A 576,716-nucleotide genomic window follows, 5' to 3' on the forward strand; every position below is an offset into this window, starting at 1 on the left:
TTTAAGTGCCCAATAAGTGGACTCTCCAAGCTCAACTACATATTTAAAAAAATTAATGTTATATTTTAATGTTGAGTTCAACTTTTTGAAGAATATAACTTAAATTCACTTTATGTTATGTTTTTAAGTTAACTTATGACTCAAATTTATCTCTTGATTCATTATAGTGCACTTTATGTTATATTTTGATGTTGAGTTGCCTTTTAATATTTCACTTAAATCACTTTATTACTTTGTAGTCTATTTCGATGTTAAAATTTACTTTAATGTTTTATTTTTAAACATTTAAGTGAAATGATACTTTTTGAACATATTTGTACTTTATAAGTAAAATATATACTATAAATATGATATTTGACCCCTTTACATGATATTTTCTCAATAATCAATTTGTCATGTGCTAAATAGATCACTTAAGTGATGCAACATGTCTTTTCTTTTAACATTTAACGTATAAATGCATCTAGAGAGTGAGATTTACCTTTTGCATGCATATGCAAACAACATGTTGCATGCAAATGCAAATAACATGTTGCATGCAAAAGCATCTAGAGAGTGAGATTTACCCTAGATGCCCAAGTGCATGTTATTTCAAAAAGCATATTTAAAATATGCAATCACCCTCCAAGAGTGTGATTCACGTGATAAGGAAAAAATAAAGCATGCAGTCGCCCTTAGAGAGTGTGATTTAATCTCGGGGTGGAAATGCATGACTTTTGTAAACCAAAAACACATTTTAAAAATATGTAATGGCCATTGGAGAGTGTGATTTTTACTAAGAGACTATTCTCATGCATTTTTAAAACATGTAATAAGGCTCCAAAGGGCATGGTTTGCCTCTTGCTTCCCAATACTTGCATGTAGAAAATAATTTGAAGGGTATATTTTCCCAAATATATGTTAGGTGTTACATGCAATATAAGTTCAAGAGTGTGTTTTGCACTAAAAATACATGCATATTTAAACTTGTGTTTGTGTCTAGAGAGTACAATTTTGAATTGTTGCATGTGCAAATTCCTTTTAAGATCACAATTTTCCACTTGAAGGCCAAAAACGCTAATACACGTGTCATTTCAATGCATTTTTAAAACATGTAAAGAGGCCTGAAGATTGTGATTTGTCTCTTGCACTCAAAATTGCTACATTTAAATGTATTTGAAGAATATATTTATACTTTACACACAACATATTACATGCATTTTCCCTCCAAGAAACTAATTTTGCATAAAGTAGAAGGAAAAAAGCATTTCAAAACATTTGCATGCATTTTCCCTTTGACACCATAATTTTCCTTATTGATGTATTTTAAAATAAGAAGATCATTCTCATAAGTGTGATCTTCACTTAGGAAAACAATTGCAATCATATTGGCAATCCCTTGCACATGCATTTGCTTCTTGCAACCATGATTTGAAGCTAAAATTTGAATTCTTCAAAGACATTTGGTTACGACATGCAAATGCACTTGGAGAACCTGATCCTAGAGAGAGAAAGTTTATCCAAACCTCTTCTTCCAATTTTTACTTATTTATCTCCAAGTAAGTGTGAGGTTTCTATTTTTCTTGCATTTCTTTCTTTTTTTTACTAATTTGCTGCATTATTTGGCCCTTTATTATCCATTTGTTCAAATGAAGCACTAATTTTTTGAATCAAGTTATTAAATAAGTTTGAAACCTTCATTTTCTTGTAAATGCAAAAGCTCTTCCATTTCAAAAATAAAATTGCACGCGAAGTGAAGTTTTGGAGTTTGTCAAAATTTGAGTCAAAGCAAGAGGCATGCTTTTCTTTTGTTTTTAGGTTTTTTTAATATATTTTGTTGCTTGTTTTGGTTTTTTTTGGGAGAAAAGTGTATATATAGATTTTCACCCAAGAATGCAAGTGCATATCCATGCTTTCTTCTTCCACGTCAATCCATTTTTCAAATACATTCCAAGTCCATATTCCTTCACATGCAATTGTATTTTACAAACCCCATTACATATTTACATCAAGTAAAAATGATGAATTTTTACCACATGCAATCGCCTCTCATAAACCCAATTTTGGTAAAAAATCGCATTTTAAATACCAACATTCTCATTTTGCACACATTCATATGCTTCCAACTTGCATTCTTGGTCATTCAAAACAAAATCCCCACTTTTCCTCCATGTAATCCATCATCTTAAACCCAATTTTGGCTATTTTTGTCCAAAATATAAGTTATCCTAAATACTTCTAGCCTTCCAAATTGTTCAATAAGTATCTAATCCATATTTCAAATACCTATACTCATTGGAATCTTCATGTTATGAAAAAAATTTCAAGTCAAGAAGGTGTGCTTCGAATCAAAAGAAGCAGTAATTCATTTGGTCTCCACCATTCCCAATGGCTTCCCAAGATCTAGAGTTTGTGTGGGAATACACCAAATACTTTATTTGAAAATAAAAAGAAGAATCTATTAAAAATGTTGTTTTTTTTTGAGAAGGTTGTCAAAGTGCCAAAAACTTCAGGTTGAGGAAAACTGACAAAGGGGAATGCACAATAACTTGATTACACCAATTTCCTCAAATAACAATTGGAAATTCATCAAGGATAATTAGAGGCTATAAAAATTTGCAACACTATAGTTATTAAAGTTAATGCAATGTCATGAAATCTAGGAACTCTTGATGTTGTGATTGTTCATGATTACATCACCAATCACAAGGCCTTTGATGACAATCTACAAGATTGATTCATTTAGAATCAATAATTTCAACATTTTCTCAAACCATTTTTTCATCTTTGTAGTTAAAAAAGATAGATTACATGTAATTTGATTGCATAAAATTTGATTACATATCCTTCAAACATGTGATCCAATAATTTTTCTCACCTAGTTTGACTAGGTCAATATGGTTTAGTTCTTCCCACCCTTTTCTTCTTCTTTCTCTTCCTTATTTTCCCTATATAAGGAGTTCCCCTCTCATTGTAAAACTCATCTTTTATTTTTTAAGAAAGAAAGCTCTGCCAAACTCGTGCAAGCATAACTTTGATTTTGTAGAACCATTTTGGAAGAAAAGTGAATAAAAAAGTAGCAATTGGATTTGAAGCTTTAAGTAGAAGTGATTGTGATAGTAAAAATTAGGAGATTTGAATGTAATTTTTGTCTAATGTCTTTGATTGATGTTGTATTATATGATTAAATAATAGAGCAAAGTGAGTTAAGAAACAACTAGAACTAAAGCTTTGACTAGGAGTGATTGTGGTGATACATAGACTAGAAGCTTTGATTGTAGCTTGTATTTCCATCTAAAATTCACAAAAAATACTTAGAATCCATACTTCTAGAAATTTTTGTGCCCCAATGGTAGTGGTTATTCTTATAGAATAGATTAAAAATAAACTTAAAATCGAACCAGTATGCTTTCAATTAACCTTTGAGTTGGTGTTGGTTTAAACATATCATAATTTCCAACTATTAGATAGTTGGTAGTTTAGTGATTCGATCTTCCCCATCACTCACTCTATAGGAAAGTGGATTATTTCCTAAAAGATAAGAGGAAAGAATATGGGTAACACCCCTTACAAAATCTTTGAACTTCTTTCTTACCTTGAGTTGGTCCAATGAATGGTTAGGAGGGGAAGCCTTCTCTTAAAGATAGGAGACTCTTTGTCTCATACATTGTGGCTAGCCTACCTATTTTGCGACTAAATTTGCCCAAAATTTTGGATGAAAAATATCTACCCAACAATTTCTGGTGACTTTGCTAGGGAAAAGACACATATTTGAGAGCCTCGTGCTTTCATCTAAAGCACACATGTGTCCTTTTTTCATTATAAATATTCATTGTAATTTTATATGTTGAAGTTATTTCAAGCATTTATTGAGATCATGTAAATGACTCAAGGTCCTTGGGGAAATGATTTTGGACCATTGAATCTAGCTCCACCTCTACATGCTCTTCCTAATGGCTCATCAAAGAAATTTCCCATATTTTTTGGTGATGAAAAATAACATCCTTATGAACATATTACTTCTTTCTGCATTGCATGCGGTGTTCAGGCTATTGGATAAGAGGACATTCCTATAAGGCTTTTCATGAAAATCCTCCAAGGTGTGGCTGTTAATTGGTTTTACCATTTACTACCACATACTATCACAAATTGGGCTACTCTCATAGCCAAGTTTGAAGAAAGGTTCAAGCCTCTTGAACACGCTCATGCATTGTTGGCCCAACTTTGATAGCTGAAAAAGTTTTCTCACATATATATGTGTGAATTTGTATGTCATTTCAACAAATTGACACAAATAATTCTAGTTTCTTCCCAACCTAGAACTACAAATTTGAAGTGTTTCTTTGTCAGTGTTCAAATTCTTGAAGTCAATTTTCTATAAAGGAGAGCAACCGTAGGTACTCTTCTAGTTGCTTAGACATTGATGATTGAAATTGAAGATGATCTTATTCTTATTGGAAAGATATGAATCAAAGAAAGTGGGTTTGAAGAAAGTCAACATTCTTCCAATTCATCTTCTTCCAATGCAAGGAAAGATCCTATAGTGCAAAGGTTAGCCAATGAGTTACTTCCCCTCAAAAAGAAAATAGCTCAAAGCATGATCATTGATCCTCACAAATATGTATAAAGGTGGCCTCTTCCAACTATTACTCATAGTTCTATTGTTGGGAATCAACAAAAAATTGTTTCTCCATCAAAGAAGCTTGCAATTGAGAAACCATTAGCAAAGACAATAGTGAAGCATCATGTATTCAAAGCTAGTCATCTTGCTATTCTCTTCTAGGAAAATGAAGAAGACATAGCTAGTGATTCTCATCTTTGGTGCACACAGTCTTTGAAGGCCAAAGATGAAAAGATGAGGAAGGAAAAAAATTCTTGTAATATTCAAAATAATCATGTCATAGAAAGGGACATGCATGCAAGTTCTAATGAAGCTAAAAATGACGTGTTTGTGTCTCAAGGTCATGAACTTGGAACACTTCACATGGATATTCTACCCTGGAGCTTGAAAAGAAATTTCTCATAAACAATAAAGACTTTCCAAGTTAGAAGTTTGTGAGTAGTATGTTGAACCATGTAGTGCAAGCATGTCATTACTGATCCAATCACATGAGCAAGGCTTTCTTGATTATCCTAAGGTGTTGGTAATTGAAGGACTAGTAAAGAAACTTGTAGTTGGCAAGAAGAGTACATAATTTATTCAATCAAGTGGATGCCCAATTTGACATATAATTTGGTTGGAGGCTAATGGAAATCTAAACATTCCACATGTACTTGAACATACAACTCAAATTGAAGAGGAAGTCAATGAAGCATGTTTAGTTCTAAAGGAACAATTTCAATTCATGGACCTACCTTAGAGCATAAGTACACATGATTCATCTAAAAAAGGAGAATTCTTCCATCTCTTCCAAGAGATGTTACATCATGCATTCACATCATTGCTCTAGTTTTTTGTGTTCTGTTTATATGAAGTTGCCTATGAACATGTAATGTACTAAAAGCTACCAAAAAAAGGTAGGTATTTTGTTGAACTTGTAAATGGTTTCATCTAAAAGTTGTATAATCAGATAGTTTTAATTAGGTAGATTTTTCTTTGTTTTAATAAGTATTCTTTTACATTTTTTTAAATTTAATTAACTAGATTTGCTTTGCTTTAGTCACATTGGATTCTTTTTTTTTTGGTCGCTTGAATCTATAACCCAATGGAATGAATGAAGACACTTGGAGAACTACATTCTATATCACACATTTTTTCCAACAACAAAAGAGTAACATTCTCCAAATAGATCCAACTGTTATTCTGCATTTTATCACCACAAAATGTAGGTAACTATACAATAAAAATTCAACTAAGTTTGGATCTCTTTGAGATAATTGTTTTTTTTAATTGGCCAACATTGGTCAACAAATTGTTCCCAATTCATACAATGAATCCTTTTACTCAAGGCTTTCGTTAAGTCTATCTCATTTTTATTTTATTTTGTTGGCCTATGCTTGATTTTTGAGGTCTTCAATGTCTCTTTTAAAGTTTTTGAGTGCTTGCTTAGTTGGTTTTGGTCTATAAGTAAATAGGTTATTCACTTTAATTAACTCTTTGAAAGCCCAATACTTCTGAACAATAACTGATTACAACAGTTGGGAAATTGTAGTTAAATGACAGATTTCCCTTTGAATCTTATAGGTACAACTCCCTTATGGTTATGATGTACAATGAATTTTTTTGTTCCTAAATCTAAAAGGGGTTTGTTCTTGACCAGACAACGAAAGAGGTAAACCAAGTTAGGCCTAGACAAGAACTAACTCAGGCAAGGATTCAAGTCTTAATACTAATTTCAGATTTGTGAACTCATACATCTTATAAACCCACATAATTTGATGATATAGTAATGAAATCTATCTATGAAATGAATACTTAACATAATGATTCTAGCTCTAACATGAAAATGATTAACTTAAGGAATGATGAAGGACAAAATCTCTTTTAACTTTCGATAATGTTATTATTATCTTTAGTTTGCTACATTGAATAGGGGAACAAAACTTTGTTTATTCTATAACTCAATTCAATTGAAAGAGATATCTTAAACTATCATAAACAATGAAACAATAAATAATTGATATAAAACACATTCAACTTGTCTCTGCAACATGAACTATTTCACACACAAAATTAGCCAACCTTTTCATTAATTTTCAAAAGAGTACATATAGGATTTCAAGATGACCATTACAAAAAGGAGCTCAATCGCTTCATCTCCTCAAAAATGAAAAATAGAAAGGAGTCAATTATCAGTTACAATTTTTCATCAAAATACAAAAGGGTGGAAGAGATGTCACTTCTGCTTCTTTCCCTTTTTCAACTTCGCCTTATAGGCCTTGGTGGTGACAATGATCAAAATAAGATCTTCATGTCAGTGAAAATGAAAGTTGGTGTATCTCAAGAGCCACTTGGAGTGTTCTTGAGCTAGGTCTTTAATAGCATTCAACCATTCTTGTGTTTCCTCCATCACCACGTGTATACATCTACTGAGTTATTGGAGATCTGACGCTCTATTATGATGATTAGTAGATTTCTCTGTTAGATTATCCAGATAACTAGAGAAATTCTTTTGCATGAAAAAAAATCCCACTACTCCTTTCCCTTGTCCACTAGTTTGGGAGTCAGTGTGTAGGCCTTTTAGCAATTCATAGTTCTTCTTTAACTTTTCTTTCTGTTTCTTTTAATCCTTCTTCTGCCACTGCAATTGTTTCAACTTTGAATTGTAGACTCTATTGCCATTCAAATAAGGGCTCATCTCCTTTGGGTAGAATCTTTGCATCCACTACTTCTTTAGTCTTCATTTTGATGACTATTTTCAAGAGGGAGATGTAGTCCTCACTCTTTTCCTTTTCTATTGATAGGGTAGCCCAATTAGCCAAGATGTTATCTTTCTCCATTTCAAGCCTCAACACTGCATTACCGAGTTGCTCTATGACCGCAAGTCCTTCCAACTTGATTTTTACAATCCAATCTCTACCAATTTTCCTGAAATACTTGTTTTTCTGTAGCTAGGAGATGATAGCTAGAATATCTGTGGTTGTAGGATCACTAGTAGGTGGCACTCCCGAGATATTTGCTAGCGGGGCAATTAGTTTCCTGATGAAGAAGTTAAGTTCATGGATCTCTGCCTTCATTCTAACTTTAGAAAGCTTGAGACCTTCTAGCTGTCCCTCCATCACTTCATTTTCTTATTTCCACAGAACCATGGCTAACTTCTTCAAGTTCTAGAGACTACAGTGTGAAGTCATCTATAGTTAGGTCTTCAATTCTTCCCTCCTTGGTGGGCTTAGCAATTTCCATAGTTAAGTGTCCTATATCAGGGTCTTAGCTGAGAATCGACAAGGTCTTATGCTTCTTAACTTTACTCAATGCCAACCTAGAACATATAGCTAGAGATAAAGTTTCTTTGTTTGGGGCTCCTTCTTCTTTCTTTTTACTCTTTCTGTCTAACGTATCCTCGAGCCATGACTCAGTGTCAATTACCTTAGACGCAGTCCCTAGTGTATCTACACTGAACATTTTCCTCTTAACACAAGTCAATGTCTTTGAAGCTAGGGAAATGAGCTTTGGAGCTCTAGAGACTTTCTCCACCTCAAATGTTTTCTTTGCTGCTTCATCTAACTTCGTAGATTCACTTTAACTACTCCAACCATCTCCAAGATCAACCACTTGTATTTGGGGGCTACTTGGTAGGAGTAATGTAGCACTTATGGATGGGATTGGACTGCAGTGGGGTGACAGAGCCACCATGACTGCACTATCCTTCAATTCTTTTGCCTTCTTCTTCTCGGTCTCTATCTCTATTCCGATCACTAGCACTGAACCATCTTGAAAATTTTTATCAAGTGGGATGTTCTTTTTAGAAGGTTGATCACCTCCTTTGACTATTTGAATGAGTCCTTGAGTGAGAGGTAGGATTGTTCTTGAAGTGCCACTTTGAGAAGATGAAGATGATGCTACATTTGGGGATGACTAGGTGGGTGTACCTTTTCTCCTACTTTGCCGTGTCATGGTCCACTTGACCCACTTTCTTGTTCTCTTATAGATTCTAGCCATGATCATATCTAGATCCTCCACAACATCTTCAAAAGGCTTAGAACTCATGGGCTTATTTCTCAACTTAGTTAAATAAGTATTGCTATACATATTTTCACTGTCATCTTCAATTCCATCTATAGCTATATTCACCTTATACATTTTCACTTGATCAACTATCAATCTAGCAAAGGCTCGATCATGGCTCTTGAATTCATCTTTGCAATCTACCCAATAATCTTCGATCATAGTGATATACTTTATCACATTCCCAATTTGCAAAACATCTCTGACATACTCGTTTGGGTCGAACATAGGCCTCATGACTTCATACATGTCAAGATTACATTTCTTCTTGAAAATGTTCATTATGTTCTTGAAATTGGACTGGGTGTCTCAATTGAAGGCTCCAAATTTCATAGGGAATTCGTATCCCTTTTTTTCAAGCTTCCACTCAGGATGTTCACTTGTAGAGGTTGTCATATAATCTCGATCAACATGATCATTTCACTTGGATACCTTAGTAGCTTCAAGGGGGAAACCATCAACTTCTGCAAAATGTAAATAAGAAAATGATGAGAACTAAATAAAGTAACATCCAAACTGGCTAATGGCGGCCATAGCTTTGGGACTGAATCTTCTCTTTGAGCATCCTTGTAGTTCCCTACAAATCCTCATGGTAAACATGCCATTCACCTTAACATAATTTGCACAACTATTCTCCAATTGGAGACATGGGTAAAACTCATAAGACTTAACATCATCAAGGAAATCTTCTAATCTTGGAAGGCCTGACCATAATTGCAATGAAACCAACATTTTAATCAAGAAGGAAGACATGTAGAATGTGTTGTAAAACTTGGCCACCTAGAGAGCATTGGACCGAATTTCACTTACCTCTTATGCCCAATCAATGCACTAGGTGTCTAAGCATATATCATGAACTAGAAAGAAGTATTGCTCAAAAATTGAAGGCTTCTACCTCACCTCTTAACCTATGCAGAAGGACCAAAATGTCAATTATTTTTGGCTTAAGATTGGTTCCGAACAAAGTTTTAAGAACTTTTCTCTTATCACTCTGTGGCTTCTGGAACCAAGTTCTCATGATCTCCTTCCTACAGATCATCTTCCTTGCTAAGAATTTTGAGGTAGCCCCACCAATAGTCAAGTCAGAGAACTCCTCTCGCTCTGGCACACAAAGATAATTTACTACTGTCTGCCTATCAATTGAAATTAATACTGTATTATCAAGCAAAATAATTTGCCTAGTTTTCGGATTGTAGAGATGAATACATTCACAAATAATATCTGGGACTTGGACTACAACCAAAAAACCAAAAGCCTTGACCAAACCACACCCTCAAAGGTTCTCCGCAATAGGATGAATCCGTTCAAATTTGACCCTCCTTTAGAAATATGTCATGTCATAGAAGTGGAGGGAGGTGTCTGTGAAATTATGTAGTTGGGACTTGATCCCATCCAAATCATCAAAACCTATGAACTTGGTTGCCATAAGCTTATGAATAAGTTTTTGAATAAAAAAGGTGAATAAAAATGCAAATGCAATAGTCACATGCTTTCAAAAATCTATGTGTATCAATAGAATGAGGAATCAGAGAAATAAAGTAACTCTTTCAACTACTTGTGTGCTTTTATATGGAAGTCTAGATTCATCCGTTATTCTTCAAAATTTGCACCAAATAGATGGAATTTAAGGAAATACCCATTGGATAGTAAATGCAAAAACTCAATAAACATATAGGAGTCTTTTCACTATTCTGTTAAGCTCAACGATAACTTTCTATAAGCCAGTTACTGACTTTCCTGTTTTCCTTAAAGTTTCAAAAAGTTGCCATTGGGGTACTCTATTGATGAAAATCTATCATGTGAGATTCTAATTATATCCTCTTTCTATAATGGTTCGATCCATTATAATATCATTCAGACATACTCCAAATCTAGTGCAGGGAACAAATTCACTTGTTAGCTCAATCTTTCTTGTATAAGCAAAAAATTGCCTCCATGGGTTGGGAACTCGCTGAGGAGAAGGTAATTTTAGTTTTTCTGCTAACACTTTTTTATAGGTTGAATCTTCGACAACTGCATTCCTAGCCATTAAGGATGCTTAATTAGGACATGTGAATCTATTTGGGTAGCATTTAACATCTTATTTTTCACCTTTAGTTGCTTTGCGAAAATCCATCTTCATGGGTTAGAAACCTGTTGTAGAGAAGACATTTTTAGGTTTTTTGCCAAGGATTAATTTTTGAGTAATGATGAATCCAAATCATGTTTAGGAGACTCATCTTGGATTCAAACAATAATTTTCTATATAATTTTGCGCCCTTTGCATGCTTTAAAGCTATATAAGACTCCAAGTGATCTTTTGTGGGAAATTGCCCTCATGGGTTGGAAACCTGCCAAGGAGAAGGTAGTTTTCGAATTTCCTCTAATGTTGTTTATCAAGGGATGATCTATCATGAGAAAATAAAGAACATGTTCGATTTGTGATAAGAAAATTTGATCTCTATCATATTAGGTACTAACTTACCTAGCCAATCAGAAGGTAAAACAAACACCCACCCAACTTTAAAGAGAGAGAAGAAAAAATGGAAAAATCAAATAGAGATCACCTAGCCTTCATGGATCTAGACCTAGACTCAAAAATTTTGAGGAAAAGACTGATCTCATATAAAACACAAAACTCACTTTTGCCAATAGATTGGAAAACAAAAGTGGGGCAACATAGTCTTTTTGTTTCCTTCAATCTCTTTCTTTCAATTTTTCTTTCGATTTGGTATATCTTAGGCCTTAATCATATTTGTTAGTCAAAAGATATAACCATTTAAATGCCCAAAAAGTGGACTCACCAAGATCAATTGCATATTTAAAAATATTTATAGTGCGGGAATGTGCAGGATCATAGTGTACGAAACTATGGCTTTAAGTAGTAGTGAAAAATCAATAAATTAGGGTTATGTCAACTTGACACATAATTTTAAAGTGGTTATGGACTTTATATCAAAAACTTGTAAGAAAATAATTTATAGAAAATTGAATGTAGTTTATAAACTACTAGGCCTTATCTAGAGAAAAAAATAATTGATTGGTCAAAAGTTTGGATTTTAATGTAGTACTACAAAAATTTCAAGGCGAAAATAAAAAGCAGGTGTATGTCTGACCACCTTAATCAAAATCAAATGATAATATTTTTTTAATATAATTTTTGATATAAAAAGTAGACTCATGCCTGGATGTGACGTATATTTTTGAGTATTTTTATTCCAAATAAATAATTGAAAATGAAAAACTTTTTTGAAAAAAAAAAATCCCGTGTCTGACCACCTTAACTAATAGAAAATTTTACCAATTTTTTTTTTCTTATACTAGGTTAAGCATAGAATGTGATGCAACTTTTGGATTTAAAAAATGTTATACCATTTGAAAGTTATAGCTATTTTTCAATCAGTATGTCAATTAGCACTTCACAATAATCTTCATTGAAAATTAACTAATAAATACTTCTCGAACTCAGAATTTGATAGCAATTATATCGATGGAATCTTGAGAGTGATATAAAAAAACTCTTTTTGTTTCATTCAATTTCGATCAAAATAACATTGTCAGATGGCTACCCGAAGTTTGAGTGCAACTGAAACCCTTGTCAAACACATTTTTTGGGTTGACTGAATAGGCTTCGTAAATACCAGGCCTAATCGGATATCCGATTTCAAATCAGATATCCGATCAGGCCTGGTAATTTTACACATCAATTTGGAGGGAAATTTGAGGGGGGGATTTTTTTCAATTTTAAATTTGGAGGGAGAGAAATTTAATAGGAAATAAATATAAGACAGAAACTTTAGACTGTTTTAGAGGGAAATTTATTTCAAGAAAGTGTGGACATTAATATTATTATTATTATATATTATTATAATTATTATTACATTATTATTAAATATAATATAGTTATAAATATTATTATTATTATTATAACTAAATATAATATAGTGATATATATGATATATATTTTCATTATTAAATATATATAGTAGTATTATATGACTAAATTATTATATATAATAATATATATGGTTATTACTATTATTATTAAATCTATAATCTAGTAACATATATGATTATTATTGTTATATAATATAATAATATATTATTATTATATTAAAATATACAATATTATATAATTATTAAATATAATATTGTCATAAAATACATCATTTCGACGTATTTCAGGACAACATATGTCCCTAGGGCCCTTAGTGACCCCTTTCAATGCATTCCCAATGGGTACCTAGGGGTCCTAGCGATATACATTGTCATGGAATGTGTCGAAAGGGGTCATAGGTCATCCTATGACTCCCTTCGACCCATATGAACGACTAATATGTCCCTAGGAGTCCTAGGACCCCTAGGGACACATGTCATCATGGAATGTGTCAAAGGAGGTCATAGGTCTTCCTATGACCCCTTTTAACCCATATGAATGATTCTAATATGTCCCTAGGGGTCCTAGGACTCCTAGGGACACATGTTATCATGGAATGTGTCAAAGGGGGTCATAGGTCACCCTATAACCCACTTCGACCTATATGAACGATTCTAATATGCCCCTAGGTGTCCTAGGACCCCTGGAGACACATGTCATCATGGAATGGGTTGAAGGGGGTCAAAGGTCAACCTATGACCCCCTTCGACCCATATGAACGATTCTAATATGTCCCTAAGGTTCTTAGGACCCCTAGGGACACATGTCGTCATGAAATGGGTCGAAGCCTTTGACCCATATGAATGATTCTACTATGTCCCTAGGGACACATGTCATCATGGAATGGGTCAAAGGGGCTCACAGGTCACCATATGACCACCTTCGACCCATATGAATGAATCTAATATGTCCCAAGGGGTCCTAGGACCCCTAGGGACCAATGTCATCATGGAATGTGTTGAAGGGCATCATAGGTCACCCTATGACGCCTTTCGACCCATATGGACGATTCTAATATGTCCCTAGGGGTCCTAGGACCCCTAGGGACATATGTCATTATGGAATGAGTTGAAGGGGGTTATAGGTCACCCTATGACCCCCTTCAACCAATATGAATGATTCTAATATGTCCCTAGGGGTCCAAGGAACTGTAGGGAGATATGTCATCATGCAATGTGTCGAAGGGGGTCATAAGTCACCCTATGACAACCTTTGACCCATATGAACGATTCTAAGATGTCCTTGGAGCTCTTAAGATCTCTGAGGACACATGTCGACATGGAATGTGTTGAAGGGGGTCATAGGTCACCCTATGACCCCCTTCGACCCATATGAACGATTCTAATGTCCCTAGGGGTCCTAGGACCCCTAGGGACACATGTCGTCATGGAATGTGGCGAAAGGGGGCCATAGGTCACCCTATGACCCCCTTCAACCCATATGAACAATTTTAATATGTCCCTAGGGGTCCTAGGAACCTTAGGGACACATGTCATCATGGAATGTGTCAAAAGGAGTCATAGGTCACCCTATGACCCCCTTTGACCCATATGAACAATTATAATATGCCATGTCATAATAGAATCTGTTGATGGGGGTCATAGGTCACCCTATGACCCCCTTTGACCCATATGAATGATTCTAATATGTCCCTAGGGGTCCTAGCATCCCTAAGGACACATGTCATCATAGAATGTGTCAAAGGGGGTCATATGTCACCCTATGACCCCCTTCGACCCATATGAACGATTCTAATATGTCCCTAAGGGTCTAAGGACCACTAGAGACACATGTCATTATGAAATGTGTCAAAAGGGGTCATAGGTCACCCTATGACACCCTTCAACCCATATGAACGATTCTAATATGCCCCTAGGTGTCTTAGGACCTGTAGAGACACATGTCATCATGGAATGTGTCGAAGGAGGTCATAGGTCATCTTATGACCCCCTTCGACCCATATGAATGATTCTAATATATCATTAGGGGTCTTAGGACCCCTAGAGACATATGTCATCATGAAATGTGTCGAAGGAGGTCATAGGTCATACTCTGACCCTCTTCGACCCATATGAATGATTCTAATACGTCCCAAGGGGTCCTAGGATGCCTAGGGACACAAATCATCATGAAATGTGTCGAAGGGGGTCATAGGTGACCCATATGAACGATTCTAATATGTCCCTAGGGGTCCTAAGACCCCTAGTGACACATGTCATCATGGAATGTGTCGAAGCGAGTCATAGGTCACCCTATGACCCCCTTCAACCTATATGAATGATTCTAATATGTCCCTAGGGGTCCTTGGACACCTAGGGAGATATGTCATTATATAATGGGTCAAAGAGGGTGATAGGTAAACCTATGAACCCCGTCAACCCATATTAATGATTGTAATATGTTCCTAGGGGTCTTAGGACTCCTAGGGACATATGTCGTCATGTAATGGGTCGAAGGGGGTCATAGGCCAACCTATGACCCCCTTTGACACATATGAACGACTCTAACATGTCGTCATGGAATCTGTCGAAGGGACCTATGACCCCTTTCGACCCATATGAACGATTCTAATATGTCTCTAGGGATCCTATGACCCCTAAGGACACATGCCATCAAGGAATGTGTCGACCCTTCAACCCATATGAATGATTCTAATATGACACATGTCGTCATGGAATGTGTCGAAGGACCCATTTGAGCAATTCTAATATGTCCCTAAGGGTTCTAGGACCCCTAGGGACACATGTCATCAAGGAATGTGTCGACCCTTCGACCCATATGAATTATTCTAATATGACACATGTTATCATGGAATGTGTCAGTGACCTATGACCCCCTTCGACCCATATGAACAATTCTAATATGTACCTAGGGGTCCTAGGACCCCTAGGGACCCATGTCATCATGAAATGTGTATAAGGGGGTCATAGGTGACACTATGACCCCCTTTGACCCATATGAATGAATCTAATATGTCCATAGGGGTACTAGGACCCTAGGGATACATGTCATCATGGAATGTGTCGAACGGGATAATAGGTCACCCTATGACCCCCTTCGACCCATATGAATGATTCTAATATGTCTCTAGGGATCCTAGAACCCCTAGGGACACATGTCATCATGGAATGTGTTGAAGGGAGTCATAGGTCAGCCTATGACCGCTTTCGACCCATATGAACGATTCTAATATGTCCCTAGGGGTCCTAGGACCTCTAGAGATATATGTCATCATGGAATGAGTCGAATGGGGTCATAGGTCATCCTATGACCTCCTTCGACCTATATAAATGATTCTAATATGTCGGTAGGGGTTCTAGGACCCCTAGGGACATAGGTCATAGTGGAATGAGTTGAAGAGGGTCATAGGTCAACCTATGACCCCCTTCGACCCATATGAACGTTTCTAATATGTCCCTAGGGGTCCTAGGAACCCTAGGGACACATGTCATCATGGAATGTGTCGAAGGGGATCATAGGTCAACATATGATCCCCGTAGACTCATATGAATGATTCTAATATGTCCCTAAGGGTCCTAGGACCCGTAGGGACATATGTTGTCATGTAATGGGTCGAAGGGGTTCATAGGTCAACCTATGAGACCCTTCGACCCATATGAATGATTTTAATATGTCCCTAGGGGTCCAAGGACTACTAGGGACATATGTCATCATGAAATGTGTCAAAGGGGGTCATACGCCACCCAATGAAGCTCCTTCGAACCATATGAATGATTTCAATATGTCGCTAGGGCTTCTAGGATCTCTAGGGACAAATGTCGTCATGGAATGTGTCAAAAGGGGTCCTAGGTCACCCTACGACCCCCTTCGACCCATGTAAATGATTCTAATATGTCCCTAGGGCTCTTAGGACCCCTAGAAACATATGTCATCATGAAATTGGTTCGATCCATATGATTGATTCTAATATGTCCCTAGGGGTCCTAGGACCCCTAGGGACATATGTAGTCATGGAAAGGGGGTCATATGTCACCTTGTGACCCCTTTTGACCCATAAGAATGATTCTAATATTTTGCTAGAGGTCCTAGGACCCCTAAGGACATAGGTCATCATGGAATGTGTCCTATGACCCCCTTCGACCCATATGAATGATTCTAATATGTTCTTAGGTGGCCTAAGACCCGTAGGGACATATGTCATCATGAAATGGGTTTGACCCATATGAATGATTCTAATATGTCCCTAGGAGTCCTAGGACCCCTAGGGACATATGTCATCATGGAATGTGTCGATGGGGGTCATAGGTCACTCTATGACCCCCTTCGACCCATATGACCCCCATTGAGACATTCCATGATGACATATGTCCCTAGGGGTCCTAGGACCCCTAGGAACATATGTCATCATGGAATGTGTCGAAGGGGGTTATAGGATGACCTATGAACCCCCTTCGACCCATATGAATGATTTTAATATGTCTGTAGGACCCCTAAGGACACATGTCATCATGGAATTTGTCGAAAGGGGTCATAGGAAATCCTATGACCCCCTTCAACCCATATGAACGATTCTACTATGTCCTTAGGGTTACTAGGACGCCTAGGGACACATGCCATCATAGAATGTGTTGAAGGAGGTCATAGGTCATACTATGACCCCCTTTGACCCATATGAACGATTCTAATATGTCCCTAAGACTCTTAGTACCCCTAGGGACACATGTTATCATGAAATGTGTCAAATATGAATGATTCTAATATGTCCCTAAGAATACATGTTGTCATGAAATGTGTCAACCTATCACTCCCTTCGACCAATATGAATGATTCTAATATGTCCGTAGGGGTCCTAGGATCCCTAGGGACATATGTCATCATGAAATGGGTTGAAGGGGTTCATAGGTCATGCTATGACCTCTTTCAACCCATATGAATGATTCTAATATGTCCCTTGGGGTCCTGGGACCCTTATGGACACATGTCGTCATAGAATGTGTCAAACGAGGTCATAGGTCAGCTTATGACCCCCTTCGACCCATATGAATGATTTGAATATGTCCCTAAGGGTCCTACGACCGCTAGGGACATATGTCATCATGTAATGGGTCAAAGGAGGTCATAGGGCACCCTATGACACCCTTCAACCCATATGAATGATTCTAATATGTCCCTAGGGGTCCTAGGACACCTAGGGACATATGTCGTCATGGAATGTGTCGAAGGGGGTCATAGGTCACCTTATGACTTCTCTTGACTCATATGAATGATTCTAATATTTTCTTAGGGGTCTTAGGACCCCAAGGGACATATGTCATCATGGAATGTGTCGAAGGGGTTCATAAGTCACCTTATGACCCCCTTCAACCCATATGAATGATTCTAATATGTCTCCAGGGGTCCTAGGACCCCTAGAGACATATGTCATCATGTAATGGTTCGAAAGAGGTCATAGGATGATCTATGACCTCCTTTGATCCATATGAATTATTCTAATACGTCCCTAGAGGTCTTAGGACCCCTAGGGACATATGTCATCATAGAATGGATCGAAGGAGGTCATAGGTCACCTTATGACCCCCTTCAACTTATATGAATGATTCTAATATGTCCCTAGGGGTCCTAGGACCCTTAGGGATATATGTCAACATGGAATGTACCGAAGGGGTTCATAGGTCACCCTATGACCCCCTTCGACCCATATGAATGATTCTAATATATCCTTAATGGTCCTAAGAACCCTAGGGACATATGTCATCATATAATGTGTCGAATGGGGTCATAGGACACCCCCTTCAACCCATATGAATGATTGTAATATGTTCGTAGGGGTCCTTAGAACCCTAGGGATATATGTCATCATGGAATGTGTCAAAAGGGGTCATAGGATGACCTATGACCCCCTTCGACCCATATGAATGATTGTAATATGTCCCTAGTAGTCCTAGGACCCCTAAGGACACATGTCATCATGGAATGTGTCAAAGGGGTTCATAGGTCATCCTATGACCCCTTTTGACCCATATGAATGATTCTAATATGTCCCCAGGGCTCCTAGTACCCCTAGGGACACATGTAGTCATAGAATGTGTCGAAGGGGGTCATAGGTCATCCTATGACCCCCTTCGATTGATATGAATTATTCTAATATGTCCCTTGTGGTCCTAGGACCCCTAGGGACATATGTCGTCATGTAATGGATTGAACGGGTTCATATGTCAACCTATGACCCCCTTCGAAGCATATGAATGATTCTAATATGTCCCTAGGGGTCCTAGGACCCCTAGAGATAGATGTTGTTAGAGAATGTGTCGAAGGGGGTCATAGGTCACCTTGTGAAGCCCCTTCAAACTATATGAACGATTCTAATATGTCTCTAGGGGTCCTAGGATCCCTAGGGACACATGTCATCATGAAATGTGTCGAAGGAGGTCATAGGTCACCCTATGACCCCCTTCGACTCATATGAACTATTCTAATATGTCCCTAGGGGTCCAAGGACCCCTAGGGACATATGTCATCATGGAATGTGTCGAAGGGGGTCATAGGTCACTATATGAAGCCCCTTCGAACTATATGAATGATTCTAATATGTCCCTAGGCATCCTAGGATCCCTAGCGACACATGTCATCATAGAATGTGTCGAAGGGGGTTGTAGGTCACCCTATGACCTCCTTCAACCGATATGAATGATTCTAATATGTCCTTAGGGGTCCTAGGACCCCTAGGGACATATGCCATCATGGAATGGGTCGAAGGGGGTCATAGGGTGACCTATAACTCCCTTTCACCCTTATGAATGATTCTAATATGTCATCATGAAATGTGTCGAAGGGGGTCATAGGTCACCCTATGACTACCTTTGACCCATATGAACGATTTTAATATGTCCCTAGGGGTCTTTGGACCCCTAGGGACATATGTCATCATAGAATGTGTCGAAGGGGGTCATAGGTCACCCTCTGACCCCCTTTGACCAATATGAACAATTCTAATATGTCCCTAGGGGTCTTAGAACCTCTAGGGACATACGTCATCATGTAATGCGTCGAAGGGGGTCATAGGCTGACCTATGACCCCCTTTGACCCATATGAATGATTCTAATATGTCCCTAGGGGTCTTAGAACCCATAGGGACATATGTCATTATGGAATGGATTGAAGTGGGTCATAGGTCACCTTATGATCCCCTTTGAGCCATATGAATGATTCTAATATGTCCCTAGGGGTCCTAGTACCTGTAGGGATATATGTCATCATGGAATGTGTCGAAGGGGGTTATAGGTCACCCTTTTACCCCCTTTGATTCATATGAACAATTCTAATATATCCCTAGGGTTCCTAGGGACATATGTCATCATGGAATGTGTCGAAGGGGGTCATATGATGACCTATAACCCTCTTTGACCCATATGAAAAGTTCTAATATGTCCCTAGGGGTCCTAGGTCCCCTAGCGACACATGTTGACATGAAATGTGTTGAAGGGGCTCATAGGTCACCTTACAACCCCCTTCGACCAATATGAATGATTCTAATATGTCCCTAGGGGTCTTAGGACCTATATGGACATATGTCATGATAAAATGTGTCGAAATCGATCATAGGTCATCCTATGGCCTTGTTTGACCCATATAAATGATTCTAATATGTCCCTAGGGGTCCTAGGACCCCTAGGAACATATGTCGTCATGGAATGTGTTGACACGGGTCATAGTTCATCCTATGACCCCCTTCGACCTATACAAACGATTGTAATATGCCCCTAGGGGTCCTAGGACCCCTAGAGACATATGTCATCATGGAATGTGTTGAAAGGGGTCATAGGTCATCTTATGATCCCCTTTGACCTATATAAATGATTGTAATATGTCCCTAGGGGTCCTATGACTCTTAGAGATATATGTCATCATGGAATGTGTCAAACGGGGTCATAGGATGACCTATGACCCCTTTGGACCCATATAAAAGATTCTAATATGTTCCTAGGGGTCCTAGTAGGAACATATGTTGTAATGGAATGTGTCGAAAGGTGTCATAGGTCAACCTCTGACCCCCTTTGACCCATATAAACTATTCTAACATGTCCCTAGGTGTCCTAGGACCCCTAGAGACATATATCTTCCATAGCTGATCCTATGACCCCTTTCAACCCATATAAACGATTCTAATATGTCCCTAGGGGTCCTGGGACCCCTAGTGACATACGTCGTCATGGAATGTGTCGAAAGTTGTCATAGGTCATCCTGTGACCCTCTTCGACCCATATAAATGATTCTAATATTTTCCTAAGGGTCCTAAGACCCCTAGGGACATGTGTCATCATGGAATGTGTCGAAAGGGGTCATAGGTCATCCTGTGATGACCTTCAACCCATATAAACAATTTTAATATGTCCCTAGGGGTCTTAGGACCACTATGCACATATGTCATCATGAAATGTGTTGAAAAGGGTCATAGGTCATCCTATGATGCCCTTCGACCCATATAAATGATTTCAATATTTCCCTACAGGTCCTAGGACCCCAAGGGACATATGTCATCATGGAATGTGTGGAAGGGACCCATATGAATGATTCTAATATGTGCCTAATGATCCTAGGAACCCTAGGGACACATGTCATCATCGAATGTGTTGAAGGGGCTCATAGGACACCCTATGACCCCCTTCAACCTATATGAATGATTCTAATATGTCTATAGGGGTCCTCAGAACCCTAGGGATATATGTCATCATGAAATGTGTCAAAGAGGGTCATTGGATGACCTATGACCCCTTTCAACCCATATGAATTATTGTAATATGTCCCCAGCGGTCCTAGGACCCCTAGGGACACACGTCATCATGGAATGTGTCACAGGGGTTCATAGGTCATCCTAGGACCCCCTTTGACTCATATGAATGATTCTAATATGTCCCTAGGGGTCCTAGGACCCCTAGGGACACATGTTGTCACAGAATGTGTTGAAGGCCTATGACCCCCTTCGATCGATATGAATGATTGTAATATGTCCCTAGGGGTCCAAGGACCCCTAGGGACATATGTCATCATGTATGGGTTGAAGAGGTTCATAGGTCAACCTATGACTCCCTTCGACCCATATGAATGATTCTAATATGTCCACAGATGTCATAAGGGAATGTGTCGAAAGGTGTCATAGGTCACCCTATGAAGCCCCTTCGAACCATATGAACGATTCTAATATGTCCCTAGGGGTTCTAGGATCCCTAGGGACATATATCATCATGGAATGTGTCAAAGGATGTCATAGGTCACCTTATGACTCCCTTCGACCCATATGAACGATTCTAATATGTCTTTAGGGGTCCAAGGACCCTTAAGGACATATGTCATCATGGAATGTGTCGAAGGGGGTCATAGGTCACCCTATGAAGCCCCTTCGAACCATATGAATGATTCTAATATGTCCCTAGGCATCTTAGGATCCCTAGCGACCCATGTCGTCATGAAATGTGTCGAAGGGGGTCATAGGTGACCCTATGACCCCCTTCTACCCATATGAATGATTCTAATATGTCCCTAAGGGTCCTAGGACCCCTAGGGACATATGTCATTATTGAATGTGTCGAAGGGGGTCATAGGTCACCCTATGACCCCCTGTGACCCATATGAATGATTCTAATATGTCCCTAGGGGTCCTAGGGACATATGCCATCATGAAATGTGTCAAAGGGGGTCATAGGTCACCCTATGATTGCCTTCAACCCATATGAATGATTCTAATATGTTCTTAGGGGTCTTTGAACCCCTAGGGACATATGTCATCATAAAATGTGTCGAAGGGGGTCATAGGTCACCCTCTGACCCCCTTTGACCCATATGAATGATTCTAATATGTCCCTAGGGGTCCTAGGATCCCTAGGGACATATTTCATCATGTAATGCATCGAAGGGGGGTCATATGCTTACCTATGACCCCTTTCAACCCATATGAATGATTCTAATATGTCCCTAGGGGTCCTAGTACCCGTAGGGACATATGTCATCATGGAATGGATTGAAGGGGTTCATAGGTCACCCTATGACCCCCTTCGAGCCATATGAATGATTCTAATATGTCCCTAGGGGTCCTAGTACTCGTAGGGACATATGTCATCATGAAATGTGTCGAAGGGGGTCATATTGTACCCTTTAACCCCCTACGAATCATATGAACAATTCTAATATGTTCTTAGGGTTCCTAAGGACATATGTCATCATGGAATGTGTCGAAGGGGGTCATATGATGACCTATGACCCTCTTTGACCCATATGAATGATTTTAATATGTCTCTAAGGTTCCTAGGTCCCCTAGGGACACATGTCGTCATGAAATGTGTCGAAGGGGGTCATAGGTCACCTTACGACCCCATTCAACCGATATGAATGATTCTAATATGTCCCTAGGGGTCTTAGGACCCATATGGACATATGTCATCATGGAATATGTCGAAATCGGTCATAGGTAATCCTATGACCCCCTATGACCCATATAAACGATTCTAATATGTCCCTAGGGGTCCTAGGACCCCTAAGGACATATGTCATCATAAAATGTGTTGAAAGGGGTCACAATTCATTCTATGACCCCCTTCGACCCATATAAATGATTGTAATATGCCCTTAGGGGTCTTAGGACCCCTAGAGACATATGTCGTCATGGAATGTGTTGAAAGGGGTCATAGGTCATCCTATGATCCCCTTCGACCTATATAAATGATTGTAATATGTCCCTAGGGGTCCTAGGACCCCTAGAAATATATGTCATCATGGAATGTGTCGAAAGGGATCAGAGGTCATCCTCTGACCCCTTTCAACCCATATAATAGATTCTAATATGTTCCTAAGAACATATGTTGTAATGAAATCTGTCGAAAGGTGTCATAGGTCAACCTCTGACCCCCTTTGACCCATATAAATGATTCTAAGATGTCTCTAGGTGTCTTAGGACCCCTCGAGACATATGTCTTCCATAGCTGATCCTAAGACCCCTTTCGACCCATATAAACGATTCTAATATGTCCCTAGGGGTCCTAAGACCCCTAGGGACATATGTCATCATGGAATGTGTTGAAAGGGTTTAAAGGTCATCTTGTGACCCCCTTTGACCCATATAAACGATTCTAATATGTCCCTAGGTGTCCTAGGACCCCTATGTCATCATGGAATGTGTCGAAAGTTGTCATAGGTCATCTTGTGACCCCCTTCGACCCATATAAATGATTCTAGTATTTTCCTAAGAGTCTTAGGACCCCTAGGGACGTGTTGTCATGGAATGTGTCGAAAGGGGTCATAGGTCATCCTGTGACCACCTTTGACCCATATAAACAATTCTAATATGTCCCTAGGGGTCTTAGGACCCCTGTGCACATATGTCATCATGGAATGTGTCAAAAGGGGTCATAGGTCATCCTATGACGTCCTTCGACCCATATAAATGATTTTAATATGTCCTTAAGGGTCGTAGGTCCCCTAGGGACATATGTCATCATGGAATGTGTCGAAAGGGGTCATAGGTCATCTTATGACCCCCTTCGACCCATATAAATGATTTTAATATGTCCTTAGGGGTCATAGGACCCCTAGGGACATATGTCATCATGAAATGTGTCGAAAGGGGTCATAGGTCATCCTATGACCCCCTTCGACCCATATAAATGATTCTAATATGTCCCTAGGGGTCTTAGGACCCCTGTGGACATATGTTGTCGTGGAATGTGTCGAAAGGGGTCATAGGTCATCATCTGACCCCTTTCAATCCATATAAATGATTCTGATATGTCCCTAGGGGTCCTAGGACCCCTAGGGACATATGTCATCATGCTATGTGTCAAAAGGGGTCATAGGTCATTCTATGACCCCCTTCAACCCATATAAATGATTCTAATATGTCCCTAGGGGTTCTAGGACCCCTAGGGACATATGTTATCATGGAATGTGTCGAAAGGGGTCATAGGTCATCCTATGACCCCCTTCGATCCCTATAAATGATTATAGTATGTCCCTATGGGTCCTATGACTCCTAGAGACATATATCGTCATGGAATGTGTCCAAAGTGATCATAGGTCGTCTTGTGACCTCCTTCGACCCATATAAATGATTCTAATATGTCCCTAGGGGTCCTAGGACCCCTAGGGGCATATGTCATCATTGAATGTGTCGAAAGGGGTCATAGGTCATCCTGTGACCCCTTTCGACCCATATAAACAATTCTAATAGAAATAATTTAGTAAGAATATAATAATATAGTAAAAAAAAAAATATAGTATAATAATCATATATATATATATATTATATATTAATAACATAGGTCATAATAATAATAATATGTTATAGAAAATAATTTATAGATGATAATAATAATATATATTAATAACATATATATAATATATTACGTTATTATATTTAATAAAAATATAGTAAAAATAATAATGATATAACATAATAATATATATTATATTTATAGATAATAATAATAATAATAACATAATATATTATTATATATTATATCTTTACGTTACGTTATTTTATATATATATTATATTATATAGATTATATATTATTATATAATATATAGATTATATATTATATTATATATAATAGTTACGTTATTATATTATATATTTATAGATTATATATTATATCTTTACATATTTCATAACTCAAATTAGTCATATAACTCACAAATTCATTTTTCCTTCCAATTTTTTTGTCACCAGTATCGGATATCCAATTTAATATCAAATCAGATATTCGATAAGGCTTGGGCCTTACTTTTCAGGTTTGGTACCTGGATAGGTGATAAAAAGTCAGAGTGGATTTTGTAGCGCTTTTAGATGTCTTCAAACTCTATTTTTTTCACATTGCCACTTTTTGGCACACCATGATCTTGCACATACCCGTGCACTTTATGTTATATTTTGATGGTGATTTACTTTTTAATATTTCATTTAAGTCACTTTATAGTCTATTTTGATGTTGAGATTTACTTTAATGTTTTATTTTTAAACATTTAAGTGAAATGTTACTTTTTGAACATATTTGCAATTTATATGTAAAATATATAGTGTAAATATGATATTTGACCCCTTTAAGTGACATTTGCTCAATAATCAATCTAACATGTGCTAAATAGATCACTTAAGTGATGCAACTCTACAACATGCATTTTCTTCTAACATGTTACATGCAAATGCATCTAGAGTGAGATTTACCTTTTGCATGCAAATGCAAATAACATGTTACATGTAAATGCATCTAGAGAATGATATTTACCTTGGATGCCCAAGTGCATGTTATTTCAAAAAGCATATTTTAAAACATGTAGTCACCCTCCAAGAGAGTGATTCGTATGTAAACGCAAAAATAAAATAAGAAACCGCCCTTGGAGAACGTGAATTACTCCTGGGGTGGAAATGTTTGATTTGTGTAAACCAAAAGCACATTCTTAAAACATGTAATGACCCTTGCAGAGTGCAATTTGCATCAAGAAACTACTTCCATACATTTTCAAAACATGTAACGAGGCCCCAAGAGTGCGATTTGCTTCTTGCTTGCCAATACTTGCATGTAAAAGCATTTGAAGGACATATTTTTGCAAATACATGCTAGGTGTTATAGACAATGGTAGTTCAAGAGTGCAATGTGCATTGAAACCCACAAATATATGCATATTTAACACATGCATTTGCATTTAGAGAGTGTAATTTGGACTTGATGCACATGCAAATGCCTTTCAAGATCATGATTTTCCACTGGAAGGTCAAATATACCCAAACACATCATTTCAATGCATTTTTAAAACATGTAAAGAGGCTTGGAGAGCACGATTTTCCTCTCGCACTCAAAATGGCTGCATGTAAATGCATTTGAAGAATATATTGTTACTTCAAATGCAACGTGTTACATGCATTTTCCCTCCAAAAACTTGATTTTGCATAAAGAAGGAAAAAAACATTTTCAATAAATTTCTATGCAAACACATTGGATTTGTTTGCCCTTGGAGATCACCATTTGACTTATTGATGCATATTCAAACATGAAGATCCTTCTCATAAGTGTGATTTGCACTTAGGAATCTAAATTTGCAATCCCTTGCACATGAATTTGCATCTTGCAACCACAATTTGAAGCTTAACTTTGAAGTTTTCAAAGACATTTGGTTACCGCACTTAAAGAACTTGATTTTGGAGAGAACAAGTTCATCCAAACTTCTCCTTCTTCCAAATTTTGCTCGTTGCTCTGCAAGTAAGTGTGAGGATTCGATTTTGCGTGCATTTCTTGTTCGTTTTGCTAATTTGCTACATTCTTTGGCTCTTTATTATCCATTTGTTCAAATGCAACTTTAGTTTTTTGCATCAAGTTAATAAATAAGTTTGAAACCTTCATTTTCTTGTAAATGTAAAAGCTCTTCCATTGCAAAAATGAAAATTTTATGCATAGTAAAGTTTTGGAGTTTGTCAAAATTTGAGTCAAATCAAGAGGTATGTTTTTCTTTTGTTTTTAAGTTTTTGTATATATTTTGTTGTTTGTTTTGGGTTCTTTTTAAAGAAAAGTTGGAGATTTCCAGTAAAGAATGCAAGTGCATGTCCATGCTTTCATCCTCCATGTCAATCCATTTTCCAAATACATTCCAAGTCCATATTCCTTCACATGCAATTGCATTTTATAAACCCCATTACATATTTACATCAACTAAAAATGATGGATTTTTACCATAAGTAATTGTCTCTCATAAACCTGATTTTGGTAAAAAGCCACATTTTGAAATACCAAAATTCTCTTTTTGCACACATCCATATGCTTCCAACTTGAATTCTAGGTCATCCAAAACAAAAGCCCCACTTTGCCTACATGTAATCCATCATCTTAAACCCAATTGTGACATTTTTTGCCCAAACCACAAGTTGTCCTAAATATTTCCAAAAGGTATGTTATTCTTTTGTTTTTAAGTTTTTGTATATATTTTGTTGTTTGTTTTGTGTTCTTTTTAAAGAAAAGTAGGAGATTTTCACTCAAGAATGTAAGTGCATGTCCATGCTTTCAACCTCCATGTCAATCCATTTTCCAAATACATTCCAAGTCCATATTCCTTCACATGCAATTTCATTTTACAAACCCCATTGCATATTTACATCAACTAAAAATGATGGATTTTTACCACATGTAATTGTCTCTCATAAACCTGATTTTGATTAAAAAACCCCACATTTTTAAATACCAAAATTATTCTCTTTTTGCACGCATCCATATGCTTCCAACTTGAATTCTTGGTCATCCAAAACAAAAGCCCCACATTGCCTACATGTAATCCATCATCTTAAACCCAATTGTGGCATTTTTTGCCCAAAATACAAGTTGTCCTAAATATTTCCAGCCTTCCAAAGTGTTCAATAAGTATTTAATCCATACTTCAAACACCTATACTCATTGGAATTTTTATGTTACGACAAACTCTTCAAGTCAAGAAGGTGTTCTTTGAATCAAAAGTAGTAATTCATTTGGTCTCCACCTTTCCTAATGGCTGCCTAAGAACTCAAGTTTGTGTAGGAATGCGCTTAACACTTTATTTCAAAAATAAATAAAAAGAAGAATCATTTAAAAATGCTAACAGGTAAGTTATTCTAAAAAGGTTGTCAAAGTGTTAGAAACTTCAGGATGTGGAAAATTGATAAAGGAGAATGCACAACTTGGTTACATCAAGTTTTTTAAATAACAATTGGAAATTCATCAAAGAGAATCAAAGGCTATCAAAAGATGCTTTACCATGGTTATCAAAGTGAATGTAGTTGCACAAAATATAGGAACTCTCGATCCTGTGATCATTTGCGATTGCATCACCAAGAACAAGTCCTTGTTGACAATATACATGATTGATTCATCCATAATAAATAGTTTCAATGTTTTCTTCAAATATTTTTTCATCTTTAGTTGCAGAAGATACATTACGTATAATCTGATTGCATGTTATTCAATTACACATTCTTTAGACATGTAATTCAATAATTCTTCTCACCTAGTTTGACTAGGTCAAGGTGGTTGTGTTCCTCCCACCTTTTTCTCCTTCTTTCTCTCACTTCTTTTCCCTAATATAAGGAGTGCCCCTCTCATTGTAAAAGTCATCTTTATTTTGTATGCAAGAAAGATCTGCCAAACTTGTGCAAGCATAACTTTGATTGTGTTGTGCCAATTTGGAAGAAAAGTGAGTAAAAAGAAGCAATTGGATTCGAAGCTTCGACTAGAAGTGATTGTGATAGCACAAATTAGAAGCTTTGACTAGAATCTATGTTTATTATTTTTTATTAATGTTGTATTGCATGTTTAAATAATAGAGAATAGTGAGTTAAGAATTAATTGGAGCCAAAACTTTGATTGAGAGTGATTGTGGTGATACATAGAATACAAGCTTTGACTGTAGCTTGTATTGCCATCTTAAATTCATAAAAAATAGTTAGAATTCCCTACTTCTAGAAGTCTTTGTGCCTCAATGGTAGAGGTTATTCATTTAGAATAGATTAAAACAAGACTTAGAGCCAAAGTGATACACTTTCAATCAACCTTTGAGTTGTTATTGGTTTGCCAGTATCATCGTTTGTAGCTATTAGATAGAAGGTAGTTTAGAGATTTAATCTTGCCCATTACTTACTCTATGGGTAAGTGGATTCTTTCCTAAAAGATAAGAGGAAAGAATATTGGTAACACCCCTTAAAAAATCTCTCAACTTCTTTCCTACCTTGAGTTGATCCAAGGAATGGTGAGAAGGGGAATCCTTCCCTTAATGGTAGAAAAGATTTGATATCATACATTGTGGCTAGTTTACCTTTTTTGCAATTGAATTTGCACAAATGGTTGGTTGCAAAATATCCACCCAACAATTTTTAAGTGAGCATTGTATGTGACCTATAGGGGCATCTTTTAGAGTACAAGAAACATGTGTTTTATGGGGTTCTAAAAGAATGCAAAGATCATAAGTTCATGTGCAGCCTAAAAGAGAGTTCTCATAAGGCTAAAAAGGGGCAATATTTCCTTTTGTTAGTATTTAAGATATTGTTCATGTAACATCTAACCCACATGGATAGTGAGATGAAGGTTGGAGTTTAATCTTAACTAGATCTTGTGAAGTAATGAAGACTGTCTTTCTCTTACTTTTCTTATCCATTATTGAGTGGTAGTATTTCCTTACATATGTTTGTATTTGATTCCTAAATTCTTTGTAATGACCCCTTTCTATCATCCATTTAGTTTTTCCCAATTTCTGATAAAAACCTATTTCTTTTATAAAGAATTGTTTTCCTGATGATCCTTTAAGGGTATGTAATACTCATTTATATACTTTTTTATAAGGAAAGGTGTGATCTTTTTTTAAGTAATTTTAATATTAATTATATGATTAAAAATAGAATTTAATAATTATTTAATTTATTTAACTCATTAATATTATAATATAATATATTACATTATAATTTATGATATATATTGATTTATTATTATATTATCAAATATATCATTGTTATATTTGTAAATTTATATATATTATAATATTTTAAGATCAACTATATTTAATATTTAGTATCTAGTTATGTTGAATTTATATCTCTATAAAGTATTACACATATATCATTATATATAATAGATTATATTTTACTTTAATATTATTATTCTTGATTATTATTATATTATTATAATAACAATATATTATCTTAATATTTATATATCCTATTTATTTGGGCTCATGACAAGTCTGCCCTTCCTTGAATTGCTTGCCCTCAAGCAACACATTATAATCATAAAAGAAGGATTATTAAAATAACAATCATGCTCACAAAATTATGAAGTATAAATATATACAATGTATAAACATTAATGCATGAAGACACAAAGTATACACATTAATGCAAGAAAACACAAAGTAGACACAAAGTATACACATTGATGCAAGAAGACATGGAGTAGACACAGAGTATACACATTGATTCAAGAAGACATGAAGTAGACACAAAGTATACACATTGATGCAAGAAGACATGAAGCAGACACAAAGTATACACATGAATACATAAAATATGAGGTATAAACTTCAAAGTGATATGCTTACAGAAACACGTTCTTATAGTGAGTGGTCAAATTATTGTGCTTGGGCATGGAAACAATCTACTTGAGGCTCCCTCATGAACAAAGCCCATTTTGGGAATCTTACCTTAACATGACTGAATTAATCCCTCTCCCTTCACAAGATCTACATTCACTATAACACTTTTAGGTATATAGATACTTGGAAAGAATAATGTATGTATCGTTCATTTACATTGTCATGTTCCTATAGTGAATGGTAGAATTATTGTGCTCAAGTAAAAATAGTCTCCAAGAGGCTCCCTCATGAACAAACCCGTTTTGGGAATCTTCTCCTCACTGTGACTGGATTACTCTCCTTTTCACAAACTCCATATTCACTAAAGGAATAAATAAATCATCAATCATTTGTTAAGTTGATAATATCGACAAAAATATTTAAATATAAAGTAACTAGATGGATCATTTTTAGGCACTTTCCATGTCCATAATGAAGGGTAGAATTGTTGCGCTCAGGTAGAAACAAGCTCGAAGAGGCTCCCTCATAACAAATCTCATTTTGGGAATCTTCTCCTCACTATGCTCGGATTACTCTACCTTTCACAAACTCCCTCTTCATTAGAAATATGGAAAGACCTAGGTTGAATCTTGACGGATTGTAATACTAAGATATGTGATGTAACCCCCCGCTCGGGAACCCAAGAGAAATAAACCTAACATGTTACAATGTTTACTGAACTATTTTTTTTTTTTTGAAGTTTAAACAACATCAAGATACAGTTTCAATTCCTCAAGGATTCCTTTACGTTGAGTCACATTTAATAATTTTAAATTAATTAGTTTAAGTTTCAAGTACAATGTCTCAAGATCATAAAGGAATAACAGATACATAATCGCATAAGCAAATGCATAAGTATAACAATACAATGAAAGTACATCCACTAAATAACATCCACTGTACATGTCACAGGGTATGTGAGAAAAGATACAATACATCAGAATACGTGATAACATATATACATCATCTGAAAAGAAGTCTCTGAGATAAGAAATAAGAATGATAAAGGTACATCTTCTGCAACGAACATCCAACAGCTGACAATGTGAAGGGGGACCCAAATGGTAAGAAGGCACTACCTCCCGACCGCGTGGTTACCTAGTCAGGCTTCCACTCCCACCGTGCAGGGAAGATAATGAACGATCCACATACGGTAAAACAAACATAAAACATTCCTAGGCAAGGTACCCCTAATAGCGAAAACTACCTCAAAGGTAACACATGCTACTCAAGAAGATAAAATAATCCAAAAGTAAGAACACTCAATCCAATACTGACACCACATAACCAAACATCATACACGAACCAAGTATGAACCAAATACCAAGATCATAAAATAAAGTCAACGAAAGATAATCATCTCAAGTCAAAAGCCACATGTCAAAAGTACAACATCCATGAATCACCAATCATCATTAATGAAAGTAAATAACCATAATGAACATATCCAACAATAAATACACCACATCCAACAATAAGTACACCACCAGAGATACACAAATCTACAGAGGAGACTCAGGCTACATACTAGGGAGTGTCATCACATGGCTGCTTGAGTTACCCTAGACTGATCTCTTAAGAGATCCCGGACCCTCAAGCGTTGAGTTACCCTGGACTGGTTACTATGAACCCCGGACCCTCAACATCACACATATGGAAACTAGAAAGCCCTCTCAAGAAGACGAGGCACTCATCTCATTCCCATCCTTAGTCTATACAAGCACTAAAGGCATGGCTAGATCAAATATCTCTAACTTATCTTTTTAGTGTGTTTACCCCCCATAAATTTTACTTACTAGATTATCACTTATAACATAACTTGCATTAGGTTACCTTGGTACTGACCACTTTGGGTCCCGGACCCCTATGCAAGCCACTCCCAAAGTCACGTACCTAGACAACCTCTCCTAAGCACATAAAAACACAATTGTGTCCCATACCACAACACCCATAAAGATCAAACTCGGTTCCTTAACAGGCAATCTAATAACACGATGGTTTTCCCATCAAAGTACACATAAATGCTTCATAAAGTAAACTTCATAAATATAATTTCCAAACTGAATCACAAGACATATCATGACATCCAGTCACATAAATGGTATAACAGAAATCTCACAAACCTCTGGTGTACATCCTAGACTGGTCAACATCTAATCAACACCAAAATCCACAAGTAAAGACAATACATAGAAAACAATACAATTTCATAGTTGGGTTTGATTTGAAAAGACATAAAAAAAAGTTAAAAGTAATGTTTTCAATTTGCATTACAATGAACGTTCAAGTGTAGGAAATTCTCGGTTTATTCTACCCATTAACCCATTCATTATTCGACTTAAATATGTAGAATTACCATCATAATAAAAGTCATTTCCTAGTAGAATAATCTAGAATAATTGTTTTATTCCATTTAGGTTATTAAAAGAAAATAACAGTTCATTGATTTTAAATAAAATAACCATAATTTTAATAAAATCAATATTATAACCTCAATAACTAATTCTTATCGTTAATAGATCCTAATTAAATCAAGTTTAATTAGATTAATTAATAATTAATAAAGTTATTTAATTTTATTTAATTACAAAACATTTATATATATTAATAGTTAAATAATTAATAAATAATTATAAAATTTAATAATACAAAAATGTTATTAAATTATAAAGTAAATTTATTACAATGTAATTTAAATACATTTTAAAACATATTAAAATTTAATTAATTAAAAAAAAAAACAAAATATAAATATTTACATGTTTCGGCGTGTTTAAAGGCCCGCCGGCCTGGTACCTGCGACAACAGGTACCCTGCTGCACGCAGCAGCAGTTGTACTGTTGCCTGCGGCAGTAGCGGTACCGGCTGCCGCGACAGACTCTGCCAGCAGCAGGTACGGGGGGTATGTCCCCACCCTATATATTATATTTTTAAAATTTTAAAAATATAAAATTTCAAACAAACGTTTTTTTTTTTTTTTTGTAATATATAAATATTTTAAACAATCCAAATACATTATAATAAATTAATATTATTTTTAAATATATTTCTTTTTAAAAATAATAACAATTTATATATATAAAATAAAACCTCTTTCTTTCTTCTCATTATTTAATTTTTATTTTTTTAATTTTTTTAAATACTATCTGCAAATATAGTATGGTAGAGAGGACACAACAAATCATTTGAATTTCTAATTTTAAATCTTCTTTTCCTTCAAACCCTACATGATTTAATTAATTTCCTCAATGATTCTTCTATATGAATAATGAGAGACTAATTTTAACCAATCAGATCTTGAAAATAATCGAGATGATAAACAAAATTTCAATCACCCAACAATCACGAAGCAAACAGATATTTCCAATTAAAATTGCATTCACGAGATTTCAAAACCCTACCTCGTACTGATGCTAAAACTCTAACAGCTGGATGAAAATTTCTACTGCAAGCAATATTCTTCAAGCTACGAAAAATTCCTTCTTCTCCAAACCCTCTGAATTGCTCTCCAAACCTGTGTGTGCCCTTTTTAAACTTGTGTCTGAAAAACTCTCTGAGACCTGTGTGTGAAAACTTGTGTGTGCAATAATGACCCGAAACCTCTAATATAGAATCTAATTACCCTTTAGGGTTTATGTCTCCACAACTCTAAATTAGAATAATTATTTAATTTAATTAATTCTTTCATGCATAATTAATTTTCTTTTTAATTAAGATATTCTTTTATTATTCCTTCATGCACTTGAAGTGAATTGTTAAATTACTTTATTTAACTTTCCACTTTACTTTTAAGTTAATTTAATAACCTTTTAAAATCTCATGCACACTTGCTTAGAATATCTTTATTAAGTTCACATATTTTATCTTTTAATTAATCTCTTTTATTTTCAACTCATGCATAAATCATGCGAACTATAATATTTATGATAATTAAATATCTTTTCACTTTTAATTTCTTTTTTTTTTTACAAACTTAATTGATAAAATATTTATTAACTTAAATAACAATAATATTTAGCATTTATTTAAAAATGCACTCTAAATATATTATTATTAAATTAAATAAATATAATCACGTTCTAAATTTAAACTTTATTTAACTTTTTAATATATTTAGAACGTTTAATTTGATAAATATTTATTAACTTAAATAACAATAATATTTAGCATTTATTTAAAAATGAACTCTAGATATATTATTATTAAATTAAATAAATATTATCATGTTCTAAATTTAATCTTAAAACTTTTATCTTCAATTTAATTCTTTATATTTAATTAATTTCTCAATTAATTAAATATAATTAAATATTCAAAATATCATAATAATTTTCCATTAAATTAAATTATTAATTTAATCTATTAATTAGACTTAATTAATAGAAATTCATCAAAGACTCACAAAACAACATACACACAAAGGACTCACAGATTTTAAAAAGGGTAGACAGTCTGTTACAAGTCCTCCTTGCAGGACAAGTATTATAGGCTTATGGCTAGGATTGGACCTGATCATTATCTTCCCATTCTCACCATTTGAGTATTTGTAATAGGGCACGCTCATCCTGGCAATTCAGGGAAGTCGATGCCCGGTACCTACATCCTGCATAAAAGACGAGCATGTACATGTATATAATATATCTAAACTAAACAGACAATGGCGGGGAGTGGTTCATCGCATAGATCCCGACTAGCAGGTGACTACGACTCCCTCCCTTAACCACATCAAACACTTCAGATAGAAAGATAAAATAAACACGTGCACCATACACATGCAAGTATGGGGTAAGTATCGTAAAAATCACAAGTCTAACATCAAATGCGTACATATAATAATGCATCTCTATCAATACAACATAATCATCATTAAAGACATCATGTTAACATTTTTATGAAAGAAACCACATTTACTAACTAGGATTATCAAAATATCATTAACGACACATGAATAAAATCAACTAAGCAATAATAACTGATACATTTGTAATCAAAATCATGAAATAATATCATAATATTACAAATCTAGTATCTCTAAAACTAATCAATACATATAATCAGTTTAAAAGAATTTGACAATGATAACATAAATGTGAACTAGGGGCAGGCACTACATGTGATGTCCCATTATAATAGTAATATCCAGATTTAGCATTTGGTAATGGTTATATAATAGTTTCAACATATGTTCTAATGAACTTATATAAATAATGGTTATCCATTTAATATAAAATATTTATTATAAATGATCCTTTCTACTAGGTCAGCTTAGAAAATTTGCAAAAGAATATGAGATTCCATAGGAGTCAATTCTTGATATAATTAATCATTTTTATATCAACTTGTGAGTACCATTGCTAGATTGCTACAATGGTTCTTATGGACTTATCTGTGGTACTTATTATTATATTGGACTTCTTGTGAGATATAATCATATGAGAAATTATATTCTCAAAATCATATTTCATAATAATATTAATATTTAAAATTAGGTATTCTCTCTCTTCACATACAATATTAGTTTCCATGAGTTATGAACAACATATCATTTAAATATACTCTCTCTCTCTCTCTCTCTCTCTCTCTCTCTCTCTCTCTCTCTATATATATATATATACTTGAGATTACAAATATCACATATATTTTATCTCATAATATTGATTTCAACATATAAATGAAATAACAAGGGGGAGTAGGTGATATCTTATATGTTGTCTCATAATTTGGAAGTTACCTTATTTGGGCTTCGACCCCGCCTTCGATGTTTGAATAAAGAAATCAACTGGTCCTTTTTTTTAAGAAGTTTTGATTCTTGAGATATTGCCACCTTGATTTTTGGGTGTTGTATATGACAATTTCAATTTTTTTCTTTTGCCAGTCAACATTGTACTTATTGGGGTAATGGATATCATTTTGATTGGGTCTATTTTTCTAATCATTTCTCTTCGTTTGAATTTCCAAACTCTATATTTTTCCTTCCTCCTCCATTGAATTAGATTCTTCCAATCTGAATGCTTTCTAGAATAATTCTATAAGGTTATGCTTCAGATTTGTAATACACGTCGTTCTGGGTCCAAGCCAGTAAGGCTAATGCTTGACATGAGCAATGCACTGCATATGGTATACTTCATTATTCTTTCTCTGATTTCTTCTCTTGTACGGAGACGTTGATTGACCAGCCGTGCTTTGTACGACTTGACTGTTAACTTGTAGGCCACAGTTCTGAAAAAAAATATAAGTATTTTATTCTTTCTTTAATACCGTCATTTATTTGATCTCTTGGGTCGGATGTTGCTTCTTGTTTGTATATTCAATGGTAATACTCTTCCATGGCGGCGACGATGTTGTCATAATAATGTTATTTGCCAAGTAAACAAAATAACATCACCATTTGACATCATTGAGTGTTATGACTATATTAACTGCTCATTTTTATCTTTGGTGAAATATACAAATGAACGACCAGGATGATTTAAGCTTTTCTATAAAGAATATTATTCCTTTTACAAAATATTAGGTTCTTATTTTTTGTTGTCTATGTGTAAAAGTTTTGACTGTATCTCCAATCGTATGTATATATGTCCACATTTCTTAGTTTTCCTTATCACTCTATCATTGCTGAGTCATCATTAACAGTGATGTATTATATTTTCCATTGCCTTGACCAAAATTATTTTTGTCTTTGATTTGATCGAAGGATGATTAACCATTATTTGCATTGAACATGTGATCATTGGTCTTTGACCCTTTCCCTGATCGCTCTTGATTATCCGTTATTCTCTATTAAATTGATGCTTACTAACTAACCCTCAAAGACTTTTGGTATTTTATCCTATGTGTAGCTTGATTCATCAGTACTCAATTGCTATCAGTGATCTCCTTGGCTGACGTCACTATTCAATGTCGATATTGTTTGAAGAGAGATGGCTTGAAGAATCCTCCTAGTTCGCAGTGATAGCATGCAAGATGGTAGGATCGTTGTTCTGATACCAATTGTTATGATCCCTTTCAATCATCCATTTAGTTTTTTCCAATTTATGATAAAAACCTATTTCTTTTATAAAAATCATTTACATGATCCCTTATGGGTATGTAATACTCATTTATATACTTTTTTTATAAGGAAAGGTGCGACCTTTTATTATGTAATTTTAATATTAATTATATGATTAATTTTTTTAATAATAATATTTAATTTATTTAACTCATTAATATTATAATATAATATATTACATTATAATTTATAATACAATCTTATATATTGATTTATTATTATATTATCAAATATATCATTGTTATATTTGTAAATTTATATATATCATATTTTAAGATCAACTATATTTAATATTTAGTATCTAATTATGTTGAATTTATATCTCTATAAAGTGTTACACATATATCATTATATATAATAGATTATATTTTACTTTAATATTATTATTCTTGATTATTATTATATTATAATAATAATAATACATTATTTGAATATTAATATATCCTATTTATTTGGGCTCATAACATTCTTTTGTGAGTAAAGGAAGAGACAAGATTTACCTTGTGTGCAACTTAGGTCCCTTTCCTAGAGTTGGGTGTCATTGACATGTCACACATTTCTTTTGAAGCAACATTGTGAAATCATCATATTTTATTTTTTTGTGAGATATCTTAGTTATTTATAATAATTAAGGTTTCTCAACATTTATATTTGGGTCAGCCTTTGTCATTTCTTCTACTCTATACATATCCTTGTGTCATCTTATATAACATGATACTTTGGAAAAAAAGGAGAGATTGAGTATTCTTGTGTAATTTGAAATTTTTAGATTGCACCACCTTTCAATATATTATTTTTAAATTGGATCACTTAAGAGTTTGATGTTTCTAATATCATAGCTCAATGACCACTATGGAGAGTTTCTATATTATCCAACCTCTTGATATATACTGCATATAAAATGTCATTTAAGAATTTGATGTTTCTAATGTTTCATCTCAATGAGCTATGTGGAGAGTTTATATTTATTGAATGTGAAATGGCCTCCCAAGAAGGTGTACCTAAATACTCAAATAAATTTTCAACTAATAGTATGATGTCACTCAAATATCTTTTCAAAAGTTATAAGATTTGACAAACACAATGTCACATTTTTAACACCAATCTTTAGAAGAGAGACATGCAATAGGAATCAAAATTTAGACATTTCAAAAATAAATAAACAAATGTAATAACATGCAACTACATATAATAGAGACACCACAATTATTAACCTTGAAAAAAACATGTTGAAGACAAAAATCCAACAAAATGAACCTCAATGTATCATTTAATCACCATCAATAAAGTAGTTACAACATGTTATAAATACAAACTCTCTTATTATGCCAACTTTATTTTGAATTTTTTTGATAACATAATCTTTTGCAAATCATAGGTCTATTACATCTTCATCCAATGTCTCAAATACATAGAGCATGCCCACATAACAAGCCATAAAATGGTTTAACATAATTATTGGCTAGATGTAGTACTCAAGTTGCTACTCCAAAATCTGATTGCCAAATTCATCATGTCTCCCTCCCAAGTGCAATACTTGTGTCGTAAAACACATCATAATCTTCCATTGGACACTCCACTTGTTACTATGTTTCTTAGGGAGATTTATGATGTATTATCATTCTTACACATCACAAGTCATATATATATATATATATATATATATATATATATATATATATATATATATATATATATATATATATATATATAACCTTACATCTTACAATTTTTAGTTCTTGCCTCCGGCAGGATACTTATGTAATCATTTAGTGCCAATTTTATTATTTGACAAGTCAAACAACCAATAAAAACAAAATATTAATTCCAACATCATCTAAATATAATAGTTCAATATTAATTTTAATTTTTAACAATTTTAAAACATAATTTTTTTGAATTTTTGTTGGATGGAGCAATGGAAATAATAATTTATCCTTGGTATAAATATAAAATTCGTAGTTTGGGACTTTCAAGAGGCTTCCAATATGAATTAAGGCTTCCAGAAAGCTCCACTTCACTTTCTGACAGTTGAGCCTTCACATGCTAAAACAAAATTACTTTATTTTCTAAACACACACTTCAGACGCTTGCAGCTGTTGTTTCATAAAGCGCTTCCATATTAGCAAAGATCTATAATTTCATCTAGTTCAAATGGAATGGGTTATATGGGCATTATCAACCAAATTTAATTGCATAGGTAAATCTCTTCTCCATTGCTCTTTGTGTTCGTTCTTGCCAAGTTAACCTTTGAATTCAATCATAAAAGAATGAGACTAAACCCCCCTTTTCAATACAGGCCCATTCCCACTCAAAATGTCCACTCCACCATGAATTATGCATGCAAAGTTATAGCTAACCATTAGCTAAGATACCTAGTGGACACTGGAAGAACGAAAACCCCTCACCGTCCTTGAATGGACCTAAAGCCCCATACATAGGGACCATTGAATTCAATCCCATGAAAAGGAAAATGAACAAAGCATATGTACTCGATGAGAATAGGAGAATTTAAAAACAATAATCATTAACAACCACAACAAAACCATCATTAATAAATGCACCCATGTTCACCACAAGTTGGTCAAGTCTTCATTTTCCCTTAGTAGAGAAATTTGTGGTTAGCATTGGTGCTTTTATTAGTTCATCTGAGATAGCTTCGTCACACTTTTCTAGCTTACTTGATGTAGCTTTTGTAATTAATACTAGTGCTGATAATTTTTCCATAGAGTCCTGAAAGGAATGCTTGTGAAATTCCTCTTGTAATTGTAGATATTGAGCCATAGCAAGGCAGTTGGTGTGTCAACATGACCACCCACCTTTCCTAAGAAAAATGTGATTTGAGAACACAATGACTCCTCAAACATGGATACTATACATCTAACATTACTATTACCAAGTTTGTTGATTGTGTTGCGAAATCCCTTTAATTCTGATGTATAGAAAACAAAAATCAAATGACTTATAATTATGTGTTGCAGCTGTGAAACTTGGAATAGGATGGGGGAATTTTTAAAAAAACTTAATTAACAAAATTGAAGATAATAAAATTGACAGAATATGCAGCATACTAGAGACTTAAGGTAACTAGGATGGCACAGGTGCCATGAAAATTGCATTATTCTACTACTTGTTCTCCAAAATCATGACTTGGTCATGAACTCTAGGATTATATTTACCATTAACCTCCACAATGCACTTATCTCGGAGAGCTTGAAGATTAGGTTTGATGAACATAGAAATTTATATTGGGTATCCTAGTTCAATTCCAACTCATTGGAATGGAACTCCATCCACATTCACATGTGTACTGTAATAAACTCTAGAGGAGTACTCGAATGGATCTCCTGTGAATACTGTTCTAGAACAAGAATTACAAGCATAACAAGACACGTAAATTGACTTGTAAAATGACATGTTTCACTTATATGTCCACCTGCCCTTCCCCCCAACACTTACCATCTTGCTAATCTTATACATATTTTTAACAAAGAAATAAATTAATGATTGTATCTGAATAAGGCTACAAAGAATATATTGGATGTTTTGCCAAATGTAATTCACTATACATGCCACTTGTCTAGCACATCCTTGCCACTCCGTTTTGAAGTTCAAACAATATGTTGGAATCTTTTGTTTTAAATCTTGAGTTTATCATCAAACCTCCAAGATAATTTGGATGCCAAAAGAAAACTAAAAAAATTATTTGTAGTTTAGAACAAATGTAGATGGTTGAGGGACTACAACAACAGTAAATGATTGAGGGGTCGATGTAGATGGTTGAGGGACTACAACAACAACTATAAATGGTTGAGGGGTAGTTTGCCTCTTAGCTATCTCTACTGCATCCTGCTCTTTTCTTCTTCTTGGAGACTATAGTTGGAGAGTTCCCTTTTGTTTTTGTAGGTCCTCTTTCTAAAAATAGAACAAAGGGCTGAGCATATTGAGCTAAATGCCTATAGTTTTTTTCAAAGGGTGGGAGCATGTGTTGATTGTAGGTGGTTGCTATACCAATTCTTAAGTTTGATGTTGTTGTTAAAAAAATAGTTTCCGAGGTTGGTGCTCTTACAAGCTAATGCTAATTTTGTACATTTGCAACATCAAATTACTTAAAACTAATATTACTTTTTACTAAATTTATTAAAATTAAAATGCTCATTTCAATATAATGTAATTTGTATTATTTTGTAAATTTATTTTAAAAATGTATTCACATTGCCCTCTATAATAATTATTTCATTCATTTTAGGCATTCATTAAATAGGTGGGCTTCTTTACTTTAAACATTTGACAATATGAATTTTGGAGGCCGATTTTAAATTTCACAACGAATAAAGTTATTTTGATAAAATTATAGTATTGAGTTGAGCTAAGAATCCAAAAATCTTATTCATTATATGAGATTTTTTTTTAAATGTATATGTACATTCCAAGCATTTTTAAATAAAATTATATTTAATTATTTAATTGGAAGGATAATAATGCAAAATCTTTAGGCAAGAACCTACAACACAATGATAAATTGTAAGCCTCTTATGTGGAAGTTCTTGGGTTCAAATTCACTTGAGTTTAATAAATAATAATAATTAATAAACACATCATAATTATTAATCTTAGCTTCTACCATGTTAAATGTTTCTTCAATCTTCAAAGGATCAGTGATGCATATAGTATAAATGGAAATCTAAAACCACTTATGCGTATATGACCACTAGCTTGGAATTCAAAATAACAAGTTAGTAATGCAATAATGTTGAAAATTTTAAAATCTTCTATTTTTTTTTTTTTAAATGACAATATTTCCTATAAGTTCTAGTGTTAATAACCTATTATTCTATGGTAGTCAAAATGCTCTTCAATATCTTTTTAAAAGAATATTGTTAACTACATCACAAAGATTTTACTATCTTACCTCCTACAATTAACATGTCTCAAATCAAAGTAAACATCTAAGCTCATAAGTAAACATGATGTAGTTAGTCCTCACAAATTAAGAGTACAACTTGACTTCTCTCTTACTCTACAATCTACAATACAAAAGGTAAGAACTTTGGCCTGTGCCACTTATTTAGCTAATAGGCTATTTGTGGGAACTTTGTTCCCAAAAATTAATTTTTTGATGAAAAATTTGCAAGAATTTGGCCTAAAAATTGAAAATCCTTCTCGTTAATTATGTATCAACCAGTTTTTATCTCCCTCCACTTTTTAAGTCTTGTTTTGATATTTATTAGTTGTTATCTCCACTTTTAACTATTGTTTTTCTTTTTCTATTTACTAGCAGTCGCATGCTTTTGTACATGCAATGAGTTCACTGATAGGAGATGAGATTTAAGAGAAAAATGTAGAATGAATATTAAATAATGTAAATATAAGTTTTAAAAAAAATGAAAATATAAAAATAAAAAAGTTGAAGATTAAAACATAGATATAAAATTTACAATATTTAGAAAATTTGAATATTGCTTAAGAAATGTGTTCAATAATCTCAAGATTTTACAATTAAATTAAATTTATCAAATATTTAAAAAAAACTCATCAAAAAATTTATTACGAAAAACTAATAAGAGAAATACCAAAAAAGAAAGAAAGAAAAATAATGAAATCTCTAACAAATATTCTATTGACTAAATAAATTATAAAAACTGAAAAAAAAAATACTTAAAGAAAAAACTAAGCTAATATAAAAAATTATTTAAAGTAATTTAAAAACTAAAACCTAAATCAATTTAACAAATCAAAAGTTTAATAAATAGATATTAGAACATAATCTAATGTGCAGATTACATGTAATTATTTTTAAATAAATAAGAAAAGAAAAACAATAGTTAAATGTGGATACTTAAAATATAATCTTATGTGAACAAATTAGATTATTAATAATTTTTAATTTAAATAACATAATATTTACTAAAATATTTTAAATAGATTAATAAATATTATTTATTTAAATTAAATTTATCAAATATGAAAAAAAAATCATTTTAAAAAAACCCATCAAAAAATCTATTATGAAAAATTAATAAGAGAAATACTAAAAAAAAATGTTTAACAAATATTCTATTGACTAAATAAATTATAGAAACTAAAAAATAATATTTAAAGAAAAAATTAAAATAATTTAAAAAATAAATTAAAATAAACAAATAAATTAAAATAATTTAAAAACTAAAATCTAAATCAATTTTCAAAATCAAAAGTTAACTGAATAGATCACAACATGAGTAAAACACAAATCTTAGAATTCATAGCGCATAGATAAAGATTCAATCATAATAGAAAGAACAATCGCAACACATAGAGGGGGATTCAAATTTATTGAGGTAGTACCTAGTCACTTCAATTCCCTTCTTCTATTGGTCTTTAGTGTATGTGATGTACGTACTAAAAATAGTGTGAATAATTAAAAAGGACCAATAAATTATTCAATTAAGTTCTTGAAATGTTAATGAGAATTAATTTTAAAAAATTAAAATTAATGGAAAAAAAGGATAAAACCATTTGTGAAGAGGACAATAAAAAAGAATCAAATTGCATGTTATTAGTGTAAGTATGTATCTAGGATGATCTAGAGTATAAGGATTCAAAAAGGCTACATGTAAGAAGTTGTGAGAACTTTAGAAAGCTTGTTTAATTCTTTTCTTTTCCACTTTTGCATTCTATAATTTTATTGGAAGCTTCTTTGTATATGTAATCTTTGTGTTCAACTAATTACGTTAGGCAATGCTTGACGAGAAATTTAGAAAATTAGGAACTTTCATATAGTTCAAAATATTGATTAAAAAATGTTAAATTTAGTTTTGATATATTATATTTTTTTTAAGTGGAGGATTCTCATTGTAAAGTATATATTGTATTTTATTTGAAGTGGAGAATTCTCATTGTATTGGAAAGAAATTATCTTCATATATAACAAAATGTAATCTAAGTAGAGTGATAAAGAATAGAATTGATAAATTTATAGCACCTATAAATTTTATTATGAAAACAATGAAAAAAATAGTAGTAATAATAATAATCTAACTAGTATGAGAACCTAGATTTAAGCTTGAGCCTTAATTAATTAGTGCATCCTAATTAGGAAAAAAAACAAAGAATTATCATTATATTATAGAAACAATAAAATAATAATAATAATGTAACTAGTGGTGTGGAAACCAAGAGAAAAGATAAATTTAATCTAGAGTCCACCTTAATTAGAAGAAACAAAGAGTTGTCACTATTATTTTTTAAAATTTTAATAGGAACGTGGTGTATTTCTATTTTGAAAATCTAAAAATAACATTTAACAACTAGTGGAAGGAGAAACAGGGGGTGGGAAGGGAAGGTTGGGGACAATAAATACCGAGGGTATGGACCATAAATGCCTACCCCTCTCCACTCTTGTTTTGCAATTTGAACAAGAAAAAACAGGCACATTGAGGACTAAAGGAATGGTGGCTCCGGTGAAGTTGTTAGTTTTGTATATGTATTTGTGTGCATCTGCAAAGACCACATGCAACCAGTACGCTGTTGGAGATGAACAGAGGTGGGACTTTAGCGTAGATTATACCGTCTGGGCTTCCACCAAAACAGTCCATCTGGGTGACACCTTGGGTAAATTTATCTTTTAACTCTTCTCCTCTTCCTTGTCAATAGTAATAGTAATAGTAATAGTAAGAACAAGAGGTTTATTGAATCAATTGAAACAGTGTTCGAGTACCAAGGTGAATGGCATAACGTCTTGGAGTTTGAGAAGCGAGCATATGAATCATGCGACACAAGTAATCCAATAGAGCAGTTTCGAGGGGGTAATAACAGGATTTCACTTACCAGCATGGGGACAAGGTATTTCATTTGTGGAGTTCCCACTCATTGCAATGTAGGAATGAAGTTGGAAGTCACTGTTTCGCCCGACACTCATGTCCCTAAACACAACAACGCACAAACCGCTCCAGCCAGTAATTTTACTTGCACATCCATGCCTCCCTCAAGTGACTCTGCACAGCCATAGCAACAACCTACCTGCATAGGACACGTGTTACCGATTAGGAATGTGCCTACCTCCCTCTATGTCATTCCATTCTTTTATCCTTCCATCCTCTGGCTTTTCTTTCTCCTTCCTCTTCTTCTTCTTTTCTCTTTTTTATTCTCCTCTCTTCTTCTTCTTCTCCTCCTCACCCCAAAACTCTTTAGAACTCTTTCACTCCCTATTGCACCAGATTTTAAATTCTACTGTAGGAACACCCAGTCTGTACTTATCTATTTTTCTTATATTTCTTTGTTTCAATTACCCTCAATAATGATATCAATCGCAGTCTCTTCCATCAAGAATAAAATGAGTAATTAAACTAACATTACCTCTCACTTTGTTCACTACTAGATTTTGTGAATCAAGCCTTCTTAAATGATATGTGTGTTCATATTATTTCTGTTTCGACTTTGACAGAGACATTTATTCTACTATATGTGTAGCAACCTGTACATCCATGGGCCAAATCAATCCAATTTTAGTCATGTCTCGATTTACTTAAATGATTTTAATTTTAAGATACCTCATTATAATGTGTTTTCACTATATTATATAAGTTTGTATTTTAAGGAAAAATAGATTTCAATTTTTATTTTAAGAATATAATTTAATTAAAATATTTTTTTAAGAGAAATATATAATACTTTTATTACAATTTAAAATATTTGTTTAAAATCAATTCTCTATATGTCTTCTATAAAGTTATATAAATTAATTTATCATTTTTTATTCGACTCTAAGGTAAATTTAATATTTTTTAGCATAATTTAAATAAATTTTTTGAATAATATAAGATTATAATTTAAATATTCACTTTTAACTATTGTTTTTCTTTTCTTATTTATTTAAAAAATAATTACTTGTGATCTCCACATTAGATTATGTTGTGATCTCTATTTATTAAATTTTTAATTTTTTTAATTATTTTTTTATATTAGTTTATTTTTTTTTTAAATATTATTTTTTTCATATAATTTATTTAGTCAATAGAATATTTGTTAGAGATGTCACTATTTTTCATATTATTTTTTTTGTATTTCTCTTATTAATTTTTCATAATAAATTTTGTAATAAAATTTTTGATGGATTTTTTTTTAAATGATTTTTTTTTTCATATTTGATAAATTAAATTTAATTGTAAAATATTGAAATTATTGAACACGTTTATTAAGCAATATTCAAATTTCTTAAATATTGTAAATTTTATATCTATGTTTTAATCTTGAACTTTTTTATGTTTGTATTTTCATTTTTTAAAAACTTATATTTACATTGTTTAATGCTCATTCTACATTTTTCTATTAAATCTCATCTTCTAACAGTACACTCGTTCATGTACAAAAGCATGTTCTTATATAAATGTTCTTATATTGCATTGGATATTCTTAAATGCGTCATTCTTACAAAATATACATGACATTAGTATCATCCCAAAGTTGAACACCTTTTTCTATAAATACATAAAAATAAATAATCGAACATTAGAACTGCAAGATGCATGTCATCCAAGAATATTGTAAACGACTTTTAACATTTCACTGCTAAGATGAGCATAAAGAATGTTTAACGCCATTTTGTTTATATATTACAGAATATCTGAATATCCAATATTCTCAAGACTTCTAGAAACCAATATTAATACCGTTGGAAAACTAAATGGTGAGAATATACCATCATGAGCTCCATCGTAGTAAATGGACGATGCTTATTTATTCCCCGAAAGAACGAACGAACCGAACGTAGTATACACAAAGCACGGGAATTCAAGGCATCCCAATACAATATCAAGAATCGGCCTTTCTGTATTTTCACTCAATAATTTTCTCCCCAGCATGAAACTCTGCTTCATTTCCCTCTTGAGATGGTTAGTACCAGTCAAAACGAATTATACTCTATTTTTGGGCTGCACAGTGTAGGACAGCGGTATATCCGCTGTTGAAGTGGAATCTGAGGCTGTGATAAACGGAATCTCAAAAGCAAGATTCTTATACAAACACACCTCGTCCACTTTGCAATAATAAACCTGCAACCCACGACATTGTTCCATAATAGCATTAAAGAAATGTGATTTATTTTTTAGAAAAAGATAATTCATGTTATCTATCTCTGATGGCTGTCAATATGGTTGAATATGTGCAGAGACAAACCTTGCAATTAACTTTAACTGTAGCTGATGTCTCTGCAGATCTGGTGAAATGCAGTATTGCAGATCCTTCAGAGTCGAGGGTACCATCCATGGGCTCAACTAGCACCCCATCACTGGGCTCAACATCAGCCTCAAATTTGCTATTTGCTTCCTGAGATTAAACCATGGTTCAGATAACATCTTAGGAGTTACGGCAATTCGAAGCTGGAAAACATTAAGATTCATCTCCATAGATATCTCGATAAATCTTAAACCCCATAAAGCCATTCTTATTGCAATTAAGTAATTCTGGTTTTTGAAGGGACGCCAAATTAGAACTATTTTGGTTGCTTCCAATGTGCAAGTTGTGATAAAATTGAGAAAAGCACATTTGTAAAGGTTAATTAAGTATTATTAAAATTTAACAGTATCATACTGTCAGAAATAATTAAGATTTTCTGCTTATTGGTTATTATTATAAAGAAATTAAAAAATGTCCTATATTGAGAAAAAAACATGCTTCACTGTTTTTGAAAAAACAAATTAGTAATAAAATTAAAAAAAAACCTTTGTAAAGTGATATTCAGGGAGAAGTGATATCTCCAGGCGTAAATTGCCCTTCATAGCAGAAACTGGTTTTATCCTGATAATCTGAGCATCCAATGAAGGACGCCTTCGAAGTCTCCTTGGTGATTTTGGCATTGTTGAAGGAACTTGGACTCCTTTAAGTTCTAACGTCTGAACCACAGGATTTTTGCTATTCAGGTCAATGGATCTAATGACGTTGTTGTTTGTATCTGCAATAAGTAACTTTCCTGCAACAGATAACATTGAAATTGTAAGCCAAATTTCACAAACTATAGAATTGTCGAAGTAAGCGAATATTCTAAACATCTGTGCACTAAGCTTTATTTCACACGTGTGAAATATTTGATGGGCAATGCCTTGCTTTAAATATAAGAAAATAAACCCAGGAAAATTATATATACGTGTGTGTGTGTGTCTATATGGCCCGAGGGAATACATATGCAGCTTATTTTAGGTAGAAGTTGCTGCTTCTATAAATCCAAAAATGCGAGGATTCTTCACAATTTAATTTGACTGAATTTCCTAAGTATCAAATCTGAAACTTTGGACAGGGTATATGCTATTTAAAATTAAGTAAAAAATCTTCGCAACACATTACAACAGTCCTGGGACAGAATTAAAATGTTTCATTGATCGAATATTAGAAAACTGATCAGAATATTACTCTACTGATATCCCAGTGGTGAAGATTACTAGACTATGTAGATAGGAGAATAACCATTATATTATGTTCACTATTCTGTGTACCTAAAATCTGAAATGCTATATCAAATTTATGATACTAAATTCATATCAACATTGGTAATAAATGAATCATGATAATCAATAAAGCAATAATTTTTATGATAAAACATTGGCAGTAAATGAATCATGATAATCAATAAAGGAATAACATTTACGGTTAAATCTTGCATGTTGATAATGATGACAAAATAATTTATATGCATATAAAAATGTAATATTTTTATTTTGGTCCACGTATAAAGGAAACATTTTAATTAATTAAATTAACATCTTTGCTCTGAAGGCAGAGATAGAGTCTCTGCTCTGAAGGCGGAGATAGAGTCTCAAATTGCCAAGAAAAACGAAAAAATAATTCAAAAGGGGAATAACAAAATCTCAAACCAACTCCAAAAAGTCGCAAATAAAATATGAGATCTTAGCCAGAGAGGATTTATGTTGGAGGCGAAAGTCTCGGGAGCTTTGGTTTTGAGATGGAGATAGGAACACAGTTTTTCCACCCTTCATCTAAGATGAGATCTCAATCTAATACTGCTTTTCAGATCAACAACAATCCAAGATCTCTAGCAATAGAAAGGGATAAGATTCAAATGGAAGCATTTAATTTCTTCTCTAATATTCTTTCAGCTCAAAGTCAAAACCAGGATGGTGGATTTGAAAAAATGCTCACGACTTATTAGAACTCATTCCCCTGTTAAGTGAACCTTTCAAGCCTTTCACTTTATAGGAAATCAAATCAGTTGTGTTTCCAATATCTCTAAATAAAGCTCCCGAGCCAGATGGCCTAACTGCACGCTTCTTAAAAAAATGCTGGGATGACTTAAGTTTTTGATATTTGGATGGCTCTAGAGGAACCCAAGAGGAATATGAGTATGCTTAAGCAATTCAATACCACTTTCTGAGCTCTCATCCCAAATGGAAAAAGTCAATAATCCTCCTCCTTTTGCCAACTTCAGACCTTTCTCCTTGTGCAACACAGAAGAAAACAAGCAAGAAGATCAATTATTGGAAAGCAAAGAGTTACTCGGCAAAGAATGGCCCAACTAACTTGAAATGTCCCTAGTACTAAAAACACAAAAATGTAGCGACAACACAAAGTTGAAAGCAAAAATCAGCAATCAACAATTATTATCAGAGCAATATACATTCAGAGGTGACACTGAAACAGATACATGTTTTCAGCATGGGTAACTTGGCAAGGCTCGGACTCGCCTGTGACTCGGTAGTGACTTGGCAAAGTGATAAAACCCTTGAAATTTAGAGATTTTTTGGATTTAAATTAATTCCATGCACCCATTCTTGAATAAAGATTAAAGACACAATAACATCATAAAATAGAAGGTAATTTGATCACATACGTAACATACATCGATTACGTAACTACAAAGACAAAAAAATTAAAAATCAGCCGAGTCAGATGAGTCAGCCGAGTCACCCAGCCGAGTTAGGCGAGTCAGCCGAGTTGACCCGCTGAGCCAGGGTCACGGGTCATGTTGACCCAGCTGAGGTAACTTGACTCGCTGACTCGGACAACTCGCCCGACTCGCGGCGAGTCTCGTTACTATGTAAGTAACCACATTGGAAGGTGCAGATACAATCGATATGCAATCAAATACAAACAGATGCTTGCAGTGCAATGTAGTATATAATCACTGAGGTATATGATGCTGTAGATACATGCAATCACTATGTATATTATTGTGTCCTCCTGAGAATTGACCATGGAAGGCCCATTTTCTAGATATATAATATAGTGACAGTGAGTGAGAATGTTCAGTTGGTATGGGATGGCAATATGTATAACTGGTGGATGCAATGACGTAGTGTGAACTGGTTGGTGTATGCGATTATGGACAGAATGGAAAGGTCGCTGTGTGGAAATTGATCTGAAGTCCGTAATCAATGGAATGTATTCTTGGTGATGTTGCAGCTATCAATGGTGAAGCTTGACTCAGTACAATATGAATATTGCAGTATCTAATATGAGCAGCCAGTCCCTGAGATGCAAAACAAAATAGCAATGGTCAATGATCGGATAGCATGAATGTAACAAGAGGTGTATCTTGATGATTTTGGTAAAGAATTGGTGTTGCATTTTCTGATTAAAGGTATTATGGAGCCAATAATATAGGCAATTGACTAAAGATGTATGTTGCTGATGCTTGTATGCCATAATGATGGTAATCACTGTGTTAGCAAGCCCTGATAATGGTAGTCATTAAGGTTGGTATGGTTATTTCAGAAACTACTTATGTGATTGCTCTATATTGCAAAGATGTGATAATTCAATCTGTATATGTCAATCCAAATATGATTTGACAATGCTCTGCATGCAACTGCAATGGGAATATCTTTGCTAGGTATATCGCAGTACATGTTCACATGTATGAAGCCGAGGCCATTGTGAATCTCTAGGATCGATTGCTCACTGTCCGATGTTCCTGATCTCTGAAATGATTTGCAAGATTGACAAAACTGATTAATCCAATAACTTATAAGGTCATCAAGTGACTTCACCTTATTGGAGAAATCAGCAGACTAGGAGGATCTATTGTTATGAAAATTACTAGTGCAGAAAATTACAGAGAAGAGCAAATTCACATAATGCAGTATTTTACCTAAGTATTCTCTCTTGATCTCTTGTTATGAAAAAACTATTGAAAGATGTTTTCCTGTGGTTTTAATCCTGGGGTTTATTTATTTGAATGCAATATTCTCCATCTCGATTCCATCATGGAATACTTTCAACTCATTACATTTATCTATAGATGGCACTACAGTATAAGGAGGTATTTGAGAAAGCCTGCACCCTGATTATTTCCTTACCGAGCTAATTTCCATGGACTATTTTAAAGTTCATATTAATATTTCTAAGAGTGTTGCCATGAATATATGTTCAGCAATTAAAGTTGGAATTTGATATTTCATAAAATTTGGAGCTTGTCGGATTTGAAGAATGCATGGGTCTTTTCAGCCATGGAAGTTAATGGAAACAGAGGAAGCGGTTGCATGAGTTTGTGCAGGCCATGAGTTGCATTGAATGTATTTGGAGCTTGTGTAGTGAAGACAGCTTGGTCATCCAGCTACCTATGCTGCATTAGATTGTCCTGAATATTCTTTTGACCTTCTGCAATTGTGTTTGGCTGAATTAACGGAAAGAGGCACCTATACATATGGATTGCTTATGAAAGTTCAACAACATTTGGAATTTTGCATCAATGATTCCTTGAGATGAACTCTACTGAATTCTTCTCTGTGAGGCAGAAGTCTAAGGTGTAATCCTTGTTAATGAATTTTTCTCTATGAGGGAGAAGTTTGGGGTGCAATCCCTTGTTCATGCATTCTTCTCTGTGAGAGAAGTTTGAGGTGCAAACTCTTGTAGCATTTTCCTCTGAGACAGAGAAACTTGAGGTGTCAACTCTTGTAATATATTCCTCTCTATCAGTGTTTGAGGTGAGATCCCTTGTTCTACCCTCTGGGAGTAGCCATGGTGGATGTCATGAGAGAGAATCTATGATTTTGCACTTTGTGTTTTTTTCACCCTCTAGGAATAGCTATGGTGAACGTCATGATGAGAGGACAACATCACATTGAGTGATTTTGTGATGAGCACTTATTCTTTCCACTCTCCAAGAGTAGCTACAATGGATGTAATGGGAGAGACTCCATGACTTAGAGCATGTTCTCATACCACTGCTTAGCTTATTTTGGTAAGAAGTGGCTGCTCAACAATTATAGGAAATAATTGTGGGGCTTGTGGCCCCATGAACATATGTTTTGCTGCTTATTTTTAAGCAGCAAACTTAAATTATGAATTAATTGATTAGATAATACTTTTACAAATATGAATTTAGAAATAAAATATTTTTAAAAAAGAGCGAAAAAAGTTTGTGGAGCCATGTGTTGTTTTTGGCAATAAGCAGTGACTGCTTATTTTCAGCCCCTCCTCTTTTCGCATAGCTTATTTTCAATTGCTAAATAATAGCCGCTCTAATAAAATAGCTAGAGATTCTAAATTATCCTTTATAGACACTTCTAAATTTCCACGAGAACACTAAACTGCTTAAATATAAGCATAAAATGCACTTAAGCAGCCATATGGGAACACAAGGTTAAATCTTGTGTTTATTCACCCTTTGGGAGTAGCCATGGTGAGCATCATGTTGAGTGATTTCGTGATGTGCACTTGTGTTTATTTGTATTTCTATTCATGGGAGTAGCAATGATGGACTCACTTTATAGGAGTAGCCATGGTGGAGGTCATGTAAGAGAGTGCATGACCCTGCATTTGTGTTGATTCACCCTCTGGGACTAGCCTTGGCAAACATCATGATGAGATGATGACATCACGTCGAGTGATTCTATGATGAGCACTTGCATTCATTTGCATTTCTTTTCATGGGAGTAGCCATGATGGACCCACCCTCTAGGAGTAGCCATGGTGGATAGTACTACATAACTCGGATATCGAGAAGGATTCCGCCTTAGCTAAGACTAATCTTAAGACAAAATGAACCAAAGATCATAAGAGAGTCAAACTTGTTTTTTAGATTTGCAATTTTTTTGTTTTCTGACAAAATATGCAAATCATGAAGAACAAATGCTAAAAATTTAGTGAAAATCCTGTTGGGTGGATATTTTGCAATCGACAGTTTTGGGTAAAATTTAGTTGAAAAATAGGATGACCAGCTACAGCGTGCAAAACAAAGTCTCTCCTACCTTAAAGGGAAGGCTCCCCCTTCTCACTATTCCTTGGATCAACTCAAGGTAAGTAAGAAGTTGAGAGATTTTGTAAGGGGTGTTACCAATATTTGTTCCTCTTAACCTTTAGGAAAGAATCCACTTACCCATAGAGTGAGTAATGGGCATGATGAAATTTCTAACTACACTTTTATCTAGTAGCTGAAAGCAATGATACCAATAAACCAACACCAACTCAAAGGCTGATTGAAAGCGTACCAGTTTGGCTCTAAGTCCTATTTGTTTAATTTATAAGAGAAATCACTACTATTGGGGTGCAAAGACTTCCAAAAGTAGGGAAGTTCTAACTATCTTTCATGAATTTGAGACAACAATACAAGCTACAATCAAAGCTTGTAGTCTATGTATTACCACAACCGCTCCTAGTCAAAGCTTCAACTCTGATTGCTTCTTAACTCACTACACTCTATTATTGAATACACAATAATAACATGAATCAAAGACAATAGGCACAAACTACAGTCAAAGCTTCTAATTTTCTCTATCACAATTGCTTCCAGTCAAAGCTTCGAATCCAATTGCTTCTTTTATTCACTTTTGTCCCAAATTTGTACTATACAATCAAAGTTATGCTTGCACAAATGTGGCAGAGCTTTCTGGCATACAACCAAAGATGATTTTTACAATGAGGGGGCACTCCTTTATATAGGCACAGGAGTTGAGAAAAAATGGAGGAAAAAGTGGGAGCAACTCAACCAACTTTGACCTAGTCTAACTAAAAGAGAAATTATTGGGTTACATGCAACTCACATTATTTGTAATTACATCCTTTCATGCAATGCACCTCTCCAACTACAAACATGAATGAAGAAGAAGAAAGTGTTGAGACTATTGATTCTAAATGAATCAATCCTGTGGATTGTCGGCAAAGGTCTTGTACTTGATGATGCAATTCTGAATGATAACAAGATCAGGAGTTCCTATATTTCATGCCAATGCATTTACCTTGATAACCATGGTGTTACATTTTTTGATAGCCTTTGATTCTCTTTGATGAATTGTCCATTGTCATTTGAAAACTTGACGTGATTAAGTTTTTCTCGCTCAAGTTGTCATAAATTCTCCTTTGTAGATTGGCACATTTTGGAGTCTTTGACACTTCTAAGACCTTCTCAACAGTATCCGGATGTAAACTTGAAACAACTTTCTATCAACACCTTTAACTCTCTCTCTTTTTTTTTTAAACAAAGTGCTTGGCACATTCCATCACGAACTCTAGTTCTCAAATAACCATTGGAAAAATGGAGACCAGAAGAACTACCGCTTCTTTGATTTGAAGCATGCCATCTTTATTGGATGTCTTCATTCTTTATAGAAATCCTGACATATCTTGACTTGTTGCAACATGAAAGTTTCAATGGGATTGAATCCATCATTGGTAGATTCTGACTCCATGAAAATATTGGCAAAATGAATCTCTAAGGAACAATATATTTGGAGTATTGATTAGATACTTATGGAACATATGCAATGAATTGGATGTGCTATGGAAAGTACATGTGAAGGCAAAAATGGGACTTAGGAAGATGGATGACATGTAAATGTATATGGGAAAAGGATGAGATTACATGTAATTGCGGATGGAGAGTGAGATTACATGTAATCGCATGTAGAAGTGTAATTGCATATGAAAAGAATGGATGAAATGTGCCTTGTGATGATGAGAAAATGAGGCAAAGTGAGCTCTTATAGATATCTCTGAGGAAAGGTGAAGTCCAAGTACATGGAAATGCGTGCACATGACACTTTCTAACTCTTTAAAAGTAACTTCCACTCAAAAATGGGTTCTCAAGATGCAATTACATGTAAATGAGTTTTCATGTAATCATGACATGCAATTGGGTCTAGAGAGTGGGATGAGTGAAAATGGAAATGGAGAATGAGGTTATATGTACGTGCGGATGATGGATGGAAATACATGTAATCGCATGTGAAGAATGAGACATGGAAAGATGGAAAAGGAATGAAATGATGCTCTTGTATGAAATGGAAGGGGGAGTGAAATGAAATATGCTCAAGTTCTTGGGAAAGAACTTACAACTTCTTCAAAATGAAGACAAACCAAAAAGCAAACAAGCAAACAACGAAAACAAGCACAAAACAAACACAAACCTTTGGTCTTAAACTCAAACATGTCAACAAGCAAGTTGCTTCAAAATGCAAATTTGAATTTGGAGTTTGGGGAAGATCTAAAAGTATAAAAATGAGAATTTCATCATATTTAAAGGAAAAATGCACTTTTCATGGCATATATTTGGACAAATGTGCAATAACAAACCATAATATGCAATAGAATAGCAAGATAAGAACAAATTAATGAACAAGATTGAAAATGTCCACTTACTTGAAGATCAATGAGCCAAAATAGAAAGAATTATAGACTTGAAGACTGATTCTCCTCCAAATTTGGATTTACAAACAAATATTTGACTTCTTCTGTACTTGCGTATAATGGCATTCAATGGTCGAATTTGACATGAGAAGGCAAGAAATGTAGTCGCCAAAGGCAATAGTATGCATTAAAACTCAAGAACGATCCCTCTTGATCCAAATGTATGGGCTGAAATGCCATTTTTTGAGTTTTTTTAACAAAATCATGACATTTAAATGCAAAAATCTGGGCCGTTTTTGCAAAAACGTAGAAAAACAAATGCATGATTTTGAGTCATTTTTGACTTGTCAATGCAAAAATAACTTCCCCAGATGCTAATACATGGATCCAAATGCAAAAGTTTGGCTTCAAAATGCAAAAATGTGGAGAAGAACCCTAATTTTCTGGGCGTTTTTAGCAAAAATGTGATTCATAGAAGACATGAAATGAAGCTTTTTTGACATGTAAAGGAAAAAATGTGTTCTTCAGTAGTATGTATATGGATTAAAATGCCAAAACGACTTCTATTTGAGCCAAAAAGTGATCAAAACTGCCCCAAATTTGGGCGTTTTAAGCAAAAATGTGACTTAAAAATGCATGTATTTGAGTCATTTTTGTCTTGAAAATGCAAAATCATGACCCCCAATGCATACATATGTATTAAAACTCAAAAATGCCCATCTTGTAATGAATTTCAAACCATTATATGGGTAGATCTAAGCATTTTTGATGAAAAACATGTTCTTGGAGGAAAACATCAAGTTTTTTGCCCTTGAATCTTAAAAAACGGGTTTACAAGATGCATAAGTATGTTTCCCAAGCAAAACACACCTTTTTGGTGTCATTTGCCCATTTTAAATTTTAAAAAAAAAATCTCCAAGGCAAAACACACCTTTTGGTGTCATTGACATGTTTTAAAAATATGCATACAAGGTAAAACACATCTTTTTGGGGTCTTTGCATATTTATGCAATATGCCTATCACCTTTTAGGTGTGATTGCATGTTTTAGCAATATGAATTTGCATCTTTTTTATGCACTTACATGCATTTTCATTCAAAATCTCACCTTTTAGATGCAATTGCATATTTTTTATGAAATATGCTTGTAGACATGTTTTACACAACTTAAGTGATGAATTAAGTAGATGTCAAAAAAATGTTTGATGAAATATTACTTAAATGGGTCACAAATTGTAATGTTCCCGTTATAAAATAAATTATTAATCAAACTATTGTTAATGGGTTGATTGATTTAGTATATCTTAGACCCATTTTTGTTTTATTTCCTTACGTTTGTGTAGCCGTCAGCCATCTTTGTACACCCTTGGAAAGTTTTTCCCGATGGGTATTTAAGCATGACTTGTAGGTAGTTGTTAGGTATGCATTTTGGATTATTTCTTTATATTGCGAATTCCTATTGGAAAACTGGTTTGTTTGTCATTTCGGAAGTGAAAGATCTTCCCTATTTGGCTCTTGTAATTTCGTTGGGATTTAACCCTCACCCTATTCCGTCACCTGTAATACTTTGCTCGAATCTGACAAATCGGAGCACCATCTTTTGACAAATATTAATTGAAGGATTATGTGTGTTCAATCTTCAATCTTGTTTGGATTTATGAATTTGGATCTATAAGTGTTTTGGTTACAAGACTTAGCATTCTTTTTTTGTCCACACATCATCCATCATTGTGACTTAGCAACATCACCATACACTTGCCCATCATCATTCTGTATGGCCATCTGGGCCTACCGTACTACCATCCAACCTTGCTGTCTCAACCATACGACAGGTATCCTACACCACCATCATATGAACTGCTATCTACCGTATGGTCTGCTATCTACAATACTACTACCTATCGTAAGACCTTTCTGTGTGCTAACACTGTACGACCCTTATGCGTGCCTATTCTGACACCATACAACCTTCTTGTGTACCTGCTTTGTCACCATATGAACTGTGCTACCCCACAGTATGGCCTAGGTCACCGCACGACTGTAACATTAACAGATCGGAACATTACATGAATAATATTTACATTATCATATTTAAAATATAATATGCAAATATCATTTTAAAAGTAATATTTACTGGAGCGTTTGATTTAAAAATAAAAAATTAAATCAAACTATATAGTTAATATAGTTATTTAAAGTGAAAACTCAAAAAGTAACTCAACTTCAAAAAATATAACATAAAGTGAATGTCAAATTAAGAATATAACATGATATTTTTAATTTGGGCAGTTGCATCAAAAATGTCCACTTTTTGGGCACTAAATTGGTCATCTTTTGATTGCCAACTCCAATTAAGCCCTAAGATAGATCAAATTGAAGGAAAAATTGAAAGCAATGACTTGAGGAAAACCAAAGGACTAAAAACTAACAAACACACTCAAAAATGAAGAAAAAAATGTTTAAGGCTTAAAAAATCAAGCATAGGCTTGAGAAACTAGAAAAATGAAAAGACTTGACGAAAGCCTTCAGTAAAAGAATTTGTTATGTGAATTGGATTTGATTGATTGATCAACATTAACCAATTGAATAACAAATTCAACTCAAAGAAATGCGAAACTAGTTTGAAAAAGTTTCATAGTGTTAACCTGCATTTTGTGGTGACAAAATGAAGGACAACAAATCCATTGTGTTTTCAATTTTTTAAAGTTTGGTGAACAATACAATTTGTCTGGAGGATATCCACGTCTAGTTAAGAGGGAGTGGTGATGTTATTTTAGCTATGGTTGAATTCCTTCAGGTGGACATAGATAACATAAAGGTTATGATAATATATTTTGATATTAATTATCTAATTAATTAATACATAATTAATTATGAGTTATATATTAATATAATCATATTGGGCCACTTTGGAAGAGTAGTGATCCTTGGTGAAGGGGCACCACCAATAAGTATAAAGAGAGAATAAACCTTTCCCTCTATTCACACTTCCACGCATATACACACTCCGTTCATACTTTACATACTGCTGCCACATGACTTAAAAACTCATGATGGTGGCTTCTTGTATGTGCTTGCACATTTACTAATAATGAAAACACAAAAGCTCATTATAAGTAGATGCCTTCCCATCCATTTTCATGCATGCATTTTCCATATAACATCATTGTTGTACACATGCTTTCATACTCCAAAAACCCATTTTGGGGTATTTCACTATAAAAACACATGTTTTTTGAGCTCAAACATTTGCACCTATTAACTATCCCAACAATTTACAGCCATACTTTCCATGCAAAAGTTCCGTATGTTGCGTGGACATCTTGCAAATGACAAATGTACAAAAACCCTTACAAAATAGAGTTACCAGCCACAATGTGTGAGATAAAGTCCCTCTTACCATAAGTAGATGCCTTTCCATCCATTTTCATGCATGAATTTTCCATATAACATCATTGTTGTACACATGCTTTCATACTCCAAAAACCCATTTTGGGGTATTTCACCATAAAAACACATGTTTTTGAGCTCAAACATTTGCACCCATTAACTATCCCAACAATTTCGAGCCATGCCATCCATGCAAAAGTTCTGTATGTTGCTTGGACATCTTGCAAATGACAATCGTACAAACTCCCTTACAAAATAGGGCTACCAGCCAGTGTGTGAGACAAAGGCTCTCCTACCTTAAAAGGAAGACTCCCCTTTCTCTTTGTTCCTGGGATCAACTAAAGGTAAGCAAGAAGTTAAGAGGTACTTTTAAAATGGTGTTACTAATATTGGTTCCTCTTGTTTCAGCAAATAATCCACTTACTCACGAAACAGGTAACGAGCAAGATGAACCTCTTAACTACACTACTATCTCAAAATTGTAAATAGTGATACCGATAAACCCATGCCAACTCACAGGCTGATTGAAAGCATACCGATTTAGATCTATGCCTATTTTTTTATACTATTAGAATAACTATGAAGATTACGGACTCCTATGCAATTCTTCAAATGTAAATCTCTACCATTGGGGCACACAAACTTCAAGAAGTAGATAATTTCTAAACTATAACCTTATAAGCTATTTCAATTCATAGACATGAAAGTAACTTAGTTCTAATTAAATTGCATGAATATAAAACAACAATAAAAACTACAGTTACAACTTGTAGTTTGTATCACAATAATTGCTTCTAGTCACAACTTCGAATTCAATTGCTTCTTGTACTCACTTTACTCTAAATACACACAAGATTTAATATGAACTAAAGATAGTAACACAAATTGCAGTCACAACTTCCAATTTGAACTAGCACAACTGCTTTCAGACAACTTCAAAACAAATTACTCTTTATATTCACTTTTTTGTAAAATATTAATATAAATCATAGTTATGCTTGCATAAACTTGGCAGAGCTTTCTTGCATATAAAAAAGATGATATTTGCAATGGAAGACACTCCTTTATATAGGCAAAGGAGTGAGAGAAAAATGGAGATAAAGGTGGGAGGAACTCAACCATCTTGACTAAGTCAAACTAAGAAAGAAGATTCATTGGATTACATGATTGAAGATATGTGTAAATAGGTTACATGCAACCTATCTTCTGAATCTACAAAACTGAAAATACATTTGAAGAAAATGTTGAAACTGTTGCTTCTGAATGAATCAATCTTGCAGATTATTGGCAAAGGCCTTGTACTTGGTGATGCAATCACGAATGATCACAGGATCGGGAGTTCCTGTATTCTGATCCATTGCATTCACTCTGATATCTATGGTGGTGCATCTTTTGATAGCCTCTTGATTCTCTTTGATGAATTGCTGGCTGTCATTTGAAAACTTGATGTAATCAAGATTTTTTTCATTCTGCAATTGTTGTGAATTCTTCTTTGTTAAGTTTGCACATTTTGGAATTTCTAGCATTTTAAAAACCTTCTCAATGATATTCGAATGTAAACTTAGACAACTTTTCCACCAACATCTTTTAACAGATTATTTTTTTAAAACAAATTGTTTGGCACATTCTCACACAAACTTAGGCTCTAGGGAAGTCATTGGGAAAGTGAAGACCAAATGAATATTGTTTCTTTTGATTCAAAGCATATCTTCTTGATAAGATGTCTCCATTCTTTGAAGAAATCTTGACATATCTTGACTTGAAGAGTTCATTGCAATATGGGAATTCTAAAGAGTCAAAACATGTTTCAATGGATTGAATCCATTAGGGTTTTAGGATTTGGACAATAATGGCAGATCCATGGAGGATAAGTGTTTTTGGTATGATTTAGATACTTATTGAACACTTTTAGAAGGCCAAAAATGGTTGGAGCAACTTGTAATTGGGGCAATAATGGACAAAATTGGGATTTACAAGGTGGACTACGTATAGGCAAAACAACGCTTTTGTTTTGAATGGCTAAGTGTAAGTTGGGAGAATATGGATGAATGTTTTGTGTAAAAAAACACGAGCTTTCCCCCAAAATCGGTTTTTAGATATGCATTTACATGTGGTGAAAACTCATTATTTTTACCTTGTGTAAATATGCAATCGGGTTTTAGAAATCTGATTACATATTCGGGAAATATTAAGTTTGGACAAACTTGGAAATGGATTGGATATGGAATATTAAAGCATGAAGGATACTTGCATTCTTTGGGGGAAATTTCAAACTTTTCTTCTCAAACAAACTAAAAACAAACAATAACAAGCAACCAAAGTATAAAATGAAGAATATACCTCTTGCTTTGACTCAACTTGATAAGTTCCAACACTTCAACCTTGCACGCAAATTACATTTTTGGAATGAAGAACCTTTTGCATTTGCAAGGAATGAAACTTTTAAACTTATTTAGTAACTTGGAACAAAAGTCTAGGGCTGCATTTAAACAAATGGAAGATAAAGAGCAAAAAAATGCAACAAATAAGCAACATGACCAAGAAATGCAATCAAAACCGAAATCTTACACTTGGAGAGCAAAGAGTGAAACTTGGAGCAAAAAGAAGTTGGAATGCAACTCTCTTCTCCACTATTGGGTTTTTGAGATGTGTTTACATGTGTAGATCAAATGCTTTTAAAAATTCCAACTCCAGCCCTAAATCATGGTTTCCAAGTGCAAATGCATGTGTTGACTGATGCAAATGATGTTGCGAATGCTCTAAAAAATGCAGATTGCTCTTCTTAAAGTATTTTTGTAATTTCCCCAATTTTAATACAATACTTTTAATAATCAATGGTCCCAAAATTTAAATAATATTATTTGTACATTCAATTATTTAATAAAAAAGGCCCAATTTTAATTAATTATTAGTAGGTGTTTGCCATGTAGGCATACTTTGTAAACCCTCCGGAGTTTTGTCCAAAGGGGTAGTTATCTACGGCCTGTAGGAAGTTAATATATGATTTGGATTATTTCTTTATATTTGAGAACTCCTGTTATAGTTCTGGATTGTTCGGCATTTTGGAAGTGGAAGATCTTCCCTATTTGGCATTCTGGTTTCGGTGGCATTCAATCCTCACCCTATTCCACTGCTTGTAATACTTTGCTCGAATTTGGCAAATTGGAGCACCATCTTTATCTGTGAGTATTGATTGGAGGTTACCTGTATTCAATATCTATTCATGCTTGGCATTTATTTGGTGAATTTGGTGTTCTAATATTATTTGCATATAAGTTTAAATTCTCTTTCCAATCTCCGTGCAACAACCTCCGTGCGTCTTCAACCTCCCAATATGCCAACCTTTTAGTACACCAACCTTAGTATGCCAACCTTAGTAGGTCATCCTTAGTATGCCATCCTTAGTACGCCAACCTTCCAGTACACCATCTTTAGTAGGCCAACCTTAGTACGCCAATACACTAACATCCCAGTATGCCAACCTCCCACTTGGATGGGAACATTACACTGGTATTAGAGCTAGTAATGTTGCTAGATTGTCGGGTATTGAGTTCAATTTATGGTGTCGAGCGATGGGTTGGTTGATGCATTTAGAGAGCTAAGAAGAAATCAACAAAGGCTCCACAAACGGCTGAAAGAAACACTCAACCTCTTGATGTGCACAAGGCCATCGGTGACAACATTCATTCCTAGGATGGAGCAACAGGAAATGAAAACTCCCATGTTGGTTGAGACGTTGAAGAAAACCAAGCAAGATTGAGTGATTGGTAGATGGGAGAGAGACATATCTTTGAAGGATTATATAGAATTGCGAATGAAGTATCCATCATCTCAGCACAATAAACTCTTCAACAATGTTTTGAAGCGGCAGATTGATAAGTGGCTACAAGATGAAGTCATATAGGCATAAGAGGACAATGAAGAGTCACATGAGGATTTGCAAGAATATGTTTCTATTCCTACAAGTGGAGAGCACCTCAAACTTCAAGAAGACGAAAACAGTGAAGACGATGCCTACACTAATTTCATCAAACCAACACTCGTTGATCAACATGATGGAAATTCTCTATCGGGTGTTTTTGAACTTCATGGACATGCTACAAATGATTCCTTGCAAGAGCAACTACAATTGGTTGAATATGGCATTTATCCTTCACTGGTGCCTAAGTCATACGTGAATGCAATTTCTCCATGTAAAGAGCCTCCTCGTAAAAACAATAGGATCTACACGGGCTACGAGATTCCTAAGGAAGTGGATGATTACATGAAGATTTGTGTATCTAGGCATCAATGTAGTTTATGACTAGCTTCTGTGGGATCCTGGTGACTCCGAATGTGACAATGTAGCACAACAAAAAATTGACAGGGATGTTTATATTAGAATGGAGTAGTAGAAGCTAGAGTTACTCTTCACCAGTATGATGGTAGTGCCAACAAATATGGGTACAATGATGGTGCTAGAGTGTGATGTGCTTGGATCCATACTGATGCAAGACCATCCTCATGGAAATGGCAAGATTCACCTAACTGATGAGACTCCAAAGGAGGTTGGTGTGGGTGATCCCATGAAGGTTTTGGAAAGCCTCGATGTGTTTTATGATTGGCTTTTATGGGATCCTGGTGGTTTTGGACATAGCATTGTTTATATCAGAGTGATGCAGCGGAGGCTCGGTGGTGGTCTACTCATCTCAATTAAATTCAATTATGCTTATAAGATCCTGAAGAAGCATGGAGTTTCCAGCAAATATAGCAATCACCGTCCGCGCATAGTTTGGGATTCTGGAGTTTGTGGATTGCTTGAGGACAAAAAATCTTTGGGCGGTGAGGATTTGTAATTTACCCAATTTTAGTAAAGTACTTTAAATAATTAATGGTCCCAAAATTTAAATAATATTATTTGGACCTTTAATTATTTAATAAAAAAGGCTCAATTTTAATTAATTATCGGTAGGTGTTTGCCATGTCAACACACATTGTAAACCCTCGAGAGTTTTGTCCAAAGGGGTATTTATGTGCGGCTTGTAGGAAGTTGTTAATATATGATTTGGATTATTTCTTTGTATCTAGGAAATCCTGTTGGAGTTCTGGATTATTCGCCATTTCGGAAGTGGAAGATCTTCTCTACTTGGCTTTTTGGTTTCAGTGGGACTCAACCCTCACCCTATAACGTCGCTTGTAATACTTTGCTTGGATCTGGCAAATCGGAGCACCATCTTTCTCTGCGTGTATTAATTGGAGGTTATCTGTATTCAGTATCTATTCAGGCTTGACATTTATTTGATGAAGTTGATGTTCTAATATTATTTGCATATAAGTTTATATTCTCTTTCCAATCTCCGTGCAACACCCTAGTACACCAACCTTAGTAGGCCATCCTTAGTATGCCAGTTAGCCAACCTCCCACTTGGATGGGCACATTACGATTTTTGCATATTTGAAAATGTCTTTTCAAGAGAAAATTGCAGTTTGGAGAGGCAACTACATGTGCTTGAAAATGCAACAAACGTATTTGTAAATGCATCTTCTTGCAAACGCCTAACGAAAATGCAGTTTGGAAAGTTCTTTACATGTCACATTTTTGCCTTAAAACACTCAAATCAAGGTTCATAGAAGCCAACGAATATTTAAAATATGCAAGCAAGAAGCATTAAAACCCATGTCCAAGAAAAATTAGGGTTTAGAAGATCCATTTCATGTTAAAAATGTGATGTATTTGGAAAACACATGCACTCAAATTTGAATACCCAAATGGAGAGGAAAAATTATGTTAAAATGCTAACTTGCGGTGAAAATCGAGGTTTGCAAGTCCATTTACATATTTAAAATAACCTTTCAATGCAAATCGTGGTTTGCATTGCATGTTACATGTGCACGTTTGCCTTCTTATGTAAATCGTGGTTTAGATGTTGCTTTTCATGTTTGAAAAACACATGTATTTGGTGAATCGTGGTTCCCATCCCCATTTACATGTTTTATACTTGCCTTCATAAGAAAATCGCTTTTCTCCAAGACATTTGCATATTTCATTTTGCATGTAAGAGGAAAAATCGTGGTTTGCAAAGCAAAATGCATGTAAAAATACTTGTTTGATGAGAACCAAGTGGTTTTGCATGCCAAAACGTGGTTTATGGAACCATTTACACATTGCATATTCAAAAACATGTAACATGCAACATGTAATTGACCCTATAAACCAAAATTTTCTTCGTTTTGTGAGAAAATACAAGCAAAATGGGGGGTTCATGGGTGCAATGTGCATGAGACTTGCATAACTTAAAGTTCTAATTTAGCATGTGTTCAATTGATTCACTTAAATGAATCTCACTTTATAGGGTGCATTACATATTTACACTTTGTTTGAAAAAGTAAAATATTCTCTTTGGTAATTTAAATTTAAATATTAAGGGCACCTTGTTAAAGTTTATGTAATGTTCTTGACCGCCTGATGCTAGTTGGATGCAACTCAAACAATACTGTACGATGTACGACAATGGATAGGTTGGGTTCTGTACAGCAAAGGAGTGATAGTGACACCGTACGTGACAATAAACAGATGATATCAAGGCTGCATGGTATATTTGGTGGCCGTACGGAGAGAGTGAAAGAAGATGTCGCATATGCTAGCAAAGCTGTATGGTATACTTGTTAGCTGTACGATAGGATGAAGGAAGAGGTCGTACGAACTCCACCTGATGGCTGTACGATATAAGGAAGAAGGGAGTTGATGGTTTAGGTGACGCACGGGAGGGCAATGGAAGGTCGTACGGTGTAATGTGCCATAGAGAGTAGTTGCATAGCATAGTAGGTACTTGAGCTCACAGGTGGATAGTGGTTCGTACAGAATCTGAAATTCAACTATACTTAGTGCTAGAATCAAACCATACATTTGCTAATTAATACCAAAGTAATTGATTCAATTCGTACCAAAGATAAATATATGCATCAACAAATAATATAGTGCTCCGATTTGCCAGATCCGAGCAAAGTGTTACAGAAGACGAAATAGGGAAAGGGTTGAATCCCACCGAAATCGGAATAGCCAAGTAGGGAAGATCTTTCACTTTTGAAATGACAAACAACAGAGAATCCCAACTAGAATTCATAGTACAAAGAAATAATCCAAAATGTACACCTAATGAATACCTACAAGCCATGCTTAAATACTCATCAGGGAAAACTTTCCTAGGGTGCACAAAGATAGCCGACGGCGACACAAACTACAGAAACAAAACAAAAATGGGTTTGAGATATATTAAATCAATCGGCTCATTAACAATAAATTGATTGATGATTTATTTTATAATGGGAACATTACAGTCCTCCCATTCCAACGGCAAGTGTTTTCAACATACCAAATATTCCTTCACCGTGCAGTTCCGTAGGGTCTTCTCACATACTTTGATGATCTCAGCTGGTTCCAATATGAGCTTTCCTTCTTCATTGAGCGGGAGAAGGTCTATGGCTATCGTGATGTTCTACCCCACGACCTTCTTCAGGCATGAAACATGAAAAACGTTATGAATACGGCCTCACTCTGAAAGTTCCATCTTGTAGGTGACTTCACCAATGCGACAAACTACACGATAGGGGCCATAAAATTGTGGCTTCAATTTTTCTTTTCCCTTTTTCTTCAATGAGGATTGCCGATATGGCTGGAGCCTGAGATAGACCAAGTCCACTATTTCGAAACTCCTCTCCATTTAGTGTCTGTTGGCATACATCTTCTATTGATTTTGTGCCCGTTGTAAGTTTTCCTTCAAGCATCTTAGGATGCCCTATCCCTCCTGAAGCTAGTCCTTGCCCTCGGTGCGCGATTGTCACCCAAAATTGTGTCAATGAAGGAAAGGGGTTTGTACCTATATAGAGCTTTGAATGGTGCCATTTTGATGGACATGTGGTATTGTAACGATATTCCCCTAGGTGTATCCATTTGACCCACGCCCGTTGTTGTGTCAAAACGTAGTTCCAAAGATAACCTTTGAGCTACTTGTTCACAATCTCCATTTGCCCGTTTGTCTGAGGGTGGTAACTAGTACTTGGTGACAATTCTGTCCCTACCATCCGAAACAGTTCTATCTAGAAAATATTGATGAATCGCCCATCTTGATCACTGACAATGTTTCGAGGTACCTCGTGTAGATGAAAGACTTCTCTAAAAAATAGATCGACAACTTGTGCAGCTTGAAAATCTAAGGGGATGGCAAAGAAATGTGTGTGCTTTGTCAATCTGTCAACCACCACGAAGATACAATCTTTTCCATTCACCTTGGGAAGTCTAGTTATGAGATCCATCGAGATACTTTCCCACTTATGTTCTGGAATTGGCAGAGGTTGTAGTAACTTGATAGGTAGATTATGTTCGGAATTGTTCTGCTGGCAAATTGCACACTCTCTTACATATTGTGATATGTCTCCTTTAAGTCCTTTCTATGAAAACCTCTCCCTGAGACGTCTATACATTTTGAGGAAGCCTAGGTGTCCTACCAAGGGTGAGTCGTGTACCTCCTTCAAGATTTTCTTCTTCAATTTGGATTCCAACACTAAAAATATCTGATTTTTATAGTAAATGATATCATCTACCACTTTGTACTGATCACTTTGGGTGTTGCCATCCATTAACTCACAGGAAAATGTGTTTTTGGAATATTCTACCAACAAATGTGCTTTCCAGTCAGTTGAAATCTAGGTTAGTAAGCAGATGGCGGGTTTCCTGGAGAAAGCATCTACAACCACATTGTTTTTTCCTTTTACATATTCAATGTCAAAATCAAAGGCCTGAATCTTGCTTACCCATTTTTGTTGCCTCGTTCAAATCCTATTGCTCCAGAAAATATCTCAAACTATTGTGATCCGTATGGACGACAAACTTGGCACCTACCAAATATTGTCGGAACTTGGTTAGTACATGTACGATGGCCAACATCTCTTTTTCATAGATGGAATACAAGCGTTCTGTTTGCGTAAGCTTCCTCCTCTCATAGGCTATGGGGTGTCTATCTTGAATTAGTACTGCGCCAATGCCTTCTCCGCATGCATCGCACTCCATAATGAACGGTTGAGTGAAATCAGGCAAAGCTAGCATGAGACAAATGCTCATTGCTTCCTTCAGCTTATCAAAAGTGAGTTGTGCCTTTTCATTCCACTGGAAGGACCCTTTCTTGTCAGATCTATTAGTGGTGTGTTGAGTTGAGAGAGCCCCTTTACAAACCTTCGGTAATAATTGCACAATCCAAAAAATCCTCGCAATTCCATGGGTGATTTTGGGGGAGGCCATTCAAGGATAGCATGAATCTTCTCCTGATGAACTTCAACACCATATTTACTGACAACATGTCCCAGGTAGAATATTTCTATCATACCAAATTCACATTTGGATTGCTTGGCGAACAAGGACTGATCCTTCATGATCCTTAGGACTTCATCCAGGTGCTTCAAGTGCTCCTCCCATGTCCTACTATAAATAAGAATATCATCAAAAATACTAGTAAGTACTTACGTAATTGTTTGTTGAAGATGCGATTCATGCATGATTAGAATGTAGCAGGTGTATTCGTTAATCTGAACAGCATGACCAGGAACTCATAATGCCCGTAGTGACAATGAAAGACTGTCTTTTCCATGTCTTCCTCTCTCATGTGGATCTGATGGTATCTGGAACGAAGATCTACTTTTGAAAAATAGATCGCGCCATGTAATTCATCTAGCAACTCATCTATCCTTCGAATGGGATATCTATTCTTTATTGTCTTTTTGTTCAACGCATGTTAGTCCACACACATGTGCAACGTCCCATCCTTCTTTTTGGCCAATACTATTGATGACACGAAGGGGCTAGAACTGGGATGGATCCATCCTTTCTCCAATAGTTCCTGAATAGTCTTTTTGATCTCGTCTTTCAATTTCTTGGGGTGGTGATAGGGTATGGTTATGAACTATTTGGCTCTAGCTTCCAACTTGATAGTCTGTTCAAACCCTTGATGAGGCCGTATGCCAAGAGGAATGTCAATAAAGACTTTATCATGTTTACTCAAAATATTTTGGAGATCATCATCCTGGGGAGGTGTCCGTTGCCCTTTTATAGGTTCCATTGAGACAAAACAATGTGCAGCCCAAACAACATCATCATGCCAAAAAATTGCCTCCATCCAATGTGCAAAAACCTCCTTCAGACCTTCATTTTCCATTCCGCGGAGAACAACCTTCTTCCCATCGACAACAAAAGTGAAGTCCATCTGTTTGAAGTTTTGAGTGTATTCATCAAGTGTCTCATCCATTGTATGCCTAGAATAGCCTCCATATCATCAAGGTCCACTATGAAGAAATCCTCGGTCATTGTGTGATTCGCCATTGTGATACTTAGCTAAGGAACAAGGTGTGTGCAGGGTAGAAGGGTCCCTCCGGCAACCTTGACCTAAAATCCTGCGTGCATCTCCATAGGTAGATCTCTTCATTTCACCGGAGAAAAGTTTATGAAGTTTAGAGTGGCTTCGCAATTGAGCACGACCATAACCCTTTGTCCTTGAAGGGTTCCTTGCACATGAAAAACCGTGCACCTCGGGCTACCGGCTAGGGCTATAGTTCCTCCGCGCCATACCAATGCTACAATTTTTTCTGTACAGTTCAAGCTAGTCATAGTGTTGGTTGTCTTCAGAGGGTATTTCTTCCTATTCATCCTCGTCATTTAGTGGATCTTTCCTTTTTCGAGGCATCTGTGCCCAGGTTCCCATGGTCCTTTCCAGTTGAAACATAGTTTCTTCCTTCGGAGCTCTTGTTTGGTAGCTTCGTCCATGTATGACTTCTTCGGTGGAGGTTTGTTATCTTTGTCCCTTAAAAACGCTCGTAGTTTGGAATGTAACTTCGTGAGGATGATGTTATTGATGATGCCATACTCCTTGCCTTCTTAATAGCCTTTGATAGGGTGGCAGGATTGAACCCCTTTACCCAACCTTTCAGAGGTTCTGTCAATTAGTTCATGAAGAGTACTATCTTTCATAAATGTTCGTGACCAAAACAGAGAGTTTCTGAAATTCTGTAATGTACTAGTCAACCGATCCAATTTGCCTCGATTGTGCCAAATCTTTAAAAGTGAGTTTCAAATCTTTACCGTTAAATCGATCTATCAATCTCTCAGTGAATTCTGCATAGGTATTTATTTGATCATGCCCCAGTGTGATGGTACCATGATGCCACCATTCATGCACAACTCCCTTCAAGTGTAAGGCCACAAATTTAATTGCTTCTTCTTTTGGCATGGGATTAAGCTGGAAGTAAGTATCTACCTTCATTACCCACGCTTGCGCAGATATGGATCTAGATCCGTCAAATGGTGACAGGTTTACTTTACTCAACTGCCTCTTGAGATCATCATTAAAATATCCTTTGTTTTTGCCTCCCGAATATGTCATTCTCAGATCTGCATAATCTTTGTAGGATATATCTTCCTCAAAATTGACATTCTTCTAGTCTTCTCTCAGCTGTTCTTGCATTTCTTCAAAGGTCGGTTGCTTCCCTCTGGGTGGTGCCTCTATCCATGGGGGAAAGTACGGCATGGAAGGTCTAGAGCATGTTGGATGAGGGTTTGTTTTACCCAACACTAAGTCTGTGCTGTGACCATTTTGTTCTCTGGATATTTTATTGTCTACCAACTTCTTGAGAGTCTCTTCCATGAGTCACTAAGTATCATTGATTTGTGTCTGATTTCTAGCAAGTTCTCTCAGTAGTGCCACAAGTTCAGTAGTTGTGGGTTCCGGTTCGGCAGCCATTCTATCAACGGAATGGGTTCTTCTTCTCTTCTAGCTATAAACTCTCATTCACTGTCCACAGGCTTGCAGGATCAAAGCTTTGATACCACTGTAATGTTCTTGACCTCCGGATGCTAGTTGGATGCAACTCAAACAATACTGTACGATGTACAACAATGGATGGGTTGGGTTTCGTACGACAGAAGAGTGATATTGGCACCGTACGGTGATAACAAACAAATGATATCAAGGCTGTACGATATACTTTGTGGTTGTATGGAGAGAGTGAAGAAAGATGTCGCATATGCTAGTAGAGTCGTACGGTATACTTGTTAGCTATACGGTAGGATGAAGGAAGAGGTCATACGGACTCCACTTGATGGTCATACGGTATAAGGAAGGAGGGAGTTGATGGTTTAGATGACACACGGGAGGGCAATGGAAGGCTATACGGTGTATTGTGCCACAAAGAGTAGTTGGGTCACACGGTAGGTACTTCTTGAGCTCACAGGTGGATAGTGGTCCATACAGAATGTGAAATTGAACTATACTTAGTGCCAAAATGGAACCATACATTTGCTAATTAATACCAAGTAATTGATTCAATTCGTACAAGAGATAAATATATGCATCAACAAATGATATAGTGCTTCGATTTGCTGGATCCGAGTGAAGTGTTACAGACGACGGAATAGGATGAGAGTTGAATGCCACCGAAACCGGAATAGCCAAGTAGGGAAGATCTTTCACTTCCGAAATGGTGAACAACAGAGAATCCCAACTGAAATTCACAGTACAAAGAAATAATCCAAAATGCATACCTAATGACTACCTACAAACCGTGCTTAAGTACTTGTCAGGGAAAACTTTTCGAGAGTGTACAAAGATAGCCGACAGCGACACAAACTACGGAAACAAAACAAAAATGGGTCCAAGATATATTAAATCAATCGGCCCATTAACAATACATTGATTGATGATTTATTTTATAACAGGAACATTACAGTTTATAGCATCATATGAAATTATGAGGATTTCAGATACAAAGCTTTTTGATATATTTAATCTTGTAATCTTTCTTTAATAGAGATTCAACTATTTATTCTAACAATTCTATTGGTTTAGGACTCTCTATGTATAACAACCTATGTTGCATTAGTCTTCAGACAAGTGTCAACTTGTTTTATTTATCTTGCAAAAAAATTTTTGGTCTCCAGCTAACCATTGCTCACGTGGAAATGTAATCTATTCATATTGCTGTCTTCACCAAGTTAAGACAATGACAAGTTCATTTGCGTTATGAGTCATATAGTCTATGCAAGAAGTCCTTTTGTAGTTTCTCCCACTGCTTAGGCTTCAAAGAGTGTTATTGATGCAAGCTCATGCGTTAAAGATGAATGCAATGATACTTGAAGACACATGTTGCTCAACGCACATATGTGTTGGTGAGTCATGTGCATTGGTATGCATAGACAATTGAATGGTGTCCATGTTATTACTCACAGAAACTCATAGTTATCATGTGTATGCATTCAATAATATTAAAGGCACTTTTGCATTTTCTGTTTAAAAAAAGTATATAATCTTCATCTTCAACATAGCAGTCTATTATTGTGTGGTTTGATCAAATTGTTACAGTCCATTCTCAACTGAATATGATCGATTAGATTTGCTTCACTTAGTTCAATTTATGAGTATTTTGTATCAAGGGGAGCCACATCATTGAATGGTGAAGATCAATTCTATATGAATGTGAATCTCTAGTAAGCATTGAATGTTGAATGACACTATTTCATAAGTTATGTAATTTTTTATTATTCTCAATAAAATTTTCAGCTTTGCTCGGGCTGGGTTGTTTCCCTCTATTCAGGGGGTTTTCCCCAAAATATATCTCTTGCAGTGTTTGATACTTTGTTTTTTGGTTCTAGTTTTAACACAACTCAACATTAAGTTAGATAACAAATCGAACTACATAACTTAAATCACTTAAATTATGATTTAAAATATCAAAAAGTGCAACTATATAACTTAAAACATAGCATAAAGTGATTTTAAGTCATAGATTTTAAAAAGTGCAACATAACATCAAATTATGACTTCTAATATTTAAAATATGCAGTGGAGATTCTAAAACCCCCTTACATATGCACTTAAACCTTAATAAATTTTGACTAACAACTCTGATTAAGCCCCAAGATATCTCAAAACAAGGGGTTGGTCGAAAGCAAGAGATTGAAGGAACCAAAAAGACAAAAGCAATCCAAACAAACACTAAAAAATGCAAGGCAACAACCTACAACGCAACAGTAAGTAATATATAATAATAATTAGTCTTAACAATAATAATAAATAATCTAGGCTTCACGCATGAACAATAACAATGATAAATAATAAACAAAATGAAGGACAACAATGTACTTCATGCTTGAACACTCAAAAACACACAATGGATCCCCCTCTTGAAGATGTACTTATGTTGTGGAATTTTCATGTCACAGTTGCTTGTGCATGCAAACTTGTCATGATAGGGGATCGCTCTAGTCCTTGCCTCATTGTTGGCTCTTTGTTTCTTTTATTTCTTCTATGCTCTTTCCCAAACACTGTTTGGTGCTCTTGTAGCCCGTTGTTTCTTTGTTTATACACTCTCAGTCCCATAGACCCTTGGGTGATCTTTTATTGGACATTAATAAATTCATCTTATCTAGATTAAGATAAAGAGAAACTAAAAATGAAGTACCAATACGACCAACGTTGAATATCATAACTCCATGCCTCCTTCACAAGTCACTTCATTTTGTGAAAACATCAAGGGCATCGATATATCGCACTTGGATATCGACAATTTTTTGAAGAAAGAAGATGTTGCTGCTATAAGTGATATGTAATACATAAAATAAAGCAACAGTCATCTAGTCTCTACTTTTCCTCTAGCTATCCATGAACTTGAGTTCATATATGCCTATGCCAAGAACTTTGATTTCCCATCAAGGACTATCAGACATCAAGATGGGAAGACCATCATCAGTTTAGATCCAGAGACTCTTTATAGAATCTTCCAAGTTCCACCTACTCCACTAGGGATTAACATCACGAAACAAAAAGCCTTCGAGAGATAGAACAATGACACAGAAGATTGCAGTAGGCATGTGAATACTAACTGATAGGTAAACAAGAGGCCTAATCTTGTTAGATGGCCACAGGGAATGCGTTGTTCTAATTTCAAGGAAGAAATCAATGATCTCATTACATTCCTTAGTTGCATTACTGGACTCAAAATCCAACACCTTTGAGCCATGGATGAATATCTCTCTCATTGTTCGCTCCAAACAAAAGATCTTTTGGGGAGAGATGATCAGTGATATGTTATCAAAGTAGCTCTCTCAACTCTCTTCAACTATGACCTTCTATATGACCTCATACCTAGTGTACATTACTACTGCACTGGGTTCTTTATCGGGTCTATCTACAAAGGGTGATCACATGATAGTGCCAGTTTGGGAGTATTTTGATCATCTCACCATGAGGTCCAGCTGAATGCACTACAGGAGGGTGCAAGATGCCTTCTTTGCGCCTTACATGTGCCTATTCAACAAGGATCCTCCACAGAAGTATGTATATGATGAGGCTTGGGTGAAAGTAAATGAGTATGGTTGTTTGTTCCTCCAGTTTCCCAACTTCACATAAATGAGAGTTGGTTATTTTAGACATGACCCCTATACTCTTACAAGGTATCCCACCAACAGGATCATCCTCATGAGTTAGCAAGATAGCTGATGGCAATGCAAACTTACCAATCTTCCTTGCATAGGCCAAGTGTTGGGATTTCATCGAGAAATCCTTTAAAGATTGGTGGTTATTCATTGGATATGGTATCTAATGTAGAGAACATGGGGATTGATCTTTAAAAGATTACTTTGACGAAATTCATGTCACAGGCTCATTTTGATTGGCGAGGCATGAATGATAAAATACGAAAATCCTACATCCATGTTCATCGTCTTGAAGAAATTTGGGTTGATTTGTCGTAGAGATCCTTGCAGGTGTTGAAGATGAGATCAAATTTTGGATCTGGAATATAACGAGCATCATCTTGATAGCTACCTATTCCATCTCCATCTACTCTTCCAAGGAGGTAGTTTCCATATGGGATTGATTTCAGCCTATTCTCACAAACACAAATATATGGTTGAAGGAAAGAGGGTTGAAAACCATAAAAGTTAGCTTGGAAGAGATTTTGATCTTGCTGGTCCGATTGGTCTAAGGGTTGAAATAGGAGGTAGACAAAAGGATGGCACAAAGTCTTCAACAACCATTCCAAAGCTTACTATCAAGGGTGACAAAGTAAAGTGACGTGTGCTTGAGTTGAAACATGCACAACCTTGAACGATTCACAATAATGTTAGTAATGATGAACTTCCTCTACCACCAAGAAAGTGTTCTCTACGAAGACCTCCTCCAAAGTGTTGGTTGCTACTACTCTTCCTAAATCTGTGCCAGCCTTAGATGAATTGTTGGACCACCTTCACAAGCCGCAATGGATACTTTTCCTCTTGAGTCAACACCATTACATATGGATCCAACTCTGATCGCACTAGCTATGCTTAGTTCCTTGGTTGGTCTTGTAGTTTTGGCAGTGGAGCAATATCATAGCTTTGAAAGTGTTTTTGATGCTTACACCATGTCAATCCCTAATGTTGTGGTTCCAACCATGACATTACTGAATACTTCATTAGAACAATTTGTGCAATTCATGGCAAAGGTCATGGATAGTAGCCTAGCTCCAATGACGATCATGTCGAAGGCCCCAACCAGTGTAATGGGACTCGGCGAGTCTGACCAGGACTCTGTGAGTCCGAGCCAAAGTCACCATTTCCGAGGCAATCTACCTTTGGACTCGGACTTGGCCGAGTCCTAGCAGAGTCCACTCGGACTCGCCGAGTCCCTAGCCTTGGACTCTCACCGACGGCCAACAAAGAAAAAGGCAAAAAAATTTAGAAAACATTATTTTATGTTGTCTTTTTTGGTTGTTATAACATGTAATTGACCTAAAAAGGTCATTCCACCATTTGTTTATGCTCACAAGAGGGAGGAAAGAGTCAAAGAAGAATATTGGCGTTTTGAGAGAGAAATCAGCAAACCGGTTGGCTCTCCTGTATTGATTGCTGATGGTTTGTGCATCTTTGTAGCTTGCATTAAAGCATTGAGAGGAGCTTAAGGGAGCATTTGGAGGAGGTTTCTACAAACTTGCATTTCTATTGTTTAACTTTGTGCGAATTTGAAGAGGTAAGCTACAAGTTGCATTTCTTTGTGTTGTTTTGTAATATGTTTTAAACTTTTACATTCGTGTTTTTTACATCTCATTTTGTTTAAATTTGTTTGGTCTCTACTACTAGTCTACTATGTTCTTCTATTTTTTACTTCTCATTTTATTTACATTCATATTGCAGCAGGCTAGGAGCAAACACATTGAAATTTGACATAATGTCTCAAGGTGAGGGAAATGGAACTAGGCCTCCATTTAACCCTAATGCAGACCCAAGTGCAATTGCAAGGGATAGGGCTTGGAAAAATGCCATCCTAGGGCACAAAAAGAGAGTTGTTACATGTTGGCATTGTGGTGTAGTATATAATGGGGGAGGAATAAATAGATTGAAGTATCACCTAGCAAATATACCTAAACATGATGCTAAAAAATGTAAACATGTACCCCAAGATGTTATGCGAGACATGCAAACTCTTCTAGAGGAAAAAATGGAAAAAAAAGAATTGAAAAAGAAGCAACATGAAATGGCACAACTAGCCCAACAGGGGTCTTCTAGTTTTCGCTCTCCATTATCCCCTACTCCACCTATGGATGCCACTGCTTCTATGAGTGTGACCATTGGGCCTCACATTCGTAAGCAAAGATCGACACTTGATTCTATGTTTGCTCCAGACACAGCTCCAGGTGCACAACCATCGTTTGAGAGCATGGGTTGGAACAAGGAGAAACATGATTATGCAAAATTGGCACTTGGAGACTTCTTCATCTACAACAACATTTCATTCAATGCAGCAAGGTACTTATTTATTTAAATTTGAATTTATGTCTTCTCTTGCTTTCAAAGTTTCAACTTTCAACTTTCAACTTTCAAGAGACAATAATATGCTTATTTTGTTTATTTTAATTTGTATTTTGTTTTCAAATTTATTTATAATATACTAATTTGTTTAACCTTAAATTTTATTATATTTTTTTTAGGTCCCCTTATTGGCAAATTGGAATCGATGTTGTTGTTGTTTATGGTCTAGGGTTCAAAGCCCTTAGTGCTGAAGAGCTAGGAGGCCCTATTTTGAACCAAAGGGTGGCTGATGTAGAAGTTGAAATCAAGGAGCAGCGTGAGATGTGCAAGAGGAAGGGTTGCACCATCATGACTGATGGTTGGACTAATAGGAGTAGAACACTCCTCAACTTTCTTGTCTCCTCATCAGGTAAACCGTAATTGTACTTAAAGTCTTAGACATCAAAAATTTAGAAGTAGAACTTGTACTTAAGTGATTAAGTTTATAAATTATAATTCATCATTAATCATTATACTAATTTGTTTCTTTTTTTTCAGGTGCCATGATTTTTTTGAAATCAATTGATGCCTCAAGAAAAAGAAAGAATGTTGAATACCTTTGTGAAATAATGGATGAAGTGATAAAGGACGTGGGTGAGGAGAATGTGGTGTAGATAGTTACAGATAATGTAGCAAATTATGTTGCTACAGGAAAGCTTCTTATGGAGAGACACCCTCACATATTTTGGACCCTTTGTGCTGTTCACTGCATTGACCTCATGTTAGAGGATCTTGGTAAACTCCCTTGGATAAAAACAGTTATAGAGCAAGGAAGGAGTGTATGCAAATTCATATATAATCATATATGGGTCCTCAACCTCATGAGAAAACATAATGAGCAAAATGAGTTGTCTCATCCAGGGATCACTAGATTTGCAACCAATTTTCTCACATTGAAATCTTTGTTTGATTCAAAGGGAGGTTTGAGACGCATATTTGTTAGTGAGGAGTGGATTGCATCATCATATGCAAAGACCACTGCAGGAATTGCTACAGCTGATTCTGTTTTTGATGAGGCTTCTTTTTGGACACCAATTGCTGATATTGTGACGGTAATTTTCTTTTTTGTCCTCATTTCAACTTTATTTTGTTTATGAAATTATGTTATAAATTATTGTTCATTTTAAAAAAAAAAACTTAAAGCTGATTATTTCTCTTCCAACTTTCATAATGATTGCAGTTTGTAAAGCCGCTTGTTCTCCTACGAACTGCTAATGGAGAGAAGCCCTCAATAGGCTATATTTATGAGGGTATGGATAGGGTGAAGGAGGCCATTCACTCTTTTTTTGTAGGGAATCAAGATAGGTATGGGCCTATATGAGATGTCATTGATAGACGTTGGCACAATTTACTTCACAGGCCTATACATGTAGCAGCCTACTTTCTTAATCTAGCATACCAATTCAGTCCACAATTCAAGGCTGATGATGTCTAGAGTGGCCTCTACGATGTTGTAGAGAGAATGTCACTTGATTCAACAATTGGAACAATTATAGTCTGTGAGATTGAGTTGTTTAAGAAAGCTCAAGGGGACTTATTTGCACGGGAGTTGTGCAAGAAAAATAGGACAGAATTGATGCCTGGTAAAAATCTTTGATTCTACATCCTAATTTCTAATAGTAATTCTATTACCATTTTAATTTGATAAATTCAAAGTTATTGATATGATTCAAAATTTTCTTATTTCAAATGCATGGTGGGAGATGTTTGGCACAAAGGTGCCAAATTTATAGAGGATTGCGATTCGCATCTTGAGCCAGCCATCTAGTGCATCAGGATGCGAACGTAATTGGAGTATATTTGAGCACATACATTTGAAGAAGCGCAATAGGTTGGCAGTGAAAAAATTAAATGATCTTGTCTTTGTTCACTACAACCTTCGCCTTCGCCATAGATAGATCCTTGGCACCGATACATCACCAATTGTGTTAGAGAATGTTGATCCTCATGCAGAGTGGAACATAGAGATGGCTGATCCTATCTTCAGTGATGAAGATGTGGAGTGGGTAGATTAGGTGGATCAGGAGGCTAAGGCAGTTGAGGAGGCTAGAGCGCGAAGAGACAAAGTGCAAGACCCTGAGGCTAAGAGTGATGGATCCCAGTCTGATTACGAGGATTATGTGGGTGAGGATGAGGATGTGATGAGGATGAGGAGGAGGATGAGGATGAGCTTCAGGCTTAGCCTCAGACACAGGGAGAGAGGATGGCTCTAGAGTCTTCCATGACTTATCTTAGGTGCACTCGTAGGAGGACATAGACTACTATGAGCCTTAGTCTTTGTTATTTTGATATATGTTTTGAACTTTTGAATTTGATACCATGGATTTCGTAATCCATGAATATTGTAGACATTTGAGTCTTTAACACTGGAGTGACACTATGTTTATTAATTTAAGTTTATACTTTATAGTTTATAACTTTATATTGTGTTATTCAATTTTTTCCTTCAGAAATTCGCTTTTATACTTATGTGATCTATGCAAAATTATGTATGTGTATTAAGTAGCTTCTATTTATCTCAATTATTGTGTATTTGATGTTAATTGACTAAAAGATGCATGAAACAATCTTAGAATCCTTAAAAATCTTTGAATTTCATGGGTTTTTCAATTTCTCGAGTCCTTGCCGAGTTTGGTTGCCGAGTCTAAGTCCGAGTTGGATTTTGACTTTTCGAGTCAGAGGCGAGTCCGAGTCCCGTAACACTTGCCCCAACTATTATGACCACAGTTGCACAAGCCAATTCGGTATCCTCTTTGGTTACCACTACTGTTGTAGGGTCCTCTTCTTCCATGCTTCCTCCTTGATTCACTTCAATTACTCAAAAGATGAAGAAGGAAGAACTTCCAACTGAGGACCATGATTCCAACATGGTTAGAAAGGCTAAAGTTCCCAAGAACAGAAGGCCAAAGTGGTGTCAAGGACCTTAGTAAGTGTTGACAACACCAAGTATGTAGAGGTAGCCAAGACTCTTGTTGAAAAGCTAGTGGAGCAAATGAAAACCAATGATTACAAGTTCACCACAATTGAACTTGGTAAGTAATCTCACTTGGCTTGTTAACTGTACGTGAATGATGCTCTCAAGTATCTCACCCAAAAGAATGACAAGCTGTGGGGAAGGAAACAAATAGGCTTAAAAAGGAGAACGGTAGATTGCAAGACATCATTGAAAAGATGAAGGCCTCTTCTCTAACAAATGAATCTTCAGAGCATGCAATGCGGATCGAGAGGAAAGCTAAGACTAAGGACAATTGGTGTGATTGTCTAGTGTCTCAAAGAGTGGATGTGATTGAGGACAATTTTAGGATACTAAAGAGTGAGAGAGATATCTTAGTCAAGTTGAAGAATCTTATTGCTTCTTTTCATCACCAATTCAGATCAAAGGTAGATCTGAATGTATTGAAGACCATGAATGAAGTCGACTTAGATGCTTTCTGTGACTGTGGTATTTTCTCTTCAGTGGAGATGTATTACTTTGCCTTGCATCTAATGATCAACAGGGAAAAAGTATTGCAAAGCCTACTGAGTGAAGGTGAGTTAGGAAAACAACATTTGAAAGAGCAAGAGAGCATGATTAGTGATAATTTTCAATAGTTGACATGTACAATCATTGCTAAAAGTGGATAACTTGCCAATGAGGGAGTTTTCATTACATAATTTGAGGGAGTGATTTGCCTACAACTTCGGGTGGGAAAGTTTGATTTTGAAGAGATTAATATTGTCACAAGCTATAGATTTTCACTTTGTAATCTATAGAACAAAATAAAAGAATGAGACGGGGTTATTCCAGAGAACACAAACATTATATATAAGTTGCTAGTTGTTCCACGCAGCACTAGAGAACCGAATGCAGCAGTTCTACAAGAGTCATTGCATAAATTTGGAGAATTCATGGGCACATTGCGAAGATCTCTTCTAAGTGCCTTGGTTACATCTTTCTCATGCTTTTTAGGAGTAGAAGTAGTTTATGGGAGATTACATGTAGAAGCAATGTATTTTGTAAATACAGGATACATGCGCTTGCAGCTGCATTAGGCATGCAACTTTGAATAAGTCAAAGTTAATAGGAGTTTGTTAGTGAATAAGTCAAGGTGGTTATGGGTTTCTCCTTTTTTGTCCACCTTCCTCTCTCTTTTTTTCCTATATAAAAGAGAGAGTTCATTGTAAATAATCATCTTTTTTTTTTATGCAAGAAGGCTATACTGAAGTTGCTTGTAACTTGAAAAATTTGTTTTTTAGATACATAATTTCTAGATTGAGTAAAGAAGCAAGTTGTCTCAAACTTTGTGTTGTGAAGCTTGATGTTGATTTTATTGGAAATTATGACCTATGCCAACTTAGATTTTCATAACAGAACTAAGTTATGTTTGGATCTATTGGTGTTTTGAAACGTTACGGTTTCAAATTACCCCGATGAGAACAAAATACATCTAGGGGCAGCTACTTCCCATCTGCAACATACCCTTTCAGACACTGGGCCAACTATAAGGCTAGACCCTTCTTCTACTTCAGACTCTGCTAAACCTAGGTGGGTGGACCTATTAGATTCTTCATATGGTACCAGTATTCAAAGTATAGACTGAATCTAAACAAAGGAGATTAAACCCTTATAACTTCTATACTTATGCAAAGTTCATAGATATGAAATAGCTAATGACATGACCTAAGAAATTGATAAGCTAAATGAGGGCATCCTTTTAGCTTTCAAACGAAAAGGGAAATGGATGATTAAAATGTTGATTTCAGCAAATCCCCAAATATGCAACAAGTAAGAACAAGTTGATCCTGTAGCTAACTAGTGCCTTATCTATTGGGTAGTTCCACAAATCACACACATACATCTATGATACTAGTGACATATTCCATATATCAAGATATCAGATTTATCCTATCACTTTGTGAATTAGACATCAGTGCTCATAAAGACCTCATTCTCATGAAATATCCTTCTCAAATAACCAACAACCCTATCAGAAACATCAAGCATTTACTTTGCTCTTTGTTCCAACAGAAAAACATATTAGACATATAACCTTAAGGGGATGCAAATGGGTCTAACTTCTTTGTCCCTAAACCACACAACATTGCAGATTACAGAGATAGTTGATGAGAATCAGAATGAAACTAAGGAAATTCTTGCTCATTTTATTCATTTCTTTGAAACTATACATTCAAGATGCATGTATGTAACAACCTGCCTTGTTCTGTTATTTTAATGTCTATTTCTTCCTGTAATTTTGTCAAACAATTGTCTTGCAACTAAATTTCTTACAGTTTTCAGCTTGATGTTGATCAATGGTTACTCAAGATTGTTTGTGTTTCATATGAGATGCAAATAGGAGGCAACATAGAACCATATGCAACTAATAACAATGACCATTCATTTATTTCTTGTTTTAGATTATCAGGAAATTACAACTACCATAACAATCATATCTTCTCATTAAACTCAATGCATTAAATCAACTATAAAGTTCAATGATGGTCCATGCCCATTGCTGTTATAGCCATGTTAATAGTTCTGAAATTGCTACAGTAACTTGCAGCTACAGTGATCTGGACTGCGACAGTAACTTGCTGCTACAGTACTGTGCTACAATGATTCAGGTTGCTACAGTAACTTCTTGCTACAGTGATTCCGACTGCTACAGTAACTCGCTGCTACACTGATTCCGACTGCTACAGTAACTCGCTGCTACAGTGATTCCGACTGCTACAGTAACTCGCTGCTACAGTGATTCTGACTGCTACAGTAATTCGCTGCTACAGTGATTCCGACTGCTACAGTAACTCGCTGCTACAGTGATTTCGACTGCTATAGTAACTCGTTGCTACAGTACCGCGCAACAGGAACTTGCTGTTACCATTTTGAATCTCAAGACCATATTTTTCAATGGCATCAACATTTCCAACTTGAAGGGATTTCGTCCTTCAAACTATTGAGATATAATCTCCAGAATATTACCCAATTTCTTTGATATTTCCAACCAAGCATACTTAAAAGAAGCTCTTCCATTTCTGTTATAGTGTTTTCACAAGAGCTCCATCCTTCGTTTTCTCAATGTGGGATAAAACATAACTCCCTTTATGTAACTTATGTCTCCAATGTGTTATAAAATAAAGGGGACTCTTTTAATTTAAATATTTCCCACAAACTATAGTCTATGCATTAATAAAGTTAAATATTTAAATTCAACTTTATAAAATAGCTCTATCAATGCATAACAAATCTTATCAATGATAAACAAGTCTTCTTGTCGATTTTAAACAATTACCATCGACATACCGTTGCCACTGGATGTCCGACCATGTCCAAGATGACTTACTATAAATAGTAAGTATGCCCAAAGTTGCCTCAAAACCCCTCAGAAAGACCTGCAACTGAAACTATCTAGGCCAAATGGCCTCTAAGCCCCTTTAATGTCCTGGTTAGCCTACGGGACCGTGGGGAAATAGGCTAACGACAACATCATGCTATGAATGCTAAAAAGGGGACATTACAATGTAAAAAACTTATAAAACCACTAAATAGATCATAACTATCTACATTAGCTTAACTATTGTTGTTCATACAAGAGAAATATGTTGAAGAGAATGGTATCATAGTCATGAGAAACTTTCTCCAAAAACTAGAACCTTGGTCTCATAATATTGAGAAAACTCAAGATTGGAACCCCACTAATGAAAGAGAGAGAGAGATATAGGAGAAGAATGAAATCTCGGATCTGATCTGGAAGTGACATGTGTCCACTTGAATCTTCATTTCCTACTGTTGCAAAATGTCTCTCATCTTTCTACAACTGAAAACTGATATGATTCTCATCATTGTCTGTAACAAACTTGGAAATATCTCTTCCTTAATGATGAAAACCCTTACTTTGCCAAAATATCTAAAATGCATTTGAAATGCTGATAATACTTTCATCAAACTAATTTGGAAGTGAGAAAAACTGCCCCTAATTGCATTTTTACTACCTCTAGCATTCATCCAGTTCACCATTTCACTGGAAATCAAATCTGAACTGTCCTAACTAAATGAAACTAAAAATTGGATACCTGAGACAAAACCTTGAATAACTTGAACTAGTGGCTTCCTGTGCGAAAACAAACTCCAAAAATGGAAAAATCATCCTCTCCCAGTTCTAGCGATATATAATAGTGCCATATCCACTTACCAGAAATGCCTAGAATCTCAGTTTGAAGTTTAGGTCCTTGGCATGGCTCTAAGACTGCATTTGCCTTCAAACTTTATGCAAAAATTAAAATTTCCTAGGGTCGAAACTTTAGGATATATCATCAAGTTTGTTTAAAAGACCTCGATGCACGTTCAGGAAAAGGAAGATAATAATAAAAGACTATTATTTTATGCATTTTGGTTTTTTCCCTCCAGAATTTCCTTCGGTTCAAACTAAGTTTGACCAAGCTTGACATGTGCCAACACACCATTGGTTAGTTCTACACCGTCATCTGCCACTCAGGCACCATGTGGCACTACTGGATTGGTCCATCTCTACACAGTCATCTACCTCTGCCACCTGGGTGCCACGTGTCACACTGCTATTAGTTATCGTTCTGCTACATCTGCTTGGGTCCTTTGCCACGTGGCAACCTCTGATTGGGTCGCCATGTCACTATCCTAGTCAACATAGTGCCACGTCATTGTGACATGTGGCACCTCTGTCCACATCATTGCTCTGTCATCTACCACATCACCTACCTTGCCACGTGGCGGCTTGTCGCTATGTCGCTATCCTCATCAACGACCGCCACGTCATTAGCAACATAGTGACCTTGCACGTGTCATTCCTGCCATGTCATCACCTCGGGAAGTGTGCCACATCAGGAGTTCTCTACCACATGTCACATTTTGGTTTGTCAGTATCAGCATCTTGTCACAAATGTGATCGGTCAAAATTTAATCAATGGTCGCCTCTGGCTCATCGTGGGCCCCATAGCAAGACCTTGCCTTCAAAAGGCGTTGTCTTTAAGACATCTTATTATGTGTGTGGAGGAGTATTTAAATAACAAAAGGAATCCCCAGGGAAAGAATGTGGGATTAATAACTTTGGACTATTTTTCACTTGCTCTTGTGCCTCCTCATGGCGTCTCCTCTGAAAATGATGGCGGCTCCGAGCAGGATTGACACCTATCCACCAGTGACATAGCTGTCGTCCTCCATACTCAAAACTTCCTATTCCTCTGTCGTACCTGTGCCTTTCATCTCTGCTCCATCTGTGAGTCGGCTTTGATTTATGTATGCAAGAGCCAGGATTTACATTACCGTGGGTACATAGAAAGAAAACCATTTTGCCCCCACATCATAGCTCATTATCGCCCCCAATGCCAAATCCGTTACACAATCAAAAGCAAGAATGAAATGCTCAAAACCTCATTACCAATCAACCTAGTAACTACCGCCCCTGCCATGGATTGTTGTGTAAGATTTAACACCTCCCCCTTCCTAGGGTCTCCACGCTGCCTCATGCTTGGTCTTTCCTTTTGGCATTTGGAACAAACAAGACTCCTTAGACGCAATTCCTCCTCCTACGCAATCTTCAATCTCTCCTATGCTTGTTGCATGGAAATTACATTGGCAAAACTGTTGATCTATTGTTTGGGTCTCTCACGATGTTCTCACAACAATGATTTTGGAATCCTCTTTCAATAGTCGCCATGCCTAATACAATCAAATTTTTCAACTCTACTGACATTTGAATATTATTCAACATTCCATTAATTGGTGAGTCAACATCAAACATATAAAATTAACTTCATACCAAACAATTTTATTCAATCTCGTTGTTCTACAAAACTCCATAACAAAATCAGTAAAATAGTCATATGTTCCTGGCACTCTATACATGATAATACCGTGATCCCTTATCCATTCTCTTGTATTGGGACAAAATATTGTGGGCATATGCTCCTGGAATCCCAAAAGAGATAAGTCATTCTTGTAATTGAATCAGCTAAAGGTATGACACTTTATGTTTGCATTTGAGGTTGATTTTTCCACCTACATTTGTGTTTCATATCACTACTCTCTAATCTTGTGGTTAGTATCCCTTTTCATTATTATTTTGTTCTTCTTCTTCACTTTGAAAGATGTGCACCCATATTAAAATCAGAATGCTTACAATCATTATAAGCCTTCCATTTTAGAAAACTTTTAATCCCCATAGTTAGGCCCCAAAGCAGGTTCGATTAAAAAAAATTCATTTTCAAACAACTGTACTGCCAAATTGTTTCATTAATCATCTGATACTAATTGATCGAAATTCAATCACTGTCGCATCATTTAAAACTGATCTTCAACCTTTCTTGCAAACTGCCAGTTTTGTGCCAATAGGTCCTTTGACTAGCTTTAAAAACTGACCAAAACACCCAACTAGGCTTTGGAAACAAATATATTGAGTCTCTGTTCCACATACTCTTACCCTGCCAAATCTCGTGCCATGACTATTTCAGGGTCAAAAGATATTGACCATCAAAGTCGCCTTTTCAAAACTGCCTACAAGAAAACATGTCAGAAAACCATAAAATGCATTCGGATTTGGCTTTGAAAATAGTTCAAATTGACACTTAGTGGCACGAAAACTGGGGCATTAGTTCACTATCACGCGGAGAATACAAATTTGTAATTTGGGCTCATGACAAATAACTGGGCGCATTTGGTGAGTGGTCAAAGTGGGCTACTTGCATTTGCAAAACTGAAAACATTGGCAGAAAAGTGATTTTCTCAAACAAAATGGACCTAGGAAAGTGTGCAGACGGATTTGTCAAAACTTGAAAATTGGCACACTTTGAGTATTTTCAGAGTAGAACACAATGGTACAATCCATTCGATCTCACCTATCATGGATTCAAAGTTATGACATCCCGAACAGGGGTACCGATCAATCTGCATTTCTCGACACTGGTAAAACTTTACAAATTGCATATGGAATCGTGTTTGAAATATGACCAATCTGCATTTCTCGACGCTGGTAAAACTTTACAAATTGCATATGGAATCGTGTTTGAAATATGACCAAACGGATTCGTCATAAGCTCAAATCAGAAACATAACAAGTCTCTGACCTCTAGAATGCAATGCAAAAGGAAGTTTCTCATTTCGGTCAACTGGGTCAAAGTTATAACAAGTCAAACAGGGCCTCCTAGAATTTTGAACCATTAGCATCAGCATGACAACAGTAAACAACTGACTTTGAGGGATTCAAAACCTAGTCAAAACATGTCGAAATGACTTGAAATCTGAAACATAGGTTCTTTGATATGCATAATGAACACTACCATAATGGCAAGTCAGGAAACACAACCGAGTGCAAGATATTCAATTGCAAACTAAGCCTCCTATCATTGTTTGACAGGCAAAAATGCAGATTTGGACATTGCTCAAAATGGAACTTCACAGAATGACTTGGAATGGAAATTTTGTCTTCATAGGACACATAGATATGCTGAATGCAAAGTGTTAGAAACATCAAACACCTCTTAGGCCTCAAACGGACAGTTGGGGACACATGCATTAAATGCGCTTAAAAAGGGCTCAAAAGCTTCGAATGGTACTCAAATCAGGACTTCAATTTTGAGTCCCAACAAGATCAACATGAGACAACAAAGACTTACATGTGGAAGCAATTAGTGATAAAGATTTATGCCATAATGAGTCTGATTTTTTATATCAGACCTTAGAAAATGAATTAGGAAATTCATTTATTGGTGATGAGTCCTGGGATCATTTTTCAAATGGACATGTAGTTACTATGGAAGAAGTGTGCAAAGAAACTATCACAACTACTACTTCTACAATGTCTTTTGAGACATCTAATGAGGTATACAGCAGCAATACCATTGATGATATTGATGTGCAAAGTCAATAACACACATGATATTTCTTATCATATAGTGAGCAGTGAGATTCAACTTCATATAACAATGTAGACTTTGATTCAATGAGTTTGAATGGAAGTCATGAATTTTAGAGACATCACTTGGTTGGGCAACTTAAGGTTAGTGATAGAATGATTGCCATAGCCAAAGGGCACTTTGATGTTTCTCATTAGATGTTGCTACCTATGGTTGGAGCACTCTTGTGACAAATAAGCATTTTGATGGTAGTCTTTCCCTTGCAGAGTTTCATATACTTTGAGAAGCCATCAAAATAATGGAACAAAATTATTTCTAGTCATTGCCTGATAAAGACTGTCTTGTTGTGATATTGCTATCAGGATTTAACCCCATGGTTAAACCCACTCTGCTCGCAACCCCATTTGCAAAACCTTCACCAAGTGTTGTGTCTTATGAACCATTTATTAGAAAGCCCCTTAAGCTCATCAAGTGATAAGTAGGAGATATTTCCACAACAAGTCAAATTGTGATATTGCTATCAGGATTTAACCCCATGGTTAAACCCACTCTGCTCGCAACCCCATTTGCAAAACCTTCACCAAGTGTTGTGTCTTATGAACCATTTATTAGAAAGCCCCTTAAGCTCATCAAGTGATAAGTAGGAGATATTTCCACAACAAGTCAAATTGTGATATTGCTATCAGGATTTAACTGTGTAATTTTTATGTCAAACTCATTGACCCATGTTCCATGAGTAGTGATTCACATATGAATCCATCTCTCATGAGAATAAATGGAACACTTAGCACTCATTGGGTCTAGGTGATGCTTACAGAAGTGAAGCACTGGGACTTCTTGGGAGGTCACCCATCCTAGTACTACTCTAGCTCGAGTGCACTTAACTATCTTCTTGAGTGAGACTGCACTTGCTATTATGCACTAAGGGGAAAGGAAGGGAAGGTAGATGAACTCACTCACGAGTTGGGAGTGACTATGAATGCTTTGGAGAGAGCATAGTGGCCCTTCCTGAATCTTAGTCATGGATTGAGGTGCTTAACATGAAGTTGAGTTAGGCACACTCTTCACCAGCTATAGACACATCACAATCTTCTAAGTGACAACTAGCAATGACCTTATATCCATGGGTTGTGGTGATGGATGTGTTGATGATGTGGCTACATCAATTGCTGATATAGGTGTAGTAGTTTTAGATGGCATGACTACTTTGGCTGAGAGAAGTAGAGAACCACTTGTTGCATCAAGTTCTTTTGAGGTCCATACTATGTCAGATGATGTGGGATAAATAGCTGATAGCTCTTGCATGGTAGTGGTGGATTTTCCAGAGAGTTGTGTATTAGTACACAACACTACTCCATCGCCTCCATAGAGGACTTGCACAGTTCATCTGGTTGGGAGTATGGTTCTCATATTGACTTGTTTTCATCTCCTCAAAGAAAATCTATTACTTCATCTCATGTAGCTGATGGTGATAGTTAATTGTGTTAGAGTCAGAGTGATTAGATGATGCTTGCAAAAGAATAGGTTGATTTTTCCTCATATTGCTTTTTCTACACAAATTAGTTTATTGAGTACCTACTTGAGAGTTCAGAGTTTTAGGAGGGACCATTTGGAGTCACTAAGGCTACTCTCATTTGTGGTTCAAAGCAATTCTATGTACTCTCACTACAATGCTTCCTCATAGAGATTTTGTGGTTGGATTTGCAGAGAGGGTTATGAGAGTCCATGCCCAAATCAATCTTTCAGGATTAGAGATTGAAGCCATCTTTTTGTTGAAGATGTAGATTCAAAATACATCTTCCACATTGTTTTATTGATGTTGTTCCAGTTTAACATCTATTTACATCCGCTGCTCATCATAGCTCAATAATGATCTCTATTCTCAATGATTCATCTTATATGAGATCATTGTGTTCATATTTTAAACAAGATCATGTTAAGCTAAATAACCCATCTGCATGAGAGCTTCTTCATTCCTATAACAATCAACATCAGTTTTATTAGTGTTCTTGCTATGCTACAAAGACTCTTCCAAGTTCATGTTACTGTTCATTTTCTTAAGATTCATATTTGTTGGAAATGTGTTACGACATCCTCCAATTTTCTTCTTCTTCTCGGCTGAATCATCATGTGGACTCCTATCATGCTCAAGTTCGTTTATGCTTGGCACTGTTGAGAAAGATTGGTTTGGCATTGTGATCATGTTTCGATTTGTTTACCAATAGTTCATATTCACCGTCATTGCTTTGATATATTGGATGTGTATGTAATGTCAGACCTTTTGAGTTCTTTGGTGAAATGTTATTCCATTTTTTGAATCTTTTCAAGGTGAATCAACTCTCTTCTTACCACTACTATGGTCTTTGAGTATTGAGTTAGGTGGAATTTAATGTGCTCATTGTCAATGTGATTGTTAGACAACACAACTATTGATATGTCACTACCGACTGATTAATGATGTTAGATGCAGTGATTGTTTTTGGGCTTCTTGCCATTTTGATCTTGTTGGGCAGTTTCATGTGTTGTTAAAGTTCTGTGTAGTGATCATGAAAGAGGGGAAGTGCAACTTTATCGTGGTAGAGGAAGAGCTATTCTACTGTCTGTTTTTTGTATTACAACTTGTCTTTTGTATGATTCAAGTGAAGAGAAAATAGTCATCATTAACAAGAGATAAGATTTATGGAACTTGTCTGAAGCATTATGATATCTGCTATTTGTTTCATGGTGTATGATTCATTATCGAGAGTATCTGTATAAGAAATAGGTGCATTCAAACTGTAATTAAAGAATATTGCTTGATTGTTCAGAAATAACAATCATTTGTGATTAATTTATGTTTAAGCTTGAAAACTATATATTTGTTTGAGCATACAATAAAGGATCTTTTTCTTGGTGTGGCTTGGTTTTGCCCTCAGGTAGGAGTGTTTCCCCAAGGTACCCCTTGTATTCTATGTTTTATGATTCTCTATTCTTTGTTATTCTCTATCCTGGTTAAATTTATTTATTTATTTATTTTTGTCAGTAATGAGCCATTAACAGAGATTGGAGCCTTTTATTGCAACTACACAATAAATGCTTATCATTTTTATTTTGATCTACATGTGGAGAAATTGATGATGCGTCAGTGTAGACTAGCTCCCAAACTATACCATGCTTTGTGGGATGGGGTATTAACCATCTTCAGCAGCTGCAAGTTAGTGTGGGACAACTTACAAAGCCAACACATCTATGGCAGTTTAGTAGAGGATGGAGGTAGTGAGTGTGTTATAGACACCTACAGATGTTCTTATCTCCATAGTACTGATAGAGGTGTGTCTTGGTCGCATTGATGTAGTATCGCATGTTGGATTGGTCCCATTGGATCCATGGCAATATGATAGTATCACAGCTTAAAGCATTTGCTACTTTTTTTTCCTTGCCCTTAATGTAGCTGATCTCAAAGTCATAAACTGCCAGAAATCCTAGGTATCTTCTTTGTCAAGCGTTAAAGTTAGGCTAAGTAAATATATATTTCAAGTCATGATGATCTGACCCGAGTTCAAAGGGTTTTCCTATCACATAGTGCCTCGACATCTAGAGGGCATGAATAGTGGCTGGTAATTCCAGATCATGTGGAGTGTAATCTTGTTCATAATTTTTCAGCTTCCTGGATTCATAGGCAATAACTTGATCTTCCTGCATCAATACACCTCCTAACCCCTCCCTAGATGCATCCGTTATAACCACAAATTGGCCTCGTGGATCAGATACTCTAAGTATCGGGGCAATAGTTAACTTCTCCTTCAAATATTCAAAAGCTGCTTGACTCTTTTCGGTCCAAATGAACTTCTTTCCTTTTCTTTGAAGTGAGGTGATGGGGTAGGCTATCCTGGAGAAATCTCTAACAAATTTCCTATAAAATCCTGCTAAACCCATGAAACTTTTGATCTTTGTCACATGGTACAAGCCAATCTCTAATTGCCTTGATCTTAGTGGGGTCTATGGCTATCCCTTGAGCTGATATAATGTGCCCCAAGTATTGGATCTCCTTTTGGTAGAATGAACATTTGGATAATTTTCTGTGTAGTTTATACTCCTGTAACCTTTGTAAGACTATCTCAAAGTGTCTTTGATGTTCCTCCTCATTTTGAGAGTATATGAGAATGTTGTCAATAAAAACCAACACAAATTTATCTAAGCAATCTTGAAAAATGCTATTCATAAGATTCATGAAAGTTGTCAGAGTGTTGGTTAGTCCGAATGGTAGTATAGTAAATTTGTAATGGCTATATCGAGTTCTGAAAGCAGTCTTGTGAATGTCTTCATCTTTAATGCGAAGCTAATGATAACCAAATCTTATGTCGATCTTAGAAAATATAGTTGCATCTCTCATTTGATCAAATAAGTCATCAATTCTAAGAAGCAAATACCTATTCTTAATTGTAACCTTGTTAAGCATCCTATAGTCTATAAACAACCTCATGGTCCCATCCTTCTTCCGGACAAACAACATTGGAGCTTTCCAAGGTGAGACACTAGGTCAAATAAGTTTCTTATCTAATAAATCTTGCAGCTACACTTGTAACTCCATTAACTTGGTAGTGGTCATTCGGTAAGGTGCTCTTGATATAGGCTTTGCCCTAGGTACCACCAAATCTATGGTGAAATCAAAATAATCTAGACGAAGGTAATCCAGGGAGTTCTTTTGGAAACACATCTTGAAACTTCTTAAGATATGGATACTTCTTCTCGAAGGACTCCCTCAGTTTTTCTCTAATTGTTCCATCTTCGAAGATGTAGTCATCTGTATACGTAGTATCTACAAGTTCCCTTAAGTCTTATATCTTTATCACGAAAATTTCACACCCCTTCCTTTTGCATCCTTTAAGCTGCATGGCCGAATTCTAGTGAGATTTGATCTCATGCATAATTCCTTTGATGGTCACAAGATTGCCTCGGTCACCTAAGCATTCTTTTGTCTTCGCAAGACCATCGACCTTTGCCCTATGTTCATCAAGCCAATTTATACCCATAATGATGTCATAGGACCCAAGAGGTGCTACATACAAATTCACGTCTGTAGAAAAATTTGGAAAGTCTACATGGACCTCAAATAGGCACTACTCTACCGTAGCCCTTGATTGGTTTGCACACTCAACAGTCCATGGGTTTGCCATAAAACTAGTTCTAGGAAATCTACTTAATAACTTTGGGGATATCAAACATTTTGTTGCCCCTGTATTGATTAATATAGAAATAGCATTTTCGTATATCTTACTCGGAGTTTCTATTGGACCCAGTCGTTGTTCTGCTTGCTGATTATCCAATGTTGCATGAATCATCTACTGGTAGATGGTTTGTTGTGGCAGTAATGGGGGTCAAGGTGGCTGATTGGTATTTGACTTGTTAGGGCACTTGTTGGCATAATGATCCCCACCACAAGTAAGACATCCTGATAGTGGTCCCTTCTTTTTATTTCCTTTGCTGCCCCTGTTTAAGTTGGAGTTACCCTTGAATTCTTTACCACCATTTCCTCTAGGCTCTAGTTTATTGGGCTTGAAATTTTTAAAATTCTTTTTGTGGGATCCTAAATCTGATCCTTCTGTGTTCTAGCTAGTTTTCCTCTTATTGTCTCGGATAGAGTCATCCCTTTTCACTTTGTGTTCCTAACGAACAACTCTCTCGAGGGCTTCCTCCATAGTTCAGGGAGCGAGAACATCCACTGCTCCCCCAATCCTATTGTTTAATTCCATAATGAATTTCCTAACTTTCAAGTTTTTGTCTTACTGATAAGGGGGTAGATACTTCAGCAACCGAGTGAACTTCTCCCCGTACTTGTGTATAGACATATCCCCATGTTTAAGGTTCTGAAAGTCTAACAATTTTTTATTGTAGAAAGTCTGGGGTAACCATCGGTTCTTAAAGAGGGAGATGAACTTGTCCCATGTAACCTCAGTTGTCTTAATGTTAAGTTCTATCTTGTTGTTTCTCCACCAAGTAATTGCTTCACCTAAAAGGTGGTATATTCCCCATATGGCTTTGGAAGTTTTGGAAAAAATCCTGATTTCAAAGTACTATTCCATCTCAATTAACTAGGCTTCTACATCTTCTCTATATTTAGAGCCCGAGAACCTAGGTGGTTTGATCTTTTTAATATCTGAGAATGAGTTGTTAACTATTTTTAGCTTCCTTTGTTTCTCAGTTTGTGTGGGTGAGACTTGAGTACTCTTTTTGCTGTGGCTAGAATTTTCAGGTTTAGTTCTAGATGGAAGAGAGGATTGTGTCTCCTCTTGACCTTGCCCTATCTAGGCTGCCAGATCATTCATTTTCTTTTCCATGTTTTCCAGGTTCGTTTGTGTGTCTTGCAAAACTTGAAGCAACAAATCCAAGGGAATTTGTGGGTTGATCTCATTGGTCACTTCATTATCTAAGGTCTTCCCGTTGCTGTTCATGTTTCCTATTTTAAAGTCCCTGTAATGTAAATAAATTGCTTAAATCAATATCATGTTCATACTTAGATGTATATATGCTTGTTCGAAGAAAAGTACAAGGGCAAATAAGATATTTACTAATTGCTCATTTTATTAAATTCATCAATTTGCTAGTTTTTGATTAGATAAACAGGATTTATAGGGACCCTGAAACCCAAGAGTTAAAACATAAACAAGGCTGATAATAAGCGTTAAAAGCCCAGCCAAAAAAGAACAAGTCTAAAGGCTGATAATAAGCACTAGGCCTAGCTAAACAACAAAGGCCATAGGAAAGGCCACAATATTTTTTAAAAAACAAAAGAGGCAAAAGCCAGGACAAAAAGCCAGACAAAAAAGGAACAACTAGAAACAAAAGGACAGAAAATAGCTAATCCTCGTTCTTTCTTTCCAGCTCCTAGATGACCTGGGTAGCCTCGTATGCCATCTGGTTCTCCTTAGCCTCTTGCAGATGAGTCCTATGTACATCCTGGTCCAGACTAGTGTAAGTGATACCCGTGGCAGTTTCATCATCAGATCTAGCTTTTCCTTTGTCTTTTCCTTCCTCATCCCCCAACATTCCTCTATCTTTAAGCAAACCAATTAAAGACAGGATATTGTCATTTATCGAGTTGAGCAAAAAGATCATCTGGCTTGACAGATTGTGGTTGTAATTTTCTAGGTTGAGAATCCTCCTTTCCACCAGGCTAATTCTATCATCTTGGTCTGTCCCTTTCTCAAGACCCATCAGATTCCTGGCTCCATTTGACCCACCTTCTCCTTAACCTCCTCCAGCTCATGAAAAAGCCACTTGATTGACCTAAAATTGTCAATCATGTTGTTGCGGGCATTGTTCAAAAGGTTCATCCCAATTTTCATGGCATTATTAGAGATAGCTACAATTGCAGGGTTAATTAGCTCTTCAAGCCGCGACTCCTCCTGGTTCTCCACCAGAATCTGGGGATTCATCACTTCTCTAAAAATACCCATTTTCATTGTCCTCGCATTAAAATTCCTCCAAGCTTTCCTCCAGTCTTTAGCCAGCACTTCCCCCCCCCAATCTCCAATACTGCCCTTTTTTTGCTCATCTGAATGGGCTTGAGGATGGACATGGGAGAGTGGCAGCGAAGACATATCCAGTTCCCGCTGCATCCTCTCATCCTCCAATCGCACCTGCTTGCGTTTCTTCCCACCCTAGTCTTCCTTTTTTTCCTCCTGCTTCTCCTTATCCTCACCTTCAGTCTCCATGTTCTCCTCTTCATCACTGTAGTCCTTCTCCTCATTCCCAAGCATCTTCTGACCAAGACCCGTAGGGCTTTTTCTACTAGGGGTTATGGGAGAGGGCGACTTCTTGCTAGTTACATTGGTAACAAATTTTATTTACAAAAATCTCCTCTTCTGAGGATACTACAAAAGGGAATATTAATTTGAATTTTCAAATACCCTATATCCGAGTATTTTGTTCAATTCCAATCTTGTACTTATCCCGCACTATCCAAGTTTTACTTAAGATCATGAGGGGATCAATTTGTCAGGCATTCCATGCCTTGATAAGTTTGTCCCTTAGTATTGCCTTCCTAGCAGGAGCCCATCTGACGCTTTCCTTTTTCATTTGTTGCACGGCTTGTGCTAGGGTTTTATCATCCTGAGGTATGGAGCAATAGGAATAATCATGCTTCGACATGATCTTTATCAAATAAAAGAATATGGGATGTCGGGTTTCCTTGCGGGGAGTCTTTTGGATGTACATCTTGCTACATTTAAATCTGTATTTTCAGTTTCCTAATTTGTTTAAGTGATGAGCCCAAGGTTCAGAATGGAACCCAACACTTTGATACCATATGTAACATACCATTTTACTTGGCTGAAATTAGAGAACATATTCTAAGATTATAACTGACTTTCATTACAACATGAAATAAGGAAGTTGTAATCCGTTACTTTATGTAGAAAGGAAACTATCAACTGAATTTATTATAGAAGAATAAGTAAACAAAAATCAAGCAAATGACTATATCAAATTTGTATGAAAGAAATAATATAACTTCCCTAACCAACTTCCATCATTACACTTGAAAGAAACTTAATAATAAAAAATATATATGATTATGCATTTCAAAGTAACATGTAAAGAATGAACAAGCAAAAGATTAAGAATTCATACATGCATCGAAATAATTGTTGATATGTCGTGCAAGCCTCAATCTCTGGTGAAGAGGAGAAGCATTGACATAGGCTTAACCTACAATTTGTGGACCTTATCATATCCCCACACAATCTCCTACGAGAAAGGCCTTCCCTAACCCGGGGTTAGGCTTGGGGCACCTTAGTCCTGCCACCCGAGCATTCTGGTGTTAGAGTGTCTGCTAAGCAATAGACAAGGCTGTGAAATTCCTCCATCAACCTCCCCTCTATCAGCTAGCACCTAGACTTCTAGTGATCAATTGTGGCAAACCAACCTTTAATCTACCTTGGCCAAGGATTTAGATAGGCAACAAAATAGCCCAGTCACCACCACTTGACTTGACAATGGAATATACTTTGGTGAATCCATGAGCTGACTTGGTCTAACAGTTTTAAGTGTTCTTTTACTCCTGCTACTGACATTTAACTTATTCTTGCAGGGATACCTCTCCTCTTCACCCATTTACATTGACTCCACTGGTCTTGGGTGCATCCCAGGAGATTTTCTGGTATATGCATTCAGTTTTAGCAATCAGAAATTTATCAACACCAATCTGATTCTATCTTAGTCGGTATATGGATATTACCTCTACATAAATCAGACTTATGCCACATGAAAAATAAAGGAACCTTCTCTATATAAATCATACATGATTATGCATTTTACAAGTGGATGTTCAATGACAAAAATGGAGTCAATTCCAAGCCTGATTGTGTGGGTATGTAATAGCACCCGATGTATATGGATAACAAGAAAAAGAAACAAAATAAGATGGAAACAAATCTTGTGTTTTCAGAATTTGATATACTCTTGAGCCTTGGTTAAAGCTAATATGCTCATCCATGATCATGGATATGAATTACCATAGCATTCATTCACTCATTTCCATAATGGAAGATCAAAAAAGGTCATTCTAAAAAGACATAGCATAAATGAATATGGAAGGAAAGATAAGTAATGATTGTCATGACCTGAAATATGGTGGTGAAGATCAGTTGCGGGTTTGAAAATGCAATATCAACATGTGAAAGAGCTTCTGATACTGCTGGTAATGTGTGACTGATACTGCAGTTGTGGTATCGTGATATGTAACAAGAATGCTATTGAGTCTCCGAAAAGAGTTGGTATAAAGGATGATCACTTGCTGCTAAGTTTAGAGAGACATATGCAAGGATAAAAAGGCATCACCAAGAGCATTTTCTTTAGCCACGGAATGTGAATTAAATCCTTCGCATGCTCATTCGGTTACAAAGGAGTCGAGCAAGACCAACTTCGGTTACAAGAGCTCCTAAAAACATTTTAAACAATTATAAAGAATAAATGCCCATATGAAAAGGTGGCATTTTTTCGTTGTCATGGAGCCAAAATAAAGACTTAAAGATTTTATTCTCAAGGTTACATAATAAATACATACATACATACATACATACATACATACATACATACATACATATATTTGTATACTGAAATCATTCTATTGACATTGCTTATAATTGTACCTACACACACATACACAGATATGTGTGTGTGTGTGTGTGTGTGTGTGAGAGAGAGAGAGAGAGCACATATAATTTGTTTTTATCAATATGATGATCGTGCATACAAGCATATATGTATATATACAAGTGCAAATTATATGTGATATCCCCATTTTAGCATATAATTTAAATAATAAATAAATATTATATAAAGTAATATTATATTATAATCATATAATAATATCATATATATCATATTATAATAATAATAATCTAATATAGTTATGATTAAGATATATTTTAATGTAGCAACATGCTATATTAATAAAGTATTATAATCTTGTTTTTTTCCTTTTTTCTAAAAAGAGGGGTAAACGCTGACCTAGAGCTATGAACCAGTGAGGCCACAAACGGGGGACCTCATCCCCAGTAGATTTGAACCATGATGGCAAGGATAACAACTCAACAACTTAACCATCACAACATGCCACTATTGGCTATTATAATCTAATAATATAATTGATATATTATTAAATTAATATATGTTATAATATAAATATTAATATAAACTAAGCTTATTAATATAAATATATAATTAATATAATTATATTATTATTAATATAATATAATTATTATATTGTGAAAAGATGTGACTCTTAGAATTTATATATATATTCAATGCAAATTTTGGTAAGGGGGGATCATTGGGGAAATAAATGGAAAGATTATATGATTCTGTACTCAATCTATCTTATTACATACGGATGGAAAGATGGACATTACCATGGTATCAGAGCATAATCCTGCCATTTTGTGAATAAAGGGTTATGGAAAATCACTGCATCTGCCTTACTAGGCAGCTAACTTCCAAGCAAATGTGATAGTTCAGGTACCCGACTTGTGCAGTTGGCATTTTTGGACAGATCTTTTTGTTTGGCAAGATTCCTCTTCTATCTATGTCCTTCTCAGAGAAGTTACTTCTCGTGTATTCTTGGTGGTTGCAAAGAATTTGTTCTCGACTATATCTTCTAGTTTTGCTGCTCATGTCATTATTCTGAAATCAGTTTGAGCATTTCTATCTTGAGCATCGTCTCTAATTTATGTTGTGTATTGAGTAATGATGGCAGCGCTTTTTTATACTCCTGGAAATAATGTCCCTATAAAGATAATTGCTTAGAGGTAAGAGTTACAAACTGGATACTTGACTTAGTTTGCAAAGGACATATGGGTGTTGGTTCGGCATGTTTTCCTTGCCTGATAAATCATGTCAGGATAGTCATTTCATGTGAAGTGGTGCCAATTTATTGTAACTGGTGGATGTGATATGTATTGTGGCATGTGAAGCATCAGGAAGGAGGGAAGTGAGCATTATGACAGAAGGAACTCTCAGTACTGTGTGCATTCAAATATCATTAACAGGTAGGTGTGAAGAAAAGCAACAGGGAGCTTCCTATTGTTAATAAGAAACAGTGGTTTTCGAGCGATCTTTAGAGAGGCCGAAAGTGCGTAAAACAAAAAAATATTTTCAGATAGCTGTTGGTTGGCATTTGACAAATAGTGTGGGAACTCTTTTCAATTTGACTATGAATATTTTTTTGAATAAATAGAGAAACAACTTCCTAGGCTGGATATAGGGACTATGAGGAAGACACATGTGGCATGAAAGAAAAAGGATATCTGATAACCTCCATGTATAAAATTTTGGAGTGTGGATGGTAGTGTGTGAACAGTACGACTATTCAAGAAGGCATTGGGAAGTAAAGGTGTCTATCTATCTGGTGGAGAGAAAATTGAGTTGAAGGGTGATAAGAGGAGCAACTTCGTACTGTCTAAGTCTTGGTGAGAAGATAGTGGTTTAGTACAAGTGTGCTTGAGCTCTTTTATATGCATAACTGTGGTCCTGAACAGTAGGTACATACTTAAAAGGAGTACATTCACTGCCTTTAATTAACTGACTATAAGTGGAAGCGAGCATAAACAGAGGTTTTCTCTGACTGCTACAAGTATGACTTCGGTTGAAGATATATGTGTGACTTTGTACTTCTAACCTGATTAGTACAAGCTTTGGTTCTTTGCCTTTGTGATGATTTCCGAATGATTGTAGCCACTCTCTATTTGATTTATGAAGCTTATAGCAGGTTGGAGCCTATATTGTTTTGGGTGCATTTGTTTGAAATCAAAGGAAATCATACAAACATAAGAAAAATTAAGATGATTTGTAGTGCGGATGAAAATAAAATTATATTATGGAAGAGCCTTATTTCAACAAGTATTTAGGCAGCCATGAACCGGAAAGCTATGGTTTTATCATAAAACACTAAGCCTGCTATTTTGAGCTGCAAGATTAAGATTCATTGGTGACTATCCAACAACAATAAAACTCTTACATGAGCTGTATACATTGGTGTAATCATAGAACAATGACAGAAGAAAATTGGAATGATCAAATTTTCTATTTCAACTAGGTATATACAACCCTTTTGCGTGGAAACAAGTACTTGTAATACCTAACCCTAATCACATAATCAGAAGGGTGAATGAATTTACTTCTAGATATGGTAGAATCGGAAGATAAAATATATGGCTCTCAGGTAAGTAGAAATGGTAATGTTTGTTTTGATTTGATATTTTCTTATTACAAAATGTTATATTGTCAAGAGGAATTTTTTTGAAATTATGAAAATATTTTATCATTTCTTAAATGAGCTTCCCAAAATGGGAAGGCCTATCTAGGAAGGTTCACAAATCATGAAATAGCATAGGTAAGAAATTGAGCGTGCTCAAATTGCAAAAAGAGGTAAAATTAATTTCTTATCTCATTTTTGGCATGTTTAGATTATGTAAAAGCAGGTTAAACCGTAGTACAACAAGTTAAGCTAGAAAAAGATAGAGGAAGTAGAAGCAAACACGAAATAGACCTCCAGAAATAACACAAAAGAGGTCAAAGAAAGAACTGCTGAAAGAAATAGCAAAAAGACAGCAGAGAGACAGCAAAAAGACAGTAAAGACCCAGCTAGGTAGCCTCGATCAGATCCAGCGCCTAATCAACCAAGATCTGCATGTTGTCTGCCAGCGCCTAATCATTTTTGGCATGTTATCATTTATAAGTACATTGGATTATTAATAATTAATTTTGATATATATCTTTGAGGTAAAATTGTTTACATAATGAGTTAAATAAATGGTAATTATTAATAGTCGTTTACCCTAAATTTAGAAGATCTACAATGACTTCTTTAAAAGGGATAGCAATATGTATTTATGAATGTTAATTATTTTGAAGATATAAATCTTGGAACATATTTGGCTCAATTAAATATTTTATCTTAAAAATCATTTACATTTACTTATGTATCTTCAGTTGTAAATGTTTATACTATTTGGAGTAGGCATTGAAATAGTTCCACCGTATATGATATCCACCATGGAGTATAAGAAGAAAGGCAATTGAAAAAAATGGCAAACCCTTGTAGAGAAAGATCCATCGTGATATGTGGAGAGTACCTATTTGGAAGGTACTTTGTAAAGGGTAACTTAATTTTCTCACCAAATGTATAGTGGATAGGGAGTGTGCACAAAGGGAGGAGTAAATTGGTCACGCCGGGGCAACAAAATCCCAATATGGATTTTAAGATCTGAGGAAGCCCCAAGCTGAGCGTGTCCAAACTCGAGCAACACTAAACCTTCCATCCATATTTAAATTAAAACATGTTCCTAGTGGGTAGGGAGTGTGCACAAGAGGAGTAAATCGGTCACGTTGGGGCAAAATGAATCCCAATATGGACTAAGGTTTGAGAGAGCCCCAAGCTGAGCGTGTCCAAACTCAGAGCCGCAATAAATCTACCATCCACTATGGAATTATACACCCTATTATAGTACTAGCTATAGAAAATATGCATCTTCAATCTTATTTTCTATTTCAAGACAAGGGAAAGAAGCGAGATTCACGAACAAAGTGGTAAAACATTTCCTTACCCTTTCCTTATTTCAATTTGTAAGCTAGATTCTAACATGTATACTATGTGTCTACATCGTGTCTTCATGCATCAATGTGTTTGCTTCGTGTCTTCATGCATTTGTGTCTACCTCATGTTTGCATTGCGTCTTCATGCATTAATGTGTTTTCATTCATATGTTCTTGTACATGCTATTATATACTAACATGTCTATTTTGCAAGTGCCTAACACATATGCAGGAAAGAGAATGAATCCAAACTATGAATTAATAAGGATCAAATCAATTGCTTGAGGACAAACAAATTCGAGGGGGGAAGATTGTGATATCCCCATTTTAGCATATAATTTAAATAATAAATAAATATTATATATAAAGTAATATTAATAATGATATTAAAATAATAATATTTTATAAAGTAATATTATATTATAACTATATAATAATATCGTATATATCATATAATAATAATAATAATCTAATATAGTTATGATTAAAACATATTTTAATGTAGCAACATGATATATTAATAAAGTATTATAATCTAATAATATAATTGATATATTATTAAATTAATATGTGTTATAATGTAAATATTAATATAAACTAAACTTATTAATATAAATATATAATTAATATAATTATATTATTATTAATATAATATAATTATTATATTGTGAAAAGATGCGACTCTTAGAATTTATATATATATTCAATGCAAATTTTGGTAAGGGGGGATCATTGGGGAAATAAATGGAAAGATTATATGATTCTATACTCAAAATCTATCTTATTACATAAGGATGGAAAGAGGGACATTACATCATAGATGTTAGCAATCATGGTGTCAATATATATATGCATATATATATAGTTGTATCTGACGACCGATCCATGGTCTCAAAATAAATGAAGGTAATAGTTTCTCTCATGTTATTAAATGTCTAATGTTTCTCTTATTTTAGGAATTGATCAGGTAGCTCATGATTGTGCAAGATATACCATGTTGCCTAGCTGTTATATCCTTCACCAAGATAGTTAGAACCCACACTTGATGGTTTGACGATGGACTAAATTGGTGTCCTATTCCTTAAATCTCGTTTAGCAATACTTCTCGTCTCTGTCTACTCCTTCAACCAAAAATGCATATTTCCACAATAATAACATGCTCCTCCATTTCAAATCAAAATATCTAGAAAACACAATAACTAATAATTATCACAACGGCTAACCACCACTAACATTTATCTTAATATATAAGCATTCATTTTTAGCTGAAACAACTATAAACAACTAACAAGTCATTTTCACACGAATCAAAACAGTTAACCATAACTTCCATATCACAAGATTATGACATCCGAGATTTTTTAACTAACTATTACAATGGCTATAAGATTATTTTAAAATATCCAAAATTTGGGATGTAACGAAGATCAAGTCTACTTTTGAAGATATTGAAATTTTTTGATATTGGCAATCGGATATAGAATCTTTGAACTCAGTTTTGAAGGCTTTAGAGGCACTGAAAGAGGTTAATCCTTGACTAATTGGAGCTTGCACGAGTTAATGGTTGTAGAGCAGTTTGTGATATTTTAGAAATGTGGTAATAATAATCATTCAAAGAAACTAGCAATGAGTTATGGTCTCCATAAGTTGCGTTGTCTAAAATGGACAAAAATGAAATTCCTTCAAAATTTCTTTTGACTTCTGTTTTTTTTGGGGGCACATTCTAATGTAATTAAATATAAATAATAATATCTTAGGGTTGGCTGGCCTCAAAGACTAGGATTAATATTTCTACAACCTTCTTGGGTGAATTAAAATACCTATATAAAGAAGGCTTGCTAGGTTGTCTAAGATTGTTCTAGGGATGTATATGGTGGCTCTGACTTGTAGAATATTGTTAGAAAATTTCCCATGTGGCTTTGAAATGTTACATTTCTGAATATTGTAATCCCATATTCTTGGAGATAATAAGAAGCCAATTTCATGTTCTTGCAATTTTTTGTTATTTCTCTATTTTGTTATGTGTATTTGTGTTAATAAGGGAAGTACCCTTCATCAAGTGGTATTAGAGAAGACGTTCCTGAGTGTGTGGATAGATTGCCAAATGTGAAATAGTTTGCACTAGGACCGTGGTTGTGGGTTTGAGTAATAAGTTTGAAAATGCCTCTATGAAGGAATTGCGGTGGAAGAGAAAGAGGTGTGACAGAAGAGGGTTTTAGAGCCCTCCAGAGACAAGTACATGCATAGCAAGAAGAGATACATAGAGGAATGAATATTGTGTAAAGAGATGAAATTGAGGTGGAATTTGAAGAGGGGCTTATAGAACAAGAAGTGCCTAAAAAAAATCTCGAGGCTAGGCTTTTGAGGGCCATTACCAAAATTGGAAAGAGGTCCATGATTGAAGTCTCCACATTTTTTGGGAAATCTTAACCCAGAGAAACTGATCAACCGGATCAATGATCTAGAAGATTATTTTGAGTGTGAAGATATCAAAGACCCTACGAGGGTCAAATTTGTAAAGACCAAACTGAAGGGTCATGCAAAAATTTGGTGGTAGAAGATTCCGTTGGAGAGAAATAAAAGAGCAAAAGAGAGAATCACAAGATGGGATCGGATGGTGGAGAAATTGAAGAGAGAATTCATAGCTAATGACAATGAGCTTGATCTATTGAGGAAAATGCAAGGGTTAAAGCAAGAAGGAAAATCTGTTCAAGAGTATGCTGAAGAGTTCTATCGAATTCTCATTAGGACAGGCCATGCAGAAGTGGAAAAGGACAAAATTGTCTCTTACCTTAATGGATTAAGGCCAAGTTGGCTAGAATAACTAGTATTGAAGAGGCATACCAGTTTTTCTTAAGGGTAGAAGAAGAGTTGAACAAGAAGTTTGGAAGCAAGCAAGGTGGAAGATCTAGCAGACAATCTTGTGGAGGCTGAACTGAAGATCAGAATAAGAATGATGAAGCAAGTAGTAGTGAAAACTAGAGGAAACAATTTCAATCCTTCTTGTGATCAAAATAAAAGGGTTCACAGAGGAAGAGGGTAAGAACTAAGCAGAGGAGGTTTCTATGGAAAATGTTTCTATTGCAAGGAAGGACATAGAGCTTATGAGTGTCCTCAACATCAAGGGAGAAATAATAGAAGACCCAAGAGCAATGCATGAGTTGCGCATGTAGATGAATATGCCAAGTCATCACATTCTAAAGAGGTTGAACGAGGAGAAGTCCTCGTTATCAGAAGATTGTTGCTGAGGGATGAGAATGAACCTGAGAAAATGAAGTATTTTTAATGCCAAGGCGTAAGTTTAATGGTAGAGTATGACATAGAATCACACCAACATATAGTGAAGAGTTAAACAGACGAGTGCAGGAGTTGTTGCAAAAGGCAATAATTTGAGAGTCTAATTCCATATGTTTTACCAATAATATTAGCACTAAAGAAAAATAGAGAATGGGGGAAATGTACAATTTTTGAGCTATCACCAAGATCACCATCAGGCATAGATTTCCCTTGCCAAGGATGAACGATATTATGGATTATTTGAGTGGATCTGTGTACATCACAAAGATAGATTTGAAGAGTGGATATCACTAAATTCGAATCAGAGAAGGAGATGAGAGGAAGACAACCTTGAAGACAAAGGAGGGCTTGTATGAGTGGTTAATCAGGCCTTTTGGGCAAAATAATGCACTGAGCACATTCATGTGGCTCGTGAACGAGATATTCAAAGAGTTTTTGAGTAAGTTTGTCATTGTTTATGTGGATGGTATTTTAATATTTAGTGAGACATTGGAGGAGCATATAATGCCTACTCGTAGGGTGTTTGAGAGGTTAAGGGAAACAAAATTGTTGATTTATCTTTATAAGTGCACCTTTGTGAAGGAGTTAGTGTAATTGGGATTTGTAGTTTCAGCAAAAGGTCTAAAAATAGACCTAGAGAAGATGAAGGCTATCCTCGAATGACCTACTCCAAGGAGAACTAGTGAGGTAAGATCTTTTCATAGTTTCACTAGCTTTTACAAAATGTTTATTAGAAGTTTTAGTAGTATTTGTGGACCCTTGACTGAAACAATGAGAGGGGATAAGAAAGAGTTTAAGTGGACTACAGGAGTAGACAAAAGTTTTAAATTGTTAAAACAAGAAGTTACAAAACAACCTGTTTTAGCACTTCCAAATTTTAATGTGTTTCAAGTAGACCATGATGCTAGTGTTAATACCATTATAGCAATTTTGAGTCCAGAAGGTAGACCCATTGCTTATTTCAGTGAGAAGTTGAATGATGCCAAAAGAAGATATTCTATTTATGATTAGGTATCCTATGCTATAGTTCACACATTGAAGAAATGGAGACATTACCTTTTACATAAAGAGGTTTTTTTTATATACTAATCATCAAGCTTTGCAATATGTGAAAAGTCAAGGAAAGCTGAATCAAAGGCATTTGAACAGGGTCAAGTTTTTCCAAAGTCACACATTTGTTTAGAAACATAGGAGTGGGAATTCTAATAGGGTTGTAGATACTCTTAGTAGGAGACAAATTTTGCTGAAAAAGGTGTAGATTGACGTTGTTGGCTTCAAGGAACATAAGAGTTTGTACTTAGAGGGTCTTGAATTTGGTGAAGCTTGGAGATCTTGTACAAAACCTGTTACTCTAGACTAAACCAAATGGTTAGACTTCATAATCCAGGATCGAATGTTATTCAAAGGTAGTTAGTTGTGCATTCCAAGGAGTTCTATGAGGGAGAATCTCATCAACGAGAAGCATGGTAGAGGGTTGGCTAGATATTCTGGTTAAGATAAAATCATTGCTATGATTATTGTGAATTATTATTAGCCATAGCTACAATAAGATGTTCAGAAATTTGTACAGAGTTGTAGAATATGTTAGATGGAAAAGGGAGCCAAGTAGAATGCATGGTTATATCAACCATTACTTGTACTAGAGAAGCCATGAGAGGATATAAGTATGGACATTGTTCTTGGCTTACTAAGAACTTAGAGAGGGCATGATTTGATTTTTGTGGTGGTTAACAGCTTTTTAAAGACGACACATTTCATTCCTTGCAAGAAGACTAATGTTGTTGTTCATGTAGCAAAATTGTTTTTTAAAGAAGTGGTGAGACATGTTCTACCAAAAAGCATAATTTCAGATTGAAACACCAAGTTCATTGGATACTTTTGGAGAACATTATGGAAAAAGTTAAAGACAGATTTGAAGTTCAACCTAGCACATCATCCACAAACTGATGGCCCAAAAGCAGTAGTGAATAGGAGTTTGGGGAACTTGTTGAGATGTCTAGTTGGAGATAAACCAAAGGGATGGAATTTGATTTTAACACAAGCGAAATTTGCATGTAGTAATTCTGTCAATAGGGGCACTGGTAAATCACCATTCCAAATATTATATGGAAGTAGTCACCTAAATGCTCCAAAACTAAGGAAGTTGGAGAAAGAGGAGACAAGTAGTGCTGAAGCTGAAGATTTTGTAGAACACTTTAAGAACTTGCATTAGGAAGTGAGGAAGCACATCACTAAAACAAATACATAGTATAAGGCTAGGGTAGATGAGAAAAGGAGGCTTAAGGAATTTCAAATTGGAGATGAAGTCATGGTTCATTTAAGAAATGAGAGATTTCCAATGGGAACATATATATAGTTTGAAGATGAAGAAGTTTGGAACATGTAAGGTATTGAAGAGGCATGATTCATGAAATTCCTAAGAAGTAGAATTGCTCAATGAACTGAATATTTCACCAATATTTAACATTTCAGATTTGACAAAGTATCAAAAAAGAGGTGTTTAAGATGAGGTCATAGAAGCACAGTAGAGTATTCCAACAACTACGTCAGCTACATAGGTAATTGAAGACACTTTGGATAGTCATGTTGGAAGAAGCACAAGAACCATGGCATATGAAGAATATTTGGTCAAATGGAAAGTAAGACTTGTTGGAGATTCATCATGGCTATCAAGGGAGGAGGTCAACAATCTTGGTTTTCTTCAAAACACCTGCAATGTGATGAGATCACTTCTCAAATTACCCTAGGTGTTTGATGCAGGCACATCCTGGGTGTACAAGAAATCTTGCATTGCCCAAAAATATTATCTAGGTTTTCTTTTTGATAAGGGCTATCTCAATGCAGAGTTGCTATTTCTGGAAGGTTCTATTTTTAGTAAGTCGCTCATTGGAGCTTGAAATGTTCTAATTTCTTCCTTGGAGGTTCACTTTGGATATATTAGTTTGTCAGAAATTTCATTGCTAGAACAAGTCTAGTTTTGAAGATATTAAAGAAATTCAGTATTGGCAACAAGGTACAAAACCTTTGAACTCAGTTTTGAAGTCTTTAGAGGCATCGAAAAGGGGTCAAACCTTGACTGGCTCGAGCTTGCATGATTTAGGTGTTGTAGAGAAGATTATGACATTTTCAAAATGAGGTCATAATAGTTAATCGCAACAACTGGTGATTGGTTGTGGTCTCCGGAAGTTGTGCTAATTGAAATGTCAAAAATGAAATTATTTCAAAATTTCTTAAGTTCCAAAGTTGTTTGAGGTCTACTCTAGTGTAATAAAATATAAATAATAATATCTTAGGGTTGCTAACCTCACAATCTAGGGTTAAAATTTCTGGAACCTTCTTAGGTGGTTAAAAAATTTGCCTATATAAAGAAGGCCTTTAGGGTTGTCTAAGATAGTTTTGGGAATGTATATGGTGGCTCTAGCTTGCAAAATATTGTAAGGAAATTGTCCATGTGGCTTTGACATGTATTTCTGAATATTTTAATACCATTTTATTGGAGATAATAAAAAACCAATTTCATGTTCTTGCAAATTTGTTGTTATTTGTCTATTTTGTTGTCTACAATTTGTGTTAATAAGGGGAGTACCCTTAATCAAGAATGTAAGGGATATCAGAGTAGTGAAGTTAGAACTTGTTGGGTTCTCAAAATAATGGCTTAATCTAGGCAAAGTTTATTTGAGAGAGTTTGTGGTCAAGTTCCTTTTATATGTTGATGAGCTTATTTTGATTGCTGAATCAGCTCATGGGAAACAAGAACATTTAATGCCCTTAACATTTGTTTGTAGCCTTGGGGATGACAATTAAAACCAACAAGACTAAAATCATGATTTTCTCCAAATGTAGAAAATAGGACCAACGTAAATTCTACTTTGAAGGAAACACTCTTGAATAGTGAGCAAGTACAAATATCTTGGAATTGACTTCAACAAATAATGTAGTTGGGAGGGATGTAGAACAAAGAGGACTTTGGGAGTAGAGAAGCAAAGTTATGTGACTGGAAAACCATTAAGATTCTTTTTGTCTTTTAGTGCTCGTAGTGATACTCTATGGGTATGAATTGTGGGCTAGCAATACTTCAAATTCTAAGAAGAAACAAATTGAGAGAGTTCCAAAATGCTTCATAACAAGTAAGTTCAAATTAAAAGGTCTAGTCCCTTATGAGACTCTGATAAGAGAAATGGGTGTTGTGGCCATTGAAATGGTGCATCAAATAAGTCATTTATAACAAATTGAACAAATGAAGCTACTAGGTAGCCCAAGATTATTGTAAATGATATCATGAGCCAACACACAAGGTCATGGATGAAACAAAGCAAGAGGATGGGAAAAAGGGATTTTTTTAATGCTTTTCCTATAAATAACAAAGATATAAAAGAAATTGATCAAGATGGTAAAGTCCTAGGGAGAATAGAAAGAATAATCTTGAAGAGTTCAGCTGCACATCTGGCTACCAACAAAAGGCATACATAGTAGCATATGAAAAAGGGTGCATATTTTTAACTATATGAGGTAGTGGAATCAAAAGAGCACTTTCGTTTAGAAAGTGATACTTTCAAGGACATTATAGACAAGAATGCCAACTTAATGATAGTTGTTTCTTGGCATACTTTATTCTAAAATATCCCTTTCTCTATACTCTTGAAAACTTGTGCAATAGACAAGTTGAATCAGAATTGATTCACAACAAAGATTTATTTATTTTTCGCAAAAACAAATTGGAATATTAATGGACAGATGGGCAGTAGTATTATTTTTCTTTGAAATTCAAGAAAAAAGTTACACAAACTGAAATAACATACTACCAATTCCAATATTGATTATTCCATTAGCACTGACCTGATTATTGGCAAGCATCATTGTTTCAGACCAATTGCTGTTATCAAGTGTACTACTGACAGGTGCATAGCCTTTATTTAAGCTGAAATTTCTATTGCCAAGTGCTGTGATTTATCTCCTCCTTTCTGTTGTATTTCCTAGACGAGAAATATTCAATTTTGTTGCAAAACACCACTACATACCTTTTGACTACTTTAGGTAAGCTTTTATACCTTCAATTGCTTGAGAATTGACTATTAGCCCTTCTGGATTTGATATAACTCAATGCCCTTGTAGGTGGAACTAATTTGTTGTACTTGTAATAACCCTGTCTGGTTATAGCTAAATCAAGCGTCAATTTCTTTCACATTTCAATGGTTTGACATTTTGTCAAACACTTGGCAAGTAGCCCAATTACCATCAAATCAATGATGTCTTAAATTTTCAAACACAATATCAGGATGTACAACAAAGATCACAAATTTACTTAATTTGGGCCTTATAAGTTTTGCATAAATAAATACCAAATGCCAATAAACAATTTTGAAATGATTCACACCAACCTCTGAATTCATTCATCAACAAACCATATAGCAATATAATGAAAAGAGAATTTAATTGTTGGCTGATTATAAATCAGAATTTGAAGCCAGCCTGTTTACTTTCAAACTACGTAATATAAACTGAATTTTACAAATTAAGAGCCTGGGCTTTGCCGTAGAATGTAATTGCAAAGTCAAATTGAAAGCCGCTTGATCCAATTTCAATCTGGCGTTCACCATCTACCCTTACAAATGCTGCCCAAAACAAACTCCAATCTGCAAACTAAACCCTCATCCAACAATAGAGAAATTATAATATTCAATTGTATAAATGCTCCTCAGCCACAATTAATACAGAAAGAGGAGACGATAATAGAACTCAAAAGTCCATAATACCTCAGCTGTGGATTCTCAGAATTAAATCTACAATACTTCGGTTGTAGATCCCAAACTCTTATACTCCAGCAAGGGCACAAACTTTAGACTCAGAAATGTCACAAAGACAATAAGAGCAAAATAAGATAATCAAATAATTGGATGCTTTTCTCATCAAATGTTCTGATATTTATAATCTCCAAATGACACTAGTTTCTCAAAAGAACTCCACTAAGAAGCTTACTCTACACAACATTAGAACATATTAAAGTACCATGAATATAATTTATTAATTGCTTTTGGCTCCAAAAAATGACCTTTTCCTCCATAACTTAAAATTCTGACACACAAGGCCACTGTTTCTTGTTCTCACGATTTAAAACTTTTTGTCTTGGTTCCAACGAGCTATGATACTGAGATGATCAAGAAAAAACACCAACAAAAATAGCAACCTCAACGTATTTAGATGAATAATAATAATAATTCACCCGTCTTGTGAAAACAATTGAAGAAGCATCAGAATCAAAATCTGACAACACCAAAGTGATCCTGATGATGAAAGACAATGAATGAACCTGACAGGGTGACTTACTATAAATAGACGCTCCCTCCAAGATTCTTGGAGCCCAAATCGGAAGCCTGAAATAAAAACCAAGAGCATCACCCAACTCCTCTAACCCAACTGAGCTCATCGGAGCAAACAATTTGACTTACTATAAATAGTAAGTCCCTCAAATGGAGCCAACACACACCATAGGCTGTTGGAAAGCCTATAACCACATAGCTGAGACCCTCAAATCCTACTGCCAGCTCACGAGGGTCGCAATGGTGAACTAACCTAGCCAACTGCAGGAACCCGCTAAAAAAGGGGACATTACAGCACTCTATTTAGGTATCACCTAAAAGATATCCTACACAAGGGTTTCGTGCTAGGTGAGAACTGCTTTCTTTGATAATTGATTGCAAAGAAAGTTTCATAACAAATTGCTAAGGTGCCAATTTGGATGTAGATGTGGGTTGTTTTTGGATTTTGGATGCATTTATATATCTATACATAGAAATGCTAGAAATATAAAAAATTAGATCATTTGATAGCTAAGTTACCGGTACGGGTACAGGCACGGATACAGATACGTGGGTACGGTACGTGGGTACGGCAACTTTTTGGAAAGGCGGTTTGGGTACGTCTGGATACATCTATACAAATAACATATAAAAATCATAAATATATATATATATATATACATATGCATTTGTACAACTTGAAACGTAGAAACAAAAGTTACAAAACTAAAAAGTTAATTTCATTTATTAAAATAAAATAAAAATATCTTAATCCACAATTAGTATAAAAATAAATATTTTCACTTAATAAATTATAATATCAAATCTAAAACTATGTTATTAAATTTGAATACATAATAATAAACATAAATACATTTAAATTTTTAATTTTATTTTTATAAATTAATGTATAAATAATTTGATAAAGTTTATAAAAAAGAGATTTCTAATTTTGAACAGACTTGCAGTTCCATCGTTGGTAATTTGTAAACAGGTTTCTGTGGTGCATCGAAGTAAAACTTTCCTCGCGTTAAAGAAAATGTTTTTGAGCGGGCAATGTAATTTTTTTTATGAGGATTTCATTTCGACCAGGTTTCTCTCTACTGCCTGAAATGTGTTGAAGTATCTTTTGGTGAAAACTCTTCTTTAAACAATACCCTATATTTTTCCATCACTGTTTCTAGCTCCTGAATCTTCCTTCCATCTCCATTTCCTACTGTGGATACTTTATCAAAGCAATGTGCAATGTATTTTTTGTGATTTCTAAAGAGAAAAATAGACAAGCTTTATTCCATATGAATTTGAACAATTTTTTAGAACTTTATTAGAATTCACTGAACTTCGAATTTCATACATAATGTTCGGCGAATCCTGTGACTAAGGTCAGCACCTAGATTCGAAGTCAAATTGCCACATCAAAATTAAAAAAACGATCGGATTCAGGTTGCAAAAGGCACGTATGTTTTAGGATTTTTAAAACGGAACCCAACTCGATTCCACAAGGTTTTTTGAACGATTCCGATTCTGATACGTACCGTACCAGAATCTGAAGGAAAATAGGAGAGTACCAGTAACTTAGTTTGATAGTATGATGTATTTGGATAAGGTTAACAAAATGTTTTGAATTGTGCAAATTATCTGATCTATAATACATAGTCACTTCACCTATTTTCGGTTACATGTTTCTAAAATTATATAGAATTTTGAATATTCAGATTAGGAAACTTATGCTAGCTATCCTACTAGTATTGTATTGCTGAAAAAAATGCAAAAATTTAGAGGATCTCATGAAGATGTAGTATTTTGGAATTAATCACTTTAGAAGTTCTAAATATGTGTTTGTGATGATTTAGCATGGAAATCCTTGAGTTGAGAAAACGTACAAGCATTATTGTTGTGATATGGTGGATGTTCATAGGTTGGTACCTTTTTACAATTGCAAGCTGCATCCACTCCTGGTGGTTACACTTATTTCCATGGAAATAGGTTCAATGCAAGAATACCTATTAGTAAGTTTCATAAATAAATTGTACCCCAGGACTACTTATTTCCTAGTGGTTACAAATTTTTAAGTTGTTCTTTGGTCCATAAAAAGTCAGATTAGGCCTTTTTTTGTGCAGAGGTGTCCAGATGCCTTGTGGATGCACACATGAAGTGCATCCAAGGCATCCATATGTGTTCTAGATGTTGATGCGTACAAGAAGCGTATCCACAGGACATGCCAATGCACTTCTACACCAAAATGCATCTGCTTGTACTTCCAGGGTAGGATGCTATGCATCAACAACTGAGATAAATTGATAGATAGGAAGAATGTTGAAAGTTTGAAATCCCAAGATGATGCCTTTATAAGAGAAAATCCTTCAATTGAAAAAGCCATCAATCACATCCTTGGTTCTCTGATCTTTCTCGACTTATGAAAACATCAATATATGTCTACAATAACTAAATGGCACCATGGTGTCCACCTAGGAATGATGAAATCGTTACTTATTTGGCCTCATTAATAATTGCAACCAAATTAAATAATTAAATTCATATTAACAACCAACTATAGCTTTTTACCCATAAATTTAATTATCACCTTATCTCCTTTATTAACTTAATGCTTTAGCCTATGGGGAGAAAAAAATAATAGGCTAGCATTAGTATTTGTTATTTATTAATGTGCTAGGTGAGAAGGTACATTACACTCCTCCCTTCCCAAAATTGTTGGTCCTCTAAAAATCACAAATTGGAATGTTGCAAAATATGTTTTCCTTCCCAAGTTGCATTATCTTCTAGCAAATCTGTTCATCCAAAGAAATATTCATGGATCACCATGTTTCTCAATCTTCCCCCCTTCATATCTACAATATTGTTAAGGAGCAAAACCAAATTCCCTTCCTCAACTAGGGGTGGCAGCTGAGGCGATGAAGCAATATATTGGTCTAATGCCTTCTTAAGGCATGAAATGAGAAAACATTATGAACTTCGCTACCCTCAAGGAGCTACAATTTACATGCAACCTCTACACTTCTCTTTCATATCCTGTAAGGCCCATAGAGATGTGGTTTATGTTTTTTTACATGACTCTTTTTTTGTGTTAAATGCCTATATGGATATAGGCGCAAGAAACGTAAGTAACCCACCTCAACTAACCTCTCAACTCTATGTCAGTCAGCATACAAATTTTCTTGATTCCAAGCATGCTGAATATTATCTTTAAGCACTTTTAGGATGTCCCAATAATTCCACAACATATATCTTTAGTTCAAGGCACCTTGCTGTCATCAAAGTCCAAATCCACAAAAGGGCATGCATCATACCTGTATGAGGCCTTAAATGGAGACATGTCGATCGACGTTTGGAAGGTGCTATTGTAAAATATTCATCTAGGTGAAGCCATCTATTCCAAGGAGGCTGTTGTCCTGAAATGTAGTTAGAAAGACAAACCTCAAACCATTTATTTACTGTCTCAGTCTGGTCATTAATTAGAGGATGATAGCTAGTGCTTGGTGTCTGTTTTATACCTACAAATTGAAACAATTCTTGCTAAAACATATTGAGAAACCAATTGCCTTGATCACTATGTTCTTAGGGAGTCCATACAACTTGAACACCTCTATAAATAAATAAATATGCAACCTGAGGTGCTAAATAATCTATCGGTTAAAGGAAATCCATGGATATATGGTTTATTTTGTACAAAAACCAAATGAATTTTATAAGTTTGAAAATTTGAAGGTAATCATAAAACAACAATTAGAAGAGTATCACAATCCTCAGATTCGATAACAAATATGAATAGCTCTCTAGAATATTTTTTTTGAATTTCATACATAGTTATATGATCACTTTTGCAAGCAATGGTTTTTCTAGCATGCTGCAATTTTCAACACACAAATTTAAGATACACTAACTTGACTATTAATTTCTATAGCATAACATTAACTACTTTTTTTAATGCTCATTTATTGTAATATCCCCAATTCAGCATGTTCCAGTAGCATGGTGATGTCAGTTCATCATCCAGACCCTTGTGAGATAAAACTATGTTTTGAGAGTCTCAGTTGAGTGACTTATTAATTATAGTAAGCCAGTTCTGGCTCAATTACTAATTTTAGCAATGCAGTTGAAGCACTTGGTGATTTGGCTACTTTAGTGATTGATTGGATTATTTAATGGAGTTTCATATTGTGAGTAGTTTATTGAGTCTATCTTAATGAATAACTTTATTATTATATTGTTATAGTTTGATGGTGTGTACTTGAAGCCTCTTAAGTGAAAAATGTGATCAAGAAGCTATTGGGCATTGGGTGTGAAAGAGAAGCCAAGTTGCATTTTTAATTATAGAAAGGCCTTCATGAGGAGATCAAACCATCTCTTGACATTTTGTTTCTATGAATAACATTGGGATTTTGAGAGGACTGATTCCTCCATCTTCTATTTGCACCTTGAGCTGGTAAGAGAGCCAGAGAATTGTGTTAAATTCTGATTTTGATTAACCATCAAATTGATGTTGTTGTATATCATTTTGATAGCTGCTTAGTCTGAAATTGGAGTCGATAGAGAGGATTTCATATGCAAGAAAAATTACTACTGTTGCTCAAGGACAATTGAAGAAATTCAACACCAATCTAGGCGTTTAATCCTATTGTGAATCGCTGTAATATCTGGGGCAATGTCTGGTATTGATTTCATCAATTGAGGGGTTGAAAGTAATTGTTTTGGAAGCTAGAAAAGGGTGCAATCTCTCTCGGAGTATTAACGCAAGGAAAGAAGGTAGTTTGGGTAGTGTACCAGCAACCATAGTTGGCATAATCGTCAAAAAATCGGCGAGTTTCTACTAATCGCCGAGTTTTAGAGACCAGCGAGTTTTTCCTAGATTTAATCATGACTCAGCTAGAGAAAAAATCACAGAGTTTTTGTGAAAGAATCGTCGATTAATCACCGATTTTTTGCCAAAAATCGGCCAAATTATTATTTAAAAATAAATAAAAATTGTTAAAAACAAAAGGCAAGAAGCCTATATATATTATGTAAAATAGAGAATTACAGTATGATAGTAGAGTTGGGAAGAGGAAGATGTGATTGTAATGATGTATTTACTTCTAGTTTGACACAAACTATTCACTATTATGCTTCCCGCCATCAACATTCCACATGAGAATGCGATTTTGTACCCATTATGCATTTATATATATCTAAACTCTACTTGTTTCTTTTGTGTTCTCTTTAATTAACTCATTAGATGCATCTTCTCATTGAAATTTGCAAAAAAGTGTATTTTGAATTAAATTTTAACGCTTTTTTTAGGTTCCCGAGATTTCCTAAGTTTTTTCTTTAAATGGCCAATTTTTTTCTGAACAAAATTTTAGGGGGCTTGGCGAGTTGTTGCCAAGTCCGAGTTTTCCAACTATGGCACCAACAATATATAGGCTGTGATAAAAAACTCAAGGCAGCGTTTCAATCCTAAGGCCGCATTGGGAAATAATTTACTCATATCTTGCTAGCTGATTGCCTTGGCAATGGCATTTGAACTTACTAAATGTAATACTAGGTTTTTAAGAAATCTAATTTTCTCAATAAAATTGCTCATTGTAATTGTAAGCTTCTATAATTACAATTGTTCATAAAATGTTTGGGTATTCATAGTAGTATAATTTGGTTATCATGATCAGATAGTTTTTTATTAGGAGTTTGCTAACAGGTTGGTAGAGAGATTTGATAGGAAGGACCTTGAGACTTACTTCAGAGAGCTGGCCCAGTTGAAACAGATAGGGGGCTTCAAGGTCTTTATCAATAAGTTCCAGCGGCTATCAGTAATGGTGTATGATATGTTAGAGAGGAGAGGAGTTATTCAGAAAGTGATTAGTTGATCCTCTAAGAGGGTGGGTCAAGTCCTTGGATCCACCAGCCTTACAAGAAGCCATTGAAAAAGCAAGGAATTTTGAGACATCTACTCCACGAAGCAAGTTTTCTTCTAAGCCTACTACTTCATCATATGACAATAAGGCAACCCCAAAGAGATGACAAATATGATTCTAAGAGACCTACAGAAGTCCCTATAGATCAAGAGACTCTTAATGAGCTAAGAAGATTATGATTTTTTTGTAGAGGGCTCTATGATGAAAAACAAGATTGCCCTTTAAAGCCTAAGGGTATAAATAAGATGATGAAGTGATTTTATGATAATGAGAGTTCTGCTTTTTCTGGACAGCTAGCTGATAATGAGCACGAGACACAAGGGGCTTCAAGTGATAGTGATGAGGTGATTGATAATTCTAAGCTCAAGGTGGTATACCTTTGTAGCACGAGAAAAGGAGGTGCTTGCAGGATACGTGGACTCTTGGCAGGGCAGCGTGTTATTGCTCTCTTTCATACATGTGCTGCTCACAATTTCATAGATTCATGTTTGGTCACCAAGAAAGCGATCAAGACAAAAGAATTTGAGCGACTTAGACTACAGATGGAAGATGGTTGCACTCTTAAGTGTAACAAGGTGATTTTTGAGCTTCCCAGGAAGCTGAATAATTATTCTTTTACAGTAGAATTTTATGTGGTAGACATGGGCAACACTAATGTAGTTCTTGGCATGAGCTGGTTGGACACCATTGAGGACATTTATGTCAGCACAAGAATATTGAGACGGGATTCATTAAGGGTGGAAAAGCACACATCCTTAAGGCTATTAAAATAGTAGTTCAAAGGTGATCCCTTTCAGGCATATACAATGACTAGTACAGCATGACATAGTTAATTGGGAAGTAGAGTGTAGAATGTTGCCTACATTAGATGGGAGAGAAAAACCAGCCTATCACCTTGATATTCAGCTGCTTAGAACTAAACACTCTAAGCAGTTTAGTGACATAACACCTAGCAGGCCAACTGATAGAGGGATAGAGCACATTATTGAGCTAGAGGAGGGCACTAAGTCCATTATGATTACTCTTTATTGGTATCCAAAGAGGCCAAAAGATGGGATAGAGATGACCATACAAGAGTTTTTCACTATGAGACATATTAGGCTGAGTAAGTATCATTTTGCTTCATTAGTTGTTCTGGTGAAGAAAAGTGATGGGACGCTTAGGTTGTGCATAGACTACCGGATGCTACACAAAAAAAAAATTAAGAACCAATATCCTATTCCAAGGATTGATGAGATTATTGATGAGGTGCATCGTGCATGTTACTTCCCCAAAATTGATTTGAGATCAAGATATCATCAGATCAAAGTCAGAGAGAAAGATGTGGAGAGGACACCATTTAAGTGTTATTGTGGTCACTTCGAGTTTCTAGTCATGCCCATTGGCTTGACTAATGCCCTAAACACATTCCAGTCTACTATTAATAGTCTTTCATAGTCAATCACGGAGATTTGTTCTAGTGTTTCTTGATGATATACATTTTTTTAGAAAGACTTGGGATGATCATGTAGCACGCCCGGATGCAGTATTGGATATTCTTGACTATTCTTGACATGGCTTCCTTGTATGCCAAGGAGTCCAAACATGCATTAGGCATGACAAAATTGTTTTATCTTGGGCAAATCATTAGTGCAGAGGTAGTTCACATAGGTAGTTCACATGGATCCTGATAAGGTCCATGCTATATTGTATTGGCCAACACCGAAGAACCTGACACATCTTAGAGGCTTCATTAGGTTGTGTGCATTCCACAACAGATTTGTGGTAGGCTTCTCTTGTCATGCAACCCCCCTTACTAATCTGACTTATAAGGGTGCATTTGAGTGGACTACTTACACACAAGAGTGCTTTGAGAAGTTCAAACAAATTATGACATCATGCCAAATGTTAGCATTGCCAAACTTTACGAGGCCATTTGAGTTGCATTGTGATGCCTTAACTGATTGTATTGGTGTCATTCTTGCCCAGGATCACCATCCCATTGCATTTGAAAGTAGGCAGCTCAGGGGTTCTGAGAGATCATTTAAAGTGTATGAAATGGAGATGTTGGTCATTACGCTTGCCTTGGCCAAATTCAGGCAGAATTTGGTTGGTAGAAAATTCTACATCAAAATAGTTCATGAGAAATTGAAGCATTTCCTTGGACAGCAGGATCTTAGTGAGAGGTAGAAAAAGTGGGTTAGAATATTATAGCCTGTAATTTTGATCTACTATATTAAGGGTATGCAAAATGTAGTTGTTGACACCCTATCACGCAGACCCTACTTGTGTATGATTACTCAAGTATCTGAGAATTGGAGACACTTGATCATTGCAACGTATGCCAAGGATTAATGAGCAACTAGTATTTGTTATGATAGCATACATGACAACAAATATACCCTAGAAAATGAGCTGATAATTTACAATGGGAGGATTTATTTGATCCCAGGATTAGGTGTTAGACAAATTATAATGCCGACCTTTCACGATTCCCCATTGGATGGACATCCCAAGTTCTTTAAGACCTGTAGATATATTCATGAGAGAGGTTCACATGGACCGGCCTAAAGTCAGATATGCAGCAGTCTGTTAGAGAATGCTCTGTTTGTCAACAGAACAGACATGAGCATATCGATCCAGCCGGATTGCTACAACCACTTCCCATCCTTTAGAGGAAGTGGGAATGTTTATCTATGGACTTCATTGTGGGCTTGCTACAAGCCCAAGGCATAGATTGTATCTATGTAGTGGTGGATCCCCTCACCAAATACGCACATTTTTTTCCTCATTACCACTACATTTTTAGTTACACAAATTGCAAAGTTGTTTTTATGGGAGGTGTTGAGATTGCATGGCTTACCTTGGAGTATTGTGAGTGACCAAGATAGTCGTTTCATGAGTCACTTTTGGCAGGAGCTGTTTAGACTATGTGGGAAGGAATTAACTCCTAGCTCTAGTTACTACCCTTAGATTGATGGCCAAACTAAGATTGTTAATAAATGGGTAGACGGCTATCTGTGGAATAATGTATTGGCACAATAACAGGCTTGGGTGAAGTGGATATACCTATGAAAGTATTGTTATAACTCCACTCACCACATGTCTATTCAGATGTCCCCATTTAGAGCCTTGTATGGGTATGATCCCCCAAGCTTCATGGATTTTCTATTCAGTGACAATAGGGTACCCAACATAGGTGATTTGGTACAAGACAGTCAGGATATCACGAGGACATTAAGGGACAACATTCAAAGAGCTCAGAATCATAAAAAGTAGTATGCTGATAAGTGGAGGATTGCTCTTTTTTAAAGGTGAGAGATATGGTCTATTTGATGCTACAGCCTTACAAGCACTCTTCCATTACAAAGAGTGGAGCTAAGAAGCTCATGTTGGAGTTGAGAAAAGCCAACTCCGAAGACGCCCAAGATCACCTGCATGCGAGAACTTGTCAAAGAGAAGCCAAATAGAGGAAGAGCATGGAGCAAGGGAAAAACCCTAAATGGACATGAGAGACAAATATGCAAACACAATGAAAATGTATTTACAATGAGAATTGATGATGTGATATGTTGAAAATACAAAGAGCGAGCCCGCTTATAAAGAGCTCATGGAAGCTTGTAGAACAAGCTAGAAGGTGGTAGAAGATAAGGATGACAACTCAGCACATATCCACAAAAAGGTGGAACATGCTAGAAGGGAACAAACTCCTGTGTTGTCAACAACTAACCACTACATGCATTAAATACAAAATATTAAATAAATGCATTAACCTAAGTAAGCTTAAGTAAATAGAATAAATAATTAACAATTAATTATTTACTCTAACACCCCCCCTTAAGTGCAACTTAGGGAAATGCCTTAAGCTCACAAAACTAAGATGAATGCATAATGGGTCCCGGCAACGAGGCCATGTTAGGTACCCAAGTACAATGCAACAAAAGATGCAACCTCTGTGAACGGGGAAAGAGAGAAAATCACGTGGGAAAAACCCTCCCCCAAAAAGAGGTAAGAACCTAGTGAAGAACTGAAGAAGTCTCCAACTAGGGAAATTGTCCCCTAAAACAGGAACAAGAAGTGATCATGTAGAAACAGCATCACTGAAGCATGAAGAGCCGCAAATCTGTCAAACTGCTGATCTGAAGAACCTCCATGGAAGAAGAAGGCACGAACCGAGCATGTCTATATGGTAGATGATCAATCTCACCGAAATGCATAGGTAGCCAGCCATTGCAATCGCCTTGTATATAGGATCAACCACTAAATACATAGTTCACACTATCGAACCATCGAACCATAGATGCATTAGAACAACAGCATAACCCCCCCTAATGCAGACGGGGTGTGATGACAGGCAACTAAGAAGGTGGGCCAAAAGTCTCCTGCAAACGAATCAAGAACGAGGAGAGAGGAAAAGAGGTACAGACACCGATAAAGACACGGTCAAACTGACTCTGCATGGGGCTAATGTCGTGGAAGGGAGACTCACTTGACAAAGGGAGAATGCCTAAAACAGCAAACAAATATCCCCCCCATGGTGCTTTATGAAAATAGTGCATGTACAACTGACTCAAAACAACATTCATGATTCCCGGAATGCAAAAGTGACACTTTATCTCAGTGCGAAACAAAAAAGTGCTTCAAAATGATAGCTACAATGATCAGAATTGAAAAAGAGCTGCAACAAAGGAAAGTACAGCCGAAAACAAAGCAAACCATGCTAGGAAAATGATCCTCGGGCCTAAAACACTCAAAATATCCACCATAGAGCAAAAACGCCAAAACTATGATAGAAAGAGTAGAGGTCAAAAACTAAGGACAAGGACTGCATTTCTGAAAAGGTGACAGAACCAGCTTTCCAAAAATATAAAGTTTTCAAAAAACTGACATGGGACGCAAAAGATATGCATGCCGGAGTCAAAAATAGGACTTCAGACTTCAACAGAAAAAACGGGCAATGAAAAAGCACCAAAACCTAAAAATACCTGCACTAAAATCTCCGTCTCGGAACCAGCTTTCCGGCGCTTCTTTCGGATCAGAAAAATACCTCCGTATGCAAAAGTTATGGCCAAAAAACCACAAGTAGGTCCAAAAGCAAATCAGAAGAGCTGCATGCAAGGTCTGATGCAGCGCTGACGTCATCAAGTCGCGTGATTAAATTTGACGGCTAGACAGCCGTCGCCACAAAAAGGTTGCCACGTGGCATGCACGGATGACATGGCAGGGGCCACGTGGCAAACCTGCCACGTGTCAGGCACAGGACGCGGCAGAAAACGCCACGTGTCGCTGATTGTGCAATAAACACAGATGCAGGCGCTGACAGAGCAGGGTGGCAGACTGGACAAGCGAAGGTGCTGCAACAGGCGACGGAGCGGCACTGGCTCAGCAACCGGCGGAGGAGTCCACGCTGGCGGCAGGAACGGACGGAGCTGCGGAAAGAGGAGGCTCCGCCGGAGGTGCCGTGAAGGCGGGGGACGGACAGCAGGTGGCGCCGACGGAGCGGAGCGTGAAACAGAGCAGAGGTCGGGCACTGCAGGTCGTCACTGAGCGGAGGTTGCGCTGTCTGTCTCCTGGCGGCGCTTTGCCACGGGCTGCGGACGGCGCGGGGGCGGAGCCGCGGCGGCGATGCGGTGGCCGCTCGATGGCCGGCCTTATAACAATTTTTTTATTTTTTATTTTTTAAATGCTGAAATCGTCCGTACAGTCCGTACGGCAGTGGCCTGCAACTAAAAAATTTTTGCCTCTCGGAGCTCTGTCTCCAAAAACGAAAAGTTTTATATGAATCCTGACTGCAAATGGCCTTCCGGATCCAATGGTGATGTCCGTTTGGGCCCAAAGTGCTCCAAAAAAATGCTGATCCCCTGATTTGAAGAAAAAATGCACAAACAAACTAGGGTTTGTGACTTCAAATCACGGCTTCAAAATTTCTTCAACGAAGCAGCAGCAGGAAGGCTCTGATACCATGTTGGAGTTGAGAAAAGCCAACTCCGAAGACGCCCAAGATCACCTGCATGCGAGAACTTGTCAAAGAGAAGCCAAATAGAGGAAGAGCATGGAGCAAGGGAAAAACCCTAAACGGACATGAGAGACAAATATGCAAACACAATGAAAATCTATTTACAATGAGAATTGATGATGTGATATGTTGAAAATACAAAGAGGGAGCCCGCTTATAAAGAGCTCATGGAAGCTTGTAGAACAAGCTAGAAGGTGGTAGAAGATAAGGATAACAACTCAGCACATATCCACAAAAAGGTGGAACATGCTAGAAGGGAACAAACCCCCATGTTGTCAACAACTAACCATTACATGCATTAAATACAAAATATTAAATAAATGCATTAACCTAAGTAAGCTTAAGTAAATAGAATAAATAATTAACAATTAATTATTTACTCTAACAGCTCAAGCCCCGCTATTATGGTTGCTTTCGTGTGGTTAGCTGTGTGGATTAGGTAGCTTGTGAGCTTGATTTGCCAATGGAAAATAGAGTTCATAATGTGTTTCATGTATCACACCTCGTGAAGGTGTTGTGCAGACATGTCCCATCTACTTTACCCCTACTAAATGATAAGCGGAGATTAGAGCTGATCCCTGAGGCTATACTGGATATCAGGGAGAGGCATTTGCGCTAGCGGATCATTAGAGAGTTTCTAGTGAAGTTGCAGGGTCTTCTAGATGAAGATGCTTCTTGGGAGCCTGAGGATATACTTTAGCACCCCAAACTGCGATTGCTTCGGGACTAGCAATCTTGGGGAGGGAGGACTATAATGCCTCAATTTAGTAGGTTTTAGTTATCTTGGTGATGTCAGTTCATCATTGCGACCCTTATGAGCTAACACTATGTTTTGAGGATTTTAGTTGATGACTTGCTATTTATAGTAAATTAGTTCTAGCTCAGTTACTATTTTTAGCAATGTAGTTAAAGCACTTGGTGATTTGGCTTTTTCAATGATTGATTGGATTAATTAATGGAGTTTCCTATTGTGAGTTATTTATTAAGTCTCTTGTGAGTTAACACTGTGTTTTGAGGGTTTTAGTTGAATGACTTGCTATTTATAGTAAGTTAGTTCTGGCTCAGTTACTATTTTTAGCAATGCAGTTAAAGCACTTGGTGATTTGACTATTTCAGTGATTGATTGGATTAATTAATTGAGTTTCCTATTGTGAGTTATTTATTAAGTCTATCTTAATGAATAACTTTATTATTATATTGTTATAATTTGATGAAGGCGTTGGGTAGACATGTTGTCCCATCTACTTTACCCCTGTTGGATGATGAGCAAAGACTGGACTTGATCCTTGAGGCTATACTGGATATCAAGGAGCGGTATTTGCACTGGCGGATCATCAAAGAGTTTCTAGTGAAGTGGTAGGGTCTTCCAGATGAAGATGCCACTTGGGAGCCTGAGGATATACTTTAGCACCCCAAACTGTGATTGCTTAGGGACTAGAAATCTTGAGGAGGGAGGACTGTAATGCCTCAATTTAGTAGGTTTTAGTTAGCTTGGTGATGTCAATTCATCATTGCAACCCTTGTGAGCTGACACTGTGTTTTGAGGGTTTTAGTTGAGTGACTTGCTATTTATAGTAAGTTAGTTCTAGCACAATGCAGTTAAAGCACTTGGTGATTTGGCTTTTTTAGTGATTGATTGGATTAATTAATGGAGTTTCTATTCTTAGTTATTTATTAAGTCTATCTTAATGAATAACTTTATTATTATATTGTTATAATTTGATGGTGTGTACTTGAAGCCTCTTAAGTGAAAAATGTGATCAAGAAGCTATTGGGCGTTGGGTGTGAAGTTGCATTTTAACTATAAAAAGGCCTTCATGAGGAGATCAAACTATCTCTTGACATTTTGTTTCTATGAATTTGTGAATTGCTTGAAAGGTTTTAATGTTGGGATTTTGAGAGGACTGATTCCTCTGTCTTCTGTTTGCACTTGGAGCTGGTAAGAGAGCCAATGAATTGTTTAGAATTCTGATTCTGATTAACCATCAAACTGATGCTGTTGTATGTCAATTTGATAGCTATTTGGTCTGAAATTGGCATCCAAAGAGAGGGTTTCATATGCAAGAAAAGTTACTGCTGTAGCTGAAGAATGATTGAAGGAATTCATCACCAATCTGGGTGTTTAATCCTGTTGTAAATCACTGCAATATCTGGGGCAGCGTATGGTATTTGTTTCATCAATTGAGGGGCCAAAAGTAATTGTTTTGGCAGCTAGCAAAGGCTGCGATCTCTCCCTGAGGATTAATGCAAGGAAACAAGGTACTTTGGGCATTGTAGCAGCAACAATATATAGGCTACAATCAGAAACTCAAGGCAGCGCTTCAAGTTTAAAGGCCACATTGGGAAATATTTCTTCATACCTTGCAAGCTGAAGGCGAAGTTTCATATTTCCTGCTTTGGCAACGACATTCAAACATACTGCGCAGTGCATATAATATCAGGTTCTTTAGAAATCCACCTTTCCCAATAAAATTGCTCATTGTAATTGTAAGCTTCTATAATTGCAATTGTTCATTAATGTCTTGGTATCCATTGTAGTTTAATTTTGTGTCAATTGTTTAAGCATATAACGATTCTGAAAATACAAAAAAGAAACATATATCCCAAAAAAAAACAAATTGCAAAAAAATCATAACTCTTCAGCATAATGCTATAGAAAGCCAGCAGGGCTCTTACATGTATGCTGAAGAGAATTATTTATAAGCTTGTTTGAGGCAGCTTTTAGAGATCAAATAATAATAAAATAACCTCAATAAACCCTCCTATATAGAAAGCTTAAACTCATTCCCGCTTTAAATTTGTCTTCTTAATATACACCATCTACGACAAGGAATGTTTCATGTCCTCTTCCATAAATAAAATAATTGGGAGATTTGTAGTCTCTCTTTTTTATTCCCAAAGGCTAAAGGATAAAGTTAAAAAACATTTTCAATCAGTCTCAGTAATATTATTATATCTTTGTACAACTTACATAATAGTATTAGTTTAGTAAAGTGAGCCATTACTCTATTTTACGACTTTCTTACTTGTAATTACTTCTGGACAACTTTATAATTGTTTCTAGACTATCCCATTTTTTGAAAATTTGGTACATAAGTAAAAGGAGTCAACACAGTTATCTTACCTTTTCTCCCTTCGCACATTCCAGCTGGCTCAGAGAGCTGTATGCAGGTAAATATGTACTTAGAACCAAAATAAATGAGGCAGCCTAATAACAAGAAATCCAAAGCATAATATTCATATAATATTAGATAGTTCACCACATACAAGAATTTGGTAAATATGACTTTTTGTTCCAAAACCACTGGTAATGAACACAGATTACTACTAGAAACACCACTACTCATTATTCAAGGGAAATCATGTTGGAAGTTTGCATTTATTTTTTCTTGTGAGCAAGATAGTAGATTTTCTCATTGAATATTCCACAAGAAAAAGACGTCATTTCTTAGAACTTTGACTTGAACAAATGAGATAGAATAGTTCATTGTTCCTCTTCCATCTAATGATTGTAAAAGTCACCATTCATCGAAGATGTGTGTGAAAAGCTTGAAATTCCCATTTATACATTGATATTCTAGGATACAAGACTACTTGTAGAATACAATTGATATCATCAATAAACATGTCATAATGAGAAAAAAACTGTAGTGTACTTAATAAAGAAATGTATATTGACTAAAACATAAAGATTCCAAGCTGAAGTTTACATAAGGTGTTTTCGTATTGCTATTTTGTGCTTTCAGGTTTATAACTACAGATATTGTTAAACTTGAATTTTATAAATCTTGACTTTATTAGTTATATCTCTTCAAGGTCATATTGAGTTATTGCAACTTGAATGAAAAAGAGATATTTAATTGAGACATGGATAAATGTTTTATAACATGATTTTGTTGATTTTAATTGAATCTGAACTAAGAATGTGATGGAATCATTTATATGGAGACGTAATATTATACTTTTCTAGCAAATTGATTATAATTATCAGCATGATGGTACTACTACTATGCTTTCTTTGTGTGTGGGGTTGTGGAACATGGTACACACATTAAAAAAGAGTTGTACTAGGTCAGATGATGCAATGTGAGATATAATGAGACTGCATACCATGGTTGTGGAACCATTCTGAATTTCAAAATCACTAGTGAATCTGGTGTCTATTGCAGACAATTGTTTTTTAATATGGGATTTGATTGTGATTTTCATAATTGTTATTATAGCTTTGGAGAAACCAGAGACTATAACATCTAATTATTACATATTTCATATCCAAATGTTATAGTGTCAATGGGACAACAATTTGAGATGTGGTATGTGCCTTATTATGCTATTGTTTCAGGAAAGTATTGTTTGTGATCCAGTTCTAAAACTAGACTATTTAGATTATACCTTTTACTATGTCATGTCCCCTTTTTAGCGACACAATTCCTACAGTAGATTTTCCTATCATCGACTCTCGTAGGCAAATATTTTTGGAGAGAGAGTCATCTCGTCGCCAGAAGATTGCATTTTGCTACATCCAGTAAATGGGGCCTACATGTTCTAATGATGAATTAAGATTGCACTTTTAATTTAATAAAGTTATTTAATTTTATTATAAAGTTATTTGATAATAAAAGTGCATTATAATAAGATATTATAAAAGACGATTCTGGAAGCTTCCAGTGACCTCAAAAAGTGAATAAATAGAGGACAAGAGGCACCCATTTGCACAAGCGGTTTGTGGATTCTACTTCTATTTCAGTTGGAGCAATTTGTAGTCATTTGGTCTGCAAATTCTCAATTTATCTTTGGGAACGAAAACTCCCATTGATAAGCAATTTTGAGGGTGTGGAATATCACCCGAATTATTGCAAAAACTAGAGGTGACATTACAGTCATTTCATCAGGGCGGAAATCTGTGGCCTAAGGCCAAATTGGAAACTCTTGCATTTTTTATTGTCCGAGATGAGCTAATTACCATCCATCGAATTATTGAAGGAAACTGGCGAAATTCGGGTCAAGGCTTGGATGGTCTACTACACAAGATTGAGCGCTTTATTTGAATGAACCGGCAACTACTTCAGGATTCCGTTTTCGACCCAGTCTGGGAACCCATTGTCTTCGGCAGAGATCCAAGGGCAGATAGTGTGTAGAGACGCACTAACTACAAAGTGCTTCCAGTCGGGCATTTATTAACATAGGCAACATTCTGCAACTTCATAGCTCGGCTACCTGCTCCAGCATTGGGAAATTCGTCAGCAATTACACACATTGCCTTGGCAGAAGTAACAATAACCTTCCCATCAGTCAGGATGCCCGATAAGAGGGCCACGAAAAATAATAGATATATCGCAGTGGTAATCGGATTAACCCAGATTCGTGGGTTCCAACTGCAACACGGTGGGAATTCAGGGCAGTCGACATTTTAATTAAATTAAAGTTCCGTGTGACAACTTGGAACGAATTTCCAGATTGTGAAGAGCAGAATCACATCCATCAGCAGCATTACTAACAGGCGGAATCCATGGAAGTAAGGAATTTCAGGTTCTTGACGTTGTTTCTTTTATTTGAAAACTAAGTCATTCAGACATTATTATGCATTTGTTACAAATATTGTAAGACCAGTAACGGAATTGAGTAAATACTGTTGGTATTACCATTGCAAGCACATTCAGTGAATTGAATTAAGACACCTTTTTTTTCATTTAATAGTCTGGGCAAATTTATAGAACACTATCTTTATAGTGCAGTTTCAGTTTTACAAAATAAGTGTTTTACGAATTGTCCCAGTTTAAGCATTGGCTCTTTAGTGACTTTAATAGTTAGGGTCATCTCAGTGGTATCAGAGCAGTGTTCTTGCCATCTTGTTGGGTAGAACATCTTATGCAACCTTATTCCAGATATTATATTCACAGAAGAGCAACACTTAAGGGCGAACAAAAATTCAGAGATATGGGTGAGAGACAGTCACAGAGTCCACTTAGATTTCCCAGAGTTGATGATGAAGAGACCAGAGAGTTTTACAGAATCATGACTACCGGACAGCAAGAAATAGCTCAGTCACTACAAGCATTGACTACCATAATGGAGAGAGTTGTTCAGCCCAGGATTCAGGAACATGGTAGAGGTACACATGATCATGATAATAGAAGTGTGGCAGGCTCACAGGGTGCTCCTAGGCGCAAATCATGGACAACAAATAGGCCTACTCATCCCACCTTCCTAAGGGAAGAGGCTCAGGAGATAGGAGAAGACGATTTGCCAGATGATTTTCAGGATGATCTCAGAGCTGCTACTGCAGAATGGCAGGCATTACCACCATGTGCGTGAATTATTAAATTTTGATCGCTATCTGAACCAGAGGAGAGAGCATATGAGGAGTAGCCGTCAGAATAGGAGGCCTAGAGGAGGTCATGATAGCGAGTTGTAGCGAGCTGCTGGCAAACTCACTTTACCATCTTTCGATGGTAGTGGTTAGATGACAGCACAGGCATGGATTCATAAGTTGGACACCTTCCTAGCATTAAGGCCTATGTCTGAGATAGATGCCATCAGGTATGCCACCTTGCATTTGGAAGGCGCAGCTCATGATTGATGGTCACATAGGATGGTTACTTTGCAGCACAATCAGGTGACATCCTACCAAGACTTTGTGGATAGATTGGTTGAGCGTTTTGATAAGAAGGATCCAGAGATTTATTTTCGCGACCTCGCACAGTTCAGACAGTCAAGCAATTTGGAGGTTTATATCAGTGAATTCCAGAGGTTGTTAGTTATGGTACAGGATGTGTCTGAGAGATGGCTGGTTATCTTATTCACAGAAGGATTGTCTGAACCCCTCAAGGGGTGGATTAAGGCATTTGATCCACCGACACTTCAAAAGGCTATGAGGAAAGCACGGAGTATGAAGCTTACAACACCTGCTAGCAGGTTCACTTCCAGAAGTACTACTTCTTTCAGAGACAATAAGAAGTTTGATAAGAATAAAGGAAAGAACATTGATACCAAAGGAAAAATTACTACACCCCTGGATGCAGAAGCTTTAAACGACTTGTGCAGGAAGAAACTATGCTTTTATTGCAAAGGACCATATGACAGAGACCATGATTGTCCTTTGAGACCTAAGGGAAAGGCCAATAGATTTATGTGGGCATATTACGAAGGATCAGATTCCGACAGTACAGCAAATGAGGATGATCACAGTAATTCGGAGCCTGAGGAAGAAACAGGAAGTTCAGAGCAAAAAGAGGAATCTGAGCTACATTTACAGCAGGGGCGTTTGTCTAGTATTCAGTAGGAGGGATCTTTTAGGTTACGTGGTGTTTTAGCAAGACAGAAGGTGATCACATTGGTTGATACAGGTGCTACGCACAACTTCATTGATGCACGTCTGGTTGAGCGCTGTGGTATTAAGACAGAGGAGTTTGAGGGTCTCCGAGTACAGGTTGCTGATGGATACACTCTTAAGTGTAATAGAATGGTTAGAGACATGCCTTTACGCCTGAATAATTATGAGTTTAAAGCAGATTACCATGTGGTCAATATGGGCGACTTGGATATCGTTTTGGGCATGACATGGTTACGTTTATTGGGTGAGGTCACTTTCCGCCTCAAGGACATGGAGATCAAGTTTGAGGTAGATGGGAAGCAGCATGTGTTGAGAGCTATCAGGAATAGTGACATCTGAACCATTTCTCTTAGGCGATTGGAAAGATTGGTGAGGCATAATGATATTGAATGGGCAGCCATGTGTACTCTCATGCCCACAAAGGAGGAACAACGAAGGACAGAATATCATCCAGACATCCAGATATTGAGGAAGAAGTACAATAAGGTATTCAGTGATATTCCACCTGGTACACCACCTGATAGAGGGATTGAGCATATCATCGAATTAGAAGAGGGTGCTAAACCAGTTATGATTACTCCATACAGGCATCCAAAGAGACTCAAAGATGAAATAGAAAAAACCATCAAGGAACTTCTTGCAATGGGACACATTAGACCTAGTAAGTCTCCTTTTGCTTCTTCAGTAGTTTTGGTAAAGAAGAAAGATGGTTCACTTTGGATGTGCATTGATTACAGAATGCTGAATAAGAAAACCATTAAGAATAGATATCCTATTCCACGGATTGATGAGCTGATAGATGAACTACATGGGGCATGCTACTTTAGTAAGATAGACTTGAGATCCGGTTACCACCAGATTAGATTCAGAGAACAGGACATAGAGAAGACTGCCTTCAGATATCATTGCGGGCACTTTGAATTTGTAGTGATGCCATTCGGGTTGACCAATGCACCTGCTACTTTCCAGTCCACCATGAATAAGGTCTTCCATCATCAGCTAAGGAAGTTTGTATTGGTTTTCTTTGATGATATCTTGGTATACAGTCGGACATGGCATGAGCATATGGAGCATTTAGAGACAGTACTGAATACCTTACAAGCAGAGTCCTTGTATGCCAAAGAGTCCAAATGTGATTTGGGTATGACCGAGTTATTATACTTAGGTCATATTATCAGTAGAGGAGTACGGATGGATCCTGATAAGATTCGTGCTATTGTGGAGTGGCCTATTCCTAAGAACCTGACCCAGCTGAGAGGATTCCTTGGTTTATGTGGCTTCTATCGCAGATTTGTTTGCGGATATTCGCGACATGCGGCTCCTATGACAGATTTGCTAAAAAAGGGAGCTTTTGTTTGGACAGCAAAGGCACAGGCTTGTTTTGACAAATTTAAGGAGATCATGAGTTCATGTTCGATACTAGCATTCCCTGATTTCTTGAAGCCATTTGAACTCCAGTGTGATGCCTCAGGAGATGGTATTGGGGCTGTCTTGATGCAGGACAAACACCCTATTGCATATGACAGCAAGAAACTCCATGGGCCAGAAAGATCATTCAGCATTTACGATAAGGAGATGTTAGCTATCATGCACGCATTAGCTAAATTCAGGCAGTATCTAGTAGGTGGTAAGTTTTGTATAAAAACTGACCACAACAGTTTGAGACATTTCCTTGGACAGAGAGATCTCAATGATAGACATCAGAAATGGGTGAGTAAGCTGCAGGTATACGACTTTGATATATCATACGTTAGGGGAACTCAGAATGTGGTAGCAAACGCCTTGTCACGCAGGCCACATCTTAGTGCGATGGTTGAGATCTCTGAGGATTGGAAGCATTTGATTGTTGCAGAATATGCTAGAGAGTCTTGGGCATCTGGGATAGTTGATGGGACAATTGTTGATACCAAGTATACACTTGTGGATGAATTGATTATTTACAAGAGCAGGATATTTTTAGTCCCAGGATCGAAGGTGAAGCGGTCTATTATGCGAGCTCTTCATGATTCACCTATAGCTGGTCATCCCGGGTACTTTAAAACATATAGACAAGTGTGAGAACAGTTCACATGGAAAGGACTCAAGATAGATGTATTGTAGTATGTCCGTGAGTGTCCTGTTTGTCAGCAGAATAAGCAAGAACACACCTTCCCAGTAGGACTCCTACAGCCACTTCCTATTCCAATCAAAAGTGGGAATGCATATCCATGGATTTCATTACAGGGTTGCCCAAGGCTCAAGGACGCGATTGCATTTATGTGGTGGTGGATAGACTAACAAAATATGCTCACTTCTTTCCCATCACCACTACTTATACAACAGTACAGGTAGCTGAGGTATTCTTCAGAGAGGTTTTCAGGTTGCATGGGATACCCCGCAGTGTTGTCAGTGACAGGGACAGTAGATTCTTGAGTCATTTTTGGCGGGAGGTGTTCCGATTATGTGGCACTGAGCTCACACCCAGTACTAGTTATCACCTGCAGACTGATGGACAGACGGAGATAGTGAACAAGTGGGTGGAAGGCTACTTGAGGAATTACGTGGCTGATCAGCAGAAGGCATGGGTAAGATGGATTTATTTGTGTGAATATTGTTATAACACCACTTTTCACATGTCTATTTAGATGACACCTTTCCGAGCGTTATATGGGTATGATGCACCGAGCTTTATTGACTTGCTGATGGGTGATGTTCGGGTTCCACGTGCCGGGAATTTGATTCAAGAGAGTAAAGACATTATTAACGCTCTTCGGGATAACATAGCTCGGGCACAGAATCAGTATAAGCAGTATGCAGATCAAAAGAGGACAGAGAGGAGCTTTGAGGTGGGTGACATGGTTTACCTCATGCTTCAGCCATTTCGACAATCTACTCTCAAAAAGAGTGGGTCAGAGAAGCTTAAGCCTAGGTATTATGGGCCTTTCAAGATCACCAGGTGAATAGGGGAATTGGCTTATGAGCTTGAGCTTCCAGTGGATAGCAAAGTGTACAATGTGTTCCATGTGTCATGTCTCAAAAAGGCGTTGGGACAGAATGTGGTACCTTCCACGGTGTTACCTCCCTTGGATGATGAAGGGAAATTGATCTTAGTGCCGGAATTCATTTTGGAAACTAGGGAAAAGCAGCTCCGCAGAAGGATGATCAGAGAATATTTGGTTAAATGGAGAGATCTACCAGTTAAAGATGCCACTTGGGAAAATGAAACAATTTTGCAGCATCTAGCTTTGAGATTGCTTGAGGGAAAGCAATTTCAAGAAGGGTGGACTGTCATGTCCCCTTTTTAGCGACACAATTCCTACAGTAGATTTGCCTATCATCAACTCTCGTAGGCAAATGTTTTTGGAGAGAGAGTCATCTCGTCGCCAGAAGATTGCATTTTGCTACATCCAGTAAATGGGGCCTACTTGTTCTAATGATGAATTAAGATTGCCCTTTTAATTTAATAAAGTTATTTAATTTTATTATAAAGTTATTTGATAATAAAAGTGCATTATAATAAGATATTATAAAAGATGATTCTGGAAGCTTCCAGTGACTTCTCAAAAAGTGAATAAATAGAGGACAAGAGGCACCCATTTGCACAAGCGGTTTGTGGATTCTACTTCTATTTCAATTGGAGCAATTTGTAGTCATTTGGTCTGCAAATTCTCAATTTATCTTTGGGAACGAAAACTCCCATTGATAAGCAATTTTGAGGGTGTGGAATATCACCCGAATTATTGCAAAAACTGGAGGTGACATTACAGTCATTTCATCAGGGCGGAAATCTGTGGCCTAAGGCCAAATTGGAAACTCTTGCATCTTTGATTGTCCGAGACGAGCTAATTAACATCCACCAAATTATTGAAGGAAACTGGCAAAATTCGGGTCAGGGCTTGGATGGTCTGCTACACAAAATTGAGCGCTTTATTTGAATGAACCGACGGCTACTTCAGGATTCTATTTTCGACCCAGTCTGGGAACCCATTGTCTTCGGCAGAGATCCAAGGGCAGATAGTGTGTAGAGACGCACTAACTACAAAGTGCTTCCAGTCGGGCATTTATTCACACAGGCGGCATTCTGCAACTTCATAGCTTGGCTACCCGCTCCAGCATTGGGAAATTCGTCAGCAATTACACACATTGCCTCGGCAGAAGTAACAATAACCTTCCCATCAGTCAGGACGCCCGATAAGAGGGCCACGAAAAATAATAGATATATCGCAGTGGTAATCGGATTAACCCAGATTCGTGGGTTCCAACTGCAACACGGTGGGAATTCAGGGCAGTCAACATTTCAATTAAATTAAAGTTCCGTGTGACAACTTGGAACGAATTTCCAGATTGTGAAGAGCAGAATCGCATCCATCAGCAGCATTACTAACAGGCGGAATCCATGGAAGCAAGGAATTTCAGGTTCTTGACGTTGTTTCTTTTATTTGAAAACTAAGTTATTCAGACATTATTATGCATTTGTTACAAATATTGTAAGACTAGTAACGGAATTGAGTAAATATTGTTGGTATTACCATTGCAAGCACATTCAGTGAATTGAATTAAGACACCTTTTTTTTCATTTAATAGTCTGGGCAAATTTATAGAACACTATCTTTATAGTGCAGTTTCAGTTTTACAAAATAAGTGTTTTACGAATCGTCCCAGTTTAAGCATTGGCTCTTTAGTGACTTTAATAGTTAGGGTCATCTCATACTAGCACAACTTTCTAATAAATAGATTATATATGAAGACAAATACGTTAAAGCATACAATCAAAATGGGCTAAACCATACAGGTAGCATGAAATAGAACACGTTTTTATTACCATGGATAATGCTGTGTCATCCCCTCATTTGGACGAGAGCCACAAAGAAGACCTCTAGCCTATAAGTTTGAATGATGATTTCATATGTAAGGGGAAACTCACTATAAAATTGTGCTTTATTTAATTAAAAACGTTTAAAACACAATTAAGAAAAAAAATTTAACTACTTTGCATGGAAATTATTAGTACTTGCCTTGCATAAGGTAGGGTACTTATGTTTTCAGTATTGGTACATATTACTTTAAATAATTATTAGATAGATTGTCTTAATCTAAAGTTTAAACATGTAATATTTAAAAAATCTTTTATTTGATTTAAATTCTAATTTTTTCTATTGGTCCAAATGATTTTTGCCTAGGGTAAATTTTATTTTTAATTGCTGAAAAATGGTACAAAAATCCCAGGCACATAAGCTTGTATTAACTGTGACAACCAACAATGTCAGAGATCTTCGAAATGGTTGTGTAGATGCTTCTAGAGACTATAGACCAAGGTCATTTATTACGTTAGATTAATGAAGCAAAATTTTATTATTACGCAAATCAGAGGTATTTACATTCCTTTCTGACTAGGTATTTGGAGTTATTTCTAGTAATGATGACGATTCTGGAAGGCATATGCAAAATCTCAATCATCGCCATTGTTCTAAGGCTTACCCACAGTGGAGTATTAAAGATGGGAGAAATGAAATGATCTCAAACACACCTAGCACACATTTAATTAATCCTCAATTTATAGTTAATGATCCCCACACCAAAACAACAAAGTAAGATCTGGAGAAACAACACACTCTATTCATCGATGGCTATATGAACATATGTTTTAAAGTATAAAAAATAAATAATTTATAGATTTTCCCTAAATGTGTACCCTAAATGTGTATATGAATATATGTATAGACACTTATAGAAAATTCAATGACAGAAGCTTCTTGAAGCACTACAAATATTTTAAAGGTTAAAGGTTTATGACAGATATTTCTATCAATATATTATAATTTGATTTATATTATTATTTAAAATATATATATATATATATATATATATATATATATATATATATATATATATTATAACTTTATTTGACTTATATTCATTAACTAATTTAATAATTAAATTATTATAAATTAATTTAAGTTTTCACAGTTCATAATTTTGTGTTTTTTTTCTATTTTTATCATGTTATAAATTTATCAATATTTCAAATTCAAATCTAAAATTTCAATTATTAAATAAAAATTGATTTCAGATTATTAAAAGATATACTGTAGAAATTTTGAAATTTATGAATTATATTATTTTTTATTTATTTAAAAAATAATATTTGTTATAATCAGATTTTATTGAAGCAATTTATTAATAAAAAATTAACATCCATAGAGAGAGTACTATTATGTTATCGTTTAAATAAATATAATAAAAAATATCAATTAAATATGCCCTTAAAATTCAATTATACACTTATTGACTTCAGATATTTGTAAAAAGAAAACCAAATAAAACTTATATGATTATCTCTTGTTTTTTCAATAATTTAATTTTAAAACATGCATTTGAGTTTACAAATATTATTATCTCTAATGATGTTATAGTGAAATGAAATAATTTTGACAATAAATATTAACAATATTTAAATAATATTTAAAAAATAATAATATAGCTAAATTAAATTTATTTTTAATTAATTATTATAAGTTGATTTAAATATTCATATCAATATGTTGCAAACTTTATATTAATTATATAATAAATTAATTACAACCAAAACTTACATATTATAGATCATTTCAAATTAGAAACTATAGTCAACATGAAGGTATAGAATTTTAATTGGATCAAGAATCAATAAAATTGTATGCTATTGAAAATTTTTAAATTATTAGATAACATTTTTATTAAATAGTCATCTAAGCCATTTATATATTAATATTTATATTCGTACTGACTATAATATGAATAATAGTTTATACTATTATTCATAATTAAATTAATATACTTAAATCAACATCAATGATTGCTGAGGTATAACAAGTTAAGCAGCTCCAAACCTTGACATTGTTCACCATACAGGTCCCAAAAGCCCCACATAGAGCATGAGCATACGGTTGGCATTGATCTCAAGGTTGAGCCCAAACAATATGGATGCATCTAATTCCATCTTTTGTATCCAAGTTTTTCAAACCCTAGACTAATGGAAAAAATTAGGATTTTTTTATCTATCTTTCATTTTGTGCAAAAGGCAGGGAATCAAACTGCATCAGAGCTCTTGTTAATCTTGGGTTTGTTTTAGAGAGGTTTATAAAAGAGCATCTAGCCTCATTTAACATCTAGAACACTTTGGAATTTTCATCAATTTTCTATACTGAAACTTGCATTCATTCTTCTCATCTAAGGATGAAAATCCATGACTTTTTTTAGAATTTTTTTTAAGGACAAAACCCCACTTGGATTTTACATTTTGGAGCTGAAGATGAAGATCCTCATTCTCTAGCATTGACGATTCCATAGAGGAGTTGCATGGTCACTTGATCTAGAGATTGGGTACATAAGCGTCAAGTTGGGTTATATATATTTGCAAACATTTGCTTGGATTGCTATTTTCAAAATCATAAAGGTTTCTATATCTTTTATGTGATTTCGAATTGGAGATACCTGTTGTGACTATTTATCACCGTTGCCCATTTCTATGGGGTCCTTCCCTGTTTGTGCATAGCAAAATGGAGGATGTGAACACAAACAACCCACTGTGAAGCCTCCCCCTCCACCTTCCGTGTTGCGCATTCAATTCAGATTACATTTCAACACACAGAGTGGATAGTAAAAAACAAGTGAATCCCCTACACTCTCCAAAATGCATCACCGTGAAATCAAGAACGCAATTTTAACCTTGCCATAGATTTCATTCAGCTCTTGCACAATCCGTGACTCACCCAAAATTGCGCTCTCCATGATCTATGGGGAGACAAATCCATGGAAAGTCTCCCATCAATAGAAATCCTCAATGCATATTAAATCCTGCTTTCTCATATCTTTGGAGCACATTTTAGTGTGCGTGACGGAAAACATCCAAATAAAAAAATTCTTGACTCCCTTAAATATGCGCTATCCGTACTTTCCAGAGCAAGGTTTCATCCTTATCATGGATTTTTCCCATTGCAGCAAAATTCCTTGACCACCTCCAAACTGCACTCACCACATAATACGAAGTGCACTTTTGTGTATGCTAAGGATAGCATTCACAGGATTGACTTCCTTCCCCAGGCCAAAGTTGCATTCTCCTCGCTTTATGGAGCACATATTCCTCTATATCGTGGATTTCTTTTGCAATGGACAAATCCTTCACTCCCTCTGAAATCCCCTTTGTCTGATTTATTGGAGCACATTTCTGGAATTCTTATGGATTGTATCCGCCACTGTTGTAATCCATTGCGATAGAAAATTCCCTCTCAAGATTTTCTGAAACCCCACTTTTTTGTGGTGTCATCGAATTCCTTCAAAAATTCTTGCCTAGACCCTATGGTTAGGAGGTATTTTACAAGTTGCAAAATTTTCCAAAAAAAAAAAAATCCAAGATAATTCAAAAATTTTATGGAAAATTAGAAAAATCCTAGAAAATTCGAAATTAGAACAAATTGAGAGCTTGGAGAATTCAGGACAAAATGAAAACGTTGAAATTTGAAAAATCACGAAAAGAGAAAAAAATTGGAAATCCAAAATGTCATGAAAATTCCAAACGACGAGAATTTTGGAATCCAAATGAGAAATGTTTCATTAAAATTGAAAATTTCACAAATTTGGAAAAATCAGAAAATTCTCGAGGATGAAAAAAAAACACTGAAAATCCAAAGTCACGTGAAGAATCCAAAGTCGTGCGAAGAATCCAAAAGTGTGAAAATAGTAAATGGTCGAAAATTTCTAGAATTCGAAAAAATTCCAAATTTGAAAATTTTGAAAAAATAAAATCTCATGGAAAATCAAGTCTGGAGATTGTGTAAAAATAAAAAATCAAAAAAGAAAAAAGGTTGGGAATTCTTCAAGGATAGATAAAAGTTTGATGTAAAGCATTCTAATTTGGGAAAATCGAGAAATGGCTTTTTAAGAAGAAAGTGTTTTTTAAATTTTGTTGTCCTCCATTTTGACATCACAAAATTGAGGCAACCCTATGCAATTTTCTCATGGATTTGTAGGCGCCTTGTCTTTGTTTCAACACATTGATGAGGCCTCATGAAAACAATTCGTTATCTCTAAATTTTTCTTTGTGCAGTCTTGTCTGTGTGTTCTTTTGAAGGTTTTTCACCGAGATTATCCCCAATTGTTTGTTGGTAAGAGTTTTTCTTCTTGCACTACAAACACTCGATTTTTGGTAAACTTTCACAACTTTTTTTTGTTTTGATTAAGTAAAAACAGGTTTTAAAGGACCTGAAACCTTTTACATAGGAACATAACTACAAGAGCAGAGAAGCCCAAAAGAACTATTCATCAAAACCTAAGAACAAAACTATCTAAGGCAAGAAGTTAAAACAACAAGCAGGAAAGGACAGCATAAAGAAAGCAAAAAGATTGCACAAAGACAAGTACAGGGTCTTCAGTAAATCAATTGTCTGGTCTGCAAGGATGTTCATGTTATCTGTAGAGGCCTTCAAATCTTCCATTTTTTTGGCTTCCACGACCTTAATCTTTTTTGAGTTAGCCCTGGTACACTTGCTAGGTACACTTGCTAGGTCCGTGGTCACTTTTCATGTCCTTGGAGCCATGACCTTTCCCCTGTTCAAATTTGTTCAGTAAAGTATTAATGTTGTCCACCATAGTTTTTAGAATAGAACAATTCTAGTCAACAAGTTTCTTAACTATCTTCTCCATATTGACCACTCTGTTATCCATACCATCCAACCTTTTCTGGAAATCTTTAATCAACTAATCCAAAGCTTTATTCTTGGCTTCCAAGGGTGGAACTTGTTTCATAAGATTCTTAACCTCTTCCACATTATCAATCACCTCCAAAAGTCTATCAATATGTTGTCCCACAGTTCTCTCCCCTCTAGTAGTTTTGCTGAGCTGATCAAACTCTCTCGAAATGTCCTACATTTGTTACTTCAAACTACTAATGTCCTTCATTAGCCTTGGATTACCAAAGATCCTCATCAAATAACCCCAGTCATCATTGTCCTTGTTATGAATCAGGTAATCCTCATCCTTGCCCAAATTGTCTCTTTAATTATTTGCCTCCTTAGGCCCTTTGTCAACAACCTTCCCTTGAGAAGTACATTCTTCCCTTTCCGTTCCATCCCCTTAATTAGAAGTTCATCAACAGAAGGTATGTTTGAAACCTTGTCCGTATTCTTCCCCTTGTTTCTTGTAACAATACCAGAAATGCCTTTTTTCCCATTACCCTCTGCCAGCTCCTCTTCAGACTCTGTATCCATCTCAGAATCGACCTCCTTAATCTTCCTTTTCTTCCTAGACGAGCTCCCAGGATTGAGCTTTTTCCTCTTCTTATCCTCTATCTTAGCTACCTCATCGTCCGTATCCTCATCAAAGCCCTCATCTTGTTCACTCCCCTCAGTCTCACACTCCAAAGTTTCTTTACTATAATGGGGTTTGTCAACTTTTTTGGAATTGAAAAGGTTCATAACCAGAACCATTAATCCCCCATGGCAGGCATGGTCACCCTCAGGATTATTCTGAATAGCTAAAATTGTGTTACCCAAGATTGCATGAGGTAGAAGGGGAGCTTAAGTGTAACCCTATGCCTAATGTAATGGCCCTTGCCAATAGGCCACTAATAACCACTAATACTAAACTGTGAAATTTCGTCAAACACTTGGCATGCAAACTAAATACACTACTGAAAGTAAAATGTTGAATAAAGGAAATTGTTGTGCAACAAATCTACTCAAATAATTGATGTAAAATAGTGCCAATATATTTATTCAATGATAACGAAATGCTTTTACATATCATATGCGATTTTCAACTCAAAGCATTACAACAATGGCACATTACAAACAAACCCTCACTGGTTGAATGCAAATGAGAATTTCTTGCAACTACAAACTGAAAAGAAAGAACTTGGATTGAGCAAACGCTGGAGACTGAATGCTGAAGACGAAATGATAAAAATGCAACTCCAACTTGCCCTCAAACTTGCTGACCGTACAGCATGCAGGTACAGTCATACATGTACGGATTGGTACGACACTTGGCAAAAATAAATGTTGGGCTGAAAGGTGCCGAAAATGCTATGGAAATAAACTCCAGGCTCCAAGGAAATTTCTCCCAAAAAATAAAAATCAAACTCTCAGCCAACAGTTAGATATGAGCAAAAATGTACATCCAGGCTGAAAATCAAACCCTACTGGAAATGTCCAGATAAGCCCAACTTGAAGTAGCTGAATACCACTTCTAAAGTGCAACCCTTTAAAGGATATTTCACCTCCACAGTTATGCAAATCCTTAAGAGGCTCCGTTCCTAATGATCAAATGACAATCTGCAGACCAAGATGGCACCACAAATGCTCAAAGAGAAAAGTAGTGTAAACTCAAGTCATGGGATGTCCAAATGAGAGGCCAAGCACTCTATTTATTCACTTTCCTAAGAAGCCACTAAGAACTTCTAGAAGTATACATAAAATATTCTTATGAAATTCCTTTATAATGCACTTTTATATAAAAAGTAACTTTATAAAATTAAAAGTGCAACTCAACTCAAAATTATAATATTTTGGCCCCGCATAACACAATAAAAATATGATAAACCCCATCTCTCCAAGAGCAAAATAGACCATCCAATCGCCAAATAATCATCATAATGACTCTCTCACCAAAATCATCTACCTTCAAGAGTCCATGATAGGCAAATTCACTAAAAATGACATGTCACTAAAAAGGGGACATGACACCTAAAGTGGTTTACCAACATAAAATGGTACCCAAATATCTTAGTAAAGTGGCCATCCAGAGTTAGGTATTCAATCACCACGAACATGACAAACCTCCAAGGATGAGAAATGGAACTAAGGCTAAAATAGGAATTACCAATTTTAACCAACCTATTATGCTCTTTAACCGTGTCCACGAATTCTTCCACATCCCGATCAGAGAAATTGATTCCCTCTATATCAAGACTCGTAGCTTCCACAATAATGTCCTCTATAACCTGCATTCTTTGATTACCCACCAAAATACTACCATCCTTCTAAGTCTTAATAAATTAGCGGGTAATGGAAGGGTTGCTACCCTTTAGCTTCTCCATGAAGCCCGTGAAATTCCCTTGTTCCAGAATTTCCCAAATATTCGTCTTTTTCTCCCAGTCCTTGCAGCTAGCTGGCTCAACCCTCTTTCTCCTGCCTCCCATCTTCTTCAAGCTATAGAAAAATCTCACAAACTCAACATAAATAGATAGAAAAAGAAACCCGGTGTTGATATCATAGCAAAGGTTTTTGATAAATAAACAAACCCACAATCCGTGTGGCAATGAATGAATTGTCTCTTCAAAACTAATCATAACCTACCACTCCCCAATCCTACCTAAATCATAATTAATCCTTATTGCCATGTTCATCATTAATAAAACTTTTTTGCAAACTTCCTAGCCTTGTCGTACTCAATCAAGGATAGCCCATTGGTAGGAATATTATCACCGTGATTCCAAATCAACTTATCATGACTTTTGCATGCCACATGTGCAACCCAGTCAGCAACATGGTTTGTTTCTCTATTTTTATGGGTGATAACACAATTCTCAAATGAGTTAATTAAACAAATAGCCTTCCATATAATATTATGAATTGTCCAAGAGGGATTATTAAAATTTATTAAGACAATTCATAATATTAAGGGAATCCCCATCAAGCCAAATCTTTTCCAAAAATTCATACTCTTGGCATAACTAAGACCATAGAGAGCCGCACTAGCTTCCGTCGCATGATTCCTTTGTTCCCCAATAGGGATGGCCATCACACCCAAACTGTCCCCATTCATATTTCTGATGATGACACTGCAACTTGCTATCCTTGGGTTGCCCTTTGAGGCTCCATCAAAATTAATCTTACACTAGCCCTGTGGAGGACAATCCCACCTAGCCAAATTCCTAAGGTTATTACCATTCTGGATAAAACTTTAACCCTTCCAAGTTCCAATTCTAAATCACTTTTCCTTCCCATTCATTCTGAGGTTGGTGAACTTTCCCAATAGTCCTAATATTCTCTATCACCAAATGCTTAATCTTATGGAACAACTAGACATAATTAGTCTCCTTACCCCTAAAAACCCTATCATTTTGTTCCTTCCACACACCCCAACAAAGAAATGGGAGGATGAAATCCCATAACTTCATAATCAAGGTAGTATGAGTAGCAGACTTCCATTCTGTAAATAACTCTTGAATACTAAGGGGGAAAACCCATTCCATATCCAGCATACCACAAATCCTTTCCCATAACCTTCTAGTATAAGAACAGTGAATAGTCAGATGATTAACTGACTCTTCCGCTTCCTTGCAAAGATAACACCTGCTGACAAGACTCAAACCTCTCTTCATCAAATTGTTAGTGGTCAGAATTTTATCTTACAAAAGAATCCAAAAAAATATGTTAACCTTGGGGATCATTCCTTTAAAACAAGCTTTAGCCCAGCAAGATGCCTGATAGTCTTCACAAGCATTGCCATACAAAGAAGAAACAAAGAACAACCCATTAGGGTTATACTTTCATATTAAAGCATCTTCCTCTTGAACTAAATAGACAACATTCAAAATTTTGTTGAGATCATTAAAATTATTATCCACTCTATTGAGGTTTACCCAATTATCCTCTTCCCAATAATCAGCAACATAAATTCCAAAAAGGTTCCTGTATTGATCCATAAAACCATTCCACCTCTGATCAAAACTGAGGGTATTTCAGGACAACTGCATATTTTTATTAAAAATCTCATAAAGTGGCCTTTTTGTTGGGAATTGGACGATATGAAGTTATATTTGATATTTAAAGTGGATTTTGTGGTCCATTTTAAAAAATTCTGAGTTGATTTGACCATGGTTTTTTATGTTTTATGAAAATAGCCTTTTTTAAGACTATTTTTCATGTTACTTTATTAAAAACTATAGTTAAATATTAAATATAATTACACGAGATAACTTAAGTGCATAAGTGGGATTTTTATTTCATATTGCATATATCCACATGCAAAATACTTTATGAAAATCCACTTTCAATAAATTCTAAGTCCCAACATCATTAAAAGAGTGCTTTTATATTGCGATTGCATATGTGATTGTGTTTAAAGTACATTTTAATAATTTAATGCATGTCTTTTAAATCACCATTTAAAGTGGGCTTTTGAAACCCATTTACATGTAACTGTTAAATTAAAATGAGTTCTTTATTCATTTTAATTTAAAATGGGGATTTTGGCCCCAAATGCATATGCTTTTAATTACAAAATGTGTTTTCCTTTAAACCAAAGGCAAAGGTGGCAATTTTTGAGCCAACTACATATGTTTTGGACATATGTAAATATTAATAAGAAATGCGTTTAGACTTTTAAAACCCACCTCAAGGAAAAGTGGCGATTTTTAAGTCAATAGCATATGTTTTAAAGACACATGTATTTGCCTTTAAGAAGTGTGTTTTCCACTTTAAGACTTAAAGTGGCGATTTTTGTGAAGATTGCATATGTTTTCCATATCATGTAAATGCTTCTCCAAAGGGTGTTTTGAGCTGTGCATTTCATCTAAGACTATAAGTGGCAAGTTTTGGTGCTAATGCATGCATTTTGGTGTGTTGAACTTCTCCAAAAACGCATCCAAGACATAGGCGGTGATTTTTAAAGAGAAAGCACAGATCTTTAACATATGTTTTTACCTTCTTAAAAAGTGTTTTGCCCTATCCAAAGTTGGTGGCGACTTTTGGCCAAAACGCATGAGTTTTCTTGATGCATTAATATGTCAAAAGTGCATTTTAAAATAGCAGACGCCTCAATCTCTTCTACGCGGTGATTTTTGGGAGGATTGCATATATTTCATAACATGTTTGTATCTTCCTAAGGGCTGTCTATGAGTTGTGTCTTTCCTCTAAGATATAGGCGGCAATTTTTGGAGAGAAAGCATATGATTCTCCATATGCATTTGGGCAAAAACAGCCCGTTTTGGGTCTATTTTTATCAAAATACCTTCAAGGAGCTATCTAGGGTAAATAAATCGATTCCAAGCTGCTTGTTCATGCTTTTGCAAGTTAATCGTTACCCTAGGAAGCTGTTTTTGTATGTTCTTGCATTTGAAATTGCTAGGTCAAATTTTGTTCCTTATTTTGGGCATTGCATTTCTCTAACCATATCCACATGTCCAAATTTGAACCATGTTATGAGGATTTTGAAGTCTATTTAAGTATTGGTTTGGGCAAATCTAAAATCCGAGCATCTCTTGGATTTTTTCAGATTTACTCAAGATTTGGACAAGATTTTTGTCTTTCTCATATTTTGTACAGTTGAGGTAAGATTTCCTTCGTTATTTTCTTTAAGGCATTTGTATATATTTGTTTGATTGATCTTGCAAGTCATTGACATTTCCATTTTCAGATTTGCATGATTTTCATTCTTAAAGTTGTTCATTCTATCTTTCTATAATAACCCCAACCAGTTATAACTTCAACAAATAGCAATTTTTTTTATAATTTAGTTGTTTGACATTTCGTCTAACACTTTGCATGCAAGCTCTGATACAATTGTAATAACCCCAACCGGTTCTACCTTTGAAATACACCAAATTCTTCTTTGATTCAGTTGTTTGATATTTCATCAAACACTTTGCAAGAAAGCTTTGATACCACTGTAATATCCCTTGTCAATTCAAACCTCAACTTGTTGATTTGTAGGTCAAAGAAAATTGTCAAACACTTCCAATACAATCTCTATGCTTGTTGTTTCTGAGAATCAGACTGATTATGCTTGCTCGAAATGATATCAAAAGGAATCTAAAAGCCTATAATTGATTACTACTATATCTAAGAAAAGAACTAAATGCATATGCAATTCTCTTTTGGCTTTTCAAATACATATAGATGAATTCTAAATGAAAAATGTGCACTTACAGCCAATTGGTATTTTGTCAAACACTTGGCATGCATACTATTATGTCAATCGTCGAAGATATAAATATGCACATAACAACAAATATATAGACCTGCAACTTATCACTCCTTTAGTGAGATATTTTCTAATTCAATGCTTGACATAATATTCCAAGGCTCTTGGCTTTGCAACCCCAAGAAAACTGAGTAGAAATGACATTATAAATCTGATATAAAATTTGCATCTATAGCTACTTATGACAGCCACTTTTACAATGCCAAATGACCAATTTAAATGATGCAATTCAATTGTAGAACCTGATATACAAGTCGCCCAATGAAGGAGATGAAATTGCAATCATAATCAAGCCAAGTACTGTAGCACGGGCACTGTTCACGACACTGTTCACATCACTATAGCAACCAACAATAAATGTATTCTCCAATTTAAACACAAATAGAACTCTAGAATGAAGCTCTCCTGAATGCAAAATTCAGTGGATATTTCACCACCTCAAATGGTTGCAACACTAAAGAATTGACGCTCTCCAATGGCTAACTGAAATCAAAAACCCTTAGTTTCTTCAAAGTGGTTGCAACACTAAAGAATTGATGCTCTCCAATGGCTAACTGAAATCAGAAACCCTTAGTTTCTTCTCCCAAGTTTATATCAAATGCAATTAACAATAATAGGATGCCTAACAATGAAGCTTTCACCTGTATTTATTCTTTTCTTTCACCCTTCTAGAAGGAAATAAAATATTATTTAATTGCACTCTCTAGAAGCTTCCCCTTTCCAATAAAATAATTAGTTGTGCTTCTAAAAAATTAAATTAATTAACTATAAAGTCACCTTTAGATTTATTTATTTATTGACTTTAATTTAATTTATTTCTCCTTATTTCTCCACTTAGCCTTCGGAGAATGAAACGCTAAGAACTCCATTAAGGGTCTAAAAGATGGGGAACATTACAGTCCGCCCTCCTTGAAATTGCTTGTCCTCAAACAATTCAACAACACAATGAACTCCAACCTCCACCTAGATCCCAAATGAAGTAGTATGTGACACTCCTGTCAACATTGAACCAACTGCATACCACTAACATCATCAGGACCAACAGCATAACCTATAGTATAGAACTCAAAACCTATGCTAATGATGTAGGAATCAGAATATCACTAGAAGAAAAGCCTCCAGAAATATCTTCATCCAAGTCCCCACCCATATAATATTTACTGGACTGGAATCCTGATCAACAATCCCTTGAAGAGACGTAGCTATAGGAAAACCATATGCACTCATGCCAACTATATCAACAATAGGTGTAGCCACGTCAAAATCTGTGGAAACATGAACATTACCAACTACCACAACACAAAACTGAATCTTTACAGATGGTTGAAACTTAGCCCAAATCCTCTCAAGTGAGTGATCAACATCAACCTCAAACATCAGATTGTCATAATACAATGTTGCATCCATGTCGAACATAGCACTGTCCATGAAGTGAACATCAACACTTTGTTGATCAATAGTATAAAATGACTCTGTCACTATATCGCTCACCTCATCAATAATAATAAGTGTACTATCATTAGAGAACACATCTGCAACTGCACGCATACTGCTAAACTCCTCTTTGGATGGTTCAATTGACATAGAAGTGGCTGCTGATATGACAGTATCCTCGCATGCTTCTACTCCCACTATTGTTGCACCGCCATCAAATACATGATTGGAGGAACTCATGCCAACAACTGCATCATCTAACTTAACCTAACATGAATTCTCATCACATTCCACCTCAATTGTGCCCAAATCATGCAATGTTTCATAAGAAATGTCCTACAAATCTGAAGTCGCAACTATATCATCACATTTCGCTCTTTGAAAAAGCGATATCATGCTCTGCACAAATCTCAGATTCAAAATCAGTTGGGTCATCCGTTTGTGATTTTGATTCATCTCATTCACTAACACATCCAACTATTTACCAATACCCTATATCTCAGAATTTCCATCCCTCGGTGGAGAAGTACGCCCTCTACGAATATAATAAATTCCAAGCCTTCTATCACCATCCATAACGCTGAAAACCAAGCCCTCTACTTGTAGATTGAAAGTAAAGTGATGAGCACTCCTCATAGTGTAATGCTGATAGAAACTCTCAATCTCTGTCAAGGGCTCATCATCATCAAATTGGAAATCAAAAGATGGCTCCAATCTCTGACTCCAAACTATTGGTCGAGCAGGATCTTGGGCAACCCTCTTAGCAAACCCAACCACAAAATCCCTATAGGGAAGCATTGTAGCCAAAGTCTCTACAATCCTCCTCACCAATCATTGTATGGCACGAGATCCTCAAATGAAACTACCCTCAGATATACTCTATGAAACCTCCAGCAAATCCAAGCTCTCAAGCAAATACTCCATGAATGACTCAGTACGGTAGAAATTATATGTGAAAGCATCAATCTACTCCCCTGCAATCCACAACTGATCCCTCTGAAAATGTGACAATGCCAACTGTCCAATGCTACCAACTGTATGGAAAGAAGAAATAGATTGACTTCCTGTAGAAGGAAGTAAATCACCATGAGAGCCTGTCTCCACTGATGCTCTCACCCCTCTGTAAATACTACTCTCATATCCTAGATGAATGTGTTCACTATATCATCACGTCCCTCATCCTTGACCGTAGAAGAAAACTCACCACCAACCACAATATGTAACTGAATAGGGTCTGGGATTGGTGTCAACTGTACCCGTTCTAACTCCATGGTAACATTATCCAACTGTGACTGTGATTCCTTAAGAGCCAACTAAGTATATTGAAGAGATTCCACAGTCACCTCAAGCTCCTAGGTGAGCTCAGTCACCTCCTCTTTCCCTAACAACATCTCATAGCAGGTGCTACACCATTCCAGAAGGTAATCCCTATCAGAAACTAACTGAGAGTAACTATGCTTCAAGATCCTAATAGCCTCTCAAAGCGCATGAACCTCTACTAGAGAAAGAGTACTATCACCATGCTCATCAAACATAAGAGCACCCCAACCAAATGTAGCTAACATCTGACAAATAGCATCATAATGCTCAAGAGCTAAAGAAATGTTACTATCACTCACCTTCAATTTACAAGTCACATGATGCCTCTGTAATCCTTGACTCCTATGCAAGCTCTCTGTCTCACTAACCACATTGAGATAGGAAACTGAATCAGAATTCTCCACCACAAGGTCGCTCATACGGGTGCTATTTTCCTCACACAATTCTGCATCCAACATACAACTGCCATGTACCTCAACCAACTCCTCATTCGAAGAAATGGAAGCCCTTGCCGTATCAATTTCCTCGCATGTCTCAGTTTCCGCCTCAATAGTAAGATCCTATAAGCATTGATCCTGGGACTCATCCAAAACCTCTTCAGAGTCGTTACCCAATATCTGACAAGGGATGTCATCCCTAGTACATCTCACAACATCATCAAATGGATCATCAGATGTGTCCATACTATCTGCATCGACATCTGACAAAGCCTCAACTGCGGACTCCTAACTCTGCACACGACTCAGTGCCAGGCTGCGAATCAGTAATACAGGAGAATAAACCCACATCTATTGACTCCGCTGAAACACCCACATCACCAACATTACAACTGAGTGACCCTATACGTGCCTTTGTCTCACCTAAGGAAGCAACTGCCTCATGCATTGTAGCAACACCAGGAGATCTCACATACAAATCTCCAATAATAATCCTGTCCTTGAGAGAGCTGAAAGTATTAGTGGTAACAACTGGATCAACTGCCTCTACACTAACTGTAACAACAACTCTAAGAATCTCAACCTGTTGAAGCTTGGTGCCGCTAAGCCCATCATCAACATTGTAGATAGGACTAGCAGGTGTCGTACTAAATATAGGTACATCTACATCAGGGACTCCTATCGGGAAAAACTCAAGCTTCCTTCCCTGCAACCTCAATATTAGCCTTCTAAAGGCGGAAACCATATACCTTATTGCCCTTTCAATTGTCTCTAGATCCAACAAGCTCTTCGTCAATCTCTGTTGATGAAGCTTAAGTCTCTCCATACTCTCCTACAAAGTATTCATCTTTGCACTAACTTCGTCATTACTCTACTGACTTCTAGAACTACTAGTCCTCCTATGTCTGTCCATGGCTAGAAAACGCTAGTGTTGGTCACTCCAAATGCAACAACAAATTTGACAATAATATAAATTTTCTACCCCACAAGATGGCAGGAAACCACTTTGATACCACTATAATAACCTCAACCAGTTATAACTTCAACAAACAGAAAATTCTTTTATAATTCAGTTGTTTGACATTTGTCAAACACTTTGTATGCAAGCTCTAATATCACTGTAATAACTCCAACCAGTTATAGCTTCAAAAAACACCAAATTATTCTTTAATTCAGTTGTTTGACATTTTGTCAAACGCTTTGCAAGAAAGCTCTGATACCACCATAATATCCCTTGTCAATTCAAACCTCAACTTGTTGATTTGGAGGTCAAGGAAAATTGTCAAACACTTCCAATACGATCTCTATGCTTGTTGTTTCTGAGTTTCAGACTGATTATGCTTGCTTGAAATGATATCAAAGGGAATCTAAAAGCCTGTAATTGATTACTACTATATCTAAGAAAAGAACTAAATGCATATGCAATTTTCTTTTGGCTTTTCAAATGTATATAGATGAATTCTAAATGAAAAAAATGTGCACTTACAACCAATTGGTATTTTGTCAAACACTTGGCATGCATACTATTATGTCAATCATGGAAGATATAAATATGCACATTACAACAAATATATAGACCTGCAACTTATCACTCCTTTAGTGAGATATTTTCTAATTCAATGCTTGATAATATTCCAAGGCTCTTGGCTTTGCAACCCCAAGAAAACTGAGTAAAAATGACATTATAAATCTGATATAAAATTTGCATCTATAGCTATTTATGACAGCCACCTTTACAATGTCAAATGACCAATTTAAATGATGCAAATTGATTGTAGAACTTGATATACAAATCGCCCAATGAAGGAGATGAAATTGCAATCATAATCAAGCCAAGTACTGTAGTGTGGGTACCGTTCACGACACTATTCACGTTGCTATAGCAGCTAGCAATAAATGTATTCTCCAATTTAAGCACAAATAGAACTCCAAAATGAAGCTCTCCTAAATGCCAAATTCAGTGGATATTTCACCACCTCAAATGGTTGCAACACTGAAGAACTGACACTCTCCAATGGCTAATTGAAATCAGAAACCCTTAGTTTCTTCTCCCAAGTTTATATCAAATGCAATTGACAATAATCGGATGCCTAACAATGAATTTCTCACTCTATTTATTCTTTTCCTTCACCCTTCTAGAAGAAAATAAAATATTATTTAGTTGCACTCTCTAGAAGCTTCCCCCTTTCCAGTACAATAATTAGTTGTGCTTCTAGAAAATTAAATTAATTAAATATAAAGTCACCTTTAGATTTATTTATTTATTTATTGACTTTAATTTAATTTATTTCTCCTTTTAGCCTTTGGAGAATGAAAAGCTAAGAACTCCATTGAGGGTCTAAAAGATGGGGAACATTACACTTTCGTCTTCTTCTCCAAGTTGCATATCCAAGATGTCATCTTACTTGCATATATAGATGGTTGTAAAATCCCGTTCTAAAAATGTGAGTTAAAACTAGAGCCCAGAAATCAATGAAGATAACCAACAATAAGAAAGATATAAAACTGAAACAAAAATACTAGAAATATCTTGGGAAAACCCTTCAAGAATGAAAGGAAAAAACCAACCACACAAGACAAATATATATTTATTGATAATGAAAGTTCAAGTGTACAATGCCTATTGCTTAATGAGATATAAATAAGTTAAGGAAAGACTCTTCACATTCAAACCGAAGGTCTCTCCATATTCCCAAAACAAGACTCTGTATTACAAATATAATAACAACTCTTTCAGTTTCCATACCTCAATTTACATTAATATTACAATTTAAACATAAGTGTCATTTTCAGCTAAACGTAACAATAACAGTAATAATGTTCATATTTCCAGAGATAAAGATCTCTATCGTAGCTAACATCTTCAACATTGCCTCTTAGCCAAAGAGAGATCTTTAGCTGAACAATCACACAAGACTACAACCAAAATGTTGATAAAATCTCATCCTGTATATCCTATAAGATTCATGAGAACTTGTAACAATAAATCACATTCATGGAATCATTCAACATGAAATCCTATAACATTTACTCATATTCATGGAATCACTCAACATGAAAAGATTTGCAAGACTCACAGCTAAGCCTTTATTCACAAACTCTCTCAACGTGAACTATCATGGAATTTCTCAACATGACATCCAACTCCCATCACGGAATCTCTCAAGGCGATGACATCATGGACTCTCTCAACATGATGTTCACTATTGCATAGTGGAAGAATTATCATAGCTCATCTTACAATCTCATTTATTCACACAAGAATAGAAATAGGCATAATAAAAGAAAGACTTGGTTCCATTTAAGTCTCAAATTTTACAATTACCACAAGCATCACAATCATAAATGAGAATGAAGGGGATTTCTTAAGCACTCCCTCTTAATTATGAAGCCTCCCTCTGAAGCTAAAATCTCCCTCTAAAGCTCAACATCTCCCTCTGGAGCTATAATCCTTATCTTGTTGCATCCTTCAACCAAGAGAAATTATTAAAATCAACTATCAATCCTAAAAATAATATCTTTCGAGAAAGATAATCATAAATACTCATCTCTTTGTGGTTTTATTTCATACCTACACAAAAAGATTCAGAATAATGCCTCTATTGCTAATGTAAATCTCATAGCATCAATATGATTATAAGAATACTTATCTCTTCAATTCCATGCAATACTTATCTCTGCAACCTCATGCAATTCTATCATTCCACCATGGTAATATTGTAGATGTTTTTCCTTTCCTTTAGTTGTTATGATAAGAAAACATATCTACAGTATACAGAGCAATATTGTTTATTCAACTAAACATAATGAATCTCATACAATATGACAGATTATACAAACCTAAATGTATTAATCTAGACACAAAAATAATATCTTACAACACAATAAACTAAATGCTCTATATTCCACACAGAAATTCTGATGAACAGAACAAAGCCAAAGAGGGAATGAATCCTTTCATCTTCCAAAAGCTCACACCAAATTACTTGCTCATCAAATAAAATCAATAAAAGAACAAAGGAATGACAAAGGTAAATACATTGCCAAAATACCAATCAATGGCAGCAATGACCTCTCGGGTTCCTATATAGCCAAAATACTCTTTGGCAATCTTTGCCATACCTCCAGCAAGTTTGATGCCAATTCCACCTCAAACCTTTAAACTCTCCAGATCCTCTATCATGTCTCAAAGGAAACTTCCCTTCAGGCTTTCCTTCGTGTAATTTTTCATCTCTTCAGGATGTAATCTATGCACTTTCTTCATCTTGTTGCCTTGCATTGTCCAAAGTTAGGACCCTAGATGCCAACACTATTAGAAGAGAACACATATATGAAAAATGAGATGCTTCATCATGCGATTAGACCACAATTTAAAATGGTGGAGATCCTACAAGAAGCGTCCTTGTCCATTCCAAATCAAGAGTAGCAAGGTGTTCAAAGTCTTCCAGCTCTATTCAAGAAATGCTACTTTTATATATATCTCGTTTTAGATTTATGATTGAATAACTGATGAAAAAGTTATGGCATAGAAGCTACTCCTTCCTCATGGTCCGAACACTATATAAAACTTTTAAAAATGTAACCACTCCACTTTGCAATGGAATTAGAACCAGGACTCATGCACTGCAATTCACAAGAAGAATATCAATGTCTACATGATTTACAGTGCCTCTGCGGACTTCTATGTAACAACAGCAAAAAAACCCCACAATAAAAACTGAATCTCCTATTCAAACCACTATTGTTGGAGTGACTCCACGAGTAATTTTGAGATAACACTCATGAAACAAGATATCTGAAAATGGTGCTTTAAGATGCCCGATCTGATAGTCTAAAAATTGTTTTCAATATTGGAGCCCCAAATGAAACACGAAATTCATTTTAAAAAATAACTTACTATGAAGATGTTACTGACATACTCTTCAATTAATTACCAGCAAACAACAAATATGAACAATTACTCATATTTGTACAACCTGACAATAATAAAAGAAATGTTCCTTCGGATGCAAAACTGACATATATAATAAATATACAAGCATAAACAATAAAGGAAGCCCGAGAAGAAAAGATACAGTGAATGGTGGATGCCAAGACATAATAAACCCAACCAATCATTGCTACCACATTACCATATGCACAAAACATAGAAAGAATGACAAGCATCAAGTTTCCATGAATTGTTTTAATGGGACAATTGCCACTCAAGAATAAAGAGACCTCTACTTTGAGACACATGACTCCACTGGTTGAAGGAGAGATGCCATGATATTATCAAGATGAGGAATAATAGAGCATGAGAGGTTATCCAAATGAACCAATCTTATGCCACAGATCCATCAAGACTCACTTAGATAGATAACTAATATTGTTTGTTTCCAGAATCATCACGAGAGAAGGCAAAAACATGATCTCCATTAAAATAGACCCACTAACAAGAAAGATCTCACATGTAAACAATCATATAATATCCTTATTGATGTTATCAATCAAGTTTTGATACCATGTTAAAACTAGAGCCCAAAAATCAATGAAGATAACCAGCAATAAGAAAGATATAAAACTGAAACAAAGACACCAGAAATATCTTGGGAAAACCCTTCGAGAATGAAAGGAAAAACCCAACCACACAACACAAATATATCTTTATTGATAATGAAAGTTCAAGTGTACAATACCTATCACTTAATGCTATATAAATAACTAAAGGAGAGACTCTTCACATTCCAATCGAACATCTCTCCATATTCCCAAAACAAGACTCTTTATTACAAATATAATAACAATTCTTTGAGTTTCCATGCCTCAATGCATGTCGAATGACACATGTCATTACATTTAATATTATAATTTAAACATAAGTGTCCTTTTCAGCTGAACATAACAATAATGGTAATAATGTTCATATTTCCAAAGATAAATATCTCTATCGCTAATATCTTCCACAACAATTATTTGCTAATATCTTCCACAACTTGCATATACAGTCGGGTGTAAAATCTCGTTCTAAAGAAAGATAAGATTGTCTTTCCCTTACATGCAAATGCAAGTTAAAACCCCACAATTATGTATTTAATGTACCTTCATATGGCTGCCTTATGGTTGAAGTCTTCCCCACATGCTTGTCGGATAGTATCTCACATTTTGCATTTATTTAAATGTGAGATGCTCAATGTTTTATTCGTTTTTTCTCCTTTCTCACTTAGATCCAAGCTTGTAGGTGGCATATGTAATTCACCCTAAAAAACTTGCTTTAGGCTATTTCACTTGCAATTTAGCCTTTCTAAGCTTGACCCATTTGTTCATTATTTATCCTCATTCATTCCATCCATTTTCCCCACCTACACCTTGTTCAAAATCCATCAAAATCTTGCTATGGATCCTTCAAATGAAAATGTTCTAATTTTATGAGATTTTCATGTAATAATTATATAGGCGTATCATTTAATCTACTCCAAAAAAGGGTAAAGACAATAAGAAGATGAAGTACAAGTATGATCAGTATCATAACTCCATCCTTTCATCACAAGTAACCTCATACTATGATGAAGTAAGTGATACTGATATTTTTAATATGAACATTGAAGACTTTCTTGCAATAGTTGAGGCTGCAACTACTAAAGATATGGTGTGGATCAAGCGGAATCATATTCATCATTTGTCAACCTTCCCCTTGACAGCTCATGAACCAGAATTCATCATTGCATGTGCAAGACATTTTGATGTGGCTTCACAGACCATCAAAGATCAAGATGACAATACTATCATTAGTCTTGATCTCATAGACTATTGATCATTTATTTCATGTGCCTCATACTCCAATTATTATGAATATCACAAGGAAGAAGGCTGTGGAGTGGTGGAATGAGGATACTCCATCTTGTACCAAGTTTGTAAATGATAACTGGTTGATTACTAGGAGACCAAATCTTGTCAGATGACCGGTTAAGAGAGTTCACAGATGTGATTTGAAAGAAGAAATCAATGGCCTCATCACACTTCTTAGTCGCTTGGCAGGGTTCAAGGATTCAAACACCTTCGAACTTTGGATTTATAAGTACATCTCACTCATAATACGGTAAAAAAAGAATGTGTTTTGGGCTGAATTAGTGAGTGACTCAATATGTGAACAATTGGTGAACATTCTGTCAATTGGTGTGTTCAATATGAACTCCTACATGGTGTACTATTACATCCCAATTTTTTAGGTGACCTATAAGTTTGCAAGGATGATCTACTCATTAATGAGTGCCATATAACAGATGGTATGAATAAGTGACTTAAATTATGATCCAGAACTTGTTAGTTGAAGAATTCCAATTTTGAATACTTATGTTACTTTCAGTTATTGAACCCTGAAAATTCTCTTAAATGAAGATATCAATATGGAATTGAACTAATGATATGGTGAGTGTCTACACGAGTATGACAGGAATATGAAATAGAATCAACTCAATTGGTGCTAAGATGACTACAAATACGGTAAAGAGAACTCAGGTGAGTATGTGTTAAATTTTATGATATCATGCAAGTATCTTTCTAGAAAGATTGAAGAAAAAAATGGATCTTGAGTTTTGATTATGATTTTGACTTTGAAAAGAAATGATATCACGATGCTAGATATATCTTGTATTTGGAATATTCTTTTAGTGTCTAATTTGCAGTGATCATTGAGGACAATGAAACACAAAGGGGAATGGTACGTTACATTCCAATTTTAAAATGCTCCTTTATAATGTTCATTTCAATTTCAAGTTCATCGAGGACGATGAACCACAAGGGGAATGGTATGTTACATCCTAACTTTTGACCTAATTTGAAGTATAGCCGTTGAGGTTCGCATGAAGTCAGTTGGCAGTTTAATTTGTTAAAATAGTAAGATGGTTAGTCGTTATAATTTCAAATGAAGATAACAAGTTAGTTGATCATTTATCATGAATTCATGGAAATGAGTAGATGGTTAACCATTATGATTATTTACAATTAAATAATTTATTATGATAATATAATTTAATTATGAAGAATTTCCTTGAAGGAAACACGTTGGAGGGGTGGAAGCATTGTCAAAAAAAAATTAGGCATAGGAGCATCACCATCACTAGGTAGATGGGTTGAGAACTTAGTGACTTAAATAGGATACATCTGTGGGACCCGCATGAGATTGGGAAACATAAAATAATTGAGTCAAAATATAAAATGTACCTCTAAGGATTTAATATGATCTTTCACCTTATTATAATAGATATATTTATATACGTACATATAGATATAAATGAGATGGCACCATTATATTATAATAATTTAATAAAGTGATGTCAACCCATTAATATTTACATCTACACATATAATATAAAATAATAATAATATTCAAATATAATAACATTTGAATTATAATAATATTCAAATTATAATCTTCTAACTCTATTCTTTCCATTTTAATATTCTTGCTTTTAATCGATTAACATTTGGCATGTTAAATCGAATATATGTTTGTATTCGAATGGTCATCTTGAAACCGATGGAAACCGAGTTTCGGCTAACCTTAAAAGAAGCCATGAATCGACTTAGGCAGATCATTCCCTCCTTCCTTCCTTCCTTCCTCTCCTTTCTTTTATCTGCTACGTTTCATATTAAGCCGAGCTCAAACGTTCTCAACCAAACATCTTTCCCAGTTTTTCTCAGCCCCGATTTTCTTATTTTTCCTAGATACTACTGTTGACTAAAGTCTGAGAACAAGTATCAATTTAGTGGGTGAGCTAGTAGCCGTCAAGAGTTCCGGCCAGGAAAGAAGCCACATCTTAATCACAGGTTACATGTCTTATTTTTATCATCTTCTTTTCCAAGTATAAGCCTGATTGTAGTCGGCTACTTATTCCAAGGTTGAATGAAATACCATAGAAGTATTAGAAATTCATAGTTCGATTTTAACTGAGAATAATGCCTGCTTACAGTCGGTATATAATGATAGGACTGAGAATAAAACAAATATGTTTTAAGATCATAACTCCTATTATGATTTGAATATCCATCCATAGCCAGCTATGCATTGTAGACTGAGATCAATTTATAATACTTGCTGTTGATTCCCTGCATTGCATAGAGATCATTGAGGATCTTCATCAAGTATCCTTGTGATTTACATCATTTATGAATTCAACTGGTAGCTATAGAAAACTTGATTTATTGTGTGAATCAACGTCAATGCACATACTATCGTAATTTCCAAACATATTCAAAATACTTATAACACTGAGGAAATCACCGGCAAGATGCCATGGAATTGGTGAAGAGGTGTAAATAATAACAGAATGCTCATAATCTTACAAACACCGAGGAATTCACCGACAAAGAAGCCATGAAATGGTGAAGAGGTGGAATGAATCTGCAAGAACGCAAAAGAGAAATCAAATATGATTAAGTTAATTATTTAAACAATAAATTTTGCGATCCCTAAGAATATCCTTTTCAAATCATAAATTGTAATAAGCTTGAACATATATGTTATTCATGAATTTGTTGGAAATCAATAGATAGAGTCAATTTCTCTAAAGATCTGAACACCTAGGATTCAACAGCTGTATAGCCATGGAAAGGGTGAAGAGGTGAGATGGAGTCTGCAATGACTTAGAAAATAAAAGTCAGATATGATATATTAAATTTAGAATAATATCATTTAATAGCTCATGCATGATCCTGCTAATGTAACTCCTATTGTCGAGTCTAGTGGTGTGGTTAGGTACCAGGATGCTCAATAGATGATAGATGATCCAAGTCCAATTCCGAGTAGGGAGGGCCTTTTTCGTTGGAGATTCTATGGGGAATAAGTTAAGGTCCAAGGTTGGGTGGTAAAGCCCCTGACAATGTTTCACCTCTCCCCAAGTTGTCCGACGTACAACAGACAAAGATAAGCTATACATTCAATTTTTGTCGGAAACAAGTATTGTTACTTTTATGATGTATATGCAAGAAGGTAAGATTAATTGAGTTATTTCATCGTTTGCACCTAGATGCAAGAGATAGATTTATGGATTGTTTTTCATTTATATGAATATCAAATGTGAGCATAGCTTCTAATCTTGAGTTATTGCCACAATTAAGAAAATGGAAGGAAAGAAATGATACAGTGGTATCTGAAGCCCTAATTGATACAGTAGTATTTGATGCCCTAAATGATCCAATGATAATTGATGCCCTAATTGATGCAGTGGTATGTGATGCCCTAATTTTATATAGTGGTATTTAATGAAAATCAACATTTGATTTTGATAGAGTGGTATTGGATGGAAGTCATTATATGATATTGTTATAGTAGTATTGTGGACTAATCTTGGTGATTGCAGAAACATCCCTACAATGATTTATCGATTCAAATTCGAAGGTATGTGGATATTATTTTCTATATTAAATTCATTGATGGTGTCTTAAATTCTTAGTTAAGAAATTTTGTTTAACTGATTTTAATCGTCAATCCCTTTCACATGAACATGACTATTATAACTGTCTTCCTACGAAGTTAAAGTAGTATATGTATTCCTTTGAGCATGTTAGTTGTTAATTAAGACCCAGGAAAACTAGTTGTTACATGTACATTGTTGCTGCTCTAGGCACCTTTTCTAGTTTATCAACAAAGCATGACAGGTCTATAGTTCATGTGTGGGAATATTATGAACAATTGCCTTTGAAACAAAGTTGGATAGACTTCAAAAAACTCAGGATGCCTTCTTTGGGCATTTTCTGTGCTTGTTTGATAAAGAGCTTCCTAATAAGCGAGTATCTGATGAGGCATGGAACAAGGTTAATGAGTATGGTTGCATGTTTTTACGATTTCCCAACTTTACATATTTGTGAGTTGGGTGCTTCAAGGGAGAGCCATACACATTACCAAGGTATCCCACTAATAGAATTATACTAATGGAGTTAGCAAGACAGCTTATGGAAGTCCAGGCTTATTAGTCTAGTTTGCACCGACCCGGAGTGGGGATCTCATCTTGAAACCCATTGAAGATTGGAGGATACTCAATAGACATTGTGCCTAATGCCAAGAATATGGAGTTTGAACTCCAAAGGATCACGTTGAAAGATTTTGTAGCCAGGCTTTGTTTTGATTGGAGGGGATTGCATGACAAAATGAGGAAGCAGTTCTTGCACGTACATCATCTAGAAGATCTCTAGATTGATTTATGTATTGAGATGGATATACAACGTATGAATTATACCCGATTAATTGTGACGCAGATTGTGGACTTCAACTTGGCTTCAATTCCTCCTAGTTTTGAAGATGATCAAATTTTTGATCCTGAATATTTTCAGCATGATGTGAAGTTACCCATTCTTCGTCCTACATGGTCATACAAAGAAAATACATCCATTTGGGATAGATTCTAGTCTATTCTTGCTAATACCAACACATGGATGAAGAGAAGTGGTCTTAAATGCATAAAGATAAAGCTTGGGAAAGATTTTGATCCTGCTAGTCCGACTAGCCTAAGATCAGGAATAAAGGGTAAAGGTAAAGATGGCACATCCTCATCTATGTTTGAACAACCTGTTCAAAGTTTGCCTAATCAGTCTATCAAAGGAGGAAAGGATTCAAAAGTACTTGAGGTGAAAGAGATTGAATCTCAATCAGTTCAAGTTGACTCAAGTGATGATGAAACAAGGAAATCAAATAAGTCATCACCTCTTGCTTCATATCCTCTTGAAGTTCTTGCTACAACCTCTCTTCTAGATTCAGCTCCAGTATCAAATGAATCTCATGATTTGTCTTTAGGTGTTTCTATGGGTGTATTCTTTAGTAAGCATTCGTCTTTTGAACATTCTGTGACTATTACACCAGCATTGCCTGTATCCTCAACCGCTCTTGTATTAGAAGCACAAGGAGATCAGTACGATTTTGAAAATGTTTTTAATGCATATTCCTTGTCTCCTCCTTCTGCCACTATTTGGTCTACAGCGTTGCTTGATGCAACTTTAGCTCAATTTGAACAATTTATGATTGAAGTCACACATAGCACTCCTTCTATGGCCATTCGAAGTGAGATGCCAGCTATAGTTACTACTCTAATACAAGGTAATCTTGAGTTGACTATGGTAACTACTGCTTCAGCCAATGTATCTTCTTTTAGTTTTCCTCCATGGTTGAGTAATGTTACACAGAAAAGAAAGAAGAAATTCCACATGAAGAAGATGACAAACAAGTAAGCAAACCAAGGGTTTCAAAGAACAAGAAAGCTAAAACAATTTCTCGAGTGGTGATTGATGATAATCATATCAAGTATGCTAAAGTGGTAGAATTGCTTGTGGAGAAATCTACCAAAGACATGCAGCCTGCTGATTACAAAATCACAAGGGTTGAACTTGGTAAGCAAACAAGACTAAGTTATCAATAGGATGCACATAAGGCGGTAAACTTTCTTTCCCAAAAGAATGATGAATTGTGGGAACAGAAAGTAAAACTCAGAAGATAATGCTCGTTTGTTGGGAATTATTGAAGAGATGAAGAGATTTTCAGCAAGCTGTGAACCTGTTTCAGTTGTATGCATAGAAAGGGAGAAATCCATACTGTGAAGCTGTGAACCTAGTACATACTGTTGATGCATGGGGTAACAATATTGAAAAACAAGGAATCCAAGTGATTCTGGAGATGTATCAGGAGTTGAGGAAAGAAAGTGAAATCTTTGCTAAACTCAATGACATGTTGAAATCACTGAACCGTCAATTTGAGTTACCGAACGGGGATCTTGGTGCTTGGAACAGCATGATGGAAGTTGATTTAGACTTCTTCTCTGAGTATAATGTCATTACATCCGTTGAAATATACCATGATTTCATGCATGTGATGGAAAACAAGAAACAAGTTCTCTAAATGCTCATTGAAGAGATAAAGGTAGTAGTACCTATAGTATCTATTCAAGAAGATAAGATTAAAGGAGTTTTGAGAGAGTTACCATGTGAAATCATCAATAAGGAAAATGGAGTAAGAAGTCAACAAGAAGTTCTCACAAAGTTTGCAAAAGCTATTAGCCTACAGCTTGAGTTGGATGACTTCAACATCAATGTGCTTAACACATTTGCAAATTGGAAGTTTTCATTAAAGAATTTGCATAATCAAGTGGAGAATTCTAACAAGGAAACATCTAGGGCAGTAAGTGCACTCAGGAAAGTTATCATGATTTTATAACACACTGGAGAACCAGATGTTGCGGTTGTACAAGAGTCCCTACAACAGTTTGGAGAGTTGGTTGATACCATGTGAAAACTCCAAATCACATTTTACATGCTTTGAGTAAATTAGTGATAGGAAAGCTACATGTAAAGAGCATCTTTGTTGTAAATACAAGATAACATGTACCTATACAATCAGCTCATGTAGTTAGGTTGCAATTGCATTAGATATGCAACTTTGAATAAAGTCAAAGTTAGGATAAGTATTGGTGGTTGAAGTTGTTCCACTTTATCCTCCTTCTCTCTTTGTTTTTCCTATATAAAAGAGAGAGTTCATTGTAAATAATCATCTTTTGCTTTATTGGAGAAGGTTGGGCTTGTAACTTGAAGGCTTTGTATTCTTGCTGCAAATCTCTGAACTGAATGAAAAAGCAAGTTTTTCCCAAACTTTGTGTTGAGATACTTGGAATGAATCATTGTTTCTTATGTTACTTTGATTCATTCATCTTTGATACTTCTCTCTTTTAAGGCATTTGAATGTTTGATGTTGTTTTTGGAAGACTTTGAGCTTTCTTGAACAAGATTAATCTAGTTTGTTAGTGGCAGCAAGTACTAAGATTTGAAGACTTGGGCTTGATTTCTTGGTATATTATTTCATATTTGGATAGTTGAACAAAGATTTTGAGCTTTGTTAGCTGTTCGCTCTTTTCTTTGAAGAAGGTAGCTTGTAGGAGACTTTGGGTTCTTGCTATCAACCACATAAGTCAAGTATAACTGTTGTCTTAAGGTTGTTCTTACGTCAATACTTAAGCCACCGGTATTACCATAGCAATAGATCCCTTTTGTTTAAATTGCAAGTAGTAGTTGATAATAGAAAATCATTCTTGGAAAAAGAGGAATTGATTCAGTGAACCATCCCTTTGTCAATTCTAGTGAGGTCTTTGTTGTAGCTACTACAGTAAGAAGGGAGTCTCCCCTATTGCTAAAAGAGAGATTTATCTCGCTACACCATTGCCTAAAATTCCCATTTTGTAAGCTATGGTCAGAGTGGCTTACAAAATATTTAGCCAACACTATGGACTCCTCATATGATGATGTTCTTACACTATGAAACTTTCATATAACAGTTGCACAGGTACATCACTCTGCAATGTCCAAAGAGCTTGCATCAGCCAAAGGTAAAGATAAGAAAAGAAGAAGTACTAGTATGACCAATACAGCAACTCCATCCCACCATCACAAGTAACTTCCTACTATGATGAGGTTCCAGATATGAAAGAGCGCACATGAATATGGAGGATTTTCTCATAAGAATCAACACTTAAGCCACTTAGAATATTACTCGGATCAAACAAAGTCATATTCATTTTCTATCTACCTTTTTCTATGGCAGCTCATGAACCCGATTTCATCCTTACTTGCGTGAGATATTTCGATGCAAACTTTAGAACTATCAGGGACTACAACGGCAGTACCATCGTTAATCTTGATCTAGAGACTATTGATGGATGTTTCATGTTCCTCGAACTCCATTTGTCACATGCATCACTAGACAGAAAGCTTTGGAGTGGTGGAGAGAAGACAGTTCTTACTACATCAAATTCATTATGACAACTGGTTGATTCAAAGGGGGCCCAATCTTTCCCTAAACGCATGCGGAGGTCAAAGTTCAAAGAGGAGATCAATGATCTTATCACATTACTTAGTTGCCTAGCTGGGCTGAAGGATTCAAATTTTTCATATGCTTTAAATAAATAGCAGTAAGAAGATTATATGTAAGGAACAATTATGTTGTAAGTACAAGATAACATGTCCCTACACAATCAGCTCATGTAGTCAAGTTGCAACTGCATTAGGCATGCAACTTTGAATAAGTCAAATTAGTTAGTTAGATGTTTGTTAGAGAGTAAGTCAAGGTCATTGAGGATTTCTCCTTTTCCCTCCACCTTTCTCTCTCCTATTTTCCTATATAAAGGAGAGAGCTCATTGTAAACAATCCTCTTTTGGCAAGGAAAGAAAATTCTGCCAGTTTATATGTGCACTCTAAGAGTTTGTGCTTGGATGTAAATCTAAATTGCTATCAATAAAAGAGGCAACTTGCTTTCAAACTTTGTGTTGATTCAAGGTGTTATGTGATGGCATTTTTTGGATATTGATTGTCAGTTTTGGAAATTTGATCAAGAGGGATTTGAATTTAATCGTGCAAACTTTGAGCTGCCTATTACATTCACAGTCAATTTGAACTTTTGAAGACTTTGTGCTGCAAGAGGACAAATTGTAATAACAGTGGCTTTAATCACTTAGATTTAAAGATTTTGGGCTTCAATTGTAAGTGTTTTTATTGAATTTGAGTGTATCTAGTAAGAGATTTTGTGCCTTACTGTTATTCTACTTGAATCTTCATTCGAGACAAGTGCAAGAGTCTTTGAGTTCGTGTTTTAGTTTCACAATTTAATATATATAAAAAACTTTTGCCCTAGTGTTGTTCTTATGTCAATTCTAGGGTCACTGGTATTATCGTAGCAATAAGGCATTTTTTGTTAAGTTGAAAAGTTATAGTTGTATGAAAATTATTCTTGAAAAAAGAGAAATTGATCAAGAGAACCATCATTTCTGTAATTTTAGTTAAGTTTCTATTGAAGCCACCTACGGTAAGAAGGAAGACTCCCTTATTGCTGAGAGGAGAGAGAAATCTCATAAAATGTTGCCTAAAGTCACAATTTTGTAAGTCATAGTCAATAACGTACAAAAATTTTACCTAACAAATTTGCATAGAAAATTAGATATTAATTTTATTAAAATTTGATTTAAATCCAAACAATTTAAATTGCGAAAAATTGAGAGAAAAAGGATTTTGCATTAAAACAAGAATATTGATTAAAATTTGGATTTTTAATTAATATTTAATTAATTAATTCCCAAAAAATAAAAATTGGATGAATGAGGACTTAGCTTCATTGTGAAGCTAAAAGTGTCAAAATAGAAACTTATGAAAGATAAGGGAAAAAAGCGACAAGTGGCACAGAAATTGGAATCTTAGTGACTAAGTAAAGCAACTGCCTAATATTAGCCTACAACTTTAATGACAACTTTTTTCAGAAGGATGGCTTAAATAAGAAAAAAAAATTCATTCTTTCTCACACATTGAAGTTTGGAAAACACATTGGGAGAGCAAGAGTAAATTTTAGAGAATTTGTGAGAAGGATTTCTGAAGAAAATTTTCGTGATCTTGGAATTCCTAAAGGAGGATTCCGAACTTCATCAGAAAGGGACCTTTTCAATGAGTTGGAGAAATTTGCAAGTTTCTTCTGAAAGAAGAATTTGGAAATCATGACAAAGTTCCAAAATCTTTGTCTTTTGGAGGAATTATCCTTGTTTTTTGTGCTTTTTGCATATTCTTACATATAAACTTTCTATTTTGTAGGAAGGAAGAATGCCAAAATCCTAAGGAACAAGAGAAACGCCAGGACAGTTAATAAAGAATGAAACAAGTGGATTCTATGCCGAATCCAAAATCATGTCATAGTGGGCAACAATTGAAAATGCAAGCCTTGGTGGCCTTGATTTGAAAGAATTCAATCGAAATTTTTTTGGATACAATAACGATCACCGTACGCACTAGCTACCAGAATCATGAGAATTGGAATTGTTGTTGCAGCTAGTTTCCCTCCTACCTTCCAACATCCAAAGTTGATCATGGAGTGTGCCAAACACTATAGTCTCAGGGACAAAACAATCAGGGATTCAGAACCAAATATTCTCGCAGATTTTTCTCTGACATCCATAATTGAAGCATTTGGGATTCTTTCACATCCGAGAATGGTGACAAAAACACAGGAGTAGGCACTCAAAATCTACACTACCGAAATTTAGTTATGTGAAGAGACAATCAACAAGAGATGGTTGAAAAAGAATAGATTGCATCATTCGAAGATTCCTATGGAACTACTTTGGCTTGACTTGTAGTGGGAGTATAGCGACATGATCATGATGCTTAGTCACGTTTTTGGCATACCTCATTCCTATAGATTTGAATCTTGGATGTGGTACTATGTTGAGTTGGTGGTAGAAGAAGGTGACGGGATAGATTGGGCTGGGCTCATTACTGACAACCTGAATGAACAATTGATAAATCTAGAGCACACAAGAAAATTCTACATGAGCTCTTACGTCATCTATATGCTAGCACGCAAGATGAATTATGATGGGTTGAGATGCAAACGATTGATTGGGAGCGAAACCCAACACTTGAAAGTTCATGAACGTTATCCGCAGTTGCATTTATACTCCATAGATGATTATGTAAGGGTTGATGTCTTTCCAATGCGCATAGTGAGGACCCGACAAAAGAAGTTGCATATGGTATTATTAAGTGGCGCAATGAAGTTGGTGGAAGAATATGGTGCTTGGTTCATCCAATTTTCCACCTTTTTCATACATCCAAGTTCAAGGATTTTTCATGGAGGCATACAAACTTCTGAGGTACCCAATAGATAAGATGGTCCTACTGAAACTTACTTGGCAACTACAATCTATGACAAGATTCAAAAGGGGAAGAAGAAGTTGGGATTGCAGTTCCCAATTTCCATTGGAGAAGGAAAAACTGTGACATGCCCATGTCTGAAGGCAACTCAGAGGTCATTAGATGAACTCCACTTCTTTCGTCTTCCCCTTTACTTGAAAAGATCTGATTTTGATCCCTTCAACAAAATCACATTAGTAGCAGGATCAAAGTATCAACATAAAGTTCACCTTGAGGAATTTTTGAGCAAATGTTGCGAATGAGCATAAGATTAGAAAGAAGATGCATTCAAGACTACCATTGAACATTATCAAAGCACGCAACATATTCCGCGTTCTTGATCAGATGGAGGAGGATCCAAATGCGATGCTAAAATGATTCAATCCAGAAATGACAGTTCATCCATATGATTGGCAAAAGAAATAAGTCACAGATTTGGATGCTCTTTCAAAGCTCGTCTATGATTTTACGAAGTGGTAAATTGAGCGTAAAATTGTAAAGCTATTTGCACCAGCAAACGGATTCACATATCGATTGATTGGTCATCAACCACTTACAGATGAACGACCAGGGAAAATATATGAAGGGAGTATCGAAGAAAGAGGAACTCCATCAGAAGATGTAGGAACCAAGAAGGGGAAAGAGGTAGCTCGAGAAATGCATCCCAAGAGTGGGATAGATGTCCAAGAGCCTCAAAAGAAGAAGCATAAATCAATAAATGCTCCCTCTTCTCTGAGTCACACTCTCAATGTTTGAAAGATAGAAACATTTGAAAGGCAAGAAGTCGAGACAAGCATAAGGAGATTTGAGCGAGATGAGAATTTGGACAGGCCAGTGCTTGATAGACTAAGTATAAGTGCCTATGAAGAATTTGTGCAAGGGAGAGGAAGAGATCAAGATATAGCTATAGAGGAAAGTCTTGCTGCAATTTTAGAGCAAGAAAATGATGGAGCCTGAGGCTGGTCCAAAAGAGGAAGAAGCTCCTAAAGTAGTGATACAGTTTCCAAATGTTGAAGTTGGAGCTCCAGAAATGACAGTGGATAGTCCAGGAGGTGAAGAGAAGATCGACATTCAAGTAGTCCAAAGGAAAGAACAATTGGTGATCCTAGGGGACCAGAGTATACCATTCTAGAATGGTTGAAGCAACAAATTTAGAAGAGTCAACAAGAGGAGGTTGATCCGACAGTTGAATTACAGGAAATTTTGGACCAAGAAAACCGATTAAAAGAGCAAGGGAAAGCAAAAAGATTCACTGAGGTTGTCAAAGGAGACTTGGGGTCCAGGATTTAGCAGATTGAAAGTCCTATAGTTGACAAGGGTAAAAATCAGATTTCTCCATATGAGTACCATGTCACAGAAATCAACCTTGGTCATGCCTCCTAAGAGAAAATCATAGAAGAATTTGATGACTCTACACAAGCTTTGAAAGATTGACTAAAGAAGCTGGAAGATGGATACAAAAAACACAAAGGAGAAATCAAAGTCTTGTATTAGTACATCAACAACCTACCTTGTCCAGTAAGAGAGGAAGGTCCATCATTTGTCCCTTCAACAGGTGTTTCAGCTGAAGCAATTGATGATATCGATAAGATCAAGCGGACTGCTCAAGGTGCAAAGGTTTGGGTTAAAGGAATTCAGGAGGAAGCATTCAAACATGCAGAAGAATAGGTGCAAATACATACTAGTGCATTAGCTATACCCTTCAGAATCCAGTGCATGGAGGAATCATGGGAAGATGAGCATATTTACCAAGACGAAATGATTTCTGAAATTTAGAATCTAATGGAGACCCCAAAGAAAGCATTGATCGATGGTCGAGTTATCAGTGAAGGGTATGTCTATGATTTCCTTCGATGGTACAATGCAGTAATAACAACTAAAGAAATGTTTGAGAGCTTCACCAAGGAATCTGTTCAATGGAAAAAGGTGGTTGCCAACATCAAGAAGGGAGTGTCGAACACAATTGCATCCTTGTTATCACAGAGATTGGTAGACGATGAAATGACATTGGACAATTTGAAAGTCAAGTTAGAGGAGTTCTTTCAGTTAAATGGTTTTGAAAGAGATGATTTTGAGAACTTTTCCATCTTCTTGAATACCATGCACACCACTTAGGACTTGCTACCAGATTGGGAGGAAAGTTTGGGAAAAGCATAAAGAGCAGTTGTAATTTTGGAATTCAAGCATGAATTGACACCAAGCATCAGTACAAAAGAATTGGAAACAGTGTTGGATCGATTCATGACTTCAAGCGAGGGAATCAAGGTTAGATACATTTAATGCATTGTGGATGTTCTTAGTGGTCATTTATTGCACCCTACTCCCTTCCTGAATGGGCATGCATAGTGGGCATTTATTACCCACTATAGTAGTGGGATTCCTTATTGCATTAATGTGGATTCCTTTTCTTTGCCCTAACCCTTATTATGGTTGATTTGGCACAATGTTGGTCATTAGTTATCGGCTTCATCTGGACCACCCATTGTAATCGAGGACCTATATAAAGACCTCACTTCTCATTTGTAAAAGGAAGGTTTTCTGAAATTGTTGCTATGAGCTACTGAGATAATAGAGTTCTCATTGAAGCTTGGTGAATACTTGACATGTCTTGGTGCTTGCTTGTTCTCTTAAATTCCCTCATTCAAATTAAATTTAGTTCAGTTAGTGTTGTGATTGCAATGGAGAATGTGGTGTATGCATGAATTCCTTTCGTTCATACTTTTGACATTTTAGTGATTCTAAATCGTTGTTCAAACTTCAAAGTTAGCCTAAACCATGCATATGTTTAACTTTTTTCATTCATATACATTCTTCTCTATGATGGTGTGTGTGGTGGTGTGAAAATCTTTGGCATGACCCTTGAAGATTGCACCAATTCACGTGTAGTTGTAGTATAACTTGGCAAAGCAGAGCTTGGTAAATCAAGGAATTTGTCCACCGAAACACCATCTATTGTCATCATTGCCCTTAGGAGTAGACTACGATCTCTAAACCCTATCCCATTTTATTTTCGCATATTTTGTGAAAACCCAAAAAGAGTATTTCATTGCAAAAACTTTAGTTAGCTCCCACATCGAGTATGGTTTCAAATGAATCTGAGTAAAAAAATGTAAAGCCCCTTGTGATCATCAGAAAATCACATCAACCACCAAGCTTATCTAGAGTCAAGACCTGACGTTAAAGGAAACTTGGAGTCGTTGTATGATCTTCTTGCAATCTTAGCATACACGAGACTTTGTTCAAGAGAGGATAAGATATTTCGGTACTTTTTTCTACTATTTGGCGAGTCATATAACATGCATCAACAACACCTAAATGTTTCTGCACTCATAATTGATCTAACATATTACATAAAAAAGTCTTCTTCACCCAAAGTCTTGCACTTAATTAAATAATCTTATTATTTAATTAATCCCCATTTACATCTCACCTCACAAAAAATAAATTATTATTATTTTCACCAATTTTCCACCTCACATATGGCTAAGATGATTAAATGTTATTATTAGTTATTGCCATATTTCCATCATCCATTACAATAATAAAGGACATCTAATGAAACATGTCCTTATGGTTCCAATATTCTCTCTCTGTCAAACCCAAGAATATAGTGCTCCTAGATGCATATGTCCCTTATTTTCTCATGGTTACAATTACTTACTAAACTTAATAAGTGGATCATACCCCTTTACATTCCAACAATTTCCTTCTCGACCCTCCAATCCCTCCTTGATCCCAAGGAAATCCTCTCAATCATTGTCTCCCATTGATTTCACATTGGATCTCAACAATCCAATGCTTCTCCCCAAATTATATAAATAGAGGGGCATGCTCACTCATTACAAATCCATCAACTTTGTGCTACATATATACTCGCAGAATAACTAACTTCAAGAAAAGAAACATATACATACCAATAATCAATTGGAGAAATCGTTTAAAAATAGAGTTTATGGTAAAATTGAGTTGAGTTTTGATGTTATTGTGTTGTTTGTGTTCTTTTATTTAGCTCCACCTGAGGTTTGGTCTTGATTTTACAGGACCATGTGGCTTGTGTGTAGAATCACGATTTTTTGGTCTTGTTTTGTGTTTGAAGAGCTTAATACAAGTAGATAGAGATTGAGAAGATGTTTTCTTGCAATAATTATACTTGCCGCAATAAAATATATAAGCAATATCTCCCAAAGAATGTAATTAAAGTATGAAGGAATGTCTCCAATTGATGGCAATTTTCAGTTATTTATAAAATGGCATATGCTGTTAAACACCTCCTATCTAGGAAAAAAACAAAGAATGAATTTGAAAATTATTCATAAGAGCTGTAAATTAATAATGCCTTTATGGTATACCTGAAACATTTGAACAATGCCATATTTATATCCAGAATATAAAGTAATATTTACTATTTATACATTGTAAAACACTATTGATACTGGCTGTCATTTAAAAATATCCTTACCTGAGCCAATTGAGCAACCCCATCTTTAAATCCAGCATTCCCGGTTCCTGCAACTGTCCTTACTTTTCTGGTAACTGTATCCAGTACTCTGATCTATCAAAATGAAGATTCTCGTCAATTAATCAACATGTGAGTACACATCCATTTTACATAAATTAACAGCGACAGATATATGTCTGCCAACAATCTAGGAAAGATGCTTGGAAGAGAACAAACAGAGGACAAATATAAATCATTTGTAGTGCCTTTCCATTTTCAATATGCAAAAAAATAGTACTGCAATACTCTAATAGTGGTCTCAATAAGATGTAACGACTCTAATTTAAAATTTGGCCAAGAATTTTCCTTTACTATATGCTATACATACCAAAGTTTATTCTTAAACAAATCTCCCATATATGAAATGTAACTTGACTTAGAAGTCCACTTTCATGTTAATCTAACCACGGTTGCAAAGAGTGGGAAGAAAACAAGTGTACTCCAAAATTTGATAAATAGATGATAATCAAAAGAAGTTAAGAAAGCATGAGATTTGACAATTCGCATTTTTAAAAAGAACTGTGCAATATATTGTATTACAAAACATCATTGATATGATAAGAATATAAGGCAGAAAGATTTAGTAAAAGAAATATTCATTTTAAACAAAGGAATTCATGAGCACTAAAATCATAAGAATTTTAGTCAGATATAGTTTTAGGACAAATAAAACTCAGCGACTAACTCCTGGTCAACACATTGACTCAGATTAACATGCACTATTATATGAGGATATCTTTAGCATCATATAAATTTGAGATATTTAAGTATCTGATTAGACTCCAGGAGTGTTTGTCTTATAATATATTATGCATTGATATGTGTAAACTTATTCAAGTTCTGGTCTCCTATCAGTATTGCATAGTTTTGTCAGGGTCCTGTTTTCAACTAATTATTGTGACTAATTAATCGAGGTAGCTGCTATTCTGGAATGAATTAAACATGGAATCAGAAATTTTAAGACATACTTCAAGATTAACACCAAAATGTTATTGGTAAAAGAAGAAAGCTGAAAGCAGGTTCACAAGAAATTGGAAAGATCCTAGCCATTTATGAAAACTTAAAAATATTCTGTCATAGATCAACTCAACTTGCAGCACAAGCATATATATATATATATATGCTCACACACTCACACATTCTTGATATTTATTTCACTTCATTTTAATTTACTTTTTTTTTTTTTTTTTTCTGGTCTTCCCCTTAAAATCTTTCTATTTCAGTTTGCTTCATTTATGTTTGGGTTCATTTCGTTAATTGGTTTTTTAATTTAATTGATTTAATTTATTTATTAGTCTTATTTAATTTTCTTTTTGAGTTTTTGTTTTGTTTTGTTTATATTTTTAATTCTTTTGTGTGTTTTTATCTTTTATATGTGTGTATATACACACACACACACACACTCTCATGCTCTCGCACATTTTTGTTATATTTTATTTCTTTCAACTTTTGGTTATTCTTTTTCTTCCCTGCCTTTTTCTAGTATTCCTTTTCTTGTTTTCTTGGGAGTTTCTTTGTGTTCTTTTGTTACTTAGTGTTTTATTTTTCTTCATATATTGTAGTGCTTTAGTATTTTTTATCTTTCATTTTTTTGGTTGATTATCTCTTTTTTCTAGTGCCTTTAGTTATGGTTTTATAGTTTAGTTTTTGTCTTACTATTCTCCCTTTAAATTTTCTTTAGGACCCTTTCTATTTTGTTCTTTTTGTTCCTTTTATCCTATTGGGTTGTATTTACATTTTTCACTTGTTTGTTTCATCTTCCTTCTATTGGTTATTGTTCAGTTCCATTTGTGTTCTTGGTTTATTTTTCTTTCTGCTCATTTTTTGGCCTTTTGTGTTGTAGATTTGCATACATACAAATATATGTATATACATACATACATATATATCTGTGTTTGTGTGTGTTTGTGTTAGTTCTTTTCTTTATTATTATTTTTATTGTGTCTTCCTGTTTCAGGATAGGGAGTATTTTTCTTTAGGTGGATGCTTTTTGTTTCTCTTCCTTTCTTTTTGGCATTTTCTCTTGGTTCCTGTGTCCTTCCCTTACCCTTCTCTTCTTTTTATAAGGTCTTGGTCTGCAGCCTTGTATCTTTCCACATTCTTAAACTCTCATCTTAATGATGGATCATGAAGTATGATCCGAAAAGTGGATGTGTTTTTTTCTTACATAGTCAGATCCAACAGCACAATAGAAATAGTTCATGGGCTGTGGAAATTTGCTGTCTCTAAAATATCATATAATTTGTTGTCGCTAATATATCATATAATTTGAAAAAATGTGACATTGGCAATAAAAAGTTGAATGATTTTCTGTTCACGTGCAAGATACAAATTTCACAATCTCTGACCTTATCACAGAAAAATTTGAATGTTTGGATGAATGCTAAGCAAGATAAAATATTCTTTTCTCTGCACTCTTGCAACTTATACGAAATATGTCTATTAATTTAAATCAAATTGATGCTGACAACAATTGTTGGATTTACAGCTTCGAAACACATGAATAAATAACTATAAATCATGATTTTTCCACTGAACTGATGAACTTGATTACATTATCAGATTTTTGGAATAATCTGTTTCAAATTGATGATACTAGTATATGAATCTGATTGTTGTGAATAATGGATGTTCAGAATTGCGGCAGTCCACAAAATTGTTTTTTTTGGTGTATAGAGCTTAATAAAGCTGTCATTAGGCATAACCAGGTATGACTATAGATGTATATGCTTCTAGTGAATAGATTAGACCATGAAACGTCTTGGATTCTTGCAGGCCACCACTAATTGTTGGCAAATTGTTTCCAATTTACATGCATTGTAATCAACGGTTAAGGCAGAAAGCTTCTCTGTCATAGCATTAACGGAGTCCCTGAGTAGCTGGCTCTAAGTCTCAAATAAGCCCAAGCATTCAAAGATCTCAGCCATGTCAGGTAAATGCTTCCGTTGATAAGTCTGGAGTGGGGTCGAGGACAGCACCATATCTCTTAATCCCGAGTCCAAAGACATAAACCATGACACCAGAAACCACCTAGGGCAAAACAAGCCACACACCACACCACTAAGCGCTAGAAATGACAAACATGATCACGCCCTTCTTAATTCGACCAAATTGATTAGGGAAAATGAGCGTGGAGAAGCAGATGATGACAAGGAGAGTAAACCAAAACCACAACAATGACAATGGCGAGCAAAGACAAGGAAAACCAACACGCGCACACCTGCGGGAGCACAACCACGCAAACGGACGAATACAGGTGGACCATGCACGATCACCCGTAGAAGGTGAGATCAAAGCCATGAACCACACATAGGTAGGAAAGCAGACGCGCGCAGGGTCGAATGGTCGTGCAAACGAGGCGGGAAGTAAGACATCTTTATATAAATGCATGAAAAAATGCCTATAAATATTATTACTTATTAAAAATAGATTTTTATAATATATGAAGTCCAAACAATAATTATTACCCAAAAGTCATATTATATAATGTGCATTGAATGATGCTACTACCAAAATATGGATAGTCTAAAATTATTCTTTATCCTTCCCTTTGGTATTTTTTTGTTTCTACCAATGATTGAATTAATGAATGTGGGTATGATAGGGTGCCACTTCAATGATTGATGTCTAAATGATGATTTCATTGATTTGATAGGCATTTGATGATTGATTTTTTATTTCCTAGATGTGCATTGATTGGTGATGATTTGATTGCTCATTGATCACTTTGTTGATTTGATCTTTGCTAATTGATATATTGTTTGATTTAACCTTTTCCGATTCATAGGTTGATTGATTTCGTGATGCATTGATGAGTGGTGATGCATTTATATTTTCTTGACATGATCTCCCCTATATAATATATAAGTACAAGGGTCACCACCTTTCATATGATTGAGTCACCACTTTCCATTGTTGCCTTTAAGAATAATATATTATCTTCCTAGTTGATCTCCCTTTTAAATTTCACGCCCTTCTTAAATCAAGTTCTTCTCTTTTATATCTCCATTAAGTGTACAGAGGCACATCCTTTCATCTATTAATGCACTTATGAAATGCTCACAATCTTTAAATATAAAAAGATACAACTGCTGCCTCTTTCACTTCGTATTCCTCACTTCTCAAATCTTTCTTTACCATTCAAATTTGCACATATAGCATTTAAGATCTGCATATCTTTTTTTGGTAGATCTATATATTGTATTTTCTTCTGTCCTTCTCAATTCTTATATCAGACTCCTTATACTTTCTGCTCTAGATCTCCTCTACTCCTTTTTTTCCTCCATTCTATTTGATCTTTATCCTTTATATCTTCTCATGTGAGGGAGAGGTTTTCCTTTTGGTAAGTCATGACCCTTCATAATTGTCCCTGTTTCAAAGAGTTGCTATAACAAGCTATTTTTCCCATCTCTATTCAAACAATTTAATATAAATAAAAGATACATTACTATTCATATTCACATGAATGAAAGACAGTTATAACAACTAGTTTACATATTCACTAGAAAGAGTTTAACGAATTAACTGAATTTTGGTTAAGCATAAGAAATAACTTAATTCACTACTTGTAAAATTAACATCTATCTAAATATAACTTCAGCTGAAACTGAAAATACGTAAGGTAAAATACCTGAGGAAAGAAGATAAAATGAATGTAAATCCTTTTGTATTATACAAGTCTTGGTTTCTGGTAGAGAGGAGAAGCATTGTTAAGAGCTTAACCTTCCAGTCGTGGACACTTAAGTATCCCCACACAATCTCAACTAAGAAAGGCCCTCCCTACCAAGGATTAGGCATGGGACACCCTTGTTTTGCCACTCGACATCCTAGTGTTATAGTGTTCGCTAGGCAGTTAGCTAGGCTATGGAGTCCTTCCCATTAGCCCATCTCTCCAACTGCTAACAATCCTGACCTCTAGTGATCACAGCAGCAAGCATGCCACTAAACCTACCCTAGCCAAGGCTTTACATGAACACTATGTGCTTGATCACCCACCACTCAAATTGACAACAAGAATACTACCATTTGATCACGATGAGCTGACTCACTCTATATTTATTTGTTTAGGTTCATCAACTGTTTATTTTGTTTCTGATTTCTTTTCTTATCATACAAGTATAACCCATTGATCATTTGATATCAACCCACACTCAACATCTTGACCTTGTTAGTCATCCTTGATGAATCTCAATGTTGTTGTCTATATCCTTGAACAATCTCTATTTATCACAATCAAATACTTTCTGACTAGCTTGGGCTTACAACAGACATTTATATAAAAGATTCATGATATTTCATAACAATTTCCTTAACTCTCTAAGTGTGCCTTCTCTTATCTCATAGGCATATGGAAGATGCCCCTGTATAAGTATTGCACGAAGTTGGAGATACTTCCAAATTGAACTTGAGTTCTGAAAGAATAATCATAACAGTATGCAACAAATAACTTAGACCCTTATGCATGTTTTTATACAAACAAACTTGTGTAAACAAGATAGTCAATTTGGAACTAGCCTGTCTAACTCTATCTATATTATCAACATTTCTTTCAGATTTCCAAACTAGAATTTTAAAGCCTTATAATATGAAAAAAATGGAAAAGGAAACGTAGAAAAATGCATAACCTGGTAGAGGCATTATCACCCTCAAGTGGTAGTGAAAACAAGAATGCTTGGTATGGCTCCTTGCTTGTAGATTCTAGCAATTGTTGGTAAAAATAAATTGTATTTGAGAAAGAAAGGTTGTTATGTAGGCAATCACCGATATGAACCCACAATGTTTTAGGTACAACCATAGACGAGAACAAATGTAATATGGAATGCAATCTCAAATATGAATTACAGCACTGTATGTGCAAATCATAGAAGAGGACAAATGTAATATGGAATGCTATCACAAATACAGAGCACGACACTATGGATGAAATCAGTTTATGGCAAATGAAATCGCAAAATAGCAACAGTGAATGTAATCACTAATACAGAACAAAATCATCGGTATGAATGTAGCCATGTAAAAAGAGATTGTCTTCTTGTTTTAAGAGCATCCTCGGTCATGAGCTAGATAAGGAAAGGTGACAACATCATGAGTTAGGTTCAAGAGTCATTAAAAGGCGGACAAGAGATATGGTTAATTCAACCATAACAAATAGGCCACTGGAAATATAGAGGGCTGATGACATGAATTAATAATATTAATAACATTGCCAAGGTCGGAAATAATGACTTTACTCTCAATGTGTTAATATTAGAAAACCATCTTGTATCTACCTACACTTGTGTATGTATGTACACATACACATATATACATAATATTCCAAGCATACATTCCTTGTGTATACATTATATTTTAAGTAGGCGTCCAACCTCAATGTGAACGATGTGGTCAAATATGTGTCAATCATACCTCCTTCAAATGAAACGCTGCTTCCTAGATTGCATTCCATAGCTCTCAATTTCACAAAAAACAACTCCCTTCAATGCTGTAACAAATCGATAGCAGATTCACCTCTCCTATCACTCTTCAGACTTCATACAATTCTCCCTTCGCGTGAACCTCCTTAGACACAGATCAAACAGTAGGATGAATTTGACAAATTGCTATACAACAACAACAATACTTCAAAATTGATTCTCAGAATTTCACAAAACCCTCAGCCCGTTATTCAATAAAGAAGATATGATAATCAAGATGTCTCCCATTCTCCCAAGAAGCCATATTTATAATACAATTCAAGCCAATTAGCTTCACCCACACACCTTTCACTTATAGGCAACTTTTATAATATAAAGTCTTGCCAGTTTATAATATAAAGCACAATAATAATTAAATGTGCATAAAATATTCATTAAACTTCAACATACTTCAAAATAAATGACTTCGTCAAAATCCCATTTGTGAGATCTAGTTCCAAATACCAGACGTTCACCCAAACTGAACTGTTCAACCAAAAATAATAACTGGCCAAAAGTGACTTACTAAAAACAATAAGTCCAAAAATAGTAATTTCTTGATAAAGACCCCCAAATCCAAACGTCAGCTCACGAGGGTCGCAATGATGAGATGACAAAACCATACTCCAAAACCTTGCTAAATCGGGGACATTACAGTCCTCCCTCCGCAAGATTGCTTGTCTCCAAGAAATCGCAATTGAGGGTGCTATAGAATATCCTCTAGCTCCCCGGTAGCATCCTCATACGGTAAGTCATGCCACTTAACTAGAAACTCATAGATCGTGCTCCATTGCAACTATCTCTCTCTAGTATCAATAATCGCTTCTAGAATTAACTCCAATCTCCCCTCGTCATCTAATTGAGGCAATACAGGAGATGGTAGCACATGTCGACCCAGAGCCCTTTTGATGTGTGAAACATGAAATACATTGTGAACCCTACTATCATCAGGCAAATGCAACTCATAAGTCACCTCACCAATTTGTCCTACAATACGAAAAGGACCATAATATTGTGGCTTAAGTTTCTTTGCACCACTCTTTTTGATAGAAGACTACCAATATAGTTGCAACATCAAGAAACCATGTCACCCACCAGAAAAGTGAGAGCTTTTCTCCACTAATCAACATACTGCTTTTGATGATTTTGTGCTCTCTGTATGTTGTCTCTCAAAGACCTCACTACATCTTGGCTATCCTATAACAACTCTCCTGCACTCGGCACTCTACTGTCGCCACATAGAAAATCCACAAAACTAGGTGGATTATATTTGTATAAAGCCCTAAAGGGTGGCATTTGAGTGGTCATGTGATGAGTAGAGTTGTAACAATACTCACATAAGTGAATCCACTTCACCCAAGCCTTCTACTGAGAAGAAACATAGTTCCGCAGATATCACTCAACCCATTTGTTTACGATTTTAGTTTGACCATCCGTCTACAGGTGATAACTAGTGCGAGGAGTCAACTAAGTCCCATATAATCTAAAAATCTCCTACCAAAAATGACTAATAAATCTTCTATTACAGTCACTCATAATGGTTTTGGGTAGACCATGTAACTTGAAAATCTCCTTGAAAATAACTCAGCTAACTACATAGCTGAATAGGTAGTAGTGATAGCACTGATAGGGAAACAATGAGCATACTTCGTGAGTTTGTCTACTACCACATATATATAATCATGTCCTTGAGCTTTAGGCAAGCCTACAATAAAATCCATAGAAATCCCCTCCCACTTCCTCTCAGGGACAGGAAGCGGCTATAATAAACCTACAGGATACGTGTGTTCCTCTTTGTTCATCTGACAAACAGAAAAATCTCGAACATAGCAATGAACATCAACCTTCAACCCCTTCCATGTGAATCTTTCCTTAACCTGTCTATAAGTCTCGAAAAACCCCCAAGTGACCAGCCATAGGAAAATCATGGAATGCTCGTAGTATAATCCAACACACATCTGACTCCAAAATCAAATATATCCTTCCCTTGTAGATAATCAATTCACCTGAAAGCAAATATTTATCATCTTAAATGCTACCATCCAAAATGCCTGAAGCCCACTAATCCCTAGCATATTCAGCTATAATTAAATGTCTCCAATCCTCTGAAATCTCAATAACTACGCAAAGATGAGGCCTCCTCGAAAGAGCATCTGCAACAACAGTTTGAGTCCCCATGATATAGGAGATAGCAAAATCATAAGACTGTAGCTTCTTAGGCACTTTTGTTGCCTTTCATTTAAATCCCTCTGTCCAAGGAAATGCCTCAAGCTATTATAATCAGTCTTAGTACAAAAAAATTTGCCTACTAGGTACTACCTAAACTTGGCCAAGGCATGCATGATTGCCAACATCTCTTTATCATAAATACTTAAAGATCTCTCTAGTCCTTGCAATTTCTTGCTCTCAAAAACAATGGGATATCGATCCTAGGATAAAATTGCACCAATACCCTCTCCAAAAGCATCACAATGAAAATTAAAGGGCCTAGAAAAATCAGGTAAAGCCAACACTAGACATGAAGTAATAATAGTCTTAAACCTCTCAAAACACTCCTGTGCCTGGGTCGTCCACTGAAAAGCACCCTTACGATCAAATCTGTAAGGGGAGTTGCATGTTGTGAAAACCATGTTGCAAACCTATGGTAGAAAGCACAAACCTATAAACCCTCTCAACTATGTCAGGTTCTCAGGTGTCGGCCACTCCACAATAGCACGAATCTTATTTGGGTCTATGCGAACTCCATCAACATCGATGATATGCCCCAAATAAAGTAGCTTTGTCACACCAAGAGCACACTTGGACTCTTTGGCATACAAACAAGCCTAGTCCAATATACCCAAAACTATATCCAAGTGAACAACATGATCATCCCATGTCTTGCTATAAATCATAATGTTTTCGAAAAATACTTCCACAAATCTGCAAAGTTGGCTGTGAAATACCCTATTCATAGTAGACTGAAAAGTAGCAAGGGCCTTGGTCAAGCCAAAGGACATGACCAAAAACTCAAAATGCCCACTGTGACACCTGAATGCAGTCTTCTCTATATCCTGCTCTCTAACCCGGATTTGATGATATCCAGATCTCAAGTCAATCTTTGAAACATACTTTCCCCTATGTAACTCATCAATGAGCTCATCAATCTGTGGAATAGGATACTGCTTCTTAATTGTCTTTTTATTCAACATCCAGTAATCAATGCACATCCGAAGGGTGTCATCCTTCTTCACCAAAACAACTGACGAAGTGAATGGGGACTTACTTGGCCTAATATGTCCCATGTCAAGAAGCTCATGTATGGTCTTCTCAATCTCATCTTTGAGCCATTTCGGATGCCATTAGGGTGTGATCGTGATGGGCTTAGTGCCCTCCTTCAGCTCTATGATATGCACAATCCCTGTATCTGGAGGCCTACCAGGAGGCAAATCACCAACACTTAAGAGTTATTAACTCTCAAATGCTGGATCTCTGGATGATAATCTAACTCCTCAACACTCTTTTGGGTAGACATAATCCTACACTCAACTACCCAATCTATAACATCCTCACGGCATACCAGATGCTGCATGCGCTGAAGGGAAACCTGCTTAAGCTCATCATTACGGATTTCTTTGAGAATCTATGGCTGCCTGTCCTTGATGTACCTCATCTCCATCCTCTCTGTGCTCAAGTAGATATCCTGAAGTGTGTGTAACCATGCCATACCAAGAACTATATTTGTCCCACCCATATCTACCACACAAAAATCTGCAGTGAAAGCATATGTGTTAAGTCTCATAAGAAGATCTGAAATCATCTTGTTACACCTCAAGGTGTAACCATCAGCCTCCTGTACCCATAGGCCCTCAAAACCCTCCGTCTGTATACCTCTCCTCATAACCAAACGAGCATCTATAAAATTATGAGTGGCTCCAGTATCAAATAATGCGATAATGCCCTATCTAACTACGAGCCCGTGCATCCTGAAGGCTCCATCCTTCATGTTGGATAAGTATGCTACCTTGAGGTTGGAATCATCCACCACATCCTCATCATCATCAATCCCATGCTGATCTTGATCATTAATCCCAGACTGCTTCTAAAAATCAGCACTGTCCTCATCATCATAAAACTACTCCATCATCCTCTTTTTTCCCTTAGGCCTCATAGGATAGTCATGGTCAACATCATAGGGACCCCTGCAGTAGAAACACAACTTCCTCCTCAAATCATTAATCGTCTCCCGATCCAAAGGACCTCCAATAGGACACTTACCCTTAAGTTTCTCCTCTCTCCGAGGAGTTGTCCTATTGTAAGAAGACGTAGCAGGCTTTTAAGAAAATTTGCCTCTAGGTGTAGAAGCCACTAAGTTACGAACCTTCTTCATAGCTTCCTACAATGAGGGGGGATCCAAACACTTAACCCAACCCCTAAGTGGCTCAACAAGACTCTCAATGAAAAGCATAACCCTCCTCCTCTCCGATATTTCATCTACCATCACTGATAATCTCTCTGGAATTCAGTGATAAATGCCTCCAAACCAGCTGTCTATCACAACTGAGCCAACTCCCTAAAGTAAATCTCAGGGTCCTCCTTGTCAAAACATTCTATCAACCTATCAACAGACTCCTGATATGATGTGATCTAATCATGATGGAGAGATACTAAGTTGTGGTACCACCAATCATGTGCAACTTCGTCAAGGTGTAAAATAACAAATCTGATGGCGTCCTCCTCAATCATAGGATGCAAAGTGAGGTAGCTATCAAGCTTGTGGACCCAAGCTCTAGCAGTCACTCTACCGCTCCCAATGAAATGCGCTAGTGTCATCTTACCAACCACCTGCTCAAGCTCAATATGCTTAGGCCACTGCATGTCAGTAGCAAGCCTATCCCTGGAATGCTCACGTTTTTGTGTCAAATATCTATCATAACTCAAATTATCCTTCAATGCCTGAGGAAGATCATCCCATTCACTAAAATGAGTCAAAACATCATCAACAAATGAGGTTGCCTCAAAAGTGGTACTAACTGCATCTAGCTCCAATCTCAAAAAGGTGGGTCTCTATGGCCTGTCCTATACACCAATATAACCTGTCCTATCCACCCTATCATCCATCCTAACATGATCCTCGACCCTATGCTTGTCGTCAACCCTAGGGCCCTCATCCACTTGTGACCTGTGGGAACCAATTGAAATATCTCGAACTCTCTACTCTAGTCCCGTGGCAAACCTAATTGTTGCAGGTGTCAGACAACTGTTGTAGTACACCTATCATCTGTTGTTGTCCAGCCGCAATATTCCTAAATGTCTACATGGCTTCTCTATTAACCTTAGCATCTGTGGCTCGGAGTCCAATGCCACCAGAACCACTCAGACTACCAACTAAACCAAACTAAATCTCTGGCTCTCCTTCTCTGGGAGGAGAATTATGTCCCTTAGGTTATAGTGCATACATGGCGCAAATCTTCGATCACCATCCATGTATCAAAATGCAGACCCAAACAAAATAATCAATTTCTGAACCAACGGAGCCCAATTCTTGCAGGTTGGCAAGAAACCGCTCTAATACCACTATAACCGGAATGTTGATGCACAACTCGATTTTTTTAATTTTTGGAATATATTCTTTTTTTGTATTTTTGAAATATGGATATATAACTTCAAAGGAACCAAAACACACCACCTTTAGAATTGTAAATCGAAATTAATTGCAATGAATGAAAGCAACAACTTAGAAACCAATTTAATGATTGATGATGTTTGGCCTTGCCCAACTGTCCCAACCAGTAATTCGATCAGACTTCTATCCTACTATAACCGGAATGTTGATGCACAACTCGATTTTTTTAATTTTTGGAATATATTCTTTTTTTGTATTTTTGAAATATGGATATATAACTTCAAAGGAACCAAAACACACCACCTTTAGAATTGTAAATCGAAATTAATTGCAATGAATGAAAGCAACAACTTAGAAACCAATTTAATGATTGATGATGTTTGGCCTTGCCCAACTGTCCCAACCAGTAATTCGATCAGACTTCTATCCTACTGCTCCACTGAAAATCAATATTTGATTGCCCTTACTATCCTATGTTTTATGCACAAACTCCAAGAGTGGTGCCTGAAGAAAATCGCAGGTATAAGGGAATGAACTCTGACCAATGTTAGTGAATTGCTCCACCCTGAATGCAGATCGCAAGTCCAAGAAATTATGTATAGACATCCTTCACACTCCCATGGCTATAGTTCAGACTCCCACATGGGTTCAGATAAATTGCAGACCCAAATTCATTAGCCGCCCAACCTCAATGTGAAGGATGTGGTCAAATATGTACCAATTGTACCTCCTTCAAATGAAACTTTGCTTCCCATATAGCATTTGACAACTCTCAATTTCACAAAAATGGCTCCCTTCAATGCTGTAACAAATCGATAGCAAATTCACCTAACCTATCACTCTTTAGACTTCATACAATTCTCCCTTCTCGTAAACCTCCTTAGACACAAATTAGACAATAGGAGAAATTCGACAAATTGCTATACAACAGCAGCAATACTTCAGAATTGGTTCTCAAAACTTCACAAAACCCTCAGCCAATTATTCAATAAAGAAGATATGATAATCAAGATGTCTCCCATTCGCCCAAGAAGCCATATTTATAATACAGTTCGAGCCAATTAGCTTCACCCACACACCTTTCACTTATAAGAAACCTTTATAATATAATCTTGACACTTTATAATATAAAGCACAATAATAATTAAGTATGCATAAAATATTCATTAAACTCTAACATACTTCAAAATAAATATGACTCCATAAAAAATCCATTTGTGAGATCTAGTACCTAAATGCCAGACGATCACCCAAACTGAACTGCTCAAACAAAAATAGTAACTAACCAAAATAGTAATTTCTCAACAAAGACCCCCAAATCCAAACATCAGCTCACGAGGGTTGCAATTATGAGCTGACAAAACCATAGTCTAGAACCCTACTAAACTGGGGACATTGCAGTGCAAGACCTTGAGGCCTAGAGTGATGGATGCAACTCTGATGATGAGGATTATGAGGATGAGGATGATCATGTTAAGCATGTCATTGAGGTTCAACCTCAAACACACGGAGAGAGGATAGCTCTAGAGTCTTCCATGACCTATCTTAGGCATCTTCATGGGAAGGCATAGGCTACTATGAGCCTTTCTTTTGATATATATTTAAAACTTATGATTCCATGGTTGCATATTCCGTGGATATTGTAGATATTTGACAATTACACTATATTTCACATTTCTACTATGTTATTCAGTTTAACTTTAAGTAATTTCTTTAAAAAATTTATACTTGCATGATCTATGAAAAGTTGTATATGTGTGCAAAGTAGCTTCTATTTATCTCAATTATTGTGTATTTGATGTTAATTGGCTAAATGATGCATGAAAAAAATTAAAATCCTTAATCTTTGAATTTCATGGGTTTATTGTCGAGTCCTTGCTGAGTCTAGCTATTGAGACCAAGTCCGAGGCCAATTTGGGCCTGGCCGAGTCTGAGTCGAGTCCAAGGTTGGTAAAACTATGTTCATGTACGTCTTATTTGAATTTACACACATACACACACACACATATGTATATATGTATGTGCATGTACAAGTACATATAGGTACCATGGTATCATTATATTAAGACAGGTTTGACACAATAGGAAGTTCCGAAATCATCCCAATTTAAAAAGGTAACAATTTGTTCTTCATTTGATTTTATGCTTAGTAATTTCTTTTATTATTTAATTATATACATCGACCCAGTTAGCTCATGGTGATCACTTGGTATACCCTTGCTTGCCCAATCCAGTTTTTCCTTGACCAAGGTGGTTTTGGACCCATACCTATTAGCTTAGTGCTAGGGGTGCCCTCATGCCCATTCCTTTTTTGGCAATGCTCTCCCCTTGGTTGTATTCCTACAAAAGATGTTTATCAAGATAATCACATATATCCAAATTGTTTAATCAAAATCAAATAATCATATTAGCTAAACCACCTGTCATTCATATATCATAACGAAAACCATTGTTTCAATTTCTCATGAAACATAATGATTAACCAACTCTTTAATTTTACATGAAACCATAACGAACAACTAACACTTCATTTTCACATGTAATAAAAAATAAATAACAATTTAACCAACCAACTCAATTTCATTTGAAGTCTCAACAGCTGTTATGACATTTTAATTAAGCAAAGATTTGGGATGTAATAGTCACAACCCTTTGTAATTTGAACCCCTTCAAAAAGTGACAAAACTTCATAACCATGTTTGTAGAGTCATCAACCTTCATAACTAAAACAATTTTGAAAGTTCACGACCCTTCATAATTATTCAAAGAGTGCCAACCCTTTATAATCACAAGCTTTCAAAGAGTCAAAACATTTATAATTATAACCCTTTTTAGAAGTCACAACCCTTCAATATTACAATCCTCTCCAAGAGTCCCAATCCTTCACAATCACAACCCTTCCAAAAAGTCATAACCCTTCACAACCACAAGCCTTCCAAAGAGTCACAACCCTGCACCTTTTGAAAGTCACTTTCTTATTTTGTTCTCTTTCTTTTACCTAAATACTTCCTTACCTCTTGTGCTCTACTCTTTCTTCCTCCTCTTTTTCCCCAAATGAAGTTCTTTGCTCTCCCTTTTTACCTTTCATTTGAGGGAGACAAGTTTTCCAATCATGCCTTTTGACCTTTTTTAAACTTAATTAAATTTTAATATTTTTAATTTTATTCTTTTGTGTTTTTTATTGAATTGGTATTTTTAATTATTTAATCCTATTTTAAGGGGACATGACAATCCGGACTGCCTAAGGTTGCTTGTCCTTGAGCAATCATAGACTAGGATAATATCTTAGAGAAACACATCAATTATGAACCAAACATGGAGCATACACAAAAATACGAAGCATACAATGAATATATGCAAATGCGTAGCATACACACAATAGATGCATGAATATCACACACAAGGCATACATATGGAAAAACTTAGTATACACATGAATATGTGTAAACATAGTTCCTTTGCCCCACAAGAGATTGAAATGTCCAATAAGGGGCAGATTCATCTCTTAGGGTAATCAATTCAAAAATTAGGCCATAGGAGGCATGAAAGTCCAACCACTGCCAGATTCATATCTTGGGATAATCAATTCATCATTTAGTGCACAAGAGATAGGAAAGTCCAACTAGGACTAGATACATTTCTTGGGATAGTTTAGCTAATTAGGTTAGAAACATTAGCTCAATCATATGGTATTTCTAATTTATTTATGGTGTTCATGGTGCAAGAGCACCTGATGGACTTTATGTCTCCATGAAGCCATTTTGTAAATATTTGATTTACATAGTATCCTTTGCAATTTTGAATTTAATTTTCTGATTTCTTGACCTAAAAATTCATCAAACACTTTGCACACAAGAAATATATTGTTGATCTGAATTTTGTTTCTTCTAAATGTCAAACCTTAGTTCATAACAATAGATATGCTTGCAAAAACTCCAAAAATATCTAATAATGAGAATGTAAATGTTTTTTGCATTCTTTTTTCAAGTGAATGAGCATGCATCTACAACAATATGACATTAGGACAAGCGCCTGCCAAGCAAGCTATATTGATATTCTAACCCTTTTAAAATGGCAGCTTGCTGATATAAAAAACTTGATATAAATCAGATTATAATGCTTCCACAACAGTATACTAACTCCCTAAAAATGCCCTAAAAGTATTCAGATCTAGCCTTAGAAACAATACGAGAAATAAATGAATGGAAACCTAGGAACTGCCTAAAAATATCTGGATGTTACTGCAGCAGCAGTACTGTAGCAATGATGCTCTAGCAACAACACTGTAGCAGTGACACTATTCACTTTCAGCTATAGGGAATCATTTTCCAAATATCCCAGCCCTAGTGCAATATATCTGAAATTTATATCAGACTTATTTCTTCAATCTTAGTCCGCAAATCTAGCTCTAAGCCACAACCTTGGCACAGTGAAAACACTGATTTGTCTTCTTCAATAGTTCCAACCCTTCAGAGCATCTTCACCCCCTCAATTATTTGAATCAATCGAAGTGTTTGTTACCAATGACCAATGTAGCAAACTGCAAAAATTCTTAGCTCCACAAGTTATTAGGTAAAGTAGTTGGCAACAATGTCCAACAATGAGGCTTTCATCCCTATTTATTCTATTCCTCGAAGAGGTTGGCCTATTTCTAGAAGAAATAAAAATAATATTTGCTTTCGCTTTCTTGAAGATTCACCCTTTTTTAGAAGAGTATTTAGTTGCACTGTCATGTCCCCACTCTAGCTCAATCTAACAGAGACATGTGAGTCAGCTTATTATGGGGTCTTGTAGGCTGATAGGGTTGGATAGAGACCCAGTATGGTTATTCAGTGTTGGGGACTTGGTTTTCTGGTGGGTATTGATCAGTTGGGTGACCATCCTTGTTTTTAGGAGGCAGTTCCTACATTTATGGGGTTCATTCCTACTTTTTAGGAGGTATGATCATGCTCAGGGCTGGGTTTCCATGAGATGACCCTTTGGGTTCAGTTTCAGAGGATAGGGCTTGTTTCCTAAATTTTAGGAGCATCCCTAGATTTTAGGGATGAGACTGCCAGTGGATCCTTGATTTCCGACTTCAGTCACAGACAGGTAACAAGATGATTTTATGGTTTGTGATGTCAGTTGGGCAGTTTATGGCTATTTGGGTTATATTTTTAATATTTCCTAAGTTAGCATTTAATATTTAAATAAGGCTAAGTTAAAACCCATTTTGGAGTAATACGGGAATTTTGGCCTCATCTGGATGCGTATCTCATGTTATGATAGCTCGTTGGAAAGGTCTTGAAATTCTCTAAATCTTCCTCTTTGGTCTCAAGGCAATTCGGTGAGCAGATTTATTACTATGGTGGAAAAGGTCATTTTCTAGTGACATGGTCACTTTAAAATAAGATTTAATTCATTTTTATAGCCAACGCCAATTGGGGGTCACTTTAGGGTTCGAATTGCTTTGCAAGGGGTTATAAGGAGATGGCCGCCATTTCTCATGATTATACATATTTTTCAAACACTTCTTTTCAGATTTGCTCTGCTTGAGCGATTTGCATTCTGGGACGCAAACCCCAGGGTAATTGCTAGCTGGGACGTAACCCTCAGCAGCATTGGGTATTGGTTTGTCAGTAGTTTCAACAGTGTTCAGGAGGGAGGTAGACGCCACTTCAGCTTGGACCTACAATTTGTTTTGTTGGGCATGTTCTTTGGCGTATGGAAGGTGAATTCTAGCATCCGTACACTGCCATTTCTTGCATCCGTACTTGCAGCCGTACTCTGTCATTTGCAGCACTTGGATACATAGAAAAATTGGTTACTCAGTAGCAGAATCTTGCATCTTATCAGCCCGTTTTCATCAGCTAGTTGTGGCGTCATTGTTAGAGGAAATGTACTGGATCTTTTATTTGGCTCTTTAATTCAGAGATCTGCCTGGTACGACTTGTATCAACTCTGACTTTACTGCATATTGTTATTTATTTTCAGACTCTTTTCTTGCCATTTGTTACTTCTCATTTCTATGTGGAATAATCATCAAAAACACAAAAACAAACAACTCTTCTGCATTTTCGTCTAGTTCTACAAGAAAACATTAATAAACAGGAAAAAACAAAAATAAAATAAATCTACAGCAGATTTGCAGCAGAGATCCATCAGGGATCTTTCATGCACTTTAAAGTAATTAAAATATAATTAATATAGAGTGCAAATAATATCATAGGCTACAGGAAGTCTGTGGCTGCAGGAAGCCTATAGCCGCAAGAAGTTTGTGCCTGCAGGAAGCCTATAGCTGCAAGAAGACTATGGCAATAGTCATAAACTGCCCACACAACCCTCTCCTCAACACCTGGTCTACGAGGGTCTGATAATAAGTCAAATTCTATTAATTCTGAGCACTAGTGAGAAGGGGACATTACAGTTTGGGTCATATCATAAGGTCATTTATACCATATTTAACATGTTTGAGTCATTCAATCAGTTATTAGGTGATTATGAGTTCATTTTTGTCAAAAATTGTAAAATCTTGCAAAGTTGTCATATTGCAAAATTGCAAAAGTACAAGAATGGGAAGTCGAAGAGTCAAGGTGATTTAGCAATTAGTTGGTTGTTGATGGTTGGGATAAGCTTGCAAAGGCATAAAAACCCTAATTCCATCATTGTAAAGATGTAATAACCTGAACTGTTTATAACGTCGACAAACACCAAATTCTTTTATAATATAGTTGTTTGACATTAAATGTCAAACACTTTGCAATCAAGCTCAGATACCAATGTAATATCCTTTGCAATTCTGATTTTAATTTTCTAATTTCTTAACCTAAGATTTTCGTCAAACACTTTGCACACAAGGATTATATTGCAAAACTAAATTCTGATTGCTTTCTAAATGCCAAACTTTAATAATTATGCTTGGAAAGAACTCTAAAATATCTAACAATGAAGATGCAAATGTTTTTTGTATATTTATGAAACATATAACACTAGTTACAAATGAGAAAATATGCATCTGTAACAATAAGACATTAGGGCAACACCTTCTATGATGTTCAATGATATTCTAATCCCTTCTAACAACTTTTTGATATAAGATTTTGATATAAATCAGATTACAAACTTCCACAACTAATTTTGAAATCCCTACAAATACCCTAAGATATTCAGATCTAACCTCAATGCGATGCAAAATGTAAATGGATAGGAACTTGGAAACCACTCAAGCAATCTGGATTTTACCGTAGCGAGTCATTGTAGGAGCAGCGACAATGCAACAAATCATTATAGCCATATCCGACATATTCCTTCAATCGTACTCCACATCTAGCCCTAGGCCACAAATTTGGCACACTGAAAACACTGATTTGTCTTCTCCAATAGCTGTGACCACTTGAAGGATCTTTCACCAATATGCTTGAATAGAACACCTGTATGGTGTCCTCCTGATATCAAATTCATTGGGTATTTCACCAACTCAAATGGAGGCACACAAAAGGACTACGTTCTCCAGTGGCAAATGCTGAAACCCTTGGCTACACAAAACTCATCAAATTCAAATGACAATAATCGGATGATAAGAAAAGAACCTCTCGTGCCTTTTATTCTTTCCTTGTTGGAGCTCACTTAATTTTCTCCCCAATGTAGGATAAAAGATATTCTTATATTTGCACTTTATTAAAATATTACTATGCTCCACGGGGACGCGTTTCCTGCCTCTGTACCCTAGTACCCGTACCGGGTACGAAACGGGGACGCGGGTACGGATTTTGGCCGTACCCTGCGACGTCCCTTTTTTGAAGAATTCAGAAACGTCCCCGAAACGGCCAATTTTTTTGGGCAGGAAACTTGGGGACGGCCAGCAGTATCGGGGACAGTTTTGCCGTCCCCTATCCGTCCCCGAAACTGCTGGCCGTCCCCTTTTTTCCAATCAATCTGGTAAAGGCAAACCATCCCCAAAAAAATATTTTTTCCTAATTTTTGTTGTTCGTGTGGCCCCTAGTCATCTTAAAGACATAATAACAATATGCAACCCATATTTGGTCCATTAAAACACTAACTCTTCTACTTATTTTTCGATTTAACATACTTGCTAAGAGGAAGGAAAAAAACATAAGAGCAGTAGCAGCAATGAGCAAAGATTGTGTTTAGTGAGGCAAGACTGCGTTCGGTATTTACTATTTACCAACTATTTTAGTTGGACTTCTCTTTATTTCATTCTGATTTCAGCATGATACTTGAAGCCTTTAGGCATTTTAATTTTTGCTATATATGTATGTGATATTGTTATAATGGAAGCACTTAGTATTTGCCATTTGATAATATTCCATGTATTTATCTTCTAAAATGTCTATGGTGAATGGTTTATCAATGTTATGATATACATATTTGAATTTTGTCTCTATAGTAAAAAAAATCCCCTATGTTTTTAATCGCCGTCCCCTGATGTCCCGTCCCCTAAATTTTGGCTTCGACCCGTACCCGTACCGGAAACACGTCCCCGTCCCCTAAAACGTCCCCGTCCCGGAAACTCCGTGGAACATAGAAATATTATAATATGGAATTATGCCCCATCATAAAGTGCCAATCCCATTAAAACCCTCTAACCATATTAGCTTACGAGGGTCACAATAATAAGCTAATCTTTGAAACTCTGGTGCTTCCAAAAAAAATGGGGACATTACAGAAGATTGAATGATTTGGAGAAAGTCTGGAGGAATGAAGCACTTGATTTTGGTATTTCTTTATGTGCTCCTAACTGTTCCCCTCAATGGTACATTATTGTATAGACCGATAAAGGCTTGAATCCAATTGGAGATGATAGAGGGATGAATCTAATTTCTGGTTTTCTTTGTTTGAGTAATTTTCATCACAATTTGCAAAAGATATGGTCATTTAAGCAACTGCACGTCCAATTTTTCCCAGTTTGTTTTTTTCTGAAAATTCACTATTTTGTTTAGTACAGCCGTGTGTGGAGCTGACACTAATTAGGGGTGGAAGGGGAATGAGTCTACTTTCAGATGCAATTGGGTTCATGCAAATTAGTTGAGTTCAAAGAATGTTATTTTACTTTTTCTAGAAGTTTCAAAAACCTCGATAAGGGTTTGAATGAGAAAAAATGGGTGTTTATGCCATTCCATCCAATATATTCTATTTTAACTTGGTAGAATGATTGATTTTTGTGTATTTTATGCTTTCACAAAGTGGCAGGAGCAGGAGTTATTGTTTAATCCAATTCGCATGAAGCCCTAGGTTTTTTATGAAGAGTTTGAATGAGAAAAACTGACTGTTTAAGCCATTCCATCCATGGATTTTGTTGGTGTATTTTATGCTTTCAAAAAGTGGCAGTAGTGGGAGTTATTGTTTAATCCAATTTTCATGATACCCTAGGCTATTTTTGCATTGTTTTGAGTCATTCAAGACCCATAGAGATGAGGGTTTCATAAATCATGGCAATGAATGGGAGATGGTTCAGTAAGCATGAGCAGGTCAAGTACGATATGCTTAAAGAGTTTTTAAGGTGATTTGGGTCTTGGAACATACAAAACCAATAAACTCTCTTGCTATCTTGCCTAATTAGCCCTTGGGCCCACCATAACAATCAAGTTTTTAAAGGTTTGGTCCAAAGTAATCCATGGCAATCTTGAGATATGTTTTGTAACTCATTGAAAGGTCTCTAGAAAGCTTCTCAGAGTCTTGAGTTGAGATCGGCAGCAAAACATATTAATGAAGGTTCTTAATTTGAATGCTCCAAGGAATAGAAAGCAGTTTGTGTAGAAGGACCTCAAAGAAACAAACCATGAATTCTTGAGTGTTTTAATTGTGTTTGTTATGTCATCCCAACTCTATGAAATGATTTGTGTGTCACGATTAAGCCTATTAAGCCACAAGATTCATTTTGAGTGTTTGAGTACTTTGAGTGTGCAAACGGGTAAACTGAAACAACCCTAAAGAAGGTTTGTATTTTGTGAAATCTGAAGTTGTTGAGGTCCTTGAATTACTTATTTAAATGGCATACTTTAAGGTGTGTCCATATGTTTCACAAAAGATTTGGAAAGTTGCCATGTTGTTAAGCCTTGAAAGGTGAAGAAAAGAGACTAATGTGTTATGGAGGGTTTCGGTTAACCCCATCCTTTGCATCAGTTCAACCTTGAGGGTTTAGGATAAGAAGCATGACAAATTTTTCTAATGTTCTATGAAAAAGTTTCAATTTGACATGTTACAATTTTTACTGGGGAGATTGGTTGGATAATTAGTTTCTAGTTCTAGACGATGTAAGGGTGTTGCGACCCCTCTTCTTTTTCCTTTCTAGAATCCTAATTGTTCACTTACTAATTTGCATTAACTATTTTCACTCAAGCTAGGAGGAGCATGCTTTGATACCACTTAAGATATTTCTTTTCTACTTTCCCTAGAATTTTGTCCCAAATCACAATTGAAAAATAATACAGTTAGGATTTACCATGTATAGGGTCTTTTTTACTTTTTGCTAGAATTTTGTCCCAAATCACAACTGAAAAATAATACAATTAAGATTTACCATGTATAAGGTTTGTAGGCTAGTAATAAAGTAATTAAGTTGTATAGTAGAGTCATTATTAAAACACATGTACCGAAGAGTTGTGACGATTGGTTCTTGTAACCAAAGGATCACTATATGTAGGGATTATAGGAAATTGGAATGGTATGGTAATATTGGGAACATTGGTTATACAATTAACACAATCCCTTGGTACAATCAATAAAGTGATATTTTGCCATCTTTGTGTAATTTGTATATTTTGGTTATTAGTTTAGCATTCTGCTTGCACTGGTCTATAGTTGATGTGTATAACTTCAATACTTGGCATGTGAACCTCTCCACATTTAGCATATGAATACTTCCATACTTGGCATGTAACTACTTCCATACCAAGCACACAATCACTCTATACCTGGCACATGACCACTGCCACATTTGGCAAATGACATTGCTGGCATCATTGCCCAGCATGAACCTAAGGTCTAAGCAAACAGATGGAAAGATGGAAGCATAATGGGCCAAACTTTTGACTAGAAAGTGATGATAACAGACAACGATGTTAACAAGGATGAAGTTGCCAGGGAGGATCAATTGACACAAGATCTCATTCCAGCATGGGACATGGCGCTAGACCAGTACGTATAGCAGGAGACAAAGCGGAGGGCTCTCCCAACTGGTACAGTATAGGTCGAACTCACAGTGGACGAAGCAGTGTACGATCTTTTGAGGAGTCTTCCAAGGTTGCTGGCATGAAGGCTTAGTAGAAGTATAGGAACAAAGATAGGTTATTCAAAAGGAGCGAACAAGGCAACAAGTACTACAATGATTTTACAAAAGAAACCGTAGATAGGAGGAACCAAGGTGCACAAGTAACTACTAATTAAACCTTAGACCCAAAAATCACTGCCCTCTTCCAAACAAGGATATAAGATACCAAAAGAAAACACACTTGGAGGACATCAAGACGAAAGTAAGACACTCATTACTGATACAACAACAAATAGGAAGGTGGTGAAGGTTGTGTGACCTCGATCAACATTATCATAGTATAGACATAAACACCAAAGGGAAGGGCGATCATGTGGCAGGACCATTGAGGAGGAACCAACAATTAGTACAACATGGAATGGGGAGGACACGTAGTTGGGAAAGCGAGTCAAGAAAAACAAATGACTCTAGGCATTCGGAAACTAGTGGCGAAGAAAGAAGTTTGGAGGGAAAGGAAGCTGATTTATTTGAGAATACAATAACTAGAATAAAAGGGTTCACAATCTATGACAAAGTAACAATAGGGAAAACAGAGTTGATTACCCCTAAAAGTTGGGAATGCCGACACCACCAAAGTATACTAGGAGGTGGAGGAAGAGAGGTCTTGTAGCCTAACAACACAAGAAATACTTGTACCAGGAGGGCAAGGAAGAGGAGATTTCCAAGAAGAACCAAACTTCTAGACTACAGAAGGTCATGGAAGAAGAATGCTGGACACACCAGACAAACAAAAACTTCCCAAATTTACGAGAGAAGGGTTAGACGACCCAACGTAGCACTATAAACATGCTTAGCATTTGGGAGGTGAGTGGATAGGAAGATGAGGACTACTGGCTAAAAGCCTTCCTAGCCACTCTATGAGGCATAGCAATCGATTAGTACACCGACCTTCCAACCACACACAAGGCAACATGGATGAACTTGAGGAAGGTTTTTGAAGTGGCATTTAGATTATTAAAGGATGATGATGAAGTAGTAGCAAAGACAAACAAAAATGTGAAGGAAAGAATGAAAATGCTCGAGTATATCATTGAAAATTGAAGGAGCAAATAAGAAAGCTAGAAAATAAACTAGAAGATGAATTGTAGAAAAGGTGGTTCATCGAAGAGAAACTCTTTCCATCTAGAGGAAAATGAAGGTGGTACCCCCACCCATGTACTGGAGGAAAATGAAGGTGTTACCCCCACCCATGTACAAGGAGGCATGTGATCAAGCAATGGATATTGAGAGTAAAAGCAAAACGTCAAGGAACAAAAAGAGAATAAGTGATGACAACGACTACGAGGAAAGCAAAGGGGAATCAAGGACAATTCAAGAACTCCACAAGGATAATGCAGATAATAAAGGAGATGAAGGGGGGGAAAAAACTAAGGAAAGAAAAGAATAGTGGTGTACGGAATGCCAAAAAAAAGGGCATACCAAAGCTAATTGTCAAGAAAAAACCATTATGCAACATTTGTCAAGTTACGAGACACTCCCTTAGAGACTGCCTATGCATCTTAAAGGTAATAAGTATGAAAGTACTTCTAACCCCACAACTTCCAATGTGTTCATATCATGCAGTTAGGATGGTGATCTGGAAAAGGTGGTTTTCTAGAAAATCCTTGTTCACTCCTTTTGGTTCCCTAGTTGACAAATGGTCCCAATAACATGGCTCTTGCCTGCTCATACAATGATGTTAAATGTGAACTCATGCAAAAGGAGGAACTCTCTATTGACCCTTCCTTGTATTATTGGTTTATTGACAAGGTACAATGCTTTGTAGTCCACATAGAACGTGAAGGATGTGGCAAGGAGTTACTACCAGAACTTCTACACTGTATAGTCCATGCCTAGCACTCCTCTCTTAATTGTGTTGTAGTTCCTTTCTGCTTTTCATAGTAGCCAAGTGGAAAAGTATGTCGGGTGCTTTAATCCTTTTGTACCTGTCTATGCCTAAGTGGTTCCAATGGCATAACTAAAAGGCCTTTATAAGGAAATGGTTGGGCATTGACAATTAGGATGCATTGGATTTGATTTCTCTTTGTATTTTTAGAGGTTAAAGGCCAAGGAAGTTGTGCACAGTTTGGGAGGGGGAAGACCCTCCCTACTCTTCTTGTTGCAGTTTCGATGATTCAGCACCACCCTATTCGGTCTTTGGAGGTATTATGTTGATATCTCAGTTTGTGCACCACATTGGTTGAATGACGTCTCCATTTAGTGACAGTTAGTATTGGCTCAACTATTGTTAGATGAGTATGTAATCAAAGTTATCTTTGGATCTGAGACTATTATAATTTGTGCCCTTGAATTGGTGACAACCAACTACTTATGCAATCTAAAATTTTATTGTCTATTCACTTGTCAATATTGATCGATTTTCTACTTATCATAAATGTTAGTGTATTCCATGGTATTAAATCCACTCTCATTGCTTTTTGTAATTGGAAAGATCTGTTAGTAATATGTGCATGCACCCTCACTTGTCTTGGTACCGGTGACTATAATAAATGCACAACATTGATCCTGGAATTCTCAAGGCAAAGACCAAGTCACGACTACTTACAGACTTAGCATCACATCTTCACCGTATGACCTTGACTTGTACAGTCATACCTTGACCCACCCGTATGGCATCACTCCAACTGCACTCTCCTTCACACCCTTCCAGCATATAGTCACCCTACTAACATACAGTTGTCTCCTACACCATACACTAAACCATTGTACAACTCCATCAACACTAACCATACAACTTACTCTTGTTTACAAAGGGCCTTGAGTAACTACTCACATCATATGGGAACATTACAAGTCCACAAACATCTTATGCTCTATCAATTTGTCCATTAATCCTCACAGGAAACTATTTGATCATGATGTAAAGATACGAGCCCATGGTACCACCATTTGACCCTCCACCACTCTGTGTGAGGACCAATGGCTATTAGAAACTAAAAGCACCCTAAAAGGGGAGAAGAGAAGGATTCGAAGTGTATGACATTGATGAAGAGGCTGAGAAGAAACATAAGAAGTAACAACCACCAAAAATAGATGAACCTGAGGAAGATACAGAGGAGGAAATTGACTTGAAGGAGTATGGTGCAAGGCTCAGACTGCCCCTCAAGGTAGTAGTAAAGGCGAATGACCTATTCACCTATGAAGGAGATGGGTATGTGAATGAAGTGATTAAAAAGTGCAAGGGGAAGAAGAACCCTATAAAATCAGATCCAGTGCGTTGTGGCAAGTAATTCCTAAGACAACAAAACCACCAATAGTAAAAGGAGAGGAGGCAATATGGTACCAGAAATACGGAAGAAGGTATGTAGATGGTAGTTATAAGGGTGTGGGGCCTGCTCCCTTGCTAGATAAATTTGTTGGCCTGGAATATTTGGGAACATATTGCAAAAAAAATGTTGCCGACTAATCCAAATACCTACATGTGGTGATACGCATTGGATGTGAACGTGAGGGACAAAGAAGAGAGGAAGGAAAAGAATGCCCACCCACGAGGAAGGACTTGGGAAGAAATTGAGGTAAGAAACACAAGGCAAAAAACCACAAAACAAGAAGAGGTATGACACTTATGCAAATTAAAAATACAAGGAATGGGGTGCAAATTTCCTTAAGAAAAACAATATATGAAAAAGTAGAGAAAAGAAGGGAAGGAAAAAGATGGGAAGGAAAGGAGAATACAAGGAACAAAAAGAAAAACATGAAAAACAACCTAACCCTAAAACGAGTAAGTGATAAATTCATGTAAAGGAGGTCAAGGAACCAGGGTAACGTGACTAGCGGCAAGTCACGTGAGTCACGCGAGTCAGCGAGCCGCGCTGACCTCGCCGAGTCACAATGACTCATGACCCGCGAGCGGCGAGTCACGAGGAGTGACTCACGTGACTCTCGAGTCACCGAGTGACTCACGTGACCCGACCTCCTTGACTCGGCCACAACAGGCTTGAAACCGGGCCTTTAAAATATAATTTTTTACATGTTTTTTTTTTAAATTTCAGAGACAAAGGGTATAAGTAAAGGAAGAGGAATTGCTGTAGTCGATTCACAAAGCAAGTCTACAGGAAAGAGGAAGTGGAAGAACAAAAAAAAAAAAAAACGACGAAAAATTGGAACAGTTCGGAATGAGTAATGCATGATGCCAAAGGGAAGGGTAGACATAAGCAGTTGCCAAAAAGAGTGTGGAATCAAAAGAAAATGACAGAAATAGTGTGTTCCATGCAGTTTCGTGTGAGTTTCGGAGTGCTAATTTGGTCTTGGCGGCGAGAGGCGCTGCCCCTCGACCCCACCCCCCTGCCCCAGGACCCCCAGTCGTTGCGGATATCAGTCGTGGGAGGCTGACCAATTGAGAAGAATTGGAGCTGCTGCAGGCATGGAGTGTCTATGTACTAGAGGCACTGAGAGTAGGTGTTGCTCGTGAGGCTGTCTTGGTGGATGCGTAGAGAGCTCGAGAGGAGCTGATCATCCAGTTGGAGGTAGTGCAACGACACTTGGCTCAAGGTACCGAGGAGTTGGAAACAAAGAAAGCAGCACAGGTGGCTATCAAGGTTAGCTAAGGAGATAGTATTGTGTTAGTAGAGGCTACAGATGCAACGTGATTTGGAGACCAGTTTGGTGTAGGCATGGGATGAATGTGAAAGTGATGCGACAAAAACAGATCTATCTTGTTGTAGTTAGTCAATTAATATATTTTGTTGTTAATTTGTCTCAGATATTGTGTAATTGTCGTCCGAAGACGACCTTTCTTTTGTGGGGGGATGATGTTGTCGGTAAAATGTATAGTGTAGCCGACGAGTAGATTAGTATCCGAACGGGCACATGACGCTTGAGTCACCCCTTCGGAAAGGTATATGTACATGTCCGAGGTGGACTTTGGAATCATCAGTGAGAATCGATAGATCATTGTAGTCATTGGAATCGGATTGTAATCTGCATGTGCATACATGAATAAAGTACCTGTTCTGAATTGAATCGTGTTATACATGTGTTAACTTCTTACCCTATGCGGTAAACAACTCATATAACCCTAAAAGGGCTCCCATAACAGTCTATAGTGATGTGTTAGACTTCATAATGCATAAATGATAATACATATAAATTTTGATGGTTTGCATGGATTTATCTTAGTTTGACTTTAATTACTAGTAATATAGTATTTACTTTTAGCAATTTACCTTTGTAAGTTTGTAACTTTGTAGTATTGTACATATGTAATCGATGTTTGACTTTTAAGTTTTAAGTTTTTAACTTTAAGTATGTGGCATGTGCATTATGATCAAATTATCTTCTATTTAATGATGTTATTGTGTCTTTACGCTTATTCAATAATGGGTGCATGGAATGTTCTTTAAATCCTAAAAAATCTCAAAATTTTGAGATTTTTTTCACTTTGCCGAGTCACCGCCGAGCCAGGTCACGAGTCAAGTTACCCTTGCCGAGTCTGAGCCGAGTCCGAGCCGAGTCCGAGTCTCGTTACACTGCAAGGAACAAAACAACTCGTACAAAGAAGAAAGGCAGACAAAAAAGTTGTACGCACATTACAAGAAAGGAGAAGGGCATCTAGAAGGAAGTACATATTTTCGCACGTACCAAGCAAGGTGGAAGGGGCCCGTCCATATATGCATGACAAAAAGCCCATCATACAAATGCAACCCATAGGTCATATGCAGCCCATAGGCTATACGAAATCTACAAGTTGTATGCAAAGCTAAGGGTGTACGAGCGAACGAGGCCAAGACAAGTCATACAAACATAAAACAAGGATTACCACATCATGGCATACAAAATTAAGAAAGGGCGTACGGACATTCCCTAGTAGGAATATATACCAAATTAATAAATGATCCAAGGAAGTGGTGAAGCTTATATATAAAATAGTGAACGACAGTTTTGGAAACCATAGCAAGGGAATGTTTGAAGTTGCTTATAAAAACTTAAGAGTGGATAAGATGACAACAAGAAAAGAAAAATGGCCACAACAAGCAAGAGATAGAAAAACAAGGGCAAGGTAGAATAGGTATTAGCAACCAATATCAAGTGGCAGGCCCAGAATGCAGAAACTAGTGACAAGGAATAGATGACCAAAATCCATTAAAGGCAGCCCTAAGAAAAGTTGAGGTAGATAAGATTATTTTCATGCCTATTTTTTAATTGAGAGAATTTGAACCGGTACTCTGGACTATGGTCCATGGTTATGATAAATAGAGCCACAAATCCACCGTTCAATATTTGCAGTAGAGGGTTGTGGTCTCTTTTTAACCTAATAATTTCACAAAAGTATTTGGGTTACCCAATAGAAGGCATTAGGCCAGCAAACCCTCTTCCAAAATGACTTCAAGTGAAAAGAAATAGTTGGTAGAATCGATGTATAGGTAGGATTTGTCAGAGAAATAATGGGACAATACTTGGAGCAAGCGTAATAGTAGGGGCATAAAGAAAACCTTCATTGCTAATGTGGAATGGAGATTCATTGTCGACTTTGTTGGGTAGATATTTTGCAATCAACAGTTTTGGGTAAAAATCTAGTTGCAAAATAGGATGACTAGCCACAGTGTGTGAGACAAAGTCTCTCCCACCTTAAAGGGAAGGCTCCCCCTTCTCACTGTTTCTTGGATCAACTCAAGGTAAGCAAGAAGTCGAGAGATGTCATAAACAGGGTGTTACTAATATCCTTTCTTCTTAACTTTCAAGAAAGGATCCACTTACTTGTTGAGCGAATAATGGGCAAGTTAAATCTCTAACTACACTTCTATCAACAACTGAAAACAGTGATACAGATAAACCTTCACTAACTCAAAGGCTAGCTGAAAATGTACCAATTTGGCTCTAACTCCGGTCGTACTTCTATAAGGAAAAACTTTACAATTAGGGCACAAAGACTCCTAAAAGTAAGAATACTACTATTTTGCGAATTAAGAAGAAAATATAAGCTACAGACAAAGTTTCTAGCTATACACTTTCACAATTGCTCATGTTCAAAGCTCTGGATTCAATTGTTTCTTAACTCTTTTCAATTCAATTCACTAGAACAATTACCAATAACACAAGACAATATGAATCAAAGACAACTTAGATGAATCATAGACAAATCTTATAACTCACTCAAATAAAAATCTCACTTAATCAAAGTTAAGACTCAAATGCTCCTTTGTATTCACTTTTTCTCAGAATAGTGCTTACACAAATAAAGTTTTGCTGACACAATTTCTCCAGAGTTCTCTTGCATAAAAGATAATGATGATTTTAGAATGAGGGGGCACTCCTTTATATAGGCAAAGAAGTTGAGAAAAAGGTGGAGGAAAAAGTGGGCAACTCAACCAACTTTGACCAAGTCTAACTACAGAAAATAAAGGGTTACATGCAACTTGCATTACATCTTTTACATACACATGTAAGTCACATTACATGTAATTACACATCTTCATGCAATGCATCCTCTTCTATTAAAAATATGGAAGAAGAAGAGAGATGGAAGAGAATTGAAACAATCCTAGGGACTATTCTGAAGGGCCTTGTACTTGACGATGCAATCCCAAATGATCATAGGATTGGGAGTTCTTGTATTTTGTACCGCTACATTCACCTTTATAACCATGGTGTTGCATCTTTTGGTAACCTCAAACTTTGATAAATTGTCTGTTGTCATGTGGAAACTTGATGTGATCTAGCTCTTCTTGTTCAAGTTGTCGTGAATTATCCTAGAAAGTGCAAGTGAACGGTGGACAAGCTTTTGCATGTAAGTGCAAATGGAAGAGATGCAAAGCATGTAATGATATGGGAAGTGGAAAAACATGTATTCACATTTGTCGATGAGATGTGAAGTGTTGTGACATGGAAAATGGAAGTGAAACATGCTGATGCTTTCGCATGAAGTGAAGCAAAAACAAGTTCTTAGGAAAGAACTTGTAACTTCTCCAAAGTGGAGAAAACCGGCAAGCAAGCACAAAACACAAAAACAAACACATGCCTTTGCAAAAGACTCAAACATGTCAATATGCAATGCACTTCAACATTTAAATTCGAATTTGGAGTTTGGAAAAATTCCAAAAGTATGAAAATGAGAGTTTTCATCATTTTTAAAGGCAAAATGCACTTTGCATGGCATATATATGGACAAATGTGCAATTTCAAGCTAAAATATGCATGAAAATAGAAAGATAAGCATGAATTGATGAGCAAGTTTGAAAATGTCCACTTACTTGAAGGTTAAAGAGTCAAACTAGCAAGTTTTATAGACTTGAAGACCAATTCTTCCTCAAATCTAGTTTTTCAAACAACTTCTTGACTTTTTCCGTACTTGCATTTAACAAAAATTGATGAGCAATGAAGGGCTGAATTTGATATGAAAGTGCCAAATAAATGGTCTCCAAAGACGATATCATGCATTTAAAACTCAAAAGAAATCCCTCTTGATCAAAGGTATGGGTTGAAAATGCATTTTTTTGAGTTTTTTGAACAAAAACATGACTTCTTTATGCAAAAATTTGAGCCATTTTTGCAAAAACGTGGCCAAAAAATGCATTTTTTGAGTCATTTTTGACTTGTGAATGCAAAAACGACTTCCCCAAATGCATATACATGAACCAAAATGCAAAAAAGTGGCTTCAAAACGCATATAAGTGGATTTAAACCCCAATTTTTCAAACATTTTAAGCAAAAACGTGATTCATCATGAAAGTTTCAAAAACGTTTTTGAGGCAAATGAATCCATTTTAGAAGAAAGGAAACTCATTGCTATGCAAAAACATTTCAAATGGAACAAATCCCATACAAATCCATTGAGTAAAACTCAAGTTATGAGCAAAAATGAAGGAATTTGGAGTTTTTATTCAAAAATGTGCCCTAGGATTGATCTCCAAAAACAATTTTCAGCATGCTAAATCCGTTCCTAATGCAAAGAAAATCATTGCCAAGGAAAAACATCTTGAATGGAGAAGATTTCATGCAATTCCACTAAGAAAATCTCAAGTTATAGGAAAAATTGGGTTCTTGGAGGCCAAATGCATGCTTTTCTCTCAAAATCAGATTTTTTGGGATGCATAGCATATTTTAAATCATGCTTTCCTTCAAAATCGGACCTTTTTAGGTGCAATGCATATTTTAAAATATGCATCAAGTGAAAATAGGACCTTTTTGGATGCAATGCATATTTTAAAATGTGCTTCTTAGTAAAAATCGGACCTTTTGAAGGGGAATGCATATTTTAAAATGCATCTCACTTTTTAGATGCATAAACATAAAAACTCCACTTTTCATATCATAGCATCAAAAAGGTCCACTTATGATGAACTTTTGATGTCATGACATGGAAAATGTCCACCAAAGTAGACTTTATATGCAATAGCATGTAAAAAGTCCACTTTTGATAGTTTTTTACATGTAATTGCATAAAAAATGTCCACATATGAAGCCTTTAAGTCACTTAATTCACTTAAAATTATAAAAATGTTACAAAATGGGTCAAAAACAATATTTATTTATCATATTATGAAATAAAATATATAAACATCATTTTAAAGTAACATTTAAATAAGCATTTGAGTTTTAAAACCTAAAATTTAAAATGAAACTATATAGTTATATAGTTACTTTAAGTGAAAAATTAAAAAGTAACTCAACTTAAAATTATAACATAAAGTGCACTATAGTCACTTTAAGTTATAAATTTAAAGTAAAAGTAACTTAAAAACAAAACAAAGTGAGTATAATGTTATATTTTTCAAAAAGTGAATGTCAATTTGAAAATATAATATCATATTTTTAATTCGTGCTATTGCACCTAAAATGTCCACTTTTGAGGCACTAAAATGGGCATAACTCTTGATTGACAACTCCGATTGACCTCTAGGTTAGACCAAATCGAAGGGAAAACGAAAGGCATGACATGAACAAAACTAAAGGACTAAAAATAAACAAACGCAAACTCAAAAGCAAAGAACGGATGATGAAGGCCTCAAAAATCAAGCAAAGGCTCGACAAAAAGCAAAATGAAAAAAACTTGGCAAAGGCCTTCACTAAAAGGATTCATTATATCAATTGGTATTGATTGGCTGATCAATACTAACCAATTGAATAACGAACTAAACTCAGAGAAATGTGAAACTAGCTTGAAAAAGTTTCGTCTTGTTACCTACATTTTGTGGTGACAAAATGCAGAACAACAAACTTAATAAAACGTAATCTCACAAAAGGAAGTCGCACTTCAGATATTGCTATATCCATGCTCTCACGAGTAAATGGCCTAAATTATGGTAGGGTTTACAATTGGGAAGAATTTTTGTCAGATAGGATAAAAGAATTTTTGCAACAAAAGCATAAAATCTTATATATTCCATAGCATGCTATGGTCCACTTACTTGAAGCACTGCACATGCAAGTAGCGTCTGAACATTGGAGCACATTCATTCTGGCCAATCGGGTGGAACCCTACAATTCAACTATCTTCTAGTAGCTACTTTTGGACACCATGGCAAAGGAAGTAAAGAGTCGCACAAGAAAAGGCTAAGGCAAGATATGTTTACTAGCACCAAGAACATGATGGAGGAAGAAGATAGTGCAGAAGATGAAGAGGATACAATGGAAGAGGAAGCATCATCTTCTGAGACTGAAGAGTCCAATTCAGACGACAAGGAAGAGTTCTCTACCAGCAGAAAAATAAGGGAGGAAACATGAGAGGACATTGAAAGTATGCAAGTTGTGGAAGGTACACTCCTAGGAACTGAAGAGGAAAACCTTACCATAGACATAGGAGCCAATCGTATAGACAGCAGCCATATGGAAGTCACACGTACAGCACCAGAGGGTACATGTACAAAACTCACCCGTACGACAATTGACATTCCTTGTATGACAGATGACACCTCTATGGAAGTCACCCATACACCAACTAATACTCCTCATACGGAAGACACCCATACCACAATGGACAACTCCCATATAGATCTCATATGTATGGATACGAGCATCAATAGTGGAGATCGTACAGATGACAAGAGTGACAAAGAGGTGAGCACAATTGTACGGGCATGGGAGAAACTAGCACAGCCTGTGTAATTGATTGAATAGGCAAGGCATCCATAGAAGGCAGGGAAGGGGCCTTTGCACCTTTGCAAATCTCAATAGTACCCACTTAGTTCTTCCAGAATGGATCCCGCATGCCAAGGTAGTGGATATCGGGACTACTAAGAATGTTGCCCATACCATACACATCACTAACTCGCAGGGAATAGAGACTGCACAACCTATTGCACTAGTGGTCACACCTGCATGAGTATCTCCCATTCAGACGATTCTCACTCCTACACCATGACAAATCATAACTCCAATGGCTATGGCTACTCAAGATAGAGAGAAAGGAGAGGACACTGGCTAGGATGCTAGGATGAATGCAGAGGAAGAGGCAGACAACCTACTTGCCAAATTTTAGATGGGAGTTGAGGATATATCACCACCATTCCCAACCTTATGAGAGAACCCTCCCTAACTTTGATAGGAGAACAAAAGGACATGGATCTACAAATGGAACCTGTTGAGATGGAATGTGAGTCAGCACGTGGGAGGTGGAGCTATCAGAAATACAAAAGGCCATACACCCTTTGAGGAGTGAACACAACTTTTGGCGGAATCAGAGGCCATGACCCTTGCCACACACAAAATAAGGTGAGAAGCCAAGGAAGCTTGTATAAAAGTAGTGGTCTCCATAGCAGAGTCCCTAATTCACTTCATAAAGGAAGGTTGTCGCGAGGAGTTTAAGAGGATTTTCACAGAGAAGGAATGGCCCAGTAAGGACATGGAAGAACAGGTACAAAATTGGAGAGCCCCATAGACCATGCAGGCATCCATTGCACAATCAACCATGATGACTATTCTCTCGCAAATGGAGGAAACTTTTAGGACCACCTTTCTAGAAAAAAGTAATCTAGGAAGTGATTAAGATAGAAGGTGAACAGGTTATCTTGGGGGAAAGGGTGGAAAAGCTAGAAGCTGAGCTAGAACAAGAGAAAGCTATGCATGTAGAGAAGTTGGCCTCAATAGAGAAGGGTAGGATGGATGAGCAGAGACTTCTACAGATAACACGAACCAAACAATTGATAGCCAAAAGGGATGTGAAGTACCTGAGCCAATAGCTTGCACGAAAGATATCATCTACCACTCTAGGGACATCTTCTCACCTGTCTCAATAGTCCACTTGTCTACCCATTTTGTTTTGGTGATCTTGTAGACGACTACTTTTTTTGGGGGGTTGGGATAATGTAGGCTAGTAACAAAGTAATTAAGGCATATAGTAGAGTCATTATGAAAACACATGTATCGTAGAGCCACAATGGTTGGTTCACGTAACCAATAGAAGTGCTATATGCAGGGATTATTGGGAATTGAGATGGTTTGGTATTGGGAAAACTGGTAATACTGGTAATGTATTCCCTTGGTACAATCAATAAACTGATATTTTTCCATCTTTGTGTAATTTGTATGTTCTAGTTATTAGTTAAGTACTCTGCTTGCATTGGTATATCGTTGTTGTGTACAACTTCCATACTTGGCATGTGAACCTCTCCACGTTTGGCATATGAATACTTCCATACTTAGCATGTAACTATTTCCATACCTAGCGCACAATCAATGCATACCAGGTACATGACTGCTGCCGCATTTGGCAAATAATAGGGTCTTTTCGGTTATATAGTTCCAATTTGAAACATTGCAACAAGGTTAGGATTCATAGATAATCATAATGTTATAGTTAGATTTCTTAGAATCACAAACAACATATAAATAAAGAATGTAAAACAATTCAAGAAATTTTTGGAGTTGACAATGACCCTACCAAAGAAATGACAAGGTAGGGTGAATTGATGAGGTGCCCCAAAAACCTCCTACCCTAGACTTAGATTAGATACATCATTCCCCCTTGGCCTCATGTGGCTCTTTCCATACATATGAGGTGGGGTACCGAGTTTGGGGTCTTATTGTCATTTTCCATCTTGCCATTCCTACCAAACGAGAAAGAAAAATGACATCCTTTTCTATTTCACTAACCCATTTGTTTAGGTTGTCTTCCAATGTAACTTTACTAGTTTTTATATCATAAAGTTTTAAATTAACTTATAATTATTTATGTGACATTTATGTGTCTATATTGATTTTAATGTAATGAAAATATCCTTTAATAACTCAAAAATTGTGTTAAATATGTGTATTTTATTTATTTATGTCATATCCAACAATATCTATATCAATGTCCATGCAACATTGTACATAAATATATATAAAAATGCCTACATATATATAATTACTTGCTATCAATTACATCTTTATAATAGACAAAGTCCAAACAATAATTATCACCCACAATACATATTATCTAATTTGTGTATTGTGGAACAAGCCAATTTTTCCCACTTTTTAAAAAACAATTAATTATAAACAAAATAAACAAATCTTTCATATTTAGATGAAAATGGTTATAAGAACTTACATAAATAGTCAAGTGAAAGGGATCAACAGCCATAACATATTAATTGAATCCTAGTCCATGGAACGAGATGAACCGAGTTAACAATATTAACCAACAAACATATCTTCAATTGAAAATGCAAAACATAAAAGTATGTAGCCTATAGAAAGAAGATATATGAATGCATATCGTATCTTTGTCTTGTGCAAGTCCTGGCATTTGGAGGAGAGGAGAAGCATTCTCAAGGGCTTAACCTCCCAACTACAGCCCGTTAAGTATCCCCGCACAATCTCAACTGCGAAAGGCCCTCCCTACTTGGGATTAGGCATGGAACACTCATGTCCTACCACTGAGCATCCTGGTGTTGAGTGTCGGCTAGGCAGCCAACTAGGCTATGGAGTCATTCCCATCTACCCATCTATCCAACTACTAGCAACCCTGACCTCTAGTGAACACAGCAGCAAGCATGCCACTAAACCTACCCTGGCCAGGGGTTTAAATGGACACTATGTGCCCGATCACCCACCGCTTGACTTAATAACAAGGTTAGTACCATTTGATCACCATGTGCTAACTCAGTATATCGTATTTGTTTAAGTTCATTAACTATTTATTTTGTTTCCAATTACTTCCTCTCATCTTGTAGGTATAACTCATTGTTAATTTACTAGCAGCCCATACTCTTCATCTCGACCTTGTTGGTCATCCATGATGAGTCTCAGTATGGCTGTCTAAATCCTGGAGCAATCTCTACTTATTATAGTCAACTTTCTGCCCAACCTAGGCTATAACAGACATTACTAGGAGTTCATGGTGTATTCATAATAGAATTACTTGACTCTCTCTAAGAGTGTTTTTTCTCATCTCAGTGGCATATGGGTGATGCCACTATATACATATTGCACTAAAGTAGGAATTCCTTCAATTTAATTTAAAAATCAGAAAAGAGGAATCGCAATAGTTACAACAAATAATTTCGGGCTCCCTTTTGCTATACATAAACAATCTGACCAAAGCATTCAATTTGGACCTAGACCGACTAGCTTTGTTAAAATTATCAATATGTTGTTTCCAATAGCTAGATTTTCAGACATTATTATAAATAAAGAAAAAAAGAGATGAAATGTAGAAAGAATGCATGACCTGACTCTGTAAGATTTTACGCACAATTACTGATGGTTGCTTAGAATGCCTAGTCGGCTCCTTGGCTATAAGATAACAGCCTCTTGCGTACATAGACATAAATACAATCTCCAACTTGAGTTAATCACAATTAGAAATGATTATGCTAAGGATAGAATGTTTCCAGATTTACCTCCACGACACTTATGAATGAAAACTTCTAATATGAACTGTGGAAGGAGAAAATACAAGTAACAACGAAACATGAATGGTAATGAACATAGATGAGAAGGTGACACTAATAACAATGAATCGGATATAGTAAAGTAGTGCATACAACAATGTATCATAGATGGTATTGAAGCACGGATAGCAAAATGATTGAGATAAAAAAAAATGTCCAATGCTACGAAGGTAATCGCTGTTGTATGGAAAGCTTCCCCATCTGTTTGCAAACTCGATATGCTTTAGAATGGAGTTACAACCAAGATAGAAGGTGGCATGGATGAGAATTATCTTCAAGAGCCTCTAAAGGTCAATAGCACATGTGGCTATATCAAAAAAAGAAAGAAAATATCAAATAGGCTGCTGGAAAAATAAAGAGGTCCGATGGCATGTAGTCATACAATTAAATCATAGCCAAAGATTGGAAACCATATCTTTACTCTTAAAGTGTTAATATACGGATACCATCCTATATCTACCTATACTTGTATATGCATGTATAGAGGTGTCTATACACACACACACACACGTAATATTCTAAGCATATGTATCTTGGGGTTTACGTCTTATTTTAAGTAGGCGTATACGCTCATGTATGTCTCATTTAAACATACGCATATATACAAATATATGTATATACATGTACAAGCATATGTAGGTACCACGGTATTGTTATATTAAGACATTTTAGTTGTCACAGAAAGCTCTGAGTTCATTCCATATATATAAAGGAAATAATTTTGCCCATTTAATTATTTTATCATCTTATTAAATGCGTAGACTAATTTACCTCATGGCGATCACTTGGTATCCCCTTGCTTTCTTAGTCTAGCTTTTCCCTTAAACAAGGTGGTTTAGGACCCATAACTATTAGCTCAATAGTAGGTGGTGCCCTCATACCCTTTCCTCCCCACTTCGCCGCATTCCATCATTTAATAAAATCAAAATTGCTATAACAAGTATCATATTAGGTGTTATTTCCCAAAACCACAGATTGGAAATCTAAGAGCCTTGCATTTCTCCAACAGGATTCCACAATCAATTCTAGCCAACGAACGAGAATCGCCTTGATTCCCTTGTACGTTAGGCTCCGCTACACCTAGGTGGGTAGACCTTCACCTCAAACATCATTACCTTGTTCAAAGCTTTTATATAGAAAATTTAAGCTTGGTGAGATCTCCAGTTGGCAAAATCCTTCAAACTCGATCAAAATGAAGTTGAATGTTTGAACTGAAAGAATGTTTTGTAAATTATTATCAATAATTGATTTGATATTTGCAAGGAAGCTACAAATTTTCTGACTTAAAAAATCCAATAATAATATTTCAATGATTCAAAAGACTAGTGCTTTTTCTTATTTGGGTAACAGAGTCAACTACAATGAAGATTATCACGTACAACTTTATATAAGTTCTTTGCACATAAACTAAAAACAAATTAATAATCAAGATGCAAAAAATCAAATATTTACACAATTATAAACTAGTCCAACTTGTATTTTTAACTCCTATGGTTCGAAGACAAACTGAAAACAGATATGGAAACAATTCAATATTTCACCATATCTATGATGACCAATTTTAAAATTCTAGAAATGACTGTGTCCACTTCTCTAAGGTTTAAAATGTTTACACAATTTTTAAAATGATTATAAAGGACAAATTAACTGCAATTTAAATTTCCATGCCTTTTTATTAAACAAAAAGCAAAAAAGGCTTTTATTAATCAATTAAAATATAATTTTTGAATCTCATGTTACAAAGCCATATTAAAACTCCTTATCCCTCAATACAAATGAAAATGAATGCTTTTCTTCTTCTTGAATGTCGAATATGTCTTGTTATGTTTATTTTTCATTCTCAAATGATTCATCTCCCTTTTATATCTAACTTGTATAGGATGGTGACTTTTCAAATTTATGATTTTGTCTTTTCATAACTAATATTGTAAAAAAGTATATCGATTGTAGTCATTTAATGAACCATATTAATATTTTTAATTAAAATTAGAACTTTGCACTTGTGACTTTGGGATCACGTAGTATATCGATGAATCATCTTAACCATTTGATAGATTTTCTTCCACGGTAGTAATATGGCAAGACCTACTCGACATCATCCACCATTTTTTGCAAGCCTTCTTTGATGTGGAGTGCTCTCCGCTATGTTTCTTGACTCCCTTCTTGTTTTGGCACCTCCAACACAACATCATGGCATGCATAATTTGCTATCTGGGCAAGTTCTGTGTGCATTCTGTAATGTCCCTTGGGTTGGCTATGTTATAATATCAGAATGATGCTCTCAAAACTTTAATTGCTCTAGACTTCTTCCCAATGAATCTTTGAAGATATGAATTTTAGTTCTCTTAATACTATAAGAGATTTTACTTAAAATAATATCATCTATTTAACTTAATATATCTAAGTTGAATATTGATATGTTTAAGGAATGTTTTTACCTTGACCTTAATTACAATATCAGAACCTACATATTCCAATAATGTTACTCTTACTCAATATGTGGACAAGGGGGGAATGTTCGATCTAGACCAGATTCCACATCCCTTTTCTTTATTCTATTCTTCTTCATTTGGAATAAGATGCTTTGTGGGAATCGATGATTGCTTACACAGATAATTGATTGGGCAGCACATTCAATGTATTACCTTAATATTATTGTACTAGCTTCTTCGTATTTTGTCACCCCTTATATACTCCGGATTGGGTTGTAATAGCTCGATAATATTCTCCCAGCTGAATAAAGAATGATGAATCCAGATCTGAATGTTCAATCCGCTAGCGATCCAATATGCAAGTGTTGATTCTGAATGGATTCAAGAATGGTTAATGGTGAAGCTTCTAATTGATAGCCTATGATCTTGCTATAGATTTGCCAAGTGGGTGCAAAATAGATAAATAAAGAATTCCACACAATATGGTTTTAATGGAGTTGGAATCTTGCGACAAAGGAGATATTGTTCTCGAATATTGATTCCTGCAATCAGGTGCCTTCCCTTGCTGACTGTGAGATGTTCTATTGACTGCTATATTCTTCATATATGTTAGCTTGCAGTTGAGTTTAATTAGTTCGTCAATGGCTTCAAGAAGATATGATTCTAGAAAATTTCAAAGAAGTTTCTGAGTTCACGATGCCCTTTTGAATGATTGTAGTTGCCTTCTTATATGATGTGGTAAGTCACTTGGTAAGTTCATGTTTCTTCAGAACCATTGTGGCAATATGATTGGTATTGTGTCTCTACATAATAATATTGATTAGTTTATGTTTTCCTATTGTCACTTTCTATATCCATTTATCGATGGAATAAGCTTGCTTGTATTGCAGATGAAAAAGTAGCAAATAGTAATTAGATGTTGGTCAACATAATTTCCTATAGCTGTCAAAGATCTCATGATGTTTCAATGATTCTTGCATGCATGGATGGTGGAAGAATTCTTACCACGATAGAACTAGGTAGACGAACTAAGAACTATTCATGGCAACCGTCATAGTTGTTCTCATAGAAGTGTTGATGGGGATGTTTATAGATTATATTAATTGTATTGTAATTTATTATATTGTTATTAAATGATTATTATCATTATTATATTATTTATTTATTATTATATTTTAGTTTTATTAATTTCTTCATTCGTATATAATTTTATAATGTCAACTATATTATAATGGTATATTTAATGTAGTAATTTTACTATACCTTTAGATATTCATAAGTTAAATTGTTTGTTTATTTATTTTAAATATTCTATTCAATTATAATTTTAATATTTAGATCTTAGTGTAGAGGAAAGGGGACATTACACATTCTCTCGATTGCGACTGTTGAACAATATTGCCCTATTCGTCAACCAATGCTTCTATATTGATGTCTGACGATACTCTGTTGTTGATAATGTTTATGTCGCTAATACACATACTCCTTTTCATTTTGTCATTCTTTTCTATAGTCGGTCTTCTTTGACATCAACTACTACAAATCGATTACTCTGCCTCTCCCTAGACACAGCACCATACCTAAGAAATATGGCAGTCTTGAAACTTTGATTATATTTGTGAATTTCATATTGCATGATATGATATTATATTATCGTTGGCTATGTATTAGTTTTAGCATACTATTTGTGTCACCAAGTGAATCGAACAAATGAGGTTGAGGCTTTCGTCTTGTTTGAAAAACTTTCAAATTTGGCGGGCTATACCCTGTGGTCATTTCTGAATACCTGTTATGTAATTTTCAGCATTCCCTGCTAAGAAGTCGAATGTTGTAGATTGGGGCTTCTTGTATACAAAGTTTCTACAGAGTTTATCTACACAAGGAGATTCCAATTTTGGTGCCATCTACTATTCAATAATCATTTCCATGTGCTGACTGGTAAGGAATTCAGCTTCTTCTAGTGATGATCCTAATTGTTTATCAGATTGTCTCTTCTTATATACGCAGCCATAAATCTCTGCAAACAGGTTTATAGGATGTTATCTCATGTATGTTTTATTGTCTCCATTTCCATAGTTGCTGGCATGATAATCTCTAGTGCCTTCCTGCGGTATTGTTTGTTTAGTATATGTTTCTCTTATGCAGTAACAAAGTAAGGAAGAAAATCGTGTTCTTATGGGCTTTGACGTTGATGTGACCATTATTTGAAACAACTTTTAGCCCTGAAACTTGTTGATTTCATCTATTTGCTCTGTAAGATGCATATCTGATAATTTGCTTGAATCAAGTTTGAAAGTCCTCTTGGCACTCCATCGTAGCATTTTCAGACTTACGATTATGAACTATCACCAGTAGGAGCAATCTATCAAAAAAATTGCACACCATTTCATGCAGTGTTGCGAGCCTCAAACTTAGCTCAGACTCCGTCAGGTCCAAATTGGGCTCGAACTAGATCTTGGTAGCTCGACTCAACAAATTAAAAAACCCATGAAATTCAAAGAATATTAAGGATTTTTAAGTGTTTTTCATGCATGATTTAGCCAATTAAGATCAAATACACAATAATTGTAAAAAATAGAAAGTACTTTGCACACATACACAACTTTTCATAGATCATGTAAGTATAAATGTAAATTTTTGAAAGAAATTACTTAAAGTCAAACTGAATAACATAATAGGTATCTAAAATATAGTGTAACTCTCAATTGTCTACAATATCCATGGAATATGCGATTCCATGGAATCAAAAGTTCAAAACATATATCAAAAGAAAGGCTCATAGTAGCCTATGTCTTCCTACGAGTACGCCTAAGATAGATCATGGAAGAATCTAGAGCCATCCTCTCTCCCTGTGTTTGAGGTTGAACCTCAGTGACATGCTCATCATGATCATCCTCATAATCTTCATCATCAAAGTGAGATCGATCACTCTTAGCCTCAGTGTCCTATACTGGGTCTCCTCCTGCTCTAGCCTCCTCCATTGCCATTGCCACTATCAAATCCCAAAACCCCAATACTCTTCCCTCAACTCTTCTTTCTCTATTATCTGTGTTTGCAAGTGATAGAATGACCTTTTTAGGTCTTACTCATGCTTAACATACCAAAAAAAATAAAAATAAAAAACATTACAAAATCATTTTTTTGTCTTTTCTAAATGCTTCCCACCAGCCGAGTCAGGTTGACGAGACTCGGTAAGTCAGCCACGACTCAGTTTTGCTCGGCTCACCAAGTCCTTGCTAGACTAGTTGAGTCCTATAACACTAATTTCATGTATCACTCTAGTCTAAGCTCCAATCCATCCTCCTTGTGACTCAAGATTTGGTGTATGATAATTTAACGTTGTAACTTTTCTTGATACTATTTTCTATCGTTTCGAAATCTCTACAAAATTTAGTTTCAGCAATAAGAGCATCCATATCTACGAAGAACAATTTTTGGTTCATAAATAGTTCAGGAACATCTAGTATAATACGTTAAGCAAGTCCTTCAGCAATTAAAGTTTTTCCAACACCTGGCTCACCAGTAAAAATGAAATTATTTATGTTCTCTTTAAAAGAATCTTTCCAAAGCTCCGTATTTTTTCTAAAGATTCTGGTCAGAATTTGTTCATGAGATCACGTGACATCAATGATTGCCACTTTTCAACTTTCCAACATCATAAATGTAAGCCGTGACTTTTGCCAAAAAATAGGGCTCCATTAGTGGCTCTTGTTGGGGCATATGTTCCTTGCGAGCATTATGAGATCTCAGCTATCTTTGGAGGAGAAGATCGAGCATCCATGCTTAACATGACGCATGGTGAAATTGGGTGGCCCCAAGCCCCCAAAAATGCACATTGATTCTTCCCTCTATCAAACACCCAATTCTGATCATGTAACACTTTGAACCTTGCTAAATTAGATGCATCATTTTTATGGACAACACTTACTTCATCAATGAGGTCTTTGCTGAATGGATGATCCCCATGCATTTGATTTGTCATACCTGCTTCAGAATGAGTGTCCTTTGTTTGAATTTTCCTTTACACACAATCTGCCCCTTCTCTGTACTGTAGATATTGTTTCTCCTCACAAAAAGTATTATCTTCATGAAATATTACTTCAATTTCATCAACAATCTGTTCAGATAGTACATTGGGAAAATTTTCAAAACCAATCTATAATGTTCCCTCTTCCGGGTTACGATCGAATGCTATACCCTGCAACAAATTCTTAGTCCAATATCGAAAATTGCATGTAAAACATATTAGAAACATTGAATTAGTAACTATTAATCTAAAATTCTACCCAGACAACCCCACCTAATCCCTCAAAAGAGATCTTTCTCAAACCACCTAACCCTCTAATAAGAACTATATCTCGATTAGATGATTATCATTAAAAGAGCATCTTCCTTAAGCCTCTTTGGGATCTCTGGAAACATTACTTGGTAGAGATCCCACCACTAAACAAGTCTCTCATCTCTAACATGTGCATATGTTTGACCATTGCAATATATATATATATATATATATATATATATATATATAGTCTCTAGATTCATACTAAATCTCTCCCTGGATTCCAATTCAGAAACTTGACGTCCATATCGAATGTCCTCTAATCTTTGTGTTCTCACTATGAGAAACTCGATACATAAAAATGGATATCCTCTCATAACTAACATTTCATGTTTATTATAGACATCTCCACTTTTATCTAATCTAATTGCCTTTATATAAAGAAACTCTTATGCTTGTTATGTTGGCTGTATATAAATCACTATGAATTATGGATCCCTATTGTATAATCGACACTTGTCTTTTAAACTTACCATTAGCACTACCTTGCAATCTTAATCTTGGAACTCATTCTTTGCATAGATGCTATATGAGTATTGCACATAATAACCCTTTTTCTAGTATTCCCAATTATCTGATTCTATCTCCTTCCATAGACCCCAACAAATCAACCCTTCTATTGTCCTTATCATTAATCAACACTTATTAATGAATGAACTTGCTCTATCTCTAATTATAATTACACTCGCCATGTCATTAATTATGTGGTTGTTTGTCATTCATTTATCCATGCCTTCCCCTAAGTTTCATTGTTGGTTGGGAACTCTTCTATCGCTGACTGTCCTTAATGATTTTATCAGGATAATGGTATGTAACTTCTATCACTTTTCCTTGCTGGCTCTCAAACATTGAATACTATTTAAAGTTGTTTCTTGTGTGCACTGAGAATGTCTGATATTGTTTATCCTCTATCTCATTTCCTCCCTAACATTTGTCCATCAATTCTTTATCATGGTTATTGATATGTACTTTAGTCACGATACTAACTTCTATTGACTGCTGTTTTGGACTTCATTCCTTAACTATTGCTGGTTGGGAACTCTTCTATCGCTGACTGTCCTTAATGATTTTATCAAGATGATGGTATGTAACTTCTGTCACTTTTCCTTGCTGGCTCTCGAACACTGAATACTATTTAAAGTTGTTTCTTGTGTGCACTGAGAATGTCTGATATTGTTTATCCTCTATCTCATTTTTGTCGTCGGTAAAGATTGTGTAGCCGACAGGTTGTTGTCATCAATAAAGATTTTGTAGCCGACAGGTTCATGTCGTCGGTAAAGATTTTGTAGCCAACGGGTAGATTAGTATTGTTATGTAGCCAATGGACCCCTTCAAGAAGGTTCGGCGGGAAGTATTTATACCCCGTTTGGAATCATTGTAAATCATCTTAGGAAGCATAATGTAATCTCTTGGCATATGCGAAATAAGGAGTATTGTTGTTGCTGTTTATTGTCTATATGCATTAATCAATTAATCTATGCGGTAAACATTTGGCACTATTGCCCTATGAACCTAGAAAGAGGGAGGAATGAAGTTTAATGCCAAATCAGCTTAACAAGGATCGAAATAAGGTAAAGGGAAAAGATGGCATACGTACTGTGCAAGAAAATTTAATTTTGGCACAACAAGCCGAACGCAAAAGGAGGTTCCAGAAGATTACCGACAGAGACAGAAGTGTGAAAGAATTGTTGGAGGAGACTCGACAGCAGGTGGAATTGGTGGAGAAAGCAAGGGAGGAGTTTCCGAATTTGTATTCGCCGAGGGAAGAGAGTCCAGATGGAAGAGAATCGACTCGCATGGCTCGAAGTGCCAAGGGAGCAAGAGCGTGGAATGAAATCTTCGTCCAGAATACACTTCCGGAAGGCACAACTTCAGAAGATCCTTCTTCACCAACGTTCGCAGCTGTTGAGACCACCGATGTGGGAGAACAGTCCGCCGGCGTGGGAGTGCCAATCATGGATGTGGGAGAACAGTTCGCCAGTGTTGGAGAACAATCCGCCGGTGTGGGAGCGCAGACCACCAGTGTGGGAGTACAGACCGCCGGTGTGGGAGTGATCAACGCCAATGTTGCAGGATTGAACAACGCCCGTGCGCAAAATCCAGTAGTGATGGCAAGACCAAAAGAAAAGTTGCCAAAATTTGATGGTGATGGTACGACCGATCCAATCCGACACTGTAAAACATGCGAAACAATTTGGAGGGCAAATGGCATAACAGATACAAATGAATGACTCCGACAGTTCCCGACAACCCTACAGGATGTTACAATCGACTGGTTCACCAATGCAGATCCCCAAAATTTAACCACTTGGGACAACCTTAAGAAAGAGTTTACTGCAGAATTTCAACTACTCCGCGACGACAACAAAATTGTAGTAGAGATATACAATACAAGACAAGGGGAAAATGAAATAGTCCAATTCTATGCTTGGAAGTTGAAGGACTTGATCAACAAAATAGAGAATAAGCTAGCTGATGGATTACAGAAAAGGCGGTTCATTGAAGGCCTACGCCCGAAAGTGCAAAAGGAAATGAAGATCGTGCCACCGTCGTCATACACTGAAGCGTACAACTGGGCACTGAACCTAGACAGTGAGCAAAAGATGAAAAAGAAGAAGAAGAGTAGCTCCTCTGAGTCAAACAACGATGCATCCTCGGAAGAAGAAAGTAGCGATGAGGAAAACAGCAGCAAAAAGGTCCGAGCCCTCCAGAAGGACATGATTCGGATGATGAAGGAATTCAAGAACATGCAGAAAGAAACAAAGGGAAGTGAACTATGGTGCACGGAATGTAAGCCAGAAGGTCACACAAAGGGCTCCTATCCAAAGAACCAGTTCTGCGACATTTCTCAGGTCATGGGATATTCCACAAAAGAATGCCCCTTCAACATGAAAACCAGAGGACCTCAACAGGTGTTTCTGGCATAGGAGGCTTCCACATTCGAAGGGAACAGGAACACAAGCATGGAGGGTGCCACTTCGGGTGGGTACAGAAATAATAGCAGAGGGCAAAATAACAACAATGCAAACAATAACACTAACAATGGCAACCAAAGTCGAATTCAGTACGATGCGAATAGACGACCGATCATGCAATGCCAAGCATGTAATTTGTGGGGCCACTTTGCCTAGGATTGTATAATAGCAAACACACCAAAATTACTATGCAGATGGTGCGAACCCAGCGATCATGAAGATGCCAAGTGCTCGAAGTCTGAAGTGAATCTGATCACTGTCGGAATGGACGAAGAGGATATGCTGGCGATCATGTGGAAACAAGCAAAACCATACCCCGACCCAGCAGAAGAAAAGAAGAGGCTGGAGGAAGTACGGAAGGAAATTGAGAAAGCAACACAGGCGGAGACAACTCAGTTGAAGGACATCGTAGGCACCTCACCAAGGAACTGCGCGAAACATAACATTGTATGCCAGATATTACAAATTGAGGTACCTATCAAAATAGGCAATCTATTGCTCACAATGCCTCAGCTTCGACCGGCACTCACAAATATCGCGCCAACTGCCAAGTTACCAGGAGAACTAGGAAGAGGGAAGGAAATTGTTGCCGGTGGAGAGGACCCAATGTTGCTCGCCCTTGCATCCGAATGACATCCAACAGTCGTCGAGATGGGGATTCTAGGAAGTGTGCTGACGGACACAATTGTTGACGGAGGGTTAGGCATGAACGTCTTACCCGAGGATACCTGGAAGAGGTTGGGACAACCGACGCTATGGCCACCTACATTCTAATTGTTGACAGCGGACCAATAGGGCATTAAACCTCTCGGTGTTCTGATGGCACAACCGGTGACGATTGGCACACAACCATTCCTGCTTGACTTTGTCGTGATCCTGCCGAAGAGAAAAGGATATGACACCATTTTGGGCCATGGATGGCTTATTCAAGCAAAGGTTAAACATAACTAGAAGAAGAATACTCTATCAATGGAGCGCGAAGGCAGAAGATTCGTAATTGACTTGCACACACAAATGGTAGGTGAGGAGGCAGCGTCGTCAAATTCTAAAGAAGAAGATGAAGGGAGGCAGTGTATGGAACCAGATCAGGAGGGAGTCTTGCGGTTGGAAGGAGGAGCAACAAACGATGATTTGGATTATCTCAACGGTCTTTACCACTGGCAGATAGAGGACTACGAACTCTTTCCGCGCTATAATATGTTAAGGATCGACGAAGGTGAGAAAGGAGAAGAAATTGAAGGGTCGAAGGAATACAAAGAAGCAGAAGAAGGAAAGGCGGTTACGATTGAAGCTGTGGAGAAGAACATACGGTACAAACCCAGTAAAAAGAAAGATCACACTATCCAGTACACAATGAACGGACCGCACAAAAAGAAAAGAATACACCACACCACGAAATTAGTAGAAAGGTGCCGACAACAAAGAAATAAACTAGATGGGCGATGACTGCAAGCACAATGGGTCACAGAAGTTACACAAAATAGGCGGAAGACTTCTTTTCTAGGAAGTGAAAACCAAGTTGGAGGCAAGAGTTCTTCTCAAGAAAGTTGTACCACAGGTACTGGATCTGGATCAAAAGATAAATATGTTGGGATGTCCTCCACAGCGGGCGGGAGTAGGCATAATTTTAGTAAATTTGGGTACACATCAGCATCCGGTGCCATCCCTTCAAATGGTTCATCCAGTTCTCGATTCTCTGAGCATCCGGCCAACAAGAGGAAGGATTCAGGTAGGAGAGTCCCTGATGGTCGTGATTTAGTAAGGGCTCAACATAAGGGGAAGGTGTCGGTGGCAAGCAATACAGTCCAGCTTTGCAAAGAAGTTCCATGGACAGGTTGTTTTGCGGATGCGTGGCTGCGGACACTATGTGTCCTGCGCACTATTCCGCACACTATGTGTCCCACGGACGCATGGCTGCAGACGCTTCTGCGAACACAAGGTGTCCTATGGACGGGTGGCCGGGGACACAAGGTGTCTCGCGAACGCCTTGCCGCGGACACAGAATGTCCCACAGATGCATGGCCATGGACACCTGTGCCCCGACTCCTGTGCCCACGGTAGGATTTCCGCAAATGGTGTTAGATCTTCACAAAAGGTGTTGAAGATTTCCACGGTCGATGGTTTAAATTCTGTGGGATATATCTCTTCTCTAGCTAGTGTTTGGAGGTCCCGTGGGTTGTGTTCCAACCTTTCGCGCGCGTATGTTTTAAGGCTTCACGGGTGGTCCCCTATTTCCTGTGGATTGTCTTCAGCTTCGAAGGCAAAAGCATCAGAGCAGTTGGGAGTGATAGAGAGGCAAAATAGATGAAATAGGCACATCAGCGAACGAGCAGAGGAAGGAACAAAAAAAAAAAGCGATAGATTGAAACAGTTCGGAATGAGTATCGCATGATGCCAAACGGAAGGGAAAACATAAGCAGTTGCCAAAAAGAGTGTGGAATCAGAAGAAAGAGATAGAAATAGTGTGTTCCATGCAGTTTTGTGTGGGTTTCGGAGTGCTAGTGTGTTCCCACTGGGGGCGATGCCCCCTAGACCCCCAATTGTTGCGGTTATCAGTCGTGGAAAATGTGACCTGTTGGTGAGACCTGGAGCTGCTACAAGCATGGAGTGTCTGTGTACCAGAGGCACTTGGAGTAGATGTTGGACGTGAGGCTGTCTTGGTGGATGCACAGAGAGCTTGGGAGGAGTTGATCATCCAGTTGAAGGCAGTTCAACGACACTTGGCTCAGTGTACCCAGAGTTGGCAACACAGGTGGCTATCAAGATCAGCTTGACTAAGGAGACAGTATTGTGTTAGTAGAGGCTACAAATGTGCGTGGGTTAGAGACCAGTTTGGTGCAGGCACGGGATGAATGTGAAAGTGATCTATCTTGTTGTAGTTAGTCAGTTAATGTATTTTGTTTGTTAATTTGTCTTAGATATTTTGTAATTGTCGTCCGGAGACGACTTTTTCTTTTGGGCGGGATGATGTCGTCGGTAAAGATTTTGTAGCTGACAGGTAGATTAGTATTGTTATGTAGCCGACGGACCCCTTCGGGAAGGTTCGGCAGGAAGTATTTATACCCCATTTGGGATCATTGTAAATCATCTTAGGAAGCATAATGTAATCTCTTGGCATATGCGAATTAAGGAGTACTACTGTTGCTGTTCATTGTCTGTATGCATTAATCAATTAATCTATGCGGTAAATATTTTCCTCCCTAACATGTGTCCATCAATTCTTTATCATGGTTATTGATAATGTACTTTAGTCACGATACTAACTTCTCTTGACTTTGTTTCGGACTTCATTCCTTAACTATTTTGGTCTCTAATGGCTAAGAAGAAGTTGCTGAAGATGCATTCCTATTTATTGAATTTCAATGCTAACTGAACACGACACTTCTAACTTGGTCTTCTTATATGTATTCACTGACTTCATTCACCCTATACTCAAAGAGCTTGTATTTATTCATTGCAAGCTACCGAATGGTTATGTAATGCTTTCATTCACTTCTTGTTTGTGTATTGTAGAAAATGCTGATTGGATGTTGCTGTCTCCTCCATTTCTTATCCAATATTTATTGCAGGTTGTCTTCTCTATGTACTGAGTTTTTCAGTGCCTTTGTTGTAAGGAATGGCAGAACTAACTAAACATGCCGGCTCTCTATATTGCTCCCTGAATGTCTGCCACATGAATGTTGTGGGAAATTCAATAGCATCTATCCTCCTTAGTGTATTAATCTTCTTGTATTTCCAAACTTCGTGAATGCGAACTATGCAATAGTTTACTAATTGAATCGTGTCTACCGACCAGGTGTTTTCTCCTGTTCAATATATTGAGAATGTTTTATATTATAATCTTCAACTTCATGCATATCGATGTAGAGGCGATGAGTGATGATGAAGCCTATATATTCCTCCTTAATATACTCTTATCTTTTATATCTTCCCGATCCTTTCATGGTTTCCATAGTGGTGATTCCTATCCTCGCAATATATTTCACAATATCCAATGGCTAAAAGTGAACTGAGTTTAATATTATATGTGATGCTATACCTCTTATGCCTCCCTTTGCTCCTTAATTATCCTCATTATATAACCCATTTGGTGTGAGCTCGTGGCCCTTCAATTTAGGTCTCATTATGATTAATAATTTATTTGATTAAGATTATAATAATAATTATTTATTTATCATATTATTATATTCATTATAATCTTATCATTATATTGATCAATGTGCTCCTAATTTTATATAATATTTATTATATATAATAATAAATTATATTATATTTTATTATTATCTTATATTTGAATATGGGGACATGACACAATCTCCAATGCACTCTCCTCATTACACCTATCTAATTTTATATCTTCTTCATATGTTTGAGACAACGCCTACTCATGGGATGAACTAATACATGTCTCTCTCCAAATATACCTCCCTACACATATTTTGAGTTTCAACACCTTCATGCTCCTCATTAAGCGTACCATCTTCATCCTGATGCTGATGGATTTGATTGCATAGAAAGTTCTCTTCACAAAGTGCGTTCAAGAACATAGAGTACTCAGCCATATCTTCTTTTACTTCTTCTTTGAACAATGGATTCAAGATCAAAAAGAATTTAGGCATACCTTGTAATATCCCTTGCCCAAACTGACTGATTTTAGCTCAAGGAATATTGTCAAGCACTTGTATGCTGTCATTCTCTTTTCTGATTTTTTTGTGTTTCAGATTGTTTGATATAGTTTGAATGATGCTAAGAAATTTAGAATATTCACAAATGATTTTACAATACCTCTTACAATGAACTAATATGCAAGTGCAGTTCTTTTTGGTATTTTCAATGCATATACATGGAAACTAGATATGGAATGCATACCTATAGCCAACTGAAATTTTGACAAACAATTGGCATACAACTATTATGCTTATCATATATACTATTAGATGGAAATTTCATCAAACAAATGGTATGCAACATATATCTCCTTATTTGAATTCATTCCCATGTACAATTTTGCTATGAATTTGCAAAGACAAATGGGCTCACAATAATGTTTAGAGCAATGTCAAATCTGATTCTAAATCAACAAAATTATATGCCTAAGATTACAATGCTAACTACTAATAGTTGCAAGAGGAACCTGATAATAGTGATGCCCACAGATGGAGATAAAAGTTGCAATCAGAATCAAGCATAAATACTATAGTGCAAGTACTGTAGCGTAGCACTATTCATGTGTATTTTAGCAGTAAGGGAAAAAAATGATTACTAATGGCTCCCAAAGATGAATCTTCAGGTGTGCACTCATTAGTCCTTCACTATTCTTTAAACCCTTCGGTTATTCCTTAACTTTAAGCACAAATAGAACTCCAGAATGAAGCTCTCCTGAATGCCAAATTCAATGGATATTTCACCACCTCAAATGGTTGCAACACTGAAGAATTGATGCTCTCCAGTGGCTAACTGAAATAAAAAACCCTTAGTTTCTTATCCCAAGTTTATATCAAATGCAATTGACAATAATCAGATGCTTAACAATGAAGCTCTCACCTCTATCTATTCTTTTCCTCCACTCTTCTAGAAGGAAATAAAATATTATTTAATTGCACTCTCTAGAATCTTCCCCCTTTCTAATACAATAATTAGTTGTATTTCTAGAAAATGCACTCTCTAGAAGCTTCCTCCTTTCTAATACAATAATTAATTGTGCTTCTAGAAAATTAAATAATTGAATATAAAGTCACCTTTAGATTTATTTATTTGTTGACCTTAATTTAATTTATTTCTCCTTATCTCTCCACTTAGCCTTCGGAGAATGAAAAGCTAAAAACTCCATTGAGGGTCTAAAAGATAGGGAACTTTACAATCTGCCCTTCCTGAAATTGTTTGTCATCAAGCAATCCAGCAACACAATGAATTCCAACTTCCACCTAGATCCCAAATGAAGTAGTATGTGACATCCTTGTGGACACTAAACCAACTACAAACCAGTATCATCAGGACCAACCACATGTCTTGCATCCTAGCACCCAAAACTTGTGTTGATGATGTAGAAGACAAAATGTCACCAGAAGCCAACTTCGTAGAAGATCTATGAAACCTCTTCTTCCCTGTATCCACCCACATAATATATATTGGACTAAAATCCTGATCATCACCAACATGCGTTGAAAAAGATGTAGCTACAAGCGAACCATATACACTCATACCAACTGTATCAACAATTGGTGTAGCCACATCAAAATATATGGACACAAGAACAAGACTAACTGCCACAACAGAAAACTGAACCAAATCTGCGGTTGATGAAAACTCATAATCATCAACATGTGCACCATAATCAGAACACAGATCAACAACTACATGCATACTGCTAAACTCATCGTAGGATGGTTCAACTGACATAGAAGTGGCTGCTGATATGATAGTATCCTCGCATGCTCCTACTCCCACTATTGTTGCATCGCCATCAAATACATGATCCGAGGAACTCGTGCCAACAAATGCATCATTTGACTTAACCGAACATGAATTCTCATCACATTCCACCTCAATTGTGTTGAACTCATATAGTGTCTCATAAGAAATGTCCCACAAATATGAAGCTGCAACTATCATAACATTTTGCTCTTCGAAAAAACAATATCATGCTCTGCTCAAATCTTGGATTCCAAATTAGTCGGGTCATCCGTTTGTGATTTTGATTCATCTCATTCACTAGCACATCCAATTGTTTCCCAATACACTGTATCTCGATATCACCATCCTTTGGCCGAAAAGTACGCCCTCTGTGGGTATAATGAATTCCATGCCTTCTATCACCATTCATAATGCTGAAAACCAAGCCCTTTACCTATGGGTTGAAAGAAAAGTGATGAGCACTCCTCACAGTGTAATGCCGATAAAAACTCTCAATCTCTGTCAAGGGCTCATCATCATCAAACTAGGAATCGGAAGATGGCTCCAATCTCTAACTCCAAACTATTGGTCAGGCAGGATCCTGGGCAACCCTCTCAGCAAACCCAACCAAAAAATCCCTATTGGGAAGCATTGTAGCCAAGGTCTCTACAATCTTACTCACCAATCGTCATATAGCACAAGAGCCTTGAAAGAGAGTACCCTCAGATATACTGTATGAAACCTCCCGCAAATCCAAGCTCTCAAGAAAATACTCCTTGAATGACTCAGTATAGTAGAAATTATATGTGGAAGCATCAATCTGCTCCCCCACAATCCACAGCTGATCCCTTTGAAAATGTGACAATGCGAACTATCTAATGCTACTAGCTATATGAAAAGAAAAAATAGATTCACTTCCAGTAGAAGGTAGCAAATCACCATGAGAGCTCGTCTCCATTGATGCTATCACCTCCTCTGTACATACTACACTCATATCGTAGACGAATGTGTTTGCTACATCATCATGTCCCTCATCCTCAACCGTAGAAGCAAACTCACCACCCACAATATGTAACTAAACAAGGTCTGGGGTTGGTGTCGACTGTACCCATTCTAACTCCATGATAACATTATCCAACTATGACTATGACTCCTAAAGAGCCAACTGAGTATACTGAAGAGAGTCCACAGTCACCTCCAGCCCCCGGGTGAGCTCAGCCACCTCTTCCTCTTTTCCTAACAACATCTCATAGCAGGTGCTACCCCACTCCAAAAGGTAATCCCTATCAGTTGTTTACCGTGCAGGTAAAAATAAATCAACACATACAAACAATAGGAACACAAATAGCAGAACTCCTTAGATTATTCACATATACCAGAACATTACATTATGCTTGATTAAATGATTTACAATGATCCCAGATGGGGTATAAATACTTTTCGCCAAATCTTCCCGAAGGAGTCCGTTGGCCACATACAATGTGTCCGCTACAAACTATTTACCGACAATGTCGGCTACAAAGTACAAAATCACCAACGACAATCAAGTCGACTGACATCATCCCCCCCAGAAAGAAAAGTCATCTCTGGATGACAATTACAAAATATCTGAGACAAATTAACAAAATAGAATACATTGACTGACTAACAAGATAGATCTGTTTCTGCGACACCAATATCACATTCGTCCCAAGCCTGCACCAAACTAGTGTCCAACCCATGCTGCATTAGTAGCCTCTGCTATGACAATACTGTATCCTTAATCAAGCTGACTTTGATAGCCACCCGTGCCGATTTCTTTGTTTCCAACTCCTGGGTACCCTGAGCCAAGTGTCGCTGCACTGCCTCCAACTGGATGATCAACTCCTTCCGAGCTCTCTATGCATCCACCAGGACAGCCTCACGTCCAACACCTACTCCAAGTGCCTCTGGTACACAGACACTCCATGCCTGCAGCAACTCCAAGTCTTCATAAACTAGTCATACTTCCCACGAATAATATTCGCAATGACTGGGGGTCCAGGGGGCAACGCCCCCGACAGGGTCGAGGGGCAGCACCCCCGCAGGGTCCTAGAACACACTTATTTTGTGATTTCTTCTGATCTCACACTCTTTCTAGCAACCGTCGATGCTTCCCCTTCCCTTTGGCATCATCCGTTACTCATTTTGAACTATTTGAATCCATCGTCGTTTTTTTTTTTTTGGTTTTTTTTCTTGTTTATTATTATTATTATTATTATTATTATTATTATTATTATTTTAAAATTTATTTTTTCCAACAAAAAATACAACTGCTCAATTTTCCCTCCCAACCTCGCCAACCTGCGACGACGAGGGAGATGGTCGATCCTGGTCATTTTGCAACGACGACGAGCTCTTCCTTGCATGGTATATCTTCAGCTTCAACCCATTGACTGCCTGATGCACTTCTTGGTCATCCAAGGTCCACAATTTTATTGCTCCATTGTCGCCTACCTCCCGAATCTGGTATGCTCCGACCCATCTAACCTTAAACTTTCCTGGCTTGATTTCGTTCTGTCTATCATACTTGAGTACCAACTGCCTCGGTTGAAACCTGTTGAGTTTGAGATACTTGTCATGCCATGCCTTACGTCTGTTCTGTGTCACCTCCATCGCCCACTGTGCCTGTGGTCATCGCACATCTAGATTATTTCCTTGCTGTCGGCACCCTTCAACTAATTTTATGGTGCGATGCATTATTTTCCTTATTGTGCGGTTCATTCACCATGTACCGAATGGTGGGATCTTTCTTTTTTCTGGGTTTGGACTGTATGTTCTTCCCCTTAGCTTCAGCTGTAACCGCCCTTCCTTCTTCCACTTCTCTGTATTCCTTCAAACATTCATTTTCCGCTTTTTTCTCACCTTCGTCAACCCTTAACATATTACAACTCGAAAAGAGTTCGTAGTCTTCTATCTACCAGTGGAAAAGGCCATTCACCGACTCTAAGTCGTCGTCATTCGATCCTTCTAGTCTCAATACTCCTCTGTCGTTCGGTTCCATTCTCCTCTTTCCTTCGTCGTCACTTTCACCTTCACCTTCTAAATCTGACGATGCTGCCTCCTCACCTACCATTTGTGTGTGCAGGTCAATTATGAATCTTTTGCCTCCGCACTCCATTGATAGGGTATTTCGTTTCCAATCATGCTTTACTTTTGCTTGCACCAACCAATTCCGTCCCAGAATAGCATCATATCCTTTTCTTTTCAATGGAATGACCACGAAGTCCAATAAAAATGGTTGCGTTCCAATAGTTACCAATTGCGCCCTCAAAGTTCCCAACGGTTTGATCTCGTGCTGGTCTGCCGTGACCAACTGGAATCTAGGTTGCCACAACGTCGGCTTTCCCAACTTCTTCCAGGTATCTTCCGATAACACATTCATGCCGAACCCTCCGTCGACAATTGTGTCTGTTAGAACATTTCCCAAAATTCCCATCTCGATGACCACTAGATGCCTTCCTGTTGTGAGTGCTAGAAGCATTGGGTCTATTGTCGTCATTGCACTACTATCCCTTCTTGTGTCCTCCATTGCTTTTGGAAACGGTGTATAATTCAGAATGGTCGTCCATAACTGGGGCATTGTGAGGTCACTTATCTTGACCAGTACCTCCGTTTGTAAGATTTGTCGTACAATGTTTTGTTCCGCAAAGTTCCCTGCCAAGGTGCCGGTGGTGTCCTTCAACTGAGATGTTTCCACCTACAATGCCTTTTCAATCTCCATCCGCGCTTCCCCAAATTTCCTCTTTTCTTCGGCCGGGTCCGGGTATTCTTTTGCTTGCTTCCGCATAATTGCCAGAACCACTTCCTCATCCGCCCCGACAGTGATCAAGTTTACTCCGGATTTAGGACACTTGGCATCTTCATGATCGCGGGGTCCGCACCATCTGCATAATAGTTTTGGTGTGTTTCTCGTTGTACAATCCCATGCAAAATGACCCCACAAATTACATGCTCGACATTGAACGATTGGCTGTCCATTCGCATCATACTGGATTTGACTTCGGCTGCCATTGTTATTGTTATTGTTTGCATTGTTATTGTTGTTTTTCCCTCTGCTATTATTTATGTACCCACCCGAAGTGGCACCATCAATGTTTGCGTTTATGTTCCCTTCGGACGTGGAAGCTGCCTGTGTCAAGAGCACTTGTTGATGTCCTCTGGTTTTCATGTTGAAGGGGCATTCTTTTGTGGAATATCCCATGATCTGACATATGTCGTAAAATTGGTTCTTTGGACAGGACCCTTTAGTCTTACATTCTGTGCACCACAGCTCGCTTCCTTTTGCTTCCTTATGCATGTTTTTAAACTCTTTCATCATGCGGATCATGTCCTTCTGTAGGGCACGGACCTTCTTGCTACTGTTTTCATCATCACTGTTATTCTCGCCCGAGGACTCGTCGTCATCTGAGTCGAAAGAACTATTCTTCTTCTTCTTTTTCATCCTCTACTCGCTCTCGAGGTTCAATGCTCTGTTGTATGCTTTTGTGTATGACGACGGCGGCACAATTTTCATTTTCTTCTGCAACTTCGGGCGTAGACCTTCCATGAACCATCTTTTCTGAAGTCCATCCGTTAGCTTATTTTCTATTTTATTTATCAAATCTTTTAATTTCCTAGCATAGACGTAGATAGTTTCATTCTTCCCCTACTTAGTATTGAAGATCTCTCCAACAATTTCATTATCATCACGCAACAATTGAAATTTTGCGAAAAACTCCTTTTTAATGTTATTCCAATTGTTTAGCTTTTGTGGATCTATACTAGTAAACCAATCAATTGCAACACCCCATAGGGTTGCCGGAAATTGCCTCATCCATTCGTCTTCATCAGTTATGCCATTTTCCCTCTAGATCATTTCACATGTTTTACAGTGTTGGATGGGATCGATCGTACCATTGCCATCAAACTTTGGCAGCTTTTCTTTTGGTCCTGCCATCACAACTGGGTTTTGGAAACAGGCGTTGCTCAGTCCTGCAATAGTGGCACTATTCACTACCACACCATGGCTTTGCACTCCCGCACCGGCAATCTGCACTCCCACACTGGCAACCTTCTCTCCCACACTGGCGGTCTCAACAGCTGCAAACCTTGGTGAAGAAGGCTCTTCTGAAGTTGTCCCCTGCGGAAGTGTATCCCGAACGAAGAGTTCACTCCACGCTTGTGCTCCCCCAACACTCCGAGCCGTGCGAGTCGATTTTTTCCGTCTAGATTCTCTTCCCTCGGCGAATACAAATTCAAAAACTCCTCCCTTGCTTCTTCCACCAACTCCACCCACTGTCAAGTCTCCTCCAATAATTCTTCCGCGCTTCTGTGTCTGTCAACAATCTTTTGGAACCTCCTTTTGCGTTCAGCTTGCTATGCCAAAATTAAATTTTCTTGCGCAGTACGTATTCCATCTTTTCCCTTTATCTTATTTCGATCCTTGTTAAGCTGATTTGGCATTAAGCTTCATTCCTCCCTCCTTCCAGGTTCATAGGGCAACAGCGCCAAGTGTTTACCGTGCGGGTAAAAATAAATCAACGCATACAGACAATAGGAACACAAACGGCAAAACTCCTTAGATTATTCGCATATGCCAAAATATTACATTATGCTTGATAAGATGATTTACAATGATCTCGGACGAGGTATAAGTACTTTCCGCCAAATCTTCCCGAAGGAGTTCGTCGGCCACATACAATATGTCCACTACAAACTATTTACCGATGACATCGGCTACAAAGTACAAAATCACCGACGACAATCAAGTCGGCAAACATCAACAACTAACTGAGAGTAACTATGCTTCAAGATCCTAACAGCCTCTCGAAGTGCAGTAACCTCTGCTAGAGAAAGAGTACTATCACCATGCTCATCAAACATAGGAGTACCCCAACCCAATGTAGCTAACATCTGATGGATAGCATCATAATGCTCAAGAGCTAAAGAAATGTTACTATCACTCACCTTCAGCTGACAAGTCACATGATGCCTCTATAATCCTTGACTCTTGTGCAAGCTCTCTGTCTCACTAACTACACTGAGATAGAAAACTAAATTAGAACTCTCCACCACAAGATCGCGCTCATACAAGTGCTATCTTCCTTGCACAATTCTACATCCAACATGCAACTGCCATGTACCTCAACCAACTCATCCGAAGAAATGGAAACCTTTTTCGTATCAATCTCTTAGCATGTCTCAACTTCCACCTCAATAATAAGATCCTGCAAGCATTGATCATGGGACTCATCCAAAACCTCCTCCGATCCATCACCCAATATCTGACAAGGGGTGTCATACCCAGTACATCTCATAGCATCATCAAATGGATCATCAAATGTGCCCATACTATCTGAATCAACATCTCCTGACAAAGCCTCAACTACAGACTCCTAACTCTGCACACATGACTCAACACTAGGCTGCAAATCAGTAATACTAGAGCATAAACCCAAATCTATTGACTCTGTTGAAACACCCACGTCACCAACATCATAGCTGAGTGACTCTCTACGTGCCTCTGTCCCACCTAAGTAAGCAATTGCCTCCTGCACTGTAGCAACACCATGAGATCTCACATACAAATCTCCAATAATAATCCTATCCTCAAGAGAGCCGAAAGTATTAGTGGTAACAATTGGATCAACTACCTCTACATTAACTGTAGCAACAGCTTTGAGAGCCTCAACCTGCAGAAGCTCAGTGTCGCTATCCTCTGTTGCCACTGACACAACCACATGTCCCTGTGAAATAAGTCCATTGTCAACACTATAAATAGAACTAGCAGGTGTCGTAGTAAATATAGGTACATCTGCATCACGGAATCCTATCAGGAAAAACTCAAGCTTCCTTTCTTGCAACCTCGATGTCAACCTTCTAAAGGTAGAAACCATATACCTCGTTGCCCTTTCAATTGTCTTTGGATCTGACAAGCTCTTTGTTAATCTGTGTTGATGAAGCTTAAGTTTCTCCATACTCTCTTGCAAAGCATTCATCTTCACGCTAGCTTCCTCATTACTCCATCGATTTCTAGAACTATCAGCCCTCGTCTGGCTGTCCGTGACTAGAAAATGCTAGAGTGCTGGTCACTCCAAATGCAATAGAAAATCTGACAATAATATAAATTTCCTACCCCGCAGGATGGCAGGAAACCGCTCTGATACCACTATAATAATCCCAACCAGTTATAACTTTGTGAAACACCAAATCCTTCTCAAATTCAGTTGTTTGACATTTTTGTCAAACACATTGCAAGAAAGCTTTGATACCAATGTAATAACCTCAACTAGTTATAACTTTGTCAAACACCAATTTCTTCTTTAATTCAGTCATTTGACATTTCTTCAAACATTTTGCAAGAAAGCTCTGATACCACTATAATATCCCTTGACCAAACTAACTGATTTTAGCTCAAGGAATATTGTCAAACACTTGTATGTTGCCTTACTCTTTTCTAATTTTTTTGTGTTTCAGATTGTTTGATATAGTTTGAATGATGCTAAGAAATTTAGAATGTTCGCAAATGATATTACAATACCTCTTACAATGAACTAATATGCAAGTGCAGTTTTTTTTGGTATTTTCAATGCATATACATGGAAACTAGATATGGAATGCATACCTATAGCCAACTAACATTTTGACAAACAATTAGCATACAACTATTATGCTTATCATATATGCTATTAGATGGACATTTTGTCAAACAAATGGTATGCAACATATATCTCCTTATTTGAATTCATTCCCATGTACAATGTTGCTATGAATTTGCCAAGACAAATGGGCTCACAATAAGTGACTACAGCAATGCCAAATCTGATTCTGAATCAGCAAAATTATATGCCTAAGATTACAATGCTAACTACTAATAGTTGCAAGAGGAACCTGATAATAGTGATGCCCACGGATAGAGATGAAAGTTGCAATCGAAATCAAGCATAAATACTGTAGCGCGGGTACTATAGTGCAGCACTATTCACGTGTACTGTAGCAGCAAGGAAAAAACAATTACTAATGGCTGCGAAAGATGAGTATTCAGGTCTGCACTCATTAGTCCTTCACTATTCTTCAAACTCTTCAGTTATTCCTTAACTTTAAGTACAAATAGAACTCCAGAATGAAGTTATCTTAAATGCCAAATTTAGTGGATATTTTACCACCTCAAATGGTTGCAACACTGAAGAATTGATGCTCTTCAATGGCCAACTAGAACCAAAAACCCTTAATTTTTTCCCCCAAGTTTATATCAAATGCAATTGATAATAATCGGATGCTTAACAATGAAGCTCTTGCCTCTATTTATTCTTTTCCTTCACCCTTCTAGAAGGAAATAAAATATTATTTAATTGCACTCTCTGGAAATTTCCCCCTTTCCAATACAATAATTAGTTGTATTTCTAGAAAATGCACTCTCTAGAAGCTTCCCCCTTTCCAATACAATAATCAATTGTGCTTCTAGAAAATTAAATAATTAAATATAAAGTCACCTTTAGATTTATTTATTTGTAGACTTTAATTTAATTTATTTCTCCTTATCTCTCCACTTAGCCTTCGAAGAATGAAAAGCTATGAACTCCATTGAGGGTCTAAAAGATGGGGAACATTACATACCTTCATGAGAGTTTTTATCCGGTTCATCAAGTGTTTCATCAACCAAACTAATATCTTCATCGACGTTATCTCCTCAAACTTCCTCCTGTTCATATGTCGTATGCAATTTTGTTTCATCATCACTATACAATTCTTGTAAATTACCATCTCCTTCATCCAATACCCTTTGAGAATGCACTTATCCATCAACTTGCTCACCATGGTGGATTGAGAAAAAATTTGGACCATTTGTTTCAACATGTTTCTAATACTCTCTATCTAACAAGGCTGAAATTTCTTCCACACTGAGAATATCATCTTCCTCATTTTTACATTCACTGTCATCTATTGGCATATGAGTATCATCATAGGCAGACTCTTCTTCAGACTGGCCAAAAACTTCCTGTCCATTCAAACCTAAAAGATCATTATGTTCGTAGCAGTTTAGTATATCTTTCTTCTTCTCCATCAGCTTCTTCCAATATTTGAAAAAGAAGCTTCATATTAGGGTTACTTGGTGAGACTCCCAACTCAGAAAAATTATTTATAAATCCCACGTATGATGGCATGATGTTTGATGGAATCTCATGATAAATGTTTGTCATCCTCATATACAAATGCATTGAAGACTCCCCTTCAAATCTCTCCAAACAAAAAAAGGCATCAAGTGGAGACATGTCAAGATCTTCTTCCATACTACACTTTTGATCTTCATAATGTTCATAACACATCTCATCTTCCTCGCTTGCATCATGAATTTCATATTAGAACCATTGTTCAAAATCTTTCCAAGGTGATAAACTTTGTGTAGGTAGTGATTCATATGCCTGTCTCACATTATCTTTCAATGTCTTGGCAAATAGCTTCATCACCTGATCTTTTGCATCGATCTCATCTTCTTTGAATGTATAAAATGCATCCAAATGTTGAAGTGTTGATTCATTCCATTCTCCACGGTACTTTGGTACAAGTTGTGAAAGTTTTGGGGATATCTTGCTAGGTTCATAATCAAAATTACTAATATACAATGGCCTGATGCCATCTAGAATAAAAGCTCTTCTTTGAAATGATCGGATACATTTTAAAAATAATCCAACATCTCCTTCAGAGTCTTCTCACTCAGCAAAGCTACCAACTAAAATTTAATTGAGTAGAGTCGCCACCTCTTTAGAGGGATGTATTGATTCTGGATCTTCTAGGTTCTCACTTCCAGCTACGCACGCTTCCAATCAAATATATAAAATTGCTTTCTGATTCTGGTCTACAAAATCAGAAATTCTGGGTCACTTTACAATATATATTGTGAGAAAATCTCCCCCGTAGAGTCATGTCATGTCCCCATAATTATAAGATTTAATAATAAAATTAAAAATAAATTATAATATAGTTGTTTATTATTATTATTATAATTATTAAATATATATATATATATATATATATATATATATATTTCAAATATGATAAGGAAAATAATATTTATTTATTTTTATCAAGAAACGGCCAAAGCCATGTGTTATATTGAATTTACAGAATTCTCGGTTCAAACAGGCACTGGTAGGAAAGAATGGAGCAAGAAAACCTCCAGTCTTGCCTAGGACCGAAGTCCTATATTATACAATTTAAAAGAGGCATACCCTAGTTTATATGAAACTTCATACATGTTTATAGAAAATTTGATGAAGCAATTAATAATAAATTTTGAAAGGGACATAATCTAAAGAGAGGCAAGGTTTCGACCAAAATTCAGCAAGGATCTTGCCATGAAGAATTGATCCACCAACCATCTACATGACATAATACAGCTACCTTCTAATATGGGATTAGTACCAAATCAATGTGATCATAAAAAATGGGAGGAGTAAACAGACCAATCAACATACTGAGAGACTCTTCATACAATAAGAATCATAGATTGTACCAATGGAGTTAATCAAAAGAGTTTTATAATATGCTTTATGTGAATCTTTATCTAGAATCTCATCCCATTACCTATTCAGTTTACAATTTATACTTAAGAGTGGATTAGATTTTTAGGGTCCTTATCTTGTTCGAATAAATAGATCAATCTAGATTATATTAACTAAATTCAATAATTTTAGATGTTCATTGATTCTACTTATTCTTATCATATACTTATGAGTTTAAGAGGAGAAGTTTGAATCAATACCCAACTTGAATTCATTCATATTGCCTAATTAAGATTGTAAAATAATCAGTAACAGGGAAATTGATAAACACTTTGCTCTATTTAAAGCTCTAATCTTAGTATTCTACTTAACTTAATTATGTTCTGCTAAATATATAAAGTCTTCTCCCTCCACTCCTTTATTTGCCAATTTATCAGCTTCTAAATTCCCTTCACGATAAATATGTTGTATTCTAATCTCCTCAAATTGGTCTATAAAATTAAGTATACTTACTAGTTTAGCATTTAATATCCAATTCGGTGTTTTGTCACTTTCTGATTGCATTTAGGATAATTTGTGAATCACCTTCAATAATTAACTTTTTAATATTCTTTTTTATGCTTAATTTTAATCCTTCTTTTAATGCTTCCAATTCAACTATATTATTAGTTACATTACCTAATGGTTTAGCTCATTTTAATATCCAATCTCCATTTTCTGATCTAACTATACAGCCCAGTCCTACTTTGCTAGGATTCCCTCTAGAGGCTCGATCAAAGTTTAATTTCTTCCATCCTATCAGAGGTGCAACCCATTTACATTCTTTCCTGGCTATAGTATCCTTTCTAGAATAAACTAATGGAGAATTAATCAAATGTAGCCATTTTTTCCTCATATTCCCATCCCATGCTGAGAATGTACCTTCCGCTTGGGGTGTGTTTCCGAGATGGCAATTCATAACTTCTGTGATGGCTGCCTCGATTTTATTGAAAAAAGTTATCTTACTAAGTTCTAAATTTTGAATACTCATTTATTTCTTTCCTTCCATATTTCCCACAATGATTGCAGGTGTAATATTCCATAATTTTTCATAGACACTAATCCTATTATTAACTAGCCAACCACTAAGAAATCCCTGGATATCCTAAGGTATAGGGGATGTCCAATTCAATTTATTCTTAACCCAATACCAACAATCTTGTGCGAAGGGGCAGTTAAACAAAATATGCTCCATATTTTCAGATTTATTTTTGCATAGACTACATCTGGATGGTCTTTCAAATCCCATTTTAGAGAATCTATCAGCTGTAAGAATCCAATTCTGAATTGCCACCCAAAGAAAGATACCAGCCTTAGGTAGGCATGCTAAATCCCAGCATAAATCCAAGGGTATATCAATATTATCTCATCTTTGTGAGTTAATTATAAGATCATATCCTAGCTTAACTTTGTATATTCCATCATTAGATGCTCCCCAGATGAGTTTATCTGCTCCATTATTGTGATTCACAAATTCACAGATTATGGTGTTGGAATGATCAGTCAATAAGTGGCCATTGTGGAAGGTAGCGATCCTAATAAAAGAAATCATAAACAAGTGACGCAATATGTATATAAGTAAGGAAAATATTACGATATGATGGAGATAAGAAATAGAGGTGATACTTAAGAAGATGAAATTTAAACATATGAAGATTATATATAAATGGATAGAATAACTATGAGTTATGGAAAGTCATCAAAAGATACATCTACTCATATATGAAGACTCATAACCTTCTATATACAAAAAAGAAAAAAATAAATTATATAAAATATCTATTGCAAGCAACTATGAGATGGATAGAAGAATACTACAATTGCACTAAATTCTAATAAGCATGAAGGCATGATATAGAGCATGAGTGAGAGTAAGATTGAATGATATAGAGATAGCCAAAATTGGGTTGAGGACTTTGTTGTCTACATATCATTCTAAATATAAGAAATAGAGGTGATACTTAAGAAGATGAAATTTAAACATATGAAGATTATATATAAATGGATAGAATAAGTATGAGTTATGGAAAGTCATCAAAAGACACATCTACTCATATATGAAGACTCATAACCTTCTATATACAAAAAAGAAAAAAATAAATTATATAAAATATATATTGCAAGCAACTATGAGATGGATAGAAGAATACTACAATTGCACTAAATTCTAATAAGCATGAAGGCATGATATAGAGCATGAGTCAGAGTAAGATTGAATGATATAGAGATAGCCAAAATTGGGTTGAGGACTTTGTTGTCTACATATCATTCTAAATACATAAAGGAGTAGAGAGAAAGATATCTCTTACAAATTATAGTAGTTAGGTCGAATCTTGAGGCATCCTAATAAGGGACATTACAGCGGTATCAAAGCATGTTCCTGCCATCCTACAAGGTAGAAATTATACAAACATCAAATAAGCGAAAGAAATTTTTTTATTTTATTTTTTAAAATGTCCATCATGCAATCACGAGAAATATGACATCATGATTCAGTTCAGGTCCAATAAATCTCAAAGGAAGACACATTTAATTGTGGCAATATCTATTCAAAGCAATACTAAAAGCATAAGGAACAAATTGAGATCATCTTAGAAGGATATGTGACAAAAAGAGTTATTTATAAGAAATTTTTTTTAAAAGGGCATTCAAAATGGATGTTGTGATTCCTAAAGGGAATCTAGAAAACCAAAAGATCTTTGTAGAGGGCATTTTTGAAAGCTGATCACACAGGACATTCTTAATGAATGTTGACCATAGAGGGCATTCTTAAATGTTAGCCATAGAGGGCATTCTTGAGTGTCGGCCATAGAGAGCATCCTCAAATGTCAGCCACAAAGGACATCGCATGAATGTCGGCCATAGAGGACATTCTTGGATGTTGGCCATAGAGGGTGTTCTTGGTGAACACCACCATGCCTGGTAGAGGGCGCTTGTAGTGAATGTCACCATTGTTGGTAGAGAGTGTTCTTAGTGAGCACTGCCATTGTGGGCAAAGGGCATTCTTATATAATGTCGCCATTATGGGCAAAGAGTTTTATTTTTACATTCTAAATCAAAAAAACTTATTCATGAGAGACAAGAAGCAAGTATCAAAGGAAAATGACTACAATACATCCAGATAAGTTTTACTTTTTGAATTATTGGTATTTTCAATTAAGTATTATCATCTTTTGATTTGATATTTATATATATGATGATTCTAATCTTATTTTAATATTTATGTTTCAGGGTCATTGGAAAAGGTATCAGAATTGCTTGAGGGCAAACAATTTGAGAAAGGGCGGACTATCATGTCCCCATAACTATAAGATTTAATAATAAAATTAAAAAATAAATTATAATATAGTTTATTATTATATATATATACATATATTTCAAATATGATAAGGAAAATAATATTATATAATATATATTGGTCAATATAAAGTTAAACATATCATCTATTATATAATTATCATATAATTTATATGATGAATACAATAATACGATAAAAGATTAAATTAATAAAAATATAATATAATATAGTGTGACTAAATAATAATATTTTAATAAAAGTATAATAAATTTAAGATATTGATATACAACATAAATCTTAAATATATAATAAAATATTATTCTAAACATAAATTTAGGAAATTGTATTTTGAAAATTATTCAACAATATATAAATCATGAGTTATCAAATGAACTAACACAACCATTCGAAAAGGTGTCTCTACTATCATTGAACATATAAAAAGAAAATCAAGCTGAGCATTATGGGGACCTCATAGAAGATAATGAAAGGATCTATCGAGACACTTAGTATCTAAGTCCGGAAGGAATAGAAGACAGTGAACAATTTCCTATTTTCTACTTTAATTGGTATATGATCATATTAGGGACAATAATAATCATAAGTACAAGAAGAGAAAATGATAGATATACAATCATCTCACACATATACTTTTAACTCCTTGCTAAGAAAATTACAGTCAACGAATGCATAATAATGGGGGAGACTAAGAGACGATAAGACAAGAAGAAAACAAATAATACAGTACACCAACCATGATAGCAATGGGCGTACAATAGTGCACAAGAAAGAGCATCAGATAAGTAATATAGTTACCATACTCATCGGACACAATCACAATGTAATTGTAGTGGCTGTTAAGAAGAAGGTGGAGACGTTTAGACTTATTCAGAAGTGATGATATACAAACTAGATGACCATAGAATATTGGAAGAGAAGATTATTGGTCAATAACAGGAAGATTACAGAGATTTTTGAACGGTCAAATAAGCAATAATAAATACCTAGAAATCAACGGATGAAGTTCTATAAATTTATATTATCTAAATAGGGAACATTGGCATATGTTTATATTGGGATCTCAAAACGTTGGCATGATATATCTGATATATGCTTATATGACAAGATGACATATAGAGTATCACAGATAATTACACATTTTAGAAAAATGAATATTAATAGCGACCAAAATTGAAAAGGAATATCCGATTGGAAAAATATACTGTTGACGGAAATGAATACATTTAACACCTAAAAATATGATCTTCAAGAATCAGAGACGATGTATACAGGCAAACATCCCATTCGGCAAAATCAAAATATTCACATAGCAGCTACAGGGAAAAAGAAAAGAATATGAAACAATGACAAGGAACAGTGCTAGTATAGATGTTGCCATCAGGAGTCCAAATGATCCTATCAATACAAAGCGAAGCCCCGTCACAATCATATACAGTGATTAAATTAATTATTAAGCATTGAGGGATAATATGGTGTTGGAACGATCAATCAATAAGTGGCCATTATGGAAGGTAGCGATCCTAATAGAAGAAATCATAAACAAGCGACGCAATATGTATTTAAGTAAGGAAAATATTAAAATATGATGGAGATTAGAAATAGAGGTGATACTTAAGAAGATGAAATTCAAACATATGAAGATAATATATAAATGGATAGAATAACTATGAGTTATGGAAAGTCATCAGAAGACACATCTACTCATACATGAAGACTCGTAACCTTCTATATACAAAAAAGAAAAAAAAAATTATATAAAATATATATTGCAAGCAACTATGAGATGGATAGAAGAATACTACAATTGCACTAAATTCTAATAAACATGAAGGCGTGATATAGAGCATGAGTGAGAGATTGCACTAAATTCTAATAAACATGAAGGCATGATATAGAGCATGAGTGAGAGTAAGATTGAATGATATAGAGATAGCCAAAATTGGGTTGAGGACTTCGTTGTTTGCATATCATTCTAAATACATAAAGGAGTAGAGAGAAAGATATCTCTTACAAATTATAGTAGTTAGGTCGAATCTTGAGGCATCCTAATAAGGGACATTACAAGTCGCCAATTTGTTGGTTACCAAAATTGCAAATTAAAAATCCTAGAGCCTACCACTTCTCCAATAAGATTTCACAATCAATTATGGCCAACGAACGAGAATCACCTTGATTCCCTTGCACTCTATGCTTTGCTACACATAGGCGGGTAGACCTTCACCTCAAACCTGATTACCTGGATCAAAGCTTTTATATAGCAAATTTAAGCTTAGTGAGTTCTCTTATTGGCTAAATCCTTGAACTCGATCAAAATGAAGTTAAATGTTGAATGTTTGAATTGAATGAATATTTTGTATAATATTATCAATAATTCATTTGATGTTTGCAAGAAGAAAGATATAAATTTTCTGACTTCAAAAATCCAATAATAATACTTCAATGGTTCAAACAACCAGTGCCTTTGCTTGTTTAGGCAACAAAGTCAACTACAATGAAGATTATCACGTGCAACTTTATAAAGTTCTATGCACGTAAACAATAAACAAATTAATAATCAAGATGCAATAGATCAAATATATACACAATTTTAAAGTAGTCCAGATTGCACTTTTAACTCCTAGGGTTAGGAGACAAACTGGACACAAATACAAAAACAATTCAATATTTCACTATATCTATGATGATCAAGTTTAAAATGCTAGAAATGACCATGCACGCAAATCAAATGCAATTTAAATCTCCGTGCCTTCTAAATTAGCAAAAAGATAGAAAAGGCTTTTATTAATCATTAAAAAATAATTTTTAAGTCTTATGTTACAAAGCCATATTAAAACTCCTTATCTCCCCATACAAATGAATATGAATGCTTATCCTCTTCTTGAATGTTGTATATGTCTTGTAATGTTTTCTTTTGTTCTCAAATGATTCATCTTCCTTTTATATCTAACTTGTATAGGATGATGACTTTTCCAATTTATGTTTATGTCTTTTCATAACTAATACTGTGAAAGAGTATACCGATTGTAGTCATCTAATGAACCATATTAATACTTTTAATAAAAACTATAACATTGCATTTGTGACTTTGGGGTTGTGTAGTACATTTGTGAATCATCTTAAGAATTTGATAGATTTTCTTCCACAATGGTGATATGGCAAGACCTACTCGACATCATCCACCATTTTTTGCAAGTCTTCTTTGACATGGAGTCCTCTCCACTTTGTTTCTCAACTCCATTATAGTTTTGGTGCCTCCAAAACAACATCGTGGCATGCATAATTTGCTATCTAGGCAAGTTCTTTGTGCATTCTCTCAATCACGACTATTGAACAATATTGCCCTATTCATCCACCATCCACCAATGCTTCTATTTTGATGTCTGATGATACTGTGCTATTGATGATGTTGATGCCACTAATACACACTCCTTTTCATTTTGTCGGTCTTTTCTACAGTCATTCTTCTTTGACATCAACAACTGCAAATGGGATACTTTGTCTCTCCCTAGACATGCACCATACCTTAGAAATATGGTGGTCCTGAAACGTTGATTATATGTGTGTATTTCATAGCACATGATACAGTATTATGTTATCATTGGCTATGTATTAGTTTCAGCATCCTATTTGTGTCAACAAATGAATCGAACAAATAAGGCTGAGGCTTTTGTCTTGTTTGGAAAACTTTCAACTTTGTCGAGTGATATCCTGTGGTCATTTCTGTAGACCTCTTATGTAATTTCCGGCATTCCCTACTGAGAAGTTGAATGTCGTAGATTGAGGCTTCTTGTATAGAAAGTTTCTACAGACTTCATCTGGACAAGGAGATCCCAACTGCAGTGCCATAAAATGTTCTTCAATAATCATTTCCATGTGCTGACTGGTAAGAAATTCAGCTTCTTCTAGTGATGATCCCAACTGTTTATCAGATTGTCTCTGCTAATATATGCAGCAAGAAATCTCTGCAAGCGGGCTTATAGGATGTTATCTCCTGTATGTTTTATCATCTCCATTTCCCATAGTTTCTGGCATGATAATCTCGGGGCTTTGGCATTGATGTGCCCATTATTTGAAACAACTTTTAGCCCTGAAACTCGTTAATTTCATCTATTTCCTCTGTAAGATGCATATCTGATCATTTCCTTGAATCAAGTTATAAAGTCCTCTTGGCACTCCAATGTAGCATCTTCAGATTTATAGTTATGAGCTATCACCACTGGGAGCAATCTATTATTAATTGCTACTAATTTTGACCCCAAATTTTGCAGTTTTTTATCAGAACAATTGCACACCATTTCATATATCACTTTGGTTAAGCCCCAATCCATCCTCCTCATGACTCAAGATTTGGTGTACTATCATTCAACGCTGTAACTTTTCTTGATACTATTTTCAATCATTTCAAAATCTCTACAGAATTTATTACAATGATAAGAGCATCCATATCTACTGAGACTACTTCAGTTTATAGGTAGTTCAAGAACATCTCATTGTATAATACGTTAAGCAAGTCCTTTAACAATTGAAGTTTTTCCACATCTCCAATAATAATGAAAATATTTATGTTCTCTTTGAAAGAATCTTTCCAAAGCTCTGTATTTTTTCTCAAGATTCTGGTCAGTATTTGTTTATGAGATCATGTGACATCAATGATTGCCTCTTTTCAACTTTCCAACATCATAACCCAAAGCCCCGACTTTTGCCAAAAAATAGGGCTCTGTCATTAGTTATCCATTTCTAATTCATATAACATCATAATGATTAACCATTATTTCAATTTCTCATGAAATCTAACGATTAACCAACACTTCCATTTCACATGAACCATAACAATTAGCTAATTTAGCCAAATCAACTCACATCACATGAAGTCTCAATGGCTATGAAGAATAGTTTAGATTTAAGCAAAAATACCTCTATCTCTCTCTCTCTCTCTGTTCGTCCGTCCTAGCATCCATCCATCTACCTATCTACTTATCTTTCTACCTATCTATCTATCTATTTGTCTATCTACCTATCTGCCTATATCTATCTACCTATCTACCTACCTACCTATCTACCTTTCTACCTACCTATCTACCTATCGATCTATCTATCTACCTATCTATCTACCTACCTATCTAACCTAGCTAGCTAGTGATCTATCTGTCTATCTATCTATCTATCTACCTACCTATCGTCCTTCTACCTACCTATCTAGACCTACCTATCTATCTATCTATTTATCTAACTGTCTATCTACCTAGCTACCTATCCATCTACCTACCTACCTACCTACCTATCTATCTATCTATATATCTATCTATCTATTTATCTACCTATCTACCTAACTATCTATCTATCTATCTGTCTGTCTACCTATCTATCTACCAACATACCTACCTATCTATCTATCTCTCTCTATCTCTCTATCTACCTACCTACCTACCTACCTACCTACCTATCTGTCTGCCTACCTACCTACCTCCCTATCTATCTACCTACCTACCTACTGACCTACCTTTCTATTTGTCTCTCTACCTATCTATCTATCTACCTATCTATGTATCTATGTATCTATCTATCTACCTACCTACCTACCTACCTATCTATCTATCTATCTACCTATCTATCTATCTATCTATCTACCTACCTACCTATCTATCTATCTTTCTTTCTACCTATCTATCTATCTTTCAACCTATCTATATATCTATCTACCTACCTACCTACCTATCTATCTACCTATCTGCTTATCTATCTATCTCTCTATCCATCTACATGAGTTCATGTACTACATTTAATCTAATATCATTTATGTTAGATATATAATATCAGCTATGAGAAACCAAGCTCTTAAGCTAAGGAAATGAATATAAATATCATTAGCCTTAATAAAGACCAAGTTGCCACTTAAGACCAAACCATTTTTTAGGAGAAGTAATATATAATTTTATAAAATACGACCCCTTTAAGGAAGGTTTTTTAGCCAAAATCTTAATTGTGGGGGCATTCATATAAATTTCATCGGCTTAAATAATCTAAAGCAATCAAAATGATTTAAATTATTTTAAAGGAAGATATTTATGACTCCTTGAAGGGCAAACATTGAAAGGAAATGTAAGTTGACTTTGTATGAAATGAAATGGGACCAAAATTGTTTCGAAATTCCATGTCATTCAGAGGTAGCTTTTAGAAATGCATCAAAATCTAAGTTAATAGTTCAAGTTTAGGTTCAAGGATGGGTTCGAAGACGAGAACTCGGTTCATGGGTTCCAGGAAAAAAAGAATTCATTATGGTTCATAGGAGTTTGTGATATATATATAGAGATTTTCGTAGTGGGTCAGTGTCCCTCACGAGATTCGCGACTTAGCTTAATCGCCACTTGTGTCTTCTAATATCTAGTGGTTGTCTTGAGAATTGATAGGTTGGTCTTTTCGTGCAACAACCCTAGTAGGTTGACAAGTGGTATCAAAGCTTGGTCACAATTTCAAATCCACGCAAGTTGTGGTGAGTGACATTGGGAGGGGGATTGTTGGCAGTGGGTTGCATTCCTTGTGGGGTTTGTGACACGGCTTAAAGGCCTCGTGTATCTTCTATAAGTCTAGTGGTTGTATCGGGGATTGACATGTCAATTTTTTGGTGCAACAACCACCCTATCAAGTTAACAATATATGCATTATATAAAAAAAATAAGAAAATATACAAAACTTTAAAACTAAATCATTTCATACTATGATGCTTAAACATTGATAAATGCCAAATACCAAAGATAAACAAAAAAAAATGAATCTACCATTCTAATGAAAATCATTGCATTGGATTACTGAATTAAAATATAGTTCATGAAAGTTTGAAAGTTGAAACTGTTGTCGGTAAAGTTTTAAAATAGCCGACGGGTAGATTAGCATATTGTCGGTAAAGTTATAAAATAGCTGATGGGTAGATTAGCATGTTGTCGGTAAAGTTATAAAATAGCCGACGGGTAGATTAGTATCTGAATGGGCGTGACGGTTGAGTCACCCCTTCGGAATGGTATATGTACACAGTCCGGAATGGACTTTGGATCATGGTTGTAATCATTATTGGAAGCACTATGTAATCTCTTCGGCATATATGTGAATAATAAAAGGAGTACTGATGTGTTACATGTTCTTGTCTATTGTCGATATGCATTAAACTATTTACCCCATACGGTAAACAGAAACATGATTCAAAGTTTAAAGTTCATCAATAATCAAAGTTTAGAACCTAGATCGATCATTAAAAAAATTATCAAAAAAGTCATCGGGATTTCATTTTCCACAGCTGCTAGCAAATCCTTATTATCACCCAAAATGATTCTACTAGCACTAGATCCATTAAGTGTCATTTCCTCATCATCATTCACGTCAAGCAAGGTTGCTCTAGAAGAATCTTGAAAGGTCATATCCAAGTCAGCAACCTCGGGTACTATGTCACAGAACTTCTTTGTCCCCTTTTTGTATTTTGGATCCTTATGTGCCACGAGATTCAAATTGTTGAAAGGTCATATCTAGGTCAGCAAACTTGGGTGCTATGTCACACAACTACTTTGCCCCCTTTGTATTTTAGATCCTTATGTGCCACGAGATGCAAATTGGTGTGAATAAACACCAAGTTCTCAACTCTTTTGGAAGCCAACCAATTACGCTTAACTATGTGGGTAAAGGAGCATGTACTCCAATTCTGCAAAATTAAAAATTAAAAATACAAGATATATTCAAGAATGTTGTGTTAAATTCGACAATTCATGTGACAAAAAAAGAAAAAAATTAAATTAAATTTTGAACTTAATTGGGGAAGGATCTTAATGGAAAGAGGTTGGAGGTACACACTCCACATAATCATGAGCACAAGGTACCACCAGTACATTTTTCTTTGGTCATATATAGCAAGAGGTAGATGATCTCTTCCTAATATTAATAATCCAAATTCTCTCCTAACAACTGCCCCCATCTCTAGATCACTAAAGATCCTACTAATCACCCTCTTGTATCTGCTAGCAACTACACATCTCTATATGTTAGAACTCTACCAAGAATAGCGTGTACCTCTGCACTATAGTATCAGGGAGATGGAGCACAGGCGAGGAGAAGTGGTATGGTCATTTTGTTCTAGTCACAGGGAACAATTGCTTCCACCTTTTAATAAAAGGTGTCCTCAAGATCATTCTCTCTTCTTTGATCACTTGGGATATTAAATGATGTTCATGTAAGTTATCTTGATGTAAGTTATGTCTGTTTACTACATAGATTAATTAAGAGACGCACACAAACAATGAATACGAACATGAACAGCAACCAGCAAAATTCTTATTATTATTCGCATATGCCAAACAGTATATTATGCTTGCATGATAAGATATGATCTGATGAATACAATGCTTCCCGAGGGGGTTATAAATACTTTCTGAAGAACCTTCCCGAAGGAGTCCGTCGGCCACATACAACATGTCGCTACATAACTATTTACCCGTTAGCTACATAACAAGAACTTTTCCGAAGGGACCCGTCGGCTGATACACAATTTCCTTTCCGAAGGGACCCGTCGGCTGATACAAAATTTCCTTTCCGAAGGGACCCATCGGCCGATACACAGTTTCCTTTCCAAAGGGACCCATCGGCCGATACACAATTTCTACTGATGACATCATCCCCCCCAAAAAGAAAAGTCGTCTCCTGACGACTACAAAACAAAACTCAAACAACTAATACAACAATATCACTTTCACATTCATCCCGTTGCATCTATAGCCTTTGCTAACACAATACTGACTCCTCAAGCTAACCTTGATAGCCACCTGTGCTGCTTTCTCTGCTTCCAACTCCTAGGTACCCTGAGCCAAATGTCGCTACACTGTCTCCAACTGGATGATCAGCTCCTCCCGAGCTCTCTACGCATCCACCAAGACAGCCTCATGGCCAACACCTACTCTCAGTGCCTCTGGTACACAGACACTCCATGCCTACAGCAGCTCCAAGTCTTCTCAACTGGTCAGACTCCCACGACTGATATCCACAACGACTGGGGGTCAAGGGGCAACGCCCCCGCGGGGTCCTGGGGCAAAACTGCACGGAACACACCATTTTTGTCATTTTCTGCCGATTCTACACTCTTTCTGGCAATCGCTGATGCTTCCCCTTCCCTATGGCATCATCTGATACTCATTTTGAGCACTCTCGATTTGTCGACGTTTTTTTTTTTTGTTTTTTTTTTTTTTTTAAAGAAACCCTCCTGTCACCCTTCTGTGCTACAAATGTATAGCTACACCATACATCCTACCACTATATCGACTCCTTCCTTATGCAATATCCTGTAACGTCTTCCAAAGTCTGAATGCAATAGCAAGTAGAAGCCGTACGCCAAAACCCCACTCTTCAAAATCTGTAATCTCGCAATCCAAATCCGTACACATGATATGCTTGAAAAATTCGTACAATCACCTCGCATTCCAAATTGCAATTTCCGTACGATGTCTTTACTTCCAAATTCTGTGCACCGTACGGCCAAAATTCGCAGTGTCAATGGCTTTCCTCAAAAATCCGCACAGGGATACCGTACGGTGATTTTACATAGTTAAAATAGCTAAAAAAATCCGTACGTTCCAAGTCTTCATAAAATCCGTACGGTGAGTAGTGAAATCCACACAGTGAAAAAGTCCGTACTTTCTCAGGCTATTAAAATCCGTACGGTGGTCTCAGTGCAACTCTTTAAAAAACTGTACACTGTAAGAAAAAGCCGTACTACAGCCAAACCCTACACCAACCTTCAAAATGGAAGCCGTACGGTATTCTTCCCTTCGACTATGAAATCCGTACGGCACTATTTTCTTCAATATGGAAACCGTACGGTACTTTCCTTGAATTATGAAAACCGTACGCCACTTAAATTATGAACATTTTCCTTCAACCATGAAAACCGTACGACACTTAAATTATGAAATTTTTTCTCCAATCCTGAAAACCGCACGGCACTTTTTCTCTCTTTTTAATTTTTTTTTCTATTTTTAATTTTTTTTTTTCTGTTTTTAATTTTTTTTTTGAATAATAATGAATAGCAAAGTCAGTTTTCCCTTCGACCGTCATCACCGTCATTCTGCAATGACGAAGGGGTCTCCCGAAGGCCATTCTGTGACATAGAAGTCTTCCGGCCGTGGTATACCTTCAGATTCGAGCCATTCACCGCCTGAGGGATTTCTTGCCCATCCAAAGTCCATAATTTTATTGCTCCATTGTCCCCTACTTCTCGGATCTGATACGGCCCGACCCACTTAACTTTGAACTTGCCTGGTTTGATCTCATTCCGGTCGTCGTACTTCAACACCCACTGTCTGAGTTGAAACCTGCTACGCCTGTTCTGTGTCATCTCCATATCGCCCAGTTTGTTCCCGAAGCTCGCTACCATGGACTCCGTCAGCTGCCTCTTCTGTCCATCAATAACACTTTCACTCTGTACTACTACAACTTTTATTGAACCCTTCCTCTTTGTTGCCTGTGCAGACCGTATCATGTGTCTTCCTTGCTGCCGATACCTTTCTGCTATATCTGTGGTTCGACATAATACTTTCTTCCTGCGCAGTCGTACAGTAGAATCTTTCCTTCTTTTGGGTTCGTACTGTATGTTCTGTCCTTCAGCTTCAGTCATATCCGCGTTTCCTTCTTCGGCTTCTCTGTGTTGCTTCGAACATTCATTTCCTCCTTTGACTTCTCCATGTTCCTTTAGACATTCATTTCCTCCGTCAGCTTCTTTGTGTTCCTTCGGACATTCATTTCCTCCTTCGGTTTCTTTGTGTTCCTTGGGACATTCATTTCCTCCTTCGGCTTCTCTGTGTTCCTTAGGACATTCATTTCCTTCTTTCTTACTTTCGTCGATCCTTAGCATATTACAACTTGGAAAGAGCTCTAAATCCTCTATCTGCCAGTGGTAAAGACCATTTACTGAATCCAGATCGTCATCTCGTTCCAATCATAGGACTCCCTCCTGATCGGGTTCCATACTCTGCCTCCTCTCATCCTCTTCTCCTTCGGAATTCGACGATAGAGCTTCTTCTCCAACCATCTGAGTGTGTAGATTGATGACATACTTCCGGTCTTTTCTTTCAAGTGATAAAGTATTTTTCTTCCAATCGTGCTTTGTTTTTGCTTGTATCAGCCACCCCCAACCTAGAATAGCATCATATCCTCTCCGCTTCAGTGGGATCACGACAAAGTCCAACAGGAACGGTTGTGTTCCAATCGTCACTAGTTGTGCTGTGAGTACTCCCAATGGCTTGATTCCATGTTGATCGGCTGTTAGCAGCTGGAATGTAGGCGGCCATAATGTTGGTTGTCCCAACTTTTTCCAAGTGTCTTCAGGCAACACATTGACACTAGACCCTCCGTCCACAATTGTTTCCGTCAATACAGTCCCGAGAATTCCCATTTCGACAATTACTGGATGGCATCTAGATGAGAGGGCTAACAACATCGGATCTTCTGCACTTGCGCCACTCTCCTCCTTTTTGTCCGCTGTACTTGCTCCACTTTCTTGCTCCCTTCCATGTTCTCTTGGTAGTTTAGCAGCGGGAACGATGTTTGTGAGTGCCGATTGGAGCTGAGGCATAGTGAGCAACAGATCACTTATCCTGACAGGTATCTCGGCTTGCAAAATTTGCCGTACAATGTTCTGTTCTGCGCAGTTCCGTATGGAAGTACTTGGCGTGTCCTTCAAGCGTGTCGTTTCTGCCTGTGTTGCTTTCTGGATCTCTACCCGTGCTTCCTCCAGTCTCTTCTTTTCTTCCGCCGGGTCGGGGTACACTTTCGCTTGCTGCTGTGTGATGGCCAAACCTCTTCTTCGTCCGTCCCGATGGTGATCAAGTTTACTCCCGACTTCGGACACCTAGCATCTTCATGATCACCAGGTCCACACCATCTGCATAACAACTTCGGTGTGTTCGCCGTTGTACACTCTCGGGCGAAGTGACCCCACAAATTGCATGTGCAACATTGAACAATCGGTCGACCATTCGCATCATACTGAATTCGACTCCTTTCGCCTGTATTGTTGTTGCTGCTATTATTTTGACCGTGCCGGTTGTTTCTGTATCCGCCTGATGTGGCTCCTTCCGTACTGGTGTTCCCATTCACTCCTAATGGGGATGCCTCCTGTGTTAGGAACACTTGCTGCGGTGTTCTTATTTTCAAATTGAAAGGGCACTCCTTTACCGAGTGTCCCAGAATCTGGCAAATCTCACAAAATTGATCTTTCGGGCAGGATCCCTTTGTATGGCCTTCCTTCTTGCACTCCGTGCACCACAGTTCATTGCCCTTAGTCTCCTTGTTCATGTTCTTGAATTCCTTCATCATCCGAATCATGTCCTTCTGGAGAGCACGGACCTTCTTGTTGCTTCCCTCATCATCGTCGCTGCTATCTTCTCCTGAAGGGTCATCGTCATCTGAATCTGATGAGCTGGTCTTCTTCTTCCTCTTTGTCTTCTGGTCACTTTTGAGGTTCATTGTCCGATTGTATGCTTCAATGTATGTCGATGGTGGCACGATCTTCATCTTTTTCTGCAGCTTCGGGTGAAGGCCTTCAATGAACTATCTTTTCTGGAGTCCATCTGTCAGTTTATTCTCCATTTTACTGATTAAGTCCTTCAACCTCTTGGCGAAGACCCATACTGTTTCATTCTTCTTTTTCTAGGTATTGAATATCTCCGCTACAATTTCATTATCGTCGCGTAGAAGTTGAAATTTTGCAATGAACTCCTTAATGTTATCCCAACTGTTTAACTTCTGTGGATCAGTATCAGTAAACCAATCAATCGCAACACCCCGTAGGGTAGCGAAACATTGTTGGATCCATTCATTTGCATCTGTTATGCCATTTGCCCTCCAAATTGCTTCACATGTTTTACAATGTTGAATGGGATCAGCTGCTTCATCACCATCAAATTTAGGCAACTTTTCCTTTGGACCTGCCATTATCACTGTATGTTGGAGGTTTTGTTGTGTACCTGCGTTGTTTTGTACTCTCGCGCTGTTTTGAGCACCCACGCTGTTTTGAACACCCACACTGTTCTGCACACCTGCATTGTTCTGCACACCCGCGCTGTTCTGCACACCCGCAATATTTTCTACTTCCGCGCTGTTTTCAACACCCTCACTGTTTGCAACACCCGCACTGTTTTCAACACCCGCGCTGTTTGCAACACCCGTGCTTTTTTTGCTTCTGCGCTATTTGGTGAAGAAGAGGGTTCGTCAACCGAAGTTGTTCATTCTGGAAGTATATCTCGGACGAAGAGGTCACTCCACGCTCGTGCTCCCTTGGCACTCCGAGCCGTGTGAGTCAATCTCCTTCCATCAGGATTCTCTTCCCGTGGCGTATGCAGGTTCAGAAACTCCTCCCTCACTTCTTCCACCAACTCAAGCCGTTGTCGAGTCTCCTTCAACAATCCTTCGGCACTCCTGTTTCCGTCGGCAATCTTCTGGAATCTCCTTCGGCGCTCTGTCTGCTAAACCAAAATTAAATTTTCCTGCGCAACGCGTATGTCATCTTTTTCCTTTAGCTTATTCTTATCTTTGTTCAACTGATTCGGCATTTAATTCATATCTGCCTGCCTGCGTACCAAGTCCATCGGGCAACGGCGCCAAATGTTCACCGCATAGATTAATTAAGAGACGCACACAAACAATGAATACGAACATGAACAGCAACCAGCAGAATTCTTATTATTATTCACATATGCCAAACAATATATTATGCTTGCATGATAAGATATGATCTGATGAATACAATGCTTCCCGATGGGATTATAAATACTTTTCGAAGAACCTTCCCGAAGGAGTCCGTCGGCCACATACAACATGTCGCTACATAACTATTTACCCGTCAGCTACATAACAAGAACTTTTCCGAAGGGACCCGTCGGCTGATACACAATTTCCTTTTCGAAGGGACCCATCGGCCGATACACAGTTTCCTTTCCGAAGGGACCCGTCGGCCGATACACAATTTCTACCGATGACAATGTCAATTAAAATTTTAGATATCTCTTAATAAACAATGAAACATGAATGTATTATAAATTAAAATTTATAACTTACCACTTTTATCCTCTCCAACATGGTGTCTATGGTATCATAAACATCGCCGAGGCTTGGTACATCAATGTCAACAAAGTGAAGCATGGAAATGATTAGCTCAATGAATTCCAATACATACTCAAGACGACCCCACCATCATCCAATATCATTTATTTCACGTTTTGGGCACTTATTGTACTAGACTACTTCCAACTACCTAATTGGTTGCTAATAACCATTTGTGGCAATGCTCATTTACCTTCACAAGTTGTCTCAAGACAATTATGTTAAAGGCGAAACGAGCTTCAGCCACTTTAGAACATGTTTACACATTTGAAATATGTAAACTACACAATTCATTTTATTCAACTATGCAAAAAACATGACATTAAATAAAAATGAACTTAAATAATTTAAATTTAAAAATCTAGCTTCAATAGTTCCAATTTGGAGAAAGTTCTGAAAATTGTTTTTGACATATGGTGATTTATCATAAACATCTCAACCTCCTCACCCTCATATATTTGTTGCACACAATCTACTTGGGTGCTGATTGCTTGCATTACCAAATTAAGTAAATGTCTGGTGCATAGTGTCCAAAAGATGTGATCGTATCCAGACTCTATCAAAGCACCTACAGCCATGCAAACTTTTGCATTATCTCTAATTTCTTGGGCAATATTATCATTACCCAACCCCTCTATGGAATCAATGAGAATCTGGGAAATAAACTCTACATATTTTATTTCCACCTCACAGTCAACCACCTTCAATAACATTGCCCCCTTGGGGGACAAAACAATAACATTGATCAAGGGACATTTTTTGCAATCTTTTCATTCATCAAAGTCAATAGATACACCTGTTTGAACCCAAGAATCTCTAATTGGTTTTAGTTGGGTCTCTGCATTTATCCTTTCTTTATGCAATAAGGTGGTGCATACCTTTTCAAATATAGGAACTTGGTAACCAAAAGGTGCACTATTCATTGTTGTCACCATCTCCCTCCAATAGGGGGACTTCACTAAGTTGAATGGAAGACCACTCGTATAGAGGCAACATGCAATTTTTTCATCAGCAATCTCTCTTGCCTCATTTTTAAATGCTTGATCTAGTGGGCCTCTCTTGTGCATAGTGACTTATGGTTCATCTGCATCTTCATCCTCCTCCCTAGAAAGAATAGGCAAGAAGGGATGTCTAGAGGCTAGTTGAGTGGGTGGTGATGTGTTGAATGTTATTTGCCTAAAACTATAGCCACTTTGTTTTCCTTTTGCAACCACTTTATCTACATCATCTTGTTCTTTAATGAATGCTACTATTTGTTCACTCGGCAGCCCCTTGTTATCTTCCCCTACTAGACCCTCACACATATTAATTACTTTACCCCCAAGGCCCATAAAATGAATTTTGACATGGCAGTAGGAGCTTCTATATTCTGCGTTGCAAAAATTACATTTCCATAAAAAGCCCCCACCTCCAAGGCATGGACAAATTCTTGTAGTGTATTTACATGGAGGAGACCCTTTATCAATTTTAAATTTTTTAGACCCACTCACTAAACTTTGACTACTCATTGCAATCTATAACAAAAATGAAAAAAATAACTTCAACACTTCTACAAAAAACTTGCTTTTTCAAAAACTTGAAAAAATCTATCAAAAGAAGTAAAAAATATGGTTGAAATGCATAACCTTAAACACTTAATTCTTTTCTTTGTAAGGTATTTTCAACTCCACAATTGATCTCCTTCAAATACAATCACCTCACTTCAAACTTGCAAGATGGAGAGAGAAAATGAGATAAGATAAGATAAGATAATAATATTAATGTCCAACAAAAAGCCACAAAAGGTCTATGGGACTGAGAGCTTACAACAAGATAGCTAACAGAAGCAAGAGCACCAAAAGAGAGAGCATATGTAAAATGAAATGTGTTTTTTCCCTCCTTATTAGGTTTGTTTTAACTTTTATGTCATTTTAATTGGGTTTGAGCCCATATTTTTACTTCATTGCCACAATGTCCTTGCAGTCTGCACGGTGTCAACCTATGCTTGAACTGGGTACCCACAAGTCCATGCAAGGTCCAAGTTTGGACCTGTGCGTCCATGCAGGTTCGTGATGGTTTGCACCGAGACACACCCATAGGTCCAAACACAAATTCTGTGAGGACCAGACATGGACCATTCATCAAACCTGGACCAGGTTTGAACCTAAACCCAATTCGAGGGTCCAAGGTGCAAACTCAATAACATAGATCAAAATGCTTTGAAATGTATCAATATTGAAATAAAATTAGTTAACCATATAGAGAATTTTGTTGTTTTATTATTATCATTAAAAGAGGAGAAATATGCAAGAAGAAGAAAGTGATCAAAGCTGAAGGAACATGGCACTAGTAACCAGCTTCAAGAGTCAAAGCTACAACTATTACAGCCATGAATGAATCCTTTAAATAGTGTTTCAGAGACCACTTCCAGTATACCTCGTCTAAACTCTCTCTCTTAGACGCTCTTGTGCGGCCGACTATTCTTTATGGTTCCATGGTTTGGGGCCCTTCTCTTCTTAGCTCTGATTGGGCCTCGATTGAGCGGGTTTAGACTTTGTTCTTGAGGCGCATCATCAGATGTCACAGGTTCACTCCTCACAGTGTCACTTTTGCTGAGTTTGGTGCTCATCCTTTCACACTTGCAGCCATCTTTGATTTGGTTTGGTTCCTTCATCGTATTCATGGGTCTGTGGTTACTACTAGGGACTGGAACCGTTACTCCTATTTAGCTTATTGCTCTTCTGTTTCCACTGCGGCTACTGAGTCTGGTTCTTGCACGCGATGTTGGTATGCACAGGTTTCTTCTTTGCTAAGTTCGATTGGGATTGACATTGATCGTCTCCCCCCTTTCAGTTCTCTTTGGATGCCCCTGCTCATCTTCTCCCTTCTTGGGAGGAGTTAAATGAGCATGTTTGTATTGATATTTATAGACGTTACATTACTACTACCTGGGTTAACCCTCCTAGCGGGTTATGCCCACAGATATCTTTTTATGCGGCACACTTTTTGGAGATTTCTAATGGAATTATTGCCCGTCCTAGCTATCTAACACGACGCTGGTCTTATGCCTTGCGGATCTCTTTAGGTTCTTTCAGAGTTGATTCTCACCATCTTCGGGCTCAGAATAATCATCATATTGATAGTGGGGAGCGGATCTGTATGCTCTGTACTTTAGGGGAGGTGGAGAATGAGGCTCATTTCCTTTTTCAATGCCCTATTTACTATGAGATCAGAGGGAGATTCTTTTGTCTGTTCCAGGAGTGCTTCTCTCTCTATGACTTTTTCAGCTATTATGATTGGAGATGCCTTGCACTTTATCTTCGTGAGGCCACCACGCTCCGTGATAGCACGATCCAGACTCTGCTTCCACACCGGCACTTGTCTACTCAACTCATACTGCTTTTTTTACACCATTATCCCCTTTGCATGGTGTGAAAAGGCCTTCTAGCTCTATTTGACCTAACAGGCTTTCCAGATGTGTCAGATCACATTCTGCCTATTTGCACTAGCGACACTCCTCTATGAGTGGCCGGAGACAGTGCAGTACCTCTACACACCGGCATGTGTATCATTCAGTGACTGATTTCTTTTCGCCCAAGAAAGACTCCTAGTGCTTTCTCTGTCTTTGTTCTTTGTTGCTATTGCTTTGGTTGTATTCATTTATTTTCGGGCACCTTTGTGTTCTCCTACTTGTGTTAGCCTCACTACTGTAATCTTTTAGTCCCATAGACCTCTTTTTGGTCTTTTGTTGGACATTAATATGATTATCTCATCTTATCTTTACTATTGTTGTTGGCATAGTTGTACGTGTCTTTTTAAAAGATTATTTCCACAAAAGCTAAGCAATGGCTATTCTCACTTTAGAAGTTTATAATTGTAAATTATCAAATGAAATTGTCAAATTGTAGACCACAACTTAGATCATTAGCAGAGCTCAAATTGCTGGTAATGTATATCATGAATGAAATTCTTTCCTCAGCTCGATAGCCATAATTCTACAGGAAAGACTCACATAGCTGAAACAAAATTAAATGCAGCTAACTATGAAAACTTTCACAGCTGAAAGTATGAATGGCATTAGGCCATAGATTTAAACAATGCTAATTATTGTAAACAAAATTAATAGTGGGAATCATTTAAACAAGACTATCCATGGAAAACACCATGCTATACACCCAAAGCTTACTTCTAATTAAAAGTGATGTATTCATCTCTAAACAAATAAAGCAATACGTCACTTGTAGTCACTATGGTTATCCTTGATTCCTATTAACTGATGAATTACCAATACTAACTAGGAACTTAATTAAAACCAAGACAAAACCAAAACACATATTCACTTGGCTCGGATAAACCTAAATTGGTATTAGATAGTCGAGGATTAGAAAACAAAATATTATGATGTAAACATGACTCCATGAAAGCAGTTATAGCTTGGAAATAATGAACGTAAAATTGTGCAAAGGTAGCACTTAAACATTGAAAGGAAGATTTCAAATTGAAAAAGCTACATGACCATCTAGATAAACAACTTCTATAGTATGCTAAATTCTCATTGAGATGTGTTATTCCTACTCTGACAATAGCTCAAACAGTATTAAAATCCTTTGTCCATAACATTGATGCTATGGATGTGCAACTTAATGATAATTATTATAACTGAGTAATGCCTTTGTCTACACCAGCAGGGTCAAAAAAAGTTACAATTTTAAATAGGGCAATGAAGTAGAACTGCACGTAAAACATGCTTGTTTACAAGAATCCTTGGCCAAGGCGGCATGTTTCTTAGCAAACATCTGTCTGTTACACTACTACGCCTCTTAGTTAGTGAGGTCATACTAGATAGGAGTTAACCTAGCGTGTGATCAACTACAGTAGCATAGGACCTAAAAACCATAGCTCATATGGTTGTAGATCCATCGGATATTACACACTCAAGTAGGGTAGGGCCATTCTCTAGTTGGATGATGTGTGGGAAGCATTAAGTTCATGGTTGGGGGTAAAGCACCTAGATGATGCTTCCCATCTGGCAGGCAAACAAATATTCTAGGAAACACCCCAACAATTATCAAAATATTATCGGTTTTCTAATCTTTTCTTCAGGTAGTTGTTTCACTACTAGTTTTGCTTATTGATATCAGTAGTGATACAAATATTGTTATAGTTTTAAAATTCTATGCAGTTATTTTCTGCAATTACAAAGTGTTGCATATTTAAAATTGATCAGTTCTTGCACTATATACCCCTATCAAGAAAATTTTATTGCTATCTACAAAGATTTTGTTTTACAGAAAGTAATGTTGAGCTATTTTCTTACACATAAGTAGCATGATACAAATGCTTCACAAATTCTTCTTGACTTGGAATAGCTACGCAATGGAGAATTTGTAGTGGATACCCCCAAAATCTTCTTACAAGTATTCACAGCTATATGGTAATTTTATCAAACACTTATCTTGCAGACTCTAATTTCCCGTTATGCGCTACAACCCTTATGGCTCTAAAAGGTTTGTCTGTATTGTGTTGTGTTTGGCATGTCACATAAATATAGAAATTGGAAAAGCACAAAAAACATATATCACAAAAATAACCAGCACACTATATTTATGTTGATTTCCAAGAATTAATAACAAGTGCAAAGCTGACTCACAAAATACTCCAGCAATAAATTAGAACAAACATTGTTTACATCAAATAGTTGAGGGTGTGGCCCTTGCATTGACCTGCTGCAAACAATATGCAACTGCTACAGTAACTTGCTCCAGTAACTTGGCTACTTCAGTGAAACTGCTACAATAACTCGGCTGCTTCAGTGAAACTGCTACAGTAACTCGGCTGCTACAGTGATGCGCTGCTACAGTGACGCGGCTGCTACAGTGATGCACTGCTATAGGAACTTGGTTGTAGCTGGAAATGCACCCAATCTGCCGGATATAAAGCTGATAGCAATGAATTCCAAAGACCAAACCGCAACAGAATGACATCTAGAATGTCACACGAGAGGATAGACATCTTCTAATGCCAAAAACAAATCTGCAACTCACACAACCATTTTCTTCTCATGCCGAATAAAGCTACTAGCACTCCCTTTTATTCTTTCTCCAAGGATCCATTCCACACACATGAGCAATGTGGGATAAAAGATGTGTGATATAAAACATATTAAAATAATCACTTATGTCTCCCTTAGGCACCCCTTTTGATTTGCACACATTCCCATAAAATTTAATATTAAAGTAACACTTTAATATTTTACAACTAAATTAATTGTTACTTTAATAATACTTCAGGCATAAAAATATATTAGTTATCGGACTCTAAATAGCACGAGTGATAGCTAGTCAGAAAGCTCTCACCGCGGAGTATCAAATTCAATCACCAAAACTAGCCTCCCCTGTGTTCTGCTGACTTACTGAAAATAGTAAGTATGCCTGAGACTAAGTAAATCAACTCCGTTTTGGCCCAAACTGGAGATGACTAGGCCAAAACACTCTAAGATCCCTTTAAACCCTTCATTAGCCCTCAAGACCATGTAGAACTATGCTAACGCACATACACTTGGTCGACTGCTAAAGTGGGGCCGTTACAAAATTCTTACATAAATGTAAGACAAGAGCAATGAAGGTATTAAATTTGACATATAATAAAATACCATTACAGCATTGTACAACATATAGGTCAAGAACTCGAAATTTAAAATGCTTTCTAATGAAACTAATCAGAATTCATGGTAAACCACAAAGCATAACGCGTCACTGTAAACCACAAAGCATAACGCATCACTCTAAGCTTTGTTACCACTATAGATGAAGCTTCTGATCTAGCCATATGGGATTGCATTTTAAAACTCACTCACAAATTCACAAATATCTTGATGTGTGGAATAAATAAATATATATATTAGCAATTGATCTTTGCAATTATAAAACTGTTCCCTTCAATTTCCATTTCACAATACTTCATAGCCAAAATGTGCCTACTTTTCTTCCATGTTCGGTAACTAAATGTAATGTTCTTACAGTTATGGTTTTGTAGATGACAAAGAATACTAATTTTCATTCCCGTAATTTATATTAAAATGTTACATGAATGGAGCGGAAACAAAGCAGGGCAGCACATAAGAGACAGAGAATACAAAGGCAGTATAGAAGAGTTAACAAGGACCAGTGATAAAATAAGAAACAAAATGGAATTCATAAAGTTTGAACATACAATGGAGCATATATACAAAATTTATGCCCTTTAACATTGGTAACAGAACTATAGTAGATGTAGCCAAGGTAAACTGTAAGATGGTAGCACTACAAAAAGGGATGCATTGAGGAAGGAATAATAGATGATGGAAAGGTAAAAGGGTACTTTTGATAATCAGATTAATAATATCAGAGGTGCAAATCACAAAAATAGATAACAGAGGAGCAGTGTGTAGCAGAATCTGTGAAAGAAGCAACAAGTTCCCAGGAAGAATATAGTACATTTATTTGTTTAAACCAATTAATAACATACTCAGTTTTATCAGTGGAAAAATACTATATATTTCTGTGCCTCTTCAAAGAGAGAACAGCTGATGAGATCAGTTAGTATTGGTCAGGAGTATTCATCCAGCTCCTAGTTAATTTCTAACTATAGGGTTTGTACCCAAAAGAACCTTTACGCTCACTTGACCATAGCAAATACTATTCTATACAAAATAGATTTCATCGCAGTGCACTAATTCCATTACCTTGTGATTATATGAGTCTGCAATATAGACTAGTCCATCAGATCCACAAAGGACACCCAAAGGATGCTGGAACTGTGCTTCTGTTCCAGTACCATCATGGTCCCCAAACTGTGTGACAAAACAAAAAGAATTAGAAATCATTGTGTTATTGATTTTTCAATAATTTAGAACATCCACAATAAAAGATTATGGCATTTCAGTTTCAGCATATAATTATGAGATCAACAACTAGAATTCACGAGCTTATATACTTTAATTTGGATGAAAACAATTTTATTCATTCTAGAATTACCCGAAAGAGATTATCTGCAAATAATGGATCACCCCCAGCCAATAATCTCGACCCTCCTGTCTTAAGATTTACTGCTCTGATTGAACTGCTTTCACTGTCAGCTACGTACAGCTCTTGCAAATCTACCAAGAACAACTTTATGATTTCATAATCAGTACCCATAAAAATTTATAATAATAATAGTTAATAAGGTTTACAATGTATACTAGTGGTTTACCAGGAGATAGAGAAATGCCGGATGGCTGAGCAAATGATGTATTTGCAGAACTACAAGGAAAAACATTATAAGATTAAACTTCATTTTTTTCAAAGTGGTTGATTAGAGGAAAAAGAAAAATTCATACAAAATTCAGTTTAATGATGAAACTCCAATAAAATTGACTATATATGAAAATTGCAGATTGTATCCAAACCGATGCAATTCTGATAAGACCTATACTTGTTAGAATTGACAGTGTCATGCAAACAGGGAAGTATATAACAATTGGAAGTCATCATCATCTGATGGTACTTTATGGAATGTATAATGATAAAACTATATATAAAGATAATGATGCAATAGTCCTTCCAATGGGTGTCAGGCTATTCAGTAAACGTCTTGGAATGGTCCAGTGAGATTATGTTACACCCATACAAAAAGACTAATTTAATCTTTCTTTTATTTGCCATCTAATTGATCATCAGTTTTGTGTAAATCCAATTTAATTTCTGTTCAATTTGCAGGATCATCTTGTCATGATCTATGTGCCTCTTATCAGTAAAAAATCCCCGCAATTATTCACAAAATTCATGAGCAATCAAGAGAACTGGCTCACAAATAACTCTACTAGAAACTTGCAGCCAAGTAATTGGAGAGTTTTTCTCAAACCCCACCACCAGTTTACAATGCAATTTTGTATTGTTCTGAAACCTAATTTTTTGAGTGGCAAGGGATTTCGGGTTTTAAGTCGCATTATCATAAGAAAGCAAGGTAAAAGTTCCAACATTACTTTTGTGTAAGCATATATAGGCATGTCTACAACAATGTCATGTCCCCTCCCATCAACTATGCTTCAAGTTGACACTTGGCCTACTCTACGCCCCGATAGGCCTAAGTGATTAAGCTAGGGGTGTCTTGGGTGTGGAAAGATGAGTAAAAGTTTATTCTTTTTACTTTCCACCTCATTTATAATTATTTCTCCCAATTCAAACCTTGGTATTGATCTCTTGTTACATGGCATATTACTTCTCACCACCTCCTTCCTAGCAGCTGTGTCATTGCATCTCCACCTACGGTTAGGTTTGTAACATTTGGGTAGTTGGCCGCATGTTGGCATGTTGTAATGTCTCCTCCCTGAGTGTTGGAGGTGTTAAGTGCCTTTTTGGGTGATTTCAGGTGTTGAGAGCAGCATTCAGGAGTATCTGATGAAACTCTCCGCTAAGGTCATTGTTTTCATGAAGGACGGAACCCCTTCCCTCACCTTTGAATAGGACATAGACCCTATTCATTTCAATTTCATATTCCAGGCTGATAGCCATCATGTAATTCATGGGAGTGTTCTCTGCAGGTTGGCAATCAAGTGGGAGTAGTATGCAGTAAACATTGTATTCATTGTTATCAGCACAAGACAGTCGTCCTAGGAGATAAGCCGACATCATTGATCATTACTAGTGATGAAATAAGGAAGTTGTGAGTGTATTTGAGTTTAATTTGAATAGTATCAGTACTTCATCATATGGCCTGCTGTAACATTTGAGTTCTTGGGAAAACGTCTTTCAATTTAAGAAACGCACAGGATTACAGAATTATTTAGGCAAAGATCATTACAATGGTATCAGAACAACGAACCTGCTGCCTAGTGGGCTTTCACCTTACATGCATCAATACAACAGTAAACTCCGTAGAATTTGGAGACCTCCACAAATCTCTGAGGGAAAAACAGCCTTAGAAATTATTGGAGTACATTCGATGGCTAAAAGGGTTCCCAGTGTGACAAAGGAAGCTAATAGGGAAGGAAGGGAAACCTTTAGAGCTCTTAGGGAAGGGATAAATCATGTTGCTGATGTATTGTAGCAACTTACACAGGTTATAGAACAGATGAATATTGGGCCTAGGAGACCCCAAAGCCATTACAGTGAGGGTGGTAGTGCAGCAGGAACATCATGAGGCATAGGAGCACCCACTCAAATCACGAACAAGCCTTTAATGCCAGTATTTGCTGAATGAGGTTATTAATGTTGGATCTGTAGGAGAATTCCAGATGATCTCATGGCTACATATGTTGAATGGGATTTATTTCCAGACAATGTTAAGGCAGTCTTGAGTTTTGTTCAGTATATGGGACAGCTAAGAAAATTAATGAGAGCAAGACAAGATAGAAGGCTGAGGGCCCCAAATAGGGATCTCAAGCATGCTATGAACAAAATCACCTTACCTATATTTGATGGAAGCGGAAAAACTACAGCCAAGGCTTGGCTGCATAAGTTGGACACATTTCTTACTCTTAAACCAATGTCAGAAATTGAAGCAATCAAGTTTGCTACTATGCATTTAGATGGACCACCGTATGATTGATGGCATCATAGCTTAGTCACTCAAGATCATGGCATGGTTAACTCTTAAGAGTTCAGTAACAAGCTGATAAGCATATTTGATAGGAAGAATATAGAAGTTTATTATAGGGAGTTAGCTTAACTCAAGCATAGTGGTGCTTTGGACACCTATATTGATGAATTCCAATGTATATCTTCCATGGTTTCCTACATGGCTGAAAATAGGAAGGTGATGTTGTTTGCGGAAGGTTTGAGCAAGACATTCAAGGGATTTATCAAAGTGTTGAAACCAAGTACTCTCCATGATGCAATCAAGATGGCACTTGATTTAGATAGCTCATCTTTAACAGTTTAACCTCCCAAAAAAGCCTTTAAAGGACCTAACACCAATCTGCAATCTTCAAATCAGAATAACAGTAACCCACCAAAGACTGATTTTGGGTTAAAGAATGAGCTAAGGAGGCAATTATGCTTCAAATGCAAGGAACCTTGGTCACTTGATCATAGATGCCTTGAGAAAGGCAAAGTTCATTACATTGAAGCAGTTTTGGATGATGAAAATGAAAGTAATGTATCTAATAACAGCAAGGAGGAAGGCACATACAAGCAGCTCCAAATGGAAATAGTTGAGAGATTGTTTACCATATAGGGTAAAAGAATACTTAACACATGTAGTATAGTAAGATATAACGCAGAACAGATACTTTATTCATATATGCAATATGTATTCAATGCTTATAATCTGAATACAATGATTACAACAATGATCCAAAGTCCATTTCGGACGGTGTACATATACCTTCCCAAAGGGGTGACTCAAGCGTCACGCGCCCGTTCGGATACTATTCTACCCATCGGCTACACTATAGATTTTGCCGACAACATCATCCCCCCCAAAAGAAAAGTCATCTCTGGACGACAATACAACAAAACTCAAAATAAACTAAGTACATCAATGCACAAAATGCTAAATAGAGGGATGTGTCCCTGGCGTAGTGGCCATCCGCGCTCTCAACTCATTCAGCTCTGCCCATAGCTTGTAGACTTGCTCTTTCTTAACTTTCAATTCCACTTCCACCTCCATTTGAAGCTCTAAAGCTAACTGCATCTTCCCTACAATTTCTCCCAACTCTTTCTCCTTCTCCTCTCCTACTCTCTCCTTCTCTACCGCTAATTGTTCCTTCTCTACTGCCAACTTCTGTTGCTAACTCTGTCAATTTAATAGGGCTGCCCTCTCCGTGGCTAACCTAGCAACTGACTCCTCCTGAGCCTTCTCAACTGCTACCTGATCCGCCTAGCTCCTCTACGAGGTGTAGTATGTCTTCCTACCTATCTCCTCTATCTCGTGAGTCAAAGCCTCTACTCGGCTCTCCATACTAGGATATCTCGTCATGGCCCAGTCCTGTCGCATCTCTATAGTCTCCACATCGAGCCATCCTCACTCCTCGAAACAGACTATAAAGGCAATCGAGCATCCTAATCTCATGAAGGATATTACTCCCTCCAACTCCTTCACTACTGCATCCAAAGCCTGGGTCTCTATAGAGGCTATCACCTGACGAGCCCAAGTCGCTAGAGCTGCTACATCAGCAGGGAATGCCTCTCTCATCCCTACTTCCCGTGCTACTGGATGTTCTTGCTGCACACCCATAGCCCTCTCTACTGCTTCCGCCATATGCTCAACAGTGCTATGCGGTGTCCCTCCTCTTGAGTTTGCTCCACCTCCTATTTCTGCAATGGGTTCTCCTCCGAAACTGCTTCCCATGTGGGTGTTTGAAGGTACGCCACTCGAGGTGTTGGGGTACGATGGAACCGCATACTCAAGTACGCACTCAACTGCTAGGTTCGGCTCTCTCTGTCTCACTCCGGTGATGCTAACAGTGTCATATCTACTGTAACCACTGCATCCGAACCTACTACATCCAATCGGACACCCAATGCCCCCAACTCCTCACCTATCGATACCTCCATTACCCGTCTTTATGTCCATCTCAATATCAAGTACCAATGTCTCATCTCCCATCTCTAGTAAAGTCTCACGAGCCAGCTCCATCGTTACCTCCAGAGCGGCTATCTCCGTTGGTGACGAATGTGCCTCCGCTACTACCTCTGGAATAGCTCATGTCTCTGGGGCAAGCTGCATCGTAGCTAAAACTGGTGTCATCACCACTGGCTACCTGAACTGACCAAACCCTAGAGTGCCATGTATGCCAACACGAGCCAAATGTGTCATAGTTAGAGTACAAGCCGTGGGAATCTCAATGGCGTAGCCATAATCACCTCTACCTCCTCGTCCTTTTCCTCTTCCCCATCGGTCCCACTCTCCTCTGAAGAAGTCTCCTCTCGACCACTATCTATGTTTCCACCGTCTGGCCTCGGTCGTTTCTGTCCGATGGTTTTGGTGCCAAGTGTATCCAAATGCCTCCACTACATAATCGGTGGTTCGCCAAGCACGAGTGGTCCCAGTTTGGCCTCCAGTGCATCATTGGGGATCATCCGCGTCATTGCCTCCAGGAACAAGCCAATGGAAAAATGTGGCATGTATAATGTCTTGTGCTACAATGTCATGAATTCTGACATCCGTTCGGCCAATAGTGTTGCCTAGTCATATATCATGCCATGCAAAATCACATTCATCATCGCTACATGTGTAAATGAAATATCCAAGGCACGACTCGAACCTATGAGGCGACTCTTCATGATGTCTATCAAACAGTGCCAGTGACCTTCCTGTATATTAGATTTCTTGAACCCTCTACCCCTTGATGTGTCTGAAAGGGCCTCCTCCTCTGCCTGTGATAGGTCTCCACACACAAGTTGTCTGTATCAACTGCATCTTCACTTCCCGGCTCATTTTTTTAGGCTTACTTTCTATTTTCCTTCCGCCTTGAGCATGGCCAAGTATCCCAAATACCCGTGTGAAGTCAGCCGGTTTGAATGACACTACTAAGTTGCAACCAAGATACTCAAATGTACTGGTTCGAGAGAACCTATCATACATTTCTATCATAATGTGTAGAAACCCTTCGTAGTCTCTGATACAAAATACCGGCATTTGTATTACCCATTCTACCTGTGCTTTCTGAATGCTAGCCTTCACCTAGTGATTATCTAGAGTCTCCTGCCACCACTTCCAACATTCTACACCATTCAATCCTTCGAATGTAATACTCTGCACTGTAGGAATATCTGTCACAATCGCCTGTTTTGGTTGCTTTACTTTCTTCTTACTTGGACCTATACTGGTCCCTCCTGCTACACAGACTCCAGATGGCAATGTCTTCGCATTCCTGTTCATGGCTAACTCTTCGTCCAATTTCTTTTTCCAAGCCCTTTTGTCAACTGATTGTTCTTTGTCGTTTTGTTGGATAGATTACAAACCATTAGGTCAATTGCCTCTCCGTACAAACTTGTTACAAAATTCCCTCTCCTGCCTTGGCATCCGTACGGATCCGTACAGCCCTCCTTCAAAGCTCTGTGAATGCCTTTTGTTGTACTAGTCGTATGGAAGCTATACAGCTGCTTGCTCAAACTGTTCCTTATAGTTTTATCCTTTTCCCAATTCCTTTATACAGTACGGTTTACAAGTCTTCAATTTATAATGCCCCTTAGTTGTACGGTGATGTCTACTCTTGTGTGTTGTCTCACCTTTCTTCTAGCCATACAACTTCTATTTCTTCTCCACAACCCAGACTATACGGGCCTTTTCTCTCTCTTTGTAACTCTAGATCGTACGCTCTTTTCCCCTTCTCACACAACTGCGCACTGTTTGGCTTCAACTGTACAGATTTGTTTTTGACTTCAGGTCGTATTCTAAGTCATACGGTCTTTGCTGTTATGATTCCCTCTCCTTGGCCGTACACCATACGGCAATAATTTCTTTCTGTCCGAGTCCCCGTATGGCCTACGATGTTTATGCTTTCGTGTTCTCCTCTGCCGTACAAAGATGCCTATTTTTAGCTCGCCATACGGTACTCTATTTTCACCAAACCACCATGTGCGTATGGTCCTTGCCACCTGTACACCGTACAGTCTTTAGTTGCATTTTTTGTTAATAAACCATACACCGTGCTATCCTTGCTTTGTTTTCTACTTTGACTCTCTTCCACCATACGTCGTACGGCCTTTGCTTTGCCCTTTTAAATCCCTTTTACCATACACCGTACAGTCTTTATGTTCTTGCCTTGTTTCCTACCTCTATACACCGTACAATTCACATACTTAGTGTTGTGCCTTTTTAACGAGCTGTACGGTGACTATAATGCATGTGCAGGGCTTCCGTAGGGCAGTGCTATTTGTCCAGTTGTACGTCATACAGAGTTCTTAGCCTATTCCTTAATTCTGTACGACAATTTGTACGGTGCAATCTTTCCACTTTGTATTAATGACCACTGTTTAATTTAACAATCATGTTCCAAATTTGTTGCTTCCGTACTCCTTTAACATTCCAATCTTTTATTACTTTATTACTTCGCACTTAAAAATTATGTTCAACTCTATATTTTATTTACTTATTTTACATATATACATTATTTACAGTCACTTTTCTCTATCAATTATTTGTTGGCAGGAAAACATTTCTCTCATGATATATTCTTAACTTCGACCCGTTCACTGCCTCTGGTATTTCTTTCCCGTCTAGCATCCATAACTTGATTGCCCCGTTATCGCCAACTTCTTGTATCTTGTACAGTCCGACCCATTTGACTTTGAACTTTCCAAGTCTAATTTCGTTCCGTCCGTTATACTTCAACAATAACTGGCCCGGTTGAAACTCGTTTAATTTTAAGTGTTTATCATGCCATGCCTTCCGCCTGTTTTGTGTAACTTTAGTGGCCCACTGTGCCTGCAGTCGTCGCTCATCGAGTTTGTTCAAGTTATACAATATTTCCCTTAAGCTTTCCATGTCGCCCAGCTTGTTCTCAATCGCTATCCTTAAACTCGGTACCATGAATTCTGTCGGTACCACTGCCTCCTATATGTACATCAGTTGGAACGGAGTATGTCTGGTGGTTACTTTATATGAAGTATGGTACACCCATAAGGCTAATGGTAACTTCTCTTCCCAATCTTCCCCTTCAACTGCACAGGATTTATAAATCACTCTAACTAGGATATTGTTTGTGGCTTCAACTTGTCTGTTGGCTCTCGAATAGTACAGGCTCGACAATGAATGATAGATTTTAAATTTAGTAGTGAGCAGTCAGATAACATGGTTAACAAAGTGTCCTCCCGGATCACTTGTCAACTGTAGTGGAATCCTGTACCTGGTGATGATTTGCTCATAAATAAATCTCGTTGTGCTTACTGTTGAGTTATCTGGTAGTGCGCATGCCTCCACCCACTTAGTCAAGTACTTCGTCACTACCACAATGTATCGACACCTTTTGGTTTTGCTTACCTTCAACGGTTCGATGAAGTCCAATCCCCATCTTTCGAAGAGTTCCTGTGCATGCGAGGGATTCAAAGGCATGAAGTCCCTCTTTAATGGTTTCCCAGCTCGCTAACATGTGTCGCATGCAACGACCCACTCTCTGGCATCGTTGTGTACAGTTGGCCACCATAATCCTGCCAGAAGTATCTTCCGTGCAGTTGCGTCTAGTCCCATGTGCCCTGCTGTTGGTCCTTCATGTGCTTCCTTTAGTACCTTAGGAATTTTCTCCTCTAGGACGCACCACCTTAGAATCTGATCAAGTCCCATTTTCTATAATAGCTCGTTCATTAACTCGAACGTCTAGCTTCTCAGCACCAATTTCCTTCTCTCATTTGGTGGTATCTTGCTGGAAAACTGTCCTGTCAATAGATATTCTCTGGTACGTGCGTACCAGGATGGTAATATTGTAACATGAAATAGTTGCGCATGTGGAAAATCATCATTAACTCCCTCTGGTGGCTCCCCTGATTTTATTCTCAACAGATGATCTGCACTTACATGACTTTTCCCTAGCCACACTACGATCTTAAATGTGAACTCCTATAGTAATAGCAACCATCGACTTATTCTTCCTTGAATAATCGGCTTATTCACCAGGTATAGCAGTGCCTAATGATCTACGTAGAATACGAATGGCGTTGCCAACAAATAATGTCTAAACTTTTGCACTACATACACCATCCCTAATGCCTCTCGCTCTATCGTACTATAGTTTTTCTCTGCTTTAGATCATAATCTACTTGCAAAATACACTGGATGGTCCAATCCGTAGTCACCTATTTGCGCCAATGTTGCTCCAATGGCATAATTCGATACATCTACATGAACATGGAATTCTTTGTCCTGATTCGGATAAGCTAAAATTGGTACTATGGCCAGTCTTGTTTTCAATCCCTCAAAAGCTTCATTCTATTCATCTTCCCATTTGTAAGGTTCACCCTTGCAGGTGAGTTTGTCCAATGGGTAGGAAACTTTCGCAAAGTTTTTAATAAATCTCCGGTAATAACAAATGTGCCCTAAAAATGACTTTACTTCCAATACATTTGTCGATGGTGGCATCTCCAATATTACACGAACCTTATCCGAATTCGTCTTCAACCCTACTTTACAAACTGTGTCCGAGCAATTTTCCCTATGGCACCATGAACCTGAACTTCTTTGGGTTCAATGCCAATCTTGCCCATTTGCACCTCTCCATGCATTCTCCGAGTACCGTTATGTGCTTATCTTCTGCGCTAAAGATGGACCAGTCATCTAGGAACGCCTTAAAACTTCCAACAGACATTTTATCAAATATGTGTAGGATAATCCTTTGGAATGTCCCCAGGGCATTGCACAATCCAAATGGCATCGTATTGTATGCATATACTCCATCTTCCACAATGAATGTTGTTTTTAATTTATCTTCCTTAGCAATGGATATTTGATTGTACCTCGAGAATCCATCCATGAATGAATAAATCTAATGCCCCGCTACTTCCTCCAAGATGCTATCCATAAATGGTATCGAAAATGGGTCATTAATTGTTACCGCATTGAGGCATTAGAAGTCTATGCATATTCTTATCTGTTTTGTGTCCCTTTTCAGAGATATCATGATCGGTGATACCCACTCACTTGTCTGCACTCTAAAAATGATCCTCGCCTCCAGCATCCTATCGATTTCTTCCATGACCCGCGCCACATAGTTTTTATTCATTTAGTACGGCCACTTCCATATGGGTACTGCACCTTCAATCAATGGTATCCAGTGGACACATAGCTCTGGTGGCACTCCTTTTAAGTCTTTACACATCCAAGCGAAGACATCTTTGTACTCCATAATATTTTGAACGCTGTCGCCTTCAAAACTAGGTTCCAATCATCTCCTATAAGAATGTTTTCCGGATTTTCCTCATCACCCAAGTTCATTGTTTTCACCGTAGGCTGTTCATACTTCATCGGTTTATCTTCACTAAACGTATGAACTGGTGTTTCATCCACCTACGCTTCTCCCTCTTTTAGTTCACTATACTCCTTTGGAAACTCATTGCCTTCTTTTTCTTCCTCGACACCCAACATGTTACAGCTCGGGAAGAGCTCATAATCTTCCATCTGCCAATGTAGCAATGCGCTCATCAAATCTAGGTCGTCATTAGTCGACCCTCCTAATCTCAACACCCCTTCTTCATCTAGTTTCATTCTCTTTTTTCCTTCGTCATCATTCTCGCCTTCACCTTCCAAGTCTGACGACGCTACCTCTTCCCCTACCATTTGTGTATGCAAGTCAACTATGAATCTTCTACCTCCACGCTCCATGGATAGGGTGTTCCATTTCAAATCATGTTTTACCTTTGCTTGCACCAACCACCCCCATCCAAGGATGGCATCGTACCCTCTTCTCTTCAGTGGGATGACCACAAAATCTAGTAAAAATGGTTGCATCCCGATCGTTATCGACTGTGCCATCAAAGTTCCCAATGGTTTTATCCCATGTTGATTTGTCGTAACTGGAAAGTAGGTGGCCACAACGTGAGTTGTCCTAGCTTTTTCCAAATATCTTCTGGTAGCACGTTCATGCTCGATCCTCCGTCTACAATTGTATCTATTAGTACAGTGCCCAGAATGCCCATCTCAACTACTGTCGAATGCCTTCCTATTGTAAGTGCCAATAGCATCGGGTCTACTGCCGTTGTTTCATTACTATCCCTTCCTATTTCCTCTGTCACTCTCGGGGGCGATGTCATATTCATAATAGTCGTTCGCAACTGTGGCATCGTGAGAAGGTCATTTAATTTAATAGGAACTTCTGTTTGCATTATCTGCCTCATCATGTTTTGTTCTACCAAGTTCCTTTTCGAAGTTTCGATAGTGTCTTTTACTTGTGATTTCCCTATTATCATCTACCTTTCTAACTCTGTTTGTGCTTTTTATAGCCTCTCCTCTTCTTCTGCATTAGGGTATTTTCCTTTCTTCACCTGCTCATGTGTAACTGCCAGTACCTTTTCATCTTAATAGATTTACGCCTTGCTTTGGGCATTTTGAATCTTCATGGTCCCCCGGACCACAACATTTGCATAGTAGCTACGGCGTCTCCTTTATAGTACAGTCTCTAGCGAAGTGGCCCCAAAGATTGCACACATGGCACCGTATCATCGGCCGTCCACTTGCGTCATAATATATTCGACTTCAGCCTCCATTTTTATTGTTGTTATTATTGCCAACCCTTCTGTGTCTATTATTGTTGCAATATTCACCTGACGTTGCATCATTGCTTGTTTTGTTTTTGGTGGACACTTCCTGCGTAACACATGTTGGTGTCCTTTTGATTTCATGTTAAACGAGCACTCCTTTAGGGAATGTCTCGCAACTTGGCAAATGTCACAAAAGTGTTTCTTCGGGCATGAGCCCTTTGCATGGCCATCCTCTTTACAATTAGTGCACCACAATTCTCCCTTCATTGTGTTTGGATTCTTTTTCAAATTCTTAAAAATTTTCATCATTTTGAGCATATCTTTCTGTAATGCTCAAACTTTCTTGTTCGATTCTTTGTCATTACTGCTACTTTCGGATGATGAACCGTCTGAATTTGATGATTTATGCTTTTTCTTCTTACTTGTCTTTTGTTCACTTTCTAGATCCATCGCACGATTATACACATCGACGTACGACGTGGGTGGTAAAATCTTCATCTTCTTTTTCAGAGCCAGTCGTAGCCCCTCCACAAACCATCGTTTCTTCAATCCATCCGCCGGTTGACTTTCCATCTTCCCAACCAACTCTTTCAACCATCTAGCATAGGCCCGGATTGTTGTCAGCCGACTGGATGGTTCCGGCGGTGTTTCTGTAGCCGACGGATTGGCTATCGTCAGTGTTTTGTATTTTGTAGCCAACGGGTAAATAGTTTGTAGCGAATGTAATGTTGTGGCCAACGGACTCCTTCGGGAAGGTTCGGCAGTAGTATTTATATCCCGTCTGGGATCATTGTAAAGCATCAATCATCTACTATTACTCATCCTATGAAGCATAATGTATGTCTGGCATATGCGAATATAATTCTGCTATTCTGTTCCATTGTCTATATGTATTTCTTTACCAGTACGGTAAACATTTGGCCCCGCGGGCAATCTGTCCGCGGGTAAAGAAAGCAAAAGGCCCGCGGACAAGTGAAAAGCCCCACGGATGGAAAAAAAACAATTTCGACTAGACTTCTCCCTCCTCCAACCGGTCGTGCCAGACTTCTCCGCGAGGAAACAGAGACATAAAGAAGAGTGCTTGTTCTGCCATTCGCTGCCAGAAGGAAATTATATCGTGCAAGGGAAAGAAACAAAGAAGTCCGCATGGAGGGAAATCGCACAAGACTTTTAGACAGATCTATCAAGATGAGGAGGCACCTAAACCCAAGCATCTGAGGCATAATCTTTATAATCTGAACGCAAGTGTCGGAGGCATAATCTTTATAATCTTCTTGAATGCACCAAGTCCCACCAGCACTGCAGCAAGCCATTTATGGAATGGAATGAAGGAGAGGCGCATCTGTGACCTTGCCCAAACTAGTAGCAACACTTGCATTGACGATATCTAGTTTTCCAAAGAATGAATTAGTGTTGTAGCGTCTGAAGCAATTCTCCATCATAGATTAATCACTGCTTTGGGTCGGACTCCTCCAATGGTTATCTCTGCTACCGTAACGGTCCGTGGGAAAGGTGACTTCGACACATCCAGAGTGAGATTTTTTGTAACGGACGGAGGAAACAAATATAAGGAAAAATAAGCCATTTTTGCATGGAGTCAGCGGGCAAGCGGAAGCCGTGGAAGAGTCAGTTGGCAGCTAATATGGAAAAGAATTCAAGGGTTTTGGCATCGGGGATTCGAGTTGCAGGCCCCTCCGATTCCAGTAGCAAGAAACAGAAGACCAAGGAGGAACTCACTTATCTCACCATCTAGTTTGAGAGTCTTAGTGGGAGCGAATGCCGGAAGTGGTGGCAAGAAACCCCGGAGGCAGACCAGATTAAACAGATTTTGATGCAGGCACAGGTGCATTGGGCCATTCAGCTTCCCATCTTTTCCATCCGGTTGTTTGAATCAGTATTGCGCACCATGATAAAGACATATAGCGCCCGAAGCAGAACAAGTACATTTCTACAAGCAGCAACAGATGACGGTGTCCTTTAAACCTAGGGATTTCACTAGGGTTTTCGGCATCCCTACCCCCGACGGGAGGAAACTGGAAATCAAAAACCATATACTCTCACGGGAACGGAAGGAGCATTGGATAGATCTAGTGTGTCGGGATCTTACACCTGTTGAGAGGGAGGCAGCGGTTCAAAGGACAAAGTGCAGAGGGCTTCGCAGGGACTTTATTCAGGAGGGTTATTGGCAGTGTATCATGGACGTCATCAAGAGCAGGTTGACAGGCGCCACTCGAGCTTCAGATATAGCATTGCCGCAGATTGTGTTTATGAATGGTATCATGCACAGAGTGGTATATGATTGGGCCTTAGTGCTTGCCAACAGGATGGAGGAATTCATGACGCTTCAGCACCGAACATTTTTTATGCCGCACCATGCCATCGGGTGTTTCTGGAGGCTGCAGCTAGTCAGATTCCACTAGATGGTTTTGAGGCTCCTCCAAGGGGCAAGTTGGCAGATGGGGAGCCTCCCATATTCTACTGGCGACACTTGGATACAGAAGGATCACCAGCAGGTCACAAGAAAGTACTTCGCTGACTAGTTGCTTCCGGGGAGACAAATAGCGAACGGGAGGGCACTTCGATGAGTAACGAGGCTGAGTCCGTGGAAGAAGAGCTGAGCACATCGGCGGAAGTTGACAGTGAGGCAGCGGGTAGTGGGCCCACATTCTTTACCCCTCCTCAGCTGTCAACTTCGGCGCACTTGACTACCTTTCCGACAGTCATTCCGGCGTTTGGTCAGCGCCATGCCCCGGTCCTTATGACTCCTCCAGCGGAGGCAGGTGTCCCACGGACAATGACGAACATGGTCCCACAGACAGCGACAGATGTTGTCCCGCAGACAGTCGCTGAGATATTGCCAATGGCTGTAGCGGAGGTGATTCCAATTATACCAGCAGATGTCACCGTTGCAGTCTCACAAAGAGCACAGTTGCCACCGCCGGAGCCTCAGCCACAGGTTCGGTTGGTCATTGATTGTGATGCAGTCGTCACTGTTTCGTCATCTTTTTTAGCAAAGGCCAAGTCAGTCTAGCCAGTATCGGAGGAGAACATGGAGCTCGCGCAGTCAGACCAACCAGAGATGATGGATAGAGCCAGTATATTTTTGAGGCAGCAGTTTCGACTCACTCCGGCCAAGCAAGGTCCGTCCATTTAGTCTCCTAGGCATTCAGGAACATCACCGGCAGTACCAGAGCCTCAACTTCAGGAGGAGGGAATGCCACATGCCGTGGTTGCACCAACAGCAGAGAAGGCGGCACCAGATGTGGGCATGGCTCCCGCTGATGAGGAGAACAGTGATGCGGAATGGTCATTGGAGGACTTCATCAAGGAGGATTATGGGTTGGATGAGGACAGGTGCCGGGATTACCTCAAGACTATGAAGTCTGCATTGAAGAAGGGACACGATGTGGCAATTTAGGCCCTGACTCGGCGGAGGGAGTGGCATTTGATCAGAGCATATATCCGTGGGATTTGTCCTCGACGATTTCAGACTTGTTTTGTAGACAGGGGTTGGCCGGCGGTGGAGATAGCTGAGATGTTGGCAGATTGGGCTACTGAGCTGGAGTTGGGACCCAGTGACACTCCTATGATGAAGCTGGCACATGAGATTGTGGGATTATACAAGGATGTTTACTATGGTCATCGGCGTGCGGAGGCGGACAGGGTTACAGCAGAGAGATCATTGGCAATTGAGAGTGAGGCTAGACAGAAGCTAGCCGCCGACTTGGCCGACCAGCAGGCAGCATGGGCCGCAGAGCGGGCAGCACTACTGGCAAATATGGCAGCAACAGTGCAAGAGAGGGACATGGCTAGGCAAGGTACAGAGGCGGCGGTCCAAGATAAGGATACGGCTGAGGACAAGATGCAGTTAGCTAAGAGGCAGGCTATGGATGCGGCGCTTCTTCTAAAGGAGGCCGTCCGGGTTAATACTCTGATTCAGACAGATCTCCGCATCAGGACAGAGCAGGTGTATGAGTTACGTCGCCAGCAGCACACTTCTGGGACGCCCCCTTCTCTCTAGTATTTCTTCTATTGTCTATAAGTTGTCTCCTAATTTTGTTAGTCGTCAGGAGATGACTGTTTTTTTGGGAGGGATGGTGTCAGCTAACTGGATGGTTCCGGCGGTGTTTCTATAGCCGACGGATTGGCTGTCGTCAGTGTTTTGTATTTTGTAGCCGACGGGTAAATAGTTTGTAGCGGATGTAATGTTGTGGCTGACGGACTCCTTCGGGAAGGTTCAACGGTAGTATTTATATCCCGTCTAGGATCATTGTAAAGCATCAATCATCTACTATTACTCATCTTATGAAGCATAATGTATGTCTGGCATATGCGAATATAATTCTGCTATTCTGTTCCATTGTTTGTATGTATTTCTTTACCAGTACGGTAAACAATTGTTTCATTCTTTCCTTGCTTGGTGTTGTATATTTCTGCTACAATTTCATTATCATCTCGGAGCAATCGGAACTCTGCTATGAACTCCTTTTTGACCTCCGCCCATGTAGTCAATTTCTGAGGGTCGGCATCTAAAAACCAATCAATTACCACATCCCGTAGGGTTGCTGGGAACTATCTGACCCAATGTCCTCATCCATCATGCTATTTGCTGTCCATATGGTTTCGCATGTCTTGCAATGTCTGATTGGATCTGTTGTACCATCACCATTAAATTTCGATAATTTTTCTTTGGGACTTGCCATCGCTACTTTCTTTTGATTCTTAGGTACTTGTGTGCCTGCATTGTTCTAAGCACCCGCGCTATTCTAAGCACCTGCGTTGTTTTGCACAGTCGCATTGCTTCGAACAACCGTCCTGCTTCCAACAACCACATTGCCTAGTGAAAGGTCTTCTTTAAGTGAAGTTGTTTGATTCTCTGCCTGTATCCATTCATCCGGTGTATGGGAACGAAGAGTTCGCTCCAGCTCATGCTCCTTCGACACTTCGAGCTGTGTGAGTTGCTTCCCTTCCATTTGGATCTCTCCCCTCGGCGTATGCAGGTTAAGGAACTCCTCCCTTGTTTCTTCCACCAAATTTAATCGTTGTCAAGTCTCCTCCAGCAATTCCTCGGTACTCCTCGACCTACTAGGTGAGTGTACTCCCTCCGTCTGTGCCTCTTCACCCCCTTGGTGCCCATTGACAATCTGTTGAAGCTTTTGTCTGCACTCTGCCTACTATGCTAAAATTAAAATTTCTTGTGCTGTACGCATTTCATCCTTGTCTTTTACCTTGTTCCTATCCTTGTTAAGAAAATTCGGCATTAATCTTCATAGCATTCCTTCATTCTAGATTCATCTGGCAACAGCACCAAATGTTTACCATACAGGGTAAAAGAATACTTAACACATGTAGTATAGTAAGATATAACACAGAACAGATACTTTATTCATATATGCAATATGTACTCAATGCTTACAATCCGAATACAATGATTACAAGGATGATCCAAAGTCCATTTCGGACGGTGTACATATACCTTTCCGAAGGGATGACTCAAGCGTCACGCGCCCATTTGGATACTATTCTACCCGTCAGCCACACTATAGATTTTACCGACAACAGAGACCAGCTTCAAATCACCCTCCTACAGTTGCCACTCTCTCGGGAGTTCCTACAGGTAGTCTTATCTGACTTAAAGGAGTAGTTAAAGGGTAGAAAATGATTTGTATAGTGGATACAGGGGCAACACACAACTTCATTAGCACTACTTTAGCTGCAAAATGGAAGTTGCAGGTGATTGCCATCCCACATTTTGATGTTAAGGTTGCTAGATGAGATCTTAATTTCTTTGGGAAGGTTTCTTAGCTTGAAGTTCGGCTATGTAGTTACACTCTTACTCAGATTTTTATGTGATTTAGGTGGGATGGATGCCATTTTGGATCTGTAGTGGCTCCAGACTCTTGGTATATACACCATTGATCATGATCAGAAACAACTTGAGTTTGTGCAAGGAGGTTGGCAGGTCACTCTCAAAGCTATGATTGATTGGGGTCCTAGGATCATTTCAGCTCATAGGATGGAATCCATTTTGAGACATGAGGATACAAAGTGGGTAGCACATTGTTTTATCTCCACTAAGTTTGTTTCAGATTTAGGACAGCAGTATCACATCAATATTCAACAATTTTAGACAAGCACAAAGGATTCTTTGGTGACATCCCTCCTAGTATACCTCCTAACCATGGATTTGAGCATGTGATAGAACTAGAAGAGGGTGCAAAGCCAGTAGTTACAACAACGTGTCATCACCCGAGGCACTATATTGAAGAGATAGCGAGGACCATTTGAGAGTTTCTCGACATGGGGCACATTAGACTGAGCTCAAGCCCGTTTGCTTCATCCATGGTTTCAGTCAAGAAGGAGGATGGAACTCTATGATTGTGCATTAACTACAGAGCCTCGAATAAGAGGACTATTAAAAACAAGTATCCTATACCCCATATTGATGAGTGGTTGGATGAATTACATGGGGCTGTTTACTTTTCGAAGATTGATCTCTGATCAACAGTACCATCAGATTAAGGTCCATGAGGATGATGTTGGAGATATTGGCTAAAGGTGGGTTGAAGTGATGGTAAAATTATGATATTGTGCGATATTAATATTGATATCGAATCACAATTTGTTTTGAATCAGTTAAATAAAACAAAATCATGTCATATTTGACCCCATTTGAGGGCATTACGTGTGCTTCAAATTATATTTATGTATGCACAAGTACCACTGACATGTGTTGAGCAGTTGTCGGTACAACTTATTGACTTCACCTGGCTGCACTGGTCTTAGCATACCCTAACAAGGGTTATGAAAATATCATGTTGGCCAATTCCCACTATGCGTTACCAGTTGTACTCAATTGAGTACGATTTCTCATGTGATTATCAATGTTATACCTTGGATACCCTGATTGATAATGTTTTTGGAAACCCTGATCCCTTGTGATTGACAGTGAATTACATTTCAATGTTTATATAACTTGTGTTTTTGCATAAAATTTAATGAAGTTTATTTGGCGGCATTAATTGATAATTTAATATTTAAAAAGAAAATTGTGGCTAATTCATTTCTAATACATTATATAATCAGGTTAAAATGCATGGATTTGGAAATTAAAAGTATAATTTACTTTCTAAAGGGATAAAATGTGTGGGTTAAGAAAAATTAGTTCATTTTTGACATTTCATCATTGTTAGAGTTTTGAGGGCACGAAATCCCCTTTGTACATAAGATTTGAATTTTGGATTGAGCAACCAATTTTGAATGGATCTAGATGAAATTCGTTGCAGTAGGATAGGAAAGGGAAGGTGTTTGTGCTGCTCCATTGATTTGGAATCTTGTTTGGCATGCTGGGAGAATTCATAGTTTTAAATTCACATGTTTTATCACTTAGAGAACACTAGTTGAAAGAAGCTTGTATGGTTAAAATTTACATGTTTGACTGCCAATTAATTACCTTCCTAAGTATTGCAGCTGAATTACCCAACCTAAAGCACACACTTGTGAGTGAAAGTTAGTTGCCAAGTCTTGACTACAAGAAGTCCAAAGCAGATTGCCATGAAGACCATGTTTTATGATAAATTCCAATGGCATGAAGGAGATCACCAGGGTAATTTTTAAATAAAAATCCTTTTGAAAAAAAAAGTCATGTTGAAGTTTGCCTAGTTTGTGAAATAATTGCTAATCTGTTTTTTCAATTTCTAATTTAGTTTGATTTCTAATTTCATTTGCATGCACTCTTATTTTAGGCTTCATGACTGTTTGTTAGAGTTCTATGGTTGGTGAGGGGAATACAAACCCCATGAGTTAGCTATTAAGGCCATGGCTTCGGCCATATTTCAAAATATTGTTATTGGAAACTTATCGCTGGCAAAAACAAGATATCGGGAAATATCAAAGATAAGTTGAAACTTCTTGGGAAAATATCACGATCTTAAAATCTGTTTTTCCAATCCCGATGGAACCTTCTTTCTCCTCCTTTCCCTTTCTCTCCTCTCCAAATCTGTTTTTCCAATCAAAAAAATGTTTTTCTGGGTCATCCCTGCCTACAACAAGCATGTCGCCAATAAGCTTGTTATTTATCACAATAAAACAGAGAAATATCACCGATACTTTACCAAATTCGCTGAGATATGTTGAAACTTCTCTGCAATAACTTATCCAAGATAAGTTGACATTACATCTTGGGAGCCTTAAAATTTCACGACTTATCGCAGATATATCTGAGATATTTTGAATTATGGATTCAACCAATGAGGCAGTTCAAGATTTGTATGAATTGCATAACAATAATGTGAACACAAATGATGCATAATTGATTGGCAATGAACAAAAAAAACAGCAATATATTCATGATATTGCCTACTATTTGAACCCTAAGGTGTTTTCTATCTTCATTTAAAGTAGACGAGGAGGCTATGGAAGTACTCAACACATGTATGAAGAGAATGGTCATTGCTTTTTTGCCCCTATTTTATTGCAATTTGTTTTTCCTTAATATTTACCATACCATTTAACATGGTCTTCCTTCAACTTAAACACTTAAATTTTATCAAACAGTTTTCTAGCAATCTGGATACTTAGTTTTTTGATTGGTTCTCAATATGTTAATGTAATTGGTTTGATGCGGCGTTTGTTGTTGCGAAGGAACTCAATAAAGAAGCAATACACAGAAAATGCTAACACAATATATAAAAATGATTATCTTGCAAATGATAGAAGCATAGTAGGATAACAATACACACTTTCAGATTATTCGAATTCTAGTCTGATTTATGTTAACAGAAAACCCTTATTAATTTCATTCAGCAATGTTCATATTAGAAAATTTGCATACCACAAATGCTGTCCAGGTATGATAATGTTTGCTAAGTAACAAAGTCATCCTAAATGATGCAGGAGCATCTTGCATGGAAAAATTATTGAAAAAAAATAAAAATCCTGGAGGAGAGAGAAAGTGACGAAAATTAGAGGAGAAATAATAAAAAAATAAAAAAGGGGAAAAAGGAGAAAAGAAAGGAAAAAGAGGATTTCTATTTTCAAGGTGCATATGTGGCATAATAGAAAAAAATAAAAAAATAAATGGTTGTCATTCCATTTATCGAGGTGTGTGGGTAGAATTCTAGAAAGTTATGAATATTGTAGAAAGTTGTGGATATTGTAGAAGGTTATAGAAGTTGTAGAAGGTTGTGGAGGAATTCTAGAAGGTTGTGGATAAGTCATGCATTGGGTGGTAAGTTCCTATTTAAGCAAGGCATATGAGCATTTCTAATCAAGCTCAAGGGGAAGCTTGAGAAGTAGAAGCTCAAGGAGTAGCTTGAGAAGTGGAAGCTTGGAGAAGCTTGAGAAGTGGAAGCTCAAGGAGTAGCTTGGGAAGTGGAAGCTTGGAAAGCTTGGAAGGCTTCAAGGTGTGAAAGAGAAGGAGGAAGTGAAGAGTGAGTTTTCCTGAGTCTGTGGACAGAGCACCGAATGTGAGGCAGTTTACAGCAGGATTGTAGTAGAGTTGTGAGTGTGTAGACAGAGCGCCGAATGTGAGGCAGTTTACACTTGGATCTTGGTTAGGTTTGTGAGAAGAGCTAGTGGCTGCGGTTTAGAAACAAGGAGGTTGCTTGGTGGCTTGTGAGCATGAGTTGAGATCTTGGAGGTTTCTACCAGAGTGTGGATCTGGGCTAGCTTGGGTTTGGATTGGATCTTGAGAGATCTTGTTGCATTCTTTGTCATGAGTTGGTAAGGGTGGTGTGGCCCTTTGTCAGTGGTATCAGAGCGTACCTTCATCAGTGGTATCAGAGCGTACCTTCATCAGTGGTATCAAAGTCGTACTTCATCAGTGGTATCAGAGAGTACCTTCATCAGTGGTATCAGAGCCGTACTTCATCACTAAACTATCTCTATATGCCACTTCCCCTCTGTATTTGACCCTGTACAGCTCAATGTTCAGCATGTATAGCATCTTGAAGTGGTTGGAAGGGTATAAAGGAACCTGCTGGTGAATATGAGACTAAAATGTCTCCCTTTATAGCTGTCTCAGATCAGTATAGACTCTTCCAAGTGATTGCAAACTGACATCACCCTCCTGTAAGTGATTTTCAGAGAGTATGACCTATCAAATTGGTACGGCCAACATTTTCCAATATTAACTAAAATATATTTAGCCAGCTTATTGAAAGGGTTATCAAGCTAAACCAGTTCAAACAACTTCAATGCCAGCCCAAATCGATCACCTCCCAACCATTAAGTTTTCATAAAATGGAGCAACAGATGTTTTGCATAATCAGATTATTAGCTTTGAGCCCAAGCAATTCACAAATCCTCCTGACTGTATCTTTCAACAGCAAAAAGAATGCCAGTATAGAGGGTCTTCATCCTCCAAGCCCAAAAAATACCAATCATCCAGACAATTTCATATAATTTCCAAGCATGCTAAAAGAGAGCACTTCGATCTATTTTCTAACACTTTCTAAGAGTTCATCCACTAACCTTGTCAATGTGGGATAAATAAAATCACTATTTTGTCCTTTCCTATTTTTTTTTTATTTTTTTTGCCCCTATTTTCTTGTGTCTATTTTTTCACCCCTATTTTATTGCAATTGTTTTTTCCTTAATATTTTACGTACCATTTAACATGGTTTTCCTTCAACTTAAGTCCCCAAACACCTTTTTATGCCTCCAATGTATTATAAAATAAAGGGGACCCATTAATTTAAATATTCCACAAATTATAGACAATGCATTAATACTGTTATTAAATTTAACTTTATAAAATAACTTTATTACTGCACAATAAATTATATCAATGATAAAAAAACTTCTTGTCCATTTTATTCAAGTCTGCTCAAACTTAACACATAATAAATAAATAAATTTGATCAGTAAGAGGCCGAAGCCAAGGCTAATTATTATTGTTTGATGTGATTAATTATTACGATTATTAGTTAAGCTCGAGTAGATTCGAACCCAAGACCTCCCAAATAAGAGGCTCACAATTTACCGTTGTGTTGTAGGCTCTTGCCTAACACATAATAATAATTAATCTCAATAAAGAATAATAATTAATCAAGGCTTTGGCACATTACCTATCAAAAAATAACTTCTTGTCCATTTTAAACAATTACGATTGACACATTACTGCCACTGCATACCTAGTCACACCCAAAATGACATACAATAAATAGTAAGGATGCCCAAAACAGCCTCAAATGGCCTCAAATTGAATTGCAACCAAAACTAGGCCAATGGCTTCTAAGTCACTTTTATATCATAGTTAGCCTATGGGACTATGGGGAAATAGGCTAACGAAAACATCTTGATTTAAACACTAGAAAGGGGACATTACATTTTGAGTGATGTCATTTTTTAAAATTGCATATAATTTTAAGAGGGATTCTAATTTGCAAAGATCTTAAAGTTTTGATTCCCTTCAACCATTGTTCTCAGCCCCACAAGATAACTACACGCATATGGCATGACCCCATTGGTCCATATGTCATAACAAGACCCAATCATATTGTAAAACCGCTAAAAAGGTTTGTTCAAACTTGAACCAGTTAACAAATATTTAAAATGTTGTTTTGAGATGATTGCATGTTTAACCTACATTATTGGATGTGTCCTAGGGCACTTTGCATCAGATGCAGATGCATGTACCAGTGTGCTTGGATGCAGGCTGAGGGGAATGAATCCCATGGCTGTGCACATTATCATTTGCTAATGGTATTTTCACATATCCAGAACATAATAATTATATTTGCCCGTTGTACTTAGCATATTGTCATGTCCCCTTCTCAGCACTAGTGCTTTGGGCGCCAGGTTAATCTATCTCCACATCCAGATAGATTAACAGCATTATCTAATAGGATGCCTACCAGTCACAATGGAGGTTTAATTTTATATACTTCAAAACTTTATTAAAATGTGCAGAATAAAGTCACTTTATGTTATTAAGTTAATTACTTTATAAAGAGGCTTTAAGTGTCTACAGGACGAAAATGGTGTTTTTATCCCACATTCCTTGCTCCTTGTGTTTTCCCTCACTTCGAGGTTATAAAAGGAGAGCTTGTATTGGGATTGGAACACACACGAAGTTGATGAAACCAATGCACTCCACATTCTGGTTGCTTAAATGTGACTGGTTAGAACTTTGAGGACGAAACCCCTCGAAGTCTTGAATTCTGGAATAGATTGGACGTCACCCCAATCTTTCTTCTCTTCAAAGTTAGAAACTCAACACAGGCAGAATCGGCAAGGTGATTTTAGGGATTGCAGCTGGGTCATTTCATGGACCAGACAGTTGGATTATCAGAACTGGGTATGTGATAAGTCTTCTTTATGATCTACATTTGGGAATATCAGTAACATAGCCGTAGTCTCAGTTCTGGAGGGAAGTCGTGGTTTTTTTTAGCAGCAATTAGCAGTGGTCGAGGTGAACTGTGGTGCAGTTCCGACTAAGAGGCCGAGATTGCTATAGAGGACACACAGCAGAAGTTACGGCAGCATCAAGAAATCTTCAGAACGCGGGTTGTTAGAGCATGTGGATTGGTCGACATTGGTTTAGGACAAGCAGCATTCTTCCAGCCATCCAGATGTAACTGGTGCAGAGACTTATTCGGTGTTAGGAAAGAGCAATACCTCTTTTCCTCAGCCCACGGCAACAAGGTGGAGTCGTCACTGTGCGAGTTGGAGAACGGCACATAATCATTGCAAGGACAGTAGAAACCAACGTTGAAGTGGCTGACTAAACATTTAACGTGATACAACTCCACTGAAGGTTCGAAAATTCCATTTCCAACTCGGCATCAAGGAATACAGGTCTGTACTCATTTTATTTCATTGTAAATTTTCTTGCTGTTGTTAATCTCATATATTCTCTGCATTAAATCTGAGACATTCAATCTCTACCATAGTAGAAGTTGGGGCATTATACACTGTCGGGATTATTACTTGGTAGAAATCTGGGCGGGGATTAATATTGTTTCTTCATGCATTTGGAGAATACAAAATGTTTACACAGTTGCTGATGGAAAAAGAAAATATTAAGTTGCATGGTAAGTTTTGGTGCAAGATCTTAACTCGTTCATAGTGATAGTAGATACTTTTGAGAAGTTTGCTTCCAATAATATCAGAATACATTAAGGTTGCTTAGAACTGTTTGACGAAATTCCCCCATAGCCATACTGTCAGCACCTTGCTTTAATTTTAGCATCAGTTTATTAAACATATACTACCCTGCAAATCGTCTACAATTTGCGCTTGTAAATTGACCAAATTGTTTTGAAGATAGCCTAGTGATTATGCTGAAGCATGGTAATATGTAGGGAAAAATCAGCACTGGGCGTCAAGGGCTCTATTTTCAGATGAAAAGGGTGTGAGAGAAGGAAGCCTCTGAATGAATTTAGCAAGCAGATCCAGAATGCTAATTTATTTGCCACAAAGGGCAATATATTTATCTTGGCAGTTGTACAATTCTGGGCAATTTTGTAAAAATCATATGTTTTAATTTATTATACATGATTTTAATTCAGTAATTTATTTTGTCTTTTTAAAGTTCACAAGAAATTATAATATTTTGTATTTTATGTTTTACATAAGTCTAGTATTTGTTTTTTTTTTTTAAATTTAATAATTATATTTCGAACTATCAATTGATATTTAATAATTATCTTTGACATTTGACATTGATCAATAAATAAAGTATCATACCATTAAATGATTTAGTTTTACAATTCTATGTATCTCTTTTAAAAAATATTGTGTACATGTACCCAAATGCATCCAAGACCCCTAAACAAATTTCCACACATCTGTGTACCAGGTTCTGGTACCCACATAAGAACTGGAAGCTTTAGCCTTTAAATGTTGTCATATATTTCTATGGGTTATCTCTAAAATGCGATAGTTTTAAAAGGGAAAAAAGACAAAACCATACTTTGAACCATTTAAATTCCGTTCATAGCCATCCCCACTGAAAGCTCTTGTTACTCCATCCACAGTATTATGCTTCCAAATTTGATGCTGCCCAGCCATCGCTATGTAGACAATTCCAGAAGAAGAATCAACACAAACATCCCAAGGAGAGTTGAGAACCTGTTGAATCTCAAAATTATAATTAGAACTTCAGCACAGAAATACAGCATAGATTACACTATCTTAATATATAAAATTACAGATTGCTCAAGATATCCTAAATTACTGATTAAAATGTCTCTAAAATTTCTAGTGCATGCCTGAGCCATTCCTTTTCTTCCTCCTTTATAGTCAAAACCTTTCACTCCATTTCCAGCAAGAGTACTAACAGTCTCACTAAAAAAATTAATCTCCCTGCAGCCAAGGCAATTTGAAGCACATATGTTAGGATGTACCTAATTTACCAAAGTTTATATTGAATGGAACATATAAAATTAGAAAAGACAAGGGCATGTATGTTAGTTGAGAATTAGGGATCAAGATGCTGAAAAAACACATACCCATTAAATGTTGATCTTTAGATAAACTAAAGGAAGCTTTCAACCTATTGAATTTCTTAAGGATTGAGGAATTTTTCTATGACATCTTGAACCCATTTATCATAATAAAGATGGAAGCTGACATGTTTGGATGGATGCCTTGAATTTAACTAGAACTAAACTAAAGAAACATACTTTATTAGAAGCATGTGGCCTTAAACGCTACTTGTATCAGTACTTAACAACCATGGTTCAATAGCCAAAGTTAAGTGTTATTAAAAACAATCACTTGTCTTTTTGAGTATGCAAAAGAGATAATTATATAGAAACTTGAGATTTTTATGAAATTATACATTATTATAGACATAAATTAAGCGTAATAAACCTAACTAAGCGAAACAGATGTCGCACATAAAGTAGAAAATCCATTGTCCCCCATGACTGGATATCCAGTAGAAAATGAAAGCCTAGAAAGGGAAACTAAAGGCATGCATCAATTTAACTTGATGTAGAGAAAATTATGAAAAAATTACAATAGAACATTTTAAGAAAATCAAAATAACTAGTTCAGAAGCAATATGAAATCTGCAGATAAAAAAACTGAAAGATGTTCATATCTGTACCAGTACAACTGTTTATGTAGATTTAAGGGCATATTTGTTCAAGAAATTGGAGATTACCATTTTGTGAATTCATACATGCTTCAACTGCTGGGAAATGTCAAAAAGAGCTAACAGAGGCAAGCTACTGCCTCTATAGAAACATTTTAAGAGGCTAGCTAAAATAGGGACTGTAATAAATCAGGTGAACTGGAGATATGCAGCAGAACCTGCAAAGGCACATATGAATGTTAACTTGAGAGCTGATAAAATTACTACAATACGGTGGTTTCCATGATCTTTAATCAGTCATGGATGATGCAAAATATTGAGCTATTTGAAAGAGCTTCTGCTTCACACCTACAGCATGTACAGCTGCAAGAATCACTAAATGTTGTCCATCCAGTCTTGTTCATGCTTTGAACTGTATAATTTGTTAACCTTTATAACTACTCAAACAAAATTATGAGTAAAACAATGCCATTATATATCGATTGTATGATTTTTTATACCTATATGTTTTCTTTTGGTTTTGAGACATATTTTAAGCGACTAGTTCAGTCATTTCTCTTTTGCAAGTCAAATCTGAGCCCTTGCTCATAGTAGTTGTCAATGTTGTCTTCATCTATTTTAGCCAACACCTATGTAGGGCTTAAGAAGATGATTCTCAAGCACACTGGATAAGGTAAACAGGTCAGCTGAGATACATAAGGCAGTGCAATGGAAGGCCAAAAAACTGATCAATAGATCTTGTAAGGCATGTTTTATTAAAACAAAGGATACTAAGGGAAAATTAAGGCCAGAGAGGCAATCAGGCCATCCAAAGAGCCCCAGAAAAAGGGAGTAATATCAGAGGTCATAGCATGCAAAAAGGGCTCCAAGAAGCTTGGGTGCACCCAATAGAGGCCTAGTGACATGATGCAAGACAAAATCACTCTCAAAGCATAAAAAATCCATGCACTTGTCAATGTTAATGAATAAAAATATCACTTAAGAGACTGAAAACACACATTTTTACAATAGTGGCAAAACCAATATCATATTAGGACAAAAAAAATCTTTACAAGGAAAAGGCCAATGCAGAATTAGAATGAAAAAATGCAGGTTTGACACTTTGAATTGGAGTACCAAGAAGAAAGGGGTAATCTCCCCCCTTCTGGTTGGGAATTCGGGACAATTACCTGTTTCAACTCCTTCATCAAAGAATTGGGATGAAAAACCCAAGTAGAATTCATTCACCAATTATCTGTTGCTCTCTCTACTAGAAGACTATGCAGTAAAGACAAGTATGTGTAAAACAACAGTAAGCAAGATCACTAGCTACCTCTGGTATATGCAATTACATATGCTTAAGTGAATTAATGTGATTTCACTAAGTACAATGACCATTCAATTAATTGTAAATATGGGACAGGATGCTATGGTTTATAATAATGATATGTCTGATGTCCCTGATTGTCTTTATGAATATGTAAATATATGCAATTCCATTTACGGTGATATAATTTCTATTTATAATTTAAATGTCTTTATGGTTATGTAAGTATATTTAATATTGCTTACATCAAGGTTGCTGTAGTCTAAGGTATGAGACTCACATTTATGCAATTTTCCCGACTACAGCTTATAGAGATGGCATTGCTGGTCTGCTTTGAATTGAAGAATATATGCAATAAGGAGGTTCCTTTCCTTAATTTGTTCCTTAGTTGTAAGTAACCTGATTTCTCAAGGCTTGAGTGCTCCCCTAAAACATCCAAATAGGCAAAAGGTATAATAGGAAATGATCAACAACTTGCCTAATGCTGCTCCTTCCTATGTTCTTTTCTGGTTAGACCAAAAGTGCCCTAAGGACCATGGACATTCACCCTATGACTTGAATGTTACTTTTCCATTTTCTAAGCATGTCAAAAAGTGCAAATGCGTTTCCAAGAGCAGCCATGGAGAGGTGGCTGTCAGGTTTTTTAATTATTTAGAATAAAAAGGGTAAGTTCTTGAGGACACTCGTGATTTTTATTGCATGTGTCAACTCAAGAATAGACTTAAAGATGACCCCCATGTCTTGAGAACATCCATGAAATTTCCATTGTCTACTTGTCAAATGAAAAATAGATTTAAAAGTACAAGTGTTTCTGGGCATGCCAATGGTGTTGGTGGGGGAGTTTGCACACCACCAACACAAAATAAAATATACCAAGTATATTCTATCCTCTTGTTAAATCTCAAATGCACTAAAGGCATAACAAGACACTTGGCTGCCCACTCCACCTGATTATGCCTAATCAACCTCTCCACTTGGCTTCTCCTAGCCTACATCCAAACGAAATGCTTGGAAAGATTCCAACCGTGTTTCGAGGCACAAGAGTGGCCAGTAATTGAGACGCCAGAAATACTGGCAGACTGGGCTACCAAACTAGAGTTGGGACCAAGAAGCTGCAAGATGGAGAGGCTTGCCTGTGAGATAGTAGAGGCGTATATAGGCGCCTACTATGCTCAACAACGTGCAAAAGCCAATAGAGCAGCAGCTGAGAGGTCCATAGAGGTCAAGGCAAAGTCTCGAGAGGAGTTAGCCAATCAGTTGGCTAAGCAGCAGGCGGATTGGGTAACAGAGTGAGCAGTGCTCTTACAGGATAATGAAAGGGCCAAAAAGGAGTTAGCGGAGGCCAAAGCTGAAGTGATGGCGAGTAGGGCAGCCTATGCACAGAAGGAAGAACAGGCTATGGAGACGACACTTTTGCTGAAGGAATTTGTGGAGGTCAATTTGAGGACACAAAAAGATTTATGCATCCGCACTGACCAAGTCTATGAGCTACAGAGGATAGTGGACACTTCAAGGATGCACCCTCCTCCCTCTTAGTCTATGTTTTTGGTGTACTTAGTAGTTGTCTCCAATTTTGTAAGTCGTCGGTAGACAACCTTTTCTTTTGGGAGGTGATGATGTTGTCGGGAAAATGGGTAGTTAGACAGTTGGTCTACCCAAGGGAGTTACACGAGTGCAATGGTTCGTCTCAGACACTATATGTATGCATTATTCCTTTTAAACGGGACATGGTTGTACGGAATACGTTTGTGTATGGTAACCAAGCAATGAATATAATACTCTTGTGTTCTCTTTACATTCTGTGTTAAATATTTTATTTCCAGTATGCAATTAATCTCTGTTACCCCATGAGAGTAAACATATGGCATCCAGTTTGAGAGTGTTTTTTGAATACCTCAAGTTATTTCAATGCTGCATTTTCTGGGTGTGTTTGAAATAAATATGTAATGTTATTTGATGATTTGGATCACTCTTGCATTTGAGGAAATTTTATTATCAGATCTGAAATTTAAAAATGGGATTCTTAGTTACATGTGTTTATAAATATTGTCATATATCTGGGTTGTTTATTTGGTGCAAGTTAGCTTATCATCTGTGCCTTATTTGTCATCTCAAAACCATTGCAAAACACATTAAAAAAAGGCAAAATAGGGCAGCATATGACAGTGTATCAGAGCAACATATCCTGCCATCCTGGGGCACAGAGAATGACAGAACAGTGATAAGTATACAAGCATCCAAAACTTGTATGACAGAATAATGGTTCAACCTTAACTTTGTGCTATAAGTGTACGGTTGATTAAATTAAACCCTAAATATAGAAAACATAATCTTTGTGAAATATATTCAAAATATTTCACTCTTATCTTCGAGCCTTAATGAAAGAAAAGCTCACAAATGGTATACTTATCACACAAAGTTAATGATAAATAGATCCAAAAATTTGACTGCTTAGTGATGCACTAGTTATTGATTGTAAACCACCATTTTAAGAAGAAATGGATTGCTTCTCCTGTTAAAATAAATAAGCAGAATTTGAGATACATATATACCTAAAAGCATGGTTTTCTGTATCTGCAACATACAATGTATTTTTCTTGGGATCATATGCTAAGCCCTGCAAACATAAAAATCCAATTCACAATTAAATACATTTAAAATTGTTTAAGAGAATTGTAAAAACATATCCTAGTAACAATAATATAATGACCACTTGCAACTTATTCATTTATAGAAAATAAATGAATTGTTTATATCTATCTATCTATCTATATATAGAGAGAGAGAGAGATGCATAAATATGTGAGTGTAAATTGGAGGCTTATTTTCAATTGTTTTGGCATTGGTAATTGACTCGGCATGGCATCTTATATCCTAGCAAGCATTCCTTTGGGCATGAGATTGCTGCCTGAATGCAGGTGAGATATTAGCATTGCAGATCATGGAGGTTTCATATTTTACACTAATGTTATAATATATATTTGTTTGGCTTAAACAAAAGGTTTAATGGTGTGTACGGTGTGGCTTGCTAGCTGCTAACATCTATAGTGATAGCTTTATCTTCATTGGCGCAGAAATCTATAGTCTGGCATGATCTCCTAACTCTGTTAGCACGTATGCCATGAATCTTACCTTCTAGATGGGGTTTTATTCAGCCCTATACTCAATATATAGATGCTGGTTGCTATGCCTTGAAATGTTATAATTTCATGATCAAAATATTACATTCTTATAAGCAGAGTTTGACCCCAAAAAAGTCCGATTTAATGATTATTCTCTGTTTCTGTCCAAACTCAGACTTCATATCTCACTCGTTCAATGGAAATATCTTTTCACATTTTTGTGTTGTCATGAAATACATATTGAATGACCAAACAATCCGAAACATTAAACTCTAGAAATAAGTGCTCTACCTTTCATATAGTATGCAAACTACTTGTTAATTGGCATGGTAAAGAATTCCATCAGTTAGTGTGCCAACTGTTAGACAAAATACCTTCAAAGCTGAGTGGATGAAATAAATGCCAAAAATTGGGTTGCAATTCGTTTAGCATATTACATATTTTTCCACTTTCATTACAATAAAATTAAGTGATCCCAATATTGTTGCATTTGTATTTTGACATTGGCTGTATAGGATTTATTAATTAGTTAAATCATCTTCAGTGGTGTCATATGGTTTATATGTTGGAATGTTCTTTAATCAAGACGCTGCAGATGAAAATGTTTAGCTGTCTTTCACATTCACTAAGAGTTGTAGACCGAATTTGCAATCCTATTATTTTCACAAACTTTACAAATTTATGCTTTCCCCCTATAGCGTCTTTCCTAATTGGAAACTCTGTTATGTGTATGTTTTAAAATATTTCCCTATCTCACAATTGTTTTCAATGGAAGATTGTCACAATCCAACTATTTTGTTAATTGTAAATAATGAACCTTTCTAGAGTGTAGTAATACAATTTTTTATGTTTTGGTTTACTCCACTGTAGTTTTCAAAGCTCAATTCATCACCACCCAAAATAATCCCTTATTTTAACACGGCAATTAGTTTGTGATGGGTGCATAGTAATTTTCTTTGCGTGTGTCTGTGCTTCTCCTACGGAAGATGTACAGCACACGTAGAAAGGCAGCAAGATGATATATATGTACAAACATTTAAGCTACTGAAAAATCTAACAAATATGATAAATGCATTTCTCTGTACTATCATATTAAAATCATTTTTAGTTTTATCCAGAGACTGTGCATAGAAAAGTTTTATAGTATTTTAGAAAGGTAAAGAGGCTACATTTCTCTGATAACTTACTTGAGGACGGTTGAAAGTCGCATATTCAAATGAACCATCCCTTAGAACCTCTTCTTCATTACCTCCAACTTGCATAATAAAATTCCCCTCCAAATCAGTCACGACCTTGAGTGTCCATCAAAGAAAGATGTCATCTTTCCATTATAATAGGCTTTCCAACAAACCATTAACTTCTTACAAATTTCTTTTTCATTTGAAGTTTAATCTTGAACTAAATTTTGAATTACTCAAACCCTAGTATGATAAAACCCAATGTATTTAAGTGAAGAACCCTAAACTAGAAATCATATGTGAACATGAAGATTGAATCCTTTTCTTAAGATTCTTCCATAGACATTTCTTAAAAATCCTTTAAGCAAAGAAAAAAACTCTTTTCAATATTATGTGTGTAAAGTTAGACGAATGCAAGGAACGAACAATGCGATGGTTATTGCTGTCTGATATAAACAATCGATTATTAGTGATATCTGCTGCCAATTTTCCAGGAAATTTTAAAGGTGACATCAGAAGTCGAGTATCCTTGTTCTTCTCTAAGACTTCCGGGATTGGCCGGTCATCTAGAAGTTTCTTTTCACCATAAAATTGAAGAGCAGCCTCCATCAGGTCATCTAGATCCTAAAACAAAGGTTAAAAAAATGTTTAAACTGTAAGAATAACATATATAAGAACCAAAATCACAACTTTTCATTTCATTATAGTATTACAATTAAATAATAACAATAACTGAAAAGAAAATATATAAAAACTTGAACTCAACTAAGAGTTAACCAGCAAATGTGTCATTTACCATTTCATGTTACCCTACATATCTTTGAATATAACCATTTATTAAGATCCTTCAAAACATGAAATCTCTTGATGTAACATGATGGATTACAATATACAAGATACAATAAAGCCACATTTTTTAAGTCAAAGTAAAATGCGGTGTATATAAGGTACCGACTTTTGGAAACAACAAAAAAGGTGTAGTTCCTAGTTTAGTAGATGCTTGATCCCAAAATGTTGCAGTTACTACTGTCATGAAAACAGAACCTTCTTTCTAATTAACTATAAGTATTCTATTAAATTATTATAACCTGCTGTATTTTTATAAGAATGTTGTTTTACATTTTCTTGTAGCATGCAATATTTTGTCTCTTTTAGGGTTTTGAGTTCCTCTTTTGTTACAACATGCTAGTGTTATTGCAATGTTCTTTCTTTGCACTTGATCAAATGGTTAATCCATTAGACTATTTCCAAGTCCCAATAGGCTATGTTGTCTGGAATAAGGGATTTTGTGTTCCGGTTCAGTTTGTATAGGAGTTTCCAAAGCTTTCCAGCGAGGTTTCTAGTTTAAGCTGGGAGCTATTTTGAGTACTTACTATTTATAGTAATTCAATGGGCCACCAGCTTTTTAGTAGTGCAAAGCTTCTATTTATATCTTTGGTGATTAAAAGGTTTCAAAAAAATATTTGATTAATTAGCCTTACTAATCTTTAAAAATGTTTCTTTTAAGCTTCTTGAAAAAGGACACCTTGTCCTAGTCAGACAACATTGTTTTAAAAAGGGGGCCAACATATTTCATGGACACGAGGCTAATATTATACCTCGGAAAGTGGGCAACCAATGTTAATGGCAAAAATGTTTAAAAGATGCAGCTTAAAAATGCTAAGAGGGTGAACACCTAGGAAGAGAGACGTAAGTAGATGAAAATAAATTAGAAAGAGACCAAAAGGAGGGCGTGGAGGTTTGGTAGGAAAATGACTTTCAAACTTGTGTTGCTCTATTCTTCTCCTTTCTTCTTTAAAAAGAACATATTTTGCTCTCAATTGATTACCTTGGCTTCGACAACATAATAAAATGTTACAGGAGTATTTCCAAGGACAATCTATTGGTTTGGGATGTCCCCTATTTCTGAGATCAAATTCAATAAATAATTACATGAAAATATGGTTCCTAGTAGTGAATAAATTATAAATATAATATTACAATAATTAAAGGTGTGTTCAAGGCTTGGTGAGGGTAAATCCTCAAGATAATAGGGCAAAATACGTGACTTGGATTCCTCTGGATCCTGGGTGGATCAAAATTAACTCTAATGGGACCTCAAAGGGCAACCTGGATCCACCAAGAGCTGATTATGTGGTGAGAGATTGCAATGGAAACATTCTTATGATAGGAACAAAATGTATAGTGGAAGGGACTGACAATGAGACAAGAGGCTCAAGAAACCTTGTTAGCAATTCATATAACTATCGATATGAATATTTCAAAGCTCCATTTGGAAGGAGACTCATTGGTTATCATAAATGGCATCATCAAGGGAGAATCAAGTGTCTAGTATATTAACAAACACATTCAAAGGATAGAATCTTTACTTGGACACATTGATGAGTTTAAAATAACTCATATAAAGAGAGAGGGTAGTCAGGTAGAAGATTATCTATCAAAGGTAGGAGCAACACTGAAAGAAAAGGATAGAGAAATACTAGTGGAAGAATTTTGAAACATAAAAGGAGAAGAATTTGATGAATCGAGTGCAGAGTCTAGGAATGACATTGGAAGACATTGAATATGGAGGATATGGTATGGGGCGTTTGAACTTCTTCAACCCAAGAATTTATTCACGTGGGCTTTTCTAATTCCTAATTCAAGTAGCCTTGGGCTATTGGAATGAGCCTTTGAACTAATGATGACAAGGAGTAACTGCAAAACGAAAGAATTAATGTAATATCTATGTCAAGCCATTATGATGAACTCAAACTTGAATGGTGTGGAGGTCATCATTATTTGTATCGGAACTAGGTTAAGAAGCATCCAAAGGAAGCTTGGCTAGGTTTTTGGTGGAAGATAAAGAGCTACAAGTGGACGTCGAACAGAATTGGCTACAAGTGGACGCCAAACAAAATTGGCTATAAGTGTGATTTGTAGGCTTTAATGTTGTGTGGGTTTTCAAAAAATATGGAGGGTAACTTCACTCTCCATACCTATAATCAAGTGCAAACTTTTCCAGGTTCGTTGAAGATAAAGAGATTGAAGGGTGTTTTTCTTGTTGATTGTCTAAGATTTCGACAATGCATTGCTTTGATTCTTGAGTAGGAATTCATCAAGACAAGGCACGGGTTTCAAACTAATGTAGACATGTCCTTGGCCTTTCTAATTTGGGGTTTTCAAGTTGGTAGAGGGAGGAGGCCCTACAGGCAATGCAAAATTGTGTCAAGCCCCAGTGATAAGATGGATGCTCTTCATCGTAGGGTTGGCAGAGCCAACAGTTGTGCTAAGAATGAAAAATGGGTTGTGGAGAATGATAGAGAGTACTACAAATAGTTTTAAGCCATTTGTGATGAGTAGGACCACGTTGAGGAATGAAATCCACATCAACGAGGTTCGTTGTGGTTAAGAAATGCTTATGGAAGTGTTGCTAGAGTTAGAAAAGGCAAAATGCAAAAAGGTTGTAGAGCCAAGGAACACTAAGAAGGCTTGCATTGACACTAAAGGACAAATGCTTATTCCCGAGGGCTCCATCTTTCCAGGGCTCAAGGTCAAGCCTTGCATGGAGTGAAAATTTTTAGAGTTTGATAGCCATGGGTCAGTTTTTGTTTCTATTTTCTATTATGTAGCCCACTTTGTCATGAATGAGGTTAGATTTTTGTGTTTACGCTCTACAAGAAGATGTTAATGTAGTAGGTTAGTGAGAAGCTCTACTTGGGGAGTATTGTTATTGTTAATCATGTACTTTGGGATAACAAGGTTGTTAGTCATAGTCCAAGGTATTGGGTCGGTAAGCACTTAGTCATGGGCAGGTTGATAGACTCAGGTAGTTTCTATGTAATTTCTTTTAAAATTAATAAAAATTATCTATTACCAACCAAAAAAGATATTAAATGATTAAATAATTAAATAAGTAATAATTAAAATGTATGGTTTGATAATAATAATATGATATATGTTTAAAATTGATTAATGCTATGCTCTATTGTGAATAAAAATTGTGAAAAACAAATAGTTATGGGCCATTTAGGAAGATGAGAAATCCCACAAAACTTTCATGGCTAAAGGATGGCACATTGTGTTGCATCAAAGAGTGTTGCATCAAAGAGTGTTGCATCAGAGAGTTAAGCAACAATAAAATTCCCAAAATAATCCTCTACACTATGTTACAAGGCAAACAAGATTCCAATAAGGTCAAAGTTAAGGTTTGACAATCACAATAAGCAAATGGATAGACCATTTCATACAAATTATATAAGACCTTACAAATCAAACTCTAAATGGCAAGCTCTGAGAAACTCATCAGGGGAAAAAAATCCCATGGGCCATAATAAAATAGAACAACGAAAAGGCCTTTGCCTACTAAAAAGGAGGAAGATCTATCAAACAAGCTAAGGATAAGGAGTACAGCTTTCATCATCTGATCATAAATAATGCAGCCTATCTCGAAAGAACATACAAGACTAGGTCTTCTGGCATTTTGGAGCAGCAATATGCATCAAATATTGGTGGGAATCTTAATTTCGCATTCAAGTAACCATCTCTTTCTTGAAGATAATTTTCTTTTAATCAGATGCAAAAGTGAAAAATTGACAATTCTGTTGTAAACCATTGTTTTTCAAGGGTTAGAACTTACTGCATCTAGATCACACTTGTGCAGCTATCCTCACTCAAAGATCAGAAAAAAGAAAGATGAGCATCCTATTGCATGTATGAGTTCACCATTGAAGGATGCAGAATTGAGATACATAATGTTCAAAACCAAGCCTATGGGGTAGTGAATGCCATAAAGAAATTCTGACATAGATATTGAGAAGCAAGGTGTATGCAATTGTTTCTTACACCACAGAAAAGACATCATTAATGCAGAACAAGTTAGGAGAAAGAATATAATGTCCCCCAAATAAAGTTTCTATTAAATCACTAAATAATAAACAATTTATTTAATATTAGTTCAAATGGCATAAATTAAATTTAAATAATTAATTATAATATAGTAATGTTAATTACTTAAATATTAGTTAATACCTTATTAACTAATATCTAAATAATTGAATTTCATATTATGGTTAAGAACGTTCACTTAAGGGAAAAGAAGTTATTCACAAAAATCAATTACCTTTAACAAGGAATTCCTGAGAATGAAGAGATGGTTGAATTTGGTAAATGTTATTTTCTCTCAGATTGAGGGCCAGATGGTCATTTCACTAGTTAAAGACTTCGTCTAACGATGGAGATTCAAATGCAACAAACCAATGAAAGATTGCCTTGCATATTTGGAGCAGAACATTAAAGGAAAATAACGGAGAGCTTCAGAATGTGCATAGAGATTCAGGTTTGGCATTGGAAAGGAAAAAGCAATTACAGTTTGGAGTGTAGAAGCATTTTGGTCATACCCAATAAACTGTAGTCGCGATTTGGCAATCATCCCTACAGTATCCATCTTTGTTTGTCTGGCATGACAACATTCACGATGCAAATGGAGTGAAGTTTGATACCACAGCGTGGAATAAGACAGAGTATTTTGTCATGTATTCAAAAGTTCAAACCATTAACAGAGATGGCAGTCCAAGGCACAACAGGGATTGACATGTGGCCTAACAAAGGGTGTTAATACAAAATAGCCAAGTCAGCAGGTAGTCTTGAACCTGGCGATACATGCACGAATAGTACTCAGAAATTCTAGCAGGCCGTTCATTGCCAGCATAGGATGATTTATGGCTGTCAGAAAGTAATGCCATGTTGATGTCATACACAGAGGTAGCTGCCTTGCTCAAACACAGAGGCATCCAAGCACTTTAGTCATGGCAAGTGCTCAGAGCATTGAAAACCAAAAGGAAGAAAATTGATGTACAGTAAGCAACGAGTCATCATATTCACAACATTAAAAAGATGCATTGCATTCTATCCTAAATTTATGGGAGTTCATATGCATATCTGTTCAAAATTACTTGATTGTGGAATCTTTTGAATATTGTCGAATTAAAGCAATTGTTTCATTGTCTCAGATAGTAATCTAGATTTGAGGTTCAATTGTAATCTGTAGTATTTGTATCATTATCTTGGAACAAAAACAACTTGGGATTTTACATTGTATCAAAGGCAGCCCACCAGCCAAAAAAAGTTTACATTGTGGAACATTAGCCTTTACATTGTGCATCCTGCCAACCTGGGGTCAAAATAGTACGAGTAAACCAATCCTTACATACCATCTCAGAAAAAATAAATAAATTCCAGAACTAGAAGTAGAAGACCAAAACATTATGGGGGAATAACCAAATTCCAACACCAGAATTTTTACAGAATTAGCTAGAGGGCAACAAGAGTTACAGGAAAATCTTAATAAGTTAAGTGATGTAATGAATCAAACATATAACTGCTACAATAAACCAGAACCAAAATAATGGGGAAATAATGGGGGTAAAAATGGTAGAGAAGATCATTCAGTAAACAATTATCAGCCAGACATGGCAGACACAGTTCACACCAAGCCATCCATGCCTAACTTTACACATAGAAACAGATACCCAGAATGGGAACCGTCGTTTCTAAGTTACAAGACAAGATTTTGAATGACCGGAGAATGTCACAGGAAAAATTTTGGCCTAAAATGATTTTTAAAGGAATGCTATGATGTCAGAATGAAACATAGATCACAAAGGGCCAAAAATCGTAACAGTGAACTGCAAAGAAAGATGGGAAAGGTTTCTGTGCCATACTTTGACAGGACTGGAAAAACTTTTGCTAGGGCTTGGGTTCAGAAGTTAGACATACTTTCAATTGAATCTTGTGTTGGAGGATTAAGCTATTAAATATGTTGCATTATATTTAGATAGCATAGTTCATGAATGGTGGCATCAAGGACAAATAACTTTGGGACTTGACCATGTAGACAATGATGCAAAAATTCACTGAATCCCTCATTGACTAGTTTGACACAAAAGATCCTGAACTACATCTTAAATCATAGTTTGCAAACTCTTCAAGTACTCCCTGAGTTCTCAAGTACTCTCCATTTTTTTTGTTGGGCGAGTACTCTCAAGTCTAACTCTCTTGTTTTTATAGACACAAAAATCTAGGGGCAAAAATGTCAATGCAGGTAAAATGCTGGTTAGAATGTGTTTTTCACATGCTGTTTTTGCTACTAAACCATGCATTTTCTCTTTCAAGATGAAAATTTTTAATTTAATACATTTTGTAATTGATTTTTACAAATAAAATATGCTTATTTAAAAGAATTTAATATTTAGTTATTTCTAAGTTGTCAAGTTTTTGTTGAATTTTCTCCGAGTTTTTGCCAAGATAAAAATTTTGGGCTTGCCGAGTACTCTCTAAGTCCGAGTTTGCAAACTATGTCTTAAATAACACAACTCATGCAATGGGGTACAGTTGATCAGTATATAGCTAAATTTGAGAAACTAGATGTGTTAGTAATTGAAATTTCAGAGAGGCATAAAACAGTTATATTGATTGATGGTCTAGCGAATTCCCTAAAGGGACAGGTCATATCATTAAACCCACAGATTTTTAAAAATGCTATAAAAAGGTCTCAAGAATTAGAACCAACATCAAAAGAAAAAGGTCAATACAAGGGTCCCCCACCTAAATGGGACAAAGAAAAGCAACCATTTGTCAAGAACATACCTCCAATGAAAAAGCTAGATATTAAAGAATGCAATGAACTTAGAATAAGGAAACTATGCTTCAACTGTAGGGAGTCATGGGAACCACTCGCAGGTGCATGGGTAAAGGAAAACAAATACATAATATTGAGGTGATTGTTGATAGTGAGGAAGAAGAATGCACAGATTTGGGTCAGAGTAACAAAACAAACAAGGAACAATAGAAACTATGTCTGCTACTCCACATTGTAATGTTTTTCAGGTATGAGGTATTGTTGGGTGGATTTTTTGCAACCAACGGTTTGTTCAAATTCAGTTACAATATAAGATGACCAGCCACGGCATGTGAGAAAAACTCTCTCCTACCTTGGAGGGAAGGCTCCCCCTTCTCACTATTCCTTGGATCAACTCAAGGTAAGCAAGAAGTTAAGAGGTTTTTGAAGGGTGTTACCAATATTATTTCCTCTTGTTTCAGGAAAGAATCCACTTACTCGTAGAACAGGTAATGGGCAAGAAGAACCTCTAAACTACACTTCTATCTAGGAATTGGAAATAGTGATAAAAACCAACACCAACTCAAAGACTGATTGAAAGTGTATCCACTTGGATCTAAGTATTGCTCTCTCACATTAACTAGTGAAAGGAGGGCCGAGTGTTTCTGCAGAAATGCATTTTTAGAAGCAGGTACATCTCAACATTCTAAGGCAGAATTTTCAACAATTCCACTGTAGTCTAGAGACAATTGGTTGATTAAAACTTGAGGGAATTGCCAGAAATAGCATAGCAAAAGTCCATGGAAACACCAAAGAATAACAGCTGTCATTAAATAATTTTACCATTTCAACTTTCACAAGGAAACCATGCCCCATAGGATGTGCATGCTTAGTCAGCTTCCCTAGATTCACAAGAAATACAAGTACCAGGATAAACCTTCTTCTACTTTTCCTTTATTTTGAAGTGAGAATTCAGTCCTAAAATGATTTTTCGGGAATATATTTTTCTCGCTTTGCTGCTGCATTCTGCAGACTTTAACTCATTAACATTGATTTTCTACTGTTCTCTTTCTTTTTTCTGATATATGTTTCTATTCTTTCCTATACTGGGAATCAAACATTTAAAAGTTGTTTTGTAACCAGCTATTGCTTTCTGCCAACTCAGCTGAGACAAAGTGCTCAATTTTGTGTGTGTGAGTGTTTAGGTATTTCATTATCAAAAAGAAGAATGAGCAGGTTCACAAAATATGCCATCTATCTAAATTAGGGGTTACTAAAGAAGTGCATGGGTTATGGTTAACCTGAGAAGAAAATTAAAATCTGCCAATGTGAAACCATGTGAAATAAAACAGGTAATAGGATAAGTCAGTAAATAAGTAAATATCATTTATGCTACAGAAATTTATCTCTTACTTGACGATGACCCTCGCCTGCAAGCTGTGCTAAAAGTTTTCCATTCGGACTCACTATGACAAAAGTAGGCCATGAATTCACTCCTAGTTGATGCCACAAAACCATATCTCCATCATTAACAACCTGTTTCAAAATAGTCAGTAAAGTCTTTATATGCGAAAGTACATGAAAAAAAGAAAAGATATCATATCTAAACAAATTTTACACATGTTTCTCTTTTACCATATGTGTCAGGCATAGTATTCCTATGTTCAAAATCAAGCCGATTCAACAATCTGTTCAAAACTGGATCAACCATTAGCATAGTTCAAAGGAAAACCTTTTGGCTTTAGATTATGATAATTATTTTGTTAAGGTAAAATAAACCTATAATTGGTTTTTTATTACTTGTCAGCTTTGATAATTGTCATGATTAATTGTAGCAGTTTCTAATAGCTTGGTCTTAACTGACAACTATTGGAAGCCCTTTAAATTCAATTCTTGTAGACAAGGTAAAATGTTTGATACATAACTGTTCATCCTTAGTCTGCATCTTTGGAAGAATTTCATATGAATAAATGTAATGTCCCCTTTACAGCCTTGAGGACTTTTACTGCAAATTTCAATTGCAAAGGGTGTATGTTTTTAGTATTCACAGATGACAAGTTAATACCATGCAGAGATTAGATTGATGATCAGTTGTAGATTTCTTATGTTCTCCAAACGTATAAGTTTGAGGGCAGTGATGTGAATAATTGAAGTGAAATTTGGATCTATAGAATAGCTCTGGATAGGTTGATATGCAATAGAATTCACTGTATCTATATGAATCTTGTACTATGTATGATTTAAGGATTATATCAACTTCTGTATAGTGATACAACATCTGTATAGTGATACAATATATATAAATATATATTTTCTCTAAATATTTTATATGCTGCCTATATTGAATTGATTCCTCTATTATTTGCTTCCTGGTGTTTATTGTAACTGGTCCTTGTTGCTGGATGTTCCGCTGTTATGCTCATTGGCTTTCTAATGTTAGATGGATTTTCTGATTGTGTTTTGAATAATCTCCTTATTGAAGACTGTGCTGTAATTTATCAGATGGCTATAGTACAACTTCTTTTTTGTGCTCCCCAATGCTGCTGAGATTAGAAAACACTACGCCCTAATATAAAAGCACTGACCTGTTATAGAACCTGCAAATTGACTGTGAAGACGGAAATAATAGTTCCTGTTTATGATGCGTAAAGCATGGGATCTATGTTCGACCCAAACTCTAGCTTTCCCTCCATCTACTCACATTCAATAGAACTTGTTCTACCATGTCTCCTCCCTATCCTCCTTACCTTTTTCTGTATCACTGTTCCATTTGTTTGGAAGATTGTGACTCCTTGCAAGTCATGTTTCTTGTCTTTATAGCAATTTAGACAATGTTTAATCATTGGTAGAATCTGTTTGTTGCAATGATTCACTAAACATAGATTAATCGGTTCTTACCTTAATACCGATTGTTGACCAATATCGATATCTTAAAGGTTAGTAAGAAATTTTATTTCTGAAAATGATCCTTCGTTATGACTAGATTATGAGAGCTGGTCAAAGACAGGGAATCACGGCATTTGCAGTAGTAAGGGTAGTCTAAAAAGAGATATCAATTATCCTTTGTAGTCATTAATAGTCAATGCTCATAATGTTAATATTGATATTTTCTGTTACCATCATCTGCATATTGAGTCAACATCCAGTAATTCAAAGACTCACATTTCCCTTAACAGCAACTATAAGAGGGATATACTGCTAGAGACATAATTGATAGTGTTTGATAATATCCTTTGTCCACATAACATTCACTTCATACATTATGATATATTTTATTTATTGTTATTATTGTTTTTTTTTTTTTTTTTTTTTTTCATTATTTCATATATATTTATAATAATGTAATTCTCATTTATTATTATACAAGTAATAATTATATTATCAAATATTATATTGACACATATACTATTATATCATATTATAATAATACTAATATTTGATATATCAACTTGTATATTGATTATTACAAGTTCAATATTATTATATTATTATTTATTCATTAATTTATTTCTAGTATTTATTATTAAATTTTATCCTAGGAATGGGGGATATTACAATAAATCTATACATCTGTTTAATTCAGTATTTCGTGGGTTTTATGTTTATTTCTTTTAGTATTTGTCTTATAAAATAGAGGAGTAAACATTACCATCATTGCAAGGGACTTACTTAAGTCATGCACATGATAGGTGAGACTAGGCATTGATATTGTTCCCCTTAAGAAGACCAGGTCAGATTTAGAAAATTAATGCCTTACAAACTAACAAAAATGGGAAGAGACCACAATATGGTCAAGACTAAGAGATTATGATCTCTAAAAATAGTGGAACACATACAAACAAGAAGAAAAATACATGAAAAAATCTATCGCCACAATTGTATTCATTGAATTCAAAATGGAAGTCGCAGAAAATACTAAAATGTGAACCAGAGTCATAGTCAAGAATGAACACGTGAAAGTTTAAAACTATTCAACTAATTATGCCTAAAATATTATTAAAGAAGAGTCGCCTAAGGTTGCCAAGCAAGTCCCCCTTCCCAAAGAAGCGTTACAATCTTGTTGATCAAGTATAATTTAATGAAGAAACAAATGAATCTATAGTTTCAACTAAGTGTCCTTTGTTCTACAAGATTCTTAGAGAGGCCAATCATTTTTAGTAAGAAACCCAAATTGATTCTAATGTCCTTTGTTCCAAAATTTCCACTAATTTGGTTCATTAATGATTTATTTTAATTATCTAACTTTTCAGGATCTCTTGTTGAGTGCCTAAATGCAGAAGTGGAGGCATTCGGAGGTAGAGGCTTAGGGAAGCTCACAGGAGTGCTACAGCTCCTTATGGATGCTTGTGCATCATAAGGAGCTGTAATGCTCCCTGTGAGCTTCCGGACACTCGAGAAATAAAAAAGCACAAGACTATTGAACAACTTTAGCATTTCACTAAAGCCATGTGCTATATTGACTATTTTATTTAATTTCTTCACCAAACCCTAAAACAAGCCATTCATTGTGTTAGCATATCATTTTGTTTCTTATTTTGCTCTCTTCTCATTTGGTCTCCATTTAGTCATTTCTAAGGGCAAGTGATTATTTACAAAGAGGATCATTCATGGAGTGCCAAATAGCTTCCACAAAGAAGATCTAAATGTCTAAGATAAGCATTTGACCTTATTCTCGAGCCTTCTAATGATTTTTTTACGATTTTGATGAATCTTTTCAAATCTGGGATGAATATTTTTCAATTTTATTTTATTATTTTTTAAGAAATAAAGAAACAAGTTTAGCTCTCTTTTTAATATTTTTGTTTCTTTTTTTTTGTACTTCTATGCTTGAATTTCTTAGTTTTTTGTAATTTAAATTTATTTTTCTTATATGGAAGCAATCAAGAATGGCTGGTAGTAAAAGTCCAGCGGGATGACAAGGAGCCAATAATTGAAAATTGATATAGGATCTCCTTTATGGAGACATACTAGTATAATTTCAAAGATTGCAGGTGATGGGTCATATATTTGTAAGTGTAATAGATATAATAATAAACCATTTAAAAGCTCATATTTTCGAGCTAAACTTCACTATATGGGCATGTTGGTAAAGGAAAGGAAATGGAAAACGGAAAAGAGAGAAGGGGTATCTCTTGCACAAATAGTAAGATAAATAAAAGAGCAAGAAGAGGCTAATATGGTTAAAAGATCAAAAGGAACTTATGTCAGTCCATCCGAAAAGAAGAAAATGCAGTTACTAAATCAGTTGAAGCCTCCAAACATTTATTCTTGCCTATAGTAGAAGTGGAAGATGATGAAGAATAGGTTAGCACATGCAAAAGAGGTCTTGAGCATGACATTTAAAATAGAAGCAAGAGACATTGCTGATGAAGCCACTGGATATTGCCTCTTTACCAATGGTCTTCCTTTTAACTTGGTGAGATCACCATATTAGAAGGAGATGGTGGTGGTCATCAATAGTGCACTATCAGGTTACACAAGTCTTTGGTATGGAAAGGTACATTCCACCATATTGCAAAATGAGGACTTCTATAGAGAAATCTCATTGACCAATTAGTGACTCTTGGATTACTTCAGGTGTTTCTATTGTTTCCCATGGATAGAAAGATTTAATAGCTAATTCCCTGCCATGAAGGGCATCAATTAGAGCTATAAGATTTCCACATTCCATTATAATGGATAGAAAGATACTAGAAACCATCCATTGATCAATATTATTACATGTCCCCCGAGGGAGCAATGTTTTTTAGGGCAATTGATTATGAAGGGGGAGCGAAAGATGCACAGTTCATTTTAAGAATTCTCATTGAGTCGATAGAGATAGTGGGTAATGAGAATGTCATTCAAGTAATCATAGACAGTGCAAAGAGTTCTAGGGGTGTACATGCTTTGGTTGAGGGCTGATATGACCACATTTTTTGGACACCATGCACCGTACACTCCCTTAACTTGGTGATGCAACAAATTGACACTCAAATAGAGTGGATAAAAAAAATATACCAAGAGGGGGAGGATATCCAGATGCTTGTGATAAACTACCAAATGTCACAATAAATATTCAGATCTTTCTCAAAATTGCAGTTATCAATGGTTAAATTTAATTAATAAATTTAATTTGTTTATTTAATTTTAATAAAAAAATTGTGTTATGTTCAATTATCAATTTTGATTGATATTTATTGACATATAGTTATTAACTTAGGTTGTTGAGACCCGATTTGCATCTCATACTATTGTTATCAGACTACTTCTCAAGGCACAAGCGACATTGAGCCAAATGGTTATTTTCAATCAATAGGGTGTATGGAAGGCTGATTTAGTACCCAAGTACTTAATTACAATAATGCATTTTACAGAAGGAAAACATACAGAAAAATACAGAAGCAACAAACATATTTTGAAACTCAAAATATCTTTCATTAACCAACCTCCTTCTACATCGCTTTGTTGCTTCTTAAATAACTATAAACTCTCTAACTTTGAAAAAACAAAAAATTACCCTTTTTTGGCAGATTTTAACAAATCTTCAATTTTTCCATTTTAGGTAACCTTCAAAATTAACTCCTAAAAAACTGAAAATAAAATTGGACTTTCCTTAAGCTATGACAACTTGACCTACTAACCAGTCTTCGAATTTGGAAATGTCCATTCGAAGTTATTACAAAAAAAAACTCTAAGAAATAGACAAAAATTACAAAAACTGAGTTTTGGGAGTCTAAACGGATTTTCTACGACCTGAAAAATAAATTATTTTGGACACAATAGAATAGAGTTGAATTGTCGGGCCATCAAACTCCCCTTCCGAAACCGCTGTAAAAATTTGAGAGAAAACCCAAGTCCACATCAAAAGTTATGACTCCCGAAAGTTGATGCATCATTCTCCCCTTCTTGAAAGAAATGCAGCTCCTCCCAATGGCTGTCTGTGAATTGCTACAATTTTTTCGGATCTAACTGCATTACTACCCACTCAAATAACCATGTACTCTCTCTATTTCAAGTAACTTGTCCCACTGTATCTAGTATCTGTTATGTTGGCCATGCCTTGTGGTGGTAGTTTGCTTGTCAAGAATTTTGGCGATCTTTTTCTTTCTATTGGGAAGGTGATGTTGCCAATCCACTCCTTGTACATCATCTGTATTTGGAACATCTCCATGGAATGTGTACAAATTAGAAATATTAAAAACAGGGGAGATGTCAAGATTTGTTGGTAAGCTAACCTCATAAGCATTATCATTGATTTATTTGATGATTTTGCAAGGCCCAATCTTTTTATACTTCAATTTATGATATGTGCCTATAGGAAACTGTTCACACCTCAAGTAAACCATCACCAAGTCACTTGCAGTAAATATTTGTTGTCTCTGAGTAGCATCTACAACAATCTTGTAACTCGCATTAGTATCCTGTAACTTTTGTCTGACATCTTGTTGGAGTTGGTGAAGGTGTTCAGCAAAGGCAACTCCATCATCACTAATTCTGTCTCCCAAGGGAAGTGACACAAGATCTAGAACACCTTGAGGGTTTCGACCATAGACAATTTGAAACGGAGATTTGTCGTTGGATCTGTTAACAGAACTATTATAGGCAAATTCTACCTGGGGCAATGCCAAGTCCCACTATTTAGGCTTCTCACCCACAATGCAGCGTAACAGATTTCCCAAACTCCGATTGACTACCTCTTTTTGTCCATCAATTTGAGGGTGATAGGCACTACTAAACTGTAACTTTGTTCCTAATTTCCTCCAGAGAGTCCTCCAAAAATGACTCAAGAACTAAGTATCTCTATTAGAGGTAATTGTCTTTGGAAGACCATGTAAATGAACAACTTTTGAGAAGAATAGTTCTATTATTCTAGTTGCATCATTGGTCTTTTTACAAGCAATAAAGTGGACCCACTTGACAAGTCGACTATTCAACTTCTTTTGTGTGTTGAGATATTTCAGAGCAATATGATCAGTAAATAGCACAAACTCATGTGGGACTAGATAGTGCCTCCAATGTCTTAATGCTTGAACAATTGCATATAATTCTTACTTCATTCAATTTCTCGCTAAAGAAGGCTACAGGCTTGCCTACTTGGCTAAGAACAACACCTATCCCAACATGTGAAGCATCACACTCTACTTCAAAAACTTCGTCAAAATTTGGAAGTGTCAATAAAGGAGCTTTAGTTACCTTTCTCTTCAAGAATTTAAAACTCTATTCAGCATCTGCTATCCATGTGAACTCCCTTCCTTTGGTACAGTTTGTTATGGATGCTACAATACTGCTAAAATTTCGGATAAACTTTCAGTAGAAAGTTGCCAACCCACGAAAAATTTGTACTCCTATTATACTAGAAGAACTAGGTCATTCTAGGATTGCTTTTACCTTTTTCGGATCCACCTAAACACCAACTTGAGAAATGAGAAATGACAAAGCCTAGAAAGGTCAAACTAGTTTGCATAAATCTACACTTCTCCAAGTTTGCAAAGAGCTTTTCCTTCCTTAATACACTCAAGATGATCCTCAGGTGTTGTAAGTGTTCATCCTTGCTTCTACTCTAGATCAAAATATCATCAAAATAAAGTACAACAAACTTACCAAAGTAAGGTCGAAGCACTATATTCATCAATCGCATCAATGTGCTAGGTGCATTCAAAAGCCCAAAAGGCATAACCATCCATTCATACAAACCATCTCTTGTCTTAAATGTTGTCTTCCATTTGTGTCCCTCTCGAATGCGGATCTGGTGGTAGCCACTTTGGAGATCAATCTTGCTAAAGTCCTTAAGCCCCACTATTGCATTCATCATGTCCTCTATCCGAGGAATAGGAAACTGATGCAGGAGCATCTTGCATGGAAAAATTATTGAAAAAACAAAAAAAAAAAAAAAAAATCTGGAGGAGAGAGAAAGTGACGAAAATTAGAGAAGAAATAATAAAACATAAAAAGGAGAAGGAGATTTCTATTTTCGAGGTGCATAGGTGGCATAAAATAAAAAAAGAAAAAGAAAAATAGTTGGCATTCCATTAATCGAGGTGTGTAGGTGGAAATTCTAGAAGGTTTTGGATAAATCATGTATTTAATATTTGTTGGGTGCTTAGTTGTATTTGGGTGGGAATTTAATATTTATTTAAAGGTAGTTGTATTTACCTTTTATCCCACATTGGTGGTGTTTGTAATGTCTTGGGTTAGTAGTGCCTATTTAAGCAAGGCTTATTATCATTTGTAATCAAGTTCAAGAAATAGAAGCTCGAGAAGTAGAAGCTAGAAGGTGTGAAAACTTCAAGGTGTGAAAGCTCTAAAGGTGTAGCTCTTAAAGTAGAAATTCTTGGTGAAGCTCTTGGTGTGAAGACTCTTATTTGGGATTTCTCTTATGTTGAAGAATTTGTAAACTTCTTTTTGAAAAAGTCATATCTATGATATCATCTTGTGGGTGTTGTAAGGATTTTTTAAGTATAATAAAATTATTTGTGAAGCATTTTTTTCTTGGTCTCTATATTGTTGCATTCTTGGTTGTGAGTTGCTTTGGTGGTGTGGCCCTCTATCAAGTGGTATCAGAGCGTACTACATTAGAAACCTGTACTTAATGGTAATCTTATTAATTGCTCTGCTATCAGTGTGCATCCTCCATGTGCCATCCTTCTTTGGAGTCAACAATGCATGTACTGCACATGGACTCATGCTTTCTCTGACCAGACACTTTTGCATCAGTTTTGTCACTTGTTTATTCAATTCTGCATGTTGTGTTAAATTCAACTGATAGGCTGATTGATTAGGTAGAGTTTCTCCAGGAATAAGATCAATATGATATTGAATATCTCTTATAGGTGAGAGACCATCAAGTAGTTCACTAGGAGCAACATCAACAACTCCTCGCACACCTTCATTGCCTTATGTGGCATCAAGTTTTCTTGTTCTTCTTCTCTTTTTAGTACTAGTGGATAACACCATCCTGTTACTTCCATTTCTTTGACAACTTCTTTTGCAGACAACATGGTTTCATTCTTCTTTTCATCCTGAAGCAGCAATAGAACCAATTTAGAGCCATCCTTCCAAAATGTGTAAGTATTTTTCTCCCCCTCATGTATGACCTTCCTATCATACTACCATGGTCTTCCCAACAACATATGACAAGCATCCATAGGGATAACATCACGCCATATTTCATCCTTATTAAATTTCTGATGTAGTACCTAGGTACCTAATTACAATAATGCATTCCACAAAAGGAAAACATACAAAAAAATACAAAAGCAAGAAACATATTTTGAAACTCGAAATATCTTTCATTAACCAACCTCCTTCTACATCGCTTTGTTGCTTCTTACATAACTAAAAACTCTCTAAATTCGAAAAAACGGAAAATTACGCTTTTTGGTAGATCTTAACAAATCTTCATTTTCGTCATTTTAGTAACCTTCAAAATTAACTCCTAAAAAGCTGAAAATAAAACTGAACTTTCCTTAAGCTATGACAACTTGACCTGCCAATTAACCTTCGAATTTGGAAATGTCCATTCGAAGTTATTACAAAAAACACTCTAAGAAATAGACAAAAATTACAAAAACTGAGTTTTGGGAGTCTAAATGAATTTTCTAGGACCTGGAAAATAAATTCTTCTGGACACAATGGAGCAGAGCTGAATTGTCGAGCCATCGAACTCCCCCTTCCAAAACCACTATAAAAATTTGAGAGAAAACCCAGGATCGAGTCAAAAGTTATGACTCCTGGAAGTTGATGCATCAAAGGCTTCACATTCAGAGAGGTCTCAAAAGGTCAAGACATTGGTCTTGGATGACGGTTGGTGAGCTTGTGCGCAATGTGTATTGGATTCGCATTTTTTTATCAATAAATTGTAAAAACAACTTGTAATGGGTTGTTAGTATTTGCTAGCTTTGATAAGTTGTCATGATTAGAAATAGCAGTGGCTAATCGCTCAATCTTAATAGACAACCATTGGCACGCCTTTAAATTCAATTCTCATAGACACAATAAAATATTTTATCCTTGGTTAATCATGCCTAGTCTAGTTATATGTAATAACTTCGTTTCAATTAATTTATACATCTATTACTCAAACTGTTATCATTGTGTTTTATATCCATTTATGCCAGTGTTAATCTGACTAGATATAGAAGTGAACATTGGCCAAAATCTTTTGCCCATTCAATGCCTTCCAAGACATTTGTATGATTGTCAAGAATAATCTTGTTTTATGATACACAAATGCTACCTCCAACTCATCTAAATCTACTTATCCAAAAAATATGTACTCATTCACATTCTCCACCTTTTGAATGACTCCCTATTTGATGAGATTTATAGAAATCAGAGCCAGACAAGGACTATAAAATAATCCAAGTGACGATGAAACATTGAATTGACTTTTGAAGAATTAATTATATATTATTTTTAAACATGTCGGTTACAATGTCCTCTTTGCCAAAATATATTTGGGAATGATTATGTAACAAATGTTTTTACACATTCATTCCAAGAAATATTTTGATGGTGTAATGGATTGTGGAAAGTTGCCATCTTAATTGTCTTCTTTGTTTGTTTTCCAATAGATAAATATTTATTCAAAAGCCAAACTATGAGAGCCATCAGAGCTTTATCAAAAGGTCCACCTAGACATTCTTCCAAAGTTCAATAAACAACACAGTACAGTAGATAGCATTCAATGGTTTTGATTATTAAGGGAAAGTATATTTAGTCATAATTTTAAATGCTTTAAACTAGTCAAAATGTACTCACTGATTCTTCACTACAGGATGTTTAAGAGTATATATTGATAAATAAGAAAACTGAGAACTTCAACCAAAATTTATAATAGTAGATTATTTCAAGAATATATATTTTTCAGAAAAACAATCATATTTAAATGAATGAAAATGGTAAGATGATTTTTCTTTGCTCCCTCTTGCAACTTCAAATAGTGATGAGGAAAAGAAAATTAGTACATGAAAAAGAATCTGATGTATTTTCTCAGATCTTAAAGTCATTTTCTAAAAAAGGTCAGAGCAATATGAATTTCTGAAATCCAATAGAATTGTTAGGAAAACATACCGGGTGAGTAATATCGTACCGCAGCACAGCATTCCGAATTGCATCTAGATCCTTCTCATTATCAAATTTAGCAGAATGTACCCCCACAACAGCAATCTGTCAAGTTGCAAATGTTAGTTTGCAGTCACATACTGAAGTTTTTCATTTCTACAAGAAGTTTAACACATGAAATTATACAAAGTCGTCGAACTAATCAATCAACTTGAAGAAAACAATACAATAACTACAAAAGAAATCAAGAACATAATTTCTAAGGAAAGGTTTTCGCCTTTCCAATTATAAGGTTTGAAGTTTTGAACCCATGTTCCACCAAGTTTCCTAATGTGAGGACTGGGGTACGGGTTTAGGGGATAGGGTTATAGGGGGGCTAAGTCTGCAGATGGTGAGCGGACAGCAGTAGGGGAATAATGCTAAATTACATTTAGTGCTTCAAAGGTCAGTTATAAATATCTATACCTATATAAGGAATAAGGAAAAAAATTGCAATTATTGCATTGAGCTTCAAACATTAAGTTATAAGTTGAAAGATTGGGTTGGAGTATCTTAAAAGGATCTAAACCTATATACTTTAAAAGCTCTAATAACCCCTATAATTTCAGGTCATAGTATAGAAATAATAGCACAAAGATATGTCAATTTTGTCATCTATAATATCCCCATTTTTCAGGTTCCCTAGCAGTGCAGTTGTTTGTTGACTTTCAAGGTTTGTGTCATCTTATTCATAGAGGTAAGTTGATGTTATCACTGATGTAATAACCCTCAACAGGTGATAGCTGAATTAAACATCAATTTTCCTTCACAAGATTAATGGTTTGACATTTCGTCAAACACTCTACATGAAATCTCTATCTCGCTGTCTTTTTATCTTTAGATTACTTCCGCTTGCTTGTAATGGTTCAAATTTAGTTTAGACACATGCAAAGAGTTATTAGATGTCCAAACAAAGAAGTTGAAGTACAAATGCAATCTTTTTTGACCAATCAAATACATACATATGATTTCAGCCTGTGAAATGAGCATCTACAGCCAATAGACATTTTAACAACACTTGGCATGCAATCTAATTACTGAAACACATAACTACAACTCTCGTAAAATTTGCAATTAAATGAAGAACCTGTAGGTGACTGTTGTAGATATCAAATTGCAGCAAATTTGTATGAGGAACAATGTACAACAATATGCTCCTTCCAACTTAAGGCAGATCGCAGTTAGCATGTAATAGACACTACCCCAATAAAGAAAACAACAAACTCCAAAGGAAAATGCAAGTCTGCAACTTATAATTTCTATCTCCAAACCTTGTCAAAGCAGACCAATTCACTCACAAACATTAGCTTCTTTTGCATAGTTAATACAGTTGAGAAGACAAATCAAATTGCTATACTTCAATAACAATTTGCACTACCAATTTCTGACAATCTTCCACTATACTTCAGCAGTGGATAACAAATCCTCAGAACAAACCCTTATACTTCAGCAAGGGCACAAACTTCAGAACCTCAAAGAAAACCACAAAGGCATCACAAATATCCAAGCATGCTTTTCCCAATGAAATGAGCTCATATTTATAATGTCTTTGTTAACAAAAGTTTCCAAAAGAACTCAACTTCTGAAATTGTGAAAGTTTCCCAAAAGAACTCAACTCTTGAAACTTTCAAACTTAACTCTTTTGTCAACATTTAATACTTGGCTTAGGCATAATATTAATGAAATAAATGGCCCCTTCCAATGATGACTAACAACCCTCAACTTAAGTGATATTATAAAATTAAATTATAACTTTATAATAAGTCATTTAATGATTTAATAATAATCTGGCCACTGAAAAAAAAAAAATTGGCCACTAAAAATTTTATAACTCCCAAAATACTCATCAGTTAATTATGTTGTCTGAAATAGGAGTCACACCTATTATTTCTCCATGTGACCAAATGCACTTTCTGAAAATAGAAAGGATCCATCTCAATCAACACCCAACTTACCAAAAATAGTAAGTACATAAAACTAAGCCCAAATAAAGTTCGATCTGAGTCAAATGAAGCCCAACCTGTAACTTAAGACCCTCCCAACCCAAGCCACTGCCTCAAAAGACCCTCTATCCACAATAATTAGCCTACAAGGATCACAATAATAGGCTAATCTCTCAAACTCTAATAATGGTAAAAATGGGGACATTACAACTGAGCTCAAATGGTTTACAAGTCATATGATGCTTTCAAATATTACTACCCACTTCTAGATTGGGCTCCCAGGTTTCTTGGAGGGAGTGTCCATTTTTAGTAAGTTACTCAACCAAGTCCTTATGTCATGTTTCACCACTGGGATCATTCCTACTCAATCTGATTTTAAGTTCGATGCATTTCAACCAATGTTGCTAATTGGGTGTATTATTGAGTTATATTAAATTAATTTCACAAAGGTTGTCGTTTTAATTAAAATAAGTTATTGGTCACCTAAGTGTTACAGCTTGTTGGAAGGAGAACAAAATTTTAAATGTTGAGATGCTTAAAAATTTTAAGGGCTATAAGATTTTAAAAAGTAAATTTAAATCACTTTTTGGAGTTACAAAACTTAATAAATTAATTAAATGATATTGGGAGGGAGTTTTTGAAAAGTTCCTCCAAAGGATTATAAAAACTCAACTGAGAGCACATTTTGTACATGGAATTTGATATTTTGGACATTGGTTCTTGATCTTGGAGGAAATTGTTCTTTCTAGGGTTTGTCAGGATGAAATCCCTTGCAGGCGACATTCTCTGCATTGTTGACGGAGACAATCTACAGGATTCTTGGTGATTTCACTCAGGAAAAACAATTGAGCTGATTGGTGATTCAGATATTTAGTTATTGCTCGATTTTTCATTGCATATTTGCTTAGGAGAGAAGATTGAAGGAGTTGATGAGAGTTTAATTGTTGTTCATGTTCTTTTTGGCTGGCCATACCTCTTGTAAAGAGTTGTACACTTCATTGGTTGGGCAGTTAAGGTTGGAGGAGTCTCAAGTTGCTGTTTACAGGTGTTTTCAAACTGCAATAACTTGCCTAACATCTGTGTGCATTTTGGTGGAGACTTTGGAGAGTGGCGTCTACATTTGGCACATCCAATTTGCATATTTGTGAACAACTCAAGCTATTTGAATGCTGCAATTATTTTAGTATATTTGAATTAGATATGTAATGTTATTTAAAAATCTAGGTTGCTCTTACTTTAAAAAAATATATGTATTTCCAGATCAGAAATACAATATAGAATTTTCAGTTTCATATGTTTCTGAGTTTGTCAATTTTCTGAGTTGTTGAATTGCTGCAAGTTACTTTATTATATTCACTTTGTTTATCATCTCAAAGCCATTACTAAAACATCAAACAAACAAGAAAACAACGAAAAAACGGGACTGCTTATTACAAATGTATCGCAGCACTGTATCCTAGGTCCAGTAAGAAAGATGAACTTTTCAAGAGCAACAATTAGAAGAGTTGATTCAATAGAAAATATTAGAGTGAGAGTCGATAAGCAAGTGTGTGGGCATCCTAAGTGTTTAAGGTCTCTCTTCCCAAATAAAGAAAAAGAAAAGGAAGGAAAAGAATTTTCTAGTGAAAGAAATAATGAGAAATAGGAAAATGAGAAGAGCTTCATAGCAGATCATTTGGATGGAGATAGCTTCAATTAGTTTCTATGAACATGCACACAATTATTGTTGATCAGGTGGTGCATGAAAAGAAAGACAAAATAGTAGCTTTGTGTTTGAGTTCAGATATTTCAAGTGATGTTGGTCTGGTAGTTATAGGTTGGATGTTCATAATGAGCCTGTGAAGAATAGTAGTGGCTCATTCACTGAGTCTACCACTCATGAGGATCTTAGCGAGTACACTTTTTCTGAACAAATTAATCAGCTCTTTGATAGTTGCCATTCAGGTGTGTTAGCACCTAAGTATGATGAGGTCCTACACAGGATGGATTTTCTCCTGATGATGATCTTGAAACAAAAATTGTTTTATCTTTGCATGGAGATAGACTTTGAGCAGAGGTTTAGTGACTTTGATGATTTAATTCCATAGTTTACCACTGAAATTGATAATGGAGAAGCACAGAGGATTTCAGACAACTCTGGAATCACTGCTAATGGGTATGACATATGATCTAATTTTGGTAATTATTATAGCAACAGATCATTTTCTTTGCATAATAAATTTGTATTCATTGACAACCTATTGTTCGAAATGGGAGTTTAGACGATGTGTGAAAATCAACTTTTTAAACTTGGATGATGGAACATTGCTTGGTTCTAGCATTGCACCTTTTAAAAATAGTGTTTAGAAGATATATGAAAATCAACCTTTTAAACTTGGATGATGGAACATCGCTTGGTTCTAGCATTGCACCTTTTAAAAAAAGCAAGCTGTGGGATCAAGAAGACAAATTAGGACTTCATTGGAGTATGGCTTTCAGCCAGTTATTGATCAATGTTCACTTTATGGGGTGATTGGTTACCCTCCTAGGAGACCACCACATATGAAATATGCAAAAGAGGAGATCGATGCAAACTACATTTGGAATGATATGACACTAGGAGGCTTCATCTTTTGTTACTATATGAAGAACTACAAGGTAACTTGGGTATGCAAATTAATGATATCAGTTGATAGTTGTTTCCTTGTTGGTATTTTCTGAGTTGCTTCATGCTTGCATGAAAATTCATCTTGAATCGAGAATATATTAAAAGGGAATATGAAAAGTAGTCTGGGATCAAAACACACCCTAAACCCCACCATCAAGGGGTCCAAAAACTCAGTCAAGGGTTGCAGCTTGTACCAGCCATTGTACCTACTGATACCAAACAATCCGGGGCACAAGGTAACCTATCAGTACCCTTTGACATTATACCTTCCTTATATATTCTTTTCAACTTTTATTTTTAAAACAATGCAGATATTTTACAAACTTTTTCATATACAAAAAATAGTAATCGAAAAAATAAAATAAAAATTATCGACAATTGTACAGTGCACAGAAATGTCATATAAATTTGTGCCTGCTAAAAAATGTTGCCTCAAATTTGACTTTCTCATAAATTAACAATTTAACAGTCAATTTTATGGTTCTTGGGCCTTCCGAACACAATATCGAGGTCCATTTGGTCTCAAAATGTCCTGAAAGAATAGCTAGCCTCCAAATCTGGCAATTAAAACCTCTGCTTAACACCTTTGTAGATTTTATCTCCACTGTCTGATTCTGATGAGATTAAAGGTGATTATAATTTTCCTAGTTGTGAACTCATATTTTATCCAGAAAGCTCTCAGAGTATTTGCACTTTAAAAGAAGAAAAAGGAAGGTCATTTTGTAGAACTCAATAGTGCGCTTATATTTCCAGAGCTTTGTAGAAAATATTGATAGAAAGGATACTATTTTCTATCATATATTTTTGCTTCTCCTGTGATTCTCAATTTTGTTACCCAAACTAACCAATCTCTCTATTATTTGATGATTGATTTATTGAAGCTCATTTGATTTCTCAGCTTCAAACCTCTTGTAATTATTCAAAATTAAAATTAAAATTTATCTATAAAAAAAGCTTGTGTTCATAAACAAACTATTGATGTTTTGTGGACTTGCAAAACATGCCTCCATCTTCTCATGTAGGAGAGAAGCAAATGCCCAGTTTTCACTTCACCTTATATATTATTTCTCTTAAGTGCAGTAATAAAAAGTGACCATATACAGAGCCGATACAGGTTAGTACCCATACAAATTCACGAGCAGAAATGAGATACTTCAGACAGAAACACAGCAACAATGAAATAACAGATCCTGAGAGAGAAGTTCTAAAATGTTAAGAGTTCAATATCCTTACCGGTTTTCCTTTGTACTTTTTCTCAATGTATTTTAAATCTGGCAGAACATGCATGCAATTGATGCAACAGTACGTCCAAAAATCAAGTATAACCACCTTGCCTCGCAGATCCTGGCCATAGCACAGAGAAAGAAATCAACATATGTTGCCACACATATTAATTAACCAATTATCTTATTATTGTTGGACTATGCCCTAAACATAACTCTATCATTAAAATTAAACTACTGCTCACATTATTCTAGCACTCACTTAATTCTGAGATTAAAGAAGGTGGTAAACTTGTGTACCAGCTTTGATGAATCAATAGATCATCTTGACATAGAATAAAGTTTCTATAGATTCGTTTTAGTATATTAGTGTTTCTATGGCTTCCAACTTAAACTAAGTTTAATAGAGTGAACATATTAAACTTTTGGTGTTGTGACAATGCCAAGAGAAAAAAGTTCTGCAGTACGAGTTGTAAGAACTCTAAGTACTGTCAAATGTTATGTACTAAATCAACTATTGGTATTTCAAAGACAAGTGCTATCTTCAAAAGAGCAAAAGACTATAAATTATAGAATGTGATCTGTACAAAGAGGGTCAGCCATGAACCAAGATCAAACCAAAGGGCAATATACACACAGATAAATATTACAAAAGAGCTTTGGGAGCATTACATAATTTAAAGAATATACCAATATTGACACCCTTGTACTATAGTTGTCACACTGATATGTCCTGTTGATCCAAATACACATTCTGTTACTGATGATATCATATGAAGCTGTAATATATAAAAATGCAGAGAGATATCCATGACCTGATAGGCACCAATTATATATTTGTTACAATATTCATAGAGAAGCTAAGGGTAGTACAAAAAAAAACTGAGATGAGATTGTGGAAGATCCAATGGCTAGATACAGGATTCCTCATTAGTATTCCAGAGCGGCCAAGCTTGCACAAAGCATGAATTATGTGGTTAGTATCAATTCTTTAGGCATGTGACTGGCAAAAAGTTGGTGCTATTAAAGATCTCACCACTGATGAGTTGCCTCTTAGCTGGGGCAGCTATTTACACATTCTCCTGAACTATGAAAGATATCAACAATTTAATTTCAAGGTCTTTTTAAGTAAAGGATAGTGATGATGGTATCCAATGTTTTCTCATGTTGTTCATTTACCCTAGTAGCCTAAATATTTTCTCAAGGAATCAATTCTTTCATTATGTTTCAGTACATTATGGAGAATATGGACAATGGGCTTTCAATGTAGACTTCTTTATGCCATTCTCTTAAATGCTCTTTCTCCATTTTTTCACAATAGTAGTATTTTAATTCACAGGTTTCAATGAGACATAACAGATTTTCAGAAGAACTGCTCAAGCTTCATGCAAAAATAAAACTGATCTAACATGAACATTATGTACTTGTTATTTACAATCTTTAAAATGCTTTTTGAGTGGTTCATTCTAGTGCTAAATATATCTAATGGTGCTTCTTTTTGGACTCATTGACGGCAAAAAACTAACATGCACCTTAACTCGAGGAAACGACATGTTTTATACTCTTTGACCAAAAGAAAACTCTACAGTTACTTGACACTTTCCTAAAACAAGATTAAGCAATGCAAATACAAATAATGATTGAATAAAATTTACAGTATACAAATATTTTGCTAAATTAAATAGACTGATATGAGGCCACAATCTCCAACCTTGGATAAACCTAAAATATAAAGTTTGCAAACTCACGAAGAATAATTTGATCCACCTCAACACAAAAAAAACAAATAACTCCCAATAGCAACTTAGAAGCAAGATAGGATTGTGAGATCACTAATGATTTTTGGATTAACAATAACATTGAACAACAATTTTAGTAACAAGTAGGCATAAGAATTACCATTGGAAAACTAAGTGTAAAATAGCACTTATATAAGGTTTACAAAACATTGAATGACAATAATTGAAAGAAGGAATGAATTTTAATAACATCCACAAGACCAGCAGTCTAAGGGACCAAGAGAAAACAAATTAATCTGCATGCTGAATCTTCTCCATGTTGACCCTTCTGTTGTGGATCCAAAATAAGAAAGTTGTTGTTTTGTGTAATCTTGTCTCTTCAAAAAGTTCATTCGTACTGTTAATCTTGATCATAGATGAAAAACTTGCAAATTTCTCACTGACTTTTATAAAACTTGAGTGTTTTTTGCTATGCAATTTTTTCCACTAAAAGCTATAGTGACAACTCACCATTTTTTGGTGAGTTTTGCCAAAAATTTCAACAATTTTGTGCGAAAGACTCAACTTCATAAAGAAAGAGGAAAAGAAATGCCAAAAGATAATCTAAGAAAAATTGGGGACAAAGCCCGCAAACCCTCACTTCCAACCCATGGGGACACGTTTTGTTCCCAGCACCTTTTCTATCATTGGGTTTTTCTCACATCTAACACCTTGTGCAACTTATCATTGCTGCCCTTCAAAACCAGGTCTCCACTCCCAAACTCCCACTACTTCGAAGGACTTTTGTCATAGAAATATTTGATTATATTGAGGGGATGTGGGAGTGGAGACCAAAATCAAGAACTTAAACAACTAGTTTATCACTATCATAATATCATTGATCAATGACAAAATAGTAAAATACAAACTATCAATGTCCATGATTCAAACAAGATTATTAGAAATTTAAATCTTGTCCTCAACTTTTAACTAATATAGAAAAAAGGAAGATGTAAAATGTCGTAATATGCGATTTATAAATTATGTTGAATCATGATGATGCTTGAAGTCAATGATCATAAATTCATTGTAGTTGTTAGCCAACTATTATACTGGGATTCCACATGAGGATGTAATTTTGTACTCAAGTTGCAATCAAATCAATTAAATTTATTAGAAAACACTTTTGTACTTAGTTATGGACTCATTGGATACATCTTTCCATTGAATTTTACAAAGAAAGTGTTCTAATGAAATCAAAGCAACTTTTTAAATTGTCAATTTTTTGCTGAATTTTTTCCAAGTTTTTGCTGAGTTTAATTCTTTGTTCTTGCCCAATTTTTGCCAAGTCTGAATTTTTCAACTTTGATCGTCATACTCTCACAATCCATTCTCTTTTAATAGAACCAATGTTTCTATAATGTCCCCAAAACTTAATATAGTGACTTAATTCAATTTATTACTTGAGTGGTCCCAAAAATTAAGTAATATCATAAAGGACTTCTTTAATTAATTACTTTAGTTATAAAATAATAGAGTCAAAATAATAATATAATAGTTCAATTATGTAATGTCCCCATTTTAGCAGTTGACCAAGTGTGTGCGTTAGCCTTGTTCTACATGGTCCCAAGGGCTAACAAAGGGTTTAATGGGATCCTGGAGTGTTTTGGCCTAGTCATTTCCAGTTTGGGCCAAAACGAAGTTGATTTACTCAATTTCAGGCATATTTACTATTTTTAGTAAGTCGGCAAGACATAGTGCAGGTCAATTTTGGTGATTGGATTTGATACTCCTCGGTGAGAGCTTTTCGATGAGCTATCACTCGCATTATTCAGAGTCCGATTGCTAATACATTTTAATGCCTGAAGTTTTATTAAAGTAACATCTAATTTAATTGTAAAATATTAAAGTGTTACTTTAATATTTATTTTATGGGGATGTGTACCCAAGGGAGACATAAGGGGTATTTTAATATATGTTTTATATATTACACATCTTTTATCCCACATTGCCCATATGAGTTGAGCGGACCCTTGGAAATAGAATAAAAGGAAGCATTTGTGGCTTCATTAGACAGGTTGAATATGAGAAGAAATTGATGTGTGAGTTGCAGCTCCGTTCTTGGCATTTGAGGACATTTATCCTCTCTTGTTACATTCTAGACATCATTCCCTTGGGGTTTGGCCTTTGGAATTCTTTCTTATCGGCTTCATTATCAGGCAGTTTAGTTGCATTTCCAGCTACAGGCAGATTTGGTATTTTGCTCATATCTTCTTCACTACTTGTCCGACGCTTATGCCGCTTTGAGGGAATGATATTACGAAGGTAGTGGACTGATTGAAGGACAAAGTACTGTAGCAGCACTGTTCATGCGGCACTATTCACGCAACACTATTCACGCGGCACTGTAGAAGCAAGTTCGAAAGCATGGGCTGGAGTATTATGTCAATAATGCTGAAGTAATTAGTGAGGTGATAAATCTGCCATGTATTTGGTTTTATGAATTTTGAAAATAACATTTTATTGGCAGCAGTTCATTTCCACTTTGCATATTATTGTAGTTTCTTTCTTGTTTATGTTGTATGATACCAATTTCATGCACAAAACACAACAAACAAATAAACATTTGATTTCCGGAGTTATAAGGGGTTTAAAACATTAAACGGAGAAATAAGAGGTTGAATGCAAACTGTTTGACATAATTGCTTTCACCAATTTGGTTTAGTTTTTTGGGACATTCAGGGGTGCCCATTACAAATTAAAACTAATTGTTTATATGGCCCCAAAATATTAATAGTAATATCTTTCGGGCCCTTTTCATTAAGTTAGTTATTATTATTTTAGCCGTGTTAGCACATTTGTAATCCTTCGGGAAGTTTCCCATTGCCATTTATAAGGCCATGCTAGTTATTGTTGTAGATATGTGATTTGGATATTTGATTTGTATTTGTGAACTTTAGGTGAAGTTTGGCATTATCTTCCGTTTCGAAGGTGCAAGACCCTCCCTATTTAGATATTCACAATTTGGTAGTTAGCAAACACCCTAGTCTGCTTCTTGTGCATCTGGCAAGATCTTCATTTGAAGACAAAATTGGAATAAGTCTTATATTGCATATTAATCTACTGTTCATCCCTATGTTGATGGTATGCCAATTATCTTACAATTCTCTCGAGCATGATAAATACATCGAATACGTCCACGAAAGACCATACTAGAAATCCAAGGGACTGAACTTCATCCATCAAAGAGAGAAGTACAGCCTCTATAGTGTAGTCCTATGGTGAGGTCCTACGGGAGAGAAAATAGGGCAATTGTACAACACCAAGACATTAGAATGGTATCATAGCCAAAAATCCTGCCAGCCTGTGAAATACTTTGGAATCTGGATGATTACAAAAATGCAAGAAAGGGATAATGAAATTGCTGCCACTAAAATCACCGAGAGGTATAATCTCTTGTCATTTCAAGAATCTCTACTTTTGACGGGAAAAAGTAAACCTCTGCATGAGGAGGTTATCAAAACCTTTGTTGAATACTCAAGTGAACCCAAGGAAATAAAGGGTATCGAATCCTTTGATAGGTACTATATAAGGAAAATAAATGAATTGGATCCTAAATTAGGAACTCAATCTCAATTAAAGAAAGATGAAGACATGTTCACCCCAGCTACAGGAGGATATGGACATGTAAGAGATGACAATCGTCCCTTCACAATTGAAAACACCTAAACTTTCAAGACAACCGCAAGGATGAAAAAGACGTGAAATCTAGCAATGTTCCCTTGAAGAAGAAATCTCTACAGTTGGTTGAACATGAAGTTCACCCTTTGGTTGCACACGATAGCGTGAAAGCTTGGGATTTGAGCATTGATGTGCTTGACGATTGGCCTCAGTCAGATCCTGATGACTCTAGACATGGAAACGTTTATATCAGAGTGGAGCAGCAAAAGCTTCATGGAGATTTCCTCTTCCCGCCTACATCCAAGTGTGTGAATGTAATCATGATTCAACACGGAGATCTCAATGGATATGGCTACCAATGTCCACGCATGGTTTGCCATCCTGGATCTTGCGAATTGTTTAAGAACAAGCAATCTTTGGGGTGGGAGGACAGTAATGTCCCCAAAATTTAATAAAGTGACTTAATTCAATTTATTAATTAAGTGGTCCCAAATATTAAATAATACTATAAAGGTCTTTCTTAATTAATTAATTTAGTTATGAAATAAAAGAGGGTGAAAATAATAATATAATAGTTCAACCAAAATTAATTATTTATATGGCCCTAAAATCTAATAGTAATATCTTTTGGGCCATTTTTATTTAGTTACTATTATTTTGGCTAGGTCGGCACATTTGTAATCCTTTAGGAAGTTTCTCGAAGACATTTATAATGTCATTCTAGTTATTGTTGTAGGTGTGTCATTTGGATGTTTTATTTGTATTTGCAAACTCTAGTTGGAAATTCAGTGTTATCTCCCTTTTGAAGGTGCAAGGCCCTCCCTAGTCAGATATTTGCAGTTTCAAAGGTTAGCAACCACCCTAGTATGCTCTTTGTGCATCTGACAAAATCTTCATTTGAACACAAAATTGTAATAATTCTTATACTATATATCAATCTATTATTTTGTGATGTCCCCGTCATAATAAATAATAAATTAACACTTTGGTTTCTGGGCTAATTGATTTAACATATCTCGGACCCATTTTTATTTTAATTGTTTCCATAGGAGTTTGTTGTGTCTTTTGTCGACACTTAGTTTCTCCCTCGACGGGGTATTTATGTCTGTGAGGTTGAGTTGTTTTGGTATGCGTTTTGGATTATCTCTTTATACTGTGAATTCCTATTGGAGCTCAGTATTGTTTGTCATTTCGGAAGTAAAAGATCTTCCCTACTTGGCTTTCTAATTTCACTGGGATTCAAACCTCACCCTATTCTTGTTAATGTTTTAGCATCAGTAGAAGTAAAACATTGATCTGTGTTTATCTTTTCAGAGAAATTGTTATTTGTGATTCTTCTATATATAATATATGTTATATATGTAATATATATTATATATTATGCATTATATATCTTATATATATAATCTATATATATGATATATGTAATATAATATGTATTATATATATTATGCATTATATATTATTATATAATAATATAATAATATAATATTATATTACATATATGGCTAATATATTAATATTATATATATATGTTCAAGATAAGTTATGCATATAGTTATTGATAATCTAAATGGTGATTAACTCTAGAGACATGTCTCTTCATGTCTCTTGAAGAGACATGTCTCCTCTCATGTTAAACATATATGAGATCCAAATCTGCATTTGGAAATCATCAATCACAATGGCAATGAAAAGTACATTTGTAGAAACGATCTTAAGTTATTTCAACATGGTATTAGAGCTTAACTGTGAATGTAAGGAAAGAAGAATAGTTGAGATTGAAAGTAAAAATGGAAGGATATAGTTGAAGATTCAAGGCGTATGCAGAAGTAATAAATGGAAAAGAGAGGACAGAGATCGAGGTCCACATCATTGTCGATGAAGTCCAATCGAACCATATGGAGAACATTCAATCACACCCCATCAGCAATAATGATAGGCCTTGACAAACGCAAAGATAATTTTCTCATTTAATGTTAGGAATCTTAATCAGGTTCCCTGTTTAGTAATTCAATTGAAAGACGAGCTTCCAAAGTTGAAATTTCGCTATTGAAAATGAGAGAAGCATGCACAAACATCATCAATTTTGCACAACAACTAAACATGAAGATATCATAGAAATTGAGCAATATTAACAACAATTATAAATTGTGCAAGAGTTTATATGTACGATGATTCTCATAACAATTCAATTCAAGATCTATTCTGAAACAAGTATAAAATACGATACATACAATTCCCTTTTACACTCCAGTCAATGTGGGAAGTGCAAGTCAATCTAGGAACACAAGAAAATCCATTTATATTAGTGGTTAAGGACACAAAACTATATCTCTCTTCTACCTAATTATCAACAATTGTAGAAGATGATTAGGAAATGAAAGTTTTGGATTCGACCTAAATAGAATATCAAATATTATTTGATGGGAGAAACACAGATATCAATATAAAATAATTAGCGTTCAATATTAATGAGAATGGACAACATGTGTAGTCTGGCAGTAGCGAATCGCATATAGCAGGCATGAAGGAGAGAGTGTTCTGAGCATTGTTGTAGAGTATGTGGAAATTCTACTATTATACATTTCTGAATATGGAAAGTCCCCTCGACCCACCCATGGTGAGGCACAAGAGACCAGGTTCCCAAATGAAGAGATTGTCGCTAGGGAAGCTTGTAATCCACCCCGCCTTCAAAATTGAAGACTAAAGTTGGCAAGATGACACCACCCAATATTTGGTAATAGATCCAAATCCCTAGGAAGAGGCATCGATTGGAGTCAGACTAATGGCCGACTGGATTGCTTTCTTCATGCAATCGTACGAGATCTCCACTAGATAGTGATTCCAATAACAAGAATGTACTAGGAAGACGAGATTGCACTATGTATGATTATGTTTTCCATAGAGATCAGAGGGCATTGTTTTCGAGTAAGATGGAGAGGAGCATCTACGAAGAATTAACGGGACATTAGACAAATATATGAGTGCTTCCTGATAGAGAAGTTTGAAATTAGAAAAGAGGTATCTACCAACGCGGAATGAAGTCTGCAAGCTATATCTATGGCAACATTAATGATTCACACAAACATTAATACAAAGAAATTTAAGAAATTAAACAATCGTAACTTCCTAAGAAGAAATCCATCGATCTAGACCTCTATGAATGTGTCGAGCATATGATGTAGCATGATAAAGCATGATAAAAGACACAGTCATTTGACTATTGGATGTGGGTATACTCTTATGCCTTACGTACGTAGTTGATAGGTAGAAAGCAACTTCATATAATTATACACACATGAGACCTTACATGTTCCGAAAAACAACTTGAGACACTACCACTAGGAAATGACTGCGAGGTGTTGTCAATGAACAACATGGATAAGAGGAAATAAGAAAAAAGTTTCCTAAACTCATGAATGGAAAATGGGCACATGAGTGACACCGTGATTAGAGGAAAGTAAGGTCAAATCAACCGCAAGGTACGAGTCATGTTGGCTGGCATGTTAAATAGAAAATAAATAATATAAATGGGCGCATACCATTAGCAGGTAAGTATGAGATGTCCGAGTTCTTGCAAACATTGTTTTATTTATATGAATATATTATTATTTGGATTAAATATTATATGGGGAACTACATAGTGTGAAACATCTTTTGAAAATCAAATGTCTCTTTACTGATTGAATACCCGATCTCTATTGCTCCATTAAGTGTTAAGATATGGTGGTGACTTTGCAAGCCACGATTCTTGAAATGTAAGTATATATATAATGTATTATATTTCATGTTATTGAGGAATATAACTCTTTTAAGTGTCTTACAAGTAAGAGATATGTCACCTAAGATAAATTCAAGGGAAAGACATAATAAAAGGACTAGAAAATAGATATTGAAAAGCAAGTGATAAGTAATGAAAATGAAATGTTCTTCTCATTAGACTTTGAACCTCATAGGACTTAATGGTCAACCATCATTAAAGGTTTGAATCTGAGGTGCTTTTCTTTATTACTAAGCTTTACGATGGTTAAACTATTTTAATAACTATATTTTATTAGAATAGAATTAAGTAATTATGAATTAAGTATTTCTATTGTTCTTGTAATAATAATATTATTATTGAGAATAATTATTAAATGAGATTTTATTTTCTATAAAAGTTATTTTGCCTTGATCTTTTCCTCCGAGAATTATCTTGCAGGAAAATGAGAAGTAATATCAAATTCAGAGAGTCTATACAGTTTATTAAAGATAAGTTTAGAAGATTTATGTTTAGAGGGATTTTGACACATCCGTCACATGGAGAAGATAGAGGATATGGTTTTGTCAACCATCAGTGATATCAATCATATTGATTCAGAGGGAGTAAACCAATGTTATGATGGAATCTTCTGTGATCGATAAATTGTAATAGTTAAGAGGACTATAATTCATGCAACTATGTGATCTTAATGGGTCTACCCCTTATGTACATCATATGAAAGTGGTGATTTCAAATTAGACTATCTATGAATCTCTCTTTGATTAATGAAACTTGACGTATGAGTTGAAGAGTCATTCAAGTGGCACAATCATACTCAATCAAGATATCAGCGTATTGTGGATGAGGTTGTGTTAATTTCTACTATTAAGCTTAATGAATGTTTGGAGCTTCAATGAATGGAAAAGAGCAAGTTGGGACTTAGAAGGAAGTTGTCAAATTTGATGTGATATAAAAGTGTTCAATGATATAAAAGTAGGAATTTTACATTGAGGGGGGGAATAATAGGTAATGTTTCATTCCCACTTGAACCACCCTTAGAAAAGGAGATATTCCATGATCCTCATGGGTAGATAAGTACTTGTATCTTTTACATTTATCTATTCATGTATTTGTAATTCTACACATACTTTAAGGGTTATTTGCTTTGATCTCTTCCTTTATGTTTGAGGATATTATTACAGGAAAAGAAGGTTGGTACTTCAAATATGCTACCAAATATTGTGCAGACTAAATCTAATGATAATAGTTCCAAAGACCCTGATGATCAAGTGTGGCTCTTGATGCAAGTATCTTTGATGATTGAGATTATGAGATTCTTCTACATTAAGAGGGAGTGTGACACTTCTCCGAAGGAAATGTTGGAGCTTAGACAATTGATCCTCAGAGGGAGTCTAGAAATCCATGTGGGTGACTGCATGATGTTTTGGACCTACTCCTACGTATATCATGAGGGAATGATGAGTTTGTCAAGCATCCTTGGGAAAAGGGAGTTTTTGAGGAAGTAACAAGAGGACCTGACATCCCAGGATCAATATTTCGAGGGAGAAATGTTGAGGTACAATCCCTTATGGATGATATCTTCTCTATGAGGAGAAGTTCTAAGGGGAAATGTTAAATCAAAATAGTTTAAAGGTAAAACTTGATATGTTGATTTCAATCTATATCTGGTTATATAATTGTTGTTTCAGATATGTAGTGAAAGGTGACAATCTTTCATTGACATATATAAACAGAAGGTAATCATTGTAAGGTGACGATCTTACATATGATATGCCTATTATCATGGTTCTTTGGGCCAGAATATGTCAGACACCATGATAACAAACAAACAAAAGGTAATCTTTGTAAGGTGATGATCTTACAAATGATAGGCCTTTTATTATGACTATGGTATCAGAACTCATGAATAACGAAACAAGGTTTGGGCTTCTCTAGACATTGCTGAAGTGCAAGTAGAGATTATTTGAGCTTCTCTAGACATTGCTTAAGTGCAAGTAGAGATTATTTTTGGGCTTCTCTAGATATTGCTTAAGTGCAAGTAGAGATTATTTCTGAGCTTCTCTAAACATTTCTTAAGTGCAAGTAGAGATTATATGAGCTATATCTAGGCATTGCTTAAGTGCAAGTAGACACTATGTGTGCTATCTCTAGACATTGCTTAAGTGCAAGTAGAAACTATGTGTGCTACCTCTAGACATTGCTTAAGTGCAAGTAGAGATTTCATGTGCTATCTCAAGACATTGCTTAAGTGCAAGTAGAGATCATTTACTGTTCATATTGTGTTGCTTATATGATGATTCTGACTTAATTAATGTTTTTCTTCTCCCTAGCTAAAGAGGGAGTGTTAATGTTTTAGCGTCAGTAGAAGTAAAACATTGATCTGTGTTTATCTTTTCAGATAAATTGTTATTTGTGATTCTTCTATATATATTATATATTATGCATTATATATCTCATATATATAATATATATATGATATATGTAATATAATATGTATTATATATATTATGCATTATATATTATTATATAATAATATTATATTATATTACATATATGGTTAATATATTAATATTATATATATGTTCAAGATAAGTTATGCATATAGTTATTGATAATCCAAATGGTGATCAACTATAGAGACATGTCTCTTCATGTCTCTTGAAGAGACATGTCTCCTCTCATGTTAAACATATATGAGATCCTAATCTGCATTTGGAAATCATCAATTACAATGGCAATGAAAAGTACATTTGCAGAAACGATCTTAAGTTATTTCAACAATTCTGTCTATGTATTACTTTGCTTCGGATCAAAAACTTCTAGAGTGCCAGCTTTATCTACAATTATATAATTTGTGATTGCAACTGCAATTATATTTACTACAAAGTGACAACTGAATCAATTTTATCTGGCATCTATCTTGATTACTATTCATATTATCTGGCATATGATTATTGTTCTCAATGTTTAAAGGATCTGGAAATCTCAACTAGCCATTCAGCACCCTTGCTATCTAGAAGGCATCCTCTACCATGTACACCAACATTCTCTGCACAAAAGACCCCACCCATCGTAAACCCAAATACTTATTGCCTTTGTTATAGCTATACTGTGCAACCCATAGAAAACCACCATACGGACTTGTCTTTACATTTTGTATGCCACCATACGATCATGTTATTACCCCTCTATCAATCCGTACACCCAAATCAGTTGTACACCTAGCCCTTTCACTATATGAATACCTACTATCACTGTACAGGCTTCTATTTGGCACCGCACATCACCGTACGGACTATTGTCTCACCATACGAACATACAGTTGCATCACCATTAGGAATTCCCTTGTCTTGGGAAGTTTGATCCCTACGCATACAATCTAAAGCACTTACCTAGGTGTGTCCCAAACAACTCCAGTCGGAACTTGACCGACACTTACAATGGTATCAGAGTGAGTGATCCTGTCACCCTGTAGACAATGAATGAAAGTTTATAGTCAAAAATGGAGATCCCACTTAGTTGATAGAATGGCAAATTTGCAAGAACCCACTCTTGTTGAAGTCATGGCATTATTGAGGGAGCTTTCAAGAAATCGGGGATAGATCAATAACACTTAGCGACTTATGGAAGAAACTTAGTGGAAACTGTCCAAAAATAAAATATTTGGCAAACAAAATGGTCATTGTAACAATTTAGTTACAAGAAAGGCAAATCCTCATCCAACAGGCTCTCGATCCTCCATGCCAACTTTACCTCCACAGAGCGAAGTGTCATGCGGAGGAAGGAAGCCGACCTTTGAGGAAGTTCAACAATAGTTAAAAAAAGACAGGAAGAATGCAAACTTAGAAGAGGATATATCCTACAAAGATTACGCAGAATTGAGAATGCGATATTCCGAGGGCATAAATTGAGGATATTTTAATAATGATCTCAAAAGCAAGTTGAGTAAAGCGAATCTGTCACCATTCGATGGATTTGGATCCATATCTGCTCAAGCATGGGTATTGAAGTCTGACACCTACTTCCAACTCAACTCGATGCTAGAAGAGGAAGCAATTAAATTTGCAACACTTCAATTGGAGGAGGGAGTGGCACGTGAATGGTGGCATCATGGCACAATTATGATGGGACATGACCAAATAAATGTAGAATTCACTAAAAGGTTGATAGATCGATTTGATGGAAAAGATCTAGAACTTAGTTTTAAAGAACTACTGCAGTTAAGGCAACTAAGATCGGTTATCCATTACATTATGAAACTTCAAAAACTCTCTGCTTTGGTTACAGACATTTTCAAAAGTAGATGGATAGTACTGTTTATGGACGGATTGACAGAACCGTTGAGGGGATGGGTAAAGAGTTTCAATCCTGCCACCCTCTCGGAGGCTATCAGAAAGGCATGAAGTATGGCATCATCATCGGCATCTTCCTCTTGAGGTTACTCCCACTCCAAACCGCCGTTGGTTCTAAGGGACAAAGATAACAAACCTCTGCCGAAGAAGCCTTCGTTGGAGGAACCTACTAGACAGGAACTTCAAAGGATAGAATTATGTTTCACCTGTAAGGAGTTGTGGGAACTTGGGCACAGATGCCTCAATAAAGGAAAAATACACTACAACGAAGTCATGTCTGATGATAAGGATGATCAAGAATATCTTCCCACGAAGGGTCGTCACCCACAAGGGGACTCCAAGATGGTCAGCCTAAACCGTACAGAGAAGATCATCGGCTTGGTATGGTGCAAAGAGACCATTGCTCTAGCCGGAAGTCCAAGATGCATGATATTTCGGGTACGGGGAACCCTTCAGGGACAGAGGATAATTGTGATGCTTGATAGCAGAGCCACCTTAAACTTTATAAACTCATCATTGGTGAAATGAAGAGGTCTACCTATAGAGGCACATGCAGGATTCCAAGTCAAGGTTGTCAAAGGAACACTCTTACCCTGCACACATCTTGTTCTACAACTGAGTATCACCATGGCTAATCACACAATGACAGAGGATTTCTTTATAGTAGACATGGATGATATGGAGGTCATTCTAGGCATAGAGTGGATGGAGTTACTTGACAATACACACAAAGCTTCAAACAGATGGACTTCACTTTTGTGGTCGATGGAAAAAAGGTTGTTCCTAGAGGGATGACCAATGAGGGACCGAAGGAAAGTTTCGCACAACAGATGGAGGCCATTTTCAACATGATGGCATTGTGTGGGTTGCACATTGCTTCATTTTGGCAAAACCAATAAAAGGGCAACAAGTGTACCATTAGGATAAGGAGTTGTAGGCCATTCCAGATATTACCACGTTGTACTGTCGTCACAAAAAATTCAATGATGAGATTGAGAAGAGAATTCAAGAACTACTCAAGAAGGGATGGATCTGTCCCAGCTCTAGCCCTTTCACATCATCAGTGGAGTTGGTGAAAATGGATGAAATGTTACACGTGTGTGGACTACTATGCCCTAAACAAGAAGACAATAAAAAATAGGTATCCTATTCCCAGGATCAATGAATTGTTGGTTGAGTTGTATGGTGCACTTTACCTTTCCCAAAACAGATCTCAACTCCGAATACCATCAAATACACATACTGGAGGAAGACATGGAAAAGATGGCTTTCGATTGTCACTACGAGCATTATGATTTCCTGGCATAGTTATACCACCCTGAAGGATGAGGGGACAAGTTTCTGAGATGTGGGGGCAGAGGGGCCTTAATTTGGGGACAGCAGAGGGGTGACATGCAAACGGTAGCGAGGGACACGGCGGTACATATGGTACTTAAAATTCTAGTTATGAAAAGACTATTATGGTGAATTGATGTTGTAGTTGTATTAAACAAAGGAGATGAAAGCTCCTTATATAGATTTACAAAGACCATGTTTCTAAAAGAAACAATAGTGAATTGAAGACAAAAATAGGAACTGCCTAATAAACCAAAGACTCACTAAGATGACCATAAAAGAAACATTATAATATTCTAATACCCTCCCTTAAAGGTCATTGTCTAACAGCTGTCTTTTGGTCACATTCTACAAAACATTTTGCTACTGTTGAGACCCTCCTTGGATCTGCAAAATGTTAATGACCAAGAAGCCAAAATTCACCCATAAAAGAACAGAGAAGGGAGCCCCCTTCTTCAAAATGCTTTACAACAAAAGACAAGAGCCTATCATTGACTCTTCCATTGAGACAAGTCTACCACCAACTCTCCCAGAATCAAAAACATCTAACCAAAAATCATCACAAAATATCCAACATAGTGTTGGATAACGAAGCTGATCTTCGCTGGAGACAAAGACAAACAATGAGAACAGCTAGCATGAATTTGAGGACAAATTGGCAAACCCTCCATACTTTGCAGATGAACATGATGCCCTAAAAATAACTGCAAAAAGCCACATTTTTTTAGGAGAAAAATCGACAAAAAACCAACACAATTTCTAAGGTGAAAATTGATCAAAACCCAACATGATTTTTGAGGTGAGAAATCAATCAAAACCAAAGAGAATTCGAGACACAGATAAGTGAAGACAAAGCTTTTTTTTTAGAAAAACAACAAAACCCACCAGATAATTTTTGAGAAAAAAATTATAAACCCACAAAGGAATCCCACGCAACTTTGTGAATTACAGAATCAGAAAATTTAATGGAAAAATTATAGAAACCCATAAGAATTTTTTAAAGGTTGGCATAACACAAGATTTTGGATGGTAAACCAGCACATACAAGCAACATGCAAGTACATGCAACTTTAAAAAAACAAAGACTTTTGTTGCAACCAAGAAATTGCAAGATCAAGACCCTTAACCAAGCTTGCGATTTCCAACAAAAATTGTCAAAGATGACCCACAAAAGTTTCATAAAATACCTCTAATGATTTTTATTAAAAATCGAAAAGCAAATTTTTGAAAAATTCTTAACCAAACGAGGCTCGAATTTTCCTTAAAAAATCCACCAATTTTTATGAAATCCCATCAATATGCTATGATACCATGTTATGGTAAATCGATGTTGTTGTAGTTGTATTAAACAAAGGAGATGAAAGTTCCTTATATGGATTTACAAAGACCATGTTTCTAAAAGAAACAATTGTGAACTAAAGACAAAAATAGAAGCTACCTAATAAACTAAAGACTAAGTAAGATGACCATTAAAGGAATAGTATAATATTGCAATATAAGATATAAATATGTAAAAGAGTAAACACTTGAACATTCCATTGAATTGGAACATCGTTCATTAAACATAAATAGTCAACACCAGAATGTTACCCCAACCTCAGCAGAGGTGGCAAAATCTGGTGACGCCATTGGGGACAAGGTGACAGAGTCCCCAAATCCTCAGTGCATCCCTGTTCCAAGACATGGGGGAAAAATGGAGGGGAAGCATCCCCATAGTATTATGGTTCTAGGTCATGCCATTTGGATTAACAAACGCACCAAACATATTTCAGTCTTGCATGAATCACATCTTCAAACAATTGTGTAAGTTCTTGCTAGTATTCTTTGATGACATTCATATTTATATTAAAACATGGGAAGAACATTTAAAGCATCTGGATGAAGTCATCGGAATCATGGAAGCGCAATCATTATTCACCAAACAATCAAAGTGCGAATTTGGAATGACAAAGATACTATACCTAGGATATGTTGTCAATAAATATGGATTACACATCCACCAGGAGAATATCCAGGATATCCTTGATTGGCCTCCACCAAAATCACTCTCAGAGTTGCAAGGTATCTTTGGGTTGTGCAGCAACTACAGGAGGTTTGTAAAAGGTTTCTCTCAACCCAATGCACCATTAACAAACTTAACTAAGAAAGGCTCCTTCTAGTGGAATGAAAATGCACAACATACTTTTGATAAGTTAATAGAAGCAATGAGTACTTGCCTGGTTCTTGCTTTACCAAACTTCACTCAACATTTCATTATGGAATATGATGCTTCCAGAGAGAGCATTTGTGTGTATTAATACAAGAAAGGTGCCTGCTAGCCTATGAGAGTCAAAATCTTACACAAAATGAATGCATGTATTTCATCTATGACAAAGAGATGTTTGCCATCATACAGGCCCTGACCAAGTTTAGGCAATATCTGGTGGGTGTCAAGTTCGTCATTCGTACTGATCATAATAGTTTGAGATATTTATTTAAGCAACGATATCTAAACACGAAGCAACAAAAATGGGTAAGATTTAAGCTTTTGATTTGACATTGAATATGTAAAGGGAAAGAATAATATCATAGCAAATGTCTTGTCAAGAAAACCTGCCATCTATTCATTATCTCAAATCTCAGCCAATTGGAAAGCATACTTGTTGGAGTACTCCAAGAACACTGTCTTGTCAAGAAAACCTGCCATCTATTCATTATCTCAAATCTCAGCCAATTGGAAAGCATACTTGTTGGAGTACTCCAAGAACACTTTTGCATTCAAATTGATAGATGAAGACATTCAGGATGACAGATACAAGGAAGTCAATGACATCATCTACTACAAGGACAGAATATATTTGGTATCTCAATCCACAATGAAGCATAAAGTTTTGAAGGAAATGCACATCTCGTCCTTAGTTGGACACCTGAGATTCCTCAAAACTTACATGGAAATCAGAGAAATATTTTCATGGAAGGATCTTAAGAATGTCTTACAATTTGTATGGGAATGTGCGACATGCCAACAAAACAAGTCTGAACAAACCTTATCGGCGAGCTTGTTGCAACCCTTGTCGATACCAGAACAGAAATGGGATAGCATCTCAATGGATTTTATTATGGGACTTTCGAAGGTAAATAGAACGAATTGCATTTTCATGGTGGTTGACAAATTGACAAAGCATGCACACTTCTTCGCCATTCCTACCGAGTTTCAAGCTGCCCAAGTAGCATATTTATTCTTCAAGAAAATCTTCCACCTACACGGCTTGCTGCAAGACATTGTAAGCTATAGGGACCATCATTTTCTTAGCACCTTCTGGACAGAATATTTTGGCTAACGGGAACGAAATTGTCACCAAGCACCAGTTATGTTCCCCAGATCGACGAACAAATGGAACTTGTGAACAAGTGGCTGGAAGGATACCTCTACAACTATGTTTCGGCACAACAAAGGGCATGGGTTAAATGGTTATATCTCAAGTAATGTTATAACACCACTTACCATATGTCCATCAAGATGGCACCCTTCAAGGCACTCTACGGATACAAACCCCCCTCATTGTAGATATCATTCTAAGTGACAGTTGGGCATCGAAGGCAATGAATTGGCTACAAGAAGAACAGGACATTTTGAGGGTCTTGAAGGAAAACCTTCAACAAGCACAGAATCAACAAAAGATGCATGCAGACAAACATCGAAGTGAGAGATGCTTTAAGGTAGATGATGTGGTATATCTTTGTCTTCAACCACACACATAGTCATCTCTAAAAGTCAATGCAAAGAGAAACTAAGGCCACATTTCCATGGTCTGTAACGCATAACTCAATGTGTTACATCCCAAATTTTTGACCTACTTTGAATTATTATAGTCGTTGAGTGAATTGGTTTTTCTTTCCTATTCATGTGAAAAGGGTACTTAAATATAACTGTTGTATCCTATGAAATTGTTTAACTTTTAATGGTGATGGTCGTTATCTGTTATTTGTCATATGATGATGATAATTGTTAATAGTTACTTGGTTTCAGAATTACGGTTATTAACTAAATTCCTTGTTAAATATCAATGTTAAATGTTATTATGGATTTATCATGGAACTTGGTAAAATTGTGGAAAATTGTTGCACGAGTGATTGCAGGAGTAGACGAAGGGGAGAAGCATTGCTTAACAAGATCTACGGAATGAGGTACTACCTTAGTCCATTTATCTGATCGATAGGTATGACCTCTAACTATCTTGGTAAGGACCTAGCGACTTGTATAATAGGATACAATCATTGGACACGCATGAGCTATTAGACAACCCTTAAAAAATATTAATCATTTTAACTTAATTAAAATACATACCTTTAATGGCTTATGATTGACATTTCCATCAGTTCATTATAATACATATTTATGTACGTGCACATAGATATAGAAATAAAGGTGACACCACAGTATTATTTTTATACAAGATTCTATCTAATTAATACATACATTTAAATACGTGTACAATAAGATAAAAATAGTCTTCCAAATGAAGCTTGTATTTAGATATACATATTTTAAAAGTACAATCTTGGATAAACATATAATATGATGCCATCTTAATAAAATATATTTACGTGCAAGTAAATAAATATGCTTATAAATTATCTTTTTGATTTATAACCTTCAAGTTCTTTTCCATATTTATTCATTTCCTTATAAGAAGCCGAAATGTACACTTGGCATATAATATCGGTGACTCAAGAAGACAAATCTTTTAACTACTCATGAGTTACGGCTTCTTGGAAGACTCTGGTATTTCGAATGCTTCCTTATTTATGGAAATCGAGTGAGGCCATAGACATATTCTTCTTTCCATGATTTTACCCCTGCTCTTTACAGTTTTTTCTTTTACCTGTATGTTGTAAGTGATTCAGGCCAGACATAATCCAGATGTGTTCTAAGTTTTTCTTTCAGAATTGCTCACGTCTAAGGAACCGGCTACTTGAAATCAAGCCAAGGCTAACGTCTTCCATCTTCAAACCAGGTTATGTGGTCAGCCTTCCATATTCAGATTGCTATATGTTTTTCTAAAACTATTTTCGTATTTGCAACAAAAAAGAATGTGCTATGAAAATTCCGTACATTACTTATGAATTACAAGTCGAATGGATAATTGATAGTCCAATCTCTATGCTAAGTCAAGACCAAATGTGCATGACATGTTCATACATCTCTGTTTTGCTGAAGTATATCCAAATCAAAATGTATTTCCTTGCAAGCTCATTAAGGTCTTTTCTCTAATATTGATATTCTAAAAATTGCAATATTCTTGCCCCAGCTGGGCTCAGCAAAAGAGTTGGATTACTCTAAGATTTAAAAAACCTAGAACTCACCCAATTGTATAGTCAAAGAAAATAGTGAAGAGGTGAGAGAGGAATCTACAATAACATGAAAAAAGAATTCAGATGTGACAGAACAATTTATATAATTTTAAAAAGGAATCATATGATAGCTCATGCATGTCCATTTATATTGTTCCTGTTGTCAAGTCGAGCGATGGTGATCGAGTAATAGGAACCCATCCAAAAACCTTGGCCAAGGTCATTAAGGCATGTTTGCCTTCTTAAGATCACATGATGTCAATAGTGGCAGTTATTCAGACATGTTCATCCATAACTGTGCGTGCATTCTAAACACCGGTATTGCTTAAGTGGCTAGACTAGTAGTACCCCAAGCTTGATCCCAGGGGAGGGAGGGCCTTTCTTTTGAAAAAAATTGTGTGGGGATGGATATGGTTTGAGGTTGGAAGGTTAAGCCTAAGTCAATGCTTCTCCTCTTACCCGAAAGTCGAGGTTTGCACAACCAGTTAAAGACTCACCAGCTACTTTTTAGTATGTTCTTTCTATATCCTTGCTATGCCTTTGTTTCCTCTTACATTATAGTAAAATGGCAATAATCTACTTTACTTGCTTACAAGGAATGATTAGGAAATGGTTATTTCAGTTAATCGTTATATCAGTTAATCATTATTTCAGTTAATTGATATCTCATGAACAGGATTGTAAGATGTTATGTTACGAGAGTTAGTTGAAGTATTATTTTTATTTCTACTTAAAAAAAGATGATAATTCTTTTCCTTTTTTTAAAGAAAAACCGATTGTTACACAACGTATAGGTGAAGTGCCTACAAACTTGAGCTACTAGAAGGAAGCTGGAACCACAATGTTTTCCACGTATCCTGCTTGAAGAAGGTCATGGGGCAAAACATCCCTGGATCCACCGACCTGCCACTTTAAATGATGAAGGGAAGTTGATATTGGAGCCCACTGAAATCATAGACTACGAGAGAGAAAATTGTGGAATTGCACCATCAAGGAACATTTGGTGCGCTGGAAACACTTGCCGCTTAATGACGCCATGCGGGAAGGTGAACAAGTTCTCCAACATCCAGCACTATGTTTTCTTGAGTGCACGCAAATTCTAGGATGGGAGGAATGTAATGTTCCCGTCACAAAATAAATAATAAATTAAAAATTTGTTTATGGGCCGATTGATTTAGCATATCTCAAATGCATTTTCATTTTAATTGTTTCCGTAGGAGTTTGCCATGTCTTTTGTCAGCACTTAGTTTCTCCCTCAACGAGGTATTTATGTCGTGAGATTGAGTTGATTTGGTATGTATTTTGGATTATCTCTTTGTATTACGAATTGGTGTTGGAGTTTAGTATTGTTAACCATTTCAGAAGTAAAAGATCTTCCCTACATGTCTTTCTAGTTTCGATGTGATTAGACCCTCACCCTATTCCGTCTATATATTACTTTGCTTCGGATCTGGCACATCTAGAGCACCATATTTCTCTACAACAATATAATTCGTCATTGGAACTGCAATTATATGTATTGCTCGATGATAATTGAATCAATCTTATCTGGCATCTATCTTGATTACTATTCATATTATCTAGTATATGATTATAGTTCTCAACATTTATAGTTCTCAACATTTAAAGGATATGGTAATCTCAGCTAGCCATACAACACCCCTGCTATCCGGAAGGCATCCTTTCTGCCCTGTACGCCATCATTCTCTGTATGGAAGACCCCATCCATTGTATGCCCAAATTGTCATCATATATATGTTATGCACAATATGAGGTTAATGCATTTGTAGTGCATTTGGTCATTTTATTTTCATAGAAAATGGCACGATATGGTGCAATCAAGTAAGAAGACAAATTTAGTCAACAGACATACGCTATCTATAGTCCAGTGCACCATGAATACACTTAATCCACTAAATTTCTTATAAAAAAATTCATCACCACATTGCCTTATAGTCAATTGATCAATTAATAGCAGCATTTGACCGCATGGCACTGATTGCAGCCTACAGGTTACGTAGCTTCAAAAAAGTGTTACATCCCTATTTTTTGTTTAATTAAAATGTTTGTTATGGCCATTCAGACTTCCAGCAATATTGAGTTGGTTGGTTAAAATTTGTTATCCATTCTAGTTTCATATGAAAATGAAGTGTGTGTTGGTCGTTATGGTTTCATGTGAAATGAAAGAGTTGGTTAATCGTTATGATTCATGAGAATTGAAAATATTCATTTCCGTTATTATATTATATGAATGGAAATCGGCTTAGCTAAAATGATTAATTGAATTTGATTAAATGATTTAAAAATATGTTACTACCATGATAAATTCTTCTTGCAATAATGTGACAATGGGAGGGGAGCATTGCTAGAGAAGGTATTGAGTATGGGGGCACCAACCTGCCAATGAGCCAACAGGTACAAGTCCTAACCACCATGATAAAGGAAAAGAACTAGGCAAGCAAGGATATACTAAGTGACTACCATGAGCTAACAAGGTCAACACACTTGATAAAATGTACAACTAAGAACAATTGTCACCTTAAGGAATAGGTCAATCCTTCATGCATATCAGACATGTTCTAGTGTAATGGTACCCATAGTACTTACATACATTCGTACATGTAAATACGTATATATGTATGTATATATTCAAATATGACGTACATGTAGGTATAAGTAAACTTAAAATATAATGTATACACAAAATATGTATATTTAGAATATTAGGTATATATATGTATGTGTACCACATAGCTACACATACAAATATATGTAACTATAATAGGCGCCATTATAAAAAAATATGAAAAGTAAATTTATTATAATTATTCCATCATATGTCAATGCTTTAATAATATTTTTCCATCAGCCTGTATTGTTATTTTTCCATTGGCTTTATTGATATTTTCTATTGGCCTTCAATATGGCTTTTGATTATTAAAATCAAGATGCTTGCCACCTTTCGATCATCTTACTCGTAACTCCATTTTGGGAGTGTAACTTGTGAACTGAGCATTTCTTAAGACAGAAGATCAGTTAGCCTTTTGAAATCTATGAATTGCTTCCATATTTACAAATTTGTTTCATATCTGTGATTGCTTCTATTACCTGCAATTAGCTCTTTACATATGATTTATGTCCTTTTGAGAAAGACACAGCCATAAATTTATTATAATTATTCCATCATATGTCAATGCTTTAATAATATTTTTCCATCGGCCTGTATTGTTATTTTTCCATCAGCCTTTATTGATATTTTCTATTGGCCTTCAATGTGGCTTTTTATTATTAAAATCAAGATGTTTGCCACCTTTCGATCATCTTGCTCATAACTCCATTTTGGGAGTGTAAATTGTTAACTGAGCATTTCTTAAGACAGAAGATCAGTTAGCCTTTTGAAATCTATGAATTGCTTCCATATTTACAAATTTGTTTCATATCTGTGATTGCTTCTATTACCTGCAATTAGCTCTTTACATATGATTTATGTCCTTTTGAGAAAGAGACAGCCCTTGCAACTCTCTATTTATTTCTCTCTTCTACACCTGCAATATTTACTACTAACAACTACAGATCATTCCAAGTGTCTCTTTTTTTATACCAACGCTTAACAACTAGAAATGTGTACAATCAGGGAGTCGTGCCACGCATTACCAAGCTTTGACTAAGCAATCAAGAGTGACATTACCTTTGATTTATTAACCACGCCATATGTCTCTTTTGCACTTCTTTTCTCATTTATTATGATTTAAGGCTCTGAGATTCAACTCGTAGTGTGAGTGAATTTTAATAATATTAGTAGAGCCAGACAAACTAAGGTCCAAAATTGAATGAATTGTTTACATAGATTTGATGGCTTAAGTATATGCAATTTGTCTGATTTATTTGTTGTATACATCCATGATTTTTCTTTTAGAACTTAAATAGATGAGGAAGAATATTAGCTCTGTGCAATACTTCTACAAGGGTATACTCCATATACCTCTAAGATAAGAAAGGCATCATCAGAGAGTTAAGGAAATTGTTATTAAAATGCCATGAAAATGCCATGAACTTTCATTTCTATATCGATTAAAGACCCGGGCTGGGCAAAGAAATCATGTCTGTAATGAGCAGAGTTTAATCAAGAATCATGGACAGTCACACTGGGATTCATCGAGGATGACCAGCAAGATTAAGATGAAGGGTGTAGGCTGATAATTATTGAAAGTAGGAAATAACTTGCAAGAGAAAGGTGGAAAATCAATTCTAAACTAATCGGTAAATAAACATAAGCATTTAATATAAATAAACCAAGTCAACTCATGGTGGTCAATAGATTTAAGTCTTGTTTGTCAAGACGAGCAATGGGTGATTGGGGACAAAGTGCCCACAAAAACCCTTGGCCAAGGTAGGTAAGTGACATGCTTGTTGCTATGACCACTAGAGGTCAAGATAGCTTGCATTCGGATAGATGGGCTGATGGGAAGGACTCCTCCGTAACCTAGTTGGTTGTACAGCTAACAATCTAACACCAAGATGCTTAGGTAGCAAGGCAAGTGGTGTCCCATGCCTAATCCTGCGCAGAGAGGGCGTTTCTCAATTAACATTGTGTGGCGATACTTAGGGTACGTGGTTGCGAGGTTAAGCCTCTGACAATGCTTCTCCTCTCCACCAAATGCCAGGACTTTGTAATGTCTCCATCATTTTAGCATCTCAGTGGAGTTCTTAGCCTTTACATTCTCCAAAGGCTAAGTGGAGAAATAAGGAGAAATTGATTAAATTAATTTCTTATAAAGTCATTAAATAGATTAAAATTAAAAGGTGACTTTATATTTAATTAATTTAATTAAAAGTGACTAAAGTTAAATAAATAAATCAAAAGAATCTTCTAGAAGGAAGAATTTAATATTATTTTATTTCTTCTAGAAGGAGGTCCATCTATTGGAGGAAAAGAATAAATAGGGAGGGTAGCTTCATTGTTGAGCATCGAATGTGTTGCCATCTACTCTTCCAGATAACTTGTGGAGCCAAGGGTTTCTACAGTTGCTACATTGATCGTTGGGAATGAACACTCCCATTGATTTGCATAACTGAGGTGGTGAAATATCTTCCGAAAGGTCGCGACTGTTGGAGAAGACAAATCAGTCTTTTCATTGCACCAAATTTGTGGCCGAGGGCCAAATTTGTGAAGTAAGGAATAAGTTGGATATTGCTACAATACCGCTGCTACAATAACTTGCTACGGTAACTTTGCTACAGTACCGCTGCTACAAGACATTGCTACAATGCCGTCACTACAATAATTTGCTACAGTGATTTGCTACAGGAAAATTCATATTTTTGGAGCAATTCCAAGTTTTTATCTACTACATTTTGCATTGTTTGAGAGTAGATATTTAGGGCATTGGTAGGGTTTGTAAAATCTGTTGTGACCTGATTTATATAGAGTTTTATATCAGAATTTGTTTCCCTAATGTCTTAGTGATGTAGATGCATATTTTCCTATTTGTAATTAGTGTTATACAAAAACAATTGCATCTTCATTGTTAGATGTTTGGTGTGTTCTTTGCAAGCATATTTATTAAAGTTTGGCATTTAGAAAGCAATCCGAATTTAGATATGCAATATATCTCTTGCTTCCAAAGTGTTTGACGAAATGTCAAACAACTGAATTAAAGAAGACTTTGTGTTTGATGAAGTTATAACCTGTTGGGGTTATTACAGACTTACACAAGACAAAGTCAGCATCCGCTTCTTAAGCCTTCACAATTATCGGGTATTATTCTTTTATGTACTAAATCAAGTTCAATTAATTGTTGTTGAATGATCTCTCTTTCCATCAAGTAAATGGATAGTTATAAATATTCTTTAATCTATTAGTTAAGGTTAATTCGGTTACTTTGTTATAGCCGTTAATTCCTCTTTTCATGTGAATATGTAAAATATTTGTTATAATTGTCCTTCATGAAAATATAGAAAGCAACATATTTAAATGATGATATAATTGTTAATTTTGGATTGAAAAAATAGCTTGTTACAGAGAGGAGCCAATCCTACAATGATGCATGCCCCTAGAGGCAAAACAATGTTGAACAAACAATTAATACAATCTCATTCTCGTTGTGCTCGAGCAAGACTCTGAATATGTCATACGAATTCATTCTCTTCATGCTTGAGCAGTACTATGAATCTATCATACAATCTCATTCTCTTAATGCTTTAGCAGGACTATTGAATGCATAGTTCAAATTCTCGCCGAGAAGTGGCAAATATCTAAGCTTCTCATGAGAAGTTTTTCAAAACGAGAAGTAACATGTTTTTCTCATCGAGATTTTCTATCGAAACTTCTCTGCAAGAAGTCGGCCACTTCTCGCCAACTTCTCGTAGTAATTAGCAAACTTCTAGCGAGTGGCAGCAATAAAATTGTGATGCCCGATGAGTTGCTAATCTTATATGCAGTTTGCATTTTTGAGCATTTAGAGGAGAGCAGAAGGGTTTTGGAGGAGAGAAATAGTGTTTGGCAGCCTTGTCAATTGATTGCAAGTGCATTGAAATAGATTTGAAGTGGATTTGAAGCTCTTTTCAAGAAAATCTGGATTCACAAGTAAGTTTTCTAAATTCTTTTCCTTTTTAGTTCAAACTTGTAGTCTTGCCTTAGTTGCATCTAACTTTATTGAAACTCTAGAATACCATTTGCAATGTTCTCTAACACGTTTTAGAGTGTAATGATAAAGATCTAACACTGTGTTTTTGCAATTTTTCCAAAAAAGAAAATAGTTTTCTCAATCATTTCAAACCTAACATGTTTTTGGTTTTTGCTTGCAAGTTTCAGCTTATTTTTAAAGTTATTAAAGTTTTAATCGAATTTAGCTTTTTCCTAAATATGTTTAATAAATTTCTAAATTTGTGGCTTCAATTTGCATTTTGTATGTGTAGGTTGATTCTACATCAAATGAAAAACATAGATTCCTCTACAACTAGATGAACTACAACATCTGCCAGTGACCCTATAGATGCATGTCCATCTAGATTTGTAGGCACACCTAAATGGATTAGAGACAGGGCATGGAAATATACCTCTAAAGGAACCGTGTATAATAGCATGATATGCATAAAATGTGAAAAACAAAATGCTTCAGAGTTCAAAGTCATAAAATGTGTGATATGCATAAAATACGTGAGAGTTTGAAGACTCTAACTATAACTGTCAATCATTAGCATTCCACATGAGAACGCGATTTTGTTACATATTGCATTTATATATATCTAGATCAGCTTGTTTAGTTTGTTTACTCATTTATTGACTCATTAGATGCATCTCCTTATTGAATTTCACAAACAAAAACATTTCTTATTAAATTTAAGTCATTTTTTAAAATCCCAATATTTCCCCGAGAAGTTGCCAATTTATCTCCGATATTTTCCAAGAAAACTATTTTTTTTCCTTGCCGATGAGTAGCAGAGAACGAAATTTCGAACTATGATTGAATGTATCCATGTTGAGTCTTGCCGATGAGTAGCAGAGAACGAAATTTTGAACTATGATTGAATGTATCCATGTTGAGTTCTATATTTTTGGTTAAAACAAATGAGCCATTTTAAGACAAACTAAGTTTTCTATATTATTTCCCAAAACATGATGGAGAAGAAGCTTGTTTGAGCTAACACAACCTTCGAATCTGCTTTCTGAAAGGTGTATTCTGCAAATGAGCCCTCTTTATGACTCGGCATGCACTAACTTATCCCAATCAAAAACATGGTTTCCATGTATATTGATCAGTGTTTAGTTGACCAACATTACAGAGTAAATTCTATGGTTTAAACTGTCAGTCACATCCAAATTTATTGACAACTTTATAAGCCCTATAAATATGTGCGTTTATCAGATGCAGTAGTAATATGCCAGAATAAAAATTTACTACATATAACCTGTAGCAATCTACTTACAACAATATCAATAATTCTTGTGATTGTAAGTTATTACCCGGCGAAGTCGAAGTGGGGTAGCATTCAGCCAATTAAGTTTTGGTTGAAATTCTGGCACCTCTTGTCCTGTTCCCCTATTACCAACAACATCACTCACTAAACCATCATCAAAAGGTTGCAGTGTCAAAATTCACAAGTAAAACATCTAAATTTGAGACAGCCTTTTTATGCCAACTGCACAAATGATATGCCCTATTCTCTTTTCTTACTTCAAATGACCTTGTACCTACAGACATTTTATCACATTTGTTTGATACAATCACAAAATCCATTCTGTACCTGGCTTCTATATCTGATATATAGCTCTTGAGCTGTTGAATGCGTGAAAGTGGGGATGTCACTGAACCGTAACAAGAATACGAATCAGTAACTTGCCACCATAAATTGACATTAAACAAAATTACATTAATCTGCATAAGTGATGAAAATGGACCAATATGAGGAGGAGATACAGCTAATAAATAGCATAAGAGAAGATTCCTAAAGCACAATCCAAGATAAAAAGATAAGTAAGCCAATGAAATCAAAACAACACAAGTCTACCACTAAAATCCAATCGGTATCCTCAAGAAATTACCATAATACATAGCAACACTTCTAAGAACATAGTCCACAAATGATAGAAGCAAAACCTCTTATCTTTTCCCAAAGCTAAAAGAGGCTGTGTAGTCATAAGAGACTTTGTAAAGTCAGCAAACATTATATAATGTAATGTCTTCTTCCAAGGAGTAGCCCAGGAGACCACTTAGCCTATTATATTCTATATGTAAATCTTTCAGTCCCTTAGATCCTTGTTGGTCTCTTGTTCGACATTAATAAATTTATCTTATATCTAAAGGCTAAAGTCTAGCATTAATGGACTAATTTAAATTAATTGCTTAATGTTACCCTATAAAAAACATTTTGTGAGTGATATTATTTAATTAAAATAATAAAGTGTCACAAAGTGAATTAAGTGAAACATTGAACGGAAATGTTCAATGTTTGTGGGAATGATATTTTGAAAAGGTTTTGAGGAATGTTCCTTGAGTGTTATAAAAGAATGCTGTGCTCATTTTAAGTACGCTTGGTCCTGTTATCTCATTTCCCGGATTTGGAGAACTTCTTGAGGAGCTGAAAACCCTAGGAAGAAAATCCTAAGGGATATTGAATCAATGGTGAAACTATCTGCCATTGCTGGTTGTTGTAGAGGTCACTCAGATTTCTCACATGATTTTAATAAAGGATGTCAATGGAAATTTGTGAAGTCTTTGTTGAAGAGATATTTCTGCAGATTTATTGATTTTGTAAAGGCTGTTTGCACTTCGACGCAATGGCAATTTATTATATTACTGGATACAATACCTTATGCGAGGCATAATTTTTGGCAGTATTGATTGAGTTAATCAAAGTAAATTAATTGCTGAAGTCATAGGCTCCTGGATGTGGACTTGGTATTTGAATGCATCCTGGTATAATGTGGTGGACTCGGTAATATGAAGTAAGATTATCAAGTTCTGCATTCTTGTATGCAGGGATTATTTTGGGTAAGTCTTGCATGAATTAAATAAGGTAGATGGCCCGTCAAACTGATCAATTTTCCTTGTGGTGACATGGAAATCACAAGAGCTGGTTAGGTGAAAATTAATCATCTATATTGTTGTTCCCTTCTCTCTTGGCATAAGACAAACATGAGGAACAATTGAGCATTGTGGATTTGTGAATATTTCCCTGTCACGTAGGGTGACAGTCACCTCTCCTTTACAGATATTCATGCAATTCCAAAGGCAGGTTGGATCAGCTGGAATGTCCAGAACAGAATATAGCTAAACTTCAGACTTGAAACTCCTCTGCTGGAAGTATACAGTGGTTTGGATGAAGGAAAGGGTGTTCCTTTGTGAAAATTGGAGGTTTGGTCATCCCATAATAACTTCAAGTTGAGTAATTTATTGTGCAAACTGAGCTGCTTTCTTATCTTGTTTAAGGTCAGATGTTCACTCCTGTGTTCAGTCTGTAGCTCTGTATTTTAGTAATTTTGCTTATGGAAGGATTTGAATGTAAACAATATTTCCCAATATCAAAGGAATTCAGATTGTATATCTGTTATTCATATCATTACTGTAATACTGATGCCCGGAAAACTATGATTATGTGGATGCATATCCGTTCACATTTTACATAATTTGCATGAGAAGTTTGGCTAGCATTTCGTCTCATATCTCTGTAACTACAACATGAAAATCTGAAGCTTATATGCAAATCTGAAAAATTAAGTTGTCTTAATGTCAAAAAACATGGCTATATCCTTCTTATTAATGATGCCAAAAGCAGCCTACATATCATGCTTAATAATCCTATCATATGTGAACTTATAACAATAGGTAGTGAATAACATCACCGCAAGATACAAGGAATAAGGCATTAATCAGAAAAATAAAAGGCTCACATAATATAGGATTTATGTGAAGAAATCTATGTGAACAAATTGCTACCAAGAAGAGAGGTCAAGCATGCATTATCAATAATAAATGTGATTACAATACATTCACTTACATTCTCCTCTTTGCCTCGGCTCCAACATAGCAGCACCTACATACCTAAGAAGAACCTCCTTATGTTTCTCAAATGGTGATTTCATGTTGGAGCAAGGCAAAGAGGTGATTATCTTATTCCTTTTGCAAATGGTCATTCCGTACCTTATGATAGTGGTACTCTTGTGATGCTTGAGTTGATTATAGGTCTTACATGCTCGGATGGATCAGAGACTTGTATCTCAGTTATCACTCCTCACGTTAAGACGCCATCTCAATATTAATCTTCTATTGTTCCTAATCACACTGACATTGGCTCATGCATAGCTCCCATTGATTCAATGTAACTAGACATTGTTCTTCCAAACATAGGCACTAGGGATTCACATCTTGCAAACATATTGCCCTTGTTTGTGGAGTCTCATGTTGCAGATGTGGGGATTATTTTGAGGAAATTCATCTCATCTTTGATGATAGCCATGTGAACTTTCTTAGCTTATCTTTGTCATTCATGGATCTTAATCTTCATTAGCATTTGAAGAGTCTTGATTTGCCACCTCCTACATGATTGGGCATGTACCTAATGTTTTGTGGCATTATCATCTATCATGGGCATACCAGTGTTTGAGCAATTTCCAAAGGCACGTAAAGTTTGGAATTGGATTCCTGTCCCTTCCACTTTATGAGTGTCACCTCCTCAATCTCTACTAGATTTGTTTCTTTCTAAGGGAAGAAATGTTGTTTGCAAGCAGCAGATCATGTTTTGTCTTCATGTATTCATCATTAGTGCAAGAATGACTTCTTCATTGGGGGAATGGTTATCCTCATTTTCTCTATTATGGGAGGATATCCGTTGTACTTAAGTGAACATTTCAATGTTTGGGGGAACATTTGTAGTCCTTCATCCCTTTTTCTCATTGCATTTTCTCTTTTTCTCTATTTTGAGAGACCTCATTGGTGTGAATTGCATTGCTTTGTAAATAGTACCTAATCAAGTCTTCATTGTCAAAACTTCTTCACGCATTTCATACTTAGCTTTTTGTCTCCCAAAGTTTCACAAGGGGTCTCCCTAAGTTTACTTAAGGGGGTGTTAAAACATGCATATTAGTTGCATTAGACACACTTGCATATGTTGCTTTAAGTAATTGCACACATGCTCAAGAATATTTTCACGTATATTATTATGCATAATTGAGTACATATTTGCACATCGTGCTCTATCTTAAGTTTACATAGTTTAGCCTAAATTCAGGCTAGTCTAGTCTAATTAGCCTATAGTTTTCACATTGTACATATGATGCACTTCTTGTTTGCATATCTTAGTTCTAGTTTGCTATTTTAAATAATAGTTAACTTTTGAATAGTTTTAGCACTCCTGCTTTCTATAAAGCAACTCATTTATTCATTGTAATGCATTCTAGTCTCAATACATTGTTTGTGCTATAAAGCAAGTTATTCATTCATTGTAATGCATTCTAGTCTCAATACATTGTTTGTGCATTAATACAGAATTCTAGTGTTGTTATAGAGCATATCATGTTTTCTTGATCTCTTTTGCATGATAGGTATGTTGCTTGTAGATGATTCCTAGCTCCTATGGTTGTATCATCACCTACTACATGGTACTAGAGCTCAATTTGTGTTATTTCACAAAAGATATAACCCTCTTGTTGGGTGGATATTTTGCAACCGATAGTTTGGGTAAAATCCAGTCGCAAAATAAGATGACCATGCACAATGTGTGAGACAGAGTCTCTCCTATCTTAAAGGGAAGGCTCCCCCTTCTCACCATTTCTTGGATCAACTCAAGGTAAGAAAGAAGTTGAGAGATTTTGTAAAAGGGTGTTACTAATATTCTTTCCTCTTAGCTTTCAGGAAAGAATCCACTTACCCATGGAGCGAGTGATGGGCAAGATTAAATCTCTTAACTAGACTTCTATCTAGTAGCTGAAAATGGTGATATCAATAAACTAACACTAACTTAAAGGCTAGCTGAAAGTGTATCAATTTGACTCTAAGTTTGGTCATAATCTATTCTATATGAATAAACTTTACTATTAGAGCACAAAGACTTCCAGAAGTAGAGGATTCTAACTATTTTGTGAATCAAGAAAGAGATATAAGCTACACTCAAAGCTTCTAATCTATATATCTCTACAACTGCTCCCAGTCAAAGCTTTGGCTCTGATTGCTTCCTAATTCCTTTTAACTCAATTATCAAGAATATAAAACAACAGGTGAATCAAAGATAACAAATGCAAATCACAGTCAAAGCGTCTAACTCGCACAAGTAACAATTTCGCTCAATCGAAATTAAGTCTCAATTGATTCTTTGTATTCACTTTTCTTTCAAAATGGCAATACACAATTGTAATAACCCCAACCGGTTATAACTTCAAGAAACACCAAACTCTTTTATAATTCAGTTGTTTGACATTTCTTCAAACACTTTGCAAGCAAGTTTGATACCACTATAATGAGCCTTGCTGGCTCTCAAACAATTTGTGATGAAGAATTGATTCTTTTTTTGTTTTTGATGTTTTGCAATTTTTGATACAACAATATGGCAGCAAAATAGAAGATATTGCAATAATAATTTGAACTCAAATATTTGGAAATTACATAGGGAATATATAGCTGAAATTTTCAGATTTTAATGCCAATTTAGATACTGATTTATTTTCACAAAATATCAACAACTCAGTTGATAAAATATCCCCTATTATCTAAATCAACAATACCCAGAAAAATTAGAAGTTACAATCCATGAACTTACATGTAGACATGCTTTGAAAACCCTCTGAAATGAAGACTAGCAGTAGCAAAAGAATTCTCCAACAAACAAATGCAACTACAGATATGTTGCTCCCAAAGTGCAGATAGAAAATAATGCCTAACAAAAAATATAAATGATGCCCAAATAACTCCAAATTAACCAGCACACAATTTGATATAACAATTCCAACGAATACCTTCACGAATTCCAAAACAATCTCCAGTAGCAAGAAAAATTAAACTTCTCCCTAGCAACAGTTAATACAGCAAGAGAAAAAGGCAATTGTATACCTCAGCACAATTGAAAATGCAATCCTCAAAATAAAAACTCAAAATTGAATCTACAATACTTCAGCTGTAGATCCCAAACCCTTATACTTCAGTAAGGGCACAAAATTTCAGAACTCCAGAAGTGTCACAAAGATAACAAGAGCAAAATAATATTCAATGTAATAACCCCAACAGGTTATAACTTCTTCAAACACCAAAAATCTTTATAGTTCAATGGTTTGACATTTCGTCAAACACTTTGCAAGCAAGCTTTGATACCACTGTAATGGTCCTGCTCAAATCCAACCTTAGAATGCTGATTGAAGGCTTGAAGAATTTTGTCAAACACTTTGCATACAAGGTGTCGTATGACGGATATAACTTTTCAGATTGCTGCAATGACTCTTGTTTCGATTTGCATCAAAGAGAATGCTTACAAAAAAGACTCCAGATTGTCTAAACAATGACCTAACATGAATGTGCAACTAATTTTGACAATATTCAATACAAATATGTGACTTAACTACTTGCAATATGCAGCTACAGCAACTAGTAATTATGACAAATACTTTGGATGCAACCTAAGATGGCATGAATGCACTTAGATGGCATTAATGCACTTACAACCAAGTGTCATTAATATAAACACTTAGTATGTAAAATTATAACATTATTTATGCCAAAAAGAGAATTTACAGCCAATTGATATTTTGTCAAACAATTGGAATGCAAACTAATAAGTTGATCATCAACTCTAGGGTTGCAATATAGATAGTCTAAAAATTACAACGCTCTTTCAATTGTAAAATCATAGCCTTCCTTTGATACCAATAATGCCAAATGGCAAACAAAGACAAGTACAATGTAAAATAGTGAAGTGCTGAAGCTATATTTTGTACTCAGCTGAAAACCTACATTTCTCAGGAAATATGTCAAATGAGAAGTGAAGAACCTGATTGTAGATGGCTGTAATAATTTTCTTCAATGCTGCCCCTTCTGCTTTTCTTTTATTTCGATCTGCTTTTTCCACTTGTTTTTTCCAGATTTGCTTTTTCGAACTGCTTTTTTCAGATCCGCTTTTTTGAACTGCTTTTTCGGATCCACTTTTCGAACTGCTTTTTTCGGTTGCTTTTTTCGGAGCTTCTTTTTCGGACTGCTTTTTCGGCCTGCTTTGTCGGTTCTGCTTTTTCGGCCTGCATTTTTCGGACTGCTTTTTCGGCCTGCGGACCTACTAGAAATGACCTCCAAAATGCTGAAAATGGCCTTAGGCCCAATGATGCCCTAGCTGAAGTGACTGAAGTATCACCTCCAAATGTGCAACCCTTCAGAAGATATTTCACTTCCTCAGTTATGCAAATCCAAGAGAGTTTTCGTTCCCAAAGATCAACTGACTATCTGAAACCACTTGGCTCCACAATAGACTGTGACTGAATCACAATTTGATGTCAAGAGAGAAATGAACAACTGGATGATTAGAATGAAGCCCGGGGTGCCTATTTATTCTTTTTCTCCACTTTCTCCAAAAAACTTCTAGAACATTATTTTATTTTATCTATTAAGTGACTTTATAACATATTTTATAATTCAAGTCACTTTATTAAATTAATTAAATATAAAGTAACCTTTTAATATTTATTTATTTCATAACTTTATAAATAATTAACTTAATACCACTTATTTATGTAATTAAAATAATTAATTAGTCATCCTCATAAAATATTCATTATTTTGGACAACCTAATTAATTAAATTAATTAAATCAAATTGTCTCCAAAATGGGGACATGACAGTCCGCCCTTCCTGAAATTGCTTGTCCCCAAGCAATGGCTGAACAATAAACCAATCAATCCGCCTGGATCCCAAATGTAGTCATGAACTATACTACTGTCAATTAACACAGGCTCCTGTAATATCCTCTGCAATATAACCAAGAGGAATCCATAATCAAATTGACAATTACAGCTCAACCAAACTCCAAAATCACAACTGCCACAGTCAGAAACCCACGAGACACAAACTCCTAGAACATCAGAACCCAAGTAAAGTGGACAAATTAAACTGCCATCACAGTAAATTCCATCAATGCATCCCACTGGCCTATACGAAATGTACAATCCAACTCTGCAACAATGGTGAACACTCCCGAATGAAACTGTACCAAGTATGGAGAATCCACACACTGTACAACTCTTGCAGTCAACACAACTCTGCAGATCACCAGCCACTATCTCATAACCATAACTCCCATGCACCGCTGATGGTGAAAAGACATCACAAGATAAATAGCAGGAAATGGAACCCAAACCAAATTTGCCTGCCATCAACTCCTCAACACAAGGATCAAATGCTAACTGATGTACATACCCTGTAGTATAATGCTGATAAAAAGAACCAACCTCAGTCAACAGCTCACCATGAACAAGTGATACAACCCACTATGGCTAATCACCAGCTAAGTCAGGAGATGTCATAGCCAAAGGAGTAGAATCAATAACAACCGCTGAAGCATCACTCCCAAACTCCTGTTCTAAGTCATGTATTATCAAGCTGTCAACCACAGAATCTATCGCCATGTCATGCCCATCACAACTCTCATCTCGAGGTGTCAAACCATCCCATAACTGATGACAAGCAGTAGGAACCAAAGTACATCTCTGTATCATCATCTCATCAACATGGTCATCAAAGGTAAATTGATGAGCATACCTCCCAGTGTAATGCCGATAGAATGCGCCAATCTCAGTTAGTGGCTCAGACTGCAATCCAGATGAAACTAACTGCAATCAATCATTAACCATGTTGGAACTGACTACTACCTCCGAAGACATCACCAAGGGAGTAGTATTACTAGCAGGAACCATGCCAACTGTCGGCTCACCAACATCACACATGATCTTTGATACAACATCTCTAGTCTCCATGCCATCAGTACTAGAGGCCACCACCATGTCAAGCATATCACAACAATCTGTTGCAGCACCCAACTCAACTGAACCTGACTCTAGTGGGAACGAACCCGATATGCCAATGTTAGTATCAAGGATGGATGCATCCCCATCTCCACTGTCTGTGACAATCTCAACCATGGACATCCTCGGATCAACAAACACCATAGCTTGTGACTGTACAGAATCTGGTAAAGATTGCAGTCGCTGTAACTCCATGGTCACCTTAGCCAAATGAAACTGTGACTCCTCAAAAGCCAACTGTGTACTCTCAAGAATTTCAAAAGTCACCTCGAGCTGCTGAGTAAGCTCACTCACCTCATCTTCCTTGGCCAATAATGCATCGTATGCTGTACTTCCCCACTCCATAAGATAATCTCTATCGGCTACCAACTGCATATAATTCTGTCTCAGGATCCGAATAGCCTCCCATAAAGAGTGGATCTCTGTCAAGGAAAGATAACTGCCTCCCTGCTCATCACTAGTAGGAGAACCCTATCCATAAACTGCTAACAACTGACAAGCAACATCGAAATGCTGGCAAGCGATAGCAATGTCTCGCTCACTAACTCTCAACTAACTAGACACATGATGGCACTGGCTAGACTGTCTCCTACAAACCTCCTCTGACGCACTATCTAAAGGTGTATCCTCAAAGTTACTGGTCTCTAGAGTATTACCATCCATATCTTGTGAATCAACTCCAAAGCTCATATCAACATACGGAGTATCAAAAACTGTAGCACCGCTATCCAACTCCTCTGTACCAAAAGAAACTGCCAAGGAAACTAAGACTTCAAAACTGCCCACTGCATCCTCCGCGATGTCATCAATGCCAATATGATCCTGGGACTCATCTGTACACACTGCCAAATATGAAAAATCATCAACACATTCCAGCAAGAATGGTCGACTGGATATATGAACAAAGCCCAACACCGGTGTATAAAAACTAATACCAACATCAGACAAGCTGCTGGCACAAGAAAAGACAACACTGTGCAATCTACTAATCAAATCCATGATAGCACCCAAACAATCACTACTACCAAAAAGTGTTAAAGATCTCCAGTCAACTAAATCCCAAATACCAATGAAATAATCTCGAGTCCATATTCGTAAACTAGAATCAGTTGGTAACTCAAGCAAACTCCTCAGCTGAGTAATATGACCAATACCAACTAACTCCACATACCTGTCTGCCATTGTCCCTGTATCCTGGATGTGAATGCAAGATGAACTCACAACATTATCAATGACCACATATGATTTACGTGCCGCAGAAAGCTGAGTATCAGGAGTGCAAAATGAAACTAAACTCAACTCCATGCCATGCTTATCCCCATGTCTCTCCCAGTCCTGTAATGCCAATAGAGTATTCACCAAAGAAGCTCGAGTGTCCTCAAGCTCGCGAGAAAGCCTGTCAACTTCCTCCTCCTTCCTCCTCAAGGCATCTGAACAGTCTCTGACAAGGCTAAGAAGATGGTCACGATCTGATAGAAGATGTAAATAACTCAACTTCATCGTTCCCATTCCTTCCCTAATCGCCTGTAAGTCAACACAAGAAGACTTTGCCTGAACTCCCTTATGTCTACCCTGTAACTGAATCATCCGTATGTGATACTCTATCATATCCCGCATCCTGTCATGATGAGATAATGAAGTCATAATATTGTCTTCGCTCACCTTCAGCTGGCTGGACAAATCATGTGAAGTACTACCAGCCTCAACCTCATGTGATGAAGCATCTATCTGTGCCTGGTACTCTCTCTCAACAAAGTCATGAATGCTCAATGTCTGCTCATCTGTACCAAGTATCTCACCATCATGCACAACAACATCCTCATAATCATCATCTCAACCCACTACGTTGTAGTCACTGCCTATTGGAACTAAACCATCCCGAGTACCTGTGACATCACCCTCTGACAACCTGTATACAATTGTCTCAACTTGAGTATCAAGTTGACCGTTACTATCAATCTGCGTAATATCCATTCCCACTACCTTCTGAAGTATTGTGTGCCCAACATCTTCCTCCAAGCTAGTCTGATTTTTGTCCTCCCTAGATTCGGCTATATGCTAGTCACCAATTGCTGCAAACTCCTTGTAGAGGTTTCTAGATACCTCACTTGTAGAGACCTCTTGTTCCTCTTTCTCTTTGTTCTGTGATGTAGTCCTCTTAAACATGGAAACCATCAATTCATTCATCCTTTTCTGAGTTTCATCCAACCTTTTCAAATTTTGTTTAAGCTTCTTCATATCCTTGTCCCACTGCTTCTGGGCACTTGAAGTAAACATGATTAACTAACTGATTCAATGTCCAATCTACCCAACAGGATGGCAGGTCAATAGCTCCGATACCACTATAATAACCCCAACAGGTTATAACTTCTTCAAACACCAAAAATCTCTATAGTTCAGTGGTTTGACATTTCGTCAAACACTTTGCAAGCAAGCTCTGATACCACTGTAATGGTCCTGCTCAAATCCGACCTCAGAATGCTGATTGAAGGCTTAAAGAATTTTGTAAAACACTTTGCATACAAGGTGTCATATGACGGATATAACTTTTCAGATTGCTACAATGACTCTTGTTTCGATTTGCATCAAAGAGAATGCTTAAAAAAAAGACTCCAGATTGTCTAAACAATGACCTAACATGAATGTGCAACTAATTTTGACAACATTCAATACAAATATGTGACTTAACTACTTGCAATATGCAGCTACCGCAACTAGTAATTATGACAAATACTTTGGATGCAACCTAAGATGGCATTAATGCACTTACAACCAAGTGTCATTAATATAAACACTTAGTATGCAAAATTATAACATTATTTATGCCAAAAAGAGAACTTACAGCCAATTGATATTTTGTCAAACAATTAGAATGCAAACTAATAAGCTGATCATCAACTCTAGGGTTGCAATATAGATAGTCTAAAAATTACAACGCTCTTTCAATTGCAAAATCCTAGCCTTCCTTTGATACCAATAATGCCAAATGGCAAACAAAGACAAGTACAATGTAAAATAGTGAAATGTTGAAGTTATATTTTGTACTCAGCTGAAAACCTACATTTCTCAGGAAATATGCCAAATGAAAAGTGAAGAACCTGATTGTAGATGGCTGTAATAATTTTCTTCAATGCTGCCCCTTCTGCTTTTCTTTTTTTTCGATCTGCTTTTTCCACTTGCTTTTTCCGGATTTGCTTTTTCGAACTGCTTTTTTCAGATCCGCTTTTTTGAACTTCTTTTACGGATCCGCTTTTCGAACTGCTTTTTTTGGTTGCTTTTTTTGGAGCTTCTTTTTCGGACTGCTTTTTTGGCCTGCTTTGTCGGTTCTACTTTTTCGGCCTTCTTTTTTCGGACTGCTTTTTCGGCCTGCGGACCTACTAGAAATGACCTCCAAAATGCTAAAAATGGCCTTAGGCCCAATGATGCCCTAGCTGAAGTGACTGAAGTATCACCTCCAAATGTGCAACCCTTCAGAAGATATTTCACTTCCTCAGTTATGCAAATCCAAGGGAGTTTTCGTTCCCAAAGATCAACTGACTCTCTGAAACCACTTGGCTCCACAATAGACTATGTGACTGAATCACAATTTGATGTCAAGAGAGAAATAAACAACTGGATGATTAGAATGAAGCCCGGGGTGCCTATTTATTCTTTTTCTCCACTTTCTCCAAAAACTTCTAGAACATTATTTTATTTTATCTATTGACTTTATAACATATTTTATAATTCAAGTCACTTTATTAAATTAATTAAATATAAAGTAACCTTTTAATATTTATTTATTTGATAACTTTATAAATAATTAACTTAATACCACTTATTTATTTAATTAAAATAATTAATTAGTCATCTTCATAAAATATTCATTATTTTGGACAACCTAATTAATTAAATTAATTAAATCAAATTGCCTCCAAAATGGGGACATGACATTCAATCGGATGCTTTACTCATCAAATGGGCTCATATTTATAGTCTCCAAATGGCACAAAATTTCCCAAATGAACTTCACTTAGGACGCTTCCCACATACCACATTAAAATATAATAAAGTGTCATTATAAACTAATTTATTAATTGCTTTTGGCTCCAAAAATTACCTTCTCCACCATAACTTAGAATTCTGACACATGAAGCCACTGTTTCTTATTTCCATGATTTAAAAACTTTTCGTCCCTATTCTAACGAGCTATGATACTAAGGAGACCAACAAAAAACACCCACAAAAATAGCAACCTCAGCATATTAAGTAATAATAATAATTCAACCGTCTTGTGAAAATAGTTGAAGAAGCATCAGAATCAAAATCTAACAACACCAAAGTGATCCTAATGATGAGAGATCACAAATGAACCTGACAAGGTGACTTACTACAAATAGACACTCCCTCCAAGATTCTTGGAGCTCAAACCGAAAGCCCGAAACAAAACTAAGAGCATCCTCTAACTCCTCTAACTCAACTGAGCTCATCGGAACCAATAGATTGACTTACTATAAATAATACATTCTTCAAACGGAACCAAACACACCATAGGCTGTTGGAAAGCCTATAATCACGCAACTGAGACCCTCAAATCCCACTGTCAACTCACGAGGGTCGCGATGGTGAAATGACCTGGCCAACTGCACGAACCTGCCAAAAATGGGGATGTTACAACTATTAAAGTTATGCTGCAACAATTTCTCCAGAGCTCTCTTGCATACAAATAAAAGATAGATTTTACAATAAGAGAACACTCTTTTATATAGGAAAAGGAGTTGAGAAAAAGATGGAGGAAAATGTGCGAGCAACTCAACCAACTTTGACCTAGTCTAACTAAAAGAGAACTTATCGGATTACATGTCACTACACATGCAACTTGTATTACATGTAATTACACAATTTTATGCAATACATCCTCTTTGATCTACAAACATAAAAACAAAATAACAATCATAAAGATTGTTCTTTAGTGCCTTGAATTTGGTGATGACATCACGCATTGTAGGAAGATTAGAATCGTCTTTGATATGGCTTCTATTCTTACTGCATCGGCATATGCTAATTTTACAATCGTGAAAATCGCCGGCAAAGCATCTTGTAAGTGTTTTGCTAAAGATTTATATAAAGCAAACTTGTTCATTGTATGAGAACCAAAATTTTCAGAATATAAATCAGCATTGATCTTGATTGTATATTCTAAAGTTATCCCTTCAACTGCAACCAAATTACCATGTTCATCATGTTCCAAATCACAGGTGACCCCAACTTCTATTGCCTATCAACCTTCTAAATTGGCCTACAACTTTGTTACGAGCTTTTTTAGTGTCTCTTCCTTATAACCCATGAGCCCATGACATTTGTAGAACATTTCACAAGATGGAAGAATGTCACACGTAACCATGGTATCTAGATCATATTTAGCGATCTCATTCCAATCATTCAAAATTTCCTTCAAAGTATTAGCCTCCTGAGCCAAAGATGTAGTCAAATCATGTATCATTTCTTCAATATTTTTTATATGTCCAAAGACTTTAATTGTATCTGCAATGGCTTGTACTCCTTCAGAAATGACTTCTCCCATCCAAGACTTCGCATCTTCTACTATCCTTCTCTCTTTAGGTGTCTGAGATACAATAGCTACATATTGTGAGTATTGTTGTTGAATAACCTCATTTAAGCGAGCAACCTCCAGCTTGAGTTGACTTTTCTTTTCCCATAATTCATGATTGCTCTTTGACACATTAACAAGTGTGTCTAGAGCATCTTGTAAGCAACCTAATCGTGATTGCTTTCCAATTTCTACCTTGGTGAATTTTAATCAAAACCAGCAAGTTCTTTAACCAGCTTGCTCACCAATGGCTCAGCAATTTCTACAAGCTTCGTCTTTTCAGAATCAACTAAGATCCTTGAAAAAACTTGTCTTTCAAAGATTTGGACTTAATTTTCTTAATAGGAAGGTCATTTGGGGGTACGACAACCTTTCTTCTCTTCGTTGTAATCCTGCTCAACCATGCAGGCAAACTAAAATTTTCATCTGTGGAAACAAGTACAGTGGAGACCATTGGTATTGATCTTGATTGTATCTTTGTTGTGACCGAGCATGATTCAATTTGCACAACTCAAATCATAGGTGCATGATAGGAGGATTCTGTCATAAACAACTCAAAACTCGTCAGGGATGTATCAAGTTGAAAAACTTGACCTTCTGTGAGAGTTGGAAAATCCTCAAACACATTCCCTACATGTTCACAATGTTCAGCTGTTAAAATGGGAGGAGTTGCTTAAGATATAGGAAGAGTCGATGTATTTTCTTCTGAGGTCAGGATAGGTGTGAAAACAGTGAAAAATGAATCCACATCCTCATCTATCATACCCAAAAAAGGTGCTTCCTGCATAGATGGTTACTGAGTTTGTGTAGGCCTTGAAGGAGATATGATCATGGCTTCTCCTTCTTCCTCCTCATCTTCTTCATTAAGTCCTCCATCTGATTCTCCTTCTGCCTCTTGAACTTGTTCAGGTGTCTGAGATTATTTTAAATCCCTTTCCACCTTTCAATTTGAATTTGAGGGATTTCTTTATATCAAAAGAAGATACACCATCTTTACTTGCAATTTCTAATAGTGACTTCTTTCCAGGAGGACCAAAACTTCCACAATCCCAACCCAACTTTGGATTGACCCTTTTAAGACCCTTGATTTTCAACCACTTGTTGGTGTTTGCCAGAATAGACTAAAATTGATCAAGGATAGAAGTACCTTCCTTTTGATGCCATTGAATAAGGAAAGAGCATCATTTATCAAAACCAACCTGATGATATTCTGGATCAAGAATATTACCAACATCTTCAATTTGGAAATTAGATGGGATCTCGGCATAGTAAGATCAATGATCTGCTACAAAGTCAACCTACAGTAGTCCATTTTCATTATATCCAACTCCATTTGCATGTCAATTCAAATATCTTCAATACGATGGACATGAGTAAATGCTCTCTTGATTTTTGAATTCATCTTTGTAATCAAAATCATATCTGGCTTTGAATTTCTTCAATTTAATCAACTGAAGTTCTACTTCTATGGCTTTTGCTTTGTGTATAGAATTGATCATATAATAACCGATCACCAAGGGTTTGGCAGAAGAAATACCAAAACTTGGTCTATGCAAAGTATGTTGATCAAATTGAACTTCCATGAGTTGTCTGGCCAATTCCATTAGAATGATCCTATCAGTAGCATACCTAGGTAAGGTATATGGTTCTCTTTTGAAATACCCAACTCTCAAATAGGTAAAAGTTAGAAACTGAATAAAGATGCAACCATATTGATTAACCTTATCCCAAGCTTCATCTGACACTCTTTTGACAGACAACTACTAATCAAACAAAAAGCAGAAATGTCCAAAAAATACATCTTGAACTCTCCTATAGTAATACTTACTATTTGTCAAAGTAATCTAATCATAGTATTCCAAAACTAGAACTTGAAGATGATCTCCTTTGGTTGAAAGTCCTGAAAAAAATCCCATAGCAGCAGCAATATAGACAAGATAAGAATTCATGTAGAATGGTGTCGATGTTCCTACATTGGGCAGTTGCTCACAAAGTGCAGTATTGATGAGTTCTCTCCAAAAGATAAGTTCCTTATTATCAATGATTTGGAAAATGAACTTATACATCCATGGTTCAAAATCACTGGAATCCTTGAGACTGCATATTCTACTGAGAAGGATAATTAGGTCTTTGTATTCTGACTTAAAACTAGATCTATGAAATTTTTTGGCCATCTTGAGAAATTATTTCTCTTGGAATCCAATCAATATAAATTAACATATTTCTGATAATTTCCCTTATTTGCATTCCATATCTCCAAAGATGTTTCTTTGGTCAAATCCACACACTCTACACTATACAGCACTTTGAAAATTTGTTCAATAACCTCAAGATCAAGGCTAATAATAACAATACCATCAGCATCCTTGATTGTTTTTTACTTCGGACTAAAACACTTTGCACATCCTAAAATGAATTTTGGTTCCAGGGAAGCAATAGGAAAAGAAGATACCAAATGAATATTACTCCTTTTGATGTGTTTCATTTCATGATTAGCAAAAGCTTCTATCCTTCGCAAGAAATCAATCATATACGCATGCCCGATCTTTGTATCTGACACTGTCAAGAATAGATGTGACCCGAAATGGAGTTGCACGAGTCAACTCTTTACCATATTGATATATCATTTTGCCTTTCAATTTTGTAGATGAGGGCATTCCTTGTGCTTGTGTTGAAGATTAATATGCCAAGTATGAAAGGAATGAAGTTCCAACTTTGATAAATTGTCAAACAAACTTGGACCTCTTCAACCTTGCAATGATGAATTTGAAATGAGCATCCAATGAGGTGTTTTTGGATAAAAATGCCCAAAACGTGCCCTAAAATCTCTCAAAACTCCAACATTTTTAATAAATGCAAGCTTATAGGACGTTTTTGGATAAAAACGTGTTTCAAATCTGCCCAAAGTGAATCATTCTTGGTAAATGAAGGGCAAAAATGTGATCCCGAGAACAATAACATGGATTAAAAACCCCAAATCGACTCCTTCATGGACCAAAACGTGATCAGCAACACCATGAAATTAGACGTTTTTGGTCAAAAACATGACTGCAAATCACCATAAAATGAACGATTTTGGCAATGAAATCAAACATCTATGGCATGGAAATGCCAAGAAATGCAAAAACGCCCCTCCTCTTGGGATTTTCAAGTCATGCTTGTTAAATCCTGATAACTTGATCATATTAATGTTATGATATTCCAGATTAGACAAATCTAATATGCATGTAAGTTACATATGGCCTTATGATGAATACATCTCCCTATACTGATCGGCAATTTGCTAGGCATATTTATATGCCTTGTAATTAACTATTGTAGTTGATTATTAATTAACTATTAGTTAAAAGAAAAGGCCGCTGATTTGTAGAGGAATAGGATTGTTTCATGGAGGGCCGACCTAGAAGGGGTTGTCTTATGAAAAGATAAGACCCTTGGTTAATGTATAAAGTAGGAGCAAGATTGTGGATAGAGGACACACAGTATTATCAAAAGTCTACTCTTCTAGCAATCTAATCCTTGACGACTTAGTGCAGAGATAAAATATAATTTCCAAAATTTATTGCAGACTTCCTGACTATAACATTCAACCCAGATTTGAAGTAGATCGATTTGCAGCAAGAGTAAAGTCATTATATCAATATTGGTTGATCAAAATTTACAGAAATCTTACATGGTATCAGAGCTCTGGTAGTCAAATCTAGGCTCTGCAAATTGACAATTAGACTTAAAATATCTAGCAACATCCTTCTACCTTCAATAGCTAGCGCAATCAAACCCAAAGACAGGTTTAATGGAAAAGAACACTCTATTGCTTGGAAATTCAGAATTATGATGATTCTTGAAGACAATGATATAATACAATTTATTGCTAAGGAATCCAAGTAACCTAATGCTGATCCTCATAAAACTATTTGGATTAAAGGAAACAGAAAAGTCATGCAAATCATATTAGATGGAGTTAAAAATGAAATAGTACCTATGCTAATGAAACATTAGACAGAATTTAATATGATGAGTGCATTATAAAATGCATATGAGGTTGACAATGCAACTAGAACCGTTGCACTAAAAAGGAAACTAAATCATATAAAGATAAGAAAAGGAGAATCTATGAATTCATACTTCCTAAGGGTGGCTAGTCTAAGACATGAACTTGCAAGTGTAGGGACCATAACTGAAGACAGAGCTATCATTTATGGCTATAGATAGGTTACCGAATTCGTGGAAAATATTCTCACAAGGAGTAAATACTACAGACAGACTTCCAGACTTCAATAGACTTAAAGAAAATTGCCTTCAAGAAGAATCTAGGCCACTTAAAAAAGAAGGAAACTTAAAAACTGAAGATGAAGAACTAAATGTCCTCAACACAAATTCTTATAAAGGTAAGAAGAAGTACTTCAAGAAGAAGGGTAATCAAAGAAATAACAAACCTAAGAGAGATTTATCCAAAATAAAATGCTTCAAATGTGAAAAATTTGGACACTAAATCTAATTTCCCTGAGAATACAAAGCAGCAAGTGAATTGTACAAACGTTACTAGGAAAGGGGAAAACTATTATCCTGAGAAACATGTATTGTATTCAATGCTATGAAATGAAGTATCAAGCAAAGCATGGGTTATTGATAGTGGATCATCTCGACACATTACAAGATACAAAGAAGTACTAGACTCAATATCGAAAGAAGCTACTAACGAAGTTACTGTAGGTGATAATTCCACTCATTTTGTCAAAGGAATTGGGAACTACACCTTGAAACTAAAGTTGGGTATTTCTCTTCATCTCAAAACAGTACTCTATGTACCAGGAATCAAGAGGAATCTAATTTCCGTTACAGCACTTGAAGATAATGGACATAAGAGTCCATTCATGGATGGTAAAGTAATGACCTGGTCGAGGAACTCTTCATTTAAGAAACCAAAGTTGATTGGTCAAAGAAAGGGATACTTATATGAATTAAATATAGAACCTATTCAAGCCTTAATTCATGAAGTTGTTGATATAAACGAAATGTGGCATAGAAAGTTAGGAAGTCTAAACTTCAAAGCCTTATCGACTATGGAAAAGATGGTTACTGGTTTACCTAAGTTGAATAAAGATCATTCAAACATATGCAAAAGATGTGCTCTAGGTATGAACACCAAAAGTCCATTTCAAGATAGCACTAGAAAAACTAACAATGTTTTAGAATTAGTCTACTCAGATTTATGTGGACTTATGTATGTTCCTTTTCTTGGAGGATTCTAGTACTATATACTTTTTATAGATGATTTCTCTAGGAAAACATGGATTTAATTCTTAAAATGTAAAGAATCAGAAGAAATCGCTGAAAACCTGTCAGGACTCAAAATTAAAACTCTTAGGACTAATAACGAAGGGGAATATACTTCAGATTTGTTTAAAGATTTTTGTAAAGAAGTAGGAATTAAGAGGGAGTATATTGTTCCTTATAACCCACACCAAAATGGGGTAGCAGAAAGGAAGAATAGAACAATTATAGAAGCAACAAGAGCTATGATATTTGATCAAAATTTAGAATATTATCTTTGGGCAGAAGCCTCATGTACTGTTGTCCATATTCAAAACAAAAGTCCTCACTCCCACCTTAGAGATAAAACTCTTGAAGAAGTCTTTTCTAAGGTTAAACCAAATATAAGTCATCTTAGGATATTTGGGTGCCCAGTATACATATATGTTCCAAAAGAAAAGAGAACTAAGTTAGAACCCTGCAAGAGGAAAGGTATTTTTGTCGGATATGGCGAAACATCTAAACCATATAGAGTTTACATACCTGGTAAGAAAAACACTGAACTTAGTAGGGATGTAATATTTGAAGAAGATTTAGTATTCAAATGAGCCCTAAGTTCTGAAGATCCTACACATATACCTAGTTCTGAAGAAAATCATTAATTTGAGTTTCAGAGGGAAAACATTGAAGAAATTGAAGGTGAAATTCAAAATCTTAATCTTGAGTAAGCTCAAAATCCTAAGAAAAGACCAACTTGGGCTATTAAGACTATAGAGGAAGCACAAGACTTTGTTGCACCATCTGGAACCTTCAGAAAAAGCAAAAGACCCAAAACATTTTCTAGCTATGCAGCAAACATGAGTGATTTATCTAAATCAGAACCAACCAATGTTTCAGATGTTATTAAAAATACAGCTTGGAAGGATGCTATAACGAAAGAATACCAATCCATTATTAAGAATGATGTTTGGAAAATTGTTCCAAGGCTTGAAGGAAACTCTATTGTTTCTTCTAAATTAATATTTAAAATCAAGCATGTTTCTGACTGTAGCATTGAAAAATATAAAGCCAGATTCATAGCCAGAGGATTCTCTCAAAAGGAGGGAATTGATTATGGAGAAACCTTTGCTCCAATTGCCAGATACACCTTTGTAAGAGCAGTCCTAGCTATTGCAGCATCGAAGGGATGGAAAGTACATCAAATGGATGTGAAAACAGCATTTCTGAATGGAAAGATTACATAAGAGGTATATTTGGAACAACCTGAAAGATTTGAAACTCATAATCCTAAAATCTTTGTTTGCAAAATCAAGAAAGCTCTCGATGGGCTTAAACAGGCTCCCAGGGCATGGTATGAAAGAATCGATACATATCTCACCAGTTTAGGATTCTCTAAGAATGAAACTGATCCAAATCTCTATTATGAAAGGGATAAAGATGACATGATAATTTTGATACTATATGTTAATGATTTATTAATAACAGGTGATGATCATCTTATAGATCATTGCAAGAAAGATCTAATCAAAGAATTTGATATGAAAGATTTAGGACTCTTTCATTACTTCTTAGGACTGGAAGTGTGGCAGAACTCTAACACCATCATACTTAATCAAGGAAAGTACACATTAGACATCTTGAAGAGATTTGGAATGTGGAACTGCAGACCTATGTCTTCTCCAATGGAGACTAATCTACACAAACTTAAGGAAGCAACAGCAGAATCACCCTCCATAGATTCTACCCTTTACAAACAGATAATTGGGTCTCTTATGTACTTGGTAAATATAAGACCTGATATTCGCTATGTTGTTAATGCATTAAGTCAATTTATGTGTGAGCCAAAGAAGATTCACCTAGTTGCAGTTAAACACATTATGAGATACTTACAAGGCACTCTTAACCTTCAGCTCAAGTATGAGAAAGATGACTTGGACTTACATGGTTTCACAGACTCAAATTGGGCTAGAAGTGTTACTAATAGGAAAAGCCCTTTAAGATGTTGGTTCAATTTAGGCTCATCAATGATATCATGTATATGGAGAAAGCAAGCATCAGTAGTATAGAGTTCCACAGAAGCTAAATACATTGCAGCTGCAATGGCTTCTCGGGAAGCAGTTTGACTTAGAAAGTTACTTGTGGGATTATTGGTCAACCTATGAATCCCACTATTATTCATTGTGACAATCAAAGTTCCATCAAGCTTTTTGTGAATCCAGTTTTTCATGACAGGTCCAAGCATATTGAAATTCCTTATCATTATGTACGAGATATGGTAGATAGGAAAACTGTCAAGTTAGAATACATTTGCACTGCAGATCAGACAACAGATATTCTTACCAAACCTCTCTCGAGTGAAGATAGATCACTTCAGAAAAAGACTTGGTATGGTTGAATTATAATACATTTGTATTCCTTAAATATTAATGAAATAATTTTTGAACTTATTATTGTCAGGCTATTGACTATTATGGGCTTCACCATTTGTGTTTATTATCTAAAAGAGGTGACGATCTCTGTGATAATACATAGACATTATATGAGATGACGATCTCTGAGATAATGTTCTATCACAATAGGAAACTACTAGTAGATTTGGATGAATCAAAGATCATATTATGTTATAGACATTTCTATACCTATAAGTCACAATTTGGATAAAGGAAGAATATAATCATTCTCCGGATTTTATCCTGTGTACTGGCAGATCTTAATTCAAGATCATATTGTGATATAGGCTTGTCAGTGCCTGTGAGTCACAATTTGGAAAAAGGAAGAATTTTATCATTCTCCAAATTTTATCCTGTGTATTCCATTACATGTAATACTATTATCACAAGTGTTAGTGATAATCCATATTACAGGTTTAGTAATATAACAAAATATCATGTGTACCATGATACTACATGCATGGAAGAATCAAAGAGATATAGAGTACAATTCTATGCTTAAACAATGTTGCTAGATATGTTTATCTCATTTATATTATCAAGTTAAGAGGGAGTGTTAAATCCTGATAAGTTGATCATATTAATGCTCTGATATTCCAGATTAGACAGATCTAATATGCATGTAAGTTCACTTACATATGGCCTTATGATGAATATATCTCCCTATACTGATCGGTGATTTGCTAGGCATATTTATATACCTTGTAATTAACTATTGTAGTTGATTATTAATTAACTATTAGTTAAATGAAAAGGCCGTCAATTTGTAGTGGAATAGGATTGTTTCATGGAGGGTCGACCTAGAAGGGGTTGTCTTATGAAAAGACAAGACCCTTGGTTAATGTATAAAGTAGGAGCAAGATTGTGGATAGAGGACACACAATATTATCAAAAGTCTGCTCTTCTAGCAATCTGATCCTTGACAACTTAGTGCAAAGATAAAATATAATTTCCAAAATTTATTGCAGACTTCCTAAACTATAACATTCAGCCCAGATTTGAAATAGATCAATTTGCAGCAAGAGTAAAGTCATTATATCAGTATTGGTTGATCAAAATTTGCAGAAATCTTACAATACCATGATCATATCTAAGCATTTGGGTGTAAATTGGGTTCTTGGAGGGCATATGCATGGAGTTTTCACTTCAATCATCAAAAATGGGGTTTTTGAAGACAAATGCATGCTCTTCGAGACAAATCGCACCTTTTGGGTGCCATTAAATGTTTTAAAAAACTCAAAAATGGCTTTCTTATAAAAAAACGCACCTTTTCGATGCAAACGCATGTTTTAAAAACTTCAAAAAAATGAATCTAAAGGCAAAAACACACCTTTTGGGTGCTATTGTATGTTAGCAATAGAAGCCACAAGCCAAAACGCACCTTGTAGGTGCATATGCATGTTTTAAAAAACTTCAAAAAATAACCTTTAGGCAAAAACGCACCTTTTAGGTGTTATTGCATGTTTTGAAAACACATGTAATATGCATGTCTCACCTTTTGGGATCATTACATATTTTAAAACACATGTTATGACATGTTTTATGTGTTTTCAAGTGGCATTTTCATTCAAAATCACCTTTTGGGTGCAATTGCATAGTTTTTATGAAAATGTGCTTGTAAACATGTTTGCACAACTTAAGTGATGAATTAAGCACATGTCAATTTAATTTTTGAACAAGTATTACTCTAATGAGTCATAAATAATATTTATACTATATAGTTAATATAATATGTGCAAATATCGTCTTAAAAGTAATATTTACTAAGATGTTTTGATTTAAAACTCAAAAATTAAATTAAACTATATAGTTAATATAATCACTTAAGTGAAAAATTAAAAAGCAACTCAACTTAAAAATATAACATAAAGTACACTATAGTTACTTTAAGTGAAAAATTGAAATCATAAAGTGATAAAGTAACTTTAAAACATAACATAAAATGAATTTTTGTTATATTTTTCAAAAAGTGAATGTCAACTTAAAAAACATAATATTTTTAATCCGTGCAGTTGCACCTAAAACGTCCACTTTTTAGGCACTAAAAATATCATATCTTTTGATTGCCAACTCCGATTAAGCCCTGAGATAGATCAAATCGAAGGGAACATCGAAAGCAATAATTTTAGTAAAACCAAAGGACCAAAAGTCAACAAACACACACTTAAAAATAAGGAAAATGATGTTGAAAGCTTCAAAAGTCAAGTATAGGCTCAACAAAAAGAAAAACTAAAAAGACTTGACAAAAGTCTTCAGTAAAAGGATTCATTATATCAATTAGAATTGATTGGTTGATCAACACTAACCAATTAAATAATGAACTAAACTCAAAGAAATGAGAAACTAAGTTGAAAAAGTTTAGTACTATTACCCACATTTTGTGGTGACAAAATGAAGAACAACACCTCTCATAATGAGGTAGATCAAACAAACCAACCACTCCCACAACAAAGGAGAAAATCCAAAGACACAAACGATTTCATGTACTTCTCCAAATATGTTCTCAAAACTTTATCCGTAGCTCAATACCATCAACAAGGAGAACAAAAGTCCATAAAACCAAGCATCTTCTTCTCAACAAATCCTTAAAGCTTCTATATTCAAGATTAATTCACATGAGAAGACAAGATGCAAAATAAAGAATGGCTCAAATAACCAAGCAAACAATACTTCTCAGATCATTCACTTCCCAAGTAGACCAGGAGAGGGAAACATGATTGTCACAAGCACACAACACCAAGAAATCAAAGCTTACCATAAATAAAAATCTTCTCTACAAGTCCATAATGGATTCACATCCATAACCAGGTGCTCCATAGTCTTTCTACCAATATTCTCATTAAGAATGGTAACCATCTCAACCCATTATTCCAAAAAAATATGAGATCTCATAGCCTCACTCAAGTCTCTATAGTCTCCATGAAAATTCACCAATCAATCAATGGCAACTTCAAATGCAAATCTGCAAAACCATCAAGCTCCAAGAAAATGATCAATACTTTAAAAAGAGAACCAACAAGACCATTGTCAAACTTCCAACAATAAGATCAAGAAGATATCATGACATTGGGATTTAACATCTCCTCAAAGGACAATCCTATGCTCCAAAAACCATATCACAAGCTAGAACATCATCAAATACTCAAGAGTTCTCCATGGAAAACCAAGACGTCACATCTCAAAACCACAAGAAGAAAACCATCTATCATCAAATGATAGATCCAAAACATTGTCAAAGCTCCCGCCAAACTATGTAACCAAGCTCTCCCAACATTATGATAAACATCTCCTCAATGAGGATCTTAGGTCCAATATGGTGATAGACATATACTCCAAACTCACATCAATAGCTTTACATCATAATCATGTCTCATCAATACCCACTCCAAATTCACAAATGAATTCACTTATACAAGTATCAAACACATATTAGGTTGGCTCAATATGAAACGTAATACCAAAATAAATTGCATTAATTAATGTGATCCCATAAGTGTCAACTAGAACATATAGAATACCTTACAATAATAATTAATACGCTATCATCAAAAAGATAATCACAAAATCCCAAACAATATGTTTCCTGACCAAGTCGACTAGGATATAAATTTTCTTTCTCTGTCCAACAAGAAAGCTGACTTCCAGACCAATAATCCTCAAGCAAATCTGCATAAACATAAGAATGTATGCCTCAATGAGTATCCTAAATTGCATACCGAAAACTTGCTCCATTGAAGCTTCCCGATCAAAATACCAGACCACTATTATAGATAGTTCTTTAATAAATACTAGCAATTACAAGTTTTCATCAAATCCTCTGCACCTTCATCGAAACAATCTCACAACCATTTGTGATGGAAAACATAGCATGTAGACTCACTAGACATCATTCCATAATATCCACAAGCACGGGTGCTTTAAATTGTGTGTAGACTGAACCTATCTGTGCACAAAACAATAACAGGTACACTGTCTGATAAATAGATATTTTGACATCAATGACAAAACATTAATGTCAAACATAACGAAAAACAACTCCACTGTCCAATTGTCCAATAATCTCCCCAATTATCAGCAACGATCCAGCAATCTTCCCCTTTGGCATTGATGGCAACATGTGATGTGAAAAGCCTTCAATGCACAAAGTAATAACTCTCTCTCCCAATCTCTTCTCTGTACAAGACTCTCTCTCATGATTTTCTCTGAGCACCATTGTTTTTCACATGATTCTTGCCCCCCCCCCCAACCATGTATATACATTAAGTGTGAAATCATCATCTTTTCAACCATAATCCACAATACATCGTTCCTTTTAGATAACTAAATATTCTTTTGACAGCAACCACATGTGATTCCTTTGGATCAATTTGATATCAAGCAACAATTCCAACTGCATTGGATATGTTAGGTCTTGTATGAATTAGATATCCCAAATCTCCAATCATAGATTTGTATCTAGTTTGATTAGTGCTCTTAGATTCATAATCTTTTGTTAATTTACAACCCATAACCGTTGGTGTTCCAACTGGGTTTGAGTCTTCCACTCCAAATTTCTTCAATACTTCTTGCACACACTTGATTTGTGATATGAAAATTCTGGTCTAAATTTGAGTAATTTGCAAACCAAGAAAGAACTGCATTTCACCTATCATGGACATCTCAAATTCCTTTTGCATCTCATTAGAAAAATATGAACTCATTTCATCATTTCCACCAAAAATGATATCATCCACAAAGATTTTAACAATCAAAATATTTTTAGACTTAACTTTGAAGTATAAGCTATTGCCTGAATTACCTTTATTGAGTCCAAGCTTCAATACATGTTTATCCAATCTTGCATACTAGGCTCTAGGGGCTTTCTTTAATCCATATAAAGCTTTCTTCAATCGATAAACCATGGCTTCTGATCATCAATAGTAAATCCATTTGGTTGCTCAACGTAGACTTCTTCTTTAAGATCTCCATTTAGAAATGTCGACAACTAGGGCTCGTTCCTCATGGAAACTACAAGTTGTACCTAAGTTATGAGATCTCTAAAGAAATTTATGAGCATGACGGTATGAAGGCTTTGGATTTGATCATCGAGGTGTCTCAATGGGATCCTAATGACTTTGAGCATGGTCATGTTTATTTCAGAGTGGTGCACCGTAGGCTTGGTGGTGGTCTACTCATCTCAATTGAATTCAATTATGCTCATGTGATCCTAAAAAAACATGAAGTTTCCAGCAGTTATAGTTTTTTGTGCCCGTACATGGTATGGGATCTTGGAGTTTGTGAATTGCTTGAGGACAAGCAATCTTTGGGCGGCAAGGATTTGTAATGTCCCCAATTTTTAATAAAGTATTTTAATTGGATTAATTATTTAAATGGTCCTAAAAAAATTGAATATTATCAAAAGGACTTATTTAGTTAATTGATGAAGGGACCAAATATTATTTAATTATCCTAAGTGTTTGCCATGTCGGCTTTCTTTCGTAAACCCTCGAGAGTTTTCTCCGAAGGGGTATTTATATGCGGCATGTAGGAAGTTGTTAGAATGTGATTTGGATTATTTCTTTGTATTTGTGAATTCCTGTTGGAGTTCTGGATTATACTATTGTACTCATGAGAGCACATTACCAAGCTAACATTCCCAATCATATAAAAGGATTGCTAAACCCCAAACACCTAATCTGCTACCTCACAATATTATTATATTAACTACATCTTAGATCACCAAAGCCAATAAAAAGGAAGACAATATATGGAAAAGACAACTGATCCTGGTTAAACCAATTATCTTCAATAATATTAGAATTGTGTACACATATATTTTGGTTCTCAGAATTTGAAAAATGAAGTAGACATTCTAATAGCTACCATGGTTGCATTTTCTGGTTCATAGCTAATTCTCGTTATACTTTCCTCTGCACAACAATCTTACGTTTCTTACAGATAATTAATCTATTTACAAAATATCTCTTGTGTACTGTAATTTAAAAACTTTGTATTTTTTCTGTGCCATTGTAATTGAGCAGGACTCTAGAATTGTGAAGATAACAAATCATTATATCTCAAACCAATGACTCCTATTCAGAGACTTGAACAATTTAGTTTTCCTTTAAGATGAATGAACCAGAAAACATGAATGAAAATATTTCAGAATTGCAGAAAGATTTTAAAAAGAGTTGACAGAAGATTGACTTACCATCACGCTGTGCAAGAAGTGATTGTCCCCTTCCGGCCAACAAATTGAATATTGCCCTGGGGGATGTATAGGACATTGCCTGTAACAAAGTTTCAAATTACAAGTTCATTGCTTATAATAAATCATGCTGATTCCTCATCTTTTTAATGTTACCAAAGATGAAGCCATTTTTTCTAAATAGTTTTTACTTCATTTCTACATCTAACTATTTATGATCCTAAAAAAGGTTGTCCCCTTATAAAATTAAGGCACGTGTCTTCAAAAATTACCTTCCAATGCGTGACTGCAACCAATGAACAAGTGACAGCAACTCCCAAACTTCCTAGTCTTAAAAGATCACGTCGAGAAGCCTGCACCCTGTATGGCATTATATGTGCAATTTTTCAACAGTTTCTTTTTCTCCTGTAACTTATAAGCTTATACTAATATTGCATATCATCTTTCTGAAAGGTTGTCAACTATTCTACTTGTACTCTAAAATATATAACCAGTGCATCATGCTCAAAACTCATTTGCTAAAATTTTCCACCAGTTTTTCCATTTCCATTTTTTAACTATTCTTTATTCTTACAATTGAGATGGCAGGTGACATTAATAATTCATGATTGTTTCTCTATATATTTATTTTTAGCATAAGTAAGATGTGATTTGTCTGTCCTATAACTGCATTCTATAGATCTGGACCATATTAGCATCCAAAAGTCAGATTCCCTCTGCATCTATTCTTAGCATTTTACTATAATTCATATTTCAAACAAAAGAAAGACAGAAAAAAAAAATTAAAATTAGTATTTTACAAAGAAAAATATATCTTGCACAAAAAAAGTAACTCCAAAATATTGATCAGCGATAGCTATCTTAAAGGTGCAGCTTATCTTTGTTTTCGACTGTTCATTAGAAAAAATGAAAAACTTTCTAACGTCTCTTTATGTTCGTATCAGAAAGAAGAGCTGCAAGGTGAAAGAACTCAGACCTTTCACTGGTTTAAGAAACTTGGCTAAGAAAACATAATTATGAAATGCGTTGTTATTCTCCACCATCTCTTTGTGCCAGTTGATACAATTGCAATACTTGCGACTTGTAAGAAAACTATGTAAATTCATCTTAATGAATTGGTTGATATATTCTCAGTGAACTCCGTGGTAAAGGTTTCTCATGTTCCTGACGTATGCAGAACAAGATGGCAGATACAGAGGAAATGTAACAAATAAATGCATAATCTATTAAAACACACACAAAAACTATCTAAAGATACATAAAGGAATCTATCACATTAACACATTCTGTAGTTGTACTTTTTCTGTATGTATATTCAGCCCATTCCTTGTTTCATCATGCCCAAACAATCTATCAGGAATAAAAAGTTGTCGAATCATCACTGGAAGAGAAATGCACAGAAATGCAGAGAGTTAGAATTAAAAACAAATGACAAAGGCACTCCACATACAAATTTGCCAATAAATTACTAACTAATAAAAAATCTAGTTAGACCTCTTTAATTAAAGTATCCCTGTTGGAAATACAAGATAGATATGATGCTGAGAGGGGGAGGGGGGTGAATTAGTATCCTCTAAAACTTTTCCTTTTACTCAATTACTCGATTAACATTAAACATATAACAGTTTGATTGCAATTGAAAGTAAATCAACTTCAACACATACACTAAGGAAAACATAACACATAACACAATTAATTTTAGTATCACAAAAACCCTTGGTCAAAGGGAAAATTGTGGTGGGGATGGTACCCACAAATCCATCACTACTACAATAAGAGGTTGCCTTGTTAGGGCTACAATATTTGTCACTTCTAGCGACTTACTTGATTAGGAGTATACAATGAGATCTGTAAGGATCTACCTTTTACAAGGATTTAACAACACTCATCAAGTGTGTACTCGATTAAGAGATTCACATACAAGATTGTTAAGTCCACATTTTCCAAGGATTTAAGAAATTATTACAGTGGTTAAACAATAGCAGCAATAACCTATAGTAGCAACTTACTTTGCTTTATTAGATCCTCTTTTGCTCTGTAGTTATCACCTTCCTATGATAGATATGCTTACAACTCTATCTCTATCCTCTCTGACCTCTGATTATGACCATGATTCCTTCCTTACTGCAATACTTCTTGCAACAATACTTCACCAAAATTCCAACCGTTAACAACTCCAAACTGTTGCCAACTACCCTTTTAATAGTATTATTTTGGCATTTCGTAGCTTGACCTAATTAGGGTTTTAGAACCTTCTTGATTTGATCTACGATCGTGATTATCAGTTCTAGAATAATCTTTCCATCAATCTGTTTTCAACTTTATTTTCATTGGTTTTTGCTGCCTTGGAATCATAATCAATCAATACACATTCTTCAATGAAATCCTTGCAAATCTTTACCTCGATTCATGTAAGCCATTTTCCCTTGCTCAGTAGAGTCAATTCGCATTTGAATCTGTGCCAATTCAAATTCTGATGTCGTTCTTGTGACACTTGGTAAATATGTTGTTCTTTCTCTCTAACATTCGGTAAACATTCACTCGGCATCCTCTGTATAACTCGGTAAACTTTGCACTCAGGGTACACTGTATTCTTCTCTGCTCTATGTGCATAGGATTACTCGGTGTGGTTTGTAACATGACTTACACTCCATAGATAAAGTATCACTTAGGTTCCACTAGAGCTCGGGTACAACTGTAAGAGTCTTCCATTTCCTCCTTCATATATTTGACACTAATAGGCAATATGATTCAACAATTCTCCCCCTTTGACATTAGTGTCAAAAACAATATATACACAAATAACTTTGTCCTTCGTACAAGACTCTCCCCCTTTACATATGATTCCATTTGGCATGGCGTGTGTTTTTCAAAATCATAGAATATCTCCTTATAGCTCCAAAATACATACAAACAAACATATATACAAAGACAAATATATATTATTCCCCCTTTGTTTTACACTCATGTCAAAAGAATTCTCAACATAGAAAAACATATTATATGCAATTCAAAAGTGCAACTATTTAAATTAAAAACATATTATAAAGTGATTTTAAGTTATAATTCAAAAAGTGCAACATAACATCTAAATATAAGGTCTAATATTTAAAATATGCAATTGGGGTTCTAAAACCTGATCACACATGCACTTAAACCTTAATAACTTTGATTAACAACTCTGATTAAGTCCCAAGATAGCTTGAAACAAGGACGTGACCAAAGCAAGAGATTGAAGGAAACAAAAAGACGAAAGCAATCCAAACAAACATGCCAAAACGTAAAAAATGACTTTGAAGGCCTCAAAAATCATGTATATGCTACTAGACTTAAAACAAAAATAACTTGACGAGAACCTTCAATAAGAAGACTTGCAGTATGTATTGGGAAGGATTAATTGACCAATTTTGTCAATCATATAGTGAGTTGACTTATAGAAATTTGAAACTTAATTGGCAAAGTTTCATAGTGTTGCCTCCATTTTGTGATGACAAAATGAAGGGCAACAATATATTTGTAAGTTATTTTCAGTATTAGTAGCATCTATTAGATACTCTTAGCTTTTGTTATATATAGCTAGAGCGATTAATTTGTGAAGAAGGTGAAGAAGGCTTATTGAGTGGTTGTTTAGAGGACTCGATCATGAGCAATAAATCTTTGTATTTGTCTAGGAACTTAATAAAGGATCTATATTTTTGTGGGCTGGGTTTTTCGCCCTCAAGTGGAGCATTTTCCCAGGATAAGTTTTGGTGTCTTCTGTTTTGTTTATTGCATTCATAAATTCCAGCTCAAAAATCAACAAGGCTTATCCAAGTGCCCTGCCAAATATAGAAATTTCGCAAAACTGACTTACTATAATTGGTAAGTCCCTGAATAACAACTATAGCGAAGGATGCCAAATATCAGGTGCTCTACTAAAGATAGAAATGCTGACTTTTCTTGAAGTAGACACTTACTATAAATAGTAAGTGTGCCAAACTGAATCAAATAAAAAGCAATTCTAAACTCTCTTGACCTCTAGAGTGGGAATTGGGCTTTAGTTTTGCCAACTGAGACCCCTAGACATCTGACTTAGCCTACGAGGGCCACTGATAGGCTAATTCAAACCAACCATGGTGAAGAAAAGGGGAACTTATATATTTCTACATCCCTAACCATCTAAACTCTTCCATGGGTGACAAGGAAGATAGATGAAGGTGAACAAATATCGTCGACATAGTGTAAGTTTAGGGCATCTTTGTCTGTCAATTTTGGAAAATCACTTCCTAAAACTTCTTCAATAATATTTTGTTGCGGAAGTTCATTAATTTCAACCTTATGATTCACCTCCTTAGTCATGTCAGTTCCATCTTCCATGAGCCAATTGAACCAGGAGAGGCAAATTGGCTACAAGGGGTACAATATCAATAAATGCAAGCTTTAAACCAAATTATGGCTAAGGCTGGTCGCAAGTTTGTTCTATGGAAACAAGCCACAACCCAAGTAAGCACAAGGCAAATTTAAATATTCAAATAATTTCCTTGCAATCTATTCTTACATGCAACCAAGAAAACATATAATACCATAAAACCAAAACAACCAAACCATAAAAAATCGCAGAGGAATATAAGAGCTACAAAAGACCCAAGAGCAACGAAGTACACCAGTTTGAGCTCCTTGTAGTGAAAGAAAAGCCCCAAGAAGCAACAATGGCTCGAGACCATTCAACTTCCATAAAGCTCTCACCCTCTTTATATCGATAAAACAAGTTTAAAAAAATGAGAAGTTGTTAAGAAAACATAGAAATTTAAAAACATATATAGAAACATATAAAAATGGCCCAAGCATATGTTATGAAATATTTATGTAGACATATAAGTTTATAAATATATATAAACATGCATATGAGAGAGTGGGAGTCCAAACAAACATTTAAAGAAGCGATTATAGATGCACAGAAACTTCACACATACATGTGTGTGTATAGGTATATATAGATGCATACATACATACATACATACATACATATATATATACACATACATATATATAACAATGTACATATGTATATGTGACAAAGTATGTATACATTATCATTATTCATGAGCATACCTATTTATAAATATTAAATATTAAATGAAAAAATTATGCATCAAAGTATATATGATTATAAAAGTATATCAAGATATATAACTATATAAAAACATATATATATATATATATATATATATGCACTATGTATGCTCCCAACCATGCATTAAAATAAGGAAACATAGAAAAATAGAAACTTACATATGTATGTATGTATACATACATACATATGTACATACATATATGTACATATACATACGTACATACATATATATATATAGAGAGAGAGAGAGAGAGAAAGAATGCAAAAATAATAATTTATAATTCCAAAAAGGAAACAAAACCAAACCTAACCTATGCATCTACCTATTTAAGCATATTTGGTAACATGCATGCATAAACAAAAGTGTCTAAGAGTCTAAAAACAAATAACAAGTAAATAAGAACAAAGTAACTAAAAGAAAAAGGAGAGAGCAAACAAAAATGAAAACAATTACACAAACATAACAGATAAAATAAGATTAGATACCAACCACATCATCAGCAATGCAAGCACAAGGAAAACAATGAATGAATCAGCACATGTTCCTAATGATCAAGTGAGAAGCTGGAAAAACAACTAAGAAAGAAAGATCAAAAAAGAGAGAAAGAGATAACAAGGGACCAAGGTGACCAAGGTGACCTACGACAACGGAAGAGGAACTTGATGGAGGAGGTTGAGAAGGTTCATAGGGGAGAAAACGGCTGGGGCAACAAGAAAGGGCAAGAAGAAGGGAAAAGAATATGGTGAGAGGGAGAAGAAAGGAAGAACCAAGGGGAGAAGGGAAGGATCTGCTATGACAGCACAACAAAATGTAGGAAGGAGAAGTCAAGAAGGGGAGAGGAAGGAGATAGTAAAGCTCGTCGACAAGGCCCACCAAGAAAAACTTATATGCTGCTAATTTATGTGGCCCCTTTGAGTTTTCTCTTGAGGTAGTTATTTCCTTTGACCAAGACTTGAGTGTTTTCCATGTAAATTTGGTGTTTAGTGGTAGAGGATAGTTCAACTAGGACCATTTGAAGACCCATTCATGTTTAATGTTAGCACTAATAGTGCTGAACGAACACCCCATCTCACCCATAAAGGGTTTGCCGTATTAACAAAAAACTTTGTAGACATCAAAGTTGAGAACGATGTCTTCAAATCCTTTGACAGAGGGTACACAAGTTCTCAAATTCAAAATGGACTTGCCGAAGCAATGGAGGCCCCATTTAAGAAGAATCCTTGAAATTTTATATGAAATGTTTTCAACATTGGGGAGAGAGACAAGTAGGAGGCTCAAAAGTTGGACAACCTTGGGTTCAAAGACAAAGCAAATCTTGGCTTGGTTGAAAGCTCTTGAAATGTGTTTTCTCTTGTACTAATTCGATTTGAAGACTGTAAACTTCCATACATGTTATTTAAATTCTTATAAACATCTTTGTTGTTTTCTCTTGTCTTCTAAAAGGAACTAACAAACACTTAAAGATGGATCAAACGCAGAAATATAACTATGGCTTTAGATTTGTAGTAATTACTTCTATCAACTTGATTTTGGCCCAATCTTGGATAAATAAGTGCAAGCATATTTAGAGGCATTCAGGAAAGACAACTCAAAAAGTTTATATTAAGGAAACTAATTTTAGATAAATCCAACAAACCTAAGAAACTCTACTTCTACCTTAGAACAATAAGAAGAAAATATAACAGATATTTTGACTGCCAAATATTGAAAATGGTTCAATGGATTGCTACATGATTGCTAATAAATAAACAAGAGTGGAAAAAATTCACAATAAATAAGTTGTACCATTTATAATTCCATAGAGATTATCATGGAAAAAACATGGCCATGGCCACTATATTTCATCAAACATATATCGCTGAATCTCTTTTTACCAGTTTCTGGTTGTAATTTGATGTTGTATCTTACCCTCCAGGCAATGATATTTCTCCATTGAGCAAAAATTCTACATATGGAATATCTACAACACTGCTTTCTTCAGCTGAAGACTTCGGTTCAATTTCCCACTGATTACCAACATGAATCTTCTCATCTGCAAAAGCTTTCCAAAGTCAGAAGCCTTGAAAGAAGGTAAAAAGTTTCATTCTAGATGTTTCTCCTTGGACGCATTAAGGTCTTCAGCTTGAACTCATTTAAACATTCAAAAACTCTGGAGAGAGCAATGAAATTACAAATGCTGTACCAACAAGATTGCAGAATTGATTTCAGAATCAAAATATTGAGTACACAGAACCCCAAAAATCTGAGTCTGATACATGATCATGAGTTTTTAATTCAACAGAAAATGAATCCTTTACAACAAGAAGCACCAGCAAGTGAACCTTGAATCTTTTAGCAAAGTTTATCCTTCAATGGCTGACAAATTTACAACCATTCAGTAGTCCACATTTACATTACAAATCATATTGGTTATGCTCTAATCACCAGGTCTTCTACTGTGGAGAATGTCGTCGATTGAAATGCTGCCTATGTCCCTTCTGACTAGTGAAGATCCTGCCTGTGTAAGCCTCTCCTCTGAAAGTGAGGTTGTAACGGCTATGCACCTGTACCCATTGAATTTCAAATCAAAAAGAGATTAAGAAAATCAACAGAAATTATTTGCGGTGCACTAGTGAATTCTTAAAACAACAGTAGTGTCAAAGCAACTGTCGAAAATAGCAAAACAAAATTAAGAATCCATCTCTGCATGGAATGTCATGTATGATTGGATAATTTATTCGCCTTCATCACCAGAACATATATCATAAGATATTTTACAAAACAAAAGATTTAAAAAAATTGCAGAGTTTCAGGATGTTATGGTTGTGCATGACAAGCACACTCAGAATCAACTCAATTTGAGGAGCAATCATTTTATTTCAGAACTAAAGCAAACTCAATTTGAGCAAAATTACAAGTTACTTCGAAAATTAAGAAAAAAAAAGGAAAAAGGAGGTTGCCACATTAATGTCCATAAATGCCCAAAGTAGTCAAATGGAATACAAATATATATTCAGAAAAGTTGTCCAGGTAAACAGATGGGTATATGTTTGAGGTTCAGGCATGCTATGGGGGAGAGTAGATTCACAGCAAGATTGGATGCCATTCATGAGGAGGAGGATGACAGTGAGGGTGAGGAGGATACAGATGATGAGGAATCATTGCCAATGTCAGCACCATCTACATCCAAGATGGAGGTCGAGTCACAGCCACAGCCACAACCACAGTAGACTTCTAGGGCTAGACCCCCTCCCATTCCAGTAGTTCTTACTAGAGCTGCTAGGAATGGGAAAAAGAAGATACGGACTATTTTGATATTGTACTTGACACTTGTATTTGTTAATATTTTTACAAAGACAATTTGCTATTTTTAGTTTGCTTCAAAGTTCAAACTATCAGACTATGGCTATGAACCATCAGCATTCCACATGAGAATGTGTTTTGTATCCTATTTGCATTTATATATATCTAGATCAGCTTGTTTGGTTTGTTTACTCGTTTACTGTCTCATTAGATGCGGCTCCTTATTAAATTTTGCAACAAAATGCATTTCTAGTTGAATTTAACCAATTTTTTAAGTTCCTGATATTTTCCATAGAAGTTCCTGAGTTATCTTTGATATTTGCCAATATCTTTTTCCCCTTCGGCAATAAGTTGTCGATAACTATGTTTGGAACTTTGAAACAATACTGATTAAAATAAATTCTATCACTATTCAAGTCAAAAGTTCATCATTTGCAATATGTCATTGTTATATGATTTATAATCTTCTTGTTCATGTTTAAAGTATGCCTTCTCTGTTATGCATCTAAACATTTAGTATATATTATTATTACAAACATAATGCAAATCTGAAACTGAAAATAAGACATTACATCATCAAACTTATTTTCAGAGTTTTTATAAATATGAAATTATATTAGAAAAATTTGACATACTGAGGTACCCCCTACCCCTGTTTTGAAAAATAGTTGTACCTGTACCCTTACTTTAGTTCCCAAGTACCCCTGTCCCTGTGAAACCTTGCCAAATACTCAAATCATTGATAGGGCCCCACCATAACTTTCAGACTATAGCTTAACTGCTTGGTGACTCACCACGTACTCATGAGTTTTTCTGAATCCCAAGTTTTGTCTACTTTCACTTGCCAAGTCCAAAAACCAAGTATTTGGCAAGTTCTATCTTTTGATTGCACAAGTGACATGCGAGTTTGAGGGAATAAGTTGCACTCACAAACTAGGAAAGTAGATGGAGAAAATAAGGAAAAAACACATTTTGGGCACTGATAAGCCCTACATGGCTAATAGGAAAGATTGCACCAGCATTTGAGCATTCTCAGGTTAAGCACATGCTTTATTTGGAGCAAACACTAGTATACTCTGAATTGAAATAAACATTGTCATGATCGGTTTGGCTTGAGAACAGTACAAAATATTTGCATGTAAACATCCAATTAACAATGGGAATAATAAATATTATCAGCATAACATTATGTTTCCTAATATGTACTCATCCAAATATGTTGTAAAGCATCAACTGATTATCATAGGGAAAGCATGAAACCTTTAAGAAAATGTTAGTTAAACAATGAAATATTCCATTATTTTTATGTATGCCACTCTATTCAATGATTCAAAAATACAGAAAAAACTTTCTGAAAACAAGAACACTAGTCATTGGCAAGTTCACCTCATTTTTGCTGCATTAGCAGCTTGAATTCCTGCCACGGCATCTTCAATAACTATACACTGTGTCCATGTACAGAAAGAGATCCCACAACTCAGTTATGACATCTTATGATAGAAAACAACAATGTATAGAAAACCTAATTAGCTAAGGCATATCAGTTATGATATTCAAATAAAATATCGACAACTCCTAAAGATTCAAACATTAGAGAGATGTACAACTGATGCAATGGTTAGAAGTTAGAACCAGAGCCACACAAGCCTTTTAATTGATTTTGATGTTGTTGTACACAATAGTTGTAAGAACCTTTAAGAACAATAAAGAACCTCTCAGAATAACAATATCTATTTAGTTAGGTCCTTATACAAATGGCAAAAAGTGAAATGCAACATAGAACAACTTGCACCACTTTCAGCATATTCAAACTGAAATTGTGCATCCAAGCTTAAAAATATCAATAAAAAAACTATTATAGGTTTTTATTGACTACATTGAAGAGATGCATCTTTAAAAAAATGTGACAAAATGCACTAACCTCTACAACAAAGAGTAGAGGCTGATCCTTAACGAAGAAACGAATGAAATAGATAATTAATCCTCAAGCTTTTGATAAACAAACAGTGGCTTTAAATTCTATTAAAATTGTTGATTTATTATTATAATATTGGAACCTCTTGGGGTTTCGCTATATTATGTACACTATGATAATTACAATTTTAGCTATTGTGGTATTAGATTTATTAATCATACAATATTAATCAGGTTTGACTATGACCACCAATTGGTAGGAACATCTTAAAAGAATTTGACGAGTTTTAGAATTGACAATTATATCCTCTCCAATTAAAAATATGAAATTGGTTTGGTATCATATAAATTAAAAAATACACCTGCAAGAAAAATGAGGCTTATAAAATCAAACTAGACCGGCCAAATGATATACCTCATTAGGAGGAACATTCAATGCTTTGGCTGCAGCTAAGAATATATCTGGAGCAGGTTTCAAGTTCTCAAATAAATCTGCTGAGATAATAGCATCAAAGCTGCACAACAGACCAGGCAACAATTTCATACTCTTATTTTCCAAGCAAATATAATTTAACACAGGATCATTGATACAAGAAAGTATATCTTTCATAAAAAATCAATTTATAGAAAAAACTATTACAAGCGATCTTTAAACTAGCTAGAGAGATTTGAGTAGTTTCTTTATATTGTGAAACTTACATTTGCATAAGTGAACTTTGAAGGGACCAGCATATTTAGCTTACAATTTCATATTCTATGAGCCAATGTCTAAAATTATATATTTGAATTCAGGACTAAATTATTAATAAAATTATACTCTTCATTGGTAGTCCAACAAAACTCAATTTCCGTGCCTCTTCTTGTCAATTTGTTGCAGAGTTCCAAGACACAACCCGAATCACCTAGACTCGGCAAGTCCCAAGTTGGGTAACCCTTGGCAAGTCTGTGGGACCCAGACTCATGCTCAATCTAGTCTCTGCGAGACTCACTGAGTTTCAGTGACACTCTAGACTCTCTGGTTCTATGTGAGTCCCGATAGGTAGACTCAGTTGTGTGCCGCAGAACATTAAATTAAAAATATATCTAAAAAGTCACTTAAACTTTGTTTTTTTTTTCACTTATATTTCTTCTACAACCCTAAAAGTCATTTTTTTCATCTTGCTGAAAACATAAGAATAAAAAACTGAGCTGTGAGAAAAACTAAGAATGCATTGTATGCCAACCAACAAGGAGAGAAAGCAAAAATCCATCATCAAATTGCATCTGTGCAGCTGCATTCTCACATTTGGGGCATCAAGAAGTGTCAAGGATTGATTTAAAGGACACTGCATTTGATTTCAAGTCCGATTGGAGAGGTAAGCATGATTTTTTTGTTATTTTTTAAACACAAATTGTATTGTTGTCTTACATTTTGATTATTTTCCATATTATATTTTCCTATATCAAAAAAAGAACAAACCATACATTATATTTTTGAAAAAAATGTACATTGTTTTGTATTGATTAGTTCAATGATTTAATTTTTTGTGGTTATGTTGCACCTTGAGCAATTCAAATCATATTTTCCACAATGTTCAAAACCCCAGTTTAAAAAGATCCTCAACGAAGACATTGTGATATTGATGTCACACCCCTTTTTGGAACTACCATATTTCACGACACATAATATTCCATGCCCTAGATAGTGTCTTTACTTTTGTAAATGTGCCCTAAAGTGGTTTGTAGTTGCTTTAACAATGGTTTCTATGCCCTAAGTGGTTCCGGTTTTACCTTATATAGTGGTTTTATTAGTATGTCCTAAATGGTTTTATTTTGACTAAACCATGGTTTTGCAGGTTATGCCCTAAGCGGATTCGAGTTTCTGGTCTCATGAACATTGCTTTATGAATCCTACATGATCTAATTACGTTTTGATGTATCATTATCAAAATTAAGGATATTAGCGACCTTGATTGGATCTTATGGTTTAATGCTTATTGAAAACTATTTCTATTGAATTGCATAAATTTTGATATTGTCAAGTAATATATGATTTGTTGAATTGTTACTGGTGTAACTACTGGTTCTAGAATCGGATGCAGGAGTATGGTGGCAAGTATGAAGGGGAGAAGATATCACCAAGAAAGGAAGATGTTGAATGGTTGAGACCAAAAACAAACTATGGTTGGTAAGACTTGACATCATGGAAATAGTATACCTAGGTGGCCTAGGTTATTAGGTCCTAGGATTGTTGCAATATGTCATTTCCTTCCTAGCAAACTTGAAACTCCTTAATTGAAACCTTTTATTTCCTTACCAACCTTGTCACATTCAAGATCAAGGAATTACTATTGTCGGGAAACTTGGGTAGTTAAGTAGTTGGCATAACCAAGGGAGTTACACAAGTGCAACGGTTCACCTCGCACCCCCTCGTACACTATATGTACGAACCTTCTTCATATGCAAAGACGTGTATTACGAATGTAACCATGTGTTCGGTGATCAATGAATATATGAATTACCTATGAGATCTTTGTATTTCCTGTGTCGAATATCTTGCTTATATATCTATGCATTATGTTCTAATTACCCCAGGATGGTAAACATTTGGTATCATTGCCGAATTGGATCTGGGAAGCACAATAATGGAAAAGATGAGACTACCTATGAACGACAACAAGACAACCAATTAAGAAGAAATTACAGAACTTTTTGAAGGGTTGCATGCTTTGACAATAGACTTCCTGTATTTTCCTAGGAGCTGCCATTGAGACATTCGTACGAAGGGAGGCAGTGCAAGAGGAGGTTATGGAGGACTCTATGTGGGATACACTGAATGTCAATCCCACAGCAGATAGGCTTTTGCACCAACTACCTCATCTATTGGCGCAAGCATTCCTTGCGCAGAGAAATCAAAGGGAAGAAGTCAAGTGCAAACAACCTCGACAACAAATCCTTCAGAACTTTGTCGAAAGTAACGGTCAGGAGGGAGATGAACGTGATGCATCTCGGCAAAGGACCAACCCATGAGCTTTAAATCTTGGGAGTGGCAAATAAAAAGAACACTTGTAAATCTGTGATGACAAGGTTGCACAATCAACCCAATTGTCTTGTACGGAGATATAAAAAGTGTTATGTTTGTTACTTATGATGTTTTCTTGGAATTGATGCCCAATCTATTTAGAGCAGGAGAAGAACCAAAGGCTTAACACCGATCAGAAGCATCAGCCATCAAATAGACCTAATACCAGGGGTAAATCTACCCAACAAGGCAGCCTACAAACTAACCCCACAACAAAATGAGGAGACTAGTAGACAAGTGCAAGATTTGTTGGACAAAGGTTTGGTAAGGAAAAGTCTTAGTCTATATCCCTTATGTTTTAGCACCTACAAAAGATGGCAAGTGGAGATCATGCATTGACTCTAGGGCAATCAACAAGATCACCATTAGATATAGGTTCCCTATGCCTAGAATTGAGGACCTTCTTGACTATCTTGGTGGATCTTGTTTCTACTCTAAAATAGACCTAAAATTTGGCTACCATCAAATCAGAATCAGGCAGGGGGATGACTGGAAAACTGCTTTCAAGACAAATGAGGGGTTATATGAGTGGTTTGTTATGCCCTTTGGGCTAAGCAATGCTCCAAGCACCTTTATGAGGTTAATGAATGAGGTTTCGGTGACTTGGTCCAATTCATTGGCAAGTTTGTTATTGTGTATCTTGATGACATGCTGATTTTTAGCAGGTTCAAAGAAGAGCACTTGGAACACTTAAAGTTGGTGATGCAGAAACTTCAAGAGGGGAAACTCAAGGTCAACTTGGAAAAATGTGAGTTCAAGAAATCCGAACTTGTCTATTTAGGTTTTCTAATTTCTAATGGATGTTTAAAGATGGATCCAAGTAAAGTGGATGCCGTACTCAATTGGCCTAGTCCTAAGTCCACGGGGGAGGGTAGAAGTTTTCATGGACTTGCAACTTTTTATAGAAAGTTTATCAAGACATTTAATGGCATTTGTGCACCAGTTCTAAACACTACTAAAGGGGGAATACAATGCAAATTTCGGTGGACTGATGAAGCAGAAAAGAGATTCCAATATCTCAAGAAAAGGGTAGCAGAACTCCCTACATTAGTTTTGTCAAACTTTGATAAGGTATTCACTGTTGAGTGTGATGCACGGAAGTCTGCTATAGGAGTGGTACTTAGCCAAGAGGGTCACCCAATAGCTTTCTTTCCAGAGAAGCTAAATGATGCAAAACAAAGGTATTATACCTATGTTTTGGAGTTGTAGTCAATGGTACAGGCCTTAAGGAAATGGAGGCACTATTTAATGCCCAAGGAATTTGTTGTCTATACAGATAACCGTGCACTAAGCTTCTTGAACAGGCAGGAAAAGTTAAACCATTGGCATGTGAAGTGTGTTAAGTTTGTAGTTACAGTCAGTTGGATATGATCACGAGTTTCATTACTGATGGTAAATTATCATTAGATAAATATATATATATATATAATAATGCATATATTATATGTATGGTTATTTATATTATTAATACACAAACTAATGATGTTTAAACCTTGGAGACAAGAGACATGTCTCCTCCTCTCATACTTATATATGAGATCCAAATCTGCATTTGGAACATATCTATAAAAATGGCAATATAATTACATTTGCAGACACAATCCATGTTACTTAACAAAGTGGATGGAGAAACCTCAGTCCTTCACTTTCACTATCAAACACAAAAAACTTAAAAAGGGGTAGCCGATAAAGTTGCAGATGCTCTTAGCAGAAGAGTGCTAGCTATTCAAGAGATCCAACTCTAAAGTGTGGGTCTAGAGAAGATCAAGTATCTGCATAAGGAAGATGAAGACTTCCATGAGGTTTTTAATATATGTTCTAACATGGCTAACACTTATCACAGTGATTTTTCTGATTTAATCTTGCAGAATGGACTCTTGTTTAAAGGCAGCAGATTATGTATTCAAAAATCTTCCATGAGGGAAAATATTGTGAAGGAGAAGCATAATGGAGATCTAGGTGACCATTTTGGGGCTTACAGCACCTTAGAGCAGGTTTCTAGATTTTACTATTAGCCAAGGATGCAAAATGATGTAAGGAGATATGTAGAGGGATGCATGATCTGCTGAAGAGCCAAAGGTACATCTTCAAATTCAGGTTTATATCAACCTTTACCCATACCTTCCAAGCCATGGGACAGTATAAGCATGGATATTGTACTTGGATTGCCTAGAACAGCTAGAAGTGTAGATATGGTCTTTGTAGTGGTTAATAGGTTTCGTAAGATAGCCCACTTTGTGCAATGCAAGAGCAACAATGATGCCTCTCAAATAGGTGGTCTGTTTTTCAAGGATATTGTAAGGGTACATGGTTTACCATAATCCATTGTGACTGATAAGGACACTAAGTTTATAGGTCATTTTTGGAGGACCCTATGGAAGAAGCTAGGAACCCAACTCTCTTGGTCATCTGCATACAATCCACAAACTGATGGGCAGACTGAGGTAGTGAATAGGTCATTGGGAAACCACCTAAAATGCTTGACAAAACAACATGGAGCAGTGTGGGACCAAGTCCTTTGCCAGGCAGAATATGCCTACAATGATTCCATCAACAAGTCAACAGGTATAACTCCTTTTGAAGTAGTTTATGGCTTTCACCCAAGAGGTCCTATGGAGTTAAGAAACATCCACAACATGCAAAGTAGAAGTGCAATTGGTGAGAACTTTGCAAAGGTTATGAAATCTGTCCATGAACAAGTAAAGAACCAGTTAGAGACATTAGTGAGCAAGTACAGAGAAAAAACAGATTAGAGCAGAAAAGAAATCAGTTTCAAAAATGGAGACCTTGTAATGGCATTTTTAAGCAAGGAGAGATTGCCTAAAGGACAGCACGGTAAGCTCATGATGAACAAGATTGGTCCATGTAAGATATTGCACAAATATAGAGCCAATGCTTATGAAATAAAATTAGCACCAGATATTGGCATTTCCCCAATATTCAATGTTGCAGATTTGACTTTATTCAAGGGTGAACATGTGACTACAGACCAGTCAAAGGCCAAGAATGTTGTAGAAGACGTGAAATGGATAAAAGACCTACCTCAAAAGTAAGCCTGTCCAGCTAGAATGCATTTTGGACTCAAAAGTAGTGAGGAAGACCAGAAAAGGTGAATATGAGGAGTATCATGTTAAGTGGTAAGGGCTACCAAAATCTGAAGCCATTTGGATGGGTGAGGCAGACGTCATCAAGCATGGGACAACTCTGCAACAACTGGCAACTCAAGGGACTTGAGTTTTCAAGTCAAGAAGAGCATGGTGCAGGAGCTTTAGGCTCATCTTGACCATCTACCCCATAGAATTCTGGTTTGTTTAAATTTCTAAGTCATTTATGTTGTTTGATGCTTACTTTAGTTGTGTGTAGTTTGGGGTTCATCTTGTGGTCATTTGGACCCAATAAGGTCATGTGGACCAAAAGTCGAGACCATGAGTCAATGTTGGTCAAAGGCCCTAAGGGATAGTGGAATACCATGTAAGGTCAAAAATGTGATGTAATGTGCCAAGTAAGCCTAATTGAACCCCGATATGGTGCCAAGCAGACATGCTGAGATGGAATGAGCAAAAATGCTCACATGTTGCAAAAAATGACAACAACAAAAAAAAAAAAAAGCTGCTCTACAACAATTTTTGCAACTTGACTGTTAAGAAAGAGTATTGGGTCAACCACTTTGTACACGTGGATGGAGCCCATAGTGAAGGTGAAAGGACAAACTCCATGCATAAATCATGGAATCTGATGTAATTGAAAATGGTTAGGGAAGGAATGATCAAGGGTGCATTGGTTATGATGCAAACATTTTTTGAGTTCATTGTTAGATCTCGTAGATGTGACATGATCCAGAGCTTTGCATTTGTTTATTACATGTGTTAGATCTCGTTCATATATTGATTTTCAGTTTGCAAAGAGTGAGGAGTTGACTGTGACTGGGTTGAACCCACTGGTTAACCAGTGAGCTCACCCATGAGTCCAAGGACTCTACGGCCACCTTGAGTTTGCAAGCTTAGTTTCTAAGTGGATAGGAGTAGAAGTAGATGTATTTTGTTGTTCGGAATGTCTACTTGCAGGTTGGCAACCTGACCATGATTGTGGAATTGAACTAAGCAAGACATATTGGATGTGGCTTGCTTGGTGTGAGGAGCGAAGCGGTGAAGCAAAGTGGTGGAGTTGTGGAAAGTAGCCTTTTTAGAGGCCTCAGACATTGTATGAATCATTTCAGTGCAGAGAGTCCACTGTTGAGAAGTGGGTTGGCGAGAATAAGCTTTGAGTCCATTTTACTATTAAGAGTATTAAAATTTAAAACCCTCACTCACCTAGGGTTTCTAGGATCAGAAATCTCTGTATACTTCCAGGACCTGAGCTTTAGGGATCTCAGAGAACTCCCAAATGGGTGTCTAAATACATTTTTCGTTAATCAGGGTCTTTGGCCAATTCGTAAGTTATCAGGCAAAAACCAGAGCTGGATGCCTAATTGTTTAGGTTTGTTTTAGGCCTAGTGGTGTCCTTTTGGTGTTGTTGGTATTTGCAGGGACGGTCAAGACCCCAAAACCTTTAAAATCCTTTAATTCTCAGGTTATCCATGCCTCCCATGTGTACAGAGTTCACTCTTTTGGGAAGATCTTAGTTCTTGCTTGGTAATAGGGTTGAGATGAGTTTTGAGTCCCGTTTGGGGTTGGCCAGTGAACTCAGAGTTAAGAGCTGGACCAAGTGTGAGTTGGTGGGTGTTCTAGGGGTGAAACCTTACTCTTTCAACCTTAGTGTCTATTGTCAGTAAAACTATATTGTAGTCGACAAAATTAGTATTAGTGTCCGAAAGGTTGTGTGACGATTGAAGTCACCCCTTCGGGAGATATATGTACATCGTCTGAATGGAATTATGAATGATCATTGTAATCGGAATTGCATATTTGCTTATATGAATAAAATATCTTGTTTAGTGTTACATTATAACCTCTTAATGCGATAAATATCCGTTTACCCTAATGGTAAACATTTGGCATCGTTGCCAGTCGAACCTGGTACAAAAGATGTGATATTAGATTAATGTCAAATTTGCTCAATGAAGATCGAAATCAAATAAAAGACAATAATGATGTACGTACAGCATGGGAAGCATTAATTCTCACACAAAAGGCCGAGCGAAGGCAGAAGTTTCAATAGCTCGCCGACGGGCACCAAAGTGGTGAAGGAGCATGGACCGAGGGAGTTCATTCACCTAGCAGACCAACTTGCTTGAGGAGACGCGACAAAGATTGAATTTAGTGGAAGAGACAACGGAGGAGTTCCTAAACTTGTATACACTGAGGGTAGAGAATTTGGACGAAAGAGAAGGAATCCACATGCCTTGAGGTGGAGTGTAGGGTGAACTCTTTGTTCCCGATACACCTGACGAACAAAAACAAGTTAAGAATCGAACAACTTCGCTTGTAGAAGACCTCTTCACATCACAGAGTAATGCGGTTGTCCAAAGTAGCACGGTTGTGCGGAACAATGCAGGTACACAGAATAGTGTGGGTGCTCAGAACAGCACGGATGCTCAAAACAACACGGGTGCACAACAAGTACCACAAATACAGGAGAAGTTAACAATGGCGAGACCAAAGGAAAAATTACCAAAATTTAATGGCGATGGGATGATTGATCCAGTCAGACATTGTAAAACATGTGAAACAATCTGAACTGCAAACGGTGTAATGGACCAAGATGACTGGGTTCGACAATTTTCAGCTACCCTACAGGTTGTAGCGATCGATTGGTTTTCAGATACCAACCCAAAGAAGTTAACTAAATGGTAGGATGTCAAGAAAAAATTTATAGCAAAATTCTGACTACTCAGGGATGATAATGAGATAGTAACAGAAATCAACAGTACAAAACAGGGAAAGAATGAAATAGTTCATATATACATGAGGAGGCTAAAGGAGTTGGTAGGAAAAATGGAAAGCCAACCAGCGGATGGGTTGAAGAAAAGGTGGTTCGTCGAAGGGCTACGACCAACACTACGGAAAAAGATGAAAATTGTACCCCCAGCACCATACATTGATGCATATACCCGCGTAATGGACTTAGAGAGCGAACAAAAAACTAGCAAAAAGAAGAAAGACAAATCTTCGGATTCTGAAGACTCATCCTCTAAAAGTAGCAATGATGAGGAATTGAGTAAAAAGGTTCGAACACTACAGAAGGATATGCTACGTATGATGAAAGGGTTTACAAACATGAAAAAGAATCATGATCAAACGAGAGAAGGGGAACTATGGTGTACGGATTGCAAGGAGGGCCACACAAAGGGCTCTTGCCCTAAGAACCAGTTTGCGATATCTACCAAATTGCAAGACATTCCACCAAGGAATGCCCATTCAATATGAAAACAAAGGGGCACCAAGTATTACTAACGCAAGAAGTGTCCACCTCGAGAGCAAGAACAAATACAAGCAATGACAGGCCAAGCTCAGAAGGGTACCGAAACAACAACCGACGCAGACGAGGCTGCAACAACAATAACAGGGATCGTAGCCAGATACAGTACGATCCAACCGAACGGCCAATGATACAATGTCGTGTGTGCAACCTCTAGGGCCACTTTGTCAGAGACTGTACTACGAAGGGAACACCGCAACTGTTGTGCAGATGGTGTGGTCTTCGAGACCATGACGACTCAAAATGCCCTAAACCCAGGGTGAACCTGTTGACCATAGAAACATGTGATGAGGAAACATTAGAAATCACTCACATGCAAGCAAAAAAGACAATGTATCCGAAAGAGGAAAAAAAAAGAATGCAACAAGCCAGAGCACAAATAGAAAAGGAGATGGAGGCTAAAAAATACAAACAAAAGACACTATTGGCACCTCAAGGAGGAACCAAGTAGAACAAAGCATCATACGGCAGGTAATGCAAGCTGAGGTTCCCATGAAGCTAAACGACCTTCTTGCAATAACTCAATTATAGGCCACAATCCTAAACATGACACCATCCCTGAAGGCGATGGACAAGCCAAGGAAGGACACAGAAGGTCGAAGCGGAACAACCAGGGTAGACCCAATGCTACTTGTGCTGAACATAGGAAGACACCTTGCAGTAGTCGAGATGGGTATTCTTGGAACTATCCTCATGGACACCATTGTAGATGGAGGGTCAGGAGTAACTGTATTGCATGAAGAAACATGGAAGAAGTTGGGGCAACCTACTCTATGGCCGCCTACATTCCAACTGCTCACCGCAGATCAACATGAGATCAAACCCCTTGGAACTAGCACAACCTGTAACGATCAAGACACAACCCTTTTTACTAGACTTCGTGGTCATTCCGTTGAAAAGGAAAAGGTATGACAACATCCTCGGAAGGGGCTGGCTGGTGCAGGCAAAGGTGAAATGCGACTGGAAAAGGAACATTCTGTCCATGGAAAGAGGTCGTAGGTTCATAATTGACCTACACACCCAGATGGTGGGAGAGGAGGCAGCGTCGTCAAACTCCGAAGGCAAAGAAGGAGACGATGAAGGAAAGAAAAGAATGGAACCCAACGAAGAAGAAATCCTAAGACTGGAAAGAGGATCCGACGATGACAACTTGGATTCGATGATTGGTGCGCTCCATTGGCAAATGGAGGATTATGAGCTCTTTCTGAGCTATCACATGTTAAGGGTTAAGGAAATAAGGGAGAGGAAAAGAACGAATTTCCAACGGAATACAGAGAAGTGAAAGGAGAGGCACAGATAGGTGAAACACCTGCACACACATTCAGCAATGAGAAGCCTATTAAATATGAAGAACTCACAATGAAGACAATGAACTTAGGCGACGAGGCGAATCTGAAAAACATATTTGTGGGAGACGACTAGAGCCCAATTTTGAAAGCAACAGCGTTTAAAATATTCATGGAATATAAGGATGTTTTCACATGGACATACAAAGACCTGAGGGGGGTATTGCCATCCACTAATAGGAGCAGTACCCGTACGGAAGCAACCATACTGCATGAACAAAAACTATGCCACATGGATCACAGATGAGATTAACCGGATGCTTGAGGCAGGCATTATTTTTCTAGTACAAACCAATAAGTGGGTATCCCCAATTGTAATATCACTAAAAAGGGATACTACTCAAAGAAGGATATTTGTAGACTTTCGCTATCTAGACGTAGCAACAATTAAGGGCTCATTTCTAATACCATTTACTGACTGTATTTTGGAGGAAGTGGCGGGGCATGAAATATATTCATTCATGGATGGATTTTCTAGGTACAACCTGATATCCATCGCAGAAGAAGATAAGCTCAAAACAAGCCTTCATGGTAGAACAGGTGTACGCCTACAACAGAATGTCGTTCAGTCTATGCAACGTTTCAAAGAATCATCCTACACATCTTCAACAAGATGTCAGTAGGGAACTTCAAAGCATTCTTGGATGATTGGTCAATTTTCAGTATGGAGGACAAGCATCTGACCGCACTCAGGGAATGCATGGAAAGATGTAGACGAGCACAACTAGCACTAAACCCAAAAAAGTGCAGATTTATGATACCGCAAGGAAAATTGTTGGGACACATCTGTGCAAGGCAAAATTAAAGACAAGCCTGGACAAGGTCCAAGTGATTCTAGAAATGCCACCTTCGATAGATGTGACCGAAGTGAAATCATTTCTAGGACACATAGGGTATTATCAGAGGTTTATTAAGAACTTTGCCAAAATATCTTACCCACTCGACAAGCTAACTTGTAAGGGAGAACCCTACAAATGGGAAATAGAATAGGATGAAGTCTTTCAGAGATTGAAAACACGACTAGCCACAACACCCATCCTGGCTTATTCGAACTAGGACAGGGAGTTCCATGTACATGTCAATGCATCAAACTATGCAATCGGAGCAACACTGGCACAAATAGGTGATCACGGATTGGACCACCCGGTGTACTTTGCAAGTAGACTATTGTTTAAGGCAGAAAAGAATTATAGCACAACAGAGCAGGAGGCTCTCAGAATGGTGTACGGCTTTCAGAAGTTTAGACACTACCTACTGGCAACTCCATTCGTGTTCTACGTAGATCATCAGGGCTTGCTATACCTCATGAACAAACCGATCATCCAAGGATTCATAAGCAGATGGCTACTTCTATTGCAGGAATTTACATTTAAAATTGTAGTACGGCCCGAGAAAAGCCACATGAGTGTGAATCATCTATCCAAGATCAAATCGGGAGAACCTTTGGAGGGAGTTAATGATGACTTTCCCAATGCGCAACTATTTCAAATCGTCGTACTACCATCCTAGCACGTGAGTATCGAGGAATATCTTGCAATGGGGCAATATCCAAGGGAAATGTTGCAAAGCGAGAGGAGGAAACTAGTCCTGAGATGTCGAACATTCCAATTTATCAACGGATTGCTATACAAGATGGGACCCAACCAAATTCTATGACGATGTGTTATGGAGGAAGAAATACCAAAAGTATTGAAAGAAGCACAAGAAGGGCCGACAGGGGGACATATGGGTCCGAACACAACTACGCGTAAGATACTTCTCAGAGGATTGTGGTGGCCAACTGTGCACAACAACACCAGGGAGTGGGTTGTTGCATGTAATACATGCCAAAGAGCAGGGAAGCTACTAAAGAGGGATTTGATGCCTCTAAATCCCTCACATGCACAGGAACTATTCAAACGATGGGGGCTAGACTTCATTGGGCCACTGAAGGTAAGCAAAGCCCGGAGATGCAGATACATTGTAGTAGCAACCGAGTACCTTACAAAGTGGGTAGAAGCGCGAGCTCTACCAGACAACTCTACACTAAGCATGGCAAGATTTATTTACGAGCAGATCATTACGAGGTACAGAATCCCAATACAGCTGACAAGCAACCGTGGGGGACATTTTGTCAACCATGTCATCCAACCACTCACCACAAAATTCAAAATCTATCATTCCCTATTGAGTTCGTACTACCCAAGAGCAAACGAACAAGCAAAGTCCACAAATAAAATCTTGGTTGCAATAATTTACAAGTCTTGCGCAATTGAAGGTGAAGATTGGGAGGAAAAGTTACCATCGACCTTTTGGGCATACCGCACCTCACACAAAGTTACCACGGGACACTCTGTTTCAGTTAATGTACGGTCAGGAGGTCATGGTACCGACAAAGTTCATGGTACCAAGTTTGCGAATAGCGATTGAAAACAAGTTGGGAGATATGGAAAGTCTCAACGAAAGGCTGTATAACCTGAATAAACTTGACGAACGGCAACTACAAGCACAATGGGCCACCGAAGTTTTACAATGCAGACACAAGGTGTGGCACAACAAGCACTTAAAACTAAATAGGTTTCAACCAGGTTAATTATTATTGAAGTACAACAGGCATAATGAAATCAAACCTGGCAAATTTAAGGTGAAGTGGGTCGGACCATTCAAGATTCGTGAAGTGGGAGATAACAGAGCAATAAAACTATGGACATTGGACGGGAAGGAGGTGACCAATGCAGTAAATGGGCCAAAATTAAAAATCTATCATGAAAGAAACGAAGGCCAGGGAGATAATGAGACCCCAATGAGCAATTTGAATAGAATCTTAATAATTAATAAATATATATATAAATATAAATAATAAATAAAATATAGAGATAAGTATAATACTACTACATAAATAAATAATGAGACAAAATTATATCAAGTTATATACCATATGCTTAGACAAATAAGTGGACAATTCTGAGAGAGAGAGAGTATCGTACAATCGTGGGGATGGCTATAGAGATGTAGCGTACGGATAGGTAGGTGCAAAAGAAGAAACCAAAAGGTACGGCCAGCATAGACAACCGTACGACATTCATATAGCACATGGTGAGGTCTAAGACATCGTAAGAACACAATAGTTGACCAGCCGTTTATGCATTGTACGTCTTATATAAGAGCATACAAAGATACCCATACAATATTGCAAGGAGGATGTACGGCTATGCAAAGACTTGAATAGCACCGTACAACAATAGGAAAAACAACAGACTTCATGTATGGAAGGTTATCGTACGGCCATACAGAACAAAAGTTTGGCAGAGACATAGAGAGCACACCATGCATCGTACAACACAACTAGCTACCTGTACTGACCATACAACTGAAAGTTAACTGTACAGTAAGGATAAACAGTAGAGTAAGCAGCACTGTACGATGTGTGTATCGTATAAGAAATATTTGGGTAGCATCAAGATGTACACAAGAGGAAATTAGAGTACCTAATGGTTGCAATTGAGAGCACACAAGTAGTCGATGTACAACACTACACAAGACCGCCTACCGTACAGCCCAAAATTACAATTGACGACACATGATATAAGGAACAAGATTGTCATATATCATTTGCTAGGCACAAAGAAGGCACCACGTTGTGCAAGAAAAGTGATGCAGTGTGGGCATTTACGGAAAGGGCAAAAGCACCGTACAAATAGGGAAGCGCGAACAGGAACATCGTTCAGTCACTGAAAATCAAGTACCAAACAAGAGCATTGGAGGCTTAAAAATGCAACTTGGAGTAGTATGCGTCAATAGCGAAAAACTCAATGGGACTAGCCCTCAAGAGTCGTACAGACGATGGCCAAAGCTTTCCAAATAAGTTGTACAGAGTTGTATAGAGGCATTCCGAAAGAGAAGCAATCGCTTCAACCGTTTTCTGCAAACCATTTCTAGCAAGACAAAAAAGACAAAAGAGTAGACCATTATGCAATCAGTTGGGAAGAGAGCTTGGAACAAGTTGGACGAAGATTCAAAAACCAGCACAAACATGAACAGAAAGACTTTGCCTTCAGGTGTCCATGTCATAGGAGGCACAAGCACAGGCACAAATGAAAAGATGGGCAAACAAACAACATAGCCCATGGCTACACCAACTCACCTCACACCACAGAATAATTCTTTCGAAGGTCTGAATGGAGCCGAATGCAGGAGATGGTGACAGGATACACCTGAGAACCATTTGGTGAAGAATGGCATCCGAAAGGCACAGGTGAAATGGGCAATACAAATGTCAGTGTTTTTCATTCGGGATTACGAGGGCTTCCTGCGCACGATGATTGAGACCTATGACCAGTTCTCGAGAACTAGTTCATTTGCTTATCTCGGGTGGGACTTAATAATCTCATTCAATGCACCGGATTTCACGCGGGTATTTGGAATACCCGGTCATGCACAAGGAGATAGGAAAATTGATAACAAGCTGAAGAAGTTAAATCGAGAGGTGAAGGTGCAACTAATACAGCTTGTACGTGGTGACCTGTCACAAGCAAAAAAAAGAAGCTTTGATGGACACTTCGAAGGGTAGAGGACTAAAGAAGTCCAACATTCAAGCATTGGCTTTGCCTCATGGAACTAGTGAAGAGTCGACTCACAGGATGAAGTCGCACGTTGAATATCTCATTTCCACATGTAGCAATGATGAACGGGAGAGTGTACGACTAGGCTACACTACTGGCAGAAAGGATGAATGAATTTATGACACTTCAACATAAGACATTCTATATGCCCCACTACGCAATTGGGTTATTTCTAGATGCGACAACGTGGATGATTCCTCTCGAAAAGCTGGAGGCCAAGCTATTTCTGGATGCGACAACGCAAATGATTCCTTTCAACAAGCTGGAGGTCAAGCTATTTCTGGATGTGACAACACGGATGATTCCTCTCAACAAGCTGGAGGCCAAGTCTGGCCCGATCGCACCAGATGATTCCCCTATTATGCAGTGGAGGCACTTAGACACACTTGGCGGCCAGAAGACCATAGTCAAGCATAAGCAACTCAAATAGGATAGAGGAGATATGGATAGTGGTCGACAGGTAACATCTTCTGATGATAGTGGGATTGATGAAGAGAAGGAAGAGGATGACGAAGAGGTGGAAGTTATTACAGCAACACCTTTGCTATTCCTGCAACCTACACTTTCAACGACAGAACATTTGGTTCTTGTGGGTACGCACAGTGCACACAGTCCAAGGTTTGGACAATTCAAATAGCGAGTGGTGATGACCCTTGTCACAATAGCGACTTAGATGGCTGCAACAACCCTGACCATTCCGAAGGCTAAAGCCATAGTTCAGACAAAGCCCCACTCATCACCGACGACAGCCTTGCCAAAGGAGGTGATGGAGTTACCAGCACAAGAGGTTACGACAGTTTTGCCAAAGGAGGTGATGGAGTTACCAGTACAAGAGGTTTCGAAGAGTTCAGAGACACCACAGGTCAGATGAGAGGTGGTGGGATCGGATGCAGTGGTCACGATAGACGATGCACTACTAGCCACCAGTGAGGGTACTGTAGCATAGAACTTGAGTGTGCAAAACTTAAGTGAGCAGGACTTGAGTAGGTACTTAGGTAGGAGATTCAGCATTAGACCAGTAACACCAACATCTATCACTATCTCACCTATGAGAGAAGTACCTCAAGCAATGGATCTTCCAGCCCCACTAGAGGAGAATCCTCCTACCATTGCAGTTGAGCCACCACCCCCTCCTCCGACAAGGAGTATTGTGGAGAGGATGTTAGAAGCAGTAAAGGTAGTGATGGCCATGGAGCACCCACACCATCTGACCCCTTGACAGCTATAAGGGAGGAGGATGTCAAGACATACTTGGCGGACGTGGTGACTTGAGCTCGCCGAAGAGTAATTTCAGCACAAAGACGTGCTTTCGAGGCAACGGTGCAAGAGTTAGAGCAGGTGTTGTCATTCATATGGTGGGTTGTTCAACGACCTTCTTAGTGTGTTTCAATGCAAGAGGATGGTTGAACATAGAGACCCCTGAGATGCGATAAGAGTGGACCGCTAAGGGGCTTCTAGTAGAGAACAGAGTTGAAAGCCTGACACAAGAGATAGTACAAGTATGTCGAGAGGCGTACTATGCTCTACGCAAGAGTGAGGCGGATCAGGTAGTAGCAGCAAGGGCTTGGGAAGAGGTAGTTACCAAATTAGCCACACAGTAGAGGCCAGTTTGGCCAAACAGCAGGCAACTTGGGAGGAGCAGGCAGCACTTATTGCTGAGAAGGAATCAGAGAAGGCAGCATTTGTATATCAGTTGGGGGATGCGAAGAGAGAGTCAAATCCAAAGGAGGTGGAACTCCAAAACATAGCTGAGATGATGAAGAGAGCATTGAAACTTCAGATGTAGGCCTGGCTGAATTTGGACGCTCAAACGTAGCAAGTACATGAGTTGCGGGCACAGCTAAGCGAGCTACAGGCATCGAGGACGTCTACTACACCAACCCTATCAGGGACGCAACCCTCCTCTTCTTAGTTTGTTGAGTCTTGATGTACTTAGTAGTTTAGTTGTCTCTATTTTGTCATCCGAAGATGACTCTTCTTTTGGGGGGGGATGATGTTGTCAATAAAACTATACTATAGCCGACGGGATTAGTATTAGTATCCAAAAGGTTGCGTGACAGTTGAAGTCACCCCTTTGGGAGATATATGTACATCGTCCGAATGGAATTATGAGTGATCATTGTAATCGGAATTGCATATCTACTTATATAAATAAAGTATCTTGTTTTGTGTTACATTCTAGCCTCTTAATGCGATAAATATCCGTTTACCTTGTACAGTAACCAGTGTCTTTCCTAACCTTGAGGGGTGTCCTCTAACCCTAATTTGACCATGCTTGTATGGTTGGAACAAACTCTTATCTCTCCCTATTTTTTCCTTCTATATTGCGTAGAGCCAATTCTAACTGACATGCAATAATCCACTTAAACAAAATAATTGAAAGTGACATGCACCCATCTGGGTAATAGGGTATCCACCAAACTAACATGCAACACAAGTCCAATAATCACGAATGCTCAAAAATAACATGTAGTGGTAACCCTCTTCATGAATTGCTCCTAAACTAACATGTAATCATCTAGGTATTCACTAAATTCACATGCAATAACGTCTGACACACGTGCAACTGCAAAATCTAGGATGCATTTGAAAAAGTCAACATGCAATTGAAAAATCTATCATGCAACAAAAAGAATCTTTGACATGCAACAGGAGAGTTCACATGCAATTGAAAATCTTGACATGCAACTAGAAAAGTTAACATGCAATCGAAAGCCTCACGGTTTGGCAAGATCATTGTGCTTGTAATGTTCCAATCCCAAGGAAGACAAATTTTCTCTGTATCCAAATATCGTTAAACGACAAGTAACTAGAAGATGTGGTACGGAGAGGATATGATGGCCGTACACTGCAAGTAAACTGGTTGTACAGTGTCTAGGAGGGAGAATGAGACTGTACAGTATCCAAGAGTACGGTGGGTAGAGGTGTTGATGAAGCCGTACGGTGAAAGCAAAGGAAAGATGTCGTACGGGGTTGATGAAGGTTGTATGGTGGTCAATGGAAGGGTGGCGTACGGTGTAAAGGGTATGTATGCCGTATAGTAGGCTATACGGTGATCAATGGAAGGGTGGCGTATGGTGTGAGGGACAGATAGGCCATACGGTGGATGGATGCAAGGGAGGTAGACGAGGGGGGGTGGGGGTATGGTGGAAGATATGTGGAAGGTTGTATGGGCAATCAAGGAGTCGTACGAGGATGTCCAAATGCCATGCAATTAGGTGTTTGAGCCACAACCATGAATGCAAAAAATAACACAAGTAGATCAAACACAATAATAGAAACCTAAATACAGATAATGTGTCGAAAGATGGTGCTCCGATTTGCCCAATCCGAGCGAAGTGTTATAAGCAACAGAATAGGGTGAGGTTTGAATCCCACCGAAACCAGAAATAGCCAAGTAGGGAAGGTCTTCCACTTCTGAAATGGAAAACAACAGAGAATCCCAACAAGAATTCGCAATACAAAAAAATAATCCAAATTGCATACCTAAAGACTACCTACAAGTCGTGCTTAAATACCCGTCAAGAAACTTTCCGAGGGTGTACCAAGATAGCCAACGGTGACACAAACTACGGAAACAAAATAAAAACGGGTCTAAGATATATTAAATCAATCGGCCCATTAACAAGGTTTAATTAAATACATTTATTTTATGACGGGGACATTACAGTCCTCCCATCCCAAAATTTGCTTGTCCTCAAGCAAATGCAAATCCGGTTCTAGGAAACCTTCTGTAATCAACTCCTTCAATTCCAAGTCAGGCACTATGTAGATCTTCCCGCCAAAGTAAATGATGTCATCAATAACTTTGTATTTTTCCTCACGTACATAACATTCCATCAACTCACATGCAAAAGTGTGCTTGGAATACTCGACCAATAGATGGGCCCGCCAATTATCCAAGGAATGTGGTGAGGTGTTGACTATCTTGTTTTTACTTGCAGTGTATGGGACCAAATCCTGTTTAAAAAATTGCCTCCATCTTCTTGATTATGACTTCCCTCGATCCTTTATTTGACATTCCTCTTAGCAACACCTTCTTGCCATCCGTCTCGAATGAAAAGTCCATCTTTTTGAAATACTGATCAAGAATTTCCAACCACTAGATGCCCAAAATGATATCAATATCAACCAAATCTATAATAGAAATCATCTACCATGGTGTAGTTTCCCATGGAAATTTGTAGCCATGGGATCACATGAGTGCAAGGTAACAAGGTTCCTCCTGCAACTTTAACCTCAAATCCTCCATGCTCAACTGCACGCAAGCCTTTACTAGTGACCAAAGATGAATTGATGAAAATGAGTGTAGCGCCACAATCAATCATGATTGGGACTCATTTTTCGTGAAGTGTGTAGTGAACCCTGAAGATACCACCTCCAGTCAATGTAGTGAGGGTAGAAATGGAACCCCCTTTTTGTATCAGGGCATTTATTCTCTCCTGTTGGGTAATGTCTTCATCATTTGCTGCAGGTATTTGTCCTTCATTGTCATCAAGCATCACCTCAATGTAATGAATTTTCCCCATCCCAAGGCAACGATGACCAAGTCCCCATGGTTCTTTGCATGTGAAACAAAGCTTTTTCCTCCGGAGTTCTTGCCGAGAATCTTCATCAACCTGAGGTTTCTTCTAAACTTTCTCCTTGTCCTTGTCTTCTTGTAGAGATGGTGTTGGTGTAGTTGCGTGAGTTTTGGAGAAAGATGTGGCCATGTCATGCACCTTCTTAATAGCTTCGTTGAGTGCACACAGGTTGAACCCTTTGATCCAACCTCTCAAAGGCTCCCTCAGCCCATCCATGAATAACACAATTCAGCGTCTTTCAGAAATGTCTGTGACTAGTACTAACAGCCTTTGGAACTCAGTGATGTAATTGTCTACCGTGCCTATTTGCTTTAGCTGAGCTAGATCTTTGAAGTTTAGCTCAGGATCTTTCCCATCGGAACGGTCAATGAGTCTCTCAGTGAACTCGACATAAGAGATCACTTGGTCGTGACCGAGAGTGACCAATCCATGATGCCACCACTCATGCACCACTCCTTCCAGATGAAGTGTTGCAAACTTGATTGCTTCCTCTTCGGGCATTGGATTGAGTTGGAAATAGGTATCTACCTTTAGGACCCATGACTGTGTGGTAATGATTCCAAATCCATCAAATGGTGATAAGTTTACCTTTCCGATCTTTCTCCTGAGGTCATTATTAAAATAACCGTGATTTCCCTTGCCAGAATATCTCATTCTTAGATCAACATAGTCTCTGTAAGATATATCACCTTCCATATTCACATTCCGCTAATCTTCCTAAAGTTTTTCTTGTATTTCCTCAAAAGTGGGTTATCTTCCTTTACGTGGTGCTTCTATCCTTGGAAAGAAGATGGGTATCGAAGGTCGAAAGCAAGAGGGTTGAAAGTTTGTCCTTCCCGAAACAGAATCGTCGCTATGCGCATTTTGTTCTCGTCTTTTCCTTGGCCAATTTTTGTATAGTTTCCTGCATAAGCCTTTGGGTTTCGTTGATTTGCATTTGGTTTCTATTCAGCTCTCTTAAAAGATTCATGAGTTTTTTCGTGGAATCCTGATGATCTGCCATTCTATCAATAGGGTTATTTCGCCTTCTCCTTCGAGTATAAACTTATATTCACTTCCACAGGCAGGCAAGATCAAAAGCTTTGATACCACTGTAACGTTTTAATCCCAAGGAAGACAAATTTTCTCTGTATCCAAATATTGTTAAATGACAAGTAACTGGAAGATGTGGTATGGAGAGGATATAATGGTTGTACACTGCAAGTAAACTAGTCGTACGGTGTCTGGGAGGGAGAATGATGGCCATACAATATCCAAGAGTATGGTGGGTAGAGAAGCTGTTGAAGCTGTACGGTGGAAGCAGGGGAAGGATGTCATACGGAGTTGATGAAGGCCGTACGGTAGTCAATGGAAGGGTGTCATACGGTGTGAAGGGCAAGTATGTCATACAGTAGGCCGTACGATGATAAATGGAAGGGTGGCCTACAGTGTGAGGGACGAATAGGCCATACAATAGGTCGTACGGTGGGTGGATGCAAGGGAGGTACGGGGGGTATAATGGAAGATATGTGGAAGGTCGTACGAGCAATCAAGGAGTCGTACGGGGATGTCCAGATGCCACGCAATTAGGTGTTTGAGCCACAACCATGAATACAAAAAATAACACAAGTAGATCAAACACAATAATAGAAACCTGAATACAAATAATATATGTCGAAAGATGGTGCTTCAATTTGCTAGATCCGAGCGAAGTGTTACAAGCAATGGAATAGGGTGAGGATTGAATCCACAGAAACCGAAAATAGCCAAGTAGGGAAGGTCTTCCACTTCCGAAATGGCGAACAATAGAGAATCCCAATAGAAATTCACAGTACAAAGAAATAATCCAAATTGCATACCTAAAAACTACCTACAAGTCGTGCTTAAATACCCGTCTGGAAACTTTCCGAGGGTGTACCAAGATAGCCAACGGCGACACATGCTATGGAAACAAAATAAATATGGGTCCAAGATATATTAAATCAATCGGCCCATTAACAAGGTTTAATTAAATACATTTATTTTATGATGGGGACATTACAGTGCTCAAATACCACTAAAACATCTTGAGCTAGCATATTGTATCAAATCTGATTTGGGTTTTAAATTTTTCGATGTTTTGCTTCATTTCATCGCAAAATAACATGTAGGTATGCAGACTAAACATGTGAAGGAAATAAGTGATTACAAACAAAAATCTATTGATAACAATTCTACTATAAAACATGTACGGCGGGTACATCAATATTGTTGTTACAATGCTATAACATGCATAAATCCTCCAAAACTTGCTTAAGACGATGAGAATTTGCTTAATGATGAAGCCTAAGTGAGCCCACCTCTCAAGTAGTGTTGGGTTTCTGCCCAGCCTACAAATATCCAAGGGTTTCTGTCCTCATATATGGCTGGACTGTCAAACCAGCAACATTGGACTCCAAACCCCAATTGGTACTCCAATAAAAATCCTCAGACAAAAAGCTAATGATTTCCTTCTAGTTCTTTCATTTGGTAATTTAGGCAAATAATAATATTTGTCTCACATTTAGTAATTCAACCCCCTGGCCTAGAAAAGACTTAAGTCAAAACTTAAATTGGCCCCTTTTTAATAATTGCTAATGAATAATTAAATTCATATTAACAATAACTATAGCTTTTTCCTCCTTTTATTTAATTTAACACTTAACCCCCTTTACTAACTTAATACTTTGGCATTATTATTTATAGATAATAGGTTAGCATTATTACTTATTTATTTATTGATGTGCTAGGCAAAAAGGGGACATTACAAGTGTGCCTAGGTCATTAAATGTGGCAAAGAGTTTATTGATCCACACTGAAACAGGCCACAGACAGGTGCATTCATGCCAAAAGAAATGTTGCACAAGTGTTGAGTTATCTCCACCAAACGCATGAAAGGAAGTCAAAGGCAAAGTAGAGCACTATAATATCAAATCATTAACTAACATATCATATAGGATTCAATGAAAATACTTCTGTGAACAACCAGCATACAGATGTCCACCAGTTTGTAACCATTCTGCCTTTGTAAGTTTAAGGACAGATCTTCAAATTCAAACCAAGTACTTTCAATCAGTGTGGTTAAATTTGATATTCGATACCTCTCGAAAAAGGTTCATACAAACTTACTTTGCTAGTGGCAACCCTGCAGCTTCCATGTTTGCATTGACCTTTTTCCGGTCTGCACTTGATGCAACTGCCACTTTCAGACCCTCTTTTTTGCACTGCACAGATGATCCTAGGCCGACTTAATAATAAAGAAAAGATGAAGAATATCTAAACAAAATATTTTAGCTTCAGATTGGAGTCAAGGAGATGTGCATATAATTTAACTTCTTGCTAATATCTCTAATTTGGATTGTCCTGTATGTCAAAGCTTAGGAAGCATACCTGCAGAATTAACTCCAAAGACCCTGGATATCCTAAATCAGAGTTTGGCCTGGCATACTACAAAGTACAAAGCATAAAACATGGCATATCAATAGGAAGTCAAAATTGAAAAGCAGAAGAAAGCACAAATCAGTCATTTGGCCTCCACTTTTCTTGTCTCCGGTTTAACCAAATTGAGAATTTTCAAATTACAAGGGAACGATGGCATTACATTTGCAAGGTAAATCTCGTAAAAGCGTTGCTTTGTTGCTACAGGATCAAAGTCTTTTACACCTTTTACTTTAGCAACTCCTCCCAAAAAATTTGCTTCACCTGATTAGTTCATTGAGATGACAAAAGGAATGATTAAATGTCCAATTTCAAGAATTACTACAAGAACCAGACCATTATATTATGTACCGGCTACGATTGTGAGGCTAGTTGAACAGACTTGTGAGGAGAAAATAGTTTAGCAATTGTACACAATAGAATGCACCTAAACAATGTTATCCCCTATATGAGTCATTCAGTCTTTTATTGATTTTGAAATAGTCTACTTTTGTATTTTGTTGATTTTTATTTGTGAAGAAAGGTCATATACATAATGTTTTCAATGATTATGAATCACTAAATCAATGAACAGATGAAAGACCAATTTAATATATAGTTCAGTTCATAGTTCGCAAACTCTGTGAGTACTCTCAGGATTGCTGAGAACTCTCTATTTTTTTGGCTGGGTGAGGTTTCACAAGTTTAACTCTTGGGTTTTTTTACACGCAAAAAAATGAGAAAAAATGTTGACACAGGTAAAAAACTGGTTAAAATGTTTTTTTCAAGTTTTGTTTTTGCTAGAAAACCATATATTTTCTCTTTCAAGATGTCAATTTTTTATTTATTAAATTTTGTAATTGAATTTCATAAACTTAATATGTTTCTTTAAGATATTTTAATTTTTAGTACTTTCTAAGTTGCTGAGGTTGTGCCGAATACTTTCCACATCTGAGCCTATGAACTATGGTTCAGTTAATGAATCACTGAAGGAGAAAACAAATGTGAAACACCTTGGAAACATTAATATGTAATTATTACACATGAGCAGAGATGTGTGTGAATAAGTATTTACAGTACATTTATATATAAATTATGTCATGTTTGGGGATCACTCTCTACTGTTATCTTTATGCTTATAAGAAACAAAACATATTTGAGGCCCTCCATTGAAATGATTTCATTTTCCGTGTGTGCAAAAGATTTTCTAGGAGAAAACATCTAGGAGACTCAACTTGAAAGGACCTTTTAGGATAATAGAGGTTATGTTCAATAAACAATTATCTTCTAACTAGATAGGTGAACTTGTTCTTTGTCATTGTTTCATTTGATGAAAATTTAATTCCACGTTTATGGGGAAATGAATCAGAAATCCCCCCACCAATTCCAGGTACAAAACACCACAGAATCAAAATCTCCCTAGAAATGTTTGCCGAAGCATGCTAGGTACAAAATTTTCACACAGAATCATTTCTTGAAGAGTCTATTAATAAATGCTTAAATGTCATGCCCCGCCTTGAATGGATAACAATACCTTGGAAAAATTGTCTTGCCCTCAAGACTTCACGATTTTTCAAAAAAGAGTGATCTGAAAACATGATTAATAGACAGAAAATGAATTGATAATAACTGTGATGGGATCGATGATAAACAGTGCTTACGATATAAACAGAGCAGCAATTTGAATTAAGGAAAAGAATAAAGTGATTAATTAAGGATAGCAATCCATCATGAAGTGCAAACTAATCATGATGACTACTAATTAGTGATTGGACACCAATGAGGAGAACCAATCCTTTATGAAAGGACAGCCACTCCAAAGGGCATACATCTTGAGGAAAATAATAGGATATAAAACTGTGACTGGAGAAGACAGAAAGGGATCCAAGAAGAGAAACAAGAAATCCGATCAAACAATCGACTTTCAGTTTTCAATTAGTAAAACTAGACAGAAGACTTTTGAACTGTTTGAGTATTTGGTATCATGCTAATGCATGTAACTCTGATCTTGCTGAATTGTTATATTGTCTTCCACTTGATAGGATGTAGAAATGATAAGCAGTTAACCTATTGTCACTAATATATATTCATTTGTTGCTATTCTTGCCAATTTGAAATCTATACATATAGATTATACAAGTAAGACTCAATAATACTTTCCCTAACAACCTATCCTCATTAAGGAGTCCCTTGGGAAAATCATATACAGTACCTCAATAATATTCCTTCCATCAAGCCCAAGAGTACAGAATGACACCCGCCATTCAGCCTCCTGGCCCCACCCAGGATTGGCGTACTTGAATGGAACTTATGTGCTACTTGTATCCCTCAATAATGAGACAATTCATTGAGTATTGATATCCCTTCATGCCGGGGCATGACATTAAATGATGCTTGGATGATCGATGTCCTGTTGATTAATATTTTAATGATTTAATGGATAATAGTTGATGTTGGAATTATAGATGTTTGAATATTTGATTGATTGAATGAATTGATAGTATATGATGATGATTTGCTGATTGATTGTTTGTTTAATTTGATAATTGATGGTTGCTATAAATGGATTCAGGAGTGATGATTTAGCCTTTGATGATAGGATGTATTGCTGAGACATGATTGAATGAATGCTGAATCGATAGACTGACAAATGATAGGTGAATAGATAAATTTGATTTCTTTGAGTAATCTCTCCTTTATACTTCATTGGTGAAGGAGTCACCCCCTTTCATTTCTGCCCTTTGAGAACTGATTTCTAAATATTAATAAGGCCTTGTTCAGATTTCATCATCTGAATCCTCTACATTCCAAATGTGATGATCTCCCCTTTATATTTTCAATAGTAGGCAATCACACCTCTTCATAAGCAATGGTTACATCTCCTTGTAAATGCTGCTTTGAAAACCTTCATTTTGTTAATATTATGGGCCACAAATGAAGATAAACAGCAAAACATTAGAACATAAGCAATAATGACCACTAAGACAACAATTTATCTTGGGAAAACCCAGCCATACAATAAAATCACTTTTTATTGAATAATCAGAAGTCTGAAATAGAATATGCCCAAACACAAGGCTCTGACTGAAGCAATAATCAGAACCACAAGATGACAATTATATATTACATACAAACTCCTCTTGAAGAATATATAAAATTGTCTTAACCCTTCATTATCCTGTTGTTACAAAGTGAAGACCCCTTCATTGTCTTGAGTCTTCAATATCCACAAATGGTCTCTTCATTGGCCAACACTGAAGACTCTAATCTTCAAAAGCCGTGGCTCTTTCTATGAAAGATCATTCATAAATAAAGACCCTTGCAGCCTCATCATATTAAAGGATTAGATAATGCAGCATCAAGTATCTAAAATATAATGCTGATGTAATCAAAACTACACACATGTCTCCTACAGCTACCAAACTTTAATGCTCCCTCTTAGCACAAGAGATATCATTTGCAGATTTCATCTCATCATGACAAACACAATGGCTATACCCATGTGTATCAACAACAAAATTTTATCATAGATTTCCTCAACATTACATCCACTGTGCCTACTCGCAGATAGTGAAGAAATAGAAATTTAAATCATAAAGTCTCACATGACTTCCACCATGGCTACTCCCAGAGGGTGGATCCACAATTAGCTACTCCCAGAGGGTGGAACAAGGGCTTTCACCTCAAAGTTCTCTAACAAAGAAGAATTCATTAACAAGGAATTGCACCTCGAACATCTCCCTCATGAAGAAGAACTCGTTAACAAGGGATCGCACCTCGAACTTCTCCCTCACAAAGAACTCATTAACAACGGATTGCACATCAAACTTCTCCCTTGCAAAGAAGAACTCATTGAAGCACATAAAATATTATCTAAATGTTGAGACTCCCTCTCAACAATAACAGCATACAGCTTTGATTATCACAATTAATTGATTCCAATGTTTGACCAAACAAGGAGGTTTTTGCAGTCCCGTTGTTGGTAGAGCTTGTTGATCCTCTACAAAGGACTTGATACTATCCCTCTACTGCACAAGCTCCCTCTGAACCTTATTGAGCCTTAAAGAAGTCCTCCCTCTTCAGCTCATCAAGCTTTCCTTTGAATTCTATGTAATCTCTCATCATTTTATTGCTTCACGATCCTGTTAGAAAGTAAAGTCCACCAAGATAATGGGGGGGGTGAATTAGTTATCAGATCAATACAACTTTAGTCAACCTTATTAAACCTCAAACATGTGATCGATATAAACAGCAACCATAAGAAGATACACATACACAATAACACTAGATATGTTAACTAGGGAAACCCTTAATCAGAGAGAAAACCTTGGTGGGGATGGTACCCACAAAATGATGTACTAATATATAAGGTCCTTGTAAGAGGAAGGACTCTGTTAGGAGCCAATGAAATACATTCACTACATATTAGTCCTTGTTAGGAGACTTTGAATCCCTGTGAGGAGATTCCAACCCTGTTAGGAGTTGTGCCAACCCAGAAGGACCCACTGTCTAAACAGCTTCATAGGAAAGACCACCGAACCCACTGTCCAACAGGCCTCTATATTATTCCTTTCAAAATAATAGAAATACAACTGGTCTTAGCAACTCAAACTCTTGCTCTGTCTTATTATTGTGCCTTTTCCACACCAAACACTTCTCAAATCTCAATACCAAATCTGCAAACCTGCATCACAATAATCCCTTTGATTGCTTACTTGCATTATGCTTTGCATCCACATACACTTTATCCACTTGATACAGTCACGATTTTATCTCAAGGAAAATAACTTTCCTTTATACCAAGTCCTCAAAATAATTCATTGAGTTGGCCTTAAGGCTTTCCCAATTACAATTAAGATAGAACCTTACTAAGATAATATGCTACATTACATATCTTCATAATTACATAATATTGTCGGCTCACAGTCTTTACAAAACTTTCACACATGGGACCTCGGACTTCACGCACTTGCTGACATCATCATCAGGATGTCTTCTACCTCTGTCTAACTTTGCTCATCCAAATTTTATCCCTGTTAGGAGATATAATCCAATTACCAAAAACCATTTCTCATGAACTCTGTCTATAAACTATCTTTTGTAAATCTTGATAACTACTACCAGTCTTCGACTTTCTACACGCCTTCTTAGCCACGTCATCAAGACACTTTGTAGAACGTCCTTAACTGCATTTGACCTCATCTTTAATCCTCGATCCGTACGATCTCGATCTTTGTCTGCTACTCTGCCAATCTTCTTAGTATGTTGACATCTATGACAAACATAGTCATGAATGCAACACACAGTCATGCTATCAATCTTTCCAATGCTAGAATACTCCCCCATAGGAATGTCATCAGCGTTCATGCTAACAATCTCCCCCTTTGGCATTGATGGCATCATAGATGAAAAAGTATCTAAGTTCCAAGAATACCAAAGGCAACTACTCTGTTGTTGCTACTACTCTCATCTTTTCAAATCCTCTTCATCAATGAAATCTGAATCTCTCAAGAACAACTCTTCATCAGTGTTGTTGTTCCCCTATTGATATACTTCCCTTATTGACATATCTCTCCCCCGTGCTATATGCTCATCTTTCGCATGCATTCTCTCCCTTATTCCTAGGAGATGTTTTTCATGCACTCTCTCCCCCATTGACATCAATGAAAAAGGCATTATTATGTCAATCTGCTACTCAATGTCTTCAATCAACTCAAGTGTCCAAAGACATTGTACAATACCAGCTACCAAGAGTCCTTCATGACTCAGCTCAAACATAGATACTCCCCCATCAAAGAAGCATCAACATTCAATCCAAATAAACAATAGTGCTCTATACCACTGGAATGTTGCAATCTCTACATCATCTATTCTAAAGTAGGCAAGGGCATAACCCTAAGCGTACTTCACAGATACTCAAATGTATCCTTAGGCAAAGGCTTTGTAAATATATCTACAATTTGTTCTTTTGTATTAACATATTCCAGTCTGATCTCTTTTTTTGCAACTTTCTCTCTCAAAACATGATAATAGATATTTGCTTCGTCTTAGAATGCAACACAAGATTCTTAAACATACTCACTGTACTTTTGTTATCACAATGTATGGTAACAAATTCTGAAAACTTTATCTCAATATTCTTCAGCATCTGTTTCATCCACATGATTCGATTGCAATTGTTTGTTGCTGCTACATACTTTGTTTCAATTGTACTCTGTGAGATACAGTCTTGTTTCTTGCTTAGCCAAGAGACCAACCTTCCTCCTAGGAAAAATGCTCCACCACTTGTACTCTTTATGTCATCCATACTACCTGCCCAATCTGCATCAAGTATATGCACAAAGAGTAAAGTCATTTGGTTTGTCATACCATAACCCAAAATCAAGCGTACCCTTCAAATATCTGAATATTATTTTTACTATTGCATAACGTGTTTCCTTAGGATCAGCTTGAAATCTTGCAACAAAGTCAACTGCATTAGCTATGTCTGGTATTGTATGAATCAAATATTGCAAACCTCCAATCATGGACCTGTACTTCTTCTCCTCAACAATAGGTGTCTCATCTTTGCTAGATAAATTATGACTAGTTACCATTGGTGTACCAACAAGCTTACACCTTTCTAAACTATATCTCTTTAATAAGTCTTTCAAATAATTAGTCTGAGAAATGAAAATACCTTCACTATTCTGCACAATCTACAAACCCAAAAAGTACTCCATCTCACCAATCATGCTCATTGCTTATTTCAAATTCCTTATTCATTTAATCAACAAATTTTTCACTTGCATCATCATCGCCTCCAAAGATTATGTCATCCACAAATATCACAATAATCAATAGACCATTCTCAATTTCTTTTAGATACAAGTTACTATCTATAGTACCTTTAGCAAATCCCAATTTTGCCAAATACTTGTTCAACCTCGTATACCAGGTTCTAGGTACTTGCTTTAATCCATACAATGCTTTCTTCAACTTGCATACCATATCTCCTTCTTCTGTCAAAAGAAATCCTTAAGGTTGCTCAATGTAGACTTCTTCAAGTTCTCCATTCAAAAATGTTGACTTCACATCCATCTGATACACTTTAAATTTCTTGTTTGCCGCATAAGCTAAGAATATTTGCACTACTTCAATTTTGGCAACAGATGCAAATGTCTCTTCATAGTCTATACCTTCTTGCTATAAATATCCTTTGCATACCAATCTTGTTTTGTTCCTCACAACTTCGTCTTGTTCATTCATCTTGTTTCTGAAAACCCACTTTGTTCCTATAACATTTTTGTCCTTAGGTCTAGGAACTAATTCCCATGTCTCATTCTTCACAGTCTGATCTAGTTCTTCCTTCATTGCTTGAATCTAATGATCATCTTTGCAAGCTTCATCAGCACTTTTAGGCTCTACTTGAGAAATCAAACATAACTATTCATGTACTTTGTTTCTTGTCATAACTCCATCATCTTTGTTTCCAATAATCTAATCAGCAGGGTGATTCTTTGTCAAATTCTTATTTGGTGTCACTATCTCAATTCTTACTTCTGCTCTTGGTTCTTCTCTCAGTTCTACAATTTGGATGTCATTCTACAAATCATTGTTAGTTTCATAAAACAATTCAACATTTTCTTGGTTAGCCTTAGGATTAGCTTCTTCATCAAAATTGTAATCAAGTACTCTTTCTTGAACTCCAAACTTCTCATCCACTTTCACATTTGCACTCTCAACATTAGTCTTAGTCCTCTGATTAAACATCTATAAGCTTTGTTTTTCAATGAATAACCAAGGAACATACCTTCATCACTTCTTGAATCAAACTTACCAGTGTCATCATCTCTCCTGATATAACATTTGCTTCCAAAAATTCTGAAATACTTTATTGATGGTGCATGTCCAAACAACAATTCATAAGGAGTCTTGTTTGTACCTTTTCTAATTTATACTAAATTCATTGCATACATTGTTGTATTAACTACTTCTCTCCAGAATGTCTTTGAAACATCATAGCTACTGTTGCTTCTATTACAGATCTGTTTCTTCTCTCATCTATACCATTCTACTCAGGTGTTTTAGGGGTTGAAAGCTATCTTTTAATATCATTCACTTCACAAAAGTGTTAAACTCATTCGAGGTAAACTCACCACCTCTATCAAATCTCAAACACTTAATTTTTAATCCAAATTCATTCTCAACTCTGTTCTTGAACAACTTAAACTTCTCAAATGCTTCAGACTTTAAGAAATGTTATCCACATCATCCTAGTAAAGTCATCAACGAGAATCATAAAGTACCTCTCACCGTAGAATCCTCTTGTTTTTGTAGGACCACTCAAATCTGTGTGAACAATCTTCAACTTTGTTGTTGTAATGAACTTCTTGCCATGAAAAGAACTTTTCTTCTGCTTAGCCATAACACATTCTTTGCATACAAGATTAGTAGGCTTCACAATTTTAGGCAAATCTCTCACTGCAAATGTAGCACTTGCTTTCACAATATTATCAAAATTTATATGACAAACCTTTTATGCCACAACCAGCTATTATCAACTTTAGCAACCAAACATGTCATCTTTGTACAATTCAGCTGAAAAACATTACCTCTGGATCTTGTGCCAGTGTCAATCATCTTACCATTCTTATCTTTGATAGTGCATGTCTTCTCTATGAATTGTAATTGATATCTCTTGTCACCCAATTGTCCAACACTTAAAAATTATGTTTCAGTCCATCAACAAAGAAAACATCATCTGTGTTAGTTTTACCATCAAGAGTAATAGATCTTATCCCTTAATATGACAAGCCGCATTGTTTCCAACTCTAACCTCCATTACAACTATTGAACTCAACAAATTTATTCGTATCACTAGTCATATGATGTGAACAACCACTTTTTATAATCCAATCAATTTTCTTCTCAACCTGTGACACTAAAGCTTTTTCCTCTCTAACTTCTTTTTCAAGATTTTCTTCTTTTAAAGCAACAAATCCTAACTCATCAACAATTTCATTCAGATGTCTTGCATCTGATTCATCATCATCATTTGCATACAAACATTCTCTAGGCTTTCTAGACTTGAAATTATTTTTGTACTTCTTCACTCTTTTAGGACATTTAGACGCATAATGACCAAATTTGTTACAAGTCCAACATTTTATGATTTTCTTACCATCTGGTTCTCTTCTCACAAGGAAGGCAATTCCTTCTTCAATCTTTTTGTCTTCCTCAGATCTTGATCTACTGTTACTAGCATAATCTCCACTGGTACTTGCACTCCTTGATAGGGTAGGACGAACACTCAGTGCACTAAAGCAATCTCCACTCTAGGCAAATCTCTAGCTTGTTTCAAATTTATTTCCGCTATTTCAATCTTCCAAGAAGAGTCTCTGTAGAGAACTTCTTTGTACAAGGTCACACTTGCTCAATCATCTGCACTGTCTGCTTGAATAGTGGTGCCAAAATTTTCAAGATTTTCCATATGATCTCATCTTCTTCTTTAGTTCCTTCACAAGCCTTGATTCCTACAACAATTTCTAAAATTCTGCCAATATAGCTTCTTACAAATTCATCTTCCATCATTTTAACTTCTTGAAATAAACATATCCAATTTTGTAATCTAACCATAGTTCCAAAAATTGCCATGAAATCGCCGAAATCGCGATAAGATTCATGGCTCACGATTTTTTTGGAATCGGAAATCGCTGGTGGTGATTTTTTCCTGTGAATCGCCTGAATCGCCAAAATCGGCGATTCATGGCAAAAATCGCCAAAATCGCCATCGTGAATCTCCAGAAATCGGTCGCGGCAGCAAGGATAGAAAGTTCAATTTTTTAAAAAAAACACATGTTTTATTTGCTTTCTAAGTTGACTTTCCTCTTTGTTATAACCCTAAAGAGCCTTCTATTTGCTTAGTATGAGTAGAAGAGAGGAAGAGTAAGAGAGAAGAAGAGAAAAGGGAATCCATAGGTTTCCAACCGGCAAGAAGGAAGAGCACCAAAGAGATCAGAAGTCCATCTGGGGAGGCCATAAATTGCATTGGGAGCATTAAAGAGTCAATATCAACACTCCTCAACTCATTTGCAAGAGGTAAGTGTTGGTTTTTTTTTTGCATGTTAGTGTAGTATGCATTTTTTGTTAAATTTTTTTAGTGTTCATTTGCAAATCTTGAATGTTTTTTATTTTTACTAAATTGCAAACTAGGGTTTGTTGTTTTGTAGTTTTTGTTTATTAGTTGCAAACTTTGATTTTTTATATGAATTTTTTTATTGCAGCAGCCCTTTACTTTCATTTTCCAATTTCCACAATGGGTAAAAAAGATGAATGCTGGAAATATAATGAAGAGTTTCCTGGGAGAACCAAATATCAAACAAAATGTATATTTTGCAAAGAAAAAATAAATTCGGAAGGTATCTATAGATTGAAATACCACATTGCTGGCATACCTGGCCATGATATCACAGTTTGCACTCATCAAACCGTTGAGGCAAAACGCTCTTGTTTAGTGGCATTAGAAAAAATTGAACAAGACAAGTTGACTAAGAAAATGCAACTTGAAGGGTTAAGAGGTATTGGCTCCCGTGCTCCCACATCCACAACCGCATCTACATCTGCAAGTGCATCTGCATCAGCTTCCGCATCCGTAGATTGTGTTGGAGAGGGTTCTTCTAGGCCTCCTCTTCATCCTAGTGCTAGTGCTCATGTGAGTGTTAGTGGTAGTCGGTCTCATACTGAGACAGAGTCCAACACCAACCTATTGCGGCCTAGAGTGCGAAAAAACAGAATAGATAGTTACTTTGTGCCCCGCACTACTCTTGGCTCCCAACCCACGCTTGAGGGCATGGGTTTGAACAAGGAGATTCATGATGCTGCCAGAAAAGAGATTTGCAAATTCTGGTACTTTTGCAACATTCCATTTATTGCAGCCAGGTAATTGATTCTTTTTTCTTTGTTATCTTCAAAGTTAAAGTTAAAAGTAAAAGTAAAACTTTAATAATATCTACTTGTTTTATGATTTTAGTTTTTGACATCTAAATTTCTAATCAATATCATTATCTATTTGTGACAGGACTCCTTATTGGCAGAACATGATAGATGCAGTTACCATTTGTGGTCCGGGGTTTAAAGCCCCAACTGAGGCTGAGTTGAGTGGATACCTCCTAGAGGAAATGGTTGAGGATATGAGGCATGAGCTTGAGGACAACCGAAAGGAGTGGATCGCAAAGGGTTGCACCATCATGACTGATGGTTGGACAGATAGGAGGGGAAGAACACTCCTCAATTTTCTTGTATCCTGTGGAGGTGATTGATCATTCTACTTTCCTACATACATAATTTTGAATCGTGATTGACTATTTCAAATTTTGATTTGTTGATTGCTAATAGTAATTATAATTCGTTGTTTTGTTACTTGTAGGATATACCATGTTCCTCAAATCCATTGATGCTTCTGCTCATGTAAAAAACGCCACATACTTATGTGAGGTTATTGAGGAAGTTATAACAGAGGTGGGGGAACAACATGTGGTGCAAGTGGTGACGGATAATGCAGCAAGTTATGTTGCTGCAGGTAAACTTTTAACTTTTTAAGTTTTGAAAATAAATTTATTTGAATTTTAACTTTTTCTAATTCTAACTTAGAATTTCTAAGTTTCCTAAGTTCTAACATGTTTGAAATTTGAATTTCTAATTATCTTAAAATTGTTGTAGGCAAACTTTTGATGGAGAGGCACCCCACCATATTTTGGTCCCCTTGTGCAGCACACTGCCTTGACCTCATGTTGGAGGAAATTGGCAAACTTGAGTGGGTCAAGTCATGTGTGGAAAGGGCAAAAAAAATATGCAAGTTTATTTATAATCATTCATTTGTCCTTAGCACAATGAGGAAGTACACAGGAGACAAAGAGTTAGCTTGTCCAGGGATCATGAGGTTTGCCTCGAATTTCATCACCTTGCAGTCCTTGTTGACATCAAGGGATGATTTGAGGAGCATGTTTGTTGGGCGGGAATGGATTTCATCTTCCTATGCTACGACCACTGCAGGGATAGATGTGGTGGATTGCATATTTGATGATGATGGTTTTTGGAAACCTGCTAGAGAAATCCTTAACGTAATTTTATTGCAATTTAACATTTAATATTTTACAGTTTACTATGCTAATTGTTTAATGATTTAGTTTTACCTTAAGTTATATTATTGAATTATTCTATGTTTAAGTTTTGACTCAAATTTTTGTTTTACTTTATATGTAGGCCACTGAGCCCCTTGTATCTCTCCTACGAACTGCTGATGGGGAGAAGCCCTCTATGGGCTACATATATGAGGGCATGGATAGGGCCAAGGAGGCCATTAGAACTCAGTATGCAGGAGTGCAGGAGAAGTATGCCCCTATTTGGGACATCATTGATAGGAGATGGCAGAATCAGCTCCACAGACCCATCCATGCAGCAGCTTACTTTTTGAATTCGGCATTTCGTTTCCGTCCTGACTTCAAGGCGGATGAGGAGGTTCTCACCGGATTATATACAATGATCCAGAGGTTGAGTACTGATGAGGATAGCAGTGCTGCAATTATTGAGCTTGATAAGTTCAATAATAAAGAAGGGCCACTTTTCTCTAGCAGGGTAGCCATAGATGCTCGGGAAACAATACAGCCAGGTAAAAATTAAATAATATATTCAAAATTCCAATGTTCATGAATCTAGATTCTAAACTTAAAGTTGATTATGTAATTTTAGAGTTAACTTGTAATTTGTAATTTGTAAATGAGACTAATTATTTTTATTTTCCCTTATTTCAGATAGATGGTGGCAAATGTTTGGGGCCACAACCCCAAAACTTCAAAAAATTGCCATTCGTATTCTGAGTCAGCCAAGCAGTGCTTCTGGATGTGAGCGCAGTTGGTCCATGTTCGAGCACATCCACTCGAAGAGGAGAAACAGGTTGACAGTGCAGAGGTTGAATGATCTTGTCTTCGTTCATTACAACCTCCGTCTTAGGATCAGACAGATTTTGGGCACTGACTCCTCTCCGATCATTTTGGAGGAGATTGATACAGAATCAGAGTGGCTCACAGAGATTGTAGATCCAATCTTCACTGAGGAAGACCGTGCATGGATTGACCAGGTGGATATAGAGGCTGAGGCAGCTAGAGCATGTTCTTCAGGCATTGGTAGACGTGCACATGCACGCACAGACACAGGCCCTAGCGACATTCGTGAGCCCATCTTATATGCGGGAGATATGGCTCGACAGTCCTCTAGGACCTACATTAGACACCTTGCTACTAGGCAGACTGGATACTCAGAAGCTGAGGCTGAGGCTGTAGCCGAGCTTGAGGATGATGTTGAGGATGATGATGACTATGAACCTGAGGCTTGAGCTGGAGCCTTGTTTTTATATTTTGTTTACAGATATTGATACTGAATCATTGATAGACATATGTTTCAAACTTTCATGGATCTTCATCTTAGATTCTTACATAAATTTATGATTTGATGTCTTATGGATCATCTTGCATACATTCTATGATTTAAATCATTATGATCATTTGATTTCTATTTACTTCAGCTAGCCTACAATTTACATTTTAGATAACATAGTTACGTATGTGATGGATTTTATGTTCCATGTTTATGTATGTTAAGTTTTAACTTCTATTTAATGATGTTATAGTGTGCTTAAGTTATATTCAATAACGGGTGCATGAAATAAGTTTTAAATTGTTAAAATCTTTAAATTTAAAGGGTTTTTTCAAATTTGCCGATTCATCGCCGATTCATTGCCGATTCACGATTCGATTCGGCCTTGCCGATTCCGATCCGATCTCGATTCACGTTTCTTTGAATCTAACCCTTTTAGCATGTTTATCACCTTCAAAAGTAAATTCCAAAGCTTTCCAAATATCACTAGATAACTCTAAAGATTTGACCTAATTGTACTCATTTTCAGGAAGAGATGACAAAAGTGTTTCTCTAGCAAGCATGTTACACATGAACAAATCTCTTTCAGCTTCAGTGCACTCTTCAAGTTTGCTTTCTTCAAACTATGGTTTTCCCATTCTTTGTTATCAGCCAATATCCTAGACCCATGCATAGCAAATGTGTCTTCATCTTCTCTTTCCATTTGTCATAGTTAACTCCATCAAACTTAGGACTTTCTTTTCTGAAATGACCCGCCATTGATCTCCTTAAGTTGTTAAGTTTTTCATTCAAGGACCTAATGCTCTGATACCAATTGTTAGAAAATAAAGTCCACTAAGATAATTGAGAGGGGGGGTGCAACTTTTATCGACCTTATTAAACCTCAAACATGTGATCAATATAAACAGCAACCATAAGAAGATACACAATAACACCAAATATGTTAACTAAGGAAATCCTTGATCAGAGGGAAAACCCTGGTGGGGATGGTACCCACAAAATGATGTACATTATAAGAGGGGATAGACTCTATTAGGAGCTAATGAAACACATTCAATACATATCAATTCCTGTTAGGAGACTTTGAATCCCTATGAAGAGATTCTAACCTTGTTAAGAGTTGTAGAAGGCAAAAGGACCCACTATCTAAACAACTTCAGGGGCAAGACCACCGAACTCATTGTCCAACTAACCTTTGTATTATTCCTTTTTCAAAATAACAGAAATACAACTGATCTCAGCAACTCAAACTCTTGCTCTGTCCTCTTACCGTGCCTTTTCCACACCAAACACTTCCCAGATCTCAATACAAGATCTACAAACTTCCATCACAATAAACCCTTTGATCGCTTACTCGCATTATACTTCGCATCCACACACACTTTATCCACTTGATACATTCACGATTTCATCTCAACAAAACTTTCCTTTATACCAAGTCCTCAAAATAATTCATTGAATCGGCCTTAAGGCTTTCCCAATTACAATTACAATTACAACAGGACCTTACTAAGATAACACACTACATGACATCTTTTCATAATTATATAATACTGTCGGCTCATAGTCTTTATAAAACTTTCACACATGGGACCTCAGAGTTCGCGCACTTGCTGATGTCATCATCAAGATGTCTTCTACCTCTATCTAACTTTGCTCATCCAAATTTAGAAACCACTTCTCACGAACTCTGTCTATAAATTGTCTTCTATAAATCTTGAATAACTGCTACTAGTCTTCAACTTTCCACACACGCTCTTAGCTTCTGTCTAACTTTGCTCATCTAGATTCTATCCCTGTTAGGAGATATAATCCAATTACTAGAACCCACTTCTCAGGAACTTTGTCTATAAACTGTCTTCTATAAATCTCGAATAACTGCTACCAATCTTCAACTTTCTACACGCATTCTTAGCCACATCATCAAGACACTCTGTAGAACATGTCCTTAACTAAGCTTGACCTCATCTTCAATCCTCGATCCATATGATCTCAATCTCTGCCTGCTACTCTACCAATCTTCTAGGTATGTTGACAGCAATGAAAAACATAGTCATGAATGCAACACACAATCATGCTATCAATCTCTCCAATGCTCCAGCGATGCTAGAATACTCCCCCATAGGAATATCATCAGCATTCATGCTAACATATCCATCCTAGTATCATGTTACAGAGATTAGTAATAGACTCGACCTATTTGATTTTAAAGGATTGGATAATGCAGCAGCAAGTATCTCAAATATAATGTTGATGCAATCACAAGTACACACATATCTCCTGCAGCTACCAAGCATTAACACATTTATTGTTGTTTAATAATCACTGCCCAAATTTCTAATTAAACCTCAGTCAGCCCTTTAAAATAAATCGCGTCCTTGCAGATAATTACATTGAACGAGGTTGGCCCTTATTAATCATAATCTCTTTAGCTTTGGTTGTCCCTTATTGATCATACGCCCTTAAGCTTTGGTTGGTCCTTTCTGATTTTGTTATCACCCATGTATTATTGCCTATAAAGACTACAATCAGTATTTACTAATGGTTGCCAACCCTAGTTTGGTGGGGTGTGTGACATGAAAACTTAAAACACAAAGACACGAATGCTTTGGTAAATTAAATCAAGAGATTGGTACAAAGCCACAATGTTTCCCCTCATGGATGTAGAGTTCAAAAATGGACATGATTTTCTTAAGCAATTGACTCATCTGGAAAATAGGAGGATAAAAACTTTCAATTCGAGATTCAAGAAGTTGCCATTGAGGAACACTCAAAATGTAATAAGTAGTTATTGATGCAAGATATGTGTGCATAGCAACAAAACAAATTGGTTGATTCCACCTTCAAGCATATCAATTGGACTAGTGCATACCTCAAAAAAAATTAAAGGGCCAAGAAGGTTGTTGCAGATGCAAGAGATGTGCAATTGCTTATTTGCATCAGCACACCCCTTTGGCATTGTTTTGATCCTTTTTGAATGAGGAATTTCTCAAGCCACTAAAAACCCAATTGCTTCATGCTTCATTCTATTGTAGAGAACCCTTGAGTTGCAAAAGCCCTTATTTTATTATGATTATGACACAAGAGTGGACTACATGGGATAAGTCCAAGATAGATTATGAGGTGAAAGAGATTGTGATCAATTATGTGTTCTCATCAAATGAAAAATATGTCACATCTCTTGTATCCCCAATTTTCACAATCATCAATTGTGGAGGTTCTAGCAAGACTTTGGGGCGATTCCTAAGTGAATTAAAAGAATGTTCAGCTACATTGAGGCTTTCATTCATGACAAGAATCCATCCTAGAGCTCTACCATGAACATGTACAATCTTTTATTCATGGAAAATTTTACATATGGCAACATTTATGGTTAATCCAAAATGATACTTGAAAAATTCAAGTAGAGTTATCCCCATCAAGGACAATGAGTAGAACTCCAATTTGTTGTGCCCAAGCCCTATTAGCATTCTATCATGGGTTTAATAAGAGAAAATGGTCAAAATATAGCCTCGTCGCATTGTTAAGAGGAATAGGCTTAAAATGCTAAGACAGTAGAGTAACTTCTTGTTATGTACAATGCTTTGCATCTCATTGATCACAAGACACCTCAATACAAAATACCCATCGCATAGATGAGTGGACACAAATTGATGAGAACTAGGACGTGTAGTCAATTGGAGTCATATTTATTGGGAGTCTACTAGATCTGGTAACTCTTGCCATGATTAGTAATATTCAACATATTCATTGGACAAGAGATAAGATAACTTTATTAATGTCCAAGAAGTGACCACAAAACAGGTCAAAGGGACTGCCGAGAATACAACAAGAGACCATCCCACAGTGAAGGCACCAAAAAGTGCACAAACAAACAAGAAATAAAGCAGAAAAGCAAACAGAACAAGGGAAACGAGAACCACAAGAACAGGGTGAAGCCCCACCGAGGGGGCATCCCACACCTAGGAACCCGAAGCCCAATGGAATACACTCCATCATGTCCTCCACTAGACCCCATATGTTTCTCAAGGTCTCTTATCCTATTTTCTAATTTGTCATAGGTTAATGGATTGGGTTAGGGAAATATTTTAAGAATAAAAAATAAAGTTAGGGAAATAATTTAAGAAATTAATTTTTGTTGGTCTCAATATTGTTTATGCATGCACTGTAAAAGACAACTTCTAGGCTGCCTTAATGGAGCAGAATAAATCCTTATGTACCTTTTAGTGAAATTTTCTATTTTTTGGTAGAGTTACAAAAGTAAATTGGTTTCCACAGGCCCACTAGATACTCTGTATGCCTAAAGGAATCAAGCAACCATCTTATATTCAACTGCAGCACAATGCTGGGATTAGCCATCACCATACAATATATAATTTATTTTTTCATGAATTATTTTACTTTCAAAATAACTTCGAAAGTAGTTTTTCAAAAGTTTGTTAAACGGGAAATCTTATGTTTTATTTTATTGCGAATAATAAAACAATTGCAAAAAATAGCCTATAACAAACACATTGTTTGGAAGTTCTTGCGACAATGAGGTGCCCCATTATTTCAGACAGTAATTCCCACATAAAATTAAACTTTGAAAATTGAAAGTGGGAATTCAGATAATTACCCGTTCCCATAAATGGAATGAAATCTTCTTGCGTGACCTCTACTCCCATTTCTAAAAATGTATCAACGGCAGCCAGACGAGAGGCCTCCTCGCTGTTGCACAGAACGCCGTCCATGTCAAACAAAACTGCACTGACTTTATGGGCATCTGACGATTGTTCCGACGCCTTCACAGCCTCGCCACTTACATAAATCTGGTCTTTGGCGGAACATGGGAAGAGTTTAAAGGATTTAAGTCTAATATTTTTCCCTGTTTGAGGTAGATTTGAAGCCCGTAAACGAGCAGGAGTTAAATTGCTTTTGTTTAGGTGAACTAAATTGTTCTTGTTCAGAATTGTGTTGCTGAAGATTGTACAGCGCGCTGCCATTGTCATTGCCCTGTTCTTTGCGCGGGTATTTTTTGGTTCGGCAACGAACTGAGGTACAGAAAATTGGCCGCTGTTATGCCATGTCAAGATATGGCTATCCAATGATATTTGGCCTTCATCAAGCCACGTGGCATTCTCTTTGATGACTAATGTTTATACCCAGGTAAATTCAAATATGACATTAACACTAACCAATCAAATACAAGAATTTAAAAGATTATATGAGATTTCAAATGTTTATATATTTTTTTAATTTTTTATTATTTTATAAATCACATTTTTCATTCATTCTATTGGTTCATACTATTTTTGGTGGGGGAGAAAATTAATTTTCCTCAACAAAAAATACAAATATTTTCTAACAATTTCATCTTACATTAATTATATTTAATCATATTTAATTATATTTAATCATTTTTTCTAATTTTTTTAAAACTTTACTTTTTTTAATAAAAGTAGTTAAATTATTACTATTATTTTACTTTTATAAAAATAAATTAAATAATATTGTTTTTTAATTATATTTTATAATAGTGTTTGTAATATGTATAATTGATAAATTTTACAATTTTTAAATTATATTATTTATTATTATTATTATTATTTATTTAAACAATTTATCATTTAGTTTAAATACATTTAAAACTTACATATATTTTTTAATATTAAATTAATAATTATATTTTATATCAAAAAACATATTAAAGAAATAACCACAAAATAGAAATAATTCAATTCTAAAAGATATATATTTTTATAAACTATGTACTAAAATTAAATAGTTATATTTTATTTCTTAGTTACTACATCATATTTATTCATCAACATCAAATTTATATGTATTACATCTATTTATTATTTACAAATGTACATATTAAATTATATAGATATTATTTCATAATTAAAAAGTACTTAATTTTATAGAAAATTTGGAAATACAAAACATTAAATAGTAAACCTTCTTTAATTGTGCAAAATTAAACAATTAATTTTACTTATAAAATATTTTTATATTTCAATACATTTCATTTTTTCTTATAGAAATGTGAGTTTTAATATAAAAATTAAATTCTTAGTTTCATTAATTAAAATATAATATATTTTAATTTTTTATTATAACCACAATTTTATTTTGACTATTTGTTTTATTAAGAAAAATAATTATATTTAATTCTCTCTCTCACACACACAACTTATGTTGGTATCACTCTTATCTTACTATTTTATCTCTCTTCCTCTTCCTCCTTTATATTATCTATCTTGTGATATGAATATCAGGATTTAACTGTGTGATTTTGAGTCAAACTCAATGACGCATGTTTCATGAGTAGTGATTCAACATGAATCCATCTCTCATGAGAATAAATGGAACACTTAGCACTCATTGGATCTAGGTGATGCTCACAGGGGTGAAGCACCGGGACTTCCCGGGAGGTCACCCATCCCAGTACTACTCCAGCCTGAGCGCGCTTAACTACGGAGTTTCCTCCATAGTTAAACCCAAAGCTTGCAACCCCACAATTAAATCCCACAGTTAAATCCTGATATTCATATCACAATTTGACTAGCTGTGGAAATTATCTCCTACTTATCAATTATCTATCTTTTTTGCCTTTTGCATATATGTTTATGTTGTTATTGTTGTATACTATTATTTATCTCTATCTATATCTCTATCCTATTTTTTGTTCAGTGCCAATGATTAAAAATAGTGTGTGCTATATGTTATCTTTTGTGTATAAATTATATATTTTTCTTATTTCAATAAGTGATTTCTTTGTACATGGTTCTATTGGAAACAAATATTGCACTTTGTTATGTACATTCGCAAACAAAACATCATAATGTGTGTGTGTGTGTGTGTGTGTGTGTGTGTGTGTGTGTCATTTTTATATACATAGTTCTAGTAGAAGCAAATAATATTACACTTGATGATCATATAGGAGTTGATTATACAAACATAAGAGTCAAAAATTATCTACAAACACAACACATATCGCATAAAAGGGATTAAGCAAAGATAATATGCTCAATTAATAGCATGAGAATTTGCATTGATTGCACCATACAGTTGAAATACAATTGGGATAGAATGGCTTGATTATAATGTATGTGTGTATTGCTTTCATAAAATGCAATAACCCTAAAATTATCCTAAACCTAACTCGAGCTAAAAAATCAAACTAGAGTGAGATATGCAAACTATAGTCAAACTTGATTGAAACCTAAAACCTACCATGGAGGGACTTGCTCTCTTTTTTTAACTCTCCTTGATAAGATTTAGGTTTTTAATGGTTGGATAGTCATGGCATTAAGTTGAGCATGCATGTGCTCATGTATGCATGAGGATGTTCTTGAGTGTGTGCACAATTAGATAATGCAACATATGTATGTATGAACAACATACATGCATGCTCTAACATATCTAAACTTTGAACTTTTGAATGTGGATTTCTTAAATTGGATCCTTGTTCCCTTCTTTTACTATTTTTTATCAACCAAATTAAGCATAATTATATGAAATTATATGTCAAGATGTTGGATGCAAGGTTAAACCTAACTAATTTGGAACATCAAGATATATAGGAATAAAAAATATGACTCTAGCAACATCAACATTATAGGGGCATATGAATGAGACAATTTAACTCAAATTTTACTCTTTGTTGTTAAATAAAACCACCTAGGAGCTTGAATATATGGAAATGAATCATTATTTATCAAGTCTCACTATCATTTTCTGAAACATATATATTCAAATTCAAGATGAGTCATTCTGAATTGATATATTTCAAATAGGCACTTTTCATTGGTGAAGTTCAAATATGCACACTAGGTTTAATTTATAGGCATGAAGCTTACTTTCATAAGTGTAGACTGTACTCCTATATAGATGCAAAGATCATATCCATAAACATAGCCTCAAACTCGATATTTCATAGAGAATTTTATTGTTCCACTATAATCATCTAGTAGATCTAAACATCTCTATGTAGAAACATTTATGGCAATCATTTTTCCATTAAATTGAAAACTTTGTATATTTATTATCTAATTCATTAAAATTTCAATGTCAAATCACAATATTTTTATGTAAATGTTATGCATGAGATGATACACTCCATAGAGAAGTACAAATCTCCACATATGGTCTTTATGTTTGATATCTCTAAAGCTTATGATAAAGTGAGTCGATGTTTTATGTATAAAGTTTTCTTAAAACTTGGTTTTAGTGATAGGATTAATGGTATAATTAGGGAACGTATAGGAATTGTTCACTTCTCAATTTTGGTTAATGGAGTCCTTTGGAGGCATATAATTTAGGGAATAAAGCCTACCTCTAGGCTCCTCCTAATCAGTAGCAATTTGTTGATGTGTTTTCCTTCTTTAGAAAATCCTCCATGGTTGAGGCTAAATAATTAAAAATATATATTTAAAGGACTATACCAGAGCTTCTAGACAATCCATTAATTACAATAAAACTAGCATTTTTTTTTTAAAAATAAAGTTGATCTACAGTTCAAAATCCTCAATATTCTTGGTTTCCAATTTGCTATCCTCCCAAGTATTTACTTGGGCCTCCCTCTCACAGTCAAAGAATTTTCCCTGACCTTTTGGAATATAATCCTTGAGAGGAAAAAAGAAAGCTTTTTGGGTGGAAGGGGCTTTTAAGTGGTGCAAGGAAACTTCAACTTCTTTCTAGTTCACTCCAAGCCATCCCAATGTACTTCCTCTCCCTTCAAACTTCTAGCATTGTGGCTAATAAACTAGAGAAAAATTCAAAGGATCTTCCTTTGGACTTCTGCTAAGGAAAAAAAAATAGTGTTGGTTAATCGAATTACAACTTGTTTACATAAATCAGAGGGTGGATTTAGAATTTGTAAGGTAACCAAATTGAATAAATTCCTAATTACCAAATTGGGGTGGGACCTTATTGTTGGTCTTGCTAACTAGTACAAAATTATGGAAGCGAACACCCAACAAGGAACAATCTTGAGCCCTGAATGTTAGTGGGCTACCTACAAGTTCCAAAATCTACAATATCATCCTCAAGTGTAGGACCCTATTATGAGATGGACTAAAATGGAAGATTGGTAATAGCAAAAGAATCAAACTTTGGGTGGATAACTACATCATGGATAAACCCCTCATCTATGGTCATTTTTTCCTATTAAAGATAAGACTCAAAGATTGACTTGGTGAATAAATTGCAGATTATATTGATCCCAAAGGAAAGTAGAAGGGCCTCACTCAATGTTTTAGATATAAAACTAATTTAGCAGGTAATGTTGTTGAATTATAGTCCATTTTATGCGAATTTAGAATCCTCATATTCACAAGAGAAGATAACTTTGTTTGGTCAAAGACTTAGTTGGGGATATTCAAGTCAACATATGACATGATGATAAAATTCCAAGGTGATCCTAACTATTGGGAAAAGTTTTAGACCACATAGATGTGTTGATATCAGATTGGTTTTGACAAGTGAGTGCCAACACACTTAAGTTATTTACTTAGTTCATGCTGAACTAGTAGTACATGCTAAGCACAACATGTAAATATTAGACCATGCCAAGTGATTCAGGAGCCGAGTAAACAGTGGATGCTAAGCAACACAAGTGTCGTCACAACAAAGAGATTAGTGCATATCGAGTATTAGAGACTTTAGATGTCGAGTGACACAGTTTTGACATATTTGTTTATAATGGCACAAACAACTATGTAAACCATTTTTAGCCGACTTAAGGGTAAATTATGATATTTTGGAGATAAGGAAAAATCTCTAGTTGGATTCCCTATGCAATTACATGTAGCCAATCAGAAAATTGGAAGGATTAAGTGGCAAAATGGATGAATCTTAGCCATAGATTCATACCTAACCCTAAGCCACCAAAGTCTTCTTAAGGAGGGTGAAACCCTAAACTCTTAATGTAATGAATGAAGGAATGATCGAGTGTGTAAGGAATTAAAGGAGTGAAGAGGATAGTTTGCGTGAGCAAACAGAGTATTCATGGTGACTTAAAAGTTATGAAGAGAGAGTGAATTGTAGAATCAATTAGAGCACAACAGAGGATAGAGAAGAGTATACAACATTGATGCATGAGCATCTTGGGTGTAAGAGCAATCTTGCATCACCCAAAAATATTTGTATCATAATCTTTTCTATTTTAATAAGGACTAGTAGACAGGGTGGTTACTATTTATGGGAACGTGTTATTTTTAGTAAGTTTTGCATATGAGCTTGGAATGTTCTCATTTGCTACAGGAAGGTTCATTTTAGAGTTGTAAGCTTACCATAAAAATTTCATTGCTCAAGCATAAGTATCGGAGAAGTTATTGAAGATTTTTAGTGGAAAAATTGGCTAAAAAATCTTCAGGCTCACCATTGGAGGCCTTAGAGTGCCCGGATGAGGTCTGAAACTTAACAGAAGGGCGCTAGTACAATTTCAGATCTATAGATCAAGAGCTGGCACTTCCAAAAAGTAGTTATAATAGCCAATCGGAGCAACGGTTCGTGAGTTATGGCCTTTAGAGGTTGGGCTTCCAAAATTTCTAAAATAATTTGTCAAAGATGTATTTGGTCGACTCTATGTGTATTGTTAGGGTCTATCGGCCCTAGGTATTAAGTTTGAGCATCTAGAACCTTCCTAGGTGACATAAAACTACCTATTTAAGAAAGGCTCAAACATTGTCTAGGGGAGCTCTGGGTGATAGTTGGTGGCTTGTCTTGCAAGTTGTTGTAATGAAGGCACCCATGTGGGTTAGCATATTGTACTTATGAATTCTGTAATTCTACATTTGCGATGCAAATAAGAAGTCCACATTTTGCTCTCACATTTTTTGTTATTTCTATGTTTCTGTTATAAGTTTATGGTGTTAAGAGGGAGCTCCCTACATCAAGCATTGAGACATTTGATCAAGAAGGATCAAGAAGACACTGTATAAAGGTGATTTATTATCAGGCAAGCAAGTGCCAACCGCAGGATCTATGTTGAGACATTCTAACAGGTGATTTTAGTCAAATCTCTTAATAGAGTAGTCTCAACAGGCTGTATGAAATCTTTTAACCAGGTGCTTACTTAGTTGTAAGTTGAAGTCCTCTAACAAGGCACACTTCTAACAAGGTGTTGAAATCCTCTAACAAGGCGAGACCTAACAGTCTTTGTAAGCCTTTAACAGGGTAGACCTTTCACAGTGTAGATCATGTTTCATGGTCAAAACATTGTAACCTTCATTAGATACACTTTATTGCTGATTTGTGGGTGTCATCCCCACCCCAGTTTTACCTTCTCACTTGGAGGGTTTCTGGGTAATCATATCTGGTGTTATCTGTGTGAATGCTTACATATTTATATAATTTAGATGTATATGCTTTACATGTTATTTCAATTTACTCATTGAATGCATGAGATGGATGTGTGGTGAAAGTTTTATGGATCCAAGTTTAAAGTACTGATTCACACCCCCCCCCCCCCCAAAAACCAAAAGTTTACCTTTCCTATTGTAATTCCAACAATTGGTATCAGAGCTTGGCTTTCTAAAAGAGAAGCTTTGCAGCTCTGAGGAAATATTTTGAAATGAAAGTCTACAAGTTTGGAAAGACTATTGAGAACTAGGAGATTGAAATGCATCTCATACTACATCAACTAAATGAAGCAAGAGAGGAACTAAAGAAATCCTTGAAGAGAAGGAAAGAAATTTCCATTACAAAGAATGACACACAATACAAAGAGATCGACACTATTAAGCTATTTGCAGATGGAGACTCCAATAAATTCGATGCAACAGTTGCAGATCTAATGGAAAAGAATAGAGTTCAAGCTGAGGAAATTAGAAATCTCAAATTAGAGAAAGAATTACAAGCCATGCTACTATGTGAGGTAATTGAACAAAAGAAGAAATCCATAGAAGACAAAGCCATGATTGAAGAAGACAAAAGAATTCTAGCCAACAGATTGGAAGAGAAGTCAACAAAGCTAACCAAGATTTCCAACATGCAATTAGATACTCTAAGTCAAATGATGAATGCCAACTATGAACTGAATATCAAAGACATTGAGATAACTACAATGAAGTTGCAAAATGAACAATTGTAGAATGACCTGAAGAGAGAAAAGGAATTTGCTGAAAGTTTCAACAAGCCAAATGAAGCCATCAAATACTTTGAGCAATTATTGAGATTTCCTAGATCCAATAATGATGCATCTAGACTGGGATATGCAAGTATTGAAGAAGGAGAATCATCCAAAAATGCAAAAGAAAGGATCAACAAAGGTAAGAACTCTAAACTTACTTGTCATAATTGTGGTAAGAAAGGACATACTGCTAATGTGTGCAAGAGCAAGACTGCAAATCAGAATGTCAAGCCTAAGAACATGGTTTACTACCATAAGTGCAACAAACAAGGTCATCAGGCACATGAATTCAGAGCTAGGACCATGCATACACAAAGATTTGAAGGATATTGCTACAACTATCAGAAGTATGAACATAGAGCTTTTGAATGCAGATCCAAACCCATGTGGTCATCAAACAAGAAAACAAAGGTAAGGAACAATGGCAACTCTTATAACTAGGATTATAATACAAGATATAACTGTCATTATTGTCAAGAATATGGACATGTTTCTAAGAATTTTATTAGGACACACTTCAGAGGCAATTACTAAAGGTGGTTGAGTCAAACCACATGTTTTAGTTGTTTGAAGACTCGTCACACCAGTAGGTATTGTGCAACAAAGTCAAAGGCACCAAGTTGTGAATTTGATAAAGACAAAGGCAAGGTAGATGTTGAACACATCAAAGATGAGATGAATAAGACATGGAAAAAGAAAGTTGATTGCAACACATCAAATGCAGAAGGGATCACTTCACCTAGTGGGTCAGGTGATCACACCTCATCAAACTAGGAAATCAAGAGGTATGTGGGACTAATATTTAAAAGCTATATCATACATTAGTTCCAAAGGGGATAGTACTAAAAAGATTACACTAGCATGAATAAAAATGCAAAATATAGATGGAAATTTGAGATAAATATTTAAGTTTTTCATGTTGTTACCGAGCATGAAATATTTCATATGTATGTTGAGTGGAATGCTAGAAGATGTCAAGCTAGCAATCTGGCTAGTTGATGTTGAACTCGTAGTGTTTATTGAGTGATGGAGATGTCAATGGATGTTGAGTAAGCCTAAAATTGGTTGATGTCGAGCTTACAGCTGTATAAGCACTCAACATTAAATGCAAGGGTTTTAAAGGGTATTTGAACAATTTTAGCTCATTTTTCATCATTCCAAATTTGAGAAAAAGCAAGTAGAGCAGAAGGTGATCTGGAAAATCATCCAAGCATTTCCAAAAGATTCTAGCAACGATCTCACACTAGTTTGTCAAATCTACTAAGGTATTTATCAAGAGCCGAGCTATGCAATTTTAATTTTCATAAACCCTAGTTTTGCACCATGGCATTGAGTTCAAAGAATGTTGAAGGGAAGGAAGTTTTAAATGTTCAGTTAGTGAGTAATGAAGTTAGACAACTCGTTTTCAAAGCCATTCTTGGCATTTCTTATAAAAAATACCCTTTTGGTGCATTACCAATGATTCTGTCAAATGTAATAATGGTGCAAGATGTAAGAAAATGTTACAACTACAAGATAGGAAGAATTAGTGACATGGAGATTAGGGAGGCATGTAAAAAGTTGTGTGATAATGGTGTTTTGAAAGAAGAATTCAAAATTGTTAAAAAAAAGGGATTAACACAAGCCCTAGATTTTCCAAATGTGTTTAAAATAAAGTGGATATGAATAGTGCTTAGCCAAATCCATGATGGTTTCTTATGGCTGGAAAGTGGACCTATCAAAATTAATAAGAGGATAATTCATAGGGTTATTAGCTACCCAACCCTAGATTGGCCTAAGACACTAAGAAGTGATTGAAAAGAATACTGGAGTTGTTTGGAACAAAAGAGGTATGACAATAGACATAATCAATGATCCATTGTTAAACTTTGTTGTAAGGGTTATATCACACAAGTTCTATCAATCCAATAGATTGAATAGTGACCCTATATAGTTGTGGATGTTGGATACGACATTGTCAAGAAAGATCATACATATGATCTAGCAGAACTACAATTGCAACAACTGATGGAGAACCATGGAGTAATTAGGAAAACTAAGAGTGCACAATGAAAATTTGGCTCTATATTGATTTGTATATTCTTTTATATACAAAACACATTCCCCTCATTTGGTACTGTGGGATGGAAGACCAATAGATCAATTGTAGTACAAATTGGTGAGTACATTGAGCAACTAGGAGAAAATTTTAAATCCTTAATGACTAGTTACTTTGAAGATTTCAAAAAGTCAATGAAGGAGAGACGAAGAATACTAGTATCTTTAGTTAAAAGACATTATAATGATGTATGTTTTCTTGTGGATGTTGATTATACATTAGTACAAGCTACCACACCAAGGGTAAGATGGTTGAGACCCTTAGGCTATGAGATACATGTGGATGAAGCCTCAACAACTATAACAGCTCTACTTGCAGAAGAAGTAGACAAAACTGCAAAAGTTTTTGGCAACTATGAGATGGTAAAGTCCAAGATTACCATGGAATTAAAGACTGCCTCTACCATAAAGAAAAATGAAAAGCTAGTAAAGAAGTTGAAAGCCAAATTTGGAAAGGGTGTTAAGGAGGAAGAGCAAGAAGAAGAAAAGGATTAAGAGGAAAAAGGAACTTAAGCACAAGAACTCTAGCACTAACACAGGGCATGGGAGAAGAAAAAGAAGAGGAGAAGACTGAAGGTGCTGAGGGAGAAGAATTTGAGGAAACACCTACTCCTACTGAGTAAAAGAAGAGGAAAGCCAAGGCACAGCCTATGGCAAGAACTAAGAAAATGGTCAAACCAAGTCAGCCAAATCCTACTGCACCTACAACAAGAGCCAACACACGTGCTACAACACAAAAGGAAAGGAAAAGACAAAGAAAATAGAACAAAGAGGTCAAGAGAAAAAGGGACCAAGAAGGAAGTATGTTGCACAACTAGATTCTGAAGAGGAGAAAATAGAGTCAAATGACAACAACCAATTTAAGGTGGTGAGTCACAACCCTCTTTCAGCTCTTGAAAATTTATGTGAAAATGTTAAGAATAATGCAGATCAATTAGGATTTAGTCATGTTGATTTTGATAAATTGTGTAAAGAGAAGAAAAAACAAGTGGAAGAGGCCCTATATGCCATGATGTCAAAATTCAAGACAACACCTCTAGAATTTTCCAACGCTGTACCTAAGAGTCTATATGACATAGTTGAGCAAAAGTGGCATTATTTTCTAAATATAGAAAGACAAATTAGGGAGACCACACTAGCCTAAGTGATACTTGAATTAACAAAGGCACAAATTGCTAAGGCTATAAAGAAGTATGCAGTTAGGTTTACACCCAAATACAAAGCCTTTAGCATTTTACAAAATAATATTAAAGATGTTGTCAAGAAGTCAACACAAATATGGAAACTCATTTATGGGTTGAAAATAGTGAAGAAAGGAGAACATGAACCTTCTAAGGTCAAACATGATGATGAGGAAGATATTGACAAAGATAATAATGTTGGAGGAGAAACAAAAATGAAAGAAGATGACAAGGCAACAACTGAGCTTGAGCAATAAGAAGAACATAGAGTGCATGATGCACAATTGCCAAGTGTCAATCCTCCACATGACACAACTAAAACTACTGTAATAGTAACTATCAAGGATGACTCTGATATATCAACTTAGAACATCAATCCTCTTATTGAAGAATATTTAAAGAAGATATTAGATCAATCTACATTATAGGCCAAGCTTTGTAGCAATCCAGTTTTGTTAAGTGTAGATGAACTACAAAAGTCTATGACTGATGTTGCAAGGGAAAAGGTGAATCCACAAGAACTACCTTCTATCATCTATATAGTCATTAATGTAAAAATTTTGGTCCAAATGCCAGAAGCTACATCTACCAAGGTTGATACAATTGCTAAGATTGACATTGTTGAGAAGCAAACAGTAGCAAAACAAGCTACCATTGTAGGACAACATGAAACAAGTTAGATAGACTTATCCACACCTACAACATAAGGGAAAAGTGCAAGCCAATAAGGCAAGCTTGAAGAGAGTGAGCAGACACCTAAGGTGAAGGAACAAGTTGCCATTCAAGCTCTGGTAGCTTTACCAACATCTGGCACTCCTTCCACACAAACTCTTCAAAAGCCGAGCACAGAAGCTATTCCATTGCAAATCTTAGTGCCAAGCCCAAGCTCATCAAAGGTTAAAAAGGTAATTCATTATGGAGATATAAACCTTGATGAAAAAATTATTATACTTAAATATGATTATGATACTATGACATTAGAACAAATAGGCATACTATAGCAGGTCTTAGAAAGGAAAAAGCATAAAGAAATGCTTAGGAGAAAACATAGGTAGAAGCAGGCACTTTGAGACATTAAGGACATCTTTCTAGATGAATTTAGTTTGACAACTCTTGAAGAGACCAAGCCACTAATGGAACAACTGATAGATATAGTGGAAAAGGTCAGTAATGAAGACCTTGATACTAATGCCAAATTATTAGAATGGTGAGAAAAGAAGTTTCAAAACAAGGTGAATGAAAAAACATCTAGTGAGATAGCACTAACACAAGTTGCATTGGCAACTGAGATTGAGGATGTGAAGAAGGTACTTGAGAACATATTCTCATTATAAAAAAATTGTGTAATCCAACACTCTTCACCCAAGAGACCAAAAATCACATTCTAAGTTTGGAGAGTTAGATTTCTGCATTAGGTGCAAGATTACCAATGAATCTAGCTCAAAGTGAGAAGCATTTTAGTACATTGTTTCAAACACAGAGTTAGTTAGCTATATTGACATTAAATGAGGCTAATATAAGAGCCAAAATAACTAGCATACAAGCAACCCTCACCCCACATATGGAAATATTTCACAAGGAGCTAGGCTATGTTGAAACTATATTGAAGAAAGACCCCAATCTTTCTATTTTAGATGGTCTAGTCCACTTTTCTGCCGAGCTTTTCATCCAACTCAAGTCACTAGATGTTGTATGTGATAAATGGGATGCAGCCCTCAAGATAATATTGGATGTCCATAAATCCTTTTTGGACAAACACACAATAAGTGTATAGCCCATTTGACATAACTGTCAAAAATGGGGAGAATAAGAACAAAGGGGGAGATATATATTTTGGGGAGATATCAGCTAAGGAAGAGCAAGTATACAAGAAGTATCAGATGAAAGAGTATCAGTAACACAATGCATTGAAGTCAAAGTGTATCAGTAGAGACACATTTACTTAGAAGGAGCACAAAATTTTGATTACAGAATAGAAATATCAACTCAGGGGGAGTTATCAAATTTTGAGGTATCTAAGTTATTGCAATTTTTTTTAAATTTTGAAGTTTTGTATATAAGTTGAGTCATGGATATGTTATGCTCTAGAGATCAAGGATATTAATGTATATTCAAGTGATTTTAACAGTCATGTCAAAGGGGGAGATTGTTGATCTCAAATTGGTTTTGACAAGTGAATGTCAACACACTTAAGTTATTTACTTAGTTCATGTTGAACTAGTAGTACATGCAAAGCACAACATGTAAATATTAGACCATGTCAAGTCACAGTGAGTGTCGAGCCGCTCATGTGCCGAGTCACTCAAGTGTTTAGCAGATAGACCATGTCGAGTGATTCAAGAGCCAAGTAAATAGTGGATGCCAAGCAATGCAGGTGCCGAGTCACAACAAAGATATTAGTGCATGCCGAGCATCAAAGACTTTAGATGTTGAGTGACACAGTTTTGACATATTTGTTTGTAATGGAACAAATAACTATGTAAACCATTTTTGAACCAACTTAAAGGTAAATTACAAAATTTTGGAGATAAAGACGAATCTCTAGTTGGATTCCCTATGCAATTACATGCTGCCAATCAGAAAATGGGAAGGATTAAGTGGCAAAATGGATAAATCTTAGCCATAGATTCATACCTAACCCTAAGCCACCAAAGTCTTCTTGAGGAGGATGAAACCCTAAACTCTTAATGTAATGAATGAAGGAATGATCAAGTGTGTAAGGAATTGAAGGAGCGAAGAGGATAGCTTGTATGAGCAAACAGAGCATTCATGGTGACTTAAAAGTTATGAAGAGAGAGTGAATTCCAGAATCAATTAGAGTAGAACAGAGGATAGAGAAGAGTATACAACATTGAGACATATGACAAAAAAGGATTAAGAAGATATTGTATAGAGGTGATCTATTATCAGGGAAGCAAGTGCCAACCGCAAGATCTATGCTGAGACATTCTAACAGGTGATTTTAGTCAAATCTCTTAACAGAGTAGTCTTAATAGGCTATATGAAATCCTTTAATAGGGTGCTTACTTGGTTGTAAGTTGAAGTCCTCTAACAAGGCACACTTCTAACAGGGTGTGGAAATCTTCTAACAAGGTGAGACCTAATAGTCTTTGTAAGCCTTTAACATGGCAGACCTTTCATAGGGTAGATCATGTTTCGTGTTCAAAACATTGTAACCTTCATTGGATACACTTTATTGCTCTAGTAGTGAAAATTTGTGGGTTTCATCCCCACCCTAGTTTGACCTTCTCACTTGGAGGGTTTCTGGGTAATCATATTTGGTGTTATGTGTGTGAATGCTTACATGTTTAAATGATTTAGATGTATATGCTTTACATGTTATTTTAGTTTACTCATTGAATGCATGAGATGGATGTGTGGTGAAAGTTTTGTGGATCCAAGTTTAAACTATTGATTCATCCCCCCACCACCTCTCATAAGTTTATCTTTCCTATTGTAATTCCAACAAGATTGTAATGTCCCCTTTTGGGACATTTTCTTATTTCCTTTATATTTGTATTAGTTTGACAATATGTGATGTGATAGATGTCCTTTCTCTTGCAGAAAAGGACATATTAATATGTTAACTTAATGAAATTATATCATTATTATTATTAATTAATTTATCATTAAATCTTATAAATATGGGAACATGACAATCCACCCCTCTCGAATTTGCTTGTCCTCAAGCAATAAACATTTTCATACTTGTTTCACCTTATGTAACGAAATTGACTACTAGATCCCATTCAAATTTTTACTTGTAATATTCTATAAAAGAGCCACACATGTAGTATGCATTTGAATGCAAAGTATACATATGAATGTATGAAGACACAAAGAAAACATGAGGCATACACATTGATTCATGAAGATATGAAGTAGACACGATGTAGACACATTATACATAACCTTGATTAGATCCTAAAATAAAAAATGCGCAATGACTATAATTCTTCATTAGGCTTATGAACCCTACAACCACAAAATAAGCATCAGTACATGCATATAAATATATAAACTTCAAAGAAACTCGAATAATAGTATGTTAATCGAAGCCATTTCCATACTAAGCCCAAGAGAAAAACTTTGGCCCCCTTGGCCCCTATGGCAGGTGTTAGGCATCCACACGAGGTGGTCTACTTAGTGGATAGCTTGTTCGGCTAGAAAGGTTCTTGTGAAAAAGAGTCATTACTATCTTTCCCTTAACTAGCACTACAATAGGGTGTCCTAACCACTCTCCCTTGATTGCAAACTCTATAGGAAAGTTGATAGGGTGCCCTTACTATCTTCCCCTTAACTAGTACTACAATAGGGTGTTCTCCCCTTATTGTAGACTCCATAGGAAAGTGGTAGGATTCCCTTACTATCTTTCCCTTAACTAGTACTGCAATAGGGTATCATAGCAGCTCTTCCCTAATTGTAGACTCCATAGGAAGGATTGATGCCCTTATAATCTTTCCTTTAATAGTACTACAATAAGGTGTCTTAACAGACCTTCCTTAATTGCAGACTCCATAGGAAAGTTAAATATGGCCTTTACCTTAACTAGTACTACAATAAGGTGTCTTAACAGACCTCCCTTAAATGCAGACTCCATAGGAAAGTTAAATATGGCCTTTCCCTTAACTAGTACCACAATAAGGTGTCTTAACAGACCTCCCGTAATTGCAGACTCCATAGGAAAGTTAAATATGGCCTTTCCCTTAACTAGTACTACAATAAGGTGTCTTAACAAACCTCCCTTAATTGCAGACTCCATAGGAAAGTTAAATATGGCCTTTCCCTTAACTAGTACTACAATAAGGTGTCTTAACAGACCTCCCTTAATTGCAGACTCCATAGGAAAGTTATATACGGTAGGGTTTCTATGTAGTCTTTCCCTTAACTAGTACTACAATAAGGCGTCCTATAGACCTTCCTTGATTTTAGACTCCATAGGAAAGCTACTTGAAATCCCTAAATCATTTCTCAAATAATTAATTTTACACCTTTATGATTACATTAATTAAGAAAACTTATAATTTCATATTTTTTAAACTATGGTTGAACTTCCTCGAAGCTCCATTGGCTTCCCTCTCTGTTCATTGACGAAATGTTATTGATGTTCTCTTGACCATATCTCATCTTCTTCGGTGTTGTCCCTTCCAATTTTGGGTCGAGTATTTCCTCTATTCTATGAACTTGACTTTTCTTCCCGCATTTATGTCTTGGTTCCCTTTGAAAAAATTGTAACACAAGTGTATTCAAGGTTTTTATGTATATTCTAAACTTGCCCAATATAACTAAAGATTATATTGCCAATAACTCTTTGTTTTATGTGTATGAATGGATAATAAAAGGCTAAATCAATGGAAAGAATGGCATTAACTTCAAAAAAATTGGGAAGATTTTCTTAGGGTTTTACAACGATTTGCATGCTATTGTTGTAACCCTAAACGCAATAGGGAAATATATTTTTTTTGCCAACTTTTACTTGTACAAGACTGTGTGTTCTGGGTAAGGAAAAATATAAAGATAAAAAAAGAGGAATGATCCGCAATCTAAGAGCAAAAAGGAGACATGACAAAGATGATCTATAAAATTAACTCTCTTTGGTGGGTCATGATGCATGGGAAAATATTGATGTGGGAAAGCCTAGTGAAAAGGGGTTTGTGTCTACCTAATAGATGTCTCATTTGCAAAAGGGCCCACGGTACTATTAAGCACTTGTTCATCCACTATTAGTTTACCTTATAGATTTGGATAAAGGTTCTCCAAAAATTTAGACTATAGTGGGTCTTTGAGAGGAACATGTAAGAATTTATTACTATTGGAACCCCACCTCCCCCCACCCTTTTTGTTGGATCATATGGAAGGAGAGAAATAACACAATCTTCTAGGAAATTGTTAACTTTGTGGATAATATTTGTCTTTCTTGTGACAAGTTGTCACTGGAGAGCATCTATGTTACAAAATAGAAATTCCCTAGCTTTCCAACTTCAACCACAGACTAGTTAATTTATGAGAGCTAGAAACTACCTCAAGAATTCAATAAATATTTTAACTCTAAAAAGTGTGCTAGATAAAACATCATATAGAAGGTCGTATGGTTGCCTTGGCACAAATTGGAATATGATAGTAATGTCAAGCTTGGTATGGAGGTTGGTGGAGAGTTCATTAGAGACCATAAAGGTTAGTTTATCATTGCTTATTATGTTTATTGAAAGACCATAATGTTAAACGAGATGTTTCTATGGGGTCTTAAAATTTCCCTTTCAATTGGCATTAGAAACATAGAGATTGAAGCTAACTCTAAATTGATCATTAAATCTACATAGGACTCAATTTCTACATGTTGGCATGTAGATGTCATTCTTAAAGATGTCAAAATTCTTCTCAGCAACTTGGCTTGTTTCACTTCAAAACATACCTTTATGGAGGGAAATGTTGTTAAAAAGCTCAATAGTTGTGGTGGGAAAACACATTGAATTTCTTAACAATGATTCTAATGAGTTAGATAACTGAGAGGGAGGGGGGGTGAATTAATTATAACCAATTATCTGACTAGCCTTGAAACAATTTTGTGCCAACTTCAACTTCATAAACTTTTAAATCAATAACTTGGTAACGATGTCAACCATCATAATTCAAACTTATAACAACTTCATATTAAACTATTATCCCACTATTTTTAAATATATTGATTATCAAAGTAATCATTTAACTTATACCAAATTGCAACATTAAATAGTTAACATGAAATAAACTTTGCAACACAATATACAATCACACATTTGACACAAGTATTTAATATGGAAACCATGTAAAGAAAACAACCACATGGGAACCGAAAACCCAAATATTTTACTCTTCTAAAGTGAGCTTTGTTAAGATTCAACCTTGTTAAAGGTTACACACACATTTCTAGTGTGACTTGTTATAGGGTTTTCGCCAAAGATCATCTACACCTTATCACATAGTTGTGGCAAGAAAACAATTTTGTACAAACTTCAACTTCATAAAATTTTAAATCAATAACTTGGTAATGACATCAACCATCATAATTCAAACCTATAACAACATCACATCAAACTATTATCTCACTATTACGTAATATACTGATTATCAAAGTAATAATTTAGCTTATATCAAGTTGCATCGTTAAAGAGTTAACATGAAATAAACTTTGCAACACAATAAGAAATCACATATTTGACACAAGTATTTAATATGGAAACCCTGTAAAGGGAACAACTACTTGGGAATCAACAACCCAAATATTTTTACTCTTCTGAAGTGAGCTCTGTTAGGAGCCAACCTTGCTAAAGGTTACATGCACATTTTTAGTGTGACCTTGTTAGAGGGTTTTCACCAAAGATCTTCTAGACCTTATCACTTAGTTGAGGTGGGAAAAAAATTTTGTACCAACTTCAACTTCATAAACTTTTAAATAAATAACTTGGTAATGACATCAAAAATCATAATTCAAACTTATAACAACTTTACATCAAATTGTTATCTCAATATTTCTTAATATACCGATTATCAAAGTAATCATTTAGCTTGTACCAAGTTGCAACATTAAATAGTTAACGTGAAATAAACTTTGCAACACTAAGAAATCACACATTTGACACAAGTATTTAATATGGAAACCCTGTAAAGGGAACAACCACCCGGGAACCGACAACCCAAATATTTTTACCCTTCTGAAGTGAGCTCTGTTAGGAGCTAACTATGATTCTAACATGTTAGATAACTAACAAAAATATGGAAGGATTCGATGAATCAAACCTAACCCTAAGATCAATGATGATATTTAAATGACAAAAGATCAATATAACCTATTTAAGAAGGCATACATAATGGATTTTATATAGGTTGGCTTGTTTCTAATTGGAAATCTTAAGGATATGTTGTGAAGAGGAGAACAACATAGGTGAAGTGTGATTGCTTGAGGAAATACCAAGTAGATCAATGATGGAGATATCAATGAAGGCAAATCAATGAACCAATAGATGAATGAATGTAGATCTAAATTTGCAAAGTGAGTTGTACTTTACAGATCAAGCCTACTATTATTGTCTAACCATTGTATCAGTTCAAAATCCTTTAATCAAGGTTGACCTAATAGTCATTTTGTAAATCCTTTAATCAAGGTGACATTCTAATGGAATGTTCTAAAGGCCTCTAATAAGGCCACTCCTAATAGGGTGATTGAATCCTTTAACAAGATCACATTTAACAATGTGTTGTATAACTTGTAGCAGGATTGGCTCTTAAGCGAGCTCACTTTAGAAGAGTAAAAAATTGATAGCATGTTACTTTGTGGTTTTTCCCTAATTTGGTTTCCACGTTAAATCTTGGTGTCAAAGTGTTATTTTCATGTGTGGATGTTATTGTTTGGTATGCTATATTTTACAATAGTTTATTTACTGGCAATTGAAACATGTAGAGACAAAGAGTTAAGTAATTGCATGAAATGTTAAATTGTTAATGATATTCTATAGAGATCGAGTGGATATTTGAGATCGATTAATCTATTTGAAGTTATTAAAATTTAAATTGGTATATCTATTTGAAGTGTTCTAGCACAATCAATAATTGATCTACTTCTCCTTTCAAAAATCCCATTATGCTGTGGAATCCTTGGTGCAGATAACTCTCTTAATTTTATTCTCAATACAAAAGCTAGTGAATTCATCAAAAATAAACTCACCACCTCTATTAGAGCTCATGTATTTTGATTATTTACCAATTCCTTATTCAAATATAGCTTTATACCACTTGATCATTTGAAAAACATTAGATTTAAACTTTAAAAAACATTACTGTTGCCATTCTTGAGTAATCATCAACAAATAGTATGAAATATCTATCTCCATAATAGCTCTCAAATCTCATTGGTCCACATAAATCAGTGTGAACTAGCTCCAGAATATCACTAGTTGAATGTTGTTTTCTTGACAAACTAGATTTAGTCATGTTATCGAGTCGACAATATTTGCATATAACATTCTCAGGGTTATACAGATTTGGTAAGCATCTCACTTTCTTCTTTCTAATTACTTTGACCAAATTTTCAAAATTGACATGACATAGTCTCTTGTGCCATGACCACATATCGTCGAATTTTGCAAATAGTCATGTACTATTAGTAGGATCGAGGTAAAACATATTACCTATTTTTTGTTCTACACTACCAATCAAATTTCCATTGTCATCATAGATCTTTATTTTTGTGTTCTGAAATTCTAACTTGCGACTTGTATTATTCAACTGAGAAACACTCAAAATGTTATACTTTAGTCCTTGAACCCAATATGCATCATCACATCTAATTTTATCATTTTGCATCAATGTACCTCTACCTTTCAAAGGACATGGAACATTATTTATAATTTTAATAGTTCTACCGTCATATTCCTCAAGTTTATCAAACTTCCTTATATCTCCAGTCATGTTATGTGAACATCCACTATCAATAATCCATGTGTTACTTTTACTAGCATGAGAAATAAGGGTTTTTTTTTCCCCATACCTTTCCTCATTAGGATTTTCTTAAACAAAAACATATATAACTTCTACTCCTTTTTCATTTGTTGTCTCTAACTCAGTTTCCTCTTCCTCAATAATGTAGTATGACTTCTTTTCTTTGTCCTTGTAGTCCATGTTCTTTGTGTATTTGTGATCCTTATTGTTATCTTGATCACTCATGTTCTTGTTAGGATGTCTAGCAACAAAATGATCAACTTCATTTCATTTAAAACATATCAGGGAAAGTTTATCTTTGAATTTTCCTTTACCTCTCGATAACCTCCTTATAAGTAATGATTCAATCTCATCCAATTATTCCTTTGATTCTAAATCACTTTCATCCTTACTATTTTTCTCTTTCATTTAACTCGCAATGGTTATTAATGACTTGAATGCATTCTCAATCTTAGGCATACTACTATCATAATTACTTAACTCAAATGTAGTCAAATGAGCAACTAAACATCAAGAGTAAGATCATTACCAGACATAGCTCTGAATTCTTGAATTATAGATACTCTTATAGCATAAATATGTAAAAGTGTTATGAGAACTTTACTTACAACTTCTTCATAACTAATGACACCTTCAACAACTTAACAACTTCCTTGATTTGATTGACATACTACAAAATGTTTTCTCCATCTTTCATCTTCATCTCATTGTATTTACCTCTCAAGCTTTCTTCTTTAGCTCTCAATATAATCTCATCTCCTCCATGCATAGGTGTCATATTGTCCCACATCTCTTTAACAATACCAATTTTTTTGACATCATCAAACTCAACATCATTTAATGCAGAAGCAATCTCAATCATGAGATTGTTGTGTTCCTTCTTCTGGTTCATCTCATCAACTATCATAGCTCCAATGGGAGGGGTGTACAAGTTGTCTAGATAGAATAGAGAATTATCTCCAATCCTAGATAAACAAAGTCTCATCTTGATTTTCCATGGAGAGAAATTCTCATTGTTTACCTTTGGTACCTCTCTATTATACATCTTTAGATCTTTATCTCAAGTTCCTTCAAAATTCTTCCTTCAAGCACCCAACTCTGATACCAATTGTTATATAATTTGGGGGGGGGGGGGGGGGGTGTTGAATTGGTTATCTACTAGTAATCCTTCAGGTCTTAAAACAAATTTTTACCAATTTCAACTTCATAAAATTTCAAATTAATAACTCGGTAACTGCATCAAACATCATAATTCAAACTTATAATAGCTTCACATCAAACTATTATATCATTGTTTCTTAATATACTGATTATCAAAGTAATCATTTAGCTTAGACTGAGTTGCAACATTAAACACTTAACATGAAATAAAATTTGTAACACAATAAGAAATCACACATTTTACACAAGTATTTAACATGGAAAATTTGTAAAGGAAAAAATTACCTAGGAAACAACAACCCAAATATTTCACTCTTCTAAAGTGATCTCCATTAGGAGCTAGCCTTGTTAAAGGTTACAAGCTCATGTTTATTGTGACCTTGTTAGAGGGTTTTCAACAAAGATCATCTAGACCTTATCACTCCTTGAAATTTCTAAAGAGTGGCCTACTCTAAAGGACTTACAAACATTACTATTGAATGTTACCATATAGAATGTCAAAGACTTGTTAGGTCCACTCAATTAAGAGATGTTTCTTCTACAATGGTAAGAAAGTAATAGTGAAATTATTTGTTAGGTTTTAGAACTACCTTGCTTGTTCATATCTCTATTTTACTCCATCTCTTCATTCTGATATCTTTCTAGTTGATTCACACACTCACACTTCCACTTATCGCTTCCTTTACTTGATCTTTACACTATAGTTTTGCATGGTTCACCTTCTTTCTTCTTCTTCCACTTCAATTCACATGAACAATAATCACCATTGATGAACAACAAAAACTATCTTGTTCATCACTTTAAATAGATAACTTTTTTCATTCTAGAATCTTCTAGATTTTTTTGTTTAATTATAATCATAGATCTCATATTCAATGAATTTAGACACCCAAAAAAATACATATTTCTTGAACTTTGTGCTTTATTTCAAGTTGTTAAATTTTCTCCATTAGTTCTTCATTGAATTATTCCAGTTGTTGATCTGATAAATGACTTCATTCTTAGCTTTTGGACTTCTTGAACATTCTTAATTTTCACCAAATGTCAGCCTCAAATTAATCTTTTACAAACTTTTTCTTCATGATCCTGCTCGATGAACATTACAACTTGCTTGGTCAATACTTGATTTCAACATTTTTTCCTTAGGTGCACAATGACAACTATAGTAGCTTAGTTAGTATTGTGTTCCTTCATTCACCATGTAGTTCAGTCAACCTAACTTGAACATAAATCTTGCTTAAGATCATGTAAAGCAATCAAACCAACATTACACTATTAAATTTTAATTCATTCAAGTGCCCATTGAATACCATACACTTTATATCATACTTTCTTCAAATCCTCTTCATCAATCAAATGATATGACACTCTAGTGAATTAGCATAATGTCTAACCAACTAAGGCTTGACATCAATAAAAACATAACAATTGATATGACTCTTACAATTATATTAATCAATAATATTAGTTGGGGCTAACATAACATACTTATCATACTTTATGTTTGGGACTTGACAACCATAATGGGCACTTACAAAGATACTCCTAATTTGAATTTGAATTTGGAGTTGTTTCTTTATAGACATGCTATTAGGGGTCAATCACATGGTCAATACTTGCCACCATGTCATATTCTTCATTCCCAAGGTTATATGAGATGTTTAATTCATGATTTAAATTTTTGGCATAATACACTAATTGGGACTTGTGGCAATAATGAATTTATAAATTTGCGAGATTTTCTTGGATTTCAGAACTAGTTTGAATGCATTTCTAACCATATTTCTTTATGGATGATAAAGTACTTGTTGACAATTGGCTAATAGTGATATGTAATTGTTGTCATTTATGGCAACACATGATGTACATGTTCATAGGAAACCTCAGAAATAAAGATACTTAGTGTTTGGTAATAAGAAAATTGTCTTAAGTATAGAATTTGGTTTACAATAGTGTATTGTTTTGTTCATAACTTGTTGCTAATGTCATATTATGACTAGAAAAGTTAGATGGAGGTAGTATACATGTTGATGATGACGTATATAACCTTAGAAATCAGTACAAACTATACAGAACAAAGATAATCATGTTTGAAGCAAAACAGGACAACAAAATTGAAGGAAAGGATTATTTTGTTTACAAGATAATTACTTGTATAATTAGGGCTGACATCATAGATGTTTAATCTAAGTTGGAAAAGTGGATTGTGGTCTTAGCCAACCTAGCAAAAATTTATGTAAAGGTATGGTATTTATGCAAAGGATATTTTGTGATAAAGATTGTAATTTGCAAATTGTGATTGTGATTGTAAGTGCTATCTTGTAATTGTGATTATATGCAAAATTATGTGAAAGTGATATATGAAAAGTTTTATATGAGCTATTTTGTGATTAGAGATTGAGCTGAAATCAAAGATTAGTCAAGGAAGAAGATACAATACCTATTCCAAAAGTCTGATTACTTATTTGGGTAGTGAACTCTTCTTGTAATTGGAAGTGCATGGTTGGGCAGTGGGCTCATCTTGCATCTACTGTACTAGAACTCCTAACAAGGACTCCTTATATTGAATTCATTGAATCCTAATAGGTCCATCCTCTAACAAGGAACTTATATATCAGTATATTATGTTAGATTGTGGTGACTGATCAGGGAAGTACTGTACATACTCCATAATTCCTCGTCGGGGTTCGGGGCTGGGCCGGGCCTCGAGCAAGGGTTTGGGGGCGAAGCCCTTGAAATTATTTTTGGCCTTGTTTTATCAAGATTTTGGGCTGACATGTAATTATTAATTATAAACCTAAGGTGGTAAAAATACTTGTATAAAAGAGCTTAGGGTTAGGGATTGTTTCATAGTGGTGATGCAAGAATTGGTTCTTACAGTAGTATTGAGTTGTAAGAGATTACAGATTGTAATCAGGTTGTAATTAGTGGATCATAATAATATTAGACTTATTGTTTGGTGGAAATAGCCTAGGGATTGGGTGAACCACATTAAGTCTTGGTGTCTTGTGTTCTTTTCTATGTGATCTATTATTTTCTGATATTGGTTATATTTGCATGTAATTATTATTTCTGTCTGTGGTTTAATCCTAACAAGTGGTATCAGAGCAAGGTTGTTTTTTAGTTATCCTCTATAGGAAAGTCTCACAGTTGAGTGGGAGTCTCATGATCGAGTGGGAGTGATGGTAGACAAGGGTAAGCTAAGGGTTGATAGGTTTAATGGGTAGAACTTTCAGTTATAGAAGATGCAAATGGAAGACTATCTTTATCAAAAGGATCTATGGAAGCCGTTGGAAAGCAAAACCAAGAATCAGGTATCTATGTAAAATGACTACTAGAATCTTTTGGAAAAAAGGCACTTGGAAGCATTTGATTATGCCTAGCACCATCGGTGACATTTAATATTACAAAAGCAAAGACAATAGAAGAGTTGTTGCAAACCCTAGTAAAACTATATGAAAAGCCCTCTGCTTCAAACACGGTATTTTTCATGAAGCGTTTATTTAATATGATAATGGAAGAAGGTGGATCTATTGTAGATTATTTAAATGAGTTTAATACTATTACTAGTCAGTTATCTTCTGTGGGTATCAATTTTGATGAAGAAATCAAGGCTCTCTTGATTTAGTGTTATTTGCTTGAAAGCTAGAATGGCTTGGTAATGGCTATTAGTAATTCTATTACTGGATCTAGTACTCTAAAATATGATGATGTGATTGGTGTTATTTTGAGTGAGGAAACTTGTAGGAAATCCTTAGGTGGATCTAAATTAGGAAGTGCTTTGAATGCACAAAGTTGAGGCAAAACGACTGAGAGAAGAAGTAATTCCAGAAATTGTGGGAAATCAAGAGGAAAGTTAAAGGGGAGGAGGTCTCAATCAAGAGGACTAAATGAATGCTAGTATTGTGGGAAACCAAGGCATAAAAATAAATATTATTGGACTCAAAAGAATAATGAAGGAGATAAACTAGATGGAGACAAGGAGGCAAATGTGGCAAGTCATAAATTTGAAGAGGATGCTTTGCTTCTATCTTTAGAAAGTGTTGATGATTCATGGGTTTTAGATTCTGGTGCTTCATTTCATGCTACACCTCATAGAGGTTATTTCATTGATTATGTCCAAGGGGATTTTGGACTTGTTTATTTGGGAGATAATGAACCCTGTCAGATTGTTGGAAAGGGAAAAGTTAAGATTAAGTTGCAGAATGGGAATCATTGACTACTGCATGAGGTAAGACATGTTCCAAGGCTAAGTAGGAATTTAATTTTAGTAGGGCAACTTGGTGATAAGGGTTGTGTAGTTACTTTTAATGATAAAAATTGGAAGGTTTCAGAAGGTTCCCTTGTAGTAGCAAAAGGTGTGAAAGTAGGTACCTTATATCTTTGTATAGGTCAAATTTTTCCTTCTAATTTAATTGTTTTAGAGAAAAATGAATGATCAGGAACAATTGTTGCAGTTGAGCATGGAGAACAAATAGCTGCTATAAATTTTGATATAGCGCTGTGGCACAACAGACTTGAGCACATAAGTGAGAAAGGTATGAAATTACTTCATTCAAAGAAAGTTTTACTAGGTTTGAAATGTGTTAATATGGATCTCTATGAAAGTTGTGTGTATGGAAAACAAAAGAGAGTGATTTTTGTGAAGACTAGGAAGGAAAATAAAAAGGAGAAATTAGAGCTTGTGCATATCGATGTATGGTGACCGGCTTAGGTATCTTCCCTTAGTGGCTCTCACTATTACGTTACATTCATTGATGATGCAACTAGAAGAGTATGGGTTTATTACATTAGACATAAATCTGATGTATTTTAAACTTTTAAGAAATGAAAATGCTTGGTTGAAAATGAGTGATGGGTGTGCAAATGTGCTATGTTTTTGTGTATTCTTTTTACATTCTTGCCTTGCTTTAAGCCTGTCCTAATCCTTATTATGCCATTAATCATTAAATAATATAACATGTTTAATAAAGTTTTAAGGTATGAAATATTTCTTGAAGAGTGGATGGTTAATGCAAAAATATTGATACATCTTGGTTTATTCTGCTATAGGAACAAAGGATGCATGAGTATGGAGCCAACTGTTTAGTTGGAGGAGTAGTTTGAAGGCTGTAATTTTGCTATCTTATTTTGGGCAAATAGTTCTGAATGTTTAAACATATCAATTTTGGGTCATATGTTATCTTGGCCAAGTTGTTTTGTAATCAGTTATGTGTGGCTAGTGACCAAAATAGATCGTTATCTATATTTAGGGAGAAGGTCATCAACCATTCTAGCTTAGTTATTGATTTGGTTAAACATTTTAAGCCTATATAAGCAAATGTAATCAAAAGATAGGAGACATATATGATATAAGAAAAACTCTGTTTATACTATCTCTGAAGTTTTCGATATTAAAAGCATGGAGTTTCTATAGTAGCTAGTTTTAGAACATCTCTCACCTTGCGAACCAGAGGAGGGCCCCTTCTCAGGAAACTTGGTGAGATTGCTTTAGTTTGTTTTGTGAGTATTTAAGTATTGATTGATTTTATGTGTTTTGTATATATTGAATTAAATGTGTGCATTTATATATTGATTAATTGTCTGTACCTATTAGGAAGTTTATAGCATATATGCTTGTTAATTAAGTAAGATCTATCCAATGCTTGTTGTTGTTAATCAAGGATTTAATTGTTTGATGAAGTAATTGGTTGCGACATTCTTATCTGTTCAAACTACTGCATAAATCTATTACATAATACTATCCACTACATTCTTCCTACAACATCCATCCATTTATTGAACCACTTCTTGTCACTATTTATAATACTTCCTATTGCCATTTATCATACTTCCTGTCGCACTCTGTACTTAGAGCCAAACTATTGTAAACAACCTCCTACCGCCACTAAATCTCCTGTCGCAATCAAAGTAGATTTCAATTCCTAATCAGACAAAAATTTTCAATAGCATTCATAAAAATATTGTGCTTAAGTTGTTTAGAGGTGTGTTAATGAGAATCCTAACTTTAGATTAGAATCCATTTGTAGTAGTAATCTTAGATGTGTGGTAATTTGAATAGTTTAATTTATTAGCAAGTAATAATTTTCATTCATAAACCTCTTGATTTATTATTTTCATCCCTTGAGAAAATAGCCATTATATCTCTCATGAGTTTATGAATCTCAGATTGACATTCTTAGGGTATTTTTGATTCAATCATATCTATAAACATACCATCAAATTGAATCGTAGTTTTACCCTACATTTTTGGCACCGTTGTTAGGGAGAGATATTAAAGGCATGAAATTATAATAGGTCAAGATAGGAATGGTGAGCCCTTGAGAAGTCTTGAGTAATCATCAACCTTGCTTAGGATAATACCTTTGGTTTCCACTGCAGTAAATCATTTAGGTGCATGAATAGGCTTAGTGATAGTCAAGGTAGATTTGTTAAGAAAGAATCAGTAGGTAGTTCAAAAATTCAAAAACTAAAAAAAGATAAAAATTGATCAACCATTGAAATCAAACCAAAAGACGAAGTTAGAATCCAACCATCTTCTCAATCCATTTCTCTTACTACACCTTTTGAAATTTCTAAACAATTCACAAAGTCATATGAAATTAGGTGTAGTAAGCTTCCAAAATCTCTAGAACAACCCTTTAAAATATATTATACACCTTGGACAATCAAAGTTTTGGAAGAAGTCATGGCTGACAATGTCAAAAATAATGTAGGAGGAAATGATGTTGGAAACGATGGGAATGCAATTGTTCAACACAATATGACCTTTGAGTTTCCTCTTCAGCCTCCCGAGGAAAATGCTCTTATGAAAAACATCCTTCACTCAACACTACCCATATTTAGAGGCTCAACCTCCAAAGATGAATTTGATGTCCTTTATAATAGCTATGATTATCAAAGTGATGCACAAAAACTAAAGCTCTTTCCAGCTACCTTGAAAGATGCTGCATTATGATGGTTTATGAGTCTTAGTGACATTAGAACATGAAACCAAATGAAAGATACTTTTCTAGCAAAATATCAGGAGTATTGTAAGACCAAAGAAGTATGGGATGAAATCTTCCACATGACTCAATGAGAAGAAGAGTCAGTTGAAGACTTTTTGGAACATTTTGCCTTTAGCTTACAATGCTCACGACATCCTTATTTAACTTTAGATACCATCAAGATGCTTTTCTTAAGAGGGATTCATGAAGAAACCATGGATGCCTTAAATTTGATTGGTAAAGTTGATATTTCTAAAATGTCCTTTGAAGATATTTGTGATATATGCAGGAACTATTTGCGGTCTCATTGATCTATTCACGGGAACTCAAGTAAGTTTTCCACTATGGGTAATGCATCGGGTATCTCTAAGCACAAGATTGGTAATTTACTTGAAGATCTTAAAACTAACTTATTAAATCATGTGGGCAAACAAATTGACACTTTGTATTCTCACAAGAAACATGAGGAAGCTGAAAAGGCCTTGGTAGTATATTGCCCAACCTATTGTAAGAAGCATGGATCGAAAGATTGTCCTTATAATTGAACTCATGTAGCATCAATCAAGGAAGCTAGCAAGACTTCAACGTTATGACCTCTTCCTAAAGGGATGATTCCTATGGAATATACTAAAGAACCAGTTTACTATATGGCTCTACAACACCGATTTTTACCTAGAGGGTTCTCCAATGAATATTTTCCTAGACCACCTTAGCAAATCCCTAATCAAGGTCCATGGTATGGAGGTTATCAACAACCCCAACCTTATTAGCAATGGACCGATTCTTTTAACCTAGTACACAACCATGGCATCAGACATGGAGGCCACAACCCTTGTATCCACCTCCACAATCATCATATTCACCTTCACAACCTTATACGCAATCCTATCTTCCACAATAATCCTTTCCTCCACCACCACTAATAAGCCCCTATCAACAATCTCAATAATTTCTTCCTCCCATACCTCCATCTTCTTTGAATCTACCTTCAAATCCACCACAACTGCCTAAACCCACATCCATGCCAACTCAACCAAATCCAAATCCTAATAATAAGCCTCCTCAGCTATTCTATCGTAGTGAGATGACTAATTTTTGTACCTACCCTATTAACACGGTTGAGTTGGATGGTGTACACCTTAGATCCGGGAAGGCTCGTAAAGGTCCTAATATCATAGAGGTCCCTGATGAACCTAAAGAGGAGTTAGAGAAAGAACCTCCCTTTCCCGATTGATTCATTCATAAGCCAAAGCTTAAAGAACCAACACATTCTAAGTTTGATATTTTAGATGAATTACACAATGTTAACATCAAAATTCATCTTTTGTAGGCTCTTAAGGATATTCTGGTGTACAATAAAATGGTACAAGAATTTTGCACCCAACGACAAAAAAAGGAGGATCCAAAAATTGTTCAAGTTATTGGACAACTAGCATAATTAATGTTGGGAAATTTCAGCATTCCAAAATATGCAAATCCTGGTAGTCCTGTCATCCAGGTAAGCATCAATACAATTTTTATTCCTAATTCAATTGTAGAATTACGTGCTGCTATAAGCATAATGACAAATGAAACAAAAATAAAATTATCCTTAGATGGAGTTAGACCTACTCCTATAGTGCTTCAAATGGCTGATCAATCCTTAGTTAAACCATAATGGGTTATAGAAGATGTCATTCTTTCCATTGATAGTTGGGATTATCCAACTGATTTTATTATCCTTAAGCCAAAGCTAAGTTTGGAGGATATCCTCTCATTCTTGGAAGACCTTGGCTAGCAGCAACCAATGCCCACATTAATTGTTAGCCAGGTAACATGATTATTTCCAATGGTGAGTAAACAAAATACTCGACCTTATATCCTTCTACTCAACCATTATTAGATACCAAAGATCCAACATGGGTTGACAGTGATTCAAACGGTTATGTTCCAGTCCTTACCGTTGGGCAAGTATAGTATTTTGAAGACCCAATCGATGAGGCCATTTTAGTAAACTTCATTTAGAATAGATATGAGTCTAATGATATCTTGGAAAATATGGTTTTCCCTTCTCATATGATTGATGACTGCCCTTTTGGGAATTTTTCTTTAGTTGGCAATCCTCGATCCATTCAACACTTCCTCACATTACATTAGATTCTGCCACATCAATGTTTGTATAGTCCATTATTATCTTTAGAGAAATCAGACACATTGTTAAGACCCCTCCTTAGTGCTCCTACATCGTCAAAACCTATGGAGATCCTACCTGGGTGTACCCTCAATATTAATCCATAATTAACACTAGTTTAGGCTAAAGATTTCATAAGTATGCTTAAAGAACATAAAGATGCATTTGCATGGGAGTATCAAGACATGCGAGGTATTCATCCTGACACTTGTACCCATCACATTTACATCGAAGAAGGAAGTGGCCCAGTTTGACAACCATAACGTAGACTCAATCCTACCTTGCATGACATCATCAAAGAAGAACTCCAAAAACTCTTGAATGTTGGTTTCATTTATCCAATTTTAGATAGCAGGTAGGTATCTCCTTTGGTTGTTGTTCCAAAGAAAAATGGTAAGTGGCATATTTGTGTTGATTATCAAGCTTTAAATAAGGCTACTAAGAAGGATCATTTTCCATTACCTTTTATTGATCAAGTTTTGGATACTCTTGCAGGAAAATGATTCTTCTCTTTCTTGGATGGATTCAATAGGTACAATCAAATTTGTATCACCCCAGAAGATCAAGACAAGACTACCTTCACTTGCCTATGGGGAACCTTCACATACGACATCCTCCCTTTTGGTTTATGTAATGCCCCTGTGACATTCCAATGCACAGTATTAAGCATCTTTTCTGATCTAGTTAATGATTGTGTAGAAGTTTATATTAATGATTTTACTATTCATGGAAATACCTTTGATGAAGCTAAAGATAACTTAGAGAAAGTGCTTAAGTGGTGTATTGACACTAATTTGTCTCTAAGCCATGAGAAATGTCATATGTTGATGTCCAAGGGAATTGTTTTAGGTCACTTAATCTCATCACAAGGTATACAAGTTGATCCCAAAAAGATCCAAATAGTTCAAGACCTCTCCATACCTTCAACCCAAAAAGATGTACAGAGTTTTCTTGGTCATGTTGGGTACTATAGGATATTTATTCAAAACTTTAGTAAGATTGCTTCTCCTTTGTTTGCCTTGTTAGTTAAAGATGCTATTTTCACTTGGACCCCTGAGTGTCAAGAGGCCTTTGAAACTATTAAGACCAAGCTAGTAACTACCCCTATTCTTAGAGGTCCTACTTGGGAATTACCATTTCATATTCACACCGATGCTTCTGATTTTTCAATGGGAGTAGTACTTGGCCAAAAGGAAGACAATTTCTTCTATTCAATCTACTACGTTAGTAAGAACTTCACTAGTTCTAAGATAAATTATACGGTAACTGAAAAAGAATTTTTAGCTGTTGTTTATGCTATTAATAAATTTTGACACTACATTACTAGTTATAAAGTGTTTTTTCATACTGATCACTCAGTGATTCATTTTTAATGAATAAACCTATAGTAATTGGAAGGGTTATTAGGTGGTTGTTTTTATTACAAGAATTTGATGTCACTATACTTGATAAGCCTGGTCGAGAAAATGTGGTTGTAGATTTCTTGTCTTGGTTACAACAGTTTGATAATAAAGTGGTTCCTATTGATGACTCGTTTCCTGATGAACACCTCTTTGCCATTTCTGCCAAGAGTCCATGGTATGCCAATATCACCAACTATTTGGTTACATGCAGGTTTCCACTGCACTTCTCTCCTCATGAGCATCGTAAGTTGGTTGGCCTCAATGGACAATATACTTGGATCAATGGTCTTCTATTCCATACTGACATTGATCACATTATGCATCGATGTATTCCTCAAGAAGACATCTTTGATATTCTTCGTCCCTATCATACTGAACCTTGTGGTGGACACTTTGCTGCTCCATGAACTACTCAAAAGATTCTTACTATAGGTTATTATTGGCCTACGCTCCATAAGGATTGCAAGCATTATGTTCAACATTATGATCAATGCCAGTGCATGGGTCATTTGATACGATCTGATGAAATGCCACTTCACCTTCAGCTCTCTATAGAACCTTTTGAAAAATGGGGTCTCGATTTTGTCGGACCTATCAACCCACCTTCTAAAAACAAGGGGTATATTCTTGTTTGTACAGATTATGTCACAAAGTGGGTTGAGGTGGTTGCGCTTAAGCATACTCGAGATACCAAAGTTGCTGAATTCCTATATTCTAAGATCTTCACTCGCTTTGGCATTCCTCGTGAGATTACTACAGATCAAGGACCTTAGTTCACTTTAGATCTCATTGTAACATTAATCAAAGAATATGAAATTCACTGCAAAAATTTGTCACCTTATCATCCTCAAGCCAATGGACAAGTTGAAGTCACTAATTGAGAACTAGAGAATATTCTTACTAAAACTATTGCACTTCATAAGAATGATTGTTGAACTTTGGAAGTCTATGCTTAGAATTATTTGCAAGACTGATGATGAAGAAGAGATTAAAAGATTATTGAATAACCTTGCACCATATTTGAGAAATAAAGTGAGACCATTTCTATTTATGGTTGTGAAAAGGATAAACTAAGAAGTGAGATTGTGGAACCTATCAGTTAAATGTTGATAGAGTCAAAGAAAACATCTCCTCTAGCACCTAGAACCTTGGAAGTGTTAGTAAGAGGTGACTCTATGGAAATTGATCAAATCAATGTTACTAATAACATTGATAATACTAATCTATTTGGTGGTTTTGAACCTAATGAACCAAACACTAAGGATACTGAGGACAAGTTGAGGTAGATTGAAGAGGAGAAAAGGTTACTTGAGGAAGAGAAGAAGAAAATAGAGGAGACAAAGAAGAAATTGCCAGAGGAAGAAAAGAAAAAGGAAGAGGAGGAAAATAGGAGAATAGTGGAAGAAGAATTGAGAAATAAAATAGAAGAAGATGAGAAGAAGAGATTGGAAGAGGGGAGAGGAAAGATAAAAGAAAGAGGAAGAAGAGAGAAGAATGAAAGAGGCAGCTAAGAAACAAAGGGAGGATGATACTAAACCATCTAGTTCATCTACTTCACTCTCTCTTGCCAGTTTAGCTACTAATGATGATTATCAAATAGATTTGATCTCATCCCTATCCAAGCTTATACAGAAGAATAGAATAGTAAAAAGCTTATAGAAAACTTTAATAGAAGTTACTGATAGACTACACAATACTTTGGTAGTACAACACATTGAATCAGATCCTGAATAGAGGGCACAAGTAGTGCTCAAATCATTTGATGAAGAGTTTACCAATTTGTAAAATGTTGTAGAAGCAAAGGCATACATTTCCCATGATGTTAACTTGTTTAACACCATCTATCAAAACATTAAGAATGTTTTTCTTAATCTTGATACTTGTATCAAGAAACTTTAGAAATGCCAATAGGATGGGAAAACTTTATATGTTAAATGTACCTTATCACACAAGCTAACTAAAGAAATCAACAGTTAGATAGAAGGAAAGATGAGTGAGCTAGAGGCTTTATCTAGCTAGATCCAACATCCATCTTGTAAAGTAGATGACTTTGAAGGACAAGTGGCTAGTATCCATAGTGATATCAAGGAACTAGAACTTCAAAGAGAACAAATTTTTGAATATGATATCAGATTTTAGAGAATCTATTGCTTTGAAATTATAGATTTTGTTGAGAAACAATTGGAGGAATGTGTCAAGGCCAAGGACACATATTCTAACTTTTTGTATTAATATCTTAATATAGTTGATATTGCATCATATTCTTTATGTGAAATTCTCACCTCAATTGAATCCTCAAAGGAGAAATGGACTAAGGGTATGGATAATCTAAAGGCAAACTTTGATGATTGCATGAAGATCATATAAACATAAGGAAGGACAACATTTTTGGATAGATTTTTGTCATTTTTGACCTTTGTCATTGATGTCAAAGGCGGAGTAGTTGCCGAGTAAATTGGGAGTAGTTACAGAATATTGTGAAGTATACTATAAGAGGGAGCTTATATAAAATTGGACAATTGCAATAGATATTTTTGTTGTGTTAAGTTTTTGTCACTTAGCCAATTTTCCCTATTTTGTTGCCATCAATGCCAAGGGGGGAGATTATTGATAATTGGCTAATAGTGATATTTAATCTTTATCATTTATGGCAACACATGATGTACATGTTCACAGGAAACCTCAGAAATAAAGATACTTAGTGTTTGGTAATTAGAAAATTGTCTAATTATAGAATTTGGTTTACAACAATGTATTGTTTTATTTATAACTTGTTGTTGACATCATATTATGACTAGTGAAGTTAGATGGAGATAGTATACATGTTGATGATGATGTGTATAACCTCAAAAGTTAGTGTAGTCTGTACAGAACAAAGATAATCATGTTTGAAGTGAAACAAGACAACATAATTGAAAGAAAGGATTATTTTGTTTATAAGATAATTACTTGTCCAATTAGGACCGACATCCTAGATGTTTACTTTAAGTTGGAAAAGTGGATTGTGGTCTTACTTGACCCAACAACAATTTATGTAAATGCATGGTATTTATGCAAAGGACATTTTGCGGTAAAGATTTTAATTTGCGAATTGTGATTTTGATTGGAAGCGCTTGCTTGTAATTGTGATTATATGCAAACTTTTGTGAAAGTGATATATGTGAAGTTTTATATGAGCTATTTTGTGATCAAAGATCAAGCTAAAGATCAGAGATCAGTCAAGGAAGAAGATATAGAATCTATTTCAATAGTTCGATTACTTGTTTGGGCAGTGAGCTCTTCTTGTAATTAGAAGTGCATGTTTGGGCTGTGGGCTCATCTTGCATCTATTGCACTACAACTCCTAACAGGGTTGGAATCTCCTAACAGGGACTCAAAGTCTCCTAATAGGGACTCCTTATACTAAATTTCCTCATTGACTCCTAACAGGGTCCATCCTCTAATAAGGACTTTATATATCAATATATTATCTAGTGGGTATCATCCCCACAGGGGTTTTCCCTTGGCCAGGGTTTCCCTAGTTAACAAATTATGGTGTTATGAGTTATCTTTGTGCATTGTTACTATTATTGTTCAACATTACTTTATTGCTTTGTTATGCATGGTTTAAAGTAAGAAATAATGTCTAGTTAACGACTAAAGTTTGTAGATTACTGATTCACCCCCCTAGTAATCCCTATTTCTAATAGTACTCACATGTTTTTTAGGCCTCTTTGAAAGGAAAAAATGGTGGCATTAATTGCAATGAATTCATAATTTACTGCATATTTTCATTATGAGTGTTGTGCTAGTTTATCTATTCATTTCTTTATCTAGTCTTATTCTATTTCACACTCTTAATTTTGATAAACCTTAAAAAACTTCTATTACCACCTTAATGTTATATTTTGACACCATGGGTGGAGAAAGGCTTTGTGTTGAGCTTGCTAAGGTTGATAACTATAAGAATAATCTTATTTTGTGGTTTGTTTATAATGAGGAGTAAATCAACTAGCTCATGGAAAATATGAATGGCTTTCATGAGAGCCTATCTTGGCATTTTGTCTCTTTCTAGGATGAAAGAAGGGTCATTGTTGGAAATATCACATTTAAGGTGAATGAAGAAGTAATTATACAAGAAACTAAAGTAAAAAAACACTTTTAGGCCTCCAAATGTTTCTAGTGTGCACCAATTTTTTCATGGGAAGGAGCAACCTATTCAAAGCATCATGCGAGATTTAATTTCAAAAAACTCATGGATCCATGGCCTTAGTTATGAATTGTTATCAAGAAATATTTTAATCTTGAAGGTCATTTTAGGGCTTATTACTACTACTGCCTCCCCTTTCTTAACCACCTTAGAAATCATGACCTTATTTCTGTCTTCTTTTTTCTTCATTCTATGAATAGTAATGTTTAAAATATCATTGGATTGAAGAAATAGGGGAGAAACTTAACCTTGTAGTAGGGTTTAATTTACATGTAAACATTTTATCTAGAATTAAGCCCTCCAAGGACTATCTCTGTCCAAGATATCCCTTCCTCACACACTCCTCCCTTTGCTAGCATCTTACCCTCCCTTATATAAATATATGCCTAAAAACCCCTAGCCTTAAATATTTTCAAGGACCCCTTGATACCTCTCCCACCATTACATTGGTTGAATTACTAAGGATAAAAAATGCAATAACCCTAGTATGAAGATCAAACCACCTAAGAAGGTCAAATTCAATATCCATAAGATAGATTCTAATGTAGAAATCATAGAGGAAATAATCACTTCATGTCTCTCAACTAGAGTGGAAATAATTTTACTAGAAAATGAAAACAATTGACTGAGGATTCTAGTTTTGATGAATTAGAGGATACTGAGAGTAAGGGGGAGGAAGATAAAATAATCAACAAGGAGTCCATTTTTGCCTATGCTAGTTCCTCTTCCCTTGTCTCTAAATGCCTAAATAATGACACTACTAAAGCTGACCCCAAAACTAATACATAGACTATTTTCCCCTTTCCACCTCAAGTTAAAGAGACTGCCAAAATAGAGGATATTTTTAGTGTGGAAAAGGAAACTAGGGGTGTGATTTGGAAAATGTAAGTTGATATTGTAGGTATCAGTGAAGGGATGTAGAAGATGGACCATGATATTATAGGTATTAAAAAAATATTGCAAGGGGTTGACCACTTTGCACCCAAAGTCATGCACAATTTGTCAATCACACTTTGCTTGGTAAAGGAGAAGGTGGACAATTGGAAGCTAGAAAAGGAGGATAATTTCAAGGAACATTTTTAAGTTCATAACTGAAGAGTAAGATTAGATATTGTTGTCCAAGCCCACAATCAAAACATAGGATTAAGATATTGGTTTTTGGCTTTTTGTGGTTTTTAGCTATCACTCACTTGTTGGGCCTTTATTTAAAGTTCTTTGTTGGTAGTTCTAGGTTTTGAAAAAAAAAATCAACCCTATGTGACTTAGTTTTATTTTTAAAAATAATCTCTATACTCATGTTGGTTTGGTTAGTATAACTTTATGGATTGATATTTTTTTTGATAATGGTATATGTTGGGTTGTTTTTTATAGAGGGAAGCTATGGTGGCTAACTTCTTTTTGTCCTATTGTAATGTGTTACTAATGGTTGTCCATTGACAATGCCTTTGGGGTTATGTATAATGGGACAACACCCCAGTTTTTTTCCAATGTTAATATCAAAATTATTAGTTATTAGTCTCAACTCTATACAACAATGTTTTATTACTATTTTATGGTTTTATTTAAGTAAATCATAGTTAATCTTTTATCTTCATTACATAAAAGTAGGGATCTAACTTTCCAATTCTCTATTAAGATTAAGACATAATTTATCTTACACTCCACATAAATCTTATTAGATCTAATGATCTTTCATAAAAAGCGCATCTTTCTATTAATAATTTAAGGCTTTTTGGTTACAATGGGAGCTTTTATATTGTGTGGTTATGCAACTTTGACAAGAGGATTGTAAACCATGGTTCTTACCACTTGTACCCATGTGATGTGATTAGTAGTTGTATCATGTGATGCATTTAATTACCAATATTATTGATTTATATGTTAGAAGAACACAATATTTTTGCCATCCTATAGTTTGATATGGAGTCAAGTGTATACTAAAATCCACCTTTTGGATTCATATCCTCCTCATGGAAGGTGAAACTATGATCTATTTGGGTTGTGTGACCCTATTTTCATTTATAGTTGAGCTCTTAACATCATAGAAATCATATTTATCCTATGCTTGGTGCTTTACTTATTTTCTGAGTATCCCTTCAAGTGGAAGAAGTGCACTATTGATCCTCATTTTGTGAGTGTTCTTGAATACAATTTTGGTTGAGAATCTTCATCTTTTTAGATTTGTGGGTGAGATTCTAGTTGGATCTAAGAATTTCCTAGATAGGAATTCTATTGCTTAACAACATTTTGGGATGATATATCCAAAATTTTTATGATATATGAGTAGGAATTTCTTAGTACTTTGGTCTTAGAGAGATCATTGAGAGCATTATTTTACAATTAGATATCGAAGTCATGGCTAGATGTGTCTCTCCTAGCTTGTATTTTGTTCCTTCAAGGATGTTGAGACTTTTTTAATGCTCTTGATGTATTTTTGTGTAACCCTTTCAATGGTAGTGAGGCTATCTAGGAGGAATTGGGTGTGACTTGACCCAACTTGTAGAGGAACTTAATAAATAGTCTTGCATTGGGATTGGGTTTTGATCTTGCACTTGGTGTGCTTATTTGGTTGGACTTGCAAGTTTCCAAGGGTAATCCTATTCTTTAGGGGGATGATGTAGCGCCTCTCCCATTTAGTTTTTAAATGACATCTTGAGGAGTGTACCTTCAAATTTCATTCTCATATAGTGCAATTATTTTGGACCCACGTGAGGCTTCTACCTTTGGGGTGATCTAATTTATGCCATTACATTGAAAATTTATTTATGCTTTACACATGGTTGCATGAACCATTATGTTGTCACTAGTTGTGTACTTGATTCATGATGCCTTACTTTAGGTCTAGATGGGAATCATTGCTCCTATTTGACTAATCAAGCTAATCTTGTGATGTGATAACTATTCCCATGTTATGATTTTAAGATGAAATTGTGAGATGCACCTAGTATAGTTGACTCTTGTGATCACTCTAAGGGCTTGTTTGGTTGTGAGAATAGGAATAGCTATTCTGGAATAGAAAATGGGGGTACATATTCCTATTCTCTGTTTGGTTTAGCCAGAATTTGCTGGGGAATTCACAGACCCAAAAATTTATGTTTTCTAAAATAAATAAAATTGGAATACAAATATGTATTCCAATTCCATCTATTTGGGTGGAATTGCAAATCCTCATTTTTGGGCCAAAATTGGAATACGTATTCCTATTTTATTTTGTATTCCAATTTTGATTTGGTTTATCCAAATGAAGAATTCACAATTTTAAGAATTTACATATGCCTATTCCGCTTGTATTATTGTTGCAAACAAACCCTAAGATTGTTATTGTGGTTGTACTAAGTGTTTTCTTCATGAGGTTTATGATATTATTTGATGGTTTCACTACGGTATGTGCTGGCGGTGACCAAGGTTTTAAATGTGCCTTGAAGTTATCTTGTAAGTGTAGGACTAGAAAATAGGTATATTTGCATGAATGAGAGATCCAAAAATCTCATAAAATAAATGCAAACCAATCTAATCTACCATAAAATCCACTTGAAATACAAAAGAATTCAAAATAATAAAACCTCCTTTAAGTGTAGCTCCCATGTCTTCCTTTCTTCTCAAAGATTTGATGTAGCTAATGCATTGACAAAATGCACTTGATAGTTGAAAGCAAGTTGACAAAATGACAGAATAATACTAGAAAAATATGGTTAACAAGACAAGTGAAAAGAGGCTCAATTTATAGGATTTGAGGGCCAAAATGCAAAATTGAAAGGAAAGAAGTGCAATTGGAAGTTTGTCATAGTTACATTGCACAAATTAGAAAATTGCTATAATTAAGAAGTTAATATTAGAAAATCCGTCATAAAATGTGTAAGAACCATGTCCTACTAAGCAATTACCACCACATCAAATTTCTAGAAATGTGGAAATAAACCAACAAAACCCTAGTTTGAATAGTTGATAATCATTTCATTAACTATATCAAGGGTTAAACAATAGTTATCCATTAAAGAATGTATCACATGACATTATCCAAGGAAATTGACCTACACATCATCCATCATCAAAATTCTTGATTTAATATATACATTCAAGGAACATAACATATACATTATCTATTAAGTACAATGACATCCACATGATAATCATAAGATGATTAAATATATGAGCTATAGTCTCCACAACCATCAGACATCATACATTTGTTATCTAAGATGGGAGTGTGGTCTAGGCTCTTTTACACCAGCCACAAAATGCTTAGCTCCCCTAATGTCCTTCTTGACACAAAGAATGCCCCTACCTTGGCATGAGAAGCCGAGCAAATTAGAACAAGAGGATTGGATGGATTCGATGTAGCTATTCAACATACTACTTTCCATATATGTCTAAGTAGCCTAATCATAGAATGTGGTATGGAAAAATAAAAGTAACTAGCATATCTACCCATGTGCAGTACAATAAATAACAACATATCTACTGATATAGAAAAAAAACATGATGTACATCCATTCTAGCAGAATGAATCCATCTCTACCCTCTCATTAAACCACATTATACCCATCCCATAAGGAAACTAAATGCACTCAGAGCATCAAACATAAAATTAAAAGAGACAAGATAAATTCAATGGCAATGTACTCTTATAAAATCAGCATGAGGTATACCATGATGTACGATATCCCCATGTGTAATTTTGGTTAAAAAATCTAATTCCCTTTCTCCACAAGCATATCCATAAAGTATCTATTTTTTTTAATATGTCATAGTGCTTTAATTTCACATGATATAAATTTGAAAGACAAGATATAAATAAATTTTCAAACCATGTTCATTTGCAGATGCATTTACAACATTTCATAAAAGTTTAAGCATGGCAATACATTCACTAGTCCTTCATGAAAAATCAATCAGTATTGCAAAACAATATAATGTATACGTAAGTTCAAGACTAGGTGTATTTGTATCTATAAGGTCACAACAAACTTAAACATTTAATGCAATGGTTATGCCTTCAGTAACCAAAAAAATAGTATGAATCATTGTTTTGACACCAAACTAAGAATATGTCCCAATTTTGCAAGTCAAGAATGAGTTTACTCAAATAATTTATTAGATAATTTAGAATTGATAGTTTGAGTTTGGAAGGAAAATGTGCCAAGTACATAAGACAAATTTCTTAGTCAATCAGTGACACTTTTTCCCAACGAGAAAGCAACATAAAAATATAAAATACACAGTTCACTAAGTTTTAAGAGAGAGAATGAATCAAGGTGTTGTGATATAATTTCACTATCTTTAGGTTGTCATGGTAAAAAATATAGAGGTGTCATAAATCCCATTTGAATGGATGAACACTAGCCAAGACTTAGTTGTGAAAGGCTACATTCTTTCTAAATTTCCCCCTGTCTAATGAACCCATTGATTACTACTATCCTTAGAAGGTTGAATTTGACATTAAGGAGAATGGTGGAAATTAGAAACTGAAGATGTGAAAGCAAACACATTATCACATTCTTAAATGTCAACTATGAGTGTCTAAGTCAGGTAGTAAAGATTAAATCATCTGCAATGTTTTTAATTTATGAAGATAAAGACAACAACATCCTAACTACCATAAAAACATGAATTCTATCAAAGGAGAAGGACATTTCAAAGCTAAGGAAAGGCGATATGTTCAACATCATTTGAGATCTCTACCCTATTTCCATTACTTTAGAAAAAGAACCCTCATTTCATTAAGGCCACTATACCATTCAGTTATGCCTTCAACCAAATGAGTCAAGAAGTATGCAAAGTTTGGAATTTATTGAATCCCTATGTTGTTTCTCTATAAACATAAAACTAACAAAGACAAAGAAACTTTATTTCTAGTTTGAATTTGTAAGGAAAGCCTAACTCGTCAGACCTTAATGGAATGTAAGAAGTTGTTAAAGGTAATAAAAATTTCCAATCAATAGACATTTATATCCATTTGAAGGGAAAAAAATGTTTCATACACAAATTCAACACCAATATTTTAGGTAAAAGAATGCAATAAAATGTGCCACATAAAGCATACTGCCACAATGTTTGCTATTTCATAGTCATGCAGCTTGATAGAATCTACACATTTTCAATCAAACCCCAATTTATAAAGGAAACTAAAATCATTATATGGCAAGTTGTGTATGTCATCAATCTTTAATGTCCATTGGCTTTCTCTATCACCACCTATCAAATGAAGAGGATAAATTCATAGAATGTGATGGAATACAAAGATATGCACTTAGACTATTTCGCTATACAAGTTCTTCATACACAGTGCATCATTTATTAAGGTTTACTCACACGCTATCTTGGTATTATAAGTAAATTATTTCATTTCAGCACAGAACATACAATACAAAGTATTTAAGAAATGCTCCTATATGCAAAAATTTGCAAGTCAAAAAGACTTAAAAGGAGAAATTGGTGCCAATTGCCACTGTTAAATCTTCCTTAGTTTGCTTTCCTAGAATCTTTCTTCCTTCCAATCACTAGTTCTATGATACCCTTCAACATTTTGGTGTATCGTATTTTATTTGCTTTCTCTTTCTCCAAATCTTGTACTGACTCAATTTTGTGCATAATTGTATATACTTGTACCACTGTGTACTTAAAATAAAAGATAAATGACACAAGTTCCATAATCAATTTAATTATTATACATCACATTGATGTCTTCCATTTACTACCTTTATTCTAGTATTATTAATATTTATGAAGAATTCCTTGTTCCCTACTTATTCAAAATAAAAAATGGAATCAATTCAAATTCATTATCTCTACTACTATAGATTCTTACCAATTTAACAACAAATGTAGTATTTCCTATTTAATTTCTTAATTTAAATGATAGTCAATATATATCAATCACATTTTTCTATCCAAGGAATAGGGCAAATACAAAATGACAATTCTAATTTAATTCAACATTTAGGTTTGAAGTGGTGTGTGGGCTTTCTGGGTATCCAATCATTCCCTTTTGAGAAGCTAACCATTTTAACCTCAACCACACCCCCACCTTGTCAAACCTACAACCACTCAAACACTCACAACAATGAACATGAGACAATAATCACATTTAAAGTGTAACATAAGCAGAAATTGATAAGCCACTCACTTCCACGTTCATATAATGAGATAACATACACACCATCATTAAAATACTCATGAAACATCATTAACATAATCATGATTTGTAATGAAATGTCAAATTCATCAGGAAACATACATCTATGCATTAAATTAACCATTTAATTCATTTATATTTAATGCATCACATACTTTTATTAACCACAAGATTAGGATTATTAAGTTTAGTTTTTTCTTTAATATATGTTCAAATCAAAGTTTACCAAGCCAAAGTTGATGAGGTTTCCACATAAGCAAGAAAACTAGGAGTGTCAAAAGGTGAGATGTGACAAAATGACACATTATGACAAACTGTAAGAGATGTGGATAGAAAGATGTAAGCACATTTAGTTGAAGAAGTGGAAAATAAAAGGGAAGGTGTAAGAAAAGGAATGAAAAGTGTAAAAGTGGAAGCTAGAAAATAGGAGGTGGAAGAAAAATTAGGGGGAAAATGTGAGAGTTGAATATTTAAATTCAAAAACTCATAATTCCATCAAACATAGAAATTAGAATTAGGAAATAGAAAATTCCCAAATTCATGGAAAATAGAATAATTAATTAATAAATATTAATTCATTGGGAATAGTTAGTAAAAGGGAGAAATTAATAAGATGAAATGAATAGAGACATAGGAATAAACCATGGGTTATTTATTCTATAGGGAAAAATTAGTAAATTGATTGGCCAAATGATGACATAAATGCAAGGATAACTCTATTCAAAGAATTGCAATGAAATTTATGATCAAATGCAATGATATTGGAAAGATCTAAGTCATGATTGAATTGATGGAATAAACGATGCCAAGTTGATTGTTACAAATTGATAACTTTTCAAGGATACATGACAAGGATTAATGACATATGACATTAACATACACTGTATATTCCATAGAATTAATCAAAATTTCTTGATAAGATTGATTAGAATAACATAAAGGGGTGTGATCAATGCTATTAAATCAAATGCACGAGGACATGATTAGACAATAAGGGACTCGGCAATGTCAATGATCAAATTGATGATACAAGATGACATGATAGGCTGACAAGGCAATTAGGGAATAAAAAATGGTAAAGATCAATGCAAATAGGTTGAATTGGTGATGGTTGATAAGGGTTGATCAAGGTTTGATAAGGTTCAACTAGGCACTAAGGGAATCAATGATTCCCAAGATTGGACAATGATGCTCAAGCTTTGGTTTGATATGTTTCAAATCAATTGAAGTTGTTTTGGATTGGTTTAGGGTTGATTGCAAGCGATTTTGATGATATTGAAATGGTTATAAAATGATATGAATTTGATTCAAAAGGGTTGAAGATGATGAAAAACATGTTAAAAAAGGTTTAGAGAAGTTGTGGAATAAGTCTAAATGATGATTAAGTTGGCTAAAAGATTGAAGTTAGTGAATTGAGAAAACAAGACATACTAGTGAAAAAAAGGTGATGAAAGATAGGTGCAAACCATTTTTGAGTGTCTACAACAAGTACCTATTATGCACCAAAACTGCTACCTTAACTAAACTATAAAAAATTCAAAAATCCTGGCATAACATGGGAGTCACTTCATCATATGTGGGACATGCAAAACTGAAATGAACCTTTGGTTTCTAGGTCGGTTCCTATTAGATGATCATGTCCTAAGATTGAAACTAATTGAAAAAAGTTTAAGGGAAAGGGAAAAAATGAAAAAATAAAATTTTATGCTTCAAATAAAATTAATTACTAGGTTATACACTAAACTGATATAAATATGATAGAACCTTGTACACAATGAAATCTTGATAAAATTCTAGTGGCTAACTGACACAAATGGGTGCATGCATAACTTACATATAAATAAGTAATTGAAAGGAAGATTGCCCTTGTACAAGATGATATGAAAAAGGAAGCTTTCACAATCAACCAAACTTAATCAACCTCACAAACTATGAATTATACAAGATATAAAGACTGTTCACTTAAATACATGACTATGAGACATAAACTTATAGGATTCAAACAAACATGACTCACAAAAAATATTACATCAAATCATAAAAAAAGCATACAATACATTGAACACCAATTAGACTTTCGAAAACTCTAAACTTTTATTCAAAATCACAAGATACTACTCTCAACATATCCAATATTGAGTTACAACTACATGATGAGAAAACAACTCAAGAAAACTTTGCAAAATGCAACCTTCAAGAAATCTGCATACATGAAGAAGAACTCAATGCCAAATCAATTGGAATACTCATTAGTACAAACTACCCATAACCTCCTGGGGTCAAATGAAAGAAAGTGGCTCCCAAAATAGGACACTCCACTCTCTAAAATGAAGCCAAATACATGGAAAAGTCTCCCCCATTCATTAAGACATCTATGCCTCACTAAAAACCACCCGAAAAATGCTTGACCTGCTCATTAATATCCTCTATAATCTAGTAAAAAGTCAAATCCAACCACCCTATATTCTCTTCTAGCTCTAAACAAACTAATTAAACATCTAGGAAGAAGTCTTTGAATTCATGAAGACACCGTTATCTTCTTTAGAAAAAAATTATTATTGTGTTCACTTTAATAAAGTTTAGCAAATATTAATTGATTTATAATAATTCATCAATTAATCATTGTTCACTGCAATGTATGCTTGCAATGGAAAAAAAAAAAATGATTTATTATTCTTTACTTGATAATATAGCAATGTCATTTGAAATATATCATTATATTATCAAAAGAAAGAATAATAAAACAAAGAAGATGGAAAAAACCTCACCAAATTAGCTAGGATATCAGATTTGAAATTTTCTTCAAAATAGTTAAGGGCATTTTACAACCAGATAACCCTAAAATACTTAGCATTTTTTTATCTGCAACCTTAGACAAGAGAAAGTTGAGGGTTTTCAAACCCTGTCTAGCTTCCATGGATGTAGAACTAGTGAAGTCTTTTCAAAATTGGGATCAAGTCTTCATTTTCTAGTCATTACGCAAAGACATTTGCAGATTACAAATGTTAGCTAACTCTTTCATTTTTAAAATGAAAACACTTGTATTTTGGAATATTGGCTTCTATTGAATTCGAGCTTACGATTCTTGTAGCTATCAATGGCGTCATTCTTCTTAGGTTCCTTAGGAAATTTGAGGGTTCACAATTTGCATTTTATCTAATAAAATTTTGGCTCTTTCAATAGGTACTTCGAATGGTTGATTATTCTATTCTATAATGTTAATATGAATATTTTTTTCTTGTTTATACCCCCACTCAGACATTTTTGCATTTCTTTTCACATCTTGACTTACTTCCTATTTGTTGTTCAATAAATTTGTATGAAAAAATGCTTTCTTGAACCCATCATGAATGTGACTGACGCAAGGTATGTAGGGAAAATGAACTAGGTCCAAAATTCTAACACCTCAGAAACATCACAGAGCAATGAAGTAAGAATTTGGAGATATAAGGTAGAAGAGAATATATGGAAGATGAGATTCTAGCTCTTTCATTATAACTTCTTTGTACTAGCCACAACCTGGACAACCTCATAGCCAAGTATGTTGAATGTTTTGAAAGTATATTTTATCATACTAGTTGTCTAATCAAATAGTAAACCCCTTGGCAAGGTGTTAGGAGTTTGGAATTGATTCCTTTTGCCTACCTACCTTGTGTCAGCAACAAATTCTTATCACAAAACCCTTACATTTGGACCTTCTTGTTGTTGAAGAACATCCATCTTTTCTTGCATTTTTTGTTTGTAGATGCTTCAATATCTCTTTCATGGCTCAAATGGAATTATTATTTTATTTTTTCCTTTAAACTTCTCATAAGGGTTTTTGAGCACAAAAGTCCTTTGTTTCTTTGTCACAATCAAAACATCCATGAGGGTATTAGCAACCCACAACCCTTTCCATTCCATTATCTCTCTTCTTTTATTATGGTATCCTTTAAGAATGAAATTGGCCATGTAAATACTTTCTTCAATACTATTGGATAATTTAAAATATATTGCCTTCTTCAAAAATGTTGGAGAATTTAACATATATTGGTTGTATCTTTCAGTTGTGTAAACGGTGACAAAAAATATATATCGGCATCATAGATATTCACACACAACATTTTACGGTATGTTCTATGTTATTTCTTTAAATATGTTATATAGAAATTGTTCTAAACCTTTAAAATAAACCCCTCTCAGTTCTTAGGTGACACGAAAATAATGGATCATATGACAAACCATTCACACTCTATTTCCTAAAAAATGGATTTATTATTATTATTTGACTATAACATTGCATTTGATAATTACATTTATAGTAGCAGGTATTTACTTTCCTGTATATTTTGATATCCAACTATGCATTTCACATTCATACTTCATGGAACTCATTCATTTTAGGTACCCATATTCTTTTATAAATTATCACAACTTTATGATACTCTGTTGATGACTATCATAATTGTAACTAATCATTTAATTTATCACTATTGCTTTATTTTGCACATTTCTATTATTTATTCAAATGTTGGTCTATTGATATGTTGTTGATGTTGGTATCAATACTTCTCTTTTTTAGGTTGTAAACCCTCTTCTTGAACACATTTAGCTCACTTTGTAATATATTAATTTTATTTTGGATGTCATTTGCCGATTCTTGAAAACCACCAAGTAATTTTCTCTTTGTTACAAGATCATAGTTTAGATAAATCCATAGTCCACTTCAACTTCATCTTGAGGTCATTTAGGTGAACATTGAGTGTTTTGATCTAAAACATGTGTTGGGAATTGTCTTCTTCAAGAGTTTGAACCATTTGTAGGACATTGGCACCTATTTTTTTGCTCGACCCTTGTATCCTCAAGATAGCTTTCATAAATAATTTATAACTATGTTTCTCTTTCAATTATTTCTTTATGAATTTGTTAGAATATAAAGTCCACCAATATAACATAGAGGGGGGCAGGGTGAATCAATTATCCAACTATTATGATAATTATCAACCTTATTAAACCTTAGCCATATCAACAACCATAACAAGATACTCATACACAATAACACCATATATGTTAACTAGGGAAACCCTTGATCAGAGGGAAAACCATAGTGGGGATGGTACCCACAAGATGATGTACTAATATAAATATTTCTTGTTAGACAATGGATGCTATTAAGAGTCAAATAAAAACATTCAGTACATATTAGTCCCTATTAGGAGACTTTGAATCACTGTTAGGTGATTCCAACCCTGTTAGGAGTTGTGCCAACCCTATGAGGAGTTATAGAAGGTAGATGGAATCACTTTCCAAATAGCTTTAGGGGCAAGACCGATAAATCCACTGTCCAAATGATCTCTGTATTATTCCTTGCAGAATAATAAAATTGAACTATACTTTGTCTCCTCTTCCTTTGTCCCATCAATTGGACTTGTGCTCCTTCTGATCTCAATACCAAATCACCAACTTCACATCCAATAATCCCTTGGAACACTTAATTGCATTTACCAAATACTCTTATCTTGTTCACACTTCTCTAATCACAATTTACACTTGCTACACACTTCTCAAACAAGGAAAACATCTTTTCTTTATACCATGTCCTCAAAAAAATTCCTTGAGTTGGACTTGAGGCTTTCCTGATTAAATATAATAGGATCACATTAAGATAATTAATTATTTTTCAATCACACAATATTATCGGCTTATGGTCTTTACAACTTCTCACACGTATGACTCCAAACCCTGTGCACTCACTGATGTCATCAACAAATTTTCTTCTATCACTGTATAACTTCACATATCTTGATTCTATCTTTGTTAGGAGATACAATCCAATCATTGAAAACTACTCATTAGGTACTTTTTAGGATTAACCTCAGACAGAAATAACAATTACATACAAATATAAACAATATTAGAAAATAATAGATCACATAGAAGGGAACACAAGACACCAAGATTATAATGGTTCACTAAAACCTTGGGCTACATCCACCAGACAACAAGTCCAATATTATTACGATCCAATGTTTACAACTTGATTACAATTTGTAATCCCTTACAACTCAATACCGCTACACGAAGCAATTTTTGCATCACACCTTATGGAAAAATCCCTAACCCTAAGCCCTTTTATACAAGTATTTTCTTGCTTTAGGGTTATAGTAAATTATAATATGTCAACCCAAAATTACTGATAAAATAGGCCTCGATAAAATAAGGCCCAAAAATAAAGAATTATGAAGTATGTACAATACTTCCCTGATTAGTCACCACAAACTAACAATCTCCCACTTGGGGACTGATCAGGTGCCACACTAGACAACAATCTCCCACTTGGAGACTGGTCATATAGCAATACTGCTATTGCATGGGGCTCCCACTAGATCAAACCACCTTGGAATCTGCTGTTCATTTATTCTGTTTAATCTAGAAGACCAATCGAAGCTAAAGAGGAGTTCAACTTCTCCCTTGTCACTAACTTTGTAAACATATCTGCTAGATTTTCATCTATATGTATCTTTTCCAACTTTAACTATCCATCATACAAAACTAACTGAATGAAATGGTACCGCAACTATATGTGTTTTGTCTTTGAATGTAGAGCAGAATTCTTTGCAAGATGAATGACACTCTGACCATCTATAAACAAATAATTATCCTTTTGAGGCTCTCCCAATTATTCCAGGAAGAGATGAAGCCATATCATCTCCTTGGTTGCCTTTGTAGCAACAAAATACTCTGCCTTTGTTGTGGATAAAGCATTAACCTTTTGCAATCGAGAAACCGAGCTCACAGCTACCCCACCAACAATAAATACATAACATGTAGTACTCCATTCAATATCAATAGATCCCCTACCAAATTTGAGTTAACATATCCCTGTAAATTAGTAGTAGAGCCCCGAAAGTGTAAACACTTACTAGATGTTCCTCTCAAATATCTAAGAGTCCATTTGAGTGCATTTCAATGCCCAATTCCTAGATGAGTCATATACTTGCTAATAACTCCCACTGCATGTGAAATATCTAGCCTTGTACATACCATAGTATACATCAAGCTAAAAGAAAATAAATGACACAAAGTCCATTTATCCAGATTTTACATAACAGAAAGAACGAAAACAAAGGAGTAAATCTTCCATCTTCTTGAGAAAGTGAAGAATTAGAGCTTTAAAGATATCTTGAAATGATAAAATAATCATAAAACAATGACATTAAAATACATTTTAGAGAAAAATAAAAGCTATACAAATATCATGATCAGTGGAAAGAAAACTGACCAAACTCAAAGTTTTGATGTGCAATTATCTTCCAATCTCCCTTCTCTAAAGTGTAAAAGATTACATAGACCTTATTACACACATGCATCAAAATCACTACCTATAAAAGAAGAAATTCCACCCTTACATTATGCTAAAATCAAGATTTCTCCCTTTTTTCTAACACAAAGCTCAAAAAAATGACAAAAACTCTGCCCTTTCATAGCTTACAGTCTACTCTTTTCTCCTCGGAAAAATTGGAATTTTTGTTTTGAAAAATTGGAAACCCCCATTCTTTCCTTCCTACCCCTATTTAACACTCTCCTCCCCATGTATTATTTCAGTTACCTGTATAACTGATTCTTGAAATCTTCCTTTCTTTTTCTCTCATGGACCTTAATTCTTTTTAAAACCTTTTAGTTATAGACCAAGGTTTGTCTATTATGTTAAAATGCATAAACATATCTTTGGACAAGTGGAAAATTCTAACATAAACAGTAAAATAGGAAACTCCCGAAATATATTGTTTAGGTCCATGCAAAGTGCCTTGAGGAGCTTGAAACTAAAAATTAGTGGGGTGAGAATACATTTGGCTGGCAATTATATCATGTTGAATTACTGGCAAGAGAGGTAGTAATGGAAATACTTTTGGAGCTTTACCCATTGGAGGACCCAAAAGCTAAAGCTCTTGTGTTACCTTGTGTTGAAATGGAATCTCCATAAGTGTAGCTAGTGCAAATGTTGCCTCTTTCTCAGATGTAGACATATTCTTTGACATAATATTTTTGAAGTTGGCAAACTGAAGATTATCAAATACTCGACTAGGGATATTATCATCAAATTGTTGCATTGCTTCCCATGGTCCATCTCCAACTCCAACTAACATTATTGATAAAGGAAATTTACTTGTCATAACTATAGCATCGATTTTTTTTGTTCTTGTGGGCTGAAAGGTCCACTTTTTGTATCACTACTCTTGATCACCTGCCCATCAGTAACAATGACAAGGACATGATATTATCCACCACTCTTCTCCACAATACCCATCACAATATCAATAATTGGAGCAAAGGATGTTGGTCTAGCTAGTCCCAAATGTGGAACAATCTCCCTATACTATGTAAGAGCCTTTTCAAAACCATAGCAAGGTCAAAAATCTGAAACTAAGTTGAACACTAAATGGTCATGCATAGATGCATCGCCAAAACCAAAGCAGGGGATCAATGACATACATATTCCAACTTATCCTTACACCATATTGAAATCTTCACTAAAGAAAATTAATGATGGAGGCATCGGGTCTCTGAGTGAGGAGTTTGCTATCATGACTATGCAAACATTTTGTCAATCAACTAAGGTGTATTCTCTCTTTGATTAATAACATCTCTTTTTTCTCCATATTAGGTTCATCCTGTTTTAATAACGACCAAATATTGGCTTCACCTCAAAGAATCCTAAGCTGACACATAGTATCCATATAGTCTAACTTTTCAATCATGACCATAAGTGGTGACCATATAATGTATAATAGTCTACTGAGCACCTCCAAATGCCAATACTTTGTTTAGCATGTCCGCGATTGGGATATTGAGCTAGACTATGATTTCCGCATTGCACTTGCGATAGAATTTGGTTGTCATTTGAAAACCTTGGCTATTTTTGGCACGTCTTCTTATGCGTTATTGGGGAAAACCCACTTTAATTGGAAAAGATATTTTGAACCCTTTTCGATGCTTCAAACTAATGATAGGGGAGAAATTGATAGTCTATCAGTGATCGACCCATAAAATGCATTAGTTGTGTAGATCAACAGACACCTTAATGATTGTTGAGAAATCATATGTTGAAACTCGATGCAAAACATCTCATAAATTATTCTTATTCATAGTCACAAGCATTTCTGCAGTAATTAGTCAAATAATCACCCTCTCGATTGTGGCCTCAATGAACCTATTCAAGAATTTGTTACATTTATTAACCCTTCATCATGTTTCTTGCCTATTTGGATTCAACCCAATCAATCAAGCTAATTACTGCATGATATACGGCTTTGATGGATTTATCATACCTGAGTACTATCCTCCATGTTTCCTAATATGAAACTCGATTGCCTTAGATTTTCTCCCTTTGATGTACCCTCAGAAAGTAAAGCTCAGGGAAGTCATACAATGATATGTTTTTGTTATTTAGAAACACTTGTAAATTTGTCTGTTTTCACAGCCTTACTGATTATCCCAAATGTGGTGAGTTGAACATCATAATCCATGACTTTGAAGATGAGTTTGAACTTTAGAATTGAACCATTGATTTGAATATGGAGACCCAAACTAAGTGTTGAAATCAAGTATAGTCAGGAACCTCAACTAACCATTGAATTGATCTCACTACTTCTAAAACATTTGAAATTGCATTATGGGAATATCTGAACTAGTTGAACTGGCCAAATCTACACTTCATATCTTGCACTCTGAGCTTTTCCACTGTTGAACCAGTGAATCATCAAACCACTTCAAACTAATTTGAACCTTAGTTCAAAGAGGTTAAAGACCTTACACTGAGAATTTCAAATACTGGGTCTATATTGGGTACCAACAAAAACCTACTGAAGGAAACCCTAACTCAACATTTTCTACCACTCCAAACAACGTAGTATATCTTGAAGATGTAGGAAGTTATCTGAATAGTAAGTTTGAGTCTATTGGTAGTGAATTCATGAACAAAGGTATGGAATTATTTTGCAATCATGACATGACTATGAAGCCCAGATTTGAACATTTAAGGGAACTAAACCTATTCAAATTTCACTTCTACGATGAGTGGACACAAATCATATTTAGGATACATGATGGAAAATTATGGATGAAAAGATAATGTAATTGATATTTCTGTTTACCTTATTCATGAGTAATTGGTCTTAGTAAATAAGGCAGTTACCTATAGGTGAGAAAATGATCCAGAAGAAAGTTGAAAGTTATACTAAAGTAGTGTATAATGGAAAGGCCATGGTGATCAACACCATCAAGCAAGATGATGTGATATTTTTGAGTAGAATTATTGCCTATTCTATTTGTGCAAGTTCAAATATTGATGAACTTGTAGTAGGTTTCATCTATGCAGCATATAAGATATGTGTAGAGAAGGAACAAGTGAATCTTAGTGAAATTCTGAGAATGCAACTCTTAGAAAACCTAGAAAAGACCAAGAGGACAAATGATGTGTGTTTCAATTTTAGTCATTGATCAATCACATATTCTTTCATGTACTTAAAATATTTCCTTACTTATCAGTCACAGACATAACGAGTAGTGACATATGTAAAATGGGGAAGATTACATAAATATGTAGAAGGCATCCTACATATAAGATATTGGATAGTGGCAACCTGATAATGAGAACATTTTAGAATGAAATGAAACAAAGATTTAGAATTGCACCTATAATTGTTGACAGATCTAAGGAAGACATTTGTATTTTGGTTGATACAGATTATACCTATATTCAAGCAGTGGAACCTCAAGAAACATTTCTTGATCTCTTGGGTTATGAATTAAATGATGATATAGTAGTTGGTTATATTGACTTATTGTTGAATTCAAATAAAGACAAAGAAAAATATAGATTTGGTACATATGATGATATTACATAGTCAGTTCATCAAGCAAACTTAATGAAGGCATCACACAAGAAAGTAGAATCTACTATGAAGAAGGCATTATTAGAGGCCAGAATGACAAAGAGTGAGTCTGAGGCTGTAAGAAAAACTATGAATTAATGAATACTGAATATTCAACCTTTGTTAGTATCTGGTATAGTGACATCTTTAGAATAGAGCATTTTGTATGCAACAGTATCAGATATTCAGCCTAGTGAACCCAATAGAAAATTGGAAAGATTGGTGGAAGCAATAACTACTAAAACAAAGAGATTCAAACAACAAGCCATCGGACCAAGCAAAAGACAAAAAACATTGTTGACAATTGTTGAGTATAGTGATGAAGAAGAAGAAGAACAAGAGATCAAGCAAGCAGAGAAAGTGACTTCATCAAAGCAATCGACAGGCAAATCTCGACAACCTTGGAAGCCAAAGACAGAGAAGATCAACACAACTATTGCTAATGAAGGTAACTTTGTTCAGATGAACAAATTTTATGATTTGCATAACAATTTTGAGAAGGATCAGATTGATATATCTACTATGAGATATATTATAGCAAACAATCTAAAATTGAAGGATCTTGAGAGCATAATTAACTAGAAAGTCTATGAAAGACTCATTCAGAAGAAGGCTCCTACAAGAGAAGAAAATCTTGAACTTTGGAAATCTATGCTTAGAACTATTTGCAAGAATGATGATGATGAAGAGATTAAAAGATTATTTAATAACCTCAAACCGTATTTGAGAAATAAAGTGAGACCATTTCTATTTATGGTTGGTGAAAAGGATAAACTAAGAAGTGAGATTGCAATAACTATCAGTCAAATGTTGATAGAGCCAAAGACAACATCTCCTCTAGCAACTAGAACCTTAGAAGTGTCAGTAAGCGATGACACTATGCAAATTGATCAAACTAATGTTACCATCAACATTGATGATACCAATCCATTTGGTGGTTCTAAACCTAATGAACCAAACACTGAGGATATTGAGGACAAGTTGAGGCAGATTGAAGAGGAGAAAAGGTTACTTGAGGAAGAGAAGAAGAAAATAGAGGAGGCAAAGTAGAAATTGCTTGAGGAAGAAAAGAAAAAGGAAGAGGAGGAAAAGAAGAGAATAATAAAAGAAGAGTTGAGAAAGAAAATAGAAGAAGATGAGAAGAAGAAATTGGAAAAGGGGAGAGAAAAGGAAAGAGAGGAAAAAGAAAAGAAAGAGGAAGAAGAGAGAAGAATGAAAGAGGCAGCTAAGAAACAAAGGGAGGATGATACTAAATCATCTAGTTCATCTACTTTGCTCTCTCTTGCCAGTTTAGCTACTGATGATGATGATCAAATAGATTTGATCTCATCCCTATCCAAGCTTATGCAAAACAATAGAAGAGTAAAAAGCTTACAAAAAACTTTAATGGAAGTTACTAATAGACTGCACAAGACTTTGGTAGTACATCACACTAAATCAGATCCTGAACAGAGTGTACAAGCAGTGCTGAAATCATTTGATGAAGAGTTTACCAATTTTTTAAATGTTGTAGAAGCAAAGGCATAGATTTCCCATGATGCTAACTTGTTTAGCAACATATATCAAAACATTAAGAATGATTTGGTTAATCTTGATACTTGTATCAAGGAACTTCGGAAATGCCAATAGGATGGGAAAACTTTGTATGTTAAATGTACCTTATCACACAAGCTGACTAAAGAAATCAACAGTCGGATAGAAGGAAAGATGAATGAGCTAGATGATTTATCCAACTAGATCCAACATCCATCTTCTAAAGTAGATGATTTTGAAGGACAAGTGGTTAGTATCCACAGAGATATTAGGAAACTGAAACATTAAAGAGAACAAATTTTTGAAGAGGGTGTTAGATTTCAGAGAATCTATTGCTCTGAAATTATAGATTTTGTTGAGAAAAAATTGGAGGAATGTGTCAAGGCCAAGGACACATATTCCAACTTTTTGTATTTAGATCTTAATACAGTTGAGAATGTATCATATTCTTTATGTGAAATTCTTACCTCAGTTGAATCCAAAAAGGAGACGTGGACTAAGGGTATGGATAATTTGAAGGAAAACTTTGATGATTGCATGAAGATCATATCCGCACAAGGACAACATTTTTGGATAGATTTTTGACAATTTTGACCTTTGTCATTGATGTCAAATGGGGAGTAGTTGTATAAAATTGGGAGTAGTTGCAAAATATTGTGAAGTAAATTGTAAGTGGGAGCTTATGTAAAGTTGAACAATTGCAATATATAATTTTTGTTGTGTTAAGTTTTTGTCACTTAGCCAATTTTCCCTATTTTGTTGCCGTCAATTCTAAAGGGGGAGATTTTTGACAATTCACTAATCGTGATATGTAATTGTTGTCATTTATGGCAACACATGATGCGCATGTTCATAGGAAATATCAGAAATAAAGATACTTAGTGTTTGGTAATCAGAAAATTGACTAAGTATAGAATTTGGTTTACAGTAGTGTATTGTTTTGTTTATAACTTGTTGCTGAAATCATATTATGAATAGAAAAGTTAGATGAAGATAGTATACATGTTGATGATGATGTGTATAACCTCATAAGTTAGTACGATTTGTATGGAATAGAGATAATCATGTTTGAAGTGAAACAGGACAGCAAAATTGAAGGAAAGGATTATTTTGTTTACAAGATAATTACTTGTCCAATTAGGGCTGACATCCTAGATGTTTACTTTAAGTTGGAAAAGTGGATTTTGGTCTTAGCTGACCTAGCAAAAAATTATGTAAAGGCATGGTATTTATGCAAAGTACATTTTGCGATAAAGATTGTAATTTGCGAATTGTGATTGTGATTGGAAGTGCTAGCTTGTAATTGTGATTATATGCGAACTTTTGTGAAAGCAATATATGCAAATTTTTATATGATATATTTTGTGATCAAAGATTGAGCTAAAGATCAGAGATCAGCCAAGGAAGAAGATACAGTACCTATTTCAAAAATTTGATTACTTGTTTGGGTAGTGAGCTCTTCTTGTAATTAGAAGTGTGTGTTTGGGCAGTGGGCTCATCTTGCATCTAGTGTACTACAACTTCTAATAGGGTTGGAATCTTCTAATAGGAACTCAAAGTCTCCTAATAGGGACTCCTTATACTAAATTTTCTCATTGACTCCTAATAGGGTCCATCCTCTAACAACGAACTTAAATATCAGTATATTATCTAGTGGGTATCATCCCCACCGGGGTTTTCCCTTGGCCAAGGTTTCCCTAGTTAACAAAATATGACGTTATGAGTTATCTTTGTGCATTGTTATTGTTACTATTCAACATTACTTTACTACTTTGTTGAGCATGGTCTAAAGTAAGAAATAATATCCAGTTGGCGACTAAAGTTTTTAGATTACTGATTCACCTCCTCATCTCAGTAATCCCTATTTCTTACAATACTCACATATGTTTGAGGCCTCTTTGAAAGGAAAAAATGGTGGCATTAATTGCAATGAATTCATAATTTATTGTGTATTTTCATTATGGGTGTTGTTCTAGTTTATCTATATATTTCTTTATTTAGCCTTATTCTATTTCACACTCTCAATTTTGATAAACCTTAAAAAAACTTCTACTACCACCTCAATGTCATATTTTGACACCATGGGTGGAGAAATGCTTTGTGTTGAGCTTGCTAAGGTTGATAACTATAAGAATGATCTTATTTTTTGGTTTATTTATAAGGAGTAAATCAACTAGCTCATGGAAAATATGACTGGATTTCATGAGAGCCTATCTTGGTAGTTTGTCTCTTCCTAGGATGAAAAAAGGGTCATTGTTGGTAGTATCACATTTAAGGTGAATGAAGAAGTAATAATACAAGCAACTAAAGTAAAAATTCACTATTAGGACTCCAAATGTTTCTAGTGTGCACCATTTTTTTCATGGGAAGGAGCAACCTATGATGCATCATGCCAGATTTAACTACAAAAAACTCATGGAACCATGGCCTTAGTTATGTATTGTTATGAAGAAATATTTTACTCTTGAAGTTCATTTTAGGGCTTATTACTACTACCACCTCCCCTTTCTTAACCACCTTAGAAATCATGACCTTATTTCAATTTCTTCTTTTTTATTCATTCTATGAATAATAATGTTTAAAATATCATTGGATTGAAGAAATAGGGGGGGAAACTTACAACCTTGTAGTAGGGTTTAATTTACATGTAAACATTTTATCTAGAATTAAGCCCTACATGGACTATCTCTTTCCAAGATTCCCCTTCCTCGCACACTCCTCCCTTTGCTAGCATCTTACCCTCATATACATATATGCCTAAAAACCCCTAGCCTTAAAGATTTTCAAGGACCCCTTGATACCTCTCCCACCATGGAATTGGTTGAATTCCTAAGGAGAAAAAATGCAATAACCCTAGTATGGAGGTCAAACCACATAAGGTCAAATTTAATATCCATAAGATAGATTCTAATGTAGAAATCATGGAGGAGATAATCACTTCATGTCTCTCAACTAGAGTGGAAATAATTTTACTAGAAAATGAAAACAATTGAATGATGATTCTAGTTCTGATGAATTAGAGGATACTAAGAGTAAGGGGGAGGAAGATAAAATAATCAACAAGGAGTCCATTTTTTCCTATGCTAGTTCCACTTCCCCTATCTCTAAATGCCTAAATAATGACACTACTAAAGCTAACCCCAAAACTAATACATAGACCATTTCCCCCTTTTCACCTCAAGTTAAAGAGATCACCAGTATAGAGGATATTTTTAGTTTGGAAAAGGAAACTTGGGGTCTGATTTGGAAAATGTAAATTGATATTTCAAGTATCAATGAAGGGATGTAGAAGATGGATCATGATATTATAGGTATTAAAAAAATATTACAAGGGGTTGACCACTTTGCACCCAAAGTCATGCAGAATTCGTTAATCACACTTTGCTTGGTATAGGAGAAGGTGGACAATGGGAAGCTAGAAAAGGAGGATGATTTCAAGGAAATTTTTTAAGTTCATAACTGAAGAGTGGGATTAGATATTGTTTTCCAAGCCCACAATCAAAACGTAGAATTAAGAGATTGGTTTTTGGCTTTTTGTGCTTTTTGGCTATCGCTCACTTGTTGGGCCTATATTTAAAGTTCTTTGTTGGTAGTTCTAGGTTTTGAAAAAAAAAAAATCAACCCTATGTGACTTAGTTTTATTTTAAAAAATAATCTCTATACTCATGTTGGTTTGGTTAGTATAACTTTATGGATTGTTATTTGTTTTGATAATGGTATATGTTGGGTTATTTTTTTATAGAGGAAAGCTATGGTGGCTGCCTTCTTTTTTCCTTGTTGTTATTGTGTTACTAATGGTTATCCATTGACAATGCCTTTGGGGCTATGTACAATAGGACAACATCCCAATTTTTTTCCAATGTTAATATCAAAATCATTAGTTATTAGTCTCAACTCCATACAATAGTGTTTGATTATTGTTTGATGGTTTTATTTAAGTAAATCATAGTTAATCTTTTATCTTCATTACATAAAAGTAGATATCTAACTTTCCAATACTCTATTAGGATTACGACATGATTTATCTTACACTCTCATATACTATTCACATGCCTCAACTACTCTTAGAATGGTCCTTAAATGTAAAAGGTGTAAGTAGACAACAATTTATAATTTACATTATCTTAGAATCTTGATATATTAATTACCACATACATTCTTGAAGGAGGTAGTTGGACATGTGAGTTGAGAAGTGTAGCATTATACAATTGCTACTGGCAAGTCACATTAGAGTTTGGCAATTAATTTAGATTCCTACTCAAGGATATTAGTTGGCACAAGGATTCAAAAGTCAAATATTCTATTTATTCTTATCATATAGGTTTTTTTAATCAGTTCTCCTTAGGAATTACATTTAGTCCTCCCAAAGGAGACTACTTTCTTTGAGTGTGGAATTTATCTTATTTTAGCATGGTTTGATGGTACATTATTTTTGAAAAAATTATGTTGTATTCCTTTATCATTTATCTTTGAATTAGAGGCACAATATACTGGTTTAATATTTTATAGGTCTGTATATGTTTCTATAATTTTTTTTAGAGTTTTGAGTGTTAGCGTGTGGTTGTATCTCTCCTAAAAAGGTGTGTCCACGTAAATCTTATTAAATGTAATGATCTTTTATAAACAAGAGCATCTTTCTATTAATCATTGAATGCTTTTTGGTTACAATGGGAGCTTTTGTATTGTATGGTTATGCAACTTTGACAAGAGGATTGTAAACCATGGTTCTTACCACTTGTACCCATGTGATGTGATTAGTAGTTGTATCGCATGATGTATTTAATTACCAATATTATTGATTTATATGTTAGAAAGAGACAATATTGTGGATATATCTTGCCATCCTACAGTTATGGAGTCAAGTGTATATTGAAATCCACCTTTTGGATTCATTTCCTCGTCATGGAAGGTGAAACTATGATCTATTTGGGTTGCGTGACCCTAGTTTTCATTTATAGTTGAGCTCTTAACATCATAGAAATTATATTTATCCTATGCTTGGTGCTTTAATTATTTTCTAAGTATCCCTCCAAGTGGAAGAAGTGCACTATTGAGCCTTATTTTGTGAGTGTTCTTGAATACAATTTTGGTTGAGAATCTTCATCATTTCAGATTTGTGGGTGAGGTTCTAGTTTGATGTAAGAATTGCCTAGATAGGCATTCTATTGCTTTACAAAATTTTGGGATGATATATCCCAGATGTTTATGATATTTGGGTAGGAAGTTCCTAGTACTTTGGTCTTCAAGAGATCACGAAGAGCATTATTCTACAAGTAGATACCAAAATCATGGCTAGATGTGTCTTTCCTAGCTTGCATTTTGTTCCTTTGAGGATGTTGAGATTTTTTTAATGCTCTTGATGTATTTTTGTGTAACCCTTTCAATGGTAGTGAGGCTATCTAGGAAGAAATTGGGTGTGACTTGACCCAACTTGTAGAGGAGCTTAATAAATAGTCTTGCATTGGGATTGGGATTTGATCTTGCACTTGGTGTGCTTATTTGGTTGGACTTGCAAGTTTCCAAGGGTAATCCTATTCTTTAGGGGGATGATGCAGTGCCTCTCCCATTTAGGTTTTAAATGACATCTTGAGGAGTGTAACTTCAAATTTCATTCTTATGTAGTACAATTATGTTGGACCCATGTGAGGCTTCTACCTTTGGGGTGATCTACTTTATGCCATTGCATTGAAAATTTATTTATGCTTTACACATGGTTGTGAGAACCATTATGTTGTCACTAGTTGTGTACTTAATTCATGATGCCTTACTTTAGGTCTAGATGAGAATCATTGCTCCTATTTGACTGATCAAGCTAATCTTGTGGTGTGATAACTATTTCTATTTATGCTTTTAAGATGAAATTGTGAGATGCACCTAGTATAGTTGACTCTTGTGATCACTCTAAGACTGTTATTATGGTTGTACTAAGGTATGTGCTAGTGGTGACCTAGATTTTAATTGTGCCTTGAAGTTATCTTGTAAGTGTAGGACTAGAAAATAGGTATATTCAAAAATCTCATAAAATAAATGAAAACCAACCTAATCTACCATAAAAGCCACTTGAAATACAAAAAAAATCAAAATAATAAAACTCCCTTTAAGTGTAGCTCCCATGTCTTCCTTTCTTCTCAAAGATTTGATGTAGCTCATGCATTGACAAAATGCACTTGATAGTTGAAAGCAAGTTAACAAAATGATAGAATAATACTAGAAAATATGGTTAACAAAATAAGTGCAAAGAGGCTCAATTTATAGGATTTGAGGGCCAAAATGCAAAATTGAAAGGAAAGAAGTGTAATTGGAAGTTTGTCATAGTTACATTACAAAAAATAGAAAATTTCTATAATTAAGAAGTTAATATTAGAAAATATGTCATAAAATGTGTAAGAACCATGTCCTACTAAGTAATCGCCACATCATTAAATTGCTAGAAATGTGAAAATAAACCAATGAAACCCTAGTTTGAATAGTTGATAATCATTTCATTAACTATAATCAAGGATTAAACAATACTTATCCATTAAAGAATGTATCACATGATATTATCCAAGGATGTTGACCTACACATCATCCATCCATAAAAATGCTTGATTTAATATATACATTCAAGGAACATAACATATACATTATCCATTGAGTACAATTACATCCACACGATCATCATAAGATGATTAAATCTATGAGCTCCAGTCTCCACAACCATCAAACATCATACATCCACTATCTAAGATGGAAGTGTGGTCTAGGCTCTTTTATGCCAACCACAAAATGTTTAGCTTCCATGGGGTCCTTCTTGACACAAATAATGCCCCAACCTTGGCATGAGAAGCCTAGCAACTTAGAACAAGAGGATTGGATGAATTCAATGCAGCCGTCAAACATACTACTTTCCATATATGTCTAAGTGACCTAATCACAAAATGTGGCACGGAAAAATAAAAGTAACTAGCATATCTACACATGTGCAGTACAATAAATAAAAACATATCTACTCATATAGAAAAAAACATAATGTACATCCATTCTAGGAGAATGGATCCATCTCTATCTCTCTCATTAAACCACATTATACCCATCCCATAAGGAAATTAAATGTACTTAGAGCATCAAACATGAAATTAAAAGAGACAAGATAAACTCAATGGCAATGTACTCTTAAACAATAAACTTGAGGTATAGCATGATGTACGATATCCCCATGTGTAATTTTGGTTAAAAAGTCCAATGCCCTTTCTCCGCAAGCATATCCATAAAGTATCTATTTTTTTTTTAAAAATGTCATAGTGCTTCAATTTGACATGATATAAATTTGAAAGATAAGATATAAATGAAGTTTCAAACCATGTTCATTTGTAGATGCATTTACAACATTTCATAAAAGTTTAAGCATGGCAATACATTCACTAGTCCTTCATGAAAAATCAATCAGTATTGCAAAACAATATAATGTATGCATAAGTTCAAGACTAGGTGTATTTGTATCTATAAGGTCACAACAAACTTCAACATTTAATGCAATGGCTATGCCTTTAGTAACCAAAAAAAATAGTATGAATCATTGTTTTGACACCGAACTAAGAATATGTTCCAGTTTTGCAATTCAAGAATGAGTTTACTAAAATAATTTAGAATTGATAGTTTGAGTTTGGAAGGAAAATGTGCCAAATACATAAGACAAATTTCTTAATCGATCGGTGACACTTTTTCCCAACAAGAAAGAAACATAAAAACATAAAATACACAGTTCACTAAGTTTTAAGAGAGAGAATGAATCAAGGTGTTGTGATATAATTTCACTATCTTTAGGTTGTCATGGTAAAAATTCTAGAGGTGTAATGAATCCCATTTGAATGGATGAACACTAGCCAAGACTCAGTCGTGAAAGGCTACATTTTTTCTAAACTTTCCCCTATCCAATGAACCCATTGATTACTACTATCCTTAGAAGGTTGAATTTGATGTTAAGGAGAATAGTAAAAATTAGAAATTGAAGATGTGAAAATAAAAATATTATCACATTCTTAAATGTTGACTATGAGTGTCTAAGTCAGGTAGTAAAGATTAAATTATCTCCCATGTTTTTAATTTATGAAGATAAACACAACAACATCCTAACTACTGTAAAACATGAATTCCATCAAAAGGGAAGGAAACTTCATAGCTAAGGAAGGAAATATGTTCAACATCATTTGGGATCTCTACCCTATTTCCATTACTTTAGAAAAAGAACTGTCATTTCTTTAAGGCCACTAAACCATTTAGTTACGCCTTCAACCAGATGAGTCAAGAAGTATGCAAAGTTTGGAATTTATTGAATCCCTATGTCATTTCCCTATAAACATAAAACTAACAAAGATAGAAAATTTATTTCTAGTTTGAATTTGTAAGGAAAGCCTAACTCATCAGACCTTAATGGAATGTAAGAAGTTGTTAAAGGTAATAAATATTTCCAATCAATAGAGATTTATATCCATTTGGAGGGAAAAAAAAGTTTCAGACACAAATTCAACACCAATACTCCAGGTAAAAGAATGTAATAAAATGTGCCACATAAAGCATACTACCATAGTGTTTGCTATTTCGCAAAGTCATTCGGCTTGACAGAATCTAGATGTTTACAATTAAACCCCAATTTATAAAGGAAACTAAAATCATTATATTGCAAGTTGTGAATTGTCATTGATCTTGAATGTCCATTGGATTTCTTTATCGCCACCTATTAAATGAAGAGAAGAAATTCACAGAATGTGATGTAATACAAAGATATGCACTTAGACTATTTCACTATACAAGTTCTTCATACATGATGCATCATTTATTAAGGTTTACTCACAAGATATCTTGGTATTATAAGTAAATTATTTCATTTCAACACAGAACATACAATACACAGTATTTAAGAAATGCTCCTATATGTGAAAATTTGCAAGTTAAAAAAGACTTAAAAGGATAACCTGGTGCAAAGCACCATTGTTAAAACTTCCTCAGTTTGCTTTCCCAAAATCTTTCTTCCTTCAAGTCACCAGTTCTACTATTCCCTTCAACATTTTGGTGTATTGTATTTTATTCCCTTTCTCTTTCTCCAATTGTTGTAACTGACCCAATTTTGTCATAACTGTACACGCTTGTACCAATGTGTACTTAAAATAAAATACAAGTGATATAAGTTCCATAATCGATTTAATTATTATACATCACATTGACGTCTTCCATTTACTACCTTTATTCTAGTGTTATTAATATTTATGAAGAATTCCTTGTTCCCTACTTATTCAAAATAAAAAATGAAATCAATTCAAATTCATTATCTCTAGTACCATAGATTCCTACCAATTTAACAACACATGTAGTGTTCCCTATTTAATTTCTTAATTTCAATGATAGTCAATATATATCAATCACATTTTTCTATCCAAGGAATAGGGCTAAACCAAAATGACAATTCTAATTTAATTCAACATTTAGGTTTGAAGTGGCATGTGGGCTTTCTAGGTATCCAATCGTTCCTTTCTGAGAAGCTAACCATTTTTACCTCGACCACACGCCCACCTTGTCAAACCTGCAACCACTCAGACACTCACAACAATGAACACGAGTCAGTAACCACATAAGTATAACATAAGAAGAAATTGATAAGCCACTCACTTCCATGTTAACATACACATCATCATTAACATACTAATGAAACATCATTAACATAACCATGATTTGTAATGAAATGTGAAATTCATTAGGAAACATACATCTATGCATTAAATTAACCATTTAATTCATATTAATTAATGCATCACATAGTTTTATTAACCACAAGATTAGGATAATTAAGTTTAGTTTTTTCTTTAATCAATGTTCAAATCAAAGTTTACCAAGTCAAAGTCAATGAGGTCACCACATAAGAAGGAAAACTAGGAGCATCAAAAGGTGAGACATGACAAAATGACACATTATGACAAATTGTAAGAGATGTGGATAGAAAGATGTAAGCACATTTAGTAGAAGAAGTGGAAAATAAAAGGGAAGGTGTAAGAAAAGGAATGGAAAGTGTAAGAGTTTGAAAGAGGAAGGTGTAAGAGTGGAAGCTAGGAAATAGGAGGTGGAAGCACAATTAGGGGGAAAATGTAAGAGTTGAATATTTAAATTCAAAAACTCATAATTCCATCAAACATAGAAATTAGAATTAGGAAATAGAAAATTTCCAAATTCATGGAAAATAGAATAATTAATTAATAAATATTAATTCATTGGGAATAGTTAGTAAAAGGGAGAAATTAATATGATGAAATGAATAGAGACATAGGAATAAACCATGGGTTATTTACTCCTATAGGAAAAAATTAGTAAATTGATTGGCCAAATGATGACATAAATGCAAGGATAACTTTGTTCAAAGGATTTCAATGAAATTTATGGTCAAATGAAATGATATTGGAAAGGTCTAAGTCATGATTGAATTGATGGAATAAATGATGCCAGGTTGATTGTTACAAATTGATGACTTTTCAAGGATACATGACAAGGATTGATGTCATATGACATTAACATACACTATAAATTCCATAGAATTAATCAAAATTTCTTGATAATATTGATTAGAATAACATCAAGGGATGTGATCAATGCTATTGAATCAAATGAATGAGAACGTGATCAAACACCAAGGGACTTGACAATGTCAATGATTGAATTGATGATACAAGATGACATGATAGGATGACAAGGCATTGAGGGACTCAAAAATGGTAAAGATCAATGAAGATAGGTTGAATTAATGATGGTTGATAAGGATTGATCAAGGTTTGATAAAGTTCAACTAAGCATTGAGGGAATCAATGATTCCCAAGATTGGACAATAATGATCAAGCTTTGGTTTGATATGTTTCAAATCAATTGAAGTTGGTTTGGATTAGTTTAGCATTGATTGGAAGTGATTTTGATGATATTGAAATGGTTTTGAATTGATTTGAATTTGATTCAAAAGGGTTGAAGATGATGAACAACATGTCAAAAAAGTTCATAGAAGTTGTGGAATGAATCTAAATGATGATTAAGTTGGCTAAAAGATTGAAGTTAGTGAATTGAGAAAACAAGACATGTTAGTGAGAAAAAGGTGATGAAAGAGTAGGTGCAAACCATTTTTGAGTGTCTACAAAAAGTACCTATTATGCACCAGAACTGCCACCTTGATTAAACTATATAAAATTCACAAATTATGGTATAATATGGGAGTCACTTCATCAAATGTGGGACATGCAGAATTGAAATGAACCTTTGGTTTCTGGGTCAGTTTCTATTAGATGATCACCTCCTAGGCTTGAAACTAATTGGAAAAAGTTTAAGGGAAAGGGAAGTAATGAAAAAATAAAATTATATGCTTCAAATAAAATTAATTACTAGGTTATACACTAAAATGATATAAATATGATAGAACCTTGCACATAATGCAATCTTGATAAAATTCTAGTGGTTAACTGACACAAACAGGTGCATGCATAACTTACATATAAATAAGTAATTGAAAGGAAGATTGTTCTTGTACAAGATGATATGAAAAAGGAAGATTGTTCTTGTACCAGTTAGACCTTAAAAAACTCTACACTTTTATTTAGAATCACAAGATACAGCTCTCAACATATCTAATATTGAGTAATAACTACATGATGAGAAAAGAACTAAAGAAAACTCTACAAAATGCAACCTTCAAGAAATTTGCATACGTGAAGAAGAACTCAATGCCAAATGAATTGGAAAATTCATTAGTACAAACTAACCATAACCTCCTAGGGTAAAATGCAAGAAAGTGGCTCCCAAAATACGACACTTCACTCTCTAAAATGAAGCCAAATACATGGAAAAGTCTCCCCCAATCATTAAGACATCTATGCCTCACTAAAAACCACCCAAAAAATGCTCGACCTGCTCATTAATAACCTCTAAAATCTAGGGAAAAGTGAAATCCGACCACCCTATATTCTCTTCTAGTTCTAAACAAACTAATTAAACATCTAGGAAGAAGTCTTTGAATTCATGAATACACCCTTATCTTCTTTAGGAAAAAAATATTATTGTGTTCACTTTAATAAATTTTAACAAATATCAATTGATTTATAATAATTCACCAATTAATCATTTTTCACTACAATGTATGCTTGCAATGGAAAATAAAAAATATTTATTTATTAGTCTTTACTTGATAATATAGCAATGTCATTTGAAATATATCACTATATTATCAAAATAAAGAATAATAAAACAAAGAAGATGGAAAAAGACCTCACCGAACTGGCTAGGGTATCAAACTTAAAATTTTCTTCAAAATAGTTAAGGGCATTTTACAACCAGATAACCCTAAAATGCTTAACATTTTTTTTATCTGAAAACTTAGACAAGAGAAAGTTGAGGGTTTTCAAACCTTGTCTAGCTTCCATGGATGTAGAACTGGTGAAGTCTTTTAAAAATTGGGGTCAAGTCTTCATTTTCTAGTCATTATGCAAAGACATTTGTACATTACAAATGTTAGCTAACTTTTGTTTTAAAAATGAAAAAACTTGTATTTTGGAATATTGTCTTGTATCAAATTTGAGCTTATGATTCTTGTAGCTATCAATGGCATCATTCTTCTCAGGTTCCTTAGGAAATTTGAGGGTTCACAATTTGCATTTTATCTAATAAAACTTTGGCTCTTTCAATAGGTACTTCGAATGGTTGATTCTTCTATTCTATGATGTAAATATGAATGTTTTTTTCTTGTTTATACCCCCAGTCATAGACATGTTTGCATTTCTCTTCACATCTTGACTTACTTCCTATTTGTTGTTCAATACATTTGTATGAAAGAAATGCTTGCTCAAACCCGTCATGAATGCAACTGACGTAAGGTAGGTAGGGGAAATGAACTAGACCCAAAATTCTAACACCTTAGAAGCATCATAGAGGAATGAAGTAATAATTTGGAGATAGAAGGTAGTAGAGAATATATGGAAGATGAAGAAGATGTGTTTCTAGCTATTTGATTATAACTTCTTTGTACTGGCCGCAACCTGGATGACCTCATAACTAAGCATGTTGAATATTTTGAAAGTATATTTTATCATAATAGTTGTCTAATCAAATAGTAAATCCCTTGGCAATGTGTTAGGAGTTTGGGCTTGATTCCTTTCCCCTACCTACCTTGTGTCAACAACAAATTCTTATCACAAAACCCTTACGTTTGGACCCTATTGTTGTTGAAGAACATCCATCTTTTCTTGCATTTGTTATTTGTAAATGCTTCAATATTTCTTTCATGGCTCAAATGGAATTATTATTTATTTTTTCCTTTAAACTTCTCACAAGGGTTTTTGAGCACAAAAGTCCTTTGTTTCTTTGTCACAATCAACACTCCCATGAGGGTATTAGCATTCACAACACTTTTCATTCCATTATCTCTCTTCTTTTATCATGGTATCCTTTAAGAATGAAACCGACCATGTAAATGCCTTCTTCAATACTATTGGATAATTTAACATATATTTCCTTCTTTAAAAATCTTGGAGAATTTAACATATATTGGTTGTATTTTTCAGTTGTGTAAACTACGGCAAAAAATAATATATATCAGTATCATAGATATTCACACACCATTTTCCGGTATGTTCTATGTTATTTCTTTAAATATGTTATATAGTGATTGTTCTAAACGTTTAAAATAAACCCCTCTCTCAGTTCTCAAGTCACAAGAAAATAATGGATCATATGACAAGTCATTTGATAATTACATTTATAGTAGTAGGTATCTACTTTCTTGTATATTTTGATATCAAACTATGCATTTCACATTCATAATTCATGGAACTCATTCATTTTAGCTACCCATATTCTTTTATAAATTATGATAACTTTATGATACTCTATTGATGACTGTCATAATTGTAACTAATCATTTAATTTGTCACTATTGCTTTGTTTTGCACATTTTTGTTATTGATCAAGATGTTGGTCTATTGATATTTTGTTGATGTTGGTATTAATACTTCTCTTTTTTAGGTCACAAACCCTCTTCTTGAACACATTTAGCTCACTTTGTAATATATTAATTTTATTTTGGATGTCATTTGCTGATTCTTGAAAATCACCAAGTAACTTTCCCTTTATTACAAGATTATAGTTTAGATAAATCCATAGTCCACTTCAACTTCATCTTGAGGTCATTTAGGTGAGCATTGAGTGTTTTGATATGAAACATGTGTTGGGAATTGTCTTCTTCAAGAGTTTGAACTATTTGTAGGACATTGGCACCTATATTTTTGCTCGGCCCTTGTATCTTCAAGATAGCTTTCATAAATAATTTCTAAATATATTTCTCTTTCAATTATTTCTTTCTGACTTTGTTAAAATATAAAGTCCACCAATATAACTTTGGTGGTGCTGGGGGGGGGGGGGGGGGGTGAATTAGTTATCCAACTATTATGATAATTATCAACCTTATTAGACCTTAGCCATATCAACAACCATAACAAGATACTCATACACAATAAACCAGATATGTTAACTAGGGAAACCCTTGATCAAAGGGAAAACCATAGTGCGGATGACACCCACAAGATGATTTACTAATACAAATATTCCTTATTAGAGGATGGACCCTATTAAGAGTTAAATAAAAGCATTCAGTACATATCAGTCCCTGTTAGGAGACTTTGAATCCCTATTAGGTGATTCCAACCTTGTTAAGAGTTGTACGAACCCTATTAGGAGTTATAGAAGGCAGATGGACCCACTATCCAAATAGCTCCAGGGGAAAGACCAATGAACCCACTATCCAAATGATCTCTGTATTATTCCTTGCAAAATAATAAAATTGAACTATACTTTCTTTCCTCTTCCTTTGTCCTATCAACCAGACTTGTGCTCCTTTTGATCTAGATAACAGATTACCAACTTTGCATCCAATAATCCCTTAGATCACTTACTTGCATTTACCAAATACTCTTATCTTATTCAAACTTCTCTAATCACAATTTACACGTGCTACACACTTCTCAAACAAGGAAAACATCTTTCCTTTATATCGTATCCTCAAAACAATTCCTTGAGTTAGCTTTGAGGCTTTCCTAATTAATTATAAGAGGACCACATTAAGATAATTATTTTTCAATCACACAACACTATCAGCTTATAGTCTTTACAACTTCTCACATGTGTGAATCCAAACCTTGTACGCTCACTAATGTCATCATTAGACTATCTTCTATCACTATATAACTTCACATATCTTGACTCTATCTCTATTAGGAGATACAATCCAATCATTAGAAATTGCTTATCAAGTACTTGTTAGGATTAACCTCAGACAAAAATAACAATTATATGCAAATATAAAAAATATTAGAAAATAATAGATCAGACAGAAGAGAACACAAGACACCAAGATTTAATGTGGTTCACCCAAACCCTGAGCTATGTCCACCAAACAACAAGTCTGGACAATATTATTCCGATCCAATGTTTACAACATGATTACAATTTGTAATCCCTTATAACTCAATACCACCACATGAAGCAATTTTTGCATCACACCTTATGGAAAAATCCCTAACCCTAAGCAATTTTTGCATCACACCTTATGGAAAAATCCCTAATCCTAATCCCTTTTATACAAGTATTTTTGTCGCTTTAGGATTATAGTAAATTATAATATGTTAGCCCATAATTACCAATAAAATAGGCCTCGATAAAATAGGGCCCAAAAATAAAGAATTATGAAATATGTACAGTATTTCCCTAATTAGTCACCACAAACTAATAATCTCCCACTTGGGGACTAATCAAACTCCACACTAGGCAACAATCTCCCACTTGGATATTGGTTCTATAGAAATACCACTACTACATGCAGCTCCCATTGGATCAAACCACCCTGGAATCTACTATTCATTTATTCTATTTAATCTAGAAGACCAACTAAAGCTAAAAAAGAGTCCAACTTATCCCTTGTCACTACCTTTGTAAACATATCTACTGGATTGTCATCTGTATATAACTTTTCCACCTTTAACTATCCATCATCAAAAATTGACCGAATGAAATGGTACCACAACTGTATGTGTTTTGTCTTTGAATGCAGATCAAAATTCTTTGCAAGATGAATGGCACTCTAACTATCTATAAACAAATAATTATCCTTCTAAGGGTGTCCCAATTATTCTAGGAAGAGCTAAAGACATATCATCTCCTTGGCTGCCTCTATAGCAACAACATATCTGCCTTTAAAGTGGATAAAGTATTAATCTTCTACAATCAAGAAACCTAGCTCACTATTGTCCCACCAACAATAAATACATAACTTGTAGTACTCCATCCAATATCAATATGCTTGGCCAAATTTGAGTCAACATATCCCTGTAAATTAGTAGTAGAGCCCCCAAAGTGTAAACACTTAGTGGATGTTCCTCTCAAATATCTGAGAATCCATTTGACTACATTCCAATGCTCAATTCTTGGATGATTCATATACTTGCTAAAGAATCCCGCTGCATGTGAAATATCTAGCCTTGTACATACCATAGCATGCATCAAGCTTCCTACAACTGAAGCATAAGGCACCTTGGACATCTAATCCTCCTCTTCTTGTGTCTTTGGACACATCTCCTTATTCAACTTAAAATGACTAGGTAAATGTGTGCTGACAGCTTTAGCATTCTCCATAGAGAAATGTTGCAACACCTTCATGATATAATCATTCTGAGATAATGTCAATTTCCTATTCTTCCTATGTCTATATATCTTCATACCAAGAATTTGTTTTGCTGCCCCCAAATCCTTCATAGAAAATGCATGTGCTAACTGATGTTTCAGCCCCTTAATGTGATCCATGTTAGACCTAGTTACAAGCATATCATTAACATATAAGCATAAAATAATGTAGCTGTCATCATCCAACCTCTTAAAATAAAAACAATGATCTGAATGGCACCTACTATATCCATTCTCATGCATAAAATTGTCAAATTTTAGATACCATTATTGAGGTGCTTGCTTCAAACCATATAAACTTTTCTTCAATTTGCACACTAAGTTCTCCTTACCTTTGACCTCAAATCCCTATGGATATGCCATATATATCTCTTCATCAAAATCATCATGAAGGAAGGATATTTTAACATCAAGTTGCTCCAAATGAAAATCTTTAGTAGGCACAATACTTAAAATTATACAAATAGAAGTCATTTGAACAACATGAGAAAATATCTCATCAAAATCAATGCCCTTTTTCTGTGCAAATCCTTTTACAAATAACTTGGATTTAAATCCTTTCTTAACTCCATTCTCTTCTTTTAACCTGTAAACCCATTTATTCCTTAAAGCTTGTTTACCTGCAGGTAACTTGCTTAAATCCCAAGTCTTGTTTGTCAGCAATGAGTCCATTTTTTTTTCCATTATAGACTCCTACTGAATCTTAGTATCCACCTGCACAACTTCACCATAACATTCAAGTTCACTAGCATCTATTAGTAAAATAGAGTACAAAGAGGGTGAAAATATTTTTGGAGGTCTACTTATCCTTGTTGACTGTCTAACATTCACTGGGGTATGTGGTATCTGTTGTTGTAGTTGTTGCATATCATGAGGATTTGTTGGAACATCACCTTTTGGAGTATCATCCAAAACTACATAATCATCATCTTTCTTCTCATGTTGTTGTAACAGATCTTTGTACAACACTTTCTTATTGAATATGACATCTCTACTTCTTACAATTTTATGATTTTCAAAATCCCAAAGCCTATAACCAAATTCATCAATGTCATATCTAAAAAATACACATTTCTTTGACTTAGCTTCCAACTTGGTTCTATTTTCATAATCTATATGAACAAATGCTTGACAACCAAAGGTTTGAGAAAAGAATAACTCACTTTCTTACTAGTCCATGCTTCCTCTAGAATACCACAACCCAAAGGAGTAGAAAGTACTCTATTAATCAAATATACAACAATATTAACAACATCTACCCACATGTTTAAGGGCAACCCAACATGTAACCTCATGCTCCTTGCACTCTCCATTATAGTCTTGTTCATGTATTCAACCACTCCATTTTCTTATGGAGTCCTTGGAATAGTTTTCTATCTACAAATACCATTAGTGGAGCAATAATTTTAAAATTCATGGCTGCAATACTCACCACCATTATCAGATCTAAGACATTTTAATTTCTTACCAGTCTCATTTTCAACCAAGCATTTCCATTTCTTAAAAGTTTGAAATACATCAAATTTTTGTCTGAGAAAATAAATCCATACTTTTCTAGTTGCATCATCAATAAATGCAACATAATAATGAGAGCCACCAAGGGAAGATACCTAAGCTAGTCCCCATATGTCTGTATGCATAAGCTCTAATGTCTCACTTTTCTTTTCCTTCCCACTCTTCACAAAAATTACTCTCTTTTGTTTTCCATGCACACAACTTTCACAGAAATCCATATTGACACATTTCAAACCTAGTAAAACTTTCTTTGAATGAATTAATTTCATAACTTTCTCACTCATGTGCCCAAGTCTATTGTGCCACAAAACTGTATCAGAATCTACACCAGCTATTTATTTTCCCTGCTCAACTGTAGTAACTATTCCTAAACATTCATTTTTCTCTAAAACAATCAAAGTAGAAGGAACAATATGACTTGCACAAAGATAGAAGGTGCCTACTTTCACACCTTTTGCTACTACAAGGGAATCTTGTGAAACCTTCCAATTTTTATCATTAAAAATAACTACAGAACCCTCATCACCAAGTTGTCCTACTAAAATTATATTCCTACTTAGCCTTGGAACATGTCTAACCTCATGTAATAGCCAATGATTCCCATTCTGCAACTTAATCTTAACTTTTTCCTTTCTAATAATCTGATAGGGTTCATTATCCCCCAAATAAACAAGCCCAAAATCCCCTTGGACATAATCAATAAAATAACCTCCATGAGGTGTAGCATGAAATAAAGCACCAGAATTTAAAACCCATGAATCATCAACACTTTCTAAAGAAAGAAGCAAAGCGTCCTCTTCAGATTTTTTACTTACCACATTTGCCTACTTGTTCCCTTCTGGTTTATCTCCTTCATTGTTCTTTCAAGTCCAACAATATTTCTTCTTATGCCCTAGTTTCCCACAACTCCAACAATCTCCCAATTCTTTGGATTGAGACCTCTTCCCCTTTGACTTTCCTCTTGATTTCTCACAATTTCTGGAATTATTTCCTCTCTATGTCATTCTACTTCTACTTTTGTGTTCAAAGAAATTCTTGATGTAGATCCACATGAGTTTTTCCTACAAGTTTCCTCACTCAAAATAACTACAATCACATCATCATATTTTAGGATATTAGATCCAAAAATGGAATTACTCACAACCATTACCAAGCCATTCCAACTTTCAAGCAAAGAACACAAAATCAAGAGAGCCCCTTCATCAAAATTAATACCCATAGAAGATAACTAACTAGTAACAATATTAAACTCATTTAAATGATCTGCAATAGATCCACCTTCTACCATTTTCATATTAGATAAATGCTTCATGAGAAATACCTTATTTGAAGTGGAGGGCTTTTCATACAATTTTAGTAGGGTTTCCATCAACTCTTCCATCATCTTCACTTTTGCAATTTTAAATGTCACCAATGGTACCAAGCATAATTGAATGATTCCAAGTGCCTTTCTGTATAAAATCTCCCAGTCCTCATCTGTCATAGTTCCTTATTTCTTTTTTTTTCCTTCCAACTACTTCCATAAATCCTTCTAATAAAGATATTCCTCCTTTTACATCTTCCATAACTAAAAGTACTACCCATTAAACTTGTCAACCTTCAGCTTAACCTCATCTGCCATCGCTTCCACTCAACCATGAGACTTTCCTGCAGAGGATAACTAAAAAAAACAAGAACCTCACTCTGACACCACTTGTTAGGATTAACCTCAGATAGAAATAAAAATTACATGCAAATATAAACAATATCAAAAAATAATAGATCACACAAAAGAGAATACAAGACACCCAGATGTAACGTGGTTCACCCAAACCTTGGGCTATGTCCACTAAGCAACAAGTCCAATATTATTATGATCTAGTGTTTACAACCTGATTATAATCTGTAATCACTTATAGCTCAATACCACTGCAAGAAGAAATTTTTGCATCACATCTTATGGAAAAATCCCCAACCCTAAGTTCTTTTATACAAGTATTTTTTCCACTTTAGGGTTATAGTAAATTATAATATGTCAGCCCAAAATTATCGATTAAATATTATGATAAAATAGGGCCCAAAAATAAAGAATTATGAAGTATGTACAGTACCTCCCTGATCAATCACCACATACTAACAATACTTTGTCTCTGTACTACTCTTTGTAATCAATCATATCCTCTACATTATTTGACTTACACCATGCACACTTAAGCTTGGCATCAAGACATAGTGTAGAAAATGTTCTTAACCACACTTCAACTAAACATCAAACTGTATGACCTCAATTTCTATCTGTTAAACCATACTATGTTGTCATCAATGACAAATACAATCATGAATGCAACACATCAATTGTGCTATATGCTCACTAATGCTTAGGATACTCTCCAAAGGAATACCATCATCATTCATGCTAATAGAGTTGTTGTAACTAATAATAATGTTTTGGATTGTTTTGTAGCCTTTTCCATGATATCCAAACAAGCACTATTCTAGATATGCATCCTTGAATTATCAACATGATTTCTCTATTGATTGTTTCTAGTTATCCTTTCAATTCCTTGACTCATAAATTTCTTCCTATAACCAAAATCTAATGACCTTTGATGATTTCTCCTTTTGAAATGTCCAATCTGCATCATTTCCTTGTGCAAAATTTTCCTTCTGAATCAATGTGACTTTGAACTTTGATCGTCTTATCTTGGTCTCCTCCCTTAAAGCATTTCTTCTAGACTATAATCATGCTATTATTTTAAATATTTCATATCAAAGAATTCTAAAAACAACTAATCTTGGACATTAATATTAGAATAATATTTTGGATTGTCTTTTAAGATCGAACGCACATACACCCTTTGAACTTTTGAAGGCTTGTGCTTCCTTATGATCAAGGGCCACAAAATGACCTTGTAATAATTATATATTATACATGATCTCTCCAAGACCGCAATTTTGATAAATTAAAATTGAGACAATAGTAACACTATGGGATTTGGAATTTACATGCCTATATTACAATAACACTTTTTACTCTTAATTTATAGCTTGTACCTACCATGCAAAATACCATCTTAATTTCACACCAATCTTTTCCATTTGTGTACTATGGTTGACTATGAATATTACATGTTTTGGATGACCTCTATTAGTTTGAATTTATTCTTTATATGGTCTTGAAGCCTTTAACTAAAATGCAAGGTTTCAAATCACAAAGACTTATCTCTTGAACATAACATGTATGTTATGACTCGAGTTTATCTCTTTATTCACTACCATTACTATTTTTCCTCAATGTTGATTACAAAGAAACATGTTTCATTTATTAAAGAAATATCCCTTTAATACTTTATTTTACATTTATGTTCTGTGTTCATATATGATTCTAGCTCTAACTACTTTCATAAATATTACATTCTTTCCATCCTTTATGAAAATCTAGAGAAAGCATATATAAGATAGGCATAGAGATAGATAATTAGGAGTAATCAACCATTTCTTAGATCCATTGGATATAATACCATTTTTTACACTCATGCAAGCTTTAACAACTATCAGGGTCTATTGGGAGACTTGTGGAACTAAGACCGAATGAGAAAATTTCAACAAGCTATTTCTACTAGTCAAAGCATGAGGCAATGACTTGTTACTCTTAACTAGCTTCCTCTACTTATGTTATCTTTCCTTCTATTCTTCATTTTGTATGAAAGATAGATAGGATAATCTCATGGCTTGTTTGAGAGATCTGTTTGATATTCAATACATTTTCTTATCTTTTGAATGCATAATCACCAATGTATCAAATTCATTATCAATGCAAATGAAATTATGATATCTTTTTAGAAAAGAAATATTTGTCTCAATTGAGTATTTGGAAATGAATGATAATCTATAAGATAAATACCTTTCCTTCTTATACTATTGTTCTCTAGGAAAAAATCACAGCAGTAGTGAAACTTTTAGCAATAATACCCATGTGATGTGATTAATGGTTACATTGTCTGATATATTTGACTAGGCCACACCTTATTTTAGTTGTTGCAATATTATTGATTATATCTTAGATTATGAAATTATTATCTTATCCAAATCTACATGATGATGTCTTATGATGCTTTGGTGTATTTTACATTCAAGATTATTGATTATGTTATCAAGATGAATTTATGATATTTTACAGTTTATAATGCCATATATGTTGTTGGCTATTACAACTACTTAATTTCATGCATATATGCTCATAATAGTTCTTAAAAGGTTTATTTAAATGATTTTAGTTTAAATGCAAAATTAATTTAGTTATATGATGTGCATTATCTCACCACATCATTAGTATGTATTTTTTTTTCTTGTATTGGTATTAAGTGAGACAAAATCATAGTCGCTTATTTGCAAGAACTTCATAGTGTCCTCTCTTTCACTGTTATTAAATGAGGCATTTTCATTGATGTTATATATGCTTTTCCTATTTATATATCATGAGAATTTGCACTTGATTGTTCATGTTTTATTGAATAGGTACTAGACATATTAAATATGAGTTGTAAGGATTGAGTGTGTTCATATGTGTTAATGTATAGCATCAATAAAAGTAATGATGCTCATCTAATATGTATATTGATTTGCATTTTAGTTTTTAAGATAAATTGTTATTAATATATATATATATATATATATATATATATATATATATATATATGTGTGTGTGTGTGTGTGTGTGTGTGTGTGTGTGTGTGTGTGTGTGTGTGTGTGTGTGTGTGTGTGTGTGTGTGTGTGTGTGTGTGTGTGTGTGTGTGTGTGTGTGTGTTTGGATTAATACACTCACAATACAATTATCAGGAGACAAACAATGCCTATCGACATTCCCTACTTGTATCAGCATGTTATTGCTACTTTTGTTATCAGGAGCATTGCTTATGTTGAGATTATTTTAAAATAATAGTTTATTTGTCATGCCACCATAGAGACATGGCTCTACATGGCCAAAGGACTTGTAGAGTCATGACTCTATGGGAGTCATGACCCTCTAGCTCTATATATAAGGGAAGGCATATCGTTGAGGGATGACATCAATACACGACATCTCAAACCCAACAATCTGCAAGTAAAACACTATTAATATTTTTTAGTACATTTCTTATAAAGTCTAACCTGTAGGAGCATCCAAATATTTGGCATACAAATCATATTATCAACAACTCACAGGAAAGAGGATATTTATCTCAAGCAATATAAAAGTCACCATTAATTGAAGAAATACTCAGTACTACTATAATAAAAGTAAGAGTACCTATTGGTCATAATTATTGTAATTGTTTTATCTATTAGAGATCCATAAAAATTAACATGGTATCAGAGCCATTCTAATAAGAAAAACTATTACTTAGAATAAAATCTAAAATCTCAGATTTTAAAAAGAAAAGGGGCTAAATTATATTATCAAAATGGTGAATCATGTGAGACTAGAGGATAGGCTTGAGGGTGCATCTAATTTCTCTTCATGGTAAATTAGAGTAATGATAATATTAAGAGAAATGGAGTTAGAGGATTATAATGAATCAAACATATCCATGCCTGAAAATGAACTAGAAAAAGTAACATGGAAAAAATCCATTCTTGAACTGATCCACACTGATCTTTGCGGTCCTATGTTTGTACCTTCTCTTAATGGGTGCTTCTTCTAGGCAATTTTTATAGATACTTTAGAAGAACTTGGATCTATTTTTTGAAATAGAAAGAATAGTTGAAGTTTTATCAAAATTCAAAGAGTTTAAAGCCTTAGTTGAAAATTAGTCAAGAAAGAAAATTAAAACACTAAGGTCAAACAATGTAGGTGAATACATCTCTGATATTTTAAATTTTTTTTGCATTTTTGTTGGAATTAAGAGGGAGTTTTTTATACCTTATAATCTCAATAGAATGGAATTGATGAACATAAAAACAGATCAATTGTTGAATCTACCAAAGCAATGATGCACGATCAAAACCTTCATACTTCCTTTTGGGCCAAATGTAGTTTACATTCAAAATAGATGTCCACACTTAGTATTAGAGAACACCACTCTAGAAGAAGTATTCATAGGCATTAAACCTGATCTAAGCCATCTAAGAAAATTTTTGGGTGTCTAGTTTATATCCACATTCCTAAAGAGAAAAGAACAAAACTAGAACCTTTCGAGAAGAAGGGGATATTTATTAGATATAGTGAAATTACAAAAGGATCTAGGGTCTTCATTCCAGGGAAAAGAACAATTGAGACTAGTAGAGATGTGAAATTTGAAGAAGATATTGCCTTTAATATTTCTAGAAACAGTGTCGAATCCGTTACTGCATCTATTCCTGAAGTAGATGAAAATCAACAAGCAAAATTTGAGAGGGAGAATGATATTGAACCATCTTTTTCCACTGTGTCTAATCATGAAGATTCTAAAAATGTCAATAATAAAAAGAGGCCACTTTAGGCTAGGAAAATGATAGAAGAAAACTAGGTTGAACCTAATGAAGTGATTTGAGAGAGAAAAAGAAAAAGAAATCAATTGTGTTATGTTGCATTATTAACTAAACTTATAAAATCAAAACCTTCTAGTGTTAAATAAGCACTTTCAAATCAGTCTTGGAAAGAAGAAATGATTAAAGAATATAACCCTATAGTAAAAAATGATGTATGGGATGTTGTACCAAGACCTAAAAACAAATAAATTATTTCTTCCAAATGGTTGTTTAACATTAAACAAGCATCTGATGGCAGTATTGAAAAGTACAAAGCCAAGTTTGTAGCATGGGGTTTCTCATAGAAAGAAGGCATTGATAATGAAGAAATATTTGCTCTAGTTGCTAGATATACTTCAATTAGAACCATCTTAGCTATTGTAGCATCCAAGGGATGGAAGGTTCATCAAATGGATGTCAAAACAACATTCCTTAATGGAAAGATTGAAGAAGAAGTCTATATTAAGAAAATAGCAGGATTCAATACTCATGACAACAAAACTCATGTTTGTAAATTAAAGAAAGAACTTTATGGTCTGAAATAGGCTCCTAGAGCATGGTATGAAAGGATAGACAACTCTCTAATGAAGTTAGGATATTTCAAAAATGAAGCTGATCCCAACTTATACTTCAAAATAGATGGTGATGACATGATTATTCTTGTGTTATATGTTGATGGTTTGTTGATAATAGGTGAGGAACATCTCATAAAGAAATGCAAACAAGAACTTATAAAAAAGTTTGAAATGAAATAATTAGGTCTACTTCACTACTCCCTTGGATTAGAATTTTGGCAATAGGATAAGTACATTTTTTTGAATCAAGCAAAATATACAGTTGACATTTTAACAAAATTTGGAATGATGGAATGTAAACCAGCAGCTATTCCTATGGAAATAAATCTACACAAGTTAAAGGATGATATGATCAAATTAGAATCTACAGATTCTACTTACTATAGGTAGATTATTGGATCTTTAATGTATTTGGTTAATACTCATCCTAACATATGCTATGCTACTCACACCTTGAGTCAGTTTATATGTGCACCAAAGAAGATACATCTATATATTGAAATTAGAATCAAATATGATAAAATCAACATCGAACTTCATGGATATTCGAATTTTGATTGGGTAAGCAGTCCTATTGAATGCAAGAGTACTTTTGGAGGTTGCTTCAGCCTAGGATCTAGTATGGTTTCTTGGTCTAGCAAAAAATAGACTTCAGTTGCATTAAGTTCAACCAAGGCAGAATACATTGCATCTTCTTTGGGTGCTAGAGAAGTGGTATGGCTAGGAAAATTGTTAGCATATTTTTTCAAATAACCTTTGAAGCCCACTATGATTCATTGTGATAATCAAAGTTGCATCAAGCTTTCAATCAATCTGGTTTTCCACAATCACTCCAAACATAGTGAAATTCCTTACCACTACATTTGAGATATGGTAAATCGAGGAATCATTCAACTGGAGTACATTTGTACTAATGAGAAAATAGCTGATATCTTTACCAAGCCTCTTACTAAAGTGAAGTTGAAATACTTCAGAGAAAAAATTGGTATGATTAATTTATAATATTGAATAATTAATTAATTTTTTAAATTCATGTGAGTTTATGCTTCTATTTTTGTTTAGTTGCATTAGATATGTAATGAAAGGTGACAATCTTTCATGGACATATTTATTCATAAGGTAATAAATGATATGCTTGTTATCATGGACATCTCTAGACATTGCTTTGGGAAATTAGAGATCATAGACAAGAAACTCATGTTATTATCATGGACATCTCTAGACATTGCTTTGGGCAATTAGAGATCATGAGTAACAAATTTTCATGTTATTATCATGAACATCTCTAGACATTGCTTCGGGCAATTAGAGATCATGAGTAACAAATTTTTATGTTATTACTATGGACATCTCTAGAGATTGCTTTATGCAATTAGAGATCATAGATAACATTCTCATTATTACTCTAGATATTGTTTTAGACAATTAGAGATCATAACATACTTTATGATAACTTGGAAATCTTTATCTGACTAGTCACTTATTCTGAGTGTTAAGATCAAACAATGTGATCAAATTTTTTATTCATTTGTGTATTACTTCTCCCTTGCTAAGAGGGAGTGTTAACGTATAGCATTAGCAAAAGTAATGATGCTCATCTAATATGTATATAGATCTACATTTTGGTTTTTTAAATAAATTGTTATTAATGTTTATATATATGTGTGTGTTTGGATTAATACACTCACAATACAATTATTGGGAGACAAACAATGCCTATCAACAGTCCCTACTTATATTGGCATGTTATTGTTGCATTTTTTATCGAGAACAATGCTTATGTTGAGATTACTTTAAACTAACAATTTGTTAATCATGCTACCATAGAGGTATGACTCTACATGGCCAAAGGCCCCATAGAGTCATGACCCTCTGTCTCTATATATAAGGGAAGGAAGATCACTGAGGGATGACATCAATACATGACATCTCAGACCCATCAATCTGCAAGTAAAACACTATTAATATTTTTTTAGTACATTTCTTATAAAGTCTAACCTACATGAGCATCAGAATATTTGGCATACAAATCATATTATCAAAAACATACAAGAAAGAAGATACTGATCTCAAGCAATATAAAAGTCACCATTAATTGAAGAAATACTCAACACTACTGTGATACAAGTAAGAGTACATATTTTTCTCATATTTGTTGTAATTTCTTTATCTATCAGAGATCCATAAAACTTAACAATATGTCCCCAATAGTGCTACATGAGATTATATCTCTAGCATTGCATATTGAGCCAATAATGTTCCTATATCCTAGTTATAGTATTATTCCCTCTAGTTCATATTGATAAACATGGATTCAACATGCATTTTTGTTAGATTTGTGAATGTGTCTATGCATTTAGAAGTTCTCATAGTTGTTACAGATGATTTAAGTTAAATGCTAATTTTAATGTTATTTGGTAAATTCTCGTTATTTTATTTTATTTTGTTTGTCGTCTAATTTTTCATCATTGGATTCCAAATATTTGGGATCAATTTATTTAATTTAGAAAAAGAGAAAATAGTTCATTAAAGTATTTTAATGAACTAATTTATAAGTCACTTTGGAAAAGTGCCTACATTGTCAAAAACAAGTTTTATTCTTTCTTCTCATTTTTATGTTTAGGAGAATTTGGGATTTTTTCTCCAAACCTTCTTGGACATAAATTTTATTTTTCTTGTTGGGTTGGGTCTAGGTGGAAAATTTGTACATTGAGTAGTTTGTTCGATTAGTGTTGGAATTGCTATGCTTTATTGAAGGATTCATCCAATTCGGTGGAGTCTTCTTTATCCCCCCTACTTTTCTTGATTTTTATCAATTATGTGAGGTAGGGGATCTTTCCATTTTCAATTTACTTTAATATTTTTAATGAAATAAATTGCATTAAAGGATCGTGGGATAAGAATTATCACACCCCCCATATTTGTGTTTGATTTCAAAATCCCATGGGGAGGGTGGTGCGTTTTACGCTTTGCCCATGTGGGTTTTGAAGTTGTATCTAGGCATATTTACTTTTTGTCAAGTGCTCAGATCTAGAATTTTATTTGAAAAGTGAGATTTTGGGTGGATTCATACCAATGTGTTTTAATTTTGCCAATTTATTTGATGTTTGATTTTTGGGCCTTTTCTTCTGTGCTTGATTTTGTGTACCATTTAGAACTTCTCATTCACCATGTTTGTCTTGATTTAAATATTGACTTTAGTGGTGTCTACTACAAAGAATGGGATTATAGAGCTAGAATGGTCATAGGATATTTTGGGGTTTTTTTGTATCTCGATTTTAAAGTGCCCTTTCATCTCTAAAATGTAGATTTTTTCAAAAAAAATGATATTTTTATGCTTTTGAGCTCCTCACATTATTTTTTAGGACACGAGTTATATCTTGGAATATTTAGGGACATCGGTATCCCATGTTTTTATGTTGTACCACTTGGGATCCACACTCTTTGTGATGAGGCCAATAGAGTGCACTCATGCAGAACCTTCTTGCCTTGGGTTTTTGGCCTTTTATGCCTACAGTTGGTAAAAGCACAAACCTGTGTCACCCTTTTATAAAGGAAAAGGCTAACAAAAGTATACCTGTTCACCTTCAATGACATAAAATTGGTATTATTATTTTTAATTTGAAAACGAAGTAAACTAGTGAAATGTGTAGAAACGGATGAACTTTAGGATTATGATTTTTAATAATAATTTGGAATAAGAATTGATATATTTTCCTAATTTTTATAGATCTCTTTTAGCTACTAAAAAAACACAGAAAATTAGGGGTCTAGTTCCCACCACAAAACTATATGGAAATAAACTTATTTCCTTTTGATATCAAACTATGTTATAGATAATATATATAACTAATACAGTCAAAAAATAAAAATCAACGTTAGACATATATTTTTTATTTTATAAGAACTCAAACTTCAACTCACCTTAATTGATAATTTTCATCTCCCACCACATTTTTCAAAACAAATCTATTCTAACTAGGAGAAAAATTATACATTCTAGAAGGGGACTCTCTCCTCTAGAACATCATATAATTTTTAATTTTTTTATATGAGTTAATATTTTTTTCTTTCTCAAAATCGACATCTTTTTGAGTGTTAAAATACGTGCTTGTAGAATTTTTTAATTACGATATACTATATGATTAAAACACTATAAAATATATATGAGAATATTCTTGATTCTGAGCTCTATAAAATTGTGTTTATATGTTATTAAAAAAACATCATAAAAAATAGTAAGAGTAATTGAAATGCCACTTTTCTAAAATAATCTTTTTTTTTAGTAATTGGATACAAACTAGTATAAAACATGCATTTAATAGATGTTTCCAATTGGAAAAGTGTGAGACCATATATAACTTAGCTAAAATAAATTTGTCTAGATCATATATTTGAAACAAAATGATTTTTAGATATTAATACTAAAATTTAGTCATTCTGATAATTCGGCCTGAAAGGTGACACAACTTTGTACTTTTACTAGGCTTTGGGGTTTTCCTTGGGTTTTTTAATGTGTGTGCTTGAGAACACATCTGGTGTAGAAGCACCTATCAAAAAGGAACAATAAGATGCTCCATAAGAATAGAAGATATTTAATTATTTATCATGATCTTTAATTTTTATTTTGAATCCACAAGTTAATATGTAAGGCTAAATAAAGCCATTTGCAATGAATTATCAAAGTACATAGTAGAGTCAAGATATGAAAATAAATATTTAAAAAGGGTAGTGATGTTTTAAACTGTCAAATGTAGTCTATTTTGACATATTTGTAAGGGTTTTATAAAATTTAGAGGTCATTTGTATAGAAAATGCAAAAGTGTCAAATATGTAATAAAATATTGTCACAAAAAGTTGACAATATGAAAAGTTGATGTAAAGAGGAAAATAAAGAGTCATAGGGGGTAGATTATAGGTTATATAAGTTAGAAAATATTTAAATATGATGTATTAGATGTTATTTATATTTTTCATCAATAGTTGAATGGTTGGAGAAGTTTTGAGGAGAATAGAAATGAAAATAGGTTTTGTTTTGCAAGTTTCTATGTTAATTTCCTAAGTTATTTTTCTTGAAATCCGACTATTGTTTCTATTTTAACAAACACATATGAAAAGATACAGATGTGTTACTTATATTTTTGGAAATTTATGGGAGTCAACTTTAATTTGGTTCAGTTTCATCATGATTGTAAGAAGTTATGATCATTTTAGTACAGGAAGGTCTAAACCTATTTTTGAATTAGCAATTTTTAAAAAAAGTGTTAAACTTTCATTCTACTCATTAGATTTCATTTTAACATAGAGAAAATATTTATAACTCATTTATATTCACTCTCATTAAAGGAATTCCTCATATCTATTCATTTGTGAAAGTTATAAGTGAATCTTTAAATAATTTTGATGTTGTTCTAGCTTATAAATTTTCCTTAATTGACGTGTAAGAGCCTATTGTTGAAACCTTTTGAGTGATAAATCTAATGCAAGAGCATCCTAGGTTGCCTTGTAATCATTCTCATTTTGTGTTGGAAACTTACAATTGGAACAATTATTGTTTTTTCATTGATGTCAAATCTACTGATAAGACATGTTGCTATTTGATCTAATGTCATATCTATTTTGATTGATGAAGAGGATTTGGGAAGTTACTCATAACAATATCACCTATAAGAAAGGTTGATTTATGAAAAGGCAACTGTAATGGACATTTTATCAGTTAAACATTGATAAGACAAAGTGGTTCTTTATATCATAGATGTAAAGCTTAACCGAGTAATAGAGCAAAAGATTAAGGTATACCAAGTAATGCTAGTGTCAACCAAGCCATCGTAAGTGTCGAGAAAATTTAGTGTTGACCGAGCATTAGTATTGACCAAGAAAGTTAGTTGATGCCGAGCCAAAAGTTTAACAATGATTGAGTAATTAAGTGATGACTGAGTGTCAAAACTTAGTGATTGTCGAGTAACATTATTTTGAATATATTTGAGGAATCATGATTTCCAGCTGACTTAGTTGATTTCTTGGGATATGGAAATCATGTTGAAGATAAGATTGATGAGTTGGATCATTGAATTCAAGGAAAGGATTAGGTAGAATAACTAAGATCAAATTTGAAGGATGAGAAGTTTCTAGAAAAGAAGGAAGATGAACATATACAATGAACCTGATGAACAAGATCGTAAACCCTAAGATCTACAGTTATCATGGAAAATGACAAAGCAAGAGTTACCTATTTAAGGAGGTATAGAGTTAAAAACAATATAGTGAGTGAAAAGCAAGAGAAAGCATTTTCTTATTCATATGCTATTGAAGTTGATAAGTGAATATGAGCAGAAGGATTACATTTGAAAGGAGAAGATTGATTACTTGAAGGGTTGCCAAGAAAATCAAGAACAAAGATGATAATGGGGAACTTATTAGTGAATCAAAAAATGAATTGAACAATGATTTGAACCTGCAAAAGTGAGTTGTAAACATAAAAATCAAACCCTACTATTTTTTGCCAAATAATTGTAAGTATTTTGTATTGAAATCCTTTTAATAGAGGTTGACCTAACAGTCATTGAAGGACTTAATAATATATGTAAATCCTTTAGCAAGGAAACATTCTAAATGGGATGATCAAATTCCTCTGACAAGGCCAATCCTAAAATGGTGATTAAATCCTCTATGTCATATTTAATAGCATGTATTATAACCTTAACAAGCTTCTCTGCTAATAGAGCTCACTTCAAAAGAGCGAAAAAGTGCTGACATGTTGCTAGTGGCTTTTCCAAAATTGGGTTTCCATGTAAAATCTTAGTGTGAAACTTGTGTTGAATGTTTTATGATGTTTTACATTTACATGTTTACATTTGGCAAGTCTGTTATAATAGGATAGTTTTGTTTATCAGTGTATAGTAGAGACCGAGTTACAATAGGATAAGAAAAATAATGTATGTTATATGTTTGATTATTCAAATGGTACTTCTGGACCTTGAGTAACTAATTCACCCCACCTCTTAGTTATTCAAAAAATTTCTAACAATTGGTATCAGAGCACCAATGCTTATAGAGAGAAGTTTGAAGGTACTTAAAGAAAAAGATCATGACTCACAAAAAGGAGGTACCAAAGATGAACAAGGAGAATTTTCCTACATGGAAAACTTTGATGATGCTACATATATCTAGTATCAGTGATGCTACTATAAACTTTATGGACAATGAGTATGTGAAGATAACAATTACTCCTCTGACAACTAAACAATTGAAGCAAAAGCAAGAACACAATCAAGCAATGTTGGAGATTGCTTTAGCCCTAAGCTATGCCAAGTTTGATGATATAAAATAATGTGATAGTACAAAGAAAATGTGGGACAAATTGAAAACCATAAATGGAGGTGATGACAATGTCTTGGGAGCCAAATTAGAGAGGCTAAGAGGTAACTTTAATGACATGAGAATGATGGAAGATGAAAACATAGTACAATACTGTACAAGAGTTAAAGAAGTTGTCAATGATATTCATGGTGAAAATGGAGAAATCAAAGATAAAACAATGATAAGAAAGGTATTGAGGGCTCTACTTTCTATATATGCCATTAGAGTCTCTGCAATACAAGAACAAAGATGTACTCCAGGTAACACTTTGACTTTGGAAGGTGTAGTTGGTAGACTTACTACTTTAAAATGTCTAACTTTGATAACTACAAACTTGCTACTATTAAACATGATTTTAAGTCACAACTAGTTCTTAGCAAAAAAAAAAATAAAAATGTGAAGAGTGATAGTGATAGTTTAGATGATGAGCTTGATGAACTTGAAGCCCTTATTGCAAAAAGATTTGGAAGAGGTAGAGGTAAATACAAAGGTAAACTACCTATTTTTTTTTTCATGAAAAAAGTTGGTCATATTGTTGCTAGGTGTCTTGACAAAGAAGATAAGGATGAAAGAAAGGAAAAAAAGTATGAAGGAAGAAGAGATGACAGAGACTACAAGAAAAAAAAGGATGTCAAAATTAAGAAATATTGTTATATTTCTGAAGAAGAAACTGACAATGAATCTTAAAGTAATGATGATGAAGTTGTCTATGTTGCTATGAAAGAAGATTATGATGAAGATGAGAAAATTGCATTAATCTCATATGTAAACAAAAGTGACAGATGGATAATTGATGATGGATGCTCCAATCATATGACTGGTGATAGAGATAAATTTGAGGATATTAGACCATACAAAGGTGGATGTGTTAAATTTGGTAATGATATTCCTATTGACATTCTAGTCATGTTTATTATTAGTGACATACAATTATTTAGATTATGAGTTCATATCAAGTATATTGTACAATTAACAATATTAACCAAGCATTTCAGTTGCTATCGAGTCCTTTGGACATATTTTAGCTTGCACCAAGAAATTACTACAAAGGTGATGATTAGTAGTGTAAACCAAGCATCTCTGTGTATTCCAAGTTTACTAGTGCAAATCGAGTTGAACAATGATTACCGAGTTCATAGTTAATGTGATGTAAGTCTAGTGTTAACGGAGCTACTTAGTATTAACCGAGTGACTTAGTTTATACCAAGCTTGAGGTGACAACATTGATCGAGCTATGTAGTGTGAATCAAGTGATTCAATTTTTGATAAGATAAAAAAGTTTTACAGGGACCCTAAAACCCAAAAGTAATTACATAAACATGGCTGAAAATAAGCAAAAGAAGCCTAGCTAGAATAAAACAAGTCTAACATTTGATAATAAGCACGAGGCCAAGCCAACAATAGAGGCCAACAAAAAGGCCAAAAAAACTAACTATCTTTAATAGAACTTAGTCAAAGCTAGAACCAAAAGCCAAAAAAGAAACATCAAAAACACAAAAAGATAGAAGAAGAGGGCTACTCTTCATTCTTCTTCTTGAGATCCTGCATGGTCTAGGCAACCTCATAGATCTTTTGGTGCTCCTCGGCCATCTTCTCCTAGACTTTCTTCATTTCCTAGTCCAAGCTAGTAAAGGTGATATTAGTGGCCATATCATCATCCGACCTGGCTCTTCCTCTATCCTTTTCATCCTCACTAGCCAACAGTCCTCTGTCTTTTAACACACTGGTTAAGGAGAGAATATTGTCATTGATCGAATTGAGAAGAGACATCCGACTAGCCAAATTATGATTATAGTTTTTAAGATTCTTAATTCTCCTCTCAGCCAGACTCACTCTATCCTCTTGATCCTCCTGATTCTCATTTTAAGTCTTGTTTTTATTGCCCTCCAACTAAAAAACCTTCTCTTTGACCTCTTCTAGCTCATGGTATAGCCACTTGATTGATCTAAAATTATCAATCATGTTGTTACAAGAATTATTCAAAAGATTCATACCCATCTCCCTAGCATTATCAGTGATGGCCAAAATAGCAGGGTCAATGAGCTCTTCAAGCTAGGGCTGTTCCTAGTTTTCCACCAAAATCTGAGGATTCATTGCTTCTCTATAAATTCCCATCGTCATAGTCCTAATATTGAAGTTTCTCCAAGATTTTCTCTTATTTTTGACAAGTACTTCCCCCTCTTTACCACTAGTATTATCCTTATCCTTCTCCTTGAGATGAGGATGAGGATGAATAGGGGAAAGAGGGAGAATCATAACATTTGGCCCCTGATTCAAAACCCTCTCATCATCCACTTCATCCCTCTTCCATTTCTTCCCTACATGTTCCTCATTAATCTCCTCTTTTGTCTCCTTGCCCTCATTATCAGAAGCCATGTCCTCCTCATCCTCATTATAATCCATATCTAGTTTGCCAAAGGTTTGGCCGTGGTCCCTAGGGCTTTTTCTTCTAGGGGTTATAATAGAGGATGACTTCTTAGCATGACCCTTAATTTTCTCACTAGTAGAAACATTCCCCTCCTCCTCTGAGCTTATGCTCTGAATATCATCAGCATCTTAAGAGTAGCTGGAGCTACCATTATCAGCCTCCACATCCAGTGAGGGATTGTTACTGACCGTTTGAGCTTTGAAGTACTCATGGATAAGTAGAAACAATCCCTCATATAGAGCGGGGTTGATAGTAGGTTTCTTCTTAAAGCTTGTGATTGCCTCACTCATGGAGGTAAATAAATAGTAAGGGAAATAAATTTTTCTATCACGGTGGAAATAGTTAAGAAGAATGAAATGATGGGTTCTTACTCGATCAAATGTAGGGTCTAGAGTAATATATTCAATGATAGCACAAAAAACATACCTCCAAAGCTTCTTGATGGATTTTGTCACATAGAATATCTCACTTTTTATCAGTTCATTCATTTCTTTAGTGCTCTTCACAAAATCCTTCACTGCATTGGTAGAGAGTTTTTTATCCCTATAAAACTTGAAACTCTCCATAGGAATCTTAGTAACTGCAATGAAAACCTCCTTTGTGATAAAAAATGAGACACCATTCATCTTCACCTTGTCGTCTTTCCATGAATTCACCATGCTATTGGTGACCTCAGGATTGAAGCCATGAAGTTTTGCAATATAAATCGCAACCCCTCCCTTTTCCAACTTTTTCCAAACTTTTCCCCTATTTCTCCATTTCTCCACTTCCCCCATCGGCTCCTTTCTGAAGTGTTCTCCCACCATCTCTTCAATTTTAGGTCCAACAATTCTCATATACTCTGAGCTCTACAACTCCCTGATAGACAAAATTTTGGCTTTGTTTCTTTGATAAATGCCAAAATAATTCACCTTACAAAGACACAAATAGTGAATGAAGATTTTGATCCACAAAACATTTCAAAAAGACAATGATAACCTCAACTGCTTGCGAAAACCAAAAAAGCCTTTATGACTCGTACTCATATCCCAATTTCCTTTAATATTCATTATTACAATTAGATCTCCACTGTACATGCCCAAATTTTTTCTAGGTCAATAAGGGTCTTAGTTTCCACCAGAATATCTCTTCTTGATTGCCAAGTGATCAACTTGTTAGAACCCACACCTTTGTTGGCAAACCAATCTGCAATTGGATTTGCTTCTTTGAACACATGTGTGACGTGGACAATCTCAAATTTTGCTAGAGTGTCACATGTCTCTTCAATAAGATTCAAAATTGACCAAGAAGGAAGAGATTTTCCATTTATACATTTAATTATATTATTGGAGTTCCCTTCTAACCAAAGTTTAGTTATTCTGACTTCAAAAGCTACCCTAGCTTCCACAAAATGATTAGTCTGGAATCCCAATGGAAGAGAAAAAGCCACGACTCCCTCACCAAAATTATTTCTTATTATTCCACCACTTCCCAAGGGACTTGGATTTCCTTTAGAGGCAACATCAAAGTTGGTTTTGTACCATCCCTCTGGGGGAAGAAGCCATCTGGCTTCCTTTCTTTTAAGCTTCTTGTCTTTTTCCTTTTCCATCTTTCTGCTACCAGCTTCAATATCTCCCCCCTTATTCACTTGATAGTTTTCCTTTATGTTTTTATATATCTTCCTCCCAAGAACAAGAGCTATCTCCTCTCTATCCCTAAAGATTCTGTTGTTCCTTTCCTTCCAAATACTCTAGCAAAAGTGAGGTAGAATCTAGGTGCTTAATTCCTGCAAAATAGAAGATTTAAATAGAATTTTCCATTGGCTAAAAAAATCTAGAAGATTGTTTGGCATACACCAGAAAATCTCAAAATCCTAGGTTAGGAATTCCCAAACCTCCCTAGAGTAAACACAATAAATGAAAAGATGGTTTCCTGACTCTAGCTGGTTTTTACAAAGAGAACATCTATTAGGCATAACATGTCCTCTCTTTATAAGATTATCTTGAGTAATGGTTTTATTTTGAAGGGCCAACCAATAAAAGATGTTGATCTTTGGAGTAAGATTAGGAAGCCAAGCATTCACCCAAGGGGGTTTCTCCCTTAAACACCAAAGAGAGTTATAGCCTGAAGCAACATAATAACTACCATTGGGATTATCCCCCCAAATCAACTCGTCTCTCTTATTACTTAGAAACATAGAGTTCAAAGCTATCATAATCAGTTTCAAATCCTCATATATGAGCGAAAGATCTCTCCATCCCTAGCCAATCCTATAATTACTTACTTTAAACCCAAATTGTCATGTACATTCATACACCCAAACTTCATAAATAGGATTGTTGATAAGGGGAGCTTGAAATAGCTAGCTATTAGACTAGAACCAAATATCCTCCCCATTACCCAATTTCCAAGAAACTTTGGCCCTAGCCAGGTCCCTAGGCTTCAAGATACCATTCCGAATGATCGACCCTTTAGGAATGTCCTCATTGTTTAGGATAAAATGAAGAGAGGGCCTTCTGATGTATTTATTTACCAGGATATCCCTCCATTCACTAGTGCTCTTGAAAATACACCATATTTGCTTAGCCTAAAGAGCCTTATTGAGATGGGTTAACTTCCTTATGCCAAGATCACCATACCTCTTTGAAAGATAGACATTCTCCTAGGCAACAAGAGGATACCTTTTTCTCCCTTAAATGCCTTTCCATAAAAAGTCTCTCCAAATTTTTTCTATTTTCTCAGCAAATCTCATTGGAATCCCAAACAAGCTCAAAGCATACATAGGCAGGTTATGTAGAGTAGATTTGACTAGCTAACATTTACGTGCTTGGCTGAGCGAAGCACCTTTCCAACCAACCAACTTTTTATTGAATCTTTCCAATATCCCATTCCAGAAGGAGTTAGGAGGAGAAAAGCCCAAAGGGAGTCCAAGATAGGTAGAGGGAAGCTTTCCCACTCCGCAGCCAAGGATCCTATAAATTTTTCTCTGTCTAGCTTCTAGGGTATTAACAAAGAATATCAAGCTCTTATCCCAATTTATCAGCTATCTCAACCCTCTAGTATAAATATCCAGGATCTCCTTCATAGCCTTAGCCTCCTTAACATAAGCCTCCCCCCCCATAATTGTATCATCCACAAATTGCTGGTGGGAGAAAGGATCACATTTTGATGAAGGCTTGATCCCCTTGAGACTTCCATCTTTCTGTTTGTGCTCAATAATCCTACCAATACATTCAGCCAAAATAATGAAAATAATAGGCAAGAGGGGGTCTCTCTATCTAAGACCTCTAGAAAGTTTAAAGAAGTCTGAAGGAGCTCCATTAACCAGAACAACAAGAGACAACGTTGAAACAAGCTGAGAGATAATCTTACAGACTTTTTGATTGAAACCAAAGGCTTGGAGGACCAAACCAAGAAAAGACTAGTCAACTCGATCATAGCTTTAGAGAGATCCAGTTTAAGCAACATACCTTCACATTTACTAGCTTCCATAGAATGAATAACTTCATGAACTATCATTATCAAATCTAAAATCTGTCTTCCAAGGACAAAGCTAGTTTGTTGCTGAGATATAACCAGAGGGAGAATTTTAAGCATCCTAGAAGTAAACACCTTCGATATGATCTTATAAAAAGAGTTTCACAAACTGATAGGTTTGAACTTATCCAAAGAGTTTTCCCTAGGAGATTTAGGAATGAGGACCAAGAAAGTGGAATTTATCTCCTTGAGAATACTTCTAGCTCCAAAGAACTCCTGAACTGCCTTCACCACATCTTCCATTATCACTTGCCAGTACATTTGAAAAAAGAAGGTAGGAAACCCATCCAGACTTGGAGATTTGTAAGCAGGCAAGCAAAAATGAGCCTCTCTAACTTCCCAAGCATTAGGAATAGCCTGAAGCATTTGGTTGTGGTGGGGTTGGATTATCTGAGGGATGCAAGAAACAATGTCATCCTAATCCACTCTTGCAAGACAAAAGAGAAGAGAAGAAAGAGACCGCCTCAGTAGAGATATCAATATCTTTAGTCAACAAAGCCTACCCCCTCTTGATTCTAGAGATTCTATTATTAGCTCTATGCTTAAGAGTGGAAAGGTGAAAAAACTTCATATTCTGATCTCCATCCTTGAGCCAATTTATCCTTGATCTTTGTCTCGAAAACTTTTCCTCCTTATTGATGACATTGTGCAAGTCTGAAAGAATAGCTAGCTCAACCTCCCTATTTATCTCATTATAGCCTTCTTGCTTAATATTATCTTGAATAGAATATAATTTATTGGATAGGTCCTCCTTATCATGAAAGATATGACCAAAGTCTATTTTGTTCCATACTTTAATCATCCTCTTCACATTGCTTAGTTTCCTGGTAACTCTAAATATAGCAGTTCCTTCTACTTCAATCCCCCACCAAAATTTCACTTTTTCTAATAGATCTAGGTGAGAAGTCCACATTGTTTCAAACCTAAAAGGAAAGTTCCTTCTTAGTACAATAGGAACAGATCAGAGGGAAATAGGAGAGTGATCAGAGCCAACTCTAGGAAGCAGAGATAACTTACAAGAGAAGGTTTGCAACCAATCAAGATAGATTAAAGCTCTATCTAATCTGGCCTAAATACACTCCCATCCAATTCTTTTTTTAGACTAAGACACCTCCTCTAAGATTCAAATCCAAAAAAGAAAAACCATTAATAAAATTGGAGAGGTCCTATTTACTATCCCAATCCGGTGCTAGGCCCCCCATCTTCTCCTCATCCACAAGTGGAGTATTGAAATCTCCCATTATGATACCTTTCCTTGAGTTACTAGTCTGTACCAACTCTCCTACTTGAGACCAATAATTCTTTCTTTCTCTTTTGTTATTAGGAGCATATAAATTTAGCAAAAACCAGCTTTCATTAGAATGCATATGGTAGACTCTACAAAAAAGAATGTTACCATCATTATATTTTGGTTCAAATCTAAAATGATTGTTATTATATAAAATCAACAGACCCCCAGACACACCCTCTGAGTTCGAAGCTATACCACTCATGATGTTTCTAAATTTAATGTTCCTTAAAATTTTCTTCTTCATTTTAGTTTCTTGAATTAAAAAATATCAGGCCTTTGGTCCCTGATCATATTCCTAACAATCTCCTATTTGTGGATTCCATTGAGTCCATGAATGTTCCAAGATAGGATCTTCATGCTTTGATTGATGAGCAAGATTCTTGGATGGTACATTGTGTTCCATGCATAATATTTCTTCTCATTTCCTCCTTTCTAAGTTGGTTCTTGCTTTTCTTGCCCGACTGGTTGGAGATAAGGCCAAGATCAGCTTTTACCCTACTCCTAGTAGTTGCTAGAGAAGCAAGTGAAGGGTCTCGACTATTCTTCTTCTTTCTATTTCTGACCACAGATCAGGGAGCTTCATCAACATCCTTGCAATTTTAAAACAAAGCTTCCAGTTTGGCCAGATGACCTAGATGATGGCTGAGAGTCGCTCAATGATTCTATTCACAGTCTTAGTGGTTACCCTATTGATCAGGCTTGTGTTAGATTCCTGGGATAGAGGGGGATCACCTACCATAGGTTCCTCTAGAGAGTCTGAGACAAAGGATAACTTAGGATTTGGATTGGTATGAATCATGGTCTCATGTGTCTTCTTAGGCCCTTGGGTCACCCCCTTACCCACTTCTTCTAGTGTAATGGTGATGGCCTTCTTGTGAGGGGGACAATCTGTGCCACCAGGTTTTTCTTTCATATCTTTATCTGAGTCAACCTCCACTTCTTGAAGGGCTAAGATCTCAGCTTGAGGATTTGAAACCATATTAGTATTGACTATACCTACTGTCTCCCCTGCTTTCTTGTCTAGGGTATCCTTCTTCTTCCATTCCTTTTTGGGAGCATTGGCATTTTTCTTGTTGGCTTTGTTTTGGACCTTCCCCTCCTTCCCTTTACCTTTGAATAACAAGTAAGTGCCAGCTTTGTGGCCTACCTTTTTGCAGTGGAAACACGCAAAGGGAACACTTTCATAGTCGATCTATTGGACCCTTCTTCCCAACTAGGACTGAAATTCAATTACTTGGGGCATGTCTTGACCTTTCATCACACCAACACAGATCCTAGCATAAGTAAGCCTCTTCTTAGCTACTGTGACAGGATCAATGGAAAGGAGTTATCCAAACAATCTCACAATACCATCAAAGACATCCTCATGTTAGTATTCTAGGGGAAGTTCAAGCAATCTAATCCAAACTGGGGCCTGGGTAAGGAAATCATTGTTTAGATCTAGGGTGGAGGTCTATTTCTGCAAGATCAGAGTAGATCTCCTTGGAGACTAGTTTCCCGCACATAAGATTTTAGCATAGTCCTTCAAACAAGAGAACTGAAAAGTCATGAACCCTTTGGCCATAGTAGTCACCTCAACATTCCCCTTCAGCTCCCATTTGTTCCTTGTGAAAACCCTCACTAGGTCAATGTTAGGTCATGCATTGATGAATTTTACCACCAAAGTATTCACCATACTAAGGATATTATGATTTATGATTTCTCTAAGGACTTCCAGGGCAAAAATGTCCTTCTTATCAGATTTATCAATAATTTTAGGAAAAGTCAACTTACTTGTCGGTTTGACCCCGAAAAGATTCGACCACTGACCCTAGGCCCTAGAAGTCCCACCATCTAGGGGGGAAAAATATTCTCACCTAGATGAGGCTGCAGTTCCAGTGGGTCCCTATCCTTGTATGCATCGACATCTTGCCCCCCTTTTTCTTTCTCCACACCTATAGGATGATCCACATTACCCATATTCTCTAGGTTCTCACCTAAAGCTCGATTCAAATTTTTTCTCCTCACTACTCTGCTCTCCATCATTGATTGTTAGATAATCAAGTGATTTAGTTTATATGCCAAGCTCTGCAATATTTACCAAGTGACCAGTGCAGACCAAGTTCAAGACTACTTGGAAGTGATCAATATGAACCAAGCTTCTATGTCTACTAAGTGCATGACAATAGTGAGCATTAATAGTGGATGCTGAGTATTAGAATCTCATCGAGTTAGTTTTTAGAGCCTGAGTGTCTACACTTTGGCTGACTTTGTAATATTTGTGTAAACTTATATTATGGCCAAATTTGTATTTATGTGATTGGATTGATATATATGTAATGCATTGTATCACATCCAAATGAATATAAGAAAGTAATGTAATCATCAAAGAAAAGTAGAAGAGAAAATTACAAAGGCTATAATATTATAAGGAGCAACAAAGATATACCTATCATAGCAAGGTAATTTGTACACTCAATGGAATCTCATTCAGCAAGCCAAGTTAAAGATCAAAGATCAACCATTGCTTCATCCTAACAGGTGGATCAGTCAAATCCTTTAAAAAGTAACTTAGCCTATCATAATATTTCTAAAAATTGGTATTAGAGCATTGTGGTTCTCAGTGAAATGTTTAAAAGTTTGAGCAAAGATCAAAGGCAATGGAGGTATTCAGACTTGACAAAGCTATTGACAATGAGAAGCTAGATTTGGAATTGGCCATTGGACAACTCAAGAAAGCAAAAGAAAAAATCTCTCAATCCTTGAAAATAAGAAAAGACTTTTCAATCTAGATGAATGATTCACTCTACATTGAAGAAAGAATTGAAGACATCCTTTCAAGAAAATTAGATGAAGCTAATCAAAGAACTATTGGAGAAGAATAGTACTCTTCAAGAAGAAGTAAGAAACTAAGAAGAGAGCAAGAAATTTAGTTAGTAAGATTATGTGAAGTCATGGAAGAGAAAAACAAGACAAGAGAAGAGATAGAAGGAAAGAACAAACACCCATCCCTTCAGCAAGCAGACTTCATTGACCAACTCACCAATGCAAATGAAGAAATCATGAACCCAAGATTAGAAAATGAAAGATTGCAGAATGATCTAAACATTGAAAGGAAAAGCAATGAAATAACGATGAAATGAAAAATAGACATGAATTAGTTGAATAAGCAAAGTCATTTTAGACAAAAAGGAAAAGTAGGAATTGGATATACAGAAGAAGGTGAAACATTCAAGCAAGGAGCTCAAAGGAATAAAAAACCTACTTGTAGCCACTATGGAAAGATAGGTCATACTTCAAATAAATGTTGGAGCAATGGGAAAGAAAAATTAAATGGAAAATTCTACAATTGTAATCAACATGGTCATAGAGAAAATGAATGCAAAGAGAAACCAAGATTTGAAGAAAAATGTCACAAATGTAAGAAGCATGGGCACAAGTCTTTAGATTACAAAACCAATATATTGAATCTAGAAAAAATAATTGTAAAAGCTATATTTGGTTGGGACTATAACACTTGGTGCAGACACATTGGAACACATTGTGTAAAACATCACATGAGGAAAAGAGATACTACCAAAAGATGTTTCATTTGTATAGAACTTGGTCTTCTTGCCAAGAACTACATGAATACTAGAAGAATTGAAGATGAAAAGAAGACAAAACTTGATAATATCAAAAAACAAATAAGACAACAACGATTTCCAAAGTCTATCGAGAATGCAAGTTTGAGCAATGATGATCAAGTCACTGAAGAATTGGGTGACTCCACTATTTCCACTTTATTTCTCAGAAGAAAACTGGAACTAGGCTACTAAAGAAGACATCTAAGTTAGTTCTAGTTGATAGGAAAAAAGATCCACATTAGCATTTAAGCTACAAAGGGGATCATCGAGTAAGAGTTACTAGTTATTATCAAGTTACCTTTTCTATTGAATGAGGTTGGGAGTGACTAAGTCTTATATGGTTACTTAATCATGGAAGACCTTATCGAGTAATTAATGTAAGTGAAGTGGATGATAGTTTGCCAATTTGATCTAACATTCATACCAAGAATTTATGGTGAAATTTGATAAAAGGAATAAAATCAAAGTCATTTTCACCATGAATTTTCAAGAGCAAATTGTGTAGAGCAATCTTCAAGAGAATACAAGTGATTTGAGCAAATTGTTACCAAAGTTTTCAAATTCTCTCAAACCCTATCGAGAAGAAATGGTAGTTACAAAAAACAAAGTGAAATGAGGTTCAAACATGTTGGTTCATGTTGTAGAATGGAAGGCACCAAATTTCAAGCTCACTCCTATAGTTGCAAAAACCCTAGATCTGAGTAGAGCATAGTCTCAAATCCCTCCCAAGTTACTATTGATTAACCATATCTACTCTCATTTTAGATGTACAATTTAGGATATTGGTACATTAGAGATGGATGAAACCCTAGAAAAGCTATGTTTTTATGGTGTGTTGAAACCTAAACATTAACATCTGGAAGCCAAGGGTTTAACACATATTCCTCATATGCCATGAGAATTTCAAGTTAAATGGATAAGATACATCCTTATTCATGTGCATAATGGTCAATTGTGGTTGGAGCAACCAGTTTTGATCACAAAGAAAATGATCCATAGGATAACCAGTCTCCCCATGTTATCTAAAGCAAAAAAGACTAAAACCCTAGGTCAGGTCAAATGGGAGAAGAAAATCCTAGCCAAGTGGGATGGTAGGGGAATGAAAATAAGCAGTGTCACTGAAATGGAATTAAAGTTTAGTATTCATGTCATTACACACAAAATCTATAGTTTGAGAAGGTTGAATAGTGTGTCATGTGAAGCCGTGGACCTGGCATACAAGATAGTTAAGAATAACCTTTCTCTTGACCTTGCTGAGTTACTGTTGAATCAGTTCAACAAAAATATGGAGAGCATCAGGACATCAAAGAACAATCCATGTAAGTTTGGCTCACTTTTGACATGTTAATTTTTCTATGTTCAAAAATTCTTTCCATCAAAAGGTACTATTGTTTGGAGAAAAGATGTGCCAATACTTTATCAGATTAATGAATACAATGTTGAGATTGGAGAAAGTTATACTAGTATCATGGAAAATTATTTTGATGCATTCAGACAGTTAGGCCTATAAGGTATATATAGGCCTATAAGGTATATATCTACTTCCAGTTAGGTAGTAGATAGTGACAAGGTATATATTCATGTAGTTAGACCTAGAATTGCATGGGTGAAATCTCTAGGATATGAGGTAAATATTGATGAAATAAAAGATATAATTGAGGCACTAATAAATGAGCCAGTTGATCACAAGGTTGCATATTCTGGCACATGTGATGACGCTAAGGATAAAATAGAATTGGAGATTAAGCTCCCTCAAGTGGTTAACGAAGGCAAGAAGAGGATTGCCAAGTTGAAAACAAGTTCCATTCTCTTGTTGACCAAGGGCAAAGGTGAAGATGAAGAAGTAGAGGATGAAGAATTAGAGGAAGAGGAGCCACTGAAGAAAAAGGGCAAGCAATCATTACTAATTCTACCAAGACATCCATTACAGTGTTCACTGGGAGATCCTCCAAGAAGAAAGTAGACAAAGAAGGGGGGGACATAATTTTCAAGAGGTATCCACCCACATTTGAGGAGAGAATGAAGGAATTGGAATTAGGTTATGAAATTAAAAACTTCAAGGCATTAAAATATGAGACTAGAACAACTGATGAGTAGAATCAGATTGAAGACATATTGATAACTAAGATGGGTAAATGGAAATACTCACCTAATCAACTCACTCAAAAAATTCCAGATGCATTAATGAACAAAATCAAGCCAATATGGGAACATGCTATGCAAACTACAAAGGATATACATAAGTAGACCCTGAGGCAACTTATGCCAAATTTGACTAACAAGGAAGTGAAAGAATCTTTAAGGAAAAATGAAGGAAAATTAACTTTAAGATTCGATACTTGTCTTATTTTGTTGAATGCAATAGAGCATGTTGTGAAGAATGCAATAAATGTATGGAAGAATTTCTATCTTCTTCACAAATTGAGTGATTTTCTAGTTAGTATAAGTGACAAGGATGATGATGATGACTAAGAAAAAGATGAAGAGAAAGATGATGAAGAAGTAATACATTTTGATAATATTGATGATGAAGAGGAACAAGAGCAAGGGGCTATTGAGGAAGTTACTCAAGATGTTGAGGAAACCAACCCAGTCAAGATTGCGAAAGTAGTTATAGCCTCACTTCCTTATTCTCTCAACAAAGAATTAATAACATCAAGCACAGAGACAAACTCAATAGGATTGATTGTGACGAGGAATGCAAGAACAAGCATCCAATAAATCTTTGCACCAATCCAGCTTAGCACATCATTGACTGAAGTACCAAACACTTCATCTATCGAGTTGCAAGTTCTACCCTCTACATCAATTTTTTCTACAATAGGTATTTTTTCTAGTATTTCAACAATGAGTGCATTATCCATTTTTGCAGTGAGTCCTACTATTTCAACCATTGTTTCCATTCCTAGTACATAAGCAATAAGTGCAAGGACAATTGAGACCAATCCTCAACCAAGCACAAATTTTTTGAGTAAATGTAAAGAAAAGGAAGAGGAAATAGATCTTGATGAGGAGATTGTCATTCCCAAAGGGGACATCTCCAATCTAACTCTAGATCAGATGCAAACCTTTGGTGAACTTTTACAAAAGAAAGCCAAGAAGCAGAGGCTAAGAGAAGAAAGGAATAAAGAGTTCAAGATCATTGAGGATGCCAAGAACATTCTAGTAGAGGCTATAGGCATAGAGGTTGATACTTCTCAACCAATTTTGTATCAATTGGTAGAGACAATCTAGAAATACAATGAAGATTTGGATGGACAAGACAAACTTTTGTAGAGAGCTAAGAAGAAGTTTGAGAACTTATTGCTCAAAAAATTGCCATTTTCCAAGTAGAGTTATCTATTATTTTGAGTTCTCTAGCAGCCTCTTGTATTAAATAAGAGACAAATTGTCTAAAATTGACGAAGAACTAAAGGCAAGTGCACAATAGTTACAACTTGACCCAAGTTCTAGCTCTACTCACTTTGTTAGGATCAGATTTCTAACAGATATGCAGGCATAACTACTCAAAGAAGAAGCAAGAATCAGATATACTTTGATAGATATCTAGAATATGATTCCCCTAACATGGATCTACTGTAGAAGCATTTTTCATATTAAAAAATTCTCATCCATGACAATAATTTCTCTATTGTAGACCACATGATTGAATTATCAGCAGAAGTGCAAGTGACATTGCACCCATGCAGGGTCTTGCAAGAGAATTGGGTCAAGACTTTGGCACTCATACTGAAGGTACATTCAGAATTCTTGTCTCTTTTTAGCATTACTATGTAAATACATATAGCATAAATCTTTGGCATTAATGTCAAAAATGGGGAGAAGCTATAAGGGGGAGAAGCTATAAGGAGATAAAAAGGGGGAGAAGATGTGAAATTGAAAGAAAATTGCAAATTGTAGAGAAAATGTATATTTTATGTATAGGATACTATATATTATGTACAGGGGAGCATTACCATGTACATAAATGTATCCTTTACAAAAACAATTTTGAAAAATCTCAAAAATAGTATACTCTACTTAGTTGGCATTATAAGGTAATGAATAAAGGTGTTGTTGAACATTCTTGAATTCATTTTTGACTGATAAGTGTTTTTGTCTCTAATGGAAAAGGGGGAAATTGTTGACATTCTAGTCATGTTTTTTATTAGTGACATACACTTATTTAGATTACGAGTTCATATCAAGCATATTGTACAATTAATAGTGTTAACCAAGCATTTCAATTGCTACCAAGTCCTTTGGATAGATTTCAATTTTCACCAAGCAATTATCACTAAGGTGACGATTAGGAGTGTAAACCGAGCATCTCAGTGTATGCCGAGTTTACCAGTGCAAACTAAGTTGAATAGTGATTACTGAGTTTGTAGTTAATGTGATGCAAGTCTAGTGTTAATCAAGCTACTTAGTGTTAACCAAGTGACTCAGTTTATACTAAGCTCGAGGTGATAGCATGGACCCGAGTTATGCAGTGTGAATCAAGTGATTTAGTTTATATGCTGAGTTAAGCAGTATTTGTTGAGTCAGTAGTGTAGATTGAGTTCAAGACTACTCAAAAGTGATAAGCATGGACTGAGCTTCTATGTCTATCGAGTGCATGATGATGTTGAGCATTAACAATGGATGCTAAGTATCAAAAACTCATCGAGTCAGTCTTCAGAGCTTGAGTGTCTACACTTTGGTTGACTTTGTAATATTTGTGTATACTTATATTATGGATAAATTTGTAATTATGTAATTGGATTGATATATATACAATGTATTGCATCACATCCAAATGAATGTAAGGAAGTAGTGTAATCATCAGAGAAGAGCAGAAGTGTGAATTACAAGGCTACAATAGTATAAGGAGCAAAAAAGATACATCTATCACAACAAGGTGATTTGTACACTCAGAGGAATCTTATTCAACAAACCAAGTTGTAGATCAGAGATCAACCACTACTTTATCCTAACAGGTGGATGAGTCAAATCCTTTAACAAGTAACTTATCCTATCATAATATTTACAAAAATTCCATGTGTTGTGAAAGGTAAAGGTTCAATTCAATTGACTGACAAGATCAAGTGTGATAATGTATACTAGGTTGAAGGTCTCACCTATAATCTATTGAGTGTTTCACAACTGAACAAATTAGGACATAGAGTTGAATTCCATCATAGGAAGGCCAAGATATATGGTGTTGATGGTAAGCTAATTGGAAGTGGTGATCAAACAAGAGGTAACTTTTTCTATCTGGATTTATCTAATGAGACATTTTTGTTTGCACAACAAGAAGATGTTTAGTTATGACACAAGAGGTTATGTCATGTGAATTTTGACAATTTGGTGAACATTAGTAAAATGAAGAAAGTAAGAGGTTTGCCAAAACTAAAGAAGCCTAAAAATGTTATGTGTAAACAATGTCAATTGGAAAAAATAACCAAGTCTAGTTTCAAGAGAAAAATGTACACTTCTAGTGATATTTTTGAATTGGTTCATACTGACCTATGTGGACCTATTGATGTTCAAAGCTACTATGGAGATAAGTAGTTTATTATATTTTTTAATGACTATTCAAGAATGCTGATTGTGATGTTTCTTAAAGCTAAATCTGATGCTTTTTAGTAATTTAAGTGGAATTTAGCTAGAGTTGAAAAAGAAACATGAGAGATTTTGAAGTGTTTGAGATTTGACAGAGGTGGTGAATTCATTTCCAATAAGTTTAATACATTCTACAATGATAGAGGAATCAAAAGATAGATGTCAGCACAAAAGACCCCTCCTTAGAATGGGATAGCTGAAATGAGAAATAGATCAATAATGGATTGTGAAAGAACATTTGATGATGGAGAAGAATGTATCAAAGAAGTATTGGAGAGAAGCTATCAATACTACTATCTATACCTTGAATAGAGTACACGTCAATAAAGGTATACATGTTACACCTTTTGAACTATGGTATGAATGTGCTCCTAATGTGAAATATTTCAAAATATTTGGAAGTAAATTCTATATGTTAAAAGATAATAGGAATGGAAAACTTGATGCAAAGAGTGATGAAGTTATATTCCTAGGATATTCCACTAAGAATAAAACTTATGAGTGTTTGAACTCTAACACTAACAAAGTTGAAGAAAGTACAAATGTGAAAGTTGATGAATTTGTAGAAAGAAGTGACCTTACATGTAATGAAGAACCTAAAGATTATTGTACATTCATCTATGTAGATGATGGTGCTCCCAAAACTCCAAATGGATAAGCAAACCAAGTTGTTGTTTCCCAATAGACATGAAATGATGAAATGCAACAACAGATTGTTGAGTTGCAGATAGTGGGTGTCGAGCAATAGGTTGAAGATGCCGAGTCACAAATAGGAAATGCCAAACATCAGAGAGATAATGCCAAGCATGTAGATTCTGGACCAAAACCTGAACACGAAAGAGGAAATGAGCTTGAGATTATTTTTCAAGATGAACCTATTGAAGAACAGAGAAGGAAACCACCTGTGCTAGCCATGTTTGTAAAAAGACATCACAAACTTGAACAAAGCATTGGTTATGCTGAATCAAGTGTTATGACAAGAAAAAGATTCAAAGATGATATATGTTTAATTTGTGAATTTGAGCCTAACTCAATGAAGGATGCTCTAGACAATGAAGACTAGATTTAGGCAATCAATAAGGAAATTTAACAGATTGATGGACCTTTGTACCAAGACCAAAAGACAAAAATGTTATTGGAACAAAATGGTTTTATAGGAACAAACTCAATGAAAATGGAGAAGTTACAAGGAACAAGGAAAGAATGGTATGCAAAGGATATGCTCAAGAAGGAGTTGACTATGGAGAAACTTTTGCTCCTATGGCAAGACTTGAAGGGGTTAGAACTCTGCTTGCATATTCAACCTACAAGAATTTCAAGGTATATCAGATGGATGTCAAATCTGCATTTCTAAATGATATACATGAGAAAAAAGTGTACATTAAACAACCTAAAGGATTTGGATATCTAAACAAGAAGAATCTGATGTAAATTGAACAAAGCTCTTTATAGATTGAAACAAGCCCCAAGAGCATGGTATTAAAGATTGCATAATTATTTGGTGAAGGTTGGTTTTGAAAGGACAATTGATAAAAATAATCTATATTTGAAGAATGTAAGAACAATGAAGAATTACTATCCAAAATTTTTGTTGATGAAATTATATTTGGAGGAAGAGAAGCATTATGCAAATCATTTGCTAATGAAATGAAGAAGGAACTTGAAATTTCTATGTATGGTGAAATCAAATTCTTTGTGGGATTGCAAGTATGTCAAATGAAGTTTGGTATTTTCTTTACTTAGTCCAAATACATCAAGGAGATACTAAAGACTTTTGTAATGAAAGAATCAAGACCAGTGATCAAACCTATGTCTATAGGACATAAATTATCTAAGAATGATGAATTTGCTGATGTGAACTAGATACTATATAGATCAATGATTGGAAAATTGCAATATGTTGTCCATGGTAGACCTGATATTGCATTAGTTTTTGGGATAGTTTCTAGATTTTATATAAATCTTAAAAAGAATCACATGATGACAGTGAAAAGGATATTGAGATATCTGAAAGGTATAGAAGATTATGTATTGTATTACAAGAGAAGTGCTAGATTTGAACTAAAGGTATTCACTAACTCTGATTGGGTAGGAAATATTGATGATAGGAAAAACACTAGTAGAGGTGCATTCTTTCTAGGAAAGAGATTTGTGTCATGAACACACAAGAAATAAAATTGTATTTCCCAATTAAGAGTTGAAGCCAAGTATGAGACAACTGTAGTGAACTATTCATACGTTATGCGGATTAAGCATAATGCCCCACTTGGAGATCCTTGGAACAAAGATAAATAAAAGCCAATTTTTTTTCAAGCATGGAATCAAACACATCAACATGCAATTGATCAAAAGACTATAATGGAAGACTTAACCACAAAATCTAGGCAACCAACTAATCTCCAAGTGTTACTACTTACTAACGTATCCAAAACCAACTATGAGAGTTCACAAAAATTAGAAACCAATGATCTCTAACTTGTCGGGAACTAGGAAGGGGTGCATCCCAAGAGGGTACCAAAAACACCCTTTGAATCTCGACCAAAAAGTTTGGAGATACCCATGGTTTTCTCAAGCAAGATTTTACAAGAAATTAGGCCACACTTTTCCAGTGTTGTATGACATCTCACAGTACTATTGGGCAATACTTTTCTAGTATCGGGTGATACTTCTTACTATTACCAGACGATACTTTCAAGGATTATGCAATAGACCTCAATACTACTGTGTGATACATTTCTGATGTCATATGAAAAAAATTACTATTGTCATGTAAAACTTTCCAATGTCACATGATATTTCTATCTAAGGTGTGCATTACTTTTCTAGCATCACCCAATGCTAAATTTTTGTCGCTCAGGATTACAAAGAGATAGCCTGACAAATAATTAGAGGGGGAGAAGATTTAGAACCTCCACACCAAGGAGTATTGAATCCACAATAATCGAGGCTTGAACACTCAAATGAATACAAGACAAGTAATCATGCTAGAAGGGATGAATAAAACTTTTAATGACCTAATCCATAACATCTAGTAATAATGCAAAAAAGTAACATTGAAATAACATACATCAATATAAATCAACTATCCTTGAAAACTAAAATAACATAAATCACATGGAAACGTACTCTGGAAGAAAAGGAGAACCATGTGAGCATCTAGCTTCAGAATTGAACATAGGAAAAGACAAATTTGTACACCAGTCCCTAGTAGTGTTAAATATAGGTACACCTCCCAACCAAATGGAACCTATAGGCCTACTCTAATTGTGCTGATGGAGATAGTGATCCAACCTCAAACACATATAAGACAATCATCCATGGCTAACACTTATGCCAAATAGTACAGAGGACTAAAACCAAGATCATGAGACAATGAAATACAACAAGTCTTGGTTAGACACTCTATGGGTCTACTATGTAGGGACTCTAGTGGAGAGTAATTTTATTGGCGCTCCCAAGCTAGACATTATTATGGACCATTCCCCTTGGTACTCCCTTGGGAGGCCAACATGTTGTTGTTGGCTTTATGTTGCATTTTTCATTAGTGACAACACTCATTCAATTCTGAATGATTACCAAGCTCATCACTCAGTCTATAGTATATACTAAGCATTTAGTGTTTACCTTGTAAGATTAACAATTAAGTAGTTCATACTGAGCATTCTTGAAGCTACTAACTGAATGTATATTTAAACTATGTTTATCGAGCTTACAGTGTTCATCAAAAAAATAATGGGGTATCGAGCTTCATAGTATCTACCGAGTTATCAGTTTGCATGACATGAAGTCAGTTTCTACTGAGCGATGAATATGTAGTGTTTACCGAGTAAAGCAAGGTAAACTCAGTGTGCAGTATCTACCCTGTGATACTACATCTACCAAGTCACCAATGGTCACCAAGTTCAAAACTACTTTGAGTGATAGTATGGACCAAGCCTTCACTTCTACTGAGTGCATGACAATGCCATGTAATATAGTGGATGCCGAGTATTAGAAGGTCATTGAGTCAGTTCACTAAACTTGAGTTATTTACTATTAGGCTGACTTTGTAATGTGTTGTTCACTTGTATTTTGGCTAACCTTGTAGTTTTTTAAATTTGAAAGGTATATATGTAAGGTGTATTGTAAGATATCATTTGTATTAAGCAATAGAGAAGAAATGTGAAGTATTTTTGAGAAGTACATGCGAAAGATTATCAGTAGCAGTTCAAGGAATACAAAAAGATCAATACAGAGGCAGAAAAGTTATATCCATCACATAAGGTGATCAGTGCATGAAGGATCTTATCAACAATCAGTTGTAAGTATATCCATTGCTTCATCTTAACAGGTGAATCAGTTTCTAAATCCTCTAACAAGGTAGACTTAACAGTCTTTGTATAAATCTCTTAATCGAGTGCATACTTTATTGTATGTTTGTAAATCCTCTAACAAAGTGGACGTAGCAGTCCTTTGTGCTCCTAATGGGGCATATCACTAGAAGTGGTCAATGTAAGCCTTAATAGGCCAACTTTATGCTATAGTAGTGAAGTTTTGTGGGTATCATCCCCACCCCAATTTTACTTTCTATTTGGAAGGTTTCTGGGTCACCAAAATATTGTGTTATTTTATGTGATGAATGTTTTATCTTTCAGTATTAATGCATGTAGTAGAATAGATTGATTTGTGATAAATTTAAAAGGAAGAATAATAAAAGTTACTGATTCATTCCTCCCCTCTCAGTAACTTGTCATATCTTGAATATTTCCAAAAATTGATATTAGAGCATTGTGGTTCTTAGGATAAAATTTTGACAACTTAAACAAAGATCTAAAGACAAATGGAGATATTCAGACTTGACAAGGCAATTGAAAATGAAAAGCTAGATCTGGAGATGGCCATAGTTCAACTCAAAGAAACAAAGGAACATCTTTCCTAATCCCTGAAAAGAAGGAAGGAACTTGCAAGACAAATGGATGATCATAAGTATGTTGAAGAAAAGATTGAAGACTTTTTCCCATCAAGCAGCTCAGATGAAGCTAATGAGGCAATCAAAGAACTCCTAGCAAAGAATGGCTCTCTGCAAGAAGAAGTAAGGAAACTCAAAAGAGAAAAAGAAATTCAATCAATTAGGCTATTTGAAATTTTGGAACAAAGGAATAAGGCAAAAGAAGACTTGGAGGCAAGAAACAATGAAGAACATAATCAATCCAATCAACATGAAGACCTCATTGATCAAATCACTGGAGAAAATGAAAAAATTAGGATTCTCAAAGAATGAAAGAATAAGAAGTGATCTAAATTATGAAAGGGAAATTAATGAAATAATAATGAGAGAACTGAGATGTGAAAATAAAATCATTGAGAAATTGAAGAATGACCTAAATGCTGAAAAAAAAATCAATGAGAGAATGCTGAAATCACAAAAAGACATGTATCAATTGAATCAACAAAATGTGCAGAATCTTCATAGGAAAAAAGGTAAAGGAGGACTTGGATACAATGAAGAACAAGGTGAATCTTCCAAACAAGGTGCAAAAAGGAATAAAAACCCCTCATGCAATCATTGTGGGAAAATTGGTCATACATCAAACAAATGCTAGAGTAATGGAAAAGAAAAATTCAATGGAAAGTGCTACAACTACAATCAGCATGGTCACAAAGCTAACGAATGCAAGGAGAAATCAAAATTTGAAGGTAAATGTCACAAATGCAAAAAGCATGGTCACAAGGCATCTCAACACAGATCCAAATCATTCAATCCAGCTAAACAACTTGTAAAGGCAATATTTGGATGGGACTACAATACCTGGTGTAGATGTTATTATTGTGGAGAATATGGACACACTAGCATAAATTGTGAAAGGCATCACCTAAGAAAGAAGGATACTACTATAAGGTGTTACACATGCACTGAACTTGGTCATATAGCTAAAAATTGCATGAATTTAGGAAAAGTTGAAGATGAAAAGAAAGCAAGGGCTAACAACATAAGGAAACAAATGAGGCAACAATGAATTCTTAATCTACTGAGGATACAAGCTCAAATCATGAAAGTGAAGTCACTCAAGAAGTGGGTGACTCCATCCCTTCAAACTAAATTCCTAAGAATGTGTTGGAGCTGTACTCAGTAAATAAATCATAAGCAATTCAAAGAAATTTGAGGAATGCAAATGATCCAACCAGTATTACATATACACAAGGATCACAAAAAGGTTATCTTTCATTGAGTTGCATCAGACTCCACCAAAAAAAGTTGGTTGAAGACCTTATTGAGCAAGGTTAGGAGTAAAAGGAATTTGGTTCATCTGCCGAGTCGATACTCTTGCCAAGTTAGGTTAGTGGATGACAATCTGTCATGCACTATGTCAGTATGGTACCTAGCATTAATTGTGAATTTTTGTCAAAAAGGGTAGAGTTTGACTTCATTTTTCATCGCGTCTTTAGTATTCTCAAAGCAAAGAGATTTCCAGGTGCACTCAAGCAATTCCAAGTGATTTTGAGCAAATTTGTAGCTAAGGAATTTGTTTGAAAATTTCTTTCACTTACTAAGTAGCAATGGCATCTAAAAGAACCAGCAATAGCAAGGTGAAAAGGGGATCAGAGATGTTGGTCAAGGGTGTAGAGTGGAAAGCAACAAATTTCAAGATAGTTCTAGCAGTGGTGGAGGCACTCGACCCTAATGGTGCGCAATCAAAAACTCCACTAAAGGTACTTTTGATTAATGATATCTGCACTCATTTTAATTCAAGAAATAGGAACCCTAGAAATGGATAGTGCTTTAGAAGAAATGCATGTTGATGGCTCATTGAAATCCAAGCACATGCACTTGGAAACAAAAGGATTGACACACATATCACACCTGCCAAGAAGCTTTCAGATAAAATGGATTAGGTATATTCTTAGCCATGTACACAATGGTCAGTTATGGTTGGAGCAGCCCGTATTGATCACCAAAAAGATGATACTAGCCTTCCCATTTTGACCAATGCAAAAACCACCAAAACCCTAGATCAAGATGAACTCCAGAAGAAAACCATAGCCGAGTGGGATGGTAGAGGTTTGAAAATTAGCACCGTCACTGATGTAGAGTTGAGGTTTGGAATTCATGTAATTGCCCATAAAATTTATAGTTCTAGTCATTTAAACAGTGTGCCATGTGATGCAGTGGATTTAGCATTCAAAGTCGTGAAGAAAAACATGGAATTTGACTTGTCAGAGCTACTACTAAAGCAAGTAAACAAGAATATGGACAACATCAGGTCATGAAAGAACAATCCCTGCAAATTTGGTTCTTTGTTGATGTGTCTTTTCTTTTATGTGCAAAAATTCTTTCCATCCAAAGGTTCTATCATATGGAGAAAGGATGTTCCCATTTTGTATCAAATAAATGAGTTTATTGCTGAAATGGGTGTAAACTTTGATAGTATAATGGACAATTATTTTGAAGATTTCAAAGAAAGAATGAACAACAAGTTTAGGATTCCTCCTAAAATTGTTGAGGATTATAAAGATGATGTATGTTTCATGGTAGACTATGATAGTGTATACATTCAGGCAGTTAGGCCCTGAGTTGCATGGGTGAAACCTCTCCCTTATGAGGTTAATATTGATGAAACTAGGGACATCATTGAAGCACTAGTAAATGAGCCTATAGATCCCAAGCAACCAATCTTTGGCATTATATGATGAGGCAAAAGCTAGAATTGAATTGGAAATCAAGCTACCTTAAGCAATCAGCAAAGGCAAGAGGAAGATTGCCAAGATGAAAACTGCCATTGGTCCCTTAATACTTACCGAGGGAAAAGGAGAAGATGAAGAAGAGAATCAAGGAAAAGAAGATGAAGAGCAAGAATCATAAAAGGAGGTAGAGCCAGCTAAGAAGAAAGGAAGGGTTATCATTACTAAACCTCCAAAGGCCTCCACAACTATTTTCACCAGGAGAAGCAAAGGCAAAGATAAAGGTGAAGTAATGTTCAACAAGCCCCAACTTACCTTCCAAGAAAGGCTAAAATAGATGGAAGAGGGAGTTGGCATCAAAAAATTCAAGGCTTTAAAGTTTGAAACTAGAATTGATGCCGAGAAGATGTAGATTGAGGAGCTGGTACTCACCAAAATGGGAAAGTGGAAGTATTCCCCAGACCAGATTGCTCCTCAGATCTCAAAAGAATTGTTAGTAAGATTGCAATCAAGATGGAAGTCAGCTACACAGACAACCAAGGACATCTATGAAAAATCCTTGAGGAAACTATTGCCAAATCTTACTGATACAGAAGTAAAGGCGGCCATGAAGGACAATGAAGGTAAAATGATGATCAGATTCCACACATGTTTGATTTTAATCAAGGACATTGAGCATGTTGTAAGAGATGCAACAAACATGTGGAAGAATATCTATCATCTGCATAAGCCTAGTGATGATCTAGTTGAGATCAAGGATGATGATGGTGATAGTGATGATGAAGAAGATGATAGCACTCCATGTGCTATTGTTGATGTTGAAGACTATCAGGCACTAAGGGTTGATGAAGTGGATGAAGAAGACGATCCAATGAAGATTGTAGGAGAAGTCATTGCTTCCCTTCCTCACTCTCCACCTAAGCTAGCAACATCATCAGGGTTGGAGTTAGCTTCAACAGGATTGATTGCATCTACATCATAAATATCATTTGCTCCTACCACCTCATAGCTCCAAGTATCTTCAATGGAAGTATCAATTACTTCATCTACCAAGTTGCAACCCTCTTCATTAGCACCCAAGAAATCCATCACAACAATGTGCATAGCTATCAGTTCCACAATTGTATCAACTTCTTCTACACCATGTACAATAAGTTTGCCAGTTCATTCTACAAATTTGTTTACCATAGCTCTAAATGCACTAATTTTTGTTCTAGTTAGTTCTTCAATTGTAAATATTCCAGCTTGTACATTACCTATTGGTACATCATTTTTGGGAGGCACATCAATTTTGGATATAGTTGGTACTTCTCCCAGTTTTCCTCTAGTTGGACCAATTCATGTCTTTTTTGCTAGTTCATCTACATCAACTATTATTTCTATTTCTAAATCCAAGGAAGTAAGCACTGAAGTAAAAAAAAAGACTCCTCTAAAACTTCTGCTTACTAGTAAGGCAATTGATGAAGATATAGACTTGGATAAAGAAATTATTATCCCCAAGATAGATTTGGACACTGCCTCAGCCAACAAAATGAGACTAGTCATTAAGCTTTTAGAGAAAAAGGCAAGGTAGAAGTAGCTAAGAGAAGAGAGGGACGTAGAATTCATTATAAACAAGAATGCTAAAAACATAATTACTGAAGCTATAGGTGTTGATGTTGATCCATGTCAACACATTTTGTTACAATTAGAAGAGGCTATAAATAAGTTCAATGAGGACACTTCTAGCCAAGAGAAGCTCATTGAAAAGGCAAAGAAGAATTTTGACAATAAGGTGCTTGAGCACATTGCAATAAAGAAAGCAAAATTATCCACAATTTTGAGAAACCTTGAACAATCCTTTACAAATGTAACATTACTTTTTGGCAAGCTTTGTGATGTTACCAAGTATACCAAGGGTATTAAAGAAAAATTAGATAAGATTGATGTGGACATGAAGGCTAGTGATCAAAAGTTACAGCTTGACCCTAGTTCAAGCTCATCACATCACATGAAGGTGATTTTTTTTTCAGAAATGCAGGCAGAGCTACTCAGAGAGGAAGCCAAGATCAGGTCTACACTGATTGGCATCCAGAATATGATCCTTCTAGTTATGGACCAAATTCAAAAACATATTTCTTATTCAAAAACATTGATCCAAGACAACAATTTTTCAATAGTAGATCATATGATTGAACTTTCTGCAAAAGTTCAAGTGGAACTCTCCACCTGCAAAATTTTGCAAGATAACTGGGATAAGACATTGTCTCTTATTCTCAAGATACACTCTGAGTTTCTCTTACATTTTAGTGTTTCTATTTGAATTCATTGTATATACTCTTTGACATTATTGTCAAAAAGGGGGAGTATAAAATGAACAAGGGAAGAGAACATGGGGAGTAAAGAGACTTGTGGAGAAATAAGGAAGAAAATAAATTGATATATGTAGAGATAAAAGCTATGTATATATTATGCCATATGTATGGGGGAGATATGTATATATAGTAGCTTTATAAAGATCAATTGTGAAAAAAACAAATCAAAATCAGAATGTCAATGATCATAAGTTTTGTCTCATAAGTGTTTTTGTAACTAATGCCAAAGGGGGAGATTGTTGGCATTATGTCATCTTTGTCATTAGTGACAACACTTATTCGATGCTGAATGATTATCGAGCTCATCACTTAGTCTATAGTTTATACCAAGCATTCAGTGGTTACCTTGTAAGCTTAGCAATTAAGTAGTTCACACCAAGCATTCCTAGAGCTATCGAGTGAATGTACAGTTAAACTGTGTTTACCAAGCTTACAGTGTTCGCCAAACAAATAATGGTTATCGAGCTTCACAGTACCTACCGAGTTATCAATTTGCATGACATGAAGTTAGTTTCTATTGAGTGATGAATGTGCAGTGTTTACCAAGTGAAGCAAGGTAAGCTTAGTGTGCAGTATCTACCGTGTGACACTACATCTACCAAGTCACCAGTGGTCACCAAGTTCAGAACTACTTTGAGTGATTAGTATGGACCGAGCCTTCACTTCTACTAAGTGCATGATGATGCCATGTAATGCAGTGAACGTTGAGTATTAGAAGGTCACCAAGTTAGTTCAGTGAACCTGAGTTATTTACTATTGGGCCGACTTTGTAATGTGTTGTTCGCTTGTGTTTTTAACGACCTTGTAGTTTTATAAATTTGAAAGGTATATATGTGAGGTTTATTGTAAGATATCATTTGTATTAAGCAATAGAGAAAAATGTGAAGTATTTTTGAGAAGTACACGCGAAGGATTATCAATAATAGTTCAAGGAATACAACAAGATCAATACATAGGCAGAAAAGTTATATCCATCACATAAGGTGATCAGTGCATAAAGGATCTTATCAGAAATTAGTTGTAAGTAGATCCACTACTTCATCTTAACAGGTGAATCAGTTTCTAAATCCTCTAACAAGGTAGACTTAACAGTCTTTGTATAAATCTCTTAATCGAGTGCATACTTCATTGTATGTTTGTAAATCCTCTAACAAGGTGGACCTAGTAGTCCTTTGTGCTCCTAATAGGGAAAATCACCAGAAGTGGTCAATGTAAGCCTTAATAGGCCAACTTTATGCTATAGTAGTGAAGTTTTGTGGGCATCATCCCCACCCTAGTTTTACTTTCTATTTGGAAGGTTTCTGGGTCACCAAAATATTGTGTTCTTTTATGTGATGAATGTTTTATCTTTCAATATTAATGCATGTAGTAGCATAGATTGATTTGTGATAAATTTAAAAGGAACAATAATAAAAGTTACTGATTCACCCCTCCCCTCTTAGTAACTTGTCATATCTTGAATATTTCCAATTGTTGTGTCCTCGACTGAGCCATGCAAAAAATGTATTTTATTATCTTAGTTAATTAACCATGAATTTATTTAGTTATCACTAATTAGAAACTTCCTCACATATACCTTGTCAGATTAGCTAGGGTATATGAGTGAGCCCCCTCCACTAACCTTACCCTACATACCCATGTTGATCACACGATGAGTGCCCATAAGTAATGTAGTTTCCCAACCCAACCCCAATGAACATAACTAAACTAACAAATAATTGGGAGCTCATGTCTCTCAAGAACTTGACAAGTGCATGCTCACATTCTCATGTGTGGGAACACTAACTACATGATGATCATAAATAACAAGCGTTGGATGAGAAACAAAAAGACACAAGTAACAAATCACTCAACTAACCTATATCTGAGAGTATAGATTTGACACAAATCCCAATGCAATTAAGAAAATACATCAAGGGTCAAAAATAAATCCCTATGGATAATCTAGATCCATAACCAACTACAGTGCCAAGAAAACCTAAGAAACTAGGGTAGTACGTAAAGCGAGGCAAAAACCCCAAAACTCAAAAACCTTGAAATTAAAACCCATTTTGTCTCTGGGTACAAAAGCCATGAATATTAAATAAAATACAGATTCAGAGTTCATATGCAAAAATGAGTGAACATAATAGTGCAAAAACCCAAACCCCCATCCTGAAAATAAGGAAATACTCATACTCGCCTAACCAGGTAGAGCTAGCAACCAAAGGCAGAGGGTAACACTAGTTCTCAACCTCCTAACAAAAAAATGCCAAAAATAGAGGTAGAAATGGAGCTAAAACAATAAAATAGGAGAGGCCTACCTGACAGACAAAAGGGAAAATATGCAAATCCAAGCAGCAAAATAAAGACCTCACAAAAATTACTGGAAGTCATGCTAATCCAAGGTCTCCCTGAGCTAGATCCAACGAGATCAATCTCATGACGATCCCATGCCCATAGCTCCTACAATGAATAGAACAATATTTCATCTTGAAGAGGATCTAGAATTTACTCTTAAATTCCTAATTCAAAAGTCAAAAAGTGAGGAATAAAATTCCTTTTTGGATATATATTCACTTTCCAAGTGAATAAAAGGATTAGGGTAATCAACCTGATCACCTAGTTAAACCATTAATAAACCCAAACAAAAATAGGCTATTCCAAATAATTGGAATTCAACTATGACAAAGTTGCTAGGAATTAAATTAAATAAGATAAAACCCAAAATTCCCTTTAACCAATAAATCATAATATACCAAAATAACTTTCATGACGATTGTGAACCTCTAAATGAATAGACATGCAGGTCTAATCACATAATGCAAATGAGTCCAGATTTATTAAATCACCACAGGGTTTAATTAATCAATCAAATAGGATACATCAACCATATAGGGATGCCATTGGCTAGGTAAGAACAACCGAATCACTAACTCCATATGTCACAGCCAAGGATATAATTTCTATACACCAAACAACATGATCAAGTGCAATTGTATATAATAATATAACCAAAGTGATAAATGCATTACATCACATTAAATAGCCATTTATTTAATCACATTAAAATCACTTATTGCATCATAAAATACCTCAAATCAAGAATGATATAAATAGCCATAGCAACAAATATAAGTATCTAGAATCCAATAAGTCCATCATATAATCATAAACATAGTATATGTTCAAATAAAAAATAACCAGATACCATCATAAAGCATCATGTAAATCAATAAGCATCATCATGCAAATATGATCAAACTAAACAACATAGCATCTAACATCTATGATATTTGTAAATCAAAATAAAGTATCTGACCATTAGGTCATCTTGAATGTCCTCGAGCATGAGTATCAAGTATCTCTCGAAACCAAAATAACAAGGTACAAAATGCAAACACGAGAGGCACTAAATTAAGAAATTGTTGAAGGGAATCAAAGAAGAAATTACAGATCCAATGGTTATCTATTGTGATAATACAAGTGCTATTAACATTTTAAAGAACCCAATGATGCACACAAAAAAAAACACATTGCTATCAAGTATCACTACTTGACAACTAGTTCAAGGAAAACAAGTAAAGTTGGAATATGTGTACACCAAAAAATAAATTCCTTACATATTCACTAAAGCCTTACCTAAAGATGCTCATGAATATCTTAGAGGTAAACTAGGGGTGATTCCCCTAAGAAAAGAAACTTATCGAGAAATGGTGCACTACATCAAGTGTGCTAAAAAGAATACCTTACACATTGATGCGACCAGTTCTACTTTAGAAGATACCAAAGGTGTTAGAATTTATAGTCCACCAATATAACTAGGGGGGGTGTGGATAAGTTATCCAACTATTATTGCAATTATCAACCTTATTAAAACTTAACCATATGAGCAATATGATCAACAACCATAATAAGATACTCATATACAATAAGGCTAGATATGTTAACTAGGGAAACCCTTAATCATAGGGAAAACCCTAGTGGGGATGGTACCCACAAAATGATGTACTAATATAAATACTTATTGTTAGAGGATGGACATTGTTAGAAGTTTATGAAACAAATTCAATACATATTAGTTCATGTTAGGAGACTTTAAATCCCTGTTAGGAGATTCCAACCCTGTTAGGAGTTGTGCCAACCTTGTTAGGAGTTGTAGAAGGCAGATGGACCTACTGTCCAAACAATTTCAAGGGAAAAACTAGTGAAACCACTATACAAATGATCTTTGTATTATTCCTTGCAAAATAATAGAATTGAATTGTACTTATCCTTCCTCTCCATCTATCCTATTAACCAGACTTATGGACCTTTTGATCTCAATACTAGATCACCAACTTTGCATCCAATAATCCCTTGGATCACTTACTCACATATACAAAACACACTACTCTTTTTCACACTCCTTGATCACAATTCACATCCAATTACTCATCTCACTACCAAGGAAAATATTTTCTTTTATACCATGTCCTTAAAATAATTTCTTGAGTCGACCTTGAGGCATTCCTAATTAATTGTAATAGGACCACATTAAGATATTTAAATATTTCACAACTATACAACACTATCGACTCATAGTCTTTACAACTTCTCACACATGTGGCCTAGAACTTGCGCACTCACTAACATCATCATCAAGCTATCCTCTTTCACTATCAAACTTCACATAACTTGATTCTATCTCTATTAGGAAATACAATCCAAACAACATAAACTTCTTTTTAGGTACTCTACCTATGTAATTCTCTTTGTAAATCATGCATATCTTCTGCATGACTATGACTTACTTCACATGCACTTAACCTCATCATTAGGACATAGTGTAGAACATGTCCTTAACCATGTATCACTTGAACATCAAACCTTTGTCTATATGACCATATCTTTGTCTACTACTCTGATAGTCTTCAAAGAAACCATACAAAGAAACTTAAGGAGAAAAGGTGTATTGCATCAAATGTGCTAATTAGAATATCCTAAACATTGATGAAAAATAGTTCTACTTTGGGAGATGCCTAAAGTAGACAGTCAAGAACAACATAAAAGATTAGTCATAGATGATAGAAACCAACCAGACATGCAAATATCTACATAATTGAGATGTATGAAGTGATTGAAGCTAATAAAGCTAATTGTCTTTGGCATTGCTATCAAAGAGGGAGAGATATACTATTGAGGGAGAGAATTTTCAAAGAGGGAGAAATGTATCCAAGAGGTAGATTTATACTTTAGAGGGATAAAATCAATAATGAGAATTATAATGAAACTAATAATATTGATCACTCATGATAATGAAATCTTTTGGATTGCATGGTAACAAAGTGGGAGATTGTATTCTTGCATAGATTTTTATTGTAAGATGTATTGAGATGTTGACATTGATGCCAAAGAGGGAGACTGTTGGAAAATTACAATTGGAACAATTGTTGTTTTGTCATTGATGTCAAATATACTGATAAGACATGTTGCTATCTGATCTAAATGTCATATCTATTTTGATTGATGAAGAGGATTTGAGAAGTTACTCATAACAATATCATGTAGAGGAAAGGTTGAGTTATGAAATGGAAGATGCAATGGACATTTGATTAGTTAGACTTTGATAAGATAAAGTTATTGTTTATATCATAGATGTAAATCTTAATTAAGAAATAGAGTAAAAGATTAAGGTATGTTGAGTAATGCTAGTGTCAACCAAGCCATAGTAAGTACTGAGAAAATTTAGTGTTGACCAAGCATCAATATCGACTGAGAAATTTAGTTGATGCTGAGCTAGAAGTTTAATAATGAGCAAGTGATTAAGTGATGTCCGAGTGTTAGAACTTAGTGATTGTCGAGTAATAGTAATTTGAATTTATTTGAGGAATCATGATTTCTAGCTGACTTAGTTGAATTCTTGGGATATGGAAACCATGTTGAAAATAGGATTGATGAGTTGGATCATTTAATTCAAGATGAGAATTAGGTAAAATAACTAAGATCAAATTCTACGGATGAGAAGTTTCTAGAAAATAAGGAAGATGAATAGATACAATGAACTTGATGAACAAGATCATAAACCCTACAATCTATGGTGATCAAGGAAAATGACAAAGTAAGAATTACCTATTTAAGGAGGTATAGAATTAAAATAAATATAGTGAGTGCAGAGAAAGAGAAAGGGATTTCTTACATAGATTTGTTGTAAACTGACCTGTGGTTTAAATGTGCATTTAGTTCAAGGGTTTATTTAATTTGTAACATACTAGGCCAACCTATGGCTTAGTTAGGTATAATTAGGGGGTCTTGTGGAATCTTAAGAGATAGTCATCCAGCTTGGAGAAGAGGATGGAGTAGAGGAGAAAACTTTGAGAAGGGCTAGTAGCTAAGGCTTGGGAAACAAGGAGATTGCTTGGTGGGCTTGCAATCACAAGTTTGGATCTTCCTTGGAGGTTTCTACTAGAGTGTAGATCTATAATAGCTAGGGTTTGGATTGGATCTTGAGGGATCTTGCAAAGCTATTTTTGTAATTGCTATTGTATTTGGCCAAAATTTGGAAGGCCTTATAGCTAGGCACATTTCTCGTAAATAATTATTTTATGAAAAGTGTTGTAATTGGTATCAAATTTTACATTGTTGTATTATTTTTACTATGTGGTTATTTTTTGGGGGTTAGTACATCTCTTTTGGAGATTCTCTTGGCTTGCACTACATCTGATGGTATCAAAGCAAAAGTTTTCTTGAGTGTGTAGATAGATCACCAAAGCTAAGGCAATTTGCACTAGGACTTGGAGTGAATTTTATTTGGTCAAAGGTTGGATTTGGTTGATTTGTTGTGGAGGATTTGAAAAAATCTTGAAAGATGCCTATGAGACAATTGGACCCTAGGGCGATTAAAGACATCTGTGATGCCATGGAAACAAGGATCTCAAAGAATATTAAAGAAGAATTCAAATATGAGATGGTGTAGATGAAGAGTGATATGATCACTGAAATCATAAGTTCTATAGGTGGTGTACCTCGACATGAAAGTACTAAAAATGGTTATGAGGAAGTTGCTAAAGACTTTGAGGTTGCTGGATCAAGTGGTGAGGACATAACTGATCATGTGGAGAGACATATGAGAGATGGGATTGGTGAGTTTGTAGACCTAGATCTCAGTTAAAGTTGAAGCACAAGATGGAGGTTTCTAATTTCTCATGTACATTGAATCTTGAAGACCTGATTGATTGGATTGGTGAATTGGAAGACTACTTTGAGTTAGAGGGTATTAGAGATCCGCTCATAGTAAGATTGGCATAGACTATGCTAAAGGGACATGCTTTTCTTTGGTGGAAGGAATTGCAGCGAGATAGGGAAGAGGAAGATAAAATGAAGATCACTACATGGAGATTGATGATGACTAAATTAAAAGATAAGTTCATTCCTATTGATTATGAACTTCATGAGTTGTTTAAGAGATTATAGAATCTAAAGCAGAAAGATATGACTATGAAAGATTATACATAGGAGTTTTACAAGTTGACTATTTAGTTTGGACATAGGGAACTATCTAAAAAGAAGGTGACTAGATATATTAATGGCTTGAGATTCAATATTTAGGATGAGGTTGGTATGTTGAATATTGCTTCAATTGAGAATTCTTATCAGTATGCCATAAAGGAAAAAGACAAGTTGAAGAGGAAGAATCAAGGTATTTCCCGAGGGAAGGAGAAGCAAGACTACTCAACAAAGGCTAAACCAAGTGTAGAAGATGAACCAAAACCTATTGATTAGAAAAGAAGGAAAGGCCAAGGTGAGTTTAAGGGTACTTATTTCAGATGTCATTAAGAAGGATATAGATCTTATGAATGTCCTAAGGATGGTGTTAGGAGAGCTATTGTTGTAAACAAGACTAAAAATCATATCAGTCAACTTGAGCAAGGAGAGAATTTACTGGCTCAATGAGTATTGGTCAATTAGAGGACACTAGAATCTTGTCAGAGGAGTAATTTTTTCAAGACTTATTATAAGTCTAGTGGTAAAGTCTGCATTGTGATTTTAGATAGTGGTATTACTGAAAACTTTCTTGCCGAGGACATGGTACAAAAACTTAGTTTGAGAAGATTGAGACATCCTTTTCCTTATAGGATTGGCTAGAAGCAAAATGAACATGGTTTAGAAGTGTGAAAGCAATATCTTGTTGATTTTTAGATTGGGCAATATAAGGATCAAGTGTTGTGTGATATTGTAGACATGAGTAGTTGTCACATATTGCTTGGTAGACCTTGGCAGTATGATACTAAGCTATGCATGATTGTGTCAAGAATGTGATTACTATTGAGAAAGGTGGTAGAATGCATTCCTTGATTCCTTTGAAGAATGAAGAACTTAGTAGGAGGAACTTGAGTATTGGCAACTGAGCTGAGCCAAGCTGAAGGATTCTGAGAGGGTTAGAGATTAGTGTGGAAAGAAAACCTATAGCACATCGAGGATGGATGCGAATAAGAAAAAGTGGAACAAGGGAAAGAGTGTGCAAGTTGAAGACTTGGAGAATACATATGTGAAGAACCAATTTGAGATTTATGTGGTGAATCCCAAAAGATGCTCTTCTAGCTATTGAGAACATCTTTTCACACCTAGGGTGTTTGATGTAGGAGCATCCTAGGTTTCCTTGTAATCATGCTCATTTTGTTCATTCTAGTAGTTACCACTGAGTTTCAGTGTTAACTTTAGTGTTAATCAAGTTTAGTAATAACCTCAATATTAGTCAAGTTTTTGTGTTAACCCCAATTTTAATTGAGTGTTTCTTTGTATGGCAAGTGAACCTAATATTTGTTGATACTTGATAGTGGTTTTTTGATGCTGGGTCATGTCTTAGTTCTGACTTTCCCTGAGTTATTCGTGTTTAGTTTCTAGTGTGAGCTGACCTTGTAAATTATTTTGGTTGTATGTATTTAATTTATAGTGTAAGCCAACTTGTGGCTGTGCATTTAATGCAAGGGTTTATTTAGTTTATAACATTTTACATTGACTTATGTCTTGGTTGGGTATAAGTAGGGAGTCTTGTGGAGCCTTAAGAGATAGTAATCCCACATAGAGAAGAGGATGAAGTAGAGGAGAAAAATTTGAGAAGAGATAGTATCTGAGGCTTGGGAAACAAGGAGATTTCTTAGTGGGCTTGCAAGCACAAGTTTAGATCTTCCTTGGAGGTTTTAACCAAAGTGTGGATTTGGACTAGGTAGGGTTTGGGTTGGATCTTGAGGGATCTTGCAGAGTTTTTTTTGTTGGACTAACCACTAGCCTTCCCCTTCAGGATTCATGACATGTCTTAACTACCTCTTATGTTCTATAAGTCTATTGGTAATATTAGGCATTAATAGGTTGGTCTTTTAGTGCAATGATGACTCTAGCTTGTAACAAGTAGTATCAGAGCTTGGTCATAGGTTTGAATCTCCTTAGCTAACACCAAGGGAGGAATTGTTGGACTAACCACCAGCCTTCCCCTTAAGGATTTGTGACATGGCTTAACCGCCTCCTATGTTCTATAAGTCTAGTGGTTGTATCAGGTATTAATAGGTTGATCTTTTAGTGCAATGACAACTCTAGCTTGTAAAAGTTTTTGTAATTGCTATTGTATTTGGTCGAAACCCAGAAGGCCTTACAGCCGGACACATTGAATGTAAAAAATTATTTTATGAATAAAGTGTTTTAATTGGTATTAGATCTTGCATTTTTATATTATTTCTGCTATGTGGTTATTTTTTGGGGGATGAAACATCTCTTTTAGGGATTCTCCTGCCTTGCACTACATCAAAATCCCACAAGAAGTTTCAAAAGGTGTAGCTCTAAATCACATTTGGCATCAGAACAACAAAAGGTCTAAGGTAAGGAAGGATAATAGATTTTACAAAGTCTAAAGTATAGTTTGTGAAATTGTTGAGTAAGTTTATGCAAGATGGTAAGAAGAAGAGAGCAGGAAACAAGAAGAGGAACCAAGGAAAAAAAAAAAATAGATTGAAAAAATATATAGAAGAGAACATGAGAAGCCTACTTAGAATATGAAGAAAAAACAAGAAAACTTAAAAAGGAATTGAAATAAATATTATTACAAAAAATGGTGATTTGGAGTAGCCATTCATAGAGAGTACAAAGGTAGGTGAAGACGGAATAGAGATAATGGTTACCAAGTAAGAGAATAGTTGTCCATTGTAAGTACAAGAGGAAAAAAATAATGCTAATATGATTATTGATCAGAGTATTGATGAGATAGTGGTTGATAAATCTCTGTGTAGTGAGATTGCTGTAGAGAAAGAAATTATCCAAGATTAATTGCTGATTAAAGAGGAAACATGCAAGTCCATCAATATGGAAGGTTTGGGACTTATTGATAACCAAGGAAAAGAGGAGGTTTTTTATTATAACCAAAATCTTACTTTAATTCTTATTGATGAAGGGAAATGTGAAACACATAACATTATTAATGAGGAAGTTCACATCCAAAAGGAGGATTTAAACAACACCCATCTTAATATTGATGATTTATTTTTTTCTAATAGTATTTGTGTAGGTATGTAGCTCTCATACATAGTTTATTATGATGCCTATTATTAATCAAGCATGACAATTGAAGTTTTGTGTGAAATAGTGTATATCAAGGTACAAAATAATGGGAAGACACGAAAGAGCAAGGACAATCCAAGAGACTTGGATTCTTTTGTTCCTAGAGTATGGTGCAAAAGCACTTGTCAAAAAGGAACAATAAGAGGCTTCATGAGGATACAAAAAATTTAATTATTTATCTTGATCTTTCAAATGTATTTTAAGTCCACTTGAGTCATTTTGTAAGGCTAAATAAAGCCATTTGCAATAAATTATCAAAGTACATAGTATGGACAAATTGTGAAAACAAGTCTTTAAAAAGGGTAGTAATATTTTAAAATGTCATATGTAGTCTATTTTGACATGTTAGTGAGGAGTTTATAAATTTTAGAGGTCATTATTATAGAAAATTTAAAAGTGTCAAATATGTAATAAAACATTATCATAAAAAGTTGACAATATGAAAAGTTGATGTAAAGAGGAAGGTGAAGAGTCATAGGGGGTATTTTATAGGTTATAGAAGTTGGAAAATATTTAAAATGATGTATTATATGCATGATTACATTTTGTATCAATATTTTAATTGTTGGAGAAGTTTTGAGGATAATAAAAATGAAAAGAGGTTTTGTTTTGCAAGTTTCTATGTTAACTTCGTGAGTTAGTTTTCTAGAAATCTGATTGTTCTTTCTATTTGTACAAACACATATGAATATATATGCATATTTAACTTATATTTTTGAAAATATATGAGATTAATTTTAATTTAGTTCAATTTCATCATGATCTACAGAAGTTAGGATCATTTTAGTGAAGGCATATTTGAACCTATTTTTGAATTAGTAGTTTTGGAAAAAGTGTTATAAATTTCATTCTACTCATTATATTTTGTTGTAACTTGGAGAAAAATTTATAACTCATTAATATTCAATCTCATAAAATTAATTTCTCATTTATTCATTTTTAAATTTATAAGTGAATCTTTGAATAATTTTGATGTTGTTCTAGCTTATAAATATTCCTTAATTGATGTGTAAAAGCCCATTGTCAAAACTTCTTGAGTGCTCAATCCCATAAGAAGTTTCCAAAGGTGTAGATCCACATCAAAATCCTTGAGCATAGTTGATCTATGCATACTTGATGAGCTCTTGAGAGACCTTTACTCTCATCTTGAGACTAATTAAGTACTTCTCATATTTGGATGGAAGCTTGACTTTGAGACTTTGGTTCTATCTTGGTTATTTATTTTTCCCTTGTATTGGAACACTCCATTATAGAGGTTGATATCATGTGTGGTATGCATATGTAAGGTGTTTGAGACTAAATCTAATAATTTAGTTGATATATGCTCCAATTTCGAAGTCTAAGTGACCTATACCCCCAACTTGAGACTAACTAGGTCCCATGTGTGTTTTGGGTTTATGGAACTTGTCTCATTTCAATACCATGTTTTTATTTACATGCTCTATACCTTCTTTTAGAATGAGACGAGCCTAGTTTTTGGGTAGTGTTGTGGATTGACTCCTTACGTGGATCCCTATCTATAAGTGGTTGGTATGGGCCACATGAAGGATAACTTGATATAGAGGAAATAGATTAACTTGGGGTGAAAAACATTATAAAAATAAAAGAGAATTATTATGACTACCTTGTTTCCTAAGGGTGCTGCATGGATTTGAGTCTGTATCTATGTGTTAAAGGGTGTTGGCTTAATATGCACATTGATATCTATTCATATATAGATATTAAACTGAGACATGATTCTACTTGGGCTACTGTGAACTAAGTAATTCCACTCCACGAGAGTCTATGTATTAAAGATTATTTAGTATAGAGTAATACCCTAATTTATGTTGTGATGATGTAGGTTTATGTTTATACTTGGATATTGTCCCACATATTGAGTTTTCTCCATGTTTATTTGTATTTTGTATATATGTATTGGATTGGATCATATGTGAGTGTTCTCCATGTGTCTTTTATTATACATCGTGTGTTTATACTCTGACTATTGTATAGTCCTTGAGTCATGCATTTGATTGACATGTGTGAGAGCCTTTTCTTTCTTGCATGTATGCCTTGTATTTTTGGTTGGATTACTATCTCCATGATCATTATTTGATGGGCTTGTGGGTACCATATAATTGGGAGGTGTTGCTAAATATACCAATTTTTGGGATTGGTGTATAGAGATGGAATTCCTCCAATTATTGGACATAGGATCTTGAGCGTTCATCCTTTAGATGACTTTAATTCATGTAATGCATCTTCTTTAGATCTTCTAGGTTAGCTTAGATTTATTATGCTATCATATATATATATATATATATATATATATATATATGTATGTATGTATGTATGTATATATATGTATATATGTATATATGTTTATATGTGTATACATATGTATATATGTATATGTGTGTGTGTGTGTGTGTGTGTGTGTGTGTGTGTGTGTGTGTGTGTGTGTGTGCGCTATGATGTAATCGACTGACCATGGCCTTGATCTTTTTTAATCTAGTACTCTTTGATGCGAATTTAGTTATTTTACAATTATTCATTGGAGTCAACATGGATCTCTCCCTTCAATTTTAGCCTCAAATGCTAATTTCACCAATCATTGTCTACACCTTCATTTGGTGTCTACATTGATTGATGTCTCCATCCAGGGATTTTCATATGTGACTCTTTGGATTTTCCATTTTATTGGGGAACTTTTGTTAATCACCAATTGACTTCTACACATCTAAGCTATCATCTCTGACATGGTTTGAGCATCTCTAGCTAGCAAAAACTTGGAGGTAGTTTTGTATTATGAGCATTCTTTGCATGCTTCTAGGTTGGATTTGTAATATTTTTTGATCTATTTGTGAGCCTTTTTACTATATCTTTATGGATGTAGGGTTAAGTTATGTTATGACCATGACCAGAAGGATAATGAACGTGTATGATTAATCCTGGTAGAAATCTCTATTTGGGGTTAAGGACATCAACATTATGGGATTGATGTTGATAGTTGTCTTCCTTCTTGGTAGTTGTGAATACTTACCAAATTAGGCTCTTTTGGTTCCTGGATGATGTCAAGATTTTTTAAGGGAAATCTTAGGAACAACCGTGTCCTCTTTTTTGAGTGCATGTTAGGTTTTCTTGGAACCTTTGGAAGAGTTGTCAAGTCTTTCACTAGTGTACAGAATTGTGATGTTCTTTGTGTCTACTTAGGCATGTTGTTTATTTCTTATTAAATGTGGCAATGATCTTAAATTTCTATTTTTTTAGTAATTGCATATTTAATCCCTTTGTTCCAAGGGTTATTTGGCCAAACATTACAAGATTTTAATGTTTTGTAATTTATATCAATTAATTATGTATGATGATTGGTTATGTGAATCATCATAAGTTGATTTTTTCTATCAATTAATTATATTTCATTAATTAGTCATAAATAGCAATGACATATTCTTGGTTGTAGTGAGTCTTTTGTGTCATTTTTTCTATTTTTGATAGTATCCTTTGAGCTAAAAAAATCCTTGTCAATTGCAATAGACTTACTTTATTCTAAGCTAAAATATAGTGAATCTTGAACCAATACATATTTTGTAAATTTGGGTGATCCCATTAATAATGAGCCTACAAATCAAAAACCAATTGATAATGAAACAAAATGCAAGAAAGAATGCATTAATGATGCATGATGGTTTGAATATTTCTACAGACTTATAAAGTTTGATTTAGATATTGCTTTTGAATTCTCCTTCTCTTTATAAGATAGAGTCCACCACAAAATGATTTAAATTTGATGCTATCATGATAGTTTTTACATATGTAACAAGATTATCTACATAAGGGGAGGAGTATGTAGCAACTCATGATATAGTTTCAGCTAGAGAAGAACATTATAAGGCCTATGGATGACCCTCTAGAGGTTTCAAAATAAGTATGTATGAGGTTCTCATAACCGCATAAATGGGTTGTGGTTGTGACACATATTATTTGATACTTTATCTATGAAGGGAGGTTGTCAAATTTACATATCCACCACTTCAAGTATCTCCGCTGCCTTTTCCATGAAACAATTATCACTTTACCATATTACTTAGAAAATGTATTGACAAAGATTGCTATAAAATTTCAAAAAGATAAATATATTTTGATATCTCACCATTGTTTAATTATATTTCTTGTGAAAAGGAGTTTGAGAGTTTATTTATTTGGGGTTATTTGGAAATAAATTTTATAGATTAAAAGGGTTAAACAAAGAAATTTAGTTCCTAAGGGTAGGACACTAAGATTAAATGGAAATTAAACTAAACATGGACGTAGTCTAAAACATGAATCTAAGTCCCCAAAGGAGGAGGAAGATAAGAACTATAAACCTATGGAAGAGGAAGATATGGTACATCCCATGTATTTACAACTTTAAGTTGGAAATTAACACAAAAGCATACTAAAGTAACTTCTATCTAAGTATCTAAGAAATTCCCCAATTGAGAAAATTAAAAAGGAAAAGGGAACTCATTTAAAAGAGAAAGAGTAATGTTAAAATGGATGATACCCTAGACATTAGGATCTACTAAGAAAATGAATATTAAAGAAACTCTATCTACTTTAGTTAAGGGTATTAAGTGTATGCACAAATGTAGCACACCTCTATAAACCCTTAGTCTCAAGTAATCTCATGGAAGGAGAGACTTGAGAGGAAACCTATAGCTCACTATTCATGAAATTCAAGAATCAAGTAGTGGTGGTTGTCAAATGAACCTAGATAGGAGACCCTTTCAAGGTTCACCATGAAACAAGAGATTCAAATGAAGATGCAAGATAGAATGAGATGCATGAGTGTTTCAATACCCCTAGTTAAGCTAGATTTTCTAATCTAAATGCATGTAAAATAAATAGTAAACTAATATGTAACTAATCTAGGATGTAGGTACAAAATGTGTGCTCAATTACTCAAGAGTGAAAGTAAACAAAAATAACATAACACTAGCATGAGAGTCTAAGATATGAGAGAGTGGGGAGAGAGCCTCCTTATAAAGAAAAAATGGATGATAGGGATCAAGAGACAAAATCTACAGTGAAGAAGAAGTCTCATGTTGATTTTGGTGCACAAGAATCTTGAGAGGAAAGATCAACGATTATGTTTAAGCGGAAAAATATGTGTGGAGGAGAATAAGAGGAAAAATAGAGATTTCATTTCCTTGGAAATTGTGCATTCAAAGAGAAGAAAAAATGCCTTTTTCTTTTATTTTCAAATTAAGAAATTCCCTTTTCATGTGCAAACATAGAATAAAGGAAAACTTAGAGATTTATTTAATTAAAAGGGGACATGTTATTTTAATTAAATAAGAACTTAGGATAAGGTGGCCAAACAATAGGTTATAATCAGATAAATGATTTTTGAAGATTTGATCAAAGATAGATAATTAGTCAATTATGAAAAATTAATAGAAAGGGGGGGTCATGTTCTAGATGACCATTTTTGGGTGATTAATTTACCCTCTTTGAATAATTTGTGAGCCATCTAGGAACATATTAGGTCAAATAGTAATGAGGTTAAGATAGAAGATAATATGTTTGACTTTGAACTTGACCAAATAAAGCACAAAGAGATATACAAGACAAATTAGAACCCATAATGATAAGATGAACACTAATATGTCAAAAGTCACTAAATAGATCAAGATGAAGAAACCATAATAGTAAGATGAATATTGATACATCAAAATAGGTCAAGACTAGGTAAATAAGCCAAGACAAAAACATGACCCATAATGATAAGATGAGAACTAATAAGTCCAAAGTAGGTAGATAAATCATATAGATAGTTTAAGGTATTATTACCCCCTTAGGATAAAAATCAAAATAATATAGAGGAGATGGAAAAATTATATAGATTTAAAAAAATTGAGATAAATTCCATGATGACAGATGAGAGATTAAGAGCAAAGGTTGACCACCAAACATTGATAATATGCCCCAGTTTGATTAAAGTTGACCTGAAAGATAAATATTGAGAATTAGGTCAAAATAAGAAGAAAAATTAAATGAAATGGATGAGAAAAGAAATAAAAAATGAAGAAATTAGAAATGATTATTTCCTTTACAAGGTGAGAAAGATTTTCCTTCGAAGGGTTAGATAACTACGCATAGAAAAAGTGAAATTTAAACCATTATTTTGACAATCAAGATGAAGTCAAATTTTGATTTCATTCCCAAAAATGGATCCAGGATGTCAAAATAAGGTAGGGGTACAATTCTCAGAGAAACAATGAGACTTTGAAAAATTAGGTCAAAAAAGGCTATATAAGGGGCCCATAGGTTACTTTCAACTCATTTGTCCTTTTGTGAATTCAAAGCTAGTAGAGAGAGAGCCATGAAAGAGTAGTGAGTTCCCATCAATTAGCACTATTTCAAGCTTAGTCGGGAGCACAATTGACATTGTCACTTCCCTTAGGTGGTAAGTAATTGAAACTTTTACCTATTTTGAGCATTTTTGGTTATTTTTTGGGCATGCTTTTAGATCCAATAGGTCAAATATTGTACAATAAGTCAAAGTTTCACCGAATATTTATACAAAATTTTGTATGATACTTACGAAATCATGTGAAATTGTCTGGCTTCTATAGGGTATGTTGTACGAGATTTGTCCCTATGTCGTATGATACCATGTGAAGTATCACATGGTTCTCAAGTGTCATCTCCTAGTTATATGAAGTATCATATGAAATTAGGTGACACATGGAGCAAGGGAAAATTCATGGAACATGTGGAATAAACTTGCCCTAACATATCACCACCTCCCTACTTAGAGTTACACATGGAAGCTTATACACAAAATCAGTGAAACCACAGATAGCACAAGGCCAGATGCAACATATTCTTAGGTGTAATTATATAACTTCACATATAAAGAAACCACAACATGCCCAATTGTCAGGCTATTTTGGTGGGTTTTGCAACCTATTGGGGTTTCTCAATTGAATATAAATGTGTATGTTAATGAGGATGCCTTTGTTGGTTCTAAACCAATCTTGGATAATCTATTGCTATCTGAAATATAATCACAAAAGAGATATTTTTTGTATTTTCTGTTTTACGATGAATGCAATTTATCGATGCAACTATATGAATTCCTATTTTAACCAAGTGTTTGAAAAGAAAATAACAAAGATAGAGTAACGAGAGATTAAATCAAATAACTTGAAAGGGAAATTCCTAAGAGACATAGGCTAATAGTGACAACATGTTTGCAAATTAAATTATCAAAAGGATCAAGTAGAGAACCAATGAAATTAGGAGCATTGCTTCCTCAACTCCACTGATGCAATCGTCAATGGGAACATCAATATAAATTGAAAGATGTTTCATGTTTCATCAAATTGCAAGGCCACAAAAAATGCCCTCATGCAAGACAAGACACTATACAAGAACAAAGATGATCCTTTCTCTAATTTGTCACAACAACGAAATTTGTTAACACAAGGAAAACACTAGAACTAAAAGGTTGCACAATCATGCCAACACAATAAAACTATTGGCTCCATTATTATTCATGAACATGAATTCACAAAAATAACACACTTTGACAAGATTTACTACACTCAAAATGAAAGCAACAATAACATATATTATTGCATCAAAATAACAACCTAGAGTACATATTGCATCCATGTATTTACAAGAAATCATCTCCTTCATTTGTGTTGGGAGTGAGAGCTCTTTAAATGAAAAATTATGCTAAACACTAATAAAACAAAGCTAATTATACACAAACTGACTCCCTAAATGGTGCTAAGTAGGTCTCCACCCCTATTTATATCCATTAATGGGTGCATGAGCCTTTATATGACACCAAAAGAATAAGAAGATAGGAAGAAGGAAGTTGTGAGTTGATTTAGAGGTCTTTGGGAGCTCTAAAAATGGAAGCTTGGCCTTCTTTAGACATTTCTAGGAGTTAAATTACCATCAAAATGCATTTCTAGGGCATGAAATGCTCTAAAATAGCAATTGGTAGTTAACTGTCGATGCACTACTTCTTCAAAAAAATTTGCGCACCTCAATAAAAAGTGCAACTATGTACCTTGGTGACAGGTTCCAAAAATCCAAAATATCTTCTAAGTGTCAAAATTAAATTTCAACATCTTGGTTTCTTCCCTCTTTACACCAAAATAATGTCTGGATGTTTATTCTTGAATTTCTCTATCATCTCTATTACTTGAGTAGCTTTTGATAAATTTAAAGCCTTATACTTATTATTCACCACTTACTGGTAATTACTAACTTCTATTTGAGTTTTCACAAAATCCTCAAGCTTAGTATCCAGTTCCAACAGTGCTTCTTTGGTTTTAAATGCTTGTCTAATGTCATGTTTTGATGAGGCTTCTTCAAATGTCCCTTTAAACTATTGGACAACTAATTGCACTACAAAAAAATTGCTCTTAGACTCATCCTAAAAAATATCAAGGCTAGCAGCATTATAGTACCTCTCCACTTCCAAAAATTGCTCTTGAGATTTGTCTTTTATTTGTTGGATCTCCTTATGCAATCCCTTCATTACTTTATTTCTTGCTAATATCTTTTCTATCTAATCATTGAGCTTATCAAGCTCCTCTACAACATATACCTCCATTAACATCCACTACCTATAACCCTTTATTGATCTTAATGACTGTAAGTCCCTTGCCTAGGTAAGTACTTCATCCATTAGCCCAAAATCTTGGTTCACTATGGAAACCAACTTGTCATAATTTGATTGGATGTTGTGCAATAGGCTCAAATTTCCAAGTATTATTTTCACTCTATCTTCAAAACTATCTAGCCATGCTGATATGATTCCAAAAATGAATCTAAATGTGCCCTTTCCTATTTTCTTCCTAGTGCAGCTCCAAGGGAAACCTCTGGATTTTCCATGTCGATAGGTCCCACTACTTCATTTAGGTAACCCTTGAGTAGCTCATTCTTTTTACACAATGTTATCAATTCTAACTCATCCTGATCCTTTTGTTGGATTACCTCTTTTAGGCCCATAGCGATTAGTACTTTGGCCATGTCTACTATGGGATTTCTCAACATGACCTGCTTGATTTGGTAATCCTTTGGTGTTGGCATGAGGAGGAATGGCGATATATGTGAGAAGGTCCTAGTCTTGGATCTTCATTATGAAGGCCAATATTTGTGCCTCACCCTTAGGTGGCTTAGGCCTCTTTACCACTTTAATCAATTCCTTCATTCCTTCATTAGTTGTTAGCTTGAGCTACCTTTCTATCAAAACATAACCTCCCTCTTTAGCCACCATAGGTGACATATACTTAGCTAAAGAGGTTGGTTGTGTAGAAGTCTCCTTTCCCTTATCACTTCTCTCTAGAGTCTTCTCATGTCAAGGAAGATCTTCAAAAGGAGATTCTATGCTTTGTTGGGCTAAGGATCTAGCTTCTATATCTCGAGGAGTTTACTAAGTTTCTTCAAATATTTGTCCCTCCTTGGATACTTCATCAACACTAAGTTGTTGGAATCATCCTTCCCCACTTCCTTATTCTTTTATTTATGCTTGAATGACCAAAGGAGGTGGAGTTACTGACCATTTATCCAAAATGGCCATATCCAATGATGGTGGTGGTGGAATGCCCAGTGATCCTTGAGGTAGAGGAGTCAATTGATTCCAATCCTCTCCTATAGGTTCACTCATGGGAGTATCTCTAATCTTCTCTCTCACCACCTTAGTGCCCACTAGAATAAAGTCAAAATCTATGAGGTCAAAGACATCAGTTTCCTCACCCTTGATCTCTGCTATCCACCTTTTTTGTTCACCTTCTAAAGTTGATACTTGGATAGGCTCTCTTCGAGAAGATAGAGCTATTTGTGTAGGGCTTCTTCTCCTCTCTTCCTCTATGGATTTGACCGAGTAGGTTCTTTGGCTTAAGGGGAAAAAATTTATTTGTTCCCCTTATTCTTTATCCTTGACTTCTGAGATGTTCTCTAGAACCTATGGGGATGGAGTATTTTTCTTCTTCAATGTCCTCCTCTATGTACTCACCATAGTTGTTTCTATTCTCACTCCCTTTGGAGCTAAGGAAGAGGCTTCTTCCTTTTTAGTTGTTGGTAGTGGGATCCTCTATTCCTATCTTTGTTCCTCATCCTATTGTTTTGATTGTCCTTTTTTAGGAGATTGATTTGCTGGCTCTGCTTGAGGCTCAACTTTCCCTTTCTTGGGTTGCGCCTATTTTGGAGGAGCTTGGGCCTCAGTTGCTTGTCTCTTTTCCCTAGGGGGTACCCTCTTCCTCTTCTTTCCCTTATCATTCTCAAAGTACTTAACCCTCCACTCATGTTGACGTACCATTTTTGACCTTACTGGGGATTGAGTGGAGTAGGTTGGTACAATGACCTTTGCACCTTTACCTTTGATAGGCCTAGCTATGGCTTGTAGAGGTATGGCCCAAGGAACTAAATCCATCCAAAATGGCTTCCATATCCATTCCCTTGTCAACTTGACCACATGTCTGGCTTGATGAATTATATCATTATTTTCCTTTCACCCTATCTCAATGTTCATGATCGACCTATTGTAGATTTTTTCTCTATTGTAAAAAGGATCCATAACTTCTAGTATATCCTTTTCCACAACCTTGAGAGGAATCTTCATCTTCAACACATTTTTTTCTAGGTATGGACTCATCCTAAAATAGTCCCTTATATGAACATCATAGTCATCTATTGTGTTCATCCAATGATCTTCTAGGGCATTGACATGTACAAACTGTTTCCTTGCTAGATGCTAAACCATCCCAATGTTGTCAAAAAATAGGCAAGGGGAATTGTATTCTTTGAAGGGATACTAATTCCATTTAGAGTCAAAGGTGGCAATGTCTTGTTTCTACTTCACCTTGAGTGTGCCAATTGTAATTGGCCAAACCCATGTCTTCTTATGTTGTTTTCTCACTCTATCATAAGAAGAAGTGAGTTGGCATGATATCTCTAGGAGTATTAGCCTATCTAAAGGATATATTGGGATCTTCTTGGCACAAAAAAAAGTACCAGCTACCTAAAGATATGTGAAAGTCTTAAATTGAACATAGTAGGCACCTATCTTTGTGATTTTGGCTATTGGATCTATTGACATTCTCTTCATTTAATCTCTTTCAATGAATCCAATGATGGAAAAGATGAACCCATCATTGACCACTCTATATTCCACACTCTATAGTGGGAGCTTCTTTTTCACCAATTATGGGTATACCACATAGGGCCAAGCATCGACATCTTACATACTTTCCTTCTTGTATAGGCCTAGATAATCAATGGTTCTGGCTACTAGCAAGTACACCATGTATGATTTCATGTGGAAATGAGGGTCATTTTTAACGATGACTACCTATTCATCCAAGTTATCACTTAGGATGATGACCCAATCAATGGGCATCTTTGTGGTCCTCATGTTTTTAATGAAGTGAACCATCCATGTTTGAAGGTAAACAACTGTAGGAAGGCCCATTACTTTGTTGAGGAGGAAAATTGAGTATCTGATGTCATCTTTCATTTTCCCTCTAGTCATATCCACCTTTCTTACTCTTTAGCCCAAAGGTGTCCTATCAATCAAGAATGAAGTCTGCACTAGCTCCTTAGCCTATTTCTCATTATCTTTATACCATCACTCAATTCCATCATATGAAATTTGGAGGTACTGATCCATCCTTGGAAGATGGAATACTTTCTCAATGTTGTGAGGTCAGAGTTCTAGAACTATCTTTCCCGTGACACTCTTTACAACCTTCTCCTTAGTCACATAATGCTTTGCTAATGTCATTATCAGTTTAGAAGATTGAATTAAAGTGGGATGTGATGCTATGATCACTAGCCCAGAACTAATTAGTGTGGATATCATTGTTGACCTCTCCATTGGTTTGTTACAAATGGTCAGAAAGACATTCCAGTCAATGTGGCACAACTCAATATCTCTGATCTCTGCGTGCCCATCCTAGAATCTTGATTTCTTAGGCAATCCTTGGTACTTGAAAGCAATAGGTTTTGGTGCCATTTTCTTTATGGAAAATGATGATGATTCCATTTGATCTGCATGAAAGAGGCAAACATTAGTTTTATGGATATCAGAAGGAAAAAATGAGACCTAAAATGAGCCTAGATTGATTTCAAAATAGGCCAAAATCCATCTGAAGGGACAAAAATTTAGATTCCCCCTAGAATAGCCTATTTTTCATATTAGCACAGCTAGTGCATCCTTATAGGTGTGCTAGTATGCTTAATTAGACTTTAACATGACTTTGTGCATAGTTTTGCACTAGTGCAAGTGCATACCTTAGAAGGGTGTGCACATGCACATGTGTACAGTTGCAGACATGCACAATGACTTGTGCAAAAGGGGAGGGCCTTAGTCTTTCTTTTTGTGTGTAGAGGTGCACACATGCAAAACTCATAGGGTGCACATGTGTATACCTCATTGAAGCCTCGTTAGTTTTTTTAAGTTCTTTATTTGATTATTTTTTATGTTTTTAGGGTTTTTAAAGTTTTTGCCGGGATATACACATGCACAATTCTAAGGGGTGCACATGTGCACACCTCATTGAGGTTTTTCCTTGTGTTTTGTAGGGGATTAGACAAGTAAAAAAGTGGAGAGGGCATATATGCAGATGTATGGATCAAAGTGGGAGCAAGACCAAATTGGGAGAGGGAGAGGAGTCAGGGTCTTTTATAGACCCCGAAAGTGTGTCAAGTGCACACCCTTGAAGGTGAAAACCTTCAAAGGTGTGCACCCTTTACGAGTGTGCACATGTGCATGTGTGCATCCTTGGAGCTGGGGGTGCAATGTGCATGTGCACACTTAGTGCACATGTACATGTATGCAAGTGTATATGTGCACACTTAAAACACTAACATAGTCCAAAACTTGATTTCTTCTCTATCTTTGACTGACCAAAACTTCCTAGTCAGAGACTAATGTTTGACCTAGATCTTGGGGAGGGTCTAAAATGTCTGGGGCTCTGGACTAGAAGCCTTGGAGAGGAATTTAAAACAAGGAGGTCTCCATTTTGTTAGGCAAAATGGGGTGTACGTTGTGAAACCACAAAAACACTTAGAAAAATTATCTACGATAGGTCCTTGACATGATGACAACTATGCACAACATGAAAAAAAAAGCAACAACGATTACTTCACAAATGATAGACTGGTATAGAAAACAAGAAGTTTTTTTTAATGTTTCTCAAAGACCCAAGATGCTCCTTCATCCCATTTGCAAGGCCTTCCAGGTTACAACCTTATACAAAATTTAAAATTATAATTTAGGAGTCCAAGGTCATATCTTCATTTTCTATCCTCTAAGAATGCTACCTTCCTATATAATTCCAAGCTTCTTTTATAGTTAGCTAATCCACAAGTCAGGCAGTCAAACATTTAATTAAAATTTAGCCCCAATCTTGGAAGAGAAAATCAAAACCCATGCAAGAAATAATATGAAATCATGCACACTTAAAGGTAGTCCACACATGTGTTAGGATTCGACTCCCAACTGCTCAAGATGCCACATAATCATAGGAAACCATGCCAACTGGAACAACATGCTACGTTGGATGAAACAACAAGAAAATAGGGACCACAAAGAATGACACATAACTTGAGAAATAAGGAATATTAGGACTCACACACTTAGGAAAAGGATCTATAATATGTTCTCAATATGATGACAATTGCACAACATGAAAACAAAAGCAACAATGACTACTTCACTAAGAACACGTTGTTATAGAAAATAAGAATTTTTTTTTTGGTTAATGTAAGATTTCTCAAAGACCCAAGAAGATCCTGCATTAGACACCTAGGGTTAATAAAAAAATGATGTCCAGATTGTACATTACTAATATTCAAACCTAAATCATAAATATCCAACTAAGCTTGTGTAATCTAGGAACTATCTTAAACTAGTTTGTCTTTCCACTGAACTAGGTATTCCATATAGTCTTTTCCTCTAGTTGTCTTTCTTATTCTGATTTTAAAAATTATTTTCAATGATGTCTATCTTCTTATTAGGATAATCCAGGTTATTTTTTAGCCTGTCATCTGATTCAAAATACTCGACGATATCTATAATGTTGAATATAGGTTAAATGTCCCTGTCTTCTAGAAATTCAACTTCAAAAAAATTTCCACTATCAAACTTCCTTAGAATCTTAGAAGGACCAAATTTATTCATCTTCAAATTTCTATAGGTATTAACTAGAAATCTATTCTTCTTTAAGTAAATCATAACCTGATTACCGAATTTGAAAGATTTATGTCTCTTCCTTTTATTCACTCTCTATTTTTATTCATGATTACTCTCTTCCAAGTTCATTTTTACTTTCTCACATAAAGTATTAACGAAATCTACAAATTCCCCATCTTCAACATTTCTCTTTCTCTCAAGGTTCAGATATCTCAATTCAATAGTTCCCTTAGAATTCATTCTAGTAACAATTTCAAAAGGTATATTCTTAGTGCTTTCGTTAACAAAATTATTATATGTGAACTCTACTTGTGTAAATCAAATCCCAATTATCTCCAACCAAACATCTCAGAAAGTTACCAAAACTTCTATTCACAACTTCAATTTGTCCATCTATTTATGGATGAAATGTAGAATTAAACTTTAAGTCTATATTTAGCTTCTTCCAAATTGCCCTCTAGAAATAACTAGTAAACATAGTATCTCTATTTGAAACAATAATCTTAGGAAAACCATGCAATATTATCACTTCCTTAAAGAATAATTATTCCACATGTACTACATTAGATGTCTTCTTACAAGGTATCAAATGAGCCATCATTGAAAATTTATCATCTACTACCAAAATAAAATCATTACCTCTCTGAGTTCTAGGAAAATTGAGAAGAAAATCCATACTAATATCTTCCCAAGGCTTATCTAGTACATGAAATGGTGAATAACATTTTGACTAGTTCCTTTTACTATTTGAAAAATTCTGCAACTTCTAACCATCTTTTGCACATCCTTGTAAACTTGCATCCAAAAGTATTTGTTTGAAATCAATTTCACTATCTTATCAATCCTAAAATGTCCAACAAGTTTGCCACTATGCTTCTCCTTCATTATATTCTCTCTCATAGATCCTCTAGGTTTTCACAAATGAATTCCTTTAAACAACATACCCTCCTGAATGAAATAATTAGTCCACTTATCCCTTATCATCTGATCTTTGCAAGCTTTCCAAGGTTATACAAATAGTTCAAATCATTAAAACCAAGTGCCTCAATCTCATTCTATCAAAAAATTCCTTCTTCTGCTCAAATCATCAACAACCTTATTAGTTATCCACTCTTATGTTTCAATGAAAAGGAAAAGTTCTGCAAAAACTCAACCCAGTTCATATGTCCTTGATTCAACTTATTCTAACTTCCCAAATATTGCTAATCTTTATGGTTTTTAGACAATACATAATCTCTAGGCATCAGATAATTTCTCCATTTGTTTAAAGCTTTAAAATGAGAATAGAATTCTTGATCATAAACTAAATATTTTCTCTTTGCATCTTTCAATTTCTCACCATCGAAAGCTCTAGGTCTTTCTTCTTGACTCAAAAAACTCCTATAACACTTCCACTAGCATCACATTCAACTTGAAAAACTTTACTGAAATCAAACAAATCAAGTGTAGACACTTTTGCAATCTTTTGTTTCAACATTTCATAACTCTTTTGTGCTCCATGTGTCCTCTTGAAATCCTTTTTAGCTCCTGATCTTATAGTCTTAGTCATAGAATTGCAAATAAAACTAAAAATTATGATGAACTTTCTATAAAAAATTGCCAACCCATTAAAGGATCTTAACTCTCCAACACTCTTAGGTGTAGGCCAATCAAGAATAAATTTCACCTTTTCAAGATCCATCCTCAAACCATCAGCTGAAATAAAAAAACCAAGATACACAATTTCTTTCTTCATGAATGAACATTTCTTCAGGTGAATCAACAATTTCTCTTCTTTCAACCTCTACAATACTTGTCCAACATGCTCAAGATGTTCATTTCTAGCCAATTTAATATTTCAAAACCTCATTCATCTACCTCATAAAAGTACTAGGTGCATTAGTTAGACCAAAAGACATAACCAATCATTCATACAAACCCTCATTAGTCTTAAAGACAATTTTCCATTCATAACCTTCCCTAATTCTAATATGATGGTAGCCACTTTTCAAATCAATCTTTGTAAAATAGTTTGCTCCACTCAAACTATTCATTATATCATCCATCCTAGGAAAAGGAAATCTATATTTCATTGTTATCTTGTTTATAGCTCTAGAATCAATGCGCATTCTCCATTCTCCATTTTTTGAAGGTGTTAACATAATAGGTACTGCACAAGGACTCAAAATTTCTCTAATCAGAATCTTAAGAAACTCTTGCACTTGTATGTTCAATTCAACCTTTTTATTAGGTGTCAATATATGTGGCACTCTATTACGGAATCTATCTCTAGGTATCAAATCCATAAAATGATTTATGCTTCTTACTAGAGGCAAACCACCAGGTACATTATTAGAAATAATTCCTTCAAACCTTGCTAACAAGGATTCAATCTTAAGTGCATGTTCTAACTCATCTTGTTTCTCAATATTTCCAGGAATAAAAAAAAACAAACATTTTTCTCTTTCATATATTTAACAAATTGATTACCTTCAACCAAGCATAGTCTAACTGTGCCACAATGATTCTCATTGAGTTTTTCTACCAAATGAAATGATATTTTCTTCTTTATATCTACCCAAATAGTATACTAATTCAATCTATCATTATGCAAAGCTTTTCTATCATACTACCAAGGTCTATGCAAAAGAATTTGATTGCAATCCATAGGCATAGTATCACAAAAGAATTTATCATGATAATTCCTAATTTTGAATTTAACAAGGCATTGCTCACTTACAATTAATTTATGTTCCTTTTGGATCCAAGCAACATGATAAGGCTTAGGATGTCTTAGTCTTTGCAACTGCAACTTGTTAACCAACTCCTTAGATGCAAAATTATTATAACTTCCATTAGCAATGATTATCTTACAACATTTTCTAGCGATCTTACATCTGGTTTTGAATAAACTTCTTCTCAAAAAGGCTCTCCATCAATTTCTTCATTCCATAAGATCCTTCTTAACATCAACTTTTCACCATTTTTTATGTTCATTAGGTGTTTCAACAACTTCCTCACAAGCTAAAGTGCTTCTACTATTACCCTCAATCTTCTTTCTAGAGTAAGTACATTCAAAAGCTCTATTTCCTTCTTCACCACATTTAGAAGAAGTACCCTTAAACCAAAATTTTTCCTCTCTTTTCCACCATTCTTATTTCTAGAGTAACCATTATAGCTACCTCTAGTGTAATTACCTCTTCCTTCCGTTTTGATTTTCCTTTATCTTTCATTGCATTGTTAGATTTGCTACTTTCTACCTCTTCTTCTCTTAAATCTTCCACCTCTTCCCCTATGTATCTAATCATACCTCTTTGCCAATCTTTCTTCAACCATCAAAGTGCATTGATATGCCTCTTTGACACTATCCATTTTAACATAGCTGATCTCATCTTGAATTGACATCCTCAAACCATTTTGGTATCTAGCCACTTTTTCAACTTCATCATCCACATGTCTAGATCTGATATCCAACTTGTAGAAATCCTCAGTATATTCCTTCGTACTCATATCCTTTTGCCTCAAATTTTGCATTTAATTTTCCTCAAAAAATTCAACTAGTAATTAGTAGGAAGGAACTTCTTCTTTATCTTTCCAATCATCTTCTCCCATGTCTTGATCTTTTAGGAGAACCTTCATAATCAAAGTCTTTATCCATCTTAGTGATCTAATCTAATACAACATTAGTCTCAATTATTCTATCATAGAAAGAAAATTCAACACTAGGTCTAGCATTTTTCCTAGAAAAAACTTTGAAAAGCCCTTCCTCATATTTCTCAATCTCAAGTTTAGGATTACAATTTGGTGCTACCTCTTCATCATCACTAACATCCTCAAGATATACACATATTCTATTTTCTATTTCAAAATCTTCAAGTCTCATTATAATCTACCTCAACATGTCCATAATAATATTATCAAAGTTTCCTCTACCACAAGTTCTTGCAAGATTGTGACCTTTTGCAAATTATAGGTCAGATTTCAGATCTGGCACCCTACAACCAAATTCAACAAGGTTGTCCATAATCCAAGCCTCAAGAAAGAAAGAACTTTGGTACCACTTGATGTAGGGAGCAAGGAAAAACTTAGGGAACATGTGGAATAAACTCACCTTAACCTATCACTACCTCCCTACTAAAAGTTATACATGTAAGATTATACACAAAATTAGTGAAACCATAGAGAAAATAAGGCTATATGCAACATATTCGTAGGTATAATTATTTAACTTTACATATAAAGAAACCACAACATGCCTAGTTTTGAGGCCTTCTAAGTTGCAACCTTATACATAATTTATGTTTACAATTCAAGAGTCCAAGCTTGCATCTTCAATCTCTATCCTCTAAGAATGCTACCTTCCTACATCAATCCAAGCTTCTCTAATAGCTAGCTAGGCCAAAAATTGGCCAGTTAAACATTTGATTACAATTTAGGTCCAATCTTAGAAGAGAAAATCAAAACCCATAAAATGAACAATATTAAATCATGCACACTTAAAGGTAGGTCAACACCCATGTTAGGAGTCAACTCCCAACCGCATAAGACACCATGTAATTATAGGAAACTGTGCCAACTAGAACAATATGCTTCACTAGATGAAACAATAGGAAAATAGGGACAAAAAATAATGACACAAAACTCAAGAAATAAGGAACATTAGAACTCATTCACTTAGGACAAGGATCTATGATAGATCCTCAACATGATGATAATTGCACACAACATGAAAACAAAAGAAATAACAACTACTTTGCGAACCACAGATTGGTACACAAAAAATAAGTTTTTTTATTTGTTGATGCAAGATTGCTCAAAGACCCAAGATACTCCTATATCACTAGGTCATCCTAAAAAATATCATTTGAGAAGAATCAGCTATAAAATTGCATCTAGGGTTTGTCAAGTACTATTTCTAGATGTCTCTAATGATCTTATAATGTCTTAATCCACTTTCTAATATATCAATGATGTATTCTAATGTATTTTGTTCCTTGTTTTTATAATGTAGAGACACTTTTTAGATCTTTCTATCATAGCACCATATCCTATAGGGTTGAGAGTTTTCCCACAACTATTGACTAAGGATAGAGGTGTACTCACAAGGATGGGGTTTGGGGATCTACTAAAAATTCCCTCGATCAAGGAAAATTTTAATTTTCTCATAACTCTAGAAGAGAGGTTTCGCTTGGAGCATAACACATTTCATAAGCTAATGGGAGATATCACCATCATGTTGGAGGATGTGTATTAAACACTAGGAATTCTTTTCCATGCGGATCTAATGCATAGTCTTGATAGTTGTACTTCATTACTTGATATGATATTGACACTTGAAAGCCCTATAATGTAGGTATACTTTGATAAGTCACCTCGAGAGGGTATTGTTGTGATGCATAGATTATTTGATGATGACACTATCCTAGACTAAGTGATTGTATGGGAGGTCTTGATGGAGAGATATAATGAGGATTATCCTATGGCCTGCATTATATGTCCATTGATCAATAATCTTCTAGGCACTGATATAAGTTAGAGAAGCTTCCAGTGTGGGTGGGTTAGATTGGTGTTAGATCTTTTAGATAATCCATAATGTATGGTATGGGGAACTTCTCTTCTAGTAGATATGTTTCATGAGTTTCATGATATTATCAATAGGGAGGTGAAGAATTGGGCTTGTGGTAGTGTTGGCATAGATATGGGCATGGGAGAACATCACAATAATCCTCCCTAGGGTAAAATTATGAGCCAAAGGCAAACCCTACATATATAGGTACACTATTTTGTTTAATAGACATGGGTAGGGGATGCAACATAATGGAGGTAGATGTTGGATGATCTAATCTCTACAGTATAGAGACCCTAGATAGAGTGCGGTCAATAAATAAAGGAAAGAGAGGAGCTATCTTATATGTATTATGGCTAACTACTAGTAGGGAGGCATGTAAGATATTTTTTATCAGCAAGGTATGGAGGCATTTTGGGTGGTGGAAGGGTGTGAGTGCAGAGGTGATGACTTATTCCCAATATCTAATAGAGGAGGGGACAAGATGGGGACCCATGTTGCAATATGAAAACTATATTTAGGAGTAGATACAATTGAATCTAGTGACATAGTAGTTGTTTATGATAGTGAGGGAAGCAAGAATATCTCTAGAGTATCAACGATGGGAGGTGGAGCACTATTCCCCAAGTTTACAAACCCTACATAGTTGACATGAGGGGATGGAGGAGAGAGTGATGATGATGATGATGAAAGAGATGGGGAGAGAGGTGAGAAGAGGCTAGACAAGAGATGAAGTGGCTACAAAAATAGTAGGACAAGGAGTGATGCCCCTTCTAGAAGTAGGTTGAACACATGCTCCAAGGATAGGGAAGTGGAAGTGACAATGGAGGAGGACGAGGAGGAGGGAGCAAGGCTTTTGTAAGGCACAAGTGGACATGGACTCAGGACAAAGATAGATAGAGAAGAGGCCATTGGTAGGTGAGGATAGGATAGCCCAACTAGAGACATAGTTATATGCTACACAACTAGAGATGAGGATGGAACAGACAGATCTATAGTAGGCTAGAACCACCATAGCCATACTAGACCAATAACTCATATATGCACAAGCTAAGGTCTAAGTTAGGGTGAAGACACTCAAAGATGAGAAGGATAGAGTGTAGAGAGATACAAGGACAAATTAGCCTATTATGGGCGTATATAGTAATAATAGCTCTAGAGTGATACATGCCTCATTATTCATAGAAGGCAAGCATATTAGAGAGTGTAGTACAACCACCTAACATGGCCCAGGATCCTCCACCTCTACCATCTACAGAGGGAGGAAGCCAGTCTTATATTATACTAGGGTTCCTATATTTGCGACATTCAAGATATTGAGATACTTTATCCAGATTTTGACATCACATTGTACTTGTACTGATTTATCATGATATATATGAGATACTAGATTTTGATTTTTGTTGTGTACTTGTCTCATTTTGTTTTATGTTCATGCCATTGATATCATGAATGTACTTTTACTTTCAATATTCTATGGTCTTATGTGATGTTGATATATGCTCATGTCTCCTTTCCTTTGTACCATAATATATGATGCTCTCATAGATGTCAATATAGTAGCTTTGATATGTATGATATGCACTTATGCTTTAAAATTGAACACTTTGGATAAATTAGATATAATGATATGATTGACCCATTTTAATGACAAGATAGAAGAAGTATGACAAAAGGATGATGATGAAAGACCAAGAAAAGGTGATGAAGACATGATTGAGGGATAGAAGAAAAAAACATGATTAAGCATATTTGATGACAAATCTAGAAGTGATGAAGGAGACTCTCTCCTACCTCAAGTGAAAACTAGAAATGCAACTCTAAAATGCTAAATAGGATGAAAAATGAAAAGCGTAATTGCAAGGGTCAATTAGACATGTCCTTGGTTTTATCATCAAGACAAAATGTGTGAACCTAGCATAAGCATCAAAGACATACAGGTCAAGATGATTCACTTGTAGATTCCTTAAGTTTAATATTGCAAGATTACACATGTACCAAGGAATAAGTGCTAGGATAATTATGCATGTGGTATTTTATGAGAAATAATGATGTAAAAAACAAGGATGATGCCCCAAATCTCCTAAGTGTTTAAGGGGTCAAAGCAAGAGACACTTGGGATCATAAAAGCTACACCCACAAGAAAAAGACAAAAGAAAACATGCTCCATGCCCCTAGTCCTCTAGTTTAGTGACATCTCAAAGAGAATAAGGAGGGAACACTCATAAAAAATTAGCACAAGCAACATACAAATATAAAATGTTCAAGCATATCTCATTCAAGTTTAGTTTAAGTGTGATGTGAAAGAGAAAAGGAAAGAGAAAATGCCAATTCTCTAGGACTCATGTCTTCAAGTGAGAAATATTGTGACCCAAGAATGATACCAAGGAGTGAGTTCAAAGACCCTAAGCATTAAGGAAAGTGTTGAAAAATATTATTTACATGGTATCCCCAAAGACTAGCACATCCAAGAGGCCAACGTTGGCACAGTTCATGCCCCCTAGACCTATACAAAGACCAATATAAAAATAGGAGACAAGTAAATAAGATGGAGTGAAATGGCCGTGTGTCAAAGTCACGAGCCAATAAATAAAGGTGCATAGGCCTTAAGTAGTGCTTGTTTCTAGGTTTCCACCACTTGGAATAGTTTAAATTTTTTTTAGGACTTTTAATAATTTTTTTGTATGTTATATGTATATATATATATATATATATATATTGGTGATACATCAAAGCACCTATTGTTAGGTTTTCACTAAGATAACTTTTTTTCTAGAAATTTCCTAATTTTAAGGATTTTTTCAGGACCATATTTGATTTTTTTTGATTTTTTTCAAAATCATAAAGTATATACAAATCTTTGAGTAGTGTGAGTATCAAACATATAACCTTTTGAGATAAATATAATTGATAGGATTAGAGAGTTGTTCTTCGTCAGATGTTGAAAGAAAGTAAACACCAGAGCTAAAAGCTACAATAATAATGTAAGGACCAAACCAATTAGGTTCAAACTTCCCCCTTTGAGCTCTATTCTATTGATTTTTGGGATTCTCTTGTAAGATTAGTTATCCAAATTGAAATCATCTTAGATGAAATTTATTATTATAACTCTAAGATATTCATTTCTAATATACAAGTTCATGTGATAAAAAGATGCTTTCCTACGCTCATCCAAAAGTTCAAGTTCTTGTAATTGCATGACTTTATAATCCTCATTTGTCACAAGAACCTTAAGAGCTACCCTAAGTGAAGGAATCTCAAATTCAAGAGGTAAAAAAACTTCTCAACTATAGATAAGTGAAATTGGTGTAGCTCTAGTAGGTGTGCAAATACTAGTCATGTAGGCACACAATGTAATGTTGATTTGTTGATGCCAAAATCTTCCAACTTTATTAATAGTTCTATGCAAGAGTTTTAGGATAGCCTTATAAGAAGGCTTAGCTTGAATATTTCCTTGAGGGTAGTATATCGAGGACCAATGTTGCTTGATCTTAAATTTATCTCATAGTTGCCTAATCTTAAATTCCTTTCTTAGTTGTTTTAGGTC

The 576,716-nt window shown here is 35.6% G+C and overlaps 2 protein-coding genes and 1 pseudogene across 2 annotated transcripts; 1 reads left to right on the forward strand and 2 right to left on the reverse strand.

The window, feature by feature from the left end:
* Positions 1 to 47,129: 47,129 nt before the first annotated feature.
* On the reverse strand, positions 47,130 to 428,496 carry LOC149553031 (haloacid dehalogenase-like hydrolase family protein). Its single transcript, XM_089788543.1, has 28 exons — positions 428,039 to 428,496; positions 410,192 to 410,292; positions 409,981 to 410,037; positions 409,720 to 409,814; positions 387,001 to 387,100; positions 386,058 to 386,116; positions 383,814 to 383,932; positions 383,298 to 383,421; positions 376,548 to 376,635; positions 376,279 to 376,357; positions 348,551 to 348,611; positions 348,270 to 348,345; positions 320,128 to 320,238; positions 314,275 to 314,370; positions 303,634 to 303,756; positions 295,050 to 295,247; positions 294,633 to 294,737; positions 292,876 to 292,940; positions 288,188 to 288,281; positions 287,890 to 288,047; positions 263,050 to 263,099; positions 262,833 to 262,954; positions 262,541 to 262,648; positions 172,532 to 172,624; positions 127,045 to 127,081; positions 48,399 to 48,646; positions 47,854 to 48,003; positions 47,130 to 47,729 (listed from the first exon to the last, which is right to left on the reverse strand). The coding sequence occupies exons 1-28, from the start codon at positions 428,409 to 428,411 to the stop codon at positions 47,592 to 47,594; spliced, it is 3,228 nt and encodes a 1,075-aa protein (XP_089644669.1). The 5' UTR covers positions 428,412 to 428,496; the 3' UTR covers positions 47,130 to 47,591.
* LOC149553032 (uncharacterized) lies at positions 420,771 to 423,976 on the forward strand. The gene is made up of 7 exons (XM_089789550.1): positions 420,771 to 420,927; positions 421,067 to 421,299; positions 421,415 to 421,567; positions 421,708 to 421,865; positions 422,251 to 422,656; positions 422,799 to 423,124; positions 423,950 to 423,976. Exons 1-7 carry the CDS (start codon positions 420,839 to 420,841, stop codon positions 423,974 to 423,976), a joined length of 1,392 nt encoding a protein of 463 aa, XP_089645676.1. The 5' UTR covers positions 420,771 to 420,838.
* Positions 428,497 to 479,142: 50,646 nt separating the features above from the next.
* On the reverse strand, positions 479,143 to 479,810 carry LOC149553033 (E3 ubiquitin-protein ligase RGLG2 pseudogene; annotated as a pseudogene).
* Positions 479,811 to 576,716: the final 96,906 nt, after the last annotated feature.

Source organism: Cupressus sempervirens, chromosome 6 (genome assembly GCF_028749045.1).
Source record: "Cupressus sempervirens isolate cs-2001-9-10 chromosome 6, ASM2874904v1, whole genome shotgun sequence".
NCBI lineage: Eukaryota > Viridiplantae > Streptophyta > Pinopsida > Cupressales > Cupressaceae > Cupressus > Cupressus sempervirens.

What these genes read in the sequence shown, in the direction of transcription:
- LOC149553032 (XM_089789550.1), top strand. Translation starts at nt 420,839, where the DNA reads ATGGGTTTGAACAAGGAGATTCATGATGCTGCCAGAAAAGAGATTTGC. An exon ending in TTTTCTTGTATCCTGTGGAG is followed by an intron (nt 421,300 to 421,414) that starts GTGATTGATCAT and finishes TGTTACTTGTAG; the next exon opens with GATATACCATGTTCCTCAAA. An exon ending in AGCAAGTTATGTTGCTGCAG is followed by an intron (nt 421,568 to 421,707) that starts GTAAACTTTTAA and finishes AAATTGTTGTAG; the next exon opens with GCAAACTTTTGATGGAGAGG.
- LOC149553031 (XM_089788543.1), bottom strand. Translation starts at nt 428,411, where the DNA reads ATGACAATGGCAGCGCGCTGTACAATCTTCAGCAACACAATTCTGAAC. An exon ending in ACTTCTTGCACAGCGTGATG is followed by an intron (nt 348,612 to 376,278) that starts GTAAGTCAATCT and finishes GTTACGGTTCAG; the next exon opens with TGACATCCCCACTTTCACGC. An exon ending in GGGTTGCTCAATTGGCTCAG is followed by an intron (nt 127,082 to 172,531) that starts GTAAGGATATTT and finishes ACCTGCATACAG; the next exon opens with CTCTCTGAGCCAGCTGGAAT.